Here is a 509,306-nt window from a genome sequence, read left to right as displayed (position 1 = left end):
CGGACCCATAAAAGACAGTAATTGAAACAATATGGCATTGAAACTACCAGTAGCTGTCTGCTTATAGAGCATAATGCAAGTTACCGGACCATGGACATACTGCATGACAACAGGAGAGCGCAGTGTGACTATTCAATGTAAAATAATGCATCTGTAAGAGATCATATTTCTTTGAACAAATTATTTTATGCCTTTGTGATAATATTCCTGGCTAAAAAGTGATATTCCATATGTGCATCAAAGTAACATGTGGTTTCTAAATAAGGCTGAATGCACAGACAGGCACTGCCCTATTGTGAATGTAGGAAATCAACCTGAAACTGAGAAGTTCACGAAGACTACCAATTTTAAAAAGGTGCATTATAATAATTATACTGAAATAGAGAGACCCATTAACTCAGAGTCCTTAAGGACTCTTTCCAGCTTTTGATTACAATATCTACAAAATTGATTTTCTATATATTTCTAATGCAGAATTAGATAAGTAGAAAGTAATGTAGGGCATATTTTCAAACTAAATAACGTCATCATAAAATTTAACTGTAGAATGAGTTTTCATTGTCTTATCCCTGAACAAGAATGCAAAATTATAATTGCAAATAAGATCTCCTTACAACATCAGAAGTATATTGGAGATGATAAATATAGGTTTTCTAGACTCCAGATCTCACTGCCAAATACCAATGTTCCAAATATCATCTGGCAGCAAAACAGCAAGCTAGTGCAAGGATTAAAGAAAAAGGTGAACTGTTTTGTGGAATCAAAATCCATAAAATATTAGAAAAGCGAACTCTCTGTTTGAAAACAAAGAATATCACAGAGCATAAGAAGTAAGCAAGGAATCAAAATTAGATTCTATAGCTCAGGTAGGGAAATGCATGGGCACAGACATGATGGGCTGAATATTTATGCGTTTTCACCATTAAGATCAGGGCAAGAGAACATGAGAAAAAATGGCAAGAGTAAGTGAGACTAAGGCGGAGGACAAGGAAAGTGAGATTAGGACGGGGTGGGAAAATGGTGAGACGAGGGACAAGGGACGGGGCAGGGAAATGGCAAGATTAGGGATAGGGGAAATGGTGAGATTAGAGACGGGGGAATGGTGAGATTAGGGTCAGAGGGAATGGCAAGGTTAGGAATGGAGGAATGGCGAAATTAGCGACAGGGGTAATGGCGAGATTAGCATTGGGAGAATGGCGAGATTAGGAATGGGGGAATGGACAGATTAGGGACGGGGTAACGGAGAGATTAGGGACCGGGGAATGGAGAGATTAGGGATGGCGGGGATGGAGAGATTAGGGGCATGGGGATAGAGAGATTAGGGACGGGGGGAATGGAGAGATTAGGGACAAGGGGAATGGAGAGATTAGGGACAAGGGGAATGGAGAGATTAGGGACAAGGGGAATGGAGAGATTAGGGACAAGGGGAATGGAGAGATTAGGGATGGGGGAATGGAGAGATTAGGGATGGGGGAATGGAGAGATTAGGGATGGGGGAATGGAGAGATTAGGGATGGGGGAATATGGGGCTAAAGAAATTGCTTCCACATTACAAAGTTATTTCTTCTCTTCTAGTGCTTAGCAGTAAAGTATTCATTATATATACACATATGTTATATAGTGAGAGGCACAGAGCAAAGGACATGAAAATTATTATGGAACGGTGATATTTACCCTCTTGCACAGATCACTTTGCTACTGGACACTGGTAATCCGTGGGTAGCAATTTGGTAAATAACAGGCACAGGAGCATTGGGACTAACAGATCCAAAAGGCTTTTGCGTCCAATGAAATACATGAAAATCACCACACTCTTTAGTATTGCTGGGTGAGTATCTCTTAAAAAGGTCAGATTGTAGATTTAAAAAATACCACTGGTAATTTTTAGCTTTTTTTTGCACTGACTACTGAGATTTGCTTGTTTATGAAATACTTTTTTAATATAGAGTTTATTTGAGATGGGAAATTTGTATAAACAGCTGAAATAGCAGCGGCTCTGCCAAGTTTGCAACAGTTTCCTACAATTTACTGGAGCTTTCATTTTTAAAGTAAGCATTCTGCTTTTCTGAACACGAACCTAATCTCCTTTGATATAACTTGACCTTTTGATTCCTTCCATAGCTTGCCACTTGGTTTATGCCCTGACTGCTGTATTTTTTATGAATTTAACTAAAAAAGCTTACATTTTGAATCGAAAACGTGGTTGAAAAACTAGATCATGTGAGTTTTCACTCGTGTGCCATGCACCTGCTTCTGTTTTTACAATCAGCACTTAGTGCACTTGAAATGCACAGTGACAGGAAGCAGGAGGTAGAGGAGGAAGTAGAGCAGAGCAAATTGTCTACAGAGTTGTGTCTCAACTGTAGTTAAGTTTATGAAGTATTCATTTATTGTAGATGAATTGCTTGATTAAAAGGAAGGATTTAAACCTCCTAAAAATTGAACTGTTTCAATGAAAAGAAGCTCGTCAAAGCAATGTTTCCATTAGAGAAAAGAATGCAGGTGAAAAAAAAAATCAAAAGCAATTGGTTTTCAAGATGTGTCTTTTTCTCCCCCTCACAAGGGATAGAGAACAGAATACATGTTGTTCACAAACTTGCATCATTGTTTCTACTCTTGGCCCCTGGTTCCTGCCAATCATGATCTAGGAATCAGCGGTGAAGAGCAAAGGTCAACTGTGTATGGACATAAAATGCACACTTCCAGGTTTTTGACTCTCCCTGGAGGAAAACAAATCAAACATCTTGAAAATGAATTGCCTTATGACTCGTTGAAGCCCAAACAGTAGGAAAAAAGTGTCTGCTGTGATGGGATGTTATGACAACACAATGCCCTGATAGTCAAATGACAGAGAACTCTGATTTCACACTCAAAACTTTAAGAAGTCCTCTCGTCATGTGTCGTGGGAAGCCCTCCCTGCCATCCATCAACAGGGGGTTGCAGGGCGTGGTTCAACCACCCGATCTCCCCTCAACAAATCCCCTCCATTAGGAAGGTCAGTCGCAAACCAGTCTGGATGACACAGTAGCACAGTGGTTAGCACTGACGCCGCACAGCGCCAGGCATTTTGAGTGCAGTGGACTTGGCTTCCCTAGGGAATAGAGTAGGAGGTTGCTCTTGATGCACCCCCTTCTTTCCCACCCTTTCACCAACTTCAGTGAAGAAGTCGCCTTCCCGCTTTCACCTGCATTCCACTGCCTTATGTATTATGGTACTGGAAGTGTACTGAGGTCCTTATGTTGCTATTATCTGGCTCCAAAGGCCAAAGGACAGGTGGGCTAGTCGTCACCTTATCCACCCCAGTTTGATGGCAACCAGGTCAGAGATGAGATACCCACTCAGCTGCCCACTCTTGCTAAAAATACATCCAGTATGAGTGGATGGGGGTACATAAAATCCAGCCCAAAGTGTATAAAACATGGCAGTAACATCAATTATCATTTATATTGTGCCTGGCTTTAATCTTTGACCTTCCAAGTGATCTTGAGTCAGTGAATGGTTTTGACAGAGGAACACAAGGCACAAAACTGCTTAATGTGATCTAACCAAAACTGGTGGCGGGCAGATTGCTAAACATGTTGTGTGCTATATATGCTCAAGTCTACATAGGAGCAAAGCCTGTAACACTATTCCAGTCAGTGTGCTAAATATTTTTTTCTCATTTCTGTTCACCTTGAGGTGAATACAGGCTGTTTCTATCATAAGCTCTGGTTTATGTTTCAGAGAAGACATTACCAACTGACCTTGAATACTTGCTTTGTTACATGTAATTTGTAATATACATTACAGGGATCTCCTCTACCACCAAAATTGCTCCTAATTTCTTTCTTTCAGACAATTGGAGAAGGTTACATAGGAATATTGTGATATTCAATTCACATTTATCGTTAGCTTCCTCTTAGGACAGAAACCTGGTGGTTTGATTTCTGACTATTTCTTTCTATCTAGGGTTTGGACTGAAGTGCTGCCATTTAAACTGGTGACCGCCCTCCTGACACTGGGTGCACAGCAGTCCATCTTCTGCAGTACATAGATAGTTTTGCTCAACAATACTTGTAAATACCTGTTGCAAGTGTCAAACAAGAAAATTAATTATCTGATATCTCAAATAATTGTGGATAGCAATTTTAATAGCTGGCTCAAAGTTCCTGCAAGAGGTTCAATCAAACACAGTGCCAGTGATGCAGGTTCAATTCCCAGCTTAGGTCATTGTCAGTGCAGAATCTATATATTCTCCCTGTATCTGCATGGGTTTCCTCTGGGTGCTCTGGTTTCCCCCCACAGTCCAAAGACGCGCTGGTTAGGTGCATTGGCCAGGCTAAATTCTCCCTCAGTGTATTCAAACAGGTGCCGGAGTATGGTGACCAGAGGATTTTCACAGTAACTTCATTGCAGTGTTAATATAAGCCCATTTTTGTCACTAATAAATAAACTTTAAACTTGGACAGTTTTCCTCAACCAAGGTGACAGCAAAGAGAATTATCCCTAAAATCCTGAAGCCAAGTTTATAACAGAAATATATTCCAGTTTAAAATGGAAATCCTAGCCACTGCAAGAGGTCATTTATACATCAAATGAAAAGTGTGTTTCTCAGTACCTCAATGGGTAAAATACACTGAGATCAAAATACAGCAGGAGATATGACATTGGGCAAACTAAGAAAGTTTGATCTCTTGTCTGTGATCTAATTTCTGCACTTATTATTTTGGATGTCAAAACGTTCTGTGTTAGGCTGCAGGCTCATTACTGCTTTTTATTTGACTCAATTCAAGCTTCATACATGAGAAAGAGATCCAAAGTTACAAACTTACACGATTTAAGAAGATAAAAATAGAGAAAGTGAATCCAATAACAATATTTAACAGGAAATTTTCTACATCAGCTTTCCTGGCATTTATTGGGAACGTATGTCAGGAAATTCTGGAAAATTTATAGCATAGGAGGCCATTTATCCCATTGTGTCTGTGTCAGTCAAAGAGCTACCCCACTGTAATAACCCCTTGCTCAGCAATTATATAGCTTTTACAGGTAAAGGCTACATAGAAGCCTGCAGTCTTGTGGAGGCAGTCAGTTCCTGAGAAGGTTCTGGAACAGGAACCCAAACTCACCAGGGTGATCCCCCATCTTGCTCCCTGATTGATTCCCCAGGTCATGTGACCCTTACTCTGCAGATTAATCCTTAAAGGGACAATCATCACACCAAACTAATCCCACTTTCCTACACCAGGCCCAGTTGTGCAACCGGAGGTGGTGATTTTAATGGACAGAAATCTTAGGAGTACACATTGTTCCCCATTAGGGTTTCCTGGTACATACTGAGTGTAAAAACGGGAAATCGCTCCACTTTTTGTATGCAATTAATTATTACATCAGCAATTATTTTGGACTCTCAAAGAATTTTTAACATTGTTTCCAAAAATATGATAGAAACGCATATTATTTCAAACCTTTTTAAGTATAAAGTTTATTTATTAATGTCACAATTAGGCTTACATTAACACTGCAATGAAGTTACTCTGAAAATCACTGAGTCACCACACTCTGGCACCTGTTTGGGTACACTGAGGGAGAATTTAGCATGGCCAATGCACTTAACCAGTGCGTCTTTTGGACTGTGGGAGGAAACCGGAGCAGACGGAGGAAACCCTTACAGACAAAAGGAGAACGTGCAAATTCTGCGCAGATAGTGACCCAAGCTGGGAATCGAACCCTGGTGCTGTGAGTCAGCAGTGCTAACCACTGTGCCACCATGCCGCCTTATGTGGCGACAACCAATATAAGGTAGACGGTTGCAACACATTATGAACAAAAGGTATGTAGGAAAACTGGATGGAGCTCGAAGAAATAGAATGCACGAGACTTTGTTGATGGGCCTGGCATTTGAGAAGCATTTACTGAGATATTTATTCCACGGAAGCTCAGGAATTGAATGATATTCAACCAGTTGTGAAAATATTTTGAAGATCTCTATAGTGCAGTTGAGAAATGAAAATTTGACAAAGCACAGTCTGAGTTTTAGCCCGTTTCTATTTTCCATCATGCTTTCGAGAGGTGTTAGTGGTTCTTAAAGGAACTGGAATGTTTGCAAATGGTATATGATATTGCACTGTTCATCTGCAATAAAAACAGGATGCCAATTCTGATGGATGAATACATCATCGTTAACATATGAGACAAATAGTCTTTCATTTCAACTCGATTTGCCAGACTAAGTGCTGAAAGTCTTGAGGGGGTGCTATGGAGAATAATTGGATGCAGAAAATGATGCAGGTGTTTGTGAGACCATGCCAAGAATTGCACAATCATTAATCCTAAAAGATCGTACATTGCATGGAATTAATAGATTTGGTTCATAAAAGCATCCCTTGTTCTATTTCACGACTATTTGTGTTCATTATTACCCCACTATTATCAGTCATAAAAATTTTTGAAAGAATGAACAGGGCGTATTACATTTGGGTATTATATTCAAATAATGCACAGCATTAAGCTTATCTTATAACTGGGGCCCCAATAAATCTTATAAAGATCCTGAAGTTTGCTGCAGGTAGTTTTGATATATATATTTACTACTTGGACTTCTGAACAAGCAGCTTGCTTACAATGTGTGCAGATGAGATTAAGTTTAGAAATAAAATGTTAGGACAATAACAGACTTCAGGAGGGCACAGTCTCATGAAATGAGCAGACACATAGCAGTTTATCAATGAAGTGTGAAATGATGTCTTTTGCAAATGTACAGGCAGGAGAGGCAATGCAGATTAAAAGGTGACATTTTAAAGGGATACAGGGATGGACAGATAAGGGGCTATACATCTTTAAAGTTTACAGGCTTTGTAAGTAAGTTCCTAGAGCACAATGGCAATTTACTCCAAATGTTTATAAACCACTAGTTAGACCTCAGCTAGAATATAATGTCCACATTTTAGGAAGGATGTCACAAGCTTGGAGAAGATAGAGAGAAAATTTACCAGAAGGCAAGAAGGTGAGGGTCTGGGACAGTTCTCATTGGAGACAAGGAGGTTAAAGGGTGATTACATTTATTCTTTTTATACAGAATGGGAAAAAAAACTGTATCAATTTATTGAAGGATCAGTAACTGGAGAACACAGATCTAAGGGAATAGCAAAAGAACCAGGGAGGAAAAGAGTAGGAAGCATAACGGAGGACATGCCCCTGACTACATCAATGGCAATGAAGTGGAAATGATTGAGAGCTTCAAGTTTCTAGGTGTCCAGATTGACAACAATCTGTCCTGGTTCCTCCACACCCATGCTATAGTTAAGAAAGCCCACCAATGCCTCTACTTTCTCAGGAGGCGAAGGAAATTTGGCATATCCACTACGACTCTCACCAATTTTTAAAGATGCACCATAGAAAGCATTCTTTCTGGATATATCACAGCTTGGTACGGCTCATGCTCTGACCAAGATCACAAGAAACTACAAAGGGTTATGAATATAGCCCAGTCCATCACACAAACCAGCCTCCCATCTGTCGGGAGATGATACAAAAATCTGAGGTCATGTACCAACCGACTCAAGAACAGCTTCTCTGCTGCCATCAGACTTTTGAATGGACCTACCTAATATTAAGTTGATCTTTCTCAACACCCTAGCTATGACTGTAACACTACATTCAACACTCTCTCCCTTCCTTCTCCCCGGGTGTTCTATGAACAGTATGCTTTGACTATATAGTGTGCAAGAAACAATACTTTTTATTGTATACTAATACATATGACAAAAATAAATCAAATCATAAAAGCTTTTCTTACACAGCAAGATGATACAGTCTATAGTGCATTGCCTTAATGTATGACAGTAGTTGATTCAATAGCAACTTTTAAAAGGGAATTGGATATATTCTTGTCAAGGAGAAATTCAAAAGGCAGCAGAATGAGTGCTTTTGGATAATTCTTTAGAAGAGGCAGCATAGTTGTGGTGAAGCAGATGGTCTCCTTTCATGCTGTATAATTCTATTTTCAGCGCAACAGGGTGTTGAAGAATCGAAGGTAAATATTTATTTGATGCGACTTGAAGCACTGCTGTTACAAATGGAGAAGTGATGATTTGGAAAATTAACATTTACATCTTCTACTGAAACAGGCCCAGTCAGCTGACAACCTTCCCATACTGCACAGTAACTGCACACTGCAAGATCAACATGGGGAACTTGAAACAGAGGAAAGAGAAAGCAACTGAAAGGGTTGTTTACTGAGTGGTTCATATACTATTTCAAAGTTCAAGGCGGTTAGGAGGGCAGCATGGAACATCTTACAGTAGTCGTTTGGGGTGTTGCGGGGGGAGGTTGGTTTGCAGATGACTTAATCATCCATTCAAGCTCAACTTGAACATTAATTTATAAGCTCATGTCCCAGTGTGAAAGTTAGCCAGGACCAAGTAGAGAATATGAAGGTGGGAGATTAGTGGGCTCTACGGAATTTCACCTTTGGGCTTTATCCTTGATACTGCATAATCTTCCATTTATTGCCTTGATTATATAAAATGTGACTATTGTACTTAGTTTAAAAAAAATCACTATTTCTTTTTCTGACTAGATACTGATAATGCAATTATACAGATCAATAAAATAATCCAAAATTTAAGAAACAAAACTGGAAAATAAGTAACAGATGTAAAGTCAACGAGTGAGGCTTCTATGATGACAAAATATCTTTACGAGTGAAAGCTGATGAATTTTCAGAAGCTTCATGAAGTAGCGCTGCATTGACACACAACAGCAGTTCCAAATGTGTGGGTGTGAGGGGGTGGGAAGCGATTGTTTCTTTTAGTAGCACACTATTTAATGCCATTGGATAAACTGCCTTTTATGTTCTTTTATAACAATTATTAACCTGTTTATTCCAAACTGAAGAAATTATATTCTTAGTCTACAAATGTGATTATTAATCAAGTCCTTCACAGGTGACTCAGTTTGACTGGCATTTTCGAATTCAAGATGAGTGTTAACTCACAAAATCTAATCCAATCAAGGAATTCTATAGTATTTATGCCAAATGAATCCTATTACATTATTCTGTTGTAAATTATTAGTTTAATGGTATCTGAAAAGCCACGAATGAAGGTATGCTTTTTTTCCCATTCGTGGGACATGGGGTTGCTGGCTGGCCAGCATTTATTGCCCATCCCTAGTTGGAAAGGTGGGGGTGAGCTGCCTTCTTGAATTGCTGCAGTCCATATTCTCTGGGTTGACCCACAACGCTTGAGGGAGGGAGTTCCAGGATTTTGATCCAGCGACTGCGAAGGAAGAGCAATATATTTCCAAGTCAGGATGGTGAATGGCTTAGAGGAGAACTTTAATTATCTGCTGCCTTTTTCCTTGTAGATGGAGGTGGTCTTGGGTTTGGAAGGTGCTGTCTAAGGATCGCTGGTAAATTGCTTCAGTGCATCTTGTAGATAACACTCACTGCTGCTACTGAGCATCAGTGGTGGAGGGATTGAGTGAGTATTGGAGATGGAGGGAATTGAATGTTTGTAGATGTGGTGCCACTCAAATGGGCTGCTTTGTCCTGGGTGGTGTCAAGTTTCTTGAGTGTTGTTGGAGTTGCACCCATCCAGGAAAGTGGGGAGTATTCCGTCACACTCCTGACACCATCATGGTATGGTGCAGAAGTTACACCATGCCATGACGTGACAGGCTCAAATGCTCAGCCTGTCTCTACCTATCCTTGTTTTAAATGTGTTTCTTATGTTGGTAAAAGTTTTACATGCATTCCACTATTTTTGTTATTGGCTTCTTACTTCAGAGAAAACATTTGCCTCAGATAGCTTAGTTACAGAATTATAGAATCCCTTCAGTCAGGAGGAGACCATACCAGAAGGACTCCATCGAGTCTGCACTGACAACAATCCCACCCGGGCTCTATCCCCGTAACTGCGCTAATCCCTCTAACCTACGCATCCCGGGACACTAAGGGGCAATTTAGCATGGCTAGTCAACCTAACCTGCACATCTTTGGACTGTGGGAGGAAACCCACACAGACACGGGGAGGAAGTGTAAACTCCACACAATCACCCGAGATCAGAATTGAACCCATGTCCCTGGTGCTATGAGGCAATAGTACTAACCACTGTGCCACCCAGATGTGATGTCCTCCTCAGCAGAAAATTCTCCCATGTGACAGGCAGGAATACTAACCACTATACTACTGAGGAATTAAATCATATCATTATGACAAAGGAAAATGGAAACTATCAACTACATGTCACGTAATGTGTTTTGTGGTAAACAAGTTTGAATTATTGACTAATTTGTCGGACAATGGTCAGGACCCACTTTGGGAATGTTCTCCCTCTTCTATTGTAACATCATCGGATGTACACCAGAAGCTCTGTTTACCTGTGGGCTCTGGCCACAATTCTGGAAAGCTCTGAGAAAATTTATAACTAGTTTACAAGTGATGTTTGTACAAAAATTAAAACTGAAAATGCTGGAACACTCAGTAAGTCAGGTCACATTTGTAGAGAAAAGACTGATGACTCTTCATGTGGATGTTGCTTCTTACTCCATAGGAGCTGCCTGTCCTGCTGAACATTTCAAGCATTTTCTCTTTTTATTTCAGATTTCCCACACCTACAGCATTTTGCTAATATTTTAAATAGAGTATTATCAATACACCAATTAGTTGCAGGATATTTGCTGTTGAAGGGAACTTCAGGATGTGTCACATGGAGTTACTTAAGGGCTGAATCATCATAGCCATCTAATTCCACAGGATTAAAGTTTATTTATTCGCGTCATCAGTTTGCTTACATTAGCATTACATTGAAGTGAAAATCCCCTAGTCGCCACATACCGGCACCTGTTCAGGTACACTGCTGATTAACTCTGTAACTTTGGGAGAAAGATTGATGGAACCCCTGTAGAAATTGCATAAATAGTCATGTTTAGCTGCTGTTTCTCTGTCAGTTCCAACAATTTTCAATCGAAGTCATAGTGGGAGATTGGGAATATCTCCTCAAGCATCCAATTCTACTAGAACCATAGAACCTTACAGTGCAGAAAGAGGCCCTTCGGCCCATCGAGTCTGCACCGAACACAATTCCACCCAGGCCCTACCCCCATATCCCGACATATTATACCCATGAATCCCTCTAACCTCCACTACCCTGGACACAAAGGGGCAATTTCTTAGCATGGCCAATCAACCTAACCTGCACATCTTTGGACTGTGGGAGGAAACCGGAGCACCCGGAGGAAACCCACGCAGACATGAGGAGAATGTGCACACTCCACACAGACAGTGACCCAAGCTGAGAATTGAACCCAGGACCCTGGAGCTGTGAAGCAGCAGTGCTAATTACTGTGCTACTATGCCGCCCACAATTCTATTCATCCAGTTTACATCTTGCAAAACCTACTTCGTGCTGCTTGTGCATGCCAATATCAAGTGTTCCAAATGTTGTCCATCAAAGATAGGGACACTGATAGTCAAGCTTACAATGATCAAAAACAAAACAAATGTCCCCACATCACAGGATACACACTAATAAATAACAGCAGATGCTGGGGGCAGAGGAGCATGAATTAGGATTCAGATGAGGGTTATGAAGTGCTTCACTCTCATGGCTTATCCTGCCCTTTGAGCACCTTGATTAGATTACTGCCTTGTAAATCACTCCCAGCCATCTTATATTCCCACGCATATAAAAACATTTATTTAGATTTTTGTTTCAGTTCAAAGATAGGATACTGCTATTTTATTCATTAAACAAAACTCCAATATTTAACCAAACTTGATACTACAAGATGCTGAGGAAATCATTGTCATTATCAGTATTACACCATTAATGCTTTTTGATTTGGTTGTTGTGTTTATCATATTCTAATGCAATAAATCAAAAAACCCAAAACTTGTTTGCCTCAGCAGAAAAGATGCCTAGAGGACACAGCGCATATTGACTTTAAAGCAGGTGACCCTCCCAAATAAACTTAACTTATAGAAAATGAATTTGGCACCAGCCAGACCCCTCTCCTTACTTCCCATAGAACTTATTGGTGACTTTTTTCTTTTTTGTATTTGAAACTTTTATTGAAGAGATGTCAGATTTTACTCATTCTCCTTACTGCGTAATCTGACATTGGGACTAGTGATCCTGACTGCAAGATGGGCAGCCCCCTCTACAATTGTCTTGCGGTTTCTGGAGAAGAAGTTGAGAGAACTCTCTGCACAATAAGTCTTGTTGCTCATCATCAGGACTTCCAGTTCCTTGACATTGTGGATCAGGAATTTCTTGAATCCCGAGGGCAGCATGAGCTTGGTCTCCTTTTTACTGCCATAACCAACGTTGGGCAGGATCTGATCTATTGCTTTGAAAAAATCTGGGTAAAGTTATCACAAGGCTAAGGATTTGCACTCAATTGCCTAATCAGAAGACACTCTGGTGTTACAACCATTTGGCTGGAAGGAGTGTGCCATTTGCAATGTATGTTGAGTCATTAAGCGATAAATCACTGAATGATGGCTTTTATTGTCTTTGCAGTGAATGAATGTGTACTCAGCAGCAAAATTAACTGAATCAATCTGCAACAAACACAGATTACTCAGAAAAATGTGACACCCGTTGTCAGAATGAGTTGAAATTTATAGGGGAATGGAGGGATGATGGGGTAATGGAGGTTGTGTATTATCTGCCGCCACAATAAGGAATGCAGGTTCTGGACAGACCAAAGGTGAATGGGGCCATCCTGCAGCCATAACATGCTCTAGATGGCCTTAAAGAACTGAGGGTGGCTGGGACTTCCATTACTTAGTGGGAGGAAGTCTCGCTACTGAAAGTGGCTGGCCAATTGGATCAGCCTGCATGTCCAGCAGTGTCAGGACTCAGCAAACATTTTATTACTCTAGTGAAATAGGAGAACACCATATAGCCCATTCAATATGATCAATATGGTCGCCATTTGAAAAATATCCCTCTACAACCACCCTCTGGCTTCTGTCATCAAGCCAATTTTGTATACATTTTGCTACCTCACCCTGGATCCTGTGAGATTTAACCTTGTGGTACCTTGTCAAAGGCCTTGATAAAGTCCACGTAGACAACATCAACTGCGCTGCCCTGATCTACCTTCTTGCTTACCCCTCAAAAAAATTCAATCAAATTTGTGAGACATGATTTTCCACTCACAAATCCATGCTGATGTCCCTAATTAGTTCTTGCCTCTCTAAATGCCTGTAGATCCTGTCTCTCAAAATACCTTCCAACTACTTACTCATCACAGATGTGAAGCTCACTGGCCTGTAGTTCCCAAGCTTTTCCCTGCAGCCCCTCTCAGCACAAGTTGCTGAAATGGGCTGATAAGTGGCAGATGAAATTTAATGCAGAGAAGTGTGAAGTGATTAATTTCGTTAGGAATAATGTGGAGAGGCCAGATAAAATAAAGGGCACAATTGTAAAGTGGTTCAGGAGTAGAGGGACCTGGAGATGTGTGTGCACGAATCATTGATGGTGGCAGGACAAGTTGAGAGCGCAGATAATAAAGCATAACGTATCCTGAACTTTATCAATAGAGTCATAAAATACAAAAACAAATAAGTTATGTTAAACCTGTGTAAAACACTGGTTTTGACTCAAGTGGAATATTGTACTTCATCCAGTTCTGGGTGCCACATTTAGGAATGATGTGAAGGAATTAGCGAGGGTGTAGGAAAGATTTGTGAAAATGGTCCCAGAAATGAGACACTTCAGTTATGAATAAAGCTTGCAGAAGTTTGGACCATTCTTTCAGAAGAGAAGGCTGACAGGAGATTTGAGAGAAGTATTCAAAGTCATGCGCTATCTGGACAAGATAGATCAGGACAAATTGTTCTCACTGGTGAAGAACCAAGAACCAGACGCCACACATTTAAGGTAAAGAAGCTCCATTGCAAAAGAAGCAATGGTGAGATAGGGAAATGTTTTTCATACAATGGGTGGTTAGGATCTGGAATATGCTGCCCGAGGATATGATGGAGGTCAGTTCAATTGAGGATTTCAAAATGGAATTGGATCATTCTCTGAAAATGAAAAGAAATGCAGGGTTACAGGGGAAAGGGTGGTGAATTGCTCCTTCAGAGGGTGGTACGATGGCGTAGTGGTTAGCACTGTCGCCTCATAGTGTCAGGGATCCCAGGTTCGATTCCTGGCTCGGGTCACTGAGCGGAGTCTACACGTTCTCCCTGTTTCTGTGTGTGGGTTTCCTCTGGATGCTCCAGTTTCCTCCCACAGGCTGGAAGATGTTCTGGTCAGATGCATTGGCCATGCTAAGTTCTCCCTCAGTGTAGCCGAACAGGCGCCGGAATGTGGAGACTAGAAGATTTTCACAATAACTTCATTGCAGTGTTAACGCAAGCCTACATAAACACTGACACAATGGGCCAAATGGTCTCCTCCTGTACTGTAATCACTGTATGACTGCACATCAGAGGCAAGTTTTTCCCTGCAGTCTTCTGAACCTGCTGTCAGGCTAAAATGAGGATCTGAAGCCTGCAGAGTGTGGGAAAAAGCTGCACAAATACAGTATCACAATGGTCAATGATCACTCCATCAGTCTACTCTCAATCAGCATCAAAGTGATGGACAGTATTGTTGCGAGTGCTCTCAGGCCCTCTCTGTTCACCAGAAACCTATTCATCAATGCTCAGCTTGGCTTCTGTCAGTAACACTTGCCTCCAGACCTTATTACAGCCTTGATTCAAGCAGGAACAAAATAGCTGAATTCTAGAGGCAAGGTGAGAATGATTGCCTTTGACATCAAGGCAGCATTTGACCAAGTGTAGCACTATGGAGCCCAATGAGAATTGAAATCAATGAGAATCAGAGGGAACAACTGGCAGCTACTCACCTGCTGCAGGTAAGGAAACACCCAGGCTGATTCCTCTTCCCCAGCCAGATACCCCCTCCAATATAAGTAAGCTCCTGGAGGATTTATGGTGCTTGTGATTTCAGAATGAATTTAGGCTCTTATTCAAGACCTAGCAACAGGTTAATTGGTATTAGATGACTCATTTTTTACTCTCTCCATGTAATGTGGGCACCATCAGTCCTCATGGATTTGACTGTAGATTTCCTCACACTGTATGTGAGGAAATCTACAATTCTCCTTGCTGCAGTCAACCTGCTCTTAAAATGCACTTAAATTCAGGCGATTTGTCATAAAGCAATGGAAAAGCTTCATCACGTTATATTCTTGGCCTGGGCAAGATTTCTTTAGAAGACGTATAATATTCAGTAGAAGCAAAAAAAGAAGCAGGGAGGGGAAAAATATCAATTACAACTGATCTCAAATTACATCTTCAAAATGTACCAGGCTTAACTTTGTCAAAGTGAATTCACTTTGACCTTAGGCGTTTTTCTGCTTTGAAACAATAATTCAGAGCATACCTGATTAAAAAGAAATACCTTCTTATAAATATAAAGCAGAAACACATGGCAACTAAATCTGGGGTGCAATTCTTTTTTCTGTGAATCAGGTTTGATGTGGTCATTAATGATCTGAACACAAATCCAAACTCAGATATCCCAACATTATTCTCACATCAGCTTCCTGTAGTTAAAAAGTATGCATGGGCGGGTGCGGGGGGAGATTTCATCTGTAAGCTATCTATAGTACAACTGCAAGTGTGGCTATGATGAATTTGGTTGTATAAATCATCCTCATTGCTCTCTGCACTCATTGCTGTCACAGCTTGAATTTCATTTTCTTTAACTTTTGGCTCTATACGACTAAAAAGCAATGAGTAATCCTCAAGAGTACACAACCTGTTGCATTTGTTCAAGGGATAACTGACACCAAACAGAGGGAAAATGAAACAAAGGCATTTTTAGATCCGATCACCTCTACATTCCACTCAAGGGTAGGCTACAGTAAGGCACAAGCTGCCCTCCAAAAAGAATGCTTTGAAGAGAAGTAAATTAGCCAATATCTCAACAATAGTTCTGAAAGTTTAAAGGCATAGAACAGAAGTTATAAAAGAGTTCTCTGAAAATTCACTTTTCAAACATCAGCACATGAGCTAGCTTATTGTGAGATACCCAATGCCAAATAAGTTCAGTTCATGCCAATGATAAAATTAAATGGACAGTGAAATTGAGTTTCCCAGTGGATGGCATGATGTTTATCTGACTTTTCCAAGAATTAACAGTGCTTGTTAGAATAAATCATAGCTTCTTCAAAGTTTTATTAAGAATCACAGTCCTAACTTGAAGAGCAACATTCATCAATCTGCCCATAAACATCTCAAACTTGAAAACTGGTTGGGCAATATACTGCAGATCCTCATTTTAGCCTGACAGCAGGTTCAGAAGACTGCAGGGAAAAACTTGCCTCTGATGTGCAGTCATACAGTGATTACAGTACAGGAGGAGACCATTTGGCCCATTGTGTCAGTGTTTATGTAGGCTTGCGTTAACACTGCAATGAAGTTATTGTGAAAATCTTCTAGTCTCCACATTCCGGCGCCTGTTCGGCTACACTGAGGGAGAACTTAGCATGGCCAATGCATCTGACCAGAACATCTTTCAGCCTGTGGGAGGAAACTGGAGCATCCGGAGGAAACCCACACACAGAAACAGGGAGAACGTGTAGACTCCGCTCAGTGACCCGAGCTAGGAATCGAACCTGGGATCCCTGGCACTATGAGGCAACAGTGCTAACCACTACGCCATCGTACCACCCTCTGAAGGAGCAATTCACCTCCCTTTCCCCTGTAACCCTGCATTTCTTTTCCTTTTCAGAGAATGATCCGATTCCATTTTGAAATCCTCAATTGAACTGACCTCCATCATATCCTCGGGCAGCATATTCCAGATCCTAACCACCCATTGTATGAAAAACATTTCCCTATCTCACCATTGCTTCTTTTGCAATGGAGCTTCTTTACCTTAAATGTGTGGCGTCTGGTTCTTCGTTCTTCACCAGTGAGAACAATTTGTCCTGATCTATCTTGTCCAGACAGCGCATGACTTTGAATACTTCTCTCAAATCTCCTGTATATTGCCCAATATACTTTGAGTTCTGGTTAAATATTTCTTTTAAAATTCTAAGTCTTTGTCAAGTTCAGGACTCTGGGGATGATCCAGGTCCAGTCACTGAGCGAGTGCCTCCATGTTCGGGGAACCATCACAAACTCTATTAACTATTAGGTGCAGTAGTGCTCTGCAAGCCAGGGCAGCTTGGCTCCAAACCTCATTACAATCTTGGTCCAAATAAAGAGCTGAATTCCAACAACGAGGTTAGAGTGATTGCCCTTGACAATCTAGGAGCCCTAGTAAAATTGAAGTCATTGAGAGTCAAGGAAAGCTCTCCATTGTCTTGAGTCATACTTAGCACAGCAGAAGATGGTTGTGGTTGTTGAAAGTCAATAATTTCAACCTTGGGACTTTGCTGAGAGGTTTTCCCAGATCAGTGCCTCAGGCACCGCTATCTTAGCTGCTTCATCAATGACTTTCTCTCTGTCAGAAGGTCAGGGATGACAATGTTCACCATATGCAAATGTTTAGGTAACAAAACAGTCTGTGCCCACACTGAGAAAGACCTGGACATCATTTAGGAGGGTCATGAGTAACAAATGCCACCACAATGATGCCAGGCAATGATCATCTCCAACAAAAGCCTTATCACTTCTCATTGACATTTGCCTTCCTCAAATACCCCATTGACAACATCCTAGGGGCTACCATTAGACAGAAATTTACCTTGGTCAGCAGCATAAATAATGCCACTACAAGAGCAGGCCAGATCTGTGGTGACTGAATCACCCCTGACTCTCTGCCCACCATCTCCAGGGCACAAGTCAGGAGTGTGATGGAATATTCCCCACTTGCCTGGACGAAGCTCCAACAACACTAAAGAAGTTCAGCACCATCCAAAGCAGCCCATTTAATTGGCAATCACCACCTCCACTACCAAAAATATGTAGTTCCTACAAGATGCAATGCAGCAATTTGCCAATTTCACAATCACTACCAAATCGATATGCTCTACCACCCAGAAGGAAAAATGCAACAATCACATATGAACATCATCACCTGCAGGTAACACGCCTTCCTACCTTGGAATGATACCACCATTTCTTCATCTTTACTGGGTCAAACCTGCGAAATGCCTAACCTAATAGCACTGGGGTGTATCTACACCACTCAGAGTGCAGCTCATCACCATCTTCTCAAGGGGTATTAGAGATAGACAATAAAAGCTATTCTTTTCACAACACATGAATGTAGAGAAAGCACAATATTCACATTCAGGTGGGTGCCTCAAAATTAGTCTAGGCCAATGGAAATATCCACATGACCTAATTGATTGACAACAAGGCAGTAATCAGAGAACTTAAGTTCAAGTTAATTGGCAAAACAAACACCAGAGGAGAGATGGGGAGAATTGTTTTTACATAGCAGGTTATGACCTGGAATGCATTGCCTGAAAGGTTGGTGGAAGCAGACTTAAAAGGAACTTTCAAAATGGAATTGGATCTATATTCAAAACAGAAAGAGTTGCAGGACAATGGAGAGTATGATTAATTGGATAACTCTTTCAAACAATTGGCAGAAACATGTTGGCTCAAATGGCCTTTTTCTGTGCTGTATTGTTTTACTTATTATTAGTGTCACAAGTAAGTTTACATTAATACTGCAATGAAGTTACTGTGAAAATCCCCTAGTCGCCAGACTCTGGCGCCTGTTCAGAAACACGGCTCGAGAATGGACAATGCACCTAACTAACTATTATGTCTTTCAGACTATGGCAGGAAGCACCCAGAGTAAACACATAGACATGGGGAGAATGTGCAGACTCCACACAGATGGCGATCCAAGCCGGGAATCGAACCCAGGTCCCTGGCACTGTGAGGTAGCAGTGCTAACCACTATGCCACTGCATGATACAAAATAGCAGAAAGTGGTGTATCTGTATGTATTAGGAGGTCTTCTATCACACAGAGACATTATCCGCTGTAGGTGTTATGGAATACAGTTGTACCTTAAGCTAAAATGCCTTATAATTCTTTATAATTACCATAGATACACGTGTAAGCTCTGAACGATTACAAGAAAATAAGCTATACAAACACCAAATAGTCTTTTCAGCTTTTACAATTATCACTAATGAATCAACCTATTATAAAGGAAAGCTTTTAGTTAATTATAAAGAAGGCTAATCCCATCGTTGATGCAATTGGAATTACTCACTAATGCCTAACGGAAATTGGGCTGGAAATTCATTATAGTACATTAGGAATCTTTTAAATTAATACAAATAGAGGGGAAAATAAAATAAATCTCCTGGGCTGTAAGGTTTTTAAGGAAATGTCTGCTTCAGACGTGCTTCCTTTAAGGTTACAATGAAGTCTGGGATTCCCTAATCAGTCTAAATGCTGCACACTATCCAAAGCCTGATTAGTTCCATACACTCCCAACATTTAAGCAGCTTGTGCTGCAGTGTCAAGCAGGTAACATGAGCGGTTGGGTAAACACATTGAAAGAAAGCACATTACACAACTAAATTTAAAATAGGTGACCTCCGGGTGCCTGCTGCTTAGTCTACGACAGCCAGGAGATCTTCAGCCATAGCATGTGTGCTTCATTTTGTAGCAGGAGATCAAACGTTCTGGAGAATGTGTCAAGTAACAGCTAATAAAGCTCTTTGGAAGCAGAATAACATGTCGCGATTCAGCAACGTGAACTGGAATGAAAATCACAACAACTGACAGTTCATAATCTTTTGTCAAGAAAGCTGAAGTGAGTAGACACAGGTTGAGTGTGTGTTGTAATAAAAACAAAATCACATCCAATCAAGTGGCTATGGAAATTAGTCAGAAACATGTTGCTGTGTCATAGTTTTGTTTGGTTCCTTCTCAAAGGCTTCTGCTGTGAATGTTGGATCTTTCAGATAAAGCAGTGGCAGCGCTGTATTTCGGGCTCTCACTTTAGTTGGGCATTGGTTTTTGATGGATGTGCTTTCGGGCAGAATTTATGTGCTTGTCCTTAACAGGAATTGCAGGTCAGGAACGGACACACATTGGTGTTGGGACCGAGGTAAGCTTTCAGAGAGGTGGTAAACCAAGTGGTGACCCCCTTGGAAGCCCCATCCAATAAGGGGCAGTGGATGGGCCCCAAAGCTGCAGAGCCAATAGGTCCTTTAGTACTGAGAGGTCGGCAGCCTCACTATCAGAGGTGGGAGCTGCTTGTGTTGGTAGCAGAAAGAGAGGATGCCTCAAGGTGGAGATGCCCTCTGAATTGCTTCTACAAATTTGTAAATGTGTTGGCACTTAACCGCCCTCTGAAATGGCCTAGCAAGCCACTCAGTTCAAGGTCAATTCGGGGCGGGCAACAAATGCTGGCCTTGCCAATGGCACCTACATCCCATACAAGAATAAATATTTTTAAAAAGCAGAAACCATAGCTACTAGGCTGTCGTCATGTTGTGAGGGAAGCAATTCGGGGATGGGTGGGAGGGGGATTCCAGGTGGATGAAGTACGAGTCACCACCTACCCCCTGGTCTAACACTGGGAGATCACCTCTGTCCCATAGAAATATAGCAACCCTACAGTACAGAAGGAAGCCATTTGGCCCATTGAGTCTGCACCGACCACAATTCCACCCAGCCACATCCCTGTAGCCCCAAATATTTACCCTGCTAATCCCCCTGATGCTAAGCGACAATTTAGCATGGCCAATCAACCTAACTTGCACATCTTTGGAGTGTGGGAGGAAACCGGAGTATCTGGAGGAATCCCACCAAGAGACGAGGAGAATGTGCAGACTCCACACAGACATGACCCAAGCCGGGATTGGAAAATATGGCCAAGCTTCAGCCAAAGCCTGGGATTGGGGGAACATGTCATCTACAGAACCCCAGTTGACTTCCTCAGTGTGGTGTTGTTGACCTTTCAGTTGGCATATTTGGCTTCCCATGACTTGGGACAGGTAAGACCTTCAACCAGGCAGCAGGTGGCGAGCGCTGCTATCTCATGGTGCCAGTAACCCGGGTTCAAATCCGTGCTTGGGTGACTGTTCATGTGGAGTCTGCATGTTCTTTCTGTGGATGTGTGGGCTTGCTCTTGGTGGTCAGGTTTCCTCCCACAGTCCTAAGATGTGTAAGTTAGGCCATGTTCAATTGCCCTCGTCAGGATGACAAGCAGGGTAAATACATGGGATTATTGTTGGTGCATGGGCCAAGGGCTGAATGGCCTCCATCTGCCGTGCAGGGGATTCTATAATTCTATGAACCACCTTGCCTGCATCAAAGTTGCCCAGAATGGTGGTCAGGGGGTGGACCATAGCAGGAGATTGGCATGCCTGCCGGCAGTGGGAAATTGCAGGCCATCTACCTCCAGGTCCTCCTCTGTAGCCAAATGTCCTCAGTGGCAGGTCAGAAATAACTGCAATGTGTAAAATACCCAGGAGCATTTTAACTTCTGGGTGGGAAATGCTGAAACTTTGGAAATAATCAGAATGGGGTCAGCTACAAAGCTACAAGGATCATGGTGATTGACAGGGGGAGCTGAGATTGCATTTTGGGGGCTTGACAGAACTGGTCTGCTCTTCCCGGCCGCAGTGAAGAATGTGCTGGACTTCCCTGAAAGCGCCTCCTCTTCCTCTCACCGGGCTCTCATGAGCAGGATGCCCATATTTGGTCAGGCAGATGGATCAGCTGCCCAAACAATTTCCAAATTCAGATTGTATTGGGGTCTTTGCAGAGCTATGCAATCTGCTCACTCACAGTGTTACTTTTGCCAGTTCACTATTGTAAACATTCCTCACTGTTTTTAAAACCTTACTTCATAGATTGTTAAAAGTAAGTCAAATTAAGTTTGGAATGTCCAACCTTAATTAAAGTTGGAATTCAAAGTTGGAATGGGGAAAGGGTCAGAAAATGAGTTTAGATAGTTCCAGTTAAAAAGCTTGGCACTGTTACCATTTGTTATTAAGTGCAGAGACCACAAAGAATACAGAACTGACAATTATGTGCTCTTTATTGCATAGCTATTTTTCAATTAACTAACTATGTCTGTCAATTGTATACATTCAAGTTAGAGAGACCACTTACTGTACTTGACGAAAGTTAAAATTTGCAGTCATATAATGGGCCTTACAAACATATGAACAAGGAGCAAGTCATTCAGCTCTTCAAGCCTGCTCTGCCATTTAATAAGATGGTGCTCGACTCATAGATCGGCGGTTCTGATGCGCCACAGCGAAAAACCGCACCGATCTCCTCAGAAGGCAAACACAGGACACAGTGGACAGAGTACCCTTCGTCGTCCAGTGCTTCCCCGGAGCGGAGAAGCTACGACATCTTCTCCGGAGTCTTCAACATATCATTGATGAAGACAAACATCGCGCCAGGGCTATCCCCACACCCCCACTTCTTGCTTTCAGACAACCACACAACCTCAAACAGACCATTGTTCGCAGCAAACTACCCAGCCTTCAGGAGAACAGTGACCACAATACCGCACAACCCTGCCACAGCAACCTCTGCAAGACATGCCGGATCATCGACATGGATACCATCATCACACGTGAGAATACCATCCACCAGGTACATGGTAAATACTCTTGCAACTCGGCCAACATTGTCTACCTGATATATTGCAAGAAAGGATGTCCCGAAGCATGGTACATTGGGGAGACCATGCAGACGCTACGACAACGGATGAATGAACATCGCTCGACAGTCACCAGGCAAGACTGTTTCCTTCCTGTTGGCGAACACTTCAGTGGTCACGGGCATTCAGCCTCTGACCTTCAGGTAAGCATTCTCCAAGGCGGCCTTCACGACACACGACAGCGCAGAGTTGCTGAACAGAGACTGATAGCCAAGTTCCGCACACATGAGGACAGTCTCAACAGGGATCTTGGGTTCATGTCGCACTATCTGTAACCCCCGTGACTTGCCTGGGTTTGCAAAACCTCACTTACTGTACTGTCTGGAGACAATACACATCTCTTTAAACTGTGATCAGTGCTCCTTCCACTCACATTATCAGCCACTTCAGGTCTTGAACAGCAGGTTAGGTGTAAGGATTCGCATTCTAATCAGTAATCTCTAAACTGTCTGTGCTTTATATGCTCTGTCTGAGGCCAGAACTCACCATTCACCTGACGAAGGGGCTAACCCGAAAGCTTGTGAGTATATTATCAAATAAATAGGTTGGACTAAAACCTGGTGTTGTCAGACTTTTTACTGTATTTAATAAGATCACAGCTGATCTGATAATAACTTAAAATCTGCACTCTGCCTACTCCCGATAACTTATCACCCGTTTGCTTACAAGAATCTCTCTGCCGCTGCTTTAAAAATATTCAGCTTTCACTGCCTTTTCAGGTAGAGAGTTCCAAAGACTCTCAACTCTCTGAATGAAAAAATGCACCTCATCTGTTTTAAATGGGCAACCTCTTATCTTTAAACAGTGACCTCTAGTTCTAGATTCTCCCACAAATGCAAACAATCCTTCTAAATCCATCCTGTCAAGACCGCTCATTGTCTTTTGTTTCAATCAAGTCGCCTCTTAGTCTTCTAAACTCTAAAGGATACAAACCTGGACTGTCCAACCTTTCCTCATCAGATAACGCACCCATTACAGGTAGTCTAGCAAACCTTCTCTGAACTGCTTCCAGTGCATTTACATCCTTCCTTAAATATGGAGACAGTACTGTACACAAGGCCAACAGCTTTATTCTGTGCTGTACTTTCCGTGATTCTACAGGTGAGGAGAATAGAGCAGAAACAGAGGCCTGTTTAAGATTTCAACTTATTTTACACTTATAATTAATGCTTTTTAAAATGTTTGTTTCGTCCTGCTATAGGCTAATAGCAATTACTCAAGGTGCTCCTGATACAGTGTTGCAGGAGTGTCCAAGCTTTTGGTCTTGACAGCCTGAGTAGTTCCAGGAGACTCAGGGCCACATGTAAATTTAAAAGCAATACTCACAATGTGCAGACATATCAAGTTACTGATGCTAATATATGACCCAAGTTAGGATTTACTCCGTAAGCACTAAAACTAACACTTCCCAGTTGACAGATCCACCAAATTTAAGCAGAACACACCGACACATTTGAATGTAAATGCAGATCACTCCTGACTTGTGGATAATGGGTAGCCAATGGTCATAGACTGGACTAGCCTGCATTTCACCCCGTGAGAGCTGATAATTTGCAAAACCTCTTTCAGGATAGCAATCACTTCCCTGGAGCACTGGGCAGAAAAATGGTTAATACAATTCAGTAGCCGCAAAAAAAATCCAGTTTGGTTCTTCTTAAGGCTTGAGTATGGCCTTATTTAAGTACGAGCTTATTTAAAGTATAAACAAAAAAATTCCAATTCAAATGAAAGAAAGCAAATTAACATATTGACAAGGGAAAGAATTATTGCTGCTGTTGGTTACATGTTCAAAGGGAAAGCAGAAAGGGTTGGTCACACAGTAGTGAACAGTTGAGCTGATTTTCCACCAAAGTGTTTTAAGTTAAACTGTGGAATCAGAGTTTATATTCTTCTCCCTGCCGCCCCCTCCCTCCCTCTGTGTGTTTTATTCAGATCACACGTCTTTAAAAAATATTGCACATGACGTTTCATTTTATTACATTACTAAAAATGCTCTTTCGGCTGAAATCTGTAGCTCATGGAGGCTAAAATAATATTTGCCGACCTTCAAGTGAAATCCATCTTATCCACAGCAGTCAGGCCCCCATCAAGATCAGTCTTAGCAATCATGAAAAATATGCTTCAGAAGAACGGCAAAAACAAATTGGAAAAGACAACAATCACCAATTAAAGGATCAGGGTCATCAGGCCAGGAATCATAAAATCCTTACAGTGCAGAAGCAGTCCATTCAGCCCATCAGGTCTGCGCTGACTTTCCAAAAGAGCATCTTACCCCCATCTCCATAACCCCACACATTTACTCTGCTAATCCCCCTCACTTACACAGCTTAGGACACTAAGGGGCAATTTAACATGACCAATCTTGAAAGACCAGGTGGAGACCACAGAAGGTGTAGGAATCTGTTTTCTCAGAGAATGATTGTACTCAGGCAGAGAAAGGAGAGAGAGTGTGATTGTGCTTTTGTTGAAAGGGCTGAAGCAGGTCTCAGTAATGGTGACTATGACAACCATCATCAATTGTCGTAAAAACCCATCTGCTTCACTAATGTCCTATGGGGAAGGAAATCTGGCATCCTGATCTGTTCTGGCTGATGCACAGCAATGTGCTTGGCATATAACTGCTCTATGAAATAGCTCAGCGAGTACTCAGGTCAAGGACAATTTGGGATGAGTGACGAATACCGGAGGTGCCAGCAACCCTCGATCCTGCAAAAGAATAATGGGGAAGAAAAATGTGGCCTTGGCAGCAGGAAGAGTATACCATTAGTATGAAGAAAAGTGAGAGAGAATGGTGGTTACATCTCCATCCCCAGTGACTGGAAGAGTCCAGAGGTTCAGAAATTTTTCATCCACAGATCAGGTTCACTGAATCAGGAGATTTCACAGCTTTGCCAACCCAACCTTTAAAAATGGCGGCACTCAGGAGGGATGTTTGGTCGGGAAAGGCAGGTGGAACCAGGGATCAGGGCAGGAAACCCCCTACTGTATCTGCAGGCTACCAGGTGTGGAGGTGGGTTGGGCACAATGCCTCGCTCCATTCCCCAGTACCATGTTTAGAATAAATAAATCCTCCAGCCTCACACTTCTCAACTCCCACACATTCCCTATGCCCCATCCATGCCAAGCTATGCTAACACATACTGCTACCCACCAGCAGGCAGCATTTAAATGCAGCTCCCCCATGTTAATGGTGCATAGCTGTGGCCACTTTGGGTGAATAGTGCGCATGGAGACTCCATAGCGGTGCGATTCACGGGGAGGAATTTCAGTGCACTAGGTGATGGTGGCTTGCGGTGTGAAGTGCGCCATAGAGACCGGTGCGGGTAACTCCATTATTCTCACCGTTATGACACTTTGAAATTTTTTGGGAGGATTCCATCCATGATCTCTCCAGTTATACATGTATTTGACCAATCCTTCACCTCCACCTTTGATATGCACTTGCCCAGAAAAACTTTCACTGTCTACCATTGCAGCTATTTCCCCCTTTAGGGTAGCACAGCAGCACAGTGGTTGGCACTGCTGCCTCACAATGCCAGGGACCCAGGTTCGATTCCTGGCTCAGGTCACTGTCTATGTGCAGTCTGCTTATTCTCCTCATGTCTGCATGGGTTTCCTCTGGGTGCTCTGATTTCCTCCCACAATCCAAAGATGTGCAGGTTAGGTGGATTGACCATGATACATTAATCCTTAGTGTCAGGGGGATTAGCAGAGTAAATATGAGAGATTAAGGGGATAAGGCCTGGATGGGATTGTTGTCGGTGCAGATGCGATGGGCCAAATGGCCTCCTTCTGCACTGTGGAGATTCTATGATTCTAATCCACATCTCTCATTCCTCTATCCAGTAGATAGAGATTTGAGCATACTGGGCACACATTTATAGCTTAGCCATCAATTGCCAGATGTTTTTCAAGCATCATCTGGTGTCAATCTCCTCTGCCAAAATTTACTTTACAAATTATATTCCTCTGGAGTGAGTGAGGCTTTTAAAGTCACTGCAGTGGGATGAAGGATGACTGATACGACAGAATGCTCAAGAAGCTGAAATGTTTACATGTTGGCTGTATAGTTCAAAACCAATCAATTACATTATAGAATATTTTACAAATTTCAAATTGCCATTTTTCATACAAAGCTCACCTTCAAGCTGTTTAATAATGGATGCAAGCATAACAAGCCAAAATACTACCAAAGTTTTACACTGCATAAAAAATTAGATTGGCTCACATATCAACATTTATCTACTGAACATTAGATAACTGTTGTCAATCCATTCGCTATTTCCAACACAGCATATTATGTTCCTAATTGGTTGTTACACGGATGGAGAACTCTGGTTTAAAGACTCCAGGGCCTATACTTTCACTGCAGATGTCAGAGGAACAGGACAGCTTTTAGCATTTGTACCTGCTGTTATTCACCTCTGGGACATACTCCGTCAGCTATAAAGACCATTTACAAAATTAAGCTGTGGACTCTGAATTCAGCTTCTAGAGGGTCTAAATTCACAAAACAAATCTACTCATAAATCAGCAGTGATTGACACTAAGGAGTTTAAGTTTATCTGGTAGCACAACAACAAACAGTACTTAAATATAATTCCTTTGCATGACACTGCTCCCGCAAATAAAGCTATTTATTTTAAGCAAATTAACAATAGGACTAAAATGACATTCAAAGGCACTTTGTGCAGACATTTTGATGAGTTAACAGAGAGGGTTGATAAGGGTAATGCTGTACATGTGGTGTACATGGACTTAAGAACATAAGAAATAGGAGCAGGAGTAGGCCATCTAGCCCTTCAAGCCTGCCCCGCCATTCAATAAGATCATGGCTGATCTGTCGTGGCTCAGTTCCACATTCCCGCCCTCTCCCCATAACCCTTAATCCCCTCTCTTATCAAAAACCCATCAACCCGCGTCTTAAAAATATTTAGCGAGGCAGCCTCCACCACCTCAACGGGCAGAGAATTCCAGAGAGTCACCACCCTTTGAGTGAAGAAGTTCCTCCTCAACTCCGTTCTAAACCGCCCCCCCTTTATCTTGAGGCTGTGCCCCCTAGTCCTACTGTCCTTTCTGAGCGGGAAGAGTCTCTCCACCTCTATCCTATCCATCCCATTCATCATCTTATACGTCTCAATGAGATCTCCCCTCATTCTTCTAAACTCTAACGAGTACAAGCCTAGTTTATTCAGCCTCTCCTCATAGCTCAACCCCCTCAACTCCGGTATCAGCCTAGTAAACCTCCTCTGCACTCCCTCCAAGGCCAAAATATCCTTGCGTAAGTACAGCGACCAAAACTGCACACAGTACTCCAGCTGCGGCCTCACCAATGCCCTATACAGCTGCAGCAAGACCTCCCTACTTTTATATTCAATCCCCCTCGCTATGAAGGCCAGCATCCCATTAGCCTTCCTGACCACCTGCTGCACCTGCAAACTGGGTTTTTGCGACTCATGCACAAGGACCCCGAGGTCCCTCTGCACCGTCACCTGCTGCAGTTTTTCGCCACGTAAGAAATAGTCCTTCCTACCATTCTTCCTACCAAAGTGGACCACCTCACACTTGCCAACATTAAATTCCATTTGCCATTTCCTGGCCCATTCGCCCAGCCTATCTAGATCCTTCTGCAGACTCTCCACACCCTCCGCGCAATTTGCCGTTCCACCAATCTTGGTGTCATCAGCAAATTTCGACACCATACACTCGGTTCCCTCCTCCAGGTCATCTATATAAATGGTAAATAGCTGAGGCCCCAGCGCCGACCCCTGGGGCACTCCACTAGTCACCAACCGCCAATCCGAATAGCACCCATTAACCCCCACTCTCTGCCTCCTGTTTGACAACCAATCCTCTATCCACGCTAACACCCTACCCCCAACTCCATGCCCCCTTACCTTCTGCAATAACCTCTTGTGAGGTACCTTGTCAAACGCCTTCTGAAAATCAAGAAAGACCACATCCACCGGCTCTCCTCTATCCACCGCCCTAGACACATTCTCATAGAACTCCAATAAATTTGTCAGACACAACTTCCCCTTAACGAAACCGTGCTGCGTCTGCTCTATCAAGCAATTCCCCTCAAGATGCCTCGCTATTTCCTCCTTGATGACGGATTCTAACATTTTACCTACAACAGACATTAAACTAACCGGCCTATAATTCCCTGCCTTTTGCCTGGCACCCTTCTTAAACAACGACGTAACATTAGCCGCTTTCCAATCTTCCGGCACTTCCCCAGAATCCAGCGACGTCTGGAAAATAACTACCAAGGCATCCACTATCACCTCCGCCATTTCTTTCGTATGCATTCCATCCGGTCCTGGGGACTTGTCCACAATCAGTCCCTCCAGTCTGTTGAGCACTGCCTCTCTAGTAACAATAATGTCATTCAGACCCTCCAGTCCTACCACCTTTCCATCGCTAACACCCAGCAAATTATTCACGTCTTCCTCCGTGAAGACCGAAACAAAAAAGTTATTCAAGACCTCAGCCATTTCCCCATCCCCTACCACTAAGTCCCCCCTCTCATCCTTTAAGGGTCCAACATTCACCCTAGCCAGCCTCTTCCTTTTTATATATTTATAAAAACTCTTGCTATCCTTTTTTATATGAAGCGCTAGCCCAGCTTCATAGTTTCTCCTACCCTTCTTTATCAACTTCTTTGTCAATCTTTGTTGACACTTAAACCTCTCCCAATCCTCTTCTCGCCCACTACTCTTAGCTACTCTAAACGCCTCCGCTTTTAATTTAACACTTTCCTTTACCTCCTTCGTTATCCACGGCTTATTACCTCTCCTCCTACGGTCCTTTTTGACCATCGGAATAAATTTCTGCTGAGCACCAAGAAAGATCTCCTTAAAGATCCTCCACTGCTCCTCAGCAGACCTACCTTCCAACGTGCTCCCCCAGTCCACATTCGCCAATTCTTCTCTCATCCTACCGTACTCCCCTCTGTTCAAACAAAGGACGCGTGTCCGAGAACCCACTTTGTCCTCCTCCATCTGCACCAGAAACTCCACCATACAATGATCACTCTCCCCAAGAGGATCCTTCACCGCAAGGTCCCTAATTCTACCCGCTTCATTACATAACACTCCGAAAAGCACTTGATAGACTGCAACAGAAAAACTTGTGATCAAGGTTAGAGCTCATGGAATAAAAGGGACAGTAGCAACATTGATATGAAGTTGACTAATTAACAGGAAAAATAATTATCAGGAAAAATAATCTCAATCTCTGCGCCTGAAATTGGGCCTAATCCAATTCTTAGCCCTTTCAGTCCTACACATTATTTCTCTATTTGCCTCTGGTTTGATTATGAAAAATAAAAAATAAATCATTCTTGAGAACAGAATTCAGATGAATAGCCACAAAGCCAAATAATGCTCAGCTTTGATACTAAAAATAATAAGTCTGAAAATTTGTATATTTCAGAAGGGAAAAGTCTCACATTGATGTGATCACTCCTCAGCTACAACAGATAGATGGTATAATTTACACTCAAGCACAGCTTACATATGGTTTTGGACAGCCATTAAAAAGAGCCCTACTTGCTTTCTATTAAATATAATTCTTTCAAAAGAGTGCGACTTCCATCCATTATAATTTAATGCTGTAAAGTAAACAAGATTTAACAACCCTGGGCTCAGAATAATATTTTTCTTTGACGACATGGGGAATGTACTAGTACTGCTAAAGATTATGAAAATATATCATTTGTTGCACAATTGATTTAGTCATCAGGATTTCTACAGGGCTTCAACAAAGTGTTTGAACTTCTGAGCAATTCACATAGGTAGAGTTTCTATTTGTCTGATGCACGCTTTTCCTGTCGGAACACATGGCTAAACTGACTTCTCAAGGACCTCCAACTGTGTGCAAGTGTAATGCTGGAATTTGAATAGCAGAACCACGCAGTTTTCTAGTAAACATTTCTAGCTGCTTATCCAGTTTGAACGTTAGGACATTCTAATGTGGAGCCAAACGGGAAGAATCTAGTGACAAGGTGAGTATCCAGGGCCTGAGTTTTGTGTCCGTCAGGTGCACACGCTCAGCAGGCCCAGAAGCAAATGCAGAATGCGCTTCCAGCTGTGATTGGCCTTGGAATATGATTTCACGCTAGCATGCCGATTACTGGGCAGGCAGCATGAAACGTGCTGAAAAGGGGCTCACTCGGTGCTGTCGGTGAGGTGGTGGGTGCCAAGAGAAAGAAAGTATGGGCTGGTGCTTCTAATAGGCTCTCTCAAGGCAGACAGCTGCAGTGGAGCTGCCTGAGGGAGCTGCAGACCTGTATAAATTAAATCCTGATGCAAAACTGTGTTGAGACTTCACATTCAAACACCTTACAGCAGGTCTCACAGAACCTCAGTCCCCAGTCACCTTTTTAAATTTTATATCAGCCCTGACATTTCATCCCGCCTTGGATCGAGGTTACAGCAAAATCCTAAAGACCGCCCAGCCAACTGACCCACCCACCAACCATATAAGTAGACAGGCCACATAAAATCATTTTCAATTCACTCCTTAATGAGCATAATTGCCTGCTAATTGTTGGCAGGCATGCTTCCAACTTCACATGTTTCTGGGTCAGGCAAGTCTCCTCCCCCACCTCCGAGCCTTTATTAGTCCATCAGGCTGACTAATCAGCAATGGTGTGGATGGACTTGGGTGATTCAGGGATTAAATCCCTCAGATAGCGGGAAGAAATTCAACTCTGTAGCTTCCATTTTTATGAATGCACCTAGAATTCCAAAATGGAGTTGCCCCTGCGTAGGGCAGCAGAGAAACAACACTGATTGGCTGTTGCAAGTACGATTTGCATAGGCGCAGTCACTGCTTTCAGATAATGGTTTGTGGAAGAGCTGTTGTCATGGCACAATTAACCCCCAAACACTACTTCAATGTTTATCTTCCTAACTCCTCCGCTAACCAAAGAAAAGTCACTGAGGACCACAAGCAAGGGAAAGGTGAGTTGAGATTCTTTTATCCTTTTAACTGTAAAAGGGCAGAATGGCAGTTAGGGCAGTAGTATGCTCCTCCTGCCAGATGTGGGAAATCAGGGAGCAATCTTGTCTCCTTGACAGTTTTATCTATAAGAAGTGTGTCCAGCTACAGCTCCTCATAGGCCGCACTGTTTGGATGGAGTGGCAGCTGGACGCACTGCGGAGCATACAGGGGGCAGGGAATTTGACAGACACTGGTTACAAGGAGATTGTCACACCACAGGTTCAGTCACATAGATAGAATGACTGCCAGATAGGATAGAAGGTTGTTTTTCAAACTGGAGGCCAGTGACCATCATTGTACCTCAGGGAACAGTGCTGGGACCACTGTTATTTGTCATTTATATTAATGATTTGGATGAGAATTTAAGAGGCATGGTTAGTAAGATTGCAGATGACACCAAGATTGATGTCATAGTGGGCAGTAAAGAAGGTTGCCTAGGGTTGCAATGGGATCTTGATCAATTGGGCCAATGGATTGATGAATGGTAGATGGAGTTTAATTTAGATAAATGTGAGGTGGAGCATTTTGGTAGATTGAACCAGGGCAAGACTTACTCAGTTAATGATAGGGTGTTGGGGGGAGTTATAGAACAAAGGAATCTAGAATACACGTTCATAGCTTCTTGAAAGTGGAGTCACAGGCGGACAGAATGGTGAAGAAGGCATTCGGCATGCTTGGTTTCATTGGTCAGAACATTAAATGCAGGAGCTGGGACGTCTTATTGAAGTTGTACAAGACATCGGTAAGGCCACACTTGAAATACTGTGTACAGTTCTGGTCACCCTATTATAGAAAGGACTAAACTAAAAAGAGTGCAGAAAAGATTTACTAAGATACTCAAACTTGATGGTTTGAGTTATAAGGAGAGGCTGAACAGACTGAGACTTCTTCCCATAGAGCGTAGGAAGCTTACAGGTGATCTTATAGAGGACTGAAAAATGAGGGGCATAGATCAGTTAGATAGTCAACATCTTTCCCCAAAGGTAGGGGAATCTAAAATTAGAGGGCATAGATTTAAGATCGAAGAGGAGAGATACAAAAGGTTCCACGGGGCAATTTCTTCCCCACACAGCGTACTGAGTGTCTGGAACGAGCCGGCAGAGGTAATAGAGGCGGGTACAATTTTGTCTTTTAGAAGCATTTAGAGTGTTATGTTTATCCACGTAACACTCTAAATGCTTTTTAAAAGACAAAATTGTGTATAGCGGGATATGGAAATATGTATATAGAGGGATGTGTATAAAGGGATATGGGCCAAACGCTGGCAACTGGGATTAGACGAGTGGTTAAAAAAAAGGTGGCATGGACAAGTTGGGCCGAAGGGCTGGTTTCTACGCTGTAAACCTCTATGACTCAAAATACATGGATGGGAAAGGATTAGAAGGATATGGGCCAAACTTCGACAATTGGGGTTGATAGGAGGGCATCATAGTCAGCATGGACTGGTTGGGCCGAAGAGCCTGTTTCCGTGCTGTATTGCTCTATAACTCTATACCTCTGGGGCAAATCACACCAGACACCACATTGGTAAGGGGTGTCAATGATCAGACACTGACCAGTTGTTGGAACTATGCAGAGCGGGCAGATCATGGTGACAATCAACACGCAATACTGATCTGATGCCAGAGCAGCAACCTTAGAGCTTAACACTCCAACTAACCCCTTCTCACACAGCTGAACATGTGTTCAGCAGCAGGCAGGAACCCCCACCAGCTTTACTTAAAGGAATTACCAACTACTTACAGGCTAGATGCTGGCTGATTACTTCTGGCTGTTGCTATGATTGTAAAAAGGTTTGGTGCTCCATTTAGTTGTTTCAAGTTGTACAAGTCTACAGGGATTGGTGTGGCAGGTGCTGAAAGACTTTTTGCTGACTTCAAGGCTTCTGCACACACCGCTTGCTCTGGATGTAGGTGCTCTCGTAGGCATTCACTTGAATAGGGAGGATTTGCGGAAAGCAGTGGTGGGGCGGGGTGGGGCGGGGTGGGGGTGGGGGGGGCACAATAGCGAACCAAGAGCAGAGAAAGGAGTGCATTGTCTGTGTGATGGTGACTGCCATGATGAACTTGTGCGTGTCTAGCTTCTTCCAGGCTGGAGCTATTTGCAATATTTTGCAGTTTGCCATCCACTGTTGCCGAAGGGAGGTTACAGAGGCTCTCTCAAGCTAACTACATTTCATTCTCCCTTATCCTGGAGAGAGCAAGTGGCTTTCCTTGGGTTGCATGTGTGCCCATGGTGAAGGGTGCCTGTGTGCACATAACTTCTCGAGTGTCCCTTGCCAACTCTGCATGTTCTGGAAGAGAAAGGAATTTCTGTCAATCACGATCAGGCCACAGACGGCAGATATTGCTGGTCACTGCCTAGTATCCTGACAACAATCATGTTGCCTTCATTCTGTGGCAGTCCATTGTGCCAACTGTACTTGTGCCACCATGGCAAACCAAAGGGTGGCTACTGGGTGAGAAGGGTCATCTTCTGACAGCATGGTTCACGATTCACGTGCGTAATGCACCCAACATGTGGAGAATGAAATGTGACAGAGCAGATCACTGGCATCTTGAAACAACATATCCCCTACAGGCAGTGCTCTGGAGGAATCCTACTGTACTCAGCAGAATGTGAGACAAAATTCAAGGTGATCTGGTAACCTCTCCCTTATGAAGGGACGTCCCTTGTCATCAACAGTTCTAAGGTGAGTAGCTAAGGAGCAGAGGAAGAAGAGGCGTGGAGATAACCTAGACTACTCTACACTATCTGTAAAGAATGCATCCAAGTGCGATATCGGTAATCGCAACCTGAATTTCCCAGTCAACAACAGTCCCACTCCTTAACTTACCCTTGTCAATGGCCAGCAGTCTTCACTTGGCCACAATGCAAAATGCCACCACAAAACAAACATTCTAAATCACACTTATAAATTAAATCATTCCATATTGTTTGCAAAAACTACTCAGGCAATCCCAGATGCATTTGTTAGTGCCTGTCTTCTGTGTACCGGACCTAGTTCTTCTCCAAGAACAACTTACATAGCATCTTTAACATAATCAAATGTCCAAGGCACTCCGCAAGAGCTTTAGAAAAAGAAGTATGACACATAAGGAAATATTAGGTCAGATGACCAAAAGCTTGGTCAAAAAGGTAGGCTTTAAGAAGTGTTTAATGGAGAAAAGCAAGGTGCAGAGGCAGAGAAATGAATATAGCATTTCCCAGAGCTTGGGCCTAGACAACTGAAAGCCCAATGGTGGGACGATTAAAATCAGGGATGCACAAGAGGCCAGAATTAGAGGAGCACAGATGTCTCAAAGGATTTGGGAGAGGAGATTGGATGATTATTGATGCGGATGTACTGAATCGAACAGTCTTACATTAGTGATGTAATTGGTAAAATATAGCTTTTGAACTAATCGCGACCCTCCCATTTGAGGTCATTCAACCTCTGTCAACTCCTCATCCAGGTGCCTGGGGCATGGCTCCCAGCACAGAACTGAATAGCTATCAGCTTCCTTGCCTTCTGAGCTTATGTCTGAGGGGCCTCCTGGTTCATTATGGAAGCTGGAGATCTCTGTTCCTTTCTACCTCTTATTAAAGGCTCCAGTAAGAAGTCTCTCAGCACCAGGCTAAAGTTCAACAGGTTTATTTGGTAGCATGAGCTTTCGGAGCACTGCTCTTTCATCAGGTGAGGAGCAGCGTTCCGAAAGCTCGTGCAACTAAATAAACCTGTTGGACTTTAACCTGGTGGTGAGAGACTTCTTACTGTGCTTATGCCAGTCTAATGCCCGCATCTCCACATCAAAGGCTCCAGGATGAGTGTCCAGTCCTGTTCTCTTTCAATATTGTGCCACTGTTGAATGTTTCCCAGATCAGATTCACTTCCAGCATGACTAGCAGCACCTGCTCCAGCCACAGTGCACTGCCCCTTTAAGAGGTGACTACTAGTATTAAGGAGTGCTGGCCAACTTTAAGTGGTGCAGCGTTGCGCTCCACTGATACAGCCCATCAATAAACATTGTGGTTAGCTCTGGTTGGAAGCTGAAATCATTCAAATCAGCAGGCAGCATAAATTTGGCATGAGCAAGAGCAAATCAAAAACACATTTCCACATCCTCTATCTTTCTTTGTTTCAATATTTATCTAGTCTTCCTTTTTAAAGTGCCGTCATATTGGTCTCAACTCATCTGTTACTTTTGCATTTTCCACCACCCATCAGCTTCAATTTCTGTCAGTTTGTTTGCTACATTTGAGCCAAACCTCCTCTATCTTCACCATTTCTGCTTTTCACTGGTATCTGGGATTTTGTTACAAGTGTTAAATAGAGAAAAAAACCCTTAAATGGAAACAGAAAATGTGCAAAACGTGCGTCCTCCACACCAGGGGAAGGGAGCAGGCCAATGTTCAGATGTCAACTCTGCATTATGACAGCCTGACAAAGACCTTAACCACTCCACTATGCCCCCCCACTGTCTTTTCAGATTATGTTACACCTGCTTGCTATTTCCAGTCTTTTCTGTTCTTAGTTAAGATTTGAAGATTTTTCTTTTTAAAGTTTCTTCTAACGTACAACAACCAAAGAAGAACAATCAGCAACAGTGAGGGAACTTTGACCGTTACAAATCGGCAGCCTGTTTGCACTCCACCCAGTTCTCAGCTCTGCTGAAATCAATAGAGAAGAAATTTGAGTGGGATGTATAACAGTGAGCCCAGCTGATAATCACTTGGAGAACACGTTATCCCCCAGTGTGTTTAAATGGAAATCCCATGCTATAAATCTCAAGTGTAACAAAACATGGACATCACAGGTCTCATTTTATTTTGTTTTATGGTTGGTGATTACATGCCCTGTGCTGTGGTTCAGTTTTTACTGCCAGGGCTGAGAACCTACAGGGAATCATTATCTTACACTGATTTAAACACCATCAGCAAACAGGTGACAGAGGCTCAGTGTGTACTGGTTAACACAACCTACACACTTAAAAACAGGATAGAGGCATTGACTTTAAACGTATTTCCCTGTGGCCAAGAACCCTATGTTCAGGCCTGGACATAACATAAATTAATCACATTTAAATTTGGTTTTATAATCAATGAATCTTTAGAGTCTTTTCACAGCTAAATTCTTATTTTGGCAGGAGATGCTGGTTATATTTCAATACGTATCTCTAGCTTTAATCTTACATTATACACTATCTTATATACATTGTCAGGTAATGTGTATGGCAATGGTTACACATTGTAACCATTATTATCCTATATATACATTGTCAGGTAATCATTATTTCTTTATATATGTGACCAGATAATTAATATCTTCTGTCAATAATTATTAGGAGGGCTGATTTTGGAAGGGGGGGTATTGAATTAATTGGATTGGATTTAAAAGACAGCGTTTGCAGAACAACAGTCTCATATGGCAGCATTGACATTGATCTCCCAAGCAGTTGTTTTATTCATCACCTTTACGGGCAGCACGGTGGCAGAGTGGTTAGCTCTGCTGCCCCACAGCGCCAGGGACCTGGGTTCAATTCTGATAAAAGCAAATTATTGATGATGCTGCAATCTGAAATAAAGAGAGAAAATGCTGGAAAATCTCAGTTTTGATAAAGGATCATCTGGACTTGAATCGTCAGCTCTTTTCTCTCCTTATAGATGCTGCCAGACCTGCTGAGATTTTCCAGCATTTTCTCTTTGGGTTCAATCCTGGCCTTGGGTGACTGTCTTATGTGGAGTTTGAACATTCCCCCAATGTCTGCATGGGTTTCCGCCGGGTGCTCCGGTTTCCTTCCACAGTCCAAAGATATGCTGGTTAGATTGACTGGCCATGCTAAATTGGGACAATAGTGTCTCAAAATGTGTAGGTTAGGGGGATTAGTTGAGTAAATAAGGCTTGGGTGGGACATTGTGTTGGAGTGCCGTAGCAAACTCAATGGACCAAATCAATAGATTGACAGTCATCAATTGCCTGGAATATAAGTCATTCAAGTAAAGATGGTCTCACCTCAGAGGTTCAAGCAAGGAGGTACAGACCCCCATCCCCAGTGTAAAATTCAACCCACTGTACGAGAGGGACTGTCAATAGAATTTTGAAATTTCGTCCTATAATTCCAGAATGATCCATATCACTTTTCACTGACCTCTTACCAAAGCAAGTTCTTTGTGAAGGTATGATGTCTCAAACTGGATAAGCCGTTTTAGAATTAACCATATGCAAGTTAATTTGTGTTAGATATCATTAAATCTTATTACAAAGGTGCAACCGTGCAACTCAGTCTAATGTCAATAATCATGGATAAATCTTTCATCATTTCCACCTGTGCTAATGGAAGCATTCGCCACTGGATATTGCTTTATATTGAACCATATTAAATCCTTCTGCTACTTCTTAATACATCCTGTTACTTCATTCAGATCCCTTTCACTGTTTCTATTCCTATCTCCCTACTTTAGTTACCTTGCCACACAGATGGGCATCATCAGCAAATTTCATGTTACTGAAATTTCTTTCTTCCATATGTTTTACAAATACTGAAAGCAGCAGGGTATCTAAAGTAGACCAAGTGGAGCTCCACTGGTGAGACGGAATAGTATTCATTACCTTCTGTCTTGAATTGTCAAGTAAGGTTTCAATTTAACCAATTCAATTAGAATTAATGTCATATAAGGTAATTTTTTTGAACTCAAATGGTTTTAGAAAATTCAAGAATATACATCAATAATGGACTTTTTCCACTGTGGTTATAAAGCAATGTTCTTTTATTGATAACTTATTGCATCTCTGGCAATAAAGTGCTTTGGGACATCCTTAGATTGTGAAAAGTGCAACATAAAATTGAAGTTTCTTTAATTTGTACAATCTTCATCACCACTGTTGGACTACTTGATCCCAGATTCATATTTTCTGAAATTAGAATTCTTCTGTTGCAACCCCTATTTATGGGAACATTTGCGATACTAAACAAATCTTTGGTATTTATCGTACCTACTCAATAAATGATGACAGAGATTTGTGTGTATAGGAGTCAGCTTCCAATATTAAGCGTGGCACAATGGCACAGTGGTTAGCACTGCTATCTCACAGTTCCAGGGACCTGGGTTCAATTCTAGCCTCAGGTCACTGTCTGTGTGGCGTTTGCATGTTCTCCCTGTGTCTGTGTGGGTTTCCTCCAGGTGCTCTTGTTTCCTCCCAAAGTCCAAAGATGTACGGATTAGGCTGCTCGGCCAGGCTAAATTGCCCCTTAGTGTCAGTGGGACTAGCTAGGGTAAGTGTATAGGGTTATTGGGATAGGGCCTGAGTGATATTGTGGTTGGTGCAGACCACATGGGCCGAATGGCCTCCTTCTGCCCTGTATAATTCTAATGCCAGGGAGAACAGGGAGAAATGGTATAAACAGATGTCAGGGAAAATCTCCCTCCACAGATACAGCCATAGATCAGGCAACCTTCACATCCGTTCTGCCCACCGTTCTATAATGCTCTAATCTACAAAGTACATAATGAATAACGTGTCGTTCCCAATTCACCTGCACTACTGGCACAGCTTTTAATAATTCTTCTTAGACATTGAAAGCTATTTGACTGCCTCATTCAGCTATTATAGTTATGAAGGTTGAAATTAAGCTTAATCCTTCAAGAAGACAGATAAAGCTTTCTCTTTTCTTTCTTGGCAAGGCAGTAGCTAACCTCTGTTTAACAATCCTCCTCCAACACCTCTACAACTATTGGCCAGCTAGGTGGGATGGCATTCCTTTCACCCAGCTCTTTTTTCATCTACTCAGTCATAGTCACACAATCATTTGCAACGGCTTTTCTGCCTTCTCCTGCACTATTACCTCTGGTGTCCCAGAGAATCTTTCCTTGCCTCCTCCCGCACCCCCTTGCCCACCCTCCTCATTTCTCCTCTATCTGCTGCCTCTGTATGATATAATTAGTTACCACATGTCCGCTGTCTGCTGGTGACACTCAACCCCTACCTCTCCAACATCTCTCATAACCCTTCCATTGATTCCAAGTTGTCAGACTGCTTATCAGAAATTGCAGAAATTTCCTCCCACTAAATAGAGAAGATTAGAATTATTTTTCTTTGGTGCCTGTGAGGAATCCCATTCCCTAATTACTAACACTATTCACCTTCCTGGAAACCTCTGAGATTGGACCAGATCATTCACTGCCTTAGTATCAGATTTGATCCAGAGATGAACTTCCATCCACATACCTGAGCCATCACTAATGCCGTCTATTTCCACCTCTGTACCATCACTCAATTCAGCTTCTTCCTCAACTTAGTTACTGCTGAAGTCCTCTTACATGACTTGACTATTCTAATGCATCCTTGGCCAGCCTTCCACTTTCTATCCTCCATAAACTCATGTCACAGCTTGCACCAAGTCCCACTTACTGATCACTTCTATCTCCAGGAACCTATGTTTGTTCCTGGTTAAGTGATGGCTTGTTTTTAAAATTCTCATTGTTGTTTTCTCACTCTTCCCTATCTCTGTAATCTCCTCTAGCCCAACAATCCTCCAAGATAGCTGCACTGTTCCAATTCACTTGAACATCCCTGATTTTAATTGCTCGACCTCTGGCAGTTGTGTCTTTGATTGCCAAGGTCCTAACCTCTGGAACCTTTCCAGCCTTATGCCTTGATTTCCTCCTTTTAGATGCTCCTTAAAACTTACATCTTTGACAAAACCTTTGGTCTTCTGTTCTAATAGCTTATTCGGCTCGGTGTCAAATTTTGTTTGAAGCTCCCATGAAGCACCTTGATGCATTTCATTATATTAAAGACATAATTTAATACAAGTTGTTAATACTTTGCTTCAAACACAACTCTGTTTGTGACTATTATTATTCCAAACACCAGTACATACGTAGCCATTATTGTTCAGCAACATTTCAATCTATCTGGCGAGCTGCATTATCCAGTTTTCTGGCAAGGAGGGTATTTCCTTTCTGCATTCTTTAACGTTGCTTTGAGAATATCCATTTTTCTTCTTTTCATTTCAACTTAAACTTCCATGAATTATACGTATGGCCCCAACTGTTGCTCTGAATTGATCGGAGTTATTTTTGGCCATAAGCTTTCTCTCAGGTATCAGGTCTAACACACAAGATCCAATGTTATAAGTGGTCAGGTTAGATTAAGCCACAGGACTGCCAAGAGGCATACTTAAAAATGAAATGTTAACCTTAGCTACAAAACAGGACTACTTGCATGCCAAACAATGGAAGCAGAATGAGACAGAGCTAAGCGATCCCACAACAGATTAGATCTCAGCCTCTCAGTCCTGACACATCCAGTCATGAATGGTGGTGAACAATTAAACAACTAAAATAGGTGGGATAGTAAATTGCAATGAGGAAATAAGAAATTTACAAATGGATATGGACAGGATAGGTGAGTGGGCCACAATATGGCAGATGGAGTTTAACCTGAATGAGTGTGAGGTTATCCATTTTGGTTGGAAAAATGGAAAGGCAATTTATTATCTAAATGGAGAGAGACTTTGGGGTGCTTTGGTACAGAGATCTGGGTGTCCTCATGCATAGGTCACAGAAAACCAGTATGCAGGTAATAAAGAAAGCAAATGGAATTTTAGCATTTATAGCTAAAGGAGTAGAATATAAAATTAAAGAAGTGTTGCTGCAATAATACAGGCACTGGTGAGACCACACGTGGAGTACTGTGTACAGTTTTCATCCCCTTTTTTGAGGGGGATGTAATGGCATTGGAGGCAGTTCAGAGTAAATTCATTAGATTGATTCCAGAGATGAGAGGTTTGTCATATGAAGAGAAGTTGAGCAGTTTTGGCCTATATTCTCCAAAGTTTAGACCAATGAGAGGAGATCTTATTGAAGTACATAAGATGATAAAAGGTATTGACAAAGCAGACAGAGCAGATGCTTCCTCTTGTGGGGCAAGCTAGAATGAAAGATCATCATTTTAAGATAAAGAGTAGCAGATTTAAAACAGAGCTGAGGAGAAGCTACTTCTTTCAAAGGGTCCTGAATCTGTGGTGGATGCCAGGACATTGAGTAAATTTGAGGAGATAAACAGATTTTTAATTAGTGAGTTGAAGAGTTATGGACAACAGGCAGGAAAGTGGAGTTGAGGATGAGATGAGATTAACCATGATGGTGTTGATGGTGGAGCTGAATTGCCTACTCCTATTCGTGGTTCTTATATTCTCATGTTCTAACTCATTGGAGGAGGAAGCTCCACAATTTTCCCCATCCTCAATGACCCAGGCTTGGGATGACAAGTGGCAAGTAACATTCACACCATGTAAGTGTCAGACAATGACCATCCCCAACAAGAGAAAATCTAACAATCACATTCAATGACATTATCATTGCTGAAGTCGCTACCATTGATACTCTGGGGAGATACCATTGACCAGGACTGAACTGGACTAGCCATGTAAATATAATGGCTACAAGACAGGTCAGAAGCTAGGAAATCTATGACAAGTAACTCACTTCCTGACTCAAGTCTGTCTACAATTTACAAGACACAAGTCAGGAGTGTGATGGAATACTCTCAACTTGCCTGGATGTGTGCATTGCCTTCAACACTCAAGTAGCTCGATAAATAAATATAATTATGAAATTGAAGAGATAATTTTGACTTAGTAACGTCACACTTTTACAGTCTGTGAATAGCAGCAGTGGGAGGCAGAGAAAATTTTTATTCTTGTTGCTATTTGTTTTGAAATTGGAAATACGTCCTGTCAATATTGGCATTTATGATTGTGCAACAGCAAGCAATGTAAAATGTCACCTGGGTGACACACTCTTGTATTGAAATTTTACTTCACAGAGTAGCTGGTAATTGATGCTGCACATAGTCCCTGTAGCTGGCGATCACCCCAAATAGGTAGCTGGTAATTTAACTAATAATGGCTAACACATCGCTTTGAAAGTAGAAAACACTATTATTCCTATACAGTGTGTAATAAAAAAGCAGTTTTCTCAACTGGGAGTTTCCCACCCAATGCAGCCGGGACATTCATGTATCAGCCTTACAAATGTAAGAACTTTAGAAACTTGCAGAAACAGCAAGGCTGGTCCCCTAACGTATCACTATGTATTTTGAGATGAATTAACTTATCAGAATAGGGGTACAGACATATCACTGAATATTTTGTAGTATTATTTAGTTATTTCATAGCACTTAGCCTTAGCTGACAATGAAACCCGATTATTGGAATGATGTTGTGATAACTTGCAGCATACTGATACTCCAGTAAATTAAAAAGGAACTTTTAAGTACAAGGACTGTCTCGGTTTCATTATCTTCAATTACACTCAACTGGAGTAGGTTTATCTATATGTTTAATGAACGCTGTACAATCTGCATCTTGTTAAAAGAAAAGGAATTCTTATCTTGATGATGTTCATTGAGCATTCAGACATCACGAATACTTACAGGAGGTCCTGTAAAGAGAAAGACAGAAAGGAAACATGCTTAGTCACGAGACCACCAACAATTTAAAGACTCTTTCAAAGAGAGAATGTTCCGAGTGAGTGCAAACATTGGAAACTTCTCCATTTTTGTTAATTGCAAAAGCATATCGTGCTGTTCGGAGATTAGATCTGTATTCTGTTTCCTACAACAGAACGTGGCAGATCCAAATACCACAGCATTTATATAATGTTTCCCACATTACAACAGTTTCTACACTTCAAAAACTACTTCTTTAGCTATAAAACGAATGCTATATCAATGTAAGTCTGTCTTTTTTAAAAATATGCCTTTTATTTTATTCAGCTGTAGCTCGAGCCTAAAAATTACAATTGCCAATATTGGTGAACGAATGCTTAATGTGTTCATGATGTTCCTTTGTCCATTACTGTAATGCAGGTGTTGACTCATTTATGTTAAATGTGGTAAGGAATATCATATGAACTAATATCCTTTCTATCAATATACACTGGGGAGAAAATTACAAACTTTTCCCAAAAAAAGTATCATTCTCCAAGTATGCGCTGGCTGTGGGAAGCATCATCTCATCATTGCCATCTCATATGAAAAAATTCACAATTACCCAATCATCAGTAGGCGATCTTTCATTATATTCCACCAGCATCAGGATGCAGTATCATCATGCATTTGTCACTAGACCCATGCTCTGGGGTCCCATCACGCAGACGGTGAAATTTGAGTTCACTAAAAATCTGAAATTAGAAGTCTAAGGTGGTTGTTGATTGTTGTAAAAACCCATCTGGTTCACGAATGTCCTTTCAGCAAGAAAATCTGTTGTTCTTACCTGGCCTACTTGTAACTCATAGCAATGGGGTTGACTCTTAAATGTCCTCTGAAATGGCCTAGCATGTCACTCAGTTCAAGAGCAATTAAGAATGGGCAATAAATGTTGGTCCAGCCAGTGACACCCACATCCCAGAAATGAATAGAAAAGATCCTTCACCACCAGTGCATCCTCAGAAAATGGCTTTGTTTTTAAATTAACTCACCTGCTAAATTCTCAACTACTGTTGCTATCGCCGTGTGAACTCATCCGGAGTGACATTAGCAATGTGAAATGATCAAATCAGCCAACTGTGCCATTGCGTTGCCCAGCAAGTTCAAGCAGCTTCCGGCTCAGAGGGGATGGGACAACCCAATCTGCTCACACTGAGTGCAGGCTGTGCTGTAGTAGCAGAAACTCAATTCGATGGAGTTATGATCTAATTAACTGATAAACCATCAGCAATGGGCTCTCAGTATTGGAAATTCTGTCACTGACTTTACTTTTTAAAACATACACACTTCCTAGAAATCCCCATTTGTATAGCCTCTATGGGACTATACATCTCCCTTCCATGCAAAAAAACCTTTTAATTTTGCATTGTTTAGGTAGTTTACCAATTAATTAGGTTATAAAAATGTTATTTAGAGGGGATACCATCCAACTGATTGGTCTGTGTCTACTTCAGAAGGCACTATTGAATTTAACAGTAGCTGCAGCAACCCAATGTTACGAGGTTAGCAAAGATTCCCAGTGGAGGACTTATTGGGGCCAACAATCTCATTATTTTAAATTAAGTTTTACAAAACTTGTCTGTTAGTAGAGGGTTAACCATTAGGTGTTTTTTAAAGATGCAAGAAGAATGTTCAGAATGACTGAATCTAATGATGTTATTTCAGCTGATTTGGAGAATAATATGAAGAAATGTCTGCTCCTTCCTGCATTTGTCTTTTTGTCTGTACCCAGTCCAATGTTTGAATTTTGCCAACAATCGTTATTCCAGCTGTTGTGTGAGAGGTTATTTTAAAAGCTGCGAATAACATTCAGTGCTCCAGGGCAGGCAGGCAGCCTCTCAACTTCAAATTGCTGAAACAATTCTCTCAGGATTGATACCACTGTCCCTAGTGGTGCTGAAGTCCAGAAGAAGCTAGATTTCCCTCAAAGAGCCAATACTATTACACCTGCAGTAAGAAATAATCCATCTCGAGGAGCTAACAGGCCGTTTCACTGGGGTCATTTTGAAGTTAAATGATTGTGTAGAACGGCCACTTTGAGGTTTATAGTGTCATTTCCACAATACCTCTGGTTTTGGACACTGAGTATGAAGAGTGCACTCATTTGGAGAGAGTGTTTCATGGAATTTGAAGTGCCAGTTGAATTTGGCACAAATGGCAGAGCAGCAACAAGATGAGGTACAAGGGTCGACTCATGCAGTGTGAAAGCCTGGCAGATTGTGAGCCTTGGCTAAATTGCGTCAGATTTCAAGTCTTATTTTTAATGAGGTTGATCCAATTTGGTCCCAGAAGGCATTTGAGAGACTGCCACATAATACACTTGCCAGCAAAGTGGAAGTTCACAGAACAGCAAGGACAGTGACAGGATGGGCACAAAGTTGGCAGAATGGCAGGAAATAGTAGGGGTGAATGCAAAAACAGAAAATGCTGGGAAATCGCAGCAGGTCTGGCAGCATCTGTGTAGTCTGTGCATCTGTGGCAATAGTGGTGAATGGTTGTTTTTGGATTGAAGGTACACATTGAGGTTCCCCAAGGGCTTGCATTAGGATCACTGCTTTTCTTGATACGCATTAACGGCCATGACATGGGTGTCCAGGGTACTATTTCAAAATTTTACACATATAACATTTGGAAGTGTTGTGAACTGTGAAGAGCATAAATGGATTTTAAGAGGACATAGCTTAGTGGAAGGGCAGATTAAAGTTAATGCAGAGCAATGTGAAGTGATGGGAAGAATGAGGAGAGGCAAAATAATCGAAAAGATGCAATCCTATGGAGGGGGGGATACAGGAACAGAGAGGCGTTGGGGTATATGTGCACAAATGGTTCACGATGGTAGGGAGGGTTGAGAAAGTAGTTAAAAAGACATTGCAGTCCCAGCCTTTACAAATAGGGCCACAGGGTACATTAACGAAGAGGTTATGGTGAACCTTTCTGAAACTCCAGTTGGACCTCAACTGGAGAATTGGCCCAATACTGCACATTGCACTGCATGAAGGCTTCAAGAGAAGGACCAGAAAAAATTTAATCAGAATGGTTCCAAGGAAGAGAAACTTTATTTATGTGGATAGATAGGAGGAGCTGAGCTTATTCTCCATGGAGAAGGTTGAGATTTGACGGAAGTGCTCAAAATCATGAGGGGTCTAGGAAAACTCTTCCCATTGGGAAAAAAAGGATCAAGAGCCTAGAGAACACTGATTTAAGGTGATTTGGAAAAAAGGAGCAACACGAGGAAAAACATTTTTACTTCTTGAGTAATTTGGTTCGGAAGACCCTGCCTGAGGCTGTGGTGAAGCAAGACATAATCAGAGCTTTTACACAGATACTGGATCAATACCTTAAGAGAAAACTATTTCAAGGCCCTGAGGAAAGGGTGGAGATGGGAACGGAGTGGCTGAGTTGTTCTTGCCAGCATGGACGTGACAAGTCAGATGGCCTTATTCTGTCCAGTAACCATTCTATGATTCTACTTAAGAACCTGACACACACATGTGCACATGTACGCTGCACACACACACATGCATGCACACTACAATGACCACTGACATAAAAACACCAGTAGTATTTACAGGAACAGCTATACAGGCCACATTTACTTGTGGCTCCAAGAAAACAGCAGTGGGAGTTAAGGGAGAATTACTGGTTCAAATTCAAGGATCCATTTATAGAAGTTTCAACTGATATAGAAATTTGTTACAGGCAGTACTAACAGGAGGATATGGAATTCTCACAGGAGCCCAGAGATGAGTGCGCTGATGCAGTACATCAGGATAATTCTAAGGAAGTATATGCTGCCTTGGAGAAGGTCCAAGACAGTGTAAGGCTTGACATATGAGGTGCATATGAGGACTCTGGGTCTGTTTTCAATGGAGTTTAGAAGGATGAGAGAGGAACTCATTGAAAGTGAAAGGCCTGGATAGATGTTTTCATTAGTAGGAGGCTAGGATTTGAGGGCACAGTCTCAGAGTAAAGGAACAAACTTTTAGAACTGAGGAGGAGGAGGAGGAATTCCCTCAGCTGGAGGGGGGTGAATCTGTGGAATTCATTGCCACAGAAGGCTGTGGAGGCCAAGTCATTGAGTGTATTTAAGACTGAGATAAATAGGTTCTTGATTGTTAAGGGGATCAAAGGTTATGGGGGAAAAAGGCAGAAAATGGGGTTGAGAAACATATCAGCCATAATTGAATGCAGAGCAGAGTCGATGGGCCAAATAGCCTAATTCTGCTCTTATATCTTATGGTCTTAATTTCCTATCCTGCTTGTCCACATTGTACATTCACTGCAGTTTATTAGTTAGTTGTACAGTCATTCACCAATGCTACTCCTGCAGTTGGGGAGGAGGAGTGTATTACCATGTCATATTTCAGTATGTTATGAGCTTTCAGTCAACACTAAACATTTTTAAGAACCAGAAAAGGTGACAAAGTTGGTACCGGAGGATCAACTGACTTATCTTGTGGATTGAAACATTCACCTGTCTCAAGGAACAAAAGGAGCTTTCCACTGATGTGGATCTGATGCCTTTTCCTGAGACTAACCCAAAAGAGTCATTTCAAACTGAATGGGTCATTTGAGACACCAGCTGTCATAAACAAACTTCAACTTTACTTTAAACACATTGATCATGGGCAGTAAAAAAAAAATTAATACAGTCCCTGACACTGTACATCTGCAAAGTAATATGCAGATATTTGAAACAGTCAAGGGAGAAATGCATTGCACGAGAAACCACTGAATACTACTCTTCCTAGCCCAGTTCACGATCACTACAGTTGATGTTGTTTTCTAACAGCTGGCACCATATACCTTCCCTTCAAAACCATTGCCATCACTCCTTGGCCAACAGATCAACCCCTGACCAATTCACCCTCTTCATTAACCATAAAACCCTAACCTACCTTTTTTTGTGTGCTGTATCCCTTGCCCCCACAGTTCCATGCCCATATCCCCTGATGTTCTCTGTTTGAATTCCTTTAATGTGGATTCCATGCACCAGAAAACAGTGTAATGACCTTAGACAAAGCCACAAATGACATCCTCTGTGACTGTACTGTTGACCTTCACTGACTGCTCTACTATTTTTGATTATGGTTGATCATGCCATCCATTCCACCACAACTACTGTCCAGTCCTTGCGTGGCTCCACTTATTCACATCCAGGCATTATAGTAATGGATTCTCCACCTTTTGCGCCTCCCTGGTTCCCCCATGGTTATTCTTTTACACATATATTTCTTCGTTTATATATAGCTCCTTGGCATCTTCATCTGCAGTCGGAGGCTTAGTTTACAAATGTGCGTTGATCACACCAGGTCTATAATATTGCTCTTAATTCCATGGCCATTTCCTTTCCTATTAGCCTGTCTGTCTGATATCAAGGTCCCCAAAATCTGCAGTTGTTCTGGTAGAACCTTCTGGAGCAATTAGAAATTTGATTCAGAGCAGCTTATGACTTGATTCTGTTTGATGAATGGGTTGAAATGTATACATGGACTTTAAAAAGGTATTCAATAAGGTACCACATAATAGATTGTTTATAAAATTGAAACTCATGAAGAATAAAGGGACAAAGACAGCATTGACAGAAAATTGCAGATGTGACAAAGCAAACAGAATGGTACCCGAATAACTGCAGATTCTGGGGACCTTTTGGGACTGGAAGTAAGTGCCCATGGTGGTTCCAGGAGTTGATATTAGCCCCATTTCTCTATTTGATACATATTAATGACCTGACCTTGGCATGCCAGGCATCATTTCATAGTCTGCTGAAGAAAGAAAATTTAAAAAAAAATTAGAAGGAAGAAAGTAGCAGACATCAGGAGAACACCAAAGTTTTGGTGAAATGGAAGACATGACAGATTAAATTTAGCACAGAAACATGTCATGCATTTGAAAGGACAAATGAGAAGTAGTATTGGCCAGATTTCTCCTGTCTCTCATACCTCACTGCCGCTGCCAGTGAGAATGGAGAATTTGGTGCTCAGCCAAATTTTCATTCCCAACAGCAAGACTGGATAATCCCAGCTGCGGCTGAGGTCAGAGAATTCCAGCCATTATCCATTAAATGGTACAAGTTAAAAAGGGAGCAGGAAGACCTGGGGGTTTACACGTGGAATTTTTTTTTTGCAGGACTAATTGAAAAGGCTTTTATAAAGGCAGATAAGACTTCTTCTTTTCATTCATTCATGGATTTATTTATTCATGGCTAGGCCAGCATTTATTGCCCATCGCTAATTGCCCACAAGAAGGTGATGCTGAGCTGTCTTCTTGAACTGCTGAAATCCATGTGGTGTAGGTATTCCCAAAGAGTTGTCAGGGAGGGAGCTCCAGAACTTTGAGTGACTTGGAAGAGAACCACCAGGTGGTGACATTCCTATGTGTTTGATCCCCAGTCCTTCTAGATGATAGTGATCGTGGGTTTGGAAGGTGCTGCCTAAGGGACACTGAGTTTCTTGTAGATGCCACACACTGCTGCCAATGTGCACCAGTGGTGGAATGAGTGAATGTTCATGGATGGGGTTACAATCAAGTGGGCTGCTTTGTCCTGGATGGAGTTACTATGTGTAGAGGCACTGTGAACAAAAGCAAATAAATTGTGCTAACCTTAACAAATCACTGGTTAGGTCTCAGCTAAAGTCTTGCACCTGATTCTGGTGCCACATTTCAGGAAGGATGTGACTCTTGGAGAAGGCACAGAGATGTTTCGCTAAAACATAACCATAGGAAAGGATTACATTGGAAGACAACGGGAATCTGGGATTATTCTCCTTGGAGCAGAGAAAGTTAAGAGGAGATCTAATTAAGCATTCAATATTGTGAATAGGTTGAACTGAGTAATGAACAGAAACTGCTTCCGCTAGCAGTAAAGTTGGTAACTAGAGGAAATGGATTTACAATCATTCTTACGACAGCCAAAATTGAGATGAGAAATTTTTATTACAGTGAGTTATTGTGATCTGGAAGGAGTTGGAAGCAGCTTCAATCATAACTTTCAAAAGACAATTGAATAAAGGATTGAAAAGCTGCAGTGTTATGGAAAAAGAGCAAAGCTAATCAGATAGTTCTTTCAGTGTAAGCAAGATGGGCCAAATGGCCATGCTAAAAGATTCAATATTCTCGACCTCAAGCTGTAATTTCTGGGATAACCCTGTGAAGATGGAAGCCAGTGTAACATTGGCAGCCTGAAGTGGTGGAAATGAGGCCACTTTCTCATTCATGTGGAGGTCAGGGCTTAGATCCCTGAAGATGGGGCATACAATTATTTGTAAAATTTATAAAGTGGTTCTCTGAATAAGCAACTTTCTTGATGGGTAATACAGGAGTCCATGTCCTTCACATCACAATCGAGACTGGCCAGTTTCCACCAGTGTTGCCAACATGGCAGGGCAGGGGAGCGCTATAAATGCACCCAAACTGCTTAAGGTTTCTCCTGAAAGTTTCAGCCCCAACCCTTACAAACCTTGCTGTGATCAATAGTGGAGTTTAGCAGTGGGCTGAGATTATGTTCTGAGGACTTCCTGAGCCCACATTCTAAATTAACCACGTTTTCTTGCAATAGATCAAACCCATTATTTCCACCACAGAAACCCCCTCCATTGCCTCCGATTCCATTTGTCTCTTTGATCTCTTCCTCAAGTAAACAATCCATGTGAAATTTCAGTATTGAGTCCAACTTAGAGCAGAGTTCTAATGCCACATCTGCTCTGTGATCAAGAACACTTGCTTCAATCTTTGCAAAGTTTCCCCTGTTTCCTCCACCAGTGAAATCCTTGTCAAATCTTGTGTTAGCTCCAGCTCAATAACTCCACTACTTTCTTCTTTGACAGTCCATTGTCCATTCTCCTGAAACAATTTTCCTGTATCCTACCCCACATTATGTTCTGCTTGTCCATCAACTCAATCTCTGTTGACTTATGTCAGCTACAACACTCCCCTGGGCATTCAAGTTAAACATTCTATCACTTCCTTCAAATTTCTCCCTCACTCCCTCTACCTCTGCAGCATCCCTGTTCTTCCACTCCCTTCAGCCTCTCAGTTTTAACCTTCTGTACATCTTCCCCTTCCTTCTCCCACCATTGATGACACAGCCATACTAATCCAAATGTCTGCCATTCCCTACCTAAACCTGCCACCGTCCCCCACCCACTGCTATTTCCTCACCCTTTCTGACCTATCCTTCATAAATTGCTCCTGACATTTTATTTCTACTTTGCAAAAATTAGCCAGCACATAAGGAAATGACCCCAAAGGTTCATTTCATCGTGTTTTGTATTTCCTGTCTCAATAAAAGGCTTGTAATTAACTTAAAGTACCAAATTATTACACCAAACCTGCATCTCCAGACATGCCGGAGATAGTTGACTTTCTTCCTTAACTCATCTGAAGGAACCTGGAATCATTTTGAACAGGCTTAATTTTATAATAAAAGCAGCTATTTTAATAACAAATCACAGATTCTGGTGCAAATACTCAGTCACAAGAACTAGACTTCTTGTCTGAATGGTTTGTTTTCCTACCACACACATGCAATCTGGTGCCTAGCCAAAAATAATTTAACCTGTTTTCTTTCAACTTTGATAATCACAGAACCATTCATTTTATTTTGAAGTTAATATGCAAGACAGTGTGCTTGACTCTGAAATTAGATTTATTTTTGACGTTGGTATTTAACCTTGGTATTTGTAAGTTTTCCTCTCCAGTCCCTTGTCTCCTATTGCCAATGGGGGAAGCCTAGTGGTCACCTGACCCTCAGGAACCTCTCTTTCATCACTAGGATGTGGCAAGCATTTCGACTTCAGCTTATAAAAACACTCCTTATTAAATCTTACACCTTGTGAGGAGTTAGTTGCACATTTTTCCAATTACTTTAATTTTCAGGCTAATTTATCTGTTGCTGCTTCTGAACATTATCAAAGTCTCACAAATGGGAACTAATATTTCAAGCTTATTGACGGAGGGAGGGAAGCCTACCGTTTTTCATTATGTTTTATGGTTCACTTCAGCTGCTGGAGAGTGAACTATAAATGGTATTTGAACATTTTTGCCGCATCATAAACGTGTCTTTGATATTGTCAAGACTTCTTCTTGTGATGCAGGTCACCAACCCTGAGTTTGACATCCAATTCTGACTTCACTGAAGTTTGATGGTGGCATTTGGCTTGTGAGATTCATTGATTTCTGCATTGCTGGGGTTAAAAATGTAGAAGCCGCAGGAATTTCCTTAACCCATTCACTGGTCATTTTCTTATCAGTAACAGATTTTCAAATTAAAATTGAAGTTCAGTGTTATTTTCTTATTTATCACCAAAATATATATTTTTCCAAAGGTTCCACCAGTCTGCCTCATTGTGACACTGTAGTCTCTAAGTGTAAAAATGCTGCCATTTAGTGGAAGTTGCAAATGGGGTTGAAAAGAATCGATCAAAATCTGACACAAAGGTTTTTATTACAATTACATATTGTAATGTTCTTATATGGTAAATTATTTACAATATATTGTAAATAATTTACAATATCCTCAAAGATGGAGAAACTTCAAAGTACCCTTTCTGTGATTAACACACATTCTATCCCAATGATGGTGATGTCAATAACCTGAAGCTGCAAATTGGATCAGTAAGTTTGAAAACCAGGCTAGGTACTGTTTACCCCTGGGTCCTAATAAAGTGGTGCAGGTTCCTTTGGGAGCAAGTGACCCAAGCCCTTTCCACAAAGTACGGGGATGGGATTTGTAATTCTGATTGATGGAGCAGCCCATTGATGATAAATCTCCAGCAGTCTTAGTATATAGGGTTAGGGTTAGTACTGGTGTATTCTGACTGATAGAATAGTTGTAGTGATGCCCCAGCCTCTCCAAATCCCTCTCCAGGGATAGAGATCAGGTTTGTGGTGTGTACACAGCAACATGCAAAAGAAAAGTTTTGTTTCAAAGACTTTAAGGGCAGCATTTTATTATGGGGTCTAGGTTTATTATTTAATGATGAAACCTAACACCCAACTTCCAGGTCAGGATTCTCTGTCAGCTTCTCTGGCCATTCAATCTATGGTCACCTCAATACCACATTCCTGCTGACCTCTGGTAACCTTTGTTTATCAAGAATCTATCTAGCTTGACCTTAAAAATATTTATAGACTCTGCTTTCACCGTCTTTTGAGAAAGCGAGTTCCAAAGGTGTGCAATCCTCAGAAAAAAAATCTTCTCACCCCTATCCAAAACAGCCAACTCCTTAAAGTTAGACACTGGCCCTTTTACTGGATTCTCCCGCAAGAGAAAATATTGGGTGGAATTTTATGGCCTCATTGCAGTGGGGTTGGGGCCATAAAATGTGGCGAGTCTTTCAAAACTCCATTGACTTTGAAAGGAACAGAAAATTCCACCAGCGAGGCTGGCCATAAATTTTCAGCCATCCCCTCCAAATCAATCCTGTCAAGACTCCTCAGGATCTTACATATTTCATTCAAGTTGCATCTTACTCTTCTAAACTCCAGCAGATACAAACCTAGTCTGTCCAAACATTTCTCATGAGACAGTCCACCTATTCCAGATGTTCATTCTGTAAATCTTCCCTGAATTGCTTTCTCAATTATTTGCTATACCTGTGTACAAGCCTTTCATGTTTCCCGCATCAGGACACCCAAATCCCTCTGCATTGCAGAGCTTTGCAGTCTCTCACCATACAGATACCACGATTTTTTATTTTTCCTGCTAAAATGGACATTATGCTCCATTTGCCAGCTCTTTGTCCACTCACATAAGCTATCTATATCCCTTTGTTGCCTCCTTTTGTCCTCTTCACATCTTGCTATTCTACTTATCCTTGTGTCACTGGGGAAATTTAGCAACCATCCTCTCATCCAAGTCATTTATAGAAATTGTAAAAAAGTTGCAGCTCCAGCACTGACCTGTATGGAACATCACTCGTTATGCCCTGCCTACCAGAAAAGACCCATTGAAGCCTACGCTCTGTTTCCTGTTTGCCAGCCAATCTTCCATCGTGCCGTTGGTTACCACCTACACCATGAGCTTTCACTTTCCTCAATAATCTTTAATGTTAGGATTCTCAAGTTAGTGACTATCTCTAGAAAATGTTTATTTGATAATTAAACACTCTTGTCAGTTAAGTATATTTTTGCCAAAGCTCCGGTGAAATTCCTGGGTACCTTTTGCCACATTAAAGATGCTTTATAAAAGCCAAGTTGCTGCTGTATCCAGTGAAATGAAAGCTCCCTAGTTCTGCCTATGATCTGCATGTATTTCCTCAATTAAAAATCCTTCAATTAAAATAAATTATTGACTATAAATAATGGAGATTTCGTTTTTCTTTTAATGTGAAAAGTTTGCTTTGGGCTTCATAGCTGCTTTGTTCTGGTAGAATTTAATTATCTTTCCTCACACATTCCATGATTTTATAAAGTACAGCTGACTTTAAAGGAAGGAAAGCAAAGATACCTGAATTTAATTATAAAGCAAGTGACCCACATTATTATTTTAATGAAACTGCAGGAGGGTAATAACTGACTAGTTATGGAGAGGATGAGGTTTCCAGTAAATGTGCTTGAGTAACTGTATCGGCTGATGACATGGCATTACTTTCTTTGTGCTTCTATGTCGAAGCATGGGATTGAAATAACCAGCCCTTTGATGCTGTCAGTGTGTCTATATGGGAAAATAACTAGGAACAGTTTGAGTCGCTCAAAATACAAGCTGAACAGCAGTTAGCCTGAGTTCAAGAACTTAGAACTCCATACTATTCCCGCTGAACAGGTTCGTAGAGAGGCACAGTGGTGACCACTGCTCCCTCACAGCTCTAGGGACCTGGGTTCAATTCTGGCCTTGGGTCACTGTGGAGTTTGCAGGTTTTCCCCATGTCTGCATGGGTTTCCTCTGGGCGCTCTGGTTTCCTCCCATATCCAAAAGACATTCAGGTTAGATGGATTGGGAATGCTAAATTGGCCCTTAGTGTCAGGGAGATAAGCAGAGTAAATGCATGGGATTACGGGGATAGCGTCTGGGCGGCATTGTGGTCGGTGCAGACCGGATGGGCTGAATGGCCTCCTACTGCACAGTAGGGGTTCTATAATTTATTTTATCATGATGGGGGTATATCTTCATTTTAGCCCAAAGCTTCATCAGCTAAGTGCATTAGGAATTTGGATACAAGCTTGATTTGAGATCCCCAAGTCTCAGTCCATTATTTGCTCACAGCCCATTTTAAAGACACAAATAATAGATCAGTATATGGTTGAGATAAGAAAGTCCTGAGTATAGTAATTCATTGTGAAGGCCCGAGGGCTGTTGACATAAGGTGTTTGATATACATCATGAGTTGATCCAGAGCTGTCCACGTTGCCACATGATGCCTAACTATTAACCTCATTGGATATGTAACCAATTAATATTGTTATTGGCTTGTAGACAGCTGGGATGGACTGAAGTAAATGTATAAGAATGTGTGATTTCCTTTGTTTGGTGGAGAGGCGGCACGGTAAGCCCAATGGCGTGCTCCTCACCAGTGTAAAATAAAAACCATTCAAACAGACCTGGGTGTTGAGTGATTTGTCTGAAGTAATTCTTTGCTAACATGGCCCATCTACAGTATAATTGTTGGGAGTGGGCCTCAGGGTGGATGGGGTAAGGGGCAGTATGTAAAAGTGTAACACAGTTCTGCAGGAACTCTGTTTTGTGCTGAAAATCAGTGGAAGAATTAGCATGGTCAAAATGATATGCTTTAAGGAAGTCTTCTAAGGCAGAAATGGAAGCAGCAAAGAGGAAAGTTGCAGGGAGTGAGGGATTCCAAATGGTAGTTTCAAATATCTGAATTCTCTATCGACATCTGAGCAACACTTGGGGTGGATGACAAAGTTGATTGCATGGTGGCACAGTGATTAGCTCTGCTGCCTCACAGCACTAAGGACCTGGGTTCGATTCCCAGCTTGGGTCACTGTCTGTGTGGAGTTTGCATGTTCTCCCCTTGCCTGCGTGGGTGTCCCCCGGTACTCCGGTTTCCTCTCATAGTCTGAGAGCTGGGCTGGTTAAATGAATTGGTCGTGTTAAATTCTCCTTCAATGTGCCTGAATAAGGTAAATACGGACTTGCAAATAGGTACAAAGATTTTCACTTTAGTGCAATGAGGGGTAACCAGTGGACAACAATCAAAACAGCAATGTGTGAACTAACTTTGAATGGGACTCGATTACAGGCTATGTAATTTGGACAAGTTAGTTTTCTGGAATTAATTCCACATCTTGTGTACTGAGGTGTCAAAAGCACAGCTAAGAAATTGAGAGTGCTTTTTGAGGGATGAATACGGGATATGCCTGAAAGGACAGTTTCAAGCGAACATGTAATTCATTGTGAGTCATCAGTCAGAGAAGCAAATGTAGATGGGATGCAGGAGGGTGCAGTCTTTGGCAGGGGCTGATTAAGACATCATTTCTGGTGCTCAACAGGAGAACATTCTGTCTAATTCACACCTTGATAAAACCTGAACCTCAGATAAAACAATAGGTATTTGTGGAATGGAGGGTGACAGAAGGAAACATGGGGAAAGTTTGCCTTACTGATGTCAATCAACTTTAAATGAAACTGTGGAAATGTGCAGCTTTCAGGTGGAAGATTTGTGAGAATGCAGTATTGCCAGCAGCAATGAAAAGCTAACAATCAATCAGAAGTCACCTACGATAATGAATGGTTGATGCTTATCCAGCACCTGGGATACCCCTGTCCATAATAAATGTCAGCAAGTTTGATAAACCAGCTGTGAGTTGTAGAAAACGTTGAACAGGACAAGATATGATTTACCAGTGCACCCTCCAAGTGATGCCTGAGGTAGAGCTTGCTTTGATTTGTATGCATCTTGAACACCCTCCAAGATGGCCTCTCTGCTATCTCTTTTTTTATTTCGCTAGCTATCTTCAATCCTTATCCTGTGCGTGGAGTGATTCTATCTCTTGATAGTCAACCATGTTTTATCTTTCCTTACTGAAGGAAGGAACTTTGACTCCATGGAGTAAAGTTAGAGGAAACTATTAAAACAAGACTTTGGGATATTTGAGATAACCAAGATTTCCAAACAGTATGGTTTAGATAAAGGAGATTTCAATGTCTAGCTGTAATGTAGTATGCCAGTTTTCCAATTTGCAAAAAAAATCTAAGCCCTGATTATGTTGTTTAATGCAGAAGTAGCATTTCAATTAGAGCAAATGAGTGATCTTCTAAATGGCATTTTGCCAAAACTGGTATACAAAAATTATTGAGTGTAGGGGTAAAGTGATTTACAAAAGTTGGAAGACAACCTAATGAGAAACCACTTTTGTTGAAACAATTCATGAAATATTTAAAAAAAAATCTTCAAAGTAATATTGGTAACTGGGTCTGACTTTCAAAAAAAATAATTGACTAACTCATATTATTAGCATGCTGGCTGTAATATTTCTCTTCCATTATTTTCACACCTGGCTTTCTTGTACTTTTTAATATCCATTTATCTAATAAACACATTTTGAAACATTTTTCCCTTTTACTTTGAACACTTGAAAAAATTCACAGGTGGGTTTTGTTAAGATCTTTTCCCCTCATTAGCTTAATCTGTCTTAAATGTTCGGCATTCTCAATAGAAAAAGGAAAGGTTTAATGCCAAGGATTGCAGCTGTCTTACTCAATGCATTAACAATTCCAGATTGGTGCAGAAAAACACAATTCCAGTACACCAAGTCATGCTGGGATGCTGCTTTTACATCACTACAGAATAAACCTAGTATTTACGATCAATAAAGTATATGCCTGGCTAGGAATAATGGACTTAATGTGAAACATCTTGCTATGACTACCTTTGTTCTTTAATGACTAAATATCAATGTGGAAAAAAGGCAACTTTTTGAAGTTAAAGTTGATACTTACCGGGTTCTCCATTCCTGCCTCTTCTACCTCGCTTTCCTGGAGGGCCTACAAGAAGAAGACAAAGCTTAATTTAGATGTTGCTTACATGTATTTAACAACATTAAGACAGAAAGCAATCTTGTCCTACTGCTTCCCATCAGTTATTTTAAAAAAGATATCATCCATAGTGCGAAGATCACAGCAAGCACTTTAACTGTCTATGATTTTGGGTGCAACATTGAAAGATGTTGAATTTAAACAGGTTTAGTGGCCACTAATACAGGAATACCTCATCAATAATGCTTGAAGAATTATAATGTAGCATCCTTATAGGTTTAGATACATATTATCATGGAATATTGTAAAATATATAATCTTCTTTCTCAGATAGCCACAATTTCTCATTTAAATTGTTACATCTATTTTGTCTCACTTCTTTCAGAATAAGGCTGTTCTTTGCAAACAATTTCAGAATAATAAAATTGGGTGGAATTTTCTGGCCGTTCGCCCTGGTGGAATCTTCTGGTTCCACTGACACTGTGCCCCCACCACAAGTTTCCCTGGGAAACCCTGTTAACAATGGCGGGACCAGAAGATCCCACTACTGGCCAGTGGCGGGTTACCTCCACTGCCGTGAAACACATGGCAGATTGCGCAGCAAGTGAAAGGAAGAGGTTAAGAACATGACACAGTTTGACAAGAATAAGTAACTTTGCTCCGCACACCTTGTAACACAATGCAGAGCAATTTCCTTTGTGTATTTATTGGCAGTGCTCTGCCCCTGAAAGATAATGGAAATCGGTGCACCCTTGATAGTTCTCAAAGGATGGCCCTTGATATATTACCTAGGCTTTGGGATAAAGACAAATTCAAACCAAGTACCAAAAGTTAATTTAGTTTAATTCTCCAAAAATGTAGCAGAAATACAAATAAGGGCATTAATGGTTTTTACAAAGATTTACCCACTGAAAATTCTAATGGACAATACTCATGGTAGATAACAGGAAATTCTACTGACATACTATTTTCACAGCCATCAGCCTGCTTAATGGTGGTTTCAAAAGGACAATGACATAGAATTAAAAGAAAACATACAAGACAGTAGTAGGGACTGTAGCTTTTCATGTGTGTTAGAAGGCCAGAATTCCTAAAATGGCAAGCTGTCAACCTGGAGCTAGATTATTATATATTGAGGAAAAATACTGAAGGAATCAGACCAAGACCTACTAGTGGTAGTCCAAATAAGCTTTAATGATATAGGGTTAAATGGGGTAAAGACTCTAAGAGGCACATGCATGAGGGTTGCCTCATGACTCAAAGATGATGAATGCAGAATTGTATTTTCAGGTACCTTAAAAGCATTGGGAAACAGAAGGATTCAATACCAAAATGAAGGATGCAAATTAAAGGACTGCCAACAGCAAAGAGGGAAAATCAATGCATAGCTTAGGGATTCAATCTGTTAGGCATTGGGCAATCCTGGAACAAAGAAGCACTCATCTACAAAGACTATGTCTGACAGCAATGAAGATGTGAAAGTACACCAAGATTCCTGTGGGATAGTCATAAACTGAAATAACCCAACAACGCCGAAATGAAGAAATTACTAACAAGATTCCATATTCTGAAATTTTTCCTTCAACACAAATCAGAACTGACATAAATTAAACATACATTAAAGTGATAAATTTAACTTTGAATAGTTAATACAACAAAGCACAAACATTCACATCACTTTATTTATTTCAGGTTATTTGCCGGAACTCTTGGTATTGCTTTTAGGATTCAGTTCCTTTTAGCTTGCTCATACATTATTTCCTCAAGAACTTCTGAAATTCTATTTTTCTTTTTGTTGCCGAATAGAAAAATCAATCTTTACATGGAGAGTTTTGTTGGTTTCACCTCTTTCTAGCTTTGTCTACTCCTGTGTGCTGATCTGCTTCTGCTTTCAGCTCTCCTTTTCACTTGCAGCTTTTCTTTGCACCTAACCATAGAGCTTCTGCACCATAACTTCCTTTGTATTGGTACAGCTTCCAGATCAAAGGTTGCCAGACTATATAGATATTGTTCAATAAAATTACAATTGATTCTTTACATTGATGGAAACTCTTAAACATCCTTTTTAAACATTCTTAAAAACAGCTCCAATGCACACGTTTTAAAGAAATAACAAGTTTTCCTTACTCTATTGCTTCTGGGTCAAAAGCCACCACAACTGTCAAAATGGGGTAAAATAGAGAAGTGGTTAGGTGTTTAAAACCAAAAAGTAATAGGCTAGAACCAGAATCAATTAATAGAGAAAGTTAAACAGATAAGGATAATACTCATGGAGAAAATAATTTAGCATGACAGATGTGGAGCAGAGAAATTAAATCTAATGAGAAATGGGGAAAAGACTAAAACAAAGGTAGGGTTAAATTTAGGAAAAATAACGGGGAAAGGAGTAGTTTTACACAGAGTTTTAAGTTAGAGTATTTATTGCAATGCACAGAGTGTGGGAAATATATTGGGGACCTGGAATCAATTATTTTACAGGAATATCTAGACCTAATAGCATCAACAGAAACCTGCCGCAAACTAAGCACGAAATGGAAAACAAACATATGGGAATTATAATATGTTAAGGAGGATAGAAAATAGGTGGAGATAGACTGACAATGTTGGTAACAGTGAGAACGCAAGATAGTTGGTGAGGTCTGGGAGGGGATACAGACTGAGTCAATATGGTTGGAGTCAAACGAGATAAAAACGGCTGGTTACATTGGTTGGGTTTATTACAGACCTCTAATTTGTTTTAAGACAAAATGTGCAGTCAGCTTAGGAAGATGAATAGAAACAAGAAATCATTGTCTTGGGAGATTAAGTTGTCAATTGGGACAGAGAGCAAATAAATAGACTAAAGGGAACTTAATGTGTACAGGACTTTCTCAAACACTAAATTAGTAGGCCTACAAGGGTGGTGGTGCTGATGAATATGGTTAATGCAATGGATCAGATGTATGGGCTAAATATGATTGAGCTTCTTGAGCCCCGCACTGCCCCCACTATAATATCAAGTTTAAGTTCCAACAAAAATCATAGAATCATACAGCACAGGAGACCATTCGACCTGCCTTGCACATGCCAGTTCTTTGAAGGAGCTGTCTAATTTAGTTGCATGACCCAGCATTTTCCCAACAAAACTAGTTCTTTCCAGAAAGAAAATCTACACGTACAAGTACAAAATCTGAAACATCCATTTGGATTGGTATAGGTGTTGCAAAGATGAGCAATGAGCTAGCTGAGGGGGTGGTGGTGATGGTGGTAGAAATGGGCAGACAGGGCTGAAAAAGCAATTGAAATGATAGATGGCAGGATTCTCTGGCCTCCCCACGACGTGTTTCTCATGGCAGAAGACAGTGTGCCCTTGGCTGGCAGCGAGATCTTCTGGTCCTGCTGCTGTCAATGGAATTTCCCATTGATGCCACCCTATGCCTGGAAATCCATGGCAGGAGTGCAGCATCAGCTGGTCTGAACAGCCAGAAAGTTCCAGCCATCGAATACATTTATTCCATTAGAAAGAAATAAAATTACCAATGTTTTTAGGATACCATGGTTAATTAGAAAGATTTGGAACCAAGTTTATTGAAGACAATGGCAGAATCATCCCAGAAATCAGCATGTCTGATATGGGGTGTCAAGAATCATATTGGACCCAATGATCCTAACAGTAGTTTTTCTGTCATATTTTGTGGCACTTTGTGCAAAAAATGAGCAGGCAGGCGTGTAAAGTCAGATCACTGATGGAACAGCCTCTAATTCACCTGCCCCACAATCAGCTCTGTGCTTCAATAATCCAGGCTCCATATTGAAAGGTTGCCCTTGCATTCAGCTGGCACAGTTCAAGTCAGAGGAAGCTTCCGGGAAGTCATGCTTCCCAAAACTTGCAAGCTTACAACCCCAAAATTCACCAACACCTCCCTCAAGCACCTGCTGGATGAAATGGAGGCCTTCTGCGGTGTAATGTGCCCAGGCACTGGACAAAGACTCTCATACAAGGTGACCAATCCACTATGAGTGGCAGTGGTGGTGGTTAGTGTCAACGCTCTTCAGAAGAGGACAGCCATCTAGTGCTGCAAGAGGATGAATGATCTCCTCCATTCTGCCAGGATAAGTCATCATTCTCAACTCTCTCATTCTCAGACCCATCACATATCCATAAGGATCTCACTCAATGTCAGCTTGCGAAACAGTGCCACTAACTCTCCCACACACATCATCTTCTCCCCTGTGGGTTATATCCTCATCATCTCCATAGTTCCACTCACCTTTCATACATGCCAAACATCCTAATCATCTGCCCTGGCATTATCTGACTTATACTCTCTCCATCTGTCCTCATGCAGGACAAGCTGATCCACAGAAGGGAGTGATCTAGACGGATGCATGCCTTTTGAATCTAATTGTACGTTGCACCATTCTGATATCATGCCTTGGGAATTCAGTTTGACGTGGGGGTATGATTCCAGCATATGGGCCTGATAATGATATGCAAATATATTATAATGATGTTCCTGACATTCGAAGACCAGAAACATGGGCCACCACTGATGGTGGCAGAGAACAATCGCATCTTGCATTCTGAAATGCATCCAGAAATTCTCGGAGTATTTTCCAGTCACACTGCCAAACATCAACGGCAAACAAGAACGGAAAACCCCAGCCAGTATCTATAAGGACTATAATAATATTCCTGTTTAATTTTTTCAGCATTATCACAAAATAAAAAGGAAAAGAGCAAGAGGCATATGAGAAAATAATAAGGGGAAATGGGAACGTCTTATACAAGTATATCATTAGATTTATTAAAAGCCAGGTGCAACCCTGAAGGGAAAATGTTGTTGATTTGTAGTTGCTCAAAAAATTTTGTATGTACTTTCCATTCGTTTTTACCAAAGAGAGGGATATTGGAGTGGAGGTACATCCTAAGTGGCTCTAAGTAATATTATGATGGAAAAAATGAAAAATTTAGTTAACTTCATTAAGCCACAGGGAGACAAAGCATTAGAATCCAAGGAAATAAATCTGAGGATCCTTAGAAAAATGAGAAACAAAATTGTCATGGACCTAGAAACGATATTTCTGGGATCTATTGACTATGAATGTATTCTGGAGAACTGGAGAGTGACCAATGTAGCACCTGTTTTTTTAAAAAAAGAGGGCAATAGAGCTAATCCAGATCATTAAAGATCAAAATTTGTGGTAGGGAAAAATTCAGTCTTTTATTCAAGATTAAATTACCACATGCCCAAAAAAAAGAGAAAATATTGGCCAGCTTGGAATTTGAAAGGGGGACCATTTTTGACAAATGACAGACATTGTTCCCAGTGCAAAGAATTGAGATAACATTGCAATCTACCTACATTCAGGACGTACAGCTTCTCCATAAAATATGTATGGAAGAGCATACTGAAGAATGTACAAGTTTCTAGGTGTCCAGATCACCAATCTGTGCTGCTCCCTCCATGCCGATGCTATAATGAAGAAAGCCCACCAATGCCTTTACTTTCTCAGGAGGCTAAGAAAATTCAGCATGTCTGCTCCGACTCACACCAATTTTAGCGGATGCACCATAGAAAGCATCCTTTCCAGATGTATCACGGCTTGGTATGGCTCCTGCCCTGGCCAAGACTGCAAAAAACTACAAAGGGTAGTAAACATAGCCTAGACCAACATGCAAACCAACCTACCATCCATTAACTCTGTCCACACTTCTCTCTGCCTCAGAAAAGCAGCCAGCATAATCAAGGACCTCATGCACCCCGAACATACTCTCTTCCACCTGCTTCCGTCAGGAAAGATATACAAAAGTCTGAGATCACAGACCATACAACTCAAGAACCGCTTCTTCCCTGCTGCCATCAGACTTTTGAATGGATTACCTTATATTCAGTTAATTTTTGTCTCCACCCTAGCTATGACTGTAGCACTACAGTCTGCACCTTCTTTCCTTCTCCCCTATGTACTCTATGAATGGTATGCTTTTAAGTATAGCGCAAGAAATAATACTTTTTCTATGACCCAATTTGTGACAATAATAAATCAAATCAAAAAGTATTCATAAAAAGCATATGCTGCACAGAATATACAATAAATATCAAAGTAAATATGCCCTTAATTGTTCAATAGTTTCACAAAATACTCACATATGTAATTCTAACTTTACCATATTAAATTATGGTCCAATATCATAAAGTTAGAAATACATATGTATATATTTTGTGTGATTTACATATCCTAAATTTATTCGAAGAAAAGTGGCTTTATACTAATAGAACAAAATGCCTTTCTGCTGCATTTCAAATTGTGTATTTGGCTAGTTTTTTCATTGTGTGTGTACTCCTCTTTGTCTTTCTAATTGACATTTGTTTAGTTTCTCTAAATTCTTTTATCCTGAATTTCTTTTGCACTGTAACTCTAACTTGAACTAGTCTTCTTATCTCTGGAATCCCAATACATTTTTTCATTACTTGAATGTTCTTTTTACCTCCTATTTAAGTATTCCCCTTTGCTGATCTATGGTTCTAACAGTTTGCGTACTCCATTTAATCTGGGCATGGTCTCTTTCTATCTCAAGAAACATTGCTAGTTTTCCAGAGAAGTAAACTGGTCTTCCCTTTTCCTGCTCTGTTCTTATATTGAACTGGATTGTGACTAGGGAGATCGACATCAAGCTGCCAATGTTTCTGCAGGTGAATGAAAATTATGCACGCTGGACTGAGAAATGAAAATGAATTAAATCAAGCTGGTGGTCAGTTTTAAGCATAAAGGCTGAGAGATTACAATCTGAGCTGTTCTAGTGTCTTTGATGTGAACTGACTTTGTTGTCTATGGGTAGAATTCTTCCATGTCTCTTCTGGCAGGTTCAATGGTAGATTTGTCAGGGGGTGTTGGGGCAGTTGCGGGGAGAGTTTGACAGAAATTTAAAAATTCTTTTTATGCCAGTGTGAATTTCCTGCAGGTTCTTCCGTTGATGCCTACCATGGCTCAGGAAACCCACTGGAAAACTAATTTGAATTCCATTAATGGGAAGCAGATGAAAGCCTAACTGGAATCCTTCACCCATGCCCAATCCTTTGTGATGCCAATATATGACCATTGTGCTGAAGTAATTTCTAATAATGTAGTAGTTAATAGATAGAGAAGTCTCAATAGCTGGCATTTTCCTTGGTGTAAGACCCAGGGAATTAGGCCAACTCATTTGTTCCTCTGTTGATCCTAAAGAATTCCTGAAGCTTTATGTAAATTATTTTGGCAGGTCAACAGTGTTCTGGCTGTACTGGAGCACTTATTTGGGTGAGAGGAGATAAAAAATTACTGCTACTGCAGAATTCAGACAATTACACTGACAAAAACAAAATGGCTGTGCAGTCACTGCCTGCACAGATAAAAATGTGAGCTCCTCTTATCCAGGCAACATTTAGTAGTGAGGGAGCTTCTGAGCACATCACAAATTCATTATGTTTGCCAAAATGAGCCATTTAATATTTAAACACCATCTGCCATTCTGGAAACACCACTTAAATTCAAATCTCTCTCAACCATTGGATGTCAACAAAACACTGGTGTAACTATCAACCAACGTTGCTAAAGTGATGATGTGGAAGTTGTAACATTTAATGTCACTCTTTACCATTCTATTTGAACACATCTGCTCTTATTTGTTTGAGTCCTTTTAGTGTCTGGTGGAAGGTTAGAACAAATTTTTAAAGTTTATTTATTAGCCACAAATAAGGCTTACTGTAATGAAGTTACTGTGAAGTTCCCCTCATCACCACACACTGGCATCTGTTTGGGTCAATGCACCTAACCAGCACGTCTTTCAGACTGTGGGAGGAAACTGGAGCACCTGGAGGAAACCCCAGAGACAAGGGGAGAACGTGCAGACTCCACACAATCAGTGACCCAAACTGGGAATTGAACCAGAGTCCCCAGCGCTGTGAGTCAGCAGTGCTAACCACTATGCCAGCGTCCCGCCCAAATGAGCAGAACTCCAGCTGTGCAGCTCAGCTCATCAATTTTTCACCCCACCTAACTGGAAACTGATCAGTTGGGAGCCAAAATCCTTTTTACTGAACTATGAACCCAGGTCGGATTTGAGATGGAGGGTCAGATAATAAACAAGTGTTCTCAGCGTAGCTCCTAATCAATATCCAGAATGGTTGACTAAGTTGCATATTGTGATACGTGAGTTTCGATGTCTGCTTGTCATTCAAAATTTCAGTGCTTAATTGGGAAGGGGAAAAAAAAAGAACAAACATATTTCCCTTTGGATGATGACAGGATAACATTGAGTGTCCTGGAGAAAACAACAGAAGAGAGTTGAAGGAACTGTCTAAGGCAAGTGGCTCAACATTGCATAAACTCCGAGCATTTCTGACCTGTATGTTCATACACATGTGAGTTCTAATCCACGAGGCAGTAATCCTGTATCAATTTTCCAGTAGTTACATTCTTTCCTCATATTATTTGCTCCAGAGAGAACTTTTTTGGCCTTCTGCAAATAGCACAGAAATTGCGTTGACAATCTTTATGGGAGACAAAATTCAACTTATGCAGTTTGCTTTCCACTTGAAAAGTGGAGGAAGGTGCCAGGAGTTCAAAATGCTGTGGGGACATCATGACCAACCTATTGACACCCTGAAACTATAGTTAGAAAGCCCAACAAAGCCTCTACTTTCTCAGAAGACTAAAGAAATTTGGCGTATCCACTACGACTCACACCAATGTTTACAGATGCACCACAGAGAGTATTCTTTCTGGTTACATCACAGCTTGGTATGGCTCCTGCTCTGTCCGCAAGAAACTACAAAGGGTCATGAACGAAGCCCAATCCATCATTCAAACCAATCTTCCATCCATTGACTCTGTCTATACTTCTCGCAGCCTTGGAAAAACAGCCAGCATAATCAAGAATCCCGCACAACTCGAACATACTCTCTTCCACCATTTTCCATCAGGAAAAAGAAACACAAGTTTGAGGACACGTACCAACCCACTCCAAAACAGCTTCTTCCCTGCTGCCAGCAGACTTTTGACTAGACTTCCCTCATGCTAACTTGTTCTTTCTCTACACCCTCACTGTGACTGTAATATTACATGCTGCACTCTCCTTTTCTTTGCAGTATGCTTTGTCTATATAATGCACAAGAAACAATACTTTTCACTGTATACTAATACATGTGACAATAATAAATTAAATCAAAATCAAATCAAATGCACCAGCAGACATTTCTACTTCAATGTTTAACATGGAGAGAGAACAGAGTGTCCTGTTGATCTATTCCATCATTAAATGAAATAAAATTATACCTTGAGAGAATGTGCAAGCTCTGGACTATATACTAATGTAATGACAATTTTAGCAGCCGGTAACTGATTCTGCTGAAAACGTATTGTTCCATACTGAACATCCAAACTACTGTCACCCCATCCAAAACATCTGACAGCACAGCATCTTGCAGAGGTTTTGGAATGGGTGCCTGAGGGCTGTTTTTGGCTTTCAGTTAATTTCCTTCCAAAGCAATAAAAATGGATTATCACAACAGACTGTTTATTTTCTTGCCTGCAAAGGAAATTGAGTAATTCATAGTCTTTTAAAGATGGAGAGAACGAGTGGAATGATTCTTCTTGTTAAAACCTGCCGGAATAAATTCTGGATATCATTCTTTTCCCCGGTAGCTGCTCCTATTCCAGTAGGAACTGAGCATCCCACAATTAAATGATTCAAAATGCAAGGAGTTACGCTTGGTCGTCTTGGTACTTTCAAGTTTAAAAGCCGTCATCTGCTGGAGCCATGCAAACATGTTATTCCAATAAGGTAATTACAGGGTGCAGGTGCTACATGACTGCTGGCTTGTAAAAGAATGTTATTACCTACGTTAATCACAGGATTTACCTGGTAAAACTGACAGCCAAACATTTCCTCATACAAAGAATGCGCTGTTAAGTTGCAGGTAAGGGACATGTCTTTTCAACACTGCATAAATCCATCCGAATTACAGATTACATCCCATTCATTGCTTAGTATTAATTTTGGCATCAAGGGCAATAGGCCACTACAGCCAATTCAACTTATGCTTTAAAAAAATACATATCGTTGAACGTTTCTATTCGATCCTTGAAAAGTTATCCAGCAAAAGTTGGCAAACAGGCTCTTTCTCAGAGCATTGCAAAGGATGGAAAAGCTAGTGGCTGCTGGTAATCAGGAAGATTTCATAGAATCGTACGGTGCCATTCGGTCCATTAAGTCTGCACCGACCACAATCCTACCCAGGCCCTGTCCACATAACCCCATGCATTTATCCTAGCCATTCCCCCTGCACTAAGGGACAATTTAGCGTGGCCAATCCACCTAACCAGCACATCTTTGGACTGTGGGAGGAAACCGGAGCACCTGGAGGAAACCCACACAGACACAGGGAGAATGTGCAGACTGCACACAGACAGTGACCCAAACCGGGAATCAAACCCAGGTCCCTAGTGCTGTGGGGCAGCAGTACTAACCACCGTACCATCCCAATTTCATTTCAGTTTAATATGCATGCAGATTCATGCCTCTACATGAAAGTTTAGAAAAAAAAGTGTTTGAAAGCAAACATTATCAACACAGCAGCTTTTATAAAATTGATCAGCAACTCAGAGTTTTAATGTGGCTGGGTGTTCCAGGGGTCATTCATTAGACTCAAAGACAAATTACCTGGGTTGCAAACCCATTTCTTTTACTTCGAATTTTGTGAATTCCTTGTCAAGTTGCTAGTCTTTCTGAAGGGAGACTCTGCTCCATCTTGGATGGTAATAGTTTGGATGTGTGTAAAGAGGGAGGACAAAAGTTATAATAAACAAGCCTGAAGAGGCCAAACTACCCGTCCATTGCTCCTGGGATGGTTTCAATGGTATCCAGGTGGGGTATGCATGTCAGCCAGTGCCATGCTTCCGAAGTGCACTTCTTGCCAGCTGAGCATAAAATGCCATTGTTTTAATTAACACAGGAATGAGATCTGGTCCTCAAAATGGATCAGCCCTCCCAGGATCGGGAGCCTGGCCAGCGCAGTCAATTGGCCAGCTACCCGGTAACTAAAATCTGAATAAAAGGTGATTTGATTAATAAAGTACCACATAATAGACCTGTCAGCAAAGTTGGATCCCATGGAATAAAGGGACAGTGACAAGATGGATATGAAATTAGGATAGTGTCAGGAAACCGGGAATAGCGGTGAATGGTGGTTTTTCAGACTGGAGGAAGGTTTACAGCAGGGTTCCCCTCAACGGCCAGTATTAAGACCACTGCTTTTCTTGACATATATTAATGACCAAGACTTGGGTGAACCAGGCATAATTTCAAAATGTCCATACAAACTTGGAAGGATTGTGACAGATTTTAAGGAGGACATAAACAAACTGGCAGAATGGGCAGACATGTGGCAGATGAAAGTTAATGTTGAGAAGTATGAATTAATGCATTATAGAAGGAAGAAGATAGATAATATAAATAAACAGTACAATTCTAAACAGGCAGCAGCAGAGAGAGGAAAGGACATGGTCTATATACACAAATCGTTGTAGGTGGCAAGGTAGATTGCGAAAGTGGTTAATGAGGCTTATTGGATCCTGGGTTTTGGGAATAAAGACATAGGATACAAAGGAAATTATAATGAGCCATTATAAAAATCTGCTGAGCCTGTAACTGGAACAGTGCATCCAATTCTGGGCACTGAACTTCAGGAAGCTTGTGAATGGTTCACAGAGCATGCAGAAAAGATTTACAGAAATGGTCCTAGTAATAAGGAACTTGAATTGTGTGGATTGGTTGGAATTTTTCTCCTGAAAGAGGAGATTTGATTGAGATGTTCAAAATCATGAGGGGTCTAAACAGAATAGATAGAAAGAAACACTTCCCATTGGCAGAAGGGTGGAGAACCAGAGGACATCAATTTAACGTGACTGATTGAAGAACCATGATATTATGAAGAAAAAGATTTTTATTCAGCAAGTGTTTAGGATCTGGAATGTACTGTCTGAGAGTGTGCCAGAGACAGATTCAATCTGGACATTCAAAACTGAATTGGATAAGCACCTGAAGAGAAATTTTCAGGGCTATGGGGAAAGGATGGGAAATAGGACTAGCTCAATGCTCTTGCAGAAAGCAGACACTAATATGACAGGTCAAATGGTCTTCCTTAGTGATGTAACCATTTCTTATTTCTACAATTCAATGATGTCCTGATAGCCGTGAGAGTTCTGATTTTGGGAATCCCAGTCACAAGGGGAGAAGGTTGGGAAGTGGTATTTTTGGAAGTAGGCCTAGCTTCTGGTCATTCCGACTTCTTTATTTGAAATGGTTCAATCAACACACTCTTAATTCAAGCAATTCCACACCCACCTCTGGGTTATTATGGAATCAGGGGTGTGGATTGATGGAATAGCAAATTAGTTTTGCTTGTCTATATAGAACGCACAGTTGTACACTGCACCAAGAAAAGACTCACCATGGGGACTTGCTGCGAGCAGCCATTATTGAACTATATATATCACCCCAACAGAAACAGAGAGGGCAGCAGAAAGGCAGACGTACAACACTGTCCTCCCACCCCACCCCTCCAACTACTTAAAAATAACTTGTACATTAAAATATAAAAGTCTACGTGCATAATTTCCCAAAAACAATAATAAATGAATTTAACAGGTTGGATTGCATATTTGTTATTATAATCAGACTGATAACACCAATTTATGACTGATATTTTCAGACTAATTAACAAGTTTAAAAAATAGTCTTCCTTAACATCGATACATGTTTAACTAAAATATCATTTGACAGAAATGACAAAAATAACATTTTCTTCTTCTTCCTCCTTGGGACACACTTCTAGATAACCTATTATCTTCCATTTTCATTAACTTGATTCTACTCTCTCAATATCTTTGACTGTGTCAACTCTAAACTTTGATGAGTTCATGAAGGGCAGGTCATATTTGACTAATTTGGTGGAATTCTTTGAGAACATCACATGTGCAGTGGACAATGGGGAATCTGTGGATGCGGTGTATCTGGATTTCCAGAAGGCATTTGACAACGTGCCGCACCAAAGACTGCTACATAAGATGAAGGTGCACGGTGTTATAGATAATGTATTAGCATGGATAGAGGATTGGTTAACTAACAGAAAGCAAAGAGTGGGGGTAAATGGGTGTTTTTGTAGTGGTGTGCCTCAGAGATCAGTGTTGGGACCGCAATTGTTTACGAGTTACATAGATGATTTGGAGTTGGGGACCAAGTGTAGTGTGTCAAAATTCGCAGATGACACTAAGATGGGTGGCAGAGCAAGGTGTGCAGAGGACACTGGACATGTGCAAAGGGATATAGATTGTCTGAGTGAGTGGGCGAGGATGTGGCAGATGGAGTACAATGTTGGTGAATGTGACGTCATCCATTTTGGCAGGAAAAGCAGCAAAATGGACTATTATTCAAATGGTAAAAAATTGCAGCATGCTGCTGTGCAGTGGGACCTGGGTGTCCTTGTGCAGGAATCTCAAGGAGTTGGTTTGCAGATGCAGCAGGTAATTAAGCAGGCAAATGGAATTTTGTCCTTCATTGCTAGAGGGATGGAGTTTGAAAACAGCAAGATTATGTTGCAGCTGTATAAAGGTGCTGGTGAGGCCACATCTGGAATACTATATACAGTTTTGGTCTCCTTATTTGAGAAAGGATATACTGGCACTGGAGGGGATGCAGAGGATATTCATTAGGTTGATCTGGAGTTGAGAGGGTTGGCTTGTGAGGAAAGACTGAGTAGACTGGGGCTATACTCATTGGAATTCAGAAGAATGAGGGAAGATCTTATAGAAACATATAAGATTATGAAGGGAATAATAGATGAAGAGATAAGATAGAAGCAGGGAAGCTGTTTCCACTGGTGGGTGAAATTAGAACCCGGGGGGCGTAGCCTCAAAATAAGGGGAAGCAGATTTTAGGACTGAGTTTCTTCACACAAAAGGCTGTGAATGTATGGACTTCCCTGCCCAGTGAAGCAGTTGAGGCTACCTCATTGAATGTTTTTAAGGCAAGGATAGATACATTTTTGAACAGTAAAGGAATTAAGGGTTATGGTGCATGGGCAGGTAAGTGGAGCTCAGTCCACAAAAAGATCAGCCATGATCTTATTGAATAGTGGAGCAGGCTTGAGGGGCCACATGGCCAATTCCTGCTTCTAGTTCTTATGTTCTGACAACCAAACCCAATTAATGGTGGCACTGTGACATTGATTGATTAGTCTTAATCAAAGACCCTGGCTCACTTTGCTCCACAAACCAGCAAACTTTCAGTATTTTAATTACTTTCATTTTGGACTGCTGGAGGAATTTGGATGAAGGCTTACACTCTCCTTTTGTCTGATGTCGGCTTTAAGCAAATGATCTTTATGATGCTAACAGAATCGCTCACCAATCTTCACTAGATGTGTGAATGTTACAACTCTCAACACACAATTTTCCTCATCACCAGTGGTTTTACCTTTTGATCAGTGCTTAATTCTCTAAGTTTCACGCCTAGCATATAGTGACTCATCTTCTCTTTGTCTTGCTTTTTTTTGATATTGCTATTGATGTCAAACGTAAGTAAACTAAACCTTGTCCCTGAAGCACGTTTAAACACTAACTCATGAGGTGAGCAACCTGTTGTGGACTGTGGGCTATTCTGTAAGTGAACAGAAAATTGTCTGGCCCGTGTCAGAGGAAGATAGGGATTGCTGCCCAAATATTCACATAAAAACTTCTGCAAAGATCTCATCACAATCTATATACTTCTTTCTGTAACATCATTCGATGCTGGGTGATATGTTGGTACTGGAGTGTGCTTGACTCCATTCTCACTCAGCAATTTTTCAAACTCCTCTATGTAAATCGTAGACCATTATCTGTGGGCCAACACCACTGGCCACCTGTAAATTACAAACTAACTTCTTGAACCCGCTATAGTTTTGGAACTTGTAATACTGGGCAAGACTCAACCTTTGTCCATTTGTTATAGATGTCATTCAAAACAAAATAATCTTTCCCTTCAACTTCAAAGGAATTGATAGGTCCTCATTCCCAGTCTTCTTGTTTGACCAGGAATTAAAAGGAACCATGTTGGATAATTTCTCATTCTGAGACACACTTAACTCTTCAATATATCTACTTACCTTTGGTGAGTGTCACGTGGCACCAGGTTATAGTCCAACAGGTTTATTTGAAATCACAAGCTTTTGGAGCACTGCCCCTTCATCAGGTGAAGTCTATTTACCTATGGACACCAAAAATAGCTTCTTTCTACTTCTTTTAAAACAGGCTTTTCCTGTGTGCTCCTGATGAAGTTCCCCTCACCATCTCATTCTTAAATCTTGGCAGACTAATGTCTTCAACCCATAGGAGATAACTTTAAACTACTCTAAGTTCATCTCCACAAATGATATACCACTGCAATTTCTCACCATCACACTGTTTAGGCCAGTCATTCATGCCATAATCCAATACTTTATTTTGTAAAACATCCTCGCAAGTTTCTTCACCAATTTCTCTGGCAGTATATTTATGTACTTAAATTCACAAGTAACTCAGTGGCAAAGAATGAATCAGTCTTCATAGGAATCTTGAAAGAATGTCTGTATTTGCATGTTCGGCTAACAATATTTAATATCAAACTGATGGGCCATCAAACTCAACGCCCACCTCTGAGGCCATACCACTGCTAGAGATGGTATTCGCTTTATTGATTGAACACCAAGCCCTTATAATCACATTTGGTTTAACAAAGTTAATAGTCCACGTATTTTTGGAATTTTTGTAACACTTTATAGTTGCTAGTACCTATTTCTCAACTCAAATAATTTTGCTTTGACTTTGTTGAAGTACATAAAGCATGTATTACAGGTTCCTTCACACCATCTTCCATAATGTGAAAAAGCACCGCACATTAAAACGAAATCATGGTGGGGCAAAATGCCATCATCAGTCAGTTCTTTATTCTGTTTTTCAAATGCGTTCTGACACTCCACAGACCTCTGCCAAGCTGTTCCATATTTAAGCGTTGGATATATTGGAGCGCATGTGTTAGCTAAGTCAGGGATGAACTTAAGACATTCTGTTGTACATTATTCTAATTCTTCTTTGTTCTCTGGTCTCTTTGCTCTCAAAATAACCTTAACACTCTCCTGTATTGGGTGAACATGTCCACCATCTATTTGGTGACCCAGGTATATTATGCTTAATGCCACAAAGCAACATTTGTGCTTTTTAGCTCTAATGTTACATTCTTGAAGTTTATCCAAGTCTTTTCAACTTTATAATGTGCTCTTTCTCTGTTTTATTGCTAATTATAATCTTTCATAGTGGTACAACTCTTTGCATGTTTGAATGCAAAGAATTCCTTGCTTATATCAGTTAATTCTAATTGCCAATATGCATTTGTCAAATCTATATTACTAAATGAATACCTTTCTTTGGCTAAATTAGAAAACAAATCTTTGCTGGTAGGGTGGATGAGGAAGGAGAGTGCAAGAAATCCCCAAATCTCATTCCACTGTGCAAAACTGGTGTGAAATTGACAAATTACTCCAATAACAATATTCCAGTGCTAGGTCAAGTTAGTGTTAGAGTGGAGTACGATGATGCATCCTATTACTTGCCATTGGCTGTAGTAGAAGGAACAAATCCTTCCTGATGGGAAGGAATTGGCTTCAGATGATACGGTTAAACTGGGCCAAGTTATTCACAGTTGGGATCAGTAAAAGTATATTTGACATTGAGAAAGTGCTAAGAGAGCATAAAGATCGCCTTAGTTACTGTTTATTTATAATCTCCATAGATCCCAATGGATCCATCTTCTTTTTGAACGACTACATTGAGTGTGACACATTCACTTCTCTTTGCCTTTTTAATTGCTGCTGTTCTAAGCTCTTACTGTCTCTAACTGTGCATAAAGTATTGGCCTGGCTTTGCAACATGTTGGCTGTACACTGGCATTGTGATGTCTAACTTTATCATTTGATTCTCCTTGCTCAAAAACCTTTGTGCTCTCTTAGCACTTTCTCAATGTCAAACATACTTTTACTGATCCCCACTGTGAATAACCCGGGCCAGTTTAACCGTATCTTCTGAAGCCAATTTCTTTCCATCGGGAAGATTTTATTCTTCCTCTTACTGCCAATGGCAAGTAATAGGATGCATCAACACATCCCATATTAACACTAACTTGACCTAGCACTGGAATATTGTTATTGGAATAACACAGGGGAATGAGATTTAGGAATTTCATGTACTCTCCTTCCAAGATAACAAACACAGCTGCAGCTATATCACTGATGAAGGTAAGATGTAAATCTGAGTTTCGATTCTACTCTGGACATTAAAATTATATCCCCAGCCCTATTACTCTCACCTTCCATATGTTGTTTCTCTTGTTCTCTAACTGAATACAGCTCTTATTCATCCTGCTCCATATAACACCAACTCCAGTTTCCATATTTATCATATGTACATTTGAGGACTTCCAGGCCTCTGAACTAACTTCATTGTCTTCCTGATGCATTACTGCAATCTGGAGAATGATTGTTTCCTCTACTCCTGTATGCCATCTGAACATAACAGACTTTCCCGCTGGCACAGCAATGTGACTGGAAAAGGAAGCATTAGATGGTTGGTGACTAATATGGCAATGACAACATCTGAGATGAGTGAACCTGATTGTCCTGGTCTAGACTCCACTGGAATTTATTAGATCTTGTGCAGTCTTCTTCTACCTTTAATCAAGCTTAACATGGATTTTTTGTTTTTTATGCCTCCTACAAAAGTGTCCTAAGGTTGATTTCTAACGTCATACCCACAGTGACAAGAGAATTTCTTTGATTTGAGAATATAACTTGCCACAGCCTCATTTCGCAACTACTTGCTTTAATGGAATACACCTCCCAGTGCAATTACATTCTGACGCTGACATGAGTCGAGAATCTCATTATTTTCAGCATATTCCATAGAACTGGGTCTGACAGACAATGCTGGTTAGTTACTATATCAAAAGGATCTGGCCCATCATGGTGAGGAAAACATTTACTTTAGTCTCATCTCCTATTTTATTCACTTTCAGCCAAATGTGTAACCTTTTGTTCATGATTATCCAAGCCTTTTTTGTTAGAGTTGAATTCCTCCATTGTCCCAAGATATGCTTTCAATGCCATTTTCTTTCAATCAATTATGTTACGTGTTAACTCACTGAGCTGCAGACACAGCAATCATTTAAACTGCTCAAACTTTCTCAAAAGAAATTTTAAGAAGTTCCAAAAAGTGTGACAATTTTCTTTAGTTAACAAAATGTAAAAGAAAAATTCATCCTCGCCTCAGGGCCATATTTCTGTGGCTTATTGCAAGCAGCCATTATTGAACTAACTTTTTTCAAACCTTTCAAACAGACGCAGAGAGCAAGGCAAATATACAATATACTAACAATTGGACAGAGTGTTCAAAGGACAAAGAAAATTACAGCCTAGGAATAGACACTTTGACCCTCCAAGCCTGCACTGACCATGCTGCCTGACTTAACTAAAACCCCCTCCCTTTTCAGGGACCATATCCCTCAATTCCCATCCTATTCATGTATTGGTCAAGACACCCCTTAATAGTCACTAAGTTCCTAAACACGGGGCAACATGGTCTAACTGAAGCTGGGTTTACTGCACTCATTGAAGTTGCATTAAAGTCTGTCCACCTACTTCTTTTTTCATATCTAAAAGAAATTCTAAATTTAAAAAAAGTTAATTTGGCTTGAGAAATAGCATCACAGTTGGGTAATAAATGTGTCAAATCAACTGCTAAAAATAAAATGGACACCCCAAGCTTCTTTTCAAAAAGTAGCTGTGACCCTTTAGCACTTGCACCATTCTTCAGTAAGTTTTAACACCAATACTACTGCATTTTGATCTAACTCCTTGCCTACAGGATTTAAGATTGCTTTTGGACTTTTAACTGTTTGCTGCTTCACAGCCAAGTTTCCTTCTAATTCCATTCAGCCACATCAAAAAGGACTTCTGCAGTTTGAAGGGTTTAATTTCACAAAACGTAAGCCAATGGGTTATGCAGTACTTTCCCCAAGATTAAATAGATAACATGCAGGACTGACTCTCAACTAGCAACCTGTATCCCCCTGAACGGTGCCAAAAAATAAAAAGCAACTGTTCTGATGCAAAAAATTTCTGAAGTTGTCAGTCAGCTTTTGTCAGTTTCCCAGTTTGGTATGTGTGTGCATGAATAGGTGTGTGCAGAAATGTGGGCATAATACAAACATCGCATTTCAATACAGAATTGGCACCTGTGGTGAACTGGTTAAATAACTAAAACCAGTTGTTTCAGTGTTGTTTCCACTTCCTCTTGCCCCGAACTTCCCCTGTTCTCATAGCTACCATCATAATTCCAATTCCCTGTGTCCTCAGGGCTGAATAGCATTGATCTCAAACATCCTTCCTCTCCACCACCTGTAGCACTGACAGAAATGCCCTCTGGCACTGTTTGTATACATTTTTCCAGATAACTCTCCTCCAACTCACTCTGGCTCAACTCTAATACATGCCACCATGCTGTGATCCCAATTCATCGTTAGCTGGGAAGAAACGAAGGGGGATGAGCAATGTTAAGTGTTTTTGCTTTTATTGCCACGCACCAGCGTTTGCCTTGGGTCTCTACTAGTGAAACAATTTATTATTTTAGTGTTTAGTTTATTGGCTGAACCCTGCAAAAATGCAACAATAATTATTTTCAAGTATAAACAGATGCCACTGCTGATAAACACTGTGCTGGAATAGCTGCCCAAATGACCCTTTTACCAGGTCACTGCACAAGAAAAGATAGAGGGCCTGGAAAGCTGGAAAGTGACACCCCGCAGGTTAAGTACCAGTGTACGCTCCTGTACGGTCACTGCCACTGACGCCTGTCAAAGCCTGCAGGGTTAGGAGGAGAGCAGAAACAGATGTTTGGAGATAATGGGCTGAAACAAGGTGCCAAAACCTACTCCCTGCCCTCCCTCCTTCCTCATTGACTAAAAGGTTGGGGCTGAGCTCACTGAGGGGAACGCCAGCTGCCCCACAACCATTTAACAACCAGTTGGCCATTAAAAGGCCAGAGGTGTGTTTCACGCTGCTCAGTGACAGGAAAGTCTCGCTGCAGTGAACTACTGACCAATCAGGTGGCCAGCAGCTTTCCAGCATTTGGCGATAGAGCCATGTGGCGTTGAGTCAGGATTTGGGTCAGCGTAAGCTTTACAGAAGTGTTCAGAATTCACTTCCTTCTCACTGTAGGAAACAGTTCTGGACACTCACCTTTAGGGATTCTGGCCACAAGTTTCAGCTTCATCCCGTGGGCCCCATTCTGCTGTCTTTTGGATCCCTGGTGAGTTGGAATGGGAACTTTTTTAACTTAGTTATAGGATGTGGATATTGCTGACAAGCCCAGATTGTATTACCCTTCTCTAAATGCTCTTGCCACCTTCTTGGGAGACATTTAAGAGTCAACCGCAGATGGACCAGATTGGTTGAGAACAGCATATTTTCCCTGAACGGCATTAGGGAACCAGATGAACCTTTACAACAATATAGTAGTTACATGCAGCCCAGTAATTTATGTTAGCTTTTCATTGCAATTAATATAAATATTTAACTAAATTTAAATTTCCAGCCGTCATGCTGGGACATAATCTGTGCATCTGAATTACTAATTCAGGAACATAACCACCATGTTACTCTAGCTATTGACTAAAAAATTTCTTCCATCCATCCTTTCTGCACCATGTCCCGCACAAGTTCATGTCAGAAACATTACAGAAAGGCTGTAACTTAGGTCAGTTGTTCACTGGAATAGCCAGAGGTTTTCAGACCCCTTAGTATATCTGGAGGGGTTCTTGTCTCTTCATGAGCAAGCTTATTTTTAAACCATTTAACCATGCAAAAAAGGCTTATTGTAGCATTACGTGCAGGCTAAACTCAGAATAAAAAATACATTAGATAGACTTTGATTGTTGGCATGGAAGGGGTGAGCAGCAGATAGAATGCCTGTTACTGCTGTATGGGAGGCTGACATGTCCCCAAGACATGAAAAGAAATCAACCTATATTAATCAAACTTGCTTTCTTGCTTATTTTAAAATAAAGTTTGCTGAACCAAAAGATAGCTGCCACAAGTCACCTGAAGGCAGAAATCGTAAGGTGACCATTAAGGCATTATATGATTGCATTAGACATATGCTTTGACCTGTTGCTCATCGAGTCTCACAGCTGGGACTGTCAAAGTCCATTTCAAAAAAGACCTGTTGAAAGGAAATGGACATTATTTGTATCTTTATAGGCTTACTCCTCTAACAGAACCCAAGGATCTACCAAGACAATAGCTACCCGGAACACAGTTAGCAATATGGGCAATGACTCTTGCATTAGAGGCTAATGGCTGGGACATTATAAGCCATCAAACAAAAACCAGATCCAGACATGAGATAAGCATCACTTTATGACATCATTGTGGAGGAAAGACGTCATGTGACTTGAGTGACCAATTTTAAGTCTGATCTGCTGATTTATCTCCAACCTAAAAACCCCTGACAGCAAGACTCTTGTAGAATATGGTCTTTCTTCCAATGATTTTATCCACATCAGCTGATGGATAATCTTGCAGAATGGTATGTTTGCCATTCGTGGATCCCTGCCATTTTTTAATCCGTAGATTACCACGCAGGCCAAGACAACTATCCACCTTGTAGAATTCCATTGTGCATAACTCTTCTAAAAGCATTTTTGAATCAGAAAAAGTAATCAGTATATGATCCAGATTTAATAATAACATTGCATTTGCTTTTTCATTCTGGAGCCAGTTAATATGCTGTTTAACTTCATAAAATCAATGCATGTTAATCCGACCCTTCCTTGTCCTAAATTTGATATAATTGTTACTGAATTTAACTCAGGTATGCAAACCATCCTGCATTTAATTTGAGAATTTTCTGACTAAATACAACTACCATTAGGTAATTACATAGGTAATTTGTCAAAGAAAAAATGCTTTCAAAAAAATACCCAAACAGGCAGATTATTGGATGTCATTTGACAGAGCATAACTATTTGTAATGATGAGCAAACATTGCAAATCCTAATCTGAGGGTTTACATTTATTTACAAATTATGTTCAACTGAATAATGAAAGTATTTGTCACAACAGATGCTGCTACTAAAGGAATTAGAAGACCAGCAGAGTGGATAACTAAATCCTGTCTGCGTTCATTCACTGCTCATTATTATTCATCACTGGATTTACTCCTGCCATATTCACCAGCTGCCTATATCCCATAAATTCCCGTTACTCATCTTTTTTCTGGCTACATGCTATTACTATGGGCTCTAGTTATGGACCATTTATAATATTGTCACATCATGAAGTTGGTAAAAAGCTACTCTAAATATGACTCATTGCCTGCTTCTGCCATTCTTTCTGGAATGCACTCAGTAAGGTGAAGGCTGTAACAGCTGTGGAATAGAATATTTCCCCATGTTTTATAAGCAGTATTTGTATCCAATACTTCCAAGGCAAGTATTGCAGAGGCCAGATACAGAAGTAAGCTACATCCAAAAGTCACTCACAACCCATTAATATTGTTTTGAGTCACTGCTATTTAGATAAATGGGGAAGTCAATTTGCCCACAAACCACAATGCATTAAATGGTAAATAATTATTATGTCTTAATGGTGTTGATCAAGGGATATATTTAATGCTGTTCTTCAGAAAAGTTCATCGTAATCATTTGCATCTATCAAAGAAATAAACTGATCCTTGCTTTAATGTTTTAGTTCAAACCAAATGTTTTGGTTTAAGACTGTGTTGGGGCATTTTAACCAAGCTACATCATCGGTACCCTGTTTGCAGGTTCCCCAATCAGAGAAGGTGGGACAATGCACCAAACTTGTCAAAGACAGGAATTCTAATGGAAGAGTCCTTGGCTCAGGTCTGAAAGAGACAATTGTACAAGGATTCCTGAAACTGTAGTAATTACAGGAATGGAGAGGAGACCAGAGATGGGGGATCTTACTTGGAGGTCCTGAGAGACGGTAGTGAGGTGATCTTTCCCAAAGGCACAGAAGAAACCAGCCACTCAAAGCAGTAGTGAGGCTGAGGATGTCAGCTGCAGAAAGATGGCCCCTCCAACACTGAACTTTGGGAGGACTGGAAAGGCGACTGACAATGCTTCCAGGAGCCAAAACCCACATACTGACTTTCCCAGCATTCTCCTGCATAGCATTCCTCAGGTCAATGCACCTTGCAGCTCCACTCATTCCTCTCTCTGCAGGCACTTCGCATTCCCATTAGAACAGCTAAGACTTACACTTCCTCTTTGGCCTACTGCTGCCTTGTACTTGTGCCTATCTTGACCTCCCCTCCTCTTCAAACAAGTCATTTCAAAGACTCTTATTGCAGAAGAAGAGCAAAGTGCAAGGTGGGCATACAGTGTTGGCTATCTTGATGTCCACTGGCAATGCACGCCCACCTTGTCCACTTGGAAGGAAGTTTTGTTCCAGGAGGCTGCAGATGCTGTGAAACCCTGGGCCTCTTGAGGAATCGGTCCTCACACATGTTGATTCCTTGCCTGCAGAGCCTGACTTGGGGAGGGGGCTCACATCCTTGAAGCTGAATTTGTGTGTCCATTCCCACTGCCTTTACAGCCTCAGAAACATCTGCTGTCTCCACCCCATCCATACAAAAATATGACAAGAGGCCTGCTGAATGCAGATGGGTCAGCTGGATTCGGAATTTTCTCAACTTGACCTACTTGCCTCCTCCCTTAAATCTGCTCTGCTACTTCTAAACAGAATTGACCTTCCAAGTGAAGTTTTACAGCTCCAGTGAACCACATGAAAATACAACAAAATGTTTTAACTTGCAGGGAAACTAAATGTGGGGACGTGTGGTCACTTTGAGGTTTGAAAACAAGCACTTACGTGAGTGCAGAATCTCAGTCATCATAAAGAATAATGTCATTCATACAATGATTTTCACACATAAGTGGATGTCTTTGCTTTAAATTGATTGAATTCATGACCCTAACAGTAACTCCAAACTGAAAGAAGAAACTAAAATAAGTTACAGCGAATGCAATGCTATCCCCAATTCTTAATGAGGTCTTCCAACAATCTTAAACTCAATGTTTAATTTCCCGCAACTCTTGCCTTCTTCCTGATGTTCTGCTCAATACATTCAGCCTTGGTTGTGTTTTGGGATGAAGACTTTGGTCCTGCACCAAGGTTTCTTGGACTGTAGGATCATACCCATATTATGGGGGCAATTTTACCATTGAATTGCGCACAGAACAGACCCCCATTTTCGGGCATGATCCAATTGTACGGTGGGCCATAAAGTAATTAGTGCGATGTTTTCACGACCTGCACCATTTTATGAGCACAGGATTTTTGGCACGGTCAGCCTCTCGCAGGTTAATGTATTGAAATTTATTTAAAGGAGTATTTACACATCATTAGCGAACCCGGCACTCATTCGTCTCGGCTCACCTGCCTTTATGACATCTCCAGGAAAGGTTCTCACTGGTGAGGAATAGACATGCTTCCCATGAATGGGGAGGAGTCAACTTGGCCTCACTAGCCATTGAAGGCACATTCCCCTCCCGCTGGAGGCCAAGGGCAAGGGGATGCCTCTTGAGCAATGCCACCCTGGCACCTGGGCAACATCCACCGGCAAGTGCAGGTGGGGCTAATGGGAGAGGGCCAGCAGGAGCAGGGGCCCACTGCCACTCTGCAGCAAATCAGTTGCGGGGAAGGTGGGGAGAGAGAGAGAGAGAGAGAGAGAGAGGGGACCTGCTGCCACTCTGCAGCAATGGTGGGGAGGCAGTGGGGCCACGATCAGTGGGAGAAGGGTGTCTGCGATCGATCTGGATGGCAGGGGCTATATCTCGGGCCATAGGCCCCCTCTATTGTAGGGGTGGGGGGTGGGGGGGAGCCATTTCAGACTGCCTGCACTACAGGGGCCTAACAGCATTCTCTTTTCTGTCAGACCCCTGCCACTGCGAATGTGCATGTGCAGCATCAGAGGCGTACACACGCATGCTACCGCTATCTGTAGGGTTTCGGGTGTGTTGAGCCCTGCCCACAGTCTTCTGCAGCGAGCAACAGACTTGCTCAGAATTTTGCAGGCAGAGTGTGAATGGTGGGGCCCTGAAAAAATACTCACAAGATGGATCTGAAACTCTCCCAGTTTCAAGCCCGCCCAGCACTTAGGAAAAAAAAAATCAGCCTGTGTGTGCATTGTAAAAAGGCTGCATTGTTTATTGTAATCAGTTTATTATACACCTAATACTCAGTGGATTTGGCATTTTGCTTTACAGGCAACATAAGAGAACAGATGGCAGTATAATTTGAGCTCATAATTTTTACACGATGTAGACAAAGTATTTAATTGGTTCAATTCTGATTTTCTGAAAATGGACTCAAGTAGAATTAACTTCCAAATTCAAATTACTTTATTCATTACTTCCTTTTTATAGCCTAATGGGTTGTTTACTTTGAACCTCCCTTGGACCCAAGGCTATTTGGGTCATAATATTCTCCTCATTACCTACTGCAACAGTCCACAAGCAGTTGTTGAAGGTGAAGAAATGTCACCTGAAACGGTGGCATTTGAAAAACCTAACTTTGCAAAGTGAACTGAGCCAAGGCTGACAACACACCATCTAAGTGTGAGAAACCATCAATAGATTTGATTTGATTTATTATTGTCACTTATATTAACATACAGTGAAAATAATTAATCTTGCGTGCTATACAAACAAAACATACCATTCATAGAGAAGGGAACAAGACAGTGCAAAATGTAGTATTACAGTCATAGCTAGAGTGGAGAGAAAGATCAACTTAGTGCAAGGTAAGTCCATTCAAAAGTCTGACAGCCGCAGGGATAAAGCTGTTCCTGAGTCTGTTGGTATGCGACCTCAGTATCTTTTTCCCAATGGAAGGTGGTGGAAAAGAGAATGTCCGGGCTGCATGGGGTTCTTAATTATGATGCCATCCTTAATTATAATGTGGTCCTTAATTATTGCCGAGACAGCAGGAAGTGTAGACAGAGTCAATGGATGGGAGGCTGGTTTGCGTGATGGATTAGACTACATTCACAACCTTTTGTAGTTCCTTGCGGTCTTGGGCAGAGCAGGAGCCATACCAAGCTATGATACAACCGGAAAGAATGCTTTCTATGATGCATCTGTAAAAGTTGGTGAGAGTTGTAGCTGACATGCCAAATTTCCTTAGTCTTCTGAGAAAGTAGAGGCATTTGTGGGCTTTCTTACGTATAGTGTCAGCATGGGGGGACCAGGACAGGTTGTTAAAAACTTGAAACTCTCGACCCTTTCTACTTTGTCCCCATTGATGTTGATAGGGGCATGTTCTCCTTTACACTTCCTGAAGTAGATAACAATCACCTTCATTTTGTTGACATTGAGGAAGAGATTATTGTTGCTGCACCAGTTTACCAAATTCTCTATCTCTTTTTCTGTACTCTGTCTCATCATTGTTTGAGATCGGACTCACAGGTGGTGTCATCAGCAAATGAAATTGGAGGGGAATTTGGCCACACAGTCATAACAGGAGTATCGTAGGGGGCTGAGAACACAGCCTTGTGGGGCACCAGTGTTGAGGACGATCGTGGAGGAGCTGTTGTTGCCTATCCTTACTGATTGTGATCTGCGAGTTCAGAAGTTCAGGATCCAGTCACAGAGGGAGGTGCCAAGGATCAGGCCACAGAGTTTGGAGATGAGTTTCATGGGAGTAATGGTGTTGAAAGCTGGGGTATAGTCAATAAATAGGAGTCTGACATAGATTGTCCTGGGTGTTCCAGGCTAGGCAAACTGTAGTGGATCCAGGTAATCCGGGAGGCTGGGATTAATTAGTCTTTCGAAGCACTTCTTAATGATGGATGAGTAGATGGTTCAAGTTACAACAAGTTTCAGAAACATATTACAGAATTGTTATTTCTGTTTCTAAATACATGCGCAACTTCAAGTACAGAATACACAATCTGAAATAGCAGGTTATTTTGGAACTTGCATACTGCTAACTCTTGGGGAGAAGGGCCAACCTTCGCAGTTGAAGAGATTCCAGTTAAGCAAACTTTTATCTTGCTGTTGTGCACGATTTTCTTCAGAAAGGATCTTGTGCTTTCCTGGGTCAGTGGAGAGACAGTCACCTCTGAGTCATAAGATTCCAGGTTCAAGTCTCACTCCAGGACTAAACACAAAAACCAAGGCAGACACTTCACTGAAGAATGGAGGGAGTGTTGCATGGTCAGAGATGGCATCTTTTAGATGACACATCAAACTGCGCCCCAGCAGAATCATAGAACCCCTACAGTACAGAAGGAGGCCATTGGCCCATTGAGCCTGCACCGACAACAATCCCATCCAGACCCTTTCACCGTAATCCCACATATTTACTCAGCTAATCCCTCCTGACACTAAGGGGCAATTTTGCATGGCTCATCAACCCAACCTGCACATCTTTGGAGTGTGGAAGGAAGAGGAAACCCACGCACACATGGGGAGAACATGCAGTGTCCACACAGACCCAAGGCCAGAATTGAACTCGGGTCACTGGCGCTGAGGTAGCAACGCTAACTGCCTTATCGTCCCTCTCTGGTGGACGTAATTGACCCTATCGCACTACTTTGAAGGCGAGTAGGGGGTTAGTTACTCCTAGTGTCTTGATCAATATTTATCCTTCAATCACCATTGCCAAACAGATTATCACATTAATGTTTGCGGGAAATTGCTGTGTTGAAATCAGCAGCCATATTTCCAACAATGCACAACTGACTACAGTTCAAAACAAATCCATTGGCTCAAACTGCTTTAAGGCACTAGTGATCATGAAAAGGACTATATAAATGCAACATTTTGTTTCGTTTTTAGTGTAAAGACTATTCTAAGAACTAACATTGCTTACAGAAATCCCCTTCAAACACCATGGCGGTAGCATCTGAGATACAAGGTGTTGTATTGAAGGATACATCAAAGATGCACTGGGGAACCCCTACCTCCTCCAAGGTTCATAGATAGGGTTTGCATGGTAATTTCTTGAAAGTGAAAACTTTCTGTGCTTCTGACTAGGTTACATTAATAATTACCAGTTAGAAGAGTGAAAACCATTTCTAACTTTCCAGGTACCTTTTGCACAGACCCCACACAGACCTCCAACTTTACCCAAACCTCCAGGATCTCTACACATCACCTGACTACACCCTTCCCCAAAGTTCCCCACCAACAAATCCTCTCTTCTTCACTAATCTTACCCACTTATCTTTAACAGTTACCCCTCTCCCCAGCCTGTCACGACCTTTAAACTTGGTTGGTCCTTTAATTAAACCGACTTATGGCAGCTTATGTTGTTCAAAAAAATAGTGGGTGTGGCCTCCTTGTATCCATGATGTGGAGATGCCGGCTTTGGACTGGAGTCAACACAGTAAGAAGTCTCACAACACCAGGTTAAAGTCCAACAGGTTTATTTGATAGCAAAAGCCACTAGCTTTCAGAGCATTGCCCCTCCATCAGGTGAGTGGGAGTTCTGTTCACAAACAGGGCATATAAAGACACAAACTCAACTTACAAAATAATGGTTGGAATGTGAGACTTCACAGGTAATCAAGTCTTAAAAGGTACACACAATGTGAATGGAGAGAGAGTTAAGCACAGGTTAAAGAGATGTGTATTGTCTCCAGATGGGGCAGTTAGTGCGATTTTGCAAGCCTAGGCAAGCGTGCGGGTTGCAGATAGTGTGATATGAACCCAAGATCCTGGTTGAGGCTGTCCTCATGTGTGCAGAACTTGGCTATCAGTCTCTGCTCAGTGACTTTGCATTGTTGTGTGTCGTGAAAGCTGCCTTGGAAAACGCTTACTCGAAGATCAGAGGCTGAATGCCCGTGACCACTGAAATGTTCCCCAACAGGAAGAGAACTCTTGCCTGGCAATTGTTGAGCAGTGTTCATTCATCTGTTGTCGCAGCGTCTGGATGTCTCCCCAGCGTACCATGCCTTGGGGCATCCTTTCCTGCAGCTTATCAGGTAGACAACATTGGCTGAGTCGCAAGTGTAGGTACCGTGTACCTGGTGGATGGTGTTCTCACGTGAGATGATGGCATCCATATTGATGATCCGGCATGTCTTGCAGAGGTGGTGGCAGGGTTGGGTGGTGTCGTGGTCACTGTTCTCCCGAAGGCTGGATAGTTTGCTGCAGACAATGGCCTGTTTGAGGTTGTGCGGTTGTTTGAAGGCAAGAAGTGGGGGTGTGGGGATGGCCTTGGTGAGATGTTCGTCTTCATCAATGACATGTTGAAGGCTTTGGAGAAGATGTCTTAGCTTCTCCTCTCCGGGGCTGGACGATGAATGGTACTCTTTCCGCTGTGTCCCATGTTTGTATTCTAAGGAGGACAGTGTGGTTTTTCGCTGTGGTATATCGGAATTGTCAACACTACGGTCTTCCTACAGAAGCTCAGCACACTTGGAGCTGTTGAACCAGGAGCACCCCTCGTTACAATGGATGTCTTGGCACTGTACACCAGCATCCCCCACGACGACTGAATTGCTGCAACTGCCTCAATACTCAACATCGACAACTGCCAATCTCCAGATGCTATTTTACAACTCATCCACTTCATCCTGGACCACAATGCCTTCACCTTCAACAACCAGCCCTTCATCCAGACACACGGAACAGCCATGGGGGACCAAATTCGCACCTCAATATGCCAACAACTTTATGCACAGGTTCGAACAAGACCTCTTCACTGCACAGGACCTTCAACTGATGTTATACACTAGATACATCGATGACATTTTCTTCCTTTGGATTCATGGTGAACAATCACTGAAACAACTATATGACGACATCAACAAGTTCCATCCCACCATCAGACTCACCATGAGCTACTCTCCAGAATTGGTTGCATTCTTGGACACACGCATCTCCATCAAGGACAGTCACCTCAGCACTTCACTGTACCACAAGCCCATAGATAACCTTACAGTGCTCCATTCCTCCAGCTTCCACCCTAAACACATTAAAGAAGCTATCCCCTATGGACAAGCCCTCCGTATACACAGGATCAGCTCTGATGAGGAGGATCGCAACAGACACCTCCAAATGCTGAAAGATACCCTCTTAAGAACAGGATATGGCGCTTGACTCAACAATTGACAGTTCCAATGCGCCACAGCGAAAAACTGCACCGACCTCCTCAGAAGACAAACATGGGACATGGCAAAGTATCTTTCGTCGTCCAGTACTTCCCCCGAGCGGAGAAGCTACGACCTCTCCGGAACCGTCAACATGTCATTGATGAAGACGAACATCTTGCCACCCCCACTTCTTGCCTTCAAGCAACTGCACGCCATCAAACAGACCATTGTCCACAGCAAACTATGCAGCCTTCAGGAGAACAGTGACCATGACACCACACAACCCTACCACAGCAATTCTCTGCAAGATATGCTGGATCATCAACATGGATACCATCATCTCATGCGAGAACACCATCCACCAGGAACACGGTACATACACTTGCAACTCGGCCAATGTTGTCTACTTGATATGCTGCAGGAAAGGATGTCCCGAGGAATGGTGCATTGGGGAGACCATGCAGATGCCAGATGCTACGACAATGGATGAGGGAACACCGCTCGACAATCACCAGGCAAGAGTGTTCTCTTCCTGTTGGGGAGCACTTCAGCAGTCACAGGCATTCAGCCTCTGATGACGATCAGAGGTTAGTGTTCTCCAAGGTGGCCTTCACGATACATGACAGCGCAGAGTTGCTGAGCAGAGACGGATAGTCAAGTTGCACACGCGTGAGGACAGTCTCAACCGGGAACTTGGGTTCATGTCACACTATCTGTAACACTCACAGCTTGCCTGGGCTTGCAAAATCCCACTAACTGTCTTGGCTGGGGACAATACACATCTCTTTAACCTGTGCTTAACCCTCTCTCCACTTACATTGTCTGTGCCTTTAAGATTTGGTTACCTGTAAAGATTCGCATCATTATTTTGTAAATTGAGTTTGTAGGTCCTGTTTGTGAACAAAACTCTCACTCACCTGATGAAGAGGCAGCGCTCCGAAAGCTAGTGGCTTGTGCTACCAAATAAACCTATTGGACTTTAGCCTGGTGTTTGGAGACTTCTAACTATCCTTGTATCCCACAGAGCTGCCCTCAATGTTAGACCCTGGAGGTGCACTGCACTGCCGGGTTCTCCCCCAGCAGAGTGGATGGTCTGGCGAGAGGGCTGGGGAAAAAAAAATTGAGGAAAAAAATCTATGGGTGGAGTGGCAATCTGACTGCGAGAACGTTTATCCTTTTCAAAGTATTTACAAGGAAGATGATTGTTCTTCGAGTCAAGTGAAAGAACAAGTAGGGGATAGCTGGAACAGTATTTTAGTTACACTCTTCTTCCTCTTCATTTATCCATTTATTGATTAATATGCTTGTTTGGCAGCATTTAGACCAAGCTTCCATTTAATACATTGTTTATTTTACTGGTTTCCAAAGTCAAAGAAAGTCACACGAGACCATACAATATAACCATGATTAGAAATAGCCTTCCAGTGAAGCTCACAGCAGACTCAAGCACCTTATCATTTAATTAGATGCTTTGCAGCTTTCTGGGCTCAATGTTGAGTTTAACAGTTATAGACTGTAATCTTCAGTGCGGCAAAATGCATGTAGTGTTGGAAAGGCACCCTCATTAAAATAGAATCGGCAAGTTCTGAGTTCCATCAGGCTTCCTTGAGCAGCTCACTGGATTCAGGCAAGCCAGGTGACCTGGACGCTGTTGGACTGGATGAGGAAGAATGGAGCAGAGGATTGCGTTGTGGGGTCCTGGAGGCTGAGGGGGGAGGGTATGTAGGTGGTTGTGATCCTGAAGCAGAACCTGCCATGATTTTTAATTGTGGGGATCTAAAGGTGCATTCCTGGCCCACAGGCATAATTTAACACTCAAGGTTTTGGCTCACCATCTCCACCACCAGTAACACTGGCTGTTGGACACAGTGCCTGGTGCTGCACCAGCAATTCAGCCCTAAATTGGCAACCAAGGTCCTACGTATGTGACAAGACCCTGATTTACATATTAAAAAGGGTCTTCTGCTCAAACAAGTAGACATTTTGGTCTCAGTGATAATGATCTGTAAAAACAGCAGGGGCCGATATGTTGCCATTGATGAGATGGCAAATCCAGCAATCCCTTTTTGAAACTGTTAAAATTGACCTCTTAGAATGAAGACATATAGAACCCAACACTTGCAGCTTCCCAATCTCTCGTGCTAAGTACTCACGTCCCAATGTGCTGCTCCACACTCTATATAATTTTTAATAGGCAGAGTGCACAGCAGTACAATCATAACTCTAACTAATAATGTTTTATTGAAAGATCCAGGTTGGGGCCAAGTTCTGTTGTGTAGGACATCAACAAACCTGAAAAGGGTCAGAGAGAGGATGAAGTAAATGAGGAAGCAATGATTAGGTGCTGCAAGTTTGAGTTTTAAAAGCCTTACATTTGTATGAGGCAGGAAACACTGAGGAAAGTAATTGGTGCCCATTAGGATGTAACATTCCTTTCAACTTTTGTCATTAGGCTCCAAGACATTCTTTTACCAGTTGATAAGGTTGTTGCCCTCCTGAATGGATAAATTGTTGAGCTCACCAGTGTAAATGCAGAAACCTAATCAGAGTTTTAGATGCCTTCTTTTAGTATTTAAAGTAATTTTATTCCTTCACTGTGTATTTATAAAGAATAACCATTGAATGTTTCCTTGAAAGGGCTGCAGAATTCTAGTTTTCCTCCCTAGCTCTCTTACCTCATCAGAAATGCCTGAATTCTTATACTTGTGACTTAAAGTCACACACTTAGCACTGACACTTGGTAAGTTCAATGTTAGGATAGATTACATACCTCAGATTCACTCATGGAAAAGTATGGGCAGAATTATCCATTTTGTTTTTAAGTGCAGTGGTGGGAGGTTCCGGTGCTACTGTTAGCACTGACCAGTATGGCGTGAAGATGTGCTTGATTCCACACTTGGAGCCCCATTCATTATGCATGAATGGCTGTCTCTCTGAATCCCCTGGGGGGCTACTCAGGAGCCGATTCATCTGCCCATTGACAGTTGGCAAGTTCGACAGGCCTGGTGCCATGTGTAAATGCTAGTCCAGCATATTCTCTGCAGCCCACCTGTCTTCACAAGAATGGACAGGAAGTCCTGAACCCAGTAGCAAAAGATTGGCAGCCTCAAGAAGAAGTCTGCACCCAGATTCAAACACCACATCCGGGCGGCCTTGAATCAAAGAGACCAGATACAGAGGCATGTCTTCTACCCAGAAAACAGCAAAGTCACCTTGTGGCTGAGAGATTGTAGCTTGGTGGGGGGGAGGGGGGGGGAGGGGTGGGGGGAGGTCAGTAGGGCTGGTGACCGTTTGAGAAGCACCACAGTGTGCAGGAAGTAGATGAATGATCTTAAAGAATGATCTCTTTACAACAATCTGAGATCCCTATCGGTTTCAAGAAGGTGACCCATAATCCCAGTACCTAAGAAAAACCGAGCAGCGTGCCTTAAGGACTATCGGCTGGTGGCTCTGACATCCATCATTATGAGGTGCTTCGAAAGGTAAGTCACGGCACAAATCAATTCTAGCCTCCCGGACTACCTGAATCCACTGCAGTTTGTCTACCATCGCAACAAGTCCACAGCAGACACCATTTCCCTGGCCCTGCACTTAACTCTGGAACACCTGGATAACAAGGATACCTATATCAAACTCCTATTTATTGACTACAGCTCAGCCTTCAACACTATTATTCCAAGAAACTCTTCTCCAAACTGCATGGCCTGGGCCTTGGCACCTCCCTCTGCCACTGGATCCTGAACTTCCTAACTCACAGACCACAATCAGTAAGGATAGACAACAACACCTCCTCCACGATCATCCTCAGCCCCCTACTATATTCCTTATACACCTATGACTGTGCAGCCAAATTCCCCTCCATTTCGATTTTTAAGTTTGCTGACGACACCACCGTAGTGGGTCAGATCTCAAACAATGACTAGACAGAATGCAGGAATGAAATAGAGAATCTGGTAAACCAGTGTGGCCATAATAATCTCTCCTCAATGTCAACAAAACAAAGGAAATTGTCATTGACTTCAGGATGTGTAAAGGAGAACGTGCCTCTGTCTACATCAACAGGGACAAAGTAGAAAGGGTCAAGAGCTTCAAGATTTTAGGTGCCCAGATCACCAACGAACTGTCCTGGTACCCCCCATGCCGACACTGTAGTTAAGAAAGCCCACCAATGCCTCTACTTTCTCAGAAGACTAAGGAAATTTGGCATGTCAGCTACGATTCTCACCAACTTTTACAGATGCATCATAGAAATCATTCTTTCTGTTTGTATCATAGCTTGGTATGGCTCCTGTTCTGCCCAAGACCGCAAAGAACTACAAAAGGTCAATCCATCATGCAAACCAGCCTCTCATCCATTGACTCTGTCTACATTTCCTGCTGCCTCGGTGAAGCAGCCAGCATAATTAAGGATCCCATGCACCCTGGACATTCTCTCTTCCACCTTCTTCCTTTGGTAAAAAAAATACATAAGTCTGAGATCACATACCAACCGACTCAAGAACATCTTCTTCCCTGCTGCCATCAGACTTTTGAATGGACTTACCTTGCATTAAGTTGATCTTTCTCTACATCTTAGTTATTACTCTAAGACTACATTCTGTACACTCTCCTTTCCTTTTCTGTGAACGTTATGTTTTGTCTGTATAGTGCGCAAGAAACAATACTTCTCACTCTATATTAATAGATGTGACAATAATAAATCAAATCAAATTAGCCATTCACTAGGGTAAGTGCTTCCCCAGCTCCCTCCACCATCAGACTCTTAGCATAGCATCATGTACTCAAATAACAACTATCTTCATGATCTCACACATCCATTAGCGGTGGCAAATGTCTCATCACACTATCCCATCAGTCATGTTGCTCATTCTCTATCCTCTGCTCCATTTGGGGAGAGTTCATCTTTCTGCATAGCCGGATTGTGAAGGGCACAGCAAATTGTGATCATGCTGTAAATTTTCTCTGGCGCACATTGCAGATTGTACTTGTTACAGAGCTTTTGGAGATTAAATGTGATGCTTGCTTAAAGAGAAACCTTAGAAAAATAAATCACAACTAATTTAGAAAAGAGTTAGTGTACTTTGACCAACACACTAATATAATGAGGAAATGATATATTTCAATTCTGTATTAGCATTAAGTGCATGTTTATACACAATGCATTACCATCAATTGTTAAGAGAAGAATCAACATAAGCCCAGATTTTCTCCATGACGGAAAGGTTCTCCATCATGATGAAAATACCAGAAAGGGCTGAAAATTTTAATTCTTCCCCTGCCTGCATCTTGCCATCTTCACAGGGTGGGATTGGAGTCAGGTCAGGATTTACACATGTGTGATTGGAGGCAGCCTTTGAGATTCCTAAAAACAAACATTGGTATGCACTCTTTACACACTGGAACTGACCAGGTGTAAATGAGCTGTCCAGCTGTCAAGAAACTGGCCAGATGTCAAGGAAATGTTCCAGAGTTGTCCAGAAAATGCAAAACCTTTCAAAGCTATCCCGAAATGCCAAAGCTGTCAAGGAACTATCCAAGGATCAGTGAGTTGTCACAGAAGGGGTAGGGCAAAGAATGGTTGATGGGGGGCATGAGTTGGAATAGGTGAAATGTGGGCCATTGGGGTGGCTAGAGGAGCACTAAATTGGCATGGGGGTATGGAGGCCATGGGAGTTGTTGGGGCATAGGCTGTCATGGATGAGGCATAGAAAGCGTGTTGGGGAGGGGGTGGGTGAGCGGTGAGAATTGGAGGTATGTTTTATTATCTTTACTAGTTAGTTAGTGCCAAAGCAGGCTTTGTACCCAGTAGTCTGCTCATTTGTTCAAATGTCACTCACCCCCTAGTTTCAGTCCACCCGCTGCCCCCCCATCGAAAATCTAACCCATAGGCAGACATTTTTAAAGGCTGGGTTCGCCAAATTAGGAAATCTACTGACTCTGCGAACCAAAGTCGGGGACAAAAATCTGAGCCTTAGTTTCTGACCAACTAAATAATAGTTGGTCAGAAACAAATAATGGAATAATGAACTCAATTTATCAAACTATATTTGTTAATTTGTTTTCCATATCCAGAATACTGGTTCAATTGTAACAGAAATGATCACAATGCTACAAATTTCCTCAGAGTTGTTCCCAGTGGCACAGCGGGAACATGTTTGAGGGAATTTCCAACCTATGCTTATTCCCAGTCTCTTGAAGACCTGCAATTTCAAATTGACATTTTGACATATGAACAACACTGTAAAACACAAGATTTTACCTTTAGCTTGAATTGACACACTGTCTGTTATTTGACTTAATATACATGGGGTTTCTGGTTCTGACTTTGAGGCCAGTTGTGCTGACCTTTTTCCCCTGTGGAAAGGGGGAGTTGAGCTGGGAAGAGCATTGAGCTTTTGCCTGGTTTAAGTTGCTTGTCAGCATGCTGGGGCCCAAAAAAAAACAGGCATCGGGGGTAACCCTGGGCTGGAGGTTTTGAAATTATCTGAAGTAAGTCTGAGATTTTCTCTTCCCCTCCTGTAATCTTCAGACAGGGTCACCTTCCAGTTGTTTCTTCCCCACGGCCAAAATACAGCTGGAAGCTTCCGGATTGGTGCAGCTGTCTATACATTTCTTTCTCTTTTTGCTCACCCCAAGCCAGCAGTGTGCCTGTACATGGATACATACTGGGCCACGTAAATGGCTCAGATGTAAAACTGAGTTTAGATAACACACTTTGGGCTCTACACTTCTACCACCAAGGGCTGGGAACCAATGGGTGAAAACCAGAAAATTTATTCCCTTTCTAGCTTCCATTCTTACTTGCTTTTGAGTTAATTTGGGCCTTGTTTTTTTAAAAAAAGAAATAATATTTCAGGATTATTTTCTGGGTCAAAATCCTGGAACTCTCTGCTAAACAGCTCAGTGGGTATACCTACACTTCAGGGACTGCAACAGTTCAAGACAACAACTCACCACCATCTTCTCAAGGGCAACTAGGAATGATCAATAAATGCTGTCTCAGCCAGCAGCATCCACATCCCATAAAGATGAATTAAAAACTGGCCTCTCAGTACTGAATCAAACTTCAGTATCGTTATTGGGACTCAAAATGTTATTATAGAATCCCTACAGTGTAGGAGGCCATTCAGCCCATCGAGTCTGCACCAATAACAATCCCACCCAGGCCCTATCCTTGTAACCCCAAATGCATACCCTGCTAATCCCCCTAACACTAATGTACAACTTATCATGGCCAATCCACCTAATCTGCACATCTTTGGACTGTAGGAGGAAATTGGAGCACCTGGAGGAAATCCGTGCAGACATGAGGAGAATGTGCAGATTTCACACAGACAGTGACCCAAGCCAGGAATTGAACCTGTCCCTGGTGCCGTGAGGCAGCAGTACTAACCACCATGCCGTCCTATATCTTGTTGCAGGGTATGTGATTACCCTTGTCTAAAATATTTAAAAATTTGACACAGATAACAACAACTTACATTCCAGACAGCACCTTTCCCGACACTTCTTTCGTCACCTTGAAATTGTTTTACTGGATACTGTTGAATTTTACAAATAATTTTACTTATGTAGCCAAATTAAAGTTGAAAATCTCTGAAAAGAAGTGGGATTTTATGGTCGTCCTTGTGTTTAACGTTTCCCCGGATGGAAACTGAAGACTATAGATGTACAGAACTCCAGCAAGACAAGATAGCTTGGAAATACCTGTGGTAACTATTACTTTGCTGATGAAGATGAATAACAGTACAGAATTACAACTCTCAGCATGTATTTGTAGTTTGAACATTCAGTTTGTCTGTCAGGATTTCCTATGGAAACCAGGAGCAGACAATTCCTCAGGTGAACGGGATTGAAACGGGTGCTGGGTTTTCTACTTCCCAGCAAACAATATTTTTAAAAACCTTTGCCTGACATAACACAAAAAAAAGCCTTCTCAGTAAAGTTGCACTTCACCCCCTGAAGAGGATTTTTAAGACTAATAAGTTCTTTTCCAGCCATTATGATAACATGACAATTCATGTGGCTTGTGTTAGGGTTCAGTGTTTGCAGTTCAGTGTTCGAGTGCAGGGAGGCTGTGATTAGAGCACTGAGTAATTGTTAGATTAACAAAATAGGAGTAGCTTATGGTTTTCAATGGGTTGGAATTTCCTTGCAGGCACCCTTCACTATATCACTGTAACGTCGCCAGAATTGCTACATTTCCGGCAGTTACAATGTAGGATGGGATCAACCCTTCATTCTCTTCTATAGCAGTATGATTTTTTTTAACATAAAAGGTCAGAACTCAACTGAAAGGGAATGTGTACCAGTCATTTATTTAGTATTTATGCTTAGTGTCAAAGGCCATTTCTATAAATAAGTCTGCACTCCCTATAAACTAAAGAATGACTGAATGTGCATGAAGTTTTGTATTGCAATGTTGCCCAGCGGTCAAACAGAAACGCTTGTTACTGTAATTGCTGAATGAACATGACATATGTCCTCTCCTAATCTGCTGCAGCAGAAACGTCTGTACTTTAAGTGACAACAACTTGCATTTATATAACACCTTTAGCATAGTAAAAGAAAGTCCCAGTGCTTCACAACAGTATTATTCAACAAAAGTTGACACTGAGCCACGTAAGGAGCTGTTAGGACAGCTGATCAAAAACTCAGTCAAAGGGACAGAAACATAGAAAATAGGAGTAGGCCCTTCAAGCCTGCTCCACCACTTTTATGATCACGGCTGATCATCCAACTCACCAACCTTTTCCCAGTTTCCCCCCAAAACCCTTTGATCCTTTTTCTTCCCAAGAACTTTATCTAATTCTTTCTTGAAAACAACATTTTGGCCTCAACTGCTTTCAGTTGTAATGAATTCCAGGGACTGATCACTCAGGGTGAAGAAATTTCTCCTCATCTCAGTCCTAAATGGTTTATCCCATATCCGTAGACTATGACCCCAGGTTCTGGACTCACCCGCCATCACGGACATCTTTCTGCATCTATCCTGTCAGAATTTTATAGATTTCTATGAGATCCACCCTCTTTCTTCGAAACTCCAGCGAATATGACCCTAACTTACTTAATCTCTTCTCATACATCATCTTGTCATCCTAGGAATCAGTCTGGTAAACGCCCCAGTGCACTCTCTGAATAGAAGAACATCCTTCCTCAGAAAAGGAAACCAAAACTGCATACAATATTCCCATTGTGGTTCCATGTATGACTGTAGCAAGATATCCCTGCTCCTATACTTGAACCCTCTTGCTATGAAGGGCAGACTTTTGCTTTTTCACTGTTTGCTGCACCTAACAAAGAAAAGTACAGCACAGGAACAGGCTCTTCGGCACTCTAAGCCTGTGCTGATTATGATGCCCTAACTAAACTAAGAAACCTTCCGCCCTTACTCGGTCCATATCCCTCTATTCCCTCCCTATTCATGTACCCATCCAGGTGCCTCTTAAATGTTGCTTATGTGTCTGTTTCCACCTCCTCCTCTGGCAGCACATTCCAGGCACCCACCACTCTCTGCACATCTCCCTTGAACATTCCCCCCTCTCACCTTGAACCTGCATGCTTACTTTCAGTGGCTGGTGTACAAAAACACCCAGGTTATGTTGCACATTCCCTAATAAATTCCTCAACCTATAGCAATTCAGATAATAATCTGCTTTCCTATTTTTGATACCAAAGTGGATAACCTCACAATTATCCAAATTATATTGCATCTGCCATGCATTTGCCCACTCGCTAGCCTTATCCAAATTACACTGAAGCACCTCAATATCCTGCTCACAGCTCACCCACACAGCTTGTGTCATCTGCAAATCTGGAGATATTACATTTAGTTCCCTCATCTAAATCATGAATATGTATTGTGATTAGCTGGGGTCCTCGCACTGATCCCTGTGGTATCTCACCTGTCACGGCCTACCATTTGGGAAAAAGCTCTGTTTATTCTTCCTCTTTGTTTCCTGTCTATTGAACAGTTTTTTTTATTCATCTCATTACCCCAACCCCATGTGCTTTAATTTTACATGCTAATCTTTTATGTGGGATCTTCTTGAAAGCCTTCTACAAGTCCAAATAACCACATCCACTGGATCTCCCTGGTCAATTCTGCCAGACATATCTTCAAAGAATTCCAATAGATTTGTCAACCATGATTTCCCTTTCATAAATCCATGCTCACTCTGTCCAATCCTGCCACTGTTTTCAGAGTGCTTTATTATTAAATGTTTGAAAATGGATACTAGAATTTTGTCCAAGACTGATGTTAGGCTAGCTGATCTATAATTCCCGTTTTCCCTCGACCTCCATTTTTAAACAGCGGGATTACATTAGCTACCCTCCAATCTGTAGGAACTGTTCCAGGTCTACAGAATCTTGTAGGATGACCAACAATACATCCACTATTTCTCAGGTCATTTCCTTAAGTATTCTGAAATATAGATTATCAGGCCCTGGGGATTTATCAACCTTCAAACCTACCTGTTTACCTAACATCATTTCCCAACTAATTCTGATTTCCTTCAGTTCCTCCCCATCGCTAAATCCTGTGTTCTCCAACATTTCTGGTAGGTTTGAATGAGTACAGTAAAGGAGAAGAATAGAGAGGTTTAGGGAAGAAAATCCACGGCTTAGGGACCACACTGCCTTCCCTGAGATGTACACTTAATTTATGTCATTTTGGTCTTTATTTTCCAACTTGTAGGAATGTATTTATTTACTTTTCAGAAATATTATTTATCAATCTTCTGGCATCTAATCATAAGTGATTTGCTTTGTTTCCCTCATGCGATCTCTCCCAAACTTATTTTCAAAACTCAAAATGATGTGAACCCTCCCCTCACTTCCACATTCAACAAACATGTCTCCTTGTAACAATGTCCTCCCAGCCTCATTCTCAGCCAGGCCACAGGAAATCTGCTAATGCTGGAGATAGGAAAAATGTTAAGCATGTCGTCCAAAAGTTCATGAAACCATGCAGCACAGAGGCTGGCCATTTGGCCCATTGTGCCTGTGCCATGCTCATTCTTGTCCTCCATCATGGGAATATGTAGGATTTTCCAAACTTCTACTAATGAAGGATCTCATTGCTTTTTGATGAAGGAGCAGCTCAAAAAGTAGTTACAAGCAAAGAAGAAACTACCTTCACCTTGAAAGACTTTTCCTGCCTCCTTGATTAGAAGAATAAACCAAGCCTACTAATTATTTTAATAGTTTGCATAATGATTATTAAATGAATGAAAACAACCTCAACAACTATTCACTTTGCCAAAGTAAAATTCTCAATGAAGCCCAATGACTCTTTAATACATGGTCAGAAAACAACAACTTCCTAATGAAAAGCTATGTCCACTAAATTGCTCATACTTACAAGGGACCAACAAATGTGTTTTTTTTGCCATAGAACATTTGGTGTTAACTTTAACTGTTTAGGAACATTGCCCGGCAAATGACGCCTACAGAGGAACATAGCAAAATCCCTGAACAACCATCGCACCAAACAAACTGTGCCTAAATATGCATCTAATCACTTCTGTTGGGACACCACGCTCTGTTAAAAGGTACTGATGTAGCTGCAGATTCCAGCAGGATTCTGGTTCATGTGATGCTAACTGCTTCAATCACCAAATAGGGTGTTAATTAGAAATGGAAAATTTGGGCTGCCCTGAAAGTGAAAGTTGTGTAAGTGAAATTGGGCCTGAACTAGAACCTGCCAGGTGTAATCCTGTGCTGGAATTTGCCTTGGGGCTGAATGCACTGAACCTCCACCTGCTGCATACCTTAACTCTTAAAGGAAATCAGAATTATTTTCTTAATTTTTTGGTCAATTATGTGGAGACTTTGGTATGGAGGGGTGGGGAGTGGGTAGGTGATATCTGCATGTGGACTTTGGTGAGAAAGGCCTCATACCCTCCACAGCAGTGACTTGGCACATACGTCTCTGACAGCATAAGATGGTTAAACGCCAGTGAAGTGCTTATATGATGCTGATAGCCATTGATACCTTGTGAAATTTGACACTTTCCCACTGACCCAACTGAATCTGGCAGGCCCACCACTGGCATTCAGAGTGATTACAACACAGCAGCTAATGGATTTCCATGGATTGTATAATTAAAAGTTTAAAGATTTTTTTGTGACAGCATAAGCAGGTTGCTTGCGAAATCAATTCAGATCTTGTTGTAAAATCTTGTTTTAAGCATTAAAGTCACCAAGGTTGACTGTTTCACAGTATTTTGAGTAATTCCAGTTCTCTTTGGAATTGATTAAATGAGGTACAAATTTTACAGCTAATTGGCAGTTAAGACTGCTAACGAGCTCTGCTAAATTTCAAAGCCATCAAGAAATTTAAACAGGAATCTGGAAGGATATAATTCCCTTTTAGTTTTCCTTCTGAATGTGAGTTGCTGATTCACTGCCATTCAGCCCCTCCTACTACATAGGAGGATATTTGGCCAGGTTGCAAACTTGTTCACATTTATCTATGCCTCCACTTTGCTTATCTCTGTAGGTGGGATGAAAATCTGATTTTAACCTTGTGTGAGAGTGTTAAATTTTGGGGGGCAGGAGAGTCACCTCTGAAAAGCGTGGGCCATTTTAACTCCTGAGTGACATGAACATAGTTGCTGGCCTGACTCCCACCCAAAGCTGACAGGAATGAGCTTCGTCTGGCAAGTGTGATTGGGGCCAAGCAGGGTGGGAGGCTGCTAACTGGGCACCTGAGAGAACAGTTCCCAACACTCAGGTGAATGGATTGGATGAAATTTTGTTCAATAATGCGCCTGTAGAGTGCCTTGGGATGGTTTACAATGTTGAAGGTGCTATATAATTACAAGGCAATGGTGGTTGGGGAGCTGGATGTGACAATGATCAGGGCAAAGGGGGGAGTCTGGGACATGTGAGGCTTTTGGGGTAATGGAGCTTTCTCACTGTGGTTTCCCAGGACACGATCAACAGCATACAAGCCCTGGAGTTAACAGCACAGTCTGAGTGATATCTTCAAAGGTCAACTTTTCCAAGTTAATGAAGTTGCAACTATCTCACGTGTTCCAAAATGGTTTCTATTGCAGGTCAAAGGAAAGCTGACGAACTGTCACATGGATATTTTAACCCCCTCATCTGCAAGCCCCTGTTATAATCTGGTTAAGAAAGGAGCTAGTATGTTTCTGTGGGAGGTGGCATTGGGTGCTCCAATATTTGTTTTACATGCTGGACATCTGATAAATGAGGAATTGATTATTGAAATGACTGGAAAATGCCAGTGCCAGAAACACTAGAATAGAGCACATGCTGTTGTGTTAGTCTCACTTTTTTCACAGTAACTTTGTTACAGTGTGAATGTGACTAAATAATAAACTTTACTTGAACAGGAATACCCAACATTGTGTGGGGAATTCCTGTGCCTGCTACAAATCACAGGCAGGCAATAAAATGTACTGAAGTCCGACTGCACAGTTCTCTGCCCCACTCTCCCATCTGCATGCTCACAGGGTGCAGTCTAGGTTTGAATGTTGGCAATGGACTGTGGATGGAACGGCTGGGGATAGCGAGGTCAGCCAAGGATGTTGGTTCTGGTTGCCTTTCAAAATGTTAAAAATATTATGTTGATATTATTGCAACAATGAACCAATCAAGCTTTAAATGTCAGAAATCAGGACTATGTTGATCCATGCCGCATACAATTTGTCCCCTGTATCTCCCACTAAATTGTGTTGGTTAGTCAGCCTCGGCTAGGAACTCATTGTAAACAAACCTTTAAGCAGATCCTGTTTAAATATTTTAAATAAATAAACAAACTGCCAAATGGTATATTGCGCACTGACACAACACTAACTGGATAGCAGCCATGTCTCAAGTCATTAAATTTATATTCCGGTGCAGTTCAATCATGAATGAAGCTCAATGAATATGGATAATTTCCAAACATTTGTTTGTCATCGTGACAGTAATTGGTCTTTCAAATAGCACGAGCAAGACCACTGCTGGCATCTCCCAAATATCAGCAGGGTCCCAGGGACTTTATCTTCTGACCCACCCTGTTAATTTGTGGCAGTGGTGTCAATATCCCACAGCTAATTGGCATTTACTTGAAGTATGCTGAGAACGTTTGGATCATAACCTTCAGAGCAAACCATATCCAGGAGAGGATTCAGCAGCACAGTAGGTTACAACAATGTCCTTTGACCTTTAAGAGCTAAGTTCAAACCCAGATCCAGACGAAGGGATGGAAGTCCTTTCTCTTCTGCAGCTGTCAATGACTGTAAGTGAAATGCTGGGCCAGCATCAAGATAATTCAGTAGATAGAGCGCACAACACAAAACTGCCTTCAAATTTTATGTGCTTGGCATGAATTTGAGCAATTTAGTCAGAATAGACATATTCATTTCAGAAATGGAAAAACTCAAACAAAGTTGGAGTGGAATCTGTCACTGGTGCTTGGCTACATTGCACGTTTCAAGCAGGAAGGTCTTCGCACACTGTCTAACCCAAGGTGTAATAAGTCAACAGGTGACTACCTATGGTATATCAGGTTCACAGATGTCCCAACTATGGCCTATATGATCCACACGTACAACAGGTAGGTCTGTGGTAGGTCTCATCCACAGTCCTCTTTAATAATGCTGGGAACAGGTGTAGAATAAAACGAAGAAATAATTGTGCATTGACAATGTGGAGGCAAATGGGATGAAGCTGTGTATTAAGAAACTGGGATACTGCACAGTGCACCTGGTTCTCTTCACTGCCAGTGAACATAGCTGCCCACAGAATTGTAGAAATGGGCCTCAAAATCTCCCATTCATTGGTTTTCATATTATTCATTTGACCCAGACAGCGAATGTAATCACCATGCGCCATGTAATCAGCATGCGCAGTGATGTGCACAGATGCAAAAAACTCATGAAAATGGGTCTAAATGATAAAAAAAAACTTTTAAAAACTGTGGGGGTTAGATTGAAATCCATGTGAAGTGAACATGGTGATTTCCTGTACTGTTATTTGGGATGAAAGGGTTTCTTGTGAAGCCTTTCACATGTTTTGTGAAGATGTGATCACCATTTTAAGTTTATAATGATTGAGAATGGTACTGAGCTCTGCTCTCAATCTGACCTGGTTCTCGTTGGTTGGGTGTCCATGTCTCACTGGTATGGAAAGAATGGTTCAGGAGGTATGAAGAGGAGACTAAGGCTTGGACATATTGGGCTCTGGGCATTGAAATAGTGGATGGGAGATGGTATGGATGGAAAGAGCTGTACTTGCAGAGCAAGGTATAAATGGAGCCAGGAAAGACTCAGATTGAAACATATAATCAGGTGGTTCGGGGAATGATGGAGATGGGGAGAACCTGGGGACTGATAACCCAATTCTGAAGGGCTCAATAAATGAGAACATAAAGATGGTGCAGAGGAATTGCCAGTAAAGTAGGGGGGGGATATGGGATAAGGTGAGTGATGAAAGTTGAGAACTTAGCAAAATAAGCAAAGCTGGGCACCCAGGAGAATTCTAAGCTTGGAGAAGAATGATAACATTCAGTGGTGTGGAAGATGCAAAGTTCAGAATGAGGGGCTGCAGATCATTGGTTAAATCTGCCTGGAACCTATCAGCTCCTCTACCTGAAGAAATAAACTGAATTTGGAACAACCAATACACAAGTTTTCAGTTCCAAAGAAGAGTCACGTTAACTCTTTCTCTCTCCACAGATGGTGCCAGACCTGCTGAGTATTTTCAGCACTTCCTATTTTTGTTTTATGCAAGAATTTCCTGTGTCTCTCACGTCTTCATCCATTGCCATGATGGAAACTGCAGATTCAGCATGTAAATGAGGTCCATGCCAATCCTCTGCTGGCTTTGCAGTGGCTGAGCAAAAACCTTCTCCAAAAGGAGATTCCCAACGCAAGTCTGAGTCGAGGAGCCCACGGCAATGGTCCATTTGCCATCGTCTTTGGTGTGACCAGACGAGCGTTTTCACCAGCACCCGACATATTTAAGTTGAGGAGTCGGAATTGGAGATGAGCAGGATGGGGTAATGAGTGAGGGATTAGAGAAAAGTGAAAGTGAAGCAAAATCCTGAGAGAAGAACAAAAGGGAAAGTTGAATCAGACAGGGTTTGTTATGTGCTGTGATCTTCAATATCTGATTTCCCTCAATGTGCTGTGCTTCGGTATTTCTTTGATCTCAAGGAAGATAAATAGCTGCCCTGATAGCTCATGAATGACTGTGTTGCATAAACATAGTAAAGTCTAAGCACGAGTCTGGTTTGTTACTATCTTAAAGATGAGGCCATCTGTGACTGCACTGGCCTGAACCCCTATGATTAATGGGAAATGAGTAGGAATACTCCTTCCGTTCAGTATCACTGCTTTCCTGGATCACAACCAATCTCCAGCACGCAGTAAATATCAAATGATAGTTGAATGTGGTGAGTGATTCTAAAATCACTGCAGGATATGATAACGTCAATGGAGGAAAATTGCTGCAATAACACTGAATCAATGCTGACTGTTCTGCGTGTAAAGCTATGACAGTGCTTCAGTTATTACAAGCTTTATATTTAATAAGTATGTAAAATCATTGCCATCATTGAAAAGTTATCAAATAGACATTTCTTTTCCACCCTTTTGGAAACCCTCTTATATATAGTGCTAAAAAATCCAAATTTAAATATTCTTGCTCAAGGACCATCCCTGAGTAATGTAGATCTGTCATCCCTAATTTCACTGAATACAGTTTGAGAGAGAATTGATTTCACAGAAGCCATTTGAGACTTGAGCCCATTGGGATTTTTGAGAAAGAGAGAGGCTAAGGCCCAGCAGCTGCTAACGTCATCGCTTTGATTTACTTGCTTGAATGTTTCCCATGTATGGCTATGTAGTCAGTAGGATGTAATTACGACTACAGGTAGGTAGGATCAGATCCAAAGATAAAATGAAGATTGCATGTCTGCGCTTTCGTTTTAACTCCATAGACCTTGACCTCTCCTAAGCCAGTGGAACAGCGATGATTCTTGTCACACTAGGTCATCAAATTCTAAGAGAGTTTTTCTTAGTCCACCCTGCTGTTACCAAGGTCACTGCTATGCATAAAGTACAACCCGTCATCTCTGCCCCCAGATTTCTGACGTGTCTGAATTTGGTGCGAAGCCCACTTTTGAAAAATGATCCTTGCCTGTCAGTCCTGTTCACCTCACAGCCACCATAGGCTTTATCTCAATGAAATGTACTCTCCCCTGTACACCTGCTGACACTGGCTAGAAAAGGGACAGAATGACAGGCGTGCACCAGGCCCCTAGCAACATCAACGTCATGTAGTAATAATCAGAAATAAACTTACATCTTCCACCAGAATTATGTTCTTGTCTACACTTTGTAAAACACGATTGCTTAACCCAGAAGTATAGAATCTATAGGACTGCAGTGTCACAGAAAGAAAGAAAAGAACTTGAATTTATTTATACACCTGATGACTTTGGTATATCTCAAAACAGCAATTAACTAGGTTTTGAAGAGTAGCCACGATTGTACTGCAGGAAACACATTTGCACAAATAGTAATGAGATAAATGACCAGCTCATCTACTGTAGGTATTGGCTAAGTAATAAATATCAGCCAAGACACCTGAGAGATCTCACTGATTCCTCTTTGAAAAGAGTTGTCATGGATCTTTTATGTCCAGCAGAGAGGGGAGACACAGCCTTGGTTTACTTCTCCTCTGGACAGTGTACATAACTTCAACTGATTATTTAAAGTAATTCTCACAAGGATTAATTATTGGGCAGGTTTAAAAAAAAATTTGATTGATCTCTTCATATTCAAATTACTGCCAAGATAGATTAGGCACCAGAAGGGTTTCCTAAATTGAACAAATTGTAGTCTCTTTGGAGCCAAACTTATTTTTTTCTTTCAGTTCTTTTGCCTACCATTCAATTTTTGTCAACTATATTCAGTGTATTGTTAAAGAAAAGAGTTACCATGCAGAGAGTTTTACAGTAGTTGGCTCTTACTAAATTCAGCCCCAATTCAGTGTGGCCCCTGAGCAGAATGAACATTGCTATATCACTCCTAGCCACCAGGTGGCAGAATTTTCATCTGGGGCTGGCAGTCATGTTGAGCAGCTCTAGTGTTGTGTAATAAATAAAAGAGATGAAACTATATTGACTTCGAGGTGGGAATGGTTTTGAAACAGGAAACAATGCTTGTCAATAAGGACAGGAGTTTCACCCCCCGCTTTGTTTACTGGGAGGTAAAAACAACTGTGAAGAATGTATAATAAGATCCCATGCAAGCAATCTGATGAAAGCAAATTACTGCGGATGCTAGAACTGAAACCAAAAGAGAAAATGCTGGAACATCTCAACAGGTCTGGCAGCATCTGTAAAGAGGGAAAAGAGCTGATGTTTCGAGTCCAGATGACCCTTTGCTAAAGAAATCTGATACATTGTTGGTGTTTGGTATGGATTATAAGCTACAGTGCACATACACCAAAAAAAGTTCATGGATGTGACTGTATTAAGGTTTAGTGTCAAAGAACATATTTAATTGTCTTGCTACTCATCTCCTGATACGAGTAGTGGTGACCTGGGAGGGCCAAACACTGCAACAGGCCCACATTTTAATATATGTTAATTAGATGTCTGGGTCAGCAAACAGAACAAACATGCATGCACATGCCAGGGTATAGCAATTCCATGCCAATAGGCAAATAATGCATTGCATTGAATCAATGCACCCTATAGTGAACATAGAATGTGTAAAAGAAATCTTTAAAATAAAACAATAATTTATAATGTTCCACTATGTTAACAGTCCTTTTGCTATTGAGAAATAAATGTCAATCATCCAGCCCATTTAAGGTATAAATAACATAAGCCCTTTAGCCTTTTGTAAATGAACATTGTGCAATCTCTGCTCTTTTATCGAGCAATGATTTCCCTGGGGCTCAGATTCACCACCAGCCACAGCTTGACATGGGGGCATGAGTAGGGCCTTTTGAACTTGCATTTTAAAGGGCTTCTTATGCAGACTCTGGTTCATGTCTCGTCTGGGGGGTCGTGAACCAAGAGTCTTCAAAAAAAAACTGGCCTGACTCCTTAAAAATTGCAGAGCATTAGGGCATGCCCATCTCTGCAATTGAGCCAGCCAGGGTGGGAATATGGGCTTTTGACCCAACCCAAACTGCACCCTCCAAAAGGCTCACCTGAAGCCTGAGAATGGGATCAGGATTCCTAGAATCGGGGCCTGCCAGCCATTTTTGAAGGGCTCCCAATTCCAAGAAAATCCAGGCAATGGAAATAGCATGGAGGTTTGGTGCTGTGGGTTTCACTACATAGATAGAAATAAGCTAATTACAGGACTGTAGTCATAAGCCCATTTTGCACCCAGTTCGATGACTAAACATTCTCACTTGAGGTTATTTCTCACCCGAGGTCAGGAATCACCACCAATCTTAATGTTAATATTCAAATTACGGTGAGTGGAATTTTCCATCTGCTTCCACCAATGGAATTTTCTGGTCCTGCCAATGGTGACCCCCACCATAGATGCCGCAGCAGCAGTGGGGTCAATTAATGGGAAATCCCCATGACAGCAGCAGAACTGGAAGATTCCACCACCGGCCCATTGTGGACCGTCGCTGCCACTGAAAATCCCAAAGTATGTCGCTCATAAGTTCATAAGATATAGGAGCAGAATTAGGCCATTCAGCCCATTGAGTTCACTCTGCCATTCGATCATGGCTGATATGCTCCTCATCCTCATTTTCCTGCCTTCTCCCCATAATCCATCAACCCATTATCAATTAAAAATCTGTCTAACTCCTCCTTAAATTTACTCACTGTCTCAGCATCTATCGCACTTTGGGGTAGCAAATTCCACAGATTCACAACCCTTTGGGGGAAATAGTTTCTCCTCGACTCTGTTTTAAATTTGTTACCCCTTATCCTAAGTCTATGACTTCTGGTCCTAGAATGCCCCTCAAGAGGAAGCATCCACTCCATGTCTATTCATACCTTTTATCACCTTGTATACCTCAATTTGATCTCCCCTCATTCTTCTAGATTCCAGAGATTATCGGCCTAGACTGTTCAATCTCTTGTAACACCGGGTTAGCTCACTATCCTTGAATTTCTGGAGATGGTGCGAGGAGTCCACCCACAAGGATGCAATTAAACTTCCTCTCTGCAATATTAAAACTGCTCTATTAAAATCGCAATAGAAGGGGTTTTGTACCATATTTATTCTCATTTTTCTGAAATCCACATTACGCAAGTGCCTAAAAGTTGACATTAATTTGCATTTAGTGGCCTGTTGCAGAAATACAACTAGTTGCTACAATCAATGGAAGTGGAAGTCTAATGGACTACAGGGACTTCTGAGACTTTTGGGCCCAATGTCAATGGTGATTTCACTCCATCCACCCAAGGCCATATTTGAACTCTACTAGCCAGCTGCAGACACCATTTGGACACTCTGCTATAGATTGCTGTTTCAGAGGGTGGAAAATCAGACAGCTTTCAGGGAGGAAGAAGAGCATATCTTTCAGGGAGTAATGGGAGTGGCAAGGAGAATAGGCTTCAAGCTTTGCATGGATTCAAAAGAAGACTCTTCTGGAACCCAGAAAAATCATTTTGTTTTAAACTCACTTTCTGCTGAGCATCTTCCTGGTTTGGCCTCTCAGTGAATGACACACGGGCTGTAGCCTGCCCTGCCCATTTGTAAAACATCAGTTGGACTTTTTCACCCACAGTTGGACCCCACTTTGTAGAATCAACCAGCCTCCTGCCTGTTTTTGTGCCCATCTGGTGGCTTTGCTGAAAATGGAATCAGGTGGAGAAACATGTCTCCAAAATGTACATCAGATTCTTCTCTGCGGGTCAGATAGAAAACTAGTGCCCTGGTGCTAAAAATCCTCTTGATCACTGGACCAGAATACACAGCGCTCTTGCCCATTGTAAATCATGACTTACAGACGTTTTGGACTGCTTGTTGCTGATGTTGAAAGGGAAAAAGGTTCTATTTCATAATGCAGACCATCATTCATATTAACAAGCTCAATAATTCACCCCTTTAAATGGGAAGAAAATTAATAGGGGAGTAGAAATTTTAAACTTCCAACAATGTGTGTGACAGTTAAAGAACTAACCAACATGAACACTACTGCAGAGAGAAAAGTTCCACTGTAGAGATTTAGCTATTGGAAATGAAGGAGATTTATTACCCCACGGAGCTATATGCTGACTTTATAAAGAAGCAAGCTGACCTCTGGGATCATGAGCAGGAACAATGAAGGAGTTTTTAGTTTGCCTCCCAAATACAATAATTTACATCGTGCTCCTACTTTCCATATGCTCAATTAATCAATAGAGGGCCATTAAGAAAATCACTCCATACAAATCACAACATATTCAATTGGAAATCCTGCCAGAATTCCTTGCATGTAACCCAAATGATGTTTGGTTCTGAAGGAAACATAAATTGTCAAATCTTCCACTGTATGATCCAACCATGACCTTGCAGTGCTCTTTGCTTTCAATGAACTGAAAATTCTTCATAAAACTATTGAGCTTTGAACTGTGTTTCACCAGATGCGCATGAATGAATGTCGTCTTTACCCATCTTCCTGATTGGCCTGCCATAACCACGCGGTGTCATCAGTCATCTGCTTAACAGGGACCGTCATTGTCAGAAAAATTAAAGAAAGGAAATAGTCATGAAGCCTCTCACTGTCTATGCAAATAAATAAATATTCTACATTTCTTCTTTGCAAATGATGATGGAAGGAAGAATTAGACGTACTGGAGAATAAATTGAAATAATTGTTAGAAAATGCAGCAGAGCCTCTGGCTTAAATGTTTCTCTCTTTTTTAAGTAAATAAATTGTGTTATTGACAGCAGAGTTGCCAATGTAGCCAAGACAGGAGGGACGAATATATTGACACCAAGCAGTCCATTAGTCTAATGTCAAGTTGTGGGCAAACACTTCACAATCCAGAATGTGGGATAAAATTATGACCATGAGAAATGGATTGGTTGAAGAACTCAAAGTTGTTAAGCCACTAGACCTTGATTTCACACACCTTAGGTAACTAGAATTATAGAATCCCTACTGTGCAAACTGAGGCCACTTGGCCCATCAAGCCTGCACCAGCAACAATCCCACCCAGGCTGAATCCCTGTAACCTCACATATATACCCATTCTAATCCCTCTGACATTCAGGTGCAATTGAGCATAGCCAATAGATCTAACCCGCACAGCTTTGGATTGGGAGGAAACCGGAGCAGCTGAAGGAAACCCATGCAGACACGGGGAAAACATGTAAACTTTGCACAGATAAGTGACTTGAGGCCGGAATTGAACCCAGGTCCCTGATGCTGTGAGGCAGCAGTGCTAACCACTGTGGCATCATCTCCTGAAAGAAGTCAGACAGGACATAGCAGAGGCTCTGGCTTAAGTGTTTCTCTTTTTTAAGTATATAAATTGTGTTATTGACAGCAGAGTTGCCAATGTAGCCAAGGCAGGGGGAAAGAATATATTGACAACAAGCAGTCCGTTAGTCTAATGTCAAGTTGTGGGCAAACACTTCACAATCCAGAATGTGGGATAAAATTGTGACCATGAGAAATGGATTGGTTGAAGAAAGACATGATTGATTGGGTAGTTTGGGAGAATTCAGTAAATAGAGTGTGTTCAGAAAATGTTCAATATAATGCCTCACACAGGGCTTGAGAGAATAAGTCTAGCTTTTGGCATAAGAGGATATGTAGAAACACACAAAAAGAAAATATGTAGAAAGGTTATAGGTGGTGCATGTGAGGCAACAGTGCTGAGTCTCTCTGTTCTTAGTGTATAAATAAATGATTTGGACTTGGGTTGTTGAATGTCAGACTCACTCTGTCTCACTGATGTGAGGCTTTGGGCCTTATTTAAGTACATCAAGCCCGACTCCTGCTTGAACCCAGATTCAGTGAAGGCGACCTTCAAAATCAAACTCCAAGCGCTGTGACCTGGTAAACAGGGCTGCAAAAAATGGCAACAGCTCTTTCAGGGGTGCTACATAAGACCTATGAGGTTTTAATTTTAGTGAGGGTTATATTTGGAAGCTACTAAAACCACTGCATGACATGGTTTCTGTTTACCATGGACCCTAATTTCAAATGTTTCTAAGTGTTCCCTCATGTTGAAAAAGTCTGTTAAGTAAATAAACTGTGAATCCAGCTTTCTGCAATGAAAACCGTAAATGCAAATACAGCCAAACTTCTTGTGCATCTTAGGTACAATAAACCAGTGTCGTTTGTCCACTGTTTTGACAAATGGAAGTACAGGCTCACAAGAACAGACACACAAGTATGTGCGCATGCAGGCTATAAACTGACAAATGATCTCAAAATACAGGACCAGAGACAAGTAAAGTATCTTCTGAAAAGATTTGGAGCTATTAAGATAAAATCAGTCAATGTAATTATATGTATTTCAAGATTTTCTCATTGTCATGTCAACAACTCCTATTGTAACAAACCACTTATTTATTGAGAATTTATACAAGCAATTTAAAAGCAGCAGAATATATCTATCTGCTCCTATCTTGATTATAAGTCATAGTTTCATGTACTTTCTCAAAATGCTTTGCTTCTATTTCAAAGATCACAGACAATGTTTAATCAAGGATTTCTGGCCACAGTTACTTGAAATACAATCAATCTGTATGAACTTCCTATTTAAGAACATAATGAATCAGAGCAGAAGTAGACCTTATGGCCCCTTGAGTCTGCCCCACCATCCAATATGAATGGTGACCAAGTGTCCCAGATTTGTCCTGTAATTGGGAGGAGATTAGGGGTGGGGGTGTGGGCACAGGGGTGGGGGCAGGGGGAGGGTGTTGCAGGAGCAGCCCCACTTGCTGAGATCTCCTGGTCAAGCCATCAACTTGTCTGTTTTCAGCAGCCCCACAAGGAAGGCAGTGACTGCCACGGATACTACACCCATCCACTCAAATCAAGAGGAGGGACTCAGGTATAGGTGAGAGACTGTGAGCAGGGGATACAGGGTTTGGCAGCGACAACAAACTTTTTGCTCTCAACAGGCCCACTTTCCCAGTGCAGGGTCCCTCAATCAGGCATTAACTACCTTTGAACAAGGGAGCCATACATCTTCCACTCCCAAACTTGGAACATACAAATAAACAAGCTATGGTTTGTGTGTCAGGCTTCCTGCATCGTAAGCCCCCAGCCAGCTTCTGCATTAACAATAGCAACAGCAGGAAGAGGCCAGTTAGTGGCAGGAGGTGGGATTTCCACCCCCACCTAACCCTCCCATGACTAAATGCCCCCCTGCCCGCCATCCAACCATTCACAAGGAAGGACACAGGATTTCATCCTATGTAATATTTTTGAATCCATTGAACACATTGGGTTTTATTGAAGGCATCAGTGATACTTCTTGGATTCACAGAAGAAATGATGGAACAAGAATGTGCGCAGTGGGGTTCACTGCTGCCACACAACGGCCAACTGTACTAGACTAATATTTTAAAATTAATTTTCCATTCAGTAAATCAAGCATGTATGATGGCAAACCTAGTTCCCGCCATTTAATCTATTATTTGTTCCAAAAGCACAAGAAAGAAAAAGTCCATTTCCCCAATCCCAAGCCATACCCTCACCCCAGATTCCAATGGCTTCACCGACAGTTACTCCTTATCTGGCACATTGATTTCTCGGCATTTTATCCAATCCTAATGATAAAATAAACTGCTGAGAGGCGCAATGCTTGCACTTGTTTCACCTTCACTAAACGTTAATAGATGTCATTATCAGCTGTCTCATTCTCAGCACGTCAGCAGTGAGATTCTGCCAACACAAACACCCCCCTCCCAACCCATGTACATGATTGTTGGCTTTCACAGTATTCCTGGGTTGCATGTCAGAGTTTGTATCCAGATAGCTTAAAAACATCATGTACGTTGATAATTCCATATACAGCAGTTACTCGGAGTCTATAGATAATGCGTTCTTAGCATACCAACAAAGTATCAAACTTACCAACTTAAAAGATTGCCGAGTAACTGAAACTAGTTTATCTGACCTTATGCAGCCTTCTACGTGAGCGGAAGTTTTATAGGCAAATTCGGAGTTTGAGCTGTATTGATAAAGCAAATGTTCCACTGCAATTGACCCATAAGTGCTCTTGTGAGTGTTAGAACAAAACTGCCGGTCAGTGTTTAAATTGGAAGCTGAAAAAGAAAGCATTTGTTCATGGTACAAATTACCTTTAATAGGAATAGCTGTAAGGAAGGAAAACCTAGTTCCATTTCAGCACTTTGAAGGACTAACAATTCACCGGTAATCACTGTGCCAAAACATTGGCTGCTTTGCTGTGGTACTCAGTTGAAAGTAAATTTGCTTTTGAGTTTTCATAATGCTTTCATCTGGTTTAAAAACATTGGATTCTAAATACCAGAATTATATGATTCTGCAATTGATGGACATCTTCAGAATCTGCATCGTTTCCCTGTGCCTGCATAGGTTTTCTCCCACTGTCTGAAAGATGTGCTGGTTAGGTGCATTGGCCTTGTTAAATTCTCCCCCAGTGTACCCAAACAGGAATGTGGGACTAGGGGATTTTCACAGTGACTTCACTGCAGTGTTATTGTAAGCCTACTTGTGATACTAATAAATAAACTTTAAACCAATTCGACAAGAACACAAAATGCAAGGACAAAAAGATTTGTAATTATTTACAAAGGAAATGGATTCCAAATTGCAATTTTGAAAACCTCTAGCCAAGCAACCACTGACAGATTAAAAAGGACCAATTAAGTCATAAATAATTTGTCATGCTATTTTGAGTTTGGAATCAAGGTATCTACTTTATGGTCAAGTACAATAAGGTAAGCTCCCAATTGTCCATGTACAAAAAGCCACTGGCTCAGCTTTTCTTATTCTATGGTATTTGCTAAGCAGAAGTTGTATCCTACTTCATGTGCTTAACTTCCTGGTAAAGTTACTGAACCCCATCATTTTAAAATAATCAGTAAGTACTTTAGTTACGGAGCATATTGGATATCTCAATAAGTCTGATTTTTCTCTTCGATATTCCATTATAAATTCAGTTTCATTGTCAAGTATAGCTGACCGTTTTTTACTTGGTTCACATGTGAATATTGCTGAAAAGAGAGATATGTTACTAAAGTTCCTCATCTTGGACTCCTCAGGACAAACATAAGAATGCCAAATTTCAAATGATCCCAATAATTTATAGTACAAGAGTGAAGGATGCTGATTGATTAGCAAGTCAACCCTAATTGGCCAAGGTGTTGGTACAAAGAAAGAAATGGGGGAATGATAGACTCTCCAATCTCCTGGGTATTTTAAAACAAAATGACAAATCTTGAACATGTTTCTTTTCTTTCCCTTTGTATTCTAGAGTTGGGGCTGTTCCCCTTGTTTGTCAGGGATCCTGATGTCTCTTGGGTGAAGGGGCCTTTACTTTAAAATGGACACCCTGATCTCTGTGGCTGGCTCCATTAGGCCCTATCCCACCAGAATGATGGTGCTAAATACACCCAGTCATTTATTTTTGACAGTGTCAGCAGCTCAGAGAAAACCTGGCTGTGTTTCTGGAGAGAAACACATCGGTTTTCAGTCAGAAACGGGCATTTTGTCATTTTTAAAGGAACATTTAGTCCAGAATCTTTGGATGTTTTTAAGGCAGAGATAGATAGATTCCTGATTAACAAGAGGGTGAAAGGTTATCAGGGTTAGGCAGGGTTGAATTTACAATCAGATTAGGTGCATTGACCCAAACAGGCAGCAGATGTAGCAACTAGGGAATTTCATAGAACTTCACTGCAGTGTTAATGTAAGCCTGACTTGTGACTAATAAATAAACTTTAAACTTCAAAATTAATCATGATTTTATTAAATGGCAGAGTAGGTTAGAGGGGCTGAATGGCCTACTACTCATAATTCATATGCATGCACATTTATTGAAGTACTATATTATAAACCAGTTTTCCCCTTACACATTTGAACCAGTTACAAAAAATGAATACTGTTATTCATGAATCTGTAAGTACTAACCGTATTTCTATCAAAGCTCTTGCTTTTTCCTCCCCTGCATAGCCCACTTCTACCTCCTTCAAAATTCACAAACAGAACTGCCTCGGTAGGTCCATCGTGTCAGCTTGTTCCTGCTCCACCAAACTCACTTCCTCCTATCTTGACTCCATTCTCTCTCTTCTTGTCCAGTCCCTTCCTACCTACATCCTCTGATGCCTTATGCCACATCAACGACTTCCAGTTCACTGGCCCAAACCAACTCCACTTCACCATGGACATCCAAACTCTCTACACCTCCACTCCCCACTAGGATGGCCTGAAAGCTGTTTGCTTCTTCCTCGAACGGAGGTCTGAACAATCCCCATCCACCACCATTCTCCTCCGTCTGGCTGAACTGGTTCTCTCACTCAACAATTTCTCCTTTAACTCGTCTTACTTCCTCCAAGTAAAATGAGTGGCTCTGGGCACCCACATGGGTCCCAGTTATGCCCATCTCTTTACGGGTTATGCACAGCATTCTCTGTTCCAGTCCTACTCTGGCCCCCTCCCACAACTCCTTTAAATCGGTACATCGACGACTATTTCAGCGCCACTTAATGCTCCTGTCCAGACCTGGAAAAATTTATCAATTATGCTTCCAATTTCCATCCCTTTATCACCTTCACATGGTTCATTCTGACACTTTCCTTCCCTTCCTTGACCTCTCTGTCTCCGTTTCTGGTGATAAGCTGTCCACTAGTATCCATTACGGACCCCCACAACTACCTTGACTACAGCTCTTCACACTCCACATCCTGGAAGGACTCCATCCCATTCACCTCTGTGGCAACTGTTCTGATGATGCCACTTTCCAAAATAGTGCTGCCGATAGGTCTTCCTTAATCCTCAGTCGTGGTTTTTCACCCACTGTGGTAGACAGGGCCCTCAACCACACACAACCCATCCCTCTGACAATTGCTCTCACCCCATCTTCTCCCTCCCAGAATCAGGATATGGTCCACCCTTGTCCTCACTTTTCACCTCACCAGTCTCCACGTTCAAAGGATCATCCTTCACTATTTCCACCAACTCCAGTGTGATGTCATTACCTAGAACATCTTCCCTTTACCCCATCAGCATTCCACAGTGGCTGCTCTCTCTGGGACACCCTGGTCCACTCCTCCATCATACCCAACACCTCACTGCCTGTCCATGGAACCTTCCTTTGCAATCATAGAAACTGTAACACCTGCCCCTTTATCTCCTTGCCGCTCATCAGGTGCACCCCTTTCAGGTGAAGCAACGCTTCACGTGCACCTTCTTCAGTCTGGTTTATCGTATTTGCTGCTCCCAGTATGGTTTACTCTACATCGGAGATCAAACCAGACTGGCTGACAGCTTTGCTGAACACTTTCAATCTATCCGCAAGCAGAACCCTGACCTTCCTGTCACTTGCCACTTCAACACACCACCCTGCTCTCCTGTCCACTTGTCCGTCCTTGGCCTTTTGCAAGGTTCCAGTGAAGCCCAACGCAAACTGGAGGAACAGCACCTCGTCTTCCGACTGGGCACTTTACAGCCTTCCAGACTGAACACTGAACTCAATCGCTTCAGAGCAAAACTCTCCCCTCCACCTTCACCCCATTTCCGTTTATTTGACTTCATTTCATTTCATCTCATTCATCCATTTTTATCATCCTTCTTTTTCACTTCTATATTTCAGTTCTCCTTCTTTCCAAAACCCCCCACCCTCACTTCAGGGCAACTTCCACATTCCTCAGGCAGTCTTTTAACAATCTGTATATCTGTCCTGACATTCTCACATTCTGATCACTTAATGGACACTCTTAGCACATTGTCAGACTTCTGTATCCTCATTTACATTTCCTTTGCCCAATTCCACACCAGTCACCACCCCACCCCATTATAGTATAAATCTCTGCTGATTCTCTTTGCTCTCAGCCCTGACAAAGAGTCACCTAGATTCAAAACGTTGGCTCTACTCTCTCCCCACAGATGCTGTCAGACCTTCTGAGATTTTCCAACATTTTTTGTTTTTGGTGTTGTGATTTGTTGAGTTTTCTTTGGAAATAAAGATAATGAAATAAGCTGGATAGAATCAGACGTCTGTCCAATGATCAGTCTACAAGGACAAGTTTTGGGAGTAGTTTACCCAACACATTTCTGATATGTAAATTCTGCATCACAGTTACAAGATTGTCTCAAATTTCAGATTCAGAAACAAATGACAAATCAAAACCGAAGGGAATGACAACAAAAATGGATGGCTAAACACTCGACAATGACATAAAAAGGGTAAAGAAAAACAACAAAGGATTCAAAACTAATTTCATGGAAAAATGGGCACAACCACAAAATTTGATCCCTGAAGTACCAGTAAAAATCCCTAAAGAAAAATGGAAATTGAAAAGACTGTATGATCAGTTATAAAAGCGTTGAGGGAACAAGAAAAGTTTCTTTTTTGCACAGAGAGTTATGAGGTAGCAGAGGCCAGAATTGATGATTGAATTGAAACTGTGCCAACAGATTAGATGGGCGGTTGAACACAAGGACAATAAATAGACATAGGACCACAACGGGCATATGGGATTAAGATCAGTGCTTGAATAAAGGATAAACATAAACAAGGACTGGTTGGGCTCAACAACAGGTTTCCATGTTGCATTTTCTGTGCAAAAAAGAGTAGTGACTCATATTAAAAGGTGAATCAATGATATTAGACACTGGCCTTTCACCTGGCTTCAAATTCACACCAGATCAATGGATCAGAAGTCCACTATTTCTAAGTATTCTGTGCATAATGAGCCTACAAAACAAAACTGTTCCTAATCTGCCACAAATTTACCAGTGCATTCAGAGAGACAGTACCTGATGTGGGAAAGTAAAAAGGCCAGGGTGGTACAATAGGAGATGCTTTTCAGAGATTGGGGCTTATACACGTTGTTGAAAAATATTACAGTAGATTGCCACGAAAGCAAAATTCTGTGGATGCTGGAAATCTGGAGTAAAACAGAAAATGCTTGAAAAATGAACACTGTCTGTGGAGAGAGAAACACATCGAATGTTTCAAGCCGATCACATTTTGTGGCAACTGCTGAAAAGTCACTGATTTGCAACAGTTTCTGCCTCCGCAGACAATGGGCTCGCAGATTTGCGTTTGCCGGTGACAGGAGGTGATATACTATTCGCTAACGGTGACATTCTCTGGGCCCGCCACTGTCATGGGATTTCCCATTGATGTCATCCATGCCGCCGCGAAACCCGCAGGATGTGCTGCAGGTTCAATCGTGGAATCCTGCTGGCGTGAATAATCAGAGAATTCTGGCCACAATTTAACTCTGCAACCAACTGTGCTCTACCTGACCAAACAGTGTTTGGTGCCAGCAGTGGATGATGAGGGGGTTCCGCTCCTTTGCACGCACACCATTTAAAAAATTGCAAATGGAAATTTCCAGTGTGGGCATGTGTAAACATGCATTACAAACTCTTCTAGTATGGTTAAATCAAAGCTACAAACAATAAACTTGTATAGTTTCACATTCTGTAAACAGTCTGTTTTCTGTCAGAATAAATATTTAGGTTGTATGTATTGGTGCTGTATCTGTCATGTTTCAGCAAGCTGCATATTTAATATGAGAATCATCAACAAGAATACTTGCAAGAAATAGAGACAGCTAAACAGCTAGATTTAGATATGTCTATCGTATCCAAATAAAAAAAGGAGGAATGCAACAGATCCTTCTACATGCATCTATGTTCTCTGCACCTCAATGGTTTTACCGAACTCTACGATCAATTAATTTTCCTTTTAATGAAACTAGGTAAAATTCCTGATGACATCCAGTGAAACCTGTATGCTATGTGTGGAACATCACAATAATGATTCCTCTCCAGAGACAGAGAAATATCAAATATTGAAAAGTATGGGGCTGTTGTTTAGGGGTATTCATTTGTGCAGGATCCACTTGAGCCCTTTTCAGAACACAAGTTCCTCATCCTCCTCTCTCCTGTGTCACGATTCTGTCAAATTACTATTGAAAATTTTCAATCGTGATTGCATTCACAGTCCATGGCAACGGTTCATTATGCAATTGTCATGGTGCGATTATTTTACACTCCGTTTCTCATTTAAAATAGGTTTTTGGCTGTCTTCTTTTTGTCACAGTATCTTTGAAATACTGATCAGTAAATGTTCACTATCATTTTACTGGAAGATCTTTACCTCCATACTTTAGTGATGGTGTACAGATTGAGTACTGTTATGTAGCTGAAGAGCTATTCAGCACTGAGCAATGCTACACATGAATACTTCTATTAAACATGTAAGACTATGCATTAAACAAGTTAAACATGATGTGGAGATGCCGGCATAGGACTGGGGTGGCACAGTAAGAAGTCTCACTCACCAGATTAAAGTCCAACAGGTTTATTTAGTATCACAAGCTTTTGGAGCACCACTCCTTCATTAGGTGAGTGGCCAACTCACCTGATGAAGGAGCAGCGCTCCAAAAGCTCGTGATACCAAAAAAATTAATGGAGTTTAATATAGTGTTGAGAGACTTCTTACCATGTTAAACATTTTCACTATTATGACCCAGGCTGCAAATTAAGGGCTAAGCAGGTTTTTTTTTCCCTTCCAACTGAAATTTGCCTGGGCTACGAGAGGCTCAGAGAAAATTTAATATGATAATAGTGGGTGGAAGCTTCTGGTCACCCCCTAGCATATCTTTTGGCGGCAGATGTGACCCACCACTAGCTGACAATGGGATCTTTCAGACTCGCCGATATCTACTCTGCCAAGGATCTCACCATGGGGTGGGGGTGGGGGGTCACCACTGACAGAACAAAAAGATTCTGCCAGCTGGAAGATGTTGGCTGGTAACATTCATTTTCTGAAAGCAGGTGCCTCTTCAAACCTAGAGTTGAAGAAGCTTAACTGGATTGTGTTGATCTGTTTGTTGCTACCTCTGTTTTGGCAGTCAAAACCTCTGCAATGTCTTTATTTGAAATTCCATCTTCATAGAGCCATTAAGTCTGGCAATCATTCTGTTTAAAATGTCTTCCCTTGAGATGGTGAAGGGACAGCCAATCAGGGAATGCCACTTGCATTTTAATTTCTCAGAGATATGTTCGGAAATATCTGTCTGTCTACAGAAAACATAAAAGAAATGACTCCCCTAGAGTCCATTTTGTTAAGGTAAATTGTCCATTCTGTGCAGCTTTTGCAAAATAAAATGATAACGTGTCCACATTTCAGTACATTTTACTAACATATGTCACACCATGACACCACTAAGGTAACTTGAGCCCCTTTGAAACCTTTAACAATCAAGCCAACAAGGACTGCTGTTGGCAGAATTCAGAACCAGTTAACATGACTGCCATGATTCCACCATTTTACCCCAAATAAAGCACAGAGTCCTGGAACATAATTTTATACAACTTTGTACAAAATGCAATTACAGTGGTGTGTAACTGTTCTTAGAAGCACTCTCTCATCTCAAGCAATGACCTGAACTTTCACCAAGTCAGAAGGGCTCTGCATTTTAACTAAAACCTGAGCCCCAATTCTAGAGGTCCTATCCCCACATCCGGAAGCAACCATTTTCATGGCGGGTGAAGGGAGGGTTTGGAGTCAGGGTGGGCTGCAGTTTGTGCATCTGTGATTCACGGAGGCAGTTGCACATGGAAAAATATAGCTGCTTTCAAATAGATGCAATTTTTATTATTGGGATTTCCAAAACATGACTTGCAGCCTTTAGATATTTGATGAAAAGGTCTAAAGTTGCTGGAACTATTTGGAGAGGCAAGGCCTTCCTCTCAGAGAGGTAACATGCCCTTTGGGAGAAATCAGGTGTCCCTTTGGGATTGTGAAGAATAGACCTAAATGTGTACAAATATATATAGCTCTGTGGAACTGTCAAGCTCTTTAAATTTTTGGGAAAACAGAAACGATAACCAGTCTGCAGTTAAAAAAGAAACTTGCTATTTCACTGGCTATTGACGTAATGATTAATACTACTTGACTCCTCCCACAATCTGTCATTAGCACAATGGGGGAGGGGGTGGTAAGTTCAGTTTGATTGACACGCCAAATTGTTGTAAATAGATTAGCAGCCTTTGATGTGGAGCTATGAACATACATATGTTTTCATAAGGGATTAAACACTTGAATAAAAATTTATTTTTGTAAGTCATTGGGTATTTGAAGGGATTTAAATGTTATCAGTAAAAGTATTTTGTCTGCAATAGTCACTTGGAACTTTATTTAATCTCTCCATGGCTCCTGGAGTCTGCCCATGGTGGATACTAGTAAATTGGCTTGGAGTGTGGAAAGAGTGGAAGTATGTTATTGTATAAGTTGGCACATGGGCTATAAAGAGCCATGGGGATATATGGGGACTCAGATTGGAAAGTATGACTGGACGGCATGATCTGCCATAGGGATGGATGCAAGACTTGAAGTAGCATGAATTGCCATGAATGGACCATGGGTTGGGCGTAGGGTGAGGGAATATGACAGGCAAGGGCTAGAGGGTTGTTTGCTGTTTTATTGTTTCTCCAGAGCACTGAGATGGGTCTTATGAACAACTCGCCTCCAAACCCAGCAGCCCTTTCTTTGGTCAGCTGGCCTGATTCCTGTTAGCACTCTCCATGTACCCGACACCAAGTGAAAATACAAAAGACATGAGGCAGTTCTCCAGCATTGGGTTTGCAGCATCAATAACGTCCCAAATCTGCCCTCCCAACTCGGGAGTGAAAATTCAGCTCCAAATCTCACATTTCAAATAATTTGGCTGCTGGACAGGCAAGACTGTTGTGAAACAGAAACTCCTTTGTGTCAATACAAAATGTGAATTTAAAAATGTGAAAAGTGAATAGGATTCATCTTAAAATGGAAGTACGGCAATAGATCAATTTGGATTTAAAAATTAGTTTAACCAAATCAGTGAAATCCAGATGGGCTGTGAAACATGAAAAGCCCATCAATATACATGGAGGTGACATAAAGTGAAGTCCAGAATTTCATAATGCTGCCACAAGATGCCACCTGCTGAAAACAGACACATGTTCACATGACTGGTAGATTTATGACAATGGCAGAGGGGTAGGATTGCAGCAATTACATGCATGTCTAACAAATGGATTGTGCAAGTTCCATTTAGTACTTTGAAGTGGCCTTGGCTAGGTCCAGTATTGATCCACCCACCAGCATTAGCATCGCTGGGGCAATGCTGTTTAATTTAGCTGGCTTATACAAGTATTTTGATGTCAGTTTCGCAGAGCTAATGGGTTGAAAATTCGCATGTAGCAGTGACAAATGTGCTTCGACTGTCCGGTAGTCTGGCACACAAATGTAGTGACCACAATGATGGGATTGCACATGCTTATTCCAGTGATTGCTCCCATACTACACGAGGAAAATAATTTCAGGCAGTATGTCAACAATGCTATTATCATACAAAGGAAAATAGATATCCGTGCTTTCTCTTATTTATGAGATGTATGCATCTTTTTATATGTACCTCCTCAGCAAAACATCAGAATAGACAAATTGTTTTTCAGAGTTGAAAGTAGCCAAACTCTTCTGGAGTTTGACATCAAATAGGATGATGCCAAACTGCTAAATACATCTCAGTCAATCATATGCAATGGGAGAAATTGTTTTTTTGTTCGCATGTATACGTACAAACATATGAATTAGGAACATGAGTAGACCACTTAGTCACTTGAGCCTCTTCCACCAGTCAGTAGGAGCAGAGTTAATCTGAATGTAAACTCAAGCCCACATTCCTGCCTACTCCCGATAACCTTTCACCCCTTTGTTAATCAAGAACCTATTTAGCTATATGGACATGTCACATAAGGATATTTAGTGCATTAAAGTGCTACTTAGTTTTAGTGACTTATGGGTTACACAAAAGAAAAAGACCATGTTCCTCCTCACTACTGGGTTAACCTCTGGCCATTGTCTCTGAAATGGGGGATTCTGCTATTCTTCTTGAAGTAACAACTGAAATGCTCTCAGGGGAACACATCTAAAAGCTATTTGTGCAATTCAACTGATGTATAGCTTTGTGCTGTCTCAGGATTTCAATGAAGGAGTTTCCAATCAATTAAACTGCATGGTTATGACATTGAACAAAATCAATTAACAAGCAAAGAATGTTAGCATTTATTATCTCTCAGTAATGACCAACTGGTGCCACAACACTGGATTTTGAAAGGGTCTTCCTGCTTTCCAGGCTGGGAACTCCTGAAGGTGAGGTACTATGTTGAAAATATTTTTAAAAAACCTTATGCCAACATCAAAACTGAAAGTAAAACTATACATCTCACTTAACGCTAAAAATGCCATCTAAGCTGGTTTTTTTGCAATAAACTGTAAACCTATACCTGTTATCCTCCCCATTGCTTTTGTTTTGACCACTCCTATGACAGAAGCTGAATTCATTCTTCTTACCAATTCTCACCCAAAAGTTTTCCTTGTATTTCTTGTTTAGTTGCTGACAGACGTACCAGCACTTCCAATGTTCTTGCTTTTATATCAGTCCTCAAACCTACAAAAGTACCATTTATGTTTGTATAAAATTACTAGCGTGAAGGAAAGGAATCTTTCTAACATTAACAATGAAAGAAAGAGAACAGAACCAAATTCCTGACTATGTGGAAGTTACTTTCAATCATAATAGTGAGCGGTCACTGACCTTCACCATTTTGCTTTCTCCCAGGCAGCATCTGATCACTGACAGTATATCACTACCGTGTTAGCTACGTAGCTCTACATCTTCTTCAGGAATGCATGCCCATACCAACAAACAAGATTGCCAATTCAGTCTCTCTGAGGGATTGCATTTTATTCCCATCCTTAAAAACTCCAAACAAAGTGCCTTGGGCATTTCAAACTTCAAGAAGCTTTGCACCTTCACTCTTGATTCCGTGAAGGACGATCATTGTAGAAACTTGGCTGGTATAGCTGTTACTAATGAGTTATTGTTGGGTATCATTGTACCTTTAAAAAGAATCATCATGAATTGCTGCATCTTATTTAATTTTATGCTTCCTTCATGTTGCAGGTCTTTACATTATACTTTTTATGCAGACTATACAAAGTTCATCATATTAAAGAGTTTTAAGACAGGAAATCCTTAGAATCAGAGAATTTTACAGTGCTGTAGGAGGCCATTCACCCCATTAAGTCTGCACCGACCACTATTCCAGCTATCCCCATAACCCCAACCCTAGCTCGTCCCCCTGACACTAAGGGACAATTGCTGAAACTTATCAATTCTAATTACCAGAGAAAATCTGCACACCAGCATAAACTATATCTGCAGCGTAAGATTTTTCTTATTTTTCCTTCTAATTTTCATCCTCTCTTAAATAGAAAGGATGGCAAATAAACACCTTTCTGCTATCCAATTGAGATTGACATACACAATATATGTCAATCTCAATCGGGTGGCACAGTGGTTAGCACTGCTGCCTCACAGCTCCAGGGACCTGGGTTCAATTCCTGGCTTGGGTGACTATCTGTCTCACATTCTCCCCGTGTCTGCATGGGTTTCCTCTGGGTGCTCCAGCTTTCTCCCACACTCCAAAGATGCGTGGTCAGGTTGATTGACCATGCTAAATTGCCCATTAGTGTTCCGGAACGTTTTGTTTAGAGGGATTAGCTGGGTAAATGTGTGGGGTTACGGGGATAGGACCTGGGTGGGATTGTTGTCAGTGCAGACTCGATGGGTGGAATGGCCTCTTTCTGTACTGTAGAATTCTATGATTCAGAGATGAATCCTGAGATTTTCCTGGTCTGCAAGTCATAGGGCCACACTTTTGCTCATTTACTCACTACAGCCGTCATAGCGATATGAAGGCAAAATACTGGAGATGCTGGAGATCTGAAATAATAACAGAAAATGCTGGAGAAAATCAGTAGGGCTGGCAGCTTCTTTAGAAGGAAAATAGAGTTAACATTTCTAGCCCAACATGACTTCTTCAGAACACTGTCCTGCTGGGAGTCTCCCACTGTGCTGGAGTTCTGAGTAGCTGGAGTACTGTGTGCAGTTTTGGTCGCCGCACTTACGCAAGGATATTTTGGCCTTGGAGGGAGTGCAGAGGAGGTTTACTAGGCTGATGCCGGAGTTGAGGGGATTGAGCTATGAGGAGAGGCTGAATAAACTAGGCTTGTACTCGTTAGAGTTTAGAAGAATGAGGGGAGATCTCATTGAGATGTATAAGATGATGAATGGGATGGATAGGATAGAGGTGGAGAGACTCTTTCCGCTCAAAAAAGACAGTAGGACTAGGGGGCACAGCCTCAAGATAAAGGGGAGGCGGTTTAGAACGGAGTTGAGGAGGAACTTCTTCACTCAAAGGGTGGTGAATCTCTGGAATTCTCTGCCCGTTGAAGTGGTGGAGGCTGCCTCGCTCAGTATTTTTAAGACGCGGGTTGATGGGTTTTTGATAGGCAAGGGGATTAAGGGTTATGGGGAGAGGGCGGGAATGTGGAACTGAGACACGACAGATCAGCCATCATCTTATTGCATGGCGGGGCAGGCTCGAAGGGCTAGATGGCCTACTCCTGCTCCTATTTCTTATATTCTTAGAGCTATTGCTTTGAGAGTCTGCTGTCAGGCATACAAATTACATGCCCTACCTAGCAGAGCTGGTTTAGAGTGATTAGCACCTCAGTGCTGGGCAAGTTGTTTGGGAGAGGATGCTGCTGTTGGACTACCTTTCTTTTCACTAGATTTGGAGGATCTTGAACACTCTGCTGGTGGTACTTCTACTTTGAGGTGTCTGCTGCAGGTCGTCCAAGTCTCTGAAGCATTCAGGAGCACAAGGATCACAATTGCTTCTTTCAATGTACCCCTATAGCACAGCATTTCCCTACAGCCATTAAGATCAACAGTGAGATCCTGTGGATCATTTTCTCTGTCTTGGGAGTCTCTATTGACGAAGGCAGTCACAGACTAAACTCACCAACACGCTGAACATGCAACATGGCCTTCTGAGAAAAGGAGAATTTGAGGATAGGATCTCAAACCTGAAACTGAGACCATAACAACTGATGAACTGATCCCACAATGCTCCAAATAAACTGAAGGTGCTCATTTTTATTACTGATGGTCAGTGAAATCCAGTTATATAGCTCTCGAAAACTCAATATCTGGAATGAGCTGGCACCATTTTGTCTTTTGAAAAGCATTTAGACAGTTACATGAGTAGGATGGGTATAGAGGGATATAGGCCAAATGCCTACAATTAGGATCAACTTAGAGGTCTAAAAACAAAAGGGTGGCATGGACATGTTGGGCCGAAGGGCCTGCTTCCATGCTGTAAACCCCTTTAATTATGGTTCAATGAAATTAAAAACTATTTGTCTCCCTTTTATAGATCTGATCCCATCACCACCACCAGCATTGAGCCGGGTTTTATGTTGCAACGTATTTTACCAACTTGTTTAACATACTTAATCCACTGGTTGGCTAAATTTTCCATTAAATATACCAGCAATACTGCTGTAATATCTGAAGTGATTTTTTTAATATGATGTGGTCATAAAACAGGGAAAACGAATAACAAGATTTATTTTTATTTTGCTGAGTAGCCTTCATGGGTGTTCCAAAGGCTCGACAAGAATTTGGGCGATGCTTTAAAAACTGTTTTTTTAAAAAAAGAATATACTGTGGGTGACGTTAGTTAAAAGGAGTGCTTGGAAAGAGGATACTTCAACTTTTAATAAAATGTGCTGATCGTTTTCGAGAAAAGGTATATTGGCTGGCAGTTGACAACCTTGTCATAATTAAAGAAGGCAAAAGGTAAAGGATATTAGTCATTTAATAAATGGTTCTCCTCCCCCCTTTCCTGCAATGAGTCAGTTTCTTCAGTTCAATCACCGCACATCTGAGTGAACTTCTGATCAGGTTACTCCATTTTCAGCTTCTCCTTTCCTTGTTAGCAAAAGCCGAGCTCAAACAAAAGGCCAACTCTTGCCCCCCTTCCCCCATCCCACCCCCAAACCCTAGGTGTTTGCTGCCTCCTCCGTTTTGCTGGGAAGCAGGTATGTATCTCTTATAACATTGCTCCCTTGGGTTAAAGGTGACTGATAAAATGCCTCTTACAATGACTGACCCCTGATGTCAACCTGCGCACTTCCTCCACCTGGAGTCACCCTGTACTTTCCTTTTCCACAGATATACAGACTAATTCAGAATTGTAATGATAAAGTCTGTTATTTACAACCTGCTCATTTTTTTAAAGGCTTTTTTTTTGCTGATGCTGAGGTTTGCTTTTTATCACAGCCAGACTGGCAAGAGCCCAGCAATCTGCTTCTCAGTCAGCTAATGTCACAACTTGCTCACTGAAATGTGTGCAGAGCTGCAATGGCTTTTTGATTTTCCTTCTCTTTATCTGGAATAAAGGTCTTGTATTTTGATTGTGTCTTTCACAGTTCTGGGACTCAGAGTACTTTACCAACTCTGCTTTGCATCTCTCTGAATGACAAGACATATTTCACAACATTGGCTGGGGTTTTCCAGTCCCTGCAACAGGTTTTCCAGCATCAAAGGCAGCTTGTCATTGGCTGCCGGCAGGATCTTTTCAGTCCTACTGAAGGCAATGGCGTTTTACATGACTTGCTGGCCACGCTGCCAGGGAACCCACCAACCAAATGCAACCCTCCTCTCCTATTCAAAAACCTGCTGCTGGGGACTACATCTTTCAAGACAACCAAAACCATACATGCAGCACAGCTCTGGTCAAATCCATTTCCTGCAAATGCTGGCACATGCATAAATATTGGTAATATTACTGTCCACTGGTGCACTAACATTGTAATCTGTGTAAGGAAACAGATTTTAGTCCTGTCTTTCTATGCTATTTTTAATTGTTACTTCAATATCCTTCTTGCGCGCTGCTGCATATTACCACCATGGTGGTACCATGAGAGAAATGACTTGGCCTGATGTTGGAGGCCATTTTCCTTTCTTTTCCTGAGTATGACATTTACACCAATTGAACAAAATTGGCAAAGGGTCATTTCAATCTCTTCTTCGTCAGGGGAAGAGAACAAGTTTCTTTAAAGCATTCTTATGGTAATATACAATAATGCAACAGAGCTCCATGTAGTTCTTCATACTAGGTGTTGGGCCAAAACTTCCATTTCGGCAAATTAAATTAAAAGAAATTTCTATGCTCTATTGTCCTAACATGTGTACCTTCCTCATGTTTTAGCTTAGAATTGCTTCATTGTTAGCTGGATTGTTAGCAGAAAGAAGAAAACTATAATACACAATGAAAACATAGCATACAGGATCAATGTTGCCAATAATGTAAGTGCTTAGGAAAATGGATATCAGAAAAGGCCATTCAATCTAACACCCTAGCAGGCCCATATTAAGTAACTGTTGACACTCAATTGCACTTAGAAGATAGTAAGATGAAAGGTAAAGACATTCTGAAATATTTTCTTGCTTATTAATACCAGCATGTTCAATGTCAAATACTAAACAATGCTAGTCATAGAGGGGTATCTCCACTCCACTTCTATGTATGCACCTTATACACAGCCAAATATCAGGAAAAACATGTGGAGCATTATCTCTAGTTCCTATGAAGTGATACTGCAGCCCTGCAAAAACAGGCCCCCTGATATGTTTATATTGCTTACAAAGTGTATGATACTTGTGTCAAAGTTCAGATGTAGAAAAAAACCTGCCCCTCAGCAAGGACCTGGCTGTAGGTAATGAAAGGGCAAAGGTTAACTGGGAAAACTGGTGAAAAAGGAATGAAGAATGTTGTTGTTATTCTGCTCTTAACAGCAAATGTTTGGAAATTGAATTGGAAATTTAATCCTGTAATTCCTTCATGGAAATAAAGCACTAACATACTAAGTTACATTTGTGTGGAAAGCCGCATGAACATTCTGCAAGAGACAAATTTTTGATCTTTTCATTTGTCTTCAGTACCCCATTTGAAGGGATCCATTCCCAATAATAAACTACACTGTGAAAAGTCAGTTAAACTCCACAGCAACATGTTTGGATTACTTCTGGCTTTCATTAAACTAAATGATATCATGGATTTGATGAGTTATCATGATTGCAGTTCATACTGTCGTACTCAAATCTTTGTTAATGCAGAATTATCAGACAATGAAATTATATGGAACATTACATAAATTACTCCCAGCAGGGTGTTGACAACTAATAATTGAACACAAAAGTCTGAATATTCAAACCATTAACTTACACTGATCAGATCTGATTGCTATGACCTCACAGTACTAATTCATCTGCTAGTAGGTAAATTATTTCTGTTTTGATCCAATTTTAAATTGTATTTACTGTTGATTATTGTTGTGTGGACAGGCCATGTGTTATTACAGTTGGATCTGAGTGTATGGGATATATCCTGTGTACAATGGTCACTGGCATTTAATCTCTATGTAATCTGAGTACGTTATTAATTCTAATCAAACACAGACCATAAAGCCAAAGGTCAGGAAAGCGGCTTGAATCCACAAGAACCCCATTTTTTAAAAAACTCATCAACAGCTAATGTAGATTGGGCTGGGGGAGGTGTGATAGACTTTCCAAGTGGTCTGAGAGACCAGGCCCTTGCCAAAATGCATTCAGGCTACTTGGGCAGTTGCCCACAACCTCAGGAACCCTAGATGTTTTTCTGCTAACCTCACGATTTCCAAGAGAGGCAATACTGAAGTGTATTGACAGATACACGGTGAGATTTTCCGGCCGCACCCGCCTCAAAACCAGAAAATCCCACCTGAGGTCAACATGGTCTGCTCCCCTCCAACCTGAGGTCAACATGGTCTGCTCCCCTCCAACCTGAGGTCAACATGGTCTGCTCCCCTCCAACACCAACCACCACCGCAACCGCGCCCCCCCCGCCTGTTGTGATTCTCATGGTGGGCGGGATGGGAAAATTCCCCCCAGTGTCAATGAAATCATCATAATTGTAACCTGTAATTTGGACCCAGCAGAGAAGCATCTGAAAACTAGGAAGTTAACCTATTTCTGCTATTGTCTGCAATTGATTCTTTTGTCAATAAAGTAGTATGCTTGTCATTAAACACATTGACATTTTCCCAAACCGTCAAAAGATATCAACCTAATGGGCTTGGAATTGTGATGATGAAATGCATTACACCTCAGTTGTCATTGGCTCTAATCCCAAGAGATGATAGGTTTAACCTATAGTTATCCGATATCATCAGAGCTATCCCGCACTTGGCTGGCAAGTCCAGCAGCAGATCCATTAGTATTACGCTGATTACATGGATTTAGTTACAAAAGCACAAGATATCTTTCATGCGTGCTAACACAGGGGGAGCTGCCACTACTAACAGATCTCGTGGTTGTAAATACCATTCTGAACTTAAAACTAATTTCAGGCCTGTGGTCATGCTGAAGTTTTATTGTGAATAGGTTCAGAGCTTGTGTCTCCTCGCCACTGATTCATTGAAGGATCTGTGTATTTTTGGGTCAAGGCAAGGGGTAGTCTAGCAAAGTTCTTCCATCTGCTCTTTCAGATATGAGCCAGATTCACAAATGAAGCCGGGATGTGACAGTATTTCTAAATAATTTGACAAAGGTAATGACAATACAAGGTTTCATCCAGATGTCATTAGTAGGTGGACACTTTACTGTTGACATGTGGAAACTATTAATTTTTTATTGCTGGATATTAATTAACAATAAACCTTATTATCCTACACTGACTCAATCTCTGAACAAGTACAGTCCTTCAGGGGGTAACAATACAACTTAAGAGTGAATACTCTGCGGACTTGTGGACTCTGAAGGCTGTGTAGGATATTGATCCAAACCTAACAATCAGGGTGGTACTAAAATCATTAGAACTTATTTTTACATATAAAAATAAAATCAATGTAAATGTTCAAGGATAACAGTGATATCACTACATTACAATCAAACCTCACTAAGGGCAAGTAGTGGTACCATAAAGGTAAACAGGAAGGATTCTGATTAACACTCAGCATTAACACTATTGATACTGCACAGCTGTCACTGCCACTCAGTCTGCTTTTGGGTAACATCTATCTAAAGCAAGTTAACAGTTATCAGTCAGCTGCACTTAGCCTCATCCTCCCCAAAACGTAACAGCTCTGGGTTGATAATGAGTGAAGAAAAGTTAGTGAGAGTACAGCATTTTTACAGGGTATCACATTAATGCTAATAAATTAACTTGGATGTGCCACTGTAGCAATTCACTGAGTAATTACAGATCTGTGCCTCTAATTCCAATGTCCTGCATTTACAGACATTCTATTCAGTATGAAGAGCTGGAGTAACGCTGGGATTTATGTTTACAATAAATGATTTGCTTTCTATTTGCACAAAAATCACCATACTATGGAGTCAGAATTTATTTTCTGGAGATTTACAGCTTTGCCCTGATGAGTTTTACCCTTTCAACAAAAGTTCTGGTGTACAGAGCAATTCTGGTCACGGCACTCTTGGACTCTGCATACTGGAGAAATTCCTTCAGCAATGCCTCCCTCTCATCCTCCGGATTCAACGGGAGGACGGGCAAATAAATGATAGAGTCCTTCTTGCCACCAACATTTACACAAAAATCCTGCAACATCAACTTTGATTGACAGGACACATTGTCCGGATAGCCAAAAAGCATATAACCCTGATTTGATGCCATCTTCGAATTGAGGGACAGCTGATGTGGAATTGGCACATGCCCGCACACTCACAGATATAAATGAAAACATCTGGATGCAGAAATTGGACCTCATCACACACCTAAAACTGACATACTGAGGGAATTTTGGAGACTACCGTGCTGCCATTTTGATTGCGCACTTTGTCTGACATCTGGTAAGTCTACCTAAAATGGTTGATAGTTCCCTTGTATGTGCTAATGAGGTCCCTAGCACTTGTTTGCAGACTCCTTTGCTTAGATTTTCCAGCTGTGGATGTGGCCACTAAAAGGGCATGTCAATCATTTGTGAATTTAATGTGGAGCCAGGAAGTACAGGAGTGCTCTTCCATAGCATACCAGAGGGCCACTTTCAGTCAAGCAATGAATTTGAAATTGTCCCGTTGCTTTAGGATAAGCTGTCTCAGAAGATGCTGTGGATGTCTATGGTTCAATTGCAAAAATGAGGCCTGAGGCCCAAGTTCAGGCAAGCCTGGGGCCTCCTAATTGGAGTGCATACTGTCTGCACAGTATTGATTATACACCAAAAAAGGACCCAATAACAATTTCCGCGCCCTAATTACATTACATAGCTGATGTATAACTGCCTAGTGTATCAACATTGATTACGCAATACTCTGAGGGGCAGCTCTTGTTAGAGATCATCCTGCACACAGGAACAGTAACAGGAAAAGTGGGACGTATAGAAAAAGTGAATGGCTATAAAAAGACCTCAAGTAACATTACATTTCAAATTAGCCAGTGGGAAAGATTTCCTCTATGCGTGTGTTACCAAAATTGGAATCTTGTTTATAAGGTTTTGTTACAAACAACATTCTGTGAAGATCTTCCCACCATATTATGTTTCTCCTGCTCATCTTCCATTTATAATCTCTGGGTATATAAACATAGAATGCTTAATGCATTGACATGCCATCGGTCTGCCTGCTTCCTGAATTGAAGTGTTCATTGAATAACACAACGAATTAAGCAAACCTAGGACAATATTGTTGATCACAGTGATATAAACTGCCCAAACCATAAAAATACGTGAATCTGTCTCCTGAAGTGTATACCAATGTGATTCTACATGGATGTTTAAATGTGGACTATAAGATTTCTACGGTGTATTCACACAGTGGAGGAGTGAACCTCATTGCACCCATTTTCTGTCCACTTCTTTCTGGGATTTTCACTTTGTTTTGTTCTGGTGTCATGGCAAACCCTGATACCAGGCTCAGTTAGTTTGCAATATTAATTGCAATGTTGAAGTGAGGCTATGGCAGGATATCAACTTGTCCTGCAGTGGCACACTTGACATTTAAGCTGCAGTATACTCATTATAGATATATAATGGGACAGAGTTTTGTGACCAGCAGTATTGGCTTTGATTAAAGTCACCCACAAATGTCTAGCAGGCACCAGAATGTAGACGTTTTCACTCCAATGTGACTTTGAACGTTTTGCCATCTGTCAGGGCTAGCAACAGGCAGACAAGCAGAGCAGCCAATCAGTTGAAGAGTTCTTATACACAGTAAAGCAGGGTGTGAAACTTCGGAATTACAATTCACATTTTAATCATTGGACAGAAAGCAAATAAAGACTGGGCCAGTCACATGGGATGAAAGTAGCAGCTGAAATGTCATAAACAAAATATTATAAGATGAAAATGAATTTTAATTTAAAAAATGAGCAAAACTTTCAATGAGGGAATGACCCACCCACAATCGTAAAGTTAGTTCTACAGTGCAAGAGAGCTTGTTCAGCAGTATGTCATAATTTAGTACCCTATTGAACACTCAGTTATTCCAGGTTCAAAGTAAAGTTTATTTATTAGTCACAAGTAGGCTTAGATTCACACTGCAATGGCCTTACTGTGAAAATCCCCTAATTGTCACACTCCGGCACCTGTTTGGGTGCACTGAGGAAGAATTTAGCATGGGCCAATGCACCTAACCAGCACATCTTTCAGACTGTGGGAGGAAACCGGAGCACCCGGAGGAATCCCCACGCAGACACCGGGAGAATGTGCAAACTTCACACAGAAAGGACCCAGGCCAGGAATCGAACCCAGGTCCCTGGCGCTGTGAGGCAACAGTGCTAACCACTGTGCCACCATGCTGCCCTTAGTGACTGAGAACATTTTCATTGTTTCACAGTGAGTATGTAGAATTTGAAGTTCATATGGGGGATTTTCTGCTCCCGTTTTCACCAGGAGGGATTGGCGATGGGAACAGAAAGTTTTGCCAGTGGCCCAAATCACATTTCACGGCAATGTAAAGGCATGATGTGATTGTCTCCGCCTTGGCCAGTGATGCAATGGCCCTGTTAGGAAAATTACCATCATATTTACATCTGATAATCACCGCATTGCATTATCCATTAATAGTGTGCCAATTATGACAGATCTCCCATGGTGTGCAAAACCTGCCAGAGGAGCTCAGGTGAGTGCAAAGCTCAGGGGGAGAAGGTCACGCATGGACACTGCTCCCTGTCAGGACAGTGTTGGTGGGCAGGGGGAGGTGGAAGAAAAGAGATTTGCTGGGGTTTTGGTTTTAGTCTTTTGTATCAGGGCAGAGCCTATATATTAAAAGCCAAGTTGCTGGCAGGGAGGGCTTAATCAGAGCCGGTGTTCTGTCTTGGGCACTGTTCCCTCAACTTTCTTTTCCAAACAGCCTATCGATAGGTGGAGAAAGCCGCCACTGGGGCCAATAGCTCCAACGTAACTGTTCTTGCCCCTCGCTACACTCTGAACTCTACAATTTGGTGCTCAGCCAAATCTCCATTCATTGCAAATGGACCAGAGAATCCCAGTCACAGGCCAGGTCAGAGAATCCCAGTCTGCCCCATGTCAATTCACTGATGCTATGTTGAGTGCATCTGTGAGGATTGTAACAGGACACTCTGTGGAGGAAGGGAGCAATGACAGCAACTTGCTTATTTCCACTTTTAACTACAGATGTGTGGATGCATTAATAGATTTGTCAATATATCAGCAATTTCTGGGCTATTGTCTCTGTTTACACAAAATGGAGCCCTATGGACCATATATGATAAATCAGAACTGCATGGTCATATTAACAGCTCATTCTGTGTCATTAATTTCACAAGTTCACTCACAAATTAAGTTACTCAGTAAAATTAAAGTTAATTTTGTTTAATGAAAAACATCACCTGACATAAATTTTGTATAATAAAAAAATGGATTTTAATTAAAAATGAATTTTGCATAATTTAAACACCATCTGGCACTAAGAATGTAACTAGAGCAAATCCAAACTCTCTGATGGCTGATCGTCAGGCTTCTGTCGGGAAGTCACGTTCCGAGAGTTGCAGTTTTGACGTGCCAGATTTAGAAGGAATATCTACACTTCACAATTATTGATAGTATTAGTACTTTAACAATAATATTATTACAGTTTTCACCAGCCTTGCCAGATGTTACATGGTAATGAAGATTTTAAAACGTGTAAAACATGGATATAGAGATAACCCATGTTGCATGATGATTGTTAAAGGAGCCACATTAGCTGATCAAGCTCTATGCAATGTGACAAAACAAAATATCAATACATTTCAGACTCCTGAGTCTCATCAGTCTGTCAATGAATGTCCACCATTACACCTTGGTCAATGTCAGAACTGCATTTGGCATGGAGACATGACATGAGGGCATCACGGCAGCACAGTGGTTAGCACTGCTGCTTCACAGCACCAGGGACCCAGGTTCGATTCCTGGCTTGGGTCACTATCAGTGTAGAGTTTGCATGTTCTCCCTGTGTCTGCATGGGTCTCCTCTGGGTGCTCCAGTTTCTTCCCACATTCTGAAAGATGTGCTGGTTGGGTGCATTGACCTAATCAGGTGCTGGACTGTGGCGACTAGGGGAATTTCATAGTAACTTCATTGCAGTGTTAATGTAAGCCTTACTTATGATTGATAAATAAACTTTACTTTTTACTTATATGAAAACATTGCATTGCCAAATATTTTCATTCTCCACATTAACGAGTCTCTGGGAGGCGGTGCTAAATTAGTCATAATTTAAAACAGCTTTGGAATGTGCATCTGAACCTATTAAGAGCAGGGTTGAAACGACTTTAATTCTCACATAGAGGTAATACAATCAATAAAAAAAATACAACTTCCATCCCATTACTGTGGACTGGCTTTGAATCCAGTCTTGGGAGTTAAATGACCGTGCGCAGAATTTATTTCCCCTTTCCCTCTTAAAAAAAAATCAAGCTAAGCTTCTTTCAGAGATAAAGCTTTCAAATAGAGTTGACTTGTAATATAATGGCACTATTGCTGCACAGTCATATGAGGACACAACTGAAATTATAAAATACCCTGCAGATTATAGTAATTCCAAATATTTTACAAATATTGGGTACTAACATTTATGCAATAGTTTGGCAGTGTTCATGCTAGACCGAGCCCCTCGCTTAAAAGGTGTTGGAGTAGACAATTGCTTGATTTGTGTCATTTCTGATTTTCTGTTTAGAATTCACTATGTGATTTTGAGGACTCCAAACCTCGAACATCAACTTTCTCCACACCTCTCAGTTTTATTCCATGACAGATTCAATTATATTTATTAATGGACAATAATTGGTTTAAAGTCTGTGCAATGACTATGCATTCTTGTCTTCCTGTGAGAAATTGTGATGAGAAAATCCTTCACATCTTGGCTCAGGGTTGTCGGCACTTGTATGATCAATGTTATAAAAGACTCCTGGTTCATTTTACACGCCTTTGATGAAGAAAACATCATGGATTTGGATTGTCTCATAAAGTTCTAGAAGGGCAAAGATAAGGAGGTAGACTTACAGCTTTAGCTCCAATCAGCAATTGGCCACAACCTGTGTTTGAAATCACGCCACTTTTCAGAAGTGAAATTATGGTTTAAATTTCCATTGAAACTCATTCAACTAATCATGAATGTGAAATCTCCCATGACCCAGCACAATTGGTCAGCATAATGGAACATAACATTTAGTCTTATTTTATTTAGGAAAGTCCCTTACTGTATTTAAGTGGTAACCTGGTGCAGTTTGAATGGTCCAGATGAAATGTAGTTTCAGCACATTAAGAGTTTAGTCCAAACTCTGAATGAAATGGTTTTCAATTACTGAAATTGACTCAAAGCAGCTATATCACACATTTACTAATTCCACTGTCCTGATTGTTTCATTTTCCAATTTAAACATAGTTGCTCAGTTTGTTGTCATCTGCAGGTAAATATTTTCAATCCTCATTAGCATAAACCAATTAACTATTCCTTTGAGAAATATTAGCCTATTTCAAATCAGTTTCCTTTCACTTGAGACGTATTTCTTTCTGTGATTAACCTTACTTCACATTTCACCTTAAGTAATAGGCTCGATGCACTTGATGTCAGTCTTTCTTGCAAGTATCTGACATGCACATTAATCATTTGTTGCATATGCTATTAAAACATACATTTATTCAATGCAACCTGTGTAGACTAATCTACCAGAATATATGAGCGAGGAAATGTAAGCCCAAGTACTTTTTAATGTTAACAAAAAAACCTACCAGTCGGTCAGTCATTGTAATATCCATTAAATTCTGAACAATCTGAATAATATATGGTACAATCATTAAAGGAATTGTTGGGGCAACTTTTCCAGAATCCTGGAATGTGATTTTGAAGACCATTTTAAATAGTGCGGGCTGCCATTTCGAAGCTAATGTTGTTTCAATAGATTGTTATTTTTAAAAAATACATGAACCAGAGAACTATTCAAGAGGGGGGTTATTATTTTCTAATGCTTCAATGGAAAATGCAGCCATTCAACAATAAGCTTCAGTGCAATCACATCGAAGTCGTTGGAAAATGAGTGCTGGGTACATTTCGCATTGTTGTAAATTATTTTGGATTCTTTACAAGGCCCCTTAACAAAATGTTAACAATGCAAAGAAGAGAAAAGCAAAAATGATGGTGTGCATTCTATTTACCAACTTAATGCAATCAAATATTCTTTCCTTGGAAAATGAATGATGTTTCAAGTGGCTGAAAACCAAACCCTGGGGACTGAGGAGTGGATCAATTGTTCCCAGACCAATAAACACTCTGACTAAAGGAATTCTCTGACAGACCCCCTGGATTGGCATCAGAAGTAGAAACAGCAACAGGGTTGGAAAATTCTTGATTTTTCTTACTGTGTCAATTGAGCCACATTGATGAAACAGACTTAATGAGAGAATTCATTAACTCTCAGTGCTAATTGTGTTGTCATATTACATGTGCTAGGTTCTAGTCTCTCCTAAGAATGATATGTGACTTAGACTTGAGTTATACTGCTCATTGTATGCTATTCTCTGACTGGAGAAAACGAAATATTGTAACATTTGTATCCAAGTTACTTAGTGTTAACAATAATCATTTGGATTACGATGTAGGTCAAAGCCTTTTCAAACTGTGCATTTATCAATTGCTATTGCATTTCAATGTACTTCAAGCAACTGTTGGTTAAATGCCAATAGTGGAGTGTCAAGGCTCTTAAGCATCATCAGTTGCCCACTTAAGGGCCTCAATTGGCCCACTGGTGGGCAGGCTATTGGACACCAACCATGTGGCTGGTATAATTGAGGTGGTAAAAAGTCTGACAACACCAGGTTTTAGTCCAACCTATTTATTTGATAATATACTCGCAAGCTTTCGGGCTAGCCCCTTCGTCAGGTGAATGGAGAGTTCTGGCCTCAGACAGAGCAGAAACCCGAAAGCTTGCGAGTATATTATCAAATAAATAGGTTGGACTAAAACCTGGTGTTGTCAGACTTTTTACTGTGTTTACGCCAGTCCAACGCCGGCATACCCACATCATAATTGAGGTGGGGCAGGGCTGAGTGGCTGGGTAGTGGGCCTGATAGATTTACCATGCCCTCTGCTTTCAAACCCACTGGTGGGGGAATGTTAAGTCCAGTCATTAACTGGGCTGGATTTAACATTCTCCCATCACTGGGTTTAACAGTGAATTTAACATTAACTGGGTGGCATAGTGGCACAGTGGTTAACACTGTTGCCTCACAGCTCCAGGGGCCTGAGTTTGATTTCCGACTTGGGTCAATGTCTGTGTGGAATTTGCACATTCTCCTGTGTCTGCGTGGGTTTCCTCCCACAGTCCAAAGATGTGCGGGTTAGGTTGGTTGGACATGCTAAATTAACCCTTAGTGTCCCGGGACGTGATAGGTTAGAGGGATTAGCAGGGTAACTAAGCGAGGTTAGGGCCTGGATGGGATCGTTGTTGGTGCAGACTTGAAGGGCCGAATGGCCTCCTTCTGCACTGTAGGGTTTCTATGAACTCAGTTTCTCTCTCGATGAATGCCGCCTGATCTGAGTATTTCTATAATATGCACTGAAACTTACAAATTTCTTAAAGGGCTAGACATGGTAGATGCAGAAAGGATGTTTCCCCTGGCTGGGGTGTCCAACACCAAGGATACAGTCTCAAAATGAGGGGCAAGCCATTTAGGAATGAGATGTGAAGGAACTTTTTCATTCAGAAGAATCTTTGAAATTCTTTGCCCTCGGGGGCTGTGGATTCAGGCTCTGGTCTGAACCTCAGTGAATAGGTTCAGGCCAGAGACTGAAAGTTTCCTACATGCCAAAGGCATCAAGGGATATGGGGATAGTCAAGGGCGAAAGTAAGTGAAATTTCCTCCCGGTACGGTTGCATTGCAATCCTGTTTCCCACCTATTAGCACATCACCAAGAAGTAGCGCACCTGATATATAATCACATTGACATCACTGCATTAATTCAATGTCAATATAAAAATGTTCATTAAAAAATTTCCTTTACCTGCTGGTTGAACTGGGGTGTTAATTTGTTATGCAATTGTACCTCAGCAAGGTACTCAGTGCTGAGTAGGAGGGGAAAAATGTGGAAGCATAGATTAAACCCTTTCTTGCTGGAGGATTTGTGTGAGCAGCTAACCTATAACATGGTTATACAAAAACAATTAACAGCAGTTTCTGGAAAGAAGTGTTCAGGATCTCAGCGAACCTGCCAGTCAGGTAGGTCACAAAACTTTGCTATAACTTTACTCTCAATTGTTGCGTTGCCAATTTGCAAACCTGTTACAATGCTGATTAATCTAAACTGGCAGAGGTTTGTTATGAATGATTTACTGGCAATATGTCTGCATAAATAAGAGGGTCCCATTCCTGGGTTTTGTTGCTATAAATTCATTGATTTACAATTTAATACAATTCTTTGATTTGACTTATTGTCACATTAGTATGCAGTGAAAAGTATTGTTTCTTGCACGCTATACAGACAAAACATACTGTACATAGAGAAGGGAAGGAAAGGACAGAGTGAAGAATGTAGTGTTACAGTCATAGTCAGGGTGTAGAGAAAAGTCAGCTTAATGTGAGGTAGGTCCATTCAATAGTCTGATGACAGCAGGCAGAGATTGCATTAAAGTATTGTTAGAGAGTTTAAAAGAGTTGGAATAAAGTTTTAAAAGCATAGAACAAGAACAAAAGATAGAATTAGAAGGTATGCTGGCACAGTGTGCGAGAAGTCACCTTGGTCTGGCGCCATCTTAGTTTAGGGCAATTTCAGTACAAACAGTTACAATCAAACAGAAATTGCCATTTCCTGCAGTCTACACTGACTGGGACTTCTGTTAATCTGAAAGGTTTCCTGAGGAATTAGAGAAACCCCAGTAGACCTTCAGTGAGAATCTCAATTCATTCATATTGCAGTCTAATTTGGGTCAGTGTTGTCTGAATTTTATGAAAGGTTAAAGTTTCTGAGCCATTTTCTTACCGGCACATGGTACCAGAATGTACTGGCTTACTTTCACCTCTTGAAATAGTGCAGGACGCAGTTCATTGTGATAGACGATCAGCCATGATCAAGCTGAATAGCACAGCAGGCCTGAAGGTCTGAATGGCATATTCTCGCTCCTATGTTCTGCAGCTAGATTTATTATGATATGACCTGGTGTAACTGACCAGCAAATGATTCAGGACACATTTCACATCAGTGGAATGTAAATGGTTTTGTTTCCAAATTTGTTTCAGTTTTGGAGGCCCCATTTCTACTGACGCCTCTGATATCCAGTCAGGGCTCACATCCTGATGAGATGAAGTATAGCTGTGATCTCAATACAACCACATTTCCTTAATGTATTTATAGCTCAGAGGCATGGTGATTATTTTTCACATCTCTGGATATTTCTTTGAAGAATATCAGGTACATTTGAAATCTTTTCCTCTCTAGCCATGCAGAACTTTAAATTTTGGGATCTAGCCTGTAATCCTAGATCTGTAGTTTGATTCTGGAACAACTAGGGGCTTGGGTTAGACAGACAGGCCTGGGAGATACAATCGATCACCATAATCTACGCTTTTTCTCTGCATTTAATATCGCTGGGAAGAAATTTCTTGGCAATGACATTAAACATGGAGAATGCAGCTTTAGCCAAAACTTGTTTGGACTGGTATAATCAGTTACTTGCCAAAAAAAACTTGTTCTGAAGTACAAATTGAAAAACTCAGGTTTGTACTGAATGGCCAGTTAACTGTCCACATACATTTTCATTTACTAATTTAGCTGTCTCACACATACAGAGACAGTTAAAATTGAGATGATAGATAGGCTTTGGCTCTCCTTTTAAATTTGCCTTGGATGGGATCCTTGCTAGCAAAAGGAGCTTAGTTGCCCTTTGAATTTGGTAGTAGATGTTTCTTCTTGATCCACTGCAATCCGGGTGGTAAAGTTGTTCTTTTGTAGTGGTCTGATACTGTGGGATGGTTTGCTAGGCCACTTCTGAGGGTAGTTGAGAGCCAACTATGTCAGTACAAATAGGCCATTTTGGCTAAATATATTAATAAGCAAGTTGGAGGGGTTTACAACAACGACACTAGCTTTTTATTAGATTTCCAATCTTTTAAACATGAATTCAAATTTCTGAAACTGCCACGGGGGAATTTGGACTCAGGTTCTCTGGATTATTAGTCCAGATCTCTGAATTATTGGTTTAGTAATAGAAGCACTACACTTATGGGAAGAGTAATGATGAAAGTGATGCAGGTCATTTGGATGAACCCAATTGTTTAACTGCTGAAAGAAGCCTTTGCAGCAGCTCCCACAAGGATAATAATTAAGTCAGAAGAAAGGGCAAGCTTAATGGAGCATCGTTATTTAAATCTCAGTCAAACATGTTTAATTGGTCATTTTTCACTAACAAGTGTAACTTTGTCTGGTGCAAGGTTTCAAGGACAGAAATTCCTTTTCCTTACTCAAAGAAATTATATATTCAACACTCGGAAACTTGTTACCTGTTTTTCTTTCTCTAAATTATGCTTCCATCTTTCCTCACATTTTACGGGAAAATAAATGTGCGCATATCAGTTTACAAAGGACAAGGATGTGTGGAGGTCTGGTGCATACAAACTCAGTGCTGACATTTGTGTCTGCATAAAGCTGGGAAATAGTTGGTGTTGAAAGAGTCCTCAAGCAAGACTTCAGCCTTTAACCTTACCGCTTTGAAGGAAAAGAATACCTTCTGTGTCCGAAGGCTGAAACAACTCAAATAAGGGAGAAAAACAACAGTTTACACTGTTCCAATAAGTAGGCAATGGTAATGGTGTCAGCACTGTAACTTCAGCTGAGAAAAAGTCCTGTGGGCTCTTTTTTAAACAAATCAATTTAAAACCTAATTGTAGATCAGAGACAGAACTTCAAAAAAAGGAAGAAAGGAATGGTTGAAATGAATGGAAGCAATAGGTTGCTCATCGTATCTTGCATCATTTTCTCCAACGTGCTGCACTTGGGAGTGTTTTCAAAAATGAAATTTTAAATTCTTTGCACACACTATGCTTTTTTTTAAAAGGCATATGTACCGCAGGGAGAGAACACTCCCTCTTCTTAACTGTTGATCTTTACTTTCTCCACAAAATCTTTTCTGAACCATGCACCAAACAAGAGAGAGCAAGTGATCCCACCCAAGTCTTCATCTCTATACAGGCTATGCAAACAGCCATTAACAGTATAGGAGCCAAGTTTCTCTCTGACTTTCTTGCTCTGTGAGGAAATATCTGGCCTCCTCTCAGTGTTCCTCCACAGTAAAGCGTGCATGATTGGGAACTCAGTTTGTAAAGATCCAAGGGTATAAACCGATGCCCCACACCTCTGAGGCATTACAGTTGCAAGTAATTATTTCTTGGGATGTGGAAATCACTGGCAGGGCCAAAATTTATTGTCCCTCCCTAGTCAATCTAGGGAACGTAGTGGTAGGCCAAAATAGTGCTTTACCATGGCAGGGATACGGATGAAGGATGCAGGTCGATTTAACAGATAATGTCTGGCTATACTCCCAGTGGGAATGATAAAGTCACATTCTCATGCAGTTTAACCACAAAGGTAGCGTCTATCTCTTGAAGAGAGCCATTAGGTCAACTGCATACATGTGTTTCCCTCAAGGCTCTTTGCAGTTTTTGAAATTGAGTCAGGACTGGCAGGAAAGGCACGTTAGGATCTGAATAGGGACTTCATTGTGAGCATTCAGATTTCAGTTACATGACCATGCTGAAGCGACAGCAGCAGGTCACTCCAACTTCTGACCTTTCCCCTTCTCCTTCACTCCTTTGTTCACGTTTTGGTCTATTTATACCATTAAACTGTGAATACTCGGATTATTAGAATATTAGGCAGTCTGGAGAACTAAGTCAGACGTTTACTATAACTAAGTGAGTGGTTTAATGCTTAGATGAGCGCACAACATTGTACATTACTAAGATGTACATGTAAGTGTAATAATATGGAGTATCTGTGGTACAGCACAGCATTTATATAAACATTATATGTGAGTGCTAGCTATGTTATAATACAGTGGATATAAATATTAAACTATGGGCTATTTGGTGTAGCAATATTTAGGATTTCTAAGTATTATAAAATAGCAACATGGGTGCTATAACACAGTGTGTGAGAGATTTGAGAGAGTATGGGCAGAATACATTGTGCAGAGGAGTCATGTAATGTGGCAAATAGGTAAATTCCACAATGCTATATATATAAATATATAGCTTTATAATATATATGTAGTAGGTCAGATGATGAACTCTGTATCATTGTATATACTACTATGGCATGTTAACTCCCAAGAATATTCAGAAGATATTGCAAAATGTAAGGGATATTCAACCTGGAAAGTTATCAAAAGGTTTGGAAATACATTTGTGAATTTGCCATGTATGTATCACGAGAATTTTTTCAAAAGGACACATAAAAGTTGAAATATTCACAAGGGGCAGGATTTTCCTGCCACACTCGTCCCGGAAAATCCTGCCCAAGGTTAACGGACCTTTGTGTGATCCGCCACCACCCACTACGATTCCCGTGACGGGTGGGATGGGAAAATTCCATCCTGCAACTTTAAAACAGTGTTAAATCACACAATCTTGTTGGCTACATCTATGAATCTGGTAGAAACTGAATTATCTAGTGGATTCTTCAGGAAAGCCCGTGAAGCTGTCGTCAAAGCTGTTGTATGCCAGGATAGCAAAGCTTGCAATTGTATGGCATTTTACGTGATGAATAGCATTTAAAGTGCAGCTATTGTTATCATTGCAAATGTAGGTAAGACATTCTGCATGAGCAATCATCAAAATACATCAATAAAACAGCATATTACCCAGTCTGATTATTTGTCGGAGGTTTTTGTTGAGGGGATTCTACTGGTCACTTAGATAATTCTGCCCTATCATTAAGACTTTACCATACACCTAAATCATTGAAACAGAAGGTATCTTGAAGGCACAATTCCAAGTCAAAACATTTTGGGTTATATGAGATATTTGAACCACACATAACTCATTCATATATCAGGCTCCATCCACACCATTGTGGGGATCTAATTACCTTAAATGACTTATAGATTGAAGGAAATTTGAAGGAGAGCTTGTAGTCTCATGCTTGATTTATTTATCATGAGATAATTCTTTGCAAAATGTAATTAAATCTGTTCATTCTTATGATTATGGGAGCAAAATATTGCTTTCTGTTAAATGTATGGATTTGCCATAGTGATCTAGTATCACATTATTAGCACTGCCAAATATTCTGCTGTGCTGACAGCTTTGTCCCAAGAGTAGCATTGATCAGCAACTTCCATTCAGTCTCAGTCTCTCAAGGGAAATTGCTATCGCAAAAGAAGAAACATGTCAACCAACATCACTGAAGCAGAAGATATTCTAAACATCATACATAAATATCTGTGAGTCTCAGAGGGACAGCTGCAGTTTCTTTAGATCAGCAATCTAGGTACTTCAATTGCATTTGTGCTTATTTTTCCTATCAGTTTATTTGTCCTGGAGATTTGAGCACGATTGTTAGCACAGCTACTTAACTGGCAGATGTGTCAGTGCAGAATCTGCATGTTCTCCCCGTATCTGCATGGGTTTTCCCCGGATGATCCAGTTTCCTCCCACAGTCAGAAAGATGTGCTGGTTTGGTGCATTGGCCGTCTAAATTCTCCCTCCATATACCCAAACAAGCACCAGCGTGTGATGACTAGGGGATTTTCACAGTGAGTTCATTGCAGTGTTAATGTAAGCCTACTTGCACCAAAATCTTCTAATGAATTGAACCTTGGCCTGTTTTAATCTTGGGTGTGTAGAATATACCCATTGACCACTTGTTGTAACAGCAGTGATCTGAACCATGTTGAAGCTTGAGTCTCATTGTGTGCAGCCAACAAGCTGTGCAAATCAAACCGGTGCTCCAAGTTAATTCTCTGTTGAACAGCGTGGAATGTTAGCCTATTACTGTGTGGAGCTGGCCAATAATTGGAGGCAAGTACAGGTGGAGAGGTGATCCCAGAAAAGGTCAGTAGCACTGGAGTATTTTCACAGGGCCATCCTGGTTTTACAAAAGCACAAGTTTAAACATTGCTGTAGCCTGATTTTGAGTAGCCTCTGGTGATCTCCAAGGGTGGCTGATTGGATTGCTCAATGCTCCTACAAATGGATAGAATGTATGCCATGTCCACTTTGCCTATTTGTACCTCAAAATTATAATCAGGGTCCTTTCTAAGTCACAGGATCCCAGTTTGCATACAATGAGGCCTTTTGCCTGAAGCAGACAGGAACGCAGCCATCCCTTTCAGGACCCTTTCCAAGATGGCAGTGGCTGGCACACCAATATAAGTGGGCAGTGAGTGACCAAACATACACTGTGGGCCAATAACTGCCCCATTTACATTGGGGAGGAAATTGCTGGGGCCTTGGGAGAAATCTTGTATCCTCACTGGCTACAGGGAAGGTCATGATGTGGAAATGCCAGCGTTGTACTGGGGTAAACACAGTAAGAAGTCTCACTACGCCAGGTTAAAGTCCAACAGGTTTATTGGATAGTAAACTCCACAAGCTTTTGGAACGCTGTTCCTTCGTCAGGTGAGTGGAGAGTTCTGATCAGAAACAGGGCATATAAAGGAACACACAGTTTACAGAATACTGATTAGAATGCGAGTCTTTACAGCTAATCTGCTAAGGAACAGTGTTCTGAAAGCTAGTGGCATTTACTATCAAATAAACCTGTTGGACTTTAACCTGGTGTTGTGAGACTTCTTACAGGGGAGGTCCCAGAAGATTGGAGAATAGCCAATGTTATTCCTTTGTTTAAGAGGGGTGGCAAGAATAATCCAGGTAATTATAGGATGGTGAGCCTTACATCAGTGGTAGGGAAATTATTGGAGAGGATTCTTCGAGACAGGATTTATTCCCACTTGGAAATAAGTAGAAGTATTAGTGAAAGGCAACATGGTTCTGAAGGGGAAGTCATGTCTCACTAACTTGATTCAGTTTTTCGTGAAGTGACAAAGGTGATTGATGAGGATAGGGCGGTGAATGTTGTCTACATGGACTTCAGTAAGGCCTTTGACAAGGTCCCTCATGACAGATTGAGGCAGAAGGTGAAGTCGCATGGGATCAGAGGTGAGCTGGCAAGATGGACACAAAACTGGCTTGGTCAAAGAAGACAGAGGGTAGCAGTGGAAGCATGCATTTCTGAATGGAGGGCTGTGACAAGTGGCGTTCCTTGAGGATCAGTGTTGGGACCTTTGCTGTCTGTAATATATATAAATGATTTGGAGGGAAATGTAACTGGATTGATTAGTAAGTTTGCAGATGACACAAAGGTTGGTGGATTTTCAGATAGTGATAAGGACCATCAGAGGATACAGCAGGATATAGGTCAGTTGGAGACTTGGGCGGAGAGTGGCAGATGGAGTTTAATCCGGACAAATGTGAACTAATGCACTTTGGAAGCTCTAATACAAATAGGAAATATACAGTAAATGGCAGAACCCTTAAGAATATTGATAGGCAGATGGCTCTGGGTGTACAGGTACACAGGTCACAGAAAGTGGCAACGCAGGTGAGAAGGTAGTCAAAAAGGCATATGGCATGCTTGCCTTCATCGTCTGAGGCATTGAATTTAAAAACTGGCAAGTCATGTTGCAACTTTATAGAACACTAGTTAGGCTGCACTTAGAATGTAGTATTTAATTCTGATTGCCACATTATCAGAAAGATGTGAAGGCTTTGGAGAGGGTACAGAAAAGATTTACTAAGATGTTGCCTGGTATGGAGGGCATCAGCTATGAGGCAAGGTTGGAGAAACTTGGTTTGTTCTCACTGGAATGAAGAAGGTTGAAGGGTGACCTGATGGAAGTCTACAAGATTATGAGAGGCATGGCAGAGTGGATAGTCAGAAGCTTTTTCCCAGGCTGGAAAAAAATACTTACTAGGAGGCATAAGTTCAATATACGAGGGGCAAGGTTTAAAGGAGATGTATGAGGCAGATTTTTTTTTACATAGAGTGTGGTGGTGCCTGGAGCTTGTTGTCAGGGGAGGTAGTGGAAGCAGATACAATAGTTGGTTTTAAGCAGTTCTGGACAAATATATGAATAGCATGGCAAAGCTATGATCCCCGGAAGTGTAGGGGTTTTTAGTTAAGTTGAGTAGCGTGGTCAGTGCAGGCTCTGAGGGCCGAAAGGCCTGTTTCTGTTCTGTAATTTTCTTTGTTCTTTTACCCCAGGTGGAGGCAATTAAAATCAGCCCATTTTTGGGAAAAAATTCCTCTTACTACTCTTTGGTGCAACAAAATTGGCAGAAAGGTTCAGAAACCCATTGTGGAATCTCCCAATTTTCCATCATGTAATAATTATTTGTATGTCAGACTATCAGTGCATCAGAAAGTATAGCTTTGATTTCTATGCTGATTTAGTTCTCAGCCATCTTTAATTCTTTATCCTATTTTTGGTAATTCTGTTGCAAAATCTGAGCAATACAGTGAAAAGACAAATGTGGGCAAAGTAAGTCTCCTAATTTCACACATCAGTTCCCCTCTTAAAGCAACAAAGGTAACATAAGAACATGATGTCCAGGAGCAAATTATTCCTTAGGCAATAGTGAGAAGAGTTTGCCAGGTTAAAGTACAGAATTAAAACATGGGTGATACAGCAATTTCTAGGTGGGCATAACAGTGCTATAAATATTGTTTGTGGCATGTCAGTGGGTGCAATCAATCATGCTTTGCTAGCTGATAACCTTGGCATGATATATAGTGTCACATAAGGCATGAGCTACTCTGATTAAAGTGCATCTCAAGGATCATCCAGTATAGCTACCAGCTTGGCCTTAATACAATCAGTATTAGCAAACATGCTCGAATAGACGTGGGTGTGCGGGTACAGAGCAACTGCTGGACACTGCCATCCACGTGCCATCCCTAAAGTGCCTTCCATGACCTCACATTGGTGGATGTAATGATGCTGTGGAATTTCTTTTATTCTTTTGTGGGGTGTTGCTGGGAAAGGCCAGCATTTGTTGCTCATCTCTCACAGCCCTTGAGAAGGTGGTGGTGAGTTGCCTTTTGAAAATAAATAAATACAATGATATAGACTCTTCAGAAGGCATGAACCATGCAGAAAGCTGCAAAGACAAATTAAGGAGAGTGAACCAGGTACCTTGTCACCAGTTATTATGTATACCACTATGAACTAAGGGACATGAAGAATCTCAAGGTAGGCTTGAATACTTCAATACTGGGAGCTGATTTTGAAGGTGGGCACTCATTCAGTCAGGTCTAAGACTGCCCATACTAGGCCAAGCTGATAGTCCAGGACCTGGCCTATACTGTTAAAGGAGCAGCCTGCTTCCCAAACCCCCAACATACATAAAACATTGCTCTGCAATTTCTTAAATTCATTTACCTACAGTATTCACTATGCAACAACATGGATACTCAGTCATTATCTGTCTTGGAAATTTTGGAAAAACCAGAAAAAGATGCAAGTACCTCAAAACAATATTCATTTAAATATTATAATGATATTCCCATCTGCTTTGAATGGGAGCTCCCACCTGCATCCTGTGGTCCTCCTGAAATGCGTGTTCATTTCACTGAAGGTGCAGATTGGGTCTCATGGGTTACACACACACACACGCACACACACACACACACACAAAACCACGTCCCCCTGCCCACACTCCTCTGCCCACCCCTCCTCCCTTCCCACCAATGTTAATGTCACAGGAACACTGGGACACTTGTGCTAATGAAATGCTTTGATGAGGGAAATCACCTCTGATGAGGGTAGAAAATGGGTTGTTAGCAGTTACAAACCTCATGTTCCCTTTGCAGATATATTTACAACCAATAGTTAAAGGGAATACATTCTTTTATTTGGTATCACTAGAAAGGTATTGCTGCAATAATCAATCAAGAATAGATTGCCATGTTAAGGAAATTGGAAAAGAATTAATAATAAGAGGAAAAGCACTTCCAAACCTCCAGCATTATCACTTTGGGTACAGTTAGGTGGAGTAGACTTCAGCTAGACAATTACTTACTTTCAGCCTGAGCCTGATTCCTGAACACCATGCAGGACAGAGACAAAAGTAACAGGCATTTACTTTTCTTGCGGCTGAATTTGTACATGTGGAAAATCATGAATCAGACATGCTCAATTCTCAAATCCACATGTGCGGAAAGAAACCTCACGTCTCACAATTTACCCTTAAAGGTAGACTTGTTCAGCTCTGTGATACATTGCACTGTGATGCAGATGATCATAAATACACTTTCCAAATACATGACAAGTCCGGTTTGAAGGCAGCACTTGTAAACGTTTCACTTCATTCACAAACATTGATTCTTCGGAAACACAACTGAAAATCAATCTATTGACATTAGGATACAATTTCGTTCTCTACATTTCTCTAAGATCAGGGGACATCTCCCATGGGTTTCTTTGCATCAAAATGTCACTGGTTGCAGCATTTACTTTCCAGGTTACACAATCTTATGTGAAATCAATATGACAGGAAAGGGTAATTCCTAATTTTAAAAATATGAAGAAACTAGGATGTTTGCATCTGGGTCTGGCAGCAACTAATACCTCATAAACAGCCTGCCACTATTTAGTAACACTAGGAGACTAGCTAAAAAAAGACTAAAAGGAAAAGGAAGAAGTTAATCTGACACATGCCATATCAGGACACTTTAGGACAGGAGTAAAAAAAGAATAATCGGTCCACGATGTGAAATGCTTATTTGCTGATAACGTTGAGGTTTTGGGAGGTTCAGGTTTTCTTTTTTAAAATTTACCTTGTTGCCCCTGCCCCAGCTATGCACATTTTCTCTCAGAGTATCGAATTCCTGCTATCTGACAACTGCCAGCTCCGCGGTCAGGTACATGGCATTCGTGCTATGTTGATCCTTCACCTCATTTTCAATTTTCTTTCCAAGACTACCACTGGCCCTTTCTGTGCCTCTCCACAGGAACGTAACTGAGATCAGTTGAGGTGGGGAAGGGATGTGGTGTGGTAAACGATGCAGAGGCCATCATGAATTTGCTCGAGAGTGCAAATTGAGCTCATGTAAAACGTGTACAACAACTTTGAATTATTTTGAAAACAAGAATAAATACATGGACGTAAATAGGGATAGTACAGCTCGTATTTTGCTTTATTTGGACTAATGAGTTTCTTAAGTTAAAAAAAAAATCACACGTAGCTCCCATGACAAACAACCATTCCAGTCACTGCATGCCAAGATTACCAATGATAATGTTTCTATCCCCTTATCTCTTATCTACCCTTGTTTCAAATGACAATTATATACATAAATCATAATGCTCCATGATTTAAATATGTAAGTCACTATGAGTTTCCTGAGATACAGTGCAGTATCAAACTGATTGATGTACTCAGTTGCTTCGTGCACTTAGGGTCATGGGGTGGTCAGTTCCACCTAATAAGGCACAATTACATGTGCTTCACTGCTTTAATGGACAGTGCATTTTTCTAAATTGATTACACAAGCTCGCAAATTATTTACTTTTATTGCTTCATACAGCTAGGACTAGATTGATGATATAAAACGTAAACCAGCATTAGCTGTTGCAAGGACAGTCCGTTATTGAGATGTAGCAGTACAGATTCAGGTGTAACATGAAAAGAGGACAAATTTTAGACTAGTCCTCAGCCAAACAGTAACTTGCTGACAATCTCCTTCCATTGGTGTTAACTCTTATTGGTCTTTAGTGATTTTCATTAGTCATTCCAACAATATGTTGCTTGTGCCCTTTCCAGTAGAACTAAAGTGAATCGTTCCATTGACAAACCAAAGCAGACAGACTTAATGCTGTGTCACTTGTGCCAAATGAACCACTCAGATAATGGAATTACACACAAGTTTTCTTTTCAACACTTGTCCAAATGTTGCATACTACAATGGGTATTTCAGCAACTTTATTTATTTATTGAACTGGGTGCGTCAATCAAGAACCAGTCCTCATCTATAACAACAACCTGGCCAAGAGGTTAACGTTGCAGCAACAGAGTGTACGTGGCAATGAAAATTAATTTAAACACAAAGCACGAAGTTACAAATTAGCAGTGAAAGATAATTGATTGTTTAGTGAGTACAAGCGTGGAAGACCTAGGGTACCAGCAACATTAGGTACTATAGTTAACTTGGGTACAAACAGCACTATACACTACTCAATCTTATAAACTTTACTTGCTTGTGCATAAGGAGAAACAGACATGCAGCCCTCCGCAGTGTGTTTAAATTCCATACAAACAACTTGGCAATTATAGTTAAATACAGCAAATAATAAATAAGCAATTTTTCTAATTCTTTATTTGCATACATATTCACCAATCATATCCTAGCTTTTTGTCCTTTTTATTCAAAGAAAATCTGTCCCCTGCTGAACCTTCATTTGCATAAAATATCCCCATATCTTGTCTTTGGTATTCTGTTATAGAAAACTCTGGTTTTTCTCATCCCCTGGTGAAGGCCAAAGACAGAATGTTTATGGTACTTATGCAGGTGAAGATTAGCCATTCATGCTCACCCCATTGAAGGCCTGTCTGCTGATAAGCATTTTCCATTGCTTGACAGAGGTTTATGGAACCTTAATTTTAATAATTTAACTTCTGCACAAGCAGCTGAAGTGCTCTGTTGGATTTGAACCTGGAGGCAAATCCTGTGCAAGGTTCTCGAGGTACAGTTGTGAGGTTAGGCAAATTTACCACCCCCTCCCCCCAACCCCCGAGTGTTCAGTAGACTTTTTCTGCATGGTGCCTTTGAGTGGAGTTCCTGGCAATAGGCAGTCTGATTTGATGCAGGCTGGCAGAATTTTGAACATGAAGACTTGTTCCCAAGGCCAAAGCCTAGAGTAGGTCTGTGTATTTGGGGTGGGCGGGGAGGGTGGTGAAGGGGATCCCTTGCGCGGGTTTGGGGTGCCCGGATTACAGATTAGGTGGGCATTCTGTGGATGGTCAGGTGTGAAGTGCAGTTGGTGATCGGAAGGTTTGGGTGGTGCTTAGGGCAGGGGATGGTAGGGAGAGGATTGTGGCTGGGGGTATGGGCTTGTCAGATGATGGTTGGGAAAGTCTGATGGTGATAGTGGGGAGGTGGATAGCAGACAGATCATGTGGGTGAGGTGGGTTTATTGGACTGTTTGTTAGGTTTAAGGTAACAGTCCTGCTCTTCCTTGCTTACTAGTGTTGTAAAGGCACTTAGTTCATAGATTCAGATCCTTCTGCCTTCTTTAAACTGTCAGGTTTCCTGAGGTCTCAGAAATCCTGCTGCCCATGATCAAATATAAAATAACTGTTAAGATGAAGGCATTCAGCCTCATTACCACACTTAAATCATCAATCTGCCTCTCGCAAACATATTGGTTAGTTTCCCCTCATCCCATTAAAACTGGTCAATTTAAGATGAGTTGTACTTCTATTCAGATTTCTTGCATTTTAACCTATGACATGGGCCCAACGCATCTGTTTCTGGGAGTTAAAATACAGTGTAAAGTCTTCCAAATAAGGTCCCATTCAAAGTCTTACTCAAACATTTGCTTGTCTAATAACGCGCATTGGGCAAAGCATTAGTACAAAAAACTGCAAATGAGAAATGGCAGTAGTTCCGTTCACACTTTGAAATTCACTGGGGACTACACTTGATAGTTCCTGAGAATGTGCGCAAGGATTGAGATGTGGGATTAACCTGCGCCTGTTGCTTCTGATGCAGGCAGGATGCCAACTTCATGCTGCCTGCTAATTAACATGATTGCAGCATGCAGTCAGTGCTATTCATGTAGTGAGGAGTTGCACATCTCAGCAGGTGCCCTAAAATTATGAGAGGTTAGCTCCACTTAAAGATATGCTGCACTACTCAAAGCTAACCTGTACCTCTTAAACAGAAGGTATATTGTTGCTGGAATAGGGTGTTGAATGTCATTTGACAATTGAGTCCAACTGGGGAAAGAGCCAAGAATGTCACAATGTGGGAGAGTGCGAACTCCAACATTCTCCAACAATCACTGGAGGACAAGGAGGTGATGAAGAGGACAGATGCGCTCTACACACAAATAGCCAGAAAGTGTTTCAGGTGGAGTCTTAGAAGGTAGATTGAGGTGTGAAGGACAACGTGTTAAGCCTTGAAATGCAGTGCTTTCTAAATTTCACTCCGGTGACTGCTTAGTATCAGTGTATGCAATTTCAAATGTCATATCCCCCCAGCTGCACCATGAGCCTCATACTCTGCTCAGTGCTGCACAGCCCATCACTTGTACACCATCAGTCAGCACTCGTACCTGATGCTCAGAGCTTCACCTCACCCTTACACACTTTGCATCGTTGCAGGGGCAGGGATGTCTTGTTGCAATTATACTGGGCTTTGGCGAGGCACCATTTGGATGATTGTGTGCAGTTGTAGTCTCCTTATCTGAGGAAGGATGTTTTTGCTAGGGAGGGAGTTCAGAAAAGGTTAACCAGACTCGTTCCTGGGATGGTAGGACAGATTTGTGAGGAGAGATCAAGTCGGTTAGGATTTTATTCACTGGAGTTCAGAAGAATGAGGGGGCGGGGGGAGAAGATCTCATAGAAACCTATAAAGTTCTAATTGGACTAGACAGGGTAGATACAGGTAGGATGCTTCCAATGGTGAAGATGTCCAGAATCAGGGGTCACAGTCTGAGGGTCTGTTTAAGACAGAGATATGGAGAAATTTGTTCACCTACAGAGTGGTCAGCTTTTGAATTCACTACCACAGGAAGCAGTTGAGGCCAAAATATGTTTTCAAGACGCAGTTAAATATGGCACTTGAGGTGAAGGCAATCAAATGATATCGGGGGGAGGCTATTGAGTTGGGTGATCAGCCACGATCTTAACAAATGGTGGAACAGGCTTGAGGGGCTAAATGGCCTCCTTGCTCTCATTTTTTATGTTTCTAGTTATGTAAAACTCATACCACATCTCAGTATGCACGCACTGCCCAGCTGCTCAACCAACACAGGTATGTAATCCAAACACAAGGTGTTGACATACCAGTAGGGCATAACTGGCAGGGTCACGCATGGCTGCATGTCTTTACCCCGATAGAGGTGACAATGCTCCCCTTCAGTTATACCTGAGACTCTGGCCAGCAGTGGGACAGGATATTTGGTAACTTGAGTTGCTTCTTTACCCCACTTCTCCGTCATCCCACAATCTCTTCTCATTTACAATCTGCAGGCAATTTGTACTTCTTGTTTGCCCCCTCCCTTCTGTACTATCCTACCCTGTGCCTTTCTTCTTTCAGTTACCCCTGAACTGCTGCCTAGTCAAGAGATGGTGGAAAGCTATCAGCTGGAAGAGCAGGGGAGAAGATCCACATTGCCAGTACCAGTGAAGCTCACCAATCAAACTGTTCATCTAGATACCATCAATTGATCTCAAACTTGTACGCACAAGCTCAAATACTGACACTGACTGCACTTTGGAAGATTGCTTAGAATGCCTACAGTGCAGAAGGAGGTAATTTCTCCCACAGAGCACTTTACCCAGGCCCTTTCCCCCACCCAAGGCCATAACCCCACACATTTACCATGGCTAATCCATCTAACCTACACATCTTGGGACACTAAGGGGCAATTTAGCATGGCCAATCCATCTAACCTGCACATCTTTAAACTGTGGAAGGAAATCCACATGGACACAGGGAGAATGTGCAAACTCCATACAGTTAGTCACCCAAGGTGGGAATTGAACCTGGGTCCCTGGTGCTGTGAGGCAGCAGTGCAAACCATTGTGCCACCATGGTGCCTATTGGGATATGCACATGGTGAGACCCCAACTACACACAGTTTCCTGCAGCCGTGGTAAGAGACAAGGGTAGCACAGTTACCTGTTTCCCAAAGCAAAGGCAGTTTTGCTATGGAGAATCTAGAAAAGCAGTTTAAACAGTGGGCTTCACGGCCACTGACAATGTTGTCCTTGTGCCCTGCTCTGATGTCACAGTTCTGCATGAAGTTAGTGGCAGAATTTAATAAGGATGTCCTTACACCCTGCATCCTTGATGCAGCCATTTGGCACACTATTTCTCGCTGAAGAGAGTTATTCCTTGAACATCAGGCTTATATTTCCTGCTGTTAAGACCCCTTCTCTCCCCTCCTCCTCCCCATCGCACCTCTTCCCCCCCTTCTCCTGGCATGTCCTGCTCTGCGTGGCCTTTGCTCATTTTTCCAGTCATGCAGTATTACAAGGGGGATGTTAACTGCTGCAACTGGTTTGTGGAGAAGCCCTGAAGTCAGAACCAAATCCTTCAGCAACTTTCATACTTCTCCCTGCAGACTTTAGCAATTTTAAAGAACTCTAGAAAGCACCACACACTCATACATTCTTGGCATTAGCCAGTGGAAATAAATCAGCAAGTAACCTATAAGTAGTATATGTAAGTTGTATTCGCGTTCAGCCATGCGTGATTGAGAGTGTGTTTGCTGAATGACTGAACTCCAAAATGGTAGCACTAGTATCAAAAGGAAGTGAGAGGCCAACGTGAACATAGGCCCCTGAGAGAATGAGTCTGGGGAGATAATGGGGAACCAGGAAATGGCAGAGGAGTTAAACAAATACCTTTTGTCAGTCTTCATGGTGGAAGACACCAATAACATTCCGATAATACTAAATAATCAATGGGCAGAAACTGGGGAGGAAATAAATACAATAACTTAACAACCAAGTACAAAATATAAATTAAACTTAAAGCTGTATGTTGTTAATCTGTGGCTCTTTTTTCTGTTCATCATTAAAGAAGGCCAGGTTCAGAGACAATTCAAGAGGCAAACTAATCACTAACATCACAAGGGAAATTCTCCCTCATGAGGTTACGGGGACCTTCTTTGGATTCCTTCCACCTTGATACACAATTTCATTTGGCTGATTCCTGGGATAAAGGGGTTGTCTAATGAGGAAAGCTTGAGATGGTTGCGTTTATATTTACTGGGGATAAGAAGAATGAGAGGTGATCTTATTGAAACATGTAAGATTCTGAGGGGGCTTGACAGGGTGAATGTGGACAGTGGAGGGGAAGGTTGGATGTGCAAGGTAGAATCTCAAACACTCTGGAGAAAGACAGAGCAACATTGTTCAAAGTGCAATTCCAGTTGCTAGCTTATCTTGGGAGACAAGTAAACCAGGACTTTACAGGCTTCTATTATCTAGCGCTTACAAAAACCATCACAATAGTCATTGAATGTTGATACTTCTAAAATGCTTCCCACATAAAGTCACTGTAGAAAATTAAGACTAATAATTCTTATTTGAACATCAATTTATAATGATGTTTCTCAATTAGTGGGCTAACTGATGAGCTATAGAACTTCTCTAATATTAGGGCCCCTGAAAATTGTTTCCTAAACAAACCAACAAAGCAATACAATTTTCTAAACAATGCTAAAAGAAAATAGACCATAATTACAATCGATTTTTGTAACAAAGAATCTCAGTGCAGTTTCTCTAATACTAGCTGGACTGAAGAGCTGGTCATTTTTCTTTCATGATTCTACACTCATGGATAGGTACTGCCTCCACCAGCCACACATGTGGAAATCTGGACATGTTTTGTACATGATTTTTCAATTACACTCACAAAAATGTACGCAAGTGCCCAAATTTCCTTAGTGGGTTTTTAGGAGGCGAAGCTGTTCCTCAGGAAAATGATATTGTGAAAATGTCACGAGAAAGATCTTTCATGTGAATTTAAGTTGGTTGCATCTTGTTTTCATATAGCAAATCATTGTTAAAAGATAATATGTGAAAGTGGTCTTGCAATCATAAGTGATGGCCTTTATTTTGACTCAACTTAAAATCACAGAGTCATTCAGTGCAGAAGAAGCCCTTCGGCCCATTGAGTCTGCACCAACACGAGAGACACCTGACCTCCCACCAAATCCCATTTATCAGCACTTGGCCCATAGCCTTGAATTTTATGATGCTCCAAGTTCTCATCCAGGTACTTTTTAAAAGGATGTGAGGCAACTCACTTCTACCACCCTCCTAGGCAGCGCATTCCAGATCATCACCACCGTCTGAATAAAAAAGCTTTTTCCTCACATCCCATCTAAACCTCCTGCCCCTCACCTTGAACTTGTGTTCTCTCGTGGCTGATCCTTCAATTAAGGGGGACAACTGCTCCTTATCCACTCTGTCCATGCCCCTCATAATCTCGTACACCTTAATCTCTGCTCCAAGGAAAACAATCCAAGCCTGTCCAACCTCTCTTCATAACTTCAATGTTACATATCAGGCAGCATCCTGGTGTATGTCCTCTGTACTCCCTCCAGTACAATCACAGCCTTCCTATAACGTGGTGACCAGAATTGCATACAGGATTCCCGCTGTGGCCTCACCAAAGTTTTATAGAACTCCAACATGATTTCCCTGCTTTGGTAATCTATGCCTCGACTGATAATTTTACTTTAACAAGACAATCCACACTCTCATCAAACACGAACATACACATTCATCCATAGATATGAAAATTATATTTGTACAGCCAGGGACATGCAAAAAGTACATACGAGTGGGCACTTATCCCAGTGCAAACACGTTATTGTTTTGCTTCATTTTTTTCCCTCATGTAGAGGCTATAATTTACAGATTAAGAAGCACATTTTTTAATATTATTCCCAGTAAAGATATTTGCTCCATCACTATCCATCTATCAAAATATCCTGTCGTCCTGAAGTTTAAGATTGAATCCTAATGACGTTAGATAACCTCACTTTTTGGATGATGACAAACATGTTGTGTAATTTTGATTATCACTTCAAAGGTTTTCAACATTTTCTCGAGCAGATGAATAGCTACACTAGCAACCAATTTAAGATAATAAGTCAAGCTCATAATGGCTCATTAATGCTTGCTGGGAGTGACATAAATTCATATGTAGAAAGCCATTCTTTACAAAGAGAAAGAATAGGTTCAAGCTTTGCACCTTGTTTGAATTACCTGAGAACTGAAGAATCCTTAGTTCCAGTTGCTTTCTCCATGGTGTTTTATATACACTTATTGAAATATGGTACAAGAGGAACCACAAAGTAGGCCTCAAAACTTAAACACTGGTGAATTCTTTATTACAGGTGTGCACTGCCCCACAGTTAGATCTGAGACTGCTTAACGAGGTTCCATCCTGGGAGGAGCTAATTCCATCACAGCAGTGACATGACTCATACTCTTAAAGGAGCAGTACACATCCCAATGCCCCAACATTTACATATCGCAGATGGCAACACCTCAGCCAATCACAATCGACTTGCCAACCAATCAACATCCTTTTTTTACCCCCACAGGTACTTCATTGCAGTGTCAATGTAAGCCGACTCGTGAGAGTAATGAATAAACTAAACTTTTCTCCGGCAGTCTAAGTTGTTGTAATTGTTTGAAATATGGCATTCTTGTGTTTGTCCTGATGAATGGGAGACAAGAAATTTCTGTGATACGTCTCTCTTTTCAGCAATGTTTGTATTTTTATTTTCACCTTTTGCTTTTCTTCAGGTAGCCTCACGCTATTCATTAAAATTCAATCTGGCCATGTTCATCCTGAGTTCGACTTAGAACATTACATTAATGAGACACCAAAATTAATCTGCATTAATATAAAAGATAATAGGTCTGTGGGAATATCCTTCAAATTTATGGTAGCTCCCTTTAAACGGCAAAAAAAGTTCCCAAACTTTTAAAAGGTGTTTTTATAATTCAAACTGTGCCGTACACAGAATGGTTATTATTTAGTAGTTGAATACACCTTTTAAACCTCATGTAAAATGATTCCAATAGAATATACCCAGGACACGTTGAGTCATTAGTTACTTAATCTCCATTATATATAAAATAAACACAGTATAATGAACAGCTAAGGTCAACTGTCCACAGCAAATTCCATCATTTTCACAAACTTGCTGCAAAATTACTAATTTGCTGCTTTTTCTTGGAATAACTCCTCTTTCAATCCTTGAAAACTTTGCCTTCAGCCTGTTGTTTTTAAGCCCAGAAGAAATATAAATAATTGTGTCATCACAGAGCTCTCAGAAGATGATCCGATTGTAGTTGAGACCAAAGTACCTTTCTGGATTTTATGAGCTGCTTCTGAATTTTTCCAATGAATTGCTTTTATTATTGTGCCAATCTAAAAGTAGTACAACTGCTGGTCCATCCATTGTTTTGGCAAGAAAATTGGCATCCAATATACAAGGTTAGAAAAACAGCAGAGATCAGAACAAATCAAGCCAATGGACTCTCATACCAAACAATGTTCAGTTCGCTCCTTTTTCCTGAGGACATTAAGCAAATGATATGCACTCAAACCCCAGGGGCAATAGTCAAGCATGAGGAATACACTGAAAGGGTAATATTATTCACAAGAAATTCCAGTTCTGTGAGGTAGGTTATATAAAATGTGCAGGCTGGCCCACAACTATTCCATAATAAAATAACCACTGAATTATTTATAAGCCCGCAGGGAAAAATATTTGCTGATCCTGATTTTATGCTCACTCCTGTTAAAATTTTGATTCAGAAAAGCCAGGATGAGCCATGAATAATCTGTTTGCAGCTAAATACCAAACATGGGCTTCCAGGTTCTTATGCATCAACATAGGAAGTTATTTGAAAATTAAATCATTTACTTTCAAAGAAACTGCAGGAGCTCAATTGGACATTCATTGAGATTAACCCGTGCCCATTGCTTCTGATGCAGGCAGCAAGCCAACTTCATGTTGCCTGCTAATTTGCATTATTGCAATGTGCAGCCAGAGCTAAAGGTGTGACTGAGTGATTGAACACCTCAGCAGGGGCTGGAGATTCAAATTTAGCGAAGGCAACAGCTCCCAGAGCTATCCTACAATACCCAAAACCAGGCTGTGTCACCCAAAATCCAGGCTGCAGTTCTTAAAGAGGGCCAAATTCTGTCTGGAGCAGGTGCTAGAACTGTTAGTGGAAGGAAATCTGAACCAAAAGAAAAATGAATTGAAGCTTCTTGGGTGGGAATCAGAAAGTTTTCCAATTAAATCTAGAGTTAGGCAGGGCTGGCCTCACTCTCCTGTCCTGTCTGTGTATTGTACAGAACACTTTACTGCGTCCATCAGGGAAGATTTGGGTTTAAAAGGGGTGACAATCCCAGATGACGGAAGTATCTGGACTTAAGTGCGTCACCATCTTTTGCTCAGATCTGCTGTCGATGTGCAAACTGATCCAACATCTACGGTCTTTTCAAACTGGCCTTGGGCGCCAAGATAAATCGAAGCAAGAGTAACACCATGTTCTTTGGGAACTGGGCAGATTGACCCTTGATTGTCAGGTCAGATGGCCAGAGGGTGCTGGGGATATGGTTTGGAGGGACAAAGACATGCATGAAAATCTGAAGGGAGCAAATAGCTATAATTAACTAAAAACTGGGCATGTGGGAGTGACGCTGTCTCCCCATTGCAGATATGAGCCAGGTCATCAAGTTTGAGATGTTCTTGATGCTGTTGTATGTGGTGCAGGTCTGGCCCATTCCTCATTCCTGCTCTGTGGCAATCACCCCAGCCATTTTCCGCTTCATCTGGGAGTCAAAAATGGACCGCGTTCATAGGGACATGTTGTACACATCTCTAGATAAAGGGGTGAAAAACATGCCTAATCCCAATGGCCACCTTTTGTTTGGCTGCATCAAGCTGTGCGTAGATCCTTGGTACATAAACACCAATTGCCACTGCGTGCTAACATTCTATTCATCCCCAGTGTTGTGAAGGATGGGTCTGGCCACCCTGCTGCAGAATGGATCTGGCCACCCTGCTGCAGAATGGGTCTGGCTACCCTGCTGCAGAATGGGTCTGGCTACCCTGCTGCAGAATGGGTCTGGCTACCCTGCTGCAGAATGGGTCTGGCTACCCTGCTGCAGAATGGGTCTGGCTACCCTGCTGTAGAATGCTCCAAGTAGTTGGACCATGCTACATCACCTGTCTCTCATGGAAAAGTTTTTGTAGAAAATCACTTTTGACCACAAATCCATAAGGAAATGGTCTGCATGTAACATCCTAGAGGACCTTACGGGAAAAGGGGATGGTGGGTCCTGTTGGATAATCCCCTAAACTGACTGTCAGCACCATTTGACAGAATGCCTCATCACCAGACCTTTCAAACAAGCATCAGAACCAGCGTGGCTGGTGGTGAGAATGACCCTCCCAGTTAGATCCTTCCTACATGCTTGGAGTCTCACCTACATGTTGCCCTCAAGGTGACTGTGGTGGGAAGAATCTGTTGTCCACCTCCTTGTGGAATGTGTCTTTGCAAAGACGGTTTGGAGAGAGGTAAGATGGTTTTTGCTGAAGTTCATCCCTAGCAGCTCCATGACACAGGATTCTGCTCTATGGGCTTTTCCCAAGGATGCACATCGAGACAAACATCAGATGCTGTTGGAGGATCATCAGTCATCAACTCAGTAAAAGACGCTCTTTCGTCTGCCCAAACTTGTTGGGTTTCCAGTATAAGGAGTTGCCCCTGACAGTGTTGCAGACTGGCACATTCCAATGCCCAGGACTACCTGCTGAGGGATAGAATAAAGCTTTGGGCAGCTGCCACAGCAGTGCAATGGAGATGGTCATTATCTAAGACCTTTTACCCATAGTGAACTGAGGGGAGCAGGACTCCCTCAGGCTGAATGACTCAATGGATGCATGGTGGCACATTGGTTAGCACTACTGCTTCACAATGCCAGGGACCTGTGTTCAATTCCTGGCTTGGGTCATTGTCTGTGCGGAGTCTGCATGTTCTCCCTGTGTCTGCGTGGGTTTCCTCCAGGTGCTCCAGTTTCCTCTCTCAGTCGGAAAGAAGTGCTGGTTATGTGCATTGGCCATGCTAAATTCTCCCTCAGTGCACCTGAACAGGTGCCAGAGTGTGGTCATAGGGGATTTTTACAGTAACTTCATTGCAATGTTAACGTAAGCTTACCTGTGAAACTAATAAATAAACTTTAAAAACAGTGAATATTACATGTATCTCAGTTGTACTGAAGCACTTTGGAGTGCAACTTGTTCAATGCAGACAACCTTTAAACATCTTTGCACCATTTGTAAGGACCATTGTAAAATGTCTGTAAGGTTTCTTTGACTGTATTGAAGTATGTCAGAGTGTTACTTGATATATGTAAAGAACCTGAATACAATCCCACTTTGTGCGATCGCCATTTTGGAATGTTTGTAATGTTCTTGCCGATAGTTTATGAACAAAGTATATTTTTGCAAAACAAAAGCCTCTTGGCCTTTTGGCTGGGGGTTAAGTGTGAGATCAGATGTAACAGCTGTTGTCAACTTGGATCTGGCATATTCCTTATCTGGGGACCACAAATTGAATTGGTTTTTGGCACAAGCAAAGAGATAGATTAAGGACTTGCTCTGCCCACTCCATGCATTGGCTCGGTAATACTGAGAAAGGATTAAAAAAGGAGAGCATTGACAAACTCACACTGAACGTATATGGTGAATATTACATGCATCACAAATGTATTGAAGCACCTCAGAATGCAACATGATCTATGTGGACAATTTGAATATCATTGCACTCTTGTGTTGGCCATTTTGAAACATTTGTAATGTTCTTTCAGATATTTTATGAATAAAGTATATTTTTGAAAGAAAGAGGCAAGTGTATGCTCCAAAATTCTCTGACAGTGGGTTGGATGTCTTGTTAAAGGAGATGGAGAAGGAGGAGATATGAATTCCCACAGGAAACATTGGAACAGCAGTATATCATTTAGTCCCTTGAGTCTGATCTGCCATTCAATAAAGGTCATGACTGAGCTGCAAAAACCCACGTAGACACAAGGAGAACATGCAGACTCCGCACAGACAATGACCCAAGCCAGGAATTGAACACAGGTCCCTGGCATTGTGAAGCAGTAGTGCTAACCAATGTGCCACCATGCATCCATTGAGTCATTCAGCCTGAGGGAGTCCTGCTCCCCTCAGTTCACTATGGGTGAAAGGTCTTAGATAATGACCATCTCCTTTGCACTGCTGTGGCAGCTGCCCAGAGCTTTACTCTATTCCTCAGCAGGTAGTCCTGGGCATTGGAATGTGCCAGTCTGCAACACTGTCAGGGGCAACTCCTTATACTGGAAACCCAACAAGTTTGGGCAGACCAAAGAGCGTCTTTTACTGAGTTGATGACTGATGATCCTCCAACAGCATCTGATGTTTGTCTCAATGTGAAAGCTTGGGAAAAGCCCATAGAGCAGAATCCTGTTTCATGGAGCTGCTAGGGATGAACTTCAGCAAAAACCATCTTATCTCTCTCCAAACCGTCTTTGCAAAGACACATTCCACAAGGAAGTGGACAACAGACTCTTCCCACCACAGTCACCTTGAGGGCAACATGCAGATGAGACTCCAAGCATGTAGGAAGGATCTAACTGGGAGGGTCATTCTCACCACCAGCCACGCTGGTTCTGATGCTTGTTTGAAAGGTCTGGTGATGAGGCATTCTGTCAAATGGTGCTGACAGTCAGTTTAGGGGATTATCCAACAGGACCCACCATCCCCTTTTCCCGTAGGTCCTCTAGGATGTTACATGCAGACCACTTCCTTACGGATTTGTGGTCAGAAGTGATTTTCTACAAAAACTTTTCCATGAGAGACAGGTGATGATATATCACAGCTAACATGATATATTCACATTTTCACCATGTTCCTTAATACCATCAAATAACAAAGATCTATCGATCTCAAGTTTTGAAATTTACAATAGATCTAGAATCAATTTGCTTTCTTGGAAGAGATTTCCAAACTTTTATTACTCTTTATATGATGAAATATTTCCTAATTCCACTCCTGAAAGGTCTGGTTTTAATTTTTAGACAGCATCCCTTCGTTCCAAACTCCCCAACTAGTACAACTAGTTTCTCCCAGTCATCTCAGCCCTTATTATTTTGAAAACCAATCAAATTATCTCTGAACTAAATTCCAGGGAGGAGAACCCTGGTTTGTTTCATGTTTCCTTATAGGTTAACCCTTGTACTACAGAGCCTGGATCTTCCAGCTTCCCCCATGCCATGGGTTCTCCCGCAGCATGGCTGGCAAGCCACTGAAATCTCCACTCACATTGGCGGGACTGGAAGATCCCGCTGGCATGAAAGTTTGGAAAATTCCAGCCAACTTTAGCAAATCTGTGCAGCATCCCCTCCAACATATCACTCCTCAAGTGTGACTCAGTACTCCAGGTGTAGTTTAAACCAAGTCTTTGTATATCTGAAGCATGACTCCTACCCCCATTTCTTTAGATATAATAATCAGCATTCCAAGAAACTTTTACATGATATTTTAATGATCTATGTAGCTGTGTCCCAAGGCTCTTGGATCTCTACTACAGCAGCCACTGCCAATTGTCTCTGGAGAAATTGGTTACAGGGAAAAGCACTCCAAATGGAGCAGTTGGCAAGACAGCAGCTCCCACATTTTCCCAGTGTTGGAGTACAGGAGATTGGAGGAGAATTTAATGCCCTCCCTGTGGTAGTGAGTTTGGTGGTAAGCTAGCATTTAATCAGATGGGAGGGTGGCCCACTTATGGGTCTCATGCTGTTGCCACTGGTGAAAGAGGTAAAGTCGCCATAGTCCCAGATGACCATGGGCTGTTGGTGATTTAACTCGAGGGTCATCACACCTCAGGCAAGGGACAAAGTTGAGAAAGCAGGCTATCATGAATAACCTCAGCCAGCACGGGAATTGGCCAACCAGCACTGCTGATGTTGCTCCGCATCCTGAACCAGGTGTTCAGCCAACTGAGCTAACTGACTGGTATTCACTTAATGGCTGTCACTACTGAGAACAACAACAAGCAAACCAATGCATTGTTGCTTGAGGACTTACGGCGGGGTTCCCTCATTCAAAGAGGCTTAGTGCCTGAACAAGGGATGCATTGTGTGAAGGAAGGCCCATTGAGGGCCAACCTCATCTTTGCTGCAAAACTGTCTCCTAAGACTTTCATCCCACCAATACTCACCTGTGGTCTGGGTGATGATGATAGTGTGCCTCGAGTGGGTGCCATAACAGCATCAGCCACTACCTCCCCAGTGGTGCTGTCACTCAATAAAACTTCAGCCTCTGATTGGATAGAAGTCTCAGTGAGTGGAACATCTGTCCTGAGGTCTATGATCCTGGGAAAGGCCTGTCATTGTTCAGGTCCATGACATATGATGTAATGGGCCTTTACAAAAAGACGCATCATGGGGCTTTTGCTGCTCCTCCAGTTGCCTCCAGCACCTCTATTAAGTCCAGCCTAATGTTTCCACAAGGGACTATAACGCTCCTGAGAAGGGAATATTACCAGATGATCAAATCCTTTCCTAAGGACCTGACAGAGTGCTGTAAAAAAATCAATGTTTGCACTGAAGTGATCAAATTCAATGAATGCACTTTCAAATAACATCTGCTACCCAGTCTCTCATGCTGTTCAGTGTACTACATGCCTTCACTTACTCATTGGTAATCATGGCTCATGCTTGATAGTAAGAGACTGCATTCACATCACAGTTAGCAATGCTGCCAGCCTCATATCCACCTCCCGCCACCACATACCTCCAATAGTTCACCTATGGCAAATATCTCACAGTACAGTTGCTGACATTCTTCCTTCTCTCTTGCAGGGCAAAGTTATTCATCACCACATGGAGCAGAGCAGATATAGAAGAGGATAGGCACACCTGCATCTCCTGAACCCTCTGAGGGAACAGTGCTCTGCAACATGGAGAATTCTGTGACTGAGGCCATTGCATCCAGTGTTCTCAAAAACATTCCAGATAATGTTACGTCCCTGCCGTATATCCCTCCTAAAATCCCACTTCACCCACATCCTGCAAACTGGCATGAAGCAAAAGCTGCAGATGGTGTGATCATGATCCTCCAGCTTGCCATCCATTCCCTTTCCCTCATTCTTTCCTTCTGCATTTCTACTTCCAGGTACCTCAGAAATTCCACTAGCCCAACCAAGGTGGCCTCATGAGGAAGTGTGAGAGCTGTGACAGGCCTCTGAGTAGAAAACTGTGTCAATTGATCTGATACTTGCAGCCATTATCTTAGATACTGACATAACCTGTGCCTTAGAGAATAGTATTGAGTCAGGAACCACATGTAGTGAATCACTATGCACAAAAGGATTACAGCTAGGCCAAGGAATAGACAGTGTGTATTGGCTGTATGGAGGGTGAGATGACAGACCAGTCCAGCTGCAGAGGACCCAGATAAGGATCTTGATAGAATGACGTACAGGAAAAGGTTGTTGAGCAAAATGAGGTACAGCATCTGCTGACTGATTGCCCAAACAGAAGTCATCCTACCTTTCCAAAACATTTATTCTTGGTGGCATGCAGGCTCAGACTGCTGCCATCATGTCTACGGATAGCAGTACTCAAAGAGACTTGCAAATCTCACAGCTATCTGGCAATCTGTGCTCCAGCAGACGGTTAGGATTGTTAATGCGCTGCCCTGGGGAGTGACCATCACTCCCTGGACCAGGAACCTGATGTCCTCAGACTATTGGCTGCATTATGGGGAAGAAGTGGCCTGTGATTGGATGAGCAGCTGTATGTATAATCTTCCATTCATACTGACCTGTTTGACTGACATTTTGAAAACTGTCTCTGGGGGCCACATCTGGGGCTTTGTAGGCCATTTGTGGCCCTTGGGTTGCAAATTGGACAAGTCTGATCTACACCATACAACAAACTGAAGAGGAGAAAAAGTATTGTGTTTTTGGATATTTCTACTCATCCTTTACCTTTGGATTTCTGATCAATTTCTGAACTTCCCTTTGGCAGAGGCTGGTTCTGTTCCTTCTTTGTACTTAGCTGCTAAAACCTGCCAACCATAAACAGCCAATTATTCCAAAAGGGAAGGGATAGAAATAAAAACATTTTCCTAATTTCATTCAAGTTTTAATGCTAACTACATTTCAAAGCAAAATAAAGTGACCTATTGGAAGGGAGGAAAAAAGTTTGAGCTTCCTGTTCTTTTAATGCTCAGCTTTAATTACATGGAATTCACAGCAAAAAGAACAGACTAGTCAACTCAAGTGTTCTCTGCCACTGTGTAAACTCGACACAAGCCTCCTCTCATTCAACTTACTCCATCCCACCCCATCAAATGTTCTTCCAGTTCTTTCACCAGAAATGCACTTTTCTAGCTGCACTTTAAAATTGCCAATTCAAAAACAAATATGCCGCAGACCACAATATTATCCTTATTATGTTCATTGCTTTGCATCCATTTTAAACAAAGCACATCACAGTCCTCACTCCCTCTGCTAATTGTTAAAGTGAAATAAATCCAGCCTGTTTTACACAGCTCCTAATGGATAGGAGTTTGCAGCAGAATCTAATACTAGCTAGCACCAGTTTAGCAATCAACGGGGCCCTCAGCATGGAGTATGTCAGAAATGGATAACTTGCTGTGGTGCAGTTTCATAAATCCTAACACCATTCCCAGCCAGGAACAACAATTATCAGTGCCAGATGCCGATTTCAAAGTATTGAGATACAATTCCTGAACCTGTAACAAAGCAACGTGTGCTGAGAATATCACCCTCAGGCAGCGTCTCAGCGTCCTAGGCTGCCTTGTACATCATGCAAAAGTGTCCTCAGTGCAGAAGAAACTGCCTTTGAGGGGTTCATAACTAAAATGTATATCCTGCGCTGAAAATTTAAAATTACAAAGCCGTGACAGTCCAGCTCTGTCTGCCGAAAGTCCTTTGGTTGTGCCATGCATCCCAGCAGCGGTTCCCACCGCAGCTAGACCAGAAAATCCAGATCCAACTGCATTGTAGAAATATCCAAACAAATCTACAACACAAAGGAAGCCTCCTTCATAGGATCTGAATCCCTACAGTACAGAAAGATGCCATTTGGCCCATCAAGTCTGTACTGAACATAATCCCACCCAAGCTCTACTCCTTGTAACCCCACACACTTCCCGTGCTAATCCCCCTGACACTATGGGCAATTTAGCATGACAAATCCACCTAACCCACTCATCTTTGGACTGTGGGAGGAAACCAGAGCACCCAGAGGAAACATACGCAAACACAGGGAGAAAATGCAAACTATACACAGTCAGTGACCCGACGCCGGAATTGAACCTGGGACCCTGGCACAGTGAGGAAAAAGTGCCAACCACAGTGCCACATATTAGAAACATATTTCTAAAAATGAATTGAAATAATCCAAAACCTGCCAATTATTCTATTGTAAACACCATGCACTTTAAAAACAATGTACATTTTCTTGACAGGAATTATACTTTGTTTACTAACGCTACAGTATTGTGGCATAATAACAAGTATGTGCTTCTTAAATTGTCTGGTTGAGCTGTCAAAGTTATTTTCTGTTCCAAAAATGCTAAATGTCTTCAGACTACAATCTCCCTTTTTAATAAGCACATCTGCATGTAACAAGTACACAAAAAAGTGCATGATCTGCTGAAGGGAGCAGATGGTGTTAATTTTATTGTCATGGGATGTGTAAGGAAAATCTTTTAATGGTCTTTCAAAGGTTGGTACCAAATAGACGGTCGATTGTGTCTTAAGCGATTTCTCAATGCTCAGTACCCAAAGGGGGAAAATCAGTCTGATGGGCGTATCAAATGATTCTGAAAACATGTGCCAGTATTGGTTACCCAACCTTTAGTGAGAACTTTTTCCACAGTGTCTACTTAAGATTATAGAATAGAATCCCTACAGTTCAGAAGGAGGCCATTCAGTCCATCATGTTTCTAGTGACTTTCCAACAGAGCATCCCACCCAGGCCCAGTAACCCCACACATTTATCATGGCAAATTCTCTTAACTCATCCAATTTTGAACATTAAGGGGGATTTAGCGTGGCCAATCCACCTAACCTGCACATCATGACTGTGGGAAGAAACCAGAGCATCTGGAGGAAACCCCGCATACACAGGGAGAACATTCAGACTCTGTACACACAGTTACCCAAGGCCAGAATTGAACCCAGGTCCCTGGCGCTGTGATGCAGCAATGCTAACCACTGTGCCACCATGCTACTTGTAGATGTAGTGGATGAATAAGCTGTAACAATAAGACACAGCGTCAAACAACCCTGGCCATGTCTCCTTGACTATCTCAGTATCTGTGGACAACAAAAGGGAAAATATACAGCCAGAGCTCCACACTGATAGTTAACAACTGGCACTTCAATGTGAACATAAGAACATAAGAAATAGGAGCAGGAGTAGGCCATCTAGCCCTTTGAGCCTGCCCCGCCATTCAATAAGATCATGGCTGATCTGAAGTGGCTCAGTTCCACTTTCCCGCTTTCTCCCCATAACCCTTAATTCCCTTGCCTACCAAAAACTTATCTACCCGTGTCTTAAATATATTTAGCGCTACCACATCAACAGGCAGAGAATTCCAGAGATTTACCACTCTTTGAGTGAAGAAGCTCCTCCTCAACTCATGTGGAACTGCATCTTAGCGCAATACAGCCAATTTCTAAAATAAGCAAAATATTGTGGATGCTGGAATCTCAAACAAGAACAGAGAATGCTGAAAAACTTAGCAGATCTGGTAGCATCTGTGAGGAGGAAGCAAAATTAAGGTTTTGAGTCCTTTTGGCTCTTCAGTAGAACTAAAGGGAGAATGTATTAAACTGTAGCTGTGAGAGATTGCAATAAAACACGGCGACCTTAAGACAAAAGACAGATGGCCTGGTGTATGAGGCAGTTGGGGAGGGGGTGGATGGATTTGCATTGAGGCAATACACGTATGGGATAAATATTCTGACAAAGAGCCAAAATGTCTTGAAATATTAATTCTGTTTGGTCTCCTTACGAATGTTGCCAGATCTGCTGAGTTTTTCCAGCATCCACTGTTGAGGGCCCCAATTCTGTCTAACATTTTACTTATGCTTGAAAATGTGTTGGTAGGCAAATGAAAATTTAAAAAAGACTCTAGCCCATGTTATTTACCACCTCAATTTAAATTCAGCAGGATGTGTGAAGAACTGAGTTTTCCATCCAAAAATAATTTTCTCTCATGTCCTTCTTCAGAGTCTGAGTAAATATTCAGCCAATATTACTGATATGCATGAAGGACTTATATCTTTTTTAGGTGTAGAAATATCAATCCGAGAAAGCCTTCCCTGAGTATGCTTACAATGCCCCTGCACGTGGGAACCAGCGCAGTTCTCTCAATAAGACCTGAATAATCCAAAATGTGAATTGTTCAGTATATGGACAAGATTGAGGCTGTGTCACAAACCAGATTGTGGGCTGCAGTTTTTATATTCAAAATATCATTTGAATTACAATAGATCAAAATCATATAAACTAATGTACTGAGTCACCGAAAGACTCATAATGCATCAGTATTAATCCGGGCCCTGCTAGACAAACAATAGTTACGCACAGATTGTGCATGATGACAACAATGCCATTGTTAGGCTACTGTAATTAGTCAAACAATTCAGTCATAAACATAAAACTCTGATCATATTTAAGATGCTATTATGATTGTTATAGCTTTCTGTTACTTACAAAGACTTGGCATTCTTATTCCTGTCTAATTCACTATTGCATGGTGCCCCAAGTAAGGAGTTGGTACCTTGGCTTTTCTATCTTTCCTTAAATGGTTTCATTCTGAACTCTGCTGACAGCTGTCTGCTGCCAGCAGCTAATCAGTCTCCTCACGCAGAGAAGCAGATGTTATGCTTCCAAGGCAGAGTTTAGGGCCAAAATAAATGTAACCCTCCTCCCCCGTGCACCTCAGGTCTTGGCGTAAGGCGTGTGAAGTGGGCTCAGGGGCCTGTTCGGCTGTCTCGCTTATGTCTGAGCGTTCGCTGGCCTCTTGGTCTAGGGCAAGTTTTTCCTCCCATGGGGCCTACTTCAGAAAACTCAATTTAAAAAAAAATTAAGTTAGACATAAAACATAAAGTGCTACTGTTAGCCACCCTGGTGGTTTCTGAGTTACCAGAGAGAAAAAAAGTATTTCCATCCAATGCTAGTGTGACAAAAAAACAAGTCACAATGGCATGACTCCATCAAATAAGTTAGAATGCAGATATTAAATGCAAAAGAAGCATTACGCTGAAAATGAGAAGTAGTCAGGAAAGGAAACAAATGCCAAGAAAGCAAGGATGAAATGGTGTAGACAAAAAGATAAAGTAACTCACCTAATTATGCAAAGGAAGCATTTTATGATATCATTAAAAATACATAAACCATGATTAAATCCTCTTTCATTTTGAAAAAAACTAGAGGCATTATATTTATGAAAGTATATTAAATATGAAAATTCCAAAATGACTTCAGGATATTCAAAGACGTTCAATATTTTGCAATAAGATCTATAAATTAAGGTTTGAATGTTCTGATATACTAAGCAATGAAAATTTGTACAGCTTTCTGGAAAATCCTGTTTCCAAAGTATAACATTAAAAACAGCTTTTAAATACAGCATTACTCAAATCACAGTATAAGCAGGATTATTTTCTATTAATTGACAGCAGCCAGGGTGATTTTCACATTGTGAACAGTACACAGGCAGGTGGTGGATGGATCAGTGACCACCTGGAAGAGCCACTGGGGGCTTTGTTAACACACGGCCATACACGCTGCCAATGGAATAGCACAACCGCAACGGTTTACCAATTTGGAAGAGGCAAATCAGATATTGTGGCCGTAAGCAGCTCAAAAGAGGAGACGTTATTATGTGGCAACATAAGATCAACAACAAACTGCATTTATAAAGTGCCTTTAAAATAGTAAAACATCTCAGGGTGTTTCACAGGAACCTTATCAACCAGAATTTGACACTGAGCCACATAAGCTGATATTAGACCATGAGACCAAATGATGGGTTAAAGATGTAGGCCAGGTTTTTCAGATCCTGCCACTGGCGGACTTCATTGCAGGCAGGATGGGAAAGTTTGGAGAGCGTCCGTCCCACCAGCAATGATGCCCATCACTGGAGATCCAGAAAACCCCCTCTATAGGTTTGGAAGGGCATCTTAAGAGAGAAGAAAGATTTAAAAGTGCGAAGAGGTTTAGGAAAGGGTTTGTACAATGCTGGAATGAAAAATGTGGGGAATACACAAAAGACCAGATTTACAGGAACACAGAGCATCAGCTCTGGGCTGGAGAAGATTGCAGAAATAAGGAAAGTGAGGCCATGGAGGGATTTACAAGCGAGAATAATAATTTTAAATTTGAAACGTTGTTAGACCTGATGAGCATCAAATTGAAAGAACATCCAAAGTTTAACTTCATGCAAGAAGGTGAAAGATTGACTAAATGAGGCACTCAGAGGATCAGGGTAATTTCGATTTTGGGTGATGGTGTAAGCTAGGTGATATTGAATATACTGCTTGCTATCTGGCACCCATTGACTGTCTGTACTTTCCACTTTCCTCAGAAAGGCTGCCAGCATAATTAAGGACGCCACGCACACCAGACATTCTCTCTTCCACCTTCTGCCATTGGGAAAAAGATACAAAAGTCTGAGGATATATACCAACCGACTCAAGAATAGCTTCTTCCCTGCTGCCATCAGACTTTTGAATAGACTGCCTCACATAAAGTTGATTTTTCTCTACACCCTAGCTATGACTGTAACACTAGTCTGCACTCTCTCCTACTTCTCAATGAATGGTATGCTTTGTCTGTAGAGCACACAAGAAACAATACTTTTCATAATATACCAATACATGTGACAATAATAAATCAAACAAAATCTATACAGCTCTCATGTACAATAAAGAGATGAAAATGGGGAGAGATGTATAACATGCTTCTGATTCATTATTGCCCATTTTATGCAATTACCCAAAATCAAAATTAGTCCTGGTGATTTTTTTGCTGTAAGAAATTAAGGAAATGGGTTTAGTCTGAAGAGGACTTGCTGGTGATGACTGCATTTGAATCCATTGGTGTCAACAAACGGCACATTCTTAAAGCTAAAGTGCCCAAAATTTATGAGTGCTGGAGGGAGGGGTGAACGTTGGAGCTGAGCCTGATTCTGCAGGCTATCCGTTTTTTCTGTCATGTTGAAAAATTCCAAGCGTCATGGGTCAATGAGCACTTCGAGCATCCACATGGATCTGCTGGACTACATGGTCTGTTTCTGTACTGTAAATACTTTGTATTATTTTATGGATACGCACTTGTGGATGCATCTTAAAGCAGAAAATGTCACATTTTGAATCACACTAATTACTAACATGAAACAAATGCAACTCAGACAATAAATACGCTCAGAATCCTGACTTGGGTTACAAAAGCAGGGATGAAACTGGACTAAACCTGCAGTTGGATTACACTGTGCAATTTTTGGGCAGTGGTAGAGGTTCTGTGTACAAAGTGTGACCAAGCATTATACCTTCTCAAGTCTCACTTCATTGGTAAGTCTCTTTTCCAACTGTACCTGAGAAAGTTCCTCCCATTGGTTAGTGAGAGAGCAATGAAAGGACACAAGTTTATGATCAGAAAAATAACCCAATTGGAGGTTAAAACATTTCTATACTCAGAGAATAGTTATAATTTGGAATTCAAATCATAATTAAATCAGAATCTATCTTTATTTTATAAGGGACATAGGCATTAGATGAAGAGAACAGCAAGCTCATGGTTATGAACAGGATCCAGCTAGATTTAGTAGTATATATGCACACTAGAAGGGCTAACTGGTTAGTACTGCAGTCTCACAGCACCAGGGATCCGGGTTTGATTCCCGTTTAGGTCACTGTCTGTGTGGCGTTTCCATGTTCTCCCCGTGTCTGCATGGGTTTCCTCTGGGTGCTCTGGTTTTCTCCCACACTCCAGAGATATACTGGTTGGGTGGACTGGCCATGTTAAATTGCCCCTCAGTGTCAGGGGGACCAGCTAGGGTAAATTCATGGGGCTATGGGGATAGGGCCTGGGTGGGATTGTGATCGGTGCATACTCTTTCTGCATTGTAGGATTCTTTAATTGTCTCTGATGATATGATGTGGATAGCCAGAATAAGAAAAATCAGCATCAAATCTGCTTCATTTCGAGTCTATTGTAACCGTTGATTCTTCACATAAAGGAACACTGGGCTCCTTTCTCCAAAAAGAAAATCCAAGTTGCAGTATCCTTGATATATTGAATCAACAAGTAGGAATCTGCACGACTTTTAAATATATCAATCAGCCATGAACCAATTAACTACCCTGGGTGTTTGTTCCACATGAAGTTTTACTGTATGGGAAATTGCCATTAAGCGCACTATACCAATGCTCTGAAAAAGCCGTTTACTGAGTCCCTTTCCTATTGTTCTCTCCTTATACAATTTCAATGGACAGAATTATGCTGAAACCTGCGGAAGTGTTTGCAGGCTGTTGGGGAGTGGAAGGTGACATGTGAGGTCCATAAATTCCATGAATGCCTTACTGCCACCAATCTGCCCACCCCAACCTCACTGTGATTTAATGGGTGGCAGCTGAGGCCTTGAGTGGTTCACCCACCCTCACATCAATTGAGGCCCTTAAGTCACCAATTAATGGCCTCTTCAGGGCCATATCGTGCCTGGCCTCAATTTTTGGCCAGCAGAAGGAGGTCAGTGAATGTCAGTAAGGCCAGTATGCATGCTTGGGTCTCAGGTGGAAAAGGTTCATGGGGGGTGCCGCTTCACAGGTCTTCTTTTTCCAATTTTCAGTCCTGTCCCCATCAAAATCTTCCCTCGTGTGTGGCCCCGTCCTTCCTGGCTTGTGCACCCTCAGTTGCACATACCTCCTCAGGGCCTCTTCTCCTTGCCCTCCAGAGAACCACTACCCACATTTCCCACCTTCCTTTCAAAAGCTCATTTAGACTTTGTTTCTACCACCCTTTCTGGTAGGACATTCCATGTTCTAGTTATCTGCCCCCAAAAAATTAAATCACCTAACCTCTGCAGACTTTTGTTGGTACACTTCCATTTATGCCACTGGTCAATGAAAATTCTTTTTATCAATTAACTTTATCAAAATCCTTTGTAAAATTGAACACAGGGATGGCATGGTGGCACAGTGGTTAGCACTGCTGTCTCACGCCAACAGGGACCCAGGTTTGATTCCTGGCTTGGGTCACTGTCTGCGTGGAGTTTGAACGTTCTTCCTGTATCTACATGGGTTTCCTCCAGGTGCTCTGGTTTTTCTCCCACAGTCTGAAACACGTGCTGGTTAGGTGCATTGGCCATGCTAAACCCTTTCTCAGTGTACCCAATCAGGCGCTGGAGTGTGGTGACTTGGGGATTTTCACAGTAACTTAATTGCAGTGTGAATGTAAGCCTCCTTGTAACTAATAAATAAACTTTAACCTCTAAATCGATCTCCTTCTACAATTATCTGCTCCAAGAAAAAGAGGCTTAGTTTCTCAAACACTAAAGCAGGAAATGTTAGAAAATTTCAGCAGGTATATCATCCTCTCTTTGATTTTACATGTCAGCTACCCTGTCAGGATAAAAGCATGAAACGTCCTCAGACCTTTCCTGTATCCTCTCTATAGCTTGGCTGGAAAAATGTAGCAGAAACATATATAGTAAAAAGAGTTCTGCATGAATTCCTAGCCAATAATCTTTCTGGTCTCTAACCTTGCTCATTGCTTGTGAATGTTGTCCTGTAGTCCTATCCATTGAAGTTATAATAATTGTTTATTTGAACTTCACACTTGAATTGTTCTTGATAACTTTGTCTCCAAAGCCAAGAATCATCTTAGTCATTCTTCTGGCAACCCTTTTGAATGGATTGGGTAGTGCACAGGTTAACAAGCCAGTGAGAATAGTGAGTAGAGGAATTTTGTATGACATCATTAACCGCTGTACTATCAGAGGAAATTAAACTGAATGGTGAGCTGTTGAGTCACAGTATATTTATTTTCCAAATGTTTGAATTCAGTTCGAATTTGACATCCTGGTTCTGTTAGGAAGAAATATTGGAATTCAACCACAGAGGATTAGCAGTCCTCTGCACTCTTGATTTGCTGTTTTTTATATCTCAACATGAATGAGATAGAGTGCAAACACAATGAAGTTTTTCCTGATCGTTTAGTCCATTTAAATGGATCAGACAGGTCATGTCACAGGTCTGCTCTTCTCCCCACCTGCTAACCTGTTCAGCATTCTGCACAGCTGACTTTTCAGATCAAAGTGTAATAAAAAGAAAGTTATTCCCAGGATATTGGCCAGGAGTTTACCAGCACTTTGATAATGGGCTCAGAGGAGGCAAGGCTGGCAAAATACCATAGGAAAGCATTTGGTGTTATGCCCGAAGCCTACTCGCTGCCAGGTTATTTTGCTAGAGGCAGGAAAATTGGCAGATTGGCCATCTACCTGGAGCTCAGTTGAGCTATTGGAATGGCCAACGAAGGCCCTCTTCATCTGTTGGCATTTTGCCTGTATTGTGGGCAGGGGGGAGAGGAGCACAGTGCTGCTGTGTGGGCAGACAGTTAAACACTGGTGGCTTTCCAATGGGATCCAGTGGCAGGATCTCTTGTTTGAGGGGAACTCCCACCCCCAGCGGCAGCAATGGCTTGACTGAAGTTGCCTGTCTTGAGTGAACTCCCTCCTCCTCAGCAAGGCCAGAATTTGCTTTCCAGGCCCCAGATCCCACTTCCTCATCTTTATGGGCACAAAGTCATTTTTACATCATTCGCTGGGTGCAGTTTCAGCAATGCCTGCCACTAATGGTGGTGCCATTAAATTGCTGGCCATCTGATTGGATCTGATGCTCTTGGGTGGCACTGTCATCTAATTAAGGGTGGCAGCAATGTAATTGACTGCCATCAGTAAAAGACATCCCCCTACCTCTCAGATTGGGATCACCCCCCTGCTTCCAGCTGTGGTGGTGGGGCATCTACTGTTCTGCTCAATTTCAACAATTGTACAATAGTGCTGAGATTGTCAACATTTCTTGGCAGTCTAACTGGAAAGTTATGAACATATCTCATAGAAGCTTGGGACAAGGTGGAGAGCAAGGTTCTTGGGGTGGGTGATGACTTTGTCAGGGGAGAGTGGTGTCTATGTCAGGTGGTGTCTGACGAGGGAGGGTGGTGTCTTTGTCGGGACTGTTTATGATGGAGGGGGTATCTGTGATGGGGTGGGAGTGTCTGTCGGGGGAGTGTCTATGTCGGGGGCGTTTGTGATGGAGGGGGTGTCTGCGACGGGGTGGGAGTGTCTGTGTCAGGGGGGCGTCTGATGAGGGAGGGGGTGTCTGCGCTGGGGGGTGTCTGAGTTGGGTTGCGGGAGGATTGTCCATTTAGCTGGCTTTCGAGATTCTGGCACTGAAGTAGGAATCTGAAACCCGTCCACCCATTCCTTTCTATCATGCACTTTAAGAATGATTTATAATTTCACGCGCAGTTGTGCAGCTGCAGAATGAAGTGGTGAAATACAGATAATAATTCTCAGGTATGGAAAGTGATAAACTCCCGGGTGCCAGGTTGAGGCCTCTGACATGAGATTGGACTTGCTTCTTTTCCATATGTGGCACAGTGGTTAGCATTGCAGCCTCACAGCACCAGGGACCTGGGTTCAATTCCCAGATTGTCTGTGTGGAGTTTGCACATTCTCCCTGTGTCTGTGTGCATTTCCTCCGGGTGCTCCAGTTTCCTCCCACAGTCTGAATGACATGCTGCTTAGGTAAATTGACCTTGATAAATTCTTCCTCAGTGTACCTGAACAGGCACCGGAGTGTGGCGACTAGGGGATTTTCATAATAATTTTGTTGCTGTGTGAATGTAAGCCTATTAGTGACACTAATAAATAAACTTTTATTTTACATCATGCTTAACTCCAGCCTTACAGTGTTAGTTAGCACATATCTAACTTATGGGACTTTGGAATCATTTGCACTGGGAGAAACATTTTGGTAGTGATATAAGAATAAACCTTTTCCAATCATGACAACAATAACTTCTGGAAATCAATTAATAGTACAATTTATTTGTTAGACTATTACATACCATACTTTCTAATTTCCAACCTGTTACTGACTGAAGTAAAACAAGGGCCAGAATTTTCCCAAAAAATGAACAAATGTCACAACAGCAAGAAAACCGGAGTAATCCGTGCCACATTTGTCTCATACTTAGGCATTTCTTTGGGAGAGTGGTGAGTTGTGTGCTGGTTATAGGAGAAGCAGGGCCTAAATACACCAGTGAGCCGGGCTGCAAAGCGATGAGGTGCCATTTTGATTTCACAGTGTACTGGAAGACACCTCTCCCTCCCCATGGATGCTGACTTTGTGGCATTCCCAATGGGTTTCCTCTGCATGTCCCCTGACGCGCTCCACCCTTACATGATGCTCCCTTCATGCCCCATCCTAGGTGGGCACTGCCAGGTGGATACTTGCCAGCTATGTTCCTGGCCACCCAGGAGTTTCACTGGCCTCCTGTACCCTGTGGTGTGGCCACGACAGATCAGCCATGATCTTATTGAATGGCGGGGCAGGCTCGAAGGGCCAGATGGCCTACTCCTGCTCCTATTTCTTATGTTCTTATGTTCTTATGTTCATCACACTTGGTCTCTGCTAGCAGAGACCAGTCATGATTCTCACTGGACTGGGGTTAGAAGATTCCGGGAGCTGGAAAAATCTGGTGCCAAATGAGCGAAGCATATTTAAATACAACGTTAACTATGCAAACTAGCCTCACGTTCAGACAGGACACAATCCAGTTTGTGTCAGTAGAAAGAGACCAGATTGATTGCAAACCATTTGCTACTGAGTATGAAAACAGTTTTTAAGCTTGTGCCGTTTTCTGGGATCAGGGTGATCTGCACCAGGCATGGCAAAGTGAGGCCGTAAAACCACCTCATGTCTCTAATCTCAGCCATTCCTGAGTAACATTAAATGCAAATTAAACTCTGGGTGCATTCCCTCTGAAATAAGTGATTCCATGATTGGAATTTGGTAAGAATTGACGTGCAATCAGATTTGTGAAGACTTGAAAAAAAACATATCTCCACTCGGCACAAGAAGGAGAGCTTGGAGTTGTTCGCATTATAAATCTGGTTACAATATCAAAATTTTAAGAGAGGAAGACATGTGCCTTTGATCCCATGAACAAAAAGGTCTATAGGCTGTGTAAACTCCACTGGAAATGGGTGCAACCTGCACACCAATAGCAGGAAAATAAACCCTTTAGATCTTGCTTTTTTAAATGGTCAGAAGCCATTCTGAGGAAAAATAACCATGTTAAACAAAACTAACTTGGCAAAAGTAAGCCACTACATATATTCTGCCAGCTTTATCACTCCCCTCATTTTCTAAACTAGCAATTAAAATACATTTCAACCCATCAACAGTAAAGACTGTTGTTTTTTTGTGTTGCGTCTTCAGCACCAGGCCTTCAGACACTATCCAAGCGCCATAACTCTCTTGCTGGATTAAATGGATGATATCACATGAGAGTCAGTGCATTCCAATCATTCCTGCATGAGCGTGAGGACTTGCCAACATGAGTTATGACAGTCGGTTGCTATACGGCCACAAATGAGTTACAGATTCTTCAGATTTGAAAACAACCGGCATCTCTAGCGGGTGATGTTTTTGGTCTTGTGGCTGTGCATCTCCTCATGGAACCACAGGAGCCAAGCAGCATAACCCCGTGGAAATTTAAGGCCATGATTTCCTGGCTCTTGAGTACAATTTGGTTTAATTGTGATGGAAAATGGGTGGAGTGAAAGTCAAATGATTTTTTTCATTATTCAAGTCACGTCTAAAACAATGCAACAGCTGAAGGTTTCTGTAATTAATGATATTGTTCAAGGATTTAACACGAACTTAGATCAAATTTCTCCCTCTGTTATTTTAACACAGACAGAGTGGAGAGCTCTGGGATTTACTTCTCAGGGCAGAGAGAGGAAATTGATACAAGTGTGTTAAGCGTTGCTATAAAATATCAATGATAGTCACCTCCAATACTTAACCAACCATATATTAAATAGCCTAATAGCGTCCCTTTGAAATGTGTGACAGAGTGGATGGTAAACACTGGGTGGATGGCAGACGTCACAGCCTTCACCTAAGTAACCCACAGTGCTACTGTTCCAGCAATGACGCCTACTTTAATACCTACTTAATCTGCACAAACACCACCAGCTGCACAAAAACTAAGTAACAGCTGCTGGATCAAAAGCAGAGACTTTTGTCTTTTTCAAAAATGCACAGACTCTTAAGGAATTTTTTCATTATTTCCTTGACACCCCTGAAGACATCTTATCCCATTAAAATCCAATACTTCACATCATGATGGGCAATCTGTTCTAAATGTTTATAAATAAGATTGTTATTCTGCCATAGGTAAGTGCTATCCTACTATCTTCTTACATCAGCCCCCTTGGCTGCCAGTGTTAATGAATGATAAATATTTGCTTTAACCTTAGTGGCTGGGTGTATGTGTATACAATATTCCTCCATCTCTGAGCCTGACCGCTTTTGAAAAAGGAAATGCAGATTTAAATGGGCAGGGCAATGAGTAATCCATTATTAGTTCATTTTTCTCATTTTTGCCAAATGCTAGGGCCTGGACTTTCGTAGAGTGGGAATTTTGTAGAGTGGGAACTGCCTTGGAATTCAAGTGATCCTTTCCTGGCCTTCCATTGCAAGCTGGGTGAAACTATGTGGAGCAACACATCATGGAGCCTTATGAAAGGGCTGCACAGTTGGAAGTAAGGCGGCCATGCCCCCTTTTTTACATCGCTAACTACTGTAAAATTGGGAAGTGGTGGCGTAGTGGTATTGTCACTGGACTAGTAATCCACAGAACCAGGATAATGCTCTGGAGACCTGGGTTTCAATCCCACCATGGAAGATGGTGGAATTTGAATTTTAAAAAGACCTGGGATTAAAAATCTAATGATGAACATGAAACCATTGTTGATTGTCATAAAAACCCATCTGGTTCACTAATATCTTTTAAGGAAAGAAATCTATCACCCTTAACTGGTCTGGCCTACGTGTGATTCCAGATCCACAGCAATTAAGCTGATCTTTCTCTAATTCCAACTGTGACCTTAATACTATATTCTGCACTCTCTCCTTTCCTTCTCCCCAATGTACTCTATGAACAGTATGCTTTGGCTGTTTAGTGCTCAAGAGACAACACTTTTCATTGTATCCCAATACATGACAATAAATCAAATCAGATCAAATCAAATCAACATGGTTAACTTTTAAATGCCCTCAGGGATGGGCAATAAATGCTGGCATAGTCAGTGACACCCACATCTCGTGAAAAAATTTTTTAAAAAATCAGTAAGATTAAAGGTCCAACAATTTTCAAACTAGGCGGAGGTAGGTTTGTAAGGTAAGCGGGCAATGGAGTGGTGGTCTGGTGTGAACAGTGCGATAGAGGGAAGGGGGGGTCGATTGGGTGGTGAGTGAAGGGGGGTTGGTTCTGGGGACCTGGGTGTTCTGGAGGTCGTTGTTGGGGGGAATAAATTGTCAGTGGTCAAATTTTTGGTGGTGGGAGTCATGTTGTCATTGGGGTATCAGTTTAGGAGGGAATAGGGTGATCAGCGTGGGATTTGATTATTATTGGTAATGACTTTGTCCCTTGAAGTATAGGTGAAACAGGTTACAATGGGATTAATCAGTGAGACAGAAGCAAATAGAAATTTTATAGCTTATTCCCAGGTTTGATACTTATTTTTCCAATAGTTGGATAAGTGGTTCAATTTTCAAAACCTCCTTGCAAAATCAGAAGCTGTACTCAGACTGCATTGTCTTTCAAAGGGCAACTGTGTTTTTTCATCACACTGTGACTTCAGTGTGACTGTCATCCAAGGACTGTTCTGTTCCATAGAAACCAGCTGGCAGGGATTTGTCAGAAAACATTCTGACTCGATATGGGGCTCAATCAGGGGAGTCTGATGCCACCAAATCTGCCAAGCTGTTGACCACACTGCTGTCTAATTTTTGAGAATAAGTCAATGCCAACAAATCCACCACAAAGGGAAACCTCGATTATATTGTGATGAGCAAACGCCACTATGTTTGGGTAAGATTTTAAACTCGAATCTTCTGTGCCTCTCCTAAAAAGGAACATTGACATTTACCAGGAATCAACTCAATTGCCAGAGGTTTCTTTTCGAACCAAGTTGACCAGTTATCAACTCCAACAACCAATTCAGCAATAGTCATTCTAACTCCTTTTCTTCATTAAAACTATTTATATATTCTCTTTGGTGAGATGAATTGGTTTGAGCAAGTGTTCTAATTAGCACCATCCTTTGATTTTTCAATGATTATCAGAATAAATATGCATCAAGGACAGGACTGTAACCAATCCTGTTTTGGAAATGGTCTACCTGCCTTGGGCAGAAGGCACTTTGCACCTGGAACCCACCCTAGTTCTAACATAAGGGCAGCACAGTGGTTAGCACTATTGCCTCACAGTGCCAGGGATCAAGGTTGGATTCCTGGCTTGGATCACACTCCGTGTGGACTTTGCACGTTTTCCCCATGTCTGTGTCGGTTTCCTCCGGGCACTCCGGTTTCTTCCCACAATCCAAAAATGTGCGAGTTAGGTGGATTGGCCATGATAAATTGTCCATTAGTGCCAGCGGGATTAGCAAGGTAAATATATGGGATTATGGGAATAGGACCTGGATGGGATTGTTGTTCGTGCAGATTTGATGGGCCAAATGGCCTCCTCCTGCACAGTAGGGACTCTGATTCTAATGTTTTACCTAATATATAGGGAGCATGCATTAATAAGCTGGAGCAGCTAATAGTTGTGTCTGGCCCAATGTTGTGCTTTTATCAACAGGCATGTCCATTTGTGAAAGTGCAGATTTCACTTACGTCTCAGTTGGTTTTGAAAAAATAAAAAAAAGTCAAGAACCATGTGCAAGAAACGGCAGTTCCGGATTTCCTTCTATTTTTACACTTTGGTTTTCAATTGCCGAACATTAGGAAATTAATACCCATGACATACTTTCCAGCTGTTGCCTTACTGCGGAACATGAATGGGGTATTATTTAAATGAGGGGCCTCGTATCATTTTTTTGCCCTAAATGTTTTCCTATTGAATTTCATGTGAGGGGTTTGTGATTATAATGTTAGGAGTGAGCCCATGCTGAAGCTGTCAGCTCTGCCACTTTAAAGCACTCATTAACACATGGTGACCCACGTAAACGCTGCAATATGTTCCTAAAAGGTTTTCTATGTTAAATCCTTCTTGTGTGGAGTTCTTCTGGTACTGTTCCAGATGAACTTCCTCAAGGCCACTCATTATTGTTACTTCCACATTCTAAGCCAAACCAAATAACAGGGCTAATTCTGCCAATCACTGTTTCCGCAGTTTTCATCCTGATTCCTCGAATATCATTTAGTGGCTCCAGTGGGCGAATGCTTTGATTTCATGAACTGTATTAGCATTTTATCCTTGAACACTGTTGCTGCAGCAATGAGACAGGAGTAATTTGTTCAATTAGCAGCTTTCATTTCCTTGTTGTGCAGAGACAAAGTGTTTCAGGGAATCTTAATTCGTGCAGTTTCCTTTCTTACTTCCCCAACATTTCAATTCCATTGTATCACCAACCAGTATCAAAACTTTTCCTCATGTATAACGTATTATGTTCCTTTTATTCCGGAAAGGCAGCTTTCTATCAATTTTGACTTCAGTGCTTGAATTAACATTTTAAATATTTAGCAATGGTAGGGCTGAAATTATATAATTAAGGCTTCAATCCAAAATAGAGAATTATAAATATTGAGAAGTAATTTCAATACGTTAATCCAATCAATAGGTTCATGGCAACACAAAATCATCATCTTATTAATAAGATTGTTAGCTTGCAATCATTCAACAATTCCACTTCCTTTAAGAGCTCATTCATTCTGTTTTGGGTTTGTTTTTATGAGAGCATAGATTGTTAGTGCCCTTCATGTAGTTGTTGTGTGATATTACCAACATTGATAAATAAATGATGTTAAATATTTGGGGAAATCTGGACAATACATTGATGATTTGGCCAATCATATTACATAATAAATTGTAAGGTCACAGAGTTTAGGGGTGTTAACTAATTGTAGCAGTAAGAGAGGACAGTCTGTAGGGTAACACATCAGGTGGAATTTAATGAGCATGGCCAGATGCTGGAAATATTGTGACATCCCAGCTGCAGCCATTTCCTGGAGGTTCAGTCGGCTTTAGTCCGAATGAGGCACCCATCCATCTGGTCAGCTCCAGGCTTCCGTGCAGGGAATTTCCTCCCTGAAATTCTGCTGGAGGGTGTCCTGACTGCCAAGAGCTGTCGACCAGAGGCTGGGAATTCTCCATACCAGCGACGGCACTGTGAGCGGTGGCCATGGCCAGTATGACAGTGCAGCTGGCACTATGGCTCATCACTGGAGCCCCAAGGAAAAGGTAAATGGGCATATTTGCCAGGGCCTGGCAAGGGTGGTGGAGGGGTCAATTTAAAGGGGAAAGGGGGTAGGGGGATCTTTTTCCTGGTCCCGTTCATGCTACTGGTGCCTCCCTATTGAGCTTAAAGTATCTGACAAGAAGGTAATTTCAACTTCTGACAAGAAGGTAAGAGTATTCAGGGCAGAAAAAATACGTGGTGTGTCCCCTTTCTTTGACTAGTTAAATACCAGCAGCGGCAGGGTGAGACCTTTACATGCTCCATAATTGGCCACTTCAGTGCTTTAACTGATCTCTGGGTAAGAAGGCCATCCTTAAGTCTTCTTATCCTGAATTAAATCAGTGGGAGGTGGGCAGGCAATAGAATCTCCACCCCACACCTTCATACCTGATCATATGCCCTCCCCCGATCTCCGAACACACCTATGCCGGATGAACGAGTTGGGGGGTTGAGGGGGTGGTCCAGCAAATTCTGCCCCAAGTTGGGATGTTAGAAAACATTATCATTTGGAGGTGTTGTGATACGATCATGCACATTGAGAGCAAAGTCTGAAGGGTCCTTAAACCTCATCTGATTCAGTTAAAAGTCTCAAACAGGCATCAACTGTGTATTCTTTATAATACAGAGCAGTACAGATTTGTGGACTGCTTTCATTCTATTTGTGGTGAGTTTTGTTTTGCCGCTGTTGGGTGTCATGGCAAACAGTGACAGATGGCATGCTTTGGCTATGGAGTCACCTGGTTTGAACTGCAATTCTATTATACCACATGACTCAAACTGTAGCAATATTGGATTTTATTTCAGTGCGTGCTACAGGGGAATAGAATACTCTGCCTCTGGAATAGGTTTACTGGCTCCCACATCATCCTTGGACTGTGTTCTGTTGATGTGGATGGAATACAGCAGGTGCCAGGCCTGTTGCCTGACAACAGATGGAATGTACAGCCAATACAAATCTTCTTAAGCAAATTACAGAGTAAAGCTACTTGTCCCAGCTCCCATTAGGTGAATTGGGACCAAGCGGCCACAGCTCCCACGCCCTTATCATCTTAGGAGAAGTTTAGCTTGAAGGATCAGTGATAATGAGTAGCCTATACACAGGTTAGGGGGAGACAGTGGCATTGACACTGGATTAATCATCTGGAGACCCAGGGTAATGCTCTGGGGACCTGGGTTAGAATCCCGCCATGGCAGAGGAGCAATTTAATCTCAATAAAACATCTGGAATTAAAACATGATGGCCAGGAAACCATTGGCAATTGTTGTAAAAACCCAAATGTTTCACTAATGTCCTCTAGGGAAGGAAACTTTTCATCCTTACCTGGTCTGGCCTACATGTGGCCCCAGATCCACAACAATAATTCCATGAATTGCATTTGGGCAGAATATTGAACACCGGAGAAGTGCAGCATTGCGTGTATTCAACTAACTGTTCACACCCTTGTAAAATCCTTCCCTGCATGCCCATTTCAAAGTGATGCCCTTCTAAAGCATGTGGACAGGGGCTTGGAGAGCAAAAAGAGGTACTGTCATCAAGTGTCTCTCAAATAAATAATTTGAGGTAAGCCTGAGGCAAGTGATGGACGTGAGGACGGATTCACAAGAGTATGTCAGCCCAATTCAGGTTTCTGGTGAATGGTAACCTCCAGCTTGTTGATCGTGGGGGTATTCAGTGATGATGATGCCATTGAATGTCAAAGGGAAATTGTTAGGTTCTCCCTTGTTGGAGGTGCCACTGACTGGCACCTGTGTGGTACCAATGTTACTTGTCACTAATCAGCCCAAACCTGAATGTTGTCCAGGTCTTGCTGCATGTGGGCACAATCTGTTTCAGTACCCGAGGAATTGCGAATGCTACTGAACACTACTGACCAGGAAGCATCTCCGTGTCCGAGCTTATAATAGAAGTAAAATTGTTGATGAAGCAGCCTAAGACACAATCCTGAACAACTTGTGAAGCCTGGTCCATTTCAACCATCATGAAGACAGTCCAATTACTTGATGAGAATGGCAAAAGGGTATTTGAGGTTAGAGAGAAAGGCATTTATAGAACATCTTTCAGGACTTTAGGACATCCCAAAATCTTTTACAAGCAACTTAGCACTTTTTTAAAGTGTAGTCACTGTTGTTATATGGGAAACCTCTCATCATTTGTCTGTGAAGCAAAATCCCACTCAGAACAATGCAATTCAGCCATGTTGGTGAGTGGAATAATTTCCCTCTTTTATTTGAAACAGTAAGTGGGATGTTTTGCATCCAACTGAATGGGTAATCATGCTTTTTGGCTGAGATCAAGCACAAGATCTTGTGCCTGTTCTTGTCAGCTTGAATCTTGGTGACCATGAATTGGATTCAACTTGAATTGGTTCTTGGGTCAAGCAAGGAGATGGATTAATGGTTTGTCCTGTCCACTGTGCGCATTGGCTTTGTAACTCTAAGAAAGGAGTAATTTGTTTTAAGTGGTAATCAAACCATTTGTTTAACATCTCATCCGAAAGTCTGCACTTCCAACAGTGAAGCACTCCGGTTTATCTAAAGCCACCTTTACAATCATTAACTCCCAGCTAATCTTGCAAGTGATGAGCCATTTCATCCTTCAGGTTATGAATTTCATCTTCAAGATGGGCCTTGGGCATTATTTGCCTTCAGAATATAACTCTATTTCCTGCATCTCGCACTCAACAGATTCATTTGCTCCCCTAAGCATATAAATATCTCAAGTCAGTGTTTAAATTTAATGCAGTAATCACTGTCCTCTTGTTTTACTGTGGTACAGCACTGGAGTGTCAGTCTAGATTTTATGCTTAGGTTTTTGATATGGGACTTGAACCAATAACCTTCCAATGCAGAGGCGTGCGAAAGTGCTACCACTGAGTTATAGCTGACACCTCATGAACTGCAAATGCCGAGGCAGTGGATCTGGGTCATACAAATATTTCATACTGCTATCAATTTAAAAGTGTCAATGATACTGAGACGTCTGTCATTATAAGCCTTTCTAAAATCTCCACAATGTTATTGAAATGCAGTTGTTCCTTTTACTCTACTTGTCTTTACTCTTGTTTGGTTGTGCAATTTAATCATGTGTTTGTCTGCTCAGAAGAGGTTGAAACCAACCTATTACGTCAAACACAGTCTCATTATTATAGACTTGTCACAAAGAAACCCTCAACAGGGCAAACTTTTTCATTCGTTCCAGAAGCGGAAGAGCTGAAATCAGTAAAAAAAAACCTTTACTGTGCATTTTTGTTGAAGTATAACAATATAAAAAGTATAGATTGCACAAGATCCTATCTCTGGAATATTCCTGATCCATCCCCCACGGGTATCATAATAGCCGGGACACGGACCATGCAAAAGTCCGTTGACCTCAGGTGGTATCTTCCGGCACTGGGGCAAGCATGGCTGGAAAATCCAGTCACCTATGCATTCCCATATCTTCCAATTCATTCACAACCAGAAACCCATAAAGGGGCATATCTGGTTCCTGAGTATTTTTATGCTATGTTACTAAAGATCAAAATGATCTGAAATAAATATATTCCAACTAATATTGCAGTAAAAATATAGTTCAAGGAGCCATGATAGCCTGAGGTGTATGGCTACAGGTGATTTGGTTCAATTCAGCTTTGACATTCTGGACAAACTGAGTAATTCTCCTCTATTGAAAAAGCCGGATGATTTTTACTATCCATTTCGATCAGTGTAATACGAATGACTTGCTTCACAGCTCAGGCAATCTCAGGGGCTAAGAGGTTCAGGGGAAGGGAGCACTTTGCTCTGAACTATGACCAGGGTAAGTAACTTCACACTGTTTATAGTTGGCCCCCTTACTGTGTGTCAGCTGCAAGACTTGAACAAATGTGAATCTGCAGCTGTAGTGTAAGTGACGGTTTAGACACAGGTTTATTACTTCTAAGTAAACACAGCATGCTACAGGCTGACTAACTAGTGTGCATGGGGGCATGGCATGGGAGGTGCATGGACACTGTTTGTTGTAATAATCCAAGTCTTTGGAGTGCCGGTGTAGAAACGATTTGAGAGCTCGGGGCTAGGTAGGCTAACCGCATGTGTTTGTCTCTTTCATTCGATGTTCTTTATCTGTCACTGCGTGTGTTTGTGCACGTGTGTGTCAAGGTGATGCAGTGGTTAGCACTGCTGCCTCACAGCGCCAGGGACCTGGGTTTGATTCCCGGCTTGGGTCACTGTCTGTGTGGAGTTTGCACGTTCTCCCCGTGTCTGTGTGGGTTTCCTCTGGATGCTCCGGTTTCCTCCCACAGTCCAAAGATGTGCTGGTCAGGTTGATTGGCCATGCTAAATTGCCCTTTAGTGTCAGAGGGTCTATCTAGGGTAAATGACCTGACGAAGAGGCAGTCCCCTCGAAAGCTTGTGAGTATTATCAAATAAATCGGTTGGACTAAAACCTGGTGCTGTCAGACTTTTTACTGTGTTTACGCCAGTCCAACGCCGGCATTCCCACATCATGACTTTCTATTAAAAACATGGACCAGTTCAGCCAAAGTGTTACATGGCCTTAAGTCAAAATAGAGCAACAAGCTGTTAAATGTTAACATATCCATCGCCCAATTAGTGACCCGTGAAAGTGACAATCACACCGTGGATAAATGAAAGGAAATGATAGCAGCCCAGGTACCAGCCTTTACTTGGACACACTTTAAATTAATATTCTTCCTGAAATTGCCTACTGTACATGAGAACAGACAGAGCAATGTAAAATACTATGAGGACAAATAAATGTGCGGCAGCCTGAAGGAGTATTGGGTTGCCTCGAAACATGTGTAGTGTGACGAGTTCTCTCATCACCTGCTGTGGATGCAAACAGCGCAGAAAGATACCCATGATGAGGCTGAAGAAGGTTTCGTTTCCTTGGGACTGAACAGCAAACACGTTACTGCTGATTCACTTGAAAATAGGCGAGCAAAGGGTCAACAATGGAAAATATTTCTACAATTATATTTACATGCTCCTTTTGCTGATGCTAGACTGGCTTCCATATGTTCCAATCACCTTAACTGGCCAAAATGTGCGAATGTTGCAAGGTCATTTGGACAAGGGGACACCGAAGCATCCTATCCTTTCCCAACATTCATGCAAATATATCATCTAGTGGGCTCTTCATTGTGATTGGGAAGAAGAATCCTAGTTCTTTTCCCTTTATTATCTCAGTAATATTGAGGCTTTACTGAGATTGCTTACCTAGAAACTGACCTTCAACAATCCTTTCCTTTGATAATTTGGTTCATTCCACACATGGCAGTTAATTAACAAACTTAGCTACTTGAGGACTGAAGATTTAAGCCATCAATCCTTGTATAAGATGCAGAGATCCACGGGAAAGTAACTCAGGTCATTCAGGAGTAGTGGTCTCCTTAAAAAACCTAATGGCTCCAAACATGATTTATTTTTATTCTTATTGCTTGCAAATTCCTTCCAAATCAAACTGCTTTTTTTATTCAGTTACTCCTCATTGTCTTCAAATTGAGATTTTTCCCATGACCTCAGAACTGAACTGTTTGCTTCTCAGTTGTTAAAATGTAACCAATTGGATCTGTTACACTCACCAATGGTAACAAGCTGTAAGGGTCAGCTGACTCAGTAAAAATGATGTGGTGGTCAGCTGACCAGCTGACTCAATATAAATAAGAAGCTGCGGGGGTTTGTGGGAGCTTGGAATTGCCCAGGGTGAGATCTCAGATGTTGGAGTAATGATATTTCTTTAGTAAACCTTTTTCTTTGATTTACAAGTTGGAGTAAGTTGTGTTTCATTTTATCACCTACAACTGAAAAGTTCCTTCTGCTGGATCAACATTAGACTTTCCACCTTGTCACACAATCTTCTTTTCACAGAAGCCCAAGTTTGTTTGTTGTTAATCGGCAGCTGACTTTACAAGCCTCCTGAATTTTACTTCCACTGACTTTAGAAGAAATAAAATGAAGGCAGAGGTGAAATAGTGACCTATTCAATGTAGTCCATTTTCTATTTTCACACAAAGTCAAGATCTATTCTCAGTGACCCCAAATGACATGATGTCATGTTTTGGGATAATTTAAATGTTCAGTGTATTTTCAAGCAAGTTGAAAACCCTTAGCCAATGACTTGTACAAGAAGGAAATATTTCTTTGCTGGTTAAATAATGAGTCCGGACTTTGTAAAAGATTAATTCTCTTTGAAAAAGGAATTGACTGTAACTGCAGTTCATTAATTATATAGTGAAGAAATTCTTTTCCCAGGCTTTACTGCTACTTTAATGTGCCTGGAAAGCTCCAGAACGTTCTACTTCCGTCAGATTTGGATAAGACAACATTTGAAGTCCAGTCTATCCCATTTGAGTTGACACCTGTTGCAGGTTGCGGGGGTGGGGGGGGGGATTAATTTATCACCAATTTTTCTTTTCACTAACTCATTGGTAAACAAAGACATTCTGATTTGCTTCCCTTTTTTCTCCCCCTCACATGGTAGCATACTTCCAACCCCTCGGTTTTGGTGAGATCCAATTTATATTCATAACCCTGCTACAAACTCAAGATGGGATGAACTCAAATGGTTAGTTTATTTGTACACATTCAAAATGCAGAAATGCTGATCCTGAGTGGAAAACTCTCTATCTTCATGTCCTCTCCTCTTCCATTAGAGAGATCTGGAGTGGAAGCTGTTGCACAGAACAGTTATCTATCTATTAGGTTTCCAAGCCAATCCCAGGCTGCTTTCAATTCTAGCTGCCTGGATAAGCCAGTTTTTCACATATGTTTCTGTGTGAGGTAGCAGCTGCTCATCTTCTACTTGGAGGGGCTGCTCTTCATATTCCACCTGCAGTCCAATCCAAACCTCATGATCTTTAGCCACACTGTGGCAGGCAAGACGGAGGAATTCTCATGATCGAGCTTCTGCCAGCTTGGCTAAGCTGGCTACCCACAGGATAGCCTGATCGTGACTGATATCAGGAGCCAGTCTAACTGCCTGCCTTCTTCCACGGAAATGGCCTTGTCCAAGTATATCTTTAGAGGGAACACGCGTCTGTCATTATACTTGAGCATTCCAGCAACTGGTAGGCATCGGAGGGACTGAAGCGTATCATTGACACAGGCAATATTATTCTGACCTCATAAATTTTGCTTTTGTCCTAATTATAATTTGGAGGTTTGATTTGATTTGATTTATTGCCACATGTATTAGTATACTGTGAAAAGTATTGTTTCTTGCGTGGCATAAAGATAAAGCATAACGTTCATAGAGAAGGAAAAGACAGACTACAGAATGTAGTGTTACAGTCATAGCTAGAGCATAGAGGAAGATCAACTTAGTGCGAGGTAGGTCCATTCAAAAGTCTGGTGGCAGCAGGGAGGAAGTTGTCCTTAAGTTGGTTAGAACGTGACCTCAGACTTTAGAAGGGGTCACTTTTGTTATTTTGATTACAATTGATGACAATATCATCTTAATTTTAAAAAGTCAGGTTATAAATTGTTCAACTTCATTAAAGAGCCAATTACTTGTGACTAATCGGCAACCATTTTCTTTTTTATACAACAATCCATTCATATGTTGTTAATATGGCCAGGAATAAAATTAGTTGTGGCCCAATTTTGGGCACATAACTAATGCACCCCTGAACAGGGAAGGCCGAGGTTTTTCCAGAAGTGAGTGAGCCTCACTTTAATAATTGTGGCATGCAGCTGGCACCTCGCTGCTTTTCCAGCAGCCAGAATGGGTTGTTTGCCTTGGTGACAGCAGCTCTCAGGTAAGCCCTGGTGGTTGGAAAGAGAATGGGAGAGCGGGGAAGCCGTGGTGAGAAATGGCCCTGGGGGGACGTTGGGGAGGTGAGGGGATGGGGGGGGAAGCTGGGCGCCATGCAAAAGATTAATTTTTAAATTTTCTGTTGATGACCACATCTTTGGCTGGCATCGTGGAAGGAAAATCTAAACAGGGGAGCAAACACAGCCTTCGCTTGGATCAATTTTAAGTCTGGAACTTTCACGCCAACAGGATCCTGGACACACCTTCGCTGCAGGTCTCCGGTCAGTGAGGGATGCATTCAATGGGATATCTCATTGACAATGGCAGGATCAGAAGATCCCACAGCCCCTCACCACTGTGAAACATGCAGCAGGTTGGGAAAGAAGCAGTAAGCTCATCTTTAACATCTACAAGTAAACTTATTTTAGCTATCTGCAGGGACATCTGAAAAATCATCAGGTATATTTCAGGACTCTTTGGTGTGTGGGAGATTGCCCCACAAAATTGATCCTTTTCCTCCTATTTTTTGCCCAGAAAAGGACTGTAACAAGGTTCAATTTATACCCATGGATTCTTGATCTGCTAGGAACCAGAGCATGTTTCACAGAGGTTGTTCCCTTTCTATCAAAGAATGGTCTTGTTCTTGCATAAAGTACAAGGTAGCACAAGGAAAGCTCATGAATCAAATGCAACAGCTTGCTTATACCGTTCCACCTATGATTTAAAAGGCAAAGAAAATCAAAATAAATTTACTCTCGCAACCAACTCCAGTACCAAAACAATTAGACATCAAAATAATGTTTTCTGTTATTGCCTCCATGATGAAAAATAAAAGTTGTAAGTAATTATGGTAATAAAAAGAAAAATAACCTTGGGGCGGCACAGTGGTTAGCATTGCTGCCTCACAGTGCCAGGGGCCCAGGTTTGATTCCTAGCTTGGATCACTGTCTGTGCGGAGTCTGCATGTTCTCCCCATGTCTGTGTGGGTTTCTTCTGGGTGCTCAAGTTTCCTCCCACAGTCTGAAAGACGTGCTGATTAGATGCATTGGCCATGCTAAATTCTCCCTCAGTGTACCCGAACAGGCACCGGAGTGTGGCGACCTAGGGATTTTCACAGTAACTTCATTGCAGTGTTAATGTAAGCCTATTTGTGATTAATAAAATTTTACTTTAACTTTTAAAAAAGAAGCCCTTCCTTGAAAGGTGGGAGGGAGAAGAAAGACTTCAGCTTGATTCCAATTGCACCCAGCATGTACATGAGCTAAAAGTATAAGACATCTGATACTTGCATTCTGAATTGAATGTCAATCAGCATCATTGTGAAAGGAAAAGGTCCCTCAGGAAAATACCCACAACATATGCACTAAGCAGTCTCTTTGAGTTTAATTGGGCATGAACTTCATAATGGCTGTAGCAGAAAAAATTCCTCCTTAAAGGAACATATTGAAACATTTTTCATAATTGGCACAGCACAATTTTGACACACTCCAAGAGCAACTAATTACTGGAAAGGTTAAACTAGTGGAAATGTAAACATAATAGATTACTGGAAAATATCATAGCCCGTCCAAGGGGTAGAGTAACAGAAGATTCAGTGTGTACGGTAGCACTTAATCACCCCAAGGTTATTTTCCTTTTTATTGCCATAATGGCAAAAATTATACACTGTAATTTCTATTTTAGTAATTTTAAACTTGTGACATGCACATATTTTATGTGATTAACTGACACCCCCTTCCCAAATCTGCAACTCACCACCAGAATTGTTAGTTACATTTTTCCTTTGACCTCAACAGACTGAGTAATTATTAGATGAACTATGATTTCACTATGCTACTTTACAAAGGATCACCAAAATTTTCAGTAAATTTATTTAATGTAAATAGACAGTTAATAGGCAGTAAATTAATAAATACAGGCTGATTGGTGACAATGTTTCTAGATTGATCCATCTATCTATGTAAGCATTTCAAAGAAAGTAAATGAAGAGGTTATGGTTTGGTACCCCATCGAATCAAACAGTTCTCCACATGCCTCCCAATCAGGAAAGATTGGGCAATGTCATCTATCATTTACATTTACTGACCTTCTTCAAGCGCATTCTCTCACTTCTTAGCTGGGCCACTAGACCACCAAAAGCTGTTAATACTGCACTAACTCATTTAAAGCAAAGCTGAACAAATATCTAGTTAAGAATAGTTCAAAGGTTTGGAGGGAATCATAGACAGAGACACTGCAGGATGGTTCCTGTGTAGCTATGAGCTGAGAAATATCATCCGTGGGAAATAAATATTAAGGTTTGAATTATGTGTTAGCGTCAATTGATATAGTGGATGGAAAGAGAATGGGATGAGTAAATAATATTGCATAGCTTGTGGAATGAATTGGCTAAACAGATTAAAGCAGCCTTTTCTCATTCTATGCCTTAGGTTGTGGAGTATCTGTTGATAGTTGGAGACTAACTATGGATAATTTGGAACTGACTTTTCCTCACTGGGTAATGATCCCTATGTTCATATAGGAACCCAGGAGTGACTGTGTCAAGATGCCACTTCACTTTTCCTGCAGGTGGACAATTAAGAAGTTGCTTTGGTGTGCCACTTCCATTTAAGGTCAAGTAAGCTAGAGAACCAAACAGAGGGCTGCAGTGATGCATGGTCAAAACCCCCAACAAGAGGGGTGATGGCTGCTGAGGCAAGCAGTAGACTGTAAGGAGTACTCAAATGGAGGCTGGGGCTGTGGCCATCACTCTTGCATCCCAGGAGGTGTGTGCTGGGGTGATGAATTGGAGGCATTGCTGCTGGTAGGTTGCCTCCAATTCAATTCCTGTCTCTGGTCTCAGGTGGAAAAATCACTAGGAGATGGGAAAGTATCAGCTTGGCAACCTGACGGGCTATTTTAAAACTTTGCTCCCAGTCCTATCATCTCCCAACCTACCTCCGTAGACTTAAGAAAATTCAGCTTTTGTTGTGCTGATCACTGCTGAACAAGAGGGAAAGTATACAGTTTGTACATGGCAGAAAATGTACAAGTGTTGCAAGGAGGAAGAATCATAGAGGAATCATGGAAAGTGTACAGTGAGGACATGAAGTAAAATAGTGAAGAGTAAAATACATCTTAATTTCAAAACAGAAGTTATTGAAGACCTATTTACATCAAAAGAGTCTCCAATTGATGTGTGCCAGACTGTAAGTACATCTGGAGCATCTCTTGGCTAGAAAAATCTTTAAATCTGTGCTTAAACATTAGATGTTAGTTCAGAGCAAATGATGGGATCATTCAATCCAGACCTTTGATTCCATGCAGTTCTACATCATCTACAGATCTACATCAGTTCTACTTGATCAAAGTAAGGTTTAGACAGTTGACAAAATATATAATTGTGCCAAATACTTCTGGCTGCTGCATATAGTGCAATCCATGGGTTGACCTTTGGGATGAGAAAACTATCACCTATGGACACTAAACCTGTTTGTGCAGATGTTTCTTCTTTTTGTTAAGATCAAACAGATGTGCACAGCAGGATTGTCCTCTAAAAATAATAAGTAATGCCTCAATTAAATATGCAGAAAGAGAATTGTAGGTATTCCCCTTTGTGCCTTTCTTTCCCATTTTAAATCTTAGGGCAAATCTTGTATTAATTATTGATTTCAATCCTATATATAGGATGTGGTGTATATTATCTGAAAACAAATCACAAGGAAGTGAAGCTGATAGCATTTTCAAATCTCCAGCTGCAAACCATTAAGATTGTTCATGACTGTAGGGATCACTCCTTAACCAGCCCTATATTCTAACTTTGGTGTTGATTAAATGTGTTTGTAGATAGTCAAGTGTACAGTCGCGCGTATTCCATGTACTGCATCAACATTTGAAAAGTCAATTTTTAAGGGACAGCCTACTTTAACTTTGCTCCCAGGCTTCTGTCAATTATACTTCACACAGGCCATTATGAGTAAGATCAGCCCAGGTTGCCAGTACCTTTTATTTCTTTCTTAGTTACTGTGAAGAATTGCCTGCCGTCTGCTAATGCCTACTAATGTTCCAATTATGAATAATGAATTTGGATCCAGAAACCGCTCAGAGCCCAATGTACTATGCCATAATTTACACACAACCTTCAAACAGGAGTTTTAGACATATGACCCCATCAGATATTTGTGCCAGTTGGCAATCAAAGTGCACAATATAAGCTAATGGTACCTTGCATTTTTGTTTCACAGCGTCAAGGATACAGCATCGAAGGCAAAGCATACATGATCCATGGATATATTAAAGAAGGTGATTCATTTTTACAAAACAATAGCCATTTGAAGAAAGTCCTAAGATAAGTAAGTGTATTGTAAACCACATGTCCACTGTGACTGTCAGTGAAAACCATTATCTCAGGCAAAAATACGGGCTTGAACTGACACCTGGTAAAGCTCAATACCACAACAGTCGGTGCATTTACCCAATGAGCCATCAGGGAGTTAGGGATTAATGTTAAAAATTGTACAATTGGGTGAGGTGCAAAGGGACAGCCAGCTTAATCCCATCAGTTTCCCATTGGACAGTTCAGGTTAAAATTACCCCCAGGTTGATGAATGATTACAGAAACAGTGAATAGTTCAAAACATCTGTATTGAGCTTCCTGGCGAAATCTGAATTTTGTCTCCTGCACAATAAATTGTTGCTATGCTACTTGAGAAATCTTTTCCTGTTCTTCAGCTTCTTATGTACTTATTTCTGCATGGTTACGTCTCCTCAAATTCCTCATGCCAGCAATCATTAGGAGGGCCCAACATTCATCCTGAACAGTTGTAAATCTACATCAAGCATTAGACATCTACTTTGGCGTGTTACAGAGCCAACACTGGGTTCTGGAATGATACTTATTCCTAATACAGGCTGATTATTGTTAATGTGTTGGCAGCAGTTGCATTCTTGTGGTGTCTATCAAACAATTGTGTACAAGGTTTCTCTTTGGTAGAAGAACAGTTTATTTTTATCTTGCTAATGATATAGATGCTTACATCTTTTAAGACAACAGAGCACATGCAGCCTCTATTTTCAACACAATCATGTTGGACTAGGTTTGATTGATCCCTTCTGAGGATAAAACAAACCCAACAAGTTGTCAGCTGGATTGTGTAAATTGAGCCTGTCTGCTGCAGAGTAATTCACCATGTCTACATTGTGCAATTTAATCCAGTCATTGTACAGGATAACTCCAGAGAACTTGCACTGTTTGCGCTCCCGAGTTCAGAGAACACGTGGTGCTCGGACTGAGACTGGGAAACGTAGTGCAATGTATATTAGCAGGAACACAGAGCATGGCTTGACGTTTTAGGGAGAACAACCAATTTCTTCAATCTCTCCGTATAATTGAAGTCTACCATAAATTTCCTCTTCACCCTCTCTAAGTTCTTGACATCTTTCCTAAAGTATGGTGCCCAGAACTGGCCACAGTACCCTAGCTGAAACCTAACCAGTTTTGATATAAGTTTAACATAGCTTCCTTGTTTTGTACTCCATGCTTCTGTTAATGAATCCAAATGTCATTTAAGTTTGTTCTTTACTTGCCACCTTCAAAGACTTTTTTGTCTAAACTCACATGTCCCCCTTTTCCTGAATCCTTCTTGTAATTGTACTCTGTAATTTATATTGCCTGTCTTCATTTCTTTCCACTTTCCCATGTCCCTGAATTCCTGATCTTCTACCCTGCTCCCCTCTGGCCAGGGTTTCTGAGCAGCTGGAAGAAAACAAGGTACAAGCTGCAGCCTCCAGTTAGGCAGTTGCATAATTCTGGTGGAGTGCGGTGCAGGTAGGTGGTTGGAAAAGACATCATGTTCCACTCCCAAATGGGTACACGTGCGCAGAAGGGCAGTAGATAGGTCAACAGGTAATCACTCTGCACTCGGATATAATGAAAGGCACTAGGTAGATAATTTGGCCATCAGGGAACATGATCCACTCCACATATCTTTAGAACTATGACTGTCACTTAGACTGACTAACTGATCGCTCAGCAACCTCACAGATATGGTGGCAAGCTGACCACTACACTACCAACTATAAAAAAAAGTTAAAATAGTACAAAGGTCATCCCATTCTGAACATTTCTTTGAAGTATCAGATGAATGGACATAACTCAGACACCTGCAGTCACTTCACCAGCTGCAGTCAAATATCTTTTTGCAAAGTCGCTGCCTGGTTTGATGAAGCAGTTGATTGAAAGACAGCCAATCGGTTTCCTGATCTTGCATTTCAATAACACCGAGTGCCTAGCCTCTATAATGTGTGTCACCACCAACCTTCCTGTTAAAGCTAGGTTGCTTGTAAAAAGCCATTTTTGCAATTCCATTCATTAATAGCATTTGTGTGTCTATTTTTAAGTCTGTGTTAACACCAGAAAAGTTTAATGAGAAAGTACTGAGCACGTCAACTTCAAACAATTTCGGCTAGCTCATTGAAATTTCCTAAACAAGTAGCCGTCTAACATTTGTCTGCTTATAGATCAAACGATGTGTGACTCTTTACTCGAGGACTGTGGTGGCATTGAGAAGTTGTGGTATTCACCATTTGCCTCAGGAGAAAGGGGATGATACAGCAGCATGAATTAAGAAAGCACCTGTCTGGGACACAGACTGTGTGGAACTTAATTTACATATCTGAGAAATGTGCTCACTAAAAGCACACCTTGATTAATGGGTGGCACAGTGTCTAGCACTTCTGCCTCACTGTGCCATGGACCCGAGTTGAATTCTGGTGTTGGGTAACAGTCTATGTGGAGTTTGCACGTTCTCCCCATGTCTGTGTGGCTTTCCTCCAGGTGCTTTGGTTTTCTCTCACATTCCAAAGATGTGCAGGTTTGGTTGACTGGCCATGCTAAATTACCCTTTTTTGTCTAAAGATGTGCAGATTAGGTGGACTCGCAATGGTAAATGCACAGGGTATGGGGGTAGGTGGTTGGAGGACCTGGGTAAGATGCTCTTTCGGAGAGTCAGTGCAGATTCGATGGGCCGAATGGCCTCCTTCTGCCTTGTAGAGATTCTGTAGATTCTATGAACACAACCTCATGCAATGGTATCCACATAAATGTATATGGATGCATCTGGGCATTCCTCTAGAAACCCAGGTGAAGATCTATGAAGTATGGTACTCCCAATTTTCATATAATCATGAGGCATGGACATGCTACAGGTACTATACAAAGGAACTTGATAAATTCCACATTTTGCCTGAAATCAATGTAATGGTCATGAGTTACTATTTTTTCACCTCTCTCTTTCTACCTTTCTGGTGATTTAATAGCAGAAGAATTAGATGACAGGCTTCTATATGACCAAAGATAACCAACAGAATGTATAATTCCTGTGTTGAACAATGTTTATCTGTGCTGAGACTGCTGATGAAGTAGCACAGATAAGCAACTGATAAAGTCATTAAACTGAGGTAAATGACCTACTGACCCTCAGTCAACCTTCCCCTGACCTGCTCCACTCATATTGCTGAAAATACACAAACAGGATATACCAATAAGATAAGCAGCCTCCCATCCATTGACTCTGTCTACATTTCCTGCTGCCTCAGCAAAGCAGCCAGCATAATTAAGGACCCCACACTCCGGACATTCTCACTTCCACCTTCTTCCTTGACTCAGACATGATGTTACAAAAATAGCCACGTGGGTTAGTAATGTGAGACATTTAAACCTGACAGACTGGAAACTCATCTCCGAGAGTGATATAAAACAGATGCTTTAGAATCATACACAGGGCCAAATGGTCAGTTCCATTGCCTGGAATGGAAATGAATTGCAGATTCTCCGGACTCCTCAGAGGCATGCCCTCTGCTTTAGCTCTGTTCTGGTATCTTGAACTTAGCTTTCCACTCCCCTGGCTTGTGGAGAGAAAAACAAAATCAGCGACCTTTCACTGGATTTGAGGAAATTTCATCTCAGCCTCCTCCAAAGGTCCCCTGCATCACAGATGCCAGTTTTCAACTAATTCAGTTTGCCCATGTCCCATGAAGAAGCAATTGAAGACACTGAGTACAGCCAAGCTTTTGGGCCTTGCCAGCTGTATATCTGAAGACCTGTACTCCAGAATGAAGCACATCGCTAACAAAGCTGTTCTAGGACTACTACAAAACTATCAAGTAGCCAACGATATGGAAAATTGTCCATGTAAGTACTGTCAACAAAAAGCAGGACAAATTCAATCTGGCAAATTTCTTATCCCTCAGTCAATGCTCAGGCACCAAAGTGAGAGAAGGAGTCACTGACAGTGGTGATTACTCAGCAATAACCCAAGAGGCTGAGAATTCTGTGGGGTGCAACTCACCTTTGCATTCCCAAAGTTGTCCACCATCTACAAAGCGCAAGCCAGGCATGTGATGGAATACTTTTCATTTGTCTGGATGGATGCTGCTCAAAAAACACTCAAGAAACTCAACACCATTAAGGACATAGCAGCCGACTGATCCAATAGCCCACCCCACAGCTTACATATTCATCCCTTCCACCACCAGCCCTCAGTGGTAGTACTATGTACCATCTGCAAGTTGCACTGCAGAAACTCATCAAGGCTTCTTTGATGATGCCTTCCAAATGCATGACATCTATCACCCAGAAGAAAAAAGGCAGCAAACGCATGGGAATGCCACCCACCACCTGCAATTCCTCCTCCAAGCCACATGCCATCCTGACTTAGAACTATATTGTCATTCCTTCACTATCACTGAATCAAAATCCTGGAACTCCCTCCCTAACAGCACTGTGGGTGTACCTACACTTCAGAGTGCAGTGGTTCAAGAAGGCGGCTCACCATCATCTGCTCGAGGGCAATGAACAAATTCTAAAAAACACTTCAGGAATTTGTTCCCATTAGATTCAGCTGGGCTCTGAACCTGGTATAAGGAGTGGAAGGATAATACGTTACTTCATGGTACTTCATTGCTACAAGTTACATGGTAAATAATTTACTCAATTTTGAGGTAGTAAATTCCAGAAACAGTTATTTATTGGCAATATACACAACTATTATGGGAATATGGCACTTTCTAATCAGCATCAGCCAGTCAGTCAGAATTAAATTCACTTAATTGGAGTTGGACCATGATAATCAAGTTTAGTACTGTAACAAGCACACGTCAAGCTTTTTGAGCTGCAGGAGGCAGCATTCAGGTGGGAATTCAGATATTCTAGTTGGAAAATTACAACGTAACAGAGCAAAAAAGTGCAGAAGATGCTTTTCATTCAGTCGGGAATGCATTTTCCTTGTGAAAGGGCAGTTACTGAGGAGAATAGCAATCTTGGTGTAGGAATGCATTCATCAAAGTATAAACCCTGGAGGATGCATGGGAATCTCTATCTACCTCCTGGAGATTTTGGCAAAAGATGTTAGAAAATTCCAATGTTATCAAAGAGAAGTAACGAGACAAACTAGGGAGACAACTGAGGCGAAGTCACAACTATAGAGAGCCATAGGGAGTCTGAAGTTCTGGTTGAATTGTTTCCACACGAGAGTCAGGAAAGGTTGATATGCCAGTGGACATGGTATGTACTTTCCCTTCTACATGATATTATGAACTACATTTAACTAATATAATGTTTAGTTTACAATAATAATTGAAAAAATGCAGTATTTCTGATTGTTTCCTTCATTGAAATAATCTGTCTTCAGTACCCATATTGAGAAGTGACCTTCACTGTGAAACTTGCCCGAGAGAGTGGAATGAATGATTGATTCCTGGGATGAGGGGATTGTTCTATTCAGTGGGGAAGGCCAATGGGCCCTGGAGTTTAGAAGAATGAGGGACCAGCTAATTGAAACACATAAAACTCTTAAGGCACTTGGCAAGATAGATACTGAAACAATGGCTAGAACATTCGGCCATTCCCGCCGGCGGAATCTTCTGGTTCCACTGACAGTGAACCCCTGCCATGGGTTTTGTGGTAACAGGGGTGCATTAAACAGGAAACTCCATTGATGGCAGTGGGACCAGAAGGTCCTGCCGCTGAAACATGCGGGACTTGGGGAATCTACAGCACAGGGTCAGTGTCTCAGGATAACAGGCTCAGCCATTTAGGACTGAGATGAGGATAAACCTCTTCATTGAAAGGCTTGTAAATCCATCTAGAGAGTTATTGATACTCAGTTGTTAATATACCCAAGACAGAGATCAGTAGATTTTAGGGATAATGGGAGCAGTGTGGGAAGATGAAGTTGGGGTAGAAGATCAGCCCTAATCTTGTTGAATGGTGCAGTGGTTTCAAAGGGACGAGTGATCCTCACTCCTATTTCCTATGTTCTTTCATAACACGGTGATGAAGATAGTGGATGCATTGGTTGTGATAGTTCAAAATTCCTCAGATGCTGGAAAGGTCCTGGTGGATTGGAAACACTCTAATGTGATGCCCCTACTCAAAAAGGGAGGGAATTATAGGCCAGTTAGCTTGACCTCTGTGATGGGGAAGTTGCTGGAATCAGTTATTGAGGAGGACATGACTGAATATTTGAAAACTTCAATCCACCATTGTCAGCATGGTTTTATGAAGGGTTAGTCATGCTTGACAAACTTGCTTGAGCTCCTTGAGGACACAACCAACAAGGTGGATAATGGGGAACCTTTGGATGTGGTATATCTAGATTTCCAGAAGGTGTTTGATAAGATGCCACATAAAAGACTGAACTCGAAGGTGAGATTTCAGTAGATTAGGGGTAAAGTACTATATCAGGATTGAGGATTGGCTGACTGACAGAAAGCAGAGGGTTGGGATAAATGGGTTCTTCTCTGACTGGCAAAATATAACTAGTGGGGTGCTGCAAGGTCAGTCCTCGGACCTCAACTGTTTACAACCTATTTAAATTATCTGCAAGTAGAGACAGAGTGTAACATTGCAAAATTTGTGGATGACACTAAAGTAGGTGGGAAAGCAGGCAGTGAAGAGGATATAAAGATTTTACAGATGGATACAGATAGGCTAGGAAAAAGGGACAAAATTTGGCAGATGGGGTTTAATGTGGATAAGTGTGAGATTATCCATTTTATTTGAAAAAATAGAAAGGCAATTTATTACCTAAATGGAAAACAGATTCAAAATGTGTCTGAGCAAAGGGATCTGGGTGTCATTGTTCAAGAATCACAGAAAGTCAGTATGCAGGTACAGCTCATAATAATAAAGGCAAATGGAATATTAACATTTATTGCAAAAGAACTGGAGTATAAAAGTAGAGAAATGTTGAAGTGAGATCACATCTGGAGTACTATGTCCGCCTTTTATCTCCTTATTTGAGGAAGGATGTGGTGGCATTGAAGGCAGTTCAGAGGAGACTTACCAGATTGATGATTGATTCTGGGATGAAAGGGTTGACGTACAAGGAGAGATTAAACAGTTTGGGCTCATAGTCGTTGGAGTTTAGAAAGAGGTGAGGGGATTTGATTGAAGTATATAAAGTACTAAAAGGGATTGATAATGTAAATGTAGACCTTTGTGGGGTAATCTAGAATGCAAGGTCACAGGTACAGCTTGAGAGGCGGTAGATTTGAAATCGAGATGAGGAGAAACTACTTTTCGCAGGTAGTGATGAATTTGTGGAACTCGCTATCCAACGGAGCAGCAAATTCTAAATTGTTGACTGGTTTCAAGAGGGAGATAGATATATTTCTGATAAAAAGTGGGTTAAAGGGATCAGGGGAACAGGTGGGGAGGTGGATTTGAGACCAGGGAGAGATCAGCCATGATCTGATTGAATGGCAGAGCAGGTTCAGAGGGCTGATTTTGCCTACTTCTGCTCCTAATTCCTATGATCCTATGGTGGCACCAAAGCCAGGGAGTAGACATACATTATGTCACTGATTAAATTTACCTGATGGTTCTTTTTGAGGATTCTTTAAAGATAATATTACTCTACAACAGGGCAGAGATTAAAAAGCATGGTACTGGCTCAGAAAAATATTTTTACAAAGTTGAAACATCAAGGGGAATTAATTCAATTATATTGGAAAAGCTGGCATTCAACCTTTATTGGTGGTGCTTTTATTTTAGTACTCTTCGCTTCTCCCTCTTTGTGTTTCAATATTTCCAGCTCTTATAGGTTTGCTAGCTTTTAATTTAATTGGCATAAATTTAGGTGTAGTACGTCTATCATTTTAATGCTCAGCATTTGTATTATAATTTGTGTTCTTTTCATCCACCTTTATATTAGCTTTTGTAGCTTTTATATTTAGCCTTATATTAGAATTACATAGAATATACAGCACAGAAACAGGCCTTTTGGCCCAACATGTCCAATGCCAGTGTTTATGCTGCACTGAAGCCTCATTTTATCCTTCCTAATGTAACTGTGTCCAGCATAACTCTCTGTTCCCTTCTCCCTCAGATCTTAGAGGCAATCCCCTTATTGCCAGTTGCAGCATTTATTATTTATCTACTGTCAGTGATATTTTTGGACTCTTTAATGTTCTCTATGGGGAAGGTATCACTCATTAAGAATGAAGGATGTTGCACCTCAACTGGCTGAAGGTCAAAAAAAATCGCAGATGCCTGAGTTCCAAATAGAAAGGGAGGGAGGTATAATAGCCAATGAGCTTATGTTTCAAGCATTAAATATTAAGTGTAATATCATGGCCACTAGGAACAGATGGTCATAAGGATGAGATGTTTCTGCTCACAGGTGAATATCTTTATTATGAGAATATATTTCATTGGACCTGTGACAGGCTGTGCTGCAGTCCTCTGGGTGGAGAGTTTTAACAAATAAGCCAGTTGCAATGGAAACCCCTATAAGCCCAGAATCACAGAAGCATGAACTCCAGTTACACTGTTTCACATGAAGTCTAATGTCCACAGAGACATGAAGCTAGTACCAAACATTCTTAGAGAGATTGCTGGCAAATATAATTGATGGTCTCTCTGGCTCCCTAAATGTGCACTGCTCCGTCCTGAGAAAGATCAATGGCAATGATGAACTAGCACTAAGAATGCTTGAACTGAGATTTTAGCTAAGTGCTGCACTTTACGCGTGAAACTAGATCTACGTCTGACAGAGAATCATCTCTAGCCAGTTCAGCACCTCAAGCTGTGACAGCTGTGAACTAAACTGCATTATGGAAGCCTGAGAATAGACAACTCAGCTCCAGTATCATTTGAAGTGTCTGAAATTAAGAGAACCCTATGTTTATCCAAGTTAGATAATAAGTCATAATTCTCTCGATAAATCACGGATGGTGTTAGCAGAGAGTTTTGTGGTTTGGTTTTTGTCACTAATACTCAAAAAATTAGCATACTCACAATATTATATCATGCAGTGCTTCTTAAATCATCTGGCCTTTTCTTTTCAGGTTCCCCACTGCTATTTACCATTTCCTAAGCAAACAGTTGACCTGGAGTGGGCTTGAACTTACTTCTTCATTATGAGATTCAGAAGGTTGTAAGGACTGACATTACAAAGAGTGTTGCATAACACTCTAATATTACAGCATCCTTTCCAATCCAGCATGGAGTGCATCTGTCACATTGGGCAGCATGCACTCTTGTATTGGAAAAGTAACAAATTGTAGAACGAAATTGAACTTTGAGCAGACATTAGGTATATGGTGGGAAGGTATGATCTCACCGCTACCACCACCACGTTCTCATTGAAAGAATTATTTTAATATTCACAGTGAGCTCTGAGAGGTCAGTCAGCAGTAACAACAAGCAGCTCGTGGTATGAACTGCAAATGCTCAATTATAATTATGATTAAGTTAATCCAAAAACTGGCAGAACTAAAGGGAACTCTATCAAATTTTTTGCAGGATTCCTAATAGCTTGGAAAGCAGATTTTTAAGGATCCAATTTGGCCAAATACATAACCAAAACAAAATACTCCAGACACTGGAAATCTGAAACCTTTCAGCTTTAACCATGTTCTTAGACTGGCTCTTATTTCAGATCAGCAGTTGTAATTTAGATTTAAATCAGGAGAGAAAGTTGTAATCTAAGTATTATAGCATAGGAAGGCTGGTAGGGATTGCTGAACAGTAGGAGGACATTACCCCATGGTGAAGCTATCCACTGTTATTCCATTTCACTCTTGTTTCTTCATTCTGTTTAAAGTTTTCTTCAGGTGTTTATACAATTCACAGTTTTCCCATGCCCTCTTGTAGATGTCATCAGCAACTTTTTATGCAACTTCCCCAACTATCAAGAGTTTCTCGGTAGCATCACCATCAATTGAGCTGTCCAAGTCCTGAAGGAAATGTCTGCCAGCCAGGGTACATGGTGAAACAAGCAAATGAGGGCAATATCTACTTGATCTCACCTTCACCGGCATACAGATGCTCAATGGTAGGAGTGATCATTCACCGTCCTTGTTGGACTGAGGACATCCTCCATTAGGTTGTGTGGCACTACTACTGTACTAATTGGGACAGATTTCAAGCAGATCTAGCAACTAAAAGCTGGGCATCCATTAGGGGCTGTGGGTCATTAGCACCAGAAGAACTGTCTCCACCACAATCTGTAACCTCATTGCCCGATACATTCTACACTGTATCATTTCCAGAGTTGAGATAAAAGCAATTACACTTGACATCAGTGGAACATTTGACCAATGTGGCACCAAGGGGCCTGAGCAAAACTAAGGTCAACAGGTATCAATGATCAATTACAACAAGAGGGAATCTAACCAAATCCCATTGACATTCAATGGCATTACTGTCACTGAATCCAATGCCATTAATGTGCTGGGGGCTTACCATTGATTAGAAACTGAATTGGACCAGCCATTCAATATTGAGGCTTCAAGAGCAGGTCAGAGGCTGGGAACTTTTCTGCAAGTAATTTTGAAGATTATCTTCAATTTTGAAGATCTCCTGACCTTCCCAAGTTTGTTTAGCATCAACAAGCCACAACTTAGGAGTGTGAAGGAATATCCTCCATTTGTCTAGATGAGTGCAACTTCAAAAAGATTTCAGAAACTTGTCACAATCTAGGACAAAGCAGCCTAGTTGATTTGCACCCCATCTGCCACCCCAAACATTAACTCCCTTCATCACTGAGCTGTTGTAGCTACAGTGTGTACTATCCATATGATACACTTGGTTTGACTGTCACAATAAAAGTTTTTTAAAAATGAAATCTTGTCCAGCGGCTTCTTCCATTGGGGTCACTTGGGAAGTTTGGTTCCTTTGCATGGTAGATTTCTACAAGGACCATAATAAAATCATTCTGGGACTTGTTATTTTACCTATTCCTTCAAGGTTGCAAAGGTGTAATTGGTCAACATCCTTAAAGTGAATATTCAGAATCCATAACAGGTTAGGCTGCAAATCACAATACAGGTCTTTTTTGTAGGAAGCCAATAACAAAGCTGCAGACATTCTGAATTCTATATTAAGCATGATACAGAAATTTATATCAGACAGACAATGTGTGATATATGAAATGCAGGCATATCATTAGGTAAGTATATTATTGAGAGGGAGATTCAGCGATCTCAGGGAAACACCACCTGTTGTGTTTTGTCAATGTTTTTCTTACGCTGATCCCTTTCCTCGAGTCAATCCTCTGTCAATGCCACTACAACCCTTTTAGTGCCAGAAGTCTAAATCAACACATCTCTTACTTGGCACTTCTCCAAAATTTAAATACACATGCAAAATACCTTTGGGGCATTGGTTGTTCAGGAACCAGTATATGTAAACAAGAATTTTCATTTGATTTATTATTATCACATGTATTAACATACAGTGAAAAGTATCTTTTCTTGCGCATTATACAGACAAAACATATCGTTCATAGAGAAGAGAACGAGAGAGCGCAGAACAGCAGTGATGTGTGATTAAGAGTTGCTGTGGGATAGGACACAGGCAATGGAGTGTTATAGGAGAAGATTAGGGAGGATAGAGCATGTGGGGTCAGCAGAGCCAACATAGGAATGATTGAGTCTGGAGGTGAAAATGGATAGAGAGTTTATCAACAGATCAGCTGAGGCAGATGAGGTTCCAGAGATGGAACTGATATTCATTGTAATGTACAGGATATGGGGGTAGAAGTTCAGCTGAGGCTGAAAAGGTAACTGCAAATACTCAGGTTCTACCTGATGTAGTGAATATGACAGGAGGCGAAAATTGATGTTAAAGATTTGGAGCATACGCTGGAGCTGAACATGATATCGTTAATCTTCCCAATTATTAATTGAAATTAATTGTAGATAGAATTGTAAGTTCAACAAGCAGTCTGACAACATAGAGGTAATGGAAGGATTGAGATGAACTAAACAGCAGAGAGGTGCTTCTGGATGTTATCAGTTTTTATGTGGAAGCCGATCTCATGTCTGTTGATGATGTTATCAAATATAGATGAGGAAGAGGAAAACGCGGGACATTCCAATGTTAATGGTGCGGGGCCAGAAAGTGAAGCCATTGTTGGAGATGCTCTATTGATGATTGGATAGGTAAGAGTAGAACCAAGTTGGAAGTAGTGATATATTGGATTATATCTACTGCAGATCCAGGATGAGTTCCAAGCACTCTATTGACAAAGAAAGCAACAGAATCACTGATGCAAGAGTAAGAGATCCAAAACCTTTTGGCCAGAGAAACTGGTTAACCCAGGCAAATCAGCCCTTATACATTTGGTATTGATGCAAAGTGATTTTGCCTTTGCACCAGACTGCTGTCACGGGGGGTAACCCAACTCAGCATTGTACAGTAAATGTATCCAAACTGTCTTTTCTCTTCCTCTTCTTTGCAAAGCAATGTGAGATTTGTTACTCTCCAGTCGCTTAATATAATTCCCACTGACAAAAATGTTGGAAAGTTATTAGTGCCTCCATTATTTCATCACTAAACCTAGTCAGTATATGAGGACAAACATCAGTTGAGAATATTAACTGTTAAGGATGCATGTGATGTGATGCTGCTGCAGGGTTCATCCTTTTTTGATGAAACGGTTCCATTGATAGGGAAACTGGAATCAGGATTCAACCCAAATTTAAAGCAACCTACCCTACTTTATTCTCAAACAAGCAATAAATTACTCATCTGATATTCAAATCTATATAATAGCTAATTCAGCCCAGCCTAGACTACTCAGTGAACCATTAACCTTCCTGGGCTGTGTAGTAGAGTAGAACACTATGGGAGTGAGTAGAACACTATGCAGTACATTGCTCACCTAATGATTTGAGAATCTACTATGTGCCACAGGAGGTATAAATACATGTCAACATAACTGAATACTTTCAATAGAGGAGACATTCATGACGAGAATTAACACAAGAGAAATAAGTTTTGACAAAATCATGTTTTATTAAGAAATGTTCCGACATTATAAAGCTTGAGCTAGAGCTATAGCAAACTGCACAAAATTATGTAGAATATTTCTTCTATTAAGACTTTAATTAAGAAGCTAAAATTGTAAGAACATGATATGTCTTGATATATTGAATTTTCCCCAAGTATTTCTATTAATCCAAAGGCTTTCTAATTAGAACACAAATGGAAATGTCACATGGCAATTGTCTTTTTCAGGAGGTTATTGAGTGGTAAGAGCTCAAATATTAATTTTCATGACAAACGGACCTCATTATGACCTTATGATATCAAAACGGCTGCCTGGAATAATATTTAATTGCTCACTTGAGAATACTGTAGCACAGATCATAACCATCAAGAACTTCAATTGGACTAATAGGCTCATGATTTGCATTTATTGCTAACAAGAGTTAAGCCAGGTCCTGGAAAATGGATCCACCAACTCAACATTGAAGGATTCTCCAGGGTGAAGTATGAGTAACTTCAAACACGCTGAAGATGCTTAACATCAATGTCTGCATGGTTCAAGAAATCATTGTTTCCCTCCAAGGACCAAAAGGCCAGCCACTACTGTTTCCATGGATATAAACTCATGGCTAGCTACCACCACTCATAATATAGCTTGGCCACATACACATATAACACCATCATGGATTTTGATGGCTCATCCTTCCTTGAAGATGAAGTCATCTATGCCACTGTCATCAAGATAGAGTATTTGCACATTACCAACATGTACAAAGCCTTTGATTTGAAATGGTTAAATTAGTGCTCCTACATGCACCAAAACCAGCTCTATATGTTGGTGACTTTAGTAGCCAGCATATTATGTGGGCTATGAGGTAAACTAAGCCAACGACCAAGACCTCACATATGGGTGTCTGTAGAAGATCTGCAACTGGTCTTTGGGTGGCACAGTGGTTAGCACTGTTGCCTCACAGTGCCAGGGACCCAGATTCAATTCCAGGCTTGGGTCACTGCCTATGCAGAGTCTGCACATTCTCCCCGTGTCTGCATGGGTTTCCTCTGGGTACTCCGGTTTCTTCCCACAGTCCGAAAGACATGTTGGTTAGGTGCATCTGCCATACTAAATTCTCCTTCAGCATTTCTGAACAGGTGACTAGGGGATTTTCACAATAATTCCATTGCAATGTTAATGTAAGACAACTTGTGATGCTAATAAATAAACTTAAACTAATCCCAGAAAATGCGTAACCTCCCAACCTGCTCATTTGCAATGCAATTCACCATTGTTTACAACAATCAAAGCAGAAGCATAATTCAGACAAGTCCACAGAATACTTCCTGGCTTCCCCAACATCCAACTAAAGTTGATTATCATTCATTTTGACATTGAAATACTTGTGACCCTGTCAGAATGAATCCTGAGGATTGTGATAGGGAAGCAGTCATCTGAATTCAAACAATACAACAATGCTATGATCAGTTCATTGGACTCTGTATCTTCATTGCCATGAGGAGCATTTCCCAGAGTTCCTGAGAAGAATGAACCCCTGCTGATCAAAACATCCCCCACAACGATGGCATTGCTGCCACTGCCTCAGTACTCAATGCTGACAACTGCCAGTTTCCAGATGCAATTTTACAACTCATCCGCTTTATCCTGGACCACAATGTCTTCACCTTCAACAACCAGTTTTTCATCCAGACACATGGAACAGCCATGGGGACCAAATTTGCACCTCAATATGCCAACATCTTCATGCACAGGTTCGAACAAGACTTCTTCACTGCACAGAATCTTCAACCAATGCTGTACACTAGATACATCGATGACATTTTCTTCCTTTGGCCTCATGGTGAAGAATCACTGAAACAACTATATGATGATATCAACAAATTCCACCCCGCCATCAGACTCACCATGGACTATTCCCCAGAATCAGTTGCATTCTTGGACACATGCATCTCCATTAAGGACGGTCACCTCAGCACCTCACTGTACTGCAAGCCCACAGACAATCTCACAATGCTCCACTTCTCCAGTTTCCACCCTAAACATGTTAAAGAAGCCATTCCCTATGGACAAGCCTTCCGTATACACAGGATTTGCTCAGATGAGGAGGATTGTGACAGACACCTCCAGACCCTGAAAGATGCCCTCATAAGAACAGGATATGGTGCTCGACTAATAGATTGACAGTTCCGATGCACCACAGCGAAAAACCGCACCGATCTCCTCAGAAGGCAAACACGGGACACAGTGGACAGAGTACCCTTTGTCGTCCAGTACTTCCCTGAAGCGGAGAAGCTACGACATCTCCTCCGGAGTCTTCAACATATCATTGACGAAGACGAACATCTCGCCAGGGCTATCCCCACACCCCCACTTCTTGCCTTCAGACAACCACACAACCTCAAACAGACCATTGTTCGCAGCAAACTACCCAGTCTTCAGGAGAACAGTGACCACAATTCCACACAACCCTGCCACAGCAACCTCTGCAAGACATGCCGGATCATCGACATGGATACCATCATCACACGTGAGAATACCATCCACCAGGCACATGGTAAATACTCTTGCAACTCGGCCAACATTGTCTACCTGATACATTGCAAGAAAGGATGTCCCGAAGCATTGGGGAGACCATGCAGACGCTACGACAATGGATGAATGAACATCGCTTGACAATCACCAGGCAAGACTGTTTCCTTCCTGTTGGCGAACACTTCAGTGGTCATGGGCATTCAGCCTCTGACCTTCGGGTAAGCATTCTCCAAGGCGGCCTTCACGACACACGACAGCGCAGAGTCGCTGAACAGAGACTGATAGCCAAATTCCGCACACATGAGGACGGTCTCAACAGGGATCTTGGGTTCATGTCGCACTATCTGTAACCCCCGTGACTTGCCTGGGTTTGCAAAACCTCACTTACTGTACTGTCTGGAGACAATACACATCTCTTTAACCTGTGATCAGTGCTCCTTCCACTCACAATGTCAGCCACTTCAGGTCTTGAACAGCAGGTTAGGTGTAAGGATTCGCATTCTAATCAGTAATCTCTAAACTGTCTGTGCTTTATATGCTCTGTCTGAGGCCAGAACTCTCCATTCACCTGACGAAGAGGCAGTCCTCTCGAAAGCTTGTGAGTATTATCAAATAAATCGGTTGGACTAAAAACTGGTGTTGTCAGACTTTTTACTGAATCAAAACAAACCCAGACCCTGCTCTGATGGTAAGTCAGGAAGACTGTAGATTGTGAAGGTCCTGCACGATTTTAAGTGGTTTTGAAGGAGACTGTTGAAGTCCTGGTGGATGGTGAGATGTCCATTCTCAATTCACTGGACTTCACAAGGGCCAGCCTCCTTCTGCACCGTAGGGGTTCTATGCTATACTCAGATAGACAAAAGTGGATTGAATGTGTTGAAGGACTGAACTGCAAGCACTCTAGTCACCACACCAATTGCAATGTCCTGGAGCTGCTAATCCAGTGGAATAATAAACTTTAAAAATACAGCCCAACACTTGGTAGAGTGTACAACAGGATCATGCAACTAAAACATTGAGCGAGTGACCCATTGCCAACCAATGTGAAGCAAAAGGAGAATTTAACCCCCTTGAAGAAAAGGGAAGGCAGCCAATAGAGATGATGTCCACCCCAGAATTTCTTCATCAACCAGGCCCCAAGGCACTCAAACATTTTGTTAAATTGCACGTCAATACAATAGAATCTGAATGAATCCCAAATACATGATGGAAGCATTGCGATGCCAAACCAGGCAAGCTAATTGGCATCGCAGTTACTTACAGGTTGATATCATTTCCGTGTATGACCAATAAACTTTCTGGATTGTACCTTTCTCCACAGAATCAGACCTCTTCTTGAGACAGTGATCCCCCAAAAATAAGGGGAATTCTGGATTAATCACAGTTGTTGTGGTCAAGTGTTTTGGCTCTTGCAATAAACTTGAAGGCCCGATTCTGGAGAAATTCCAAGACTGGATCAGCCTTTGTAGATGCGCCATTGACTTGTGACATGGTCTTGATTAAAAGACCACAACCTCCTGGGAAATCCAGCAAATTGTGAAGTACCAATGTCTCAATCCATTAGGGCTTCAACAATACCCTTCAAAACTGCTTTAAATCATTCATGCCCTTTTGGAGTCATGCACTTAACCTTCGACAATGCAACTTCAATAATTAAGAAACTTGGAAACCCACAGAGTTCACAAGAAGCCACAATTAAACACCACACAGAAGAACTGGTGAAAGATCCCTGGTTTTGATTTTCTACAAAGTTCATGAGCAAATGATGCATAAGTGGAAACATAAATATTGTCTGGTGTGTGACTGTTTCACTCAGAATAGAATATGGAACAGATTCACGAAGCCCGGTCCACAAATATGAAGGAGGCATCACAAAGATACACTCTGTTAATCCTGATACATTTAACTGGCTTAATCACCTGAATGTAAGATTATATAGTTATATTTATAAATGATAGTCATTGCCCTACATCTACATTCGCCACAAGAAAGAAAAAGAGGTTAGAACTGAATAGTTGAACAGCAGTGATGTTCAAATAAGGTAATTGTCTTCTACCTCAGTTAATGGTTATGGACAATCCGCAATAATAAATCTGCACATCTTCAGTCATACCTATAGACAATTTCCCTGGCACTTTCCTTTGCAGATTGTAATGCCATCCTACAGTTAATGTACACTTCTAAGACAGCCTTTAATTCATCTAGTTCCTCATCAGTCATTGCCTTAATCTGTTTACCAACAGCTCAACTCCACTTCTAACTCACTTGAGAACACAAACTTGTGCATTATTGACTTTCAAGCTACAAACCAATTTCATATGGAAACAGGACCTTTAGTTAAAGTAGATCATCCTCAAATGCAAATATGGTAATTTATCATTTCAGCCTTTACACCCATCTGATTTAAGTTCAAAACAAACCTGTTTTATCAATGAGCTTATGTGTTTTGTTTCTGCAGCTTTTGAGAGTTAGGCCTAAAAGCCACCTGTACACTTCTTTAGACGTGACCTTTGGCCATCTGTATAAACTTGGCACGTTTCCTATAATTAACAGATGAGTGGCCCATTGTTAACCTATCTGACACTTTAAGAATGCCTCAAGTCAATCACAGAATGATATGTGACCCATAAATGTGCTGCACGTGACCTGGTTGACTCGGAGGTGACCTACTGGCCCATCACATAAGGATGGGGTCCAATCTATCATGGTGTTTTTTTAAAGAATGTCATAACAAATGACTTTTCCAGGTCTGTTTCAGTGAACATCTGATCAAGACAATGGACTTCAAAGATTATTTCAAATGTTATCTGATCCAGTGTTCTCTTCCACTGACCAAAATTTCCCAAAGATATTATAACAAAAATGTAAAACAGCAGTGAAGAAATGAAAATAATGAAGATAATATTATATATGGTTCACAGCAGATTGACTAGATCTGATTTGTTTGATAGCGATGCCTGATACAGCGATGAAAACTTTCTGTTTTATAAAATAAAAATGATTCCAAAGAGTAAAATCATTGATTTTCATTTTTTTCAATCTATGCTTTGATTCTGATTTCTTTATTTTAAATACCAAGTCAGATAATTAGCCTTTTAAAAGCTTGTGGCTATGATCCAAAATGCTAAAAAGAAAATCACTGACTATTCTTAGACTTCCAACACATGAATGCATGAACCTATTACATGGTACTTTGAGGTATCAATAATTTATTTAGTGCATCATTGCCATGTACTTTCTAGCTCCCACTTCTCCATCACTGAACCTTTCTGGATGCTTGTAAACAAACGTCAGATGATTCAAAAGCCCCTTCTGATGTTTGTGCATTCTTTCATCCACTATTTTGGTGGAATTTTTAACTGCTTAGAATGCATGCTTGCAGTAACATAATGAACAGAGGAACAAAACAAGTGACCAATTTGCATACTATTTATCATTGACAATAATTTCTAGGTTGAAGTAAGTATTCTAAAACATCTTTTTCAATGAGGTGTGACAATGTATGAAAGCAAAGCTTTGTTCCAATAGAATACAACTGGACTGTAAAAATAGCATTTTCTTCATGCATGTTATCACCTCGCCCGCCCAAGGCTCGTAAGATCCCACCCGAGACCAATGGAGAATGTTGTTTTGCCAATCTCGTCCACTCCGATTCTGGGACGAGTGAGGCAGCAAAATTCTGGCATCTGAAATCTGTTCTAGTAAGGTCAGTCACTAAAAATCCTTATCTAAGTTATTCTTTTCCTGAATTGTATTGTGCCCTCTCCAAAATATCTGCTTTTCTTTAACAAAAAAGTATCAAAACTATTTCTGTGAATTTGTAATACTGGGAATTGTAAAGGGGAAATGGAGCAAATATAAAGAATTGAGCGAGATTTAGTGTTGTAAAGAGAAATGATCATTTTGCAATCACCATAAGTTTAAGCGCCTCTGGCTTTACTCCCCAACACATCTCTGAAAGTCTGCCACTGATAATCACCTATCACCGTATTTTCAACCGTGATGGATGAAATGCAATTCAAAAGTTTTAAAAGAAAGAAAATGTAAAGTACTTTTGTATTTTATATGTTACAAAGTATTGTAGTCGCATCTGTCTATGTAGATAGGTGGCATAGTAGTTAGCACTGTTGCCTCGTGGTGCCAGGGACCCAGGATCGATTCCCATCTTGGGTCACAGTCTGTTTGGAGTTTGCACATTCTCCTTGTGTCTGCATGGGTTTCCTCAGGGTGCTCCAGTTTCCTCCCACAGTCCAAAAATGTGCAGGTTAGGTGGATTGGCCATGCTAAATTTCCCCTTAGTGTCAGGCGGACTAGCTAGGGTTAATGCATGGGGTAATGGGGATAGGGCTTGGTTGGGATTGTGGTTGGTGCAGACTTGATGGCCTGAATAGCCTCCTTCTGACCTGTAGGATTATATGATTGCCATTGTCTTTTAGTGGGTTTGTGCACAAGTGACATTTTTGGCAGCATTGGTTTTGGTGGGTTTTTGGGGTCTGCAAGAGGGTGTTCAGCAAACAAGGCTTGTGATCTAGTTGCTCCTGTTTTTCATAGTTCTTACTGTTTGTTGAGTTGTTGCTATTTGTAAACTTTGTTTTTTTTATTATATAAGATTGTTCTTTTGACAACACTTTTGCCAACCTTTGTTGTGGAGTCAAGTTACTACTGAAGAAATTTAAAATCTCCCCAGTTAGCTCCCATATAGAACTTAGTCATGTAGTTTGGAAAGCCCCAGCTTTGGTCCCAAGCTACACTGAGTTCACTGATCAAGACCAGAATACATTCAGGGACTTTCCAATTTTCCTTGATACTCTGGGTAGAGAAAACTAAAGTCAACTAAAGCCCCTGTCCTGGCTGGTATCCTGGGAAATTGATGCATATGGCCATCAGTTGAGGGCAGAATTGAGCATAGTTGAGGTACTCTCTATTGCAGTACATTCTATGAATGTCTAAGGCTTGCACAAAAAGATGCTCACTTGAGCAAGGCACTGGATAACTGCCAATATTACTATTAATATTAAAATTATTATTTTATTTCTATTCACAATGCAGTGCAAATTAAGGGAACAGGAATGGACTCATGACTGTAGATTCTCTGTCAAAGAGTCAGGACAGACTTGATGGGCTGACTGGCCTCCTTCTGTATCATAGGGATTCTGTGGTTCGATTCTGTGATTCTAAGATGTGCTGCATGCATTGGCAAACCTGTGGAAAGATGAAGTTCAAAATAATCATTCTTTTAAACTCAAATGCTAGAACTTCACTGAATGTATTTCTCAGGTCACACCATGTGGCGGCACGGTAGCGCAGTGATTAGCACTGCTGCTTCTCAGCTCCAGGTTCCTGGGTTCGATTCCCAGCTTGGATCACTGTCTGTGTGGAGTTTGCACATTCTCCTCATGTCTGTGCGGGTTTCCTCTGGGTGCTCTGGTTTCTTCCCACAGTCCAAAGTTGTGCAGGGTTAGGTTGATTGGCCATGCTAAAATTGCCCCAAAATGTCCTGAGATGCATAGGTTAGAGGGATTGGTGGGTAAAATCTGTTGGGATATGGGGGTAGGGCCTAAGTGGGATTGTGGTTGGTGCAGACTCAATGGGCTGAATGGCCTTTTTCTGTACTGTCGGGTTTCTATGATTTCTATGTGCTGCAGATTGATATCTTGTTAATTCAATGCAAAGAATGTAGTGCTGAAATGAATAATGTGACACTCAGGATATATATGTATGCATAAATATCCAACTCCTAAGTCTTATAGAGGGATAATATAACAATATTACACTAGTGGAGCTCTGCAGCATGGTTTGAACCTCTAGAATGTTGCCGAGGTACCAGGAGGAAGCCAGACAGGCAGACAAACAAGTGAGTGCAGAGTTAAAGAAACCATAATAACAAGAAAACTAGCTTAGATAAAATGAAACAAAGTAAGTTAACAAACCCCTGGCCAAGAATCTCTGGGAGAAAAGACTGTAGTGGCAGATCGACTGGTAATGTGAACAGACAGCTCAGCCTTATTATAATTCAATAAGACCAAATAGGTATCAGAGGTCTTGACTAAAAGAAAATCATCAGAAGAAAGAGAATAAAAATGAAATTGTTCAACAGAAATATCAGTGTATTCAACAAAGTTTAGTGCAGAAAATAACGAGAATAGACATTGCAATCCAAAAAACAAAAGAGTAAATAATTTCTCTGCTCACATTGCTTCAATGCTCAGAGTTAAGGTATAAATCTACTTCTAGACCAACGTATAGAAGCAAAACCACATGTCAGATATGATATTTAACAGTATGGAAATCAATGAATGTAGCCATGTCGCCAACATTTGAAGTCCCAAGCCTCCAAATTCATCTTCCCAGCATACTCACATCTGCTGCATAAGATAACTAGTGCAATTTCCAATATAGACTGCTACATTCAGTACTCTGCTGTACTTTTACATTGTGGCTGGGTTTATTGCCAATGATAATAATTCAGTTAATTCCTAACTGTGGTCATAAAATTCTGCACAGCATACGGTTAACTGCAAAGGACCAATGTTTGTTTCCCTCAAAAAAAAAGGGACTAACACTGAAAGGAACTGTTTATCCCAAAGGTTTTAAATTCTTTCATGGAAAAGTAATTATCTTGCTACAGAAACATTATGACTATGTCATTAACAATTGAAATATTCCCAGAATTAAGCAGGTACCCATGTAGGGATTACTTAACTGCCATGGTGGTGGTCTCATGCAGCACGCAGAGAAAGCTAGTGGTAACCCTGCCACAGCCAGCTCTGGCCCTGATAGGATTAAATCCCAACCTTCCTCACCCTGATTTAATTAGGATCAGTTAGGAGGGTGATCGACTCTCTCACCCTGCACTTTCCTGCCCAACTGAATGTCATCCCTGTTTCTAGCCCATTTCCAGGATGGGGTGGGGGGCGGAGAGAGGCTATTAAATTTCACACATACCTTGACCCCAAAAAAATCCAGTACTGCTGGAATAAATTATTCCTATTTATTTTTGCAACATAATAAATAAAAACATAGCACAGTTATTAGCAAAGAGTGCACGTTTGAGGCAGAGGCTGGTGTTGTGTTTGATACCAGTAAGCTGGGTCGATCTATATTTTTACCTTTTAATGTGCTATCTGATCTGATTATTATTGAAAAGGTTTAGAGTATGAACCAGAGTCTTATGCATTGATGGAGAAAGCATCCAGTGCCAACCAGCCAAGTCTGGAACATTGACAACCGGTAGTGACATATTAGTCAGAAGAGGAAGGGACCTTGGAGGAGGGGGATGTTTGGAATGTCACTCAGAAGCTTCTATTGAGTGAACTGTGGCTGTCCTTTGGGAAAGCTGATAATTAAAGAAGAAAGCTTGATGAGCCAACTAGGACGATCTTGTTCATCAATCCATCCATTGATTAGTATACACCATAGAAGAACTAAGAGCCAGTTAGGCAAATAATTGATTAATAATTAAGAAAACCAAAAGAAAAACTCAAACAGCCCCGATTAGGCAACCCTAGTAATTTTGTTGGAAGCTTGAAATATAGGTTCGCAAAGTCAGAGCATTCAATTAGACAATCAGTCAGGGAAGAGATGTCCATCAGGGAACAAATAATGAGCATATTTGGAGAGGCTGTCAAGAGAAATCTGAAAATACTATTAACGTAAACTTGAAATATATGCCGGAATCTGGAGGATGAAGACAAGCAAAGGCTGAAGGGACAATTATCGGATAAACATTGGCCCCTGTGGTTACCATTCAGTTCCTGACCTCACTACAGCCATGGACAAGTGATGAGGAGAGAGTGAATGTCCTTGACATGAAGGCAGCATTTGACTGATTAGAGCATCAAGTAACTCTGGTCAGTGTACTGTGAGATCTTATTTAAAGTGTGGAATTACGTAGTGCAATTCTTTCATTTGATAACTGGGAGAATTAATTTATTTTCAGAAGTCACTGATCTGCACTAAGATCATAAAGATATCAATGGCTTCTGCTGTGTTTGAAGATGTTGCCATCCATCTTATGCATCACTCCCAAGATTCCGAGGGAACTTGCTGCACAACTTCCTCTAGGCTGTTCATGAATGTGGAGAGATTGAATTTCCATCTGATGTTCACCAAAGGCCATCATAACTGACCAACACGGTCCAGACAGAGATTGCTGTGGAAGTAAATGGCTGTGAACTCCAGCCAACAGACAGGATCCAATGTTGATAAAGGCTGAATGGCATCTTCTGCACTGCAAGGGTGAGTTTGAGTTTCATCAGTCAAGAACTGGATGAATGGGTGGTGGGAAAAGTAGGGGCACTAACTGGTTAAGTGCTAGGATGGGGGTTGAAGTGATCTCCCAGCCCTCAGCCAGTTTCTATAGTTCAAGGTGTTGAGTGGATATTGTACAGACAGCAGCTAGTGCCTTCCAGTGGCGCTACCATTCAATAGACTTATCAGTCTTTGATTGGCTAGCAACTCTCAGCGGGCAGATTACAATGACGAATATGCATATATTCATCACTGTAATCTGCATCTTGCTCTGCACCTTATCTGGATTTCCCTGAGAGTGTGTGAAAGGACAGCTAGGTAACCTGAATCAGACTGATGATCTGGCAGAAAGGGATTCTCCTCAGCATCATTAGAAACCTCACCTTCTCTCCTCTTATGCTTGAAGGACAAAAAGGGTTCACAATGTCAGGGGTAGATCCAAGAGGAGAGGTGGAGTGCTGGTGAGTCATCTGCTGACTGAGCCAGGACTGGAAGCCCTGGAACTGGCAGGGGAGCAGGGCATCAGTTCATACCTGACTCTAAGTTTAGATTGTGGGCACGGAGAGTGAGGAGAAATTCTGCTGGCATTAACCTAGCAGCAGACTTGCCATGTTGGGAGTACTTCAAGCAAACCCGAGTTTATTTGCTTGTAGGATCTTGAAGGGATCCCTCGTACAAAGGCACTTACTGCCTGATTGAGGGATTTAGCATTAGGAAAGGGGGACTGGCACGCTGACCACAAGCACTTCCCCCACTTTGCCTTTGCTACCAACTCCTCCTCTTCTCCGACTCTCTTCCCTTGACCCCTTATTCATCATCACTCAAACTTGCCTGGAATCCTCCTCAAGCCAAGGTATTGAATGGGTATTGTACTGGCAGCAGCCACCACTCCCAATGTGCTACCGTCCAATAGACTTACCAGTCTCTGATTGGCTAGCAGCTCTTAGTGGGCAGGACTCCCGTGCCGTGGTCCCTGACCCGTGGGACTGCTGCTGGTCTCTTAAATGCTGTGGCTGGTACATGATTGGTGGGTCTTCCTGGAAAGAGGAAATGCAGGGTTCTTGCTGACTATTCAGCAGAGTGACTGAGACCCGCGTTGCCCCAAAATCCAGCCAACAGTTCCAGTCAATGACTTCTCAACCTTTCTGAACAGTCCACAGAAATACACCAAAATTTAAGAGAGCACAAGGAAAGGTGATTAGGCTATCTGGCAAATAAGGACTCCTGTATATTTAGTTATTTGTCCTTATAACATTATATATGCATACATAAATATACATAACTGCTCTGTCTGCTGTAGTGGGTAACTGTTACCTCCAGCCTATGTTGAAAGGACTGAATAGGATACTCCATGGGTGGTAGACCCTTGATTTACTTGTAAAATGTGATATAAAATAATTAAATATTATATAGCCTATACACTGCATGTTCAGACTGAATCAGATTATTGGCATATGCACACATCAGAGTTTTTCCTGTCTGCTTTAAAACAAATCCATTAGAATCCTTAACCAAAGATAGGTTTTTAGCATTCATGTGAGGATCTTCAAATTTGACTTAAGCTGAGTCTTCCTCCACATATGCACTGCCTTTGATTCTTACAGCAGAAATACCTGTTGTAAAAACCTTTAAAGACTTCCTCTGTTTATCTCAATGACCCATTTCACTGGGGATTTATTACACACTAATCTCTGTTAAATATACATTGAAATGTCACTCACACTGAAGTCAGAGCATAAAGCTGCAGTTAGATTTTATGGTGTTGCTGAGTTACTTTGTCTACCTTCAATTCATGCCTCATCAAATCATTCACTCTAAATTATTTAACTTGTAAGGTAAATAAAGACTATTAGACTTCTGTAGGAGGTCAGCCCTGAGGTCTGCTCAAGTGAGTACAACCTTCAGATTTAATAAGGCAGATCTGGAGACTAAAATTGAAGATGAAATTGTGCTGTATAGCTGAAGGGCTCTTTCACACAAAGAAATAACAGTACACACTGAAGTCTCCTGATATTCATTTTGCTGGAATATCAATGATAACGTAAGATAAACATAAGATTGAGTCAAAATGACGATTAAACATATTGGTTTGGGTTTCGCGGTCAGTGGCAAAGAAACATCACTTGCCACTTATTGCATTTTTGCTTGCCCACAGAATTTCTGTGGGTTTTTACACTGCGATTTGCGGTAAATAGTAATCAAAACAGCACAGAGTTCTCTCTGGGGGATCTGGCACCTGTGTGAATACGGCAAGAAACAGCATTTCTCCTCAATCAGGTTGATGAATCCTCATTGAGGCACATAGAGTCAAAACAAGCATGTTAAAATATTCAATTCAATAGAAAGTCACGTATTAATGCAAATGTGTCAATTGTAATAGGATTTTTCAGCTTCTTATTCTAGAAAAGATCTCGCTGGCTGCAATGGTCTTTGTTCAAAAAACATTCATTTACATGCTATTTACCAAGGCAACGGAGAAGCAATGGCCTAGTGGTATTATCACTAGACTATTAATCCAGAAACTCCACTAATGTTCTGGGAGCCCAGGTTCGAATCCCGCCATGGCAGATTTTGAATTTGAATTCAAACAAAAACATCTGGAATTAATAATCTACTGATGACCATGAAACAATTGTCAATTGTCAGTTAAACCCATCTGGTTCACCAATGTCCTTTAAGGAAGGAAATTTGCCATCCTTATCTGGTCTCGTTTACCTGTGACTCAGAGCCATTGCAACGTGGTTGACTCTCAACTTCTCTCCAAGGGCAACTAGGGATGGGCAATAAATGCTGGCCAGCCGGCAACACCCATGTCCCACACTGAATAAAAAAGATAAAACTAATATATCGCTAGAGCTACCCTCTGAGATGTTATCCAGACAACCTCTCTCAATGAGTGACATCATTGTAATGTAGCTTTGTTTGCACACGCTCAGTATCCTCTTATTAGAGCCTTTCCCCCAAGTTCACCTTTCCCACAAACCGTTACCCTCAGGTACTATTTACAGTTTCCAATCAACTCCTACTCCCCTCACCACCACTCCCCCACCCCCCACAAGTCATTGTCACCAACTGTATTTTTAGCTCACACCCCATCATTTTTTTTAACCCTTGAAGGTGGCATGACAGGTGTTAAAGGACCTTACTGAATCATTTGCTTTATTGAGAATTTGAATACAAAAGCAAAAAAGTTGTGTTAAACTTTATGAAACACTGGTTAAGCCTCACCTAGAGAACTCTGTTCAATTCTTGGCACCAGATTTTAGTAAGAAAGTCAAAGTCTTGGAGAAGATTCACAAGAATGGGATCATGGTTTGAGACTTTAACTACATGGAGAAGCTGGTGTTGTTCCCCTAAGAGTACAGGAGGTTAAGAGGAGATTTTATAGAGTAGATAAGGAGAAACTATTTCCAATGGCAGAAGGGTTGGTAACCAGATGGCACAGATTTAAAGTGATTGGCGCAAGAACTGGGGTGACATGAGGAAACATTTTCCATGCAACAAGTTGTTGTGATAGAACATAGAACACTGAAAAACTACAGCACAAACAGGCCCTTCAGCCCACAAGTTGCGCCAATCACATCGCTACCTACTAGATTTACCTATAACTGTCAATCCTATTAAGTCCCATGTACTCATCCAGAAGTTTCTTAAAAGACCCCATTGAATTTGCCTCCTCCACCACCGACGGCAGCTGATTCCACTCACTCACCACCCTCTGAGTGAAAAACTTATCCCTGACATCTCCTCTGTACCTACTCCCCAGCACCTTAAACCTGTGTCCTCTCGTAGCAACCATTCCAGCCCTGGGAAAAAGCCTCTGAGAATCCACCCGATCTATACCTCTCAACATCTTATGCACCTCTATCAGGTCACCTCTCATCCTTCGTCTCTCCAAGGAGAAAATACCGAGCTCCCTCAACCTATCCTCATATGGCATGCCACCCAATCCAGGCAACATCCTTGTGAATCTCCTCTGCACCCTTTCAATGGCTTCCATATCCCTCGTGTAATGAGGCGACTAGAACTGAGCACAGTACTCCAAGTGGGGTCTGACTAGGGTCTTATAAAGCTGCAGAATTATCTCCCGACTCCTAAATTCAATCCCTCGATTGATGAAGGCCAGTACACCGTATGCCTTCTTAACCACATCCTCTACCTGTGAGGCTGATTTAAGAGCCCTATGGACTCAGACCCCAAGGTCCTTCTGATCCTCTACACTGCTAAGAGTCTTACCCTTGATATTATACTCCTTCATCTCATTTGACCTGCCAAAATGGACCACTATACATTTATCCAGACTGAAGTCCATCTGCCACTTCTCCGCCCAGTCTTGAATCCTATGTATGTCACGTTGCAACTGCTGACATCCCTCCAAACTATCCGCAACACCACCAACCTTCGTGTCATCAGCAAACTTACCAACCCATCCCCTCACTTTGTCATCTGGGTCATTTATGAAAATTACAAACAGCAAGGGTCGCAGAACAGATCCCTGGGGCATTCCACTGGTGAATGACCTCCATGCAGAAAAAGACCCATCCACAACCACTCTCTGCCTTCTGGCAAGCCAGTTCTGGATCCACAAGGCAACAGCCTTTGGATCGCATGCCCTCTCACTTTCTCCAGAAGACTTGCATGGAGGACCTTATCGAGTGTCTTGTTGATGTCCATATAAACCACATCTACCGCTCTTTCTTCGTCAATGTGTTTAGTCACATTTTCAAAGAACTCAACCAGGCTCGTAAGGCACGATCTGCCTTTGACAAAGCTATGCTGACTACTTTTGAGCATACTAAACTTCTCTATCATAAATGATCATAAATCCTGTCCCTCAGGATCTTCTCCATCAACTTACCAACCACTGAGGTTAGACTCACTAGTCGGTAATTTCCTGGGCTATCCCTGTTCCCCTTGTTGAATATAGGAACCACATTTGCAATCCTCCAATCCTCCAGAACTTCTCCCATCTCCATCGATGACACAAAGATCATCGCCAGAGGCTCTGCAATCTCTTCCCTCACCTCCCACAGTAACCTGGGGTACATCCCATCCGGTCCCGGCAACTTATCCATCTTGACGCTTTTCAAAAGTTCCAACACATCCTCTTTCTTAATGTCCACATACTCAATCTTTTCAGTCCACTGCAAGCCTGCAGTACAACCACCCAGATCTTTTCCACTATGAAGTCCGAGGTAAAGTATTCATTAAGCACCTCTGCTATTTCTACTGGTTCTGTATCAACTTTCCCACCGTCACGTTTTATAGGTCCTATTGCTTCACATCTCATCCTTTTACTCTTCACATATTTGTAGAACGCCTTACAGTTCTCCTTAATCTTACCTGCCAAGGCCTTCTCATGAACGCTTCTGGCTCTCCTAATTTCCTTCTTAAGTTCTTTCCTACAAGCCGTATATTCCTCTAGATCCCTAACATCGCCTAGCTCTCTGAACCTTTTGTATGATTTCCTTTTCTTTTTGACCAGGTTTGTTCCAACTTTCATGCACCATGATTCCCGTAACCTACCAACACCTCCCTGTCTCATTGAAACATTGTCGTGCAGAACTCCAGATAAACATTCCTTGAAAATCTGCCACCTTACTTCGGTACTTTTCCCCGAGAATACCTCCTTCCAATTTACTTGTCTAATTTCTTGCCTGATGGCTTCATATTTCCCCTTACTCCAGATAAACACTTTCCTAGCTTGCCTGATCCTATCTCTTTCCAACGCTAGTGTAAAGGAGATAGAGTTATGATCACTATCCCCAAGATGCTCTCCCACTCAGAGATCGACACATGTTCAGGTTCATTACCCAATACCAAATCGAGTACAACCTCTCCTCTTGTAAGCTTATCCACATACTGTGTCAGGAAACCCTCCTGAACACACCTAACAAACTCCTCCCCGTCCAAACCCCTTACCCTAGGGATATTCCAATCGATGTTTTGGAAATTCAAGCCTCCCAACATGACAACTCTGTTATTACTGCATCTCTCCAGGATCTGTTTCCCCATCTGCTCCTCAACATCTCTGTTGCTATTAGGCAGCTGTAGAAAACACCCAGCAAAGTTATCGACCCCTTCCTGTTCAGAACTTCCACCCACAGAGACTCCGTGGACAATCCCCCACGGCATCCACCTTCTCTACAGCCGTGACACTATCCCTGATCAACAGTGCACTCCCCCACCTCTTTTTTGCCTCCCTCCCTGTCTTTTCTGAAACATCTGAAACCTGGCACCTAAAGTATCCAGTCCTGTCCCTGAGACATCCAAGTCTCTGTAATGGCCACCATATCACACTTCCAAGCAGCAATCCACGCTCTAAGCTCATCCACTATATTCACTACACTTCTGGCGTTAAAATAGACACATCTCAAACCTTCGGTCTGAGCGCTCCCCTTCTCCATCGCCCATCTATCCTCCCTCTTACATTGTCTACAATCCTTCTCTATTTGCAAGCTACCCTCCTCGCTCCCAGTCACCTCATCTCGATTCCCCCCCCCCGCCCCAACCTTTCTAGTTTAAACTCTCCCCAGTAACCTTAGCCAACCTTCCCGCCAGGATATTGGTCCCCCTGGGATTCAATTGCTACCTGTCTTTTTTGTACAGGTCACACCTGCCCCTAAAGAGGTCCCAATGACCCAGGAACCTGAATCCCTGCCCCCTGCTCCAATCCCTCAGCCACGCATTTATCCTCCACCTCATTCCATTCCTGCTCTCACTTTCCCGTGATCTGAAAGGCTGATGGAAACAGATCCAATAATAACATCCAAAAGAGAATTGGTTAAATGTTTGACAGGAAAAAGACAACAGAGCTACGGGGAAAGAGTGCAGGGAGTGGGATTAATTTAATAGTTCTATCGGAATGCCAACTATAGGCTGAATGGATTGGGTGCTGTTTAATTCTACATGTATCTATGTATATATAAAAAGTCAAGTTTTGTTTGATCTGCTTTTCAATATTATTGCGTTACTATCCTGATTGAAGATATGCACAGAACCATTTTAATGTCCTGACTAACAAAGACCCATTTAATCAATATCTTTGAGAAAACACAATCTGTTTGAGAGAGCTTGCAATGTATAAACTGATTGCTGTGCTTCCTGCATTATAACAGGAACTATACTTAAAAAGTACTTAATTGGCTGCAAAATGTCTTGGGATATCCCAAGGTCAAGAAAGATGCATTATAAATATAAGCCTATCTTTTCTTTATAAATGTGATGCTGATCTAGTTCTCTCTCGACACACTGGATTAGCCATTATATATTGATCTTTTCATCTCCTTCAAGGCACAGCATAATCATTTTCCCTATTCTGTGAATATTGTTTTTTTTCATATGTATTAATGTTTAACTAAAGGCTAATGCCGCTTATTGCGCCCTTATTTAATTTTCTTGGATCCATCCTACCTGGAGGAGGTAGTGGAAGCAGATACAATAGTGACTTTTAAGGGGTGTCTTGGCAAGTACATGAATGGGATGGAATAGAGGGTCCCCAGAAGGATAAGGAGTTTTAGTTCATGATCGATGCAGGCTTAGAGGGCCGAAGGGCCTGTTCCTATGCTCTAATTTTCTTAGTTCTTTTGTTCATTATCTCCTCTGACCCCAACACAACCCCCATATAGCCCTCATTACTAAAGCCTGGCCTCAGCTTTTGTACCAAATATATGCTTTGCCTTCAACAATTCTCATTTTCCTATAAATTCCAAGTATACTTAAGATTTGAACACTGTTTTCTTTTAAAGAGAAAGTTCATCTTACACTTCCCTCTTCATGACTGGATAGGATACAAAAAAAAAGCGCATTACCTGACAATAGATCTGTCTCTTAACTCTAGTCTCCAATGCTCTCTCATTGAAAACACTTTTTGTCTTTAATTTCTTTCTTCTTCCTTTGAGTTACAAATACACCAACTATTGTTGCTTTCTATTTCTCCACCATATTGAAAACAAAGCTCATTCTTCTTGCATTAAGGGCTTTTGGAATGTACAATACCCTGCGTTAAGGATAGATGTTCAAATGAAAACATGATGTAAATACCACTATGCTGCATCCCACTGAACCCTGCAGAGTTGTTATAATGAAAAAAGTTACCTTTGTTTAATAAAGAACAAAGAACAAAGAAAATTACAGCACAGGAACAGGCCCTCCAAGCCTGCACCAACCATGCTGCCTGACTGAACTAAAACCCCTTACCCTTCCGGAGATCATGTCCTTCTATTCCCATTCTATTCATGTATTTGTCAAGATGCCCCTTTAAAGTCACTACCGTATCCACGACCTACCCCGGCAACGAGTTCCAGGCACCCTCAACTCTCTGTGTAAAAAATCTGCTTCGTACATCTCCTTTAAACCATGCCCCTTACACATTAAACCTATGCCCCCTAGCAATTGACTCTTCCACCCTGGGAAAAACTTCTGACTATCCATTCTGACAATGACCCTCATAATCTTGTAGACTTTTAGAAGGTCTCCCCTCAAGCTCTGTCGCTCTAGTGAGAACAAACCAAGTTTCTCCAACCTCTCCTTATAGCTAATGCCCTCCATACCAGGCAACATCCTGGTAAATCTTTTCTATACCCTCTCCAAAGCTTCCACATCCTTCTGATAGTGTGGCGGCCAGAATTGAACACTATATTCCAAGTGTGGCCTAACTGAGGTTCTATAAAGCTGCAACATCACTTGCAAATTTCTAAACTCAATACCTTCATCAAACACTAAAACAGAACTTTACTGAAGTTAGCTGTCAGCATCACCATCATATTAGCAATGTTAATCAGATTTTTTAAAAATGCTTCTTTCAGTGTTGATGAGAACTCACATTGTCAGCTAAAGGTACAACAGAGTCTGTTATTAAACATGCTCAAAGATCTCTGGTTTTAATCAAATTGAGTCGCTGAATTTAGTTGATTGCAGATGAGACAGAATCAAACAGAATTCTGGCTTCCGATCACTATTCTGTATCCTACTGGAAAGTCCACTCAAACTGATGAAAGCCTGAGACTGAAAAATCAAACTGAGATTGAACTTGGCAACAATAATGTCCATTAGGACAGGTTATCTCAGTTGGCTGGGTGGTGAATGTGTGGTTCAGAATAATACCAACATCATGTATTGATTCCTGTTTAGGCTGAGGTGGACTTGGGACCTGCCTTCAGCCATCACCCCGACAGTGGAAGGAAATGACAGACCACCACTGACAAAAACTGCCAAGGAAATGGCTCAAGGTGAAGCATCAGCAGACAATGAACCAAGAGTCTGCCTTTGGGCAGAGTATGGAATACAATAGAACAATGGCACACACAGTTGAATAGTCTGTTGGCACCCACTGACTAAATTTCCAAATGAGGAATGACCATTTGTAGGAGGTCCTGGAGGGCTGCCAGTACTTCAGCTTGCAGCTGTGGAATTGCATCCATTTTGTTTCAAGATTTATTGGAGGTAGAATTGGCCTTGGGGCAGTGGCACAAAAAGCAAGCAATTGGAAACCATCAGCATGTTTTACTCCCTAAATAACCGACTTCAGAATATCATGCAGGTGTGAAGGGAATTGTTTGTTAATGTCTAAAAAAGTCATCCTTCTAATTCTGTAATAACTCTTGGAAACTTCTAGATCAAATAACTGCAGTAAGTCAAATGTACGCGCCATTGAAAAATAAAGATTCTAAATGTAGCATTTTTTAAAAAAAGTGAGGAAAGTAACAGAAGGTTTGCTGAACCAAAGTTCTCTTTAAAGGAAGATTGGAAAATACCAGACTAATCTCTGGACATTAATCATTCTTCAAGCACATGACTTGAATGAGTAATGCAGTGCTGGACAAAAGTACTTTGGCATGATGAAACTTACATTGATACTCTTAGTTTCTTTAACAATTGATATCCTTCCACTGTTTGTTCACTGTTGTATGATTCATACGATCTTAAAACAATCCTCTTCCTGAAGACAGCTCACAAGTGAAATTTTCATATCACATTTCTCTTATTGTAATTGGCATAAATTAGTTATTATCATAAATTATTCAGCAACTGGACTCCTGAGTAGTAACTTGTTAATGTTTAAGCTCATGTATCCCTTTTTAGACTTCTGAAGAAGAGCAACTCTCCACAGGGACTCCGAACTCATGAGAATGCTGTTTACTAAGCTGATGAGTAGCATATAAAATATTGAACAAGAAAATACAATTAAGTGATCAACCAGTAGCAGTTCCATAGTGATGAACATTAAGCATGACCTTAAAAAGATATGTAAGGGTTCCAGTAAGATCAGCAACTATCTTAAGTATATATCACATAATTAAACTGAATTACTCTGTATTGTAATTACTCTTTGCACTTCACTCATCTCAAAGTGACATCTCTCAATTAGTGCTTTACACATTTTAGGAAAGCCAATGAACAATGACACAGCCACAATGGAACAGTCAATTATGAAACAAGCACCAATTGACACGCCAGACAGTGCCTGTGACATAAGGAAGTATTGATTGTGAGACACACAATCCAGGTTCAGGATTCTTGTTTTAATAGAGAATTAGAATATTTGCACCATCAGCAACAAAGCCAATCTCAAAAAGAACCATTCCTCCTTATGAAAGATCATTACCATTCATGGCATGGGCTATTAAAACCCGGACACATCATTGAGGTTCAATGTGGTATCAGTATCTAAGAGAATGTTCAGAGTCCAGCTCTATTTAAGGATAACCTTGCATTCTAGATTAACAGGAGATGACAAGGCCAACAGTTCATGAATTTTCCTTGCATGATTGATTTGATCCATTGGACCAAATACACTGTAATGAGGATGTGCCAAAATGCACAACAAAAGGCATTTTCTGAATAAATCAGAACTAAGAAGCATAATGTGCAGTGTACTATAATCTTGCAACTAATTATGCTTGGAATTACTAGAACATTGCAATTAAATTCCAAGAACCATGTCATATACTCTGTATAGTCCAGTTAATTACTTTGTTTTGCAAGTGTTGTGAAGTCGTGAAAAGATTATGAAAATAGAGACCGATAAGCAATTTATTTTAACTCAAGAATCAGAGAAGTGTTTCACATATTCTATGTGTAGAACTGACCTGATGAAACTAAAACTACAAAGCCCAGTTACTTTTCTAATTTATAGTCACAAAGCATTTAATTTTATTCAACTAAAAAGTTATAGTTCAGTAACTGACTTTTATTAATTAGCTGCATCATTTCTAATTAATATAATTTGAATTATATTAAATAATATTTATATGTCGCCTTTTTTCAACAAAAGAAAGTTGTTTGGCCTGCACAAATGAAATCTTCAGTGATGTATCAAGTTCCTCTACATCCCCAATTTTTTCACAATTATCTGCTAAATAAAATTAAACTGCAGAAGCCAGTTATAATAACAAAGTTATTATATTTAGAAAATAAAAATAGTTAAGACCCCAACCCTAAAAGAGGAGATTATAATGGCATATTTTATATGGATTCTTCACTTTTGAGTGAACAAGTTAGCACTGCTGTCTTACAGCACCAGGGACATCGACTTTACACAGATTAAAATTCACAACATGGAACCTGGGACTTTTTTGTTTGAGATTGGGTTCAATTTTCAGCTTGGGTCACTGTCTGTGCGGAGTGTCCAAGTTCTCCCCGAGCCTGCTTGGGTTCCCCGAGCACTCCCGTTTCCTCCCACAGTCTGAATGACGCGCTGGTTAGGTGTATTGGCCATGCTAAATTCTTCCTCAGTGTACTGGAACAGGCACTGAGTCTGGCGACTAGGGGATTTTCACAGTAACTTCATTGCAGTGTTAATGTAAGCCTACTTGTGACAATAATAAATAAACGTTGATAAACCATGAAACTGTAAATACTGAGCAAATTGTATCATCTCTGTTAGAAGGGCTACGCACTTTTAACATTGGATACTTTTCATTGGATAAGTACTTCAAATTTGGATTAAAGTTCACGAGGTTCGAAGAACCAATTCTCCCAAATGCAAGTGGGAATGATTCCAAACCATTAATAACTCGGCAAGTATGCCAGAGTATCAATAAAGGAAAATGTAGCTCTTCCGAATTCCTAGCATACTGACAGAGAATCACATGTACATGTATCAAATAAGAATTGAATACATAACCCTTCCTCATGATTGTATTTCAACAACTTAGCAATCTAACCCAAATAAGCTCTCCAACCAACCTGTTTCCAATCCCTTCACCAATTTAAAAACTTCATCATGTTGGACAAAACTTTCAGAAAACAATTTAAGTGTCGTAATGGTGAGAAAACTGAAGTAATCGGCGCTGATTGTTTCGGCATTGCAATCTTGCAACACTCCTGTGAAACCAGTTTCAGAGCGCTGGCTGCCATCCACCATTTTGCCACGGCACCTTGATCACCCTAGTGAACTTGGAAACCTCCTCCACCCTCACAGACATTGGACCAACCCACCGCTTCATCGGCAGCATGTTCTTTCCTCACACTGACACGGAGCATTAGCAAAGCCCTCCTGGTGTGTCCTCTGGCAGACCCTTCCCACCCACACCCTGTCCTGAGCCCCTTCGCGAACCACCCTCTGCCTGCATTGGCCAATGCCCCACCCCTCCACCCTGGGCATAGCCCATGTCGATCCAACCTCACTTGGGCTCCCATACCCTTGACATTGGATATGTCAGTTGGGCACTGTGCCAGAGGCAGTGTGCCAGGTGGGCACTGCCCAGCCATTCCCCTGACCACCTAGGAGCTTCAATGACCTCTGATCCCCCGACATGGCTTTAGTGCCTGGCCTCTGCTAGTGGAGACCAGTAGTGATGTGTGCTGGCTTGACGTCTTGCCAGAGAGGTGGCAAGCATCTGGGAGAGGGAAGCAAGCGTGCCGAACTTCCTAATGATATGGAAATCCAGTCAATCTGATGCTAATAGGCTTTGCGCCCAAAAAAGGGGCTGGGAAGGTAGCAATTTGTTTTGCAGCAGGCACAAATCGGATTTTTAGCTTCATACATTTTCTCAACTCACTGTGCCAATCGACAGGTGTGAAGAGGTGATAAAATCCTGCTCATTGTCACTAACTCTCTGGTTCTCAAAATCCTGATAACTAACTGAAGCCCTAAAGTTGGATATCATTCTGATCATCCTCCTGATATTCATTGGTATGAAGGGGCATAAAAATTCAACAGATTGGGTGTAATTCTCGCCTTGCGCAGATCACACCAAGCTTGGAGATTGGCGTGCGGGCCTAAAGATCAGTTTTGTGCATGGCACCAAATATTTTGGAAGTCTTCCGGTCCCTTCCTAATGGTGTGAACTGGATGGCATCCAGAAAGGGGCAAGGCCATATTTAAAGTAGCATTTAAACATACATAGCCTGTTCCAATCACAGCATATGGAAGTCTCTGGCCTTTGAGCATGGCGTGATAACGGCACAAATCACTACCGGTCTCCACCGGCAGAGACCTGGCATGATGATCCATGAATGACATCCTCTGCTAGCAACATTTCATTCAATTACTTATCCAGTATATCTGTCCTATAGATTATTTGAACTCTTTCAATGGCCTTCCATTTTGTACTTTGTGAAAGATTTTTGTTGGAACTCAAGTTATGTAACATGAACAGAGCGGTTATCATCTGTGACACTGGTCAGATCTTCAAGGGACTCAGTCAAGTTATTGAGTAGGGAGCTCCATTTTCTGAGACCATTAATGCGTTGAAGCTATGGTCCAGAATGGAACAATGCCAAGCATGAAGTCAGTGGAGCTGATTTTGGCAATTGGATCCAATTTTCACTAAATGAGTGGATTTCCAATGTGTTCAGATCTTGCTGTTTAAGTTTTCTTCAGAGTGAAACATATTGATCTGATTCAGAAACTGTTCTCTTGCGGTTATAAAATATATATGAATTACCTAGGAGGTGAAAATGTTATTTGTTATAAATGGCTGTTTACCCGTATAGGGTGTAAACTGATATGAAAAGTCACAGACTGGAGGCAATACTTCCCTGTCCAAGTCATCCCAAATAGTGTTTAGGAGATTATACCATTTTCTCTAGACACTATTCATGGCTAAATTTATAAAGAATTAATTCACAATTTTGTTACAATTGATACCCAGAGGAAATCTTCCCCATAGATTGCCAAAGAATAATAAAGTATCACTGACAGTGGACTAATAATAAATGCTGTGACTGGCAACCAGGGGATTACCTTTAAGTATATGGAGAGAAGGGAATATAGGGTTATGCTAATAAGAGTTAGATTAGAAAGGATGGGAGGAGGCTCCAGTGCAGCATTAATACCAGACTGGCTGGATTGAATGGACTGTTTTCCTGCTGTATGCTCTATGTAATGTTACGTGAATAAAAAACTAATATAAAGATGGGGTATGAAAACAAAATGAAATTTAATATAAATGCTAAGTAACACCAAAGAACCAGAAACAATGCGACTAAGTTAAAAGCTAGCAAAATATGGGGCCAGAAAAATTAAAACTGGAAGAGGAAGGAAGGAGAGCATTGAAAGCTTGAGTTTTGGGTGAGCAAAAGAAGTGAAATAATTTGCCTCTACATGCAGAATCTTCTGAAAAAGATTTATTTTAGCCTTGACCTTCCCCTGTTTCTAGTCTTAGGCTTGAATCTTTTGCATGACAGAGGCCCAACCGCTGCCCCCCACCCTCATCCAGGAAGCTGGGAATGCCTGAGGTGGTTGCCAGGGAGGTGATTGGATTATTGTGTAATGGGCCAGAGAAAAAGGGATTTGGAGGGAAGTCCGGAGGTATCCAGTTCTTGAGGAAAGGGTGTCCCCAGATGGAAGGAGACTTTCAGTGGAGACAATGGAAGTGAAATGTTGTCTGATTTCAAGAAGAAATTAGATCTAGCTCTTGGGTTAAAGGAACCAAGGGATATGGGGAGGGGTGGAGGAGAGGAAAGGCATTGGGATATTGAACTCGATGATCAGCCATGATCAAAATGAATGGTGGAGCAGGCTTGAAGGGTCAAATTACCTACTAGTTTCTGTGTTCCTCTTCCACCCCCCACAGCCTTCCCACACAAATGTGAAATCTTTCATTTCCCACTCAGCACAGCCTGCAAACTGAGACTGGCCAGGAAAGGGCCTCTAACTGGACACTTAAGGGCCTTAAATTGGGGCAAGGGCAGGCTTTCTATCCCAGGTCCTGCCCACCCCACTGTAAAATTGATTATGCAGAACTGAAGGTATTCAACAGCACATAGTGCTGGGACTGATATACCAAACTGCATTGAAAATACCTTTTAAATAAATGTGGCGTTGGGTTTGTAAACGCTATGAATGATTAGGTTAATGATTACTCTACAGAGCTAATGATAATGTTTATTAATATAAAAGGTTAAATCTGTGACAATAACCTGTAGGAAAGGGTACATGGAATTTTACCATGATACAAACCCAATGTGTCTTTTTTCATGATGTTAATCATGCAGCTGTTAACGCGCAAATAAGTGCGGCGTGCAGGAATGGGACGGCAGTAGTTATGGGGGATTTCAATCTGCATATTGATTGGTCGACCCATGTTGGACGAGGTGGGCTCGAGGAGGAGTTCTTGGAATGCTGCCGGGATAGTTTCCTGGAACAGTGTGTGTTGGAGCCGACGAGGGAGCGAGCTATCTTGGATCTGGTGCTATGTAATGAGGCGGGTAGAATTAGGGACCTTGAGGTGAAGGATCCTCTTGGAGAGAGTGATCATTGTATGGTGGAGTTTCTGTTGCAGATGGAGGAGGAGAAAGTGGGTTCCCGGACACGTGTCCTTTGTTTGAATAGAGGGGAGTATGGTAGGATGAGAGAAGAATTGGCGAATGTGGACTGGGGGAGCGCGTTGGAAGGTAGGTCTGCTGAGGAGCAGTGGAGGATCTTTAAGGAGATCTTTCTTGGTGCTCAGCAGAAATTTATTCCGATGGTTAAAAAGGACAGTAGGAAGAGAGGTAATAAGCCGTGGGTAACGAAGGAGGTGAAGGAAAGTGTTAAATTAAAAGCGGAGGAATTTAGAGTAGCTAAGAGCAGTGGGCGAGAAGAGGATTGGGAAAGGTTTAAATGTCAACAAAGATTGACAAAAAAGTTGATAAAGGAGGGTAGGAGAAGCTATGAAGCTGGGCTAGCGCTTAATATAAAAAAGGATAGCAAGAGTTTTTATAAATATATAAAAAGGAAGAGGCTGGCTAGGGTGAACGTTGGTCCCTTAGCGGATGAGAAAGGGGACCTAGTGGTAGGGGATGGGGATATGGCTAAGGTCTTGAATAACTTTTTTGTTTCTGTCTTCACGGAGGAGGACGTGAATAATTTGCCGGGTGTTAGCGATGGAAAGGTGGTAGGACTGGAGGGTCTTAATGACATTACTGTTACTAGAGAGGTGGTGCGCGACAGACTGGAGGGGCTGATTGTGGACAAGTCCCCAGGACCGGATGGAATGCATCCGAGGGTTCTGAAAGAAATGGCGGAGGTGATAGTGGATGCCTTGGTGGTTATTTTCCAGACGTCGCTGGATTCCGGGGAAGTGCCGGAGGATTGGAAAACGGCTAATGTTACACCGTTGTTTAAGAAGGGTGCCAGGCAAAAGGCGGGGAATTACAGGCCGGTTAGTTTAACGTCTGTGGTAGGTAAAATGTTAGAATCCGTCATTAAGGAGGAAATTGCGAGGCATCTTGAAGGGAATTGCTTGATAGGGCAGACGCAACACGGTTTCATTAAAGGGAAGTCGTGTCTGACAAATTTACTGGAGTTCTATGAGGATGTGTCTAGGGCGGTGGATAGAGGAGAGCCGGTGGATGTGGTCTTTCTGGATTTTCAGAAGGCGTTTGATAAGGTACCTCACAAGAGGTTACTGCAGAAGGTCAGAAGACATGGAGTTGGGGGTAGGGTGTTAGCGTGGATAGAGGATTGGTTGTCAAATAGGAGGCAGAGAGTGGGGGTCAATGGGTGCTATTCGGATTGGCGGTTGGTGACTAGTGGGGTGCCCCAGGGGTCGGTGCTGGGGCCTCAGCTATTTACCATTTATATAGATGATCTGGAGGAGGGAACCGAGTGTAGGGTGTCGAAATTTGCTGATGACACCAAGATTGGGGGAAAGGCAAATTGTGCGGAGGGTGTGGAGAGTCTGCAGAAGGATCTAGATAGGCTGGGCGAATGGGCCAGGAAATGGCAAATGGAATTTAATGTTGGCAAGTGTGAGGTGGTCCACTTTGGTAGGAAGAATGGTAGGAAGGACTATTACTTACGTGGCGAAAAACTGCAGCAGGCGATGGTGCAGAGGGACCTCGGGGTCCTTGTGCATGAGTCGCAAAAACCCAGCCTGCAGGTGCAGCAGGTGGTCAGGAAGGCGAATGGGATGCTGGCCTTCATAGCGAGGGGGATTGAATATAAAAGTAGGGAGGTCTTGCTGCAGCTGTATAGGGCATTGGTGAGGCCGCAGCTGGAGTACTGTGTGCAGTTTTGGGCGCCGCACCTGCGCAAGGATATTTTGGCCTTGGAGGGAGTGCAGAGGAGGTTTACTAGGCTGATACCGGAGTTGAGGGGGTTGAGCTATGAGGAGAGGCTGAATAAACTAGGCTTGTACTCGTTAGAGTTTAGAAGAATGAGGGGAGATCTCATTGAGACGTATAAGATGATGAATGGGATGGATAGGATAGAGGTGGAAAGACTCTTCCCGCTCAAAAAAGACAGTAGGACTAGGGGGCACAGCCTCAAGATAAAGGGGGGGCGGTTCAGAACGGAGTTGAGGAGGAACTTCTTCACTCAAAGGGTGGTGAATCTCTGGAATTCTCTGCCCGTTGAAGTGGTGGAGGCTGCCTCGCTAAATATTTTTAAGAAGCGGGTTGATGGGTTTTTGATAAGAGAGGGGATTAAGGGTTATGGGGAGAGGGCGGGAAAGTGGAACTGAGCCACGACAGATCAGCCATGATCTTATTGAATGGCGGGGCAGGCTCGAAGGGCCAGATGGCCTACTCCTGCTCCTATTTCTTATGTTCTTATGTTCTTAGCTGATCCTTACATAGAAAAACTGATTCACATATTTAATTACCTGCTTTCAATCAATGCCAAACTCACTGAAGTTGTTGTGGAAGAAGTAGCGAGTGCAAAAAGTGACAATCAAACTTAATTTGTAATTTATATTGTCTCGAAAACATTCACATCTTCCTAGTCTTGCAGCCTTGACTTTAGAACATAGAACATAGAACATAGAACACTGCAGCACAAACAGACCCTTCGGCCCACGAGTTGCGCCGATCACATCAACACCTATCTATAACCCCCAATCCCATAAAACCCCATATACTCATCCAGAAGTCTTTTAAAAGACCCCAGCGAGTTCGCCTCCACCACCACTGACGGCAGCCGATTCCATTCACTCACCACCCTCTGAGTGAAAAACTTACCCCTAACATCACTTCTGTACTTTCCTCCCCGCACCTTAAACCTCTGTCCTCTCGTAGCGACCATTTCAACCCGGGGAAATAGCCTCTGAGAATCCACCCTATCTATTCCTCTCAACATCTTATAAACCTCTATCAGGTCGCCTCTCAACCTACGTCTCTCCAGGGAAAAGAGACCCAGTTCCCTCAACCTAACTTCATAAGGCATGCCTCCCAGTCCAGGCAACATCCTTGTAAATCTCCTCTGTACCCTTTCAATAGCTTCTACGTCTTTCCTATAGTGAGGCGACCAGAACTGCGCACAGTACTCCAAATGAGGCCTGACAAGGGTCTTATAAAGTTGCAGCATTACCTCCCGACTCCTAAACTCAATCCCTCGATTTATGAAGGCCAGTACACCATACGCCTTCTTGACCACCTCTTCCACCTGCGAGGCCGATTTAAGAGTCCTGTGGACCCGGACCCCAAGATCCTTCTGCTCCTCAACACTACCAAGACTCCTGCCCTTGATAGTGTACTCGTTCATCCCGTTGGTTCTGCCAAAATGGACGACTACACATTTATCCGCGTTGAAGTCCATCTGCCACTTCTCCGCCCAGTCCTGTATCCTATTTATGTCCTGCTGCAACTTTTGCCATCCTTCCAGACCATCCACAACACCACCGACCTTCGTGTCATCAGCGAACTTACTTACTCATCCTTCCACTTCCTCATCCAGGTCATTTATGAAAATGACAAACAGCAAGGGTCCTAGAACAGATCCCTGGGGCACTCCACTGGTGACTGACCTCCATTCAGAAAATGACCCATCCACAACCACTCTCTGCCTTCTGCAGGCAAGCCAGTTCTTGATCCACAAGGCCAAAGGCCCTTGGATCCCATGCCCTCTCACCTTCTCAAGAAGTCTTGCATGGGGGACCTTATCAAACGCCTTGCTGAAGTCCATGTACACCACGTCCACGGCACTTCCTTCGTCAATGTGTTCAGTCACATTATCGAAGAACTCAACGAGGCTCGTAAGGCACGACCTGCCCTTGACAAATCCATGCTGACTATTCCTGATCATGTCAAACCTCTCCAAATGCTCGTAAATCTTGTCCCTCAGAAGCCTTTCCATCAGCTTACCAACCACTGAGGTCAGACTCACCGGTCGGTAATTTCCCGGGCTATCTCTGTTCCCTTTCTTGAAAATAGGGACTACATCCGCAATCCTCCAATCTTCCGGAACCTCTCCCGTCTCCATTGACGACGCAAAGATCATCGCCAGGGGCTCTGCAATCACTTCCCTCGCCTCCCACAGTATCCTGGGGTATATCCCATCTGGTCCCGGTGACTTATCAATCTTGACAGAATTCAAAAGTTCTAACACATCCTCCACCTTAATATCCACAAACTCAATCTTTTCCATCTGCTGCAAATCCGTAGCAAAATCTCCCAGATCAGCTTCCACCGTGAATACTGAGGCGAAGTACTCATTAAGCACCTCTGCCATTTCTTCTGGTTCCACACAGACCTTACCCCCTTCACCTTTTATAGGTCCTATCCCTTCTCTTCTCATCCTTTTACCTTTCACATATTTATAGAAGGCCTTGGGATTCTCCTTAATCTTACCCACCAAGGTCTTCTCATGACCCCTTCTGGCTCTCCTAATTTCCCTTTTAAGCTCCTTTCTACAGTCTTTATACTCCTCAAGATCCTTAACCTCTCCTAGTTCCCTGAACCTTTTGTACACCTTCCCTTTCCTCCTGACTAGGTTCAACACAGCCTTCGTGCACCACGGTTCCCGCGACCTACCAAAACCCCCTTGTCTCATCGGAACGTTGTCACGCATAGCTCCAGACAAACATTCCTTGAATATCCGCCACCTTCCTTCGGTACTTTTCCCTAAGAACGCCTCCTTCCAGTTTATTTGTCCAAGTGACTTCCTGACTTCTTCGTATCTCCCCTTACTCCAGACAAACCTTCCTAGCCTGCCTGATCCTATCTCGTTCCAATGCAATTGTGAAGGAGATAGAATTATGGTCACCATTCCCAAGATGCTCCCCTACCGAGAGATCCATCACCTGCCCTGGTTCATTCGCCAGTACCAGGTCAAGTACAGCCTCTCCCCTCGTAGGCTTATCCACATACTGTGTCAGGAAACCTTCCTGAACACACCTAACAAACTCCTCCCCATCCAAACCCCTTACCCTAGGGATATTCCAGTCGATGTTTGGGAAATTGAAGTCTCCCATCACGACAACTCTGTTATTAATACATTTCTCCAGAATCTGTTTCCCTGTCTGCACTTCAACTTCCCTGTCACTATTGGGTGGCCTATAGAATACACCCAGCAAAGTTTTCGACCCTTTGCTGTTCGTAACTTCCACCCACAGAGACTCTGTAGATAGTCCCTCCACGGCATCCTCTTTCTCTGCAGCCATGACACTGTCCCTGATCAACAGTGCCACTCCACCACCTCTTCTGCCATCCTCCCTGTCCTTCCTGAAGCATCTGAAACCTGGCACCTGAAGTACCCAGTCCTGTCCCTGAGACATCCAAGTCCCCGTAATGGCCACCACATCACAATCCCAAGCAGCAATCCACGCCCTAAGCTCATCTACCTTATTCACTACACTCCTTGCATTAAAATATATACACTTCACCCCCTCAGTCTGGGCATTTCCCTTCTCCACCCCCTGTCTAACCTCCCTCTCATACTGCCTGCGGTCCTCCCCTACCTGGGAGCTAACCTCCTCCGTCCCAGTTTCCCCATCACAGTTCCCTCCCCCCATCCTTTCTAGTTTAAAGTCCCCCCGGTAGCCTTAGCCAGACTTCCCGCCAAGATATTAGTCCCCCTGGGATTTAAGTGCCACCCATCCTTACTGTACAGGTCCCACCTACCCCTAAAGAGGTCCCAGTGATCTAGGAACCGAAATCCCTGCCCTCGACACCAGTCCCTCAGCCACGCATTCAGCCTCCACCTCATTTCATTTCTTCCCTCATTCTCCCGTGGCACAGGCAGCAATCCTGAGATTACTACCTTTGCTTTTCTCTTCCTCAGCTGCCTACCCAGTTCCCTATAGTCCCTTTTCACGAGTGCCTCCCTCTTGCCTACGTCAGTAGTACCTATATGTACTACAACCTCTGGTTCCTCACCCTCCCCTTTCAGGATGTCTGGGACACGCCCAGAGACATCCTGAATCCCAGCCCCAGGGAGACAAACCACCATCCGCGGCTCCCGTCTACGTCCACAAAAACGCCTGTCAATTCAATTTATAGTCAATTCATCCAATTTGAGAATGACATTTAATCAGAACTCATGTTAATGTTTTAAAAATATAAAATGATCTAAAATCATTTTTAATTTCTCGTGATGGTCGTACCCTATGAGATAGAAAAGCAGCTAAAATGTCACAGGGTTCTCTCAGTATGGATGACAATTACATTGAGATAAAATGATGATTGGCACAATGATTTAACAATTGCCTGCTGGCTTTAAAATGGGGGAAACCAGTAAAAGGTCAAGTCCACTAAATGTATCACCTTAATTCATTCAGATATCCATTGAGGCACCAATGATGTAGGCTGCAGGTGATCCTGCCTTGGTAATGGATCTCACCCAGGCAAGGAAATGGAGGACCTATCACCTGTTGACACTGGGCCTGGAGGAGAAAGAGCCTGAGCAACAAGAGGCAGCAGGGCCTCCATAAAGTCAAGAGATGGGTGACCATGGAAAACTGCAACAACGAGCATTACCCTGACTGTGGTGTTCTTATTCAGAAATTAACAAAAGGCAATGTTGGAAGTGCCCTCATGTGTCTTGGGATGTGGTTGCTCACATTTGCCAGCTTTTTCAGTATGAGCTGTGGCCACAAGGACTCTGGAGGACTAATGCTGAGCTCCTGGTGTGTACTGAGTGAATGTTGGTCTGGGTGCCTTCAAATATGGCACTAGGACCTTTAACTCCATGAGGTATTGGGCAGTTTTCTGCCTGCTCTGCCTACAAGGTTCGCTGAATGCCTCATGGATTCCTATTTAATGGAGTTGAAAAGTGGAAGATCACTCATGATCACCCATCACATCACCCAGTGGGAATTTTACTGATTTTCCCACCCACCATAGAACTTAATGGAAAACTCCACCCATTGTCTTTAAAAGAAATGGACTCAAAATCCCAAACAGCATTTTCAATTTCCATGCTTTTGGTTCTTAAAGAGATTCTGAACGGCAACTAGATGGTGAATCATGACAAGATATTTTATATTTGTAGCCATTCCTTGGTAAGCATATTTAAACAACATTGCTGCAAGGTCTGTAGTCATTAAAACAGATTTTAACATTGTCTGTAAAGGTCATGATTGAGGAATTTACACCACTGTGCCTGTGATTTCCAACTCATTAATTTATAATGGCTGGGCTTGAGAGCACAGAAGCAGAAAATCATTTGCACTGAGGAATCATGCAGTTTGCTTCTGATTGATTATTTATCTGATAAGTGGATTTCTCTGGTGGTCCAGCAACCCCATAGTAGTGCCAGAGGGTTCAGAGTCCTATTAACCTCAATTGACTTTTGAACTTGCTTGGCTTCACTGCATGAGTTTTGGCAGCTAGCAGCTCTTCTGTAATGTGGCGTGCATTGCAGCAATTATGCCATCTCAAATAGAAAATAATACTGCTCAAATGCAGCTCGTAGTAGCCAAAGATGTAACAAGCTTTAATGGTGATTACAGTGTGTTTTTCGTGGGTAGTGTTTGACTTATTTCCTGTTTTTGAATAAAAGTAGTTATACGAATGATTGGATGAAGATTTGCATGCTGCAGTGTGGGAGCACAAAACCAAACAAACAGTATAACATACAACGCAGGCAATATATCTGAGCTTTTCTGTCCTATTGGCATAGGGCACAATGCCCACTATGACAATGGTCCCTTTCGTGCTTTAGAGATTTATATCTAGCCCTGATGACTCTGGAATCCTTTTACATGCCACAATAGAGAACTACCCGTGCCCCCAACCACCCTGCTCCCAACTGTGCCATGGCAACCTGGCAAACAACCTGCTGAAGAACATTCCAGAATATACCTGACTCTGCAAATGTGTAGTTAGACCTGACAGCTCATTCTAGGTGAACTGATTTCAAAGCTCTCTGCAGCTACGCTATTTCTGTTAAGTACCTCTTCATTCGGGTATGTCCATTCAAGACTTTCAATCTGGTTTAATAATCAGGAGCATTTTGGTACGTTCCAGACTTCGGAAATCCTATTTCTTTTGCTTTGTGTATCTTTGTTCAATGTCACATCATGTTATTAAATTGACCTCTGTTTGCCAACTGCTTCATTATATAATGACCATGGGCAATCATCGATGCACTATTAAGTGTGGAAACTAAACCTAAATCTTGTGTTTATTCTGCATCACCTGTGTGTGAGCAACATGTTGAATACAACAATGAGCTAATTCATAGCAAATTGCACTCTCATATCATGTTGTTATTCAGTGTCACCAGTGATCAAGATAATGAGGGAAAAGTTATTTGAGGCTTGGAAATGGGCATAGGATTCTTGATACATGCCTAAGCTGTGCCTCCAGGTACTGATGCTGACAGCACACTGATTTCTCACTGTTAGTTCTCTTATATAACTGCGGTGTGCAAGCAATGCAAAGCATGTTGCTAAGTGGCTGCACACCTGATAAGTGGAGGCAAAATCTTGAGAGGCTGGCATCAGTTTAAGCTAGCCTGCTCTACTTAAAGAAAGCCTGCAGGTTTTAAAGGGGGTTGTAATTTTGCTGGAGCAAGGGCTGGAATTTAGTGCAGCTGTGACTGGACCTGGGAAAGACACAGGAATGGTGCAACCAAAAGAGAAAATGCTGGAAAATCTCAGCAGGTCGTGCAGCATCTGTAAGGAGAGAAAGGAGCTGACAGGAATTTTTGTCAATCTTTGTCAACCTGTGTCAACAGATGATAGGTCCTCCATTTCCTTGTCTGGATGAGAGCCATTACCAAGGCAGGATTACCACAGGAATGGTGCAACACGGTAGAGACCAGGCTCCTTCTCCAATGCAGCACTGGTTAAACAAGTGAATGGGAGGAGTGAGCTTCTCCATTCACACGGGCCAGGACGCCCTTCGGACAAACTTTGTGTAGGCAGTGGCATTGGACAACCATGGAGCACAATGTCAGGGGTATAGCCGTGAGGACGTGGATATGGTGCCACAAGAAATTCAATGACTTCATGTGAGTGACCAAAGTCGGTGAATGCATCTTCAAGCACAACATTCCACCATGTACACCACTAGCCTCAAACAGTGCTCAAAGTATCACATTCATCTTTCATATCACACCTTCAAAGCTTCATCTCACACGCTTAGTACTGCTCCAAGCTTCACATCCATATCTCACAACTCTCACACACTTCCAGCCTTTCTATCATGGCAGCTTGATCACACTAAAAGATCACACCACACACACTGACACAATTCCTTCTCTTCAGTAGGAAAAGAGGATGTATAATTTGGGGGGGGGGGGGGGGGGGGGAGGGGCAGCAGCATCTAACCTGGTGGGGGGGCAGGCACAACTGTGTGTGCTCAGCCCAAAGGAGGTTCTGGTGTTCGCCATCATTGGAGCATCCATGAGTGAGGCCTTAACTAGTGGTTAGGCTGAAAGGATTGAAGGTGAGGGTACGTTCTTACGTAGTCTTCCTTCTCATATTCCACATCTCCCTCTTCTTTCAAACTCTCCTGATTCCCAGATTTTAGATGGTGCAAGGGTGCATCTCTTGCTTTACACCCCTTTGCTCACTCAAAGATGTAAAGGGATATGATATAGTTGGCATTATAAAGACGTAGGATAGGATACTCAACAAGACTTTGATGTCCTCGTGCATCAGTTGTTGAAAGTAAGCGCACTGGTACAGCAGGCACTAAAGAAGGCAAAAGGTACGTTGGCCATCATAGTGAGAACATTTGAGTATAGGGATAGGGATGGCTTGTTACAATTGTATGCAGCATTGGTGAGGCCACACCTGAAGTATGGTGTGCAGTTTTGGTGTGCTTTTCTGAGGAAGGATGTCCTTGCTATAGAGGGAGTACAGCGAAGGTTTACCACACAAATTCCTGGGATGGCAGGTCTGCCATATGAAGAGAAACTAAGTCGGTTAGAATTATATTCACTGGAGTTTAGAAGAGTGAGAGGGGATCTCATAAAATCTTATAAAATTCTAACAGGGTTAGACAGGGTAGATTCAGGGAGAATGTTCCCAATGTGAGGGAGTCCAGAAGTAGGGGTCATAGTTTGAGGATAAGGAGTAAACCTTATAGAACTGAGGCGAGGTGAAAATTCTTCACTCAAAGATGGGTGAATGTGTAGAATTTGCTACCACAGGGAGTAGTTGGGGCCAAAATGTCCGATTTCAAGAAGAAATTAGATATCGCTATTGGGGCTAGAGGGAACAAGGGATATGGGGGTGGGAGGGGGAAATCAGGATATTGAATTTGATGATTAGCCATGATCAAAATGAATGGCAGAGCAGGCTTGAAGGGCCCAATGGCCTTCTCCTGCTTCTAGTTTCTACGGGCCCTATTTCACCATTTTGATTCTAAGTGCTGGGCAGATTTGAAACTGGGAGTGTTTCAGATCCGACTTTTAGACCCATTCTCAGACACCCCTATACATATCAGCGAGTCCGAATCATGCTGCACAAGCCTGTGACTGGGGCTTACCGTGCTCATAACCCTGCAGCTCTGATTGGCACCGCCAACTGCACAGGCGCAGAAAAAATAATGACAGAATGCTGCTCCCCAGATCACTCCTGGGCCAGATAATGCCCCCCCCGGCCCCCACAAACATTGCCCCACCCCCACAACTTTACTGACTCTTATCCCTCCCCCCCCCAGCCCCTGCCACCTAGACTGATAGCTGGCCCCTCCTTTCCCCCCTGCTGGTCTCAGGCAGAGGCAGAGGCTGCAATTTCCTCCACCCCCTCACCAATCTCAAGCAGAGAGCCAACGGATGCTCGACACTTACCCCCTCACTCACCCTCACTGACGGAGCACCGAATCGGACTTATACAGAGCACGTCTGTTTTGCGCCGATTCTGGATGGGCAAACACGGCGGTAAAGGGAGAAATGCCAGAAAAGTTGGGAGTGCAACCCCGTTAAGTCAGTTTAAATGCATGCACCCATTTTGGGTGCGGTCCCGATTGTGGCCATTTTTGGGCCTTAGTAAAGGGGGAACAATGCAGAGGCAGGCGTGGATCGTGCTACTCACCTTGCGCCTGACTTTACCAAGTTTTCGTGTTCAAAAACAGGCGCAACGTGATGGTAAAATCAGGCCCTATGTTTTTATCTTTCAACCTTGTAGATTATCTTGTAGATTCCTCCTTTCAGATACCAAATATCTGCACTGATGAAGCAGTGTCAAGCACAAGAGGAAGAAGAGACTGATGACAAAAAATCACAGTCACTCGCTTTCATATTTGCAGTCAACAGCTCAGGCACTGGCAATGTGCATAATTTAGATCATTGTGTCCCAGTGGGATCTGGAGGTGATGAGTCACTGACCATGGCTGCTTTGCAGCCAGGCCAATGGGAACAGATAGCACAGATGCCAGCTCTCCTGAAGATGAGATTTGATATTCAGAACTCAAATGTGGAATTTGATGGGACTGTGTAAAGAACAAGGTTGATGGGCATGCACCATCACAGCACCACTCCTGTAGACTTCTCCAAGTAGCAGTAGAAATCTCTCAGGAATTAATCACCAGCTAATCTTCAAACCGTTAACAGTCCCTTTAGATAGTGCTGGTGGGGATTTCCATCCTTCCTGCCTCTGACTGCATGTTCAGCTGTGCATGTTTGAGAGGGTGCTAACTGGAATATTGAGGTCAAAGTTGGTGCTGCCAGAGTCTAAGCAGCATTCCACATTGAGGGGTCCCAACCCGTCTACTCTGCACCCTTCCAGTGCTCACAGCTAACATGCCTGCAATTGCCCTCACCAAAAAGGATTCCGTTTGCCCTGCTGCACAAAAACTAATATCACCAAGAGCTGAATTTGGCAGCCAATACTCCTTTAATATAAAGACTAAACCGCATAGTTATCTTTTAACGTTAGAACTAATCGGAGGCAGCAATAACCTCTCAGAGAATGCATTTAAAGTGCCAGCATTATTCCAGTGGACAGTTCACTGCCTATCTTGTTAAATGTTCTAATTGTGTCTCAATTCTTCAGAGAACCTGAATGACATTTATTTATTTCACTGCTTTATCCTTTTCTCCTCCCCTCTGAGAACCATTCATCCTATGCTAGGGATTGCTTCCAGGCTGTTACTCTTGGGATACCCCTCCATCTCAGACAAGTAAGCAAGTGAGCATAGAGAAGTAAGAGCCAGCAGGCCACAATGGAGAGTACAAAACCAAACCCTTTTTTAAAATTCATTCATGGGACGTGGGTGTCACTGGAAGGCCAGTATTTATTTCCCGTTCCTAGTTGCCCATGTTCAGAGGGCAGTTGAGAGTCAACCACATTTCTGTGGATCTAGTGTCACATGTAAGCCAGACCAGATAAAGACAGCAGTTCCTTCCCTAAAGAACATTAGTGAACCAGGTGGGTTTTTCCGGCAGTAGTTTCATGGTCATCAGTTGCTTCTTAATTCCAGATATTTTGCATTGAGTTCAAACCTGGATCCCCAGAACATTGGTTGAGTTTCTGGATTAATAGTCTAGTGATAATACCAGTAGGCCAGTGCCTCCCTTCAGCTTTCATCCCATGTTAATGAATGGACAAAGAGTCAGAAGCCAGATCATTAGCTGGTTACCTTCTCCCTAACTAGATCCATTAATGCCAATGCTTATCCTTACGAGCTGAGCTCAGTCAACTCAGCCTGGCTTGACCCTGAAACATTTCTGGTCTTTGTGGTTTTGCTACTCATTGTCATAACCAGCAATGCTGTTGGGGGAGCTAGGCATACACTATTAATAATATTGAGTACTGCAACTTATTATCCTCATAGGATTGCTGGTGAATGTTTACAGAATACAGCAATTATGTACAACAATGTGATGTAGTATGTCTCACAATCCAACAGGTGGCATTCACAGACAAGACAACTTTTTTAAAACATATTTTCTGGACATTTCATATGTTTAAATAACTTCTCTCAACTTATCATAACCACAACATGTCCCCAGAAGAAATGACAACTGCTTTTTTTTGTCAGATCCAATGTGTTGCACCCCGTGTCTGTGTGGGTTTCCTCTGGGTGCTCTGGTTTCCTCCCACAGTCCAAAAGGCATGCTAGTTTGGTGCATTGGCCATGCTAAATTCTCCCTCAGCGTACCCGAACAAGTGCCAGAGTGTGGTGGCTAGGGGATTTTCATAGTAACTTCATTGCAATGTTAACATAAGCCTAATTGTGACACTAGTAAACAAACTTTAAACTTTAGTGCACGAGTTAGACCAAGATCAAGACGTTAATTTAGTTTAGCTTCAGGAAGTCATGGCTAAATGATACACAACTAAGAGCTGAAAAGATATGATTGTGTTGAAAAAGGTAAGCACTCCAGGTTTGATGGTTGATCGCTATGGTGTTCTGATATAATTTAAGATCAGAGATAAAACAATCAACAGTTGACAATTGTAAGTATGAGCCAGTGTTTCACTTTCTGTTGGTGACCTTTCTTCTGTTGGCAAGTAGCCATTCACTACTAATGTAACAACCGTTGGTGTTGTCCAATGATGTATATTTATAAACCCATTAAATTCAATCTTATACTTTGAGAAGCAAAAGATGTTTACCACCATTTTCCCTGCAGACAAAATCCTCACCACAGTCAAGTAAAATAAAGAGAAAGCCAAATTTATTTAAGTTTTCAAAGACATCACTGGACTGAACTCCTCTGAAAGTAAACTGAGGCATATACGATGCCAACATCATGCAAACAGAACCACAACAAACACTATCAATTGAGTTACAGCATCCAGGGAGGCAACAGGCCAACATTCCATGGTAAATATCTATTACAGCAACAGTTGTCTTTGCCTAAACATTGCAAAAGACTACTTGTGCTTTGTCTGCAGTCATTTGTAAACTAAATGACTGAGGTAAATTTGATTATTTGTGGGTTATTTCATTGCAACTTTAGCACTCTTAGAAGATAGTACTGAGATGACTAATGCACTTTTTCCACTGAGCTTGTATGGAAAATGTAAAGAATGCATACTTATTATTATAGTGACAACTTGTAATGCCCTGGACACCATCATGGAGACTACACCTCTCAAAATATTGCACACCATAAATTACTGAATAACCTACCTCTTCAGTGGCCTATTAACATTTCTGGATTCAAAGCAAGGCAGTTTAATCAAGGGGTTGATGTCACTGTGAATGATTTATGGTCCATGCAGTTTGGGAATATTTCCAATTTGCAGCAAAATCTTGTTATTGCTGATATGAAGGTAAACCATTTGAAATTTAAAGGTAATTTTCAGTAATTAAGGAACATGTAACTGAGAACATTGATGTATTCTGGACGGTATGTTTTAAAAGTAACTATTGTAATTGACTCTTCAAGATGATCCAAAGATAGTGAACATATGTGCTCTTTGTGACTTATGTATTTTCTCCCTTTCCTCCAGGAAGTCTTATATGTTCTGTCAATGGAAAATGATCAAAGACATTCTGACTTTCTGTAATCCAGGAACATGGAGTTCAATTTTAGCGTCTTCAAAGTTACCCTGATTGGGATCACTGATGTCTGTCCCACAGTAGGAAAGTAAATGTGGGACTTTGTCTCACCCACCAAGCCATCAGGGAAGGATTTAGGGATTCATTTCACAATCCTATTTAAATGTTGTGTTCACGTTTCATCCGCAGAAAATTTAAAGCTGAATTCACTGATGGTGCATCACCGTTGGAAGACCGATCTAAAAGAGAGTTTAGGTGAGACAATCTCAGCCAAAGTGCTATTGTAGACCTTTCTCCAGTCTGTGTTCTCTTCAAATGTGGCACCCTAGTGGGAATGTGTGGGGAAGAAGGCTCAAGGCTCTTCACACTATTTGTTAACACAAATTGACCACAAACAGCATGGAATGACAGATGAGGAAATAGATATCTTGTAGATGGCTTTAAAAAATATGAACTCAAAGTCTGATACCAGTGACTGCAGAACACAATTAGAACATAAGAACATAAGAAATAGGAGCAGGAGTAGGCCATCCAGCCCTTCGAGCCTGCCCCGCCATTCAATAAGATCATGGCTGATCTGTCGCTGCTCAGTTCCACTTTCCCGCCCTCTCCCCATAACCCTTAATCCCCTCTCCTATCAAAAACCCATCAACCCGCGTCTTAAAAATATTTAGCGAGGCAGCCTCCACCGCTTCAATGGGCAGAGAATTCCAGAGATTCACCACCCTTTGAGTGAAGAAGTTCCTCCTCAACTCCGTTCTAAACCGCCCCCCTTTTATCTTGATTTTATATTTTATATTTTATCATCCCATTCATCATCTTATACGTCTCAATGAGATCTCCTCTCATTCTTCTAAACTCTAACGAGTACAAGCCCAGTTTATTCAGCCTCTCCTCATAGCTCAACCCCCTCAACTCCGGTATCAGCCTAGTAAACCTCCTCTGCACTCTCTCCAAGGCCAAAATATCTTTGCGCAGGTGCGGCGCCCAAAAATGCACACAGTACTCCAGTTGCGGCCTCACCAATGCCCTATACAGCTGCAGCAAGACCTCCCTACTTTTATATTCAATCCCCCTCGCTATGAAGGCCAGCATCCCATTCGCCTTCCTGACCACCTGCTGCACCTGCAAGCTGGGTTTTTGCGACTCATGCACAAGGACCCCGAGGTCCCTCTGCACCGTCGCCTGCTGCAGTTTTTCGCCCCGTAAGTAATAGTCCTTCCTACCATTTTTCCTACCAAATTGGCAGGCAACAAGACACCTATCACATTGCCAAGATGCAAAGGGCATTCTCATTGGCAGTAGAGAACATCATTGCTGCACAATGTGGAGAGGGTGCAGTCAGGGAGCCTCGAAACCTTGAAACTTTAAAAGTGACTGTTTGAATTCATGAAGTCTCCTGAAGCACCGCGGAGTTTTTTAAATCCACATTATCATACACTGGACTTAAATTCTATAGAATGTCAAGCCCAAGTGCTATGTAATTATCGTTGTCAAGTCACTCACACCCCCACTCCATTTTGGAGTAAGATCCTGACTTTTCTCTGCTGTTGTGTTGTTGTTTTGGAGTTGTCCTGGAATGAAATAGCTTCACAGTGCTTCGAAAGTGACACAACAGCAATCTTATCTAATAAAAATTAACAAACCCTTCTTTCTTTTGACTAATAAAGATGGATCTCTTGTGACGTTGGAATAATTGCAGTATTATTCTTATTATCTCTGTAGTTCCAATATTGTAACTATGGAGGAGCGATACTGAACCATCATATTAAAATTTCAACAACTGTGAGCTTAATTTACAATCTGTCATCCTGCAAGTATTTCTGCCCTTGTATGGAACCGATTGTTGCTGAACAGTTCTCTAATTACAATTTTACAATCTAACATTTGTCTGATGAAAACATTGTTATAGTAACACCTGATATTGTCCTTGCTGGGATTTATTTAACTCCACAACAAAAATGATTCTCATTAGGATTGATGACCCAAAATGCCTTTATTCAGGATAATAAGCTTGGAATATTCTTTCGTGCAACAGGAATGAAGATGGCAGCAAGCAGGTGTGAATGAATACCAATAGTGCAGCAAAAAAATATAAAAATTAAAGTTTTAGCACTTTAAATTAGAAGTGAATACTCATTACTTTTTCAGTGTTTGGGTTATCCATTATTCATATGCTGTGTTTTGTGTTAGTGGAAGAATATTTCACCAATATATTAGGTGACACACAGAATTCTGTTCATGAAGTTACCCATTGGTTTTAATTAATACAAAAGCAAGTTCAGTGTTAAAATCCTTATCACTGCGCCACATAATAGATAAGTGTAGAAAAACAAAGGAGGATAGGGCTGATGAATGCATGGCTGATGGTGCTGGAAGAGAGCTTTAGATCTTGAGAGATTGGGATTAATTCTGAGGGAAGGTGGGATCTGTACAGGCCAGATGCGTTACACCTAAGCAGAGCTGGAAGCAATTTTCTTGTGGGCAAGTTTATTAGTGCTATTGGGGAGGGCTTAAGATAACTTAGCAGAGGTGTGGGAACTAAAAGATAATAGTAGAGAGTAACACCAAGTTGCAAAGAGTATTAGAGGGACAGATGGTATGAGAATAGGAGTTAGTAAGGTATTTAGTGGATTCAGCATGAGAAATAAAGTAATATAGTCAAAATTAGACTTACATTGTGTGGATGTGAATACATGGAATGTAGGAAATAAGATTGGTGAGTTGCAGACAAAGATAACCACATAGATATATGATGTTGCAGTGATAAGGGCAGGACTGGATATTAAATATTCCTGGGTACAAGGAGAGAAAGAAAGGAGGAGTGGCGGCAGTATTGATTAAAGAGAGCATTGCAGTGCAGGAGAGAAAGAGAGAGAAAAAGAGAACATCCCACAAGGGTCAAGAACAGAATCTATTTGGCGGGAGCTAGGAACAAAAAAGGTACAATACATTATTGATGTAGTCTATTGGCCATCAAATAGTGGGAAAGATACAGAAGAACAAATTTCAAAGGAAATTACTGAGAAGCGCTAAAATTCCAAAGCAGGTTTAATTGGGAACTTTATCTGAATATAGACTGGGATATTAGTATTGTAAAGGGTAGAGTGTGGCAAGAGCTCCTATTGCATGTTCAGAAGCATTTTCTCCAGCAGTATATTCCTAATCTAATGAGAAAGAAGACACTGCTGGACCTGGTTCTTGTGATTTGGGCCAAATGGATCAGGTGTCTATAGGAGAACATTTGTGTCATAATGTTTAGGTTGTCTATGAAAAAGGACAAGGAACACTTCAGAGTAAGAATAATTAATGGGGTAAAGCCAACTTCAATTGAGTAAGAATGGAAATTGTGCAGAAAAATTGGAATCAAAGATGAGTAGCCAATACTGTAATTGAACAATGGGCTGCCTTTAAACATGAGATAGCATCGCTTCCCTGCCTTTTCTATGATCTAGCATCAGATGAAGCCCAAGATCGGATGTTTTGTCAGCTTGGATCTTCTTTGTCTCTGTTGTGGGGATTATGAATAAGACTCAATTTGAATTTGGTTTCTGGAGCAGGCAAGGAGATGGATTTGAGTCTGCCAGGTCCACTCTGTGCATATAACTTTAAGAATGGAGTAATTTTTTAAAAAAACAAGGGGCAGTTAAAATACAGTCAAGGTATATTCCCACAAAAGGGAAAAGGTAAGATAAACAAATCCAGAGCTCCCTGGCTGACAAACGAGTAGAGATTAAGATGAAGCAGATAAAGGGACATTCTTTTCTCCCGGGGGTTGTTAAATCTGTGGGATTCTCTTCTGCAGAAATAAGTGAAGGCTGGGTTGTTGAATATATTCAAGGCTGAGGCCAAGAAGTTTTTGACTGACAAGGGAATCAAGGCTTATAGGAGATCGACAAGAAAACAAAGTTGAGGCCACAATAAGATCAGCCATGGGGCTGGATCTTATGGCTACACCCCATGGCTTGTTTTGGGTGGGGGGGGAGGGGGGGTGGTTTGCTGGTACATAAAATATGACAGGTATCTATCTTGGATGTGAAATTAGTCCTGGACAGTTGCACAAGATGATAGTGAATCAGCCACCCATTTTACATCCCATTGAAGTCAATGTAAAAACATTGGGCAGTGTGCGAAATGGGCAGTTAATTCACTATTGCACATTTTACTCTCCATCACCAGTGACTTTGCCAGCCAAATGTCGTTTAATACTGTGACCACAGAGTGTGAGCACCCCTAAATCTGACATTAACAATACGAGGAAACAAATTTAATGTTGTCCATTCCTGCAATATACAATATATGTACACACACACCTTTCCTCTAAAGCATTTCAGGTGTTTTCTCTCAGCATGGAGAATGAATTTATAAAACTAATTGCAGCTGTTTAATTTCATTATCCATGGAATAAATCACACAGTTAAAAGGATAAACTTTTTCCCATTACTGGAAATCATCAGTTTCAAAATTGACAAACAAATGTAATTGCTTGCAAATGCTCTTTTTATACCTGTATTCAAAAACATTGTCAAAGTAGTTGTGCATATCAAAATAAAGCATGATCACGTACCTGATATAATAGAATCCCAAAGATAGTACAGTCAGTCAATATTCCATAGCAGGTCACAGCAATAGCAAGAAAGAAAATATGAAAAAAAAATATTAGTGGGGACTTGCAATAAAATTATTTCCACATTCTTTCAAGCTATTTACATAAAAATTATACACTGAGGAAGAAATTTTGCCTGGAATTTCTGTGGGACTTCTCAGAGTGAAATCAGCAAAACTACTGAAGAACTGGCAGAGATAGCTAGAGACAGCCAGTTGCCAGCCATTATACAGGATCTCTGCCAAACCCTTGCCTAAGGTACAGCTGGAGATTGGTAGACTCTAGAAGTTCAGGGCTGTTTTGTTTATTCAATAACACAACCAGAAGCAGATTCCATATTGTGTACAAGGTTTAGCTCAAACACCGCCTGAATGTTTCATTAAAATGATTTTTCCTCCAACATTTCACTAATCCTGAGGCACAAATATACTAGAACAATACCAGGATACTTCAGGAGTTTGTCTTGATACAGCATGCTAATATTTTGGCCTATAGATTAGTGTTTTATCCAGTGGATATTAATTTTCTATCCATTAGTTAAAAGTATGCTATTGAGGAAGAAAAATTAAATTGGTGCTGGCTTCTCTGCCCCTTAGGAACAGACATTTATAAAATTGCCTCTCACGCATTTACTGTTTGATATTTTTCACATTAAAAAGCAAAATCCAAACTACATGTCGCAGCCATCCCGTTAGTTATTCTCTCATCCCACACTCCCCTTGCCAAAAACAAATCGTACTTAAGGCAAGAAAGTGGTCATTTGGCCTCACAAGACACGCAAGTTAAAAGAAATGGCTGGTATGTGTTTATGTGGTGACCTCTGTGCTGTTTTGCTACAGTTCAATTAACTTGTTTTGTTTAGGATTTGACTAGAAACCAACACATATCATGGAAACTAAAATGTGCACCAATCCACAAAAAGTAAATGTGACTATTGAAATATTAAAAAAAGATAGAATTCAATTGCCATCAGCTTCAAGCCTTATGCAGCACTTAAAATTGACTAAAAAAGCACCTTCAGAAACATATCTAGTAGAGTAAGTTTTATGTTGTAAGTTTAACTCAAAAATATACTGCAACAATTATCTACTGTGATTTTCCATTTTACACTAACATTATTTTCTTGTTCACATGCTCCATTATAAAGATGACTTTCAAATTCATTGCAGATGGGGTGCTTTGACATTGTGCTTCAGGGGCTGCCTGAACCAACATTGGAATTAATTTATAAGATGAAGCTATTTTATATTCAAGTACTGCAGCATTTGGTCAGATCCATTCCAGACTGATGGGATTGACGTTGCCTTTCTCTTGCATGAAAACAAACTTTGGTCAATCATAACCCCATTAGCAATGTGCGCAGGCCAGAGTAAATATTTGCCTATACACTGGCATTAAAAGTTGAATTTTCTATCTGTATATAGCTGATGTGCAGACTCAAGTACTGGGAGGGCACATCTGGGAATTGTACATTCTATGTACATACAATTGTACATAGTACATGTACAATTTCCTGCTTTGTACTCCCGGCAGATAGGGCTTCACTCCAGCAGCCGGAAAATGGAACATTTAACCTTCAGTTGTCAATTTTTCTCGGGGGGTTACTTTGATATCTTGCAGGGTGGAAAGAGATTGGTGCATGTACATGGAGTTCAAGCATCCAACTGAAAAATGAGTTTGTTTCTGTTAGACTATACATACAAACATACATGCAAATGGCTGCAAGAAGGCACGTTTATAGTCCTGAAACCCAAACAGAAAATGCTGGAAAATCTCAGCAGGTCTGACAGCATCTGGAAGGAGAGAAAAGAGCTGACGTTTCGAGTACAGATGACCCTTTGTCAAAGCTAATTCTTAGAAGGAAGCCACATTTGACAAAAGGTCATCTGCACTCGAAATGTCAGCTCTTTTCTCTCCTTACACATGCTGCCAGACCTGCTGAGATTTTCCAGCGTTTTCTCTTTTGGTTTCAGATTCCAGTACCCACAGTAATTTGTTTTTATTCATGTTTACAGTCCTCTCTTCTTAATGAAAAAGTTACACAGAAGTTCATACACTAAAATATATGTCTTGCTTTTAACAAATCCAGCTTAACCACTGATTTCCTATTTCTTGATGGATACCACCTATCTTGACCCAAACTTCCAGAACTTGGGGGGAAGAATCCTGATCAAGTTTGGACTAAGTCTGAGAAAAGGTTTTCTCCAACAAAGACTGGTTTGGGCCTTTACATTTTATCAGACACGTCTATCAGATTTGGATCTGAACTGGTTTCAGGCACAACTTTTGTTGTGTGATTATTGATGCTCAGCTGATATGCCAACTATTCAATTAATCACATTTATTTGATTTTTTTCAACTTTCTTCTTCTTCGTGAACTGTTGAAGCTAAAACGTAATCTGTGTGTACAAACTTAATCTTTCCACCACCAAACATCTTGACCAAACGTGCAAGGACCACATGTTTCCATGACTCTTCCACTACTTATGGTCTTTTTTCACCTTTGTGTTCTCTTACTCTACCCCTTTATGATTCTCTTTCTGCATGAATTGTTTCTCTCCCACTAGCTGTGCTAAATGTGTCTTCAACTATGAAAACCTTTTTCTAGGCTTCCTTTTAAGAAAAAACTCAGCTGGTATTCAGCCGGTAGCAATGTGAAGTGCGTTACAATAAATAAACAAAAACATTGCCAGTTTGTGATTCAATGACAGTGAACATTTCTTCTCATTTATATCTAGCATTTGTTTAACAAGAATAGCTCATGAATTTGTACTGTGCACACCGCTGCTCCATTTCAACCAGGATGAAGCTGTGAATCAGTGTTGCCCTTCAAATTCTGCAAAACCTATGTGCCATCTCAGCCACGCTCTAGTTGGCCATTTCCATGGTTGCAAAGATACTGATGGCAGCTGTTTTACTGCAGCTTGACATGCTCCACGGTGGTTCACTGCGTCCACTACATCCTTATCTAATCCTGACCACCAAAGGTAGCTTTTCGCTAAGCACGTTGTTAAGCTCATTGCTAAGTGTTGATCATGAAGATCAATAACAACTAAGGTCTGTACCTTTCAGTATTTACAACTCTGGCTCCTCACATAGCACAATGGGCAACTCATTCTGATATATAAAAATGGCCCGATTTGTAACTCCAGTATTTTTGTTGGCCACCTGTCAAAATCTACCTGGGTGTGAGATATAGGCCAGCAGGACACTTTTAAAATGTAAAAGCAAAAGGACAAAAAAGGTACTCGTGAATGCAGGAAGAAAAGTGTAATGAATAGGCAGTATGAACAAGGAACACAAAATAGGACCACATACCAGCAGGGGAGGTAGGGATAGAGAGATGATGGAAACAAGAAGAGGAAGGTGATGGCAGCAACAAAAAAGTGGATGGCAACATTAGGAGAGGTCATGGCAGCAGAAGAAGATAACAAAACCACATTGTGAGGGATAATGGCAGATGGTACTGGGAAGATGCCAAGATCAAGGGAAAGAGAGGCAGGGTATGACTACAAAAGGTGCTGGCAGCAGGAGATAGAGCAGTGGTAGCAGCAGATGAAATTAGAAGTGACAGTTGAATAAAAAAAAGGAGCACAGTATTGAGAAATAAAAAAAGAAAATTGACACTGTGTCAAGTCTATTGATTGGAGAAGATCATAATTGGGAGCAGCAGCATGTTGGTTGCAGACAGTGAGAAGCATAAAGTAGGAATTGATCTGTAATCAAATGAGCACCAATCTTCACCGGTGTTTATGGGAATGAATAGTGACCCTGTAAAGTGCATGTGTGTGTGTGTGTGTGTGTGTGTGTGTGTGTGTGTGTTTGGAGTGAGGATGTTGACAGTGAGCTATCGGTCTTCACTGTCAGTACCCCTGAAGGCAAGGCAGCCAGCTGAAACTAAAGCAACTGAACTGCATCTGGAAACATGACAAGTAAATGAAGGGGCCAGCGTGGCAATTGGTCTGACACACATTGCCTTCAAATGCACATGCTGCCTCTGGAGGTGTGACAAATGTGGACAGCTGAGGCTTAATTTCAGGTTGGATTTTGGGCTTCATGTTTGGGATGTGTGCTGGCAACATACTTTTGATTGTTGAGCTCTAACCAATTTCAACCCCTAACATTCTACATATTTTGAACTGAAAAATGAGTATTAAAATCTGCTGGCACTCATCAATAATTTCCAAAGTTAAGACCTACATAAGAAGAAAAACAAGATTGTGTCTTTCTGTCTATTTCACAAAGTTTGGCAACATATCTTGAAAGCCCAACAGTGTGTATAAATGTTACCTTTAAGATACACATATTTAAATTATCATCATGGGACTCAAGTATATTAACACAAAGTGCTGTTGTTGGCAATTCCACTGTGATTGTTGCAGATAAGTAATGTTCATGTTTTAGGATTGAAGCTGTTCAGCATGTGTTTTCTGTGCCAATAACAACTTCACGAAACACTAATTCACTCTCTTGTATGTGTATTTTGATACCTCATCATGGGTATTTAAGAGAAGTTCAAACCATTCAAGAAGGAGAAAAGATAAATTTGCAAATAGATACACAATGAAAGATTGTTTGATGAAACCCAAATCAGCGCATCACTGAAATCAGCAACCTGTCTGATGCTGCCTTAATCTGCTATGAAGTGGAAGAGGTTTCATCTTTCTAAGTTACACTTAACCTGAAAGCACGATAGTACCACTATGCACTAGTACTCTTGTCAAGTACATGTTGTAACCCTGAAAAATGAATTATGATATGTATCTTGGATTAAGATCAATTAATGCCATGAGCTAGTTTGATTTCAATACTGTTACTGTAAGAAACATTAATAACTTCTACTGAAAGCATTTAACAGTGACAGTTGTGTAGGCTTAGATGCTTCCAGCAGGGATTTCCTCAAAGTTTCTACAGTTTTGCCATCTTAGATTTGTCAGAGGTTGTATTTATAAATAGGATTTGTTAGAAATCCTATTTATATGCATAAACCTGCTAATCTGCTATTGAAATTACATTGATTGATTGGGAGAAATTCCCAACAAGTATACTGAATTGTGTGGCATTACCTTGAATTCTCCCAAGTGTTCCAAGAGTTGATTAGAAACCTTTACAATACTGCATTACACTCACATTCACAGCCGATTTAAGTGAGTCTATGCATACAGAGCAATTCCCAAACCAAGGCAAATTGCATGTAAATTCCTAGATTCGAATAGTGGATCTTAATTTCAATTATTTCTATCAAATTCAGCATTCTGTTCTCCCTACAGCTGCAGTACAAGCCCAAGGATCACACTGCTCTCATTTTAAGTAATTAACATGCCTGGATAAATCAAAATGCATGTTTGTATTTTTGCACTGCACTCTGATGAAGGTTCGCACACAAAATCTTAACCTAAATCTTTCTTTCAGATCTTGAGTTTTCTGCATTTTCTTTTTTTATTTCAATACTTGTTACTTTTTACTTTTTATTTTTATTTCCATTCACTTCAATTTTGACAAAAGAAAGGACATATAATCCCCAGTATCATCCACCATTTCCTGGCATCAAATTCACCAGGCCTTTTTTTTTGCAGTGGCACCAAGTGCGTCTCTAATATCTCACAAGACACTTTGGTCTTAGCAATTGTGATAATTAAAATTCTGCGTTTTTTTTTAAGGGAAACCAGCTTAATGCTATAGTATCTTTTACCAGTTTTGCCATTTGATCTTTGAAAGTTACACCTCTGACCTGACAAGTTAGAGCAAAGATCATCCTTCTGGGACATCTATGTCACAGGCTGCAGCTCCCCAGCTAGAGAATCCCAACCATCCGACCTATGTGACAAGATATAACAGCTGAGGCGTTGAGCTCCATCTCTTTAACAGACACTTTTTATTCATCACCCTCAAGAACAAGAGAGATGAAACACTGAAAGATGAGCAGCTGCTGTCAAAGCCCAGTCCTTTTTAAAGAGGCAATTCCGATCGCTCACTTGATTACAAGAACCTTTTGAACCTCTGGCATCACTGACACATTGCAGTCAGCATCTAGCAGTCCAAGAGTTTCATCAGGTTAGAATTTGTTTTACTGGCAGTTTTACACCCAAGGTATGTTACTCCTATTTTTTGCCCATCCATTCTGTCTCAGCCCCATTGTTAAGAGGTTGGCTTGGACAGGCCTGTCCCAAAGGACTGAACCTTCCCTCTGGCTACCACTGTCAGGTTTGAATTACTGCTCAGCTCACACTCTAATGTCTGCTTTTCTCTCCTATCTCCAGGTAGCAGAGTGGTTAGCATTGCTGCCTCACAGCACCAGGGACCCTGGTTGGATTCCTGGCTTGGTTCACTGTCTGTGTGGAGTCTGAACATTGTCCCCGTGTTTGTGTGGGTTTCCTCTGGTTTTCTCCTACGGTCCGACAGGTGTGCTGGTTGGGTGCATTGACCATGCTAAATTCTCCCATCGTGCACCTGAACAGGCACCAGAGCGACTAGACGATTTTCACAATAACTTCACGGCAGTGTTAATGTAAGCCTACTTGTGACACTAATAAAAATATTTTTGAAAAAGATAGCTCAACCACTGCTCACCATTCCCTAGCTTGGGACTGAGAAATATGGGGATCAAGGTTGCCTTATCCCAAACGTGTGTTCGAGCTTCAAACTGTTTTTTTTGGCTGTGATTTTCTTATCTCCATTACCAGATTTGCAATTGCTTCTGTGAGCCTCATTTCCCTAAACTCATACCTGTAGGGCACGTAGGGCTCTGATGTCAGCAGTGCTCTGTTCTGGTTATTATCACTCCAATGGATCTGAACTTTGGTCACAACATGTTTAAGCAGTTAACTAGGCAAGGTAGTGCCACAAGAATGACAGTGACCTGATTTTTTAGAAATACAACTGCACAGTTCTATGAATAGCTAATGTCATTTGATAAGCTCCAGTCACAGTCACTGAATCTGCAAATGATTAAAAGGGTTGAACTGTCTGAATCACTCACATGCAACAAATAATGACTACTGTAAAATGCCATTCAAACAAGATAAAAACCCAGACATGGAGCAATGGCTACACTTCAAGTTCAATGTAGTTGTTGATATTGATTTCCTCCTACTCTGTACGCCAAAAATGTTGGAGATAAATTTGTAGTTTTACATTTAAAGATGTTAAGAGTCTGCTTGAAATGCTTTGAGCTTGACTGATGTTGGAAGTCAATTGGAAATATAGATTTCACAACATTTTTTCATATTTCCCAAAGGAAGACAAAAAGTGAGCAAAAAAAAATCAATGATCTGAAACCATCAGTCTCATGGCTGAGAAAGCACACAATGTTCTGTCCAATCTCCAGCTGTAATTTTGATGGGAGACCAGCAGAATCTCAGAGAACATAATAAGAACATAAGAAATAGGAGCAGGAGTAGGCCATCTAGCCCTTCGAGCCTGCCCCGCCATTCAATAAGATCATGGCTGATCTGTCGTGGCTCAGTTCCACATTCCCGCCCTCTCCCCATAACCCTTAATCCCCTCTCTTATCAAAAACCCATCAACCCGCGTCTTAAAAATATTTAGCGAGGTAGCCTCCACCACTTCAACGGGCAGAGAATTCCAGAGATTCACCACCCTTTGAGTGAAGAAGTTCTTCCTCAACTCCGTTCTAAACCGCCCCCCCTTTATCTTGAGGCTGTGCCCCCTAGTCCTACTGTCCTTTCTGAGCGGGAAGAGTCTCTCCACCTCTATCCTATCCATCCCATTCATCATCTTATACGTCTCAATGAGATCTCCCCATATTCTTCTAAACTCTAATGAGTACAAGCCTAGTTTATTCAGCCTCTCCTCATAGCTCAACCCCCTCAACTCCGGCATCAGCCTAGTAAACCTCCTCTGCACTCCCTCCAAGGCCAAAATATCCTTGTGCAAGTACGGCGCCCAAAACTGCACACAGTACTCCAGCTGCGGCCTCACCAATGCCCTATACAGCCGCAGCAAGACCTCCCTACTTTTATATTCAATCCCCCTCGCTATGAAGGCCAGCATCCCATTTGCCTTCCTGACCACCTGCTGCACCTGCAAGTTGGGTTTTTGCGACTCATGCACAAGGACCCCGAGGTCCCTCTGCACCGTCACCTGCTGCAGTTTTTCGCCACGTAAGAAATAGTCCTTCCTACCATTATTCCTACCAAAGTGGACCACCTCGCACTTGCCAACATTAAATTCCATTTGCCAGTTCCTGTCCCATTCGCCCAGCCTATCTAGATCCTTCTGCAGACTCTCCACACCCTCCGCACAATTTGCCGTTCCACCAATCTTGGTGTCATCAGCAAATTTTGACACCATACACTCGGTTCCCTCCTCCAGATCATCTATATAAATGGTAAATAGCTGGTAGACATGGTATAAACAGTCATTTTTCCAGTTTATAAGAATTCTCCCAATGAGGTTATGATGGGAGATAAAATGGAGATGCCCACGGAATTTTAGTGTCAATGGATCAGATTTTTGCTGTGAAATCATGTAAAATAGAATGCAATAGATATATAATTCAGCAGAGACATAAAACAGCCTGCCAATTTACCACTATGTCTTTTACATTATTTCATGAAATCAGGGAGAGGCACTGGCATAATGGCAGTGTCATTGGACTACTAATCCAGATACCCAGGATACTGCTCTGGGGACTTGGGTTTGAATCCCACCAAGGCAGATAGTGAAATTTGAATTCAATAAAAAATCTGGAATTAAAAGCCTATGACTGAAAGTATTGTGATTGTAAAAATCCATCTGATTCACTAATGTTCTTAGGAGAAAGAAATCTGCTGGCCTTAGCTGGTCTGTGACTATATGTGATTCCAGTTCCATAGCAATATCTCTTAAATATCCTTGGGCATGGGTAATAAATGCTGGCCCAGCCAGTGACACCCACATCCCATGAATGCATAAAAAGAAAAATGATCTCTATAATGTTATCGGTAAGCTGAATACCACTAGCAGAATATGGCTTTTGGCTAACAATGATGCAACATGAAACGAAAGTCATGTCACTTGGAAGAATCTTAAAGCGAAATACCCCTGGGTGGTCTCAGTCTAGTTCCTTATTTATAGTCAACAGCATACAAGTTACCATAATTTAGAATACCTGTCTCATTATTTGGACAATATTCATCCCAGTGGCTGCAGATTAGCAAGTTGGGTGGAAAAAAAGGAAAGGTTATTCTGGTTCAGGAAAAGAAACCACAGAACTACAGGATATTGGCCTAGATTTTACATCAATGTTTTTTTGTTTGCACTGTGAGATGTTTATCCTTCTAAAACAAAACAGGCTGGATTTAATGCCAGGAACCATGGCGTTGGATCCACTTAAACACAAGAAGAAAAACCTCCTCAGATCAGAGGTGGAAGGTGCTGACATGGGAATCCCAACCTCCAGCAGTGGGATGTCAATTAGGTTCATGAATCAACTAATTGAAACATATTATCCCAGAGCCCACTGCAATTTTGTGGTGACTCAGGGATTGATGGGGGATTGCGCACCTTCAGAAGGCTGCCCAACAAGCCTTACCAGGCTTACCAGCGGCCTCCTGGGATGGGGGTCCCTTATTATTAGGCAACCTGTGCCCAATTGAGGGATGCAACATTGGGAGGAGGGGCAGGTCAGTTAAAAGTCACCCCTGACCTGACCTCTGATGACCGTCCTTGCACCAACAGTGATTCTCACTCCATGATCCCCATCCTGCCTTCATTCACCTTTGGTCTGGGATCTCAAGATAATCGTGAAACTCTGTTGGGTGCACTGCTGTCAGCTACCGCTGCTCCTGCTGGCATTGACAACAATCTACAACAGCCAGCCACCTTGGCAAGTGGAACCACCGGTGCATGGAACCCTCAATTGTAGGGAAGGCCTAGTGATGGGCTCTTTCAAATCTTCTCCACGGAACCAGAGAGGGGGTGGTTTCTGCATTTTCTCTGACCAGCGACTAAAACCATCGCTATGACAGAATCCCAGCAAATGGACATGTAAACCCTGGCCTATATGACTGTTTCATCAATCTACCTAAAATTCATAACATGTGCTACTTGTTATATTTTGTGCCACAAAGGGCAAATTTTTCAAAGGCTTCCCACTTGCAACCTGCTGAGTTGCGAGTCCATATAGGGCATTAATAATTTACAATTGCTTCTTTTGAGGCTGTTTTGAAATAATAGTATTATGTTTGCTTCACCACTGGGGTGGACAGGTGGGGATAGAGAAAATAGAAGCAGAATTACGTTTTTAAAAAAGCACACTCGCAGCTGATGCAATAAGTGCAACTGTGGATGGAAGTAGATGACAGTTGAAGAATGTTTGCTTTTGAAAGCCTGTTCTTTCTTTGCTGACCCCACATAACTGAACGATAAACATCCCAATGCAAATCAGATGTCTTGTTAAATGGCTGATAAATGATGGGAAGACATGTTAAAAATGCTGCCTTTCATAGACATGCAGAATCTACTTTCAGCAATTGGACAACCATGGGATCATTAACAACACTGAGCAAATTCACGACCGAGGACAGCTCTGAACTGGACTGAACTCTTACATCAACAGATACAATGCAAGATTGTAATATTTAAGGAGCATGAGAATCAGTAGTCATAAACACAGGCAGAAAGTAGGATTGATGAAATAGTTAACGCATGAGTCACGGCAATGAAACACAAGAGATGCCGCCGAGCTTTGAAATTGATGGCCAATCTTTAATTCACATTCTTTATTTTCACTTTTTGAAGTTCTAGAGGATGCGCTTTGTCAGTTTTGAGCCTTGAAAATAACAAAGCAATTGTAAAATGATAGAGATATAAGAAGAACTTGGTTTATCAATCATTTTTCAATTATGGTGCCAAATCTAAGACTTAACATTACAAACACCAAGTTGACATATAAAATAATTGATTCTATGCACTCTGTGGATCCAAAGTTCATTACGATCTATTGTTTAGGAAATCCTACAACAATTTAAATAGGTGGCAGATCTGTGATAATTAACTTACTAGATACAAATTTATAGTAGCAGAGGGTGCTTTTAATTTTATTGGATAGCAGAAACCTATTTCATGCCATTTAGAATTATGCACTAAAACACTGCACTCTTCAATATATAGCTCAAACAATTTCCAATATGCAATAAAAGGCATAGGTCTGGAAATTCCTGATATTTTTGCTGACAGAACAAAATTTCTGCTCGTTTAAATCATGTTCATATCCACTTAACTCGGCATTCCTCTGGCAGAAAAGAGCATCCAATTTCTGACGACGCCAGGCCAATGAAGAAAGAAATAAATGCCAACAACCTGCATTTAATGCTAGGTGAAGAATAAACAAAGATTGTAACAACCTTTAATCTTTAAAGTCTACAGAAGAGCAATTGGGGGAGGGGGCATTCAAAAGGAAATAGGGAGGTTGCAAGCCCAGCATTTTCCCTCTAGGGTGATGGGTAGAAGTAACAAGCCCAGAGAACCATGGATGACCAGAGGTATTCAGGATACAATGAAAAGGGAAAGAAAGTTTTTTCAAAAGTACAAGGGGAGCAAATTAGTTGAGGTTTTAGTGAAGTGTAGAAAGTGCAGGTGGAGCTTAAGAAAGCAATTAGGAATGCAAAGAGGGGACATGAGAAAGCTTAGGCTGACAAAAGTAGGGAAAGTCCCAACATATTCTGTAAGTATATTAATGGGAAGAGGATAACCAGGGAAAGAGTAGGGCCCATTGGAGATCAAGGGGGCAATCTGTGAATGGAGCCAGATGATATTGGTAAAGTGTTGAATAAATACTTCACATCTGTCTTCACTGAAGAAAATAAGGACGTTGGTATGGAATTCAAGGAGAGACTGTGAGGTCCTTGAGCAAATTGAAGTAGAGAAGGACAAGATACTGGAGATGTTGGCAGCCTTAAAAGTGGATATATTTCAGGGTCAGATGAATTGTGCCCTAGGCTGCTAGGGAGACAAGGGAAGAGATTGCAGACACTGTTACCCAAATTTTCAATTCCTCTCTGGACACAGGGGAGGTGCCAGATGGACTGGAGAACAGCTAATGTGGTTCCACTATTTAAGGAGGTTCATAGAGATATATCAGGGAACTAAAGACCAGTGAATCTCATGTCAGTGGTAGGGAAGCTATTAAAGAAACTTCTGAAAGAGGACATGTGTCTCCAATTAGAGAGGCAAAGTTTGATCAGGGATAGTCAGCATGGTTTAGTCAGAGGGAGGCCATGCCTAACAAGTTTGAGTGAATATTTTTGAGGCGGTGACCAGGTGTGTAGATGAGGGTAGTGCAGTCAATGGAGTTTATGTGGATTTCAGCAAAGCCTTTGACAAGGTTTCACATGGGAGAATTATAAAGAAGGTAAATTCACATGGAACACAGGGTAATTTGATAAAGTGGATTCAAAATTGGCTCAATAGGAGACAGAAGGTGATGACAGAAGACTGCATTAGTGACTGGAAGCCAGTGTCCAGTGGCGTACCACAGGCTGCATAGGCTTGGATGGTTTTCGCTGGAGCAGAGAAGACTGAGGGCCGACCTGATTGAGGTGTACAAGATTATGAGAGATGTGGACAGAGTGGGATAAGCAGCAACTGAATTGCTGACCGTTAATTGAAGGGTCAGTCATGAGGTGACATAGGTTCAAAGTGAGGGGCAGGAGGTCGAGGGAGGGATGTGATGTGAGGAAAAATGTTTTCTCCCCAGAGGGTAGTGATGGTCTGGAATGCGCTGCTTGCAAGGGCAGGTTACCTCACATCCTTTAAAAAGTATCTGGATGAGCATTTGGCACATTATAACATTGAGGACTGTGGGCCAAGTGCTGGCAGTTGGGATTAGGTGGGAGTTCAGGTGTTTCTGATGTGTTGGTATGGACTCAATGGACTGAATGGCATCTTCTGTGCTGTATGCCTCTGTGAACTCTGACTTGGTAGTTGGGAAAGGAAGTACGGGAATCTCTGTGGTTTCAGTGAGATCGTAAAGATGTATTCCATTTGCTTTTTCTAATCTTCCAGCATATTCTTCAATCTCTTCGCTAGATATCACCTTCCTAATAAATTAACTATGTAAGCTACAAAATAAAATGTACTATTTCTCTCCACTCAGGGACCACAGGTTTAAATAAAGTGGAGAATATCTCTAAAGAGTGAGACCTTGCTGCATCTTGTACCTCTGTCAAAGAAGACTTTTCCCCACCCCATCATTCTCCTTCTCTCTTGCATTCAGCAGTCCAGAGAAATCCACTAGAGGAGGCAGAAATAATGCAAATGAGGAACTGATTCACAATGAAATACAACAGATGCTGAAGTGGAAGTGGATCCTGGGCGGCACGATAGCAATGGTTAGCACTACTGCCTCTCAGTGTCAGGGACCTGCGTCCGATTCCTAACTTGGGTGACTGGGCAGAGTTTGCACATTCTCTCCATGTCCCTGGGTTTCCCCTGGGTGCTCCAGTTTCCTCCCACTGTCCGAAACACATGCTGGTTAGCTGCATTGACCATGTTAAATTCTCCCTCAGTGCACCCGAATAAGCGCTGGAGCGTGGCAACAAGTGGGTATTCACAGTAATTTAATTACAGTGTTAATGTAAGCCTACTTGTGACACTAGTAAGTATTTTTTTTAAGTACAGGAGTATATAACAAAGCTTCATACCCAAGAGTGTAATGTCACCAGCTTCCAGAATTCCCCAATTTAGAGCCAAAAGTCAGGAAACAAAGACCAAAGTGTTAAAACAATGGGAATTCTGTGTTAAGACAGCACAGAAGAGAAAAGACAAAGGATTTTCATTTCCATAGAACCCATCACCATCTCAGTATGTTGCAAATTGCAGCCAATGAATTATTTCATTCAGAGTGTGCTGTGATGCAGGGTTGTGAGTGAAGGAGGATGGAAACAATGAGATGGAAAATGTGATAATCCCTCAGTTCTGACATCAGGAGTTATGATGATGAGGAAAGCTGGTGTTATACATTACAGTGATTTTTTGTTTTTGTTTGTAACTGTTCGGAGTTATTCCTAATATTCTTATTGAGTATACAAGTTGATTATATTCTTAGATAAACTTTGTTTGATAAAAGTTCCCTAGCGTGGCCTCTGAATCATACCTGAGGTGAAACCTATCATGCTTATTCTAATCAAATTCAAGATATAAACCTTATGATCCATGTGGACTCTATAAAACACTTCGGAGTTTCTGACCTGAACCATAACAATTGGGACATCTTGTGGGATTAACATCTATATTTCTTGATTGATTTGGGATTATTGAACTCAAAGACAATGAGTGGTCAGCATATTGCTTTCTTTTCAGGTATTGTATTCAGGTTTAAAAAGGGAGTGCCTTGTGGAATAATCACTCTTTCAGGGACTCAGAAGTTTTTGGAGGTGGAGGAAGGTGCCTTACAAAAGGTGGCTATAACAAAGCTTTTGAAATTATCAAAAAACATTGCAGTTGACATTACCTGACAGTGTACAAAAAGCGGAGATAATTGTCATAATAGCTCTGCATTTAAAATTGTCAGAATCAGTCAGAATCATTGGAAGTGGCTAGATTTTAATTACAAATGAAACAGCTTGAACATGAAAAGGAATTAAAGCAGCTTGAATTTGAAATGAAGGGAAGAGAGAGAGTAGCATAACAAGAAGCCAAAGAAAGGGAGGTAATTGCAGCAGAGGAAGCAAGGAATAAAAAATTAGATGGCTTGAATTGCAGGCAAGGGAAAAAGATAGAGATATAAAGAGCTTCCGACCTGAACTAAAACAATTCTCAGTTACTCAAGTCCCGCGTCCATGCGTGTCTGATGGATTTGAGGCTTTCTGTGTCCGAGTTTGTTTTGAGATCAATGATGTCCATATCATTGTCATCGGGTAAATATTTATGGTCACTATTTGGGATTGCACTGTCCATTGATCTCAGCAGGTTGCAAGTGGGAAGCCTTTGAAAAATTTGCCCTTTGTGGCACAAAATATAACAAGTAGCACATGTTATGAATTTTAGGTAGATTGATGAAACTGTCATATAGGCCAGGATATTGCAAGTCCATTGGCTGGGGTTCTGTCATATCGATGGTTTTAGTCGCTGGTCAGAGAAAATGCAGAAATCACCCCGCTCCGGTTCCGTGGAGAAGATCTGAAAGAGGCCATCGCTAGGCCTTCCCTACAATTGAGCTTCCATGCACCGGTGGTTCCACTTGCCAAGGTGGCTGGCTGTTGTAGATTGTTGTCGATGCCAGCAGGAGCAGCGGTAGCTGACAGCAACGCACCCGACAGAGTTTCATGATCTTCTTGAGATCCCAGACCAAAGGTGAATGAAGGCAGGATGGGGATCATGGAGTGAGAGTCACAGCATGTTGGTGTGAGGAGGGTCATCAGAGGTCAGGGCAGGGGTGCCTGTTCCTGTGCAGGTTAAATGCATTGGCCATACTAAATTGCTCCTTAGTGACCTGGGATGCGTGGTTGGAGGGATTATAAATATCTGGGGTTAAGGGAATAGGGCATGGGTAGGAATGTGGTCGATGCAGACTCGATGGCCGAATGGTCTCATTTTGCACTGTCGGGTTTCTATGACTTCATTTCTTCTAGAAACCATTGGGATTTCTCATCAAATGCCAGAATTGCAGACAAGATTTAATTGAAATTTACAATTCTCTGGTGTTCTGTTATATTTATGTCGGGAAGCAGGCACTTCCCTCTACCTCAAACTCAGCCCTATATTTGAAAAGAACTTAATCATATGCATAATGCTTTAGGATATCTCGAAGTCATGGAATTATTTTTGTTCTTTTTTCATGGACTGTGACTACAGTCATTGTTACAACCAGTTCTTTTGGATGACCAGTGCAGACATGATGGGCCGAATGGTCTCCTCCTGCACTATAACAATTCTATGAATATGAATGCAAAATTGTGAGGCATATAACATGGCATCAAAGTTTTCAAGACAATGGCTGAACATATGAACAAAGAATAAAGAAAATTACAGCACAGGTCCTTCAGCCTTCCAAGCCTGCACCGACCATGCTGCCCAACTGAACTAAAACCCCCTACCCTTGTGGGAACCATATCCCTCTATTCCCATCCTATTCATGTACTTGTCAAGATGCCCCTTAAAAGTCAATACTGAGTCCACTTCCACTACCTCCCCCAGCAACAAGTTCCAGGCACCCATACTCTCTATGTTAAAAACCTGCCTCGTACATCTCCTTTAAACCTTGCTCCTTGCACTTTAAACCTGTGCCCCTTGCACTTTAAACCTGTGCCCCCTAGTAATTGACTTTTCCGCCCTGGGAAAAAGCTTCTGACTATCCACTCTGTCCATGCCTCTCATAATCTTGTAGACTTCGATCAGGCTGCTCCTCAAGTTTCTCCAACCTCTCCTCTCAGCTAATGCCCTCCATAGAAGGCAACATCCTGGTAAATCTTTTCTGTATCCTCTCCAAAGCTTCCACATCCTTCTGATAGCGTGGCAACCAGAATTGAACACTATATTCCAAGTGCAGTCTAACTAAGGTTCCGTAAAGCTGCAACATGACTTGCCAATTTTTAAACTCAATGCCCTGGCCGATGAAGACAAGCATGCCGTATGCCTTCTTGACTATCTTCTCCACCTGCATTTGCCACTTTCAGTGACCTGTGTACCTGTACACCCATATCCCTTTGCCTATCAATAGTCTTAAGGGTTCTGCCATTTACTGTATATTTCCTATCTGTATTAGACCTTTCAAAATACATTACCTCACATTTGTCCGGATTAAACTCCATCTGCTATCTCTCCACCCAAATCTCCAACAGATCTATATCCTGCTGTATCCTCTATTGGCCCTCATCGCTATCCGCAAATCCACTAACCTTTGTGTTGGCTGAAAACTTACTAATCAAACCAGTTACATTTTCCTCCAGATCATTTATATATATTACAAACAGCAAAAAACATTGCAAGCCACCTGCAGAACTAACCAGACAGTGGAACTTTCTTCGAGCATCTCAACTCTAATCCTTGTCTTCAAACACATGCTTCATTGTAGCATTCCTCTGAATAACTGGAGATCTTATAAAGACATGACATGAACCATTACTTGTCACCTGGCAACCATCTTATGTGCGTCTCTATTGTGGAAGTTGAGGTGAAGCACTGGTCTGATAAAATAAAGAAACCTCATGACTGCTCCTATGTGTCGTTCGCTCACTTGTGGAAAAACCTCGTCTGTCATTGCAAAGAGCTGCACATTTAGGGAACAGAAGCTTTTGTGGTTGATATAAATATGGACGTTTACATTTGGAGTACATAATATCATGTGTGCAATCAATATACCAAATAGTCCCCTAAGGAAATCCTGCAATTTGGAAATGTCTGTTATTTGTTTGGCAGCCATCGACAAATTTATAAATTGAACTGCCCTCTGAAATATGACATTGATGATTGCTTGATAGAGTGAAGTGAAGAAAATAATCTGAGCTGACAATCATCTCCTTTGACTCCCTGGCATAAGCCTCTGGCACAGAAGTTTACACTGTGGTCACTTTCTGTACCACAGTGAGAGCTGTTGTACTGTGGACAATGATTGCTTATGTGACTGCAGCAGTGAACAGGGCTGCTCGGAAACTGAAGCACAGCCTCCAAAATAAAATTAAAAGCACCCCCCCCAACCTTCTTGTGAAGCACAGCTGGTCGCTGGGCTAAGAAACACAGTAGTTTGTCTAACAGGTGAAGAACTTGTGGAATGAGAGAAATTATTATTCCAAGGTCAAGCTAGCATAATATAAATGACACCACGCAGATGGCTGCGGTTCTGCAAAGCCTTTTAAAATAAAGACCTTACCTACACAAGCTGATCTGTACCCTTGAGTTGATCCTCTGCAAAGGTGTATATAACATCCCGTCCAAAATCATTGAGAGGAAAACATAGACGCAAATGTTTCGCAACTTTGATGATGCGGACTATCTTATTGAATGTGCACTGCTAAATACTTATTCTTATTAAAGCATAAATTTTATTTTGAATATCAAAAAATATACTGCAGCTATTGGAAATCTGCACCAATGACGGAAAATAATGGAAAAACTGATAGAAGAGCTGGAGAGAAGTTAACACTTCAGGTGTGGGCGTCTTGTCTGGAATGTCATCCATAACAAAAGGATCCACACGCGAAATGTTAACCTGTTCACCCTCTTCATAGATGCTGAATGATTTCCTGAGTGTTTCCAGCATGTTTTCATATTGTTTTCTTCATCTTTGAAGGTACCTAATCCTAGCTAGTAAAATAAAAGAAAAACTACCTTTAAGAAGCAATTTGAAGGATGGGAACATTTTGAAATAACTGTGCTTTTTAAAGTATCATCTTGTCTCCAAGTTCTTGTACTGAGTGCAACATCCTACAAAGAGAAGTCTATTTCTATTTGCAAAGAATCTTGATGATTTTTTTGCACAAAACAAGGCTATTAGGTACTTTAAAGTGGTATGTTCCTTTACTGCAAATTCCATAGACTTATTGCTCACTGGTCAGTTTAGCAAAGCCTTTCTTAACAGTCTGTGTACATTACATGCCAGCTGTTGCTATGTGAAAATGAAATGAGAAAGTGTCAAGTGGCTGCTGAGAGAGATTGTCCGTCTCAAGCATTTTTCAAGAATTTCTTCTGACTCCTTGGGTTATCATTGTAGAGAATCAGCCACAACATTAGGCTTGGCCCCTTGCACTGCAGAGGATGCAGTCCGCCCCATATGTAATTACATCGCCTTCAAATTCCTTTGGATGCCTGGTGCACAACATTCACCATTAGCAGTGCATAAAGCTGGAAGCTTAATACTGGTGTTTTCTCTGCGTAGTGTCAATAAGCAGATAAGGTTTCTTGGGCTCTCTTGAGTTATTTTTGGCACAATAAAATGATGGAGATATCACATGACATGGGATCGCAGTTTGCTCAATGGCCAATGTGTGGTTCAGAATGAAGCCAACAGAACAGATTTGATTCCTGTTCTGGCTGAGGTAGATTTGGAATCTGCCTCCTCGCCCTGCCCCTGTGAGTGGAAGGCAATGGCAAACCACACCGTCAAAAACTGCCAAGAAAATGGCTCAGGATAAATACTAGCAGACAACAAGCCAAGGTTTCGTCTTCAGAGCGTATGTGAATGAATGAATCATACAACATAGAACATAGCAGAACAACTAGTAAATATCAGGGCTACCTACTGATTTGTGAATGAATTCTTGGTTCAAAATTTATTTCTATTCATTCATGGGACATGGTCACCGTTGGCTGGCCAGCATTTATTGCCCATCCTTGCTCTTGGAGGGTAGTTGAGAGTCAACCACATTGCTGTGGCTCTGGAGTCACATGTAGGCCAGAACAGGTAAGGACGGCAGGTTTCCTTCCCTAAAGGATATTAGTTTTTCCCAACAATTGAAATAGATTCTTAGTTCCAGATTTGTTTTATTGAAGTTAATTTCCACTATCTGCCATGATGGGATTCGAACCCAACTCCCTGGAACATTAGCAGAGTTTCAAGATTAATAGTCTAGTAATAACACCACTAGGCCATTACCTCCTATTAGTCTTGAGATTATTTTTATAGAAATCAAAATTTTGATCTAATTTACACCCCTTGTCAATTAAACTACACATCAATAATGGCATTTTTGCTCATTTTTGTTTCCCAATGTCATATTGGAAACATTCTCATCATTATGCTTGCTTGTTTATGGTTCTAATTAGCATTTCCACATTGATTTGATTTTCAAGGTGCCCTTGTGACTTTGCGATCTCTGGGCCCACATTAGTGGCAGTCTGGAGGCTCCATTCATCTGCTCCTGACATGGTTGGGGAAGAAGTGGAGTTATCCTATATTAAAGTATTAATTTCAGTGATGGCGTCCTATAGATTTTCTCACCAGCTTGACTAGCAAGCAGCCTACGTGAAAGGGGAAAGAAATGTAAATTTGTACATAGTGTACTTAAATTTTGCTTAAAATTAACAAAAAAATCCACATTTTTCTAATTTCATTCCCTGAAAAGATGCACGGCACAATTAGTTGAAATCCTATGCTGTCACCTTGCAATCTGGACTCTGATTTAACTCCCAGAGGCAGGCTAGGTTTCTGCCTCTTCATGATGATTTAGGGTGATGTGAGAAAAGGCTCAGGCCAGTTGCACATTGGACGTAGCAGCAAACAATCCTTAAATCTAGCTTCAATGGTAATTCTTCCACAGTCTCCCACAGAGAGGTCATGAAGTTAGAAAATGTAGGAGATCAGTATCATATTGATGTGCAAGGGGAAGCATTTCTGAGGTAAGGTTTGGTACAAGTTATCAGAGATTAATGCAGTATTATGTGCTGTGTCTGATCTGTGTCATACCTGACCTCAGTCCGCTTAAGGTTGTCATTGAATACTAAGTGGAAAACGTCTCAATTGTCTGAAACATCTATCCTTTAGTTTGATGTCCACATACATGCATTGATATAACAGCAATACGGGAACTCATTTTTATCAAAAAGTATAAGGATGCCTCTGATTTCCAATGGGTTAAAAAGAAAATTTAAATATCTCAAAAGTTAAAAGTATAAATTAAAGTTTTTCTTTAAATGAAATTTCTTGTTTCCATTCACATTGGGTGAAACAGACAGTCAGAAACTGATGGTGAAAAATCCTCAAACACAAGGTATAATCAGCCACTCTGTGGTTTTTTTTGAATACATTTGATATTTTCTATGTGGTATTCTTTCATCATCTATCTAATCTATTTCAGCATTTCCCTTGTGTGCCAATTTGTACTGAAAAATATCAGCAGACGTTTTCTCTATCAAATTATTTGCCGGTTTTCTAATACAAAATTATGGCAGGTTTTGATAGGGTAGATGTGGAAAAGGTATTTTCCCATATTGGGAGACCAGGGGTAAAATCTTCTGGCTCTTCACATTGTTGGGATCTTTCAGTCCTGCTGACAGTGTGACCTGCTGCGGGTTACCTGATGGCATGGGGTGGAATCAATGGGAATGACATATGGCCTCCTGCCACCAAGAAACATGCCACAGGGAAGCCAGAGAATTCATCCCCCCACCCCCCAGCAAAAATCCAGGACTCTAAATGTAAGTTTCATTGAAAAAACTCTTATACTTTTAACTTTTGAAATAGTCCAATTTTCTTAATAACTATTGGAAATTAGAAACATCCCTTTTGATAAAAATGAGTTCTAAATATGAGATAGCCACTGATGAATCCAATGGGAAATTCAGGAGGAACTTACTTACCCAAAGTATGGTTAGAAAGTGCTCACTAAGACACAGAGTAGTTGAAGTGAATACATAGAACAGAAAGCTAAACAAATACATAAAGGGAAAAAGGAAGAGAAAAGTGTGTTTATGGGGTTAGAAGATAAAGACTGGGAGTTCTGGCCCTGTTATGGTGGCACCCGCCTTTGTGGGAGATTTGGCACCCCAGCTAAAGGTCCATTGACTTTCAGCAGGACCGGACAATCCTGGCTGTGGAGTTAAGTGGAGTATACGCACTGGCATGGGCCTGTTGAGCTGAATGTTATGTAACAGTATTTAATAATGATAATTGCATTTTGGCCACAAATAAGTTGACGTAATAAATGTCACCATAATATTGATCAAAAATTATACCAGTAGGCGGCACGGTAGCACAGTGGTTAGCACTGCTGCTTCACAGCTCAAGGGTTCGATTCCAGGCTTGGGTCACTGTCTTTATGGAGTTTGCACATTCTCCTCATGTCTGCATGGGTTTCCTCTGGGTGCTCCGGTTTCCTCTCACAGTCCAAAGATGTGTGGGTTAGGTCGATTGGCCATGCTAAAAAGTTGCACATTAGTGTTCTGAGATGCATAGTTTAGAGGGATTAGTGGGTAAATATGTAGGGATAAGGGAGTGGAGCCTGTGTTGGATTGTGATCAGTGCAGACTCAATGGGCCGAATGGCCTCTTTCTACACTGTAGGATTTTCTATGAGTACAGAGAGACAATCTGGATGTTCTAAGTATGTAGGTAAACTTTCCTACATACCAAAACAAAAGCCAGAATTATGCAGGAATTATTGACAAGTACCAACAATGAAATTACGCAGTTCACTAAGTGGGTTAATGGCTGCATTAATTGTTGCAGGATGTTGATCTACCAGTCAACAATCCTCCCAGAAGCCATTAATAGAACTAATGAGCTTAATGCTAATCAATTTTTTGAAAACCCACTTTTTTGTATCTCATGAATGGTAACGGAGGCATATGAAGAATGAGTCAGTCTTTATACCGTGTGTACAAATCATACTGGCATACTAAACTGGCAGAAGTAGAACCAACAGATCAATGTAGTAAGTAAAAATCACCGACAGTTTAATGTCAGTTGAACTGTTTGTCTATTTTTCTATCTTTTTAATAAGAAAACCATTTAGAATACCATTTATTTTATCAGTAACATTTTAATGGCAGTTTTATCGTAGGATCGTAGAAACCTTACAGTACAGAAAGAGGCTGTTCGGTCCATCAGGTTTGCACCGACCACTGTCCCACCCAGGCCCTACCCCCATATCCTTACATATTTAGCCACTAATCCCTGTAACCTAAGCATCTCAGGACACTAAGGGCAATTTTTAGCATGCCCAATCAACCTAACCTGCGCATCTTTGGACTGTGGGAGGAAACCAGAGCACCCAGAGGAAACCCACGCAGACACGAGGAGAATGTGCAAACTCCACACAGACAGTGACCCAAGCCAGGAATCAAACCCACGTCCCTGCAGCTGTGAAGCAGCAGTGCTAACCACTGTGCTACCGTGCTGCACTGTGAAAATAATTGGTACCTATTAAGGTCCCAGAATGTCTCATGGTGCTTGGTGGTTAACTCACAACTTTTGAAAAGCAGATACAGTTAAATTGCAACAGCCAATTTGCACACACAGGCCAGAACTTTATGCAGAGTTGGTGACCAAGACCCCTGGCTAGATGTTAGGGGAAAACCCACCTCCACCAGGCTGGGTTGATCTGCAGCAATTTACCTGTTTCAGGGTAGGGCCTTTGTCCCCAACTGGGAGGAAGTCCTGCCTCCAAGCTGCTGACCAAATGGCTGGAAGCTCTCTTGCCTCAGCAGTGCTACTGGGAGTGGTAGTGGCCACTGCAGGAACTACGGACGGTGCCCAAAGAAGGGCAGTAGCAGAGCTGGGTTCCAGGTAAGACCAGAGTTTCACCAGGGCTGGGCTAGCAGGACCAATGAGGTGGGGAACTGGTGGAGCCCAGACTCAGTTAAAGACTTAATAGTACACTTTCAGAGACTACATTAGTGAATAACAAAGGATGCATTTACAAGGGTTTAGAGGAGCAGAAATCTGCATCTAGTTCAGGAAAACCTCTACCTAAGAGAATTCCTCCCCTGGGATAATTTCCCACTTCGAATCCTGATTGACAACCAGGTCAGATGATCCTTGCTCTGCTGTGTTGGTTAAAGAGACAATCATCATGGTCGGGGGAGGAGACCATTTGGCACAGGGTGCTCAAACAGAGGGGCGGGGGGTGGGGGGACCTTCTTTTATCCTGCAAAGAAAATTCCCATTTGAGAGGCCATAATTCAAAGATCCTGAGGCAAACCCACAACCACTTCCATCTAGAAGGACAAGCAGATAAATGGGAATGCCACCACCTGCAAGTTCCTCTCCAAGCCATTCACCATCCTGATTTGGAAATATATCACCGTTTCTTCACCGTCGCTCGGTCAAAATCCTGAAATTCCCTCCCTAATGGCATTGTGGGTCAACCCACAGAACGTAGACTGCTCTGTGTTGTGTTGTTCTGCGTCGAGTGGCATTGTGTTGTTCTGCGCCGAGTGGCGTTGTGTTGTTCTGCGTCGAGTGGCATTGTGTTGTTCTGCGCCGAGTGGCGTTGTGTTGTTCTGCGTCGAGTGGCGTTGTGTTGTTCTGCGCCGAGTGGCGTTGTGTTGTTCTGCGCCGAGTGGCGTTGTGTTGTTCTGCGCCGAGTGGCGTTGTGTTGTTCTGCGCCGAGTGGCGTTGTGTTGTTCTGCGCCGAGTGGCGTTGTGTTGTTCTGCGCCGAGTGGCGTTGTGTTGTTCTGCGCTGAGTTGTGTCATGTTGTTTGGCGCTGAGTTGTGTCATGTTGTTTGGCGCTGAGTTGCATTGCTTTGTTCTGGGCTGAGCTGTGTTGTGCTGTATTGTTCTGTGCTGAAGGCAGCTCACCACCACATTCTCAAGGGCAACTAGGGATGGCCAACGACACCCATGACCCACGAATGAATAAAACAAATTCACCCAACAACGCACAAGAGGCAGTGGTTAATCTGTATTGGTTGGGGTCAGGATGTTTCCAGGGCAACTAACTTTTCTGGCTTGAGAAAGCATCTTGGGATTAGAAACATTACTCATCTCGAGTTAGAAAGATTTGAATACATTGTTGAAGCAGTCATTGGGGGCAGGGATTGGGAGGGGGGGATTATCTTTCAGATGAGACATTAAACTGAGACCCTGTTCAGGTGGAAAAACGTCTCATGGTTCATTAGCAGGGAGATCAGCTGATCTGCATGAATTGGGTGCTGCTGTTTGGTGGATCTGGCTATGTGCAAATTGGCTGCTGTGTTTTAACACCACTACCCAGACTTCAAAAATAATTAATCAACTGTGAACTGAGACATCCTGAGGTTGTATCAATTTGACATCTTTCTTTCATGATGAATAAATGCACGCGATTACCTTTTAAAAGAATAAAAATGTGCTTTCTCTTATTTTTCTGAGTTACACACAGTTCTTTTAATTACTCCTGAGAATAGATAAAATCTGACATCTGACTGAGCACTGACCACAGACACTGGAGCTAATATCCTGCTTCCATTCATCACAGGTTCCTGGTGGCATAGACAACATTTGGTAACATGCCAAACATTTCTGAATGCCCAACATTAATTTTGAAGTTGCCGAAATACAGGAACCAGATCTGAAACTGCCAGCTGACTCTGTACCTCATAATAAGTGTATACGATACTGCCGGAGTCGAAACACTTCACACAGGGTGCTCAATTAACAACTAAAATGTGTCTGAACCCAAACATCTTGGCAGCCTTCCTGGATACTTCTAATACTTGAGATAATAACAGCACCGTCTTCATAAATCAGAAACTTAGTAACATACTATAAGAAGACCGCGTATTTAAATAAAACTCACTCCTTCTCCCCTGCCGCCAGTGCAATTATTTGAAAACTCACTTCCTCTATTCCATTATTAACCCAGGCCAAATACAGCATCAGGAAGTACTCAAGAATTACCGATGAGCCACCATTTTATTACTTACTGCCCCCTCACCCACTTTCAACCACCAACGTCTCGTCCCCAACCACCAACACTGCCAACCCCTCCATGACTTTCTAGGAGAACAAATTAAATATTCTTCATTTCTGGTCATTTTGATAATGATCATGATTATGGGATATTAGTGATAAATATCCTTTTTTTAAAATAGACTGAATAATAACTACGCTTCATATATTGGCAAACATTAGTGATAAATACCCTTTTTTTTAACAAACTAAATAATCATTATGCTTTATATACTGAGGACATGAGCTGGTTAGATTCTGTGAAAAATGCAAGTTTTTCTTTCCCACTATAACTATTTGGTCTGCCAGGAAGTGCTAAAGAAAACATGCACAGAAAATAGTACATGTTAAGCATGTTAGTCTGGTAAATTGGTGACAAGCAGATTTTGTTTTAAGGACTTGGCTATGCAGCATTCATACAGAGTCTATCAGTAGTCAGTGCTCTATGTTACATCAGCAACGAACCAACAGCTTTGCATCCATCTAACATATTGAAGAAAATTGCACTGACTTAAAATTGTAGAATTCAAAGCGCTGCAGTTTAACTAAACCAAAAATTGTTCTGGTGTGGGGCTTCTCTTATGACGTAAAAATACACCAGATTTAAAGACACTGCTAACAGCGGTTACACTGGACTACCAGTTACATTCACTGAACTATGGATCACGGTAAGTGAGAATGGTGAGTTCAGAACAGTGGCTACTTTCTCTGACACAATTTAGATACAATGGTTCAATGAAAGACAGTGGTGACTTTTGCTACAGAATGTCCACTAAGCCGGGAAAAATAATTCAAACTTTATATGATGGGAATAGTAATGAGATAACTTTAAAGATTCTGATGGCGTGGCGGGAGTGGAAAATCCCACGGGATGTCCAAATTGCATTTCATATTGACGTAGAGTGTGATGCGATTGTCCCCGTGCCAGCGACATGGTAGGATTCCTGACTTTCAGTATCAAGAGCCTTGTTATATTATCAAGACTCTATGCCTGATAATCTGCACCCTTCCCTCCATTAAATTATCCATTGACATTGGCATGAGGGATCAATGCCAAGGCAGAACGGTGTGGGAGATGTTGCATGGGGGAGATGGTGGGAGTGGGGGGCGTTCTGTTCTGGTTTGGTGCACCAGGGTAACCTTTAAAAATGGCCCCCGATCTTTAAAAAAAGTAAGTTGCTGGCGGTGCACCTCAATCAAGTTGCCTCGCCAGCATGATGTCATGGGACCGGCCTCTTGGCTTTTCCCTCTAAGTTGCTAGCAACATGGAGGAGAAAGCCACCACTGGAGCTGGCAGCTGTAATGTTGCTTTTCCCGCCTGCTGACTGTCTCTGCATTAAAAAGGAAAAATTAGCCCACAAAGTGCATACATGTTACAACTACATGAAATCAATGAAAAGTATGATCGGGTGGCTGTAAAATTGACAGCCAATGTGAGTACACCAACTTTGTGCTTACTGCAATCCATTCATGCCTCTAGGAAATAGCTATGCAAATATGTTAAGGTCCATTGACTGACTTCATTCATATTCCTTTGCTCAGAGGAAACGGTTAAGAATCAAGCGTGTCCAGAGCTCAATCCAGCCTCCTTTCACAGTTGTTTACTGCACCTTTTCTATATGGGAATTAAATTAAGACTAGAATGAAAATGCTGCCATCTGTTAATGAGTCTGCAAATGAACTTTACTGGTACACATTGCGACTTCTATCGCATCACCATATACTGATTGCAATTTTCATTCATTTGAAAAGTTACTGAGGCAGGGGAGGAGAATAAGAAAATTAACTTAAGTTGTTTTAAATCCAATTCATTTATTAGTGTTATAAGTAAGCTCACATCATGCTGCATTGAAATTACTGTGAAAATGCCCTAGTCGCCACACTCCGGCACCTGTTTGGGTACACTGAGGGAGAATTTAGCACCTAACCAGCACATCTTTTGGACTGTGGGAGGAAACCAGAGCACCCGGAGGAAACCTGCGCAGACATGGGGAGAACATGTAGATTCCACACAGACAGTGACCCAGGCTGGGAACAGAACCCAGTCCCTGACACTGTGAGACAGCACTGCCAACCACTGTGCTGTAATTCCTACATAAAGAATTATTACTTACGTCATCTATTATTGCAGTTTGAATACTCACAAGCTGGTGCCCCTGAAAGAAAACTTAAATGCTGGGACAAACTAAATTAAATAAAATGATTTCTTCCCAGGCTATAGATTAATTTTAGCTTGCCAATGGTGTTTTATATTGCTCAAGCTCATCGTCTTCCATATCACAGATTAACACCCTGCAAAATATTGGCGTCTGCTCCAATTTAAGATCAGCTGCTCCTCTCTAAGTTTATTTATTCAAATGTTCTCAGATATTCTGACCTTGAAACATTGCCTTCAAAAAAGAGGGCATGCTTTTTATCCAAAGAATACATTTTTCCACTGCAATTACACAGGGGTCATCACCTTATAAAACCTACTGCACCATAACTCTTTGGTGTGGCCAAAGTTTAATTTGCTGCAATAAATGGAAAACTCCATGTTCTTAATTTCCCATGAAGTTCAAGTGGGCAGGGACAGGAGAAAGTGCAAAATGCATTTGTAGGGCAAGGTTTCTCATCAAGTAATTCACAGGCGCATCTGTTCCCACCAGTCTGGTGTCTGCCAACAGCAAGTGGAAATGGGCAGCTTGCTAGCACCAGAAGGCGGCTCACTGGCAAGCAGTTAAATTGTGGAGGGAAGTTTCAGGAAGCACTCTCTATGTCAGCTGTGGCTACTTAGTTGGCAGCATGCTTGCCTTCGAGTCGGATGGTTGTAGAATCAAGTCCAGGAGTTGAGCACACAAATCAAGGCTGATCCTCCAGTGTAGTATTCATCGAGTGCTAGTGTCTTTCAGATGAGACATTGTTAAACTGAAGCTGCTCCCATGGCCGCGTGTAAATGACTATATAGCCGAGCTTTGAAGAAGAACAGGGGAGTTATCCCCAGGGTTCTTGTCAATATTTGCCTTTTAATAAATATCACAGAAAAACAATTTTGCTGGTCATCATCACATTGCTGCCTGTGGAAGCTTGATGTAAACAAATTTCCTACATTGCAAGAACGAGTACATTTCAAAAGTATGTCCTTGGCTATAAAATTCTTTGGGATGTCCTGATGTTGTGAAAGACACTATATTAATGAAAGTTCTTTTTTAAATACAGAAGGAATGGGATAGGCTCCGAGTCCCAGGCAAGGGAGGCCATGGATTTGTGTGTGCTGTCTAAAAGAGTATTCCTACTCTGAGTCCCACAAAGATGCTTAAAGGCCTCATTGTCCTCCGAACAGCTATTGGTTTACATTCACCTGGTGGGAAAGTCCTGTTTGTTTCCTATTCAAACCCACTTTACATTATGGGGTTCCCTTGACAAGAGGGTTATTATTTTCATAAATTTAAGAACTGTTGCCTGATTCTACTGGGCTCCCCAGCCTTGCAATGAGCAGAGCAAAGTGTTACCAGTAGGCACAGAGCAATACTGAACACTCCATTTCAAAGGATTGTTCTTAGCTAATGGGGAGGGTTAAAATTCCCAAAACTTCAAAAGGGAAAGTGTACATTCAAACAGAATATCATGTGTGAATGATGAAAATGTAAATGATCGCATGAAGCGGATTGCAGTGTTAGCTGGATGTGGTTTATTTTCATTGTTATAATCTAATCATTCTTTATACCATCTTTGGTATTCAAACTTCAGCAACATTGACCCTATGTTCTGAACGTCTCTCCCTAATCCCTTCTAGTTTTTAAACCACCCTTCTCTAAACCTATACTCTACAACCATTCCTCCAGTCTTCTTGCTCAAATCTCCTGTTACAAAAGCTTAGTATCTGCATTCTTCTGCCTTGTTAGGCCCTTTGGATACTTACCACAATAAAGGGACAATATAAATGTACATTGCTCTTCTTGTTGTGTGACATAATTTCTTAAAAGGTTGTAGTGGTCATGTGGTGTGATGACATGGGTATTTAATAGATCATGTGACAAAAGTGCATGAGCTCTCCCCGAAGCATGGACAGAGTACAAGCATGGAGTTTGCACTTTCTCCCCATGTCTGTGTGGCTTTCCTCCAGGTGCTCTGGTTTCTTTCCACACTCCAAAGATGCATGGGTTAGGCTGATTGGCCACTCTAAATTGCCCCTTAGTGTCAGGGGGATTAGCTGGGTAATGCAGTGGCTTATGCGAATAGGGCCTGGATGGGATTGTTGTCAGTTCAGTCTTGATGGGCTGAATTGCCTTCTTCTACAAGGTAGGAACTTGATGATTCAATGAGTAGTGGCTCAGCTAGTTAATAAAGTATTGTTTGTGGCCAGTCCTTGTCCACCAGTCTTTCGGAATCCAGCATAAAGCATCAAAGAGCTTTATGAAAATGATGCACAAAACAATTTCACACCCGCCAAAGTTATTCTTACCAATATCACAGAGTGTGATATCTACCTCCAGTTGTTTGACAGTTCTGAAATATAATTCCGGCAACTTTCTATCCTCTTTCTAACATGTTGAACATTCTTTATTCCTACATAATTTCTGGAAATTTATAGCTGTGAACCATACAAATTCCTCTTCCTTCCTTCGAGAGGATATGTTACCATGTCATGTTACTCCCTGTTTTTGTTCTCCAAGCCATCTATCACTAGTCAAGATGTTCCAGTGCCCCCACCAAAGATTCCTCTGAATTCAGTATCAGGAAGTGCACGACAGCAGCCCGGGATGATACTCAGTCATTACACAGGAAAGGGAAAACAGATGCTCATGTTTGATTCTCCTCCTATGTCCCTTCTCTGAAGTGAAGTAGCTGAGATCAGGAACTTAAATGTATGAGGGACTGTTCTTGCAATCCAGCAATCTGCGGCAATGCGCAGTACTATTCCAATAAGTTACTTCTGTGTAACAATCTGCAGGTATTTCCCCACGGCTTTGTGCTGCAGATGTTCATTCTAGAATTGTTGACTGGTTACTGCACAGAAGGAGGCCATTTGGCCTGTCGAGTCCATGCTGGTACATGAAGAGCAACTTGGCTAATCCCACTCCTGTACCTTTTTTCCTGTGCCTTTTTAACCACTTTCTCAACCTGCTCTGCCATCTTCAATACTTCGGGCATATATACCTCTAGATCTTCTTGCTTCTGGTCCCCTGTTAGAATTCTCCCCTAACTTTTGTAGCATCTCTCTTTATTCTTCCAAAACGTATCACTTCATGCTTCATTGCATTAAATTTAATGTGCCACGTGTCTACCCATTTCACCAGCTAGTCTATCTTTTTTGAAGTTTATTGCTATCCTTACAGTTCACAATAGTTCCTTTTTTTTATTAGCAGTTCTTTTGATGTCATAAGTTCTTTAGTTGTATTATAAAACCTTTCTTTCCTTGTCCAGTCTCCCTGACCTCATCCAACACTGGAAGTAAACAGAAATGCTTCTAAACAAAATGTACACAATGTGAGCAGCACAGTGATACAATGGTTAGCACTGCTGCCTCACAGTGCCGGGGACCACGATTCAATTTCTGTCTTGGATCACTGTCGATGTGGAGTCTGCAAATTCTTTGTGTCTGCACTCACTTCCTTCAGGTGCTCCAGTTTCCTCCCACACTCCAAAGATGTGCAGGTTAGGCTGATTGGTCATGCTCATGTTCCAAGATGTGTAGCAGGTTAGGGGGATTAGTGGGGTAAATACCTAGGAATAGGGCCTGGGTGGAACGCTCTGTTGGATATCGTTGCAGACCCAATGGATTGAATGGCCTCCTTCAGCACTATAGGCATATTATGATAATTATAATTAAAGGGTCGTCAAAGACTTATTTATAAGCACTGCACATGTTCTCATACCTTGAAAACATTTTATAAATAAGCTTTACTTTGTATCCACAGGTACTGCATAAATGCTAGGCAGCTAATATGTTTAATAGTGACCGTAAGGACTGATCAATTCTGTCTGCTTTTACTCTTCCAATTGATTCTTTTTGCACAGTACTTTACACTCCTTCAGACAAGTGGATTAAAAATTAGATTAAAGTAAAAAGCCAGTACATTGAGATTGTGTGATAAATAAAAACCTGATTCAGGCCATGTTTTGCCCCCAACTTCTAAAATACATTGGCATTCAATTTGAATCTAGAAATAGCAAATTTTTACAGAATGGGACTTTCCTGCTCTTCTCTCTTTCTCTACTGGCCGATGCTGAATGCACTTTCACAGCTTTGTCAACAGCTCCTCAGTTAACTGACCCATGTTATGAGCTCAGACAGCTCAGCATTATCCCTTCGTTTGACTTGACGTTGGCTCTTGCCCATTCATCCGTCATCGCTCCAGGATTTTTTTTTGCGATATGTTCTTACGTAATTACTTAGCTTTTCTCCCGAGGTTCTATTCCTGATTTTACCCCTCAGGGTACTGCCAGCACTCAGCGGAAGTCACTTTGGCTGAGATGTCAAACAGCTGACATCTCTGAGCAGGAGAACCATTCCTGCTGCTATTTGATCAGCCCCCTGAGGGAAGCCAAATTAGGCATGCAACCAAGAAGAGGGCGTGAGGTGATCGGGCAGATTTTTCTTTCCCCTCTTTTCTTCCCCTCTGGGTGGGAAATCTCCTTTCTCCATAAATCAATGCCTTGGATTGAGGAAGGGAGTGAATAACCGGGATTCCCACCTGTGATCGCTATAATGTGACCCCAGCCGGAAAAAAAAAGTACATGTGTGGACAGGGCAGAGCTCAGTTGAGATGTTCTCGTGTTTGAATAACCTGCTGACCTGTCTGGGCTTATGCATGGGTCAGATACTCAAGAGCTATTGGCAACTATGGAAGTGCACTCAGCATTAGCCAGCAGAGCAGAGAAAAGGGGGATGATCCCATTCTGTAATACTAGAAACACACTGTCTGCTCCTAGGTGCTTCAAGTAAAATTAAAGGCTTCAGTTTTCCTGCATTTTATAATTTGTTGGGGAAAGTGACCAGAACTAATTTTATTTATTACATAATCTCAATGTTCTGGCTTTTACTTTAATCTAACTTGTATTACACCTGCCTGAGAAAAGTATAAAGTACAATGAAAAAAGAGTGAATTGGAAGAGTAAAAGCATACAAAATTAATCAGTTATCATGGTCACTATTAAACAGATTAGCTGCTTGGTATTGAGGCAGTATTTTTTCCAATCAACACCCTTGGGGACAAATGAAGGACTGCTTGTAAAATGTTTTAAAGTGTGTTGTGATTTCTAACTCCTTTATAACAGGTTTTATTATCCATTTTGTCATCTGCTGTTGTTCACTTGCCTTGGGCAAGTGTGGGGGAGGCGGGGGGTGGTGAGAGGTGGGAGGGGGGTGTAGGTACATCCTGAGGTTATGTTAATACACAGCTCAGTTAAAGGGCTCCCTGGCTAACTTCACTAGGATATGAGACTGTTAGTGGTTGAGAGACCTCAGCACTTTTCACAGAACAGACCGTGGGATTTGTCAGTGGGGTCAGACACCTCGGAATTCAAAGGGCTCATGAGCACGTTCCCCTTTTTAAAATATATTTCTGATCTACAGAACACAGCTGGCCTTTCTTCTTTTCAGTCACCGATATATCTTTTTAAGTGTGGACAAATAGACTAAATTACAGTTTAAAAAAAGAAATACAGTGCTCAGTCCTGCTGCTTTGACAAGCAAAATAACTACCATCATTTCCAGAAGTTCAAGAACTTCTTGAATTGGGTTACTTATACTGCATTTCTTTAGTTTGTTTGTGCATGCACACAGACAGACACAGTCACAGACAGACACACACAGTCATAGACAGCTGTGTATTAACATAACCTCAGCTGTGTATTAACATAACTCTCACACACACACACACACACACACACATCATGGTTAGAGGTTCAGCCCATTTTCAGGCCTTTATCTCTCTGTAGCCAGTGTGGATTGACAATTTTCTTCTTGATGGGAGAATGAAGGAATTCAATGAGTCTTCAGCTTACTGGAGCAATCAGGAAAGTGATTTATTTCTCTCATCGCAACATGTAAGTTTAAGGATGAATTGACACAAAGTATTTAAATTTTGAAAACTTCTGAGAATATCAGGGAGGAAGGGATAGAGGGTGGGAGGAATGGAAGGGAAGTCCATACTGAGGGAGAGGTATGAAGGAAAGAGTGAAGGAATGAGAAGAATGATGGATATGATTTGGAGATTGGGTTCTCCCACCATGGAAACTGGCTGGGCAAACATGGGAGGCTCTATCCAACATCACATCCTTTAGATTAGTGGATGGAAAATCAGACAATTGTGCCTCTTAAAGTCAGTCTCTGTGACACATCTTCCTCTGGGACCGGCTGCAGTGCCGGTAGTGACTAGCATTTACTCCTGATGCTATTGCAACTACAGAGCTTCCAACCAATCAGACTGGCTGCAGCTCTCGAGTGTAGTACTTTCTCCCAGTTAGGGCTGCAAGTCCCACTCCGAATCAGTTAAGGCTCCTCCTAGCCTAATATTGCTGAGGGGCAGTAGGCTTCTGAGTCAATAGGTTAAAAACCAACATCTCCACTGGTGGTGGAGGGGATGCAGGAAGGGGCAGGGGGTGAGGGAAGCAGCTGGAGGATTTGTCTTCAAATAAAATCCAGCCCCACAAGATTGCAATTTCCTGAACCAGCCCTAATGAACAACATGTTAAGCATGTTCCAAACATAGCATTGGCCCTATCATACCACCTTACGATGTCACCCAGCATGCCACCTACAGTGAACTACTTTGAAGAACAGGTCGTGCTGTTATATAGCTAAATGCAGCACCCATTTTTGTGCACAGCAAGATCTCATAACCCACAGCTAGATGAATATGAGGGAGAGCTCCCTGCTTCTCTAAACATTGGAAAATTTTGTGGGTATACCACCAAAATAAACCGGATGGCCTCACTTTAATAACCTAGTTGAAGAATCATCCTGGACATCACTCCCTGGGTACTGCATGGAAGTGCCATCCTACATTTCAATTCCTGGATCGGGACATGGACCAACAGTGTTATGACTAAAAGATAAGAATTCTAACAATTGAGCCAAGCTAATATAGTGGGCTGGATTTTACTGGGTATCATGTTCATGCTGACCCTCCCCAGCTAAAACGTCAGTTGGTGGGGGAGGGGGGTGAAATGAAAGAGTCCAATGAGGGAGTAACAGCTGCCCACAACCAATTGGTCATTAATAGACTGGAGATGGGATTTCTGTCCCTCTGGAACAAGACATCCTAGCTCAGATAGTCAGATAGCTACTGGCAGTTTTCCAATACAAGAAGTGTCATTAGGAGTGGTGGCCCTGCAGGAACTACACTCAGGGTTTGAGGAGGGAAGTTGTTGGATTGTGACTTTATAAATGTTTGGTAGGTAGAATTGGAACTAGAAATAAGCAGTCTTAGCGTTAACATGCATAGAAGTTTGATAGTTCACCTTTGAGTCAAATATGACACCAAGGTGAGAGATGAATTGATTGGAGGTTAGGGAATGGTGTGGACCAAAAATAACAGCTTCGATCTTCCCAATCTTTAGTTGGAAGACATTTCTTCTGATCCAGGGCTGTATGCTGGACAAGCAGGTTAACAATTTGGAGACATTTTTGAGAGGGTGAAGGAGGTGGTCATGAAGTCAAGCTGGGTATTATTAGCATACATATGGAATCTAACACCATCGCCTGAATTTTTGTAAAGATGGAGACAGTCTGCACCAGAGGCCCGATTTCCAATGTTCTGTCTCTAAACCTTGTACCCACCATTTTCCCTGGAGAGCTTATGGTAAAGTTGTAGCTTGCACACCTGAAGTTCATGGAGGCAGCAGACATGTTAAAGTGCAGCTGCCTTCAAACTGAACCAAATTTAGAACTGGGATTTCCAAAACATGATTTCTGGGTTTTAGGCCTTTCAGGAGGCCTGATTGCTGCATGATTGATTTCACAAGCTATCATTATCATTGGTGGGGGGGCGGGGAATGGTGGGGGAGAGGGGCGTGCCTGCATGTTTGATTCACAGCTCCAAGTGATTAAAAAGCCTTTGATGTGGAGCCATGGATAGGTATGCTTATCTTTTTTTAAAAAGAATTAAGCACTTGATTGAAATGCTTATTTTTTTAATAAGGGATTATGTAGTTGAAGGAATGTAATGTGGTTAATTTTTTTATGAATGAGAGCATTAAAAAAAAAGTCTGCAGTAGACATAACATTATCTTATTTCTTCTCTGCATGTGCCATGAGGTTTTCTTATGGTGGATACAGGATGAGTTGGCATGGACGGGGAGGGAAAGGATGGTGGGCTGTCATGAGTTGATGCAATGTTGGTATAGGAGCTATCAAGGGCCATGGGGGATGAGTGGAGAGGCATCTGTTAGTATAGAGGGGCCATGGTGGGTGGGGGTCATGAAGTGGCACGGGTTAACATGGATAAGATGTGGGAATTGTGTGGGGTAGGAGGTGAGCCGGAAGGCTGTTTACATTCCTGACCTTAGTGGATGTGAACCAGATTACGTCCAGGAGCGGTGGCTGGGAGGATTCCAATGGGGCTTTGCACCAGTGTTTAACAAGCTAAACCCTCCACCCACGATTCTCCAGTCCTGCTCCCTTCTAACACGACCAGCGCTGGGTGCGATTTCGCCGAAAAATCACAGCCTTCGAGTCTTTCACCTCTCCTGCTATATTTGTAGTTAAGCTATTCTTCCTCTAGAACAGAGGCTTGGCAACCATGTTCCAAATTTTGTAACGGTTTGCTACAAGATTTCATTGCAGAAGTTAGTAAATCAATACTTAGTAGCGTCTGGGGTGTGCCAGCCAGTATAATCTTTTATACTGCTAAATAATGGTGCAAATATATAAAGGTTATTCAATGTTATTAGTACTTCCAGTAGATACTCCTTCGAGCAAGGTATGACATGCCTAAACTTGTTCATTAACAGTTACTGAACTCAAACTGAAGTGATGTGAAGATAGATAACAATGTCTCACTTGGCACAGGTTTTAGCTAAACATCAAATCTGCAAAATATTCTTATTAATTTTTGTGCTCATGTGGTTAGTGGCAACTGTTAACAGTGCAATTACCAGGCAATTTAGAAAATTGCCCTGGTATGTCCGGTACACAAGAAACAGGAAAAATCCAAGCTGGCTAATTACTGCCCCTTCAGTCTACTTTCAATCAGCAAAGTGATGGAAGGGGTCATTAACAGTGCTACCAAGCAGCACTTGCTCAGCAATAACCTCCTTGTAGACACTCAGTTTGAGTTCCGCCAGGGTCACTCAGCTCCTGACTGCCCTTGACTCTAAGGCAGCATTTAACTGAATATGGTATCAAGGAATCCAAGCAGAACTGGAATCAATGGGAATCGTGGGAAAACCCTCTGCTGGTTGGAGTCATACCTGGGACAAATGAAGGTGGTAATGGTGGTTAGAGGTCAATCATCTCAGTTCCAGAATATCACTGCAGGAGTTCCTCAGGGTAGGGCCCTAGGGCCAACTATCTTCAGCTGCTACATCAGTGACCTTTGATCACAGTGTTGTGGGGATGTTCGCTGATGACCGCACAATTTCAGTACCATTCACAGCTCCTCAATGAAGCTGTCCATGTCCAAATGCAGCAGGACCAGGCCAAAATCCAGGCTTGGACTGACAAGTGACAAGTAACCTTCACACCACACCAGTGGCAGGCAATGACATTCTCCAACAAAAGAGGATCTAACCATCGCCCCTTTACATTCAGTGACATTACCATTGCTGAATCCTTCACTGTCAATATCCTGGGATTAACTATTGAGCAGAAACTGAACTGGACTAGCCATATAAATACTGTGGCTAACAGAGCAGATCAAAGGCTAGGGATCTTGTGGCAAGTAACTCTTGACTCCCCAAAGCCTGTCCACCATTTATAAAGGCACAAGTCAAGAATGTAATGGAACACTATCTACTTGACTGGATGAGTGCAGCTCCAACAACACTTAAGAACCTCAACACCATACAGGACAAAGCAGCCCACTTAATTGCTGCCTCTTCCACAATTCAATCTCTCCATCACCGGCGAACAGTGTGTACCATCTACAAGATGCACAGCAGGAATTCACCAAGGTTTCAAGGTGAACCCACGACTGCTACCATCTAGAAAACAAGAGCAGCAAATACCTGGGAACATCATGGCCTGGAAGATCACCTTCAAGTCACTCACCATCCTGACTTGAAAATGGTACAGTTCCTTCACTGTCGCTGAGTCAAAATCTTGGAATTCCCTTCCTAATAGTACCATGGGTATGCCTACACCTCAAAAATTGCAATGGGTCAAGAAGGCAGCTCAACATCACCTTCTGAAGGGTAGCTCGTAATGAGCAATAAATACTGGTCAAGCCAGCAATGCCCACATCCCATAAAATGAATAATTTAAAAAAAAATTATTTTCTGCATGGTGGCTGAATTAAATCATTGGGCAGGATTTTCCTGCCCTGACACTGACGGGAATCACTGTGGCCTGGACAGGAAAACTCAGAGAGCCAGAGTTGAGGCCAGAAAACTATGTCCACTGCCTCTTTCACAGGTTTGATTTCGAGCTATTGTGTAGGCTGGAATCAATCCCTCAGCCTCAAAGATATCCTGTCAAGGTACCAACTTACATCTTAATGTTTTCACATTGCTGGAATTTGCTGTAGCCAAATAATCTGTTTTGGTCCCAACTAATTTGGATTACAGTGCGACCAGTAATCGCATTGTAATGTAACAGTAATGACCACCTTAGCACCATGGAAAAGAAATAATTTGATTTTAAGCCAGTTAGTGCTTCATCCACTTCAAGTAAATTGAGTCAGGCAACCCCCAGCTAAGTAAGGCTTCCATTTCATTCAAAGAACTGTAAATCTTAATTAATTTGCTTTAGTCATCTCATTAATGTCAACTTCAAACAATAGCCTGAACGTGCCAAACCTAAACTATACTGGTAAATCTAGATACAGTTTTAGGTTGACCAGCAAAGAATTGTAAATTTCAATTTAAACCTGGTCTGTAAGTCTGGCATCTGATGAGAAATTTAGAACTGCTAATAGTTTCTAGACGCAATACTCCAAATGTTATTTATCAGTGTCACAAGTAGGCATACATTAATACTGCAATGAAGTTACTGTGAAAATATCCTAGTGGCCACACTCCGGTGCCTGATCAGGTACACTGAGGGAGAATTTAATATGGAGAATGTACCTAACCAGTACGTCTTTGCTGACTGTGGGAGGAAACCCACGCAGACAAGGGACAAAAATGCAAACTCCGCACAAACAGTGACCCAAGCCGGGAATTGAACCCATGTCCCTGATGCTGTGAGGCAGTAGTGCTAACCACTGTGCCACCCCAACACTCAAAGAGCAAAGTTAACAGTTGGATTTACAATGGATCAGAGAACTAAAAACATAAAACATTGATTATTAAAACCTTAAAACATGATTGAAGGTGAATACCATGGAGACTGTGCAATGGATATAAACTGCACATAATAGGAACATTTGTGAATAATTTAGATCTTGCATGTTTCATCGAAGTTGTAAATGTATTTTTATTATCAACCATGACTTCAGAGTGGAAAGTCACATTTTACTTCAGAAGATTTACAAGGATTAATGCCTAACTACTGAAATACAAGATGAAGGAAAATAGCCCAAAATGTTTCTTTGCTCAAGTTAGACATGTATGCCACACATTAAACAGACACATTCTCCATGAGATACGGTCCTATTTACTGTAATCATAGAACGAAACATTTCTGTTCTGTTTGCATATATCTATGATGCAGTCATTACTCTACAGAGATCTTCAACACTTATATGATACCAGGCCCAATGTAAAACAGTGTAGTTCAGCTATTTCAAGTTTATGAATTGAGAGTTGCCAACTGGCTTCAATCATAATACGGGACAAGGAGTGTGGGGGAATGGCGATTGAAGAGGTGGGGTGGGTACAGACTTGTCTTCACATTCTCAGCAGAAGTGTTATCCCCTCAGCTGCCAAGAGCCTGTCTGGCAGCTTGTCTCACAACCCTGACCCTTGCCAAATACTTCAAGGCAGAATGGGAAAAAAGAGTAATGGGCAAAAACAAAGAGAAACCATAGACAAAAACATGACAAGAAAGACAAGGACAAGCACGCCATTGAGGTTTATGGTGAGACATTTAACCAGATGAAGACCTGTTGTATTGCAAAAGAAAATTAAACAAGGAGCCACAGTATATAATTTTATTCTTCTCAAACATTTCAACAGAGTTCTAGAAATCCACAGGGAACTTCACTCATCACTTCCTTACTTGGGTCACACCTATTTCGTCCTTCTAGTTCAGTTTTTTCTATCTGTTTCTCATTATTTCTCTAGTCTCTCTTTCTATTCTATTTCAGTCGGAAGGGATTTGGGCCCGTTACAAAACCCACCAACTCATACTTTACATTTTTTAATTCAATTATTATGTCGTTTTTATCTAACCAGTATTTACTTATAGAGGCTTTAAATGTCCTCATTTCACTGGCTGCAAAGTAGGCATCCTCATTGGAGAAGTTTGTATTTTATGAAGGTTTCATCAAATGGCACAGTACAAATGCAATTTTACATTTTGATCTTAAATTGATTTAAGCACATGGTGAAGATAAAAGAAACTGAAATTCTGCAGCCTTTCTCACAGTTACTTCAGAGAAAGGGCATTGCTGAAAACTGGGTTGGGATTCAGCCATCGTGGTTTCCAACGGAGCACCAAAGAATCTGGGATGGGCTACAATCCATTCCTTACAAGGCTGTCATGTTTAGAGATTTAGGATGAACATTGGATATATTGTTGAAAAAGGAAAATACATTTGTAGGGCACTGGAGTAAAAGCAGAAAAGTGGGACTCATTGGGAGCTCTCCTGTTATCAGAGGCTAATTGGCCTATTTGATGATACAATAAATTGATGAGCAGCACGGTGACACAATGGTTAGCACTGCTGCCTCACAGCCCCAGGGACCCGGGTTCAATTGCAACCTTGGATGACTGTCTGTGTGGAGTTTGCATGTTCTCCCAGTGTCTGCGAGGGTTTCCTCTGGATGCTCCGGTTTCCTCCCACAGTCCAAAGATGTGCGGGTTAGATTGATTGGCTATACTAAGTTTAGTGTCGGGGGATTAGCAGGGTAAATACGTGAGGATACGTGGGATAGGGGCTGGGTGGGATTGTTGTTGGTGCAGGCTCAATGGGCCAAATGGCCTCCATCTGCACTGTAGCAGTTCTATGATTCTTTTATGGTATCAGGAGTCCTCATATTTTTCCATTGTTACCTGGTGATTTAGTTTACAAAGACACACCTGATTAAGCCAGGTATAATCATTGATAGGGGCCAAAGTGGGGCAATATGAACAAAACTCAATTCTTTTTTTTCAAAAATATCTAACATTGATACGCCCCCTTGAGATGATGGTTCAGGACTTCCAAGCTTACTGCAATAGAAGCATACTCAAGATGTATCACAGATGGTGCAAGTACCCACACACTACAGAGAAGTTAGGGGACAACCTCTTGATTCCATGAACTTTGTCGGGCTCAAATGTTGTTATCTTGGGCAACACATTCAAAGTGCTTCATTTCCATATTAGTGCCTCTCTCTTAGAGTCAGAAAGAGGCCATTTGGCCTGTCGAACCTTTACCAACAACGATCCCATCCAGGGCCTATCCTCATAACTCCACATATTTAACCTGCTAGTCCCCCTGACACTAAGGAGCAATTTAGCATGGCCAATCAGCCTAACCCCCGGCTTGACTCTATTGTTTGATTTACCACGTCTCCCCAGATTTGATCACTTGGCCCCACTATTTAGTTTAAAATCCTTTCTACAACCTTAGTTATGTCGCTCATAAAAAGGTGGTCCCAGCATGGTTCAACCATACAGCTCCCAATTCACCAGTGCTTCACTCCATGGATTTATGAGGCTAAGCAGTATTAAGCAAATGGATTTATTCTGGTAAGTGAAAGAAAAATTGTTAATAACACAGAGTTGGTTAGAATTTCTGACTTTGTTATTCCAGGATTAGAAGCTTCAGTTCTCTCTTAACCCTTTTGCTATAGTGAGTAATTTTAGCTGAGTATTCATTTTCCAAAGGGAATGAGAGTTTGGGCTTAATTGGAACCATTACAGCTTATAGCAGGAGGTGTGCATTCAGGTTCGTGGGACACTGGCATCAACACTGGGGAAAGTGGGAGCTGTACCATTGGGATGGCCTACACTTGAACCATGCTGGGAACCACTGTTCTATGAATTATATAACTAAGGATGTAGAGAGAGGATTTTAAACTAAATAGTGGGGTCAAGTGATCAAATTTGGGGAGATGTGAAAAATCAAAGATTAGAGACAAGGCAAGAGACAGGCACCAATATGGGAAATGATAAACAGACTGTGACAGGAAGGGATAGAGAATACAAAGCTAAGAGTAAATCAGTGGATAAGGCTAGAGGTTACCAAAATAATAAAAGGACAACATTTGAATGAATGTCATATTCAAAGAAAAACAAATGAGCTGTTGCTCAAATACAGATCATTAAGTACCATCTGACAGCTACTACAGAGACATGGCTGCAGGATGACAAAGATTGGGACCTGACTATTGAAGGGAACATGTCATTTAGCAATGACAGGAAGGAAAAGGTGGAGGGGTGGCACTCTTAATTAATGATGGTATTAGCACAATAAAGACAGATGACCAAGTTCCAGAATCCAGGACATAAAACAGTTTGAATAGAGATGAGAAATAATAAAGGCAAGAAATTACTTGTGGGAGTACAGGCCTCCTAAGAGTACGCACGTGGTACAACAGAGTATAAATGAAGAGATAATTGAGCTTGTCAAAAAGATACAGCATTGATCAAGAGGATTTTAATATACACCGGGAAAATCAGAAGGGTAAAGATAGCTGAGCTGAAGAATTCATTGAATGGCTTTTGCAGTAGTTTCTTAGAACAACACGTTCAGGGGCCAAGCAGAGGGTAGGCAGAGAGTATACTGGACCTGGCATTGTGTAACTCTATAGGATTAAGTATTGACCTCAGTGATGGTGCCACTAGGTAGCAGCAATTATTTACGATAGGATTGAATTTTACATTCAGTTTGATGAGAGACAGTGGACTTAAAACTAATAATTTAAACTTAAATAGTGGCAATTATGAAGACATGAAAGTAGAGCTAGCGAAAAAAAAAACTAGATTATTAGGTTAAGAGATAGGTCATTAGATATTCCAGAATTGAGGAATGGGGAGTGTAGTAGTATTGTCATTGGACTAGAGATCCAGGGCAAAATCTGGGGACCAGAGTTCAAATCCCACCATGGCAGATGGTGAAATTTGAATTCAATAAAAAAAACTGGAATTAAAATATCTATTGATGACCATGAAAGAAACCATTGTCATTTGTCATAAAAACAAATTTGGTTCAATGTATTCAAAGGAAATCTGCATGTGACAACAATATGGTTGATTCTCAAATGGCAGTTAGGGATGGGCAATAAATGATGGCCCAGCCAGCGATGCCCACATCCTGCAAATGAACTTTAAAAATACATTCCGACGATAAGAAAAGTTCTAAGGGAGGGCCCACCATTCGTGGCTCAGTTAAAGGTAATATCAAACTTAAACGAAAAGCATATAATTGTGCAAGGAAGGGTGGCAGGTCAGAAGCTTGGACAGACAATAAAAATCAGCAAAGAATGACTAAAAAGTTGATAAGGAGGGAAAAATTTGAGTATGAGATAAAGCTAGCCAGAAATATAAATATACAAGAGTTTCTAAAGTTACTTTAAAAAAAGACTTAAAGTGAGCATTGGTCCTTTCGAAAGTAAATCTGGGGAGTTAATAATAAGGGGGTAGCAAATGAATTGAACAGGTATTTTGCATCGCTGTTCACAATATTGAGGATGCAAGTAGCATCCCAGAAACAATTATAAATCAGAAATGGAAGAGATGGAGGAACTCAGGAAAATTGCAGTCGCCAGGGAAATGATACTGAACAAATTACTGAAGTTGCAGATTGACAAATTCCTGGGTCCTGATAGATTTCATTCTAGGTTCTTAAAAGCAGCAAGTGAGATAGTTAACGTGCTGATTTTAATTTTCCAAAAATTCCTATATTTGGGGAAGGTTTCATTAGATTGGAAAATAGTGAATGTAACTCCTTTATTCAAAAAGGGAAGGAGACAGAAAGCAGGGATTTACAGGTGAGTTAGCTTAACATCTGTCATAGGGAAGATGTTGGAAGCTATATTTAATTATGTTATAGCAGGACACTTAGGTAAATTGAATGTAATCAGGCAGCATCAACATTGTTTTATGAAAGGGTCATATTTCAATAAATTGGAGTTCTTTGAAGAAATAACTTATTTTGTAGGTAAAGGAGAAATGGTGGGTGCACTATACTTGGATTTTGAGAAGGCATTTGATAAGGTTGTTGCTGAAAATAAAGGCTCGTGTTGTAGGAATAACATATTGGCAAGAATTGAAGATTAGCCAGCTATCAGGAAACAGAGGGTGGGTATAAATGGATAATTCTCTAGTTGGCATGATGTAATGCATATGTACCACAGCAATCAGTGCTGGGGCTTCAACTTTTTACAATTTATATAAATGACTTGGATGAAAGGGCCAAAGTATGGTTGCTAATTTTGCCAATGGTACAAGATAGGTAGGAATATAGATTGTGAAGGGGACATAGGATGCTACAAAGAGATTTAGATAGTTTAAGTACGCGGGCAAAGATCTGACAAATGGAGAATAATGTGGAAAAATGTGAAATTGTCCACTGGCAGGAAGAATAAAAAAGCATATTATCTGAATAGTGAGAGATTGCAGAGCTCATGGATGCAAAGTGATCTGGATCTGAGTGTTCTAGTGCATGATTCACAAAAGATTAGTTTGCCAGTACAGCAAGTCATTAGGAAAGCTAATAGAACGTTATTGTTTACTGTGAGTGGAAATGAATACAAAAATGTGGAGTACTGTCTACAGCGTTGATCTCCTTATTTAAGGATGGATGTAAATGTATTGAAAGCAGTTCAGGGAAAGTTTACTAGACTAATACCAGGAATGGGTGAGTTGTCTTATGAGGAAAGATTGTACAGGCTAGCCTTGTATCAGCTGGAGTTTAGCAGATTAAGAAGTAACTTAACTGAGACATAGAAGATCCTGAAAGGTTTTGACTGAGTGGATGTAAAAAGAATGTTTCCCCTTGGATAGTCAAAGACTTTTTCCAAGAGTGAAAGTGTCACTTACAAGGAGGCACAGGTTCAAGATGAGAGGGGGAAAGTTTAAGGGAGATGTGCAGTGGAAGCTTTTCATGCAGAGAGTGATGGGTATCTGAAATGCGCTGCCAGAGGAGGTGGTGGAACAGGCATGTCAGCAACATTTAAGAGGCATCTGCTTGGGTACATGAATAGGCAGAGAATAGAGAAATACAGACCAAATAAGGGCAGAGGTTTTTACCTTACTTTAGTTAGGGCATCATGATTTGGCACAGGCTTGGAGGCCAAAGGGCTTGTTCCTTTGTTGTACTTTTCTTTGTTCTTTGTTTGCTCTTGAGGAAAATTCTAGAACTAGTTTAAAAATTAGGCGTTGCCCATTTAAAACAAGAGATGAGAAATTTTCTCAGAGGGTTGTGAGTCTTTAGAACTCTTTTCCCCAAAAGGCAATGGAAGCATAGTCTGGATAGATTATTGATAAACTTGGGGTGAAAGTTTATTGGAAATAGTTGGGAATGTGGAGTTGTGGCTATAATCAAATCATGATCTTACTGAATGTCAGAGTAGGCTCATAATGCTGAGTGGCTCCCTCTTGCTACTAATTCATATGCTCACTACATTTAAATTCCACCAACCTCTTAATTTCCTTTAACAACAAGTATTTGTACTTACAGACCTGCATTAAAGAGGTGGAGCTTGGAGACTTGGAGCTGTCAATCAAACTGTGAACTGACTGGCACCTGACTGTAGTAATGATAGGTTGCAAAATCAGCCTTATAATTACAACTCTCAGGCTTCTGTCAACAGAGTGAAATAGCAAGCACTTACTTTTTTAACCTCCAAAGTGCTTGACAGCTCCCTTAACTGTTCCTTTAGCTGCTCCATTGATAGTTCCAATGCACTTAATAATTCCACTGAGCTTATCCACTTTTTTTTTTACACACATTCATGTCTATTTTAAATGATCCCAGTTTACTTCTCCAAAAGGTGGCATTGGATCTATCCAAAAGGGTGCCTTACCTCCCCAGAAGGATTCATCCCTTTTTCAAAGAACTCTGCTAAATCTAGATTTACTTCTGAAAGATCTAAATTACACAAGTCACATTTCAGACAACTTTAAGTATCCTCCATGAACCATGGATGCGCAAAGAATAAACTACCCACCCCTCCCACTGTGAAAACATGGAGACCGGGCTACTGTACTTGGGCCTCTGGCACCATTTTCACTATGATGGAGAAAGAATGAATTTGGAAGAACCCACTTAAAATTATCTCCCCAAATTGCAATGAAGAGAACAGTAATTTGCCCTCAGTTAATAATGCAAGCACAACTGCATCCCACACCACAAAGGTCCATTTGTATCATCTCTTTCTTACACATGTAGAAACCATTCTCACACCACAGACAACACTGCTTATGTGTCCGGCTTTAATCGCAGTAGGTTTTTTCAAACTGTTCCCGGACTGACCAAGGCCCTTGTTCAGCCCTCCAACATCAGCAGGGTCACCAAGACCATCCAGGCTGCAGTTGTGAGTACAGTCAATTCAATTACTCGCATTGTCAAGGAGTGTCCGCTGACTAAACTTGAAGGCAGACTTAAAGAACTCCTGACATGGCTATTGCTTGGCTCTGTGACTGAGCACATGCTAAATAAATAAAGCAGTGAAGTTAAAGACATTGTTCAAAAAAATGACAGATTTCATTTGGTCTGTGGCCATTTAAAATTTAAAACTCTTCCTTCATCCCTGGAGCACAGCTGGATCCCAGAATCAAGTGCACTTCCATTGCTCCTATATTTTAGGTGGAGGCACCAAGAGTGTCAGAGAGTGCAGTAAAGTGGGCAAAACACAACAAGGCCAAGGATACAGAAGTTGGCTTAAACTTAAAGGCTTTATGATTATTTTCTTTAATTTCCCACACAGCATTCAGCCAGGCATGTCTTAAATTCCCAGCTGACCTTTTGACCTTGATGCTCCTTAAATATATAATTTGAATATATCTGCCCTTATAGCTGGAAAATGCACAAGTGGTAACAGGCCACAGGATAATCAGGCAGTGGATCCGAAGAAAATCTTAGCATTTATATTTAAGGGGATCAAAATGTACTTCAGTATTTTTTCTCACATCTTTCAGAAAGCATTAAGTATCTCTTTGAAAACAAAGGACAACACTAGGAAGCCTAACATTTCTGATAGATAGAAAATTCTGAAGTGTATATTGACTTCAATTAGATATGCTCGCGTAACCACCAGTCAGAGGATAGTCATAGCAACCTGAAGAAAAGCTTACCTGTGTCATGGCCTTGGTTATCTGCAGGATTTTAATTAATCGCTGAGAATTACTTGTACTATTTCTGTGCAGTGACATTCATTTACTGAAGTACATAGCGTATAAAACTCTGCTGTTGGGAAGTGAATTGACTCAAATGCTCTCTCGCCATTTTAATCTATACATACTCATCAATGTGCTGGGGAATTATCATATTGCAGCACACATCACAATGCTCAGATGTCATTAGAAAAATCCAATAAAGGGTACACCACTGGCATGAAAATCTGTTTGACAATTGTTTCTGAATGCACAACATCATAATGTAATCTAAATCAAAACAAGTAATCACATTACTTATATGTGATGTCTTGTGGCAACGATGACTCACAGCTGTCGGGACTGCATTCCAAGAAAAAAATTGGCTTGTCAAATATTGTATCGTGGAGCTAATTAAACTTCATCATGAAGATAGTGAGCTATTTGGTGGATGGATTTTTACATGGTATTTCTAAATCTTCATGGGCCTCATTTTTTTTCCCTGTGCTGAGAAAAGATGGACTTCTATCAGCCAACTTCATGGAATGTGTAAATATATTAAAATCCTAAATTCTCTGCAAGGGGGAACAAAATTGCAGCAAGGATCAACTCTCGGCTCTGCAGCAACCATATTGCAAATCTAGAGTACAAGCTGCTTTTTGGGAGTAATATGCAGTTTTTAAACCATGCATCACCTGCACCCCTGGCCCTTTGCTGGCTGAGGTACCAGTTAAATTAGGGAGGTGGTCTCCTGCTGAAATGGAATGGAGAGGGGATGTATCTGAGGATGCGTATGTAGATAAACCTCTATGATGTTTGCAAAAATTAATTTCTTCTTTCAAAAAGCCTTCTTCCCTCTCATCAGCCTCTATAAAGTAATGCTCTATGGGCACTTGAACAGGTCCCTGCTGCCAAAATACACTCTCAAACTCCCTTCTAATAACTTTTAAACATTAGACTTAAGTTTTAACATGTATCACTTGCATCCTGTATTGATTTAAAGGTTGGTTTGCCAACCCTCTGGGATTGGCCTGGTGTTTCTGGGAATTGAAGGTCAATCTCCAGGACACTGCAGTGTGAAATCCTGAAGAAAAATCATCAGGTTCCAGACCCAACCGTCTTCAGCTGCTTCATCAATGACCTTCCTTCCACCATAAGGTCAGAAGGAGGTACGTTCGTTGTGCAATCATCAATGTTCAGCACCATTTGCAACTCCTCAACTGAAGCAATCCAAATCCAAATGCAGCAAGACCAGGACAAAATCCAGGTTTAGGCTGACAAGTAACATTCACACCATACAAGTGCCAGGCAATGACCATCTCCAACAAGAATCTAACCATTTCCCCATGATACTTAATGGCATTACCGTCACTGAAACCCCACTGTCAACATCCGGGAGATTACCATTGACCAGAAACTGAACTGGACTAGTCACATATATACCATGGCTACAACAGCAGGTCAGAGACTAGGAATCCTGTGATGCGTAACTCACCTCCTGACTCCTCAAATTCTATCCACTATCTATGAGACACAAGTCAGGAGTGTGTTGGAATACTCTCCATTTGCCTGGATGGGTGCAACTCCAACAACACTGAAGAAGCTTGACACATTCAGGACAGAGCAGCCAACTTAAATGATGCCCCATCCACAAACATTCACTCCCACAACCACCGATGAACAGTAGCAGCAGTGTGTATCATTACAAGATGAACTGCAGGAATTCACCAAGGTTCCTTAGGCAGCACTTTCCAAACACATGACTGCTACCATCTAGAAGGAGAAAAGCAGAAGATACATAGGAACACCACCATCTGGTCACTCACCACCCTTAATTGGAAATATATCATTGTTCCTTCATTGTTGCTGGATCAAAATCCTGGAACTCCCTCCTTAACAGCACTGTTGGTGTACTTATACCACATGGACTGCAATGGTTTATGAAGGCAGCTCATCACCACTTTCTCATGGGCAACTTGGGATCGGCAATAAAAGTTTGTCTAGCCAGTGACGTTCACCTTCCATAAAGTATTTTTAAAAAGATGGTTTATAAACTTATTTTCTTTGATCATTTCTATTTACCAAAGATATTGGGAAAAAATAAGCCTGGCTGACAGTCAAACATCATCCAATTGGGTCAGGAATCATTTGCTTTCCAACTGGAGTAGGAAGACAATGTGAGGCTAAATGTATCAGTCAGTGCTCTATCAAGTCATGTGCTGAAATCTTATTACATTCAATCTTAGCTTGCAATGCCCATCAAATGTAAAAAAGACATTGAGTCACTCGATTCCTTCCTGAGATGAAGAACTTACGAGAAAAGGTTGAACGGGTTAGCCGTACATCCCTTAGAGTTTTAAAGAATGAGAGGTGATCTTATTAAGTCATGCACAATCTTGACAGGATAGAGCGGACACCGGGAGGATGTTTCCTCTTGTGTGAGAGACCAACACTAGGGGACACAGTTTGAGATTAAGGGTTCTCCCTTTTAAGAAAGAGAGGAGAATTTTTTTCTTTCACGAGGTTGTTAGTATATGGAATTCTCTTCCCTAGAAAGCTGGGTCATTGAATTTATTTAAGGCAGAATAAATTTAGATAGATTTTTGATAGACTAGGGAGTCAGGGATTATGGGGGGCAGACAGGAAAGTGGAACTGAGACCACAATAAGATCAATCTTGATCTTACTGAATGTTGAACAGGCTTGAAGGATTGAATCCATAGAATCTCTACAGTGCATAAGGAGGCCATTCGGCTCATCAAGTCTGCACCAACTCTCCAAAGAACATCTCATCCAGTGCTGCCCCTCCTTATCCTCATAACCTTGTACATTTACTATGACTAATCTACCTAACTTACACATCTTGGGACACTCAGGGACAATTTAGCATGGCCAATTCACCTAACCTGCACACCTTTGGAGTGTGGGAGGAACAATAACAAGTCTCATAACACCAGGTTAAAGTCCAACAAGTTTATTTGGTAGCACAAGCTTTCAGAGTCTCAGGCTCCTTCTTCGGATGAGTAAGGAGTTGTCTGGGAGGAAACCAGAGCAAACCAGAGGAAATCCACGCAAGCATGGGGAGAACATGCAAACTTCACACAGTCACCCAAGGCCGGAATTGAACCCAGGAACCCTGGCGCAGTTAGGCAGCAGTGTTAACCATTGGCTGACTCCTGCTCCTAAGTCCTATTTTTATCTGATCTATTTCCCTCGTTTCCATGTTAACATTTACATGGCTGCCAGCTTTGACTACTGGGAGGTGGGAGTGTTGTGCAAGCCGGGTGTAGGCACATTCTCTGGAAGGATTCAGCTGCATATCCATCTAAAACCAATGAGGATTGGGCAGAAAATCCAGATCATAATCTCCTAATACAAGTAATACAGAACCAAATTTTTTAACTTAATTTGCCAATAGAAATAATATGCATTTATTGTGGAGTTTATGATGTCCACAATACATCCCAAACTGATATGCAACTAATTCATTATTTAAGCACAGGCACTGTGGTTAAATGAAGAAACATGGCAGCCAATCTGCCCACAGAAAGGTCCCCCAAAGGGCAAGTGAATGAATAACCAGATAATCAGTTTTTGGAGCTATGGGCTGAGGGAGGAATGTTAACTAGGATGCAAGGAGAACTTGCTCTACATTGAATAGTGTCTTGGGATTTGCTGCATCCAGCTAAACAGTCAGACAGGGCTTTGGTTTAAGCAAATGAGAAGTAAATAGGTGATGGGGATTTGAAAGGGGAGTTGGTTGCAGTGGTCTAAAGGAATCTCTTTTAATTGTTGGGTGAACAAAGGTGGAGAGATTCCAGATAAGGACAGAATTGGAGAACTGAAGAATCTGGAAGGTATTTGCAAGGCTGATAGGGTGAGGTGAGGCAAGGCCATGGAGGAATTTGAAGAGGGAATGAGAATTTTAAATTCAGCGCATTGAAGTTCAGGGCCCTTTGTAAGTCAGGGACAGAGATGACAGATGACTGCTGGATCTCATTTATATTATTCTGCGAATTCTATTTCTAGTTGTAAAAGACACTATTCTTTGTTGGGTGTGCCAAATTTTATTGCAACACTTTATTATCCCTCTGTGACTACAAAGTGAGCTACTGCAAAAATAAAGAGCAATAGAGAAAAGCCACACTGCTGGAATCCTGTCCTTTTAAGCAGGATTCTCCAAGCTAACCCAACTTCCTGCAATAAAAACTATATGATGTTATTAAGACCAGTGTTCTGCATTTCCTCCCACAAAGCAACAGTGAGCTGGCAAACAAATCATTCCAAAACCATAATATGGCAGATATAAATAACATCTATGATCATTTCCCTTCCACCTGTCCTATTACTGTCTGGGCTTCTTGAAAATGAAAGTAGCAACAGCAGTGTATTGAATTCACTGAAAGCCCATCTCACATCTACTACCTTTCAAGGACATTTACGAGTAGAATTACTTACCAAACTGTTGAAGGGGAATAAAAGGTTCCTCTCCAAACCCTGCATGAGTATGGAGGCAGCACCAAGCCCATTAGTTTGGCTTCAATAATAAGGAAATAAACAGAACTTCACCACCTAATTGCTGCTTTTGAACAAATATAGAGTGGCAACAACTGTTCAGAAAATATCTTTATTGTTTTTGATTTGATTTGTCACATGTATTGGGATTTAGTGAAAAGTATTGCTCCTTGTGAGCTAAACAGACAAAGCATACCATTCATTGGTGATGATCACTCCAACTTGCTTGGAAGTGTGAGCTGGGTGTGGGCCTTGGTAGGCAATAGGATCTTATCTATTTAATGAAGATTACTTTTGCTTTATTTGAATGATCTTGTAATTATGACATTTTTACAACCAGACTAATTCTTAACCCCAAGTTTGGCACAGAAGTATTTGCAGTCACTTGTTTCCCCTGCTGGTGAACAAGGAAATAGATCGCATCAGAATTTCAGTGAGATCGCAGGCTGCTTTGAGTTTCCAGTGTGATTATTTGTTTTAGAAGATCACATGCTGAGAGCAATACTTTTAATTTTTTGCCATCTGTTTCTCCTCTTTGCCAAGAACATTCATCCCTGCTGGGGACCTGCTTCACAGCCAGCCTTGCTACTTGGGTCAAATGACCATTTGGCATGTGTGAGTCTAGACATTCAAGGGGTGATGCCCAGCAAGAACTGGGCAGGTGGATAGTTAAACTTACTCATGGGGTTCGCTTGCTGATTTTGGAACTCATCCCGCAGTTTATAATTTTAAACTTCTCTTCCAAGCAGGGAAGAATGATACCTTCTGGAAACCACATTTAAATATGAACATCAGATATTAATAACATCATCAGGGCCACATTGTTCTTTTAACCAGGGGCCTGGGGTGGAAATACAATTGTCCCTTTTCTACTAAGTCAACTGTGTGTTAGAAAACAGAAAATGCTGGATAAATTCAGCAAGTCTGTCAAAATCTGTGGAGAGAGAAACTTCAATATTTCGAGCTCATAAGACCCTTCTGGCACTGAGGACTCTTCCGGGATCTTTCTGGCATCAGAAAGGGCCCCCACAGAGTGCAGTTCCTGGCAATTCCATGGAGGTGGTCTCCTGAAGAGAGACCAGGGGATAATTGAAACAGGAAATTCAGTGATAGGGTTTTAAAGATTAAAGCGCACCCCTGCAGCTGAAACAAGTCCCCCAGAGAGGTTTTCTCTCCACTCCAATGACCCCAACAGGCTTTGTGATGCACTGTTTTGTCATTTTTTGCACACTTCCAAGGATGCCTCATTTTAAGGCTCCCCATATTACAGCCACGCCCAGCTTTCCTAGTGAGGCTGCAGAAGTTCTGCTCGAGTCCGCTGCCTCAGGAAGCTCCCCCCCCCGCCCCAAGCATCATCCTTAAACTAACATCATATGAGGAGTTGGAGGTTGCTTCCTGGAACAATGCAGAGCCACACAGTGTCAGGTCTTGCAACTGTCTCTGACATCTGAAGATAATCTAGTGTGCCACAAGGTTCAACACTGGGACTCTTATTGTTTGTTATATACATAAATGATATAGATAATAACATGGGGGGGCGAGCGAAATGATGAGCAAGCTTGCAGGCGACACCAAGATTGATAGGGTGGTTAGTAGTCAAGAGAAAGCTGGTAGGTTTCAGGAAGATATGGATAGGTTGGTCAGATGGGCAGTGCAATGTCAGATGGTATTTAACCCTGATAAGTGCGAGGTGATGCACTTTGGAATAAGTAACGAGACAAGGGAGCATTCAATGAATGGCAGGATATTAGAAACCTCAGAGGAACAGATGGATTTTCGGGTAATTATTCATGGATCCCTGAAGGCACCAGAGCAGGTGAATAGGGTAGTTAAGAAGGTATATGGAACACTTGCTTTTTTATCAGTTGTGGCATAGAGTATAAAAGCAAGAAGGTTATGTTGGAGCTGTGCAGAATGTTGGTTAAGCCACAGCTGGAATACTATCTGCAGTTCAGGTTACCTCACCATACGAAGGACATGATTGTACAAGAGGGGGTAGAGAGACGATGTTGCCTGGGATGGAGCATTTGAGCTATAAGGAGAGACTGGGTGGCCTTGGATTGTTTTCTTTTGAGCAGAGAAGACTAAGGGAAGACATGGTTGAGATGTATAAGATTATGACGGGTACGGACAGGGTGAATAGGAAGCAGCTGTTCCCCTTGGTTGAGGGGTCAATCATGAGGAGGCATAGTTTTAGGGTGTAGGAAATTCAGAGGGGATTTAAGCAACATATTTTTCACTCAGAGGGTGGAGAGAATCTGGAATGCACTGCCTGGGAAGGTAATGGAGGCCTGAAACATCACAACCTTTAAAAAGTACTTGGATGAGATCTTGAAACATCATAACATTCAAGGATATGGGACAAGTGCTGAAAAATAGGATTAGCATGACTTTAGTGGTAGTCATTGTTAATGCAGACTCGATGGTCCAAAGGGCTTTTTCTGTGCTGCACAACTCTATGACTATTGGCACAAGATTCCACCTCATCTTTTTTTTCCAATATGTTTTCTTCGGCACAGATTCCCTCTAGAAAATCTCAGCGCGCACCTCATCAAGCTTTCCTTCTTCCACATTGTAAACATCAACCACATCTCTGACAATTTTATACAATGAGCAGGATTTCAGCCCTGTACATCGGTGGGGTCTTCCAGTCCCACCGAAGGTGACACCCCACCCCTCCCCTCATACCGGGTTGCCCAGTGGCATGACGGGCAAGCCACACAAAACTGTGTAGACAGCAGCGGGGCTGGACGATCCTGCCGGCAAACAGTGGTGGGCTGCCTCTGCCGTGGGAAAACACGCCACAGGAAGGGGTGGAAAAATCCTGCCCATTAGCTGAAATATTACCACACTGCCTGCCACAGGAATCAGAGTGGGCGAGGGGCAGAATATGGAAAGATCTGCTGACCTCAGGCGGGATTTTATGATTTCAAGACAAGTGAGGCCATAAAATCCCACCCAATATGTTCCTGAGAGAACAATTTTCTATCCAAAACAAGAATCACAGTTATCCATGAACAAAAAATAGTCCTCCCTTAATAGCACTCAAGAAAAAAATGAACTGACCAATACTCGGAAATAAAGAATAATATTGGCATAAAGAACAAAAACTGTACAAATCCAGAAATGTTTAAGGTCTAAAAATATTTGCATCATTTTTGAAGACACTACCCACAAAATTGTAAACCATCATATTTTACTGTAATACTTGATAAACAAAAATTCTGGCAAAGAAGACAGCGCTTACTGAATTAGGCAATATATTTGATTTTTTTTTATATATAGTCATTGATGCACATGTTTGAGGAAGATTGTAGGCTTTGAAAGAACCATGTGCTGAAATAGTGAAAACACTGATAGCATTTTAGGGACACCTTCTTTACTGTTGCTCATAAGATACTGTTGATGTTCATGTGAGGAGAAAAGCGTATATAACAAATAGTTGGTATGTGGTAGAGCAATAGCCTGCAGCTTACAATCAACCACAATTTTTTGCAGAGGAAACTGAGTGATTTGGATGAGAGCATAATATATTTGGATATTTAGAAGGCATTTTACAAATAGGTCGGTGTTTTACCTGGCTGCCTGCTGCAGGAATAGGAGGGGGCGAGGGGTAGAGCATGGGAAGGTCTCTTGACCTCAGGTGGGATTTTACAGTTTGGGGATGAGTGAGGCCATAAAATCCTGCCCATCTATATCTGAGCCTCTAGAGAAAGAACTAATGAACTAATGCCAAAGTAAGGAATTGAAAATTAACTAAATAATGTAAAGCATAGGTAATGATAGATAATACATTTCTGTTCAGGGGGCCCTGTGACTAGCAATAAAAACTATTATGCAATAAAAACCTTTTGCTTACGCTATTCAGAACTTGTACTTTCAGTTAAGGTATGACATACCTAATAACAGTAAACAGTGTTATCACATAACCCACCGCAGCTGTGATTGGAATTGTTCATGACAAAACATAGATTAAGACAAATGGATTTTAACAGCCATGATTTTAACCTGGGGTCAGCGGTGAGTGTGCAGCTAATGGGGCAAGTGTGACAAAAGCTAATTTAGCACATTAAGTCTGCTCCCTCCACAAAACATGTGCAATCCAGTTTGCTGGGAACAATAGGCAACACAAGGAAATATACTCCAGAGTTAAAATTCCAGAAACTCATTTCATTCAACATGATACAACCTACATCAGCAATTACATTTCTTGTTTTGATCTTTTATACATGGGAATTAAACTCCTTTATATATATTTGAAATCTTAAAGGCAGTATTTTCTGAAAATCTATATGCAGATCATAAATCTAGTATGAAATTTCCCTGCAACCGGTAAACTGGAACACTCTGGCTGGTAGTTGCAAGTAACTGTACTCCTGCACCTTTAGGTGCTTCACTTGTACTGGGAACTGGAGCAATATTAATCAATCTGAGGCTAGTTCTCTCATTAGAAACTATTCCCTTAGCAATTACAACCCACACAGAAAGGGCTTCAACTCTAATCGACTGGATCATTGGTAGATTAGGGACATCTCCTCCTCCTCAATTTCTCCAGGCCAAACTCAACCTCTGGAACTAAGAGCAATCAAAGGTGCCTCAATCTCCAGCTCATTTTAGGATGTTAATTGACTCAGCATTGACAGTGCTGGCTCAGTGTCTATTCAAAATATCCACTACTCTTCTACCCTCAAGCTCCACTTAAACATGAATAACTTTGTTCAGCTCTGTACTTCTTTGAAAAAAATCATGCATGTCCATTATTATCATCATTATCCATCTGCTTAGAATTTATAAAATTATATCATATCATTCGTCATCTAGTGAAAAATTTAATTCAGCGAGTCTCGCTTCTGAACTTTTCTGAAGAACAACAGTGGATACACTTCAAGCCACAGGCCAGAAAGCGAGGAGTAACTCTGCCTTGGATATTTGAGGGACCCCACTCGTATTTTAAGCCCGTCCTGCGGCTGTTGGGTTCCTGCCCCATTAAAAGCCAGGGGTCTATCCTTGAGACTGCCAATCAGAAGATCAGTAATTCTTCAGTGCCACCAGTAATCATAAGCACTTCTGGGACTGTATTTCTGCTCTTTGTTGTTTTGCAGTCCATCATCATCAATCGCTATTTTATTTATTTCCTGTGACAGCGTGCAGTGCTAGCAAACATTAGAATTGATAAAGCTGGTAAAGACCAAAACAAATCAATTATTCACCAGAAGTACTCAGTAAGCATAATGCAAATTGCACATCTACTGCACTATAAATCAAAACCAACTATCTTACTCTTTGGAAATGTGATCCATATTTTACAACCTTCATAAATAAATTCAGAAAAGTCCATAGCAACACAGATTATATATAGTCATTCGGAAAAGTGATCCTAATGACCTAGGCTTAAATGGATTTTGTGTTCGATAGTTCATTATGATCATCGTGAATGGGCCTGCTACTTTCTATTCAGTGCTCCACAGGAGTCTGCTGTATTCCAGTTCCCCGTTAAGCTGCTTGAATTGAGTTGAATTTTGTTGACTTAGGATGGCTTTTAGAATGACTTGAAATCTTTACTCGATGCTAATGATGCGATCATTGCAGTATTATCCTGGGAATATATTTCTACTATGGTATCTTCATTCCAGATCAGCGTTGAAGCCATGGCTCCAGCAGTCAACACATTCACCAGTACACATTGCTTAGCATGGTTTGCACTGCAGACATTTTCTGTATACATTGGACCTATCCTAGAGACTTCTGAGGCTAAGAGAGTTGGTCAACACTGGTAAACTGAGCCAGTGCCACAGCTAGTGTAACAGATGACAAATTGGTGACAAAGAAAAAGTGACAGTGTGTGAAAAGAGGGCAGAGAGAATAAGAACAGTTTATTAAACTGCACCATGAGAGTCTGTTAAAATTGCTGTACACCTTGTCCAATTTTCAATAGTGTGTTGGTATCATGACAGATTCCCTGCCTTAAAGATGAGCTGAGGAAACTCCAAATTGAATTTTTAACAGGGCACACGAGCACATTGATTAAACAAAACCATGATCATGTTTGAATAGCTTTTTGTTCACAGTATTATGAAAGGAATAGAGTGAACCAAATAATTATGTATGCACAAACTACACTCAAACAATTGGACTTCTGCAAATGACAAACATCATCTGGGTGCACACAAATTGTTGGGATGAAAAATAAGTATTAATTAGAGGCTATTTCTGTAATGCTTTACATTTGTACCTTCACATTCAAAAGTTAAGCATTCAAAAATCTACAAAGGGGCAACCTATATAAGTAAATTGAACAATAACAGTGGTTCAGGGAAACTGGTGGGGATGATTGTCAAAAGGGCCTTTTACCAGGTCCATCTCAGTTTTTGTACTTTTGACCTTATCACCATCCCCCTTCTTTCACTACCCATGACTCATTCTCCAAGCCAATAACCTCTATATTGGCTAGGTCATCCTCCGTCACTTCCGACAGCACTTCCTGCAAAATGAATGTTCACCTCCCCTCTGTGGAGGGGTTATTCCCTCTGAGATACTCTTTCACTCATTCACTCTTTAATGACACCCACTTTTCATCTTTTCTTCTCGTGGAAGCTTCCTGTGCAATGAGAACAAATGCAAATTAGGCAAACACTGTCTGCAACTGAACTGCCTGTGGTTCACCACTTGAACTCCTCCTCCCATTTGCACACTGATCTCTCTGTCTTTGGCCCATTACGCAAGTTCAAATAACCTCAACAACATTGGCACGGGAAAAGCAAAAGCCCTTTTTAGCAACGATTCAGATGCTCCAACACCATTTCTGAGCTTGAGAAGCAATACTTCATCTTCTCCAAGGCTCCCTCAGTTCAAGACAATGGTTTCAGTATGTTCCAAAGTAATTTTCTTGTGGGACCAGTTGCTGGCTAAGTGGGTTTGGCTTTGTTAGTGTCCAGAAGGAGTATGATGATGAACTAGCAAACTGGAGACGGTGGAGTCCATCCACAGAAATACAATGAAGACTTGTGTGTGTGTGTGTGTGTGTATGTGTGTCTGTGCGTCTGTGTGTGTGTGTATGTGTGTGTGTGTGTGTGTGTGTGTATGTGTGAGAGTAGGGAGAGGGAAGCAGAATCTGCACTGTCCCTGTTCATAGAATCCTTACAGTGAAGAAAGAGGCCATTCGGCCCATCAAGCCTATACCAAAAACAATCCTGCCCAGGTCCTATCCCCGTAACCCCACCTATTAACCCTGCTAATCCCCCGATACTAAGGGCAATTTAACATGGCCAATCAACCTAACCTGCACATCTTTGGACTGTGGGAGGAAACTGGAGCACCCGGAGGAAATGCATGCACACACAAGGAGAATGTGCAAATGTCACACAGACAGTGACCTGAGGCCAGAATTGAGCCTGAATCCCTGGCATTGTGAGAGCTAGCCACTCTGCCAGCATGCTGGAGCTGATAGGCCCATTCTGTTTTGCCAAAATACCAACATTTCAATTTTAAACCCATTTTAATTATTGTTCTAATCTCCAAGTGTTACATTTTTCATTTCCTTATGTCTGTATAGTCTCACTTATTCACAGATTTTTTATTATTAAAACAATATTTAATTCTTCTATTATTTAACTGAAATCATAAGTTATATCATCCATCAATTAGTTCCCTGTGAGTTTGTGTGACTGTGATGAAGGAAAGTTATCCATCCTTGTCCTAATTTGCAACCACATGATTAACCATACTATCCTCCTCCAACCTGTTCTCAGCTTTGGCAAGTTGAGTGGCACTCACTTGCCTGGTTCCATTCTTATCTATCAAGTCGCAGCTAGAGAATCATCTGCAATTGCTTTTCTTCCTCTTCCCACACTATTACCATTGGTAATAAAAGGGACTGCAGTAAGTGTTACAGTGGCCCTCAGACACTGGAGAAGTGACCTGGAAGAATGCTCCCTGGGTGTCTCACTCTGGAGATCTTGCTGCATTCAGTTAAGCATTCAAAAATCTACAAAGGGGCATCCTATATAAGTAAATCGAACAATAACACAGTGGTTCAGAGAAACTGGTGGTGATGATTGTCAAAAGGGCCTTTTACCAGGTCCTTCTCAGTTTTTGTACTTTTGACCTTATCACCATCCCCCTCCTTTCACTACCATGACTCATTCTCCAAGCCAATGACCTCTATATTGGCTAGGTCATCCTCAAAGGGACTGCAGTGAAGTGAGCACTCAAGAATACAGCCTCTCCAAACAAGTTGCCATGGATGTCTAGATGACTAGGTTAGGTGGATTAGCCATGGTAAATGCATGGGATTATGGGGATAGGGCAGAGGGGTAGACCTGGGTAAGATGCTGTTTAGGAGAGTCAGTACAGGTTCAGTGGGATGAATGACCTCCTTCTGCACTGCAGGGATTTTATGGTTCTGTGATTGCAAGTGGCTGACCTCGCCAATCTGAAGATGGTGCAGCATGAGAATCCAGGACCTCAGGAGGGTGGCAAAAGTAAGTGGTATGACACTTTCAGGTGTTAAATACCTCAATCTGACCTTCCCACAGTTCTTCGGCACAACTCTCCTCAGTGCAACACAACCTTGCAGCTCCTTCACCTCTCTCTCCAGATACTTCACCTCCCAATCCAAGCATCAGTGACTCACATCCAGCCTACTGCTCTTTCAGACCCAGGCCTCACAGTCACCTACCACAAATGGTGTCCTTCTCCCCCACTGACACAAGCCATTTCGAACACCAGCCTAGGCTAATGTTCTGGAGGCAAGAGTTCATTTCCCACTAAGGCAGATGGTGGAATTCAAATTCATATAAATAATAAATCTGGAATTAATACATCTCTGTAATGTCCTCCAACCCCAGAACTCTTAGAGATATCTGAACTTCTCCCATTCTGGCCTCACGGGCATCCCCAATTTTATTTGTTCCACTCTTCTACCTTAAGCTCTGAAATTCCCTCCCTAACTTGTCTGCCTCTCTCCCCTCATTTACGATGCTGCTAAAAAGCCTTAGACAAAGCTTATGATCTCCTGCCTTATTATTTATTACCTATGGGGTTTAATGCTAGAATTGTATTGTTACACTCTTATGAAATGTCTGATGTTTTACCAAGTTAAAAGAACCAGCTAAATACAACTTCTTGTTAGTGTTTTGTGTGTGCATGTGTCTGTATTTCTATACATTCCCTCTCTCTCTTGAAGGCCTCTTATGTTAAGAAGCTCAACAGCATTGGCACTAAAATAATACACAGGACATCTCCAGTGAGGCACCAGCCTGTCCAAGCTTTTTCTGAAATTATTAATATGTTTGTCCATCATTTTTCAGTTGTGATGGAAGGTGTCAATCAAGAAAGGTTGCCTGTCCAGGTTGTCTACAGGTTTTGATTGATTTGCAGTGTTAATACTGCATTTTTCTACTTTCGCTCCTGATTAATTGTATGCATTGCTGTCAGTGGGAATTTCATTCCAGTGACCTGTCATTCCCAAAGGCAAAGTTCTGAATTATTCCCTCAGGTGTCAATCAAAGGCTCAGCCACACACAAACCAATCAGTAAAGCAACTGGCCTAGACCCTCCCTTACTCCCAACCCAGCAACAGGGAGGCCTGCTTATTCATGTTAAAAATAATGAAACAAGTAGTTGCTTTGCAGCAAATGTAAGGGGATAAATTATATTCTTCTTTAGCTGTAAGAGTAAGACTTGAAGAGATGGGCACCTTTGAGAAGACAATATAGACTCAGGTCACATAGCTGAAGTGAGGGAAAATTGGCTAAAGTAGAAAGCAGAGAGTAGGGGGTAAAGGATAGTTATTCAGGTTAGAGGGGTTAGGCAGAGAGGGGTGTTTTACCAGGATTAATGGTGAAACCATTAAGTTAACATTGAGGGAGAATGTAACTTAATACAAGAAGACATTCACAAACTTGTAGACTGAGCAATTAAGTGGGACATAAATAAATGTGAGGCGAGGTCCTTTGCTTGGAAAATTTTAAAAAAATCATCTCATACCTTGGAAAATAAGAAACTGAATAAGGTGACACAGTGGTTAACACTGATGCTTCACAGCACCAGGGACCTGGGTTACTGTCTATGTGGAATTTGCACTTTCTCCTCGTGTCTGCGTGGTTTCCTCTGGATGCCCTGATTTCCTCCCACACACCAAAGATGTGCAGGGTCAGATAGATTGGCCATACAAAATTGCCACTTAGTGTCAGAGGGACTAGCAGGGTAAATAAATGAAGTTACTGGGATAGGGTCTGGGTGGGTTTGTTGTTGGTGCAGACTCGATGGGCCGAAAGGCCTCTTTCTGCACTGTAGGAGTTCTATGATTCTAAGCTAGAAAAGCTAAGGGATTGGGGGAATACAGGTGAACATATCATTTCAAGCAACATTGTGGTAAATAAAGTAATTAAAAATACCAACAAACATCTGGATTATTCCTAGGGGTCTAGAAGCACTCAAGTTATGTAGAACTTGTACGAGACTCTAGATAGACTATACCACACACTGTTCTGATATCAATACTATAAAAAGGACATAAGTATGGTCACAGAACTCAGGAGGTTACAGCTACTGGAAAGGGTTGAACAGGTTGGGGATTTTTTCTTTAGAAAAACAAAGAATTAGAAGTGATGTTGGAATGATCTTTAATATTATGAAATGGGATAAACAGAGTAGAAATGAAGGAAATGTTTGCAAAACCAGGAGCCATAATACAGGATAGTTACTGCTGTTGTTTGTGGTTGTTCCTGCTGTCAAGGTATGCCATGTTCGTCTGTTTTGCGCCATCTTCACGCATCCACTGTCGCTCATCTGCAATCACTCTGTAACATCTATTATTCAACTATACCTAGGTCAACCTCTCTTTCTGTCGCCCTCCACTTTGCTCTCTAGAAGAAATCTCTGTAGCTTTTCAGCTCTGATTAAATGGCCAGATTACTAACATTTTCTTTTCTGGATGTCACTTTTTAAAAACTCTCTTTGCTCTTGCTATTTCAAGTACCTCTTCATTTGCCTTAAGGTTTGTATATGAAATTCTTAGATTACATCTTAGCATCCACACATCAAAAGCTGCCATTTTCTTCCACAGACTTTTTGTTATTGTTGTGGTTTCTAAGACATACAGAAAAGCAGAGAAAATGTAAATTATCAGTTTTACTTCATTACAAGTTTGTATTTTCTTGTTAACACATCCTTCAACTTCACAAAATTATTTCTGGCTAGTTCTATCCTTCTTTTAACTTCTGTGTCAAATGTATCATCTTCTGATACTATTTGTCCCTAATAGACAGACATGCCTATTTGTTTCAGTGCGACATCATCCACTTCAATCTTCACTCTAGCTTCTTCTAATGTATTACCTCTAATTCCCATTCAATTTGTTTCTTCAGTGTTCAAAAGCAATCCAGATTCTAAACTTCTAGATTTTACTTGATATTTTGTAGGGCCATCTCTAATTTTGTAAGTAGCACTGTGTCATCAATGAGTTTATTATGTTCTTGTCTTCATTTTTCTGCACCCAGAACATCTAATTCCAAGAATATTTGTTCTGTCTATAGTGTTCCCAATAGTGTGGACCCTTGTCTTGCTCATCTCTTCACTTTAAACATATCTGAATGCCCCTCTCCTAGTCTGATGCTTGCTGTGTGGTGCCAATATAGGCACCAAATAAATTTCATATCTTTACTGTCAATGTCAAAATTCAGCACCACATCTATTAACTATTAGCGATGAACACAATAAAATGTTTCTTTGTAGTCAATTAATATAAATCCAATAAAATGAGAAATTTCTTTTCTCAGAGTAAAAATGTTCAGTGCAGAACCATGGGAAATAGTTCTTAAATACTTTGAAAAAGAATCAAGGTAAACATATGGAAGAAAAGAGAACTGAGAGTTGAGTTGGATGGAATGGGAGGAGCTTTGTATGGAATATAAACACCAGCACAGTTGGGATGAATAGGCTATTCCTGTGCTGTACATTCTCTGTAAGTACTAATATTGTCAATAGAATAATGTCAGAGTAATGAAAGAATGAAATCAGACCCAGGAGCATCAACCCAAGGGCACTCTGCATAAAGAGAGAGAGATTAAAGGAATTGACGTACGATGTTACAAAGCCTAAAGAAGCATGGAGGTTAAGCAACTAAATAAGAGGTCTCATTAAGAACCAGAGCCGATAGGGAGGCAGTACTTGAGTCTTCATCAATATAATGTTTAAACAGGCCACTAGGGTATACATTAGTATGGCTGGGAAATGAGGACCTTTGATTTCTGTTACAGTTCACACAATGTAATGATGGAGACCAAGAACTTAATTGTGTGAGACTCAACACACATCGGTCCCATCAGTGCCATTAGTGCTTTGATGTACTGCTGTATTAAGCCACGTTTGCATGTTATAGTTTATAATTTAGAAATGAGTGTGTACCATTATACGAGAACATGCAGTGCCATGCTCATGTCATTGCATCATAGAATAGCTACAGCACAGAGAAGGCCATTTGGCTCATTGTGTCTGTGCTGTATAAGTGTAACTCAGCTCATCCCATTCCCCTCTATTCTTTCTTCATAGCCCTGCAAATTCTAAAAGATTGTCAGATGGAAAAAATAATGAACCTGTAATCTTTTGCAAAGCATTTATACTTAGGGTCAGATTTGATATTGATGCTGTCTGTGTCAAAGGACACAGGGTTCCTGTTACATATGATTTTTATAAGGTGAACCTAATGGAGCTACAGCAGCCTGTCAAAGTCCCAAGTGCAAACTGTGTTAACCTTGTCAAGGTTTTAAGTACTTACCTCACCCAAGAAGAACAATAGTATAATTATAAAGCGTGACAGACTTCTGCAGTGGAACACTCGCGTAATTATAAAACATGATAGGTTTCTGCTGCGTAGTATGACTTTTAGACAAGGCATCAATCGGAGTATTGAAGCCCCGAGTGTCTTATGTCTGGCTCACAAATTCCCTACAAATGTTTTAAATACTTACCTCATTCAACCAGAACAATGATGCAATTATGCAATGTACTGAGTTCCTGTTGGATATGACTTTAAAAATATATGTAAACCTAACTGATTAACAGATGCTGTCTGCAGTGTGTTATGATCCGACATTCACAAATTCCAATAGAAGACTATTGTGCTTTGGAATTCTACCTTTGTTTAGATAGATCAGGAACGTATATGTAGTACGAATAGTTGATTTCTCATGGCAATTCACAGGGAATCAAGACAGCAGTAGTTAAGTTAAGAAAGATTAGAGATGGAGGATGGGAGGTACAAGTGGGGAGTGGAAGAGAGAGGACACAGGGCAGGAGGTGAGGAGGGAATGGGAGAAGGGAGTTGATGACCATAAGGCATAGGAGCAGAACTAGACCACTCAGCCCATTGAGTCTGTTCTGCCATTCAATCATGGCTGATATTTTTCTCATCCCTATTCTCCTGCCTTTTCCCCATAACCCCTGACCCCCTCATTAATCAAGAATCTATCTATATCTGTCTTAAAGACACTCAGTGACCTGCATCCACAGCCTTCTGTGGCAAAGAGTTCCACAGATACACCACTCTCTGGCTGAAGAAATTCCTCCTCGTTTCTGTTTTAAAGAATCGAAAGGAAGCCGGGGAGAAGCAGTGGAGATGAGGAAGAGGCTGGGGGAAAAGAAGAGGACAGGTGGAGGAGGAGCTAATACAAGAGTGGGATGGAGTACTGACACGAGGAGGTCTACTGCAAAACATATGGGTAAAGATTGGCGGGGTGACGGGGAGAAAGAGAAAGGGGAGGAGCAAGAGGAGAGCTATAGGAGGAGATGGGAGATGATGTTTGGTGAAGGAAATCCCGGCTACAAAGGATGAAATCTCCTACTCATTAGAGATAGTAAGACAAAAGTTCTGTTTATATTTGGGGCGGTGGATTTAATAAAAGGATGATTGTGGGGGGGCGGGAGAGCACAGAGTGGGAGAGATTTGTGGAGGTAGATAGGTAAGACCTGACAGATTTTTTTAGTCAATAGGTTAACGATTGTGCTGTAGGTAGATAAGGAAACAAAATAAATATAAATGTTTCTCCATGGAGCGGGTACTTGTAGCAAAAATGTTCAGTAAGGGATGGAAGAAGGGCTGATAAGCAAAGAAATTAATGCATTTAAAGGAATTAAGGAACAGGAGACTTGAATTCATAAGAGTGATGGACAAAAGGAGGAAAGGTATAGAACAGGTTTGTTGCTCGGCTTATGGCTGGGGAATGAGGATGGCAGGCGGGGGGCAGTCTTTAAGGCAAGCAATACTGAATGAGTATTGGAAAACAACCTTAATAACTGGAGGAGCAGAGGACTGAGATACTGCCAGTATTGAGAGTGAATGGTAATTACTGGGAGGAGTAGAGGGACAGAGATACTGTCAGTAGCAACTAAGGATAAACATATCAGATTTTGTGTTGATCACAGAGGCTGCCCACTGTAGATCAATGGTATAAATGATTTGAGATGGTAAAATTAGAGGGTAAATTATAAAGACTTTTGGTGAGAATGCTGTAGGAACAATGGCTGAAGGATCAGTGAACAATTAGCCTGGTACCATGCATTTTGATGTGGGTATGCCGGCGTTGGACTGGCGTAAACACAGTAAAAAGTCTGACAACACCAGGTTTTAGTCCAACCTATTTATTTGATAATATACTCACAAGCTTTCGGGTTAGCCCCTTCGTCAGGTGAATGGAGAGTTCTGGCCTCAGATAGAGCATATAAAGCACAGACAGTTTAGAGATTACTGATTAGAATGCGAATCCTTACACCTAACCTGCTGTTCATGCATTTTGACAGTGAAAAGATGATTGTTAGGTCACTGAGTGGAATGAACATCTCAGAGGTGTGTATACATGATAAAGAGATGATACAAACAATTAACAGTCATTTTTAATCTTTGCGACGTACATTCCTGACTCACCTCTTCCAACATGGCTGCTGGCTAGCTCAAATTTAAGTTGCTTTACAGTGACACTCAGTGACTGGTGCCTGTAATAATATATAGACTCTGTCTCTGAAAATTTCCGCAGAAGTTCTCCACCATAACTTTAACAGAACACAAACTGAAATCCCATTCACTTTTCTATCTGGGGTTCCTGCTGATCCTTCACCAACATTGCAGTGGGTAATTAGTGAAACCTTTCAGGAAATTTTCAATACTGACATAAGATTATGTGATATTTAACACTGAAGAAACCCAATTACCATATTGTTTACAGGTGAAAAAAGATCTATTACAAGATTGTCTCCAGACATAACAGGTACCGTAGTTAAATGGTGAAAGTTTTTATTATGGAATATTGCTGAAAAACAGAAACATTTTTGTTGAAGCTTTTCATCAATTGTCAGAAGGGCAATCTGCAAGAATACCAAGGGGAAACAACAATTTATACTAGGAGAATAGTATGCAGATTGGTCGGCAAGTGGACACTGATTGGTAGAGATATTGCCATGAAAATGCAGCAGTTGATGGTGACTGACAGTTAACTGCCAAGCATTGTTTGAAATTTGAAACAGGCAGCTTGACTCTGGTTAGTCAAATGGTCATTACTTATTTGTTTAAGTAAAATAGACATAGAACATAAACTGAAATTCCATTTACTTTTTTTATGTGGGGTTTCTGCTGATCTTTCACCAACATTACAACAGACAATGAAGAAACGCTTAGGAGTAGGAACTGAGTTCTGTGTATTTATATATGTACCTTCCAGTACTTGTAAAACTACCACAATACAAGCCTGCCTAATAATCTTCAGTTGGTTGTCAGCATAATTCTTAGCACTGAGGATTATTTAGCAATGTTGTCCAACCATAGAATCACATCTAATTTTGGTCACTATTTTTATTTTTTGTAACAGCAGAAGGGACATGCTGTTGATATCATCTGCCAGTCTTTGGGATATATGGCCTATATAACTGGCATCACACTGGCACAGAAATTCATATACCACATCACTAATTTGTGTGATTATGTAGAACATCTTTTTGGCTCATCAGTATCCTGTGAGTGGCAAATATGCGGCACTCTGTTCTTTGCTGACAGAAAGAACAGGTATACCCATTGCATCCATTTCAGCTAAACAAAATAAGTGGCAGCTATTTGCTGGTTCATTCCTCAGGGCAATGTCGGAACTAAGGATGGGCCAGGATTTTGTGGCCTCGCCACAGTAGGCCATCTAAATTGCTGGTTACTTCGGCAGGACCATAATATCCTGCTGAATGGGCGTGGCCATAAAATCCTGGCCATGCATTCTCCATGCCAATGTCTCTTCCAATCAGAGTCCATCTGCCAACCAATCAGCACCCTCTATCATATAGTACAAATTTGTTTTTTTCCCTTACGTGGCATCCTTGTGAATTATCCTGATGAATGCAGGATGAAAAACTTTGACAGAAAATGTATCTATTTTCAGCAATACTCAAGTTCTGTTCTGCCAAACGACTATTTAAAATGGAATTATGCAGCTCATTCGGAGATTTTCATGTAGCATTGAATTGCACATTCAAAATTCTTGTAGAGAGCAATAGGACAATTTTCTCAAACAAATATTGGTTAACCAGCTACCAAAACTCAAGTAAAGTTGACATCTTTCTTTATGATGTTCAGATTTAGAATTTGTTGGTTTTTAATTTTTTTTTACAAAATTTTAATTGTTAGTTTTACAAAATGGCTCAGAATTTTCTTGTTGGAAAATACTGCTGAGAAGTCTTATATCCAATAAACGTTATTCCTTAGGTCCAATGATTAGGACAGAGGTAATGGAGAGACATTCTGCTGGAAGGCAAGTAACAGAACTACAAAGTAAATAGGGCCAAGGAAGATGGCATCAAACACAAAATGTAGAAGAGGAATGTGAAATAACAGGATACAAAAACTTAAATGCAGAGAGATGAAAGAAAATGCAAAACTAATTGACATCAAGTATTTCAAGTGAGGTTGCTGTTCATTTTCAGCATAATGTATTGTGGTAAAAGACATATGGAAGACACAATAGGGAAGTTTTCCTTCAGTTGATATTGTTAGTCACATTGGCACAGTGGTTAGCAATGCTGCTTCTCAGTGCTAAGAACCTGGGTTTGATTCCCAGCTTGGGTCTGTGCAGAGTGTAAACTTTCCCCCGTGTCTGTGTGAGTTTCTTTTGGGTGCTCCGTTTTCCTCCCTTGGTTCATTGGCCAAGCTAAATTCTCCCTCAGTGTACCTGAACAGGCATCTATTGAATATGGTGACGAGGGGATTTTCACAGTAACTTCATTGCAGAGTTAATGTAAGCCTACTTGTGACACTAATAAATAAACTTTTTTTAAAAAAGTGCAAAGATCACCTTTATTCATTACTTCTTGCAAGATTATAAAAGAAATCAAAAGCGAGAGTTTAGTACTTTCACTAGTAATATTCTCATTATGTTTATGCTGTTGCTGACATAAGGTCACATGTAAATTCCAAGGTCAGTTTTATTGCCAGCTGTTTCTTCAAGCCAGACAAAATATTAAAATTTAAGGATTTTCAAAGCCCAAACCTAAAATTTGAATTGATCTAACTGTTCATTACCTGTGACTTAGCCTCAAAAACAGAACGCTGTGGTGAACGGAAGCACTGCCAGAGGAGGTCCCTCTTCTTGTCTGACACTGGCCTGTGCAAATACCTACCTGGCAGGGCCTCCCCCTCCCATGGACAATATAGCAGCAGGAGCAGGAAGAAGTACTTAAGTGGTCATTAATTGGCCATTTAAGGGGTTCACTGGGCCCAAGGGTAAGCAAGCTGCCTGACACCACCCCTCTACCATATAAAACAGGGGCCAGGTCATGGCAGGTGGGTAGGCAGCCTTTAAACTGGTGGGCAGGGTCCATAAAATTTCAACCAATAATTTAAACAAACCTAAGGAATATGGAATCAATATTTAAGCTTTATATTTTAACATTTACTGTAATACATTGTCTAGAACTTTCCATTCTTGTTCGCAGCAAGTGTTTGGCGGCATGACTGGGAAATATTGCAAGCAGGCCCTGGGTGCGTTTTCCAGTGGGGTAAATACAGAATGCAATTGTTCCTTACTCCTGTCAGTGTCAGGATGTGTTTCCCACCACCCAACATCAGGAAGCTCATTGTAATACATTTGTATTTCATTACTGGACCCATACACCGGAACCATACCCCCACACCAAATTGAACTCCCACAATGGAGTGATGGCAGAATGGCGCGATGTAAGAAAGGATTCAAAAGGTGTGCACTTGGCAAGCAGAAATCCAAGAGGAGCTCATAGACAAGTGCACTCAAGCTGGCACAGTGCCCACAGAGCAACTCCACATCTGCGGGGGAAGGAAGAGCTCACAGGCAAGTCTGCACAGCAGCTTCTTCATGATTACTTCCTCGTGCCAGATCACAGGATTCATTGAAGAGCTGAAGGGATGGAAGGGAAATCAAGGACACGGGCTTCAGTATGGTGGAAAGTGTGCGGGGGAGGCGGTGGTGATGGTAATGTCAGCGTAGGCTAAAGATCCATATAATTAGATGGGGCAGGTGGAGTTGTGTATGACTGTGGGATGATGATGAGGCGGAGGTATTTAACACTTGATGCATACACTTCCCAATTCAACAACAGCTATGCCCATTGTATCATTGCCCACCTGAGCACACAACTTGAAAGATGGCCCTGGCACATTGCCTGAGGATTGCATTCTTTTGCTGCTTTGATGAGCCTATTGACAAGTGGACCAAGCTGAGTGCCACGCCTTGGGGTGCAGGTTAGGACGATGCCTGTGTCTGAGATGAGAGCCAAAACTGTCGCCACTGAGTCATGTGGTGTAGAGTTGAATTTCGCTCAACCATCATGCAAACTAACGTCAGCAGACAATTACTGACCTTGTGTCTCCCTCAATGATACTGCAGTGAAGAGACCATCAGGAAGATGGAGCCTAATGACCTTGTTGACTGCCTTATCACTTACAGGCAGGAAAGAAGACAAAGAAGAATGCAACAGTGATGCTTGGATCGCCAAAGTCACGAGCAGAAATGTGAACAACAAGAAAACCTCACTGAACCCAGAATTTACAAACAGTGTTCTTCATTCCTGCAGATCACACCAAAGATTACGCATATCCAGGGAACCTGGTTGATCACATCTGCCAGCTGCTGCCTGATCTGGCGCCATGGGGGCTTGGAGGGCATCCATTGCCAATGTCGCTGAACATGATTGTGCCACTCAGTTTTTACTCCAGTGGCTGTTTCCAGAGCTCCACAGGTGACCTCCATACAATCTCAAGTCTTTGTACAGAAGTGCTTCCAGGAGGTCATGGATTCAATCTTCACGAGGGTAAATGACTGTGCATTTCGACCTAGATCATGCAAGCCAGGAAGCAAGAGCACTAGATTTTGCCCAGATTGTGAGTTTCCGCAAATACAGGGTACCATCAAGTGCATTCATGTGGCACTCAGATCTCCATGCATCAAGCTGTGAGCTGTACAAATTACACCCGCTTGCACTTGCTAAATATTCAGCTGGTCTGCGACCATACCAAATGCTTCGTCATAGAATCGTAAAGTACAGAAGGAGGCCATTTGGCCCACTGAGTCCGCACTGACCATAATGCCACACAGGCCCTCTGCAGGTGAGTGTACAATTCCCAGGGATTGTCCATGATTCCTACATTCTCAGCCACTCTCAGATCCCTGACATTTTCCAGGGTCCACTGGAGTTGTAGTGCTGGCTCTTCGGGGACAAGGTCTACCCACTGTGGATGTGGCTAATGACACCAATGTGGAGGTCACAGGGTGGTGCTCAGCTTGCCAAAGGCAGAATTGGACCTACAGGAGGAACTGCAAAGAGTACGGCACCTCCTGGTTGACCACCACCAACCTCACCATCAGCACACAAACAATCCACAACCTCCCTGGTCAGCTGAATCATTCTTTCCTCAAAGTCTGTTGAGGATCTTGAATTCTGACATCCATCTGGGATCACTACCCTTTGTCATGTGCCAACTTGTCTTGCATAAAGACAGGTGGAGAGAGTGTAAGCTGGATGGTGCAGGGCAGATGATGAGGATGTCTGGCACGTGTGGATGGTAAGTGGAACCGTGGAGATGATGAGGACACAATCCACAAAGGAGATGAAGATATATGTGGGAGAGTTAGTGGTGGTGTCCTTTCAGCTGGCACTGAGTGAAATCCCTGTGTTTGTGAGATGGATCTGTGAGTGGGTGAGTTGAGAATGATGAGAATAACTCACTCTGGCAGAACGAAAGAGATCATTCATCTTCTTGCAGCAGTGGATGGCTGTCCCCTTTTGAAGGGTGTTGGCACTAACTACCACTGCCACTCATGGTTGATTGGTCACCTTGTATGAGAGTGTTTGTTCAGAGCATGGGAACATAACATCATGGAGGGCCTCCACTGTGTCCATTGTGTGCTCAAGGGAGGTGTTGGTGAATTTTGGGGTTGTAAGCTTCCTTGGTTTGGGAGCTATGACTTCCCAGAAGCTTCCTCTGGCTTGAACTGTGTCAGCTGAGTGCAGGGATGGCCTTTAAATGTGGCGCCTAGATTATCGAAGCACAGGATGGCAGGGTGGATGAATCAGAGGCTGTCCCACCAGTGATCTGATCTTCAACCCATGTTTGCTTGTTTTCTGCACTAAGTGCTACACAATATAGCAGAAAAAAAATCTACCATTGCCATTGGTACTTTCCTTTCCTGACTTCCGACATTGCAGATTTCTGGGATCATAGAATCAGAGAAACCCTACAGTACAGAAAGAGGCCATTCGGCCCGTCGAGCCTGCATGACCACAAACCCCACCCCCATATCCCCACATATTTTACCCACTAGTCCCTCTAACCTATGCATCTCAGGACACTAAAGGGCAATTTTAGCATGGCTAATCAATCTAACCCGCACATCTTTGGAGATGATTGCAACCATTATTTGTTGTTTTGATGTAACAACATTTGTCAGCAATTATATAGCAGCAGTTCAAGCTCAGGAAATTGCTTTAGAATTTTGAAATGTCTAGCCTGGATTCTTCTTTCTTCTGGTTAACTTAATTGTATTATTGTTCAGCACTAAGAGCAACAATTGAAGAACCTCTTTGTGCCCCCCCCCTCCCCAAAATGCTTTGTGGTATTCTACTGAATCAGAGTAATTTACTTTTCTTTGCCAAGTGCTATCTGAACACTGAAATGTTTAACTGTGATTATTTTACTTATAGCATGGCTCAATCATGCTACAAGCATGAGATAGTGAAACCTGTCTCAGAAATGGAGACAAAATGCATGAGAAGTATAATCAGCATTTTCACCATTACAGCAGTGTTTCCTGTTATAGAATCAGAATGCACAATATTGGCACAGAGACTGAGAATGCTTTAGTTACAAGCTGAGGAGTTGAAAGAGTCACAGGTAAATGTTTCATCAATAAATTTTAGCTACAGACTAAACACATCCATTTTATCTTCAGCCTGAATATTGTGCCTGTTGGTCGTACATGCTGGACAGGCCTGGAAGCGGACATGGAATCCAGCCATGATTGCCTCCGGAATGTGATTTCAGACTGCCTGGTTAATTAATATGCTCAACAACGGATGAACAGGCTCCATGCAACAAACGCCAGGCAGGAGTGTTCCCTTTCAGTCAAGGGCATTCAGCCTTCATATCTACAGGTAAGCATTCTCTAAGGTGGCCTTCAGGACACACGATGATGCAGAATTGCTGAGCAGAAACTGATACCAAGTTCTGACACGAGGATGGCCTCAACCGGGATGTTAGGTTCATGTCGCACTACGTGTAACCCCCATCATTTAGCCTGGTCTTGCAAAATCCTACTAACTGTCCTGGCTTGAGACAATTCACACCTCTTTAACCTGTGCCTAACCCTCTCTCCATTTGCACTGTCTGTACCTATAAAAACTTGCATTTCACATTCTGCATGTTCTCATCTGTAATGATCTTGCAATTGAGTCTGTGTCTACATATGCCATGTTTGTGAACCTACTCCTCTACACACCTGATGAAGGAGCAGTACTCCAAAAGCTCATGATTCCAAATAAACCTGTTGGACTTTAACCTGTGTTGAGACTTCTTACTGTGCCCACCCTAGTCCAACACCGGCATCTCCACATCATCATGGCCAATTAATGGCTGCCGTTTCTAATGGGATCTCTCAAGGTGAACAGCTGCTTTGGAGCTGCAGACCTATAAACCCAGCAAACTCTGTCGAGGCAGCACGTTCAAACACCTTACAGCAGAAGTCAAAACATGATTCTCCAGATCTCTTTTTTCATTTGTTTTCATCCCGGACATTTCATCCCGCTCCGGATTGAGGTTGCAGTGAAAACATGAAGGCTGTGTGGTCAATTAGCCTGCACACCAACTGTAATAATGGAAGGGGTTGTGTGAAATTGCTTTCAACTGACTCCTAGATGGGCTTAATTTTCCATTTAATTGGTTGGCAGGCAGGCTTCTGACTCCCATGCTCGCCGACTGAAATATCGTGCATAGTGTGCTGTGACATTGGGATTCATGTCTTCACGTGCGATTTCACACACTTCCTGGTTGGTCGTGTGCTGGCCAAAGCAATGTAAAATTCTGACCTTAAAGTAACCCAAAAGCTAATTGAATTTCTCCTTCGTTATCATTTCAACTATTTCTGTTTCTTGCAATGAAACAAAAGTACCAGCACTTTTCCGTTAGGTTGTATATTATCTCTCATGCCAATCTGCTTTGCAAGTGGACTCACAGGATTTATCCCCCACACTGTTCACCGTTCTCAGAAACATACAATGCCTTTGTCTATAATTTAATGGCTGCCTTCAAGATGCTTTTGATAAGTGTGCTCACTTCTCCACGTCTCAGACCGCCCATTCACTTTGGTGAGTTTGAGACATTATGCTGGCAGGTCTTCACTAACTCCAGACTTGCTGGGAAAACCTGCTCTCTGAATAGACGACACAATGGGTAAAGAAGGAGGAACCACTCCAGAGTTTTTAAACCTGCAGAGTAACCCTGAACTCTGATTCAGTGAAACAAAAGTCGGCACAGAAGGTCCATGTTTTCTGAAAGTAAGTTAAAAAGGAGACTCCCTCATCTGTGGTTTTATATTTGCAACTTCTTGAACATTTGTGAAGTAAAAGAACATGCCTTTTGTGTTATTCACAGTCAGTTTTCTTTTAGCGATTCATTAAATCTGAAGTTTTTCTGTAAAGAGCCACATTATATAACCATAAAATGTTTTATATATGGAACATGTATATATAGCCACACACACACACACAGACACGCACAAAGAGCATTTGTATCTATTTAATCTCAGTTTTCATCTGAACAATTTAACAATTCTGGTCTCAATTTTTGTCTCAACGCAAAAACATTACTGACCCCTCCCACCCCCTGCACCTGGTCATCTATCTCGTTCTTAAGTTTGTTACACTTTGAGCAGCATAGTGACAAGCACTGCTGCCTCACAGTGCCATGGACCCGGGTTCAAGCCCGGCCTTGAGTGACTGTGTGTGTGGAGTTTGCACATTCTCCCCGTGTTGGCGTGGGTTTCCTCCGGATGCTCCGGTCTTCTCCCACAGTCCAAATATGTGCAGGTTATGTAGATTGGCCATGGTAAATTGTTCTTAGTGTCCTAGGGTATGTAGGTTTGGGGGTTTAGTGCTGTAAATATATGGGGTTAAGGGAATAGGGCCTGGGTGGGTGCTCTGGCAGAGGGTCAGTGCAGACTCGATGGGCCAAATGGCCTTCGTTTGCATTGTAAGGATTCTGTGATTCCATCTCTTTCGGCCAGGGTACAGTATCTAAAAGATTCTCTCTCTCTCTCTGTTCTCTCTCCTACAGATGCTGCTGGACCTGTTGAGTTTTTCTAGCAATCTCTCCGGTGTCCAGTTAAATTGAGAATATACAATATCCCACCAGTTTAAATGCATTTGTTGAAACTCAGTTGGAGTTCAATTGATCACCTGCTGTAACTCCAGCAGAAGATCAACACTGTTTCTCATGGAAATGGTGGGAACGGCCCGTCCTGCTCTTCCTCTGGTGTCCCATTGGAAACTCATGGAATTTTAGTTCCCAACTAATTCTAATCAAAAACATTTGTGCGAAAAACAAGTGAGTGGGGTTTCAACTAAAGTTGCATCAAATCGGTCATTTTCCTTTGTGGGGCTAGGACCATCACTCGCGCTTGGTTATGCACTGCCTTGGTCTATTCTCTGAACCCCCATTACTGGTTGTCCTTAAAGGGTCAAGAAGGAATATTACAAAAGTAGCCCGAAACATCCCCTGCCCAGAACTTGACTCTTTTTTTGTTTTATTTTTGTGTAGCAGGAAGGAGATCCTGCCTCCGAGAGCTTCCAGCCATCCAAACTGCCAAACGGTTAGCAGCCAGCCTCACAACACGGTGGCCAGGTTGGACACTTGGCACTGGCCTCCCTGAATGCAGGTAAAACCCCAGAAGCAGCAGGAGGCAACCCCCGAGTGGTCAATCATATGCTTCACCTGGCCCTAGGTGAGGTGGTTACCCAAATGTTTCCTCCAATGTGAGGGGGATCCCAGTTGAAGCAAATAGGCAACAGGCAATTAGGAGCGGGCAGTTAGGGATGGCCTAACAAAACGATGCCCATATCCCATGAATGAACTTCAAAAAAGCATCGCACTCTGTCACCATGGCACCCAATGGCTGCTAACCCATCCCGGAGGGTTCAGGAAGGTTGGGGGTGGGAGGGGGGAGGGGTGCAGATGGTGTAATATTTGGCCTATGGTTTAACATTGTATGTGTGCAGTTTATTTTACATGTTTCAGTGTCTTTGGAAATCTTCACTGCAGCTGTTGTCTTTGTAAAAGATCTTAAATGGAAGTCAAAGTGATTGAAACATAGAAAGACAACTGAACCCACAACCAGGAATTGATTTTGCCAGAAGTGGCATCAAGCATCTAAGACATATGTTCAACTCGCAGAGGGCATATTGCAAAAATGCACATGCGCTAGAGATAAATATACATACTTTGCTCGTAATTTTTGCCAAAGAAATCCTGAATACTACAAACATCCTGCATTGCAAAATGCATCATCTCACCAGCTGTGCAGGGATCCCAGGAGAGGTGGGTTCCCCATTCCAGGTGGGAATCCTGGCAAGATAAACAAGCCTGGGTTGGGATGTAGGAATGGATCGGGCAAAGTCTGACCTCCCCTCAAGACGCACTGCTCAGGAGTAAAGTTGGTCCTGTGCCTTCATTGCGCGAGTCCTTAATCTCGGGGGCGGCATCCTGGTACAGTGGTTAGCATTGCTGCCTCATAGTGCCAGGGACCTGGGTTCGATTCCCAGCTTGGATCATTGACTGTGTGGAGTACGCATGTTCTCCCTGTGTTTGCATGGGTTTCCTTCCACAGTCTGAAAGACGTGCTGGTTAGGTGCATTGGCCATGCTAAATTCTCCCTCAGTGCACCCGAGTAGGTGCCAAAGTGTGACCAGGGAATTTTCACAGTAACTTCATTGCAGTTTTACTGTAAGCCTACTTGTGGCACTAAAAAAAATGCCAAGGACAGAAAGTTCATTAAGTCCTTTATGTCTCATACTGCGACTCAAGTTATCCTGCAACAAATAGAGTCATGGTGCTGTCTTTGGAAATAAATCAAACTCACTTGCTAGATAGTGAACATAGGAAAATAAATTGAAATCTGCTGCTAATACTGAACAGATCCGCAGCAGCTGGAAAGAAAAAAACAAACAGCTCGGATAGTGATCGCTCAACAGGCCCGAGGAAAGGAAGGTAAGACTCAGCAAACCAACGATGGGATAGGAGAGTGCCATAATACATAAGGTTTGTCAGGCATGTAACCCAAATAGAAGTTCAAAGCAGCAGATAAAGGATTTCATGCCTTGGAATGGATTTTGTTTTAAACTGCAGATGTGAAATTGCTGGATGATATATAAAGGTCATCATAGTCACGCTGTGAAAAGGCATTACAAGCATTCCTTTGTGTGTTAGCCATAGCAAAGTTTCAAACCTGTTTATAAAAGCTTGGGGGTCACTTTAACTTTTGCTGATAGGTGACGAATAGTTTCCCATCTTGCCTGATGTTGTTTTTCCATTGGCTGCCAATTTGCTATCATCCACTTGCTGCTGTCGATGAGTTTCTTGCCTGAGAGTGAGTAAAGCAACTCAACGGTGGAAACAATAACGTGGAATAGGAATGTCGGGAATTGGCAGGAAGATGGGTGCGAGAGATCTGAGCTAAAATTGCTCTGACGTTTCCAAAAAATCAATTCACAATGCATAGACTGGGGAAAGTGGAAATCTGTCCCCAACCCTGCAGGAATTTTCAGGAATGAAGGTTGATCTGTTGGACACCTGCTGCGAACAGGAAAATCATAGTGAACATTTAAAGTAATTGTTTTTCTTCACTTTCTTCAATTTGTTTGAATCAAAAGGTTTGAGGATTCCAGGGTGCCCGGGGGAAGATGATATGATTTGCCTGAAGTTTGTTTCAAGAAAGCTGAATACAATGTTAAGAGATCAAAAAGCAAAAGGGGGCAGAGTGAGGAGGAGCAGGGAGAGGGAAGTTGAACATACTTGTTTAAAAAAGTAAGGAATCTCACAACACCAGGTTAAAGTCCAACAGGTTTATTTGGTATCACGAGCTTTCGGATCACTGCTGATGAAGGGGCAGCGCTCTGAAAGCTTGCAATTCCAAATAAACCTGTTGGACTTTAACCTGGTGTTGAGAGACTTGTTACTGTGCCCCCCCAGTCCAATGCCAGCATCTCCACATCATGGCCAATTAAAGGCTACCGTTTCTAATGGGATCCCTCAAGGTGAATGGCTGCTATGGAGCTGCAGATCTATAAACCAGCAAACTCTATCCAGGCAGCACATTCAAACACCTTACCGCAGAACTCAAAACACTTGTCCCCAGGTCCCTTTTTTATTTCATTTGTTTTTCCTCTGGACATTTCACCCTACGCTGGATTGAGGTTGCAGTGAAAACATAAAGGCTTCATGGTCAATTGGCCTGCACACCAACTGTAAAAAGCCAGGTTGCAGATCAGCTGTCTACTCTAGAGTGAGGCTGCCAATTTAGGTAACTATGTCGGAGCCTTTAGCTCCGACTTCACATGTTGGAGGCCATCAACTAAATGGAGCCAGCCTCTGTGTGACAGGTTGGTTGGGCCGTCAGTGCAGGCTATGGCCATGGCTATAGTGGAGGGCTCTCTCCCCGACACCTTCCCTCTAAATTGTTTGGTGAAATTTTACCCCTCAGAGGGCAACTCCATGTTGAGTTGGTGGATGTGGTGTTTCTTGATTTTCAGAAGGCGTTTGACAAGGTGCCTCACAAGAGGTTATTACAGAAGGTCAGGGGGCATGGAGTTGGGGGTAGGGTGTTAGCGTGGATAGAGGATTGGCTGTCAACTAGGAGGCAGAGAGTGGGGGTCAATGGGTGCTATTCGGATTGGCGGTTGGTGACCAGTGGAGTGCCCCAGGGGTCGGTGCTGGGGCCTCAGCTATTTACCATTTATACAGATGATCTGGAGGAGGGAATCGAGTGTATGGTGTCGAAATTTGCTGATGACACCAAGATTGGTGGAACGGCAAATTGTGCGGAGGGTGTGGAGAGTCTGCAGAAGGATCTAGATAGGCTGAGCGAATGGGCCAGGAACTGGCAAATGGAATTTAATGTTGGCAAGTGCGAGGTGGTCCACTTTGGTAGGAATAATGGTACAAAGGACTATTACTTACGTGGCGAAAAACTGCAGCATGCGACGGTGCAGAGGGACCTCGGGGTCCTTGTGCATGAGTCGCAAAAACCCAGCCTGCAGGTGCAGCAGGTGGTCAGGAAGGCAAATGGGATGCTGGCCTTCATAGCGAGGGGGATTGAATATAAAAGTAGGGAGGTCTTGCTGCAGCTGTATAGGGCACTGATGAGGCCGCAGCTGGAGTACTGTGTGCAGTTTTGGTTGCCGCACTTACGCAAGGATATTTTGGCCTTGGAGGGAGTGCAGAGGAGGTTTACTAGGCTGATACCGGAGTTGAGGGGGTTGAACTATGGGGAGAGGCTGAATAAACTAGGCTTGTACTCGTTAGAGTTTAGAAGAATGAGGGGAGATCTCATTGAGACGTATAAGATGATGAATGGGATGGATAGGATAGAGGTGGAGAGACTCTTCCCGCTCAGAAAGGACAGTAGGACTAGGGGGCACAGCCTCAAGATAAAGGGGAGGCGGTTTAGAACGGAGTTGAGGAGGAACTTCTTCACTCAAAGGGTGGTGAATCTCTGGAATTCTCTGCCCGTTGAAGTGGTGGAGGCTACCTCGCTAAATATTTTTAAGACGCGGGTTGATGGGTTTTTGATAGGCAAGGGGATTAAGGGTTATGGGGAGAGGGCGGGAATGTGGAACTGAGCCACGACAGATCAGCCATGATCTTATTGAATGGCGGGGCAGGCTCGAGGGGCTAGATGGCCTACTTCTTATGTTCTTATGAGTTGAGCTGGGATTCTCAGACCTTTCTCAGCAGTGCCGAGTGGGCTTGCCCGGGCTGTCGGCCCCACTGACTGAGCTTGCAGCATCGGCAGCTCAGTCACCGGCCAAAATCGGGCTCGACTGTGGACGTGGCCAATTGGAAGGTTGCCTTGGTGACAAAGCTGGTATGGTCTGGCTCTCTGCAAAGTGTGGACTTGGGACAGGGTCATGAAGGACACGGGAAAATCACACCCATGCTTTCCGTCATGTAGAGGACATTGTGACCTGAGCAACAAGTGGTAACATTTGACATAATGCATTCTACATGCAGCTCGGATAAATTCAGCATTTTGCTGCCCAAACAATGATGTTGGAGGGAAGGGCCGACTGATGTCACGAGCATTATAGTAGCACAGGGAAAACAATGCTTGACAAGGATCAGTTGCCTGGTCTGGAGGGTATTAGCTATGAGGAGCGGTTGGATAAACTTGGTTTGTTCTCACTGGAACAACAGAGGTTGAGAGGTGACCTGATAGAGGTTTACAAGAATATGATGGCACGGACAGAATGAATAGCCAGATGCTCTTTCCAAGAGTAGAAAAGTCAAGTACTAGAGGACAGAGATTTAAGGTGTGAGGGGAAAAGTTTAGAGAAGATGTGTGAGACAAGGTTTTTTTAACACACAGGGTGGTGAATGTTTGGAACTCGTTGTCTGTGGAGGTGGTGAAAGCAGGTACAATAGTTGCATTTAAGGGGCAACTAGGCAAATACATGAATAGAATGGGAATGGAAGGATACGGATTCCGTAAGTGCATGTGGTTTTAGTTTAGGCAGGCATCATGATTGGCACAATGTTGGAGGGCCAAAGCACCTGTTCCTGTGCTGCACTTTTTGTTCTAGTCAGTCTTAGAGTGATGGAAAAGAACTTGGAGTCTCTCAAGAAAGTTGCAAGGGCTTGGTGGTGGAGTTTTGCAGATAGCAGAAGGGATAGTGGACAATTTGGCAAATGATTTAGTATTGTCAGACCTACACCACAGGATCTGAAATTCAAGTTTGATAAAGACTGTGTCCTGTCACATACAAGTTATCACCTGTCTAAACAGGGTATAGTTCATACTGCCAGTTATTGTAAGGGATTGGCAAAATTCACTGATCAGAAAACAGTTTGCAGGTTAATTGCAAGCAGAACTATGTGCAGTGTAATGGGTTGGAAATGTGTGCACTTTTATTCAGTATGTTCCAACTGCATTAACAGCAAAGGAAGCGAAGAAGCTGCTGCTGGACAGCCACTCTGAAAAACATGTTTATACAGCTGAAAGCTAACACAGTCAGTGCTAGTTCCTTGTGTAAATTAAAACTGGGATACAGATGCCTGCTGGTTTTGGACAGGGTTACATTAAGCATATGTTCTTTGAGTTAGCAAGCAGCTGTTTACCAGCTCAGGTGCCAGATTCATGTATGTCACACACGCAGGGAAGAACAACTTAAATAAGGTCTGTTTTCTCATCCACTGCTGATAACTTTGCGTTTGTTATGGGCATTCCCATGAAAGCTTTGAAGCAGGTACAGTGAAACTGGAGGAGCAGGTCAATTTGTCGTGTTATCAGTGACACGATTTTTGAAGTCAAATACCACAACGACAGCGCAATTTAATTACTGAGCAATTTTGCCATATTTCTGTCGGGATTTATTGGTAAAATGCAAAGTTTACTTTTTGCTGGAAAGTGAGTTTGTCCCACGAATGGAAATGAGTGCCTTCTTTCTGAAGGGTCGTCTGTATGGGCACCAACGTTAATAACAACATTTTATTATCAGGCAATATTGCACTAACCCCAACCCTAACGCATCTTTCCCTTTGCTCTTGTCCTGCAAACTTCTTGATCTAATTTAAGAAAAGACTGAATGAAAGATTGACTGAGTGACGCAGAACCGTGTCTTTTGTATTTCAGGAGATGTTCACTAATCACTTTAGCCTGTAATTATTTCATGCAGAAACTGTGAAGAGGCCCGTCTCATTCTGCTGTGGCGCTACGCTGTCTTCTTGTTATGCCTTCGCTGAACCAGGCCCCCTGAAAAATCCCCTTCCATACATTCCTGCCTCAATAAACTTTAGGTGATAGCGTGAAAACAGGCGATACCAAATCAGACCCCTCATTAAATACCTCCCCTGTTTATTCTGTTTCCATCGCCGTCGATCAGAAGTTTTCTAATAGGTGGTTAAGACAATGTAGCCTGTTTTTACATGACCGCCCCCTTAGCCAAAGGAAGCTGCACTGCCCTTGCTGATATGAAGTGTGGTCACTTGGTCAGGGTACCCGTCAGGGGCCAGCCACTGCTTGTACACATCACTGAACGTGGGCCTTCGGGAAAAGCAGAGACAAATGGAGAAAAGTGTGTCGGAGATTACAGGGGATCTTCCATTCTTACTTTAAACAAACAAAAGTACAGATCGTCTTTCAGGACGTTAAAATCATGCTGCCCCGCTTTTTTTTTGTTTTGCAATACATTAAATGCTGCACTCTGGTGCTAACTGTGCTGTCAAAATCTGTCATACAGCGGGGCTAAATTCGGGTTTTATTAATTTTCTAATTTCGTTCCCAAAACACGATAGATCGCAGGAAGAGAATGAAATTAGTAACCATTGCTGAGCGCATCGTTAAAAACATTGCAGCATATTAAGCGAGACATGGCTGAAAATAAGAATGGTTTTCTTCCCTGTCTTTGATTGGGGATGTCTTGGCCCATACAAAAGTCTGGCGTTGGCAGCAGATGACACTTTGCGGATTAAGTCAGAATGGAATGGACAATTTTCAATCAGATGGTAGATTAAAGTCAGAATTAGCTAACGTGCTGAGTCTTGCTCTCCTCTCGCTTCTCTGGCCATGACAAATCTCAGATTCATTTCGTGTGGGAACTGGCAACTGCGCTGCAGAAGTACGCCATTCGTTGTGAATCGCTTTGGGACGGGTTGAGGTTGTGAAAGGAGCTACATAAATGCAAACTTTCTCCCCCCTTCTTGCCTAGAAACAAGAGATCACATCAAAGATATCCAGTAACTATTGACATTACTGCTGTTGTTAATGTTGAAGCACTTCTTCAGATATTTTCTTCTCCTGCTGCGATCTTCCCTGTGGATGCTCCCCCACCAGGTAACAGTACAATTGCATAGATGTCAGTTGCCTCCCAAAATCTCCCTCAAATAGCCGTTTTTCCTGCTCCACCTTGAAGGTGACTGTTAAGTAGGTTATTTCATTGTAGACAGCAACAAGATTTCCTCCTCACCCAGATGTGCACTTTCATCAGGAGGATCTTCCTTAATCTAAGGACATTGGGGATCTTCCCACCTCTCCGTCTAAAATTGTTGGAAGCTGTTCACAGGAGGTTTGACTTATTCCCATGATTAAGGTTCCATGAGGAAAGCTTGAACAGGTTGGGCCCATATCCATTGGAGTTTAAGAGGTGACCTTGTTGAAATACATAAGGTCCTGAGGGCACGTGACAAAGTACGTTGGCACAGTGGTTAGTACTACTGCCTCACAGCTCCGGGAACCAGGGTTTGATTCCTGGCTTGGGTCACAGTCTGTGTGGAATCTGCACATTCTGCCCATGTCTGCGTGGGTTTCCTCCGAGTCCTCCGATTTCCTCCCACAGTCCAAAAGCTGTGCTGATTAGGTGCATTGGCCATACTAAATTCACCCTCAGTGTACCCAAACAGGCGCTGGAGTGTGGCGACCAGGGAATTTTCATAGTAACTTCATTGCAGTATTAATGTAAACCTACTTGTGACTAATAAACTTTAAACTTTAGGTGATTAGTGGCAAGATGTTTCCCTTGTGGAGAAGGCAAGCACTTGGGAGCACAGTATAAAAATAAGAAGTCTCCCACAACGGACAGGAGGAAAATTCTTGATTGGAATTCTCTGATTGTTCATGTTAGCAGGATTCTCTGGTACCGCTGCAATGAACGGAGATTTAGCCAAATGCCAAATTCTCTGTTGTTGCTTGCAGCGAAGTGTGAATGGTTGGAGAATTCAGGCCCTTTTCTCTCAGATTGTTGTTAGCCTGTGGAATTCTCTTCCGCAGAAAGCAGTTGAGGTTGGGTCACCGAATTTATCCATTGCTGAGTTAGATAGATGTTTGATAGACAAGGGAAATTAAGGATAATGGGGAGCTGACAGGAAAGTGGAGTTAAGATCATAATCAGATCAATCAGTGTCAGAGTAAGTTTGAAGGGTTGAAAAGTCTATTCCTGCTTCTTAAGTCCTATATTCCTGTGTTAGAATGATCAAATTCAGCACAAACTGAGAACCAATGCTGGAAAATCCCTGGTCAAGCTGATTTAGTTGCAAATTGGATAAACCCAGAGCCATCAGGGAGTTTGCCTGGTGATTTTTCACGACACTCGTGATTTATGATGCTTTACTATTGCTAACTCAAATATGGTTCATTAAAAATGTCGTAGAAAAATGATGCTTCCTTTTAGATTTTACTTTTCCTCATTGTGTCTGTGGCAGATGGAGTTGTGCTATGCATCAGGAAACAATAATCAGAAGAGCTACCATCCTCCCAACATATGTTGCAAACAGATTATCTATAAATCTGCACTGCCACTTATTAAGCTGGGCAAATGCCAGGGCCTGTAATGTAAGAACAGCTAATGTGATTTGCCCTAATCCCCTAAAAGTGACAAAATTTTATTTAACTTTTATTTGACATGAATAACTAGGCCAGTTGACCCAAGCTCTTTTTTCAACACCCTGTATTGCATTTCACTGACTTCCTCCCAGAAGGGTTGGGCAAGTATCGGAGTCAGCCAGGCTGCACTCCTGACCAGAAGCTGCAGCTGTGCCCATCTCCTTCAGAGACTCAAACAAATTTCCTGTACAGTGGAAAGGAAGCCAACTTGGCAGGCTGGTCTTGGATCAGTATTTGGTCTTTAGGAAATACCGACTGCTCTTCAAGCTTTCCGACTGATGTACCACGTGCAGAAATACAGTCAGATTGACAGAAGGATAAACCTGTTATAAGGATCTGATAGACTCCAAATTGGCCCTAAATTCTGCGTACTATTAAAAAGGAACAGCCGTCATTTATATAGCATCTTATTATGTACTTCAGCAACATCTTAAAGCTCTCTGCATACAAATTACCTTGAATTACAATCACTTAAGCAGGCAAATGGGGCAACCTATTTGCAAATATAACATTTTCGTAAACAGTAACTGGACAAGTTACTAGTTACTGTTTTCTTTTTGATCAGACAAATCTGAACTTTCTGCTGCTCTTTTGAGTTGTACCACAGGATCTTTAACATCAGCCTAAACCAATAGAATGGGTTGACATGACGTTGGTTAATGTTGCAATGAAAGAGAAACCTAAGTACTATAAAGCTTTCTTGCTGTAGAAAACTAGCAATTAATTTGCAATGTCATTCCTAATCTACCAGATCAATCAAAATTAATTCCACAAACATGTAAAATGCAGAGCCATCAGTACATTATTTACATATATTTGAAAATTAGTCCTTTTTAGGGGCCATTAATGAATTTCATAGAAATCATAGATAGAAATCATAGAATTTCCACAGTACAGAAGGAGGCCATTTAACCCATTGAGCCTGCACTGACAACAATCCCCTATAGGCCCTCTCCCCATAGCCCCACATATTTACCCTCCTAATCATCCTGACACGAAGGAGCAATTTAGCATGGCCAATCAACCTAACCTGCACATCTTTGGACTGTTGTAGGAAACCAGAGCACCTGGAGGAAACCCATGCAAACACAGAGAGAACCTGCAAACTCCACACAGGCAGTCCCCCAAGACCGGGATTGAACCTGGGTCCCTGGTGCTGTGAAGCAGCAATGCTAAGTTCTCTGCTCAATCTTTAATAGTGTCAAATGAGTGACTTGCCTTGTGATTTTGACTATGTTGTGTGGAACAGGAAAGAGATAAGTATGTGGAGCCCTTTTGGTTTCTAATACAACAAATATTTGTGCCTCTGCATACACATTAGGAAAAACAGTTAGATTTTACAGACGTGAGCAACAACAGACAAAAATGCTTGGGGAGGGACACAGATGTAAAGATACAGATTTTGAACAGTTCTGCATTCGTGACAGAGTTGGCAACAAATATGTTGAACCAGAGAAAAACCATTTAGTAGTATGCATGGTAATTTAAGATCTCTAAAATAGTATGAGTTTATGAATCATCACAGATGCTCCATAAACCAACATGAATTTAAAAATAGTTGATTTTAATTGAAGCTGAGCCTGTTACTTTTCTTGCATTGGGTTTGCAAGCCGTAACAAGACTTGTCTTTTATGTCCATCTTTTAGTGCAATGGTCAGTTAAACTCTTTCCAGATTTGTTTTCCTCTATGTCCTGATCCCTGTACCTACTCCTGCCACTGTCTGCTCCACTGTGTGGATCACTTTCCAAACACCAGAACCAAGCAACCTCTCAGAATTTGCGGGCAGATCCCAGGAAGGGGGCAGCAGGGGGGCCCTTAATTGTGCTGGAGGCAAAATGTCAGTTTCAATGGGATCAAGGTTGCGAATTTAAATTGGCACTGGATGAAAGGCAGATCATAGTTCCCGACAGCAAGTGACAGGAACCAATTTCAGATAGAATCGTAGAATCATAGAATCCACAGTTCAGGAGGAGGCCATCCAGCCTATACTGAGTTCCCGTCCCATCTCCGCAACCCCACACATCCATCCTGCTAATCCCTCAACACCGAGTGGCAACTCCACATGGCCAATCAACGCAACCTGCACATCCCTGCACTGTGGGAGGAAACCAGAGCACCTAGAGAAAACACAGACATGAAGAGAACAAGCAAACCCCACAGCCACCTGAAGCCAGAATCAAACCCGGGTCCCTGTCGCCACGAGGCAGCAGCGCCAACCACTGTGCCACCCCATTTTTGCATAGAACATTTTTTTCCATATTGGTCTTTTGGCCCTTAGTCAAGTATACAAATATTTGATTTTTAACATAGTGTCAAACAGCCCGTGCTATTCTCCAATATGCACCATCAGACGAGACACCATCCTAGGTGAACACTTTGCAGAGGCATTAGTGGTGCATGTGCATATATTCTAAAGGCAGCAAGGTAACACAGTGGCTAGCATCGCTGCCCCACAGCGCCAAAGCCCAACTCCCAACCTGGGCCGCTGTCTGTGTCCAGCATATGCGTGGGTTTCCTCCCACAGTCTGAAAGACGCGCCGATTAGATGCACTGGCCATGTGTACCGGAACAGGCAGCAGAGTGTGGCAAGTATGGGATTCTCACAGTAGCCTCACCGCAGTGTCAAAATAGGCCCGTGAAATCCATTTGCATTTCATGTATATTCATTAATATACACTGTCACCAGATTAAGATGGACTTTTCAGATTAAGTTGATAGCAACCAAGAAAAATATGCCTCCAGGTTCACCACTGGTTAAAGGTGTCATGCAGCGAGAAAGGTAGTTTTCCTGGTGGATGTGGATGGTGTAGGAGCTGCTTTTTGTGAATGGGGACCTTTGTTGGACCCAGGGACAGGAGGCTGAGTTGTTACATTGAGCTCAAGTTGGCTGTCCAGGGAGGTTGTCCAAGGATAGAGATCAGGTCATGGCGGCCTAGATAAGAGTTAGTGGGGTCAGTGGAAGAGAACTGTTTGACAAAGGCAAGATCAGTCTCTACTGAGGGTAGCAGAAAGATAGATCAAAAGTGATTGAGAGCTTGTCAACCGTGAAACTGGGAGAGTTGAAAGTAACTGAAAAGTAGGTCCAGAGTGATTCAGACAGGATTGAGAGTTACAGTTGGCAGGTCGAGGGTGGCAAGTGGCAAGTCCAGGGTGCCTGCTGGCAGCTCAATGGCAGTGTGGCTGCTCTGGGTTGACAGACAGGATCAAGGGTGATGATGGGAGGCTGCAGGGTCACAAAAATCAGGGTGAAGGTCAATGGTGATTGAGAAAAAGTCAAAGGTAACTGAGGGAAGGGAAGATACAAGGTGATGCTGGCAGCTTCAGGGAGCCAAATGTAGCAGGTCGGGAGGGTGGCAGCAGTTCAAGTTGAAAATGCTTTTTTTAATTCATTCGTGGGACATGGGCATCGCTGCCTGGCCAGCATTTATTGCCTATCACTAATTGCCCTTGAGAAGGGATGGTGAGTGGCCATCTTGAATCGCTGCTGTCATATTCTGTGGGTTGACCCACAATGCCATTAGGGAAGGAATTTCAGGATTTTGACCCAGTGACTGCGAAGGAATGGCTATACATTTCCGAGTCAGGATGGTGAATGGCTGGGAGGAGAATTTGCATGTGGTGGTGTTCCCATGTATCTGCTGCCCTTGTCCTTCTAGGTGGAAGTGGTCATGGGTCGTGCTGTCTAAGGATCTTTGATGAATTGCTGCAGTGCATCTTATAGATAGTACACACACTGCTGCATCAGTGGTGGAGTGAGTGGATGTGGTGCCAATCAAGTGAGCTGCTTTGTCCTGAATAGTGTCAAGCTTTGTGTTAGTATTGTTGGAGCTGCACTGATCCAGGCAAGTGGGGACTATTCCAACACACTCCTGACTTGTGCCTTTGGATGGTGGACAGACTTTGAGCAGTCAGGGTGTGAGTTACTTGCTGCAGTAACCCTAGCCTCTGATCTGCTCTTGTAGCCACTCCGTTTATGTGGTGAGTCCAAGTGAGTTTCTGGTCAATGGTAACCCCAAGAATGTTGACAATACAGGATTCAGTGATGGTATCACCATTGAATGACAAGGGGCAGTTGTTAGAGTGTCTCTCATTGCCCGGCACTTGTGTGGCACAAATATTACTTGCCACTTATCAGCCCAAGCCTGGATATCGTTCCTCTCAAGCAGCCTAAATGATGTTGCTGGCTTGCTTACAGGGATTTGTTGGCTGCCCAGATGGCATCTAAAAATGGTGCCCTGATCTTCAGCCATCGTAAGATTACTGTGGGAGTGGGGATTTCCTGCTCACTCCTGTCACACAGATTGCCAGGCCCTTCGACTGTGTACAACTAAGTGGCTGGTTCTACTGTGCATGACCAACCAATCTGCCTTTGAACATACGTGCTGCTCACTCTGGTTCTGCCATCCGAGCACTCGCCTCTACAATAAGATTCCACTGTCAATGGGATATTCTGAATATTGACAAGCTACTCCATGTGAAGAGTGGCACAGCTGAACTCCAACACTTGGACAGTAAAGTTATATTGATTAAATATCTGATGGACCTAGCTTAATGCCCCTGCCATTCCTGAGAATGATTTATTTTCTCCTAAAGCAGTTCAGTCATTATTCATCTTTTTTGTTAAGATGCAGAGAAGAAAATGCTGCCGTTTTCAAATTAAGACTTCTTCTAATTCCTATCTAGCAATGAATGTAGGTGGGAGGAAGGTGTTGCAAACTAGAATTGTTCACCCATGAAAACAGTTTTAGTGACAGATCTACATACTGAAACTTTGGTGTTTTTTTCACAAAGGCCTGGGGAAGAGCAAGAAACACTATCCATTTTTCCCCCATTGTTATGCCATTCTACGCAAGTGATGAGATTAACCTTTTCCAGATGCAATGCATCATCAGACACATTTCTGTGAATGTAAAACCAGTACCCCTTTAAACAGGATGATTGAATAAAGTAGTGGACTTGTGGATATAATGTCTAAAGAATAAAAGGTTTCACAATACCAGGTTAAAATCCAACAGGTTTATTTGGCTGCAGGAGCTTTTGGAGCGCTGCCCCTTCATCAGGTGAGTCAACTGAGTCAATTTCCCTTTAGTGCCCAAAGATGTGTAGTTAGGTGGATTAGCCATGATAAGTGCGTGGGATTAGGGTGGACCTATGTAAGATGCTCTTTTGGAGAGTCAATACAGAATCGATAACCTTCTGCACTGTAGGGATTTTATGAAAATGGTAAAGTGATTGAAAGTAAATGGCAAAGTGAAGTCTTTTTCAGTTTGCTCCTTTCAGACTGAACAGGGTTAACTGACAGTCTGCAAGGACAGCACAGAGGACAAGCATGTGCAACATCCAGCACATGCAACTGTAACGTTAGCTGAGGAATGAAAGTTAATCCTGGGCATTTGCCTCACTCTAAACTGACTGTTTGCTGAGCAGACGCTGCACAATGGTAACTGACTATTGTGCCTTGTTAGTTGAAAAAGCATACAATTATACCACAAAAAACTTTGATCTGGGTCACTTTAGTGGCCGGCAGAGATAGTGCCATGTCTGCCTTTGTTCTTTCAATCAGTAATTATACTGTATCTCCCAATCATCTTCAATTTATTTTTCCCTGTGTCACTGTGCAACTGGTCTGGAACACAAATGCTTCACATTCTCGAAAAGCCTTTCTGATGCTAGTCTGCTAATGAGAGTTTGTTGTTATCTATGGAGATAAGAATGCAACAAAAGATAGCCTCAGGCTTTCACTAATTTGTATTTCACTCTCATTTTCTAATTCGCTTAGTTGCGCCTCTCTGCAGATTTTACTTTACACGCTTCTTATGAGATTTTGACATGAGAACAGTGCATTCAGTAGGAAGTTATCTGTTGCATTATTCAAAGTTAACTCAGTTGTATGAATTTCACAGACAGCTGCCCTTGATCTTCAGATGTTTCAGAGAGTTTAAAATAGATGAGGTTGTACTGTTAAAAATCTATTAAATGGAGCAAACACACTTTGGTTAGCAGAGAAGCAAACCAAAACTTCAGAATTACTAATATAGGTGAGAATTCTCTGAGCGCCCACGGCTGGGATTCTCCAGTCCTTCTGCAATGACTGGAGATTTGGCTGAGTGCCAAATTCTTCGTTCTCGCTGGCAGCAGAAGCGGACATACGCCATCGGAGAATCCCAGCCCTAGTTACCTGTGATGGCATTCTTTTTACAGAATAATGATCAAGCTCAGTAGCTAATGAAAGATTTTAATGTCTAATAGCTAAGACAGTTAACAGATTGAAAAATTATCCTGCTGGTTTCTCAATAATATTAAATAATTTCGGATGCACACCAGCACAAAACCAATATTATAACTCCACAGTTGAGTTCATGATCTGACTGTGAACTGTATTAAAGCAGGAATAAAAATCTGGTTCCTGAGCTCTCATTAATAGCCAATGTACATCCATCAATCTTAATTCAGTAGTTCTGAACACTTCATTACCATCTAAGTGTATAAACGTCTCTCAAGCAACTTCCTTTCATTAGGCCCTGTTATTCCTGTCATAAATTGGCATGCTGTCAAAAACCAGGAATGATGTTCTGCTAAGAGAATTTGAAGAGTTAGAGTCTAAACTAAAACACTGAACCTGAAAGGTAATTATCTGTTACCCGAGTCATGCACCAGTTGGCATAGGGTTAAACAAGCCAGCGAATTGAAATAAAAGCAAAATTTACTGCAGATGCTGGAAATCTGAAAGAAAAACAGAAAATGCTGTTTTCTGTTTGGTCTGCAGGTCTGCCAGCATTAATGGAGAGAGAGAGGAAGGGCAGGGATTCTCCAATGGCGTATGTCCGCTTCTGCTGCCAGCGAGAACGAAGAATTTGGCACTCAGCCAAATCTCCAGTCGTTGCAGAAGGACTGGAGAATCCCAGCCGTGGGCGCTCGGTGAATTCTCACCTATATTAGTAATTCTGAAGTTTTGGTTTGCTTCTCCGTTAACTGAAATGTGTTTGCTCCATTTAATAGATTTTTAACAGTACAACCTCGTCTATTTGACTTGATTGGGCGGGATTTTACTGCCTTGCTGAGACAGGAAATTCTTGCTGAGGGTCAACGGAGATTTCCATTGTCAGACCCTCACCAATTCTATGGGGCGGAGGGGATGGGAGGTGGTAGAATTCTGCCCATTAACTCCGTTTGTCTCACCATAGAAGCTGCCAAACCTGCAAAGTCTTTCCAGCATTTTCTGTTTTTATTTCAGTGAATTAAATATGTGGCAAAAAGAGTAGTGCAGAAAGAAGGGGTTTTGCCTCATGGAGCACTGGCATCAGTACTCAGAGGAGTGAGAGCTATTCCGTTGGAATGGACTCCATTTGAACTGCACTCAAATCAGTGTCCCAGCCTATTGTATAACTGGAACTGGTGAACAGGACTTTCACCTAACAGAGGGTGAAGGGAGATTTAGAAATCCAAAGAGAAAGTCGAGATATTGAAATAATATAGCAATGTAGGTAAAGATAAGCAGAATGGGACAGAGAGTTTAACAAAATATGTACAACAGCAAATGAGGTCTTTGCAAGGATTAGCAGTAAAAAAAAATGAAATTAAAGGTTCTTTATCTGAATGCACAAAACATTTGGAAGAAGATACATGAACTAATGGCACAAAAAATGGTAAATGATTTAAAATTAATCAACGTTATAGAGGCATGTTTACAATCTGATCAAGGTTGGGAAATGAATATTCCAGGGTGAACAATATTTTGGAAAGACAGACAGGACGTCAAAGGAGGAGTGGTAGCGCTGATAGTAAAGAAGGATACAAGGACATTAGTGAGAAAGGATCTGGCCTCTGAAGATTGTGAAGTAGAATCTGTACAGGTGGAAATTAGGAATTGCAAGAGACAGAGAACTGTGGTGAAAGTGGTTTATAGGTCTCCCAACAATGGTTATACCCTTGGACAGAGCATTAAATGAGAAACTATTGGCACCTGTAACAAAGGAAATGTAATAATTGTTCAAAAAGAGTCATATGGAATCGAAACATTAACTGTTTCTCTCTCCATAACTGCTGCCAAACTTACTGAGTCTTTTCAGAATTTTCTGTTTAATTTCAGATAGCCAGCATCTGCAGTATTTTGCTTTTATAATAATGATTGGGGCTTTTAATCTTCACATACACCGGGGTAATCAAATTGGCAAGAATGGTCTAGAAGAAAATGAGTTTGTAGAATGTTTAATGACAGATTCTTGGAGCGGTATGTTATGGAATGGATTGGGGATAAAGCTATCTTGGATCTTTAAGGTCGGGTTAATTAGTAATATCACAGTAAAAGATCCAATAGAGAAAAAGTGATCATAATACCATTCAATTCTATGCTAAATTTGGAAGTGTCGTATTCTAATCAAAACAAAAATCTTTTGAGCTTAATCAAAACTAATAACATAGATATGAGGGGAAAACCAGCCACAGATAATTAGGTAATAGACTAAAAGGTATGGAGGTAAATGGGCTGCATGTGGCCAGTAGGCTGCAGGTTTCCCTATATACCCAGTGGTGGGCAGTGTGAAGTTATTCACTTTGATTGTAAGAATAAAAAGCAGAACATTTTTTAAATGGTGAGAAACCTTTAAGTGTTGGATGTTCAAATATACTCGAATGCCTTCTACACGAAATACAGAAAGTTAGCATGCAGGTGCACGCAAGTAATTAGAAAGGCAAATGGCATGTTGGCCTTTACTGCAATGAGATTGGAATACATAAGTAAATAAGTCTTGCTACAATCGTACATGGCTTTGGTGAGATCACAAAGTACTGTGCAGTTTTAGTCTCCACATTTAAGAAAGTATGTACTTGCATTGGAGGCAGCACAGTGAAGGTTCACTAAATTAGCCCTGGAGATGATTTTGATTTATTATTGTTATATGTATTATCTTACAGCGAAAAGTATTGTTTCTTGCGTTCTACACAGACAAAGCATGCTGTTCATAGAGAAGGAAATGCGAGAGTGCAGAATGTAGTGTCACAGTCATAGCTAGGGTGTGGAGAAAGATCAACTTAATACGAGGTAGGTCCATTCAAAAGTTTGATGGCAGCAGGGGAGAAGCTGTTCTTGAGTCAGTTGGTACATGACCTCAGACTTTTGTATCTTTCTCCCAGCAGAAACAGTTGGAAGACAGTATATCCTGGGAGAACGGGGTCCTTGACTATGCTGGCTGTTTTTCCGAGTCAAAGGGAAATGTAGATGGAGTCAATGGATGGGAGGCTGGTTTGAATGATGGACTGTTCAATGGTGAGGAGCTGAGTAAATTGTGCTCATGCTATCTAACGATCTCACTGAAATCCATAAAATTTGGAAGAGGCTTGATAGGGTGAATGCCGAGAGATTGTTTCCATTGGTCAGGGAATCTTGGGAAGAGAGATTGATCATTTAGGACTAAGATGAAATACCTCTTCACTCAAAGGGTTGTGGATCTTTCGAATTCTCTTCCCCAGCGGATTGTGGATTCTCCATTGTTAAATACATTTAATGTTGGGATAGACAGATTTGTGGTCTCTCAGGGACTTGAGGGGAATGGCGAATGGGGAGGGAAATGGAGTTGAAGCCCAAAATCAGCCATGATCATATTAACATTGGACCAGACTTGATGGACCATGGGGTCTACACACCTGCTGCTATTTATGTTCTGAATTTACTTTATTATCTTCAGCTACATTGATTTACCATTGAATAAATCAAATGGAATATCTAAAGTTCCCTATTATAGCTTTCAGGCTAATTTAATAGAAAATAATGCATTAATAGAAGGTATTGGATGCAGTGGGTAATGAGCAATGCAAAGCAGGAAGGTTCCTCTGAACTATTCTGTGCTGCGTTGGTTGAGGCACCTCTGCAAGTGGCGTTGGTGTTGAGGTGGAGAGGTCAATGTTCTAGCTATCAGAATGAGCTGAACTGGGCCACAGATTTGCCAAAGTCAAGGATGTTCACTCCTGGCTGACAAAACCTTAAGAGGTGAACTTTGTCTTCAACATTCCTAACAAGCTTTGTATCCCAGGAACTTTTGTGGGAAATCATTGACAGCACACAGCTAATTTTCCAATCAGAGCTGAGAATGAAAATTTACTCCCAAGGCCTGAATTCTCCAGCTGTTCACACCCCACTGCCTTCTCAGTGAGATCCCAGAATTTGGCACTTAGCCAAATCTCCATTCACTGCAGCAAGATCGGAAAATCCCAACTGTGGGTGAGGTCAGAGAATCTGACTCCAAGAGCCAGATCTTGTGAAACTCATCCATAGGGCTGATAAGTCCAAATTCCTATTCAGAATTTGGTTTTTGAACACCAATTTTAAATAATGTAGGGATTAGACAGTAGAGCGAGTTTAAATTCAACCCACATTAGTAGGATGAAAAACCTTTGTCTGTTGGTTAGAAGGGTACTTGTTAACCTTATTCAAGCATGACAAGGTAGCTGGTATATGAAATCAGGACAAAGGTCATACTGATGCAGTTGGGGTTAAAGTGCACTCAAGGTCATTTTATTCTTTTCCTCTCTTTACACAAAACAGCATGTGTTGGAAGCGCACAGTGGAATATCAGCTGGGCAGGATGCTGTGTCCATTACCCAGGCTGCCCAATATTCTGTTGATCAAAATGAATGCTTCATATTCAGACTGGGGGCTTCTGGTATGCGCTGGCAGTACATTATCCCTATTGTTGAGGTGGAGGAGATGAAGCTTTACTTCCTGTTGTATCTAACCACAGAGCACTTCTTACTATCAGTGAAATGTTGAAAATGTCTGTCTTCCAATACAAACATCCTTCACCTTAAATGTGCACAAAAATTCACCAACAAAAAAAATTTAAAATGTAGGGATTGAGAAAACGCCATTCAGCTATCAAACACATTTCATCTATAATCTGTCTTGACACCAGCACCTGCCATCCATTTAATCTCTTCGGAAATTGCCCTGCAAAGTTACTCTATGTTTTCCGAAATGTAAATTTATGAAAAAAAACGCAATATCTCTGTGACCTACATTATTGAAGAGTTTATCTTTATAGGTTCATTTCTCAATAGTTTAAGAAGTTTCATTTTCAACACAACATTTCATTTTGTATATTTGTGCACATTCTTTGGGCAGGATTTTTCAGATGGTGGGAATTCTCATCCCACCACCTAAAGTATCAGCAAAGAATGCATCCCCGCTTAGCAGAGAATGTATCCTTGCTCATGCTAGTTGCTCTGCTGCAAATTTATCTTTTAACAGGGTGTTAATGGACTCAGGGTGATACCCCTCCCATGCCCCACCGCTCCCCCAACCATCTGGGAGGAAGCTCCACCTCAGAGAGCCAGGTGATGGTCACTGTTAAGAGTACAGGCAGTCTGAACAGGCGGAGATAATGGAGGCAAGTCTAGGGTATTGGGAAGGCCTGGTGGGGAGGCCCCAGTGGGATTAGCAATCTGAGTTTGAGGGGCTGTGGAGGGAATGATAAAGGAAAATATGACCTTTGGTGGGTGGGTGGGGCCGGGAAGGTATTTCTTCTTTTATTCATTTGCAGGACGTGGGAGTTGCAATCTGGACTAGTATTCATTGCGCTTCCCTAACTGCCCTCAGGATGGTGATGATAAGCTGCCTTCTTGAACTACTGCAGTCCGTGTGGTGTAGGTATACCCATTGTGCTGTGAGGGAGGGAGTTCCAGGACTTTTCCCCAAAAGATAAAGCTAAAGCTGCATTAGCCTCCTGAATGGTGTAGGCTCCCATTCTGTGGGTTAAGGCACTTATATGGCTATTAATTCTGCATTCAAGGGCCTCAATAGGCCTAAGAATGGGCAGACTACCTACCCCACCACTCCCACTCCTGCAAAATGGGAGATCAGGCAGGATGGTGGGTAGGCACTGGGCAGATATTTTACAAGCTCCCCTGCCTTCAGTCCTGCCAGAGGGGGACTGGGACATTCTGCCCTGGGTACCTTCAATCTTATTCTTAACCACAAAGTTAATTCATTTCTTTTACTTTTAAAAATGTTCACTGACATAACATTTATTGTGCTTTTGATGCAACTAGCTGGCAACGATTCACTATTTCACGAATGAAATAATTACAATGGCTGGAAGTTTCCAACCGTTCACGCCCCCACCGTGAGGACGGAGAATTTGGCGCTCAGTCAAATCTCCGTTCACCACAGCCGGACCAGAGAATCCTGTTTGTGTGAACGAACGGAAAATTCCACCCTATTAACTTCAAGATTTGTCAACTTTATTACCCAACTTGCAAATGTCAGTAAAACTGCAGAGAGCAGAATATTCCCTTCCTACCAACAATGGGAATTCTGGCACGTGGGGGGCGGGGCGGAGCAAAATTTGGTGTGAGGCCAAAATTCTGTTTCCTGATATCAGGAAATTAGATTGGAATCATGTTCTCCTGGCTTTCAGGGTGGGTTAAAGGCAGGACATGTGTCCTGCTAGTCAATATGGGGAACCCCATTTGCACCTCTATCCAGGTGCAGTTCAATGCTGGAGCCCATGAGGAGATGATAGAGCAAGGCCACTTCCTGCCCATCCCACCATGAGATTTAACATACTCCTCATGTCTGCAAGATCTCATGTTCAGCCATCCCATTCTCCAGAGAAAGTCACTCAGACTTTTGCATCTACTATTGACTCAGAACAGAAAATTCCACACACGAGTCTTCACTTTGATTTCCAAATGATCTTCACAACCTTCACTGTCAATCATTTTATTCAGAATTCTTTGTGAGCACTGATAAATTGGTGATATGGTCTGTCAGGCACTCTGTAACCACCAAAACCAGAAATGACGTTTACAGCTTGTTAATGAATCAGGATCTGTATCATTCGATGATGTTATTTCCACATTTTGCACTAGAGCTGCAAAGTGAATGCCTCTCCCAGTTATGTTACCAGAACACTATTTTGGAGGGTTCTATTTCTGATGGTACTTTTGCCCACATTAAAGGACTATACGAGACAGTATAGTCAATATAAATAAACAGAACTTGATAGTGATGGAAACCAGTCTCTCAAGTCTACCATATGTTAAATTCTCTTTCCATTGCTTAAAATTTCTAAGATAAACCACATATAAGTTAAGTTTTCAGCAGTCACCAGTATCAGGTTTACATTGCCTGAGTTATTAAAATTAAAATTGCTGTTAATTGACAACGCAGAGGCTTACAATCATTTCTCTTGTCATTTATTAAAAATTGACTAATACAACATTATGTATTCTATTTACAATTTTGAGTGATTTTTTTCAGTTCAAAACATAAATGATTTTAGTCAGAAGTGTGATATAAATTCTCCATTAGTGAGGCTAATTTTTGATGTATTGGAGATTTTCACATTCAGCTGTCCATTTTGTATGTGGATCAGTCACCTGGCTGGGGCTCAGCTCCTCTTGAGGGCCAAGCCTCACCAGCATACAAGTGGAAAATTGCACAACCCAACAGATGTCTCATGATGCACATGGAACCACAATGAGTAAGAAAGCAGTGATCTGCAAGCTGGAATCCTTCCTGGATACTTAATTGGATAAAGATCCCTAATCATTATCTGCTTGTGAGCACTGCTTAAAGTTTCGGAGTTCCTTAAATGTGCAGCGTGGTGGCATAGTGGTTAGCACTAGTGTCTCACAGCACCAGGAACCCGGGTTCAATTCCAGCCTTGGATGACTGTCTATGTTTCCGCGTGTCTGTATGGGTTTCCTCTGGGTGCTCTGGCTTCCTCCCACATTCCAAAGATATGCAGGTTAGGTGGATTGGCCATGCTAAATTGCCACTTAGTGTCCCAAAATGTATAGATTAGATGGATTAGCTATAGTAAATACTCGGGGTTATAGGATAGAGTGGGAGAGAGGCCCTAGGTAAGATAGTCTTTTGGAGAATCAATACAGACTCAGTGGGCCAGATGGCCTTTCTGCATTGTAGGGATTTTATGAAAGATTATGTTAGTGGCTAATCACAGTGGATTTCTGTACTATATGGGTCCTTGGCAATTTTATATTAACATGGTGTCAAGTTCCTAGTTGTGTCACAGGACCCTCTTTAAATATATTCACAAGGCCCCTGTCTGACTTTGAGGACCCTTCCCCAATGCTGGAAGTACACAATTAAAATGTCAGCACATCAAGTGCAACAGTACCAGTATTTTAACCATCCAGTTGCCACATTCCAATTAGTGACAAGGGTTAAAAATCAGGCCTAATATTGCTTTTCTGAGACTTGTGGATTGATTATTACTTGCAATGAATGACTCTGCCTTCTAACTCACCAAAGACTTTCCATATGTACTAAGGGACACAAGTCCAAAGTGGGTTCCTGGATGAGTGCAGCTTTAACAACCCTTAAAAATTTTGATACCATCCAGAACAAATGCAAGCATTAAATGGATATCCTATTCAACAATTTCAATATTCACTTCTTCTACTACCAAAGTCTTTTTCAACGGCATTCTCAAACATATAACCTCTACCACCGAGGACATTGATAGCTGGTGTATGGAAACTCACCACCAGCAAATTACCCTCCCACGTCACATATCATCCTGACTTGAAACTATATCACCATTTCTTCATTGTCACTGATTCCGGGAACTCTAACAACACTGTGGTTGTACCTACATCACAAGAGTCACAGCAATAGAAGAAGGAAACTCACAACCACATTCTCAAGGGATGGACAATAAATGTCAGTGGCAGCCTCATCCAGTTTATGCGTCAAATTATTTAAATAGTGTACTTTAGTCTCATTTAGTAATTAAATTTATCCACCCAACTTTGGAGGTGATGGCTGGGATTCTCTGGCTTCCCAACTGCGTGTTGCTCAGCAAAGGGAGGTGTTGTGCAGCTTGCTGGTGGTGGGATCTTCAGGTCCTGCCACTGTCAATGGAATTTCCCATTGATTCCACCCCTTGTCTCAGGGAAACCAGTGGCAGGAGTGCATTGTCAGCAGAACTGGAAGATCCCACTGGCGTGAGCATAGAGCATAGAACATTACAGTGCAGCACAGACCCTTTGGCCCTCGATGTCGCGCCAACCTGTGAAAACCAATCTAAGGCCCATCTAACCTACACTATTCAAATAGCAGCCATATGTTTATCTAATGACCATTTAAATACCCTTAATTTGGCGAGTCCACTTCTGTTGCAGGCAGGGCATTCCACACCTTTACGGTTAGAGAATTTTGGCTGACATCTCACCAGACTCCATTCAACCAGCTATTTTAAGCTTGAGATGTTCAGCAAGTTGTTGACCTTACTAATTTATTAAAACTGAAAAATGCAAATGAAACAATAAATAATTGGCATGTGGAACATCTACACTATTTGATCCAGGCAATAAGCTTTCATCTGAAAGCTTTGGAAGATAAACATTTACAGAGTGTCAGTATCTGAATCATAAATTATCCACTGCTATTGCTTTTGCCGTTGCGCTTCTAAATTTTAAATGCCCAAACGTCTGCATTCTCCATCCCTTCCATAGAAAATGCACCAATCCGAAGCTCTTCATTCTCCTTCCATCAGATAACGCACCAATCTGTGCAATCTTTATCCGCTTTACATCAGAAACACCACAACATGTGTGTCCTTCATACTTATTACATCTTCAGTGTTGAAATCAAAAATTGTTGAACTATTTTCCCTTCTGACTCATTCTTTCCTAGAACTGCAAAGCGTGGAGCTCGTTATCTCAGTCCAGCTTCAGTTGCACCTCCGCTTTACAGGATTTTAAAACACTAACTTGGTATCAAATCACACTTCTTGATTTACTTCATCTCCCTTTGCTTTTCAACATTAGTGCTTTCCTGCATTTCTCAAAGGGTTTTCAGTGAAACAAGAAATTGATTTTTCTGAACATAAAGTTCATTGATGTTCAAAGTGATGATGCCAAGTATACATAGTTATTAATCATGAAACAACAGTGCTGGAAAAATTGGCCATAATATTCAGAATTATAATAAACTACAGGCAATTATCAGCTCTTTTTAGTACCCAGTGAAGTAGCCATCAGGCAAAACCAATTCCCCTTTGCATGGCCTTTTTTCTTCCCTTCTTGTGTCTGCTGTGCCCCTGAGATTATATATTTAAAAAAAACAGCTATTGCCTGTTATTGTGCCTAATTAACACAAGTTGTGCACACAAATAATTCCATTTATCATCCAGCATGTCAGCTCACTTAGCTATTTCTGTAATACAGTCTAATGTAACATACACTACATATTGGACACCTTGCTTTCAGTGCTCCAGTCCAACAACCTTCATTTGCCACTTTCTTTACCAGTGCTATTTCATTCCCTCACACCTTCCAGTTAAAAGTGTTTTGCTTTCGCTCCCTTGTATCTAATCAGACAGAGACATTCATTTCCTAATGCAAGTTTGTGACATGTTCCCAGCTAAATCTGCTTCACACACTCAGAACAAGTATTTTAGTGGTTCCAGATGTAGATGTTGTGCAGTGTCAGAAGTATTTAATGCACATAACACATTACTCTTTGTGAACCTCAGGAGTTTGTACCTTTATACATAACATCCTCTCCTTCCACCTAAACAACTTTACAGTCATTCTGAACAGAATACAAGTCATTTTTATACTGTTCACCTAAAGATTGCCTTTAATACAACTTTTATTTGTTATAAGCTAAAAGAAAATACCACGGTAGGGAGGCGGTGGAGGGGGACTGAGGGTGGGAAGTAGTTTTGATGAAAAGTATTTCCTTTAGAAACAGTGCAATAGTGACCTTCTAAAGCTCAGCTCTGGGTGCACTTGTCCATTTGCTTTATATAAAATTTATCAAGAAGGAAATAGGATTTTACTTGTAGCCAATAATTGATCTATTGATAAATCTAGCAGTAATTTTAATGTTACTCATCCTCATGTTGTAACTTAAACATCTCTCCTACTTTAACCCACACAACATCGGAACAAAAAGTAACCTTTTAAACTTCATCTGTGGTTTCCCGCAGCAATTTATTTTCTCTGATAACATTGGCCTTTTATGAACTAAAACATAGGGAACTTACAGATAGTCTGACTAAAAAAATAAACTTCTTTAAATCATAGAAAAGCCAAAAATGTGAACAGATAAAATAATGAAAATATACCTTCAATTAAAATTATAACAATTAACAGAAGTTTGTCATGTCTTCACTTTTGACCAGTTAAAATAAGTTAGCATTGGGAAGGTTTATTAGTCCTAGCGCATAAGAAAATCCTTATAAGAATGAAAGCTATTCTTTGCAATTTACAAGAGGATGCAGCATGACCTTAAAGATTAATTAAGCAAAATCATACATTCGGAACCCATACATAACATTCAGTTGAAATTTTACTACAGTATCTTCTTTTTTAAATGACGACACTAACCTGTTAATCTTAACAGCAGATAGTCCAACTGGCATGAATGCAAAAAAGTTTCTTCTTAATACCAAACAGTATGATTTCAAGCTGTAATCTGTAACTCTGAATACTGGACTTCATTAAAGAATCCGATATCCATCAGAAACTGAAACACGGGCTAATTGGTTGAAATCTCTAAAGAGCTTTAGCTTCATTACAAAGGGATCCACAGTCCTTTAGTTTGATATAGTAGCTTTTTCACTGCTACTTCACCACATTGTGAATTTTGTCTTTTGTGCTGATGCAGTGTTGCTGGTGTATTCGTACATCATTTTCTGCACTTCAATGTGACGGTCATTTCAATTGCATAAAGGATCAAAGTGGGAACCAAAGAAGGATACAAGGGAAATCATTGCCCAGGATATGGAAGATCTATAATACATTTTCTTTTGTTCATCAGTTTTAGCGCAACACAGGCAGGATTATGAAATGGGGCAGTGTATATCCACTTTGCTGCTAAAAATGACTGAATGGAGGAAACTTGCTACTTGGGTTCTTACGCCCCATATGTCATGATATTCATTTGCTTAATTGTTAAGCCATCAACAATGTGCCTTTTATTTGGTTTCTTCTAAAATAACTTATTACGGCTTAGAAAGAAAAATTAGCAGCTTTAAATAGTGATAGCGATGGTGGCACTTGTGACCATAAGTGACCTGTGCTCATGCATTGTCAGAGCAATTACTTCTGGGGGAAAGATAAGTGTATGAAAACAACCTATCAGCCAACAGTTCACATTTGTGGTATAAAGAATGTTACAAGAAAAGCAGCTGTGTTCTTCCAATCCAAACAATGGGACCTCAGATGGGGTGAATTTCACAGACCGGCATGTTCCACAGGATGGCAATTTAGGAAATTGCATTAGTTTTTAAGGTCTTATGTTATTAATGTCCACTGTATCAGTGGTCTATAGATTTGAATGCAAATGTCAGAAGTTTCTTGGTGGGATTTCCGAATGGCCTACATAGATTCAATTAGAGATCAGATAATTGGACACATGTTGTGGTAACATGGCTCCTTGAAGGGGCAATCCTTCACAGGTCATGTGATCGAGCCAGACCCTATGGAACAGAAGCACGGGCCAATCGGAAGCGAGGGTGTGCCACCTGGTGGTTGGGAGTTCAGTTGGAGCCAGGGAGGAGGAGAGAGAAGACTTGTGTGATATTTCTGTCAGACCCTATAGAGCAAATAATTATCATAGTTTAATAAATCCTTTTGTTGTTGCAAGCACGGAGTCGTCGCCAGATATTACATATGCATTGATCAGTTTTCTGCTGATCATGGGTCCAAAATACGTTAGCCAAACAGGAGACCTACAGAAGGAAATGATTCCAATTCTCGATCCCTTAAATACAACACAAAATTCATCATGCAACTTTAATATCACTGGGATGCTGTTAGCATTTAGCAACAACTCAAAAGCCTCTCTAGAATGCTGGAATTGAGTCAGACCTGACTCTGAAGAGGAGCGCTCAATCTAAGACCTCCAGAAGGAGACAGGCTCGCTCTGCTTGGAGTTGTCAACTGTACGGAACGTAGGATTTCAATGTATTGTGGAACCCAATTCACCCTTCACTCAGGCAGCCCCTTGAGCCTCCACAGTTCCTTTTAGATATTTAAAGGGTGTCAATGCCGGTGCCAGAGGTCCCTAAATATTTCAAATTTTAATCACAGAGAGGGCAGCTCTGTGTAGCACTCTCTCCTGCACCAAGTTCCAATTCAAACCCTTCAGAAAGGGTAAACAAGCTAGAGCCCTCCTGAACTACTTTGACTTTCCATGTGGTAGCCACCCAAAAAAAAAGACCCTGACAGTAACAAAACACAATAATACAAGCTGTCAACAACATAATCATTCTAAAAGCATACATTATTCAAATAAATATCTTTTAACATCTAGCTAAAAAATCTTATTTTTTAACAAAAGGATTGTTATTTAATTTTAACAAGTTCCTAACTCAGTTTTAGTACTCTTGTCTACTACACAGAATATCCATGTTCCACTGCAGAACAGTATATATATCTAGCCTGCTATTTCAGTACAGTAGAGTACTGAGGAAGTGCTATAATTATAAAAGCAAAATGCCTGGGAAAACTCAGCAGGTCCGGCAAGATCTTTGGAGAGAGACATTGTGCTCTCCCCGTGGTGAGATTGATGGCAGAGGAGGCATTTAATCAGAAGAGGATGGTGGATGGCGAATTTGCCACCTTTTCATTTCCCACTCATCAGATTAAACAAATGGTGGAAGGGTCTATGAACACTCTTCCCACCCCACTGTTAATTGAGGCCCTCAAATGGACAATTACTGCTGCTGTTAACCCAGCAGTGGGAGGGGACTCACCACAAGCAAACCTGTGCGAGATATTTCCAGCATTTTCTATTTTTATTTCAGATTTTGGAAAACCTGTAGTATTTTATTTTGGTACTGAGGGAGTGCTGCAGTGTCCAAAGTAACACCCTTCATGAAAGTTGCTAGACTGGGGCACTGACTGTTTTTGTGGATAAGATAGATATCAAAGATCCACTGGCACTATATGAACAGTGAGGAATTCTTCTAGTGTCCTCACCAATATTTCTCCATCTGTTAATTTTGGGAAAACAAATGCTTTTATGGGAAACCTTGCCAGGTCTTGCATGACTGCTGTGAATGCCAACATACCAGCACTCTCTGCATTCAAAGTTCTGCTTTGCATTTGAGAAGCTTTGTGGTTTTGTCTGCAAGATGCAATATGCACAGCCTTCCTTTAAGTTCTGAGAGATTTTATATAAAAGCTAAATCATTGACTCAAGTTATTAAATTCTGTTTTATGTGCACAGACTATATTCTGGTTACAATTTTGTCATGATTTTAGACTATGAATCAATAAATTGCATTGCAACAGAGACAACAGTGTCTATAAAACTCTAGTACCAATTGCCCTGCCGTTTCTGGATAGTCATGATGTGGAGGTGCCGGCATTACTGTGTTTCTGGATAGTATCAGCAGAAAAATACTGACGTGAGGGGAAAGGGTTTCTCTTGTGCATAATATACTGTGCAATGTAACAAAAAAAAAGTAAATGACTTCATCCTTATTGTAATGAGTTATTCTGGATCAATAGTTTGGTGTAAACATTATAAAGTATGCCTCAAGCCATCTTTGGGTTTTAAATAAAGCAATGGCTTCATTTTGTCAGTCACTGGTATTATTATCACAGGAAAGGAGAGCAGAAACCTAGCTTGATGTTAATCAACCCCACAACAGGTTAAAAATACTTTTATATAGCCCCTCGTTCTGTTTAAGGCATGCAAAACATATCACAATGAATTACTTTTGAAGTGCAGCATTAAGTTTCATATATAGCAAAAGGGTCCACATTATGCACAGACCTTTACTGTCTTTTTTGTATTTGTTCAGGAGATGTGGGCACCACTGGCTGGGCCAGCATTTATTGTCCATTCCTAATTGTCCTTGCTAAACCGTTTCAGGCGACATTTTTAAGAGTCAACCACATTGCTGTAGATCTGGAGCCATATGTAGGCCAGACCAGGTAAGAATGGCAGATTTCCTTCTCTAAAGGGCATCAATGAACCAGATGGGTTTTTACAACAATTGACAATGATTTCATGGTCATCAGTAGACTTTTAGTTCTTTTTATTAAATTGAATTCAAATTTCACCATCTGCCATGATGGGATTTGAACCCAGGTCTCTAGAGCATTACCCAGAGTCTCTGGATTACTAGTCCAGGGACAATACCGCTGGCCCCCTGCCTCCTTTTTTTCAGCTGTGGACATCACAGTGGGCACATCATTAACATGATGAGGAGGGGTAGGGTAAAAGTGGTGGAAGGTCGGGGGTGGGGGGGGGGGGGGGGTCGTTGTTTAGAATGAGATGAGGAGAAATATCTGTACCCAAATGACAGAATTTAATCCCCCTCCCCTTACACATGCATACTTCAGATGTGAGTTTGGAAGTGGGGAGAGAGTGGGCATTTCATCAGATGAGAAGGTGTAGGGTAGGGCCACCTCTGCCTTCTTTCCTCCATCCGATTAATTCCAAGTGGGAGGGGCGGACAGTCTTACTGGTTGGGTATCATTTGAGACAATGGATCCGGTTTTACCATCAAGTTGCACCTGTTTTCGGGCGCAAAAACATGGTAAAGTCGGGCGTGAGGTAAGTAGCGCAATCTGCCCTTTACAAAGGGCCTAAAATGGCCGCCACCAGCACCATGCCCAAAATGGGTGTGACATCAATTTAAATGCATTTGCATACATTTAAATTAACTTAATGGGCTGCATGCCCAAACTTACTGGTATTTCACCCTTTACTACCGCGTTTGCCCGTCCAGGTTTGGCATGAAACAGACATTGTCCACTAAGGTCCGATTTGGACACTTCAGCTTCTGACGAGGTAAGTTCAGAGCTTCCAGCAGCTTTCTGACTCAGGTCGGTAGTGGGGAGCATGTCAGATGGCTCTCTGGTGGGGAGGGGGGAGTCTGCTGCCAATTTGCTTGTGTTTGGCAAGGGTGGGGGTCTGCTGCCACTCAGTGCAATCAGTGGGGGTGATCTGCTGCCACTTTGGGTGCGATTGTTGGGTAGGGGGAAAGGGGGCAGGGGTCCACGATCGGATAGCAGGCAGGTGAAGGCATAAGGGAGACAGTTATGTTGTGGGGGTGGGGCACTGTCTGTGGGGGCCAGTGGGGAGGCATCACCCGGCCTGGGAGCAACATGGCAGGGGATTGTTTTTCAATTTTCTTTACTGGGCACGCGCAGTTAAATACTCCAATCTGAGCAACAGTATTTTGGGCACGATATGCCCACAGGATTCGGAGTCGCTGATTTTTTTTTCCAGGCACTTGAGAATAGATCTAAAAGTTGGATCTGAAACACTCACAGATTCAAGTCCGCCCAGCGCTTAGAATTAAAATAGTAAAATCAGGCCCAATGTGTTGTCAAACTTTGGCCAGGCAGCGCCTTGACCCTGCAGAGTACCTTTTTAAATAATTTGAGTGCGTCAATGCCCTGTGCCCTCTGAATATATGGCAACAAGTAAAATCTGTACTCTCTTTATTAAGAAAAATTCTGGGCCTGAACTTTTAAGATGGCGAAATCTGAGGAATCAGCAGGTAATACATCCCTGCCTGGTTCTACAGTCCCGCTGTTATATTACACTCTAAGGAGTGATTATGATTGACATAAGGTGGGACTTCAGCCCCTCACACTGGGTAAATTCTGTCTTGGAGAGTTGCCAGCGCCAGAGTGGACTGGCTAGAGGAGGCACTGCATGAAGCTTCTTGAGCTGAAATCCTGGGAACCAGATAAAAGATTAGTGTTGGAGGTCTGGGTGGGGTGGATAGGGAAGGTCTGGAGGTGAGGGGCAGGATCTTGGAGGATAGGTCGGTTGAGGGGCATGGGGTGGCATGGTGCCTCACAACGCCAGGGACCTGGGTTTGATTCCCAGCTTAGGTCACTGTGTGGAGTTTTCCCCATGTCTGCATCGGTTTCCTCCAAATGCTCTGGTTTCCTCCCACAGTCCAAAGATGTGTGGGTTAGGTGGATTGGGCATGCTTAATTGCCCCTTAGCATTAGAGGGACTGGCTAGGGTAAACGCATGGGATTATGGAGTAGGGCCTGGATGGGATTGTGATTGGTGCAGACCTGATGGGCCAAATGGCCTCCTTCTGCACAGTAGGATACAATGATTCTTAAGGTAGGAAACCTCCAGTCGAAAGGGGTTTCTGATGTGCCCCTCTCCCTCCGAGGTCTAACTGTCTTCATTCCTGGGTTTCCCCTGCTGAGCTGTCATCCACCCTCCAGCTAAAAATTGTGGCTGGCCAGAAAACAGCATTTAAGTGGCCGCTTAAGGGTCTTAATTGGGGCAAGGGTGGGCTCCGTGTCCCGTGCCCTGCCCGCCCCAGTGTAAAATCACTGCAAGGTCAGAGCTGATGGGAACCAGGAGGGAATCTTGTCTATGCAATTTCATGCTCCTCCCCCACCCTTGCCCCAGAACCTGTTCGGGGTGAGGCAAGCAGACAATTCTGGCCCTGATATACATTTCTTTGAGTGAAGCTGTTCTTAGCTGCTGTATACAATCACAGAAATAAAGAAGCTAATACCATTTTACATCGTGGATCAGAAAAATGCTTCATTTTGTCACACTAGTTTTGTCTTGCCCTGTGGACTTCCGTTAGGCATTTATTATAGAATTCAAATATGCAAGTAAACTTCACAGAGCTGAAATACTCGAGTTCTTGCATCCGTTCACCTTCAACTTTAAAATAACCAAATTTAATATTTATTATTATTCCCAGATGAACTTCAGCATTTTCAAAAATTGCTTCTGGCAACATTCTGTCAACATTTGCTGATACATAATACCTAATTACACAGAAAGAAACCAATATTGGCCTGTTATTTTTCTAAATATAATACATCTGTGGAGTTAGCAACAAAACTATTTTCAGTACTGTGGCAGTTTTATAGCCTCATTACCTTTACTGTTGTCTCCTTTCAAGCGCTTGAAGTCGAACTGAAATAAATTAAGCGATGCTGACTCGATTGAAAGACCTAAAGATTGGACTGAAGTAGTATTCAAAAGGACACAGATCCTGCAAGACTTTTAAACTTTTAAAAGGAGAAGAAAGAACTTAAGAAGTTGTGTGCTGGGTACATTAATTTGCAAAATACTTCTGATTTATGCTTAAACTTGTTGGTAATACTGGAAAATTTAATCTCTGGCTGAGGAGACCTACATTATTGGGATCTGCTCCACTGGGTGACCACTGAGATCTGTTGTTGAGAACCCAGAGTTTAAAAAAAATGAGAAGGTTGCTCTCGCCCCTTCAGCGACATGACAAGATCAATCTTCAATTTCCTTAGGGTTGAATAAGCAAACTTCTGTAGCTGTTTTACAGGCAGACAAGTTGATAATTCTAAAGCGTGGTACTTGTCCTCAATGGACGGTCGAATGTTCAGGGCACTGGAAAATTCACCACATTTATTATAGGGAAATCTCTCTGCACCAGTTTTCCAGTACCAGTAATCTCATCAAATTAACGAAAAGGATCCTTGATGCAAACTCCAGTTCCCTCTCTGAGCTTTTGATGCAGATAAATATGTGCCATGGGCTAATTTAACCCCATTTTTTCCATTTGCAAAAATTGGGGCTTTTTTTCCTATTTATTGATTTAATAGCTTATTTCTGTTGCCAAAATTAATAAAAATGTTTTCTTCCGGTATGGAATGCCTGATACTTAGATGCCATTTAGTGTGTGGATGAAAGCCATGTCTTGAATGTGAGGGATTGTTACTGTCTTACTGACTGACATCTTCTTTTCACAAAGAAAATGATAAAGGTTTGGTGTTTGCAAACAGAGAATTCTGTCAAAAAAATTCTAAGAACCGAATTCATGTAAAAACTGGAGTTTTTCAGTGGGAATTTCAAAATGAATCTCCCACAGTCGCACATCACAAGAGTGCCCGAGCGTGAATAACGCTGAAAACCAGGGGGTGGAGTCTATTCCTACTGGAGAGGCCAGCAGCACAGCACTGAACAAGCCACTGTGCATGCACCTATCTGTCAGCGCCAAGATTATCGCATGCACAGTGGCCCCACACTGCCAGCCTGCTGATTATAGGCCAGCCCCACGACCCCAAACCACTGACCCTCCGATTCCTCCATCCCCTGAATGTCCCTGGGCCAGCCCTCACACCATCCTACCCACTTTGCACCCCTCTCCCTGGCAGTCCCTCCCCCATCCCGCAGTCCAGATCGTGATTCACCCCCATCCGCGACAAGCCAACCACCCCTCCACCCCAACGGCCAGGCCCGATCACTGTCCCCCCTCCCTCTGCCTACAATCCCCATCCATCACCCTTAGAGACCCCGCCCCCTTAGCATTGCCTGATGCATGGTGGGCAGTGCCAAGGTGTCCCCTGTGCATTGCCACTTTGCCTCTTGGGCAGTGCCAGGGGGTCAGGTTGGCACTGCCAAGCTTGCAATGTTCAGGGGTCACTCCCCTTTACTCCTGGACCTCCATGGCCCCCTTCAGCCCAGCAGTGTCGGGCTGCCAGCTTCTGGAAAAAGGGATGTTGTAAACCCTGCCGGAGTGAAATACTCCTGGTTGGGGGTGCGGAGGGGGGTGGTGGAGTTGGGGGGTTGGTGTGGGGTGGGAGAGAGGGGCCAGGGGGCCCAAAAACTTCAGTCCTGGGCCTACTAAATCAGTTGGAAATTGCGATTTACATTATTTATAAATTACATAATTTATTCAGCATCGCGCCGTTTTCTGGCGCAGAGCTGATGATGCCAGAAATCTGGTGGCCAGAGACACGCAGAGGCCGTGCTGCCTAACGGGAAGTCTGCTACACGGCTTCCATTGATGTCTCTAGCGCAGCGGGCTGGGAGAAATGTCACCACAGCTTTCGTCATTTGCTAACTGCATGTGTGGACTGCAGACTGCCTGATGTGACAGATACTAGCTGTGGTAGCCTGGAAATTTCTCATAGCAAGAAAGCTTCTTAGTGTGTTAACCATCAATATTATGGAATGGCTATTTCCGTTGTCCTTGCTGTCTACAGGCCACCCACCCTGCAGCAGATGGTGCAACCTGTCTTTATAAAACTGGCAATAAAGATATATCCAGTTGTCCAAATACTTATGAAACTATCTATAAATGCAGACCACATGACAATGACAGGTGTGGGCAAACACCTCAGGTGTTACCTCATTAACCTTTTCTTCTGCAGCAGTGCAATTAAAATCCTGAGAGGAATATCCCACTCAGCACTTTACACTGCATGACGGAAATGTCAGCGATGACCAAGAATTGTGAACTAGAGGGTGGAATTTTCCCCCGATCATAATGACGAGAATGCCGGAGTATTGCACGACAGTCCGTCAGCTGCACTCCACACTGCAATCCTCCCACACTCTGTCACTCTTTGCATGCCACTACTGGGGGTGGTGGGAACTAAATACACCAGTGAGCCCAGCTGCAGAGCCCTAAGGCGCTGTTTTGCAAGGGCACTTTGATCTCTCAGTGCACTGGGAGACCCACTCCTTCTCCCCCATGAACAGATATTCAGGATCTCTCCCCCCTTCAGAGGCATGTTCTCCCACTCCCTTCAAATCATTGATCACTGTCATTGGGGTCTTCCCAATGGATCCCCCTGCTTGACCCCCAACATGCCCTCAACCCATCATGACCCCAGACATGCCCTCCCATCATGCCACACTCCTGCACAACCCCCCATCATAGTCTCTGTTCAGGTCCCACCTCCTTGGCACTACCCTGGCAGTATCCAACTGGCACTGCCAAGATGCCAAATGGGCATTGTCCAGTGGGCACTGCCTGGCTATGTCCACAACTACCCATGGGCTTTAATGGCCCCCGAGCCACCCAGAGTGGCATAGTGCCAGGATTCTGCTAGTGGAGACCAGTACAGATTAATGGCCATTCTCGCTCCCACAGGCCAGAAGGTCCCGGGAGCTGGGAGAATCCAGCATTGAATGGGCCTGGCATATTTAGCTGCTAATTTAAATATGCTAATCAGCCTCGTGCCCTTTCTGGGCACAATCGGTTTGCACCATTAGAAAGGGACTGGGGTGACTGCAAACTGTTTGGCACCAGATGAGAAACTGATTTTTAGGCCTGTGTGCTATGCTCCGGGATTGGCACAATCTGCACTGGATGCAGCAAGGTCAGAAAATTGCCTCCTCAAATTTCTTATGATCTTAAGTTCTGGCAGAAATAAAAAACAAAAATGCAAACATGACAGCAAAAAAAAATTAAAGCGTATAACAAAAGGCACTGAAATGGAGTTGAACTTTAAAAACCTGTATGGGGGGAGGGGGGAGGCATTTCCTTACCAAATAAAACAACAATCTGCCTTTAAGAAGCCGAGTCCACTCAAAATCTACTTAACCCGAAGAATTTCAATGAACTCTTTGTACATCGGTCAGATGGCTAAACCTTGCCTGAAGTTTCATCATTCGACAAGCGTGCTGATTTGAACAATTAAGCTAGGATTGAGCATTACTATTAGTGGGCTTATTCCTTCCTCCAATTGCCCAGAGCAGCACGTCAAACATTGTAAACTGGGCATGTAGCTACATCAAATTACATAAAACAAACAGCGAAAATAGGATGTTGGGTCCCGCTAACCATGCTGCCATCTATGTTCCAAATGCTTCTGGATTGGGTTAGAAATGCAGCTCTTTTGTAGTCAGAGGCACTAAACAGGAATGGAGCCTTGAATCATCAGCATAACACAGCCATGTTGGACAATGTTGCTATCATGTAGCTTAGTTCTTAAGAGATTAAGATAACAAATGTAAAACTTATGGATTATGCAACCTATATAATACACGCCATTATGGCAGACAGAATACATGCTGGAAACAATTTCTATTTGTTGTGCATGAATTCCCACTGATCTCATGTCTTAAGGCAAAAGTAGCCATACTGGGGGACACAACATGCAGCAAGTGGTAGATCCCCAAACCTTAACCAACTGACTGAGAAACCATGTGAAGACTAAAAGACAGCACACAACTAATGATATGTACCGTGCTTAATCTGTTATATTTTGTACAACGTGTTGTAACAACATGGGCTTATTCTAAACAATTTTTTAACAGTCTGTCCTGCCAATATGTAATCCCAGATCGTCAGTGTGGGTATGTACCTGCAATGCACCATCTGATCCCTTCACAAAGCAAGGAGAAGTCAGTGGAATGCCAACTGTACCAGACACCAGAGAAACAAAATGTGGCAGGAATGTAAAATGGGTGGTTGGCTCAATGTTGTGCTTTTCCCACTCAATGGGATCAGTTAAAATTGACATCTAGGATTTTATGATTCAGGTGACACACCTGATGTTCCGCTTTATTGTTAAGAATGAACATCCTTGTTGCTGTTTGTTTGGCTGATTCAGTTGGGACACACCTACTGCCTGGGAGACTATGTGCTGCATACTATCCACCTTTGCATTCCTGAGTTGCAGTTTCCTCTTCCTGTTCCACTGGTAGAGATGCTGTTCCAATTGTGACTGATTGGAATATGGAATTAAGGAAGGCAGTATGCAAAGGATAAATACTTCCTGACAGGAAATAATGGAAACTTAGAGGGCAAATCAACACTCAGTGCTATCATACAATTATTTTTGAGCAATCACTTCTGTGGGGGGCATTGACAATAACTTGGAAGTAGGTCACTTGTCAACTGCGATATAATGCACAGTTAAAGATGGGTAAAACATACTTTAAAAATTGGTACATAAAAGATCAGTAACAGAGTGGTGCAGCAGAAGTGTGCTGAGCCAATAACCCAGAGGTCATTGGACCAAAACCATCAGCTTCTACTCCTATTTCGCCAAGACATATATGGCTATAGACCAAGTGCTGGTAAATGGGATTAGTCTAGATTGGTATTTGATTGTTTTTATAGCATGGTGGGCCGAAGAATCTGCCTTTGTGTTGTGTGCCTCTATCATGGAATTGTTGCAGTGCAGGAGGAGACTATTTGGCCCAGCGTGTCTGCCCTGGTTCTTATGGGCAATTCACCTTCTCCCTGTACTTTCCTGAAGTACAGACTTAGAAGTAGAATCTGGCAATGGAACCTGTATGAATGTTAAAGGCTCCCACCAAATGCAGTGCCACCAGACATCATTATCTTGTCAGGTATTGTCATCTGGTTTAGCTTTACTTCACCTGTGCAGCCTATTTCCTCTATCTTGACAGATGGATCAAATTCATCTGTTAAGGTCACTGTTCAATAAGCTATGAAATCATACAGATTTACTCAAGCTGCTGGCTAACCTATTTTAGCAGGAAGATTATTGGATACTGACAAGCATTACATTGTTACGATCCAGACCCTGAATTTCAATCCCCTTCCACAGAAAACCCAGACCGCCTGTTTATAATTCTCAAGTCAACGATATTCATTTTTTTAACCAAAAGCCAAGCTCAGAAACTTATTAGTCAGAGTCTGCATTCACTAAAATGTTTGGAACTATCCAATGGCTTTTATCATCTTCCAAAGCCATAATAGGGCATCAAATAACTTTATCTTCCTAATTAAATCTTTTTAAAGTAACAAGCAGTCTTCTGAATTCAAAGGGTAGCTCAGAAGCTTTTCACCATTTTCCAAAGCGGAGGAGTAGGCTTTCAAGAAAATGCCAAATAAATCGGAGAACCACGAAAAACCCACATGGCACACTTTCAGAACCACAATTTAGAGGAAACATGTCTTTTTGATAGACTTTCTTTGGCCATCAAAGCTGCTAATTTTATTGTGAGCCATGATCAAACTATTTTTTACTTTCTTAACCAATTACTTTTTGCTGACATTAATGGTTACATTTATATTCAGCATAATTTATTTTGCTTGCTTGTGATATACCATTTTCTGCTGCAATTAGCTAATGAGGATGGAATATGTTCATATATTTATCACACACTTCTTATGTGTTCTAGCATTCTTAATGTCACTTCAGTTTTTTGTTTACACTATGTGAAGGGGGTTTAAGAACAAATAAGTAAAACCAAGCATTTTTGTTATAACATGGCTTTTATCAATCAATGAAGTATTATTACTAAGATCATCCCTTTCCCAATCTCCATGTCTACAAAATTCAAACAGGGCTGAGAATGAGCAAGAAGTAAGCAAAATTTACACAGAGTTGTCTCAGTTTCATGCATCAACTTGCTAGAGTTTGATATCATCCTTTGAACAATCTGCTTTAGAAGATGGTTCCATCACACAGGAGCCAACCATAGTAAGTTGAGAGATTGATAGCTCCATTATATTTAATTTGATTAGATTCATTTGAAAAATGACAGAAATTAATTTTATCTGAGTTGATATCTGCAGAAAGCCATGATATTTTAGTTTCAGTTAATTTGTGAAAATTCACTTTTTAGCGTAGGCAATTGGTTACGGGGATAGTATGTGGACTGAGGTCTTGAATTTAGTTTCATTCTTATATTGAAAAAGACTGTTAATGTTTTATATATTGACTTATAAAACAAGACATTGTGGGAATTATCTTAAGATACTGGGTAATTTGAGAAAAGAGGTTTTGAACTGAGAGTATTCTCCATGACCCAACCTGTATTAGTTACAAAAACTACAGAATTAAAATATGACATGTTGATTTGCCTCTGAAACAATGATTTGTTACAATCAGTTCAATTTTAATGATGGTCTTTCAGTTTTGGTGACGTTTGCAGAATGTAGTGATGTCCTTGCGTGAAGCTTCAGACCTATAATCTGTGAAATATAGAGCTGTTACTTGGCATTATACAAAGATTCTTCCAGCCATATTTGGTTCCTTAAAAATATAGTAATTCCAGGCCTATTTGGATGTACTTATTTATAAAATGCATGTAACCGCTTGTTTGAGTTAGCCCTGGTCCACTTATCCATTGGTTGACTGATTTAATGGCAACAAATTCGTATAATAGTGATTTCTGCTGTCTGCTTTGTAGGTGCGCCTGCTCAGCTGACATGGCTATTCATGGGATTATTTCCTAACTGCCTGTAATATTATTGAATTTAGTGCAGGACGTAAAATTGCACAGAGGACTGTTACTTTACGTAGGCAGCATGATTTATTTGGATAAGGTTAAGAAAAAGGCATTATGGTCATGATCTAAATATTCTCAACAATTATATTTATGGAATACTTGCAGTTATCAAAGAAAAATAGCATAATGATCATATTAAATATAAATTCAGTACATTAGAAAACATTGCACATTCCCAGCATTAAAGTCAGAAAATGGTTGGTCATGACAATATTTTTTAACCTGTCTGTTTCTTACCATGACTTGAAGTCCACTAAGTATTCCTCATGTCTTTGATCACAGAATTGATACTACTTATTGTATATTGGTTGGATCGCCTGGGCTTGTCCAAAAAAACACCAAAATACGGTCCATTATAATGCACAATTGCCAAAATGCTTGTTCCATTTGAGCTGATGCTGTCAAACTTGGTATGTCCCGAACTAATCATGTGTAAATATTGTAAAGCCCAATAAACATACTTACAAAAAATGTTACAACCAGAGATAATGCTAGGTAGGATGCACTGAAATATTACATAACTCTGCACTATGTTATAATACTGCACATTCAAGTATGGTACAGTCCAAATATTTACCATGTAAAACTGCATTCTACAAAATTGTAAAGCCTAATTGCATGTTGCTATTTTGTGTATAAATTGTAAAGCCCAGTTAAAAGAAAAGGCATATTGATAATATATCACAGGATTTCATTTTGTATAATGAGTTATCAATCCCTGCTCTCTCTTTCTACTGAGCTTGAGAATTATGGTTTTGATACAGAAAACTTGCTTCATCTACGTTGTTCACAGAATCCAGTAAAAGCTTCTTAAGTTTGTTTAAGCTTATCTGTGCAATTCCCATGCAAGGCTTTCCTTAAATCAATTGTAGCAATCTTTTGTTGAACAAACATGTATGAAATGGTCCTTCAATAAAATTAGCTACTTAATAGAGATTAGCACATATTTTCATGCCTTTTGTGTGACAGTATGGAATTAATCATTTCATAGATGGAGTACATATCCATCTAATGGCATTCCTTATAAAGCTGTTGTTGATTTGGGAGCTATTTACTCTCCATAAACCCAGCCTTGGCTCACCAACAAAGAGTATGAAACGTGCAGTAGGAAAGAGTAAATGCACCCCTGCGGTTCTTATGAACAATATGTGTTCTCCTCAGTCATTTCCGAGTTGCCAAAATTGCTTCTATTATTGGGAATAAAGTATGCAATGAGCCACAGAAACTTCCTACTCCATTATTGTGAAAAGAATGCAAAGAGACTTCACCAAACAGTACAGCCTTTTGAGATAAAACTTGCTGCCTGATAAATAAGTTACTCTGAAGCCACTCTTACACGGGGTGTAGGAAGAGGTGACAAAACACAGGCCAACAAAAAGGTCAGTAAATTTAGGCATGATGCCACATAGCCCTCTTTGTAATGTCCTTTAACTTGCGTTGAGAATACTGAAAGTGGTCACTAAGCATATGCTGGGGCACCCAGAGGAGAGACAATTTAACATGAATGAAAACTCACTCTCATTTAGAAATAAGTATCCTTTAATGAAGTTGGCAATATTCCCAAAAGGTTTGCATACTCAAGAAGTCTTTTAAAGTACTGCTAACTAAAAGGCTTACAACCAATTATTGCAACTAATAGAAATATAGACAATACATGTGCATGTATTACATGACTTGTAATAATATGAAGACAAAGAAAGAACAAGAAATAAAGCATTATTTACTATATATTTCAATATTAGTGTTTTTCATTCTCTATTCTGTTTTGGATGCTAACCAACAGCTGTGTTACCAGTATGTTTGATTTAAACCATCCCAGTTTAGAATTGTATTGTATACAATAGTATATTTTAAGTTCTGCAAATTAACAAGGCATTGACTACTTCTTCTTGGAGTGTTCCAGGAGTAGTAGATTAACTCCCCTCTCTTTCCACCATGGGTTCATTGCAACCAGGTTTCTTTTAAAGAAACAATTCAGTAAGCGTTTAAGTGCAGTGACTATAAAATGCTTACACACACACACCTGAGATTTTCTCGGAAGTTCAAAAGAAAAGGAAATGATATAACACATGATCCATCAAAAATAATTTAAAATGCTTCAACTCACATGCATCCAAAAGAGTCACATACCCACAGAGAGGTAGGTTCCAGGGTGAAAGGTAAATTAAATTGTTTAGGAGAATCTGAAAAGAAGGCCAATCATTGCAAAGTTGCACTTTCACAGACTTCATTCATGAACATAAAAGACACTTGTTAATGAGAATTGTAGAACAGCTTCATAACTATAAATAATTCCAAAAATGTTTCCTTGCCTTGAAGCCGCTCTCACATGAGGTGATGCCACACTGACTCCTGATTAGTCACACAGGCTATATGACTCCTACTCTGCTGTGTTGCCTTTAAAGGGACAATCACCACAATCATATAGATGGATGCTTTGGATGGTTTCAGGCCACATCCGGTACTTTTTTCCAGATTCTGCATCTCAGCAACTTAAAGATTTGATGGACCATCTCTGTCTTTTCACTTCCCTCCCCTGTTGCCCTATTCCTAAAATTAATGGGTAGATGGATGGTCATTGATTTTTGGAGGATGCAAGGGGTGTGTTTAGGCTGCACCCAAATTCCCAATGTATGGGCTGAAAGTTTCCCAACTTGTCCGCTGTGGGGATCATAATGGGTGAGATAGAAAATTTGGTGGATCTTAAAGGTCCGTTGAGCTCAGGCAGGAATTTACGCTCTTGGGGTGCATGTGGACGGAAATTCCCACCCGTGATCCTGATGGATGAGATTCTGCACCAGGAATTCAAATTTGTAATATGACTCCTAAAGCAAATCTACAAACATAATAGGTCACTTTTACCTACTCTCTGAGAAAGCAATACATTAAATCATACTATTTTCATAATTATTACTGGTGGCCATGTTATAACACACAGATGATCAGAGCAGAGTGGACAGCTACACCATCTTAATGTTACTGCATTGGGATTTTCAGAAAAAAGCAGCTTCTTTGCCATATCAAAGTTCACTTCCCTGAAGAGATGGTTATAAAATATCAAACAGTTTTAATAGGGGAAAACTTAAAAAGTAGAACAGTCCTCACAGTTCATTTCCTATGTTTCTATTATTCAACATACAGAATCCACAAAATCGGCTGAATGTTTGAAAAGTAGGTAGAAAAAATGCAGTATAGTCAACTCCAATCCAGTGGGAAATTATCAAAGTAATCACTCCATACAAAATAGCAAAGCTTAAATTTATCGCTCTGTTACATGAACCTCCCCAATGTGCATTAAATCTCCTCAGATCACTGGAGCCTCAACAACCGCATCCAGTAAGCTTGCTGCAAGATTCACTTTTTTCAAATTGATTAACAGATTTAAAGAATGCATGAACATTATTAACAATGTATAATAAATCAGAAGCTATTATTACAGTATATCAGAAACTTATTTGTATATTTATTCAACAATATTTAAAATTTTGGAAAACATTATCTAAATGGTCCGTAAAATTATTCATTTTTCACATTGAGCATTTTTGTTTCTTGTTCATTTAGGAGTGAATTTTCTTAAAAGAGCCTGTAAAGGGCTGGATCTGATAGTCCAACACCCTAACACCACACCACAGAGTGAATAAGAATGGGTTGAAAGATGCATATCCATGGTACATGGAGGTAAATGCAGATCTCAAATAGCAACTGCCTCCAGTCATGTGGCATATTTGTCAGCTAGGAGGGAGAAGGCGGGGAGGTGGGGGGAGGGGTGATTTTGAGTCCGCATTCTCCATTTTTGGGATTGGTGATGTGTGCTCAGAATACAGAGAGGGTGATTCACGCTGGAGAGTTTCTGAGTTCTGATCTTACTGGCCCCTCGCCGGGGGAGTGGCGTGCCAATCTGACAGTGCCAATCTATACCAAGGGGCGGGCCCCAGTGGGAGCCTCATGAGGAGGGGATTCACTTAGATGTGGTGGTGTCTGGGGACAGATGGAGAAGCAGGATGTCTGCAATGGCCATTGGGAGAGGGTGCTAGCTTAGACTGTATGTGTGTGTGTGTGTGTGTGTGTGTGTGTGTGGGGAAGGGAGGGGGCATGGTGGGTGGAGTGGGGGTGAGAAGCTGAGATGATGCCAATGATCAGAGAGGGTGGTGGGAGGAGAAGAGGCCAGTGATTGGGATAGGTAGAGAAGTGCTGACAATGATTGGGAGTGGGTAGAGGGATCCCTGAGATTTCTGTGGTGGGCTGGGGAGGGGGTGTGGTTTACTCAGGTTTTGATTGGGGCGCCCTTTAAAGATGGATGTGATCCTGGAATCCCTTTGGGAGAGATTAGATGCCCTTTGGGATTGTTAAAAGTAGACATGAATATGCATAAAATATGCATAAGCCAGTTAAACTGTCAAGCTCATTGAAATTGTCAAAAATAACTGTCAAGCTGTTCTTTAAATATTTAGGAAAAAAGTCTGCAATGTTTGAAAAAAACTCAGTGTTTGATATTTTACACTATATGTTCACATAAGTCTCTCATAACCGGATTAGTGATGCATTATTATTACAATGGGGTGCTTCTCAGTTCACAGTTTGATTGAGAGCTCCAAGTGGTTATAGATTTTGAGTGGGACTATGAATTCCAATGCTTGTTTTATGTTAGGGATGAATGGAAGTTAAATGTAGTGAATGCGTTTTTATTTTTGAAATTGTGAATTTTTCAACAGACCCAACTTTATTTTATCTTCTCATCTCAGCATATTTCCTGAGGGTGGAAGGGCAAATGGTGATGGTTGGGGGCATAGGTTGTCACTCAGTTGGCTTGGGGCTATAAAGGGCCATGAGAGTGAGTAGAAGGGAATGCATTGGCATGGAGGGTATGAGAAGCCGTGGAAGCAAGGGTAGCACATGGGAAATTTGCCCCATGGCTTATCACTAAAAAGATGTCAGACTGATTTGCTCTTTTAAACGTTGCACAGATACATCCAGGCAATTCATCCACTTGCACTTATTATACACAGATTTTGCACCAATGGTTGCACCAATAGAAACGAGAAAAACATACCCAGGAAACTTGCAAGAGCTCCCTCTAGAGGCCACCAGCAGAAGACAGACATTTTAGTTTCAGTGCAACAGGGTAAAAGTCAATTTAAACAAATTCTAATTCGGCCATGCTTTCAACTAAATTGTTTTTGGATTTATCTTTTTTAAAGCAGAAAATACAAAGACTATGACAGTTGCTTTAATAAGCTTACTGAATACATAGTATTTGCCCTTAGTGTGGTTTTCACTAACTCATTTAAAATTCTGTATTGTTACATTCACAAAAATATTGATGTTTCTGTTACAGATAAATGGGAACACCACCACCTTGAAGTTTCCCTCCAAATCACTCACCATCCTGACATGGAAATATATTGCCATTCATTTAAATCATAGAGTCATAGAATCCTTACAGTGCAGAAGGGGGCCATTCGGCCCATCGAGTCTGCACCGATCATAATCCCACCCAGGCCCTATCCCCGTAACCCTGTGCATTTACCCTAGCTAATCATCCTGACACTAAAGGGTAATTTAGCAAGGCAAATTCACCTAACCTGCACATTGGTGGACTGTGGAAGGAAACTGGAGCACCCGGAGGAAACCCACACATACATGGGGAGAATGAGCAAACTCCAGATCCAAATGCTGAATCCATTCAATACATCCACAGAGGAGAAATTTGTTCCATTCCAGTACACCTAGAATGCTTAACTGACACTTTTGGGAGTAAAGTTTTATCAGTTCCCAAAATAATGAATTAGATAATTAAATGGTAATTTGAATCCCACCTTTAGTCCACAACATTTTACAAACCATTGCTGCTACCAAGTACGGCAGTTTAAAACCTGTGGTAACAAAAAAATGAAACCTCAAATATACAGCTTCCTTACTTATTCTTTCACTGACGTTGGGTCAAAACCAAGAACTCACTCCCTAATTCCCAAACTCACTCTGGGGCAGCACGATGGTGTGGATGTGCTGGCGTTGGACTGGGGTAAACACAGTAAAAAGTCTGACAGCACCTGGTTTTAGTCCAACCGATTTATTTGATAGTAAACGCACAAGCTTTCGGGTTAGTCCCTTCGTCAGGTCCTGACGAAGGGACTAACCCGAAAGTTTGTGCGTTTACTATCAAATAAATCGGTTGGACTAAAACCAGGTGTTGTCAGACTTCTTACTGCAGCACGACGGCACAGTGGTCAGCACTGTTGCTTCACAGTGCCAGGGTCCCGGGTTCAATTTCTGGCTTGGGTCACTGTTTGTGTGAAGTTTGCACGTTCTCCCTGTGCCTGTGTAAGTTACCTCCCACATTCTGAAAATGTGCTGTTAGGTGCATTGACCTGAACAGGCGCCGGATTGTGGCGAATAGGGGAATTTCACAGTAACTTCATTGCAGTGTTAAGGTATGACTTACTTGTGACCAATAAATAAACTTTAACAGCACTGTGGATATACCTACACTACAGGGACTGCAGTGGATTCAAGAAGGCAGTTCACTGACACCTTCTCAAGGACAATTAGGGGTGGGAAATAAATGCTGACCTAGTCATTGACTCACATCCCATGAAGGATCATTCTTTGGCTATAGGCAGCCTTCATAGATGATATGAATATTGTGTACTGCAACTATTTTCAGGTATAAAGCATGTGCAAAATATACCAATTTAATAGTAGGATAATGTGCCTTGATTCTATACAGGCTTTGTTTACGTTTTGGTGGGGTCCATTTTTCAGGCATCCTGAACAGACATACAGATGGTGTTCAGCCCCTTAAAATTGCATCTTGAGGTATGATCTTCCGTATCCATGTTTCGCAGTAGCAGAGGCAGCTCGCCATTGCCAATGATGGGATCTTCTGATCCTATTACTGTCATTGGGGTTTCCCATTCAATGCACGTCCCTGCCTCTGGGAAATCCATGGTGGGGGTTTGCCATCAGCGGGACCTTGTGAGAACAGCCAGAAAATTCTGACGCATAAGTCTACCATCTGCTTAAGAACCCCTTTCAAACCTTGTTGGCAATGAGAGGGCCTCAACCCTCAGGATAGTCTCTGTGGTCATAACTTATTTTCTAAAATAATGCAGAGCCAGTAAATGGAGGGTTCACGATTGACCCAGTCTGAGCATACTATTTCTACTAATCCTCCCTCCCCAACACCCCCATCCAGGATTAACTAAAGATTATTGACAGTTAGGCATAACACTCTCTGCAAATTTTAACATGATATATTATTTCAAAAACACTATTTAACAAGCCACATCTAAACTGGAAAGCAACTTGCCAAACTCAAGTACTCATTGTACAATAAACAGATTTTATTTTACTGTACAGTTCCAATATATTAAAGTACCGTTTCTTCACCAGACTTCCAGAACGTAACTTAAAACAGATATGGTTAATTCTGCATCGCTTCAGTAATAATCACCGATCCTCTTTAACTGTTTAGATGGCAGCTTACTAAACATTATTCCTTATACATGCAATCATGTAGACAGCTTCTCCTATTCTTTCTCTGTTATACCAAGTCCCTTCTTTTGATTTACACACAATCAAGCAACAGAATTCTTCCTTTCTGACTCCCATGGAATATAGTCCCAGTTACTTCCAGATGAAACTTAATGAAGGCAGTAACGGGGAACATACTGATTAACAAGAGACAACAACAAAAATAAAAACAAAATGGGTCATATTATAAAAGCTGGAACAACTCCAGAACCATGTAGAAATAACAGGCAGATCCATGATTCCAATTGCCATTCCTGCCATCCTCTGTTTTCATGATGTGGAGATACTGGCGTTGGACTGGGGTAAACACAGTAAGAAGTCTCACAACACCGAGACTTCTTACTGTGTTATCCTCTGTTTTGCCAAGCTCATGATAAAGGGTGGTGAGCCTGCACTCCCAACGTGGCCTGGTCCATTGCAGGGGTAGGCATCTCCTAGCCCCACACCCCTCAGAGAATTCATGAATCATATTCTGCTTTCGGGAAAGTGAACTCAAAAAGTCTTAACCATACTCATTCTTGAGCTTCTCTAAATAAGCAATGAGACAGTGAAAGAGCATTCATAATGAGGACAGGGTCATCTGGGTTTCCACCTCATTATGTATGCCTAGCTGAGACCAATAAAAGATTCACTCAGCAGGGAATTTGTTTTGTCAAGTGAATTGAATTATTGACTTTGCTTCATGGACATCTCTAAGTGGTTATAATAAGTTGTTATTTCTGTGATCTCTTTCGTCAATATCTCAATGTCTATTTGAACAGGATTAAGAAGTGTGTAGTGTTTAAAGCCTCTGTTAATGATGTTTTAATGGTCTGTTTGATTGGCACTTTTATTGAGCTGTAGAAACAGCAGCTATTTTTTTCAATGAACATTTCTGAATGGTGTTTTTTTCCTTAATGGTTACATACTTGCCATTGTTATTCTATTGCTTCATTAGTTATGTATGTAATGCAGACTGCGTTAATAGGCATGGATGGGTCATGAGTTGGCATGGAAAACATGAGGGACCATAAGGAGTGTTTGGGTGATGAGGGCTAGAGGGCTTTACTGCTTTTATTCCATCTGGGACAAAGTCTCAAAGAACCAAAGCCAGCCTCCTAAACAGGCTACTTCAGCACTTGCCAAACCCCACCTGGCACCCTAGCATCAACTTTCAGGTTCCCGACTCCATCTTGCACCCTGTCTCCCGGATTGAAAAACTTATGTAGCCAGGGATCTTTAAACTGAGGCAAATCTGTGGGATTGGGAAATTTCCAAAGTCATGCTACTCGACGCAGTAACAAAATCTGGCCCTAGGTTTTGGAAATACAACAAATTCAACATCCAGAAAGTGAACAGTGTGGGCAAGGCAGTCGGGGCATGACCCATGGCACAATTCAAGAAGCAGTTGGATCTGATGATGGGGACTGCCAGTGCAGGGCAGTATATGGATTTAATGAAGGAAAAGCTGGATGGGCTGAATGGCATCCCTGATCTGTAATAAATACTTCAGCCCTTCAGGCAGTGAGCGACATTTATAGTTTTGTTCTTTTTTCTTTCCAAATGAAAAAGGCATGAAAATCTATTGAGCTCTTCCTGACTTCTGTCGGACTGGTTGGCTGCCTTAAATTCTTTTTACCTGCATGCAACCAAAATGGAGTTAAATCATTCAAAAAGCTAATTGACATTCATGAATTCCAGTCTGAACTTAATTACCGTCACTCCTCATTACAAGTACAACATACCCAAGGGTCTTCCGTGTAACTTGCCAAGCCAAACCAACTCTAAAATAAAAATACATTTTAAATGTAGCTAAACGTTTGCCAGAGCTGTTGAACCATTTGAGTTTGTGAAGGAAATATATACTGTTGAAATATACAGTGTCAGCTGAATGCATTTCAATAAGACAAACCAACTCTCATTTATGGGTTCTTCAGTTCAGTGAAGAAGAAACCAGTAAAACTTTTGTTCTATACCATATATGTATAACGTGAGTCCAATTCTTTGGAAGCAAGCCAAATTATTTTCTCCAAGTGCCCCACACTTCGGGTGCTTCTTACAATATAGAATGAATTCAAGTAATAGACAAGCTTCCCCCATTGTAAATCTTTAGGAGTCTATGTTTAAAAATAATCACAACTCAGACCTACATAACTTTCTTTATAGCATATATCCCAACCAGGTCAGAAAGTTCAAGGTATTTAAAGCATGTTCAGTCAGAGGAGATGAAGTGTCTGCGCCACTGCAGAAACCAACCATTATCTTTATTTACTGAACTGGAAACAATATTACGCACCAGTCAAAATAGACACTTAAGGCACAACTTTACTTTGCATGATGTCTGAATCATCATTTGCCATTCAAATATTTTGATGCTTGAATCTAAGTTTTTGATATAGTTGAACATACATATTTTACTCAATTATGAACAGCACCAGCATACATGTTTGAAACCAAATGCTCTGCAGCAATAATTTTTCATTGAATTCTCCAAGTTAGAGAAACAAAATATTGAGACTTTTCATTGTTTTCAGGATTTGCTGTTTCCAACACACAAGATGTTGTCCAGGAAGTCCTTAGATTTTCAGTAAGCTTGGCATTTATTCAGTCTCAAAGAAGTTAAAACATAATTGATCAAGTTGCTTCAAAACAAACAAAAGCCATCTTTTATCTGCAAGGTGAATTAGATTTGTGCATGTTCAAGGTCTGGAGGTTTCTGTTAAATTTCTTCATTGGCATAGGTACCAAATCTGGAACAGAACAGGGAAAACTGAACATGCAACAGTAAATGGCACTGACAGGAGAATATGCAGACCTTCACAAATGCCAAAGTGGAAATAAAATTTTTAACACAATTATATGGGATTTTTCACTGTCAATGTTGTTGGTCCTGAATATCCATGGGCGTTGTCCCAACCTCCTGCTGTTAATTTCAACTGAACCTTAAGAAGTGACGTGAGTGACCATTTCAAACCTCTTACCATTTCTCTCGGGGCTAGATTTTGTCACAGCCCCGCAGGTGGGGGGAGGAGAGTAAAATTTGATTGATGGCTAGCTGACTGCCTTTCTGCCCAGCTCCAAATCAGTTCCTGTAGTATGGTAAGTGGGTGCCAAAAGTGGAAGCCTGTCTGTCATTTTTAATAATTAATGGCCAACTGAGCTTGTTAACAAGCCAATTGACCCAAATAATTCACTGCCATATCATAAAAGGGTTGGCACGGGCAGACGGGCAAGATTCATAAGGCCATTCTTTACAAAACTTTGTGGAGAAAGCAGGAAGGTAGAGGAGATGCATCTTTTGAGGGATGCCCTGTGTCCATTTGGGGCCCTATCCCAAGATGCTACTCTCCTCTATGTTTCTCCCCACCTGGCCTTCAAAAGCAGTCTCCTTTATTCCTCTTCATAGGCTCCCCAACGTTTCCCACCCTAAAAGTCCTGCACTCACTTTAGTTTAGGGTCAATTGAACATCTTTGTTGGCCTCCTTGCAGTCCCAGCAGTGCCCATGACAGAGCTCTGATGCTGCTGGAGTTGCTAAGAGTCACCAGCCATTCAGGTTGGCTCATAGTTCTCAAGAGTAGGAACTTTACCCACTGTGGGGGATGGAAATCTGACCCTTACCAGCCTAAGGCCACCCAATTATTTCTGCGGGGTAGCCTTGTCAAGCATTGTTTGGTCGTGGCATTCCCTTCCAGGGTTCAGCCCAGGGTTTCCCTGATGTGCTGCTGAAGCTCCAAGTGGAATTTGTTGACAACTCTCAGCTATGTTCAGAGGCAGAAAGCCAAAAAAGACTGTCCAGGGTCATTTAAGGATTTTCCAGGGAGGGTTTGTGTGGAATTCAGGATATGGCATAGATTTTAAATGGCTATTCTTTACTCAAGATGATGCTGGGTTAGCATGAATATAAAATAGGTTCCTTTGTAGGATTGGTGATGATATAAAATTGGACTGCTGTGTGCTTAAATAAATTATTTGCTCAATAATTTAGTTATTTGAGGGGATATGGGATTGTTCCCGTGGACTGGAAAAGGGACCATGTGATACCAAAATTTAAGAAGGATAATAAATCAAAACAGGAAAACTATCGGCCCAGCAATGTGATTTTAGCTGTAGACACATTGCTAGAAACAATCACAAGAAATATACTGTAAGACAAACTTGAAAGACAAGGACTGGAATTTTCCAGCCCCTCTCGCCAGTGAGTTCTTCTGGTCTCACTGAAGGTGACCCCCACCAGCCCACCCCGCCCTTCCCCTGGGGTGAGTTCCCCAGAGGCACGACTGGCGAGCAACGCAAATAACTATTGACTTAGTTCTGGTCCCATTGGTGGCCAATGATGACCATTGGGTCCATCACATCCATGCCAGCTCACTACAAGTGCAACCCACATCGTCGTTGTGAAAAGCCTTTGACAGCACACTGTACAAAATTTTAAAATTTCTCAAGACTGAAGTGGATGTGTCATTGGGGTTTGCATTGGAGGCTGCATCATCCACTTACTGGTGGTCTCCTGGAACTCATTTGATTGTCTTTGCAGATCAAAGAGGAATTTCCTAAGAGCTTTTCTTGTCTTTGCAGATCAAAGAGGAATTTCCAAAGAGCTTTTCCCTAAATTTGCCCGTAGTTTCTCTGTTTTTTGTTTTTTCCTGTTTCATATATCCTTAGGCTCAAATCCTGAGAATGCTCAAAGATGTTTCCTTTCATTGGTTGATTTTTTGCTATGAGTGTGCAGAGATTGATAAAATTGGAAAGTAGATATCAGGGCCTGGATCTCATTCCTCCCACTTTTATACTTAACAGCAGAATTTCCATTGTTTTAAATGGAGAAATTAGTCCCTGAAACATTAATCATATCAGTCCAAACGAGATCATTGCTGGTTTTGTATGTTTGCAGAGGAAGCACTTTTCTTGATCCCTGATGTGTTGGACCTCTACTGTGGGTGACATGCTTAGTCCATTTCGAATTCACTTCCTGTCTGATTAATTACTCATGATATTCATCATTGTGAGATTAACCTGATCAGTTCATGCCTCCGTCAAAAGCTGTAGCTGGTGTTGAATGAACAATTTCATCATGACGACTGCAAGTCAGTTCTTGGTAAATGCTAACACTCCACTTATATAGTCACAAGCTGTGAGTTGGACAATTCATCAGTATACGCTCAAGTCACATTTCATCATTCCCCAGGCTTAAAAAACATAAGACGTCGTTCTCTGTGATTAGCCTTCAGTACCGCAACATTATTTCTGTCTCATTCTTTCATTCAGAAGTGAGGTTAACCAATTAGGTATTACCTGCTTGTAAGTTAAAGCACAATAGTAAGAACTTGTGCTTACTAAGATACTGTCGTGATACAACTCCAATCATGGTATACTATAAACACTCGAATAGAACTTTATGTATTATGAAACAACATGACAAATCAGACCAATTATTTCAATTAGATTTTGTATTTCTTTCTTCACCAGAACACTGCATTCTCAAAATAAACAATACTTTATCTCTACATTGCTGTACATGCCATAGACTTGTCGTTAATTGTTCAATTAACTTATACATACATTAGAAGCTATTTAAACCACGGAACAATTTAGTTGATCTCAGCAAACTACATAGAAGCAAAAGGATCACTTAGCCATTAAACTATTTTGCATTATCAAATACTGATATTTGTTCTGTTTCAGCAATTACTGTGCCCTATTATAATAAATAATCAATTCTACCTAAGTATAAAAGCCAGGGTATAAATTGTTGAGGTACTGAACTAATTTGATCGCTGTAAATTGCGGCCTTAGTGAATGAGATCACCAGCCTATTGATCAGATCACTGTGGTCACTCAATCTGACCTAGGTGAGAAGAATCCCATAGTAAAGAAAGATATAAAACCTGTCAGCTTTCAGCCATCAGAAGAAGAAGAAAGAAGACAACTGATGCGCAGACAGAGGCAGGAAGAGAAATTTGGCTGGTCACCAGTTCCACAAATTCACTTGACCCATGGAAGGCACACTCACTGGGTGAGAGTGAGTATACCTGAACACTGTGTAAATTTTGTCCATTATATTTTTACTCAATAAGGAGCATTGAGAACAGACTTGAAACCAAATTCTGGTGTTGGCTTCTCATTTAATAATTCTATAATGTTTGTGAATTAGAAAAAGGGATTTGAATGATATCACTTAAGTTTGTATAGTCCAGAGGATCTAAGAATCCTCCTTACAGATTTGAAGAGATTGTGCTTCTTCAACCTTCCGTGATAACTCCCATGAGGTCAATAGGGAATCGCTGATTGATCTCCCTGTGGGGTTTGTTGAATGTGAGTTCCCAGGCCCAGTACTGGGCCTGCTGAACATAGTCCCAGGTATGTGTGTACACCACTATAGTGGTTTAACTTTGCATTCTGTGATAAACTATGTTCCTTCCCAGTCAGACTTCCTGAGCCATTACAGCATCCAACAGGAATTGCAATTTTAACAGAGTGAGAAGACAGATTTACCCATGACTGGAGAAAGTAATATCCTTCACTATCACAAGGCATCCTGTGATTGAATCTTGGTTAAAGATGAAAGTGGGTAAACCCAACTGACAGACACAACTGCGCAGCAGAAAATCAAAGCAATTTTGGATCATTGGTAGGGAAAGTATGGAAGATGGGGTCCTCAACCAGGGTGAAGATAAAAATGTAGGAGTTTTAGAGGCATATGAAGGGAAACCTTTTCATTCGGAGGGTGATGGAGATCTGGAACTCACTGTTTGAAAGGGTGGCAGAGGCAGAAGCCATCATAACATTTAAAAAGTACTTGAAAATGTACTCAAAATCTAATTACCTACAAAACTGTGGACGATTTGTACAAAAATATGAAATAAGAGCAAAAATAACCTATTCAGCCCCTTGAGCTTTCCACACCATTCAATAAGATCATGGCTGATACATTTCTGTTTTGAATTCAACATTCCCACTTACTGCTGATAACATTTGATTCCCTTGCCTAACCTGAATCTTTCTTTGCCTTAAAGATATGCAATGGCCACTCCCCACCATTGCCTTCTGAGGCAGAGAGTTTTTGAATCACATGACCCTCATAGAAAAATATTTTCCTCATCTCTGTCCTAAAATGGCACCCTCTATGAGAGGAAACATCATTTCTGTGTTCACTTTGTCAATACGATTCAGGACCTTACATATTTCAATCAAATCACCACTCACTGTTCTAAACTCAAATGGAAGCGAGCCCAGTCTGTCCAACCTATCCTGATAAGCCAAACTGCTTATTCCAGGTATCAATCTAGTAAGCCCCCTCTGATTCACCTCCATTGCATTTACATGCTTCATAAATAAGGTGACCAAAGCCGCACAATATTCAAGATGTGAGGTGGGATTCTCCAGCCGCCCACTAATGGTGGGATGTTCTAGTCCTGCTGGCAATGCGCTCCCACCCATGTGTTTCCTGGTCATGTGGGGTGACTTCAACAGGAAATCCCATTAACAGTGGTAGGCCCAGACATTCCACTGCCAGTGAATGGCATACCGCCAAGAAACATGCGGCTGGGAGGCCGAAGAATCCTATCTGTGGTTTCGCTAATGTTCTAAATATCTGAAGCAGGAAATCCTTATTTTTATGTTCAAAGTAATCTATGAACTCTGCATTTGGGTTGCCACTGCCAATCTGATTTTTCCAATACGTATAGATTAAAATCACCCATGATATTTGCCATCCCTTTATCACAAGCACCCAAGAGCTGGAAAGTAGGATTAAGCTGGATTGCTCCTTAAGAATAGGCATGGAGACAATGGGCTGCATGCCCTCCTTCCATTATGTAAACTTCTATGATTCTATGAAACCCAGGACCTGCGTAATCAAAAACCAACAAAGTTGTCAGATTGGTTTATTTTCAACAAGTTGCTTTATTTTCCTGGTTATGAATTGTGCGCAATTCTTCCACTGGAATTTTCAGAAGCATACACTTCTTGGTGAGATAATTTCATCATTTATTCCATGAACATTATGTAAGATACAGAAAATAATCTACGTGGTTACCAAAATCAAGCCATTTGTTACACAAGCTTCATGGTATTGCAGGGAACTGGATATTACCTCTCACCCTCTTACCTGTTATTTTATGATTTTAAGGTGGCTTGTCGATGGAACCATACCACCTTGCCCGCCATGGAATTGGAGCGGGCGAGGGTCCGACAACGGAAATCTCCATTGACCTCAGGTGGGAATTTTCCAATCTCACCTGAGTGAGGCGGTAAAATCCCAGTATTCATCTCCTTTGTTCTGGTATTATTACTGCGTCTCCAGGGGTATAGATATTACAGCTGAGTTAAAAATCATGCCCTGGTGTTTGACACTGCCCTTTTTCCTCTAACCGAAACTTTACATTCAGCAATTCATTAATTAATCTGGGGATTTCAACTTCTAAAGATTAAGTTATCAAGATCATCAGAGGCCTCTGAGCGATAGTAGGAGTGTTTTTTCTTTAGCTAACAGAACAATCAGGTCACTTGGAGAATTTTTGTACAAGGGTTTTGTATGTTTTATTATTATTTATTCTTTGTGCCACATCAGAGGAAATGAATCAATGTCCCCGACTCTGCAATGCACCTCCAGCAACTGTCACCTTCTATTAGACTGAAGCTGATTAATCTAGATGTGTTCAGTGCTTTTGAGCATTCCATTGAAAAGTCTCCATTTTTAGTCATATGTGCAATTGTTAAATAAATGTTTTCATTTTCTTTGATGGACCAGCCAGTTACTGGCATAGCTTGATGACACTGTGCCGTTAGGTTGGCAATATTAGAGTTTGTGCCTGCCTGTGGCATAGGCACGTTTGTGCCAGTGACAGAGTGGATTGGGATATCTATATATTTCTAGATGAATACTACCCACACATCCTGGGACATTAAGGGCAATTTATCATGGTCAATCCACCTAACCTGCACATCCTTGGACTGTGGGAGGAAATTGGAGCACCCAGATGAAACCCACGCAGACACGAGGAGAAAATGCAAACTCCACACAGACAGTCACCCATCGCTGCAGTTGAACCCGGGTTCCCGGCACAGTGAGGCAGCACTGCTGACCAACGTGCCACCTTGCTGTGAAACCATTTTTCACAGAATTCCAAGTGACAATTTAATAATGGAGTAATGTAAACCACTGCCATGCTTTCTGATTTTTAGATATTTATGCTGTTTTGTTATCTGTTGTTTTTGTTGGCATTGTTATGCCAACCATATCAATAATGCTAGGTTTGGGGTACTGAGTTTCCATATAGATTTTGTATTGTCTGTAATTTGTTTGAGAAGCACCAGTAACTTGATGCTGCCAGCATTGTAATATTTCCCATTCTAGGGCCAATAATAACCATACATGCACCTTCTCACACAGCATTCCCTCTAAAGATAGTGGCAACAAAGACGCCATTGGCAGCAAACACAACCTAATTATAATATGTGTTCAATATATGGGAAATAGCCCCAGGAAGCTAGATTTTTTTTGTTGATACATAAGCAGTAAGTACTGGTGTCAAAGCCAGAATTTATTGTCCATCTCTAATTGTCCTTGAGAGATTGGTGGTGAGCCTCCTTTTGAACTGATGTGATGAAGGCACTTATACAGTGTTGTGAGCGTGCAGGATAAAGAATTTTGACCCAGCAATGATGGAAGAATGGCAATATAGTTCCAAGGTGGCCTGTGACCTGGAAGGGAACTTGCAGGTGGTGGTGTCCCCATGCACCTACTAACTTTTGTCATTCTAGGTGGTCGAACTCATGGGTTTTGAAGCTGCTATCTCAGAGCCTAGATGGGTTGTTGCACAGCATGTTGAAGATGATACACACCACTGCCATTGTGCGCTAGCAGTGAAAAAAGTGAATGTTTAAGGTGATGAATTGGCTGCTAATGAAACCAGTTACTTTGTCCTGGTGATGTCCAGTTTAATTGTTGGAGCTGCAATCATCCAGATAGACAAAGACTTTCCCATCACAATACTAACTTGTGTCTTGTGTGTAATAGAAAGTGAGTCAGAATGAGTCATTACCACAGAATGGCCTATTCCTGATCTGGCTTTTTAACCACAGTATTTATATGGTTTACTCATAGCACTCAAAATGTTAACTTTGTTTCTCTCTCCAGATGCTGCCAGACATGCTGGGATTTTCCAGTGTTCTCTGTTTTTATTATTATTTATACGATTAGTCCAGTTTAGTCTCTGTTTAATAGTGAATACCAGCATTTTGATGCTGGGAAACTAAACAACGGTAATGCTTTTGAAAGTCATGGGAAAGAGATTAGATTCTGTCTTTTAATGGAGATATTTATCACATGGGCCTTGCATTGCATGAATGTTACTTGCCACTTATCGGTTGAAACATGAATATATTATCCAGGTCTTGCTGCATATGGACATAGAGTGCTTCAGTATGTGAGGAGTCACGCATGATACTAAACATTGTGCAATCATCAGGAAACACCCCCGCTTTTGACCTTATGATGGAAGGAAGGTCATTTATAAAGCAGCTGAAGATGGTTGGACCTAGGACACTACCTGAAGAATTCTCACCTCACTTCTGGAATTCAACCCTTTTGTTCATGTTTGACTTAAGGCTGTAAGGTCTGGATGCAAGTGCAACCCAAAATGGGCATCAATGTGCAGGTTACTGAGGAGTGTCACTTGACAGAACTGTTGAGAACCTCTTAAATCACTTTGCTGATGGGTGGTAGTTGGCTGGATTGGATTTGTCCTGCATTTCATGGATACAATGACCAGAGTGTTACAGCCGTTCATGTTGGCAGGTTTTCCTATCTCCAATTCTCGCTGCAGCAGGTGTGGAGAACAAATGGCTGGTACGATCACGCCCAATATATCTGGACAAATTTCCACCATTCTCGGGTTTCCACTTTGGATTAAGAGAGGTGGGGTTGAGGGGGGAAGTGGGGGTGAGTTGATGGGGGAGGGGGATTGGTTGGTGATAACTTGAGCAATCTTTTTTCCCCTGTGTTTGCAAATAAGCTTCTGATCAAGCTAAAGAGGAGCCAAGTTACAGCTTGAGGAGAACTTCCCTTTTATGAGGAAGAAGATTTGGAGATGCGAATGCAGGGAGTACAGCAAAAGAGGATGCTGCTCTTGGAAGCTGAGGGCCATGTTACAATGAAAGCAGGGGAGTAAGATACATGAATGAGAGCAGTGGAGAAAACAAGTAGAGGTTCACAGGTCTATTGAAACAGATCACAGAGAAGTTCGAGTGTAATGGGATCAGGAGTGCCAATACATGCTGAACGACCTTTCCACATATTGTTAATATTGGGATAAAGAACAATTTGCAAAAAAAATCATGATGACTCATTGTAGCATCCTCAGTCAGTTGCAATGCAAGCTGCACAAACAGGCCTCCTCTTTTTCCTGAAATTTTGCTAAGTGTCAGTCAGAATGGGGCAGTTTACAGTGGCTGCCCAGGCATAAAACAGTTATCCAGATTGTTATAAAAACCCAGTTCTCATTTCCATTGAAATGAATTGAAATGGAACATTGTCAGATTCTGTAACTAATCGGCAGCTGATTGACAATACCAGAATTCAGCACCAGCATCAATCTGAAATTGAATCCCAATGTTTTCAAAACCAATTGAGTACTGGTGCAGATATAAAATGATATGTGCTAACCCTGTACTCTTATAGAGTCTATACGCATTCTGTGCTGGATGGCACTGTCACAGAGTAGTACGAAGACTGGATGAAGAAGTACCTGACTGCATACTTTGTCTATGTCTAATATTTGAACATGCTGGCACAGTGGTTAGCACTGCTGCCTCTCAGTGCTAAGGTCCCAGGTTCAATTCCCGTCTTGGGTCACTGTCTTTGTGGAGTTTGCATGTTCTCCCTGTGTCTGTGTGGGTTCCCTCTGGGCTCTCTGGTTTCCTCTCTCAGTCCAAAGACGTGCTGGTTAGGTGCATTGACTGGAACAGATACTGGAGTGTGGCATCTAGGGGAATTTCACAGTAACTTCAGTGCAATATTAATGTAAGCCTTACTTGTGACTAACAAATAAACTTAAATTTTGTTAGCTGCATGGGTTTTTCTTGAATAACAGGCATAGAGTTGAATTGTAAGTGGGAGAAGTTATAAATGTAATATGTTTCCAATATCTCCCAATTTCAATGAACAGTCATCAACCTGAAATTTTGGCTAAAGCTCTCCTGTCTCACCCACTGCGGGAATCATAGCAGGCAAGGCAGAAAATTTGGTGGACCATTCAAAGGTCCTTTGAGCTTGGGCAGGGATTTCCAGTCTTGGACCGTGTGGCCAGAGAATCCCACCCTTTTTCTCTGTTTCTCTCTCCACAAATGCTGTTCCGAATTGCTGAATATTTTCAGCACTTTCTGATTATCTTTAAATTTCCAGCAGTATTTTGCTCTTATGTTGACTTGCACTGTGATGTTTTTATGGTCAGACATGATGCACGCTCTAACTGATTGGAGATCCTCTCTATTCATGCAAGCCATGGAGTAAATCTGAGGGAAACTGATGCCCAAAGGATCACATTTCCCATGTTATGTCGTCAAGAATTACATAACTTTTCTTTACTCAGAGAAGTTGGGGTGTGGAATGGACTGCCTGCTGTGATAATGGAGTCGGGTACTTTCGGAAGTTTCAAGTGGTTATTGGATAGGCACATGAAGCACACCAGAATGATAGGGAGTGGGATAGCTTGATCCTAGATTCGGATAAAGCTTGGCACAACATTGAGGGCCAAAGAGCCTGTATACTGTGCTGTACTGTTCAATGTTCTATGTAACATGCTGAAACATGTGTGCTTGTCCTTCCACAGGAAAAGTGATGCACATGTCATCCCTGATGTTGAATAGGCGACTGTGGATTGTACTCTGGCTAATCAGTCAGATGTTCTCTGTGATATGTTGGAAGGATCCATGTCTAATATTATGGGACTGTCATCTCTGTTGTTCAACTTGTTTGTACGTCAGACAGTGCAGATAACACAGCTCCACACAAATATCATGTTAAACATATGGGCCCATGGGTGTGGAAGTAAGACTGTGAAATTCTTGGAGAAGCCTTGAGGGGGAGTGGATTTTAGGTCGATTAGAACTTCTGCCCATCTGCTGACTGCATCTCTGAAATCCAAGGGATAGACTAATTTGCAAATTTAAGGGGGGTAGTCACACTGTTTTGGTGCAACATATGCACCTGTCCTGGCATGGCAGGATGCTAGAGACCCATGGATTTCTTCTTCTCCGGATTTATGCAATGCAATTGATCAAGAGTGGACATTGGACCAATATTGTGCCCATCACTTCATCCTCAGCAACACAGGACATCACAGCTACACAAGCACCTGAGTGCCCAGCATCACTGAGGATTGAAAATAAGCTTCATTTCTCTCAGCCACATTGCATTATAATAAGCCTGATCTATGATAGCAGCAGAGCCTTCCAATTACAGAGTCATAAAATCACTATAGTGCAGAAGCAGGCCATTCGGCTCAGTGAGTTTGCACTGACCCTCTGAAGAGCATCCCACCTTGGCCCATCCCCTCTGCTTTATTCCCACAACGCAACACATCCACCATAGCTTATCCACCTAACCTACAAACTAGGGGCGAATTTAACATGGCCAAACAACTTAATCCGCACATCTTTCGGCTGTGGGAGAAAAATGGAGCACCCGGAAAAATTGTGCGACTTATGCCTATTTAGCTGCGTTCTCAGTTGGGAAGATTGGATGGATTACCATTGAAAGAGGGAAAATCTTAGAAAATTTGGATTCAGAAATAATAAGAAAATGTTGGTATATTAATATTCTGAATTTAAATGAAAAGCAGTTACTAATCATTTCTTATGGCTCAGAGCGTGAGAAGAACTATGTTTAACTTCATCTCAATGTTATGTGCTAGTCTCAGGAAGATGGTGCCCCTTTAATATTAATGAAAGCACTCATTATTACAATTATCCTAAACTTTACTGCAATAGTGCAGACAATCGACAGTTGGCTCAGTGACAGAACATAATAATGTCCTTAAATTATAATTTGCTGCTCAGTATCCACATGAGACTCAACATATTTTTAATCTCCCCCATTTTACGTACAGTCTGGGACAAACAGGAAGAATAGTCACATAGGAAAAACAAATCAAGCCGACACACCCATTACAAGTAGAGTAGCAACAAAACATTTCTAAATCCACTACTCATTTCCAGCACATCAGTATAGCAAGCTTTCCTGTACCAAATAAATGAATCAACCATTTAATTCCTTATGATGTGAGTACTCTGTCCTACAAAATCAGTGTATAACATGATAAAATATTAACCAGCCATGATTATTAAAGATTAAATTGTATTTGCAACTGCTGCCTTTCTTGTTGTTTTAATTAAGTTTTCTATTTAACTGGTTTGTCTATTAATCTTAACTGTCATTATTAATCATTTAATGTTCCTGTTTAAAAAAAAGTTTTGTCATACCATAGATGGAAGACACAATGAAACAAAACTTCATGATATCGACTATAAATAATTTATCATTCATAGTTGGATTTATAGATCTGGAACATATTTATTAACTGTATGACATGCACTAGATTAATCAGCAGATCTCCTAGTGTGGGGTTGAAGCTCCTGTGTATCTCAAACACAAAGCAGGTTAAATCAGATGAGAAATAATTTACAATTAAAAACAGAGGCTTATTTTAAGAGCATGTCTGTTAAGGTCAACTTACATTCAGTACTAAAATAAAAGACTGCTAAATTATTGCATAAAATTATATTTGCAATCAATAATTTAATTGTATTGCTGGATTTTTATGTCAGTCGTGTACTGTTATGACATCATTTGAATCCATTTTTTAAAAATATTTTAGTGCAATTCCATATAAGTTTGGAAATATTGCCAAATCGTATAAATAGCACAACAGTGTGCCACTTGCGCTTTTAATAACGGTCAGTATTATTTAGATTTACTAAATATATGCATTAGTGACAGACCCAAACAGAAAATTGAAATGGTTTTCGTGCTGAAGTTAAATCAGGTCTATTGCTTTAGACAGTAAACTCCAATTTCTTTCCATTACAATAAAATTCTTGGAAGATCCATTGTGTCCTAATCCAATTTAAATAATTTTCTTAGATAATTAACAATTGTTCATAATTCGATCACCATTCTGTAATGGCCATGTAAAAGATCTGAAACAGACCAGTACTGTTAATGGTCCACAAGGCCGTATAATGATGTAACACCATGATACTATACATAGTATGGTTTAATATATAGCACAACACAATATAGTAAAGTACAGTGCAGCAAAACAAAAGAGGCCTGTGAGAATTCAAGGAGAGGGGAAAGGTCCGGTTAGTCATCGCCACTAAATGATATCATACATTCCAATGCGTGACTTATAGGCAGTACCCCAAGTTACAGTGTTGTTGACTTACTAACTGATAATATATTGTGGCTATGCCAAGGCATCGCATGTTTACACTTAGTTGCTTATTTCTTTGAAGTCACTTGTTTGAGTCACAGCTAAAGCTGTGTGAACACCCAAAGGACATGGGGTAAGGAAAAAGGTTTAATAGCCCCAAGAACTCCATCAAGGTAAGGTTAGTAGTTGGGCAAACTATGCATACAACAAAGTGTTTCCTCTTAATTTGTCAAATCGTATCTGAGATAAGGCCACAGAAAACAATACAGCTCTTTCCCTGCTCAAGAACTGTGTGCCCATCCTCCATTCGGGCAAATAGACACACTGAAGTTCCAATTATAGTTGAAAGCACAATGGACTGCAGGATGGGCACATATTTACCACTATGTAAGTACTTAATCAGCTTACAATATCTCAAAACCGTTCTGCTGTTTGACAAGTTGCCAAATGAGGCCCAGTTTTAAGACTTTGGCATCAGTTCCCTAGTGTGTAGACACCCATCTCAATGCTCTGGCCTACATGAAAAGAAAGGGTTTCCCCTTGGTTAATGCTCAGGTAATATCTAACAACAAAGTGTTATTATATATAACAGCCGTCGTCATTGTACCAACAGCAATGATGCTTTAATTGTGCAGCAATCTGTGGGCTGCAATGTTTGAAGAAACAGCACTAGGTAGATGGTTGCTATGAGAACAGAACTATTATCTGCTGATGCCACAGAGAATGAGCTAAAGAATACCTCTGCTTGAATGCCTCAGTATCTGTCCACTGCTCCTCATTTACCACCTCCAACTTTAAGCAAAATGAATCATGTAGCTTTGACACGACATAAATGTGTACACAAAGTCAATTGCTTATGTTTAATACTTGAAGTGGTACCTCCCTGAAATATGTTGGTTCCTAACTTAGATTTTTGCCAATAGATGACAGTCCCACATACAAAGCCTGAAAAAAGAATCCTTATTCATTCATAGGATGGGGATGTTGCTGACAAAGTCAACATTTTCTGTCCAATCATAACTGTCCTCGAGATGACGGTGGTGAGTCACCTTCTTGAACTGTTGTAGACCACTGTGGCACATCTGCAGTGCTGTAAGGGACAGACTTCCTGATCCTGTGACAGTGAAAGAGCAGGGATATAGTACCAAGGCAAAACAGAATGTTCCTTCAAGTAAATTTTGGTATTAGTGGCATTTTCATGTGTCTGCTGCCTCTTCTAAGCGGTAGAAGTTGTTGGTTTGGAAGGCGTTCTCGAAGGAACCTTGGGAAGTTGCTGCAATACATCTTATAAATGGTACACACGGTGTGCTGTGTGGAATAAGTGAATATTTAAGATAATAGATGAGGTGGCAATCAAATGGGATGCTTTGTGCTTGATAGTGTTGGCCTTCTTGAGTATTGTTGGAGCTGCATCCATACAAGCCAATGGAGAGTATTCTATCATACTCCTGACTTGGGCCTAGTAGATGATGGATAGGTTTTGGGAGTCAGGAAATGTTAGCACTGCAGAATCTCCAGCCTCTGACCTGCTCTTGTAGCACAGTATTTATATGGCTGGTTAAGTTTTTGGTCAATGCTTACCCCTAGAATGTTGATGTTTGAAGATATAATGATAATAAAGTTATTAAACTTCAAGGAAAGAAAGGTATTTATGAAGAAGCTGAAGATGGTTTCCCCAGTACACTGTCCAATCTCTGGGATTCAGAGAGCGAGTTATTGCTAGGCAAGTTGTACCAATACCTCCATCATTTTGCTGATGACTGAGAGGAGACTAATGGTTGGGAGGACTAGGGGTAGGGGTAGCAGTGGTCAGATTAGATACGTCCTGCTTTTTGTAGACAGGACATACTTGGAAAAATTACTATGTTGTCAAGCATATGCCAGGTTTGTAGCCATATTAGTACAGCTTGGTTAGAGGTGAGCTAGTTCTGGAACACAAGTCTTCAGCTCTACGGCCAGAATGTTGTCAGAGTCTTTGCTATGTCCAGTGCTTTCAGCCATTTATTGATATCATATGGAATGAATTGAAATGGCTGAAGGTTGGCAACTGTAATGCTGGAGCCCTAGGGAAGAGGCTGAGATAAATCATGCACTTGGGACTTTTAGTTGCAAATTCTTCAGCCTTGCCTTTTACACTGATGTGCTAGCCTGTACTGTCACTAAGGATGGAAATGTTTGTGGAGCCTCCTTCTCTAGTTAGTTGTTTGATTGTCCACCACCATTCATGCCTGGATGGAGTCAGACAGTTGAATTGTGGAATTGTTTAGCGTGGTGACAACATGCTGTTTCTGCTGTTTGGTACGTGGACAGCCCAGTGATCACATCTCATTTTTAAGTACGTCTGGTGTTGCTCCCGGGATGCCCTCCCGTACTCTTATTGAACAAGGGTTGGTTCCCTGGCCTGATGGCAATGGTGGAGTGGGGTATTTGTCAGGCCATGAGGTTATAAATTGTATTGAATCCTATTCTGATGCGGTTGTTCACTCACAGTGTCTCACTCATGCCCAGACTTGAACTGCCAAATCTGTTTTGAATCTATCCCATTTAGCACAGTGATAAATGATTGAAGGTGTTGTCAACAATGGAACCCAGCAGCAGCTTCACAGCAATAATCTGCTCATTAATGTTCAGTTTGGGTTCTACCAAGACCACTCATCTCCTGACCTCATTACAGGATAGGTCCAAACATCAACAAAAGTTTTGAAGAGATGAGGTGTGAGTGACCATGACAACATTTGACAGAATATGGTATCAAGAAGACCAATCATCTCAGCCCCAGAATATTGTTGCAGGAGTTCCTCAGGGTAGTGTCTGAGGCCCAACCTGCTTTATTAATGACCTTTCCTCCAACGTAAGGTCAGAGGTGGGTGTGTTGATGATTATCATTGATGATTATACAGTTTTCAGTCCCCTTCATGATTTCTCAAATGCTGAAGCAATACCAACCCATATCCAGCAAAACCCCGACAATTCCAAGTTTGGGCAGACAAGTGGCAAGTAACATTCAAGCCAGGCAATGATACCTCCAATAAGAAAGAATCTTACCATCTCTCTTTGACATTCAAGGCATCACCATTGCTGAATCCCTCACCATCTACATTCTGTGTGTCACCATTGACCAGAAATGTAATTGGACTAGCCATATAAATACTGTGCCTACAAAAGCAGGTCAGTGGTTGAAAATTTTGTGGTCACATACTCACCTCCTGGCTTCCTAAAGCCTATCCACCACCTACAAGGCACAAGTTGGAAATGTGATGGGACACCCTCCACTTGTCTGAATGAGTGCAGCTCCAAAAACACTCAAGAAACCTGACACCTTCCAGGGCAAAGCAACTGCTTGATCGGCTGCTATCTACCACCTTAAACAATCACACACTCCACTACTGATAAACAGTTGCAGCAGTGTGTGCCACCTATAAGATACACTGCAGCAACTTACCAAGGCTTCTCCGACAATGCCTTGAAAACATAGAACCTAGGACATTTCCATGTGTCTGCTGCCTCTTTTAACTGGTAGAAGTTTTTGGTTTGGAAGGTGTTCTCGAAGGAACTTGGACATCTAGGACAAGGGCAGCAAATATATAGGAACACTACCAATTGCAAGTTCCCCTGCAAGTCACACATCATTCCGGCTTGGAACAAAATTGGCATTCCTTCACTGTCACTGGGTCAAAAACTTGGAACTCCCTTATTAATAGCACTGTGTGTGTACCTGCAACTGATGGACTGCAGCAGTTCAAGAGACAGCATTTATCACTACGCCCACTTTCACAAGGGCACTTAAGGATGGGCAATTAATGCTGGCTTAGCCAGTGATATTCATGTACCATAAAAGAAAAATGCTGCACAATACAATGAACGAATCTGAGTGTGAAGATGAGAGTTTATTTTCACAAAGATGGTACAGTGGGCATTCCTACCAGTACTGTCATAGACAGATATATGTGCGACGAGTGAATCGGTGAAGACAAGGTCATTTCAGTTTTCCCTCCTGTCGGTTCCCTCACTGCCTGCCATATGCCTAGTCTGGCAGAAATGCTCTTTGGGCCTCGGCTGGCTCAGTCAGTAGTGTTGCCATCGATCTGCTCTTGTTGATAGACATTGAAATCTCCTGACTAGAATACATTCTCTGCCTTTGCTACCCTGAGTGCTTCTTCTGAGTGGTGCTCAACGTGAAGGAGTATAGATTCATCGGTTGAGGCATCATGATCAACAGGAAGCAACAGCCAGTTTGTTTCCCATAAAATTTTGTGGGATGTGGAGTCAAAGTTGCAGTCACCCAAGGCGACTATCTCCTGACTCTATACCTCTGTGCGTTAAGTCTGGTGGATCCGTCTTGCTGGTGAGGCAGGACTTACCCAGGCATGGTGTGTAAGGTAAGATTCGATGAATACGGCTATGTCATGCTGTTATGTGATTGGAATGTTTCTTGGGAATGAGGTGATTGTTCTAAGAAAAGAGGTAGAGTAGATAATGTCTATATTCCCTGGAGTTCAGATAAATAAGAGATGGTGTAAAATACATAGTAAGGAACTTGACAGCGTAAATGCTGAGAAAATGTTTCCCCTGGCTGTGGAATCTTAAACACAGGGTCAATGTCTCAGAATAAGGACCTAATCACTGAATAAGCATCAGTGAATCAAAAGCCTTTGTTAAATAATTTGGATGTAGATTGAACAGATGGCAGATGAAGTTTTTCTGCTGAAGATTCAAGTGGGACTTAGAGTCACTGAAACTAACTGCAAATTTTGTATTGAACAATTAAAATTGACTAAAGAATTCCTATGTCGCAGCTTCTTTATTTTCAGCCAGACACAGGTCATCTCGTTTGAGCAGTTTCATTGCTGTCGACGTAGCTTCAATCCATAGACTAGAAGACAAGGCCAGTCATTTTGCAGTATAATTCTCAATTCCACCTACTGCTCTCACTAAAAGATATGATCTGAAAATTGATACTGTGAATCTACTAAATCAGAGTATATTATCTATACAAAGTTTGGATCTTATGTGCAAAATTCAGAACACTGTAAACTTTTATTTAGCTATAGTATCAATTATTGCACCATTTTGATGCTGCATTGTTTCATCTGTTTCAGCTTAAGACTATCAAACTCACAACTTCTGTAGTACAGCAAAATGGGTGCAATATATTTTATCCATATTAGTAAAACATTTGCATCAAAGTTTCCAGACAATATTTAACATGTATTTTAATTGGCAACTTTTCTCTGATGAGCATTTGCTTCTCAGACCACATGCAGTACAGATTGCTGGGAACACATCAGTCACCAGACAGAATAGAGAAGTCATTACTGTAGGCAATTTCCAAAGAGCTCCACATCCCTGGCAACTAGCAAGACAGAAGCAGCTTTAATTCTGTGAGTAATTATAGGCTATTCAGGAAAAGTGATTTATTAATAATTTCCTGCATGATCCATTCACACAAAATTGGGTACCTTTACAATTCTGCTATAAATCAAAAAATATGACAGCTGCTCATTTCTAATCTGTATGGAAAGAGCAGCTGTCTTTAGTGACAAAACGGATGTCAATACCAACAGTTAATGTTTCAGTCTTATATTCAAAGACTGCCTATCTGTATAAACTTCAGGCAATAAGGCTTAAAGTAGATTTAATGGCCTAGTTTTACTGCACTGCTTGCTTCACTGTAACACCACTGTCAGCACTGAACCTCAGTTAGACCAATTGCATCATTGTTGAATTATTAAACTCCATGCTTCATAAATTACCGACGTCTAACTATCAATTGTGGTTGGCAATCCATATTTTGTCCCTTGTTCTCATTACTCTCTACTTCCTTGTTTTACTATTTTATCTTAATGTGTCTCTGTAGATGGTAACTGCCACCATCTGAATTCTCTCATAATAGGTTCCAGTGCATTTACACCTAATATTGTTTTATCATTACTGATGCTTATTAACTTGGAGTAAAATTTTCTTCCATCTGATGACGGCTTCGGGTCAGCTGAGAAGCAACATGATTCCGATCAGACTGTTGTATTTACTCTAATTTTATTTCCTGCTCACTTATCGCTGCAAAAGAGCTGCAATACACAAATCAGGCTGGTAGTTTGATGTTGCCTGGTATTTCAACAAGCTCAAGGCTGAGTTCAGTGTAACTGATAAAATATTGTACTTGACCAGTCTCAACTCAGTCTGAAATGAACAAAATCCGACACCATAAATTGAGAGCCTGTGGTAAATGATTTTTAAATCTTCCACCACTGCATTTAACCTGTCAGTTTTCTACTGAAAATGATTTGATTTGCAGCACAGATGTAACACCATTATATCACAGACGTGCCATCAGATAGTAAATGGTGTTCTTCCTCACTGCCTTGTCAAAACAAATGCAATTAAACTAAAATTCATGGGTAAACCTGAAAAAAAATGTGGAATTCAAGAAAGACACAGTTATAGAAGAGCTATGCTAGAGACTGATACAGCAGATAGTACTGAGATGAAAAAGATTTTGGAACAAAACATTTTTTTGCAAACTCGGATGTGACTGCATTTTTCCTGAACATGTCTCATAATTCAGGTAAGTGATGTGGCACAATTTGGCACTCTAGTACAGGGATTTTGCACAATTTTGCATCACAAAGTGCTTTCTGATGAAAAACAAATTATTTGTTGCAAAAATTATGACCCTAATCATGCCTTTGCATGTTCTGAACATGCTATTTATTCGATCTTTTAACTTTATTTGGTACATCTCATGAACATTATTTTTTCCCTGTAATGTAACACAATTTTGAATGGAATAGTATGATGAAGATGCTGAAGTTGCAACATGTCTTGTTAGTTATGCAAAGAAACTTCCATTATTTTCAAAGAAAGGGGAAAAAATGTATTGTAATCTCCACACAATCATTAAAAGTCTCATCTAAACAAACATTACAAAATGAATCAGAAAATTCACAAATTACTTATCTCCAGTCATTCATAGGATTCTTTGTAATACAAATTGACTCAGCTTTTGATCTTGTTTTCCTCACTATCCTCACATATTCTGTGATTGTTATCATTTGTTATTCATTATTGAATTTTCTAAACTGACAACATAACAATATTTTAAAAAGGTTTAATTGTAATTTTCAACATATATACTTCAATTCAGTCAAACGGAAATGTTCCATGTTTGCGGTCAGCGATTCAGGTATGCACTGCTTCCCAACTAAATGGTTGGAAACCCATTTGCAATGCATGCCTGAATATCTAATAAGTGGTTCTGGTGGGCAAGGCTCTTTACTGTGAATGCAAAGACAGACCTTTAGCCTTTAAAGTTATTTTGTTTGCCAGTTTACATGGGTTGCAACAAAAACTTGTATTTATATAGCACCTTTAGTCCAGTAAAACATCACTTGCTGCTCCACAAGAATGTAATCAGACAAGGAATTTCGCAAAACGGTACAGACTGGTGGCCTGGCAAAATTCCAGTCCTTAAGACCTAGGTGCCTGAAAGCTAACAGTCAGGCAAAAGGGCTAAGGAATGTGCAAGAGATCAGAGCTGCAGGGACACGGAGCTCTTGGATGGTTGTAGGGCTTGAGAAGATTACAGAGACAGAGAGGGTAAGATTATAGAAGGATTTGAACACCAGGATAACAACTTAAATTTGAAGCATTAGTGGAGTAGGAGCACAGAGCTGATGAGTGAACAGGGCCTGATTGAGGTTATAGTATAGTAATGGAGCTTTGCATGAGTTTGAATTCATGGAAGATATGGATTGGCTAAACTGCATGGGAATAATCCAGCTAAACAAAATCAGCCTGAAAAGATAGCCTGGGAGTAGAATAGAATTATAGTGAGGGAACAGTGTTGGGACCAGGGACGAAGATAATGGCTTTGGACATTCCAATGTTTAATTTAAACAAATGTTAGCTCATTCAGGACAGGATGTCAAACAAGATGCTAGTAATACATAGGCAGTGAAAGGGTTGAAAGATGTACAGGTAAAGTAGAACTGAAAGTGTTCTGCATACATGTGGAACCTCTATGTTCTGCTTCAGATAATGTCAACGAGGGACAGTGTGCAGATGAGAAATTCAAAGGGCCAAAGAGATATCCTTGGTGGACCTCAGAGTAAATGGTCTAGGGTTGTTATAAGAAGCCATTGTAGGAGATTCTTTGGTTATGACAGGATGCGTAAGAATGAAATCGGGCTGGAGCAATCCTATTCAACTGAAAATGAAGGAAAAGGGTTAAAGCTGCAGATCGATCAAGAGGATCAAGTGGAATAATTTACCACGGTAACTGTCACATTGAATGTCATTTGTTACTTTAAGACAGGTTGTTTCACTGCTGTAACAGGATCAGAAACTGGATCCAAACCTGGAGTTATGAAAAGGAATGGCACCAATTTGGGAGCTTGCTGGCTTTGGCGATGAAGGGGAAGTTGGAAATAAGTGGGGAAGTGTAAGTTAGAGCAGAATGGTGAATGGGTTTTCTGAGAAGGGGTCAATAATGGCAGATTTAAAGGCAGAAGGATGGTACCAGTGGAGAGAGAAATCATTCACAATATCAACTAGCATGGGGACCAAGAAGGGAAGTAGAGTGGTCAGCAGTTTGATGGGAATTAGGTCTAAAAAGTGGTGGGTGGGCCTCATAGGCAAGACGAATTCAGAAGGCAGTGAAGAGGGTGAAAGGAGCCAAAGGGGGAATATTTGGAAGATATTGGGCGTAGTGGATAAAGAGAAAGAAGAAAATGACTAGACGCAAATAATGCAAGTCTTAGTATCGAAGAGGTCCATGAGCTCCTTGCACTTTCTGAAGGTGTTGGGGCAGGGGGCAGCTTCCAGAAAAGGGTTTGGAGCAGAGAAAAGAATTTGTGTTAACTTTGCATTCCTGCATCAGCCTGGAGTGGTGAACAGATTTGACAAGTGCCTGATGTGGCCCAGCCAGGCTTGTGGACCTACAGCTAAACCAGCTGTGTGCCAGGTGTATTCTCGTCCAGTGAAGATGTGGGGCCAGGCCAGGGAGAGAGACTCTGGTGACAGAATGGGTTTTACTCAGGATAATAGGAGGCGGGGTGGGCGGGGGGCGGTGGGTAATGGAGAAAATCGACAGCTACAGAAACACAGTATTAGGCGGTACATTGGAATAAATCTAAGCGTCATTTTCTGCTGGGTGTCATTCTGCCTGTTATTATCCATGACAAGTTTTCAGTCGTAAATTTAAGAGGATGCAAATGACTGAGAGCGATTTCAATGGCGAGATGCTTAACTCGTCCGCTTATTACATTCCTGACTCTGTTATCTTTACTTCAAACAGGTTAACGCTTCCTTTAAAATAGTAGAGTTTGCTCCCATGCGCGGGTACTGGCTAATACAGTTTAGATGTGCTTTCGGGTGCATCTTAGAACAGGAGAGAATGCTTGTTGAACAGCAGAATGCACCCACCTGCAGGACAGTTGCAGTCACTTGGCGCTTCTCTGGCAGTTCTGCGTTTCGCTGCGTCTTCATAAGATCTCTACAGAGAAACAAGACAAACATCTACATTTCAGTGACAGAAGTGGGCAGCATTAGATATCATCTTGTCTGAAGCGTCCGGGGAGTGCTCAGTACTTGTCCATTCTAGCACACCCTGGGAGCTGAATGCTGTGTAAATGGGCGGCGTGCAGCACATTTCCCACTTTTGTCAGTTGAATTTGCATTCATCTTTTGCTCCGTGCTAGCTTTAATTTAAAAAAAAACTTGCCACTTAAAATAAGAAGCTTTCCCGAATGGCTACAGCGGATTGACCCATGCGTCGACCGATAAAAAGCAAGCAATTGGTTTTAGCTGGCCCGGGACTTAGCCGCTACCTGGCTCAGAAGTTGTTCCACTCTCTCCTGGACGAGTAGCCTCATCCGATCTGCCGCTAGACTGGGGCCCCGGTGAGGCAGGCTGTCCCCCTTCACATTCTCCAGGTCTAATATCCTCTCCTCCAGTTGGGAAGTTTTAACACTCAGGCTGATGCAGAAAGCCAGCGAGCCCACAGACAGCATGAACCAGAGCGCGTTTGTCAGTGTCCAGCAGCAGGGCGAGCCCAGGGGCGGACTCTGAATCACCCCCATCTCTCCAAGCTGCTGCTTGCCTTCCCTCCGCTTTGGACTTCGCTCTGTGGACATTTTCGGCATATTCCTCCTCACTGCCCGGCACTTCTCAAAAACCCCGGAAAGGGCCAATCAGCAATGGGAGATATCCTCAGTTTCAGCAAGTCAACGGGGCAAAGCGCTCATTCATAATATTTCTCTCTCCCTTTCAGTTAAATAAGCTGTCCTGGTCAACTGGTGTCTCCTCTCTGCTAGATCTCAGCTTCAATGAATGAAAGGATTGCTTTGACTTGTTGCTGTGTCGGCTTCTACCTGGCCGTGTGTGTGTGTGTGTATACTGGCTGAGAAATGGGTTCAGCTCCTGTCTGTCCACTCAATCTCTCTCTCTCTGTGCGGCTGCTGAGCTATCCAATGCCCTGGTCTCGTTTGCCGCGTACCGACTGCAGACGGTAAATACGGCTCCAGTCCCCAGTCCCAGCGTGATTAACATAATTCTGCTTGGATATGCAAACCTCCCTCCTCCCTCCCCCCTGCCGGCCCTAGTGGGGGGAGCAAGTGCACCGGTGTTCCCCGAGACCTGTCAACAAGCCTCATTGACAGTCAGGGCTCAAGCATTGGGCAGTGAAAGCGACGGCCACAGCCAACATTTCTGTACCGCATTACACTTCTAATGTCAGTCGCCCTTGTGCGTGTTGAAATGAAAAGAATAAGGAGGTCGAAATGTAGGGTTATGTGATTGCAGTCCCCTGACAGGTAACAGTGACACTATACTGTACTCTGCTGTATACACAGTGTTGTACTCCACACTATTGTACTCCTCAATGTGGTCGCACTGTATCCTGAAGGGACATGTACCTGGACTGACTCGCTCACTGCCATCTCTGTAACAAAGGCAAAACTTGCAGATGCTGCAAACCATTAGAGAAAATTCTGGAACTATTCTGGAGCTCAGGCAGCATCTGTGGACAGACGAGAGATATCTGTAATGTTCTCTGTTTCTCTCCTCACGCACGCTGTCTGACCCACTGTGTGTTTGCAGCTTTTCTGTTGCTATTCCCTCTGTAACAGTCCAAAAGACTCGAGTCAGCAAAGAAGAGCAATTCCGGCTACGTCGGTCTACATTCAGATTGTTTCCTTATCACCGTTAATTGCCCGTGTTAATTACCCTGTTCAGAACTCCTCCATGTATCTGTTAGCACTGCTGCCTCACAGCACCCGAGACCTGGCTTTAATCCCCGGCTTGGATCACTGTCCGCACGTTCTCCCCATGTCTGCGTGGGTTTCATCCGGGTGATCCGTTTTTCCCCCACAGTCCAAAAGATATGCTGGTTAAGTGCATTGGCCATGCCAAATTCCCCCTCAGCGTGCCTGAATGTGGCGACGCGGGGATTTGTCACAATAACTTCATTGCATTTAGCCAACTTGTGGCTAACATATAAATGTATCTTTTAACTCTGGGTATTTAGCTCATGACTGGAGTGCTCCTTTGCTCATGCACCTTTGTACATTATCAAAACCCTCAAAGAACAGGTCAGGGATCAAAAATCTTTTTTAAGTTATAGCATAAACGCCTTTGCCTCTTTCACTCAGCTCCAGCAGCTATTTGGCCATGGGATCTGACTTCACCTGCAAGTGGTATAAAGCAGCCCCTTGCTTTGTGATGGGTGGGACCATCCTTTCAATGTAATAGAGTTGTTCCGGGCACAAGCAAGTGTTGCACTGTAACACAAGGCCAACCAGCGACTATGATAAACGGTGGCATGGGGACAGGCTGGAGATGCCGGCTATACTCAGCAGGTCGTCTGCAAAGATAGATTTGGTTTTATGTAACCCTTGGCCATGGTTTTCTGCATGTGTTGTGTATTTTCAACGTTTTCGGGATATCTGCTCCCGAAAAAAGAAGTTAGTTTTAACTAAGAATGAACTTGCTAAGAATCTGAGAATCAGTTTTGCCTACAAATGCTATAAAATTTACATTGCCTGATCAACACTAGCAAGTTTTTTTTGCAAAAAAATTGATCATGGTTTAATTGATGTAAGAATCAATTCAAACTGCAGTTGCAATTATTATTCATTTTATTAATTCCTAATTAGCATTTATCATTGAATCACTTTTTTGTGTTAATATTTTCAGCACAAGTTGATTGGTGGGCCATCAATTCACCCTCTTTTGTGATTCGCAGACTTGGTGCCGATGGCACACTTTTAGCATAGAAGTGCTGCTATAGGAACATAACTTCGTCAACTCTTTTGGTGTCCGCGTCGTGTTGTTTCGAGAGTACTCAAGGAAACATCTTGAACTCAGCCTATCCTGATGCTGGTTGAATGCACGCTCTATCTGGTATGGGAGATCACCCCGAATTTCAGTCCCAAGCTTCCCCACGTTAACAATCGGTCTCACTGTCCCCGGACAAGAAGCAGAAAATTCAGGTTCCTGGACCCACTTGTTATCCAGTGACCCCTGCTGGAAAGTGAATGTGTGTGGACGTTCAGATGTATGGAAGATTAGACTCGGCTCAAGTAGCAATCTATAACTCAAGTGACTGAACGTTTAACTGTGACAAGAAGCGTAATACTGGGTAATATTAGATTGGTATTCCATTATACATCATGTCTGATTTTAATGCCTTCCCTGTTAAGGAAAAGTGTATGCATAATCAACCGAGAGACAGAGAGAACATTACAAAGGCAACCTCACTATCCCATCAATGTACTTTTGAGAATGTAGGAATCCAACCATCCCAACCTTTCTTATTCATCTCTCCACAGCTAGGGGCAAGTCAAAATATATTTCGCACGTTCTTTTCCAACACACACATATGGAAATCGGTCAGTCAATTCCGGGTGGTTGATAACGATTGGTTGGTAACAGTGGATTTGGAAACAAAATGATGCCAGCTGCTTCTGTTCTATGTGTTGCCGGTCAAGTTACTGGCGGAATCAGTCTCTCTGATGTACCTGACGCTCTGAAGTTGATTAGGCCAGAATGCATGTTTTCATTCTCTCAGACACGTTACACATGGATTCTACAATAATGTGAGCAGACAGTTAATGCACGGTTACTTCACTGTTCAAATGCTGCCAATATTATGTTAGCAGGTGTAGTATAATCATTCCAACAGCGGGCACACTGGGTGGAGGACCTGAATTAAGTTCATACACTTCAGCGATGGAAATGACCGCATGGCGAGTTGTTACAATGGGCTTTAATTGCACTAGCACCGCCAGGCTGATGTACAGTAATCCAGCCCCCGTTAAAATGGGAAGCGTTTTAATTGCAATCCGAAACAAAACTCAATCCAAAATTTGAAGCAAGTATAATTGCATATAACGATAATTATGTCATTGAAATGATTACCTTAGCTCCATTCAGATTTGGAAAACATGCCCAAATGGCCAGATCTGAACCGTCAAGAAATAAATCAGTTTATAAGATTATTTTTTGGGAAAAAAACAATTTTATGCCCAGTTTGAGTTTGAATAAAAATATTCAAAGAAAATAAAAAATATTTATTGAAAATTAGAATTATGGAAATATTCTAGCAATATCCTCTTGAAAATTATTCGAAACAATGCAAAGTTAATGTTCACAAAGCATTTGAACGTCAGGTTACAATCCGCCCAGGGTGACATGTGTAATTCTATATTTTTTTAGGTATCTATAAACAAGGTCCTGTCCAGATATTTCCAATTCAGATTCCCCCCGCCCCTCTAAATTTACCACTAATCGGTTCCATATTAAGTTTACACGAATGAAATAACTGAGAAATCAACTCAATAATACACCTCTGGGTTGATCTAAAGGAAATGAACAAAAAGGCCACACTTGATTCAAGCAAAATTTAAATAAAACTTTCTGTCAATGTGTGGAGAATAAGTTTCTATGATGGCGAATGCTCATTTAATTTGCATCTGAACACAAAAGCAGAATATTAATCGAGCTTATTCTAAGCATCTGAATGACACCTAGTGGAACCTATTGCAACTGCATATTACTCTTCCTCTGCAATCTGGACAATCTGTGAATGGGTGCTAAGTAATGCTTTTAATGCACATATTGCTCCGAATTCAATTGGTCACAGATTATTCTCAGCGATGCAGCAGACACATGCTGTTGCTCTAAGGTTGTTAGAACTTGGTGGCTCGACAAGGTTTAGAAAATGGAGATTCAATCAAGATGTCATCAGGCAGGAATTTACTTCACAAAATTTCAGCTATTTCACATTCGCCTAACACGTAAATGGTCCTTGATTCGAAACCAGGCAGAAACACCAAATGTTTCTCGTTAGGGTGGCATGGTGGCACAATGGTTAGCACAGCTCCCTCACAGCACTTGGGATCCGTGTTCTATTCCCAGCTCGGATCCCTGTCTGTGGAGTCTGCACGTTCTCCCCGTGTCTGCATGGGTTTCCTCTGGGTACTCCAGTTTCCTTCCAGTCTGAAAGATGTGTTGGTTAGGTGCATTGGCCATGCTATATTGCCCCTCAGTATACCTGAAAAGATGCCGGGGTGTAGTGACTAGGGGATTTTTACAATAACTTCATCTGTAAACTGATAACGTAAGCTGACTTCTGACAATTAATGAACTTAAAACTTTTAAAATGTTTATTTCTCAAAAGAAATGTCACTTTAAGCGTCACATTTGCCAGACAAATGTGAAAGAAAAACTTCAGCAATGTGAAATAAAGTATAAATAATGGTGTTAAAGCTCTGTAATTCAGTTCTCACGTCCAAATTGTAAACATGATTGCAAGATGAACAGGCGAAACAATTAGGTTAGCACCACATGGTTCAAGCAGGCAGACAAATCCCAATAATTTAATCCTTAAAATCTGGAAAGAAGGAAAATGACGTTGTAAGATAATTTTATTTCATAATATATTTGCATGACGAAGATGGGCTATGTGCGAGAATAAACAACCTACGTACGTTCTAGTCATCTCTTTGAAGCAAGTCTTAGCAATCCTATTAAAATATCTTGAGTGAAATCTGCTCAGGTGCTGAAAAACTTTTTGACATCAAGAGGAATAGTGTACAAATTCAAGTTTGTTTCTTAATGGACATCTTGGACATTGCAGTTAAAAGTCACCATAACATGTGGAATTTGCAGTATTTTGATGGGAAGAAGCTGTGTGCATTCATGTTGCAATGCCTTTACACTGCACAGTATATTCAGTGTTAGAAATGGTAGCTTGAAATGAAAAAGCTTTCTTAAAGATGAGGGATATAGAAAGAGAGTTGTTTTGGGATGAAAAAAGGTGATTTCTATCAGTATAACACAAAAATCCACTGTGTCATGATTTCTCAATTGCTTACAAGGCCACACATGAAGAGCCAGACATCTATGATCCAAACAAGACAATTGTGTTCAGGTGACAATTGTCTGTAATGTGAAATGGTAAGGCCAAATCATACAGGGATGACATCAATACAACATAGAACAGTACAGCACAGTACAGGCCCTTTGGCCCTCAATGTTGTGCTGAGCTTTTTCTGAAACCAAGATTAAGCTATCCCACTGCCTATCATTCTGGTTCAACATGTTCTTGCATTAGTTAGCTTCTAAATCTATGTTGCTGCTGTCATTAAGAGCAAATTTAAGGAAGTTTTAAAGTGAAATTCACAATCCCTTCACATTCTTTCTTTGCACATCTCTCAATTTCACTTTCACTCTTGATCACTGGTTGAATGAAATACCAATCCTTTATAGTTCTTTAAACTCAACATGAAATTTGTGCAATTCATGTGTCATTACTTTATACTTGAATCAGTGACAATGAATGCCTTTGATACAATTCTTGCTCAGAATTCAGTTGCTCATATATTCATCTCAGCGACGCAGCAGAAACTGGTGACATTCTGTTGCTAAATAGGTTCATTAGAACTTGGTGGCGAATCTAACTTTGGAAAATGGAGATTTAGTGGAAGTGTCATTAGTCAGGTGTTTATTCAACGAATAAAAAACTCCCTATATATTTCACAAAGCAAATGTTACTATCAGTCACATTTGCCAGGCATAGTCAACATTGCAATAAAACTGGAAACTGGACTGGCTGATGACTTGAAGACAAACAAGGCACCACAACAGGTAGTACTTAGACTATTTTCAAGAAGTTCCAACATGTTGTGGTAACTTTGTATTGCACCTCTCAAATTGTATCCCAAGAAATGAAAAATCTTTCTGAAAGTTGAAGTATAGGGAAAGAGAACTTGTTTTGAGAAGAAAAGATAACTGATTGTTATTAGCACATTAACACAAAAATCTATTGTGATATCTCAGTTATCCTGATCACTTACAAGGTTGCACGGGAAAAGGCAGACATCTATGACCCAGGGTAGCACTTATCAAGCAAAGGAAAAACAAATGCGAGTGTTCAGGTGACAACTGTCTGGTGAGGCCAAATTGGGTAACCACAGTAAAAAGTCTGACAACACCAGGTTTAAGTCCAACCAATTTATTTGATAGTAAACTCACAAGCTTTCGGGGTTTGTCCCTTCGTCAGGTGAATGGAGAGTTCACCTGACGAAGGGATTAATTTTGCTGTTGATAAGAACAGCAATCATCTTATAAAATAAAGACCCCATTCTCAGAGTTTGATCTCTTGGATATTTATTCGCACCTCTCTCCTTTTCACTCTCAGTCTGTTGGCCACTGTTTGCATATAATTCCAATCATTTGTAGTTGTTCAAATCTCAACAATTTAACTCTGTGATCAGGACAATCCTGTGAATAGGTGCTAAAGAATGGTTTTAATGCACACATTGCTCTGAATACAATTGGTCACATGTCATTCTCAGTGATGCAGAAGAAATTAGACACATGCTATTGCTAGTAGGTCTGTTAGAACTTGGTGGCTCGACAAGTTTTGGAAAATGGAGATTCAATCGCATTTATTGCACGAAAGGAAAGGAAGCTCATTTCAAGCATTTCACAAAGGAATGTTACCACTAAAATCAAATCTGTCCAGGGATGGTCAACATTACAGAAAAACTGTGAACTGGAATTGGCGATGATGATTTGCCAAACAAGACGCCACAAATAACAAATGAGAGTCTTGCTTTTGAATAATCTGAGTACCATTTGAGGTGATTTCACATTGCACGTCTCATATGTTACCATCAGTTATCGTGAGGGGAGAGAAAGACTTCAGGAGCGTGAAATGAATTCCAAATAGCGTTGTTAGAGTGAGGAATCTCAACAATTCAGGCAAAAAGCAAAAACAAACTGATTGCACCATGAACAGGCAAAAGGAACAAAATCAGACACAGTTTTTAAAGCAAGCAGACAAAGCCCAACCCAATTGGTTAGCATTTAACTTTAAAATAATGAAAGGTGTTACTGTAACATCACATTATTGTAGGATGGATGGTCACTGAAAAGATGCAGTCGGTGACGATCAACAAAATTCACCAATTGCGCCCCTGTTCCTGAAGCAAGCTCTTAGGAATTGCTGCCTGTGGAAAAAAAAATCTGCAGTGAACTCTGCACAGGTGCTGAAAAGCACTGCGACCTCAAGAAGAATAGTGGACACATTCATGTTAGTTTCTCAATGAACACCTTGGTCACTGCTGTCAAAAGCCACCACTTACACTAGTACTTACAGGATATTGAAGACAAGAAACTATCTGTGCTCATGTTGTGATGTCTTTAGACTGCACAGATTTTAGAGTGTTACAAATGGTAGGCTGAAATAAGAAACTTTGTGAATCCCTGTGGATTGTATCCCTACTGAGACTACCACCACTGTGTTCTCAGCACCCTACTATATTCCTTTTAGAAATAGAGTTAGTTTTGGGAAAGAAAGAGAGCTGATGATTATCAGCACAATTACACAGAGATCCATTGTGACATGCCTGTTGACCAAATTACTCACTGGTCGTGCATGAAGAGCCAGACATCTGTGAGCCAAACAGGGTAGCACTTACCACAGCAAAGGAAAGGCAAATGCTTGTGTTTAGGTGACAGTTGTATGTAATGTGAAATGACAAGGCCAAATTGCACAGGGATGACAACACAGCATGACCTAGCCTGAGGCAGCAGCTCAAACTTGCCTTTGGAAGCAGCAAATTCAATCATGTTCCAAAATGAAGATCTCAATGTGGAAACTTGGATTCCTTCACATTCTTTTTTTGCTCATCTTTCCATTTCACTTTCAGTCTCTTCATCACTGGTTGAAGGTAACAACAATATATCACTGATGAAATCTGCTCAGGTGCTGAAAAGCATTGTGACTTCAAGAGCTATACTGTATCAAGTCAGGATTATTTCTCAACAGACATCTTGACCACTGTAAGCTAGAAGCCACCACAAGTAGCACTTGCAGTATTTTTGATGGGAAGAAGCTGTTTGCACTCAGGTTATGGTGTCTTTAGACTGCATAGATTGCATTGTTACAAATGTTAGCTGAAATGTAGAATCTTTCTGAAAGGTGAAGTACACAGGAAAGGGATCTTGTTTTGTGATGCAAAGAGAGCCGATACAGAGATCCATTGTTTCATGTCAGTTCTCAAGAGAACCTGATTACTTACAAGGTTACACATGAAGAGCCAGACATCTATGACCCAAACAGGGCAGCACTTAACACAGGAAAAGAAAAGCAGGTGCTATTATTCAGGTGACAATTGTCTGTAATGTGAAGTGGCAAGGCCAAATCATGATGTGGATATGCCAGCGTTAGACTGGGGTAAACACAGTAAAAAGTCTGACAACACCAGGTTTAAGTCCAACTGATTTATTTGATAGTAAACTCACAAGCTTTCGGGGTTTGTCCCTTCATCAGGTGAATGGAGAGTTCTGGCCTCAGACAGAGCATATAAAGCACAGACAGTTTACAGATTACTGATTAGAATGCGAATCTTTACACCTAACCTGCAGTTCAAGTCCTAAAATGGCCGACAATGTGAGTGGAAGGAGCACTGATCACAGGTTAAAGAGATGTGTATTGTCTCCAGACAGTACAGTAGGTGAGGTTTTGCAAACCCAGGCAAGTCATGGGGGTTACAGATAGTGCGACATGAACCCAAGATCCCTGTTGAGACTGTCCTCATGTGTGCGGAACTTGGCTATCAGTCTCTGCTCAGCGACTCTGCGCTGTCGTGTGAGAATGCTTATCCTGAAGGTCAGAGGCCGAATGACCGTGACCACTGAAGTGTTCGCCAACAGGAAGGGAACAGTCTTGCCTGGCGATTGTCGAGTGCTGTTCATTTGAACTTTGCTCAACAATCACCAGTGTTTCTTCCACTCACATTGTCGGCCACTTTAGGACCTGAACAGCAGGTTAGGTGTAAAGATTCACACTCTAATCAGTAATCTGTAAACTGTCTGTGCTTTATATGCTCTGTCTGAGGCCAGAACTCTCCATTCACCTGATGAAGGGACAAACCCTGAAAGCTTGTGAGTTTACTATCAAATAAATCAGTTGGACTTAAACCTGGTGTTGTCAGACTTTTTACAAGGCTAAATCACACAGAAATGACATTTAACACATCATGTTCTTGCACTAGCTACGGTAGCACAGTGGTTAGTACTGCTGTTTCACAGCTCCAGGGACTTGGGTTCAATTCCTGGCTTGGGTCACTGTCTGAGTGGAGTTTGCACATTCTCCTTGTGTCTGCGTGGGCTTCCTCCGGGTGCTCCGGTTTTCTCCCACAGTCCAAAAATGTATGGGTTGGGTTGATTGGCCATGCTAAAATTGCCCCTTACTGTCTTGAGATGTGTAGGTTAGAGGGATTAGTGGGGAAAATATATAGGGTTATGGGAGTAGGGCATGGGTGGGATTGTGGTTGGTGTAGACGCTATGGGCCAAATGCCCTCTTTCTGTGCTATAGGGTTTCTATGATTCTAGCTGGCTTCTAAATCCACAATGCTGTCGTGATTAAGAGAAAATTTCATAAAATTTTGAAGCGAAATTCACATACTTCTTGAAGCAAAATTCACAAACTTAGATCTCTCCACATCCTTTCTTTGCACATCTCTCCATTTCACTTCCACTCTTTTGATCACTGGTTGAATGAAATACCAATACTTTCCAGTTTTTTTTCAACTCAGCATAAAAATTGTGTGGTCCACACATCATTAATTTATATTTGAATGGATGATAATGAATGCCTTTGATAATGATCCTTGCTTGGAATTCAATTGTTCACATGCTCATCTCAGAGATGCAGCAGAAACTGGTGACATCTGTTGCTAAATAGATTCATTAGAAATTGATGGCTAATCTAAAATGGAAAATGGAGATTCAAAGGACGTGTCATCAGTCAGGTATTTATTTAACAAATAAAAAACCCACTTCATATATTTCATAAAGGAAATGTTACTATCAGTCACATTTGCCAGGCATAGTTATGACATGGTAGCACAGTGGTTAGCACTGCTGCTCACAGCATCAGGGACCCGGGTTTGATTCTCGACTTGGGTCACTGTCTGTGTGGAGTCTGCATGTTCTCCCCCCTGTCTGCATGGGTTCCCTCCGGGTGTTGTGGCTTCCTCCCACAATCCAAAAGACATGCTGGTTAGGTGCATTGGCCATGCTAAATTCTCCCTCAGTGTAAGAGGCGCCAAAGTGTAATGACTAGGGGATTTTCACAGTAACTTCATTGCAGTGTTAATGTAAACCTACAGGTGACAATAATTAAATAAACCTTTAAACATAGTCAACATTACAGTAAAATTGTGATCTGGACTGGCTGATGATGTGATGACAAAGAAGGCATGACAACAGGTAGCACTTGGACATTTTTCAAAAAGCTCTGAGTGCCACTGTTGAGGTGACTTTGTATTGTACCCGCAGTTTTCAACAAATGAAAAATATGTCTAGAAGTTGAAGTATAAAGAAAGAAAACATTTTTGGGAAGAAACTGTTGAGGTGATTTCACATGGCACATCCCATATGCTATTACAAGCTATTGTTAAGGGAAAGAAAAACTTCAGCAAAGTGAAATAAAGTACAAATATTGAGGTTAGAGCTGTGAAATTCAGTTGTCACGTGTAAAATGTAAGCTGGAATTGATGATGATGATTTGACAAAGAAGACACAACAATAGGTAACACTTTGACTGTTTTCAAGAGTCTACAAGTAGCACTGTTGTGGTCACATGACTGCTTGCTATTACCGGTTCACATAAAGGGAAAGACTTCAGCAAGGTGAAATGAAGTACAGATAGTGGGGTTTAGAGCTGTGGAATTCAGTGGTCACATATAAAACATAAATATGATTGCAGCATAAACAGGAGAAAGATATAAACTGGCACCGTATGGTTAAAGCAATTAAATCCTATCCTCTCTTTGATGCAACCTTTAGCAAGTTCTGTCTGTTAAAGTATCTCCAATGAAATTTGCTCAGGTGCTGAAATGCAGTGTAACATCAAGAGGAATAGTGGACACATTCACGTTAATTTCTTACTGAACACCTTGGCCATTGCAGTTAAAAGTCATCATAATAAGTAGCACTTACAATATTTTGAAGGAAGAAGCTGTTTGCACTCATGTTGTGATATCTTAAGACTGCCCAGATTGCACGGTTTTACATATGGTAGCCTGAAATAGAGATTCTTTCTGACTAGTATGGTTTATCAAAAGAGCATGTTTTAGGAAGAAATGAGGCTGATTATATTAGCGTAGCCATACAGAGATCTGTTGTGAAATGACGCTCATCAAGAGAACACGATTGCTTACAAGTTCATAAGTATAGAGCCAGACGCCTATGACCCAAACAGAATAGCACGTACTACAGCAAAGGAAAAGTAAATGCTACCATTCAGGTGACAATTGTCTGTAATATGAAATGGCAGGGTCAAATCGCACAGGGATGACATTAACACAACTCGTTCTTATCTGAGGTAGCAGCTAAATCATGCATCAGGAAATTCAATCATGTTCCAATGTCTGTCTGTTGCCCATTGGTTGAATGTAACACCAATCCTTTATATTTATTCAAAACTCAACAGTTAAACTGCACAATTCAAACATCATTATTTTATATTTAATGAGGTGCCAATGCATGCATTTGATACCTTTGTTGCTCAGAATTCAGATACTCACATGTTAATCAGGATGATGCAACAGAAAGTAGATGCATGCTACTGCAAACAAAACTGTTAGAATTTGTTGGCTAAACTAAATTTGGAAGATGGAAATTCAGTTGAGGTGTCATCAGCCAGGTACTTAATTCACAAAAAGATCTCTTCTCCTATTTCAAAAAGGGAATGTTACTATTGGAGTCACATTTGCTAGAATTGACAACATTACAGGAAAATTGTGAACTTGTCTTGCTGATGATGATATTAGAAGGCACCACAACAGGTAGCGCTTAAGACTGTTTTCTAGAGGTTGAATAATACTGTTGAGATGCATTCACAGGGCACATCTTATATCCTGTTACCAGTTACTGCACTAAGGGAAAAAAAGACTTCAGCAAAGTGAAATAATGTACAAATTGTGGGGTTAGAGCTGGGAATCCACTTGTCACGTGCAAAATATAAACACAATTGCAGGATGAACTGACAAGACATTTAGGTTGGCACTGGGGGTTTAAAGCAGGCAGACAAATCTCCAACTAATTCAACCCTTAAATTCTGCAGAGAAAGGAAATTGCATTGTAATATAATTTTATTTCATAATGTATTTGCACGCAAAGATGGGCTATGTGTGTGAATAATCAATCTGCACCAACTCCATTCATTTCTTTTGAAGATACTCATAGCAAGTTTGGGCTTTCCATGGAGAACACAGAAAGTCTGCAGAGATTTGGATACGCTAATTGAGTGGGCAAGGATTGGCAGATGGAGTATAACATTAGCAAGTGTGAGGTTATACATTTTGGAAGGCATAGTAAAATGGACTATTATTTAAATGGTGAAACATTACAATATTCTACTGTGCAGAGGGACCTGGGGATCCTTGTGCATAAGTCACAAAAACTCAGTTTGCAGGTGCAGCAGATGATCAAGAAGGCAAATGGAATGTTGGCCTTTATCGCAAGATTATAAAAGAGAGTCTAAAAGCAGAGAGGTCTTGTTGCAATTGTGCAAGGTACTGATGAGGCTGCACCTAGTACTGTGTGCAATTTTGGTCCCCTTATTTAAGAAAGGATATTAGCTTTGGAGGGGATGCAGAGAAGGTTCACCAGGTCAATTCCAGAGATGAGGGGGTTAGCTTATGAGGAGAGATTGAGTAGACTGGGCCTGTACTCACTGGAGTTTACCAGGCTGAGGGGAGATCTTATAGACATATAAGATAATGAAGGGGCTAGACAGGGTAGAAGCAGAGAGATTATTTCCACTTAGAATGGAAACAAGAACTAGAGGGCACAGCCTCAAAATACAGGGGGAGTCAATTTAGAACAGTGTTGAGGAGGAACTTCTTTTCCCAAAGGGTAGTGAATCTCTGGAATTCTCTGCCCATTGCAACAGTAGAGGCTACCTCATTAAATGTGTTTAAGACACAGATAGATAGATTTTTGACCAATAAGGGAATTAAGGGCTATGGGGATCAGGCAAATAAGTGGAACTGAATCGCTATCAGATCAGTCGTGATCTTATTGAATGGCAGGGCAGGTTCGAGGGGCTAGATGGCCTATTCCTGCTCCTATTTCTTATGTTCTTATGTATCTCCAGTGAGTCTCAAGAGAAATAGTGCACACATTCATGTCAATTTCTCAGTGGACACCTTGGCCATTGTTGTCAAAAGTCATCACAACATTTATAGGTTACTGAAGCTGTCTGTGCTCATGTTCTGATGTTATGACTTCAAGTGCTATACCGTATGAAGTCAGGACTATGCGTGAACACACATCTTGGCTATTGCAGTTAAAAGGCACCACAACAAGCAGCACTTACAGTATTTTAATGGAAAGAAGCTGTTTGCTCTCAGGCTGTGGTGTCTTTAGACTGCACAGATTGCAGCATTACAAATGGCAGCTGAAATGTAGAATCTTTCTGAAAGGTGAAGTACACAATGCCAGACATCTATGACCCAAACAAGGTAGCACTTACCACAGCAAAGGAAAAGCAAATGCTACAGTGTTCAGGTGACAATTGTTTGTAACGTGGAAGATCAAGGCTACATCTGACCAGGATGACAATACAACATGTATTATTGTGCTGCATTTGTCGTCACAACTGCAAAATTAAACATGTTACAAAATAAAGACCACATTCTTGCGCTGTTGCATGTACGTGTATTGCATCTCTCTATTTCACTCAGTTTGATATTCACTGGTTGCCTGTAAAATATTTTTTGAATAGATTTTAGCTGAAACCACTAAACCCTGGAATCCACAATTGTATGATTAGGTGACAATGAATTTATTTGACACGTCTGCTGTTTGCAATCCAGTTGGAAACTAGATGGCTAAAAAGTCTAAGAATTTGATGGCTTGACTAGTTTTGGAAAAGGAAGACGAGCGTTCAGGTTCCTACCTTTGGTAGGAATAATGGTAGGAAGGACTATTACTTACGGGGCGAAAAACTGCAGCAGGCGACGGTGCAGAGGGACCTCGGGGTCCTTGTGCATGAGTCGCAAAAACCCAGCTTGCAGGTGCAGCAGGTGGTCAGGAAGGCAAATGGGATGCTGGCCTTCATAGCGAGGGGGATTGAATATAAAAGTAGGGAGGTCTTGCTGCAGCTGTACAGGGCATTGGTGAGGCCGCAGCTGGAGTACTGTGTGCAGTTTTGGGCGCCGCACCTGCGCAAAGATATTTTGGCCTTGGAGGGAGTGCAGAGGAGGTTTACTAGGCTGATATCGGAGTTGAGGGGGTTGAGCTATGAGGAGAGGCTGAATAAACTAGGCTTGTACTCGTTAAGAGTTTAGAAGAATGAGGGGAGATCTCATTGAGACGTATAAGATGATGAATGGGATGGACAGGATAGAGGTGGAGAGACTCTTCCCGCTCAAAAAAGACAGTAGGACTAGGGGGCAGAGCCTCAAGATAAAGGGGGGGCGGTTTACAACGGAGTTGAGGAGGAACTTCTTCACTCAAAGGGTGGTGAATCTCTGGAATTCCCTGCCCGTTGAAGTGGTGGAGGCTGCCTCGCTAAATATTTTTAAGACGCGGGTTGATGGGTTTTTGATAAGAGAGGGGATTAAGGGATATGGGGAGAGGGCAGGAAGGTGGAACTGAGCCACAACAGATCAGCCATGATCTTATTGAATGGCGGGGCAGGCTCGAAGGGCTAGATGGCCTACTCCTGCTCCTATTTCTTATGTTCTTATGTTCTTATGTTACAGTTGTCTGTAACACTGGTTGAAAATAACAGCAATATATTACCGATGAAATCTGCTCAGGTTTCTTTTCAGCATTGCGACTTCAAGAACCATATCGTATCAAGTCAGGACTGTTTGTGAACAGACATCTTGGCCATTGCAGTTAAAAGGCACCACAACAAGTAGCACTTACAGTATTTTGATGGGAAGAAGCTGTTTGCACTCAGGTTGTGGTGTCTCTAGCCTGCACAGGTTGCAGCATTACAAATGGCAGCTGAAATGTAGAATCTTTCTGAAAGCTGAAGTACACAGGAAAGAGATCTTGTTTTGGGAGGAAAAGAGCTGATTATTGCTAACATAACCGTACAGAGATCCATCGTGACATATCAGTTTTCAGGATTACCAATTAGTTTCAACATTGCTCGTGAAGAGCCAGACATCTATGACCCAAACAAGGTAGCACTTACCACAGCAAAGGAAAAGCAAATGCTACAGTGTTCAGGTGACAATTGTCTGTAATGTGAAATGACATCTGACCAGGATGACAGTACAACATGTATCATTGTACTATTGTTGAACTGTCTGTGCTCATGTTGTGATGTCATTAGGCTGCACAGGTTTCAGAGTGTTACAAATTTTAGTCTGAAATGAAGAAACTTGGTGGGCAGTGTAGGTTTTGAAAGAGAGTTAATTTTGGGAAGGAAAGAGAGCTGGTTACTCTCAGCATAACCATACAGAGATCCATTCTGACAAGCTCATTGTCCAAATGACTCACAGGGTGGCATGAAGAGCCAGACATCTATGACCCAAACAAGGAAGCACTTACCACAGCAAAGGAAAAGCAAATGCTAGTGTTCAGGTTATAATTGTCTGTAACCAGAAATGGCAAAGCCACATCCAACAGGGATGACAACATAGCATGACCTAGCCTGAAGTAGCAGCTCAGAATTGCCTTTGGAAGCAGCAAGTTCAATCGTGCTGGAAAGAGAAGATCTCATTTTTGAAAACTTGGATTCCTGCACGTTTTCTTTGCAGTTCTCTCCATTTCGCTTACAGTCTCTTCGTCACTGATTGAAGGTAACAGCAATAGATCACCTATGAAATCTGCTCAGGTGCTGAAAAGCCTTGAAAGTTCAAGAGCTTTATCATATCAAGTCAGGACTGTTTGTGAATGGGCATCTTGGCCACTGCAGTTAAAAGGCACCACAACAAGTAGCACTTACAGTATTCTGATGGGAAGACGCTGTTTGCACTCAAGTTGTGGTGTCCTTAGACTGCACAGGTTGCACTGTATTACAAATGGTAGCTGAAATGTAGAATCTTTCTGAAAGATGAAGTACACAGGAAAAAGATCTTGTTTTCGGAGGAAAAGAGCTGATTACTGTTAACATAACCATAGAGAGATCCATTGTGACATATCAGTTCTCAGAATTACCAGATTAGTTCCAAGGTTGTCCGTGAAGAGCCAGACATCTATGACCCAAACAAGGTAGCACTTACCACAGCAATGGAAAAGCAAATGCTACAGTGTTCAGGTGACAGTTGTCTGTAATGTGAAATGGCATAGCCATATCTGACCAGGATGACAATACAACATGTATCATTGTACTGCCTTTGTTAGCAGTGACGTCAACTTTGCTGTTGTCACCACCTGTAAAATTAAACATGTTACAAAATAGAGACCACATTCTTGCACTGTGTCCTTTACATATGTTGCACCCCTCTCTATTTCACTTAGTTTGATACTCACTGGTTGCCTGTAAAATATTTTTTGAATAGATATTAGCTGAAACAATTAAACTCTGGAATCCACAGAATCGTACAACTAGTTGACAATGAATTTATTTGATACCTTTGTTGTTTGGAATCTAGTTGGTGACATGTTAATCTCAGCGATGCAGCACAAAGTAGATTGATGCTATTGCTGAAAGGTCTGTGAGAACTTGGTGGCTAGACTAGTTTTGGAAAAAGGAAGATTCAATTAAAGTATCATCAGGCAGATATTGATGAATAAGAAGCTGACTTCACATGTAAAGTGTAAACATTCGTGTTAGTTTCTCAATGGACACCATGGTCATTGCAGTCAAAAGCCAACACAAAAAGTAGCACTTACAGGACACTGAAGACAAGAAGCTGTCTGTGCTCATCTTCTGATGTCATTAGACTGCACAGGTTTCAGGGTGTTACAAATTTTAGACTGAAATGAAGAAACTTGGTGAAGAGTGTAGTTTTTGAAAGAGAGTTAGTTTTGGGAATGAAAGAAAGCTGGTTACTATCAGCATAACCAGAGATCCATTCTGACAAGCCCGTTGTCTAAATGACTCAGAGTGGCGTGAAGAGTCAGACATGTATGGCCCAAACAAGGTAGCATTTACCACAGCAAAGAAAAAGTAAATGCTAGTGTTCAGGTTACAATTGTCTGTAATGAGAAATGGCAACGCTAAATCCAACAGGGATAACAAAACAGCATGACCTACACTGGGATAGCGGCACAGAATTGCCTTTGGAAACAGCAAATTTGATCATGTTGCAAAGAGAAGATCTCATTTTTTGCAACATTGGATTCTTGCGTGTTTTATTTGCAGTTCTCTCCATTTCACTTTCAGTCTCTTCATCAATGGTTGACGATAACAGCAATAGATCACCTATGAAATCTGCTCAGGTGCTGAAAAGAATTGTGACTTCAAGAGCCATATAGTATTAAGTCAGGACGGTTTGTGAACAGACATCTTGGCCATTGCAGTTAAAAGGCACCACAACAAGTAGCACTTACAGTATTTTGATGGGAAGAAGCTGTTTGCACTCAGGTTGTGGTGACTCTAGCCCGCACAGGTTGCAGCGTTACAAATGGTAGCTGAAATGTAGAATCTTTCTGAAGGATGAAGTACACAGGAAAGAGATCTTGTTTTGGGAGGAAAAGAGCTGATTATTGTTAACATAACCATACAGAGATCCATTGTGACATATCAGTTCTCAGGATTACCAGATTAGTTCCAAGGTTGCTCGTGAAGATCTAGACATCGATGACCCAAACAAGGTAGCACTTACCACAGCAAAGGAAAAGCAAATGTTACAGTGTTCAGGTTACAATTGTCTGTGCTGTGAAAGGGCATGGCCACATCCAACCAGGATGACAATACAACATGTATTATTGTACTGTCTTTCTGAGCAGTGACGTCAACTTTGCTGTCATCACTAACTGAAAAGTTAAACATGTTACAAAATAAAGACCACATTCCTGCACTGTCTCTTGTACATATATTACACCTCTCTTTATTTCATTTAGTTTGATATTCACTGGTTGCATGTAAAATATTTTTTGAATACATGTTAGCTGAAACAATTAAACTTTGGAATCCACAGAATCATATAACTAGGTGACAATGAATTTACTTGATACCTTTGTTGTTTGGAATCCAGTTGGTGACATGTTAATCTCAACAATGAGGCAGAAACTAGATTGATGCCATTAATGAAAGAGCTGTGAGAACTTGGTGGCTAGACCAGTTTTGGGTAGGGGGGACTCGATTAAAGTGTCATCAGGCAGGTATTGATGAATAAGAAGGTGACTTCACATATATCACAGAGTGTAAACATTTGTGATAGTTTTCAATGGGCATCATGGTCATTGCAGTCAAAAGCCACCACAACAAGTAGCACTTACAGGACACTGAAGAGAAGCTGTCTGTGCTCATCTTCTGATGTCATTAGACTGCATAGGTTTCAGAGTGGTACAAATTGTACACTGTTGTGGGGAGTGTAGTTTTTGAAAGAGAGTTAGTTTTGGGAAGGAAAGAGAGCTGGTTACTATCAGCATAACCACACAGAGATCCATTCTGACAATCCCATTATCCAAATGACTCACAGGGTAGCATGAAGTCAGACATCTATGACCCAAACAAGGTAGCACTTACCACAGCAAAGGAAAAGCAAATGCTAGTGTTCAGGTTACAATTGTCTATAATGAGAAATGGCAAAGCCAAATCCAACAGGGATGACAACACAGTATGACCTAGTCTGAGGTAGCAGCTAAAACCTTTCTTTGGAAGTGGCAAATTGAATCATGTTGCAAAGAGAAGATCTCATTTTTGCAAACTTGGATCCCTGCACATTTTCTTTGCACATCTGTCCATTTCACATTCAGTCTTTTCGTCACTGGTTGAAGGTAACAGCAATAGATCACCTATGAAATCTGCTCAGGTGCTGAAAAGCATTGCGACTTCAAGAGTTATATAGTATTAAGTCAGGACAGTTTGTGAACAGACATCTTGGCCGTTGCAGTTAAAAGGCACCACAACAAGTAGCACTTACATTATTTTGATGGGAAGAAGCTGTTTGCACTCAGGTTGTGGTGTCTCTAGCCTGCACAGGTTGCAGCGTTACAAATGGTAGCTGAAATGTAGAATCTTTCTGAAAGCTGAAGTACACAGGAAAGAGATCTTGTTTTGGGAGGAAAAGAGCTGATTATTGTTAACATAACCGTACAGAGATCCATCGTGACATATCAGTTCTCAGGATTACCAGATTGGTTCCAAGGTTGCTCGTGAAGAGCCAGGCATCTATGACTCAAACAAGGTAGCACTTACCACAGCAATGGAAAAGCAAATGCTACAGTGTTCAAGTGACAATTGTTTGTAATGTGGAAGGTCATGGCCACATCTGACCAGGATGACAATACAACATGTATCATTGTACTATTGTTAAGCTGTCTGTGCTCATGTTGTGATGTCATTAGACTGCACAGGTTTCAGAGTGTTACAAATTTTAGTCCAAGATGAAGAAACTTGGTGGGGAGTGTAGTTTTTGAAAGAGAGTTTTGGGAAGGAAAGAGAGCTGGTTACTATCAGCATAACAATACAGAGATCCATTCTGACAAGCTCATTGCCCAAATGACTCACAGGGTGGCATGAAGAGCCAGACATCTATGATCCAAACAAGGTAGCACTTACCACAGCTAAGGAAAAGCAAATGCTAGTGTTCAGGTTACAGTTGTCTATAATGAGAAATGGCAAAGCCACAACCAACAGGTATGTCAACACAACGTGACCCGGTCTGAGGTAACAGCTCAAACTTGCCTTTGGAAGCAGAAAATTCAATCATGTTGCAAAGAGATCTCATGTTTGCAAACTTTGATTCCTGCATGTTTTCTTTGCACATGTCTCCATTTCACTTTCAGTCTCTTCATCACTGGTTGAAAGTAACAGCAATATATCACCTATGAAATCTGCTTAGGTGCTGAAAAGCATTGCGACTCCAAGAGACATATCGTATCAAGTCAGGACTGTTTGTGGACAGATATGTTAGCCATTGCAGTTAAAAGGCACCACAACAAGTAGCACTTGCAGTATTTTGATGGGAAGAAGCTGTTTGCACTCAGGTTGTGGTGTCTTTAGAATGCACAGGTTGCACTGTGTTACAAATGGTAGCTGAAATGTAGAATCTTTCTGAAAGCTGAAGTACACAGGAAAGAGATCTTGTTTTGGGAGGAAAAGAGCTGATTATTGCTGGCATAACGATAGAGAGATCCTTCGTGACATATCAGTTCTCAGCATTGCCAGATTAGTTCCAATGTCATTCATGAAGAGCCAGACATCTGTGACCCAAACAAGGTAGCACTTACTACAGCAAAGGAAAAGCAAATGCTACAGTGTTCAGGTGACAGTTGTCTAATGTGAAATGGCATAGCCACATCTGACCAGGATGACAGAATACATGTGGTAACATGTATTATTGTACTGCCTTTGTTAGAAGCAACGTCAACTTTGCTGTCGTCACCAACTGCAAAATTAAACATGTTACAAAATAAAGGCCACATTTTGCACCATCTCTTGTCATATCTTGCACTTCTCTCTATTTCACTTAGTTTGATATTCACTGGTTGCATGTAAAGTATTTTTTGAATAAATTTTAGCTGAAACAATTAAACTCTGGAATCCACAGAATCCTATGAGATGACAATGAATTTGATACCTTTGTTGTTTGGAATCTGATTGGCGACATGTTAATCTCATTGATGCAACACAAAGTAGACTGATGCTATTGCTGAGAACTTGGTGGCTAGACTAATTTGGGGAAAAAGAAAGACTCAATTAAAGTGTCATGAGGCAGGTATTGATGAGTAAGAAGCTGACTTCACATATATCAAAAAGTGTAAATATTCATGTTAGTTTCTCAATGGACACCATGGTCGGTGCAGTCAAAAGCCACAACAACAAGTAGCACTTACAGGACACTGAAGAGAAGAAGCTGTCTGCGCTCATCTTCTGATGTTTGCACAGAGTGTTACAAATTTCAGACTGAAATGAAGAAACATGGTGAGAAGTGTAGTTTTTGAAACAGAATTAGTTTTGGGAATGAAAAACATCTGGTTACTATCAGCATAACCATACAGAGACCCATTCTTACAAGCTCATTGTCCAAATGACTCACAGGGTGGCGTGAAGAGCCAGACATCTATGATCCAAAGGGGTAGCCCCTATCACAGCAAAAGAAAAGCAAATGCTAGCGTTCAGGTTACAATTGTCGATAATGAGAAATGGCAAAGCCAAATCATGATGTGGGTATGCCGGCGTTGGACTGGCGTAAACACAGTAAAAAGTCTGACAACACCAGGTTTTAGTCCAACCTATTTATTTGATAACATACCCACAAGCTTTCGAGGGGACTGCCTCTTCGTCAGGTGAATGGAGAGTTCTGACCTCAGACAGAGCATATAAAGCACAGACAGTTTACAGATTACTGATTAAAATGCGAATCCTTACATCTAACCTGCTGTTCAAGACCTGAAGTGGCTGATAATGTGAGTGGAAGGAGCACTGATCACAGGTTAAAGAGATGTGTATTGTCTCCAGACAGTACAGTAAGTGAGGTTTTGCAAACCCAGGCAAGTCACGGGGGTTACAGATAGTGCGACATGAACCCAAGATCCCTGTTGAGACCGTCCTCATGTGTGCGGAACTTGGCTATCAGTCTCTGTTCAGCGACTCTGCGCTGTCGTGTGTCGTGAAGGCCGCCTTGGAGAATGCTTACCCGAAGGTCAGAGGCTGAATGCCCGTGACCACTGAAGTGTTCGCCAACAGGAAGGGAACAGTCTTGCCTGGTGACTGTCGAGCGATGTTCATTCATCCATTGTCCAAATCCAACAGGGATGACAAAACAGCATGACCTAGCCTGAGGTAGCAGCTCAAACTTGCCTTTGGAAGTAGCAAATTCAATCATGTTGCAAAGAGAAAATCTCATTTTTTGCGTGTTTTCTTTGCACATCTCTCCATTTCACTTTCAGTCTCTTCATCACTGGTTGAAGGTAACAGCAATAGATCACCTATGAAATCTGCTCAGGTGCTGAAAAGCATTGTTTAAAGTCAGGATAGTTTGTGAACAGACATCTTGGCCATTGCAGTTAAAAGGCACCACAACAAGTAGCACTTACAGTATTTTGATGGGAAGAAGCTGTTTGCACTCAGGTTGTGCTGTCTTTAGACTGCACAGGTTGCACTGTGTTACAAATGGTAGCTGAAATGTAGAATCTTTCTGAAAGATGAAGTACACAGGAAAGAGATCTTGTTTTGGGAGGAAAAGAGCTGATTATTAACATAACCGTATGGAGGTCCATCGTGACATATCAGTTCTCAGGATTTCCAGATTAGTTCCAAGGTTGCTCGTGAAGAGCCAGACATCTATGACCCAAACAAGGTAGCACTTACCACAGCAATGGAAAAGCAAATGCTACAGTGTTCAGGTGACAATTGTCTGTAATGTGAAATGGCATAGCCACATCCGACTCGGATGACAATACAACATGTATCATTGTACTGCCTTTGTTGTCACCCACTGCGAAATTAAACATGTTACAAAATAAATACCACATTATTGCCCTGTCTCCTATACCTACATTTAACCTCTCTATTTCACTTAGTTTGGTATTCACTGGTTGCCTGTAAAAGCTTTTGAATAAATTTTAGCTGAAACAGTTAAACTCTGGAATCCACACATTGTGTAATTAGGTAATAATGAATTTATTTGATACCTGTATTGTTTGAAATCCAGTTGGTGACATGTTAATCTCAGCGATGCAATGCAAAGTAGATTGATGTTATTGCTGAAAAGTCTGTGAGAACCTGGTGGCTAGATTAGTTTTGGAAAAGAAAGACTCAATTAAAGTGTCATCAGGCAGTTATTGATGAATGAGAAGCTGACTTCACATATCAAAAAGTGTAAACATTCATGTTAGTTTCTCAATGGACACCATGGTTATTGCAATCAAAAGCCACAGCCACAAGTAGCACTTACAGGACATTGAAGACAAAAGCTGTCTGTGCTCATGTTGTAATGTCATTAGACTGCACAGGTTCAAAGTGTTACAAATTTTAGTCTGAAATGAAGAAATTTGGTGGGCAGTGTAGGTTTTGAAAGAGAGTTTTGGGAAGGAAAGAAAGCTGGTTTACTATCAGCATAACTATTCAGAGATCCATTCTGACAAGCTGATTGTCCAAATGACTCACAGGGTGGCGTGAAGAGTCAGACATCTATGACCCAAACAAGGTAGCACTTATCACAGCAAAAGAAAAGCAAACGCTAGCATTCAGGTTACAATTGTCTGTAATGAAAAATGGCAAAACCATATCCAACAGGGATGACAACACATCATGACCTAGCCTGAAGTAGCAGCTCAAAGTTGCTCTTGGAAGCAGCAAATTTGATCATGTTGCAAAGAGAAGATCTCATTTTTGCAAACTTGGATTCCTGCACGTTTTCTTTGCACATCTCTCCATTTCACTTTGCATCTCCTCATCACTGGTTGAAGGTAACAGCAGTAGATCACCTATGAAATCTGCTCAGGTGCTGAAAAGCATTGTGACTTGAAGAGCTATACTGTATTAAGTCAGGACAGTTTGTGAACAGACATCTTGGCCGATGCAGTTAAAAGGCACCACAACAAGTAGCACTTACAGTATTTTGATGGGAAGAAGCTGTTTGCACTCAGGTTGTGGTGTCTTTAGCCGTCACAGGTTGCAGTGTATTACAAATGGTAGCTGAAATCTGGAATCTTTCTGAAAGCTGAAGTACACAGGAAAGAGATCTTGTTTTGGGAGGAAAACAGCTGATTATTGTTGGCATAACGATAGAGAGATCCATCGTGACATATCAGTTCTCAGGATCGGCAGATTAGTTCCAAGGTCACTCATGAAGAGCCAGACATCTGTGACCCAAACAAGGTAGCACTTACCACAGCAAAAGAAAAGCAAATGCTTCAGTGTTCAGGTGACAGTTGTCTGTAATGTGAAATGGCATAGCCACATCTGACCAGGATGACAATACAAAATGTATCATTGTATTGCCTTTGCTAGCAGCCACACCAACTTTGCTGTCATCACCAACTGCAAAATTAAACATGTTACAAAATAATGACCACATTTTGCACCATCTCTTGTCATATCTTGCAGTTCTCTCTATTTCAGTTAGTTCGATATTCACTGGTTGCCTGTAAAATTTTTTTTGAATTAAATTTTAGTTGAAACAATTAAACTCTGGAATCCACAGAATCCTATGAGATGACAATGAATTTGATACTTTTGTTGTTTGGAATCTGATTGGCGACATGTTAATCTCATTGATGCAACGCAAAGTAGATTGATGCTATTGTTTCTCGATTTTCAAAAGGTGTTTGATAAGGTGCCACACAAAAGGTTGCTTCAGAAGGTTAGGGGGCATGGAGTTGGGGGTAAGTTGTTAGCGTGGATAGAGGATTGGTTGTCTAATAGGAGGCAGAGTTGGTATCAATGGGTGCTATTCTGATTGGCGGTTGGTGACTAGTGGAGTGCCGCAGGGATCGGTGCTGGGGCCTCAGCTATTTACCATTTATATAGATGATCTGGAGGAGGGGGCTGAGTGTAGGGTGTTGAAATTTGCTGATGACATGAAGATAAGTGGAAAAGCAAACTGGAAAGTCTGCAGAGGGGCTGAGCGAGTGGGCGAGGACCTGGCAGATGGAGTACAATATTATCAAGTGTGAGGTTATCCACTTTGGCAGGAATAATAGTAGGAGGGATTACTATTTAAAGGGCGAAAAGCTGCAGCATGCAACGGTGCAGAGGGACCTGGGGGTCCTTGTGCATGAATCACAAAAACCCAGTCTGCAGGTGCAGCAGGTGATCAAGAAGGTGAATGGGATGCTGGCCTTTACAGCGAAGGGATTGAATATAAAAGTAGGGAGGTCTTGCTGCAACTGTACAGGGCTCTGGTGAGCCCGCAGCTGGAGTACTGTGTGCAGTTTTGGTCGCTGCACTTGCGCAAGGATATTTTGGCCTTGGAGGGAGTGCAGAGGAGGTTCACTAGGGTGATACCAGAGATGAGGGGGTTGGACTATGAAGAGAGGCTGAATAGACTGGGTCTGTACTCGTTGGAATTTAGAAGGATGAGGGGGGATCTTATAGAGACATATAAGATAATGAAAGGGATGGATAGGGTAGAGGTAGAGAGATTCTTCCCGCTCAGAAAGGACAGCAGGACTAGAGGGCACAGCCTCAAGATAAGGGAAGGGGGGGGGCAGTTTAGATCGGAGTTGAGGAGGAACTTCTTTACTCAAAGGGTGGTGAATCTCTGGAATTCTCTGCCCATTGAAGTGGTGGAGGCTACCTCGCTAAATATATTTAAGACACGGGTAGAGAGGTTTTTGGTAGGCAAGGGAATTAAGGGTTAAGGGGAGAAAGCGGGAAAGTGGAACTGACCCACTTCAGATCAGCCATGATCTTATTGAATGGTGGGGCAGGCTCGAAGGGCTAGATGGCCTACTCCTGCTCCTATTTCTTATGTTCTTATATTCTTATTGCTGAAAGGTCTGTGAGAGCTTGGTGGCTAGAAGAGCCAAACATCTATAACCCAAACAAGGTAGCACTTACCATGGAAAAGGAAAAGCAAATGCTACAGTGTTCAGGTAACAATTGTCTGTAATGTGAAATGGCATAGCCACATCCAACCAAGATGATAATGCAACATGTATTATTGTACTGCCTTTGTGGTCACCAAGTGCAAAATTAAACATATTACAAAATAAAGACCAGACACCTATGACCCAAACAAGGTAGCACTTACCACAGCAAAAGAAAAGTAAATGCTACAATGTTCAGGTTACAATTGTCTGTAATGAGAAATGGCAAATCCAAATCCAACAGGGATGATAACACATCATGACCTAGCCTGAGGTAACAGCACAAACTTGCCTTTCGAAGCAGCAAATTCAATCATGTTGCAAAGAGAAGATCTCATTTTTTGTAAACTTGGATTCCTGCGCATTTTCTTTGCACATCTCTCCACTTCACTTTGTCTCTTCATCAATGGTTGACAATAACAGCAATAGATCACCTATGAAATCTGCACAGATGCTGAAAAGCATTGCGACTTCAAGAGCTATATAGTACTAAGTCAGGACTGTTTGTGAACAGACATCTTGGTCGTTGCAGTTATAAGACACCACAACAAGTAGCACTTACAGTATTTTGATGGGAAGAAGCTGTTTGCACTCAGGTTGTGGTGACTCTAGCCCGCACAGGTTGCAGCGTTACAAATGGTAGCTGAAATGTAGAACCTTTCTGAAGGATGAAGTACAGAGGAAAGAGATCTTGCTTTGGGAGGAAAAGAGCTGATTATTGTTAACATAACCGTACAGAGATCCATCGTGACATATCAGTTCTCAGGATTACCAGTTAGTTCCAAGGTTGCTCGTGAACAGCTAGACATATTTGACCCAAACAAGGTAGCACTTACCACAGCAAAGGAAAAGCAAATGCTACAGTGTTCAGGTGACAATTGTCTGTAATGTGAAATGACATAGCCATATCCAACCAGGATGACAATACAACATGTATCATTGTACTATTTCTAAGCTGTCTGTGCTCATGTTGTGATGTCATTAGACTGCACAGGTTTCAGAGTGCTATAAATTTTAGTTTGAAGTGAAGAAACTTGGTGGGGAGTGTAAGTTTTGAAAGTCAGTTAGTTTTGGGAAGGAAAGAAAGCTGGTTACTATCAGCATAACCATACAGAGATCCATTCTGGCAAGCTCTGCCCAAATGACTCACAGGGTGGTGTGACAAGCCAGACATCTATGACCCAAACAAGATAGCACTTACCAAAGCAAAAGAAAGGCAAATGCCACAGTGTTCAGGTTACAATTCTCTGTGATGAGAAATGGCAAAACCAAATCCAGCCTGAGGTAGCAGCTCAAACTTGCCTTTGGAAACAGCAAATTCAATCATGTTGCAAAGGGAAGATCTCATTTTTGAAAACTTGGATTCTTGTGAGGTTTCTTTGCACATCTCTCCATTTCACTTTCAGTCTCTTCATCAGTGGTTGGAGGTAACAGTAATAGATCACCTATGAAATCTGCTCAGGTGCTGAAAAGCATTGCGACTTCAAGAGCTATATGGTATTAAGTCAGGACAGTTTGTGAACAGACATCTTGGCCGTTGCAGTTAAAAGGCACCGCAACAAGTAGCACTTACAATATTTTGATGGGAAGAAGCTGTTTGCACTCAGGTTGTGGTGTCTTTAGAATGCACAGGTTGCACTGTGTTACAAATGATAGCTGAAATGTAGAATCTTTCTGAAAGATGAAGTACACAGGAAAGAGATCTTGATGAGAGAAAAAGAGCTGATTAGTGTTATCATAACCATACAGAGATTCATTGTGACATCAGTTCTCAAGATAACCAATGTTGCACATGAAAGTCCAGACATCTATGACCCAAACAGGGTAACTCGTACACAGCAAAGGAAAAGCAAATTCTTTTTTGCAGGGGACAATTCTTTGTAATGTGAAGTGGCATGGACAAATTGCACTGAGATGACATTAAGACAACATGTACCTTCATTTGTTAGCTTCTAAATCACGTTTGCTGTCATCATTATGAGCAAATTTAATAAAGTTTCAAAGTGAAGGTCATATAGTTGCAAACTTAGATCCTTTGACATTCTTTCTTTGCACTTCTCGAGTTAACTTTAACTAATTCGATCACTGGTTGAATGAAACACCAATCCTTTGTAGTTTTATAAATTCAAAATACAATTTGTGCAATTCACACGCCATTACTTTATATTAAAAGCAATGACAATGAATGCCTTTGATACGATTTTGGAAAAGGGAGATTCCATGCAGGTGTAATTAGTTAGGTGTGTATTTAACAAATAATAAGCTCACTTCATATATATTTAATAAAGGGAATGTTCCTATCAGTCACATTTGCTAGGCGTAGTCAACATTACAGTTAAACTGGGAACCAGACTTGATGATGTGATGACAAACAAGGTACCACAACAAAGCTGAGACTGTCTTCAAGAAGCTCTGAATACCACTGTTGAGGTGATATTGTATTGCACCTCTAAAATTGCACCCCCCGCCCCCCCCACCATTTGTCTAGAAATGAAAAATTTTTCTGAAAGTTGAAGTACAAAGAAAGAGAACTTGTTTTATCTTTAGGGAGAGCAAAGAGCTGATTGTTATTTGCATAACATGAAAATCCATTGTGACATCTCAGTTGTTCTGATTTCCTGATCACTTACATAGTCACATGGGAAAAGGCAGACAAAGTAAAGTTTAGTTAATAGCAACAAGTAAGGCTTACATTAACCCTGCAATGAAGTTACTGTGAAATTCCCCTGTGTGGTGCCTGCTCAGGGGAATGCTCCTAACCAGTACTTTTAGACTGTGGGACGAAACCAGGGCGCACACACACACAGCCACAGGGAGAACAAACCCAGTGACCCAAGGATTGGACCTATGTCTCTGGTGCTGTAAGGTATCAGTGCTACCAATTGTGCCACCATGCTGCCCATTTAGAACAGAGAGATTCAATCAAAGATATAACAATCAAGGCACCACGACAGGTAGCACTTTGTTTCAAGAAGCTACAAGTCCCACCGTTGTGGTGACTACACATGCCACATCCCATTTGCTACCATTTTTTTAAAACATGGTCTAATTGCTGCCACTTTTCAACTGTAACAGGAATACATTGTATGAAACAGTACTTGATAGCAAGATAAATCAACTTAGTTCCATAGATACATTTTAACTTTCCTTAATTAACTGGAAACTGCTGCCACACACTGGCCTATCAGTCTTTTCCAATCTGCAATATTGATTGGAACTGAAGATAAGAAAGCAAGTAAAAAACATTTCTTTGAGATGAAGGCTTAATTGCTGAGCGTCCAAGTATAGTTTGCGTAAAGAAACACTTCAGCAACGTGAATGACGGTACAAATAATAGTGTTAGCACTGTGGAAGTCAGTTGTCACATGCAACATGTAAACACCATCACAGGATGAAGCGAAGAAAGATATAGATTGGCATCATATGGTTAAAGCAGATAAATTCAATCATCGATTCTCAGCAAATGTTAGCAAGTTCTATGTTGTGAAATGTGCTCAGGTGCTGAAAAGCTTTGAGCTATACCGTGTCAAGTCAGGACAATTTGTCAATGGACACCTTGACCATTGCAGTTAAAATTCACCACAAGTCGCATTTGCAGTATTTTGATGGGAAGAAGCTATTGCACTCATGTTGTGGTACATTTAGACTGCTCAAGTTGTACAATGTTACAAATGGTATCCTGCAATGTAGAAGCTTTCTGAAAGTGAAACACACAGGAAAGAGAGCTTGAAATCTCAGCAGGTCTGGTAGCATTTGGAAGGAGAGAAAAGACTTACTTTTAGAGTTCAGGTGACCCTTTGCCAAACCTAAAACGCATAGAAAGTGGGAGATACTTACACTATATGGTGAAGGGAATGAAAAACGAGTCATAGCCACAAAAACAAGGGAAAAGATAAGCGGTGCTAATAGCAGTCCATAGAAAGAATACAAGGTGTAAATGGCCAAACGGCCATCCTGAAATCAGAGAGTAAACAGTGAGATGAAAATGTGGGGGAGGGAGTGGAGCTAGGGGGAGAGGCAAAATTGAGAAAAAAGAGAAGCAAAGTGGGAAAAAAGGTAAGAAAAGGGGTATTAAAAAGTGGGAAAGATTGGGGTGGAAAAAGAAAAATAAAGAAAGACAACAGAAATAAAAAGATAATAAACAGTTTCTATGGCTTTTAGCACTGACAACGGGCCACCTGAACTCGAAACGTCAGCTCTTTTCTCTCCTTATAGATCCTGCCAGACCTGCTGAGATTTTCCAGCATTTCCCCTTTGGTTTCAGATTCCAGCATCGAAAATAATTGCTTTTATCTTAGGAAAGAGAGCTTGATTTGGGAAGTAAAAAGAGCTGATTATAGTTCAACGGAGATACATCGTTGACATGCAAGTTCCCAAGACGTCTTTCGGACAGTGGGAGGAAACCCACGGAAGACATAGGAAGAATGTGCAGACTCCATACAAGAAGTGACCCCAACCGGGAATCGAACCCGAGTCTCTAGAGTTATAAGACAGCAGCAATAACCACTGTGCCACCATACCACTCCAATTCGACTTAGATTTACGAGGTCGCACGGGAAGAACCAGATATCTGCAACTCAAACAGGATAGCACCCACAGCAAAGGGAAAGCAAATGCTAGTGTTCAGGTAACAATTGTCTGTACTGTGAAATGGCAAGGCCAAATCGCACAGGGATGATATCAACACAACATGTTCTTGCGTTAGCTCGCTTCTAAATGTATGTTGCTGTTGTCATTACGAGCAAATTTAGAAGATCGCATACATACAAACTTAAATTTCTCCACATTCTTTGCACATCTCTCACTTTCACTATTTAGATCACTGGTTGAATGAAATATTAATCCTTTATAGTTCTTTTAATTCAACATAAAATTTGTGCAATTACTTTATATTTGAATCGGTGACCGTGAATGACTTTGATACGATTCTTGTTCGGAATTCAGTTGCTCACAGGATAATCTCAGCCATTCAGCGGAAATCTGTTACATTTTGTTACTAAATAGGTCGCTAAAACTTGGTGGCTAGTCTAAGTTTGGAAAGTGGAGATTCAATGGAGGTGTCATTAGTCAGGCGTTTATTTAACAAACAAGAAGCTTATTTCATATATATTTAATAAAGAGAATGTTCCTATCAGTCACATTTGCCAGGCATAGTCAACATTACAGTAAAACTGGGAACCGGACTAGCTGGTGATGTGATGACAAAGAAAGCACTACAACAGGTAGAACTTAGACTGTTTTCGAGAAGCTCTGAGTACCACTGTTGAGGAGACTTTGTATTGCACCTCTCAAATTGCACCCCCGTTTTCAAGATATTAAAAATCTTCCTGAAAGTTGAAGTACAGAGAAAGAGATCTTTTGGGAAGAAGAGAGAACTGACTGATTTTAGCCACAAAAACACAAACATATTGCGATACCTCAGTGTCGTGATTCCCTAATTACTTCCAAGGTCGCAGGATGAAGAGCCAGACATCTATGACCCAAACAGGGTAGCACTTACCACAGCAAAAGAAAAGCAAATGCTAGTGTTCAGGTGACAGTTGTCTGTAATACGAAACAACAAGGCCAAATCTCTCATCAACACAGCATGTTCTAGCCGGAGGTAGCAGCTAAATCTTGCAGCAAGTTCAATCAAGATGCAAAGTGAAGATCTCATTCTTGCAAACTCGGATTCCTTCACATTCTTTCATTGCACATCTCTCCATTTCACTTCCGCTCTGTTGGCCATTGGATAAATGCAACAACAAATCCTAACATGTAAACCACGCAATTCAAACAGCATCACTTTATATTTGAATTGGTGAAAATGAACGGCGGCGATATCTGTTTTGCTCGGAATTCAGCTGGTCAAATGTAATCTCCGATGCAGCACCAACTAGAATCATGCTGTTAGAAAAACAGTTTCTTTGAGCTTGGTGGCTAGACTATTCTTGGAAATTGAAGATTCAATCAGCCAGGAATGGATTTCACGAAATGAAGCTCATTTCAGCTATTGAACAAAGGGAATGTTACTAAGGTGACTGAGGTTACTGAAATAACTTCACTTTGGCACACCTCAGATGTTACTATCAGTTATCATGAGGGGCCAGAAAAATTTCAGGAAAGTTAAATAAATTACAAATATGCTGTTAGCCGTGTAGAATTAATGTTATTTCATGACAAAATTTTAAAAGAAACGGATTTCAAATTGAACAGGCGAACAAAATCGCACGTAGTGGTGGAGAGCATGCAGATCAAAGTCCCTAGTAAGTTAGCACTTAACTTTAAAATAATGTAAGATGTGTTATCATAATGTCGTGCACGGTGCACAGTGGGGGGAAATAAAGAAAAGGCACCAATTACGCTCTCGTTTTTGAAACAGGCTGTTAAGAATGGCTGCCTATTAAAGCCTCTATTGAAGTCTGCTCAGGCAGAACGGCATCTCCACATCAGGTGTAGAAAAGACTTGTAAAGAAGAGATATGCTGTAGAAAGTCAGGACAATTATCAACGGGCACCTTGGTTATTACAGCTAAAGTCGCCACAGCAAGAAGCACAAAGTATTTTGATGGGAACAAGCTGTTTGCCCTCAGGTTGTGGTATCTTTAGACTACACAGGTTGCAGTGTTACAAATGGTAGCCTAAAATGTGGAATCTTTCTGAAAGATGAAGTAGACAGGAAAGAGATCTTGTTTTGGGAGGAAAAGAGAGCTGATTATTGTTAGCATAGCGATACAGAGATCAATCGAGACATGTCAGTTCTCAGGATTCCCAGATTAGTTCCAAGGTCGCCCATGAAGAGCCAAACATCTATGACCCAAACAAGGTAGCACTTACCACAGCAAAGGAAAAATATTCAGGTGACAATTGTCCGTAATATGAAATGGCAAGGACAAATCGCACAGAGATGAAATCAACACAACACGTTCTTACCTGGGGTAGCAGCTAAATTTTGCCGTAGGAAACGGCAAATTCAATCATGTTCCAGTATGAAAGTCTTAGTTGCAAAGTTATTTCCTTTCCCATTCTTTCATTGCACATCTCTCCGCTTCACTTTGAGTCTGTTGTCCCCTGGTTGAATGCAACAGCAATCCTTTATATTCTTCAAAACTCAACGGTTAAACTGTGCAATTCACACATCATTACCTGAAATTTAATGAGGTGCCAATGCATGCATTTGATACCTTTGTTGCTCAGAATTCAGTTACTCACATGTTAATCAGGGTGATGTAACAGAAACTAGATGCACGCAATTGCAAACAAATCTGTTAGAATTTGTTGGCTAAACTAATTTTGGAAAAGAGAAAATCAGCAGTTATCTTCAGTCAGGTATTTATTTCACAAAAACAAGATCGTTTCCCCAATTTCAAAAAGGGAATTTTACTATTGCAGACACATTTGCCAGACATTGTCAACATTACGAACTGGAATTTTTTGATAATGTTTTTTAAAAGCACAACAGGTAGCACTTAGACTGATACACGAAGTTATGACTATCACTGTCGTGGTGACTTCTCATGGCACTACCTGTTAGCGTAAAGGGAAAGAAAGATTTCAGCAATGTGAAACAAAATACAAATAGTGGGGTTCGAGCTGTGGAATTCAGTTGTGATGGGTGAAATGCAAACACGATCGCAGGATGAACGGAAGAAACAACTAGATTGGGACTGCGTGGTTAAAGCAGGCAGAAAAATTTCACATTAGTAATTAAATCCGTAAACTCTGGCTCAAAAAAGCCCAAATTCCATTGTTGGAGAATTTTATTCCAAAAGATATAATCAGCATAAACATGGGCTCTGTGTGAGAATAAACTGTGCAATTCACACATCATTATATTTGATGAGGTGCCTTTGTTACTCAGAAGTCAGTTAGCCACATCTTAATCTGGGCGATGCAGCAGAAACTAGATGCATGCTATCGCAAACAAACCTGTTGGAACTTGTTGGCTAAACTAATTTTCGAAGATGGGGATTCAATCTTGGCGCCAGACATCAGCCAGGAATTTACTTCGCGTAAAGAAGGTCGCTTCAGCTATTTCTGTTTTTATTTTTAGCTGGATATCACAGTTCATATTTTCAAAATAATGCATAAAAACTTCCAAGTTTGGCACATATAATACTGACACTCTGCCTGAAGTTTGTACTAGAGTGCATTTACATTTGTGTGCATCAGTCACCACGAATGGTTAATATGACTGGTAACTGTATAAAATCTTTGCTTTTGAGGCTTCGCCGACTCATTAGTCACCTTCATGCTCCCCTTTTTGGAAAAAGCACATATGGCGCTGTAGTGCAAAGATCCAAACAGCAGACTTATTTCCCCCTACTTGCCTGGAGATCACAAAACTTTGTATCTTTCACACAACTTCCTGACTTTGCAGGCTAGCATTCAATTCTGGTGACTTTCAGCGGGTTTTTCCTCAAACCTTCATTTTCTTCCCCCATTTTAAGAGTTCCAGCAGTACTTGTTTAGTTCGTTGAAATCTTTATCATAGGGTGGCGAGAATCCTTGAAAATGAGATGACAACTGTGAGCGCTGTCTGTCCAGCACCAAATACCAATGCTTCAAGTGGAGCCACAAGTTTTCCCTGCTACCCTGTACACACCAGCCACTACTACACTGGTGATCATTCCTCCAGTTATGGATGCCAGGAAGCCCACAGCAATGGCTATCACTGATCTCACTCTGCCTTGTTTGTATCTTTGAAGCATTACAAACATCAGCAGGCCCACAGCACTATGGAGAAAGAGAGAGGAGAAGAGAGCCCAGAGGATAACCCAGTACCACATTTCTGTGAAGTGCCGCAGGGTACCATGTACCCATAGGCTCAGGACTTGCTGCACCGTAAGATTGATGGAATAGTCGCCGGCGGGCGGCTATGGCTGAACGGCCCGCTCGTTGCTGCTGCTGCTGCTGGGGGGCGTTTTTACTCGAGACGGCCGGCATTGGGATGTAGGAAATTGGGAGGGACCCCAGCAGCGCCAGCCAGCGCTGAGGCGAGGTGGCGGACAGCACGGATACAGGAGCTATTTCACAATGGGAAAGTGACCACTATAATCACATTAATCAGGCATAGTCATAGAACCGAACTTGGCGATGATGATTAACGCAAAATACTGCGGATCCTGGAATCTGAAACAGAAGTAGACAAACGCTGGAAAATCTCAGCAGGTTTGATAGCATCTATGGAGAGAGAATAGAGCTAACGTTTCCAGTATGGATGACTCTTCCTCAGAGCTGGTCATCTGGACTCGAAATGTTGGCTCGGTTCTCTCTCCACAGATGCTGTCAGACCTGCTGAGATTTTCCAATATTTTTCTGTTTGTGTTGGTGATGATGATTTGACAGACAAAACACCACAACAGGGAGCACGTTGGCTTTGTTTCAAGAAGCTACAAGTAGGACTGTTGGCACATCCCATTTGCTACTACCAGTGACGAAAAGGGGAAGAAAGATTCCAGCAAAGTGAAATGAAGTACAAATTTTGGCGTTAAAGCTGTGGACATGAATCGCAAAAACCCAGCTTGCAGGTGCAGCAGGTGGTCAGGAAGGCGAATGGGATGCTGGCCTTCATAGCGAGGGGGATTGAATATAAAAGTAGGGAGGTCTTGCTGCAGCTGTATAGGGCATTGGTGAGGCCGCAACTGGAGTACTGTGTGCAGTTTTGGGCGCCGCACCTGCGCAAGGATATTTTGGCCCTGGAGGGAGTGCAGAGGAGGTTTACTAGGCTGATACCGGAGTTGAGGGGATTGAGCTATGAGGAGAGGCTGAATAAACTAGGCTTGTACTCGTTAGAGTTTAGAAGAATGAGGGGAGATCTCATTGAGACGTATAAGATGATGAATGGGATGGATAGGATAGAGGTGGAGAGACTCTTCCCGCTCAAAAAAGACAGTAGGACTAGGGGGCACAGCCTCAAGATAAAGGGGAGGCGGTTTAGAACGGAGTTGAGGAGGAACTTCTTCACTCAAAGGGTGGTGAATCTCTGGAATTCTCTGCCCGTTGAAGTGGTGGAGGCTGCCTCGCTAAATATTTTTAAGAAGCGGGTTGATGGGTTTTTGATAAGAGAAGGGATTAAGGGTTATGGGGAGAGGGCGGGAAAGTGGAACTGAGCCACGACAGATCAGCCATGATCTTATTGAATGGCGGGGCAGGCTCGAAGGGCTAGATGGCCTACTCCTGCTCCTATTTCTTATGTTCTTATGTTCTTATGAATTCAGTTGCCATATTCATTGTTTTCCACATTTTACATTGGCACAAAGATAGGTGGAAGGGCAGATTTTGATAAGCATATTCTGATTCTTCAATGGGATGAAGATAGATTGGGTAACTGGGTGAAAACCTGGCACTTGGGAGTTTAATATGGGGAAGCGCGGGGTTATGCACTTTGGAAGGAGGAATCAAAAGGCAGCTTATTATCTAAATGGAGAGAGACTGCTGATGAGTGAAGTACAGAGGGGTGTGGGTGTTCCAGTGCATAAATCACAAAAAGCTAGAAATTAGGTCCACCAAGTAGTCAAAAAGGCAACAGCATTTTGGCCTTTATTGCAAAGAGATTGAAGATTAAAAATAAGGAGGTTTTGTTGCAATTGTACAGGGTGTTGGTGAGGTCTGACCTGGAATTCTGCCAACAGTTTTGGTCCCCTTAGCTTAATAATGGATATAGTAACATTGGAAGCAGTCCAAAGGAGATTCACCATGCTAATTCCTGATATGAGAGGGTCCATAGAATCATAGAATCCTTACAGTACAGAAAGAGGCCATTTGACCCATTGAGTCTGTATCAACCACAATCCTACCCAGGCCTTATTCTGATAACCCCACATATTAACCCTGCTCCCTGACACTAAGGTCAATTTAGCAGGGCCAATCAACGTAACTGCACATCTTCGGACTGTGGGAGGAAATCGGAGTACCTGGAGGAAGACACGGAGAGAATGTGTAAACACCATATAGATGGTCACCTGAGGTTTTAATTGAACCCCAGTCACTGGCACTGTGAGGCAGCAATTCTAACCACTGTGCTACCATACCACTCCAAAGAAAATGGACAGATTTAAATAGTAGCTGATGATGAAGCATTTGTTTTCCCACTATTTAGGTGGAAGAAATTTCTGCTCATCTCTAACTGATCATTGGACAAGCAGTCTGATAAGTCAGAGACAATAGAAGGGCCAAGAGAGGTGGAGGTGAGGCAGTGTATCTGCAAACACTGATGCTATGTTCACAGATGATATCGCTGAAGTGCGCCATCTAAATGAGAACTAGAAGAGACCAAAAATATATCCTTGGGGGCACCGGAAGCAATGTCCTGAAGGCAGGAAGAAGAGCTATTGCATGTATTCCTTTGGCTGACACAAGGTAAATAAGAATAGAATCAGCTGTGTGCCATCCCACCCAGCTGACAATGCTGGAAAAACATGGAGCAGAATTTTAAGGTCAACTGTGTCAAAGGTTGCAGACAGGTTAAGAGGGACAAGGAGCATTCATTTACATTTGAAATGCACGGAGGTTGTTATTTGTGACATTGGTGACAGCCATTTCGATACTATGGTGAGAGAAAGAAACTTGACTGGGGGAATTGAAATGTGAAGTTCACAAAGGGTCCCAGCTCACCTGCTGTGCCTTGCTGGCCATATGAATGCAATCTATTAGACCCTGATGTGGGGGAACTCATCAATCGCATCAAAGCCTTTGGCTCTTTCCACCTTGCTGGTCTCGTTTGTCTAGTAATGGATGGATATATGGATGTGTCTGAAGATAGTATTAGTCGTGAGCTTGACACAACTTTGTTCAGCTGATTAGGACACACCACACAGATCCCCCATTGATCCCTGGAAAGAACCATCAGAGTAGAAGTTGAGGGTCACTGTGACCTTCAAAACCACTGGCAAAAGGACTGTGTCCATTCAGTTGGATGTGCTTTCCAGCCCAGTAATCTGGCATATTGCTATCACTGTATTCCTAAAGAGGTGGAGTCAACTGCAGCACTGGCTCTTGAACATTTGGACATGATTAGAGTTCTCCCATAGACTATATCCACCAGGTAGTGGCATCTTTTGTGAATCCACTGCCTTGATCACCTTTCTGGCCCTGCACCAATTCAGCCCTTTCCTTACCTCTCAAAGATCTCTCCTGTGTTGTTGCCTGCACTCACCTGGCCTCCTCTCCTTCCTGCCCCTCTCTTCCTCTTTAGAGGACGTCTCACCAGCTGAGAATACTACCCCAAGTAGATGAGATACACAAGGACCTGTGCCTTGCAATTAAAAGTGCATTGTGCTGCAGACCTCAAGCAAAGGTTCCAAGGAAGGTGAAATTCTCAAATACAGCTAGGACAGGCTTAAAAAATCAAAAGGAAATCTGGTACAACTATGTACACCAACAAACTTGCAATGAGATTGAATGTTCTTGTGCTCTGGGGGTGGGGGAGTTTATCCCAACATTGGATAACAAGTTGATTAAAATATGTTGGCCACCAGTTTGCCCTTACAATGTACGCAACATCGCTTGGAAAACATAAATGCACGTTCCTTTGACTTGTTTATGGCTTTAGTCGGCCCTTTAATTATCAGTGGGTGTGGATCTGAGTCATGGATAGGCCTCCCGACCTCAATATTGCATGTGTGTGGGATAATGTCAGACCACATGCTTGATGTCATTTTACGCTCGTTTGGGTCAAGCAGTGCCCAACCTCAGAACATAAAATTCAGGCCAATGCGTCTTTCTAGCATTTTCTGTTCTTGTTACAAAATAGGCTATTTGGTCCAACCAAGTCATGTTGGCATTTATGCTCCAATTCTCCTATTTTTCATCGTCTAAATCTATCTTTGACATCCTCTCTTTCCATCTCCCTCATATGCTTGTCCACTTATCCTTCATTACATCCATACCATTCACTTCAACTGCCCCCTTTGGTTGGGAGTTCCACATTCTTACCACTTTTTGGGTAAAGAAGTTTCTTCTGAATTCCCTATTCACTTTATATCATAGAACCCTACAGTGCAGAAAGAGGCCCCTCAGCCCATTGAGTTTGTACCGAACACAATCCCACCCAGGCCTTATCCCCATATCCCTACGTATTTTACCCACTAATCCCTCTAACCTAAGCATCTCAGGACACTAAGGGGCAATTTTAGCATGGCCAATCAACCTCATGTGCACATCTTTGGACTGTGGGAGGAAACCGGAGCACCCGGAGGAAACCCACGCAGACACGAGGAGAATGTGCATAATTCCACACAGACAGTGACCCGAGCCGGGAATCGAACCCAGGTCCCTGGAGCTGTGAAGTAGCAGTGCTAAGTACGGTGCTACCGTGCCAAGAGTTACGCTCTCCCCACAAAAAGCAATGTTTACTCTTGATCCACTTTATCAAAACATTTCATAATTTTAATTACCTCTATTAGGCCACACCTCAACCTTCTTTCATAAGAGAAGCGAGCCAGCCTGTCAATCCATTCCTGATATGTATACTGTGCATTTCTAGTATCATTCTTTTAAATCTTCTCTGCACTCTCTCCAGTGCCTCTGTATCCTTTTTATAATATGGCAACCAGATCTGCACATAGTGTGATTTAACCAAAGTTTGACACAGATTTTCCCAGCGTCCCCTCCTTTTTCCAGTTCTATCTCTTTAGAAACAAAGTTTATTGCTCAGTTTTCTTTTTATGGCCTTGACAACCTGTGGCACAATGTTTGATGATTGGGCTATTTTTACTTTGAGTTCCTTTTGTTCCGCTTCTCCACCTAGACTTGCACCTTCCAAGTAATAATTAACTTTGCTATTCTTTCATAGAGCGTAGAACATAGAACATTACAGTGCAGTACAGGTCCTTTGGCCCTCAATGTTGCGCCGAGTTGTGAAACCAATCTAAAGCCCATCTAACCTACACTATTCCAATATCATCCATATGTTTATCCAATGACCATTTAAATGCCCTTAATGTTGGCAAGTCCACTACTGTTGCAGACATGGCGTTCCACACCCTTACTACTCTCTGAGTAAAGAATGTACCTCTGACGTCTGTCCTGTATCTATCACCCTTCAATTTAAAGCTACGTCCCCTCGTGCTAGCCATCTCCATCTGAGGAAAAAGGCTCTCACTGTCCACCCTATCTAATCCTAAGATCATCTTATATGCCTCTATTAAGTCACCTCTTAACTTCTTCTCTCTAACGAAAAGAGCCTCATGTCCATCAGCCTTTCTTCATAAGACCTTTCCACCATACCAGGCAACATCCTAGTAAATCTCCTCTGCACCCTTTCCAATGCTTCCACGTCCTTCCTATAATGTGGCGACCAGAACTGCATGCAATACTTCAAGTGCGGCTGCACCAGAGTTTTGTACAGCTGCAACATGACCTCATGGCTCCGAAACTCAATCCCTCTACCAATAAAAGCCGAACACTGTACGCCTTCTTAACAACCATATCAACCTGGGTGCCAGCTTCCAGGGATCTATGCACATGGACACCGAGATCTCTCTGCTCATCCACACTACCAAGTAACTTACCATTAGCCCAGTACTCTATTCCTGTTACTCCTTCCAAAGTGAATCACTTCACGCTTTTCTGCATTAAACTCCATTTACTACCTGTCAGCCCAGCTCTGTAGCTTATCTATGTCCCTCTGTAACCTGCAACATCCTTCCGCACTATAGACAACTCCACCGACTTTGGTGTCATCTGTAAATTTACTAACCCATCCTTCTACGCCCGCTTCCAGGTAATTTATAAAAATGACAAACAGCAGTGGCCCCAAAACAGATCTTTGTGGTACACCACTAATAATTGAACTCCAGGATGAACCTTTCCCATCAACCACCACCTTCTGTCTTCTTACAGTCAACAAAATTAAGGAGATTGTCATCAACTTCAAGAAGAGTAAAGGTGAACATGCCCCTGTCTACATCAGCAGGAACGAAGTAGAGAGGGTCGAGAGCTTCAAGTTTTTAGGTGTCCAGATCACCAACAACCTGTCCTGGTCCCCCCATGCCAACACTATAGTTAAGAAAGTCCACCAACGCCTCTACTTTCTCAGGAGACTAAGGAAATTTGGCATGTCAGCTACGACTCTCACCAACTTTTACAGATGCACCATAGAAAGCATTTTTCTGGTTGTATCACAGCTTGGTATGGCTTCTGCTCTGCCCAAGACCACAAGGAACTACAAAAGGTTGTGAATGTAAACCCAATCCATCATGCAAACCAGCCTCCCAATCATTGACTCTGTCTACACTTCCCGCTCGCTTGGCAAAGCAGCCAGCATAATTAAGGACCCCACGCACCCGGGACATTCTCTCTTCCACCTTCTTCCATCGGGAAAAAGATACAAAAGTCTGAGATCATGTATCAACTGACTCAAGAACAGCTTCTTCCCTGCTGCTGTCAGACTTTTGAATGGACATTGATCTTTCTCTACACCCTAGCTATGACTGTAACACTACATTCTGCACTCTCTCGTTTCCTTCTCTATGAATGGTATGTTTTGGCTGTACAGTGCGCAAGAAACAATACTTTTCACCATATGTTAATACATGTGACAGTAATAAATCAAATCAAATCAAATCAAATCAAATCAAATCAAGCACTACTTTCTTTTTATTCTTTCGAGGGATGTAAGTGTCATTGGCTAGGCCAGCACTTTATTGCCCATTCCTAATTGATGCTGAGGTGGTGGTTGTGAGCTGCTTCCCTGACCCACTACAATCCACATGGTACAGTTATATGAACAGTGCTGTTAGGGTGGGGTTTCCAAAATTTTGACCCAGTGACAGTAAAGAGACGGTGATATATTTCCAAGTCAGGATGGTATCTTGGAGAGGAACTGGCAGCTTATCATGTTCCCAGGTATCTGCTATTCTTGTCCTGCTAGGGGTAGAGGTCACAGGTTGGAAGGTGCTGTGGAAGGATGCTTGGTGAGTTCCTGAAGTGTACCTTATTGATGGTACACACTGTGTGGTGGTGGTGAAGGGAATGAATGTTTTTGGATGGGGTGCCAATCAAGTGGATTGCTAAGTTTTGGATGGTGATGAGCTAGAGTGTTGTTAGAGCGGCACTCATCTAGACATGTGCGGACTATTCCATCATGACCCTGGCTTATGCCTTGTAAATGATGGACAGGTTTTTGGGGAGTCTGGAAATTCTGGTAACCACAGTATTTATATGGGTAGTCCAGTTCATCTTCTGATCAATGGTAGCCCTCACGATGTTGAAAATGGATGATTCAGCAATGGTAATGCCATTGAATATCAGCAAGACATGGTTAGATTCTCTCTTATTGGAAACGGTCATTGCCTAGCCCTTGTGTGGCACAAATATTATTTACCACTTATCAGACCAAGCCTCAACATTGTTCGGGTCTTAATGCATTTGAACATAGATTGCTTCAGTATCTGAGGAATCGCCAATGGTGTTGAACATTGCGCAATCATCAGAGAATGTTCCCACTTCTGACCTTACGATGGCAGGAAGGTCATAGATGAAGCAACTGAAGATGGTTGGGCTTAGGGTACTAATCTGAGGAACTGCTGTAGTGATGTTCAGGGACTAAGATGATTGACCGCCAACAAATAAACCCATCATCTTTTGTGCCAGATATGAATACAACCAGTGGAGCATTTCCCTGCTGATTCCTAGGTGGCAAAGTGGCACAATGGTTAACACTATTGCCTCACAGCACCAGGGACCTGGGTTCGGTTCCCTGCTTGGGTCACTGTCTGTGTGGAGTCTACATCTTCTCCCCGTGTCTGACAATGTTAAGTCCTCCAGGTGCTGGTTTCCTCCCAGAGTTCGAAAGATGTGCTGCTTAGGTGCACTGGCCATGCTAAATTCTCCCTCAGTGTACCCAAACAGGTGCCAAAGTATGGTGACTAGCAGATTTTCACAGTAACTCTATTGCACTGTTAATGTAAGCCTTGTGACACTAATATTAAACTTCAAGAAAATTAAATGGGACTTCAGTTTTACTAGGATTCCTTGTTCTACACTTCGCCAAACACTGATATCAAAGGCGGTCACTTTCACCTCATCTCTTGAGTTCAGCTCTTTTAGCCATGTTTGAACCAAAGCTGTAATGAAGTCAGGAACTGAGTGGCCCTGGAAGAAACCAAAATGAACATCTGGTTATTGGCGAAGAAGTGCTGCTTGATAGCACTGTTGATGACACCTTCCATCACTTTGTGATGATCGAGAGTACACTGATGGGATGGTAATTAACCGGCTTTGTCCTACTTTTTAGGGCTGGACATACCTGGGCAGTTTTCCACTTTGCCCGATAGATACTGTGTTGTAGATGTACAAGAACAACTTGGCTAAGGATGCAGCTATCTCTGGAGCACAAGTCTCCAGTACTATTGCTGGAATGTTTTCAGGGCCATAGCCTTGCAGTATCCGGTGCCTTCAGCCATTTCTTGACACCAAGCAGATTGAATTGGCTGAAGGCTGGCATGTGTGATACTGCGGACCTCAGGGGGAGGCTGAGGTGGACCATGCACTTGGTACATCTGTCTGAAGATTATTGCAGACAGAAATGCTTCTGTCTTGTCTCTTACATGTATGTGCTGGGCTCTGATATCATTAAGATGGGTGTATTTGTGCTGCCTCCTCCTCCAGTTAGTTGTTTAATTGTCCATCACCATTCACGACTAAATGTGACAATCTCCAGTCACAGTTACAACTGAATCAAACAAGCACCTTATCTTGCAGCAACATTGTTTTCATTCCATACGCTACAATTGCTTTTAACTTCCCAGCTGCCTTTCTGTTAGGCTAATTTTCAAAATTACAAGTGCGCTTCTTGTATCCTGTGTTCCAAAAGCATAGAAATGGAAATAGGTTGGAGAGCTCACTTCTGATTGGCACAGAAACAAAGGGCCAAGTATTCTCCACCATGAAAGTTTCTATTTCTATGCATGGAAAGGAGGCTGACAAAATTCATCAGGTTGCTCTGATCATTGGTTTTCCTTCTTTTCGCAGAGGAGATAACTAGTGATACTACCTTGGTTGGTTCGGTCAGCTGTTGGGTTGGTAGAGAGGTTACAATCCATTTCCTTCATTGTTGATGGAGGGAGAGGCACAGACAGAGGGGAGCAATAAATTAGGCTTGTACTCGTTAGAGTTTAGAAGAATGAGAGGAGATCTCATTGAGACGTATAAGATGATGAATGGGATGGATAGGATAGAGGTGGAGAGACTCTTCCCGCTCAGAAAGGATAGTAGGACTAGGGGGCACAGCCTCAAGATAAAGGGGGGGCGGTTTAGAACGGAGTTGAGGAGGAACTTCTTCACTCAAAGGGTGGTGAATCTCTGGAATTCTCTGCCCGTTGAAGTGGTGGAGGCTGCCTCGCTAAATATTTTTAAGACACGGGTTGATGGGTTTTTGATAAGAGAGGGGATTAAGGGTTATGGGGAGAGGGTGGGAATGTGGAACTGAGCCACGACAGATCAGCCATGATCTTATTGAATGGCGGGGCAGGCTCGAAGGGCTAGTTGGCCTACTCCTGCTCCTATTTCTTATGTTCTTATGTTCTTATGTACATTACTGGCAGTCAGCAGCGTAATGACAACTTTTCTGACATTGGGAGCAGCTGTTGATTGCTTACCATGTTTTTTTTGCATTTTCTCAACTCGTGAACCTTCCACAGCCAATGCAGTTTTCCCAGTGGAGTCTTGGCTGTAAGATCTTCCGTGGGATTGATCCATCCAGATATTTATTTATGGAGAGGATTTGGAGAATGCAGCCTTTTTGATATTCATTTATAGAGTAGCTTGGGATTGCAGTCTTGAGTAGTTTTATTACCATTTATGCCAAAGACTGTCTTTACCAGTGTATGCATTTTTTTTTCATTCTTGGGACATGGGCATCACCGACGAGCCAGCATTTATTGCCCATCCCTGGGTGCCTTTGAGCAGGTGGTGGTGAGCTGCTTTTGCGAATCGCTGCAATCCATGTTCTGTGGGTTGACCCACAATGCCATTAGGGACGAAATTCCAGGATTTTGACGCAGCGACTGCAGGAATGGCGATATATTTCCTCGTTAGGTTGGTGAGTGGCTTGGAGGGAAACTTGCAGGGGGGGTGTTCCCATTTATCTGCTGCCCTTGTCCTTCTAGATGGAAGTGGTTGTGAGTTTGGAAGGTACTGTCTAAGGATCTTTGGTGAATTGCTGCAGTGCGTCTTGTAGATAACACACATTGCTGCTACTGAGTGTCGGTGGTGAAGGGATTGAATGTTTGTAGATATGGTGCCAATCAAGCAGACTTCTTTGTCCTGGATGGTGTCAAGCTTCTTAAGTGTTGTTGGAGCTGCACCCATCCAGGTAAGTGGGGAGCATTCCATCACACTCCTGATTTGTGCTTTGTAGATGGTGGATAGACTTTGGGGAATCAGGAGGTGAGTTACTCACCACTGTATTCCAAGCCTGCTCTTGTAGCCACTATGTTTATATGGTGAGTCCAGTTGAATTTCTGGATAATGGTGTTGATAGTGGGGGATTCAGTGATGGCTACGCCATTAAATATCAAGGGGCAGTGGTTAGACTGTCTCTTATTGGTGGTGGTAATTGCCTGGCATTTGTGTGGCACTAATGTTACTTGCCACTTGTCAGCCCAAGCTTGGATATTGTCCAGATCTTGTTGCATTTGAGCATGGACTGTTTCAGTATCTGAGGCATCGCAAATGGTGCTGAACATTGTGCAATCATCAGCAAACATCCCCACTTCGGACATTATGACGAAGGGAAGGTCATTGATGAAGCAGCTGAAGATTGTTGGGCCATGACACTACCTAGAGGGACTCCTGCAGAGATATCCTGAAGCTGAGATGACTGACCCTCCACAACCACAACCATTTTCTTATGTACTAGGTATGACTCCAATCAGCAGAGCGTTTGCCCCCTGATACCCATTGATTCCAATTTTGCCAGTGCTACTTGATGCCACACTCGGTCAAATGCAGCCTTGATGTCAAGGGCTTCACTCTCACCTCATCTCTGGAATTCAACTCTATTGTCCATGTTTGAACCAAGGCTGTAATGAGGTTAGGAGCTGAGTGACCCTGGTGAAACCCAAAGTGGGCGTCACTGTGCAGGTTATTGTTGAGCAGGTGCTGCTTGATAGCACTGTTGATGACCCCTTCCATCACTTTCCTGATGATCGAGAGTAGACTGATTGGGCGGTAATTGGCCGGGTTGGATTTGTCCTGCTTTTTGTGTACAGGACATACCTGCACAATTTTCCACATTGTTGGGTAGATGTCAGTGTTGTAGCTGTACTGGAAGAACTTGACTGGGGGAACAGCAAATTCTGGAGCATAAGTCTTCAGTGCTATTGCCAGAATGTAATCAGGGCCCATTGTCTTTGCAGTATCCAGTGCATCAAACCAGTTCTTGATATCATGTAGAGTGAATTGAATTGGCTAGAGACTGGCATCTGAGACCACTGGAGGAGGCCAAGATGGATCATCCACTTGGTACTTCTGGCTGAAGATTGCTGCAAACACTTCAGCCTTATCTTTTGCACTGATGTGCTGGCCTCCTCCTCCAGTGAGTTGTTTAACTGTCCGCCACCATTCCCGGCTGGATGTGGAAGGACTGCAGAGCTTAGATTTTGTCCGTTGGCTGTGGGCTCATTTAGCTCTGTCTATCATGCTGTTTTTGCTATTTGGCATGCAAGCAGCCCTGTTTGGTAGTTCCACCAGGTTGATATCTCATTTTTAGGTATGCCTGGTGCTGCTTCTGCCATGCCCTCCTGCACTGAACCAGGATTGATCGCTGGCTTGACGATAATTGCTGAGTTGGGGATATGCCAGGCCATGAGGCTGTAGATTGTGCTGGAGTACAATTTGGCTGCTGTTGATGGCTGACACTGCCTCATGGATGCCAGTCTTGAGTTGCTAGATCAGTTTGAAGTCTGTCCCATTTAGCACAGTGAGTGTCACACAACATGATGGAGGTTATTCTCAATGTGAAGGCAGGACTTCGTCTCCGCAAGGACTGTGCGACAGTCACTCTTACTGATACTGTCATAGACAGATGTATCTGCAGCTGACAGATTGGTAAGGATGAGGTCAATATGTTATTTCCTCTTGTTGCTTCCTTCACCGCCTGCTGCAGACCCAATCGAGCAGTTATATCCTTCAGGGCCCGACCAGCTTGAGTGCTGCCACGCCACTCTTGGTGGTGGACATTGAAATCCCCCATCCAGAGTACATTTTGCACCCTTGCCACCCTCAGTGCTTCCTCCAAGTGTTGTTCAACATAGATTCATCAGCCAAAGAAGAACAGTACGTGGTAGCCATAAGAGGTTTCATTGCCTATGTTTAACCTGAAGCCGTGAGACTTCATGGGTCCAGAGTAGATGTTAAGGACTCCAAGAGCAACTCCCTCCTGACTATATACCACTGTGCCACCACCTCTGCTGGGTCTGTCCTGCCGGTGAGACATCACATATCCAGGGATAGTAATGGTGGTGTCTGGGGTGTTATCTGCAAGGTGTGATTCCATGAGAATGACTGTCAGGCTATTGCTTGACTAGTCTGAGCTCTCCCAATTTTGGCATTAGCTGCAGATGTTACTAAGGAGGATTTTGCAGGGTCGACAGGGCTGTTTGTTTTGCTGTTGTCTTCCAAAGTCTAGGTTGATGCTAGGTGGTCTGTCTGGTTTCATTTCTTTGTTAAGACTTTGTAGCAATTGTTACAACTGAGTGGCTTGCTAGGCCATTTCAGAGGGCAATTGAATCAACCACATTGCTGTGGCTCTGGAGTCAACTGTAGACTAGACCAGGTAAAGTCAGATTTCATTACCTAAATGACATTAGTGAAATGAGCTTCAGGGAAGAGTGCAATGATAAAAGCCTGAACAGCTCTCTAGCTAGTGATCACTGTCCTTGGGCTTGAGACAATTCAATCAATTCCTATAGTGTATTTGGAAAAGCCCACTGACATTCCTGGTTCACACTTGATATGGTTCATGTATGAAGCATGTGATATCATGTACAAGATCCTTTATATGGGTACCAGTGCATGAATACTTGAATCTGAGATATTATGTTAGCATGCTGTACATATCACCCTTTTCAGATTTGCTTCATTTAATGCTTGATGAACTGCACCAAAACCACCAACCTTACAAGATTCTTCTATTGGAAGACTGACTTTTCTAATCGGTCCCAACTCCTGGGCCAAAGCCTGTTTAGAAGATAATGGTCTCTCCTCGGAGGTATGTTACTCATACAACAGTGGATGACACCCAACAACAGCAGAGATAACCTCAAGAGGCCTCTATAATGTTTGTTTATCACAATTCCTAAAATTCTTTAAATGACAGTTGTTGATTTCTCCAATCTTCCAAAAAAAATGATTTATTCATCTCCATTTGATCCCCAATTTCTTGCCCATTTCCCATATCTTTTCAAGTGAGCCACCCCTTGTGTGGTCCACACAATTTGCTGGTTAACACATGGCCTCCCGCCAAGTGCTTCTTAACCACTGAGTTCTGATTTTAATATTCCATTTTGTTTGATAGGTTTATCTTGTGTAATATTTTGACTCTCCAGTGAGTATTACAATTTTACTAATTACAAATCTTTCAACAATATGAAACAATGGCATCAGCCAGGTTTGCTTTCATTTTCCCTTTCACTTAATTTCCTTTTCAGTGATTATGCTTATCTTCTGATTGTTCTTCACTTCCTTCCTACTTGTGTTCCTTATTTTAAATTCAAATGAATTAGTCTCAAACATAAGGGTCCTTTTGTCATACTTGATGCTGCATCCATTTTATGATCATATTGTAAACCTCAACATTCTCAGGGAACAATTCTAATAGTTGTTTAGATACCTTAAGTCAATTTCCTATAATATTGAATAGTTGCAAATTGTTGGAATATGTACACATCTTGCTGTAGTTGAGACCAGAAATAAAACTTTGAAATCATTTAACATTGCTTAAAATGTCAGATGCATCAGCAATGAAATTGAAATGGTTTGTACTAGATTCACAAGGTGAGATATTATTTAAAAACAATTAATAATTGAGAGGTGAGGCTCAAGTGCAGGGTAAAACACCATTGTTGGACCCACTGACCTGTTTGTGCCAAATATCCTATGTAATCCCATGGAACAAAAATAGAAAATGGAAACACTTAGCAAGTCTGGCAGCATCCACGGAGAAACAGTTCATGTTTCAGGTTTGTGATTCCTAATATATTTCATATTTCTGGTATTGCATTCAGCCAGAATACAATCTGGTATTCCTGCTGTGACCCATTTCCAAATTATTTCCATATTTTAAATTCCACGCACTTTTTTTTTTAAAAAGAAATAGCTAGCACATTTCAAGGACTGGCTGTGTCACTTTGATCAAAGCATAGTATCCCAAGGCAGAATTTAAATAACAAATTGCCTCTAAGCAATAACAGTTTTGTATTTTATATTTAAAGGTTCAAATAGCAATTTAATCTAACATTAGCTTTGTTGCACATATAAATAGATGGATTGTGCACAAGACATGAGAGGAGGATTGATGAACAATTTGGATTTTTCTATCTATAATCTGCGTTTCTATGTTCAAACACCAAAGAATGTTCTCAATGTCAATTTTTCAAAAGTCTGCTAGTTTTGAAAAAGTTTGAAAAACCACCAGTTTCTTTCCCCTTTACATGCCCATTCAATTTTGAGCATTGCAGTGCTTCTATGAATACATAAATTAAAACAAGCTTTTGTTTTACATTAGACAATTTAGGAAGCATTCAATGTGTCTCATTCATTTAGTTCACTGAATATCAACTGCACTTAATGGAATAACACAGTGGACTTCACTTACAAACTAACCATACACAGCTGAAATTTTAAAGCATTAAAAATTTATTAGGTACTTTTCTGGTCATCTGGAGAAAGTCTGAGGCAACAATTGTGCAGTACAGATTTCTAAAGCAAAGAAATAACATGTACAATATACAGTAGCTGCACTTACATCAATTTAGATCACAATTTCCCAAGAATTTTTGTCACTGTACAGAAATATTCTCTAGTTGTAATTGAGTGTCTCTTGATTCAACTCAACACAACTTCATAGATCTGGACTTAAACAAAAAAAAAGCTGCATATAGGGCTTTACAGAAATAGAAATAAGGCTGTTGCCTCTGGAATGTTGAAACATACGAGGTTAAGCTCCAGAGATTAGGTTAACAAGTGCTTTTCACGTGCAATTCGTTTTCTGCTAAAGCTTTCCAAACACAGTATATTAGATATGAACACTTAAGGTGAACTAGGATTGTGATATGAGGCCCAATGGGCAATAAAGAAATATTCTGCTCAATGCTAAGTTTCTACAGCAGCACCCTAGTCCCTGAAATTCTACGTGTGCTTCCCAAAAACAGCAATTCTTGTTCAGTTGTAAGTGATGGTCCACTGCTTCACACAAGCATCATGAGAGGTTGTCACCAGAGTATGTTCATCCAACCAAGCAATAGAGCTAATGTGATATAACCGATGGGTATCTAAGGAAAAAAAACAACAAAATTTTATATACAAGTTTATGCAAGATTGAAGAGTTTTGCAAAAGAAAAAAAAACAAGACAGTACCATAGTCCACATTTATATTACAGAAAACAATCTGCAGTCTCACTTCAAGTCCATGACCTTAAAATAGTGTTTTGCAATTTTCAATTTAGGGTAGGACAATTGACAGTGAAAAAAATCACATTAGAAAACAATTAGCTGCTGGAGAAATGTTCAGGATTACAAAGTGTGTTTATTTTGTCATTACACAAATTTAAAAATTGAATTGTCTAAATGTTTCTCTTGCATATTGTTACGTCAAAATTTAAAACTCAAGTAGTACCAAGTCATCTGCATTTAGTACAATTCAGATTTTGTCTGAATCCAACTGCCTGCCTTCACCAAATTGTACATTTTAGATTGCAAATTTCACCACAAAATTAAGTACCACCTTTCAACAAAGGCATAGAGTAACTCATTTTGCTAACTAACTGGTAGAACCTTAGGATGGAGATGGATTTTAGCCATGGATATCTGACAAGTGTTCAACCCATAACAGGTTTGCACAGCCTTTAGACAAATATGGTGATTATGAAATTATGGTTTGGTAATGGTTCAAATTTGATTGGTTAGTCAACACTTGATTGCCATGCCAGACATTATGACCAAGTTCTGGCAGGTTCAACTCAGATCAAAGCTGGTCTTACAGCACAGTGGCAGCACCCTGGACTAGAAGCTCCAGGTTCAAATCCAATGCCAAGACTTACTGGCGATGGAAGGATCATTCATAACATGGTTCAACAGGCTGAGAATCCTTCCACCACTTCCCCACTATTCCTTGAAGGGACAAATCTGTATGAAGATACACGTAAAGCTCAGATCATCACACTGATCATCTACAGTGCAAATACACTGCTTGGGAATGATATTTGATGTGAGATGCAAAAATAATCAGTAGACATTGCAGTAAATACTTTCTTCAGGTGGAGTTAAAATCCACTGTTGTAACAAAGTGCATCTAATGTTATACTTTTTATCATGACTGAGGTGCGTTGGCATTAAAGGTATAGGAAATGTAATTGTTAAAATGATAACATCCATTACACTATTGCAAAGTGCTCATAACCATTAAAAGGCACATTTTATAGTTCACCACAAATACCTGGTATTTTGAATAATTTATTTCGATCATTCAGGGTCCAAATAAAGACTAATCCATCCATCCCACCAGTTGCAAAATGTTGATTGTCTGGAGACCATGATATGCACAGAACTTTGGCGTGATGTCCATAGAAGGTATCTCCCTCCTGTTAAAATAGACTTGTTAAAACATGGTTTCTTGCCTCCCATAATAGAATACTTTTATGCAACTTGATTGTGCACCTTGTCATTGGGCCTGAACTAATACCAGAATTTACTTTGTTATGGAACATAGGTCAATACTATATTTTTGAATTTTCTTTTCACATCATTTCAGATCTTCTAAAGCGTAGCCTTGCTCTACGGGTCAAACTGTTACTGGAATGTCAGATTCTCCAAGAATGGCAGCATACAGGTCACAAAAACAAAATCAACTGGGTATCCGACAGAACCTGAAAACTTTCAAATGCAAAATTACTGAGAAATTGCATAATCATTTTTTCTTTATGGAGTATGCACACTATCGAGACATTCTATTTGAGGAAGTGCCTTGACAAGGCTGCCTTGGGCTGGGTATAACTGTTTGAAAATAGTCTTCGAGAGATTTAAAGTATTTTCCCAATTAATTGGATGAAAGTTTTATCCCCTGGGTGCACAAGATTAATCAATAGGTTGAGGGAGCGTGTCTCAACCTATGCACTATTCCAACTTGGTAAAAGGCAAGTGCCTCTAAAATGCACCATTGCTGGAGGCAATTTTTGCTAGACTTAGAGAATTCAAAGGAGGTCTAATCTGCTTTCATCTCACATTTTCACCAGGAATATTGCTGCAGATTTCCATCAAAAATTCAACATGAATTATTAAAATTTAAAAAATCAAATGTGATTTTTGTCCTATGCACATTCCTCAATCTCCTCCTAGAAGTGTCATTATACTCGATATGGATACATATGTACTATCTGCCTTCCCTTACTTTGCCAGAGTGTTGTTCTTGTACAACTGCAGACGGCAAATGTCAGAAGGCTTTACAACTGAGCCTGAACGAGCTTACACTGTCTGACAAGAGTGACTGTTAGGAGTGGGGCCTCGGTGTATTTTTCGGTCTCCAACTATCAATTCTGCACCTTGTTTTTTTAGCATTTACATAAACTTCAAACACAATGGCAGTACTACTATAATCTGTGGCAAAACGATCTGAAAGAAAGGAGCGATCACAGGAATGAAAAACTTTTCCCCTGGTGACCATCTCTGCACAATGACAGAAAAACAAATTTTTTGAAAGATGAGTTAAAAATAGATATTCGCCATAACACATCACACCCAAAGACAACTCACAACAATGTGCTAAAAGGTAGTAACAGAAAATTATGTCTCGAGTTACGGTGAGAAAAAAAATCTCTCAATTCATCTCAGTTTGATCAATCAGAAGAGTGAACTATAGTAAATGTTACTGAATATAGAGAAAGCACAGTTTACTTTAGATTCTTTGGCATTCCATTTCATCTAAATAGGCATTTATAAGCATTTGCATTTATACATAGTATGTTCAGTAGATGTAAGTGTGAATAAAGTCCCTAGACGCTTTTTGGAGTTGAGGAATGACAGGAAAATAAAAGCTTAAAAATGTATAAATGGACTGGACATGAAGCCTTTGTGGGAGAGTTTGAAGAGATAACCAAATAACTAAGGAAGTGGAGAGGGTTTTAAAGAGTGGGGATGAGGGCTCGGTTGCTTAGAAAATTAAGTCAAAGTTAAAATAGGAATACAGGTTAGTGATCAGTCTGACTGTTGGCAGAGAACTACAAATAGGAACAGGTCATATAAACATTATTTTACACCAAGGACTCATACAAGAGTCCTAACTAGGAGGGGGAAGTGTTCCAAGAGCAGGTGGTTGTAAAAAAAAAATCAGGGGTATACGAGGGTGCAGTGGCACAGGATAGTGAGGGGGAACTTGATTGTTAATATGACAGGCCACGGCAGCAAACAATATATAGCACAGAGGAAATCCAGAGTTGCAAACAGCTGTTAAAAATGAACAAAGCTGAATGTTCTTTATCTGAATGCACAAAGCACTTGCAACAAGATTGGGGAGCTGATAGCACAGATTGCAATGACAAGTATGATGCACTTGTTATTACAGAATGTGGTTGCAGGATGATCAAGACTGGGTGCTCAACATTCCAGGGTGTGCAATGTTCCAGAAGAACAGGTCAAAGAGGAAAGGAGGTTGGGTAGCACAATCAAAAGGACGTTTCAAAGCAGTGCTGAGTCATGATATAAATGTTGGAGACAATGATGTATCATTGGTTTGGGTTGAAATTGTGAATAGCAGGTGAAGAAAGATAAGGTGGGAGTAGTTAGTCTTAGACCCCTAAATGTGATCTCAAGAAGTCAGTACAAATGGGGAAATGTCAAAGGCACACTTGAAGAAAACTGCAATTATCATGCAAAACTTTAGTTTGCATGTTGATTGGACAAACCAAACCAGTAATATTATAGAGGAATAATTTGTGAAGTGCATCAGGGATTGCTTTTTAGAGCAGTGTGCTGTGGAAGCTACTTGGGAACTGGCTATTTTAAATTTGGTTTTGTGTAATGAAGGAAGATTAATAGGGGCTCTTGTCGTCAAGGATCCCCTGGAGGATACAATATGATAGAATTCCAGATATAGTCTGAAGGTGAACGCCATAAGCCCATAACCAGAGTCTTCAACTTAAGGGTTAGGATTAGTTGTCCAAGGCAAATTGGATATACAAACATTTTTTTAAAGAAAGGTTATTTATTAGTGTCACAAGTAGGTTTACATTAACACTACAATGAAGAAAATCCAACTTGCCAAATTCCGGCACCTGCTCGGATAGAGGGCAAATTTACCACGCCAATGCACTTAACTTTTTGGACTGTGGGAAGAAACTGGAGGAAACCACTGCCGTGCTGCCATCTACAAATCAGTAGTTCCCTCTAGATGCTCCTGTTCCCTCCCACATTCCAAGGGCGTGACTTAGGTTGATTGACAATGCTAAATTTCCTCTTAGTGTCTGGGGACTAGCAGGATAAATACGTGGGGCTATACGGCCTGGACGGGATTGTTGTCAGTGCAGGCTGAATGGGTCGAATGGCCTCATTCTGCGTTGTCAGGATTCTAAAAAAGGATTCCACAAGAGAAGTTCAAAATCCAGTGTTTATGTAGGAGTTCAAGGATAATGTTAAATTGAAAAGCAGGATATACAAAGTAGCAAGGAATAGTGGTGAGTCAGAGATGTGGGAAGATTTTAGGATCCAGCAGCAAAAGACTAAAAACTCATAAGGAAGAAAATTGTGGGAGAAGACTTGCATGCAATATAAAGAACAGTAAGCGTTTCTATGGATATATAACTAGGAAACAGGTGGCTAATGTAAATTGGGACCTCTACTGAACAAGGCTGGTGAATTGATAACTGCAAACGAAGAAATAGTGGATATGTTAAATAAAATATTTGCATCAGTCTTCACCATGGAAGATATCAAATAGGTTGATTTCAAATAACATAGTAGAACTTAAAATCCCAAGCACAAGGGATAGAGTATACAGAGATCAGTGTTGGGGCTAAAGACAAATCAATAGGACTCAATGAACTGCATGCTAGGGTTTCAATACAAGTGGTTGCAGAGACAGTGGACCCATTGGTTGAAATATTTCATAACTTGCTAGATTCCAGGACAGAACAAGATTAGAAAACAGCCAATGTGGTTCCCTTATTCAAAAAAAAAGAAAGCAGAAGGCAGGGAACTAAAGGCCAGCTAGTTTAACGTCTATATTGGCAAAATGCTGGAGTCAATATCAAAGAAAATAGCTAATCAAAGAACAAAGAACACCAAAGCACAGGAAACAGGCCCTTCGGCCCAACGAACCCGCGCCACCGTTTCAACATTGTGAATCCCTCTTCCACCCATGACCCTTGCCTATGCTAATGGCACTCCACATTGGAAACCAGATTGAGGGGATACTAATTTAGGAACAATTTGTTACACCAATTAGCCTAAGAGCACATCTTTGGGGTGTGGGAGGAAACCAGAGCACCTGGAGAAAACCCACGCAACCATGGGGAGAATGCGCAAACTCCCACAGACACTGGCCCAACTCCATGTATCTGCACAGCAAACAGTGATAGTCACTGAGCTGTCGTGTTGCCCATCAGTGTACGCTTAAACTGGACCAGCTAACGACATGAAGCACTAGGCTACTCTCGAAACATCCAAGAGCAGCCCTCGCATGACCCACCACGTGTATGCCCCTTGTTGGGCAACAAGGTGGACCGATTTAGGAAAACTTAATCAACATGGTTTTATGACAGGTAAATCATGTTTGACAAGTTTGCTCAGATTCTTTGAGGATGTAACAGGGAGTGTAAATACAGGAGAACCTGTGGATGTAGTCATTTAGGATTTCTAAAAGACATTTGACACGGTGCCACACAAGAGGCTGGTACATGTAATAAAAGCTCATGGAATTGAAGCAAGTGTGTTAGCACAGAAAACTGGCTGTCACGTGGAAAACAGTTGGAGTAAATGGGCCATTTTCAGAGTGAAAGTATGTAATTAATGGAATACCACAGGACTTAGTTACATGAATGATATGAAGATAGATGGAAGGGCATGTTGTGATGAGGATATTGTGATTCTGCGATGGGATACAGATAGAACTGATGACAAAAATCTGGCAAATGGAGTTTAGTGTGGGCAGGTGTGAAGTTAGACACTTTGGTAGCTGGTATCAAAAGGCAGATTATCTAACTGGAGAGAGAAGTACAAAAGGATCTAGGTGTACTAGTCCATAATCACTAAAACCTAGCAGACAGTCCAACAAGTCATTAAAAAGAAACAGCCAAATGGCTTATTCCCCCTCATAATTCATATGTTTGTATGTACTGGTTTTCTGTTTCTGCTAACATGTCAAGACTGAAAGTGGCAGAGAGCTAAACAACACCATAAAAAGATTTTGCATTTAACTGATGGGCTAAGGGGCTAGGGGTGCTTTATGGATCTGTAGGAGGGTAGTGAAGCAGGTGGAATATAGGGCAGGACAGCTCGAGTGACCAAATACTGAGCAGTCTAACAGAAGGTGAAGGATGAAGACTGGCACAGAATCTTAGATGAGAGAAAAATATGGGTAAAACTTTCAATGACAATGGTGAAGAGGCAAACAATTTGACAGACTTAGAAAGTGGTGTTTAAAACTCAACACTAGATCAAACGCTATGCCAAGGTTTTGCACATCTTAGTTGATGATGAGCATATAAAATAATCTCTCAAAGACTAAATGTTGAAACAGAGCATTCTGTAGCAAAAAAATCTTAAATTGACTTTGAAGTCAATCTAATGCACATAGAAAAGCTAAGCAAAACTTAGTCTGTTCAAAGTGAGAGCCACTTCTAAATTATTGCAGAAATAAAATCACCTTATATCCATCCGCAACAATAAATACTTTTATGGTTTTATTTGTAGAACAGACAGCCAGGGTCGCACCATCAGGTGAATAAGCCATGGCAAGCGGTTCTGCCATTTGCTCTGGAGTTAAAACACAATCTTTTTGCAGTGTAGTTCCTTGAACAGAATACAGGTGCACTTTTGAATCCTGATGGCAAAGGAAAACATGTACAACAGTTTGAAAATTGAGTTATACAATAGTTTCCTGCAAGGAAAAGAAAGAATAAAAGACAGAAAGCAGTAATACTGAATTTGCAAATGTCAGACCCTTGCTTTTTAAAGAAAATTCATACATCCTATTGCAACATGACACACTTTTCTTAACAGATGCACATTTTAAATGCATGTACTCCAATTATCAAAGTTAAACTTTAGAACCAACTTCAATAGTCTTGAGAACTTTAAAACTAACTCAATCATGCCAGTTAACACTAGAAAATTAAAATTAATTTGCAACCTGAAATTGACTATTTCAGGAGTACATTAACATTGAAAATTAAAGTGCCTATTTTGACAAAATGTCATGGTAAAGTAAATAGTGAACAAATATATTACTCCAATTTTAAAAGAATTAGTATATTTTTAACATGAAAGTATTCATGTTCACTGGCAATGCATATCTAATGACCATTTTGGCACAATTAAAGTTCAATTAAACAAGCAACAAGGTTTACACCACTAAAAATTCCAACTAATTTTTAAAATATTTTCCTACAATGACAAACAAAAGACATGTCTTACATTTCCTCCCACAGCCACAGTAGTTCCTCCAGGATGAACTGCTAAACATTGTGGCTCATAATCAAGGTTCTCAACCATAAAAACTTTCTTCTTGTTCTTCAGCAGTACAATCTGAACAGATGAATATATTTATTACATTTTTGCACAAGGTGTTGGTTGCAGTTTAAGAATTAATATAGATCGCAGAATCCAAAAGTTAATTGATTTGCTTCTAATTTAACCAATTAGAAGTTAAGTAAAAATTTGCTTCTGCCATTGAACTGGAGGCAGAATAAAATTGTGACGAGTAGTGTGCATTACACATCTTGTGAAGGTGTGAAAGTTAAACGTGGCCCTGCGCTCCATATTTCATTATCCATTATTATTTAGTTTGGATTGTGTCCTATAGTTTAAAACTAAATTTACACTTAAGCACAAAATGCTATTATCCATTACAAGCACAATTAAGACAAGGTTAACCAATAAAACCATTACTTATTACATGTAAAACTACATACTATCCACAAGTAGACAATATTTTAAAAAATATTACCTGCCCAATGCATACGACCACTGTAAGGCCACTAGGGCCAACTGCAACATCCTTGGGTTGGCTATCCAACTTCAGTGTGTCTTGGGCACTATAAACAATAGTCAGTGAAAATACTAAATAGATAGAACATATAGCAATATTGTTAACAATAGACAGAGAATGATAACACAAATTACTGAGCGCAAAATTTAATAGGTCCTGAAAAATCAGACAAGGGATCACGATATGCAACTAACCCATGTTTACTGATTGCGATGCAGGCACCACTCCAACTTTGTACTGCTTATTCATTTCAATGATTGTAGCAACCATCCAGTGCTGTCCATGCTGCTGATTGCCTGGACACACCAGCCAAAGGACAATATTTGAGTGGTTATCACTACCTAAAGCTAACAAACAAAATGCTCAAAATACACAGGCGGTATGGTAGTATCGGACTGTGAAACAGTTGTGTCAAGTCTGTGCTTTCATTAGAATTGGGAAAAGTTAAAAATCGATTCCATTTTTAGCAAGTTGAGGGGGACAGGGTGGGAAAAATTGGAAGAAAACATTTAATGGCTCCCAGTCACACAATGAGGAACTGTTCCTTGAGCTTGTGTTCACCATTGGAACACTAGCAGTCCTGACAGAAAGATCAAAGTGGAAGCAAAAACTAAAATGATAGGAAACTGGAAGTCCACGATCAGACATGCAGACTGGATGGAGGTGTTCAGCAAAGTGGTGGCCCAGCCTGCATTTGGCCTCTCCAGTGTAAAGACGACCATAGTATGAGCAGTGAATACAATATTTAAATTCAAATAAGTATACTTCTGTTGAAGATATTGAGGTAAAAGAGGTGTTTGTGTTTCCTGCACTTGCATGAAAAGGGTGGTAGACTTAAGGGATGGACTGGAGTGTTACAGATGGAATATTTTTCAGAAAATGAAAGTGAAAGTGAAGGACAGGGGAAGATGTGCTTAATGGTGGCATTACACTAGGAGGTGACAAGTGACAAATGTCCTATTGAACACAGAACCTGGTTGGGATGAAACGTGAGGACAAGAGAACTCTATTGTGGTTCTGGAAAGAAAGGGCGTGAGCACAAGTGCAGGAAAAAGAATGTTGGATGGAAAGCTCTGTCAACCATGGCAGGTGACAACTGTCAATTAAATAAAAAGGAAGGAGGTTGCTTCATCTAAACAGATGTGACAGAGTTAGGAAAACTCTAGAAAAAAGGCTGGAGAAGTGTAATCAAAGTAAACATGGTATTACTGTACATAATCGGTCAATAACCCAGCCCCAAATAAAGACAAAATGTAAGAAAGGAGAGTGTTAAAGCAACGTAAAGCTAGCATGCACCTCTTAAAGAGTACGTCACTAGAGCGGGTGCTGTTAATCATGCAGGAGTATGAACTTGGAAACACTGAAGAATAGTACATGGGAGAGAGTGGGTTCAAAGGTTCTTGGATACTGCACTGGAAGCCTTGATGGAGGAGGGCAAGGATGCCCTGAAGGCATATGTTCAGAAGGCAGTGGGAGCAGATCACTATAGAGGTCAATACCCTAATGATTTAGACACTGCTAGTCGTTTAATGATGCACACACCACTTAATTTAGTATACACCTACCAGCTACTTTAAGATGCATACTTTTTAAATCAAAATGATTAAATCAAAATGAGAATGTTAAAATAACTGTACAGTACAAGATAGGCAAAAGGAAATTAAAAGCAACATTGATTGAGAACACAAAGAACATATGAAATAGGAGCAGGAGTAGGCCATCTGGCCCCTTGAGCCTGCTCTGCCATTCAATAAGATCACGGTTGATCTTTTCGTGGACTCAGCTCCACTTATCCACCTTAAATCCTTTACTGTTCAAAAGTGTATCTATCCTTGCCTTAAAAACATTCAATGAGATAGCCTCAACTGCTTCACTGGGAGGGAACAGAAGCCTTATGATAGCTACACCGCCTAATACATTGCATGACACCAGACAATTTTCTTCACTCTTGCAGATCAAGGTGGAGGCAGAAGCTAACCAGAGGGGTTGATTAGGTGCCTTTACAGTTTAACATCCATTGAGAAGAAAGTACATTGTTGAGAATCATTTGCTGAGACTGTGGCCAGCAAAGGACCTGAAACTGAAGGAAACCACATTATACCTCATACTCAGTTTTGTATCCTATTCCCCCTTAACTCAACATATTCCTTTAAATAATCCTAAATAATCCTCCTGATTTACAAGCCACAGGTGGTGTAAACATTCTATTCTATTCCAAGTTCCTCATTACCATACCACAGCCCAACTCCTTTCTTCTTTCAGATGTCCAAGCACAATTCTGTCAAAGGATAAGATGACACTGAATATGTTAACTAATGGGGAATTGCAGTCACAGTTACAGATATTACATTTGAGAGTGGTTCAGAGTCCTGTCAGAAAGGGACCATTGGGTTCAACTCCTCACTTCCATCTCTTCAACACTGAGGCATGCCCCAGCATGGGGTCAGGGCCACAAAGATTGTTCTCGCAGGACGAGGGCATTCATTCTGTCACTCTGCCTTGTGTTGACAATTAGCCAGCCAGCCCAGATTGCTGCCTCATGAATCATGCAGTCCAAAACAAGGCCAACGAGCTGCTACAAGGCAGCCTCAGAATATATGCTACATGCACCACTGAAAATCAGCAGCTGTCCATGAGTCATGCCACAGCCATTAGGATAGTACTGCACAGGAGCACTGGGACAGGCAATGACACTCAGAAGAAAGGCACTAAGGGAGTGCAAAACTGAGATCAATTGATTGCATGCAATATGACAATTTCATTTAGAAATTTGTTTCAGAACCTTTATTTTACATTAGCTTTAATTTTGCATCATGGCTCAGTAAATGCTGCAATAATCAGTGATAGAGGGAAGTAAGGGGAAGGTGCAGAAATGTTAGCGAATGGAGTTAATGATATTGCACGCGAGTTCTCTGCAGACAAAAGTTAAAAGGGGCATCTAGGTTCTCTCTTCCATCTTACACCCCTGCTTCAAGCTATCATACCATTGGTGGAAAGTGTCTCATATCAGGGAGACTATTCAGCATGAAGCTCATGAATCTTAACAACTGCTCTGCCAAATACTCCAAGGCTGTTCCAGAGTGCCGTTTCAAAATGCCACTGGTTTACGTATCATATTTTGTGGAGCAGCATAGCTTCAGTTGACAATGTGGGTTGTGCATCCAAGTTATGAGCCATGTGGTTAATGGATGTCCCTAGTCAACCAAGTACTTCCCTTTGGTTACTTGCAAAGGAATCATGGCTGCTGCCATGATACTAGGCACTAACCTGCATGACCTGCTACTCTGTCACACAGCAGCTAGGCTGAGAGCAATATTCCTTCTAAACTGCACATGCATGTGCCCAAGAGACAATCTTAAAGGAACTGCACAGAGCAACAAATATGCAAAAAAGAAAAAGAAATCTGTTGAGTTGGTTCCACCTTGCAATATTTGACACGTGGCATCAACAAAAAGATGCACATACAACCAGCTTGCACCTCAGTGAAGGTTGCAATCTTAAAAAAGATGTCTTAACACCTAGTTTGCTGAAGTTCCGACAGGAGAACTGCACCGAGTGCCTTGAACAGAGATGACATTTTGCTCAGAGCCCTTAGGTTTTGAACAACCTCTGATAAATCTACAAATTATGTCGTACTACTATGGAAATGCCTACAAAAGCACTCATATCTGGTAGCAACTGGTATGCACAGAAAACCTGGAAGTCTGCAAAAACGCCACACCTGCCTCAGTAATCCCCATAGACTCAAACAATTTGAAATCATGGAAAGCACCAAACACCTGTAAAATCAAAGCAAGACTTAAACCAGCAACCGTCTGTTAACATAGAACATAGAACACTACAGCACAAACAGGCCCTTCGGCCCACAAGTTGCGCCGACCACATCACCTACCAACCTACAGACCTATCTATAACCCTCAATCTCATTAAACCCCATATACTCATCCAGAAGTCTTTTAAAAGACCCCAGCGAGTTCGCCTCCACCACCACTGACGGCAGCCGATTCCATTCACTCACCACCCTCTGAGTGAAAAACTTACCCCTAACATCACTTCTGAACCTCCCTCCCCGCACCTTAAATCTGTGTCCTCTCGTAGCGACCATTTCAAACCGGGGAAATAGCCTCTGAGAGTCCACCCTATCTATTCCTCTCAACATTTTGTAAACTTCTATCAGGTCGCCTCTCAACCTTCGTCTCTCCAGGGAAAAGAGTCCCAGCTCCCTCAACCTAACTTCATAAGGCATGCCTCCCAGTCCAGGCAACATCCTTGTAAATCTCCTCTGCACCCTTTCAATAGCTTCTACATCTTTCCTATAGTGAGGCGACCAGAACTGCGCACAATACTCCAAATGAGGCCTGACAAGGGTCTTATAAAGTTCCAGCATTACCTCCCGACTCCTAAACTCAATCCCTCGATTAATGAAGGCCAGTACACCATACGCCTTCTTGACCACCTCCTCCACCTGCGAGGCCGATTTAAGAGTCCTGTGGACCCGGACCCCAAGATCCTTCTGCTCCTCAACACTACTCAGACTTCTGCCCTTAGTGTACTCGTTCATCCCGTTGGTTCTGCCAAAATGGACGACAACACATTTATCCGCGTTGAAGTCCATCTGCCACTTCTCCGCCCAGTCCTGCATCCTATCTATGTCCTGCTGCAACTTTTGCCATCCTTCCAGATCATCCACAACACCACCGACCTTCGTGTCATCAGCGAACTTACTTACCCATCCCTCCACTTCCTCATCCAGGTCATTTATGAAAATGACAAACAAGGGTCCCAGAACAGATCCTTGAGGCACTCCGCTGGTGACTGACCTCCATTCAGAAAAAGCCCCATCCACAACCACTCTCTGCCTTCTGCAGGCAAGCCAGTTCTGGATCCACAAGGCCAAAGGCCCTTGGATCCCATGCCCTCTCACCTTCTCAAGAAGTCTTGCATGGGGGACCTTATCAAACGCCTTGCTGAAGTCCATGTACACTACGTCCACGGCACTTCCTTCGTCAATGTGTTCAGTCACATTATCGAAGAACTCAACTAGGCTTGTAAGGCACGACCTGCCCTTGACAAATCCATGCTGACTATTCCTGATCATGTCAAACCTCTCCAAATGTTCGTAAATCTTGTCCCTCAGAAGCCTCTCCATCAGCTTACCAACCACTGAGGTCAGACTCACCGGTCGGTAATTTCCCGGGCTATCTCTGTTCCCTTTCTTAAAAATAGGAACTACATCCGCAATCCTCCAATCCTCTGGAACCTCTCCCGTCTCCATTGACGACGCAAAGATCATCGCCAGGGGCTCTGCAATCTCTTCCCTCGCCTCCCACAGTATCCTGGGGTACATCCCATCTGGTCCCGGCGACTTATCTACCTTGATAGAATTCAAAAGTTCCAACACATCCTCCTCCTTAATATTCACGTACTCAATCCTTTCCATCTGCTGCAAATCCATAACAAAATCTCCCAGATCGGCTTCCACCGTGAATACTGAGGCGAAGTACTCGTTAAGCACCTCCGCCATTTCTTCTGGTTCCACACAAACCTTTCCCCCCTCACCTTTTATCGGTCCTATCCCTTCTCTTCTTATCCTTTTACCTTTCACATATTTATAGAAGGCCTTGGGATTCTCCTTAATCTTACTCGCCAAGGTCTTCTCATGACCCCTTCTGGCTCTCCTAATTTCCCTTTTAAGTTCCCTCCTACAGTCCTTATACTCCTCAAGATCTTTAACATCTCCTAATTCCCTGAACCTCTTGTACACCTTCCTTTTCTTCCTGACTAGGTTCAACACATCCTTTGTGCACCACGGTTCCCTCGACCCACCAAAACCCCCTCGTCTCATCGGAACGTTGTCATTCAGAGCTCCAGACACACATTCCTTGAATATCTGCCACCTTCCTTCGGTACTTTTCCCTAAGAACGCCTCCTTCCAGTTTATTTGTCCAAGTAACTTCCTGACTTCTTCGTATCTCCCCTTACCCCAGACAAACACCTTCCTAGCCTGCCTGATCCTATCTCGTTCCAACGCAATTGTGAAGGAGATAGAATTATGGTCACCATATCCAAGATGCTCTCCTACCGAAAGATCCATCACCTGCCCTGGTTCATTCGCCAATACCAGGTCAAGTACAGCCTCTCCCCTCGTAGGCTTGTCCACATACTGCGTCAGGAAACCCTCCTGAACACACCTAACAAACTCCTCCCCATCTATACCCCTTACCCTAGGGATATTCCAGTCGATGTTTGGGAAATTGAAGTCTCCCATCACGACAACTCTGTTATTAAAACATCTCTCCAGAATCTGTTTCCCTATTTGCACTTCAACTTCCCTGTCACTATTGGGCGGCCTATAGATTACACCCAGCAAAGTTTTTGACCCTTTGCTGTTCCTAACTTCCACCCACAGAGATTCTGTAGACAATCCCTCCACGACATCCTCTTTCTCTGTAGCCATGACACTATCCCTGATCAACAGTGCCACGCCACCACCCCTTCTGCCACCCTCCCTGTCCTTCCTGAAGCACCTGAAGCCTGGCACCTGAAGTACCCAGTCCTGTCCCTGAGACATCCAAGTCTCCGTAATGGCCACCACATCACAATCCCAAACAGCTATCCACGCCCTAAGCTCATCTACCTTATTCACTATACTCCTTGCATTAAAATATATACACTTCAGCCCCTCAGTCTGGGCATTTCCCATCTCCACCACCTGTCTAACCTCCCTCGCATACTGCCTGTGGTCCTCCCCTACCTGGGAGCGAACCTCCTCCGTCCCAGTTTCCCCAACACAGTTCCCTCCCCCCATCCTTTCTAGTTTAAAGTCCCCCCGGTAGCCTTAGCCAGTCTTCCCGCCAAGATACTAGTCCCCCTGGTATTTAAGTGCCACCTGTCCCTACTATAGAGGTCCCACCTACCCCTAAAGAGGTCCCAGTGATCTAGGAACCGAAATCCCTGCCCTCTACACCAGTCCCTCAGCCACGCATTCACCCTCCACCTCATTTCATTTCTTCCCTCATTCTCCCTTGGCACAGGCAGCAATCCTGAGATTACTACCTTCGCTTTTCTCTTCCTCAGCTGCCTACCCAGTTCCCTATAGTCCTTTTTCACAAGTGCCTCCCTCTTCTTACCTACATCAGTAGTACCTATATGTACTACTACCTCCGGTTCCTCACCCTCCCCTTTCAGGATGTCTGGGACCCGCCCAGAGACATCCTGGATCCCAGCCCCAGGGAGACAAACCACCATCCGCGACTCCCTTCTACGTCCACAAAAACGCCTGTCTGCGCCCCTCACTGTGGAGTCCCCTATTAATACTACCTTTCTGCTTCCCTTTTTGATTTTTTGGCTCACTGGCTCAGCTCCAGAGAGCTGGCCATCGCTTCCTCCCTCAGATGTTAGTTGAAGATTCCTGATAATGGGGTTATAAAGATAGGTACATGTTGGAGGAGATATGCTTCCTGCTGCTCAGCATGCTCCAAAATGGTACCAGTGTTAAATTAATTGTCACATGTTAATTGATGTCATGATCTACCTGTTTTGCTTACTTCAAGCACACCAAACTCAGCTATATGGCATCTGGCTTGATCTGTCTCAAATGTGCACACTTGGAGCTTCAAGGGTACTCAATATCCAAAAATATCAATTGTTCGCTGCTCAACTCAACTAAAAAATATTGAGCAACACACCTGCGTGTGTTCTTTCCCCATCTGTACACCAGCTCCCCCCACCCAGCCTTTGACACAGTCACCAACACAATTCACTGCCAAAGCCCTTTTTTAAAAAAAAAATCACTTCCAGCAGTGACTTCCCTTCCCATCTGGGGATCATAAACCCTGGATCCAAAGATTCATCTTTAGCTCTCTCTTCTGCATGCTGTTCCTTGCTGACACTCAAGTGAGATTGGTTTCCTTGCTACCATTTTTAATCCCCCCTTGGCAAAGTCCATCCAGTCTGCTGTTTGCTAAATCTTAAATTTCCTCAAACTCAGCATGAGGCACAAATTGTTTCTGGCTTCCATTAAACTCCATTTTTATGTCCTCAACTCCATTCCCTATCCTAGACTATTCACAATCATGACATTCTGCTTAACAATAGTGATTTTCCAATTCCTGCACTTAGTTGATAAGGAGGGCACTGCATCCTAAAAGGATACTATTCAGCAAAATTTCAGATCTTGAAACACTGTATAAAGGATACACAAGCTGAAGACAATAAAACATGCAACAATGTAACAGCATCTTACTTGTATTCTTTCTTGATCAAATTTGTGAAACGCACAGTATCATCCATACCACAACTGACAAGCTCATCTGAATCACTGACCACCATAGATGACACCTGGTTCGTATGCCCTTTCCCTGCAAAAGCATCACTCTCTCCAGTTTGAGCATTCCAAATATGTGAGGAATGAGAGTTAAGGAAATAAAAAACAAATTGTCAAATACATTCAAAAGCATTGAATGATACACCATTTCTAGATTGTTATTTAACTTAGAATCAAAGTTTGTTTTTTCTTCAAAAACTGAAAACTTATTCAGCAAAACTTCAACATATCACTTTTTTTTGAAACAATGGAAAGGTTTTGACAATGGGTTATATTTAAGTGTTGCATTTTAAAACAATCAATTCTTACAGGTGAGAAAAAAGCCGAGCTTGTAGATACTGAAAATGTATTTAAAAGTCTGGGGGGTGGGTGTGTGTGTGTGTGTGTGTGTGTGTGTGTGTGTGTGTGGGTGGAAGAACAGTTGGTTTTACTGCCCAGCATATAAATTAAACACTAATCAGGGAAGAAATGGGCGCGCCAAAAAGAGAGAGAAGGAACAGAGAGAGATAGTCATGCAGTCAGTAGCATCTAAGTAAAAGCTTGGTCTGAAATCATAGAATCCCTGCAAGGCAGAAGAGGCCAATTAGCCCATCAGGTCTGCATCAACTCTGACACAGTATCTTACTCAGGCCCTCTTCCCCACCATCTCCCTGTAACCTCATACATTTATTATGGCTAATCCATCTAACCCACACAATTTGGGACACTAAGGGGTAATTTCGCATGGCCAATCTATCTAACCTGCACATCTTTGGACTGTGGGAGGAAACCCATGCAAACATGGGGAGAACACAGTCACCCAAGGTCCTGGAGCTGAGGAGCAGTGCTAACCATTGTGCCGTCCATGGAGAGAAGCTTACTTATAAAGCTCTCATAACCAAGTCCAAAAATTGAAATCCTAAATGCATAAAGTTATAGGGAAAGTTACTTCAAGTAATGTTCCACAGGGTTGATGTCAGGACCCTTATGGTTTGTTTTATATATTGGTGATTTGGATGCGAATGTGATGAGGCACAATTGGGAAACTTGAAGAGAACAAAGATTGGCTGAGTAGTGTTGAGGACAGTTATAATCTCAAAATGAAATATCTGGGTTGGTGGAGTGGATGGTAAAGTGGCAGATGGATTTTAACACAAATGTTAGGTCATGCATTTAGGGAGGTCAAACGGTTAAGGGAATAACAGTAAATGGGAATATACTAAGAGGGTTAGATTGAGAGATCTTGGCGTACAAATACAGATCCATAAAGGCAGTAGTTACAAGCAGACAAGTTTGTAAAGACATAATGCATTGGCAGAGGTATAGAATATAATGTTCTAATCATACAGGATACTGGTAAGGCCACAACTGGAGTAGTGTGTGCAGTTCTGATTACCGCACTATAGGAAGGATGTAATTGCTCTGAAGTATGTGGAGAGAAGGTTCACAATAATGTTGCCTGGCCAGAAAAATGTAGCTATGAGGAGAAATGAGATAGGCTGGGGTTTTACTTGGAACAAATAAGGCTGAGGGGTGACTTGATTGAGGTGTGCAAAATTATAAAGGGGAAGAGAGAGAGTGGACAGGGTAACACTGTTTTTCTTGGCAGAGAATTCTAGAACCAGGGGACATAGAGGGGACATGAAGAATTTTTTAAAACGCAAAAGGTGGTGGTTTCTAGAATTCGCTGCTCAAGTTGGTAGTGGAGGCAGAGACCCTTAACGCTTAAAAAGTACCTGAAGTGCTTTCATCTGCATCTCAAGTGCTGTAAGCTACAGGGCTGAGTCAGGTGCAAGGAGATGGGATTAAAAAGGACACCTGATGTCACTGGGCTTGCATGGACAAGATAGATCAAATGACCTCCTTCTGCAGTTTGACTTTACAATGGTTCCACGGATTTGCAAACTAATAAAGTAACTAGAGTCAGAGGTTTACAGCATGGAAACAGGCCCTTCAGCCCAACTTGTCCATGTCGCCTTTTTTAAAAAACCCCTAACCTAATCCCAATTGCCCACATTTGGCCCATATACAGAGGAACCTTTTACAAAACAGAATTCTTATTAAGTTCATATTAGCAAAGGCTTTAATTTCAAGGCAATTACATTTAGGGCTATAAAATTTTATACTATGATAGGACAAGGAAGCAAAGATACATTTTCCTTTATTGCCAAAATAAAGTATATATCAATGTGGGAATTAATTAAATTTCTGTGGTTCAATAACAAGAAAATTAGGTTGTTTCTCAAATCCGGCTCAGTTCAAAGAAAGGTTCTCATGGTTATTAAATAAAAAAAAAGCAATTACTAAAATTGCTCCAAAACCTACAAACTGATGTATACAGATTTCAATTGTTTTATGCAATTGTCCTTGGTTTCAAAGTGAAAAATCTCAAAAGCAGAAGCTGCTGGAAACACTTAACAAATCTGGCAGTCATCTGTGGAAAAGCAACAAGATTAACATTTCAGGTTGATGACTTTTAATTCCAACAAAAATGTAATCAACCCGAAATATTAACCTACATGCTGCCAGATCCACAGTATTTCTAACATCCGTAGACTTTGCTTTTGTATGAAGAAATACAAACATTGTCAATTTTAATCAAAAACTAAATTAACTGAAAATGCAGGTGATATGTCTTCTAAGAAATCATACAAAGATGGAGGAATTGAGAAAAACTAAAAAGCTAAATAATTTAGCAGATTCCAAGTTATACAAATTGATATTTTGGCAGGTAATTGAAGCAGTCAAGTTTCCAGATCTTAAGATATGCGCTGAAAAAGGATATTGATATGGCCATCATGGCTGCCTGAGAAGATGCAATTGCTCCCATCAGAGGAGTGGACTGCCAAGGATTGAATTGACTTGCTGTGCCCCTATAAAGTAAAACAGCATAATCAAAATATTTTTGGCTATAAATACAATGGAAATTATTATATGCAGTTGCTTTTATGACTAAAATCAACTGTATAATTCAGGAATAAGTCAAGAGTTACTTAAATAGATGAAAGAAAGGCTAAAATATAGCAAAGAAAATGCATCAGAAACCAAACCAGATTGTTTGACACTAGCTCATAGCTGAATTGCAAATAACAAATGGGTTTACATACTGCAGCACCCAAGCAGCACAGAACTGGATTTAAGAGCTACGCTGATTATAACCGACCTCTTTAGTTTGCATAAGAGTGTGTTGGTTTGATTTCTTGTTTTAATCATAAACCAATTACCAAGGAGAAAAACATGTGGGCACATCTTGGGCAAGGACAAGGTAGAGCTCGACCGTGATCACCCATGATCTTGACAGTTTTCATTAAGACTTGTACATTAGTGACCACACTGGTTACAACTGGCGCTCAAAAATCATAGCCATTCAATAACTTCATGGACTAAAGGCAGAAACAGAAAGGAAACAAAACAGATACTTTGCCTACTTTTCTGAAATATTTTCCTTTAAATAAAGGCTGAGAAATGTTTGAGAGATGCAATAGAACTGAATTACAGAACATTTACATTTAGACCTGGAAAATATTTCTCCATTGCAAAATTCTTCAAATATTAGGTTAAATCTCAAATACTCACTATGCTTTTAAGAATCAATGGAACTAAACAAGATAAATGATCAAAATTTTGGATCAGTGAAAATAGATACAATAGCATCAATAGGAGTAGGTGGTCGTGCAGTGATATTGTCACTAGATGGGTAATAAAGAGATCCTGGGTAAAGAGATCCAGGGCAATGCTTGTGGATGGCACAGTGGTCAGCACTGCTGCCTCAGAATGGCAGGGACCCATATTTCAGTTACACATTCTCTCCATTTCTGCATGGGTTTCCTCTGGGTCCTCCGGTTTCCTCCCTCAGTCAAATGTGCAGATTAGATCGGCAATGCTAAATTGTCCCTCAGTGCCAAAAGATGTGTAGGTTAGGTGGATTATCCATGGTAAAGGTGTGGGCTTATGGGTATAGGGCAGTGCCAAGGGTAGGATGCTTTCAGAGAACTTAGACTGGATGAGCTGGATAACATGTTTCTACACTGTAGGAATTCTATGACTCACAGGGGCATTTTAAAATTTTTATGATAAAAGGGAGATATTAAGGCAGTTGACTAAAACCTGGGTCAGTAGGTTTTAAGGAGTATTTTATAGGAGGAAAGTGAGGCAGAGGGGTTCCAGAGCTTAGGACCTCAGCAGCTAAAAGCATTGCCACTAATGGTGTTGCAATTAAAATTGGGGATGCTTAAGAGACCAAAGGAGAGTTTAAATATGACAGTGGTTTCGAGCAATCAGATGCCTACTGTAAAACTGAAGTTATCAGGCCCAGCAGTAGAACATTATTTTCAGATGATGCATTGTGGAAAAATACTCTGGAAGCTTTCAGTCTTGCAATCAGGACAGATGCAAGAATGTCAAAGAGAGCATTTATTTATACTGCATGAGAAAAACACGCTGATTGGTTGGCAATTCCACTCTGATTGCCTGAGGTTTCCATGGAGAATGTACCAGAAAATTTTTATCTGCCACACTTTTACTTAATTTCATAAGATGTAACTGGCTGGATATGTTCCTACTGACTGCAGAAGAGAGGATACTGCATATGAATGTCTGTTGCTCTTAGTGAGCATAAGTGAACCACGTTGCATAGGTACCAAAATTCATACCATGTTATTAATTTGTGCTTGGCAGAACATGTTTTACATTATTTCACGTTATTCACTCTTCCAGGAACTAAGTATTTCGATACTGAAATTTAGACCCCATAAAATCCAAGCTTAATCTAATTATGATCATAAAACCATTGTCAATTGCTGTAAAATCTCATCTAGTTTACTAATGCCCTTTAGGATGGAAGATATGCCCCTCCAGTCTAGCCTACATGTGACTCCAGAACCACAGCAAAAGAATGGCCTGGAAAGCCAGTTCAAGGGCAATTAGGAGCTGGCAATAAATGCTGGCCCAACTAGTGGTGCCCACATCTCATGAATGAATCGAAAGAAACAAACTATTGATGTTCTTGCAAGACCCTTTGTGGTCAATGAAATAGGACTTCCTAATGACAATTATCAATTATATATGGAAAGTATATTTAAAAACTATTTTCACAGTATCCAGAAGGCACTTTGCTGAAAACGTTTATGAACACATACCAATCAATGCCAACAAGGAAGATCACCAGATCACAAATTACAGCATTTTATTCTACAATGTCCTCTGTTGAAGGACAGTGTTTCTCCAATTGTTACAGCTCAAGAGAGTTTTCGTCATAATAATCTTGTTATAAATAGTAACAGGAGTCCAAGAGGATTTGTTTCTTCAGAGAAGTTAATCTTTAGTGAAAGTGATTATGTAGGAACAATAGAACAAAATATGTAAAAATCACAGCAAATTAAGGAAGACTATCTTGACTGATTGCTGCATATCACCACATGCAGGAAACACGTACAATTATTTTGTATATTTTTAGACACATATGAACAAGTGTGTACATACAAACCACTAAATTGCAGAAGTAGCAAGCTTACACATTCCCCAGCTCCAGCTGTAACTTCTTGACCACAATCCCTACTCCTACAGCTGCCTGGTCTATTCTCCCACACACCCCCATTCTGACTGCTGCCTGGCCTGTGATACCCCCCCACCACACCCTTACTGCTGCCTTTAAAATATTTTATGGGATATGGGCATCTCTGGCTAGGGCATCTGTAATAGGCCAGATCTGCTGGCTCTCTAATAGCTCAGAAACTGAATGTATGACTGAACTTGCACATTGGGGTCCAGTGGAAGCCTGACATTTATTGCCCATCTCTACTTACCCTCGAGAAGGTGACAGAGGGCTGCCATTTTGAACTGCAGTCCGAGGTGCTGTTAGTGCCTGATTCATTCTTAACACAGCCTTTTTCAACTCTAGCCTGAATTTTAAATTATTTGAATTTCGGCTATCCTTTTAAAGTTACTGTATTAAAACATGTGTTTAATATACAAAAGGTCAGCCATTCAGCTGGATTTTGTTTTGGTTAAAAACTTATTGCAATCATAGGGATAAGTGAAAAGATCATAGAGTCCACATGATATAATAGTTGTTATGCTACTGGAAACAAAAAGTGTGGCCCGTAAGAATCAGCTAGTCAAGGCTGACCAGTGCAACTGTAGGAAATAAAAAAAGTATATGGACTATTGTTGATTACCTATCAGGGGAATACACACTGATATAAATTTTCTGCTGAACAAGAGATAAAATGATTTGTGGAAGACCAATAAAACAAACCGGCTCAGTTATGAAACTTGCATTGCAGCTAGGTGTTAATCACATAACAATAACTGTGGGATATGTTGCAACTGATGTTATTTTGCAGCAGTGACTTTTGTACATGCATGCCTGTTTGTAACATTTGTAATAGGCCAGATCTGCTGGTTCTGTGATAGTTGTGAGACTGAATGTATGACTGAACCTATGCATTGGGGTCCAATGGAAGTCCTGACAAGAGTACCCATGTTGAAATTGCACAGGGACTTTAAACTTCAGATGGGCAATTCCCTGTCCTCTGGGGCCTGGCGAATGACTGTGTTGGAGACTTGACAGTTTCACAGTACTTACCCAGGGTAGTTACCAGGAAATGTTAGATGAATTAAAACATGCTATAACAACATGTGACTAACTACACAATCATCCCTCTGACATAATTAATGATTTCCACCCACACCCACACCCGCTCCCCCCCCCCCCAGAAAACGTAACAATCAATTTCCCTCCCAACTACACCCCACAAACTGACATCTCCCATTCCATTCACTCACTACATTCAAAAACTGGACCTTTAAACTCCTCATATGGCAGCCAGTGCCATAAAACGGCTGGGGAGGACCAGAGTGAGGGGATTGCTGTCTTCCCTTGACTCTACTGCACTCTGATGAGATCCCCAGGAAATGGTGTGCTGCGCATTTAAATGCAAAGCAGCATCAAGTGAGGAGAATCTTTGAGAGCAGCAACTATCCATTTGGCAATGATGCTGTCTGAAAGATTCAGGTCTTTGTGTTTCAGAATTAACAAAGCGACCTTTAATTTGAGGGAGCTTAGCATGAGGGGTCGGGGGCAGGGGGTGGTAAGGATAATAAACACAATTTAGCACCTCTGAATTAAGACATCACAATGAGAACATTCTCTGAACACTACAGAAAGTGCTTTACCTTGATAACACGGAGAGGCTTGCTGGGATTTGCTTTATCCAGGTAGTTGATATAGCCAGAAAGTGAAATGCTCAGCAGATGATTGTTCTGCCACAAGCAGCCCAACTGTTGGTCCAATACATCAGACCCCATATTGAATGTTGTCACTGCAGTGTTGGTTTCAACATCCCATAGTTTAACAGTCTTATCACCAGAAGCAGAGAGTAGGTGCGTATTGTCAGGACCCCAACTAATCTGTGGAAAACAAAGGACAGAAATTCAACACACGTGTAAGTTTTAAACTGTATATTAATTAGCTGGAATGTTCTATTCAATCAAGACTTGGTAAAGCAAAAACAGCTTCAGTGCATTCAGTTTAAAAAAACTGAGTAAAATCATAGTAGCAAGATGATTCACTAGAATTTTATCAAATTAGCAATAGAAAGAAGGATTTTTTAAAAAACCATTTAATATATGTGTCCTTCAGTTTTAAAGTTAAGCTGTGTTTCAAAGTCATACAGTAACAAACCGTCTTTTTGTAAATGATAATCGCACGTTCATCCTAAGCCTAATGTAACAAACTTACAGCATATACACCTCCACTATGGGCATTGCCACCTCCAAGAGCACATAGCTGACTCCCATCTTTCCCATCATAGATAAAGATCTATATTGGAAAAAAGAAAAAAATTAGCACTTAAAATAGAATAAGTACCAAGAAAAACATTGAATTTTTGCAAGAATCCAAATTGCATTTGCATGTTGAGATACTCAAATAAGATGTACAAACTGATTGTTCCAAACGTGTCTTTCATTGATAATTATAAAAATACAAAAAAACTCCCCACTACACTGCGCCCCCCCCCTTTAAAATAAGGCACTCATAAGAAAAGCCCAACGTATTTAAAAACTGGATGATACATTTCAGGAACATCTGTTGCTGGTTTGCACTTGAAGTTATAATTGAAATGTATTATCCAGTGTTCAAAACTGAAGCCTGATATTCCAAATTTAATTTAAAACCTCGTTAATTTGATGAGTCTTTTATGATGAGTCTTTAAAGCTATGCCACAACAGTAAATGAGTCTTGAAAGCACAAGTTTCCATATTGTTCATTCAGCAGCCTCCAACCAAACTGGTCAAAAACTGCACAGCCTCATTTTTTCACACGTTGTAAAAGAAAACTAAAGCAGACAAAACCTTTATATATGTAAATGAGCCAATGCCAATTTCAGGTAGCTGTCAGGCATTTAAAAAGTGAGGATAAACACGGTGGCAGCCATGCACAGACTTGGGGCCCATAAATTGACATTCTGCCCATCTTATGCAGAAGGGCTGGGGACACATTTTGTATGTCATAGGATGAGATTAGCTCAAGTGACTGTTTAAAATTATTACAGATTTGGAATGTATTGAATTTAAGCCCAAATGTTCTATGTTGTCTCTATCTATTTTGGTTTTCACTGTTGTTTTGTTTGAGAAATCATATATTTATTTTTTGGTGTCAATCAGGATCAATGATTGTGGCTTGACAAAACATTATTTTGACAACATTTGTAAGGTTTCTGCTTAAAATGTGACATTTTAACAGAAACATTTTTAATTATGATCTTAACGCATTCACATATAAAAAAAGCAAGCAATGTATACTCCACTAAGAGCCAGATGTGTAATATTGGTAAACAGTGTGACTATATTAAATAAATGCACTGTGATTACATCTCAAAATATGTCATTATATTTCTATGTGCATGTTGATACTTACATAGATACTATGCTTAATGCAGGGCATTTAATTATGTTCCCTGTAAGCACTAATTTGTTAAATCTTGTTATGTACATAACACATTTCCCCCCCTCTATGTAGTTCACACAGTACAGAGGAATGACAAACCATTTCTCTGAAAACATGAAGTGGGATAAATAAGTTAACATTCACTACAGCAGTTTCCAGATTTAACTGAAGCACAAAACACAGATCCCACTCCTTTATGGTAATTAGCCCAGCTTGCCTTCCTTTGGAAATGCCACTGAAGCAAATTGTGACATTGGTCCAGTATGTACTTTGTTGAAGGTGCAATGTTGGGACTTTTAGGAATTATCAGCAATAGGAAACAAGCTTTGTTCTTCTGCCAACATGCAAATTCAGAAAGATCAAATGGATCTAATTAGACGGAGTTCATAGCACTAAATTTTCATCAAGTAATGTAAGCAATGAGCACATGCAAACTCAGACATTGTACTTCTGAATAAGTTAGATCTAATCTTACCTGTCCACCTGCACCAGCTGAAGCAAACTTTGACCCATCACTAGAATATCGCAAGCAGTTCACAAAACTTGAATGGCTCTAAGGGAAATTAGAGAAGCAAATCTATAAAATGGATTTTATAGATACAAGATGATACTTCTCTTTGAGCTGAGATTTTGAATTTTAAAGTAGAAAAAAGGCCAGACAAATTGTCATAATTCATGTCACAAAACAGACAGTAAAACATTGTGAATAACTAGATTTCTCCATGTTAAATGCCTTTAATATTATGAAATAGGGATAGAAGCCCAACACTATAATGTCAAGACAATGAAACTCAACTGAACATTTACAAAAATGAAATTTTTCATAGAAACTATGCTATTCACATGGCAAGCAGCATATGGTGAGGATGCCAAGATATTACAAGAAACATGGGTAAAATATTTGTGAATGCCTTGAGTTAAGTGCTGACTTGATGATTCTATTCTGTCTCCTTTCGAAGTTCCCATCATTATGTTGAGTGCTCAGACAATTCAAATGATACTAAAAAGCTGAGTGCTGAAGTTCTGTCGTTCATAGCTAGTTGAAAATCTAATTGTTTCATCTACTTGAAAGAAAATGCCCAAGTATGCCATTTCACAAGGAAATATAACCTGAATAACTCCATCACAAAGAATCACTACTCAATACAACTGGGAGCTAATGTAGGCCAGCAAGCACAGGGGTAATGGGTGAATGGGATTTGGTAAAAATTAGAATATAGTCAGAGATTTGAAGGAAATCAAGTTTACAGAAGGTTTAAGGTGGAGGCAGGCAAGAAGAGCACTTGGATATGGGAAATGTAAGCCACATGAACCTGTTTTGCCACTTAATGAGACCGTGGCTGATATGTAAGTTAATTCCATACACCCACCTTTGCCCTGTATCCCTTAATGCAACTCACAAGAACCTATCAATCTTAAATTTACAATTAACTCAATTATCAATTGCCATTTGTGGAAGAATTCCAAATTTCTACCACCTTTTTAGTAGAAGTTTTAAAAAGACCCTTGATAGGATCTGAGAATTATTGGCGAGAATAGCATTTGTTGCCTATCCCTAATGACCCTAGATAGGAGTGGCTTATGACTTTTCAAAAGATGTTAACCACACTGCTGTGGGTCTAGAGTTACATGCAAGCCAAACCAGGTAAGGGCAACAAACTTCCTTCCCTAAAGGACATTAGTGAACCAGACAGGATTTTACAACAGTCAATAGTTTCATGCATAGCTGGACAAATTTCAAATATTTAAACAAAAACACCATCCTGATTCATCTAACTTCATGAGTTGGTGAGCTGATTTCCCCAAGTCCTACATTCTACAATTAGCAAATCAGCGAAAAAAATAGCATATTATCTGATTTTTCCCCACATAATCTAAAACACAAATTAAGTTATGGATTCCTACTTAACCAGCTTTTAATCAGGACAAATTTAAATATTTATATTACCTAACATTTTCCTTAATGAGTAGAAGCACAAGTACAAATGGAAATATAAATAGTTCCTTTTGAGGAAGGCTAGCTAACTTATGCAGATGCAAAGTGTTTAGAATAGGGACAGCAAAATATTAAACTTATTTCCAGCTTGTTTGCCAAAATTTCACTGGTATACTACAGTATGAACATTTTTGCATAAATGAAGAACTTAAAATATATACAACATTTCAAAATATTGACTTTCTGCACATCTAAAAAGTTGTATTTTAAGTAAACTGCTGGAACATAGCAACTTGTACCAAGTTAATGCAAAAAAAATTTAACAGAAAATTCAAACATTATGCTTTACTTTGAGCACTGCTTGCTTGGAAGATTAGTGCTCAATATTTTAAAAAAGGAAGGTGATGGTCTAGATGTCTCATTTCCAGCACATTTTCAACTTAGGAGTGGCACGATGGCAGAGTGGTGAGCACTGCTGCAGACCCAGGTTCGATTCCAGCCTTGGGTGGTTGCGTGCAGTTTGCACATTCTCCCTATGTTTGTATGAAATTCCTCCAGGTGCTCAGGTTTTCTCCCACGAGCCAAAGAATAAGTAGATGGTCATACTAAATTGTTCCATACGGTCCCAAAATGTATGGGTTGGGGGATTAGTGAGGTTAAATGTGAGGTTATTGGGACAGGGCAGGAGTGGGCCTGAGTAAGATGCTCTGTCAGAGGGTTATATAAGAATAGCCTCCTTCTGCACAATAGGGATTCAATTATTAGCGGAGAAAGTAAGTTAGCTGTAAGGACACTTCAAAAAAGTATTTGGAACAATTTCATCAAGTGCCTCTCTCTTTCATAGTCAAAGCTCAGCTAAATTCTTAGTCTGGATTGCTTGTTTCTACATCTTCTTTGTAATTTCTAGTTATGCTGTTTAAGTTTTTTACTGCAGTTAAAATCATAGAAACTGTACAGTGCAGGAGGCCACTAGGCTCATTGAGTCTGCAACAATAATCCCACCTAGGCCCTATTACTGTAACCCTACATATTTACCCCACTAATCCCTCTACCCTACACATCATGGGACACTAAGGAGCAATTTAGCATGGTCAATGCACCCAATCTGCACACCTTTGGACTGCGGGAGGAAACTGGAGCATCCAGAGGAAACCCATGTAGATATGGGAAAATGTGCAAACTCCACCAAGGCAGTGACCCAAGCTGAGAACTGAACACAGATCTCTAGAACTGAGGCAGCAGTGGTAACCATGGTGCTGTTGCAATTTGTTTTCTGAATTCATAATTTTAGTAAGTCAATTCTGTTCATCTATTATGTTCTTACAAGCTTATAGACTGAGAACATTAACAACTAAAAACAGGAGTGGGCTATTTGCCCTTCAAGGCTCCTCTGCCAATCAATTTGATCATGGCTGATTTGGTTGTGGCCATGGCTCACCCTCAAATATGATCCAGCCTCCACTTTGTCTGCAGCAGTAAATTCTAAAGATTACTGACTCAAATTTCTCATTTCCACCTAAAATGAGGCACCCCTTAGTTTTGGTTTCCCTGGCAAGGGGGAACATCCTCCCTGCATCTACTTCAGCAAGAACCTCTCGTTCTTCCAAACACCAATGAGTATAGGTACATGTTCAACTTCTCCTCACGACAATGCACAACGAAGTGAGCTTTCTTTGAACTGTCCCCAATACAAGCATATTCATTCTTTAAAGTTTTTTTAAAAAAGTTTTTACTGTCACAAGTAGGCTTACGTTAACAATGCAATTAGGTTAATGTGAATATCCCCTAGTTGCCACTCTCTGGTGCTGTTCAGGTACACTGAGGGAGAATTTAGTATGGCCAATGCACCTAACCAGCACGTCTTTCAGTGTGGGAGGAAATCTGAGATCAAAACTGTACACAGTACTCCAGGTGCAGTTTCACAAATGCCCCATGCCTTGTACAGCAAGACTTCCCTACTTTCATACTCATCACCCTGACAACAAAAAAGTCAGCATTCCATTTACTTTCCTAGTTACTTGCAGTACACACATGCCAACTTTGATTCATGCAAGAGGACACCCAAATCCCTCTTTATTGCAGCATTCTGCAGGATCTCAACTTACAACATTCTGCTTCTATTCTTCTGAAATTATACTCCATTTGCCAAATTTTTGTTCACTTAGTTATCACATCTCCATTTCCATAAGATTAACAGGCCATTGAACTGAATTCTCCAGGTCCACTAGCATCTCTTGCCACCCCACCACCAGGAGTGATTCCCTCCACTGGGATTTACTACTGCCTTTCACTAACAGGGAATAGGTGTCCTGATTCCAGAGGAAAGAGGGACCATTGAGGCTCCCCTGGGCAGTCAGTCGTAAGGTGTTGCCCTGGCATTGCCCAGAGTGCCAGGGCCTATGGGGAGACCAGTTGCCAGTCTGCAATTGGGATCGGTGAGGAAGGGAGAGAGGGTAATTGGGGCTGGTCATCAGAATGAGGGTTGGCCTGGAGAGGTCCAGGAATCCAGCAGTTGAGGAGGGGTTTTCAGAGCAAGCCAGAGATCTGGAGACAGGCAATGCCAAAGGCGGGGGGTCTATGAATGCCCCGATTTCTGTGCTGACAGATGAGCGTACGCGCAGTGGCCCAGTCAGCATTATGCTGCAAGCCTCCTGGGCAGGACTAGGCCCTACCCCTGCTTTCCAGAGTGAATCGCGCTTGTGAAGCTGGTGATTGCTGGAGCATTGGAGATTCATTCTGGAAATCATGCTAAAGGTGGGATTGACTCCCATTTTGCTGCATATTTTTGAGTATCCTGGCCATTAAATCTACGGTTCCCGTTTATCCATTTAGAGCTCTTATGAATATCAAAACTTCATCCTGTACAACTTCCTTTTCATAAAAGCATGTTTGCTCATCTTAATGTAGTCTGATTTTGTTCCTGTCCTGCTACTTCCTCCTCAATAATGAAAACCAGAATTCCGTTCCTCCTCCACCCAACAAAAACAATGTTAGGCTATGTGGCTTATAGTTTTGTGCTTTCCACCTGTCCTTGCTTGAACAGGGGTGTTACATTTCACTTTTCAAATCCACTTTGCTAAAGCAAGGGACTTTTGGAAGATTACAATCGATTTTTTTATGCCTATGTAAAGACAAATACAAAATACTTGTTCAAAGTTCCTGTCATGTCCTGGTTTCTCATTGTTATTTGCCCAGTCTCATCCTTTAAGGAACAAACATTTAATTTAGCTTGTCTCTTCCTTTTATACACTTGTGCAGATGTACCTGTTTTTTATCTCACATTCTAGTTTCTCCGTTGATTTTTTCTAGTCATCGATCGCTGGATTAACTTTCCCAATCTACTGGGATGGCACTAATATTTTGCAGCATTACGGAACTTATTTCAATTGATACCACTTGTGAATTTTTTTTTAGCTAGCCAAGCATGATTCATTCTTGGAGTATTTCTCAATGAAGTATGTCTGTTTCTTTGCTTCTGCTTCTCTACCATTTTACCTTTTAAGTTATTTTCCCAGTCCACTTTCACCAACTTATTTTCATTCTTTTGAAGTTGTCCTTGAGACCAAAATTTCCCAACCACAAACTGTTCTGTGAAATTCTATCGTCTCATGATCATTCTTGTCGAGTGGATCTTTCAGAACAAAGGAAATTACAGCACAAGAACAGGTCCTTCGGCCCTCCAATGTGCACTGACCATGCTGCCTGACTAAACTAAAACCCCAGCCCCCCGCACCCCCCCCCCCCACCCTTCCGAGGACCATATCCCTCTATTCCCATCCTATTCATAATTGGTCAAGACACCCCTTAAAACTCACTAACTTGATCACGTTTTGAGGAAGTGGCAAAGACAATTGATGAGGGTAGAGCACTATCATATCTGCTTCCACTACCTCCACCGGCAGCAAGTTCCAAGCACCCACCATCCTTTGTGTAAAAAACCTGCTTCGTATAGCTCCTTCAAACCTTGCCCCTCGCACCTTAAACCTATGCTCCCTAGAAATCGACTCTTCCACACTGGGAAAAAGCTTCCGACTATGCACTCTGTCCATGCCCCTCAATTTTGTAGACTTCTGTCAGGTCACCCCTCAATCTCCGTTGTTCCAGTGAGAACAAACCAAGTTTCTCCAACCTCTCCTCCTAGCTGATGCCATCCCCCCAATACCAGGCAACATCCTAGTAAATATTTTCTGTACCCTCTCCAAAGCATCCATGTCCTTCCAGTAGTGTGGCAACCAGAATTGAACACTATATTCCAAGCACAGCCTAACATTCCATAAAGTTGTAACGCGACTTACCAATTTTTAAACAATGTCCCGGCCAATGAAGGCAAGCATGCTGCAGGCCTTCTTGACTACCTTCTCCATCTGACTGGTCACTTAGCGACCTGTACACCCAGATCTCTCTGCTCATCAATACTCTGAAGGGTTCTGCCATTTACTATACATTTTTCATCTGCATTAGACCTTCCAAAATGCATTACCTCATTTGCGCAGATTAAACTCCATCTGTCATTACCCCCCCCCACCCCCCAAGTCTCCAAACGATCTATACCTGCTGTATCCTCTGATAGTCCTGTTTGCTTTCTGCAATTCCACCAACTTGTCGTCGACAAACTTACTAATCAAACCAGTTACATTTTCCTTCAAATCATTTATATCCATTATGAACAGCAGAAGGTCCCACCACTTATCCCCAAGGAACACCACTAGTCACAGCCCTCCATTCAGAAACACACCCTTCCAGTGCTACCCTCTATGAAAAAGCCAGTTCCATATCCATCTTGCCAATTCATCTCATGTTGTGCAACTTCACCTCCTGTATCAGTCTGCCATGAGAGATCTTGTCAAAGGCCTCACTGAAATCCAGGTAGACAACATCCATCGCTCTACCCTCCAATTGTCTTTGCCACTTCCTCGAAAAACGTGATCAGTTAGTGAGAGACGATCTCACCTTCATAAAATCATGCTGCCTCTCGCTAATACGCCCAGTTATTTCCAAGCAGGAGTAAAACCAGTCTCAAATAATTCTCTCCAAATAATTTCCCTACCACTATCGCAAAGCTCACCAGCCTGTAATTACCTGGATTATCCTTGCTATCCTTCTTAAAGAAAGGAATAACATTGGTTATTCTCTGTATCCTCACTGGCTACAGGGGAGGTTCTAGAGGATTAAAGATTTCTCTCAAGGCCCCAACAATTTCCTCCCTTGCCTCTCAGAATTCTGGCCCTGGGGACTTGATTAGCTTAATATTTCTCAAGAACCCCAATATCTCCTTTTTGATCTCAACATGACCCAAACTATCTATACACCCTTCCCCAGACTCATCCACCAAGTCTCTCCCTTTGATGAATACTGACAAAGTACTCATTTAACATCTTGCCATTTCCTCTCGCTCCACGCATAGATTCTCTCCTGTCCTTGAGTGAGTTAACCCTCTTGCTCTTTATATCTGTATAAAAAGCCTCGGCATTTTCTTAAACCCTGCTGGCCAATGACCTTTTAGCCCTCCTTACTCCTTGCTTAAGTTTCTTTCTACTTTCCTTGCATTCCATATTTGCCTCGTGTTCCCAGCCTCCTCGCTTTGACAAACGCTTCCTTTCTCTTTTTGTTGAGGCTCACAATATCTCGTTATCCATGATTCCCAAAACTTGCCATATTTTACCCTTACCCAAACATGCCAGTCCTGAATTCCTGTCAACTTACACTTGAAAGCCTCCCACGTGCCAGATGTTGATTTGCCCTCAAACATCTGCCCCCAATGTACATTCTTCAGTTCCTGCCTAATATTGTTGCAACTAGCCTTCCCCCAATTTAGCACTTTCACTTGGGGACTAGTTATCTTTATCCATCAGCCCCTTAAAGCTCACTGAATTGTGGTCACTGTTCCTGAACTGCAGCCCTACTGAAACACTGACCACCTGGCCAGGCTCATTCCCCAATTCTGGGTCCAACACAGCCCCTTCCCTATTTGGACTATCTACATACTGTTTCAAGTCATCCTCTTGGATGCTCCTTACAAATTCTGCCCCATCCATGCTCCCAGTGCTAACTGAGCCCCAGTCAACATAGGGGAAGTTATAATCACCTACTAGAACAACCCAGTTACTTTTACACCTTGCTAAAATCTGCCTACATCTGTTCTTTTATCTTCTGCTGACTGTTCGGAGGCCTATAGTAAACTGCCAACATTGTGACTATACCCTTCCTATTCCTGAGCTTTACCCACATTGTCTCACTGTATGAGCCCTCCCGCAGGTGTCTTCCTGCAGCACAGTGTAATATTCTCCTTAACCAAAGGTACTCCACCACCCCTTTTACATCCCCCTCTATCCCAACTGAAGCATCTGTATCCTGGAACATTAAGCTGCCAAATCTGTCCTTCCCTTAACCAACTCTGTAATGGCATCATCATAATTTCAAATACTAATTCAAGTTCTAAGTTCATCTGCCTCGCTACCCTTCTCGTATTGAAACAAATTTGATTAGCAACCACACCTTGCCTGCTCTTCCTCAGTCTTTCTGGCCCTACTCTAGTTTCCCTTTAGTTAATTCACCTTTGCTTTGGTTCCCACCCCACTACCAACTAGCTTAAATCCTCCCGTGTGACACTAGCAAACCTCCCGGCCAGAATATTTATGTCCCTCCAGTTTAGATGCAACCCGTCCTTCTTGTACAGGTCCCACCTGCTCTAGACGCGATCCCAATGGTCCAGATATCTTAAATCCTCCCTCCTATACCACTGTTCAGTCACATGTTGAGTTGTACTATCTTCCTAATTCCAGCCTCACTGGCACGTAACACAGGGAGCAATCCTGAGATTACAACCCTAGGAGGTTCTGCTTTTTAACATTCTACCCAACTCCCTGATCTCCCTGCTTACATCATTAGTACCAATATATACCATGACTTCAGGCTGTTCACCCACTCCTTTAGAATGCTTTCTGCCCTTTCAGAGACATCCTGGACCCTGGCACCAGGGAAGGTAACATACCATCCTGGAGTCTCTTTCACTATGAGGTAATTAATTAATCCTGTCTCATTACACATCAGGTCTAAAATAGGTTCTCCCAATTGGTTCTAGAACATAACGCTCAAAGAAACTAATGCAAATATGTTGAATTCAAAGTTACCATTGTCCATTTGATTTGTACAATGGAGATGAAATTGTCCAAAATAAGAAAATACCTTTCTTACAATTCCCCATTTCTTGAATTATGCTCTGTTCTACAGTGTATCCATTGGCTGGGAGCTGAACTGATTAGTCACTTTTTTACCATGCTATTTCTTCAAACTGATTCCATCATCTTCCAAGCCAAAACCATTTTTCACTACCGTACTAACCTCATCCTTTATTTACAGAACTACCCCACTTCCTTTTCTTTCTATAATTTTGAATGTGAAATAGCCTTGATCATCATGCAACAACATCTCCATAATGGCATCACATCATACCCATTTATTTCCATTTGCATTAAATCATCATGTTACAAATACCCTATACACAGGCAGATGAACAACAGTCAATCCAGTCTATCATTTTCCTTTATGTCCCTATTTTCACTCATGTGCACATGCTCTTCGTCACACTCTGGTTAGCTACTCTTGTCCATTGCATTGACTTTTCTTATTAACTTTCTAAATCACACCTCATATGAACACCTCAGCTATTTAGTTTAAAGCCTGCTCTGCAGCCTTGGTTTTATGATTCACAAGGACACTGATGCCAGACATTCAAATGCAGCTGCTCCCAACAGCACAGCTCCTCATTCCCCAGCACTGGTGCCAGTACCGTGCGGATTAAAACCCATTTTTCAACATCAAACTTGAAGACATTCCATCAATTCACTGATGTTACATACAACCTGCCAATTTTCTCATGTATATATACAGATATGCCCACCCAAGTGTTACAGAAAAGCACATTTGAGACAACTCTTCACTTATGCAAGTGAATTTACGTGAACCTAATTTACTCATAGAAGTGAAACTATGTTGTTTCTATGAAACTGCAAACTACTTAAAATTTGTATAATCAAGTTATAGTTTGCAATTACTCCATAATTTTAACTACATAACTCAACTGGTATTTTCATTGAAGCATTTTGTAATAAGTTACTTACAGTAATTGTAAACTTGAATTTCAAAGGAAGTCCTTCAAAGAACACGCAGGTATAATCATCACTTCCAGTCACAACTCGGAAAGGTCGATTTGGCTTAAAAGCGATACTGTTTACAATTTTGCTGTGGCCGCTAAGCGATCCAACAGAAGTTCCTGTATCCCACTGGAAGACTGCTCCATATCTGCAATGATTTGAAGACGATTAATACTTTTAACTCAACATAAACAGATACTGTGCATGTTGTTTACTTTTCCACAGTGCTGTCCCAATAAAGCCTGCACGGCTTTTGTAATTGTTCTTTCCTTCTATCCTCATGTCACACTGGACAATCCCAAGATTCCATTTTTGCCACACAACCCCTACAAACTCCTCTCAGCATCAATATTTGCAGCTGGATGATTATGATTTCATATGTATGCCACGATTTTTTCCCTCACTCTCTCATGCTAGCATCATTCTTGACCACTGCTGTTGTCCGACTGCATAAATGATTAAATCTTGGATTCATAAGAGCTTCCTTCAACTCATAATTGCAAAAAACAAATCATCAAATTTAGCTTTACAACTTGCCTCACCATGTTATTCTCCCAGTTGGGCTGCAGCATATTGCTCAGCTTATGCCTTGTTAGACCTTCAACTGAACTTCATAATCCCATATCTTAACTACCAAAGACTATCCATTCTCTCTAACACATCTCCACCTTTACTTTGATTTTTAGAGATTTTCACAGTAACTACATTGCTATGTTATGCAAGCCTACTTGTGACACTAAAACTTTTTTCAGTCCCATTACCAATGAAACCAGTGGCCACAGCTTTAGTTTTTCCAGAAGAGTGCTTCAATGCTATCCTTGCCTGTTCAACATTGCTCGATCCATCCTGCCAACCAAGTCGTTCTGCCCTGTCCTCGTCAGTTTCCATTCCCCCAACACTAATTTCACAACCCCTGTTTTCAAGTCTCGCGCTTTCCCAAAATACAACACAAAATATAGTAGTAGGCTATATAGCTGCCAAATTGCTTCACCATTCGATATGATCATGGCTGAATTCATGCCTATTCCACTTTCCCCAATCCCATAATTTTTTTCAGTGCCAAATAAATTCCACTTTCATTCTTGAAGATATTGAACAAACATTGACAGCCCTCAAAAAGGTAAAGATTTCAAATAAATCACAACTCTCAAGTGAAGAAATTTCTCAAGTTTGAAATCGTTAAACCTATCATTAACTCTAGTTCTGGGCTGAGACCCAAGCTCTAATCCTTGCAGCATTCCTAATTACACCATTACCTAAAAATGACATTCCAATTCCTATTGGTCTATTCACCAACCCTCAGGTCCATGCTATTACTGCAATCCCACGAGGCCTAATCTTATGTATTTTGGGCACCTTCTCAAAAGCCTTCTGAAAATCCAGATGGACTATTTACTGCTCCCCATCACCAACCCAAACATTCAATATTCCTGATCTACAGGCTAGTTATATCCTCAAAACAAAAAACCCATGTGCTTATGTCTCATCATAATTCCATCATAGTTTCTAGCTTTTTTCCTGCTACTGATGTCAGACTGATTTACATAGTTGCCAATTTTCTCCCTCTGCCCTTTTGTTTCAAGAAAAACAGATTGCATTTACTACCTTTCAACACAAGGGCTTTTTTTTGGGTCTCGAATGTCCTAAATTCCAACTCAGAATGAATCTGCTTTCTCTGCAACGATATCTTTTAAAAGCCCTAGGTGCAGACTATTAAGTCCAGGGGATTTATCTACTTTTAGTCTTTATTAATCATGCGTTTCAGTTACTAATACTAATTATGTCAGGTTCTTTACTCTCATCCGGCCCTTGGTTTCCCACAATTTCTAGCATCGTCTTCATCCATCTATCTTCACAGAAGACAACTTTTAGCATCTACGTCATTTCCTTATTCCTCATTATAATTTCTCCTCTTTGCCTCCAAGCCCATTTACTTCTATTAATCTTTTTGTTGTCGATTTCACGTGATCATAATTCCTGCTATGTTGCTTTTTGTTTTCTCCATCCTTATCAGGTCTTGGATCATATTTGTATTTATTAAAACTCTCCCAATTTTTAGACTTGCTACTCTTTTTGGCCAACATTTTTTTCCCCAACCTCATGTTACTCCTAAATGTCTCATGTCATGACTATCAATTTTCTAGTGGAATTTCATTCACCAAAGAAACATAGCCATTGAAAATTACAAATTAAAATGTTTGTCATTGCTCATCTGCCATATCTTTTAATCTAATTTCCTAATCTCTAATACCAATATGCACCTCATATCTGTGATTGGTTTATTTAAACTGAAGACTCTACTTTCAGATTTAATCAAATCATCTCAAACCTTGTATAAAATTCTATCAAATAATGATCACTGAGAACCTTTTACTACAAGATTTCTACTCACCCTAGTCTAATTACAATACTGCATATAAAATAGACTGTCCCCTAGTTTACACAGCATTGTTCAGGTAAATGTTCATATGCATGGCATGGCCTCATCCTCCAAGCTACTCTTATCATTTGCTTTGCCCAACCTTCAAATTCACCATCTCCTGATTAATTAAATTCCCCTTAACTTCCTGACTTATTCTCCATCCAACAATATGATTACTGTTAGGCAGCCTATAACCTTCTACATGTATTGTGTGTGTGTTGTTTTTTTAAATGACTACTTTGTGGTTCTACAATTCTAAAATCTTGATTTTTTTTGGGTCAAGATTCTTCCTTTACTATCAGATCTACACACCTTTTCCATTTTACTCATCTTTTATAGAAGTCCTGCGCACTGGAATATTTAATTCCCAATGTTGGTCACCTTGCAAAATCTCAACAAAGGCTAGTGTATCTATTTGGTGTCAGTAATTCATCCGTCATTAGGTCCATGCACTCAGAACGCCTTTAACTTTTGTATTTTACCCTGATGTGACCACAGTTATTACTGCCTTCTTGACAACCTGCGTGAATTTACCCAAATTGCTAAATTGGCACTAGTCTCTTTTATTGAAACTTCAGCGTTCATCCTCTGCTCTCGACTCCTCTGCACCATAGTCTACAGTTGCTTCCCATGCATCTGGAATTCTCTCCCTAACCTCCATCTTCACTCTCCCTTCATCTCTTCGTAAATTCTTAGTGCCTTCATCCTCACTGATCTGAGAACATTAGAAATGGAAGCTGCAGTAGGCCATTTGGCCCTCTGTCTGCTCCACTGACCAAACAGCCAGACCTTTAAGCTCAACTGCACATTCAGCGTCCCTTAATTTCCTTAGCTGTAGCCAACAAATCACACTGTCTCAAAAAGACAAGAAATTTCTCAACAGTCAACCCTTTCATTCTGAGATGGTGACTGACGTTCTAGATTCCCCAGCTAAGCAAAATGTCTATTCATTATCTACCTTTTCTACCCTCAAGAATTTTATATTTTAATAGGATCACCTCATTTTCTAAACCAAAGGAACATACGCTTAACCTAATCAACCACTCCTCTCATCCAAGGAACAAATCCAGTAAATATGTGATGTACTCCCTCCGAGCCAAGTAATCCTCCTTTAGTTAAGTTGTCCAAAACTGAGTAGCACTTAAGATAAGGATTCAATGTCCTATATAATAGAACATAGAACATAACAGCGCAGAACAGGCCCTTCGGCCCATGATGTTGCGCCAACCAGTTAAAAAACAGTGACCCTCTAACCTAAACCAAACCCTTACCATCCATAAACCTATCCACGGATCTCTTAAACGCTCCCAAACTAGGCGCATTTACAACTGCAGCAGGCAGGGCATTCCAATCCCTCACCACCCTCTGGGTAAAGAACCTACCCCTAACATCCGTCCTATAATAGTAAGACTTCTACTCCTACACTCCAATCCCTTTGTAACAAAGCCAATATGCCAATTGCCTTCCTAATTGCATGCTGTATCTGTGTGCCTACATTGTGATTCACATACAAGGCCATCTAGGTCCCTCTGAATATCAATGCTACCCTGTCTCTCACTACTCAAAAACATTCTGCATTTTTATCTTTCATACCAAAAGAGGCTTCATACTTGTCCACATTGTATTCTCTGCTAGGTTCTTGTCTACTCACCCACCCAGCCTATATCCCTCTTTGCACCTTCACCACTTACTTGCCCATCTAAGTTTTTATATAAATCAGAAAACTTGGATACTTTACACTCAGTCCCAACCAGGTCACTGATACAGTTACAAGTAGAATACATTCCATGGAAGTGTTGCCTACAATATTATTGCAAATTTGATAATCTGACATGACAATTAAAATTCATAGTGTATTATCCTTAATACACATGCCTCAAATTTCATGACTTATGCTCTACCTAACTACCACCATTAGGGAGCACATTTGATCATGGTTTTCAAAAGGGTATGGATAAGTACCCAAGTTAAAAATTGCAAGGCTACAGGGAAAGAGGGGGCAGTAGGATCAGTGAGATGCTCTTGTAGAGTTGGCATTGTCTAACCATTCTATAGTTCTACGAGCAAATCCCAATGATGTTTGTTAGCTCCACCCAAACTAATTCTATTTCTTGACTTTCCCAGCTAAGATTTATGTTATCATTATACCATCTTTTGTTTTCAAGACTACCTCTCCTTGTTTGCTCAAATATCCTAGAATATTTGGTTCCCAACCTTGGTCACATTTTAATCAAATTAAAAATCATTAAGTTTCTGTCCTATTAAAGTAAATTGCTATAGTTCCTTCATTCAGATGCATTCTTTAAAGCTTTCTCAACAGTTCCTAATTTTCCTTGTCATTACCTTAAGTACTAATATCCTATTAGCTTTCTTCTCTTCCTGAAGCCTTCCTGCATTTTCATCCAAAACTGCTCTAGATCTGGATGTTTACCGCACTACTTTTAAGTTTACTCTTTCCTGAATTCCCAGCATCACCATACCCTAACTCCTATCCCTTCTCCAATGCTTGGTGGCCAGTTATTTTTGCCATTGAAATGTTTTGCTTTGGAAACGTTTTGTATTGTTACCACATCATTCTATTTGCTTGGGGATATATTGCAAAATCATTAATGGCTCTTCGCAATTAAGCATTAGGACAATGAATATGCACTTCAGGAATGGGAACATGTTAAAACTGCACTCTGCAAACAAAAGACTGAACAGTCAGGATGAACTAGCACCCAAGATTCTTTCTTCCCCAATTATCAATTTTCAAATAATTAAGTTTGCAAACTTGCAAATTTTAACCTTGACTGTGATTAATCCAGCAATTAATTCTTCAAATTATACAGGAAAGAAACTGAATAACCAAGAATATTCAATATTTCAAGCAAAGGAATTATCCTGAATACAAAGGCATTCAAGTAGCTAATCTTAAACTGAAAGCAACTGTAAATCAAAGGTAAGTTTTTATTGGGTGAGAAAAAACTGAAAGTCTCTCATAATTAGCCATTATCCTCAATTTTAACATTTGTAACAATACCTAGATTTTGTAAACCACCTAATTTGGGAATATTAAACAATTTTCCTGCACAACCGGAACAAAGATTGTGTCTACCACAATAAGTGTTGGAAAAACTCAGCAGGGCATGCAAAGGTTTAACATTGTGTCCAACGTGACACTGTCATTGCTGCCTCTCAGCACCAGGGACCCGTGTTCAGTTCCAGGCTTGGGTCACTGTCTGCGCAGAGTTTGCACGTTCTCCCCGTTTCTGCGGGAGGTTCCTCCGGGTGCTCTGGTTTCCTCCCACAGTCCAAAACACATGCTGATTTCATGCAACGTCCATGCTAAATTCTTCCTCAATGTAACCAAATAGGCAGAGAAGTGTGGCAACTGGGGGATTTTCATAGTAATTTCACTGCAGTGTTAACGTAAGTCTACTTTTGAAACTAACAAATAAACTTTAAACTTTTTCTGCAGCACTGAAGAAAAATCTTGGACTTGAAATGTTAACTCTGAAGTTCTCTCTCCATCAATGCTGCCAGACCTGCTGAGCTTTTCCAGCACTGATTTTGTTGCACATTTCCAGTATTTTGGATTTATTTTAGATGAAAACCAATTGAGTAGTGTCATTTTCTCAAAAAGGGTAAAGATGTCCAAACATTTTTGCAGTAATTAGCATTATTCAAGTTCAGAAAGGATAAGATCAAAAATAGCTGTTCAGACTGCATTTTCATTCTGTTTTTACTTTGTCCTTTAGAGAACGCACCCTGAGCTTTGTGCACCATTTCCCTCATAACAGTGATAGTAAAAACACCAAAGAATATCACAGAATGTGACCTGTTCTGTAGGTTAATAGGGTTTCCACTCAATTAGTTTGAGATTATAGTTTACATTTGTTGTTAAGGCTGAATGCTTCCCGCAAAATAACTCAACTATACAGAATTCACTTCCATTTTTGCTGCTAATTCTTTGGAAGATGATCCACATATTGCAGCATTGCTTAATTAAACAAAGTATCAAGGGCCACAGGTAGCAATGATAGCAAATTTCTCATTAAGATTAGTTTCAAAGTAACAATTCTGATTGCTAATCTCAGAAAAAACAGTTATTAATTTCAGATGTTCCCAAGCGGCTAATTATGTAAAAAGGATCTAGGCTGTTAAATATGGTAACATTTTTCACTTGCCAACTTTAGAAATAATTGAGTGATCGCAGGGATTTGCAAGTTAAAACTTGTAGTTTCATCCATAATATGAATGTGTTACCCTACTGAATATGAAACTGAAAGGCAGCCCTGTCTGAAGGATTTCATACATCGCAAGATGAATACAAGAGGGCAAAATATTGCAGATACTGGAAATTTGAAATAAGAAACAGCAAATGCTGAAAATATTCAGGTTAGATAGCATCAGTGGGAACAAAATTTGGCATTGAATCATGTAAGTAGAATATAAAAAGTCTATCTTCTTCAGAATAAAAGTATTTTAAAGCTGTACTTGCTCACAATGCTCTAAAAGCTGCAATTACCTTCTTTGGATGGAGCGTTGTGAAGTTGCGTTTTTGAGGTGTGGTCCCTGTAAAAACTGGTGTGTTTAGTGCTTGAATGTTTAAAATGCAGACTGCAACATTTGTAACCAAAACAAGCATCCGGGTTGCCTTGGTAACAAGTTGTCAAATTCAAAAGCCTAATCAGTTTAAAGAAGACACTTAACTATCAGGAACCTATCAAATTTGAATTTGCTGTTGTTGACATCAGACCAATCTTGGTGTAGGAAATGGATAGGTCAGAGATATAAAAATAGGAACTCAACTGCCTGTCTTCAGTTCAGAAGAACTGAAACGATGCCACCTCTCAACACTTGGAGGGCAAGAGCAGCTTTCTGCCATGAAAGAAGTTTCTCTTAAGAGAATTTTCCATCTAACAAAAGGGTACCACATCAGAAAGGGCATACAGACAGCGGGATTGCCAGAAGAACTCCAAAGGTTCTTTTCCCCCCAAAGCCATAAAACCTGTTGTAAAGTTGAGTGAATAAATTAGTTTTTTTTGTAATGAATCGTCCATGTATTTATTTGAACAGCGTTCCAGTCAAACCTTACTTTAATTGATACGTTCCTTGTTTAGTTAAAGTTCCCAGTTGGTTAAATGAAGAACTTGTTAATTATTCTCAAAGTGTCAGGACTTTGTTAACAAACCTCTAAATATTAAATGAAAAATAGTGAACACCTTCCCAAACATCAGATTACAATTTAGATTAAACAAATTTTAACAGATTACGAAGCAAGGTAAAAGGGGATTAACCTCTGCATCGTAACAGGAGGAATTTCCAAGGTTGGAATTAGGTGTCTCTAAAGAGAAGCATTTTTAGGAAGTAAATAGTCTCTACTTAAATACACTTTAAATGCGCGATATCTTTTGCGATCTTAACATAATACAGTATACTAATTCAGCACAAAGTAAACAGGTTCAAAAAAGTACAAAAATCATTGAGATTGCAATTACAAATGCAGCCTGCTCCTTATTCAGTAATTTGAAGGCTTACATTTCTTTTCCTTTTCCAACAACTGCAACTTTTTGGCTATCCCCAGACCAACAAATATCTTTGATTGGTCCTGCGAAGGGTTGGTACTCATACTTCAATAGGTGTTCCTTCTGAGTGGTATCCCAAATACGAATTTTTCCAGAAACATCTGTTATAATACAAAACAAAAACACAATTTAAGGTGATCTGCAGCACACCAAACAAAAGAGCGTAACCTTCAATTATGAAAAAGAAAGGAATAGAAAAATCCTCAATACTGATGGATTGGCCAGTAGTCATTGAGGAAAAAAATCCTGTGTCTCTTTAGGTTCAATAACAGTAACCATGAAACTCCTAATTGTTACAAAAACTACTGAGTTCACCAATGCCCTTCAGGGAGGGAAATCTGCCATTCCTACCTGAAAAGGCCTTCATGTTACTTCAGACCTACAGCAACATGGTGCCCGTAAAATACTGGAGCAAACCAATCAATTCATGGGCAACTGGGCCAGGCAACAAATGTGAACACTGCTAGCTATACCTACCTTCCATGGAAGAATTAAAAAACATTAGTTATTGAGATATCACTAACTCAAAACAAGATTGCTTTCAAGAAACTAAACACCCGAGATCCCAACCTTGTAGGAAAATCTGTCTGCAAAAATCCCATTATTTTTGAGAAAAGAAAATTGCCATGGCTAATAAGAGATCTTTGAGGATGTAACAAGCAATGTTGATAAAGGGGAACCTGTGGATATAGTTTACTTCGATTTCCAGAAGGCATTTGACAAGGTACCACGTCAAAGGTTACAATATGAAATAAGAGCCCACAATGTTGACGGTAACGTATTAACTTGGAGGGGGGATTAGTTAGCTAATTGGAAAGTGAGCATAAATGGCTCATTTTCAGGTTGGCAAATGGAGTCCCACAGGGATCAGTGCCGGGACATTATTTACAATTTACATTAATGCCTTGGATGATGGAATCAAATACAAGGGTGCTAAATTTGATGACAGCAAGACACAGACAAGGAACTTGAAGGGAAAAGCAGTCCACAAAGGAAGTGAATGTGCAAATATTTGGGAGAACACCCTGAGGAAGCCCACGCAAACATGGGGAGAACATGCCAACTCCACACATGCTGGAACTGAAAGGGAGTCCCCAGTGCTGAGGCAACAGTGTTAACCTGTCCAGTGACAGGGAGAAAAAAGGCAGCATATTATGTAAATGGTGAGATTTCAGAATGTTGCAATACGGAGGGATCTGGATGTCTTTGTACATGAATCAGGAAAAGTTAATATGCAGGGATTTTGGAGGCAAATGGGTGTTTTGCTACAGTTATACAGGGTATTGGTGAGATCACAACTGGAGTACTGTGCAGTGTTTTGGTGTCTGTATTTAAGAATTTATTTCCAATGAAACCAGTTCAAACAAAATACACAACTCACTCTTGGGTTTGTTGGGGGCGGCGGGGGGGGGGGGGGGGGGGGGGGGAGCGGAATTTACCTCAAGTGGAAGAAGTTGGATAGCTTTATTCCTTGGACTTCAGAATAATGTGGCGATCTTATTGAAAAAATGTATGACACTAAAGGCACTTGACAGGGTGGATGCTGAAAGAATGTTTCACTTCATCAATGGATGACGTCACATTTGCTGACATTGCTTTCTACTTATCATTCTTTTACCAATGTATGCTTCCATCTATACTGCTCACAATGTGAGCTGGGATTTCTACACTATCATCTAAGCCACACCACTAACCACATTCAGTAACTTCCCATTATCTGTAGCACCACAATCACTGGACAAGTCTTCTCACCAGTAAGCCAGATCCCCCAGAGCCGATGGCACAAAGGTATCCAGTAAGGAGGAAGTTACCCTCAGAGTCTGACAGTATCAGGTCAAAACTTGGGTGAGAAAACTTGCAGATTGTCAACCATTCTTCCTCAGCTGATGGATCAGTATTTTATGTTAAACACCACTTGGAAGAAGCAGCCACGGTGGCAACAACTGGAATGAACTAATCAGTTAAGATTTCAATGTTCATTAACAAGAGTGGCTCAGTACCGGTCAAGCCCTGAAGGATATATCTGCCAGACTGGCCATGCAGCACCTGGTGAGAGGAAGAGATTAAAAAACCCACTAGATCTTGTCCTCCCCAATCTGTTCATAATGATGTTGGGAGTCACCAGCATACAGTCATTGTGAAGATTAAGTCTCCTCTTCACACTGAGGATACTGTCCATTATGTGGTGTGACACAATTAACATGCTAAATGGGGTAGATTTCAAAAAGATCCAGCAACCATGAGGCATGGTGGACCATCAGGAGCACCAGGCTTTGCCCAGCAATGATCTGTAACCTGATGGACCAGCATACCCCTCTCTACCATATCAAACAAATGGATCAACCCTGGTTCAAAGAAGATTGCAGCAGATGCCAGGAGCAGCACCAGGTCAACCTAAAAATTGTTAAGCTGGTGAAGTTGCAACACAGCATTATTTGCATGCCAAAGAGCAGATGCAATTTTGGGGTTACACAAAACTAAACGCATGAATGCTTGTGGTTAATTAAACTAACCAGAAGCATCCCATCTTTGATGATGGGAAAGTGTGGCATATCAGTGCAAAAGGGAACGTTGAAGCATTGCATTTCTGGCTGAAGTTGGTTCCAAATAATTGACCCACCTCAGTCTCTTCCAGTGGTCTCCAGCATCACTAATGCCAGTCTTCAGACAATTTGATTTATTCCATGTCTCATCAGTAAGCAGCTGAAGACACTGGATACTGCGAAGGGTGACAGGAGTGACTGCCCTGCACATCAAGCATTTGACAGTGGCATCAGTCCTGGCAAAACTGAAGTTAATGGGAATGGTGGGAAAACTCTGCCGATTGGCAACATATCTATTGAAAAGATAGACAGTTATGGCTGTTGGAAGTCAACCATCTCAATGTCAGGACATCATTTATAAATATATAAAAAGGAAGAGGCTGGCTAGGGTGAACGTTGGTCCTTTAGAGGATGAGAAAGGGGACCTAGTGGTAGGGGATGGGGATATGGCTAAGGTATTGAATAACTTTTTTGTTTCTGTCTTCACGGAGGAGGACGTGAATAATTTGCCGGGTGTTAGCGATGGAAAGGTGGTAGGACTGGAGGGTCTTAATGACATTACTGTTACTAGAGAGGCGGTGCTCGACAGACTGGAGGGGCTGATTGTGGACAAGTCCCCAGGACCGGATGGAATGCACCCGAGGGTTCTGAAAGAAACGGCGGAGGTGATAGTGGATGCCTTGGTGGTTATTTTCCAGACGTCGCTGGATTCCGGGGAAGTGCCGGATGATTGGAAAACAGCTAATGTTACGCCGTTGTTTAAGAAGGGTGCCAGGCAAAAGGCAGGGAATTATAGGCCGGTTAGTTTAACGTCTGTGGTAGGTAAAATGTTAGAATCTGTCATTAAGGAGGAAATTGCGAGGCATCTTGAAGGGAATTGCTTGATAGAGCAGACGCAGCACGGTTTCATTAAAGGGAAGTCGTGTCTGACAAATTTACTGGAGTTCTACGAGGATGTGTCTAGGGCGGTGGATAGAGGAGAGCCGGTGGATGTGGTCTTTCTAGATTTTCAGAAGGCGTTTGACAAAGTACCTCAAGAGGTTATTGCAGAAGCTCGAGGGACATGGAGTTGGGGGTAGGGTGTTAGCGTGGATAGAGGATTGGTTGTCAAATAGGAGGCAGAGAGTGGGGGTCAACGGGTGCTATTCGGATTGGTGGATGGTGACTAGAGGAGTGCCCCAGGGGTCGGTGCTGGGGCCTCAGCTTTTTACCATTTATATAGATGATCTGGAGGAGGGAACCGAGTGTAGGGTGTCGAAATTTGCTGATGACACCAAGATTGGGGGAACGGCAAATTGTGCGGAGGGTGTGGAGAGTCTGCAGAAGGATCTAGATAGGCTGGGCGAATGGGCCAGGAAATGGCAAATGGAATTTAATGTTGGCAAGTGTGAGGTGGTCCACTTTGGTAGGAATAATGGTAGGAAGGACTATTACTTACGGGGCGAAAAACTGCAGCAGGCGACGGTGCAGAGGGACCTCGGGGTCCTTGTGCATGAGTCGCAAAAACCCAGCTTGCAGGTGCAGCAGGTGGTCAGGAAGGCAAATGGGATGCTGGCCTTCATAGCGAGGGGGATTGAATATAAAAGTAGGGAGGTCTTGCTGCAGCTGTATAGGGCATTGGTGAGGCCGCAGCTGGAGTACTGTGTGCAGTTTTGGTCACCGCACTTACGCAAGGATATTTTGGCCTTGGAGGGAGTGCAGAGGAGGTCTACTAGACTGATACCAGAGTTGAGGGGGTTGAGCTATGAGGACAGGCTGAATAAACTAGGCTTATACTCGTTAGAGTTTAGAAGAATGAGGGGAGATCTCATTGAGACGTATAAGATGATGAATGGGATGGATAGGATAGAGGTGGAGAGACTCTTCCCGCTCAAAAAAGACAGTAGGACTAGGGGGCACAGCCTCAAGATAAAGGGGGGGGCGGTTTAGAACGGAGTTGAGGAGGAACTTCTCCACTCAAAGGATGGTGAATCTCTGGAATTCTCTGCCCATTGAAGTGGTGGAGGCTGCCTCGCTAAATATTTTTAAGACGCGGGTTGATGGGTTTTTGATAAGAGAGGGGATTAAGGGTTACGGGGAGAGGGCGGGAAAGTGGAACTGAGCCACGACAGATCAGCCATGATCTTATTGAATGGCGGGGCAGGCTCGAAGGGCTAGATGGCCCACTCCTGCTCCTATTTCTTATGTTCTTATGTACTACAGGGGTTCCTCAGGATAGCGCCACAGGCTCAACAATTGCTCCAACTATCCCCAGTTTTCCTTACCGTAAGGTCAGAAGTAGAAATGTAAGCAGTAGGCTGCTGATTGCATAGTACTTAATATCATTCACAACTCAAAATGCATGCACCAACAGCTGGATAATATTCAGGCTTGGGCTGATAAGCAGCAAGTAACATGCACAAATGTCAGACGACGACCATCTCCAACAAGTGAGAATGTAACCATCTTGCCATGACATTCAATGGCATTACTGTTACTAAATTCCCCCACTAACATTCTGGGAGTTACTGAACCGGGCTAGTCTATAATTGTGGTTATGGAAGTAGGTCAGATGCTGGGAATTTTCAGGAAAATAACTCACCTCTCATCTCCCTAGGTCAGCCCACTACCTACAAAAGGTACAAATCAGAAACGTGACAGAATACTCTCCACTTGTCTGGAACAAGCATGGATATTTAAATAAAGAAAAAAAATGAGTAACATATTTACTTTGAATGCTTTCATAGAATCCCCAGAGTGCAGGAGGCTATAAGGCCCATCAGACAACAACCCCACCCAGGCCCTAGATTTGCAACCTTATGTATTTACTCTGCTAATCCTCCTGACACTAAAGTGCAATTTAACATGGCCAATCAACCTAAGCCACCCATTTTTGGTCTGTGAAAAGTTTCTATTTTTAAGATCTTTTCAAGCAATTTATGCAATCAATGAGATCTTGGAGTCCACATGCATCAGTCGCTGAAAGTAAGCATGCAAATGGTATGTGGGCCTGTATAGTGAGAGGATTTGAGTATAGGGATAGGGATGTTTTGCTGCAATTGCATGGGGCGTTGGTGAGGTCACACTAGAGTGCTGTGTGCAGTTTTGGTATCCTTCTCTGAGGATGTATGTCCTGGCTATAGAGGGAGTAGAGCAAAGGTTTACCAGGCTGATTCTTGGGATTGGAGGTCTGTCATATGAGGGGAGAAGAGACTAACTTGTTAGGATTATACTGACTGGAGTTTAGAAGAGAGAGGATCATATAGAAACTTATAAAATTCTAACAGGGTTAGACAGAAAAGATTCAGTAAGAACATCCCAATGGTGGGGGGGTCCAGAACTTGGTGCCATAGTTTGAGGATAAGGGGCAACCCTTTTTAGAACTGAGATGAGGAGAAATTTCTTCACCCAGAGGGTGGTGAACACTTGCAATTCACTACCACTGAATGCAGTTGAGGCCAGGACGTTGTCTGATTTCAAGAAGAAATTAGATATAGCTCTTGGGGCTAAAGGGATCAAAGAATATGGGGGGGGGGGGGGGGGGGGGGGGGGAAATCAGGATATTGAATTCGATGATCAGCTGTGATCAAGATGGATGGCGGAGGAAGCGCGAAAGGCCAAATGGTCTACTCCTGCTTCTAGCTTCTGTGTTTTTAAGATCTTTTAGCACTCTTCCCATTGAGTTTGGGGGCCATTTATAAACATTGATCCAGTGAAACACAAGTATTGGTCACACTTTCTCCCACTCTGTTCTAACACCACACCTGCAAAGCCCGAAGTACAGTGTGCTACATTCAATCCATGAAACAAAATATTGTGTGAGCAGCAATTCATTCAGTAATCACTATCACAAAGTAGAGCATTTATTTGACATTGCATCACACCTCCCAACTTTCTGCTCTCTCTCTGCAAAACATTGCTGCAGACAGAAAAACTATTCACCACAACATACAAATTTGTTAACATTCATCAGTAGATATTTATCATGAGGAATTTAGATATAATGGGACAATAAGAGATTAACCAAAATTACATTGGTTTGCTATGAACTTTCTTTCCAGTTGAAGAATCAACATTAGAAAAACCTCAATTCCCATGACAAACAGATTGATCTTATTTCCAAATGATAAATTCCAAAACAGTACAAAAAATTTGTGCTGCAGCATGTGGTAAAAAGTGCCGAGTTTTGAGTGCAGTGCAACTGACGTACCTCCTGAGGCTATATAAAATCCAGTAGGTGCATATTGGGCAACCTGAACTTGATGAGCATGCTCAGTATATATATCAGCAATTTCTGGATACTGAAATAAGAAAATATTTTTTTAGACACTAAATTTTTAAAATATGCATTCTGGCAAATTAAACAAAATTTTAAAAAAGCATTACATCAATGTTCCTTATGATGACACTTTTGTTATTGGTATAAAGAAAGTTGACTCCTTTTGGATCACCTCCAAGGACCTTTGCAGTACCTCTTTCCACTTGAGGGAGGCTAGCATATACTTTGCCTGTTGAGAAATAGGAAAGAAAAACTGAGAAAACAGCATCTCAAAATCTGCAATAATTAATGTGCAAATCAATCCTTTCCTCGACGCAAAATGTGAAGATAATCTTAATTTTTAATGTGAAGTTTTTGGCAATGGATGATTTTTATTCCAGACGCCAAGGTCTACACCACAGTGCAAAAAAATATTTTCAGAACCTAGGGTGAGGATAAGTCTGGAGCTATCATTTTTGAACTATTTTATTTGAAACCTCAGCTTTGGCAGTATTGAAATTCAGTTTGATTCAAAATCCTGCTTTCAGATACTTCAAGACCTTCATCTTCTGTGGAATGGATTATGCAAGAACAGTAGCAGTATTTGCAAAACTAGCAACATGTTTCCATTTGGTTGATATCACCATCTTTAGGTTAGAATACTGAAGGTTTGAATTTATTACCCATGCATGGGACATAGAAAAATTTAAGATCAAGATTTTGTTTGCTTCCCAAAACTTTTGATTGATATAGAGTTCATCTAATGTCCTCGGCAACATCCCTCCTCCAGCCAATATCACAGAAACAGGTTATTAATCTCACTGCTATTAGAGATTTGGTTCAAAATGGCTATCTAGCTACATAAAAGTTGTTTGAACATTTCCCTGCATGAAGTACTTTGATATATACATAAGCCACTATACAAATGCAAGAATCTAAATAGCCTGATTCAGCAAAGAGCTTTAGAGCTTGCAATTTCTCCAAGTTGTTTACTAGCTGTGGCTCATGGCACTCATGCCTCTCGGACATGTGGATTCAGGGGCCATACCATAAATTTATCTGGGTTGATACTTTAGTGTAGAAATTATAGTGTGCTGCACAGTCAGAGCTGACATGTTTCAGAAGACATTAAAACAAGGTCCCATTTGCCTGGGGTGTAATACATTGCCTGGCATTATGCAAAGTTTATTCCTCAGCTCATATCAAACAATGATTACCTGGTCATTTTATTCACCCCCCCACCCCCAAATTTTGAGAGCTTTGCACAAATTAGTGGCCACATTAGTGAATACACTTCAAAAGCATTTAATTGGTTATAAAGCACTTTGGAATGCCTTCAGGGCATGAAAGGTATGACATGAATTCAAGTCTTTTTAAAAATAAATCAAAAAGCTCTGCATGTAATATACTTCAGAGCAAATATCCACTAGGAAAAGGAAAAAGTTCTGGTAGTTAAGCAAGTGTATGTTTGTTTCCGAATTGGCTTATGGCTGGAGGGAGGTTCTGAACTTTTCAAAACACATGAATGAAGTTTGATTATTAACTGAACATTGGTGTGGTTATAAGAACAACGTCAGGTGACAAATTATAATCTCAAAAAATACTGACTTGTTATCCTCATGTTCCCACCCTAGTTTTTGCTACTCGGATACAAAGGTACTAAATATACTGACCATTGCTGAACACAGTTCTTTGGTACCCTCTGTAGACATAGGAGTTACACAATATGAATGATAGTGGTTTTATTTGTGCCCAAGTATGGCATGCTTATCCAAACTCTTTCTTATTGGAGACTTTTTTCTTACTGATTCTTTAGAGTTGGGCTGGCTGTGACTGCTCCTATTGAATTATTTCCAAACAGATTAATTTTCATGCAGATACTTGCATGCCAAATCCTGAGTGCACAGAGAGGTCAAGATGTGCTATATTTAAACTTTAGAAATCATTGGATAAAAGCTTTGTTATTGAAGACCAGGGACCATTATATTAAAGCTTAAATGATGCAGTATTAGCTAAAGAATGCAAGACTAGAAAAAACATGTAAAAATGTATTATGGCACAAGTAGAATTACATCATCACTGCAATGAAGTTACTGTGAAAGTCCACTAGACGCCACACTCCAACACCTATTCGGGTACAAAATTTCACATGGTCAATGCATCTAACCAGCATGTCTTTTGGCCTGTGGGAGGAAATCCATATATTCACAGAGAACGTAGAGATGCCATACAGTCACTCAAGCTAGGAATTGAACCCAGGCCCCTGGTGCTGCGAGACAGCAGTGCTAACCACTGTGCCTCCATGCTGCCTAATGTCGAACCCAGGATGTTAGGATTTCCTGTTTTTCCAAACACAAATGACTTGAAATGTGCATAAAGGTTAAATGACAAGTTACTTAAAAACTGAATTCGACAACATAACACCAATAAGAACAGGAAGTATGGGTTAGAAGATTTGGTGAATGCAGTTCCGTTGATGTGGTGAAAGCAAAAATCTACCCTAAGCAGTAACATTTAGAACAGAGCAGCAATTACACAATATCCACAATGAATACTTTAGCTATTTCAGATTTGTTTTTAAATCAGAGAGCATGGATAATACTTAAGACAACAAATACACTCCCTCTCCAGTTAGTGAGTCAGTGGGCAGTCTTCTTAAACCTTTAAGATTCATAGGGGTTGGGAGTTCAAGTTACAAGTCTAGCAATGATGCAATTCATGATCTCACTCAATAGGGGAACAGACTGGAAGGTTAAATGACATTTCTATCCCTACAGAAATGTGATGAAAATTAAGTACTGGTTTAAATAATACACCAGCAATAACAGCTAAGTTACCCTGACAAAATAAGAGTTTGCATTATATTGAATACTCTTTGTAAACGTGTTCACAATTAGGCAGATAAGCCAATTAGGTTTTTCTTCTTGTTCCCATTCATTGTATAATTTTATTGCAAGGATCTTAAAACTTGTCATATGCTCTAAAATTTATGCACTACCGGAAGTAATTTGTAAATTGAAAAACATTTTGATACACTATCAAAACAAGTAACACAGATCGAAGTAACAGAAGCAATGGTTACAAAGTAACACGATGATGAACAAGGGAAACACCATTCAACAGTTTTGAGACATTTCCGGGGGTGATTTTACTCGAAGGAATCATTCTTGCATTAGGTCACCGATTGACGAAAAAGTTTAATTGTTTAAAGTTTGTGTAATTGCAATCTACTGGAAACCTACTGCACTTAATAAATCAAGACTAATATTAAAACAAGACGGTACAGAAAACATGCATATAAAGATTAGGTGGCTCCGAACTTTAATCTACATGAGGGTGGGGAATGAGAAGCGATCTGTTGAATAAATCGCTAGCTCTATTCTCTCTCCACAGAAGCTGCCAGACCTGATGGATTTTCTAACATTTTTCTGTTTCAGATTCCAGCATCCGCAGTAATTTGAGTTTGTACTAAAATGTGTAACCACGCTTGGGAAATGGATCTCCGAGTATATTTGAGGTTACCAAAATGAATACATACAAGAGGAAAAAGGGACACTTGTTAACTCCCTAATCCCAGCATATTGAATTTGCTGACCAATCCAAAAGATACGCCCTGCTTTTCGGTTACTCCTGAATGAGCAGAAACCCAGCGGTGGCTGGAATGCACTGTCAAGTCCCAACCAGCTTAAAACAAGAATGCAAAAAAAAATTGAGGGGAAGGGCAGGGTAAACCCGCAGAGAGAGAGAGGGGGAGAGGCGTGAGCTTCCATTCTCACGTTTGCCTTTCTCTCCTGGGAATCCCGGGCCCAGCACTGGGACACGGGCCAGGGTCAGCCTCGCCCCCACCTGAAGGTTCCGCTGTTCAGAAGCATCGCCAAAGAGACAGACCCCAGGCCGGAGAGCAGCCGCCTGCAAACACTTACTCAGTTCGAAAGGCATCTCGGCTGCACACACTGGGAGTAGTCGGCACTCAAGGCAGGGCAGGCAGCAGCGGGGTGGCTCGGTGCTGGCTGGCTCGGGCAGTCAATCGGTAACACTGAACACAACCTCCCCCCTCCGCCTTCCCTGGGCACGGCCGCCTTCCCCTTTCGCAGGAATCACAGACAGGGCGGAGGCAGCAGGCACTGCAACCCGGAAACAGGCGCTGGCTCCCTCACTGCCTCGCCGCTTTGACCAAATATAGTCAAAGCCGCTGGAGCCGCCGCGGCTCCGAGCCCCAACCACCGCCTCCTCCATGGCCTGACGCAGGGCGCCTGACGTCAGCACGCACGGCAGCCACGATCACCTGGGGGCGGGAGGCCTGCTACCTGCCCATTGGCTACAGCTGGGCGGGGGGCGGGGGGCGGGGCCAGAGTCTACCTGCAGCCGCCCCACTCTGAGCCAGGTGGCTCTGGGCAGCTACAGCCAGACTGGGACACTGCTTAAAGTTCATTCATTACTAACACAAGTAGGCTTACGTTAACACTGCAATGAAGTTACGGCGAGAATCCCCTTGTTGCCACACT

At 41.5% G+C, this 509,306-nt stretch overlaps 2 protein-coding genes and 1 pseudogene across 2 annotated transcripts; all 3 read right to left on the bottom strand.

Moving 5' to 3' along the window:
- Positions 1–57,978: 57,978 nt before the first annotated feature.
- On the bottom strand, positions 57,979–404,488 carry LOC145359289 (collagen alpha-1(XXV) chain-like). The gene is made up of 3 exons (XM_080214208.1): positions 403,923–404,488; positions 403,519–403,588; positions 57,979–58,040 (listed from the first exon to the last, which is right to left on the bottom strand). Exons 1-3 carry the CDS (start codon positions 404,235–404,237, stop codon positions 57,979–57,981), a joined length of 447 nt encoding a protein of 148 aa, XP_080070334.1. The 5' UTR covers positions 404,238–404,488.
- A 34,263-nt stretch (positions 404,489–438,751) lies between these two features.
- Positions 438,752–439,209, bottom strand: LOC145350014 (transmembrane protein 170B pseudogene; annotated as a pseudogene).
- Positions 439,210–454,104: 14,895 nt separating this feature from the next.
- wdr1 (WD repeat domain 1) lies at positions 454,105–509,004 on the bottom strand. The gene is made up of 15 exons (XM_080190177.1): positions 508,725–509,004; positions 504,930–505,051; positions 504,754–504,844; positions 497,975–498,122; positions 489,997–490,177; positions 480,416–480,493; positions 478,732–478,812; positions 478,167–478,400; positions 473,776–473,863; positions 470,931–471,087; positions 462,644–462,731; positions 462,112–462,222; positions 461,342–461,518; positions 455,924–456,068; positions 454,105–454,760 (listed from the first exon to the last, which is right to left on the bottom strand). The coding sequence occupies exons 1-15, from the start codon at positions 508,738–508,740 to the stop codon at positions 454,651–454,653; spliced, it is 1,827 nt and encodes a 608-aa protein (XP_080046303.1). The 5' UTR covers positions 508,741–509,004; the 3' UTR covers positions 454,105–454,650.
- Positions 509,005–509,306: the final 302 nt, after the last annotated feature.

Source organism: Carcharhinus amblyrhynchos, chromosome 1, assembly GCF_965287045.1.
Source record: "Carcharhinus amblyrhynchos chromosome 1, sCarAmb.v2.hapA, whole genome shotgun sequence".
In the NCBI taxonomy this organism is placed as follows: Eukaryota; Metazoa; Chordata; class Chondrichthyes; order Carcharhiniformes; family Carcharhinidae; genus Carcharhinus; species Carcharhinus amblyrhynchos.
Note: the sequence above shows the minus strand (reverse complement) of the source record. Positions and strands in the feature narration are given on the sequence as shown.

Coding starts and splice junctions, on each gene's coding strand:
- LOC145359289 (XM_080214208.1), bottom strand. CDS start 404,237: ATGCCGAAAATGTCCACAGAGCGAAGTCCAAAGCGGAGGGAAGGCAAG. Junction 403,589..403,922: donor TGGAACAACTTCTGAGCCAG/GTAGCGGCTAAG, acceptor GTTTCTCTGTAG/AGATCTTATGAAGACGCAGC. Junction 58,041..403,518: donor TGACTGCAACTGTCCTGCAG/GTGGGTGCATTC, acceptor TTCTTCTTGTAG/GCCCTCCAGGAAAGCGAGGT.
- wdr1 (XM_080190177.1), bottom strand. Junction 471,088..473,775: donor CAGCCATGATGGCCATATCA/ATATCCTTTTTC, acceptor CTCATTCCTCAC/ATATTTGGAATGCTCAAACT. Junction 462,223..462,643: donor TGGTCGTATGCATTGGGCAG/GTAATATTTTTT, acceptor TCATCTGTTCAG/ATTGTACTGCTGAAGAACAA.